General features: G+C 58.1%; 32 protein-coding genes, 1 long non-coding RNA gene and 3 other non-coding genes across 70 annotated transcripts in view; 19 read left to right on the top strand and 17 right to left on the bottom strand.

Annotated features, from left to right (window-relative positions):
* Positions 1-5,444: 5,444 nt before the first annotated feature.
* On the bottom strand, positions 5,445-10,554 carry Hs3st6 (heparan sulfate-glucosamine 3-sulfotransferase 6). Of its 4 annotated transcripts, none has more exons than XM_042698388.1 (2): positions 10,522-10,554; positions 5,445-6,070 (listed from the first exon to the last, which is right to left on the bottom strand). In XM_042698388.1, the coding sequence occupies exon 2, from the start codon at positions 6,061-6,063 to the stop codon at positions 5,455-5,457; it is 609 nt and encodes a 202-aa protein (XP_042554322.1). In that variant the 5' UTR covers positions 6,064-6,070; positions 10,522-10,554; the 3' UTR covers positions 5,445-5,454. The 4 variants fall into 4 exon arrangements, with proteins under 4 accessions (XP_042554322.1, XP_042554320.1, XP_042554324.1 ...); XM_042698386.1 differs by having other exon boundaries at positions 10,173-10,528; XM_042698390.1 differs by lacking the exon at positions 10,522-10,554 and adding an exon at positions 10,203-10,287.
* A 4,700-nt stretch (positions 10,555-15,254) lies between these two features.
* Msrb1 (methionine sulfoxide reductase B1) lies at positions 15,255-19,245 on the bottom strand. Of its 2 annotated transcripts, XM_042698424.1 has the most exons (4): positions 19,132-19,239; positions 16,875-17,023; positions 16,567-16,681; positions 15,255-15,992 (listed from the first exon to the last, which is right to left on the bottom strand). In XM_042698424.1, the coding sequence occupies exons 1-4, from the start codon at positions 19,184-19,186 to the stop codon at positions 15,961-15,963; spliced, it is 351 nt and encodes a 116-aa protein (XP_042554358.1). In that variant the 5' UTR covers positions 19,187-19,239; the 3' UTR covers positions 15,255-15,960. The 2 variants fall into 2 exon arrangements, with proteins under 2 accessions (XP_042554358.1, XP_042554359.1); XM_042698425.1 differs by lacking the exon at positions 15,255-15,992 and having other exon boundaries at positions 16,569-16,681; positions 16,907-17,023; positions 19,132-19,245.
* Positions 19,246-19,607: 362 nt separating this feature from the next.
* On the bottom strand, positions 19,608-27,062 carry Rpl3l (ribosomal protein L3 like). The gene is made up of 9 exons (XM_042698120.1): positions 26,353-27,062; positions 24,490-24,658; positions 23,087-23,222; positions 21,971-22,157; positions 21,715-21,875; positions 21,470-21,571; positions 20,993-21,088; positions 20,717-20,836; positions 19,608-19,725 (listed from the first exon to the last, which is right to left on the bottom strand). Exons 1-9 carry the CDS (start codon positions 27,032-27,034, stop codon positions 19,669-19,671), a joined length of 1,710 nt encoding a protein of 569 aa, XP_042554054.1. The 5' UTR covers positions 27,035-27,062; the 3' UTR covers positions 19,608-19,668.
* A 958-nt stretch (positions 27,063-28,020) lies between these two features.
* On the top strand, positions 28,021-30,260 carry Ndufb10 (NADH:ubiquinone oxidoreductase subunit B10). Its single transcript, XM_042698123.1, has 4 exons — positions 28,021-28,236; positions 29,204-29,342; positions 29,814-29,953; positions 30,087-30,260. The coding sequence occupies exons 1-4, from the start codon at positions 28,089-28,091 to the stop codon at positions 30,188-30,190; spliced, it is 531 nt and encodes a 176-aa protein (XP_042554057.1). The 5' UTR covers positions 28,021-28,088; the 3' UTR covers positions 30,191-30,260.
* Positions 30,261-30,314: 54 nt separating this feature from the next.
* Rps2 (ribosomal protein S2) lies at positions 30,315-32,669 on the bottom strand. Its single transcript, XM_042698122.1, has 8 exons — positions 32,624-32,669; positions 32,318-32,497; positions 31,692-31,781; positions 31,350-31,457; positions 30,952-31,125; positions 30,717-30,876; positions 30,545-30,636; positions 30,315-30,434 (listed from the first exon to the last, which is right to left on the bottom strand). Exons 2-8 carry the CDS (start codon positions 32,492-32,494, stop codon positions 30,354-30,356), a joined length of 882 nt encoding a protein of 293 aa, XP_042554056.1. The 5' UTR covers positions 32,495-32,497; positions 32,624-32,669; the 3' UTR covers positions 30,315-30,353.
* LOC122123917 lies at positions 31,184-31,317 on the bottom strand. Its single transcript, XR_006150462.1, has one exon. It is a non-coding gene; the product is annotated as a small nucleolar RNA SNORA64/SNORA10 family (small nucleolar RNA).
* A 260-nt stretch (positions 32,670-32,929) lies between the features above and the next one.
* Positions 32,930-33,055, top strand: LOC122123919. The gene has a single exon (XR_006150464.1). It is a non-coding gene; the product is annotated as a small nucleolar RNA ACA64 (small nucleolar RNA).
* A 1,614-nt stretch (positions 33,056-34,669) lies between these two features.
* Rnf151 (ring finger protein 151) lies at positions 34,670-36,551 on the top strand. The gene is made up of 4 exons (XM_042698149.1): positions 34,670-34,747; positions 35,062-35,207; positions 35,532-35,628; positions 36,056-36,551. The coding sequence occupies exons 1-4, from the start codon at positions 34,670-34,672 to the stop codon at positions 36,536-36,538; spliced, it is 804 nt and encodes a 267-aa protein (XP_042554083.1). The 3' UTR covers positions 36,539-36,551.
* A 698-nt stretch (positions 36,552-37,249) lies between these two features.
* On the top strand, positions 37,250-43,044 carry Tbl3 (transducin beta like 3). The gene is made up of 22 exons (XM_042698119.1): positions 37,250-37,336; positions 38,684-38,735; positions 38,816-38,911; positions 38,996-39,043; positions 39,122-39,263; positions 39,333-39,417; positions 39,506-39,676; positions 39,747-39,822; positions 39,909-40,002; positions 40,087-40,268; positions 40,342-40,483; positions 40,573-40,631; positions 40,735-40,838; positions 41,193-41,340; positions 41,426-41,656; positions 41,727-41,797; positions 41,876-42,032; positions 42,109-42,167; positions 42,316-42,419; positions 42,501-42,572; positions 42,669-42,827; positions 42,916-43,044. The coding sequence occupies exons 1-22, from the start codon at positions 37,296-37,298 to the stop codon at positions 43,029-43,031; spliced, it is 2,409 nt and encodes an 802-aa protein (XP_042554053.1). The 5' UTR covers positions 37,250-37,295; the 3' UTR covers positions 43,032-43,044.
* Positions 43,045-43,161: 117 nt separating this feature from the next.
* On the bottom strand, positions 43,162-47,046 carry Noxo1 (NADPH oxidase organizer 1). Its single transcript, XM_042698121.1, has 8 exons — positions 46,900-47,046; positions 44,864-44,944; positions 44,693-44,768; positions 44,406-44,583; positions 44,050-44,231; positions 43,860-43,970; positions 43,630-43,747; positions 43,162-43,555 (listed from the first exon to the last, which is right to left on the bottom strand). The coding sequence occupies exons 1-8, from the start codon at positions 46,963-46,965 to the stop codon at positions 43,264-43,266; spliced, it is 1,104 nt and encodes a 367-aa protein (XP_042554055.1). The 5' UTR covers positions 46,966-47,046; the 3' UTR covers positions 43,162-43,263.
* A 5,433-nt stretch (positions 47,047-52,479) lies between these two features.
* On the top strand, positions 52,480-55,375 carry Gfer (growth factor, augmenter of liver regeneration). Of its 3 annotated transcripts, none has more exons than XM_042698274.1 (3): positions 52,480-52,827; positions 53,292-53,488; positions 54,639-54,705. In XM_042698274.1, the coding sequence occupies exons 1-3, from the start codon at positions 52,579-52,581 to the stop codon at positions 54,703-54,705; spliced, it is 513 nt and encodes a 170-aa protein (XP_042554208.1). In that variant the 5' UTR covers positions 52,480-52,578. The 3 variants fall into 3 exon arrangements, with proteins under 3 accessions (XP_042554208.1, XP_042554207.1, XP_042554206.1); XM_042698273.1 differs by having other exon boundaries at positions 52,487-52,827; positions 53,325-53,488; positions 54,634-55,375; XM_042698272.1 differs by having other exon boundaries at positions 52,489-52,827; positions 54,634-55,375.
* A 1,800-nt stretch (positions 55,376-57,175) lies between these two features.
* On the top strand, positions 57,176-61,097 carry Syngr3 (synaptogyrin 3). The gene is made up of 4 exons (XM_042698336.1): positions 57,176-57,274; positions 59,009-59,246; positions 59,497-59,639; positions 59,717-61,097. The coding sequence occupies exons 1-4, from the start codon at positions 57,176-57,178 to the stop codon at positions 59,924-59,926; spliced, it is 690 nt and encodes a 229-aa protein (XP_042554270.1). The 3' UTR covers positions 59,927-61,097.
* A 997-nt stretch (positions 61,098-62,094) lies between these two features.
* Znf598 (zinc finger protein 598, E3 ubiquitin ligase) lies at positions 62,095-74,546 on the bottom strand. Of its 2 annotated transcripts, none has more exons than XM_042698186.1 (12): positions 74,331-74,546; positions 67,849-67,961; positions 67,282-67,411; positions 66,955-67,166; positions 65,817-66,034; positions 65,359-65,476; positions 64,862-65,049; positions 64,642-64,726; positions 63,794-64,545; positions 63,342-63,486; positions 63,085-63,238; positions 62,095-62,999 (listed from the first exon to the last, which is right to left on the bottom strand). In XM_042698186.1, the coding sequence occupies exons 1-12, from the start codon at positions 74,544-74,546 to the stop codon at positions 62,646-62,648; spliced, it is 2,685 nt and encodes an 894-aa protein (XP_042554120.1). In that variant the 3' UTR covers positions 62,095-62,645. The 2 variants fall into 2 exon arrangements, with proteins under 2 accessions (XP_042554120.1, XP_042554121.1); XM_042698187.1 differs by having other exon boundaries at positions 65,368-65,476.
* Positions 74,547-82,958: 8,412 nt separating this feature from the next.
* Slc9a3r2 (SLC9A3 regulator 2) lies at positions 82,959-92,547 on the top strand. Of its 2 annotated transcripts, XM_042698188.1 has the most exons (7): positions 82,959-83,171; positions 85,585-85,785; positions 90,160-90,339; positions 90,538-90,691; positions 90,769-90,812; positions 91,147-91,209; positions 91,406-92,547. In XM_042698188.1, the coding sequence occupies exons 1-7, from the start codon at positions 82,959-82,961 to the stop codon at positions 91,562-91,564; spliced, it is 1,014 nt and encodes a 337-aa protein (XP_042554122.1). In that variant the 3' UTR covers positions 91,565-92,547. The 2 variants fall into 2 exon arrangements, with proteins under 2 accessions (XP_042554122.1, XP_042554123.1); XM_042698189.1 differs by lacking the exon at positions 91,147-91,209.
* Positions 92,548-93,196: 649 nt separating this feature from the next.
* Positions 93,197-100,264, bottom strand: Nthl1 (nth like DNA glycosylase 1). 3 transcript variants are annotated; one of them, XM_042698267.1, is made up of 6 exons: positions 100,107-100,264; positions 98,637-98,869; positions 97,379-97,549; positions 96,408-96,567; positions 93,496-93,601; positions 93,197-93,415 (listed from the first exon to the last, which is right to left on the bottom strand). In XM_042698267.1, exons 1-6 carry the CDS (start codon positions 100,225-100,227, stop codon positions 93,292-93,294), a joined length of 915 nt encoding a protein of 304 aa, XP_042554201.1. In that variant the 5' UTR covers positions 100,228-100,264; the 3' UTR covers positions 93,197-93,291. The 3 variants fall into 3 exon arrangements, with proteins under 3 accessions (XP_042554201.1, XP_042554202.1, XP_042554203.1); XM_042698268.1 differs by having other exon boundaries at positions 93,496-93,598; XM_042698269.1 differs by having other exon boundaries at positions 98,637-98,873; positions 100,129-100,264.
* Positions 100,265-100,398: 134 nt separating this feature from the next.
* Tsc2 (TSC complex subunit 2) lies at positions 100,399-135,573 on the top strand. Of its 7 annotated transcripts, none has more exons than XM_042698353.1 (42): positions 100,399-100,472; positions 100,840-101,006; positions 104,503-104,589; positions 106,093-106,203; positions 106,898-107,042; positions 109,096-109,213; positions 109,925-109,973; positions 110,202-110,327; positions 110,547-110,620; positions 111,780-111,906; positions 112,825-112,968; positions 113,080-113,217; positions 113,680-113,783; positions 115,121-115,202; positions 115,397-115,552; positions 115,943-116,059; positions 118,458-118,580; positions 119,187-119,293; positions 119,457-119,607; positions 120,589-120,711; positions 121,188-121,322; positions 122,455-122,644; positions 123,126-123,219; positions 123,656-123,758; positions 124,179-124,273; positions 125,364-125,492; positions 126,658-126,819; positions 126,946-127,098; positions 127,877-127,989; positions 128,293-128,508; positions 129,768-129,971; positions 130,450-130,518; positions 131,403-131,533; positions 131,716-132,209; positions 132,380-132,455; positions 132,530-132,616; positions 133,307-133,493; positions 134,164-134,303; positions 134,761-134,839; positions 134,981-135,072; positions 135,144-135,242; positions 135,337-135,573. In XM_042698353.1, the coding sequence occupies exons 2-42, from the start codon at positions 100,869-100,871 to the stop codon at positions 135,493-135,495; spliced, it is 5,427 nt and encodes a 1,808-aa protein (XP_042554287.1). In that variant the 5' UTR covers positions 100,399-100,472; positions 100,840-100,868; the 3' UTR covers positions 135,496-135,573. The 7 variants fall into 7 exon arrangements, with proteins under 7 accessions (XP_042554287.1, XP_042554286.1, XP_042554290.1 ...); XM_042698352.1 differs by having other exon boundaries at positions 126,655-126,819; XM_042698356.1 differs by lacking the exon at positions 125,364-125,492.
* A 2-nt stretch (positions 135,574-135,575) lies between these two features.
* Pkd1 (polycystin 1, transient receptor potential channel interacting) lies at positions 135,576-176,819 on the bottom strand. 3 transcript variants are annotated; one of them, XM_042698349.1, is made up of 46 exons: positions 176,605-176,819; positions 161,847-161,918; positions 161,647-161,718; positions 161,354-161,520; positions 160,507-161,178; positions 160,198-160,381; positions 158,975-159,195; positions 158,633-158,748; positions 157,616-157,736; positions 157,151-157,383; positions 156,010-156,765; positions 155,306-155,437; positions 154,914-155,089; positions 154,383-154,516; positions 150,407-154,029; positions 150,089-150,238; positions 149,267-149,410; positions 148,906-149,185; positions 148,624-148,837; positions 148,391-148,550; positions 147,971-148,123; positions 147,263-147,407; positions 146,551-147,171; positions 146,162-146,318; positions 145,726-145,978; positions 145,436-145,631; positions 144,622-144,792; positions 144,407-144,550; positions 144,083-144,293; positions 143,866-143,992; positions 142,056-142,172; positions 141,919-141,968; positions 141,550-141,719; positions 141,402-141,474; positions 139,825-139,940; positions 139,552-139,754; positions 139,292-139,486; positions 138,929-139,068; positions 138,588-138,700; positions 138,332-138,488; positions 138,124-138,249; positions 137,847-138,021; positions 137,456-137,755; positions 137,247-137,381; positions 136,868-137,173; positions 135,576-136,776 (listed from the first exon to the last, which is right to left on the bottom strand). In XM_042698349.1, exons 1-46 carry the CDS (start codon positions 176,817-176,819, stop codon positions 136,324-136,326), a joined length of 12,849 nt encoding a protein of 4,282 aa, XP_042554283.1. In that variant the 3' UTR covers positions 135,576-136,323. The 3 variants fall into 3 exon arrangements, with proteins under 3 accessions (XP_042554283.1, XP_042554285.1, XP_042554282.1); XM_042698351.1 differs by having other exon boundaries at positions 157,151-157,380; XM_042698348.1 differs by having other exon boundaries at positions 138,332-138,700.
* A 5,646-nt stretch (positions 176,820-182,465) lies between these two features.
* On the top strand, positions 182,466-190,262 carry Rab26 (RAB26, member RAS oncogene family). The gene is made up of 9 exons (XM_042698359.1): positions 182,466-182,642; positions 183,654-183,764; positions 188,384-188,425; positions 188,529-188,595; positions 188,755-188,807; positions 189,062-189,127; positions 189,246-189,302; positions 189,402-189,478; positions 189,587-190,262. Exons 1-9 carry the CDS (start codon positions 182,466-182,468, stop codon positions 189,687-189,689), a joined length of 753 nt encoding a protein of 250 aa, XP_042554293.1. The 3' UTR covers positions 189,690-190,262.
* A 2,420-nt stretch (positions 190,263-192,682) lies between these two features.
* On the bottom strand, positions 192,683-194,626 carry LOC122123831. Its single transcript, XR_006150449.1, has 2 exons — positions 194,461-194,626; positions 192,683-193,572 (listed from the first exon to the last, which is right to left on the bottom strand). It is a non-coding gene; the product is annotated as an uncharacterized LOC122123831 (long non-coding RNA).
* LOC122123918 lies at positions 194,339-194,421 on the bottom strand. The gene has a single exon (XR_006150463.1). It is a non-coding gene; the product is annotated as a small nucleolar RNA SNORD60 (small nucleolar RNA).
* Positions 194,627-195,064: 438 nt separating the features above from the next.
* Positions 195,065-213,184, top strand: Traf7 (TNF receptor associated factor 7). Of its 5 annotated transcripts, none has more exons than XM_042698263.1 (22): positions 195,065-195,131; positions 203,938-204,055; positions 204,262-204,319; positions 204,596-204,667; positions 205,799-205,890; positions 207,735-207,851; positions 208,182-208,274; positions 208,490-208,523; positions 208,928-209,111; positions 209,232-209,360; positions 209,780-209,997; positions 210,076-210,149; positions 210,241-210,289; positions 210,365-210,492; positions 210,629-210,711; positions 211,377-211,416; positions 211,510-211,626; positions 211,841-211,963; positions 212,142-212,261; positions 212,337-212,468; positions 212,556-212,675; positions 212,784-213,184. In XM_042698263.1, exons 2-22 carry the CDS (start codon positions 203,975-203,977, stop codon positions 212,796-212,798), a joined length of 2,079 nt encoding a protein of 692 aa, XP_042554197.1. In that variant the 5' UTR covers positions 195,065-195,131; positions 203,938-203,974; the 3' UTR covers positions 212,799-213,184. The 5 variants fall into 5 exon arrangements, with proteins under 5 accessions (XP_042554197.1, XP_042554196.1, XP_042554200.1 ...); XM_042698262.1 differs by having other exon boundaries at positions 209,232-209,366; XM_042698266.1 differs by lacking the exon at positions 204,596-204,667.
* Positions 213,185-214,814: 1,630 nt separating this feature from the next.
* Caskin1 (CASK interacting protein 1) lies at positions 214,815-229,692 on the bottom strand. 3 transcript variants are annotated; one of them, XM_042698258.1, is made up of 20 exons: positions 229,599-229,692; positions 225,005-225,056; positions 224,803-224,900; positions 224,253-224,398; positions 224,074-224,169; positions 223,807-223,937; positions 223,331-223,439; positions 223,143-223,251; positions 222,961-223,055; positions 222,686-222,803; positions 221,556-221,657; positions 221,359-221,447; positions 221,190-221,274; positions 221,004-221,095; positions 220,089-220,199; positions 219,899-220,000; positions 218,441-218,579; positions 216,355-218,370; positions 215,414-215,828; positions 214,815-214,920 (listed from the first exon to the last, which is right to left on the bottom strand). In XM_042698258.1, exons 1-20 carry the CDS (start codon positions 229,690-229,692, stop codon positions 214,824-214,826), a joined length of 4,296 nt encoding a protein of 1,431 aa, XP_042554192.1. In that variant the 3' UTR covers positions 214,815-214,823. The 3 variants fall into 3 exon arrangements, with proteins under 3 accessions (XP_042554192.1, XP_042554193.1, XP_042554194.1); XM_042698259.1 differs by having other exon boundaries at positions 214,815-214,932; positions 215,420-215,828; XM_042698260.1 differs by lacking the exons at positions 219,899-220,000; positions 220,089-220,199 and having other exon boundaries at positions 214,815-214,932; positions 215,420-215,828.
* An 8,770-nt stretch (positions 229,693-238,462) lies between these two features.
* Positions 238,463-242,293, top strand: Mlst8 (MTOR associated protein, LST8 homolog). The gene is made up of 9 exons (XM_042698414.1): positions 238,463-238,544; positions 238,963-239,133; positions 239,233-239,284; positions 239,372-239,534; positions 239,796-239,871; positions 239,959-240,111; positions 240,942-241,066; positions 241,181-241,344; positions 241,564-242,293. Exons 2-9 carry the CDS (start codon positions 239,005-239,007, stop codon positions 241,680-241,682), a joined length of 981 nt encoding a protein of 326 aa, XP_042554348.1. The 5' UTR covers positions 238,463-238,544; positions 238,963-239,004; the 3' UTR covers positions 241,683-242,293.
* On the bottom strand, positions 242,088-243,331 carry Bricd5 (BRICHOS domain containing 5; the record flags this gene model as incomplete). The annotated part of the gene is made up of 5 exons (XM_042698148.1): positions 242,088-242,182; positions 242,282-242,435; positions 242,669-242,770; positions 242,842-242,997; positions 243,203-243,331. Coding segments are annotated over 5 exons (636 nt in total), but the record flags the coding sequence as incomplete, so codon positions are not given.
* A 1,366-nt stretch (positions 243,332-244,697) lies between these two features.
* LOC122123814 (phosphoglycolate phosphatase) lies at positions 244,698-247,483 on the bottom strand. Its single transcript, XM_042698315.1, has 2 exons — positions 246,759-247,483; positions 244,698-246,655 (listed from the first exon to the last, which is right to left on the bottom strand). The coding sequence occupies exons 1-2, from the start codon at positions 247,396-247,398 to the stop codon at positions 246,330-246,332; spliced, it is 966 nt and encodes a 321-aa protein (XP_042554249.1). The 5' UTR covers positions 247,399-247,483; the 3' UTR covers positions 244,698-246,329.
* Positions 247,484-252,089: 4,606 nt separating this feature from the next.
* On the top strand, positions 252,090-260,234 carry E4f1 (E4F transcription factor 1). 3 transcript variants are annotated; one of them, XM_042698314.1, is made up of 14 exons: positions 252,090-252,240; positions 254,110-254,261; positions 254,787-254,889; positions 256,790-256,974; positions 257,074-257,194; positions 257,345-257,497; positions 257,608-257,744; positions 258,089-258,298; positions 258,542-258,650; positions 258,739-258,956; positions 259,063-259,261; positions 259,343-259,482; positions 259,557-259,619; positions 259,702-260,234. In XM_042698314.1, the coding sequence occupies exons 1-14, from the start codon at positions 252,090-252,092 to the stop codon at positions 260,056-260,058; spliced, it is 2,298 nt and encodes a 765-aa protein (XP_042554248.1). In that variant the 3' UTR covers positions 260,059-260,234. The 3 variants fall into 3 exon arrangements, with proteins under 3 accessions (XP_042554248.1, XP_042554247.1, XP_042554245.1); XM_042698313.1 differs by having other exon boundaries at positions 257,584-257,744; positions 258,545-258,650; XM_042698311.1 differs by having other exon boundaries at positions 257,584-257,744.
* Positions 253,486-274,884, bottom strand: Eci1 (enoyl-CoA delta isomerase 1). 2 transcript variants are annotated; one of them, XM_042698322.1, is made up of 8 exons: positions 274,808-274,884; positions 274,612-274,704; positions 270,112-270,239; positions 267,155-267,301; positions 266,382-266,503; positions 266,116-266,294; positions 264,715-264,891; positions 253,486-253,496 (listed from the first exon to the last, which is right to left on the bottom strand). In XM_042698322.1, exons 1-7 carry the CDS (start codon positions 274,857-274,859, stop codon positions 264,725-264,727), a joined length of 888 nt encoding a protein of 295 aa, XP_042554256.1. In that variant the 5' UTR covers positions 274,860-274,884; the 3' UTR covers positions 253,486-253,496; positions 264,715-264,724. The 2 variants fall into 2 exon arrangements, with proteins under 2 accessions (XP_042554256.1, XP_042554255.1); XM_042698321.1 differs by lacking the exon at positions 253,486-253,496 and having other exon boundaries at positions 264,458-264,891.
* Positions 260,331-263,833, top strand: Dnase1l2 (deoxyribonuclease 1 like 2). Its single transcript, XM_042698323.1, has 8 exons — positions 260,331-261,124; positions 261,375-261,532; positions 262,240-262,328; positions 262,411-262,494; positions 262,571-262,671; positions 262,874-262,986; positions 263,061-263,312; positions 263,390-263,833. The coding sequence occupies exons 2-8, from the start codon at positions 261,389-261,391 to the stop codon at positions 263,441-263,443; spliced, it is 837 nt and encodes a 278-aa protein (XP_042554257.1). The 5' UTR covers positions 260,331-261,124; positions 261,375-261,388; the 3' UTR covers positions 263,444-263,833.
* Positions 274,885-275,793: 909 nt separating the features above from the next.
* On the bottom strand, positions 275,794-285,432 carry Rnps1 (RNA binding protein with serine rich domain 1). 5 transcript variants are annotated; one of them, XM_042698317.1, is made up of 8 exons: positions 285,352-285,424; positions 281,889-282,076; positions 281,508-281,663; positions 280,719-280,910; positions 280,310-280,412; positions 279,678-279,831; positions 276,993-277,134; positions 275,794-276,623 (listed from the first exon to the last, which is right to left on the bottom strand). In XM_042698317.1, exons 2-8 carry the CDS (start codon positions 281,957-281,959, stop codon positions 276,524-276,526), a joined length of 918 nt encoding a protein of 305 aa, XP_042554251.1. In that variant the 5' UTR covers positions 281,960-282,076; positions 285,352-285,424; the 3' UTR covers positions 275,794-276,523. The 5 variants fall into 5 exon arrangements, with proteins under 5 accessions (XP_042554251.1, XP_042554253.1, XP_042554252.1 ...); XM_042698319.1 differs by lacking the exon at positions 285,352-285,424 and adding an exon at positions 285,091-285,108; XM_042698318.1 differs by lacking the exon at positions 285,352-285,424 and adding an exon at positions 284,988-285,005.
* A 6,590-nt stretch (positions 285,433-292,022) lies between these two features.
* LOC122123781 (phospholipid-transporting ATPase ABCA3) lies at positions 292,023-335,814 on the bottom strand. Of its 2 annotated transcripts, none has more exons than XM_042698249.1 (33): positions 335,650-335,814; positions 330,095-330,303; positions 328,718-328,924; positions 325,930-326,047; positions 325,575-325,839; positions 322,859-322,986; positions 321,327-321,492; positions 320,263-320,522; positions 317,207-317,323; positions 316,831-316,951; positions 313,488-313,661; positions 310,774-310,955; positions 309,108-309,251; positions 308,483-308,612; positions 307,655-307,809; positions 307,249-307,404; positions 306,867-307,077; positions 306,086-306,236; positions 304,232-304,330; positions 303,649-303,835; positions 302,607-302,910; positions 301,502-301,775; positions 299,978-300,182; positions 299,395-299,614; positions 298,976-299,134; positions 297,382-297,554; positions 297,030-297,152; positions 296,689-296,883; positions 294,685-294,872; positions 294,083-294,253; positions 293,642-293,832; positions 293,386-293,459; positions 292,023-292,918 (listed from the first exon to the last, which is right to left on the bottom strand). In XM_042698249.1, exons 4-33 carry the CDS (start codon positions 325,981-325,983, stop codon positions 292,787-292,789), a joined length of 5,109 nt encoding a protein of 1,702 aa, XP_042554183.1. In that variant the 5' UTR covers positions 325,984-326,047; positions 328,718-328,924; positions 330,095-330,303; positions 335,650-335,814; the 3' UTR covers positions 292,023-292,786. The 2 variants fall into 2 exon arrangements, with proteins under 2 accessions (XP_042554183.1, XP_042554184.1); XM_042698250.1 differs by having other exon boundaries at positions 328,718-328,790.
* A 3,460-nt stretch (positions 335,815-339,274) lies between these two features.
* LOC122123729 (ATP-binding cassette sub-family A member 17-like) lies at positions 339,275-402,770 on the top strand. The gene is made up of 32 exons (XM_042698147.1): positions 339,275-339,337; positions 340,515-340,776; positions 343,756-343,883; positions 345,603-345,765; positions 348,993-349,252; positions 351,686-351,802; positions 354,404-354,521; positions 356,655-356,828; positions 359,324-359,496; positions 360,392-360,535; positions 361,243-361,372; positions 366,243-366,397; positions 371,685-371,840; positions 372,012-372,222; positions 373,908-374,058; positions 377,004-377,102; positions 380,104-380,266; positions 382,601-382,907; positions 386,056-386,329; positions 386,483-386,687; positions 387,751-387,970; positions 389,377-389,535; positions 391,120-391,298; positions 391,927-392,046; positions 393,230-393,424; positions 395,642-395,829; positions 398,118-398,288; positions 398,541-398,731; positions 398,914-398,987; positions 399,442-399,596; positions 402,080-402,373; positions 402,473-402,770. Exons 1-32 carry the CDS (start codon positions 339,284-339,286, stop codon positions 402,768-402,770), a joined length of 5,688 nt encoding a protein of 1,895 aa, XP_042554081.1. The 5' UTR covers positions 339,275-339,283.
* A 187-nt stretch (positions 402,771-402,957) lies between these two features.
* Ccnf (cyclin F) lies at positions 402,958-423,827 on the top strand. Its single transcript, XM_042698397.1, has 17 exons — positions 402,958-403,028; positions 404,651-404,805; positions 405,545-405,651; positions 406,799-406,866; positions 409,160-409,353; positions 409,807-409,860; positions 410,611-410,715; positions 410,942-411,019; positions 412,214-412,365; positions 414,103-414,267; positions 416,175-416,298; positions 416,614-416,794; positions 417,126-417,213; positions 419,194-419,293; positions 419,462-419,589; positions 420,878-421,047; positions 421,747-423,827. The coding sequence occupies exons 1-17, from the start codon at positions 403,013-403,015 to the stop codon at positions 422,199-422,201; spliced, it is 2,340 nt and encodes a 779-aa protein (XP_042554331.1). The 5' UTR covers positions 402,958-403,012; the 3' UTR covers positions 422,202-423,827.
* Positions 423,828-424,952: 1,125 nt separating this feature from the next.
* On the top strand, positions 424,953-429,027 carry Tedc2 (tubulin epsilon and delta complex 2). 2 transcript variants are annotated; one of them, XM_042698399.1, is made up of 10 exons: positions 424,953-425,023; positions 425,116-425,214; positions 425,386-425,456; positions 425,577-425,952; positions 426,230-426,283; positions 426,691-426,778; positions 426,943-427,054; positions 427,158-427,259; positions 427,890-428,077; positions 428,627-429,027. In XM_042698399.1, the coding sequence occupies exons 1-10, from the start codon at positions 424,998-425,000 to the stop codon at positions 428,771-428,773; spliced, it is 1,263 nt and encodes a 420-aa protein (XP_042554333.1). In that variant the 5' UTR covers positions 424,953-424,997; the 3' UTR covers positions 428,774-429,027. The 2 variants fall into 2 exon arrangements, with proteins under 2 accessions (XP_042554333.1, XP_042554332.1); XM_042698398.1 differs by having other exon boundaries at positions 426,883-427,054.
* A 1,903-nt stretch (positions 429,028-430,930) lies between these two features.
* Positions 430,931-431,323, top strand: LOC122123728 (transmembrane protein 100-like). The gene has a single exon (XM_042698146.1). The coding sequence runs from the start codon at positions 430,931-430,933 to the stop codon at positions 431,321-431,323; it is 393 nt and encodes a 130-aa protein (XP_042554080.1).
* A 2,158-nt stretch (positions 431,324-433,481) lies between these two features.
* On the top strand, positions 433,482-436,186 carry Ntn3 (netrin 3). The gene is made up of 6 exons (XM_042698433.1): positions 433,482-434,409; positions 434,512-434,700; positions 435,091-435,240; positions 435,369-435,419; positions 435,520-435,594; positions 435,837-436,186. The coding sequence occupies exons 1-6, from the start codon at positions 433,482-433,484 to the stop codon at positions 436,184-436,186; spliced, it is 1,743 nt and encodes a 580-aa protein (XP_042554367.1).
* Positions 436,187-445,384: 9,198 nt separating this feature from the next.
* Tbc1d24 (TBC1 domain family member 24) overlaps positions 445,385-451,913 on the top strand; it is a 16,052-nt gene continuing 9,523 nt past the window's right edge. Inside the window, exon 1 of one of the 2 annotated variants that reach the window (XM_042698419.1) lies at positions 445,385-445,448. The gene's annotated coding sequence lies outside the window, so the exon portion shown is untranslated. Of the gene's footprint in view, positions 445,449-451,807; positions 451,827-451,913 lie in introns of those variants that run through there. The other variant, XM_042698418.1, reaches the window with a different exon arrangement.

The following is a 451,913-nucleotide window of genomic DNA, read 5'->3' as shown; positions in this document are numbered from 1 at the left end:
CCCCTGCCCTCACCCCTGCCCTCACCCCTGCCCGCAGCTGTGCCCTCACCCCTGCCCTCACCCCTGCCCTCACCCCTGCCCTCACCCCTGCCTTCACCCCTGCTCTCACCCCTGCCCTCACGCCTGCCCTCACCCCTGCCCTCACCCCTGCTCTCACCCCTGCCCTCACCCCTGCCCTCACCCCTGCTCTCACCCCTGCCCTCACGCCTGCCCTCACCCCTGCCCTCACCCCTGCCCTCACCCCTGCCCTCACCCCTGCCCTCACCCCTGCCCGCAGCAGTGCCCTCACGCCTGCCCTCACCCCTGCCCGCAGCAGTGCCCTCACCCCTGCCCTCACCCCTGCCCTCACCCCTGCCCTCACCCCTGCCCTCACCCCTGCCCGCAGCTGTGCCCTCACCCCTGCCCTCACCCCTGCCCTCACCCCTGCTCTCACCCCTGCCCTCACGCCTGCCCTCACCCCTGCTCTCACCCCTGCCCTCACCCCTGCCCTCACCCCTGCCCTCACCCCTGCCCTCACGCCTGCCCTCACCCCTGCCCTCACCCCTGCCCTCACGCCTGCCCTCACCCCTGCCCTCACCCCTGCCCTCACGCCTGCCCTCACCCCTGCCCTCACCCCTGCCCTCACCCCTGCCCTCACCCCTGCCCTCACGCCTGCCCTCACCCCTGCTCTCACCCCTGCCCTCACCCCTGCCCTCACCCCTGCCCTCACCCCTGCCCTCACGCCTGCCCTCACCCCTGCTCTCACCCCTGCCCGCAGCTGTGCCCTCACGCCTGCCCTCACCCCTGCCCTCACCCCTGCTCTCACCCCTGCCCTCACCCCTGCCCTCACCCCTGCCCTCACCCCTGCCCTCACGCCTGCCCTCACCCCTGCCCTCACCCCTGCCCTCACGCCTGCCCTCACCCCTGCCCTCACCCCTGCCCTCACGCCTGCCCTCACCCCTGCCCTCACCCCTGCCCTCACCCCTGCCCTCACCCCTGCCCTCACGCCTGCCCTCACCCCTGCTCTCACCCCTGCCCTCACCCCTGCCCTCACCCCTGCCCTCACCCCTGCCCTCACGCCTGCCCTCACCCCTGCTCTCACCCCTGCCCGCAGCTGTGCCCTCACGCCTGCCCTCACCCCTGCCCTCACCCCTGCCCTCACCCCTGCCCTCACCCCTGCCCTCACCCCTGCTCTCACCCCTGCCCGCAGCTGTGCCCTCACGCCTGCCCTCACCCCTGCCCTCACCCCTGCCCTCACCCCTGCCCTCACCCCTGCCCTCACGCCTGCCCTCACCCCTGCTCTCACCCCTGCCCGCAGCTGTGCCCTCACGCCTGCCCTCACCCCTGCCCTCACGCCTGCCCTCACCCCTGCCCTCACCCCTGCCCTCACGCCTGCCCTCACCCCTGCCCTCACCCCTGCTCTCACCCCTGCCCTCATGCCTGCCCTCACCCCTGCCCTCACGCCTGCCCTCACCCCTGCCCGCAGCTGTGCCCTCACCCCTGCCCTCACCCCTGCCCTCACCCCTGCCCTCACCCCTGCTCTCACCCCTGCCCTCATGCCTGCCCTCACCCCTGCCCTCACGCCTGCCCTCACCCCTGCTCTCACCCCTGCCCGCAGCTGTGCCCTCACCCCTGCCCTCACCCCTGCCCTCACGCCTGCCCTCATGCCTGCCCTCACCCCTGCCCTCACGCCTGCCCTCACCCCTGCCCTCACCCCTGCCCTCACCCCTGCCCTCACCCCTGCCCTTACGCCTGCCCTCATGCCTGCCCTCACCCCTGCCCTCACGCCTGCCCTCACCCCTGCCCTCACCCCTGCCCTCACCCCTGCCCTCACCCCTGCCCTCACCCCTGCTCTCACCCCTGCCCGCAGCTGCACCCCCCTCGATACCACCCCCACCCCGAGGCTCTTGTCAGACCCCAGTGGGCTTGCCTCACCCCAGCCTCACCCCCCCACACCCGTCCTCTAGAAGGGGGGTGTCTCACAGGCCTCTGAGTCTTGGCCCCTCATCTAGCACATTCTTCCTTGGTTGGCTTAGTTCAATATTATTTTTCGGTGCTGCATTTAAAAAGACAACAATAACTTGGTCTGCGGGAGTGGCTGGTGTGGCAGAGTCCCCTAAGAAAGCCCAGCACTGCAAAAATAAAACAAAAACAGCAAAAATGAAGAAGGAAACGCCGTGTAAAGCAGCATTCATCCATCAGCTCAGGTCCCCGCGGACTTGGAACCTGAGAGGCTGTGCGGGGCCTCCGCTCAGCACACCCAGAGAGCTGGGAGTGGAGGCCCACTCCTGCTGCCCCAGCTACTCGGGAGGCAGGAAGCTGGAGGATCCAAGTTTAAAGCCAGCCTGGGCAAGAAGCAAGCAAGACCCTCCCATCCCTCCGTGGCTCAGCCAGGTGTGGCGGTGTTGCACCGGGAATGCCAGCCCCACCCGAGCTGCTGCGGCTGGGAGGACAGAGGCCCGAAGCTCAGAAGTGCCAGGCAAAAGTAGGAAATCCTACCTCTATGCTGATTAAAAGCAGAAACAGAAAGGGGGAGACATGGTCCGGTGGTGGAGCACCTGCCTAGCAAGCACAAATCCCCGGTACCACCAAATCATAAAAGAGTTAAAGTGTTGGCCAGGGCTCTTATTCCATGCCGGCCGTGGGCACTGGTCACTTCCTTGTGGGCCGCTCACCAGGTGCTGCTGGCGGCTGGCTGGTGTCAGGAGCATTCAGCTCCTGTAAGCTGCGTGAAGCTCCTTCCCAGGCCCCCATGGACGGGGCTCTTCCAGCCAGGATGCCAGGACACCGCCCCCCCCCCCCCACACCGCCCTGCTTCTGTGTCTTGCCCTCAAGATCCCTTTTGTACCTCATCTTTGTGTGTTGTGCATACTCTTGTGTTTTTTACCCTGGGACCGGCCTCAGATTGCAATCCTCCTACGAACAGCCTCCCACGAAGCTGGGATCACAGGCATACACCACCCCCATACTACAGGAGACCCCTTTTTTTGTTTGCTTTGTTTTGTTTTGTCGGTCGTGGGGCTTGAACTCTGGGCTTGGGCGCTGTCCCTCAGCTCTTCAGCTCAAGGCGAGCACTCTACCGCTTGAGCCACTGCACCACTTCCAGTTTTCTAATGGTTTCTTGGAGATAAGAGTCTCATGGACTTTCCTGCCTGGGCTGGTTTTAAACCAAGATCCTCAGATCTCAGCCTCCTGAGTAGCTAGGATGACAGGTGTGAGCCACTGGAGCTTGGCCAGGAGACCCCCTTTAAAGAGCACCCCCTCCCCCCAGAAACTCTCCTCCCTTGCTGAGCTCGACTATGAGCCATCAGCAGGAGGACACGGGAGCCACCTCTGTCAGGCAGCATGCACGGGCTCCCCACACCCCACACCGGGGATCTCCCAGGACGCACACCCCTGGGTGGAAGCACCCCTACACCCTGCCCATCACGGACTTTCCCCAGGGTGTTCCCCACTCCCTCCCACATGGGCCCATTCTTGGTAAAACATGGCCCCTCCCTGCCTCAGTTTATCATCTGTAAAGGAGGATAAAAGCCCAGTTGATTGTTACACAGGGGTTGATGGCCAGAGAGGGCGCACAGACGAGGAGCCTCCACCAAGATCAGCACCTCTGCGGTCACCCTGGTCAGATCTGCCTCCTCACCGGCTCCTTTCTGATGTCCAGGGCCTTCGAACAAGCCATGGGGGGCAGGGGGAGGACAGTGAACTCTCGAGAGACCAGGGAGTCTGCCTTTGTTTCCCCAGCCCAAGCCTGCCACAGCTTCTGAGCCACAAATCTCTCACTCCGTCTCCTCCCCACAGGACTGGCCAGCGCGGAAACAAGAGAACCGTACCCCTTCACCCTTGCGCCAACCCCCCTTCCCAGCCCCGCAGTCCAGACAGTGCAACCAAGGGCCAGACCGTCTCCGGATGCTTCTCCCCCAGAACTGGTGTGGTTGGCACGTTCCCCCTGGCCGCCCAGCCTCCCAGCTCTTCAGTGCGTGTGTGGGGACGGTGGGGGGGGGGACGGCAGGCCTTCCTCCGGGCGGTGATGGCATGTGTCTCCGGATCAGTTTCCCATCAGATATCCTGTCCTCCATCCCCTCCTGCAAGAAGGAAGCGAACTGATAAGATCTGACCGTGGGCGGCCGTCTAGCCACCCCCCTACACCCACACACCCCGCAAGGAGCACGGGAGAAGACACCGGGAACAAGATCTCTGATTGTTCTCGATTGCCCCCACGGCAGGCCTCGGTTCCCGCTCAATCGGAAAGCTCATGTATGAAATGCTTCTGGCAATAGCCTCACGCAGCCCCTGCTTGAGTTGACTGACAACTGTGCAGATGGCTCTTCCGGCCAAACACACAGCCCCGATGCGGTTCAGATGAAGCAGCAGGAAAGGCATCCTCGGCCTCAGAGCAGGGAGCTGCACGGGAGATCTCAGCTCAACGTCACTGTGCGGGGACTCACGGGCATGGAGGTTGTCTGAGGTTTGGTGGTTTATGGGTGACACCTGCACCCAAGGTTCTGTGTAGGGTTCATCAACCCCCACCCCCAACAGCCAGTCCCTGAGACTCGGCCCTCCGGCTATGTTCGCGGCCGAGGCTCTTCACACAGCCCATCTGGAGTCACAGCGCTGGCCGCTCACCAAGGGGAGAGGCCCCGCCCCAGGACCCTGCAGCCTGGCCAGCCCGAGACCAGCCCCATCGGCCTTTCCACGCTCACCCCACCCAGATTTTGCCCAGGCCAGCTTGCCCAGCGCACTGCACCCCTTGGCCCTGACTGACACTGCTCCACCTCTAAGGCTGAGAAGAGAGGATCCGGCAGCCGTCAAACTCACCAAAACCGAGCTGTGTGTCATGAGGCAGGCCACGAGCCTCAGTGAGCCTCACAGGCGACACGGGATGGAGGTCCTGCCCCCACCCCGAGTGTGTAAGAAACAGCGTGGGAGAGGACGCCTGGCCGTCAGTGCTGCACCGGATCTGGTGACAGAATATCCCATCCATCGGAGAGCCAGAGGCGTGGCTCAAGCAGGAGAGTGCCCCGAGTTCAACCCCCAGAGCCACCCCTAGAAAAAGAGATTCACGAAACAAGAGGACAAAGGCGTTTGAGATAACAGGCCCACTCAAATTGAGAGGTCAACTGGGAAAATGGAAATCCAACGTGTATTTCTTTTTTGTTGGTGGTTGTGGGGCCTGAATTCTGGGCCTGGGCACTGTCCCTGCGCTCTTCAGCTCAAGGTGAGCACTCTACCACTAGAGCCACCACTTCCCGTTTTCTGGTGGTTTATTGGAGATGAGTTTCACGGACTTTCCTGCCCGGGCTGGCTTTGAACCTCCATGCTCAGATCTCAGCCTCCTGAGTAGCTAGGATGACAGGCGTGAGCCACCGGCGCCCGGCAAAGTGTAGTTCTTAAACATTCTGTCTCCCCAGGGCGCGCAGCCAGCCCGCTCTGACTGTGTGCGGCTACCGGCCGCGGCAGGAAGGCTGCCCCGGCTCAGTCCCAGCCGAAGTCCTGGCCAGTCATCTGGTAGAACTTGCGGTTGAAGGGCCGGTAGAAATCACGCAGCCGCTGAAGCAGGGCCGGGGCCACACGGGGGTGAGAGCGGCCCTTGGATTTGCCCAGGCAGCGAGGCCGGCCGCTCCCGGGGGCCCTCCTGAGGCACGGGAAGCCCTTGGTGGCGTTAAAGTAGAAGTGCTTGCCGGTGACCACACGTGTAAGGCCCAGGAAGTCCTGCACGCGTCCCACCTCCCCGGCGGGGTCGCTGACCAGGCGCTCGCCGCTGACGAACAGGAAGCGGGACAGCGGGAAGTAGCGCAGCCAGCGGTCCAGGTGCAGGGCGTAGAGGCCGATGCGCACCGCGCTCCAGGCGGTGTCCACGGGGCCCAGGCCGTGGCGGAAGGCCAGCGCTCGGAAGCTGGGCAGGCCTGGGGTCTTGGACAGGGTCTGGGCGTAGTCGGAGATGGCTCGGGTCACGGGGTTTCGCACCACCACAATCAGTTTGGTGTGGGGGGACATGCTGTGGATCCGGCGCGGGGCCTCCCGGGTGACGAAGTAGCTGGGAGTCTTCTCCATGGTGATCTGTCCGTCCACGGTGCGGGGCATCAGGCTCCTGAGAGACCGCAGGAGGGGGAGCTGGCCATCGGCCACGCCTCCTCCCCTAGCCCGCTCCCCAGGGACCCAGGACCAGCCCTTCTTCCTCTGGTGACTTCTCCCCCTCCCCCTCCCAGGCCCAACCCCTAAGGTGCAGCAATGGGGGGTCTGGTAGGTGCGGTGCAGGGTCCCGGCCAGCCCCGTGCAGACCTGCAGTAGGGGCCACCCACCAGGGTGTCCAGGGTGTCCATCACCCATCACCGGGGCTCAGAGCTGGTGGAGTGTGTTTACTGGCAGTTTACTATCTCTCAACAAACTCTCTGGGCCCTCATGTCAGGGCAACACCCTCCCAGCGACCACCCCACCCAGAGCTGCTGTACCCCAACCATGGTGCTGCTTTCCCACCCAGACCTGAGGAGCCCGAGGCCAGCCAGTGTGGACCTGTGACACCCAGCCTCCACACTGTAGTCACTGGCCCCGAGTGAGGTCATCAATAATGAGTGCAGGCGGACTGCTCTCCCGCCCCCCCCCCCCCAAATTTAATTACACCTCTCCCTGCTCTTAACCACAGCCCTGCCGACTCCTCCCCATTCTGGCCCAGCTCTGAGTGCCAAAGCGCCAACCAAAAAAGCGGGGTGCACTTGTGTCCATTAGCAATGTGGCTGTGATCGCATCTTTCTGGGGCCTCGTCCTCAGGTCCTGGGCCACTGGGGGCTATCTCAACCTTGCAAGGGCCCCAGGGTGCCAGGCCTGAAGCTCAGCATTTCTTTTCTTTTCTTTTTTTTTTTTTGTTGGTCATGTGGTCTGGGCCTGGGCGCTGTCCCTCAGCTCTTCAGCTCAAGATGAGCACTCTACCACTTGAGTCACAGCACTACTTCCAGTTTTTTAGTCGTTTATCGGAGATAAGAGTCTCATGGACTTTCCTGCCCGGGCTGGCTTTGAACCTCGATCCTCAGATCTCAGCCTCCTGAGTAGCTAGGATTACAGGCATGAGCCATGGGCTCACATCATTCAGATGTGAGTGGGGAAGGCGCTGGCCCATTCCCAGGTCCAGAGGAGGAGAGCTGACTGCAGACCCCTGCCTTGGGAAAATGCAAACAGGCCAGGCGCCTGCAGCCAGGTCCCAAGACAACACCTGCTGTCCAGGTAGCTCAGGGTGGGGGCCGAGTAGGTGGGGCTGGCCCTGGCAGGGCAGGGCAGGGCAGGGCAGGGCAGGGCAGGGTGCGGGGCTGGTGGGGCAGATCAGCTGAGCAAACAGCTGCAAGGAAAGTCTGGGAACTAGGTCAACAGAGGCAGAGGCTTCAGGGCTGTGCTAGGGAGCAGACACCCCTGCCCAACCCCACCCAGTCTCACCCAGCCTGGCCTCCCCCCACCCCGAATCCCCAGAGTCTGTCCTGGTCACGTGGACACCCCAAGATGAGTGAACAAGTGCATGGGCTAGTGACAAGACAGGACTCCCCCCCCACACACATACACGCATGCATGCGTACACACACACAGGCCGAGACCCAGGGCTGGTTGTGGTGCTTCACACCCACAATCCCAGAATGTAAAGCGTCTGACCAGAGGCTCTCCAGTGTGAGGCCAGCCTGGGCTACTTGGTGAGACCCAGAAGTACCAGGTTCCAGACGCTACTATGGCCACAGCAGGGCTGGGGAGACGGGAGAGAGAACAGAGAGCCTCTCCTCTTTGCCGAACCGTCTACAGAAGGCACAAGACATCAGCTTCTTCCATCATGTGGCAGAGAGAGCCAGACCTCCCCCACCCCATCACAGCCACACTGGATAGGGGTGTACACACACACACACACACACACACACAGCTCACAGGAGGCACAGGAAGGGTGGAGGTGGGGGGGTGGGGGGGCTCCCTCACGCGGCTCTGAGATCTGAGGTCTTTGGGATCAGTTCTGCAGCAGCCTGTCCCAGTGGGGCGCCAGTGGGGGGTACAATGCAGAGACTGGCATGTTGGGGGCTGGGGGACAGCAATGGCGGGGTGGGAGCAGAGCAGAACTCTGGCTATGCATGGCAAACATCTGACAAGTTGTTCTGCGGAGCCCACCCCATTTGGTCTGCATTTCCCGACAGCTTCCAGCCAGCGGCGGCCGGGACGTGGGATCCCTTTCCATCACAACCAGAAAGAACTGGGGCGCAGGAGCCCAGGCCCTGCTCCTGCCACCCACTGCTCACTCCCTAGGAACTGAAGGACGGTTCCAGAGGATGAGGGCCAAACCACTGCTCCTACCTGTCCCCGGGAGGAGGGGGGAGGAAGGGGAGCCCCCCTGACCAGACAGGAGACCCCAGCGCCTGGCATGCAGTGCCCACCCCATGCACAGACGAGAGCCTGCGGCTGCTCCTCCAGCCCCTCCCCAGCCACACCGGGAGGGGGGGGGGTTGGGGGGAGGGTTCAGCTGGGCCTGCCGCTGGGACACTGAGGCAGGGGTGGGCATTTCCAGAGGCCCAGGGCACAGTCTCCTCTCACAGTCGCACGCTGTGTGGAACAGGCCACGGCTCCCCTGGGCAGGTCAGCGTCCCCACCAGCCCCTCCCGGCTCAGGATGTGACCCCCCAGCTTGGGCCTGGGTCTTCTCTCTCTCCACAGCCTCCTCCCCAAACCCGATGCGTGCCCAGGGTGGTCCTGAACCTGCCTCTCCTCCAAGGAGCACAGTCCCTGGCCATGGGGGTCCCTGGGGTCCCACTCTGCAGTCTTGGACCACAGCCTCCTTCCTCTCCTGCTTCCTCCCCTGCTGAGATCAAGTGGAGTGGGGAGCCCTCCCGTCCCCTCACCCCTCTGCTCAGAGCCAGCCCCACCCTGCCCCCCATCCTAACAAGAGAGTCAGCGTTCACAAATGGGGGTGAGGGGATCTGCAAGCACCGGGGTCCAGCCACCCCCAGAGTCCCCGGGCCACCCAGGCTGAGGCAGAGGACAGGGGGCCGCGGGAGGCCGCACCCCAGGTCTGTCCCAGGAGGGGGGCGGGCAGTGCAGGAGACTAAATCCAACCCCCACCCCTGGGCCCAAGGGCAGTGCCCGGCCCCCAAGTCCAGGAAGGGCTCCTCAGCAACCCGGGGAAGCAGAGGGGAGGTGAGGGAGGGAGGGGGGCAGGGGAGGGAGGGGGGAAGGGGGCGGGGAGAGGAGGAAAGGGGACAGGGCAGGGGAGGGGGGACAGGGCAGGGGAGGGAGAAGGGAAGGGGGTGGGGGGAGGGGAGCGGGTGACTGAGCACCCAGCACTTTTCACCGACGAGGTGACTAGGAGCCCCCTTCGGGCGGGGCCCCGCCTCGCCCCGACCTCGCGGAGCCTCCACAAGGCGAGCCCTGACCGGGTCGGGCCTTTCCTTAGGGGACCCCCGGGGCCCCGACCCGTCCCCCGACCCCCGGCCCCGGCCCCCGGCCCCCCCGACCCCCGGCCCCCCGACCCCCGGCCCCCGGCCCCGGTCCCCCGGCCCCCGGCCCCGACCCCCGGCCCCGGCCCCGGCCCCCGGCCCCGGTCCCCGGCCCCCCGACCCCCGGCCCCGGCCCCCGGCCCCCCGACCCCCCCGGCCCCCGGCCCCGGCCCCCGGCCCCCCGACCCCCCGGCCCCCGGCCCCGGCCCCCGGCCCCCCGACCCCCGGCCCCGGCCCCGGCCCCCGGCCCCGGTCCCCCGGCCCCCCGACCCCCGGCCCCCCGACCCCCCGGCCCCCGGCCCCGGCCCCCGGCCCCCCGACCCCCGGCCCCGGCCCCCGGCCCCGGCCCCCCGACCCCCGGCCCCCGGCCCCGGTCCCCCGGCCCCGGCCCCCGGCCCCCCGGCCCCGGCCCCCGGCCCCCCGGCCCCGGCCCCCGGCCCCCGGCCCCCCGGCCCCGGCCCCCGGCCCCCGGCCCCCCGGCCCCCGGCCCCCGGCCCCCCGACCCCCGGCCCCGGCCCCCGGCCCCGGCCCCCGGCCCCCCGGCCCCGGCCCCCCGACCCCCCGGCCCCCAGCCCCGGCCCCCCGACCCCCGGCCCCCGGCCCCGGCCCCCCGGCCCCGGCCCCCGGCCCCCGGTCCCCCGGAGCCCCGGCCCCGACCCCCGGCCCCGACCCCCGGCCCCGGCCCCCGACCCCCGGCCCCGGCCCCCGGCCCCGGCCCCCCGGAGCCCCGGCCGGCGCTCACCGGTACCAGGCCAGGCCGCGCCCGTAGCACCTGTCGAAGAAGTGCGGCTCGGCGCCGAGCGCGCGCACGTCGGGGTGCAGCCGCAGCGCCTCGAGCAGCGCGCGCGTGCCGCCCTTCTTCACGCCCACGATCAGCGCCTGCGGGAGGCGCCGCCGGCCGGGGCCGGGGCCGGGGCCGGGGCCGGGGCCGGGGCCGGGCGGCGCGGGGCGGCCCGGGAGGGCGCTCAGCGCGTAGACGCCGAGCAGCAGCGCCGCCGCCAGCGCCAGCGCCGCCCGGGGCGCCCGCGGCGCGGCCCCCGGCCCCGGCCCCGCGCCCGCGCCCGGGCCGACCCCGGTCCCGGCCCCGCTACCCGCCATGGGGCCGCGTCGCGGCCGCGCCCGGGAGCGGGGGCCGCAGACGGGCGCACATGCCGCCCGCGCCTGGACGGCCGGCCGGGGGAGCCGGGCGAGGGGCGGGCCGGGGGCGGGGCCTGAGCTGGGGGCGGGGTGGAATGGGCGTGGCTGGTCGGAGGGGCGGGCCTGGGGCGGGGCCGGAGCTGGGGCCGGGGTGGAATGGGCGCGGCTGGTCGGAGGGGCGGGAGGGGGCGGAGCCGGGGGAGTGGTGGAATGGGCGGGGCCGGGGGCGGGGCCGGAGCTGGGGGCGGGGTGGGATGGGCGTGGCTGGTCGGAGGGGCGGGCCTGGGGCGGGGCCGGAGCTGGGGCCGGGGTGGAATGGGCGCGGCTGGTCGGAGGGGCGGGAGGGGGCGGAGCCGGGGGGAGTGGTGGAATGGGCGGGGCCGGGGGCGGGGCCGGAGTTGGGGGCGGGGTGGGATGGGCGTGGCTGGTCGGAGGGGCGGGCCTGGGGCGGGGCCGGAGCTGGGGCCGGGGTGGAATGGGCGTGGCTGGTCGGAGGGGCGGGAGGGGACGGAGCTGGGTGGGGTGGGTCCGGGACCTACGGGCGTGGTTTTGTGGGCGGGGCCGGAGCTGGGGGCGGGGTGGCATGGGCGGGGCTGGTCGGAGGGGCGGGGCCGGGGCAGGTGGGCGTGGCTTCTGGGCCGGAGGCGCGGTCGGGGCGCCGTCCCCTCTGCCCAGCCGGCTCGGGGACTCTAGGACCCCGCCGGGCCCCTGGCGCACCCGGACGGGCCAGCCCGCCCGAGAAGGCGCCTTCCCGCCCCTCCTGGACGGGGAGGCCTCCACAAGTGGGAGCCTAGCGGGGCACCCAGGCGGCTGAGAAGGAAGGTGGCCGTTCGAGGCCCGCCCGGGCAGCCACGTCCAGGAGGCTCTGCTCACTGGTCACCAGGACGCCAGCCTGGAGCCAAGGAGCTCAGAGACAGCGCCAGGCCCTGAGTTCAAGCCCGGGACTGGGGGCTGCGCATGCGCATGCGCGCGCACACACGGTGGGAGCCTCACCTCCGGACCAAAGAAGCGCACGGACGTCAAGGGGGAAACGAGGCCACGGCCACAGCCTAAAGTGGGGTCCCCACCCGTCCCCACATTCTGTGGTCAGAATCCGCTTTGGGCCCCAGCTCGCAGGCGCCACCCAGGTCGGTGGGAGCCCTGCCCCCCAAGAGACAGCCCGGCCTGGTTCGGGAGATCCGCCCGTCGGGGCCCAGTGAGCTGAGTGCAGACCCAGTCTCCGGACCCCCCCCTCCCCGTCCGGCCACCCGCGGTCCCCAGGAAAGGCTCAGGGCGGTGCTCATGGGGGAAGAGAGGGAACTCCCTCCCAGCGCCAGGAGATTCGGGACCTGGTTTACCACACCCCAGCACTGCCCACAAAGGAGAGGGAGGGCCGGTGAAGCCCCAAGAGGACCCGCCACCTGCCCACTCCCAGCCCCACCCCAGGCCCAGCCTCTCCACCAGACCAGGCCTCTGTCCGTTCTGCTTGTTAGGGGTTGGCTCTGGGCCTAATGACACCTGGACATGTCTCAGCTGCCTCTGAGGGACACCAGGCCTCCAGGACCCACTGAGCTGCCACCCAGTGCCGCCCCGGCCGCAGAGGGCCATGCAGGGCCACGCGGGGCTAGTAGGGTAAAGACCACTCATGGCCCCTCTAACACAGCCCCCAAGGCCAAACCTGCTTGTCAGGGCAAGCCTGAGCCCGAGGCCCTGCGGGCAGGTTGTTGGCGTGGCACCGTCTGGGAAGCATGCTGGCACATGCAGGGGCCAGGAAGTTCTTCGTCTAGTCTAGCTTAAAACAAGATTTGTTCCAGACTGGCTGGTTCTCCTCAGAGCCTTCCCACAGAAAGCCACCCGGGTCTGCAGCACCCACCCAACCTGAGCAGGTGCCAATCAGGACTCCAAATCCCCTGGCGCGTGGTCCCCTGCTTATTCTGAGGATAACTCTCTATCTGGGGGACCCAGGCCTGGCCCGCCCTTTCTTATCCCTGAGGGATAACGTTTCCTCAGCCCCCCTCCTGCTGAGGGAAGATGGTCTGAGAGGCTTCCCTCCTCCTCCTCATATCTGGGCAGCTCCTCCCCCCTGCCAGGACCCAGCCTGGCATCCTGCCGACTCCCTGCTTGGTGACCTAGGGAGACAGGGTCCCTCTGTCTGGAAAGGTCTGCTGTCTGATTATTTTTTTCCTCTACCCAGAACACCTTTCTCTGTCTCTTTCCCAGCCTGCTCAGGCCGTGGAGGGGGTGTCCCCCCAGCCAGTGGCGCCCCCTCTCCCCCTAGGCAGAGAGCTGTTAGTCGGGGTGCAGCTCCTCCCTCAGCGGGGGACAGCTGGGGGGTTCACACACGAACAACTCCAGGACCTCCCTCGCACAGCCCGCCCTGCACCCCCACACCACACCACAGGAAGGAGTCTGGCGAGGGGGGCAGGGGAGGGCTGCGGCCCCAGGGCAGGCCCAGCTGTCCTGGATTTGCGTGGGGTTTTTCCACTCGGGATGCCGGATGTGCCCAAGAGAGAGGGTGCGGCTGTCCTGGGCAGGGGCCGCTGTGAGCGGACGCTGCTGGCCACACTCCCTGCCCTGCTTCCCTTCCCCCGGTGGGAGACGGTGGCACGGGGGCCGGCAGCAGTGACTTCATGAAAGGATTTCCAGGTCTTCCCTGCCAGGGACCCAGCTCCCTCGCCTCCCTGTCCATGTTGGGGGGGGTGAGGGTGGGGAGGGGAAGTACAGGCCCTGAGGCTTGAACTCAGGGGCCTGGGTGCCGTCCCTGAGCTTTTGTGCTCAAGGCTTAGGGCTTTACCACCTGAGCCACAGCTCCACTTGTGACCTTTCAGTGAGTCATTGGAGATGAGTCTCACAGACTTTCTTGCCCAGGCTAGCTTTGAACCTCAGCCTCCTGAGTAGCTAGGATTACAAGTATGAGCCACCAGTGGCTTCCTCTCCTGTTTTTATTAAAGATGACAAACCCCTCCTCTCCAAGGGCCTGGCTCCTGGTAAAGAGACCAAGGACATGTAACAGGGACCATGGCTTGGGAAAAGCTGCTCCCCCACCCAGCACCTGAGCACCTCCTACTGTCTGCCTTGGGGACAAGACCAGAGGGGAAAGGCGTCTGTGGCTCCACTTTCCAAAACCTGGGGGTTTGCTGGTGGAGATTGGTGGATACAATGGCCAGGACTGGCCAGGGCAGACAAGATTGACAGTGTCAGAACTAAATCATGAAAAAAGTCCCTTTGGAGGGGAGAGGAGGCAGCCCCTCCCCGCTTTGCAGCCACACCAGGCCACACAGCCACGCGCACCACAGCAACCCGAGGCCAACCTCTGATGGAGAGACTGCACTCAGCCTCAGCGAGCTGTGGCCATGGGTGTGGGGAGCTCTTGGACAAACCTCAGGGGGGACAGTGGTGTACCTGCAGTGGAGGGAGGGAGACAGCCCCGGGGGGGTAGGGTGGGGCTTCTGGAAGGATTCTGGCAGTAGGGAGGGACTGGAGAATAATGAACAGCAAATGCTGGGACCACCCTGCCAAGATGGCTGGCTGGTGGAGGGGCAAGGGGGTGGGCTCCAAGAAGCATCCTGCTCTGCAGTAGGGAGAGATGGGGGCAGAGGAACAGAGATCTGCAGGGCTGCAACTTTAGCATCCAGGCCTAGGGCGGGCCAAGGCCCAACTCTCAGGGGAGAGGACCAGGGAAGGGGCATCTGTGCAGATGGACCCCACCAGGGACCTGGAGAGAGGGCTGGCACTGGGCTGCATTTGGGAGATCCTGCCGGTATCTGCGCCCCCAAACATGCCCAGCTTCCCCGTCCTGTCCCTTCCCTTATCCTCCACCTGTCCCCCATCTGTCCTCCTTTCTTGGCTCCAGAAAGGGGAGTGGGTCCAAAGGCGCTCCCTGCACAGGTCACCCGGGACACGGGGCCCGCTAGGGCCCTGGGGCACCGGGCTAATGGGTCCCAGATGGGGCTGGGCCATGCGATGCCCCCCAGTGGCAGCTCCTGGAAACTGCAGCCCACCATGCCCCAGGCCTGTGGGCCATGAGCGCCCCCTGCGGGCAGGCTCTGGGCCGGCACCTGGGCCTGGCCTCCCAGAGGCCACCTTGGGCCTCCCTGTAGGAAGGCTGGGGGCCATTCTTGTTTGGCAATTGCCTCACAATTAGGAGGTTGCTGCACACCCCCGACTGAGAGGGACACTGGTGCCCCCCGGTGCACAATCACCCCAGTACAAGGCCAGATTAACCTAGAGCTGAAGGCTGCCTGGCCTCCCTGGCCGCCAGGCTCTGGGGCCCCAAGGCAGCAGAACACTGCTGTTCTGGGGTTCATGCGAGTCTTCTGTTTCTCGGACCGATACTTGTTCAGTCCAGTCAGGGGTCCGCCCATTTCACTTCTAGAGAAGCCGTGGGCCACGCTAGGTCTGAGGGCAGCTGGGACTGCAGCTGTCCCTGGGAACCGTGGGCACTGTCACTTGGTCCCTGCCGCTGTGGGTTCCAAGGACTTGCATGACTCCGCTCCCTCAAGCCAGGGGTGATGGCTGCACCTTCTTACTACTGCCTCCCAGGGTTCACAGCAGGCTTTCTGAGGGCGGCCTCTGTCTACCTCAGACTCCATCTTGCACACACAGCTGCATCCTCAATACAGAACTACAAATATTTTCAGAGCATGCAAGAGTAAAGTCCTGATGCTCACCCTCCCTCTGGAGGGGAACCAAGACAGCAGGCCGGGGCTGGAGCAGCCAGGGCTCACCTTTATTCATTTCCACCTGATTACTCCAAGACTCGAGCTGGGGGACAGGCTTCTGCCTCCCCCCGTCCTCCCCTGGCAAGGGCACAGGGCTTGGGACGTCTCTGCAGGTGTGGACCGAGGCTGGTGACCGCGGGGCAGCTGCACCGGCCAGGTCGTGAAGCAACAGTTGTGGAGGTGAGCAGCACCCGCAGATGGTGAAACAGGGCTGGATGGCTCTACTCTTCCTGCAGGCCACAGGTTGTCACTACCCTGGCTGGCCTAGAAGGGTTTAGCCAGGGCAGATCATGCGGTGACCAGGGCTGGAGGGGCCAGCGGGGCCGGCGGGGCCGCCGTGTTTGTGTTCCTCCTCCCCCCACAACAGGCAAGGGAAGGCACAGGGCTTCGGTGGGGTCCAAGTTTGGGAACTGGTGTCCATCGCAAGAGATACAGAGAGCCAGGGAGGAAATGGGAAGAATACGTGGGCACATGGGCATATGTATAAATCTCCTGGCGGTATGTAAATCTCCTGGAGACTGCGTACGCCAGGAAAGGCCGAGGCTCAGCCCTGGCCTCTGGGGTGCTTTGTGCAAGGAGTCTGTCCTTTCCGATGTCTCAGCCACCCCCGCCCTGCCTTCCTGTAGGAATGCCGAGACACCACAGCCAGGGCCCGGCCAGCCACCGCGAGTCCATGGGGGGGGGGCTGCCTACCTACTGCCCCTGGGCAGCAGAAGTTTCTTTGCCTGAAAAAAGGAGGGAGAAGAGAGAAAACAATCGGGCATTAACTCATTCTTCGGCCAGTAGGCAAGTTAGAGGGCGCACACATGAGTCCCCGAAAGTGGCGGTCTCTTCCTCCTCCAGGACAATGAAGATTGAGCCAAACGTCACCTCAGGCTCCTGGTGGAGCCCCACACCGGCCTGTGCTACTGACAGTCCCACACTGCTGAGCACAAAGCAGGGGTAAAGGACGGGGGTGGCCCTGGGGACCGCGAGAGGGGAGGTGGAGTCATGGAGCACGGGAGGGGTGGCCCTGTGTGCAGACAGGCTGGGGGGGCGAGGACCCAGTGAGCCGAGGCCGCAGGCCAGGCCGTGGAGACGGAACCCAGCCATGACACCAGAGGCCACTGCCGAGAACATGGCCGGGGTGCGGGTCCACCTTCCCTGACAGGACTGGGCGGGACTGGGGTTGGATCGGCGGACATTCACCCTGTTGTCCCTGTGTGCGGGATGCGCCCCACTCCCCCCCCCCCGCATCCCGCCCATCGCCTCCCCAGGGGACCGGGGCTCCCCCCCCCCCCCGTGCCCCTCCCCACTCACCTTTAGGGATGAACTTCAGCGAGCTGCTGAAGATTCAGAATCGGGACTGCCCACGCGTGGGACCGTCGTTCAGGAACTCGTGGCCCAGTCCATTGCCACACTTGCCACAAGACACCTGGGAGGACCACACGCCGCGTGAGCTGCGGGCTCACGAGAGGCTGGGCCTGGGGGGACGTGTCCCGCAGCCCGCGCCCTGCGCCAGGCTCCGCGGCCCAGGCTGAAAGCCTGAACCGGCCTTGAAGGCCTAAGCGTGTGAGGGGAGCGGGGGAAGGGGGGCGACCCGCTCTCGGGGCTCCCCGGCTACCCACCTTCAGGGCTTCGGGGCGATGGGGCTCCGGGCGTTTGGCCACGCTGTCTGCGTGGATGGTCTCGGTGAAGGCCGGCCACGGGGACGAGTGTGCGTACTTGGAGCGGCTGGAGAAGAGCTCGTAGCCGCACTTGGCGCACACGTACACACCTGGGCCGGGGGAGTCAACGCAGAGACCTCAGCCCAGCGGGACGCCTGGCCCCTGGGCGCTCTGCCCACACGCATGGGTCACCGCGCAGAGACCCCGGTGGCTCAGGGGACACGTGGCACTGAGCTCACACTTCACGCTTGTCTCATGCACACTCTCCACAGCTCATTTCCAGTTTACAGGTGAGCAAGGAGAGGCGTGACGTCGCAGACGCCCAGAGAAAAGTGTGTAGCCCGATGGACGCGCACCTCCACCCCTGCAGGGCCCACAGGGAAGCCCTGATGTGACCCCTGAACCCTGCCAACCCCCAAATGGCTACCCAGGAAGGCCCTGGACTGAGCCTCCAGTCAATCAGGAGGAGCAAGAGAATGGTCCCAGAAACAGGCCTCCAAGCCGGGCGCCGTGGCTCATGCCTGTCATCCCAGCTACTCGCAGGCTGGGATCTGAGGATCACAGCGTAAAGAAAGCCAGGCAGGAAAGTCTGAGACTCTCATCTCCAATTGGCCACCAAAAAGCCAGAAGCGGAGCAGTAGCTCAAATGATAGGGTTTCCAGCCTTGAGCAAAACAAGCTTAAGTGCCTAGGCCCTAAGTTCAAGACGCCATGTTGGCACACACACAAAAAGCATCCAGGTTGTCAGAGAGTCAGAGAGACAAGGGGCTGGGGCTGGGTTTTCTCTTTCCCCAAAACATCAGTGTGGGGTACAGGGGCAAGGAAAGTTACAAAAGAGTTGCACCACTACTTGAAAGAATAAAAACAGGAACCTCCAGGGGCACGAAGTCACCCCCCCAAAAAAAAGCCTGGGGACAGCCTTCCTGAAGTCTGTGGCTGCCCAGCCTTTACCCGGAACTTGAGAAGGAAGTAGAGGACCAGGAGTGCCGTCCGCAGCTGGGCAGCACACCAGGACTCTAGAGACAGAGGGGGCAGCTTCGCCCGGTGATCCCCAGTCACAGATAGCCCAGAGAAGCCCAGTGTCGTAGCCTAGGTCCCTAAAGGAGAGACACCCCACAAGACTCTGCCCCAAAGACACCCAAGTCCCAGTCTTGCCTATGAATGTGGTTTGTTTTTAGTGCCTGTACGGGGGGGAGGGGGGGGGGCTGGGGGGGGGGGGCTTGCGTCCAAGACCTTCGTACACTTGCTCAACGGTTTCCCCTCATGGCTGGTACTGCAACACTAGAGCTCTGTCTCCAGTTCCTAAGGATATGTTTTTACCAAATAAGTCCGTTGTCAGCAGAGCTCCGCTAAGAAGGGGCTGGCGGGCACCTTTCACAGCCTGGAGCCGGAGCTGAGAGCTAGCCTAAAGCATGCCAACCAGACCGTGCCACTCGGGCAGAACAAAGTTCACTGGATCTTGGCAGGGGCTGGCTGGATGGCACCCGTGGCTCCCAGGCAGACTGGAGAGGCCCTGGGCCAGCACATCCAGATCTGAAGGGGACGAGAACCTGTCCAGTCACTCGAGAGACCTCTGAACCGGGAACGGCAGGCTAACACCTGGCACTGTCCTGGACCAGATGTTCCGTGGCTTCCCCCCTCAGTCGGAACCCTGACCCAGGTGACCCCTCCACCCCCACTATCCCCACCCCGACCCCGGTGACCCCCCCACCCCCACTATCCCCACCCCGACCCCGGTGACCCCTCCACCCCCACTATCCCCACCCCGATCCAGGTGACCCCCCACCCTGACCCTGATGAGCCCCCACCCCCACCCAGGTGACCCCTCCACCCCCACTATCCCCACCCCGACCCCAATGACCCCCCACCCCCACTATCCCCACCCCGACCCCGGTGACCCCTCCACCCCCACTATCCCCACCCCGACCCAGGTGACCCCCCACCCCCACTATCCCCACCCCGACCCCAATGACCTCCCACCCCCACTATCCCCACCCCGACCCCAATGACCTCCCACCCCCACTATCCCCACCCCGACCCCGGTGACCCCCCCACACCACCCACAGTAGCCGGCCCCCCAGGTTCTCGGAAAGGTTCAGGGAGGCCCCTCTCCTCTCGGGCCGCCCCCCAGGCCCCCGACCTTCCAGGCCCGGACAGTGGCGGCGCCCCTCCAGTGCACACCCGCCCCAGCCCTCCCGGCCCGCGGCCGCCGGCTGGACCTGGCTCAAAGTGGTTCTGGAAAACTTCGCCCCCGAAGAAGCTGCAGAAAGACATGGCGCCACCGGGACCGGGCCGCGAGTGCGGGAGCGGACCCGACCGCGGGCGGCGGACCGAGCCCCGCCCCGCCCGCCCCGCCCCTGCCGCGGGCCAATCGCCGCGCGACCGCCCTCGCCACGCCTCCCAGAGGCCACGCCTCCCAGAGGCCACGCCCTCCGCGAGGACCAGGTTCCGGTTTCCGCCACCAGGAGGCCTCGCCCCCTCCCGAGGACCTGTCAGATTCCGCGTCCCCGCAGGCCCCGCCCATCGACGCGGAGCCCCGCCCCCTCCGCCGGGAGCCGCGGGGCGCTCCGGGGTGCGAGGCCCCCGCGCCTGGCCCGGGCCGCGGCGCCGCGTTCCCCGGGCCGCCCCGCAGCGGAGCCCCTGCTGCCCCCTCCGCCGGCCTTTCCGCGCCTCGCGACCCCGACACACGGGGCAGTGCAGCCTCGGGACTTTATTTCGGGGCCGGGGCAGGGCCGGGAGGGCCGGGAGGGCCGGGCCTAGAGGTCTCCCGCCTTCTCCGGCTTCTCCTTCTCCAGGTGCTTCTTCTGGGGGCCCTGCGTCGGAGGGCAGAGGAGCCTTAGTCACAGTCCGGCCCGGAATGCACCGCTGACCGCAGCCACCCAGGGCCAGCCCGGCTGGACGCCCGACCCCCCCGAGGGCCAGCCGGGGTGACCCCTGCCCGACCCCCCCGAGGGCCAGCCGGGGTGACCCCTGCCCGACCCCCCCGAGGGCCAGCCGGGGTGACCCCTGCCCACCCCCCCCCTGGCCAGCCGGGGTGACCCCTGCCCGCCCCCCCCGAGGGCCAGCCGGGGTGACCCCTGCCCGCCCCCCCCGGCCAGCCGGGGTGACCCCTGCCCGCCCCCCCCCGAGGGCCAGCCAGGGTGACCCCTGCCCGCCCCTCCAGTCCAGCCGGGGTGACCCCTGCCCGCCCCCCCGCAGTCCAGCCGGGGTGACCCCTGCCCGCCCCCCCCCCGCAGTCCAGCCGGGGTGACCCCTGCCCGCCCCCCGGCCAGCCGGGGTGACCCCTGCCCGTCCCCCCCGAGGGCCAGCCAAGGTGACCCCTGCCCGCCCCTCCAGTCCAGCCGGGGTGACCCCTGCCCGCCCCCCCCGCAGTCCAGCCGGGGTGACCCCTGCCCGCCCCCCCCCCGAGGGCCAGCCGGGGTGACCCCTGCCCGCCCCCCCCCGCAGTCCAGCCGGGGTGACCCCTGCCCGCCCCCCCCGAGGGCCAGCCGGGGTGACCCCTGCCCGCCCCCCCCAGCCAGCCGGGGTGACCCCTGCCCGCCCCCCCCGCAGTCCAGCCGGGGTGACCCCTGCCCGCCCCCCCCACAGTCCAGCCGGGGTGACCCCTGCCCGCCCCCCCCGAGGGCCAGCCGGGGTGACCCCTGCCCGCCCCCCCCCAGCCAGCCGGGGTGACCCCTGCCCGCCCCCCCCGCAGTCCAGCCGGGGTGACCCCTGCCCGCCCCCCCCCACAGTCCAGCCGGGGTGACCCCTGCCCACCCTCCGCCACCCATTCAAGAGTGACCCGGGGGGTGGGGGGCAGCGTACCATGAAGGCTCTCTTCTCCTCGGCTGTCTGGAAGCGGCCATGGCCGAACTTGGAGGTGGTGTCAATGAACTTGAGCTCAATGTTTTCCAGCGCCCGGCGGCTGTGGTGCACCAGGAGAGACTGGGGGTCCGCAGGAGAGGAGGCGTGAAGGCCAGAGACTCCCCCTCCCCTCCCCTCCGGTCACCTCCCGCCAGACCCCACCCAGAGCAGGCTGGGAGACAAGACGTGCTGTCCAGGCCAGCCCACCGTGGGGTCCTGCCCCCAGCCTGCGCTGACCTTCCTCAGCGTGATGACCCGCTTCTTGGTGCCCGCGATGCAACCCTTCAGCATGACGAAGTCGTTGTGGACTTCCCCGTAGTGTGGGAAGCCGCCCTGAGGAAGGGGAGGAGGACGGGCTCAGAGCAGACAGACATAGGCCAGGCCAGGTCAAGGGCTGACGCCGGGAGCCCTGGGAGAATCCCGCAAGCGGGGATGTGTTAGGAGGAGCCCTGAGTAACCTCCAGGAGCAGGGGTGCCACCCTCACGCTCCAACGCCGACGGGGGCCGTGTCTGAGCCCCAGGCTAACTCCTTTTCCTGCATCGTCTCACTTAACAGTATAGAATCCCGGCTACAGCCTGGCAGCCCCTCGAGTCCCGTCTGGCTGTGGCGTGCACACACACCTCCAGCTCCCGGAGCCGAGCCGCGCCCCACTGCGTCTGGGCCCCCCCACTGCGTGCCACCTCCCCCAGAGCAGCCTGGCTGCCCACGCTCACCAGCGGCGTGATGGACTTGTCAGTCACGTCGTAGCTGGTGGACGCGTTGTTCCGGACCACCTTCCCGTCCTCCACGTGCAGCCCCCGGCCGATGCGGTAGATCTGCCAGAACAGTGAAGGCGGTGTGTGTCCAGGATGTCCACGCCCGTCAGCGCTTGCGCTGTGGCTCAGGCCCTGGTAGGGGTATTTCGTCTGCCTGCCTGGTACCCGCCCACTGGCGCGGGCTCCGCAGGCTGTGCACACACCTTCTTGTTGAGCTCTGTGCGGTGATGGTAACCTTTCTGCCCAGCCCGGGCGATGGAGCAGCCCACGCGGGCCGGGTGCCAGGCGCCAATGCAGGCCACCTTGCGCAGTCCCTTGTGCGTCTTCCGTGGCAGCTTCTTGGTGTGCCAGCGGCTGGTGACCCCTGCGGACGGCAGGGGCCGGTGGCTGAGAGGCCTGTCCGACCCCCCAACCCCCGCCGGGCAGCTGTCTCGGGCCGGAACCCCCACCAGACCCTACCTTTGACACCGCGGCCCTTGGTGACAGCGATGACGTCGATCACCTCGCTCTGGCTGAACACGCTGTGCACCGGCACCTGCTTCTCCAGCCGGGCCTGCGCCCAGGCCACCTTCTCGGCCACCGTGCCACCGTTGAGCTGGATCTCCATGATGTGGGCCTTCTTCTGCCGGAAGGGCAGCAGCTTCATCTGCGGGACGAGGAGACGGAGTCGGCCCCACCTTCGCGCACCCCGGCGGGTCTACGCCAGGCAACGCGGGTACAGCTCGGAGGCAGGCAGGCAGGGGGACGGGCAGTTGGGGGGACGGGCAGACGTCCCTGTTGGAGAGGGTCAGCGGGCTGGCGGGCTGGGGGAGGGGGTGCTTCAGCTACAGTGATGAGGTGCCAGCTCTGAGAAGTGACAGGAATAGCAGGAGGGAGCTACTCGCTAGGCCCTTTCAGAGAGCCCTTTAGACAAAGGGAGCAGCCTGGGAAAAGGCCCTGCGGCAGAGAAGATCTTGAGAAATTGGTGGGACCGAAAGGAGGTCAATATGAACAGATGGTGGAGGGAAAGGAGGGGGGCAGGGACAGAGGAGAGCGGAGGCCCAAGCCTTGTCTTCAGAGGCGGCAGGCAGCGGCGGGACCCCGGCTGGCATGGACGGCCCGTGTGCAGGGAAGCAGTGGGGGACACAAGACTTAGATCACGGTGTAATGCTCAGGAAGCATCTGTGGAGCCTGGAGCCCTACAGCGTGGTCCCTGCCCCAGGCCTCTGCCCCGAGTCTGCCCTGGGGATGGGCAGGAAGCCACGATTCACATTAGTTACCAGTGAAACAGTCCCTGTCTTCCCCCAGACCACACACCCAGGACGCTTCCAGAATTGCCTCCCACCCACCACACAAGGCCAGGTCCTGGTGCGGCCGGCCCTCAGGCTGGAGGTCGGGACCCTTCGGGTAATTCAGGACCACGTTCAGTAGAGGGGCACGGCTGGTGGACCCTGACACTCAACACCCCATCCCGGGACTGGGCAGCCAGCCCCTGGGCCTGTGCCCACGGCTCCTGGTATTTTTAGGCAGACATTTGTCAGGCTCCTGGAGGCAGCTGGGGATGGGGGATGGGGGGAAGAGGGGAGGGGCACTGACCTGGGTGTGGACAATGACCCGAATGACCTTGCAGTACTTCTTCATGGCAGCGAAGTCTTTGTGGAGCTGCTTTTTGCCGACAGCGTCCCGCCATCTCTTGCAGGCCTTGGTGAAGGCTTTCTTCTTGCTCTTGTGCCTGCGCAGCATACAGGAAGCGCTCAGAGCCCCCCAGCCCCAACCCCTCACCACAGCTACCATTCGTCTGAAGGGAACCTCAGTCTCCTATTTTCTTTCTTTTGTTTTTTTCTTCTTTTTTCACACAGGGTCTCAATATTCAGCCCAGGCTGGCCTTGACCTTGGGCGACCATGCCCAGCGTTGTTAACATTTCTAAGGCCAGCAGTGGGTGCTGCCCACAGGTGTCATGCTTCGGGGGTGGCACACAGCATGTCTAACCCTCACCCGAATCCAGAAGGTGGAAAATACCATCCCCACTCCAGAGGTGAAGAAATGGAAATTCGCGGGGTATTAAAGCCCCTGGACAGGAGGCCAGGGCATGGCCGGCACAGCAGAAACAGGACGGCTTGACATCTGGCAGGGCCTGTGCCCTGTGCCAAACACTCTGCACCTTCCCCTACCCCGTCCTCAGGACAGCCACACGATGGGCTCCCAGCCCCGCTGGCAGCAGAGGGCCAGGGACGGAGAGAGCCTGGCTGGCTGGCCTCCGGCACACAGGCCGCACCGACTGGACCCGTGCTCGGCTCCTCTCATAGAGGGTCAGGAGAGTTTGGTGCTGGGGTCTCCATCAAGTGAGAACTGGGGTGCGGGACAGGCTCCTGGGGCAGGTAGGCCTTTCCCATCAGGGAACAGAGAGGCCTGAGAAAGCCTTTCTTTCTATGTATAAAAGCTTCTTGATGGCTTGGTGGGGCTGGGAAGGTGGCTCAGTGGTAGAGTGCTTGCCTCGTATGCATGAGGCCCTGGGTTCCATTCCTCAGCACCACATAAGCAGAAAAAGCCAGACGTGGCGCTGCAGCTCAAGTGGTAGAGCGCTCGCCTTGAGCTGAAGAGCTGAGGGACAGCGCCCAGGCCCAGTGCCCAGAGTTGAGGCCCCATGACACACACACACACACACACAAAGCTTCTTGGCTGACTGTTCTTTTCACATGCGGCGCTAGGAAGCTCAGTCAACTCTGCAGTGTCATCAGATGAGACTGGAATATCCTCTTCCTTTCTCCTTGACCACAATTTCCTCCCCAGTACTTTACTATGTGCTCAGTTCTCACTGAAGTGAAGACAGACACACATACACACGCACACACGAGCTCACGCATCCTACCGGCCACACAAAACAACCACCTCCCCCCCCCAACTCGGGCCTGGTGTGACCCTTCCCCCCCCCCCAGCTCCGGCCTGGTGTGACCCTGCCCCCCCCCCAGCTCCGGCCTGGTGTGGCCCCGCGGCTCACCAGTCCTTGTAGAAGCGGCGGCGGCACTGGTCGCTGAGGTGCTCTGCAAAGATGGTCTTGAAGCTCCTCAGGCCGCGTGGGGTGGCCACGTAGCCCACCACGCCCACCACCACCAGCGGCGGCGTCTCCACAATCGTCACCGCCTCCACCTCCTCACGCTTGGAAATTTCTGGATGAGACCCAGGGACAGGGCAGTGAAGGGACGGTCCTGAGGCCCACAGGAAGCGAGCAGAAGAGCTGGCCACGGGGCCAGCAGGAGAGCATGGGCCCTGGCCCTGGGGCAGGGAGGCCGCCCTGCAGAGAGCATCCTGACGTGTGTGTGTGCGTGTGTGTGTGTGTGTGTGTGTGTGTGTGTGTGTGTCCATCCTGGGGCTTGAACTCAGGGCCTCAGTACTATCCCTGAGTTCTTTTTGCTCAAGACGAGCACTCTACCACTTTGAGCCACAGCGCCACTTCCAGCTTTTTGGTGGTTCATTGCAAATAAGAGTCTTGTGGACTATCCTTCCCCAGGTTGGCTTTGAACCGTGATTCTGAAATCTCAGCCTCCTGAGTAGCTAGGATTACAGGTGTGAGCCAGACTCCCAGTTCATTCTTTTTTTTTCTTTTTGGCCAATCCTGGGGCTTGAACTCAGGGCCTTGGCACTGTCCCTGAGCTAGCACTCTACTAATCCAGCCAAAATGCCACTTCCAGCCTTTTCTGTTTATGTGATACTGAGGAATTGAAGCCAGGGCTGCATGCATGCTAGGCAAGCACTCTACCACTGAGCCACCTTCCCAGCCTGAAATACATTTTTTTTTTTTTTTGGTTGGTCATGGGGCTTGAGCTCTGGGTTTGGGTGCTGTCCCTCAGCTCTTCAGCTCAAGGCTAGCGCTCTACCACTTAAACCACAGCACCACTTCCAGCTTTTTTTTCTTTTTGCTTATGTGGTGCTGGGGAATCGAACCCAGGGCCTCAGGCATGCAAGGCAAGCGCTCTACCACTGAGCCACCTTCCCAGCCCCCCACTTCCAATTTTCTGAATGGTTTATTGGAGATGAGAGTTTCATGGACTTTCCTGCCTGGGCTGGCTTTGAACTGTGATCCTCAGATCTCAGCCTCCTGAGTAGCTAGGATGACAGGCGTGAGCCACCAGCACCTGGCTTGAAATATATATTTTTAAAGTGAAAGAAAGCCCTGAGTTCTAATCCTACTAGCAGCAAATAAGTGAAAGAAAGGAATTAGGGAGGAAGGGAGGGAAAGAAGGAAGGGAGGAAGGGAGGGCAGAAGGAAGGGAGAGAGGGAGGGGTAAAAAGGAGGGAGGGATGGGAGAAGACCTGAGCAAGCCAGGAAACCTGTACTAATGCCACTGAAAAGTAACCATGGTGGGGTCACATTGCCTGGCAAGTGTATCAGTACAAAAGGGAGAGGAGGAGGGCCATGAGAAGGTGGGGCCTGAGCGTCGGGGGGCTGAGGAGGGGCTGCAGGGAGTGGCAGCACCACCCACAGCCCACAGGGACCCAGGACGATGTTGCTATGTCAGATCTGCGCACACACTCCGCTGCGCACACCTCTGGGAAGCGACACTTCCTGACACCTACCTGTGACGCTACCATGATCACAAAAGGAAAAGCAAGCTGCCAACACCCACCGCCCAAAGGGGTTCTAAGCCCAGGGGCCCCACTTCCCGGGCTCTGAGCCGGGCCTTGTTTGTAGGGGTGACTGAACCCCAGAGCGCTCAGCCAGGACCAGCGCTCTCCCTGTTCTGACTCCTCTGAGCTCACACCTGGAAGACTGTACACCTGCATACGCGAACACGGATGCGTGCATGCACACACATGCACACACACACATGCACACACACACACACGTGCAACAGCCACTCACTGAGGCCGGGCCGGTGCACCTCCCGCAGCGTGTGAGTCATCCCCGCCTTGTAACCCAGGAAGGCGGTGAGGTGCACGGGCTTGCTGGGGTCGTCCCGGGGCCACGTCTTCACCTTGCCCCGGTGCCGGCGGCTCCTCTTGTGTGGCAGGAAGCCCAGGTGCCCGTGCCGAGGCGCGGAGAACTTCCGGTGGGACTGGGGGAACAAGAAAGAGGCTCTCAGAGCCAGCAGCTCCTGCGGGGCAGCGGCAGGATGAGCCCACTGCCCACATCTGGAAAGTGAGCCAGAGGCCTGGGGCGTGGGCAGGTGGGCCCCCTGGGGCTGCCCACCCACCTGTGGCCGGGACTGGGAGAGGGGTTGAGATGTTGAGGGTGGGGCCTCCACACTCCCAAGCCACCCGCCCTGGCCAGGTGGCCTTCTTGCCCCTTCTCTGCCTGCAGCCCAGCCCTGGCCCTTCATGTCCTCTAAACTTCCAGCCCCAAGACGGTCCCTGCAGGAAGTGCTGCCCCTGCCCCCTCCCCAGAAATGCCAGTTTGCTCGGGCTCCAGCCCACTGACCATGGTGGCTGTCCCCGCAGGCAGGAAGGGTCCTCCCTGTCACGAGCCGGAGGTCGAGTGTGGGCCAGGACACACGGCAGCCAGATCCCAGATTTAGCCTCTGGCGGTCAGCCCCCGTGGCCAGCATGGTCTCTGGTGCCAGGAGCAAGTGGAGGCAGGGCACTGGAGGGCAGCCTGGAGTCGGGACACCTGTACCAGGCCGCCACTTCCTTCCTCTGTGGGCTCAGGCCATCCTCGCCTGAGCCTCTGGCATAGCCTCTGCCATGTGCTCCATGGCACCCAGCTAGCTTATTTCCAAGAACATGGCTCTATGGACCTTGTGTCTTGTAGCTGTGTAGTCTGGGAGTTCTTCAGGGCCTACAACAGCACGAGGGAAGGTGGATTTTGCATTGCTGCATAGTCAGATCCGTTGACCTGTCAGTTTGTAATCTGAAGATCTGACGTTTGTATCTGCGATTCTAGATTCTAAGGCAGCTTCACGGACTGCAGCCTCGGTGCCTTTGGCCTCCTGACACTGGATAGGAGGTGGCGTGTGCCCTCCGGGACACCAGCCAGGGTGCACGGCAGGTGGCAGCCAGCCCTGCTCCGTGGGCTGCTCTGGAGCACAGAGGGCCTCGGTCCGCCATGGAAACAACAGGAGTGGCCCAGAGCACCCTGTGTGGGAGTGGGGTGGAGAAGCCCCCTTCCCACGCCCGCTTCCTCCTCCACCCACAGCAGCCCCTAAGTTTACTAGCATCAGCCAGCTCAAGAGGGGCCTTGACAGGGACGGGGAGCCAGAGCAGGCTGGAGGCGCTGGGCAGTGCGCCAGTCTTCCTGGACGAGCAGGGTGTTTGGTGTTCCTCATTGCTGATGACTTCTTGTGTGCTGTCTACCTGCCTGTGTAGCTGAACCCGGGGCCAGGCCAATACCGCTTCCAAAAAGGCTGGCGGCGGGTGCAATAACACAGGTGCCACGAGGGGGCGCTCGCGACACGAGCCTCAATCCCGTGGTGCCTCGCGGCGCCCGGCCGCTCTTTCCCTCCACCAACCTCACCTCCTCCGCCGCCGCCCCCGGCGCAGGCGCAGTAGCCGCCCGCGCCCGCGCCCGCGCCCGCGCCTGCGCGCTCCTGCGTCCGGGCCGCCGCGTCCAGCGGTCACCGGCCCCGCGACCCGCCGCCGCCGCCGTCCGCGCCCGCCGCGGCCATGCCGGACCCCTGGGACAAGGATGTGTACCCCGAGCCCCCGCGCCGCACGCCGGCGCCCCCGCCGCACCCCTCGCCGCTCAACCCCGTCCCCTACATGACGAAGGCCTTTGACCTCCTCGTGGACTGGCCCGTGACCCTGCTGAGAGGTACGCGCCCCCGCGCCCGCGCGCCCGCGCCCCGGCCGGCGAGGGGCTCGTGGGGTGCGGAGCCCGGCGGCCCCTTCCCGCCCGCCACCCCCCGCAGCGGGCCCGGCGGGGGCGAGGCCGGCGGCGCGGCCCCCCTCCTGTGCCCCCGTGCCCGCGGCCCCCCCTCCTGTGCCCCCGTGCCCGCTGCCCCCCCGTGCCCGCGGCCCCCCCCTCCTGTGCCCCCGTGCCCGCTGCCCCCCCCGTGCCCGCGGCCCCCCCGTGCCCGCGGCCCCCCCCGTGCCCGCGGCCCCCCCCGTGCCCGCTCCCCCCCCCCGTGCCCGCGGCCCCCCCCACCCCCCGTGCCCGCTGCCCCCCCGTGCCCGCTCCCCCCCCGTGCCCGCGGCCCCCCCCACCCCCCGTGCCCGCTGCCCCCCCGTGCCCGCTCCCCCCCCGTGCCCGCGGCCCCCCCCGTGCCCGCTCCCCCCCGTGCCCGCTGCCTCCCCCCCGTGCCCGCTGCCTCCCCCCCGTGCCCGCTGCCTCCCCCCCGTGCCCGCTCCCCCCCCGTGCCCGCGGCCCCCCGTGCCCGCTGCCCCCCGTGCCCGCTGCCCCCCCGTGCCCGCGGCCCCCCCCCCGCCCCCCCGGGCCCGGTGCCCCCCCTCCCCCCCGTGCCCGCTGCCTCCCCCCCGTGCCCGCTGCCCCCCCGTGCCCGCTGCCCCCCCGTGCCCGCGGCCCCCCCCCCGTGCCCGCGGCCTCCCCCCCCCCGTGCCCGCGGCCTCCCCCCCCGTGCCCGCGGCCTCCCCCCCCCCGTGCCCGCGGCCCTCCCCCCCGTGCCCGCTGCCCCCCCATGCCCGCTGCCTCCCCCCCGTGCCCGCTCCCCCCCCCGTGCCCGCGGCCCCCCCCCCCCCACGTGCCCGCGGCCCGCGGCGGGTTCGGCTGCTGGCTACGAGGCTCCGCAGTCAGCTCAGCCGGGTTCGCTCCTTGCGTGCAGAATTTATAGAGCAGCAGCAAGACAAGAACAAGCAGTACTACTACCACCGGCAGTACCGGCGTGTGCCCGACCTCACCGAGTGCCAGGAGAAGGACGCCCTGTGCATGTACGAAGCCGAGATGCAGTGGAGAAGGGACTAGTAAGTCACCTGCCCGGCCTATTTCCCAAGTGTGAGGCAGGCCCAACCCGCCTCAGCCCTGTGCTTCGGGGCGTTTGCTGGCTGCCAGTCCTGGGGCTTGAACTCAGGACCTGGGCCTTGTGTGAGCTGCTTTTGCTCAAGGCTGACACTCTACCACTTAAGCCACAGCAGATTCTGGCCTTTTCTGTTTATGGGGTGCTGAGGCATCAAATCCAGGACTGCATGCATGCCTAAGCCTTTGTTTTTTTGGGGAGTCCGGTCATGGGGCCTGAACTCTGGGCCTGGGCGCTGTCCCTCAGCTCTTCAGCTCAAGGCTAGTGCTCTACCATTTGAGCCACAGCACCACTTCCGGCTTTTTTCTTTTTGCTTATGTGGTGCTGAGAAATCGAACCCAGGGCCTCAGGCATGCAAGGCAAGCACTCTACCACAGAGCCACCTTCCCAGCCCCCCCCTTTGTTTTCTTTTTAACAGCAAAGTTGACCAAGAAATTGTCAACATTATCCAGGAGCGACTTAAAGCCTGCCAGCAGAGGGAAGGAGAGAGCCACAAGCAGAACTGTGCCAAGGAACTGGAGCAGTTCACCCAGGTGGCCAAGGCCTACCAGGACCGATGTAAGCCTTGTTGCCCATTGAGTGACCCATTGAGTAAAAGCCGCTGTCAGTTCCTTTAGTTTCTAAACCAAAAAAAAGCTTAGTGGGTCCCTTCTAATTGCTCTGATTCAAGTCTTTTTCTACACTTTTCCAGATTTTGACCTGGGGGCCAATTACTCTGCCAGGAAGTGCTTGGCAAAGCAGAAGCAGAGGATGCTGGAAGAGAGAAAGGCAGCCAAAAAGGCTGCAGCCGCCTGAGGATGCTCCGAGAAGCAGTACCCTCCACTCCCCATTCTTGTATTGCTAAATAAATGAGGTGACACAACCAGCCTGCGTTTCTGGCTTCCTCTTATCAACCCCCAATTCAAACCACAAAGACAGGTTAACAGGCTTGATTCACTTTATTGTTTTGTATAAAATTCTATGTTGTAGCCACAGCTGGAGCTTGGGTCCTCTGCACGGACACTCTGGTGTGGGTTTTCACAAGATGGTCAGTGAATTCCTAAAAAGACAAATAGAACTTTGTTGCCACATACACCCTTAGGATGGGAGAGCCATGGTGACAACTGGACTGTAGCTAAGCCAAAGGCTCAAAAACCGCACGGGCAGTACCTGATAAGGAGATTTGGTGAATACGGTCTCTTTCCAGAGATCAGGGGTCAGGTAACTGTAGGTCTTAGAGATGGCATCAAAGGTGGCTTTGGCTAGGGAAAACGGGAAATGATGAGACCAACCTTACCACCAGACTAAAGAGCAGCTTGGGCTGTTGGCATGAACCACCTACCGAAGTTCCCTAAGGTAGCAGTGCAGCCCCTGGCTGAGGTGTAGCAGTCATCAATTCCAGCCATCATGAGCAGCTTCTTGGGGACAGGAGCTGACACAATCCCAGTGCCTCTGGGGGCAGGAATGAGGCGCACCAGCACAGAACCGCAGCGGCCTGTCACCTGGGGGAAGCAGGGGTCGTAAGACAGGCGTGGACGGAGACTAAAGGAGGCCCCATCACGCACCACTCAGCCTACCTTGCACGGGACAGTGTGAGGTTTGCCGATCTTGTTCCCCCAGTAACCTCGCCGCACAGGGACGATGGAGAGCTTGGCCAAGATGATGGCCCCCCGGATGGCCGTGGCCACCTCCTTGGAGCACTTAACCCCCAGACCAACATGGCCATTGTAGTCGCCAATGGCTACAAATGCCTGAAAAGAGACAGATGAGGTGACCCACGGTCCTCCGAGGTGAAGGACACCCAGTGGAACCTGTTGTGCTCCAACAGGAAAGAGAGGCCACAGGCAGGCCACCCCAGAGTCCTGAGGAGCTCTTTTCTCTCTCTCTCCCTGTACGAAAGTCACACGGATGAGGCTTAGTGTGACTATGCAGAATGAGAGAGCCTCACCCAGCCCTTCATGCTGATGGCAGATACCTTGAACCTGGTGCGCTGGCCAGCTCGAGTTTGCTTCTGCACGGGCATAATCTTCAACACCTCATCTTTGAGTGATGCCCCCAGGAAGAAGTCAATAATCTCAGACTCCTGCAATGAAGGACATTTTGAGTATAAAGTGGCGGCGTGCCCGTTCACACCACGGTTCCTAGTAGAGCAGGATCAACCTCCTTAAGGGAATTCCTCTTGCCGGTGCTGTGGATACACGAATGCCCACACCCAAGAGACGACCCGGGCCCGGCCCTAGCTGGCCCCTAGGACTGCGTCAGTCCTACCGCTTGTACCCAAGCGTTGCTGCCGGGGACTGGCTGGCCGCTGCGGTACCTTGATGGGCAGGGAGAAAAGGTAGATCTCCTCCAGAGACTTGATCTTCATGTCCTTAACCAGGCGGCCCAGTTTGGTGACGGGGATCCACTGCGGGGAGGAGAACGGCGGGTCAGCGCGGGCCCGGGGGGGGGGGGGTGAGAGCGGCGGGTCAGCGCGGGCCCGGGGGGGGGAGAGGCGGGTCAGCGCGGGCCCGGGGGGGGGAGAGGCGGGTCAGCGCGGGCCCGGGGGGGGGGGGTGTGAGAGCGGCGGGTCAGCGCGGGCCCGGGGGGGGAGAGCGGCGGGTCAGCGCGGGCCCGGGGGGGGGGAGAGGCGGGTCAGCGCGGGCCCGGGGGGGGGTGAGAGGCGGGTCAGCGCGGGCCCGGGGGGGGGTGAGAGGCGGGTCAGCGCGGGCCCGGGGGGGGGGGAGAGGCGGGTCAGCGCGGGCCCGGGGGGGGGGAGAGGCGGGTCAGCGCGGGCCCGGGGGGGGGGAGAGGCGGGTCAGCGCGGGCCCGGGGGGGGGGGTGAGAGGCGGGTCAGCGCGGGCCCGGGGGGGGGAGAGGCGGGTCAGCGCGGGCCCGGGGGGGGGGGCACCGCGCGACCCGCGGGGAGGAGCGCACCCCCGAGCCCCCGCGGCCACGACTTACTTCCTTGTCTTCGGCCTTGCCTCCACGAGCCCCGCGGCCGCGACCCCGGCCTCTCCCACGGCCGCGACCTCGGCCCCGGAGGCCGCTACCGAAGCCTCCGCGGAAGCCGCCACGGCCCCCCAAGCCCGGGCCCCCGGGCCCTCCGGGCCCTCCCGCTGCACCGGCGTCATCCGCCATTTGCTGTAGGAGAACAAAAGCCCGTCCGTCAGCGGCGTCCAGGCCGTGCGGACCCGACCCCTCCCCGGCCGGATGTCCGCGGATTCGCGCAGGCCAGGCCGCCGCCGGCCGCGGGCGGGAGACACTCACGTGTTTTCCCGGAGAAGGAGAAGAGCGAGGCCCCCGAGGAGGGGGTATTTATACCCCGCCAAATACCGCGAGATCCCGCCCGTCGCGCTCCCACACTCCCCCACGCCCGAAGCCCGCCGGCTTCTGTGGTTGGCTCTGCGTGGCAGGGCCCCGCCCTCCGCGCTCTGCGTGCGCCTGCGCGCCTGCGCTCGCCGCGGCGTCCCCTATAAAGGCGAGCGCGGCGGCCGCGCCGGGGCAGTAGGCTCCCGGTGTCCAGGTAAGTCTTTCCGGTGTGGCGGCTCAGCCTCCTCCCCGCGGACACGCGGCGCTCGTTGAAAATCACCCCCGGCTCCGGCCGTGGCCGCGGGTGAGATTCGGCGCCCACAGCGTCCCGGGCCCTCAGCTCACGGCCCGCTGCCGGTGTGGGAGCGTGAAACCCAGGCCCCGACAGGCGCCGCCCGCCGGCCCGGCCCCGGAGCCCCGCGGCCCCGCCCTCGCCCCGTCTACTCTCCGTAGGCCGCCCGCCGGCCCGGCCCGCGGCCCCGCCGCTCGCCCCGTCTACCCTCCGTAGGCCGCCCGCCGGCCTGGCCCCGCAGCCCCGCCGCTCGCCCCGTCTACCCTCCGTAGGCCGCTCGGGGCCGCCGCAGGAGCACGCCGCCGGCCCGGCCCGCACTCCCGCCCTCACCCCGTCTTCTCTCCGTAGGCCGCCCGCCGGCCCGGCCCGCACCCCCGCCGCTCGCCCCGTCTACCCTCCGTAGGCCGCTCGGGGCCGCCGCAGGAGCACGCCGCCGGCCCGGCCCGCACTCCCGCCCTCACCCCGTCTTCTCTCCGTAGGCCGCCCGCCGGCCTGGCCCCGCAGCCCCGCCCTCACCCCGTCTTCTCTCCGTAGGCCGCTCGGAGCCGCCGCAGGAGCACGCCGCCGGCCCGGCCCGCTGAAGCCGGGGGGCCGGAGCTGCCGGGCACCGCCGGGGGAGGAATAAACGAGTAAAACCTTCTGGCTGTGTGTGCTGTCCTGTGCCTGGTCACCCGCCGCCTGCCCGGAGGGCGCGTCCGTCGCCGCCCTCGCAGGCTGCGCTTGGGCGGGGGGGGGTCGTCTCTGCGGGTTGGCCCGACTCCGCTTTAGACACTGTACAGGTAGTTGCCTGGTGCCTGCTGAGATCCTGAGGATCGCGGTCCAAAGCCAGCCCCCCTCCCCGCAGGAAAGTCTTAAAGATTGCTCTCCGGGGCTGCAAGGTGGCTTTGGTACAGTGTTTGCCACGCATGCATGAAGCCCTGGGTTCGATTCCTCGGCACCACATGAGCAGAAAAAAAAGCTGTAAACCAGGCGCTGGGGCTCAAGTAACAGCGCTAGACTGGAGCTCAAGATCTGAGGGACAGCGCCCAGGCCCAGAGTTCAGGCCCAACTACCAAGGAAAAAAATATTGCATGCTCAAGTGCTGGGGAAATAGTTTAAGATATATTATTTGTGGGCTGGGAAGGCGGGTCGTGGTAGAGCACTATACTTGAGGGAAAAAGCTCAGAGACAGCACCCAGGATGTGTTCAAACCCCATGACCAACACACAAGGTATTTGGGAGTATGGTGGTTTTCTGAACCTGGCTGGAAACTTAGTCGGTGTCTCCAACTCGAGAAGCCTGCCAGGAAGGATAGGAAGCAATGTTTCTCCCACTATCAGGACAGGGGTGTGTTCCTAAAGCTTCCCCAGGCTTGGGTCCGCCTGCATTCTAGCCATGTTGAACCTGCAGGAGCATGCGTTTCCAGTCCCGAGCCAATTTCCTCAGCCCCTTCCCCGTAACTGAGCAGATAGAAGAGCCATGCCAGGCCTTCTGAGCAACACCAGGGGCTGTAGATATCAGTGAAGATAAGTAGTGTCTGTTGATTGCCTGTGTGTTTGGAGGTTGGGCCATCCAGTTAACACTGGGGGTGGGGACACAGCTATCCACTTCATTCTATTGGCCTTGGGTAGAAATTCATGCCCCGTCCAAGTTGGCACTGCCTTGCTGCTGTAAGGTTCCAGGGGTCCCAGGACTGGAGCTGTGATTGGCTTGAGCTGGACAATGCCTCTGTGATGTCGGCCCACTGCTGCAGTGAAATGCAGGCTTCTGAGCCCTGGGCTGCAGTGGAGCCGCTGTCTAGCCAGACCATGGTAAGCCCCAGCCCTGAGACTTACATCCAGCAGTGGGCACCAGTCATCAGGGATGGGCCTCACTCAGAAGGAAAACGGGGTTACACTCCCTATAGAGGATGAGTGACGAGACTTTCCAGAAGGCTCTAGCTGGAGGTTGGCAATTTTGGAGGACTCTGGTCCTCCACCCTTCTACCTCAAATGGGTGCTAATCCGCATCTGCTTGGGGTTTTCACGTGGCCTACCTCCCTGCCCAAAGATTGCTGGGGATTCTCTGGGTATGAGAACACCGGGAGGCCAGAACCAGGCCTTGATGTTGGCCTGGAACGTTGCAGAGTGGCGGATATGATCTCAACCTCTTCACCACCCCTCCTGACTGCAACTTCCTGTGCTCTGTCTGCCATGGGGTACTCAAGAGGCCAGTGAGGTTGCCCTGCGGTCACATCTTCTGCCAGAAGTGCATCCTTCGGTGGTTAGCCAGGTGCCATCGGGTTCTGGGGGGGGGGGGGGGGCTGGGAGAGCCGCTGTGAGTCTGGAGACCTTATCTGTGGCCCAGAGAATACCAAACAATGTCGGTGAGGCCCAGCTGCATCGTATGGGTCCTTGTTTACCCAGTGGTGTTTGCAACCCCTGACCTCCACCTTGGAGCCCATAGCTACCTGCAGTAACCCCTCCCTCATTCCTCCAGCTGGAGAGGGGATCATCTGGGTCCTCTATGAAACCTTGGCCTGGCACATTTGTTCTCCTCTCCCATGGGAAAATACTCATGTGCACCTCCCTCTCCATGGTCCATGCCTCCTTCCAGACAAAACACCTGTCCATGCTGCAGGAAAGAGGTGAAAAGGAAAAAGATGGTCCATGTGAATCAACTCCGGAAAACCATTGGCCGCCTCGAAGTCAAGGTAGTTTTTGAGCATCTTTTCCTCCCACCCTCGTAGGGCCGTGGCAGAGCCTCACACAGCAGCCAGGGATGGGCAGACCTGGCTGCGATGGGTTGATGGCTCCCTTGAACTCCCAGAGTGATGTTACCAAGTTTCCTAACCCCTGCCTGGGCTGTAAAATAGGTTTGTAGTGCTGGCAGCACTGTACACACACACCAACTTCACCGCTAGGAAATCAGGCTTCAAAATGGGAGCTGGGTGGTGGAGCGCCTGCCTAGCCAGGCCAAGGACCTCGGCTGGGTCTTGAACACCGCCAGTAAAAAGAAGCCCGGCCAGCAGAGCAGACCCGCCCCGTCCTCCGCCGCCCGGGCAGCCCCGTCCTCCGCCGCCCGGGCAGCCCCTGGGCCGCCACCCGCGGGGCTCACGCGCGCCTCTCTCGCACCCGCAGTGCAAGAACGCGGAGGCCGGCTGCGCGGTGACGTGCGCCCTGGCCCATCGCAAGGGACATCAGGACACGTGTCCGTTCGAGCTGCTCGCCTGCCCCAACGAGGGCTGCGCGGCGCGCGTGCCGCGCGGGGGCCTGGCCGAGCACCGGCAGCTCTGCCCGCGGGGCGGCCGGCAGCGCTGCCCCCTGGGCTGCGGGGCCACGCTGGGCCCCGCCGAGCGCGCGCGCCACAACTGCTACCGCGAGCTGCGCGACGCCTGGAGCGCGCGGCAGACGCGCAGCCGGGCGCTGCTGCAGAGCCTGCTGCGGCGCGTGCGCAGAGTGCACCGCACCACCGACCTCATCCGCCGGCAGCTGGCGCAGCTGGGCAACTTCCTGGACGAGGACGACGCCGTGCTCCTGCGGGCCGCGCCCGAGGCCGAGGCCGCCTCGGACGGCAGCGTGGTGGCCGAGCTGTGGGGGCCGCACGGCCAGGGTGTCTTGTGAATTAAGAGGGAAAATAAACGCCGAGCCCGGGCCTGGCCCGTCTCTGCGCCTCGGCCCGCGGGCCGCGCCGCCCTCCCCGCGCACGCGCAGCTCCGCAGCCGCGTCCCCCGTCTGGTTATCTGCCCCGCGCGGCCACCCGGCGCCGGCAGCCAGTTCCGCGTTGTCCCCGGGGCCTCCCAACGCCGGGAAGAAGGGCGGGGCTGTCGGCCCGGGGTGCCTGTCACGGAGATGCCGGCCCCGGCCCGGGCTCGTGCTCCCGTCCGACGCTGGCACGCTCAGGATGCTGAGGAGCAGGAGCCAGGCCGGGCAGGCCCCGCGGAGGGCATCTGTCTTGGAGAAGTTGGGGCGGGGGCGGTAAACAAAATGAAACCCTCGGGATCGGCCTAGCCCCCGGCCCCGCCGTCGGCCGGGCCGCAGCCCATCCGCCGGGGCCCCGCCTCCTGCGCGGCCGGCCCGCAGCCCATCCGCCGGGGCCCCGCCTCCTGCGCGGCCGGCCCGCAGCCCATCCGCCGGGCCCCGCCTCCTGCGCGGCCGGCCCGCAGCCCATCCGCCGGGCCCCGCCTCCTGCGCGGCCGGCCCGCAGCCCATCCGCCGGGGCCCGCCTCCTGCGCGGCCGCCGCAGCCCACATCAAAGATGGCGGCCCCGGCGTCGTGACACGCGCGGTGTCACAGTCGTCGCGGATCGTGACGTCATCCGGGCTCGCCGGCAGTGCGGAGTGTGTCTCTCCGAACCCCCTCACGCGGCGTCGGCGGCGACATGGCCGAGGCTGCCGTCCGCGTGAGCGGCTTCAAAGCCAAGTGAGCGCGGGAGCTGGGGCGGGGGCCTCCTCCGGAGAGCGGCGGGCTCGCGGCCGGCCTGGGGTCGTGGGCGAGGCTGCGGCGACCGAAGGCGGGAGAGCCGGAGCCGGGCGGGGGTGCGGGGTGCGGGGAGCGGGGAGCAGGACCGGGGTGCGGGGAGCGGGGAGCGGGGAGCGGGGCGGGGGAGCGGGGAGCAGGACCGGGGTGCGGGGAGCGGGGCGGGGGAGCCGGCCTGGACCGGTCGGGCTGGGCGGCCAGCGCCCGGCTAGACGGAGCAGGAGGATGAGGAGGTGGCACTCGGCTGAGGAGGGTCGAGAAACGAGAAGGCGACGGGGCGGGGGGAGCTGAGCACAAATGGGGGAGGCCTGGGTGGCGGCGGGCTGGGGCTCTCTCGCCTCTGTCGCCTTGCTTCTGGAGAGGTAGGGGGTGGGGCCGAAGTGGTCTAGGGGTCTCCGAGGCCTTGGTTCCTAGCCACCCAAACGGCGAAACCTAACCGACTCGGACCGTGGATGAAGCATGTCCTCAGCAGCCCATTGGCTTAGGTTGTGACAAGTTCGGTGCTGAACAGCCCTTCCATTGGAGGATTGGGAGGGGTACAGAAGATGGGGGAGGGGGGCAGGCGGGCTTTCTGGAACTTTGGATCTGAGAGGAGAGCCCATAGTACATACATACCAGGCCACAGAAGATCTGTCCCGAAGGTGAGCAGACATGATCAGTAGGGTTGAAAGAGTTGGAAGGGAACTAGTAACCAGCCATCCGGAAACGACAGTAGCCTGGACAAAGGCAGAGTGGAGATGGCAGCAGGAGGCAGGCCATAAAAACAATGGGCTGCCAGCTGGGCATGGTGGTGCATGTCTGTAATCCCTGCGGCAGGAGGATCAGGAGTTACAGGCCAGGGGACAGATACGTGGTGATGCCCAAAAATGGGAGGGAGCGGAGGAAGAGGAAAAGAAATAGGGGCTGCTTTGGGGTGTTGGGTCAGGTGAGGAAGTCAGGGAGAGAACCATGGTGGGGATCGGGTGTGCTGGGCCTCACTGGTGAAGACCCAGGAGAGGACGGTACCCTACTTAGACTGGGTTACCTGGATTGGCCTCCCACATTCAACAAGGAGCCCCCAGGACTCTAAAGACTGGAGAGTCGAGCTGCCTCCCTGGGATTGATGCCTGCCTCTGCTAGGCTTCAGGGCCCCTGTGGATAACCAGCCAGCCCTGGGTCTCAGCCCCTCCACCTACCCCCAGGACTGCCTCATTGTCCCTCAGGATCTCTGATGCTGTTACGGTCCTAGCACTCTGACAGATCAGGGGCGTGGAAATGCAGGTGACTGATACTTCCCTCTCCTCTTCCCAGCTATGCTGTTGAACGGAAGATCGAGCCTTTCTACAAGGGTGGAAAAGCACAGGTATCAGCCTCAAGGCCAGTGGGGGCTGTGCATTGAGTCCTGAGCGAGCGCTACCTTGGCTGACACCTCTCTGTTTCCAGCTGGATACGACTGCCCAGCACCTCTTCTGCATTTGTGGCACCAGACTCAATGTCCTGGATGTCGCCTCGGGGTCTGTACTTCGGAGCCTGGAGCAGGTGAGAGGAGAGTGGACAGGTTTGAGAGTGGGGGAGGGAGGAGGGACGCAGGCTAATATGCTACTCTCTTCATTCTTCCCTTAGGAGGACCAAGAAGACATCACTGCCTTTGATCTCAGCCCGGATGATGAGGTACAGGTGGCAGGGGTGGGGAGTGGCCCTCAAGGGACAAGGGCGCCTCACACCCAGTTGAACTGTGCTCTCTCCCAGACGCTTGTGACAGCCAGCCGGGCACTGCTGCTGGCTCAGTGGACCTGGAGGGAGGGCACCGTGACCCGCCTGTGGAAGGCAGTACACACAGCCCCTGTGGCCACCATGGCCTTTGACCCCACCTCCACACTGCTGGCCACAGGTAGGGCCCAGCCCAGTGGGCGGGCTGGAGGGGGGCCTTGCACACCCTCCCTCACACGTGTGCCTGTAGGAGGCTGTGACGGGGCGGTGCGCGTCTGGGATGTTGTGCGGCACTACGGGACACACCACTTTCGAGGCTCACCGGGCGTTGTGCAGTGAGTGGGGGAGGCGGAGGGCGGGGGGGGGGCTGCCGAACCATCCGTGGGCCGCGTACCTCACCACCCACCCCCAACCCGCCTGCAGTTTGGTAGCCTTCCATCCGGACCCCACTCGCCTGCTGCTCTTCTCCTCAGCTGCGGACTCCGCCATCCGTGTGTGGTCCCTCGAGACCCGCCTGTGCCTGGCCCTGCTGACCTCCCACTACAGCGCTGTCACCTCGCTGGCCTTCAGTGCTGACGGCCACACCATGCTCAGGTTAGCAGCCGTCCGCGGAGGGAGCGGGTGGGAGGGCAGCACTGGACCTGAGGGAGCCGCTCCTCTTCAGCTCCGGCCGAGATAAGATCTGCACCGTCTGGGACCTCCGGAGTTGCCAGGCCACAAGGACCGTGCCCGTGTTTGAGGTAGGCGGGCACAGGGGCCGTGCCAGGGAGTCGGCTGGGAAGGAGGGGTGGCTTGGCTGCAGTCTTTTAACCCAGGTCACCCGCAGAGTGTGGAGGCTGTGGTGCTGTTGCCTGAGGAGCCAGTGTCTGCGCTGGGAGTGAAGAACTCGGGCCTGCACTTCCTGACAGCTGGTGACCAAGGTGTGTATGGCTGACCACGAGCAGGCTGCAGGGGCGGGGGGCGGGCCGGGGGCCTGAGTCCCAGCGGCCCCTGTCCTCACACAGGAATTCTGCGCGTGTGGGAGGCGGCTTCCGGGCAGTGCGTGTACACCCAGCCACAGCCGCCAGGCCCAGGGCGGGAGCTGACCCACTGCAGCCTGGCGCGCGGCGCTGGCCTGCTCCTCAGCGTCACCGCTGACCACAACCTGCTGCTGTATGAAGCCCGCTCCCTGCAGCTGCAGAAACAGGTGAGCGCCTGCCCCTGACGGGCCCGGGGTTGGGGTCCCAGCTCTCTGCTCACCAGGCCCTTCACCTCCATAGTTTGCTGGCTACAACGAGGAGGTCCTGGATGTCCGGTTCCTCGGGCCCAAGGACTCCCACGTAGTCGTGGCCTCCAACAGCCCCTGTCTGAAAGTGTTTGAGCTGCAGACGTTGGCCTGCCAGATCCTGCACGGCCACACAGGCAAGTGTGGCTCCTGGAACCTTACCCCTCACCCTGTGCCCCCTAACCTTGCCGGCACCATTGCTGACTGCTCCCCACTCCCCTCCCAGACACAGTCCTGGCCTTAGATGTGTTCCGGAAGGGGTGGCTCTTTGCCAGCTGTGCCAAGGTGAGTTCCCATGAGAGGTGCAGAGGCGTGGGCCTCTCCGGTGGGGGGCGCCAGCGTGGCAGCACCGTACCCCACCTCTCTCCTCAACCCCTCCCGCCCCCAGGATCAGAGCATCCGCATCTGGAGGATGAACAAAGCTGGCCAGGTGGACTGCGTGGCTCAGGGCTCTGGGCACACGCACAGCGTGGGCACCATCTCCTGTTCTAGGTAGCCTGGTATAGGGGGCTGAATCTGGGGGGGGGGGGGGTGCGGAAGCCCAGAGCTGTCAGAGGTTCTAGTTGGGGAGGGGAGAGGCGGCGGTGGCTGAGCTGCCCTTGTAGGTCCTCATTGCTGTGAGGGGTTTCTAGACGTGACGCTGAGCAAGGTCCGGGAAAGAAAGTGACTCCTGCAGCTATGGCCTGGGTCCGATTAGGACACGGTTGAAGGGGCGGATGGGTACAGGCAGGGGGACCAGAAACATTTTGGAGTGACACAGGCTAGGGTCTGGACCATGGCTTAGAGGCCAGAGCGGAGGTGTGCGTGCGGATAGTCCTCGGCAGAGCCTCCTTCCCGTCGCTGCAGGCTGAAGGACTCCTTCTTGGTGACGGGCAGCCAGGACTGCACGGTGAAGCTGTGGCCCCTCCCCGAAGCCTTGCTATCTCAGAGCACAGACCCAGGTGGCAGCCCCGTGCTCCTGCAGGCGCAGACCACCCAGCGCTGCCATGACAAGGTGACCAAGTGGGCCCCTGGGAAGTGGGCGTGGCTGAGGCCTGGCTTGGACCGTGATCTGAGCTGCCACCTGTACCCGTCACCAGGACATCAACAGCGTGGCCATCTCCCCCAACGACAAGCTGCTGGCCACCGGCTCACAGGACCGCACCGCCAAGCTCTGGTCCCTGCCACAGTGCCAGCTGCTGGGTGTGTTCTCGGGCCACCGACGCGGTCTCTGGTGTGTCCAGTTCTCCCCCATGGACCAGGTGCTAGCCACAGCCTCAGCAGATGGCACCGTCAAACTCTGGGCGCTGCAGGACTTCAGCTGTCTCAAGGTAAGCAGCTCGCTCTTGTGCCAGCCCTCCCACCCCACAGCTGGGTGCCTCACGCCCTTCTCCTCTGCAGACCTTTGAGGGGCACGACGCTTCTGTCCTGAAAGTGGCCTTTGTGAATCGCAGCACGCAGCTGCTGTCCAGGTGAGTGGGCTGGTGGCAGGAGGGGTGGCCCGCGGGGAGAGGACTCCAGTACTGAGCCTCTCCCGATTCCAACCCCAGTGGCTCCGACGGCCTGGTGAAGCTCTGGACCATCAAGAGCAACGAGTGTGTGCGGACGCTGGATGCCCACGAGGACAAGGTCTGGGGGCTGCACTGCAGCCGACTGGACGGCCACGCCCTCACCGGCGGCAGCGATTCCCAAGTCATTCTCTGGAAGGTTGGGGTGCTTCGGGGCGGGTGGGGTGGGGCGAGGGATGGGTCTGGAGCCCTGTCTGATTCCAGTCCACTCTCAGGATGTGACTGAAGCTGAGCAGGCAGAAGAACAGGCCAAGCGGGAGGAGCAGTTGGTCAAGTAAGCCTGGGCTTCGCAGCGCGCCCTCTCCCTGCCTCCTCTGTGTGGCGTAAGGGCGCTGAGGCTGGGCGGGTTTCAGGCCTGCCGTTCTGACTTCAGCCCCAGCCAGGGTCCCTGAGTAGCCCTGTCCTTCCTCTCTCCCCGGCAGGCAGCAAGAACTGGACAACCTGCTCCATGAGAGGCGTTACCTGCGGGCCCTGGGCCTGGCCATCTCCCTGGACCGGCCCCACACTGTGCTCACCGTTATCCAGGGTCAGTGGCTGGGGCTTGGCTCTGGGGGTAGTTTGGGGGACCATCAAACTCCTTCCTTGAGCTCAGCCTTCCCTCCCACAGCCATCCGGAGGGATCCTGAGGCCTGCGAGAAGCTGGAAGCGACAGTGCTCAGACTGCGGCGAGACCAGAAAGGTTGGGGGAAGGCGGGGGGGGGGAGCAGTGTGGTGGATAGGGCTGGAAGGGGCGAGATGGCCTGGCAAGGCTTCTGACCCGCCCTGTTGCCCACAGAGGCCCTGTTGCGCTTCTGTGTCACGTGGAACACCAACTCTCGGCATTGCCACGAGGCCCAGGCCGTGCTGGGCGTGCTGCTGCGGCACGAGGCGCCGGAGGAGCTGCTGGCCTACGAGGGGGTGCGGGCTGTGTTGGAGGCCCTGCTGCCTTACACTGGTGTGTAGGCACAACCCCTGCTGGGGGGGAGGGCAGACCCGACCCGCAGGGCCCTGAGCACCCTTGACCACTCTCCGTCCTTCCCCAGAGCGGCACTTCCAGCGGCTCAGCCGGACGCTGCAGGCGGCCACCTTCCTGGACTTCCTGTGGCACCACATGAAGCTGCCCTCTCTCCCTGCTGCCCCCCGGCCCTCTGAGACATAGAAAACATCTTTCTTTTTTAATCCCGGCTCCGTGTGTAGTTCAAACCCCAGCCTCAGCCAGGGGCCCGGCTCTGCACTACCCCGTGCCCTGACCACACACAACACTGGCACGTGGTTAGGTCATTCAGAAGTTTTATTCAGTTCAGGAAATGGGGGTTGCCACCTCCTGGCCCCTGCAGGTTGAGTCCCACCCTCATCCAGCTCCTCCGCCCCTGAGGATGGTACGTCCACCCTTAGAGCCTGGAGCCCAGGACCGGGTCCTCTGCCTGAGGCTGGGGTACACTGCAGGCTCCTGGCAGGCTTGCAGATCCCCTCAAAGGGCAGTCCTGCCAGAGTGCCCTGCGGGTGAGGGTGCAGCAGCGGCTCTGGATGGCGCCCGGCGGGGGCCGGGCTGGCACTGCAGGGGGCGCCGGTCGGGCCTCGTCCACCCCGGTGTCCCCGAGGACCGCAGGCCCGCTCAGGAGTGCCCCCAGTCCCTCGGGGCGCAGCAGCACTGCGGGCAGCAGACCCGTCCTGGGGCCGTGCCTGTGGGGAGGGGCGGAGCTCAGGGGTCTGGTGGGCCGGGCGCCTCCCCCCATCCCGCCGGCCCGGCCCAGCACCTGCACCGCCACCAGCCGCGGTCCGAGGTCTCCAGCACGCGCACGCGCGCGCCCGCGGGCACCGACAGCTCGTCCGCACGGCTGCCCTCGTAGGCCCGGGAGGCACAGAACTGCGTCCCTAGAGCGAATGTTGGGGGTCACTGTGGGGCCGCTCCCCGTCATGCGGGGCAGCCCCGAGGGCACCGACCGGGCCCTGCCACGGCCTCCTCCCGGGCGGGCCCCGCTCCTACCGCTGCCGGCCCGCGCCGCGCCCGCCCGGCCCCCGCCGGCCGCCGCCTCCTCCAGGTAGGGAGCCGGGAACCAGGCCGTCTGCTGGTCCTCGTTCTCCACCAGCCACCAGCCTGCGGAGGGACAGACGGGACTCAGCTCGGCCTGCGGGACCGGGACCCAGCCGAGGGGTGGCCCCGCCCTACCCCCTACCGGAGGGGTGCCGCAGCAGCACGGCCAGGCTCTCGCCGGCCCGCGCCTGGAAGGGCCTGCCCCGCGTGTCCTGGGCGCCGAAGGGCTGCAGACAGCGCAGGCGCGGGGCCTCCAGGCTGTGGGCTGCGCCGCTGGGGTCCTCGGGGCGCGGGGCCGCCTCCGGGGCGGGCAGGATCACCAGGCTGGAGGGGGCGGGGCAGGGGGCAGGGTCACCAGGCTGGAGGGGGCGGGGCAGGGGGCAGGGTCACCAGGCTGGAGGGGGCGGGGCAGGGGCAGGGTCACCAGGCTGGAGGGGGCGGTGGGGTCAGAGGTCAGGGCTTGCCAGCTCTCCCTCGGGGCGGGGGTGCGTGCGGCACCTGCCGGGGGGCAGCGCAGGCTCCAGGTCCAGGGGTTGCGGTGCGAAGAAGCCGGCGAGCGCGGGGCTGCGGGACACGCGGTCGGCCGACGCCAGCAGCGCCCGCGCGTAGGCGCCCAGCAGCCGCAGCCGCGCCAGGCCGCGGCCCGTGCGCCCCGCGCGCGCCAGCAGCGGGGCATCTGCGGGCACAGGGCGCACTCAGGGCGGGGGTGGGGGGGCCGCCGCGGGGACCGGCCCGCCCGCCACCGGGACCCGCCCGCCAGGGGCCCGCCCCCCGGCCCCGCTGACCCGAGAGCTTGGGGAGAACGCGGTCGGATCTCCGCAGCAGCCCCGCCTCGGTCGGGAAGGCCTCCTCAAGGTCTTTCTGAGGGGACACGCGGGTGTCGGTGACCCAGAGCCCAGCGGGCTTCCGGGCGAGGCGGGGGCCAGGGCTCGCGTCCGGCCGGCCGGGACCCCCACCTGGAGCCGCCGGAACTCCTCCCAGCTCCTGCGCACCACGGTGTTGCTGCCGTCGGACCAGCGCACGGAGAAGGCGAAGGTCTGCGGGGGGAGGCGCGCTGGAGCATGGCGCGGGCCGAGTTCCCCCTCCCGCCCCGGGCCCTGCTCCCCCCCAGCCCCGGGCCGCGCGCCCCCAGCCCCGGGCCCTGCTCCCCCCCAGCCCCGGGCCGCGCCCCCCCAGCCCCGGGCCGCGCTCCCCCAGCCTCGGGCCGCGCTCCCCCCCAGCCCCGGGCCGCGCTCCCCCCCAGCCCCGGGCCGCGCTCCCCCCGCAGTCCCGGGCCCTGCTCCCCCCAGCCCCGGGCCGCGCTCCCCCCCAGTCCCGGGCCCTGCTCCCCCCCAGCCCCGGGCCCTGCTCCCCCCCCCCAGTCCCGGGCCCTGCTCCCCCCCAGCCCCGGGCCGCGCTCCCCCAGCCCCGGGCCCTGCTCCCCCCCAGCCCCGGGCCGCGCCCCCCCAGCCCCGGGCCCTGCTCCCCCCCAGCCCCGGGCCCTGCTCCCCCCCAGCCCCGGGCCCTGCTCCCCCCCAGCCCCGGGCCCTGCTCCCCCCCAGCCCCGGGCCCTGCTCCCCCCCAGCCCCGGGCCCTGCTCCCCCCCAGCCCCGGGCCCTGCTCCCCCCAGCCCCGGGCCACTCCCCCCCCAGCCCCGGGCCCTGCTCCCCCCCAGCCCCGGGCCCTGCTCCCCCCCAGCCCCGGGCCCTGCTCCCCCCCAGCCCCGGGCCCTGCTCCCCCCCAGCCCCGGGCCGAGCCCCTCCAGCCCCGGGCCGCGCTCCCCCCCAGCCCCGGGCCCTGCTCCCCCCCAGCCCCGGGCCGCGCTCCCCCCCAGCCCCGGGCCCTGCTCCCCCCCAGCCCCGGGCCGCGCTCCCCCCCCAGCCCCGGGCCGCGCTCCCCCCGCAGTCCCGGGCCCTGCTCCCCCCGCAGTCCCGGGCCGCGCCCCCCCAGCCCCGGGCCCTGCTCCCCCCGCAGTCCCGGGCCGCGCCCCCCCAGCCCCGGGCCCTGCTCCCCCCCAGCCCCGGGCCGAGCCCCTCCAGCCCCGGGCCGCGCTCCCCCCCAGCCCCGGGCCGCGCTCCCCCCCAGCCCCGGGCCCTGCTCCCCCCCAGCCCCGGGCCGCGCTCCCCCCGCAGTCCCGGGCCGCGCCCCCCCAGCCCCGGGCCCTGCTCCCCCCGCAGTCCCGGGCCGCGCCCCCCCAGCCCCGGGCCCTGCTCCCCCCCAGCCCCGGGCCGCGCTCCCCCCCAGCCCCGGGCCGCGCTCCCCCCGCAGTCCCGGGCCGCGCCCCCCCCCAGCCCCGGGCCGCGCTCCCCCCCAGCCCCGGGCCGCGCTCCCCCCGCAGTCCCGGGCCGCGCCCCCCCCCAGCCCCGGGCCCTGCTCCCCCCCCAGCCCCGGGCCCTGCTCCCCCCAGCCCCGGGCCCTGCTCCCCCAGTCCCGGGCACTGCTCCCCCCCAGCCCCGGGCCGCGCCCCCCCAGCCCCGGGCCCTGCTCCCCCCCAGCCCCGGGCCCTGCTCCCCCCCAGCCCCGGGCCACTCCCCCCAGCCCCGGGCCCTGCTCCCCCCCCAGCCCCGGGCCGAGCCCCCTCCAGCCCCGGGCCGCGCCCCTCAGCCCCGGGCCCTGTTCCCCCCCAGCCCCGGGCCCTGTTCCCCCCCAGCCCCGGGCCCTGTTCCCCCCCAGCCCCGGGCCCTGCTCCCCCCCAGCCCCGGGCCCTGTTCCCCCCCAGCCCCGGGCCCTGTTCCCCCCCAGCCCCGGGCCGCGTACCCCCTCCAGCCCCGGGCCCTGCTCCCCCCCAGCCCCGGGCCGAGCCCCCTCCAGCCCCGGGCCGCGTACCCCCGCAGTCCCGGGCCGCGCCCCTCAGCCCCGGGCCCTGTTCCCCCCCAGCCCCGGGCCCTGTTCCCCCCCAGCCCCGGGCCGAGCCCCTCCAGCCCCGGGCCGCGTACCCCCGCAGTCCCGGGCCGCGCCCCTCAGCCCCAGGCCGCGCTCCCCGTCCCTGTGGGGCCGGAGCCCCTGGCCACACCTGAAGCCGCTCGCTCTGCACCAGGGCCAGGGCGCTCACGGACTCCGGGTGCCGGGGGCCTGCCATGGCCCAGCCTGCCTCGTCCTGCGGTCCTGGTGTGTGGCCGGTGCCCCCTCCGGTCCCCGGAGGAGGCTGCGGGCAGCCGGAAGCCTGGTCCGAAGGAATTCCCCACCGAGGCCCCTGCGGGGCGCGGGGAGCCACGCCCCTGGTCCTCACCACACCCCCGCCCTTCCCTGCTTCCTGGTCGTCCCGAGTGGAGTGGTCGAGGGGAGGCCGAGCAGAGCTGGGGGCAGGGCTGTCTGAAGCAGGGCGCTGCCGGGGTCCGGCTCCTGAGCCTGAGGGTGGAAAGATGGACTGGGGGCGGGAAGGTCCCTCTCCCCGCGCCCTGCCCTGCCAGGCTGTGCTTTCTGCTCTGGCACTCTGCTTCAAGGCTGCCACCTGAACAGACCACTAGGCGCCCTCCTCTCATCCTACCAGGAGAGGAAGGGTCTCTCCAAGGCCCCATTTTCCACAGGTTACACGGGTAGTTGCTGTGGTGAGATTATTCTGGAAAGGCTAGGGGAGGGCTGAGCTTCAATAGGCACCATCCCCGCCCCCCAGCCCCCAAGGATTCCTTTGCAGCAGAAAGACAAGGTGCCGGAGAAGTAGGGTCTAATTTGGGGTCTGGGGAGGTGGACTGTTCTCAGAACCTCTCCCAAATCCTGCAAACAAACCACCACAGCCTCTGTGGGCATCATGGACAGTGACCTATTCCATCCAGGGGGAGGAAAGTGGGCTCGCCCTGGGCCCCGCCCCTCAGGGGGGCTGCTCCCTTTTAGGGTGGCCTCCCAGAACCCCATCCTACCCAGTGCCCAGCAGTCCCTGCTACTAAGGCCAGCAGCTGGGCATCACAAGGATTCCCCTCCTCCAGGCCCTCTAGAGGACAGGGCTTCTGGGACATGTCTAGGAAGCTGTCCCAACCTCAACAAAGAGCCTTTGTGGTGTGTGTGTGTGTGTGTGTGTGTGTGTGTCCGTCCGTCCGTCCGTCCGTCCGTCCGTCCCGTCCCACCAGCAGCTCTCTCTGAAGCCCTCTAATCTGTCCTGGCATTGACCCAGGTAGTGACCACCTGTTGACACAGGTGACTCACAGGATGCCTTCAGCCCAGCTATTCACCTCCTCTCCTGGCAAAGCCAAGGGCAGAACAGACGCCCAGCCCCCCTGTAAGGATCCAGCTTGACATAATTACAGACACAGCCATCTTGGTTTTGGGGTTTTTTTCAGTCCTGGGGCTAGAACTCAGGGCCTGAGAGCTGTCCCCAAGTTGTTTTTTTTTTTTTTGTTCTGTTTTGTTTTGCTCAAGGTTGGTGCCACTACCACTTGAGCCTAAGCTCCACATCTGGTCTTTTGGGTGGTTTACTGGAGACAAGAATCTCAAATTTTCCTACCTGGGCTGGTTTTGAAATATGATCGGCAGATCTGTCTCCTAAGTAGCTAGGATTACAAGTGTGAGCCACGGGTGCCCTGCTTGAGTTTTTGAGGTAGTTTTAGGTTCTGATTGGCCAGCTTTCATTCTATAAGTCCCTAAATTGTGCTGTAATGGGAACAGATACCTAGACATGCTATAGTTGTAGCCTAATGCCTATTTTATTGGCCAGGCGTGGGAGACTCATGCCTATAATCGTAGCTACTCTGGAGGCTGAGAGCTGAGGATTTTGGTTAGAAGCCAGTATGGGCAGGAAAAGTCCATGATCCTCTGCTTTCCAATTAACTACCAAAAAAAAAAAAAAGCCAGAAGTGGCCTGTGGCTCATGTGGTAGGGTGCTAGCCTCAAGCCAAAAAGCTTAGGGACAGCACCTAGACACTGAGTTCAAGCTCTGAGACAGGCACAAAACAAAGCAAATCCAAGTTTGTTAACCATTCCTTTCACACATTTATAAAAGTTTTAAACAGACTTTGGTTTTCTTGCTCTACCCTGGTGTGAGGGCGCTGGAGCATGTCTTCACGGCTCCAGACAAGCTCAAGCTCCTTTCCTTATCTCACAAGGAGTGAGCAGGGCCAGGCCAGCCAGGGGTCCAAACTGGGGAGCAGAGTGGGAATAAGCAGACCCCAGAAGGCACTGTCTGCCTCAAGTCCTGCCTCAGCAGCTACCTCCAGGAAGCCCACAGCCCTGGACTGTCCTTTGAAAACCCATCTTCCCACCACAGTTCTAAAGATAGGATTGTAGCTTCTTTTTTTTTTTTTTTTTTTTTTGGGGGGGGGTTCAGTCATAGGGCTTGAACCCAGGGCCTGAGCACTTTCCTGAGCTCTTTTGCTCAAGGCTAGCATTTTACCACTTGAGCCAAAGCTCCACTTTTGGTTTTCTGGTGGTTAATTGGAGATTAAGAGTCTGACAGATTTTCTTGCCAGGGGTTGGCTTCAAACCATGATCCTGAGATCTCAGCCTCCTGATTAGCTAGGATTACAGGTGTGAGCCACCAGCACCTGGTTTAGTATTGGAGCTTTTGAGATAGCTCACACCATCTTTATTTTGCCTATTTTACTTGAAAAAAATATATATATATATACATAAGCCGGGCACTGGTGGCTCATGACTGTCATCCCAGCTACTCAAGAGGCTGGGATCTGAGGACCACAGTTCAAAGCCAGCCCGGGCAGGAAACTGTGAGACTTTTAGCTTTAATAAACCACTCTAAAAACCATAAGTGACTCAAGGTAAATGCTTTACCTTGAGCTGAAGAGCTGAGGGAAAGCACCAAGGTCAAGAGTTCAAGCCCCACAATTGACCACACACACACACACACACACACACACACACATCTACCTTTATTTCATCTTCTCCAAAAACTCAGATCTCATTATTTGTGACTTGGTATTGAGTTCAAGGGACGGCCTTTGTGATATCAAATGTGGCACACAAAGTAAAGGACAAGGTCCTTGCCCTGAACCCCTGGACACTGGTAGAGCAGGAGGCGGCCCCGGGTCAAGCTCTGGGACAGCTCCGGCAGAGACCTCCATTCCTCCCCTTCCCCCCTCACTCCTGCTTCTGGAATGACTTAGGGAAAAGGACACAGGATCCCAGAAGATGTAAGGCCTGGGTCAAGCTTGGGTGAGACCTCGGTGGGCACCCCCAGACCCCTTGCTTCCACCCTTTGGGGTGGTCCCTGGGGGATGCTCTGGCTCTGTAAGGGCTTTTTGTGTGGTGGAAGTCAGGGATTGACTGTGAGTGGGGAATTAGGGGGACTTATTCTTGCCTGTTATCTTCCTCATTGGGTTACACAGTGACTGTTCGTTGGCCTGGGTTCGAGGGACAGCCCCCTTGTTTGTGTGATTTGTGTTTATGTGTCACATTTCTTATGGGTGTTGCTATGTCTCTTCTATCTGAAAAGCCCTGTAGGAGGGATATTGAGCAAGGGAGCCATCTATAGTTATAAGTCTATGACAAAGAAAGTAATAAAATTTTATTACAATACTGCTTTGCTTATGTATACTTTGAAGAATGAGGAAAGATGATCTTTAAGTAGAACTTGGAGTTATTACATCATTTTGCAGTTAGCGTCATTTTATCAGAAAGCAAGTAAATAAAATTCCCTTACTGGCATCTATACAGTTCAATAACAGAATCTAAGCAGGAAGAAACGAAGTTGACAGTACAAAGAAAATCTAAGTCTCCAGAGCACCAGAACCACCACCTTCCCCCCCCAAAAAAAGGTTAAGAAAATCTTATTACTTTTATTTATTTTTTTGGGTCCGGTCGTGGGGCCTGAACTCTGGGCCTGGGTGCTGTCCCTCAGCTCTTCAGCTCAAGGCTAGCCCTCTACCACTTGAGCCACAGCGCCACTTCCGGCTTTTTTCATTTTGCTTTATGTGGTACTGAGGAATCGAACCCAGGGCCTCAGGCATGCAAGGCAAGCGCTTTACCACTGAGCCATCTTCCCAGCCCAATCTTATTACTTTTGAGTATAGTTTAGCTTTTGGGCTGTGCCAGTGACACACACCAGTAATCCCAGCTACTTAGGAAAATGAGATTGAGGATTAAGTTTCTAAGTCAGCCCAGGGTAGGAAAGTCCACGACTCTTATTTCTACCAAAAAGCAAGAAATAGAGTTCAGGTGATAGAGTGCCAGTCTAGAGCAAAAAGGCTCAGGGACAGTCCCCAGGACTTGAGTTCAGGTACCAGTACTTGGCTCATACATACACACACAGGTGCACAAAAGATAGTCACATAGTCCTTTTGCATGGCAAAATTAATAACCTTTTGTCTTTTTTAATGTTTTTTTAGTTGTGGGGCTTGAACTCAGGGCCTGAGCACAGTCCCTCAAGCTCTTTCACTGAAGGCTAGCAAGTGCTCTTCCACTTTGAGCCACAGCTCCACTTCTGGTGTTCTGGGGGTTAACTGGAGTTCAGAGTCTCACCTTCCTTGTCCAGGTTGGCTTTGGACCACAATCCTCCAATCTCAGCCTCCTGAATAGCTAAGATTACAGGCAGGAGGCGCCTGAGCCAGCTTCCTACTGCTTTTACAATACTTCCCACCTCCCACCAGCTGACAGGTTGCGGGTGGGTCCTTCCACCCTTGACCTCTTCTTCACCGCCCCTGCAGTGCTACCCTGTCACCTTTGGCTTCGCTTTGGAGGTAGGTGCTCCCCGGCTGAACCCGCAGCCCACAGCCTCTGCCTGGCCTCACCGCCTCCCTCCGGCAGGCGCTCCAGGTCCCCTGCTTACAAGTGAACTTTCACCAGTGACTGTCTTGTCTTGGCTACTGCTTGGGTTGGTGAGCAGAGGAGGGCTGCCTTATTCCTTGTCGTGCGTGGAGCAGAGAGGCCACCGCAAACAGTTACGAATGAATGAGCCCATGCAAGTAGCTGAGGAAGGCCTGAGGCTGCAATCCGGCGGGGATGGGGACGGCGGGGACGGGGCCGGGCCTCCACCCAGGCCGGCGGGGACGGGGGACGGGGGACGGGGCCGGGGCCGGGCCTCCACGGAGGCCGGCGGGGACGCGGACGGGCCTCCCCCGAGGCCGGGCTCCGGGCGCTGCCAGGCCGCGCGTTGCCAGGGGTCGCCCCGGGCCGCACCGCGCCCGCCTGTGTGCGGTCACACCCAGCCCCGCACCGCCGCGGCGGGCGCCGGCCGGCCGTCCGCAGACGGGTGGGGACGGCGCCCAGCTGAGGACGCAGAGCCCGACGCGCGCACGCGGGACGGGACCGGACGGTCCGAGCGGAGATGGGGGCGACGCGGGATCCGTCTCGGGCCTCGCCGCAGCCTCAGTCCCAGGACGCGACGCGACCCCGGCGCGTCTTCCATAACACGCTGCTGTTCTACTGGAGGAAGCGCGAGCGCCCGCACGGCGTGCGCACTCCGGGCCCGGCGCGGGTCAGCAGGCTCCGGGAGGTGCGGGGGACGCGGAGGGCGCGGGGGGCCCGGGCCTCCGCCTCCGAGGCCGCCGCCGCGCGCTCCTCCCCGCCGCGCACGCGCGCCGCCAGCCCGCCCCGCGGCCCCGCCCACAGCCCGCCCCGCGGCCCCGCCCACAGCCCTCCTCGCGGCCCGAGCCCCGCCCCCGGCCCCGCCCCGCGCGCGAGCCCGGCTCCCCAGGGCGCCGCGGGCTCCGGCGGCCGCGCGCAGGCGGCGGCGCGCGCGCTGTCCTGGAGGCCGCTCTGGAGGCCGCTCTGGAGGCCGTCCTGGCCCGGCAGGCTGTGCGCGGGCAAGATGGCGGCGCCCGGCGAGCCTGCGCGCTCCTCCCGGGCCAGCCTCTTCTCCTTCCTGCCGGGAGGCTCGCGCTCCGAGGGGACGGACGACCTGGCGACCGACGCCCGGGGCCGCGGCGCCGGGCGCCGAGACGCCGTCGCCTCGGTCTCGGCGCTGGCCGCGGCGGCGCTGGGCGCGGAGGACGCGGCGCTGAGGCGGCCCTGCCGGGCCTGCGTGGACTTCAAGACGTGGATGCGATCGCAGCAGAAGGTGCAGACGCCCCGCACCCCCCGGCCCCCCGGGCCCCGGCCGCGCGTCGGCCTCCTCCGGGCCCGGGACCCCGCCGCCCGGACCGGGCCCGGGACCCCCCCGCCCGGACCGGGCCCGGGACCCCCCCGCCCGGACCGGGCCCGGGACCCCCCCGGCCCCGCCCCCCCCAACCCCCGGCCGGGCCCGAACTCTCGGCTTTGAGCCGCACTCGGCCCGGATTGGCAGCAAGACTTCCGTCCCCGGCCGGTCAGTGGGCTGTTGGCTGAGGCTGGAACGAAGGGGGAGCGTTTTCTTTCTTTCTGTGCCTTCCCCCCACCCCCGCCCCCGGCTATGTGGTGCTGGGAGTTGAACCTACGGCCTCGAGTAGAGCGGGCGCTCTGCCACTGGCCTTCCTCGAAGGGGGAGCTGTGTGTGGGCTTGTGTGTGGGGGAATGAACTGACCCTTGGTCGGCCTACTTCTGCAGCGGGACATCAAGTTTAGGGAGGATTGTCCACAGGATCGTGAGGAACTGGGTCGCCACAGCTGGGCTTTCCTTCACACGGTGGCCGCCTACTACCCTGACCTGCCTACCCCGGAACAGCAGCAAGACATGGCCCAGTTCATGCGTTTATTTTCCAAGTTTTACCCGTGTGAAGAGTGCGCTGAAGACATAAGGAGGAGGTAAGCGGTGCTGTGCCTCTGGGGGAACAGAGCCACACCCCAGACCTCAGAGGCCAGCCAGCCTGGAGGCTCCCAGGAAGGGCCTCCCCACCACTTCCTATGTTTAGTTAGCACTTAGGGGCTTCTGGAGGCCCCTTAGCTCTAGGACTCTACTTCTGCCTAGCTTCTGGAGTTGGAATGCTGGCTTTAAGAACTTGGGAATTTGGGGGCTGGGAAGGTGGCTCAGTGGTAGAGTGCTTGCCTTGCATGCCAGAGGCCCTGGGTTCAATTCCTCAGCACCACATAAGCAAAAAGAAAAAAGCCGGAAGTGGCACCGTGGCTCAAGTGGTAGAGCGCTCGCCTTGAGCTGAAGATCTGAGGGACAGTGCCCAGGCCCAGAGTTCAGGCCCCACGACTGGACCCCCCCCCCCCTCAAAAAAAAAAAAAAAAAAAAAAGAACTTGGGAATTTGAATTTAGAGGTGCCCTGGTTGGTTGAAGCCTGAGGCTGCTAGAATCAGGTCTTCTCCTAGGTCAAGCACTAGGGCCTCCGGTGCTAGCAAACAGTTAGCTGGTTGTGCCAGGCCCCACCCCTTTGTGGCCTGCCAGAGACTGGGGTGAGGCTGCCTGATTGTTACAAGGTTGTAAAGTTGCCTAGTGTCTGCTTTAATGTCTTGCCCTAGGCTGGCTCTTAGCTGGGTTTGCCAAGCTCCCCAACTGGGTATGTGAACTCTTGATGGAGTCCACCCACGCTGGAAACTACAGGGTCAGGCCTGTGCTTGGCATCCCTGTCCCTTGGAACATGAGGGCCCTACCAGGTGTAGCTCACTACAATGCCCCAGCTCGTCAACAAGCCTGAAGAGTCACCAACTTGCATTTGGGGGTGAGGAAGGGAGGTATATACTTATGTTAGAGCTTGAACTCAGCGTCTGGACACTCTGCCTGGTGAGCTTTTTTGCTGGCTTAGGGTTAGGGTTACCACTTGAGCCACAGTTCTACTTCTGGTTGTTTGATAGTTAATGGAAGAGTCTCACAGACTTTTCCTGCCCTGGCTGGCTTGGAACCATGATCCTCAGATTGCAGCTTCCTGAGCAGCTAAGATTACAGATGTGAGCTCTGGGCACCCGCTAACCACCACCTTCTTCCTTCCTGTGCTTCCCTCCTGCAGGATAGACAGGAACCAGCCCGATACCCGCACTCGGGCGTCCTTCTCCCAGTGGTTGTGCCGACTGCACAATGAGGTGAACCACAAGCTGGGCAAACCCACCTTCGACTGCTCGAAGGTGGATGAGCGATGGCGTGACGGCTGGAAGGACGGTTCCTGTGACTAAAAGATGGACAGCCAGAGCCTGGGGGGTGTGGGCGGATGCCAGACAGAGCCTTGTGGGTGGCCTGGCTGGAGAAGGGTGTGCGGGGAGCTGATTAAAGTGCATCTGAGCCAGAACCTGTCATCTCCGTGGGATGGACCCCTCCCCTCAGGTCGGAGAGTAGAAGTGGAGGTAGTCACTGTCGGTGCCTCTCCGTTGAGGCCTGGCGGGGCTGCAGATGAGGGACGCAGGAGCAGCCGCACCGCCCCTGCCATTCCGTCTGCAGTCTTTTGTCCACCCTGTGTTCTAAGCCAGAAGGCCGTGGGCCTGGCTGCAGCACCCGGCACCTGCCTTGTGTGGTCCACCTGTGCCTTCCCACCCACCGTCTGGGTGAGGAACCTGCAGAGCTGTGGCTCTGCTATCGCCACTTGAGGATTGAAGCCTAAGTGTGGGCTTTCCCTCGGGCAAAGGTCCGTCCACCTTGCTGCCTCCTCACTGCTTGGGACATGGCCTTCCGTAACTGTGCCAGTCCTGTTAGCAGGGGGTTCTGGGACGGCTTCCTCAGAGTCTTAAGACCAAAATTAAATGCTGGAGGTGATGGAGGGTCTGGTCTTTGTGTGCTTTGTGCTCAGGGGTGGGCCCGCTTTCGGCTCTGGACTCCTCTGGCTCCTCCTGTCTAAGGTTTGGCTCCACGGGAGCAGGAGAAGGTACCAAGGTGGGAGCAAGCCAGAGTGGCTCCAGAACGGCAAGGAGGCCCAGGGGCTGGGGGCAGAGGCCAGATAGCAGAGGACACTGAGCAGGGGGGGAGGGGAGGCCCAGGCAAAAAAAATAAATAAAAGCCCAGGGCTTCAACCAAGGAGTAGCAGGGTGAGGAGCTGGAGATGAATGATGCAGGAGGGAAAGTGGCTTTGAAGCTGGGGAAGCTCTCTAGGGTGGAGGAAGTAAAACCAGAGAATTCCCAGGGTGGAAAAGGAGTGGAAGACGGGCTGTGGCCAGGGAGCTGGCCGCAAGGACTTGCCGAAGGCAGTGTATCAAGTTCAGGGTGACCTGGACTCAGCTTTTATGTTCTCCCCGTCCCCAGGCTGTGTCCCAACCAGAGTAGCCAGGCTGCAGTGTGTGATCTGGAAGCCCCTGGCACTTTTGACTGCCTGGCATCTCAGGTAGAGAAGCCGCAGCACTACACCTGGTGGCCAGGTGACCAATGGAGACTAAAGCAGTTAGAGAGAAGTGGCTCCTCCCCGTTCAGGGTTCATCTGCCTCTCCCTTTCCCCCAATTAGTGTGTGAACTTGGCCTGTCTCGGTTGGTGGTTGGTAGGAGCTGTCACTTGACCCACACTCCCAGCCCTCCTTTGCTCTAGTCCTTTTGCCTAAAGCTAGCCTCCAATCAGGGCTCTTTCTTCCAACACTCCCCACCCTGTCTGGATTGGAGAAGCTCACCGTGAGCTTGGTTTACATTGTAATCTCTGACGCTTCCACTGAGGCTGGCCTGGTACCACCACGTTCCCCTGAGTGTGTAGGGTTATAGTTGTGGACCACCTACTCTGTCCAGCCCCCTCTGGCATTTCTTGGGACTTTTCTTCCTGTCTGCCGTGGAACTGGGAGGGATCCCACTAGACCCACGATCCCCTCAGCACACACAGCCCGACGGCGTTCCGGGCGTCCAGGCCAAGACCAGCGGACCCAGGGGGAGTTCTGCCTCCAGCTGGCATCCGAGAGGTGTTGGCACAGAGAAGGGAGTGAGCGTGGAGGGGGAGGAGTCCCAGGACCACATTCTGGGCTTCAGTTCACAAGGAGGGATCCAAAACCCGGGAGGGAAGAGTGCGGCATGCCTGCGACCCCAGCTGTCGGGCCGCCCTTGAGTTCAGGTGGGCCCCAGGGGCGGGGCGCGCAGGGCGCAGGCGCACAGGTGAGCGCCCGGGCCGGCTGCGTCAAGTGCGGGTGGAAGGCCAGGGGCGGGCGGACTGCGGCCGCCCGGCCCGGGGGCCGGGGGCGGGGGCGGGGGGCTTCCTGTCAAGGAGACTAGAACTCTCTGGAGAAGCTGGGGCCCAGCGGGGTCACGGGGAGACCCCGGAGCCTGACTCCAGCCCAGGCCTGCCTCAGTTCCCCCTGCTCGGGGGCGCGGCGCGGCGCGGCCCCGTTCGGCCTCCGGTGGGGCCCGGAGGACGCGGGCAGGTGAGGGCGGGCGGGGCCGGCGAGCGCCGGGGCGCAGGGACCCAGCGGGGGGCGCCTGCCGCCCCGCCCCGCCCCGCGCGCCCCCGCCCCGCCCCGCGCGCCCCCGCCGCGGCCCGCGCGCGCTACCGGGAGACGGCGGCGGCGGCGGCGGCGGCGGCGGCGGCACGGCAGCATCCCGCGGCCTCGGGCGGGGCCGGCCGGACCCACGGACCCGGAGCCTCGAGGGCCGCCATGGAGGGCGCCTCGTTCGGCGCGGGCCGCGCGGGGGTCGCCCTGGACCCCGTGAGCTTCGCGCGGCGCCCCCAGACCCTGCTGCGGGTCGCGTCCTGGGTGAGTGAGCGGCCCGGCCGCCCGGCCCCCCTCCGCGGCCCCCCTCCCCACCCGCCCGGCCCCGCCGCCCCCTCCTCACCCCCCTCCCCACCCGCCCGGCCCCGCCGCCCCCCTCCTCACCCCCCTCCCCGGCCCCGCCGCCTCGCCCCCCTCCTCACCCCCCTCCCCGGCCCCGCCGCCTCGCCCCCCTCCTCACCCCCCTCCCCACCCGCCCGGCCCCGCCGCCCCCCTCCTCACCCCCCTCCCCACCCGCCCGGCCCCGCCGCCCCCCTCCTCACCCCCCTCCCCACCCGCCCGGCCCCCTCCTCAGGTCCCCTCCGTCCCCTACCCGCCGGCCCCCTCCTCGCCCCCCTCGTCCCCTACCCGCCCCGGCCCCCTCCTCGCCCGCCCGGCCCCGCCGCCCCCATCCTCACCTTCCCCCGCCCGCCCGGCCCCCTCCTCACCCCCCTCCTCGTCCCCTACTCGCCCCGGCCCCCTCCTCACCCCCTCCTCACCCCCCTCCTCGCCCCCGGCCCCCTCCTCGTCCCCCCCCTGGCCCCTCCTCGCCCCCGTCCCCCGCCCCGTCCCCCTCCTGGTCCCCTCCTCGCCCCCTCCCCCAGCCCTCCCCCTCCGCCCAGGTCCAGTGACGTCACCCGGCGCGCCCCCGGCCTGCCCGCGCGGGAGGGCGGGGGCTCGGGGACCTTGAGAGGTCACCGCGGCGGCTCGCTCGGAGCCCACCCCCCGCCCTGCCCGCGGCGCCTCTGCTCTTCCGGTGGGGGCGGGGAGGGGGTCTCGAGGGGCCCGCTGTGAACGGAGGAGCAGGGCTCCCTACGGACGGGGTTGCCAGAAGGTTCTGCACCCCGTGAGGGCTTCCCGGAGGTGGCGTGGCGAGGAGGGGGCGGGCGCGCGGCGGCGGCCCCTCCGCCCCGCAGGCAGCGGGGTGCCCGCACCTCCACGCCGTCCTGGCAGAGGGCGGGGCCGGGCTGCGGGTGGGGCGGCCGCACCCAGGCCCCGCCCCGCCCCGCCCCGCCGCGTGGGGTGACCGGACCAGAACCTGGACCCGGGCCCCTCCGGGCCCCGCTTGTGCCCCGGGGCGCATGGCACGCCCCGACCTCTTCACCCCGAGCTGGGCGGGTCGGAGGAGAAATGATGCCGGGGAGCCGGGCCCGTGTCCCGGGGCGGGGGGAGCCCCGGGGAGCCGGGCCCGTGTCCCGGGCGGGGGGAGCCCCGGGGAGCCGGGCCCGTGTTCCGGGGCGGGGGGAGCTCCGGGGAGCCGGGCCCGTGTCCCGGGTGGGGGAGCTCCGGGGAGCCGGGCCCGTGTTCCGGGGCGGGGGGAGCTCCGGGGAGCGGGCCCGCGGCCCCGATCACCCTGGACGTGGAAGAGGGCCTGGCCGGCCGCTCGGGGCCGCCGCCCCTGGCCCGCGCCCGTCCCCAGCCCCGTCCTGACTGCGGAAGGCGGGTCACGCCGGTGCCGGCGGGGCTCGGGTCTGCACACCCCGCCGGGGCGCGCGGACACGCCCGGCCGGAGCCCTAATCGCCTCCATCACCGTCCGTGATTTTTATTTTTGGGCGCGGGATCCATGAGCAAAACCCCTGTGAACGCGGGGTTTTAGCACGGGCTTGGGGGGTGAGCCGCTCCCCATCTCCGGCTGTCAGTGAGGACGGAGCACGGGGCGGGGGTCTGGGGCGGTCCCGGCGACGCGGGCGAGGCGGGGTCTCCCTGGCCGCTGAGCACCGCCCGTCCCCGCCCCGCAGGTGTTCTCCATCGCCGTGTTTGGGCCCATAGTCAACGAGGGCTACGTGAACGCCGACAGCGGCCCGGAGCTCCGCTGTGTCTTCAACGGGAACGCGGGCGCCTGTCGGTTCGGCGTGGCGCTGGGCCTCGGGGCCTTCCTGGCCTGCGCCGCCTTCCTGCTGCTCGACGCCCGCTTCCAGCAGATCAGCAGCGTCCGCGACCGCCGCCGCGCGGTGCTGCTGGACCTGGGCTTCTCAGGTGGGCGGGGCCGCGCGGGCGGGGCCTGGGCCGACCCCACGTCCAATCAGAGTGCGCGCATGCCCGCGTCCCGCCGCCGCGCTCCCGCGGTCGGGGCGGAGGGGTGGGGCGCGGGCGCGGCGGGGCGCGGCGGGGACTCGGGGGGGGGGGGGGGGGCCGCCGCCCCTCCCCTCCGCCCGCCCCTCCCCTCCCCGCCCGGCCGCCGCCCGACCTCCGGCCGCCGCCTGACCTCCGGCCGCCATCCCCGCAGGGCTCTGGTCCTTCCTGTGGTTTGTGGGCTTCTGCTTCCTCACCAACCAGTGGCAGCGCACGGCTCCCGGGCCCGGCACCGCGCAGGCGGGGGACGCCGCGCGCGCCGCCATCGCCTTCAGCTTCTTCTCCATCCTCAGCTGGGTGAGTGTGGGCCCCGAGGGCGGCCTGCGGGCGGGAGATGCCCGACCGGCCGCCGCTGACCCCGGCTCCCTGCCCAGGTGGCGCTGACCGTGAAGGCCCTGCAGCGGTTCCGCCTGGGCACCGACATGTCGCTCTTCGCCACCGATCAGCTGGGCGCCGGGGCGGCCCAGGCCTACCCTGGCTACCCGGTGGGCAGCGGTGTGGAGGGCACCGAGACCTACCAGAGCCCACCCTTCACCGAGACCCTGGATACCAGCCCCAAAGGGTACCAGGTGCCTGCCTACTAGTGGTTGGCAGGCTGGGGCCAGGGCTGAACGGCCACCCCACCATCGCAGGCCTCAAGGCCTCTGTCCGGTCCTCCCTGCCAGCGTCAGGGACAGAGAAAGTGGCCATTGTGGGCTTCTGGGGCCTAAGACAGGGCAGCCTCCCCAAGGTGCCCGGGCCCTTCAAGTTCAGTCAGCCCCAGGCCTGAGGCCCTGACAGGACAGCTTGGCCTCCAGCGGACTGGCCCGGGAGAGGTCAGCTATCCTGGGACTCGCTTGTCCACTCACGAGCAGAAGTCCGGCCGCACCCCTGTGGCTGGGCGCAGGGGCTGCCTGGGACTAGAATGGGGACTAACCCCACCCAGCAATCGCTCCCTATCACGTGTCTGTGGGCCGTGGCTGTCCTTGATCCTGTCATGTGGTCCTTCCATTTCTTCTTAAAGGTTTGCCAGTCCATTTCTTCTTAAAGGTTTGCCAGAGCAGCTGGGCCTGTCAGTGTTGTGATTGTGGTCAAATCTCCAGGTCTCATCTCCTAGTGCTCTGCAAGCTGCCTCTCTCTCTCTCTCTCTCTCTCCCTCTCCCTCCTCTCTCTCTCTCTCTCTCTCTCCTCTCTCTCTTGCCCAGGTGTGGGTAGTTCTGACCAGGAAGGCACAGACAGGCCTGAGCACCAGCCCTTCAGTAAGACCTTGCCCAGGGGAGGAGGGGGGGGACACGTGAGTACTGGAAGCCAAGCCTCAGAGGCCTCTCACAGGAGAGGCCTAGGCCCATTCCAGCTATCCATGGTGCCCCTGGAGACCACCATTCCTACAAACTGCTTTATCTTTGCTTTGTGGACTAGTCCTTCCCTCCCTCCCTCCCCAGTACTGTTTTAAGGCCCAGCCCCTGGTGGGGGTCCTTGTAAGTAGTTGAATACTCATGCATTGCTTGAAGCTGGCTTTTCACATTAAGTCGAAAGCAAACACATTGCCATATTTCATTCTTGCAGACAAGATGCCTCCCTCTGGAGTTGCAGTGGAGTGACAGCCCTGTACATTGTAGCATAGGTCAATATGTGGATATTTAAGTGGACATGTTTACAATTTTTGTATGTGTAGATCACCCCTCCCTCTTCTGAAAAAAACAAATCTGTGATTGTTTCTCTGGTGTCCTGTTATGACTGCAGCTTCTTTACAATAAAGACTGTGTGTTGACCATATGTGGCCACTCTTAGAATCATTTCTGCCCTTCCCGTGCCTGGTGCCAAGGGCTCCTCCTCTTCCTCCTATTGCTTAGAATTCCCTAGTATAGATCTACACAGCAGTTTAGCGATTCACCCAGTGAAGGGAATCTGGGTTGCTTCCAGTTGGGGGAGATTACATATACAACTATTATGTCACTCAGAGAGGTTTTTGCTTGAATGAACATAAGTTTTATTTCTCTGGGATAAGTGCCCAAAAGCACAATTGCCGGGTTGTACAGTAAGTGCACATCTAGTTTAAAAGAAACGGCAAACTGTTTTCCAGAATGCTTAACTCCTTGAATAACTGATGTGCACTGTACAGAATGGCCTTTATTTAATGCAGTAGATCTCTCTTCCCGGACCCCAGGCACTGCCCACAGTGCTAGGGCTTTGTGTATCTTGCCAGAGACACCTGTGTGTATATCAAGCAGAACTTTTGAGCAAACTCCCTTTCCTTAATGTTAACATTCAGTGTTTTTTTGTTTTTGCTGCTTTTTGGTCCTGAGGCCTGAACTTTAGGCTTGGGCACTGTTTCTCAGCTCTTCAGCTCAAGGCTAGCACTCTACCACTTGAGCCATAGCGCCACTCCCGGCTTTTTTCTTTTTCCTTATGTGGTGCTGAGGAATCGAACCCAGGGCCTCAGGCATGCAAGGCAAGCACTCTACCACTGAGCCACATTCCCAGCCCTGAAATGGGTATTTCTTGAAGTTAGATTTGAGTGCTCAGTCAAGCATGGCCATGTCTGTTCCTGGAACACTGGGCAATGCCAGGCCACCAACAGGGGTCCTGGGACCTGGGACCTGAGACCTGAGGCTGATGGCCCCTTCCTGAGAGCAGACCCCACCCACCTAGCTTCCCGGCAAGCTGCCTGCTGGCAAACCCATGCTGCCGCATCTGAGGAGCTCAGGTGGCCCAGTGGCCGGGGGATGGGGTGGGTGGTCACTCAGAGAGCAGACAAGCACAGGACAATGGCTATGTGCAGTACTGCAAAATAAATTTATTTGAAGATAAACTGTCTTATAAAATGTCAGAGGCAATGTGAGATCCCAGATACAGCTTGTCTCATAAAAAGATTCAACTTCAAGTAGCACAATTTTGTGTCTGGTTTAATCTGGACCATTCTGAATTATCAAAGAGCCAACTGCTTACACAACACGCTCAACCTGTGACTCCAGCACCAATGGGCCTGCGGCTCTGAGCTCTGGGGCTGCGGGCTCGAGGCCAGGCACCCACTGTGGGCCCTGGGCCTGACCCCAGGCTCCCATCTCCGCACCCTGCTCTTTCGCTCCCCTGGCACCTTACAAAACACGAAAAAGCACACGACAGTGCCCACTACCGAGCAGAGGACGGGACTTCTGAGTGTGCACGTGGCACATGGCAGCCCTTCCTGGTGACTGCTGGCGGCCTGGCCAGCCAACGGGCCTGAGCAACAGCCTCATGGGAGCCCTGCCTAGCTGCACGGCAGCTGGGAGGGGGAGGAGGGAGACGCAGGGTGCGAGCCCCGGCCCTCGCTGGCAGCAGCAGCTACGTGATGATCCTAGCAATGGCTTGGAGAGAGGGAAAGTCATCCTCGCGGGCTGCATGCAGCGCCTGGTGGTTCTTGACGTCACCATGTGCGAGCACCTGCTGACAGGTGGTGCACACACAGCAGTCCAGGCCGGCCTGCGGGGCGCTGGCCTGCCACGTACTCCTCTTGTTCTTCTTGGATTTGGCGCCCACGGGCTTCTCGTGGCTGCAGAAGTCGGCGTGTGCGGACAGCAGCTCCTGCTGTTTGGCTGTGTCCGGCAGCAGCACCAGCAGCTCGCTGAAGATCTTCTGGAAGTTCTCCCCGAGCAGGTCCCGGCAGCTCTTATAGTACTGTGCTGCAGAGACCATCCCCTGGTGCCAGAAAGCCATGCCAGTCACTCCCGGCCTGGGCCCAACAGGCCGTCCTCCCGGCCCCGGTCAGCCCGGCCCCGCTCACCTGTCGGAACTCTCCCGAGTGGCTCTTGAACTTGCTGAAGCGGGCCTCATCGCTCTGCAGGAAGTCTTTGATGGACTGGATGAGCTGTAGGTTCCTTTCCCGGAAGTTCTCGGGCACCAGGTAGGCCTGGGGTGTTGTGGGTGGCAGCCTGGGTCTGGGGTCAGATGGCGACGATGAGGCTGCCGCATTTCAGGTGGCTGGAGAGGGTGGCGCCCTCTGCCAAGCCCCCTGGTGGGCCTGGCGCCCGCCTCACTTACGCTTTGGCGGTGGTGGCGGGGCTGGGGGCACAGGGTGTCTGGGAGCTGGGCAGGAGGCTGGAGAAGCCAGGCGGCGGCTTGCTGGCAGGAGGCACCAGGCCTGGCGGTGGCGGTGTGCCCTTCAAGAGCACAGCGGTGTTGAAGCCTGGGGCGAGTGGAAGGATCTGAGCGAGCTGGCCAAGGCCCCCAGGCTGCCTGCACCCTGCCAGCCTATCTACAGGCTGGGGCAGGCTCATGCTGGGGCAGCCTGGCTTGCCTGACAAGGTGCTCTGGACGGGTCAGGGGAGGGCGCAGGGTTATGCGAGGTGAAGATGCTCCCTGCCTTCCAGCTGTTCCCAGGCCGCCCCAAGCCCACCGCGGTGGCCCTGCCCCGCGCCCCGGCGCTGCCATCTCTGGGCTCCAACCTGATGCCACCACCCTAGCCCTTCTCGCTCGGAGCGCCGCCAGCGTACCTGGCGGGGGAGGCATCCTCGGGGGTGGGCAGGGGCCTCCAAGTGCCGGGAAGTCTTGGCGGGGGGAGCAGGGGAGGGGCCCCACGGGCCTTGGGAGCCCCGGGGGTTCCTTGGGGACGCTCTTTGCCAGGACCATCCCCTCCGTGTGTCCATTAACGAGGACGCCTAATGGCGGGCCCTCTGTTCCGCCTGGAGGGGCTTCAGGGGCCTGCTCCGCCCCAAGGGGCTTTGGGGTACGGTTGGGAGGTAGCGGTGGGGGCGATGGAGCCTTGAGCTTCTCGGAGCCCACCTTCTTCTTCCTGCCGACCTTCGCGGCGCTGGGAGTGGCCGCGGGCGGCGGCAGGGCGGGGGGCGCAGCGCGCTCGGGCGCAGCGCGGCTGCCCCGCTCCTCCGCCTCCACGGGGGGCGGGCCGCCCTTGCGCCCACCCCTGCCCCCCTTTCCTGCCTTCCTCGAGAGGTGGGCGCCCCCACCCACAGCTTGGACCGCTGGGGGGGGCGGGGCCCCCTTTTTGCTACAGCTGTTGTTCCAGGCAGAGGCAAGGCTGGGGGGCCCGGAGCTGGGCTTGGACGAGGAGGACACGAGGGCAGGGAAGTCTTCCTCCTGGAAGGTGCTCCTGCCCCGCACAGGGCCGGGGTACGCCAGCGCCAGCCCCACCGTGCTTGGGGCGCCTGCTGCGGGGCAGGAGGAAGTGGAGGCACAGAGACTAGGGAAGTCTTCATCCTTGAGTTTTGGGGTGGGCAGCGGGAGGGCGCTAGGTCAGGAGAGAGCAGAGCTGGTCAGGGACACGCCAGGCCCTGGCCAGCGCCCCACACAGGTACTCCCCCCCCCCCCCCCCGCGGGCACACACCTGGGAGCGCCGGCCACCGCGCCAGGGCCTGCGGCCGGGAAGGCTTCCTGGTTCACAGGCCCGTTTGCTGAGGTTTCTTTGGGGCCTAGGAGACCAGAGGCACCATCAGGCCTTGGGGATGGGCTTGGGGAGAACGCAGGGGGCTGGGGGGGGGGGGTCCCTGGCATGCTGCCGGGCCCGGGCTGCCCGCTCTCCGCCCTCCCCACAAGGCCTGGCTCACCTGGGCCTTCTCCCTGAGGCCGGGGCAGGCGTCGGGAGCCTCGGGGCTCCTCAGGTGCCCGGGCTGCCGCTTCCTCCTTCTTGGGCCTGCCACCCTCCTCTCGGCCCTCACTCCTCCGAGGGTCCTCCTGCTGCTGGGCGGCCACCGAGGCCCGGATGGCGGCAGCCACCTCTCGGTCCTCTTCTTCTCTGGGGGGAGGGAGGAGAGGCTTCAGATTGTGAGACAGGCCAACCTGGCACAGCTGTGCGTCTAGGGCCTTCTGTCCCAGCCTCCTGGCTGCGTCACCACCCCTTCCCCTGGGCATGGCGTCCCTGGCTTCCACCAGGGAAGGGCCAGAACGTTTTGCTCACTAAGGACACACAGCAGATCCTGTTGGCACCCCAAGATCCTGAGCCAGAGCCCCTGCCCGTGTCCTTTCCCAGCGCAGCTGGTGGCCGTGCCACCGCCGGTGGGTAGCACCAAAAGAACGTCAGCGGCGCGCGCGCGGGTCGGCCCACCTCTTGTACCTCCAGCTTCCTCGGCGGCTCTGCTGGGCGCCGCGCCCGCTGGCCCGGCCCGCGCGGCCCTGGCGGCTGTACCTGTCCACCTCCTCGTAGTCCTCGCCACTGACGACCCCTGCATCGGCACACAGCCCGTCACCCGCCCGGCCTCGGAGGGCCGCAGGCTGCACGAAGGGCGGCGCGCCCGCAGCCCCTGGCCGTGGGCACACGCCAGCGGCGACTCGACCTGCGGCCCCGAGTCAGAGGCGCAGCCAAGCGGCGCTCAGCGTCCGCATGCGGAGAGCCCCAGAACTCCAGGCGCAAGACGCCGAGAGGCAGGCGGGAGGGCGCTCCCGGCGCCCACGGGCGCGCAGTGCCGGGGCGCAGGCGGGGCAGCTCCTCCCCGCAGTCACCAGGGACCCCGCACACCACCCGGAGCCGGGCCGCGCCGGGCCGAGCCCCGATCGCGCGCTCACCCTCACTGCGGCGGGAGTGCCGCGGCGCGAAGCTGAACTGCAGGTCAATCTGGCGGTTCTGGCGCGCCTCCGCGCGGCTGCGGCTGTGGCAGGCCGTCTTGTGCGCCTTGAGGTCGATCTCCGTGCGGAAGGCGTGGGTGAACTGCTCCGTGCTGCAGCGGCCCTCCTCACACAGGAAGTGCTTCTCCCGGAAGTGCTCGCGCAGGTACGTGTAGTCACTGAGAGAGTGGGGTGTCACGGGGTGCCCTTACGGCTGCCCGTGTCTGGAGGGTCACCTGGCCGGCCCGGGCCCCGCCCCCTGTGTAGTCCTGAGCCCCGCCCCCTGTGTAGTCCTGCGCCCCGCCCCCCTGTAGTAGTCCTGAGCCCCGCCCCCTGTGTAGTCCTGCGCCCCGCCCCCCTGTAGTAGTCCTGCGCCCCGCCCCCTGTAGTAGTCCTGCGCCCCGCCCCCCTGTAGTAGTCCTGCGCCCCGCCCCCTGTAGTAGTCCTGCACCCCGCCCGCCCCGCCCCCCTGTAGTAGTCCTGCGCCCCGCCCCCGTGTAGTCCTGCGCCCCGCCCGCCCCGCCCCCTGTAGTAGTCCTGCGCCCCGCCCCCCTGTAGTAGTCCTGCGCCCCGCCCCCCTGTAGTAGTCCTGCGCCCCGCCCCCTGTAGTAGTCCTGCGCCCCGCCCCCCTGTAGTAGTCCTGCGCCCCGCCCGCCTGTAGTAGTCCTGCGCCCCGCCCCCCTGTAGTAGTCCTGCGCCCCGCCCCCTGTAGTAGTCCTGCGCCCCGCCCGCCCCGCCCCCTGTAGTAGTCCTGCGCCCCGCCCCCTGTAGTAGTCCTGCGCCCCGCCCCCTGTAGTAGTCCTGCGCCCCGCCCGCCCCGCCCCCTGTAGTAGTCCTGCGCCCCGCCCCCTGTAGTAGTCCTGCGCCCCGCCCCCTGTAGTAGTCCTGCGCCCCGCCCCCCTGTAGTAGTCCTGCGCCCCGCCCGCCCCGCCCACCTGTAGTAGTCCTGTGCCCCGTCCGCCCCGCCCACCTGTAGTAGTCCTGCGCCCCGCCCGCCCCGCCCACCTGTAGTAGTCCTGCGCCCCGCCCCCTGTGTAGTCCTGCGCCCCGCCCGCCCCGCCCACCTGTAGTAGTCCTGCGCCCCGCCCGCCCCGCCCACCTGTAGTAGTCCTGCGCCCCGTCCGCGTCGCAGAAGTGGCAGAAGTAGTGGTCGCGGCGCAGGTGCTTGAGCAGCTCGTCGTTGTCCAGGTAGCGCTCGTCACAGAACTTGCACAGCGGGTGGCCCCGGTGGGACGTGTCGTCGGGGTCCCCCTGCATGCGGTGCCGGGCCAGGTCCTTGCGAGAGTACCACTTGCGCTCGTAGGTGAAAATCTGCGGAGAATGTGGGGGTGGGCACGGGCTGGGGGCTCCCGGGGAGCCCCCCCCCCCCCCCCCCCCCCGCCCCGTGCCGGGGTGCCAGGCCCACCCCGAGCGAGCAAAGGCACACCTTGAGGTGCTTGAGGCACAGCTTGCAGCAGAAGAGCTCGTGCTGCTTCCGCATGTGCTGCTCCAGGTCTCCGAAGAGGCCGAAGGGCAGCAGCTGGGGACACCGCGGGCACTCGTGCTGCAGCAGCTGCCTGGGGAGACAGCACAGCCCCAAGGCACACATTCAGCGTGGTGCGCGGCGGCGGCTCCCACATTCGGGGGACAACAGCTGAGCACACGGGCTGCAGGGCCAGCCCCGGGCCCACGAGGGTCCCTCCTCACAGCTCTCCCGGGTGCTGGGAGCTCAGTCAAGCACCGCCTCGCCCGTCCCCTCTCGCCCTCAGACAGCCCGGACAGCAGAGGCGACCCACCTCCACGGTGGCTTCGGGGAGGGCAGCACTCAGGGCTCAGGACAGTCCAGCCTGGGGCACACAGCCCGTCGGGGCAGGACCCAGGGAGGACCTGTCCCTGTCCCCGCTTCCCCTGTGGCCCCGGGCTTGGGCCGGGAGGCGAGGGGCAGGCACGCGGTCCCCACGGAGGGCACACACACTCATGGCCGCTGCAGACCCCCCAGGCTGGGTTCACGCACCTGTACAATGCAAACACCTTTCCATCTGCAAAGTAGATGTCATATTTCTTCTCGTGCTGCAGCTGGTGGATGGGGATTGTGGCAAAGGCAGGAAGCTTCTTCCCGAAGACCACCTGGAGACACACGGCAGCAGGCTTGGCAGGGTGGCAGGGGCACAGAAGAGGGCTCTGGGCCCCAAGCGGCAGCAGCCAGCCTAGGCTTCCTCTCCTCTCTACAAAAGAACTGTTGGCACAGACTCCATCCCAAGTCTCCACAGGGGGCAGCCATGCTCCTGCAGGTCTTGCCTTCACCCACGGCTCCAGAACCAAAGGGGGAAAAGGGGCTGAGCACCAAGCAGCTTTTTTTTTTTTGGGGGGGGGGCATGCTCCAAGGGCAGCTACAGAGCATGTGCTGCCAACTTAGCATCAGGTGACCTGCACGAGGCCTGGCGAGCCCCGCCAGCACCCCTCTGGTGCTTCCAAGACCTGGCGCCTCCAGCCAGCCACGCCAGCCCTGGTCATGCAGCTCGTGCCAGTGACTGGGCTGTGGAGGGCCCCAGGGGTCTCCAGCTCCTGCTGCAGCCTGGCTGCCACAGCACCCCTCCCCTGTCCCTTAGGGTCGGGCTGCTGTCCTGCCCCACACCAGACGGATGGCCTGGAGCTCCAACAGGTTGCCCTTTTCTCCAAGAAGCCCTGCAACTGAGGACCTCACCACCGCGCTCCTCCCTGGCCCTCACCTGGCACGGCCGGGGCCAGCTGGCTCTGGGGCAGCTCTGAGGCCGTACCCTGAGACAGGTCACCAGCTTAGGCTGAGCTGAGCCGTGTTTGGGACCAGAATGGACGTGCCCTTGGGGCAGCTTGGGGCGGGCACGCTCGCGCGTGGCCACACGCACTGCACACCCCTGGCCGTGCGGCAACCGCAGCGGCCTCCCTCTGGGGGGTCTGGAGAGGGAGCCAGCCGCAGGTGGTGGGATGGCGGGCCAGGGACCTGGCCGCCCTTCCTCATCTCCCCTGGTCTCCTCTGGCCGGGCAGGAACATCACTGCCTAACTGTCCTGTGTCCCCTCTGCCTCTGGGCAGCTTGTCCCCAGGCCCCCATAGGAGCAGAATGTCTGGGTTCTGTGCTGGCCCCTTCTGTCACCTGCCCTCCTGGATGGCTGCGGCCGCGAACCAGGGAGGATGCTGGCGGGAAGCGGCGCTCCCCCCCCCCCTGTCCTCCCCACCCCCCAACAGGAGGACCCACAGGCCTCACACATCCACTCCTCCTCTGGGGCAGCAGCTCTAGAAGCCCAGCTCCCCTTCACAGTGGCTAAAAGAGCAAGCCCAGCAAACTGCGCAAGGCTGCCAAACAGACGCTGCAGCGCAGGAACAATCTCCTTCCCCAGAGGAAGCCGTGCCAGGGACGCCCCCATCCCCACCACCGCACCGGGGCCCGGCTTCCAGCAGCGTCCTCAGACCCAGCCTGGTGCATCTTGAGCTGCAGTGGAGGACTTGGGGGACGTGAGCACCCCAGCAGCCTCCTCCACGGCGCTCTCCCGAGGACACCTGTGTTCAGGAGGCGCCAGGCTGCGCTGAGTGGAGCGTCAGTCCGCTCTCCTCACCACCGCTCACCCCATGGCAGCCATGATGACCTGCAGCCCGAGGCCAGCCGAGGCCGCGAGCAGAGACCAAGAACCCGCACACGGCCTGGGGTGCACGCCCCGCATGCAGGGCCTGGGGAAGGGAGACGAGCACTGGGGTGCGAGAACCAGGGAGCCAGGCCTGCTCCTTCCTGAGGCCGCGGGCCTGCTGCGCCACGGCACCTGCGGCAGAGCCCGGGGTGTTAGCCCTCCTGAGCAGCCCGGCGCAGGTGGTCCACACGGGTACACAGTGGGACTGGAAGCAAGAAAAGGCTTAGGACAGTAACAGAGACCTCAGGCTGGCTCTGCTGCTGCTGCAAGGTGGGCAGCAGGAAGAGCGGCCCCCGCACAGGGTGGGCAGATGATGGCACTGCAGCGGGCCTGGGGTAGAGAAAGCAGTTGGACGAGGGTGAGCACAAGGACACGGCAGCCAAGCCCAGGACCGCAAGAGTCTACCAGGGATCTGCTAGCAATGCTCTTCCCCCTGGGGACAGTGAGGCGGGGCTGGGATGCAGCAACACGAAGCCGGCCCTGGGCTACACAGGGAAGAAAATCAGGAGTCAAGAGACAGCAGGCCTAAACCACTGGGCAGAGAGCTCCCAGGATCCAGCGTGGGTTAGGCCTGGACCACCGCTGGGTAACTGAGGCAGCAGATCATCCAGGGGAGAGGCGTCCTCGGTGAGACATCCTAATGGTTCCCTTCCCGTGGAGGCCGAGAGGCAGAGGGGCGAGAGGCCTGGACAGGACCAGGAACTCCCTAGAGAGCCTCCAGGGACAAGTCAAGGATCTGCCAGGGAGCCTTGCTGCCCCCTGCTGCCAGCACGCAGCGGTCACTCAATACATGAGGAGAAAGGCCAAGCGTGTGACACATATAATCCCAGCATTCTGGAGGCTGAGGCCAAGATCCTGACCCTGTTCCCAGCCCCCAAAAATGAGAGGACCAAAGAACAAGTACAGCAATAGAATATCAGAAGGGAAATGCCAGCGGGCGCCAGTGGCTCACGCCTGTAATCCTAGCTCCATCCCAGGATCAAGGTTTAAAGCCAGCCCAGGCAGTATCGTCCATGAGACTCTCCACTCAACCACCAGAAAGTGGCAGTGTGGCTTGAATGGTAGAGCACTCACCTTGAGCTGAAGAACTGAGAGACATGGGGCTGGGAAGGTGGCTCAGTGGTAGAGCGCTTGCCTTGCATGCATAAGGCCCTGGGTTCGATTCCTCAGCACCATATAAGCAGAAAAAAAAAGCCGGAAGTGGTGCTATGGCTCAAGTGGTAGCGTGCTAGACTTGAGCTAAAGAGCTGAGGGACAGCGCCCAGGCCCAGAGTTCAGGCCCCACGACTGGACTAAAAAAAAAAAAAAAGAGAACTGAGAGACAGCTGGGCGCCAGTGGCTCACACTGTCATCCTAGCTACTCAGGAGGCTGAGATCTGAGGATCGCGGTTCAAAGCCAGCCCAGGCAGGAAAGTCTGTGAGACTCTTATCTCCAATAAACCACCAGAAACCAGGAAGTGGTGCTGTGGCTCAAGTGGTAGAGCTCTAGCCTTGAACTGAAGAGCGCAGGGACAGCGCCCAGGCCCAGAGTTCAAGCCCCATGATCAACAAAAAAAAAGAAAAAGGAAATACCAAATGTCACCAACCTAGCATGGGTCAGGTGACCCATCATCAAGCCTGGCTATCTGGAGGCCTGGTGTTCCATTCCTGTAAGCCTACCTTGCTGTAAGCCTACCTAGCGGGGAAGCTGAGACCTAGAGGATCAAGGTTCAAAGTCAGCCTGGGCAGAAGACTCCCTCACCAAAGTAACTGGCAAAAAGCTGTGCTGGAGGCATACCTCAAGTGACAAGACTGCTAGCAAAGCACAGGTGCCAGACAAACAATTTTGTGGCCCTGAGTCCAAACCATGGTACTCGCTAAGAAAATAAGTAAGCATGGGTCCCAGAGAAGAAGGCTCGGGTGTGGGGAGGAAGCGCAGCGGGGAAGCCGAAGGCCACTCCAGGAGCCACTTGGAGAACCCAGAACCCAAGGATCATGGGTGGGGGCTGGAGAAGTGTTAACTTTACAGAGATGCCAGGATCCGGGGTGACAGGGAGGGGCACTGCCAACAGAGAAGATACTGCCTGAGTCAGCAGGGCTTGCCCTCAGACGCAGGGCTTGGGGTAACCCTGGGCTGGCCTTCAGTATTCTCCTCCCACTTCCCGGCCTGGGAGCCTGGGTGTGGCTTCACTGGGTGGCTGAAGCACCATCAGGACTCCTAGGAAAATACCAGGGACTAGATGCGAGACACATGTAAAAGGGTCAGTGAGAAAGATGTGTCCAGAGGGAGGCAGTGGGGCCCCAGGTGGGGGTACCACACCCAGGACCTCGCCACAGAGCCGTGTCGCAGACCACTCCCGGGTCCCACGCAGGAGCAGCGCCTGCACATGCCCCCACCGGAAGGCAGCCTGCCTCAGCTTCCACGCGGAGCGCCCGCCGCTCCATCCAGGTCGCCCTGGCTCTCTGCCTGAGCGGCAGGCTGCAAGGCTGTGCTGCGTCTGCTCCAGCCATTCCCAGCCCCCACCCTGCAGCCCGCACCGGGAAGGTCAAGGTGTACACAGTCACTCAGAAAAGGAAGCTTATTCACCCCACACTGCATCGGAGCACAAGGAATCCTCTCCATTTCCACAGACCTTGCTTTCAGGAAGGGAGAGCAAAGCATGAGCACAGCTGAGGGACTGGGGGAGGGGGTCATCCTGCGATTCCTGAGCGGGCATAGGGCACCTCCAGACATAACGTGGGACTACGCAAGGGAATAGGAAAGAGTAGGGTGAAGCTGTAAGCTCGGGAACGGGAGAGCAGGGTGGAGAAGGGCCGAGGGAGCAAACTTCCCAGGAAACCTCTGCTGCCCAGCAGTGCAGGACAGGCCCAAGAGGCAGCCCAGATTTGATGAGGCGCGCCCATGGCCAAACAACACCCAGGGGCTGCCCACAGCTCGCGTCAACAACCCCTGCCACACAACGCTCTGAGGGTACTGCGCCTAACAGGAATGAGAGAGGGCAGACCCTGGCTACAGTAGCCACACCAGACTGTTCACTTCCTAAGTGAGACCCAAAGTTGAGGCTAGGACTCACATGTAAAGACCGCCACAGTACCTTCTTTCTGGCAGAAAGCTGCAGGTGTGTGGGAAATCTGTCACTACAAGCAAAAGGGCAGGGGTGGGGCCTTCAAAGTATGCCACTGGCCAAAGGCTTCCCGAACTTCCTGTGCTCCAGGTCCACCACATTAGAGACTGCTGGCATCTCCACATGCTTTGCTTTCCAACAGGTGCCCAGAACCGGTGCCCGTGGAATGTTCATGGGTCCCAGTACCTCTCTGGCTGCTTTCACATACAGGACAAGAAAGTCAGATTCCCTGGCAGATGCCACCAACAAAACCTTCTGTGAACAAACCAAGGGGATTTCACAATACTGGAAGCAAACAAGCTCTCTAAGGGCAGCATGTCCGCAGAGACCCGGCCAGATGCGCCCTGCGGCGGGGGTGCCAGGGGGCTGCCCTCTGACCCCTCCAGGACCTCCGAGTCTGGATCAAGTCGGAAACATGGCTCTCTTGTCTGGAAGGAAGCTCCTAGCAAGAAGAGCAAAAACTTCCTCCTGTTTTGGTCCCCAGCAGTCAGACCCCGGGTGGAGTCAGATCCCGGAGTCACCGGGAGGATCTCGGGGTCACCAGGGGAGCCCAGAAGGCTCGCTGGGAAGGGAAACGTGCAGTTGAGCTCTCCGCTCCCAGGAACCGCCCCGGGCGGATCCGGGCGCCGGTCCCCGCGAGCCCGGCGGAGACCCCGGAGTGTGAACACCCACGGACAGGCGAGGCGCGACTCCCGACCCGCAGCAGCCTCTTCCGGAGGCCGGGGCACCAGGGAGCACCCCCCCCCCCGCCCCGCCCGGGCCTCGGGGGCGTCGCTCGGCCGCCTCCGGCCTCCAGGCGCCAGGCGGCCGGACCCCGCCCCGGGGGCCCCGGAGCCTCGGGCGGGCGCGGCCGGGCCCGAGCGGCCCCCCCGACCCCCCGCACAGCCCCCCACGCAGCCCGCCGGCCCCCCGAGGCCCCCGCGCAGTCCGCCGCCCCCCCCCCCGGCCCCCGCGCAGCCCCGCCGGCCCTGCCCGGCCCCCGAGGCCCCCGCGCAGCCCCGCCGGCCCTGCCCGGCCCCCGAGGCCCCGCGCAGCCCGCCGGCCCTGCCCGGCCCCCGAGGCCCCGCGCAGCCCCGCCGGCCCTGCCCGGCCCCCGAGGCCCCGCGCAGCCCGCCGGCCCTGCCGATACCCCCCCCCCCGACCCCCGCGCAGCCCCGCCGCCCCCCCCCGACCCCCGCGCAGCCCGCCGGCCCCGCCGACCCCCCCCCGGCCCCCCCCCCCGGCCCCCGCGCAGCCCCGCCGATCCCCCCGGCCCCCGAGGCCCCCGCGCAGCCCGCCGGCCCCGCCGATCCCCCCGGCCCCCCCCGGCCCCCGCGCAGCCCGCCGGCCCCGCCGATCCCCCCGGCCCCCCCCGACCCCCGCGCAGCCCCGCCGGCCCCCCGAGGCCCCCGCGCAGTCCCGCCGGCCCCGCCGATCCCCCCCCCGGCCCCCGAGGCCCCCGCGCAGCCCGCCGGCCCCGCCGATCCCCCCCCCCCGGCCCCCGAGGCCCCCGCGCAGCCCGCCGGCCCCGCCGATCCCCCCCCCCCGGCCCCCGAGGCCCCCGCGCAGCCCGCCGGCCCCGCCGATCCCCCCGGCCCCCCCCGGCCCCCGCGCAGCCCGCCGGCCCCGCCGATCCCCCCGGCCCCCGCGCAGCCCGCCGGCCCCGCCGATCCCCCCCCCGGCCCCCGAGGCCCCCGCGCAGCCCGCCGGCCCCGCCGATCCCCCCGGCCCCCGCGCAGCCCGCCGGCGCACCTGGCGCAGCTCCTCGCGGCACACGGCGCAGTAGCGCTGCTCGCACAGCACCCGCATCTTGGTGGAGCAGCGGTAGCACACCGGGTGGTCGCAGCGGCCCAGCGCCGTCGCCTCCAGGTCCCCGCAGCACAGCACGCAGCTCCCGCCGCCCCGCTCCGGCGCAGCCGCCGCCTCCAGGGCCGCGCGCCGCCCCTCGGCGCCCGCCGTCGCCGCCATAGCCCGACTCCGGCCCCCCTCCCGGCCGGCGCGGCGCGGCGCGGCGCGGCCTGGCTCCGCGGGCCCGCCCCTTCCGGTGACGTCATCGCGAGGCAACCGCCCCGCCCGGCGGAAGTGCGGCCTGCGACTTCCGCTCCCGCTCGGACTCCGGCTAGAGCGGCGTCCGGGCGCGCGGCGCTCTGTCCGCCGCGGGCGGCCGGGCGGGTTCCGGCCCCGGGCCCGGGCGCGCGAGGAAGCCCGGCGTCCGGAGTCTCCGCTCAGCCATGGCTAGGCTTTGAGTGCCGCACTGCTCCGCGCCGGAAGGCCGCGCTCGGCCCGAAGCGCTGCCCGTGGTTCCTGGGCCGCGGGGCTGCTGGCAGCCGGCGGGCGGCCTTCCCCAGCGCCACCGCATGCGGCCCTCAGGAGCCCGGCGCCTGGTCGGGAGCGCACACCGCCCCTGAGCCAGGCGCGGGCGGCTCACGTCTGGAGTGGCAGTCAGGTCATCTGTCGTCGCCGTCGTCAGATCTCAGGGCTCTGAGAGCTGAGCATCTTGGTTGGAAGCCAGCCCGGGCAGGAAAGCCCACCAGACTCTTCAGTTAAACCACCCAAAAGCCAGAAGTGGAGCTGAGCTAGCTGAGAGGGTCAGTTAGACTTTGCCAGAGAACCACCCAGACACCCAGGTACAGAGAACAAAGGAAGGTTTATTGTTGGGAAAGGAGTGGAAAGACTCCTGCCCACAAGAGAGGAGTGAGAAGAAGCGCCAGCTATTGTCTGAGGTGACCTATATGTCCTAGGAGGTTTAGGAGGGGCTAGAAGGGGTCAGGAGGCGAGATCCTGGTGTGGACGTGTAGGGCAGGAGCTTCATCATGGCGGCTAGGACTGAAGGCTGCTGTCCAAATAGTAGATAAGGAGCCCTGCAGCTGCCCAGCCCTGAAGGTCACTCGAAGGGGCTCTTGTTGCCTTATATGGTGGTGGCTGCCCCAGACAAGTGCCATCTCTGGGTAAAGGGGAGGTTGGAGGCTGATTATTTACTGCTTTTACTACATGGTCCTAGTGTTGCCTAGGAAGGGAGCGTGCCAAGCCGTGGAGATGGAAAGGAGTGTATTAAGCTATGGGACTGGAGCTCATTTCGCTAGCTCCCAGGCCCTGAGTTCAAGCCCCAGGACCAGAACACACATACACAGAAGATGGCAAAATCAGCCAGGCACCAGTGGCTCTAGCCTGTAGTCCTAGGTACTCAGGAGGCTGAGATCTGAGGATTGTGGTTTGAAGCCAGCCTGGGCAGGAAAGGCTATGAGACTCATCTCCAATTAACCAACAGAAAGAGCTGGAAGTGGTGCTGTGGCTCAAGTAGTAGAGTGCTAGCCTTGAGCAAAAAGGAGCTCAGTGACAGTGTCCAGCTCCAGAGTTTAAGCCCCAGGACTGGGGGGGGAAAGGTGGCAAATGGAAAGATTTGCTTATCCATGTTTTCCTTACTGCAGAGCACCTGTTAACATCCAGGTTCTGCAGACTCCAGACACATTTAATGAGGAGCTGCTGCAAGGAGGAAGAGCCCCAGAAAAGAAGTCAGGGCTTGTTTCAGTGTGACACACAGAAGCGATACTCTGCTTTCCTTGTGCAATCCTGCCTTTTTTTTTTTTTTTTAAGATTTATCCACTCTACATTTCTAAGTGCTGGGAGGTCCGCGATACCTAGAGAATCCTCCAGGGGGTGCTCCACACCCTTCCAGTTGGATCCAAGTCCCCCCCCCCCCCCCCCCCCAGGATCTCCCAGCCTGAGCGGGCGGCCATGCCAGGGGACCCCGGTGGCTGGATTGTGGCCTATGTCGTGACGTGCCACCCGCCCACCTGCCACTCCAAGTGGCTCTCCAAGGTGGGCAGAGTGGGCCCTGGGGAGCGTGGCAGGGGTGGCTCGTGGCGCAGCCGCCTGGTCCCCGAGGTCCTTCAGATACTTAGCCTGTTCACAGCCCCTGTGTGGAAGTGTTCTCCCCAAGTAGGGTAATAGCAACAACAACGGAGCCAACATTCACTGCGGGCCAGGAATGGTGCCAAGACCTCCTGGTTGTTAATGCAACAAGATAAGAGGAGCACTGTCACCACCTTCAGTTTCAAAGGAGGAAACTGAGGCAAGTGAGGCGGTAACATTACTGCTTCTTCCCCTACGCACGCACACACACAGAGCCAAAGCTCCAGGGCTAAATGCTCCTGGGTTCTGGGTAGTCTTTGTGGGGAAGGCTGCAGGTTCTAGTATGCTCCATTGCGGTTGACACCCCCAGGGTGTTCCAGCGTGGGGAGCAGGTGGCTTCCTCTGCTTCCCGCCTCCTCCTCCTTAACCTTCAGTATTCTTTGAAGTCCAAAAGTGAAGCATTTTACAATGATCCCAAACAAGACCCCCCTCCCCATTTTCTGGGACCTTCTGGAGGAAGAGGTCGATCAGGTCTGATTATCTGCAGGCCAGATTCACCTGGGGCTGGGGTCACGAGAGACTGCACCCTCGGGTCTTGCTGGGTGGGCGTGGGCTGTTCTGGCAGGAGAGCCTTGGAGGAATGCTCTGTGGCTGCACCAGCCATTTTCTCAGAATCCTTGAGGATGGGTGAAGGTTCGCCAGGTAGAAGGGGAAGGGAAGAGCTCTGGGCACAAGCAATCATAGGCTGTTGGTTAAGACTCCACACGGTGGAGGTTGGCTGAGGAAAGTGGCCTCGGGAGAGGGTTGGTGGTCAAATAGACCGCAGTGGAGTTTGGCAGGGCTCCGTCGGGTATCTGTTGGCCATCATCAATGGCTCTGTGGGACCAAAGTTGGGGTTCCCATCCTCCTTGGGGAGTGATCCACCTGCAGGCCCTCTGTGCCCACCTGGGTGCCAGGAGCTCCTCCTGGTCAGTTCCTGGGGTAGGGAGGAGATGGAAGAGCAGGAGTGGTAGCACAGGCAGGCACACGCACACGCACCCCAGGGAGTCTCAAGGGCGGTTCTAGCCAGAGGCCCATTCAGTGAGCCTCTTCTAGCAGCCTGGGGTGGGGGGACCCCTCTTCTCTCTCCATCCACCCTTCTCCCTCCGCCTCCCAGAGCCCCGCAGTTGCTGAGGGGGCGGACGGGGCGGGGCGACACAGCTGTTAATAGTCGGGGCTCCGGGGTCGCCGGGAGCCCCGCGCTCTTCGCCACCGCCACCGGCGCGCACGGCCCCAGCCGGCCGGTTCCAGGTCCTCTTCCCCGGGCCGTCGGCGCGAGAGCCCTGGCGCGCAGGCCGGCAGCGCGGGGCCCCCGGCCGGGGGCTCCTGCGAGCCGGGCGCTGCTGGCCGGGCTGCTGCTGCTGCTGCTGCCGCCCGGGCCCGCCGCAGCCTGGTACAAGCACGTGGCGAGCCCCCGCTACCACACGGTGGGCCGCGCCGCCGGCCTGCTGGCCGGGCTGCGCCGGGCCCCCGCGCCGTGGCGCCGCGAGCTGCGCCCGGCCTGGGCCGGCCCGGCCCCGGGGCCCGCCGCCCGCGCCGCCCTGGCGCTGCTCCCCCCGGGGGCGCCGGGGCCCGGGCCGCTGCGGGAGGCGTGGCGCGCCGCCGTCCGTGCGCCCCGGAGCCCGCGCGCCCCGCAGCGCACGCGGGAGCGGCGCGGGCCCTGCGCCCGGACCTCCGCGGGGACGGCCAGGTAAGGTGGGGAAGGAGCCCGGGGTGGCGGGACGGAGGCAGGGCGCACGTCGGTGCCCCGAGGCGCCGGGGCAGGGCCTCCCACCCCGCCCGGCCTCTTCCCAGGGTCCCGATCTGTTCTTTCCAGAGCCCTCGGAGAGGCCTTTGGCGCCCGGCCGCGGTTCCTGCGCTCGCTGCCGCCTTCGCCCATCCCTGTCCCTGAAAGCATCCCGGACCCGCGGCACCCGGGAGCCGCCGCCGCCGCCGCCAGGACGCCCGGCCCCCAGCGCCCGCCCAGCCCCTTGGCCCGGTCAATAAACCCAGCCTGATTCCCCTCGCCCGCGTGACCCTCTCCTCTGTGTACTTTGGGGCTGGCTTCGGGGCGCACCCACGCACTGGCAAATGTCAAGCCCCCTCCCTGGCTAGTCCAGGGGGCCCTCACCAGCCACACTAGCTGCGTCACTGCACCGCCGCCCCGGACCTGGGTCCTGCTGTCCACCGGTGCCCCCCCTTCAGGGGTGGACTCATCCCCCCCCCATGGTAGACTCCCTGGGGGCCCACGCCATCTACTGAGGCAGAGAAGGGAGAGCCTGCGGAGCGCGGGTGCCCACCCACCAGGAAGCCCTCCAAGGCCTGTCCTGCATTGCTGTTGTTTTTTTCTTTTTTGCCAGTCCTGGGGCTTGAACTCAGGGCCTGGGCACTGTCCCCGAGCTTCCTTTTCCTCAAGGTTAGTGCTCTACCACTCGAGCCACAGCACCACTTCCAGCTTTCTGGTGGTTTATTGTAGATAAGAGTCTCATGGACTTTCTTGCCCCAGCTGGCTTTGAACCGTGGTCCTGAGATCTCAGCCTCCTGAGTAGCTAGGATGACAGGTGTGAGCCACCAGTTCCCGGCACTTCTGGCTTTTTCTGTGTATGGTACTGAGGAATCAAACCCAGAGCTTCATGCATGCTAGTCAGGCACTCTACCACTGAGCCACCTTCCCAGCCCAGTATTTGTTTTTGAAACAGGATCTCATGATGCACCTCAGGCTAGACTTCCAATTTAAGGTCCTCCCACCTCAGCCTCCCAAATGGCAGGATTATAGATGAGTACCACCGTGCTGAGCTCCAGGCATTCATCTACAGCCTGGACCTCCTGCAGGGTGCCCTCAATCTTGGAGCTTGAACACAGCCTTTTTGCTCAAAGCTAGTGCTCTACCACTTTGAGCCACAGTGCCACTTCCAGTTTTGGGTGGGCTAATTGGAGATAAGAGTCTTAGAGGGCTGGGAAGGTGGCTCAGTGGTAGAGTGCTTGCCTTGCATGCCTGAGGCCCTGGGTTCGATTCCTCAGCACCACATAAGAAAAAAGCCAGAAGTGGAGCTGTGGCTCAAGTGGTAGAGCACTAGCCTTGAGCTGAAGAGCTGAGGGACAGAGCCCAGGCCCAGAGTTCAGGCCCCATGACCAGACCAAAAAAAAAAAAGTCTTAGAGACTTTTCAGCCTGGGCTGGTTTTGAACCAGGATCCTCAGATCTCAGCCTCCTGAGTAGTTAGGATTACAGATTACAGGCTTGAGCCACCAGTGCCCAGCTAAACCTGACCTTTTAATACATGGATGTCCTGACCTTGCCACCCCCAAAAACACAACACCTCAAGGGCACCCCACTGTGGTGTGGCAAATTCCAGGTTCTTGGGGCAGGCCATCGGGCTGGTCCAGCCCCCGGTCTCATTGTCTTCTGATTCCTGCCCTCCCTCCTGCTGCAGCCCACTGGAACAGCATGGAGACCCCGCCTGCAGGATTCTGAGGCCCCAGGCTGAGTCAAATGTGCCTCTGCAGGCTGCCCTCCCTATTCCTGGGCCTCTCTTGTTTAGGCCAAGGTACACAACCTCACCACACACACACACACACACACACACACTCCGACTTCCCTGGGTCTCAGCGGTGTTTACCCAGAGCTTGCCAGCGCCCGTGGTGGTGTGCAAATGTTAGATCACAAGAGCTGCCTGGAAGTACTTCAGCCTGGAGAGAGGTGGGTGGCAGCTCCAAGGTGAAGGGCTGGGTCGGGGCGGAGCTTCTCCTTGTCTTTCTCCCTGGCCAGCTGTGGGCCTGGGTGTCATTTCCAGCCCCAGGGAAAAGAGCGTCGGCGCAGCTCCACCCTGCAGTAAGCCCCCAAGGCCAGCCCAGGGAGGCGGGTCCGGGGGCAGCTCCGACCATCCCCGCCAGGTGGCGCTGCACTGCAGCTGTCGCCGGCGACGGCGCCCGACCGACCAGCAGCTCCGGACAGGGGCGTGGCCTGGGGCGGGGGCGGGGCGGGGCGGGGCGGGGCCACCCCAGCCCTGGGCCGCGGGCTTCCTGCCTTTCTTTTCGGGTCCCTCCTCCCTCTCCGGTTCTGGTCTTCCTTTCTCTCCCCCACCTCTCCTGTGGCACTGGTCCCGTCCTGTCCGCTCCGATTTCGGGGTCCAAGGAGAGCTATGGTGTGATTGAGGGAGGAGGCCCTGAGCAAGACTCGGTGATGCTCTCTGGACCATTAGCGCCCATTAGGGAATAATCAGAGCCTGCCCAGGATGCTGGGGCTGGGCATTACCCAGGATCCACCCCCAGATCTCCTCCCAAGCTGGCTGGGGCCGGTCTCCACCTCCACGCCAGGCCCTCTGCACTTCCTCTGAGTTTCTAATCTGTCTTCATTGGCTGCCTTTTTAAATTAATTAAATTTATGTGCCTGGGCACTGCTTTTTGCTGGTGAATTTGAACTGTGATCCTCCGATCTCAGCCTCCCGAGTAGCTAGATTTCAGAGGTGGGCCTCCGACACCCATCTTCTCTCCTCTGGTTGCCTGTATTCCCATGCTGTTACCCACAGCACTTCCTTTGTTATTCCGTTACCTTCCTTGGCACCCCCTTTTCTCTTTGGGATCTCCTCTGCTCTGACTGTGTGCAGTGTCCTGTGACACTGTGGTGTCCTGGTCACTTGGTGTCACCACCTGCCCTATCCTGCACTGCCTTGACCTCCAGCCTGGCTTCACCCAAGCCAATCTTTACTCACAGGCCAGACGGTGCCATTGGGTCCTGGGCTTCAGAAGACCGGTGAGGGCACATGGCAGGTTGGGAACGTGAGGGGGAAACTGAGGTCTCCGAGCCTCCTGCCGTTGAGGCCCTGGGCTCCATTTGTTTCCTACTCTCTCGCCTGGAGATTTCCCATTCTATCTCTCCAGAGTGGCCACAACGCAGCAACCAGCAGGTTTGAGGTGGTCCTAGTTGCTGGAGAATGACCCCCTCGCCAAAGCTGGACAGGTTCACCCACCACTTGTGCTTCTGCATAATCTCCATAGGCTGGGCTCAGGGAAACCAGAAATGGGCCAGATAGGCAACCTCTAGCCAGGCAGACAGATAGATGGAGGAGGCATCAGTCAGGAGTTGGGAAGATATGGAGCAGCCATTCAGCCACAGCCTACCTAAGTGGCTTTTAGGGGTAGTGGATGGGGTGTGGGCACCCAAGGGACCACGGCCCAGGATGCTGCCCAGAGGCGGGCTCTGGGCATGGGTGGGGAGACCATGCCAAGGACACTGGAGAGAAGCGGAGGAGAGGAGAGGAGAGGCGAGGAGAGGAGAGGAGAGGCGAGGCGAGGAGAGGCGAGGAGAGGAGAGGAGCGAGGGAAGCCTGATTCTCCTGTCCACATGGGAAGCTGTCTAGGCTGGCTATGCCTGGCCTCAGGGAGTCCGGTATGGAAGCCTCTGAATGCTGGGGGGCTGGGAGGGGAATCGGGTATGGCCGGGAGAGCTTGGGCCCACCCGCAAGAAATGTGGTCTCACAACCCTGGCGGTGGAGAGCCTTACGTGGGTCTCTTCCCTCTCCACACCTCCGTGCCCTCAGCTGTCTGTCTGTCGGAGGGGTTATTCAGGTGTCTACACCCAGAGAGACAGGAAGTGTGTGATTCTTGTCACTGGCTGTTCAGGGTGAAACCTGGCAGTCACGCTGGAGGAGGGAGCAGTGGAGGGCTGGTGACCGACTGGGGACGGGCAACCTGCGGAGGCCTGTTTAACGTAGGGCAGCTGACCACTGCCCAGAGTCCAGGGACCAAAGTCCTCAGCTCATTTGAAGGCCGCTCAGACCCCTGGCCAGCCTGGCACACTCGCGTGCCCACGGTCAGGGGGTGCTGGGGGCAGGATGGTTAATGCTGTGTAGGGCAGTGACCACACAAACCTCCCGAGAGGGGCGGGGCGCCGCGGTGATGGTGCGTGTGTATGTGTGTGTGTGTGTATATGTGTGTGTGCGTGTGTATGTGTGTGTATATGTGTGTGTGTGTGCGCGCACGAGTGCTGCGTCCCCTCCCCCAGGTCCTGAGCTCAGCTCTGGCTGCAGGAAGGAGTCCGAGTGGGCCGGGGAGGGGGGGCCGGGGAGGGGGGGACGCGGGCCGGGCGGGGGTGGGGTGGGGTGGGGAGGAAAGGCCCGGAGCCCCGTGTCCAGGCCGGCCCCGCAGGTGTCCAATACGTGTTCCTGGACAGAAGGGGGCGGGACCTGGAGGGGGATCGAGGGGGGATCCGGGAGGGGAGGGCGGGGACCCGGCCTGCGAGCCCCGCCGCGCACCGCCCCCCCCCCCCCCCCCCCCCCGCGGGTTGGCGGGCGGCCGGCCGGGGCGGGGGCCGGGCCGCGGGGCTCGGCGGGGGCGGGAAGGGGCGGGCGCGGGGGCGGCGCCGCAGCCCGAGCGAGGCCCGAGCCCGAGCCGGAGGCGCCGGGAGCGGAGCGCCAGCCCCGGAGGCCGCTGCCGGGTCCGCCCGCGCCGTCCCCGCCGCCCGCCGCCCCGAGAGCGCCGCGTGCCGGGGGCCGCCGGCCGCCGCGGGCGCCATGGCCGCGCCGGAGCCGCTGCGGCCGCGCCTGTGCCGCCTGGTGCGCGGCGAGCAGGGCTACGGCTTCCACCTGCACGGCGAGAAGGGCCGCCGCGGGCAGTTCATCCGGCGCGTGGAGCCCGGCTCCCCCGCCGAGGCGGCCGCGCTGCGCGCCGGGGACCGCCTGGTCGAGGTCAACGGCGTCAACGTGGAGGGCGAGACGCACCACCAGGTGGGAGCCCGCGCGCGAGCCCGGCCCGCGCGACCCAGAGCCCCGCGCGGTCCCCGGGCCCCCGCGCGATCCAGGACCCCCCCTCGAGATCCCCGGACCCCCTTCAAGATCCCCAGACCCCCTCGAGATCCCCGGACCCCCTTCAAGATCCCCAGACCCCCTCGAGATCCCCGGACCCCCTTCAAGATCCCCGGACCCCCGCGCGATCCAGGACTCCCCTCGAGATCCCCAGGCCCCCTCGAGATCCCCGGCCCCCGCGCGATCCAGGACCCCCCCTCGAGATCCCCGGACCCCCTTCGAGATCCCCGGACCCCCTCGAGATCCCCGGACCCCTGCGCGAGTCCCGGACTCCCCCCTCGCGCGAGTCCCGGACCCCCCCCTCGCGCGAGTCCCGGACTCCCCCCTCGCGCGAGTCCCGGACCCCCCCCCTCGCGCGAGTCCAGGACACCCCCCTCCCCCGCTCGAGTCCAGGACTCCCCTCGAGAATCCCGACTCCCCTCGAGAATCCCGGCCCCCCTCGAGATCCCCGGCCCCCCTCGAGATCCCCGGGCCCCCGCGCGATCCAGGACCCCCGCGCGACCCCTGGCGGCCGGGTCCCCCCACCCCCCATCCCGCCGCGGTCCGGTCCTGCGGGGCCCTGCGCAGGCTCCAGCACCGAGGCTCCCCGGGAAGCTCCGTCCTGACCGGAGCTGGAGGGGAAGGGGAAGGGGAAAGGGATGGGGACGCGGGGTTCCCGGCCCGGAGGGGCCGCACTGCGGCTGCTCGGCCCGCCCGGCCAGGCTCTGGCGGGTTTGGCCTTCGCAAACCGCCACCACCGCCGCCCGGGGTCAATCACTGGCGGCCCTGCGAGTGTGTGTGTGGGGCGGGGGAGCACACGGACCTGGAGGAGGAGCCGTGGCTCCGCCAGACCTGGGCAGACCTGTGTGCGTCTGCAGACACGCATTGGTCCTGGTGTCCTGACGTGTGCGGGCTGGACATGTGTGTGCCCTGTGCACACGAGGCATGTGTACTTGCAAGTGTCACGGGTGGTGTACCAGGGTGCCTCCCTCTGGGTCTGCTGGGTGCCATGGAACTGGCCCTAGTGGCAGCACGTCCCCGGACTCCCGTGGTCCCTTAAGTGCCACCACCCGATGTCCTCAGCTGGCAAAAGGCCTTCCCGCCTCCCCTCTGCAGCTTCTGCGAGGTTGGATGTCTGGCTGACCCCTCTCAGACCCTCCCTGGAGTCCAGCCTCCCTCCATCCCTTCCCTCTGGGTCTCCTGGGTCCCTCACAGCAACAGCAAGTCGGTGACCTGTCTGTGCTCACACCCCTGGAGTCTGGAGATAACAGATTGGTACTTGACTGGGCTGGCCACCAACTCCTATCTCCCCCCGCAGGGCCCTGTCTGTTCAACCGCCTGCTGTCCCGTCTCCCACTTGGAGTCTCCCCTGTTTCTGGCTATTTGTTCAAGAAGGGTGGGAGCTGGGCCGGAGGTTTGGCCCAACCGACAGGGAGGGCCTGATAGGGGTGGCATGTCCTGCCTCTAAGACCCGGCCCAGGCCCAAGGGCACCTGTTTGTCTCAGGCCTGTGGGGTACTGGTCTCTAAGGACTCCATACACAGAATCATAGGGGACCTTTTCCATTGTCCAGGAGGGCAGGATGTGTGACCTCTGGTCCCTCCCCCCCAAGTTACAGATGAGGAAACTGATTCTCAGAGATTGTGGGGGGCTGGCTCAGTGGGGTGCTGGGTTCCCCTGTTCTGCGGGGCTGCGGGTTGAGAGGAGGGACAGGTCAGGCTTTCCCATGTGTTGACGCTGGCTGAATGGAGTGATGGTATGTGCCCACACACACAGCTGTAAAGCTGTGCTGTCCCGGGGTGCTCCCCCCCCATCCTGGCCTGCTACTTCCGGATGTGTGGGAGCTGTAGCCACACATCCAGGGTTCCTCTCTTTGCAGGCTCAGCAGGCTGGGGTCGAGCTCCAGGTCTGTCTCTGCAGCCATCTAGGAAAGACAGGCTTTTAAACAGATTCGTGTCCAGGAACACCTGTGTACATACGTGTGCGCATGCACGCACTCATGCAGACGCGGGCTGGCACCCGCTCAGGTTTTTCTCATATCGGGACAGATGGCATCTCCCAGCTGGCTGTGTCCTGCAGCAGCTCCTGGCCTGCCTGGACAAGGCCCTAAGTCAAGGGCCAGGCCCTTAAGAGGACCCCCCCCCCCCCATCCTGGCAGCTTGGGCCTTCATGTCAAGAGCCCAAGGAGAAGAGGGTGGGAAGGAGGGAGCTGCTGGCCCCTGCAGGCCTCTGGTACAGCCACCCACCGCTGGCAGACCGGCCGCCTGTCTGCTGGGGCCAGCCCAGAGTGGTGGCACTGCCCATGTGCTGCCCAGGGTGTTGGCTGCAGACCCACCCCTGCTCCCGCCCCCGCCCAGGTGGTGCAGAGGATCAAGGCTGTGGAGGGGCAGACGCGGCTGCTGGTGGTGGACAAGGAGACGGATGAGGAGCTCCGCCGGCGGCAGCTGACCTGCACCGAGGAGATGGCTCACGGAGGGCTTCCGCCGGCCAGCGAACCCTGGGAACTGAAGTCCGACTGGGCACGCGTGGGCAGCCTCAGTTCTGACACTGGCCAGAAGGTACGGCAGGCTCTGACTCCTGGCCACCTTGGCTTTCTCCAGGACCGCCATCTCGGCCTTTAAATAACAGCCTTTGCCGCTGGCCACCTCCCCAAGCCTGCATTCCTCCTTCCTTTCGGGGTCCTTTCCCTCCTGCAGTGACCGCCCTATAGGTCTCTTGGGACCACTTTCTCCGCCTGCAGTCAGCCTGTTCTCTGCGCCCGGTGGCTGAGGAATCCTGGGACATTTGAGGATGGTGTCCAGCTCTGTCCATCTGTGGGTTTTGTCCTCGTCTCTGTATGCTGTGAGGGCCTGGGCGCAGGGCAGCTGGCCGCCTCTGTGGGTGTTATGGCTGGACCAGGGCAGGGGGGCGAGTTGGTGTCCAGGGGAGCTGCCGTCAGCCCCCAGCAGCCCAGGTGCCCAGCTGGGTCGTTGTAGAGCGGGCTCACCTTCACCCCCAAACGTGGACACCCAGTGGCAACCCCTCCCCCTCCCAGACCGGACCCAGAAAGAACAGGGAAAGGCCTGCTCTCCGTCCTTCCCGTGGCCAGCCCGGCCTTACCTGGAAGTCAGGAGGAAGGACCCACACTGTGTGTGTGGCCTCTTGGGGGCTCTGGTATTATTGTCTCTTGTACCTTCCACGCTGAGTGTGTGTGTGTGTGGGGGGGGGTGGAGTTTGAACTCAAAGCCTTGTGGCTTGTGCTTGCTAGCTAGATGAGTGCTCTGAGTCTTTGTTTTTTTCTCCCTTCTTTTCTTTAACAAATCCTTTGAAGGGATTTAAGCACCAGAGGTTTCCAGGTGCCCCTTGGCAAGCTGTGGCTGAGGGCTGGTAGACTGTCAGGTGTGAATGCAGTCGTGGGTCTGAGGGCCCCCGGCCTCTGCCCTCTCCCCATGGGTGCCGTGAGGTGCTTTCTCTTCTGGGGGAGTCCAGGGCAGGTGTGGAGGCTGGGCGGCTGGGCTTTGCTCCGTAGCTGCTGACGACCAGGCCAGAGGACCCCGCGTGTGGGGCCAGCTGACAGGGCAGGAACCTGGCCGCTCCAGGCCCCGCGTGCCCTGGCCGAGGATGGGAGCCCGCTTCTTTCCCAGCACCCCGCCCTCCCCGACGGGAGGAAGCCCCCCTCCCCCCCAGACGTTTGTCCATTCATTTAGACACAAACAGCTGAGTTCACCTTCCTGTGGAAAACTCTGCCCTGGACCCTTATCTGGAGGTGGGGGTGGGGGGGACCCTGGCCTCGGGTGGGGCCTTCCCCCTGGGCTATTTCAGGCTGCAGGAAGGCCTAGGAGGGGGCTTCCTCCGAGCGTATTTTTAGAGAAACAAAAGGGGTACGGTGGGCAGCCCAGGGGTCAGGCGTGCCCCTGGAAGGCAGAGGAACAGCCTCTTCTGATCTCTGAAAATGGGGCTCAGAGGCTTCCCCGCGGGGGCCGGGCGGGCTGTGCTCTAACTGGGGTGTCGCCGGCTGGAGGATGTGTTGCTGTGCTTTGTTGTGGGGTTGGGGGTCTCACCTGGTGCCCCTTAGCGCTGTGCTTGCCCTGCCTGGGCCTCAGTGTCCCTTGTCCTGGCTGGGACAGGGAGGTGGAGCCCCTGAGGATGCCCATGTGAGGTGGGGGGCCGTGGCTCAGCCGGGGCTGCCCTGGGGCCGGGGGTGGCTGCAGCTATGGGGGGGTGGCAGGGACACCCCCGTGACGGAGACGGGCTGCTGGCCGTGCCAGGGCCGGCGGGCAGCGGTGGCTCAGCTGGCCTGCTGCCTCCTCTCTCCCTCGGGGTGCCCACTCCGGGCCTGGGGGGGGGCTGCAGCTGAGTGAGGAGAGAAGCTTGGGGGAGGGGGGCTCCCACCCTCCTCTTCCCCTCCCTCCTCTTCTGAGCTGGGTCCCCTCCCTGGCTGGTCTCCCCGTCCGTCTGTCCAGTCGTGGGTCCCGAGCAGGGCAGGGCCTCCCAGAAACTTCCTTCCTTCCTTTCTTGGGACGGAAATGTAGCTGGGGGGGTGGTGTGTGCCTCAGCCCGGGGAGGGGGGTCAGTCACCACCCTGCTCCCCAAAGTGACTCAGCCCCCCTCTGTCCCCACCCACCCATCCCCAGGGAACTGGGGTCACCGCGGGAGATAGATAAGTGGGGTGGCTGTGTGTGCCGGCCGGAGAGCTTGAGCCACCAGCACAGGACCGCCGCCGCCCGCCCCGCCGGGCCTCGGTCCTGCCCCGCATGGCCCGCTCTGGGAGTGTCCTGCCGCCCGCCCCAGCCCTAGGAGCCACAACCCAGCGGCAGCAGCCCCCGGGGCTGGCACAGGTCAGGCGAGGGCCGAGCTGGAGCTGGCTGTGAGCACAGCAGCCTTCGGCTTCGGCTCCAGGGAGGGAGCGCAGATTCAGGGACCTCCAGCAACAATGAGGGCCTTTCTCTGCCAGGCCTAGTGAGTCACCCGGGTGGGGGGCATAGCCTGGCTCCCGGGGCACCTCCATGCCAGCCTCTTTGTCTGGTGACGGGCTTGGCCAGGGAGCTAGGGCTTGCCCGGCGTGTTGACTGTGGGGCTGGGCGCCCGTGGGAGCCGCCCGCCTGCCTGCGGGAGGCGGCAGGAAGCGCGCTGAGCCAGCCCTGGGAGGAGGAATGCTAGCAATGCGCCCCTCCTGCTGCTGTGGGGGGGGCACCTCTCCTCCCCTGCCTTCAACACCCCACAGCTTGGCCAATGGGGCTCCCGTGTTGGGGTCCCAGGGCATCTATCCGCAGCCGCAGGACCCTACCCTGTGTGTAAACAGGGGTTGAGAGTAGCTGGGTGTGGTGTTCCGTGAGCTGAGTGTGCTGGGGCAGGGGACAGCCAGCGTGACCCCCCAGAACACGGACGTGGCCTCCGCCTGGCCTCGTGACTCTGTGACCCCGGATACCCTGCCAAATCCTGCTTCCCGTTTGGAGCCTTGAGAAACCCCGTCCTACAGACAGTTACAGGGGCCGTGGGAAGAGGCCACAGGCGGGGGGGGGGGCGGGGCACCGTGGAACTGGGTGTGTGTCTGTCTCCAGGACCATGCCCTGTGGCCCTGCTCCTGTGCTGTGTCCACAAGCCTCGCGGGCCCATGCCACACCGCCAGGCCTCTGGGAGCTGGCTCTGGTTTCTGTCTCTGCTTCTGCTCTTCCTTCTTTTCCCTTCCCTCCCTCTCTCTTTCCCTCTCTTCCCTTCCCTTTCCTCCCTCCTCATGGGTTGGGGAGGGCTGCCTTGACCTGTACCCTGACTGTGTCCCTCCCTGACACTTCTGTGAGGGGACGGCCAGGCCTGTCCCAAAGCCCTAGGGCTGGCTGGGAAGCGTCACCAGAGCTGGGCTCTGGAGAGTCCTGGATTTGGCTCCCTTGGCAGCCCCCCCGATGAGCCCCCAGGGGCTCAGGGGCAGCGCCAGTCCCCAAACCTCCTGGCACGGCACGGTGGGGCAGACGGTGGCCATACTGCGAGGGGAGGTGAGAGGGCCAGCAGGAGGAGGGTCTCACCAGACTTTGGGGTGCGGGAAGGGCTTCTTGACGCAAGGCTGAGAGGGCCGGAGTCCCGCATATGCTCCCCGGCCGGCATGGAGGTCCACAGGGCGCTTCAGGAGGCTGAGGGCCCGGCGCCCCTGTGAGCCCGGCCAGTGCGCTGTCACCTGCGCACCCCCCCAGAAACCTGAGCCCCGCCGCCCTGTGTAACTGAGCACCAGCAGCCTCTGGCCATTCAACAGCATAGCCACTGCCCTGGCCCCCTGGCCGGGTGGGGGTCAGCACCAAGCCCAGCCTCTGCCTGCACAGCCCCCTCTCCCCTGGCTTGCAAGTCCCCCTGCAGGATGCCAGAGGTAAAGTGAGGCAGGGCTGGGGGGGGGGGGCGGTGCGAGTTCCGTGGGGCTCCGGGAGTCCTTCCGCGTGGGGATCTTGCCTTCCAGTCCTTTCTGGGCCCCCAGCAAGGTGGGGGTGTCTCCCGTGTGTGTGTGTGTGCTGGAATGTGAAAGCAAACAGCTGGCACCTCGCAGCCCTGCCGCCCAACTGCCTCTCTGAGGCCTGGGGAGAAAGCAAAGCTGCCCGGGCCCACAGGCGGGGAGGGGTGCAGGGGTGGGAATGGGAGGCATGGGCACCCCTTCCCTCCTTGGGTGTGGCCCCAGCCTCCCTGGATCCTGTGATGGGTGTGTGTGTGGTGTGTGTGTGTAACTCATCCTGCCTGGCCCTCTCTACCTCCTGAACCTGCACCCCCAGGCACAGGGTCCATCCGAGGTTCTGTGTTTGGAAACAAGCTCTGCCCCAAACTCCACAGCCAGAGCCAGGCCACAGGCGGCTTCACGGAGCCCGTGGGCTGTGGGGTGGAGTCTGTAGCTGTTTGGGGCTGGGTCGTGAGCGGGGTGGGGAGGAGTGGCTGCCAAGGCTGGAGGCCAGCCAGATGCCCCTCTCCTGTGCCCACAGGGTGTCAATGGGCCCCCAAGAGAGCTGCGCCCGCGGCTCTGCCATATGCGCAAGGGACCCCAGGGCTACGGCTTCAACCTGCACAGTGACAAGTCCCGGCCTGGCCAGTACATCCGCTCTGTGGACCCGGACTCCCCTGCCTCCCACTCTGGCCTCCGGGCCCAGGACCGGCTCATCGAGGTACTGCCCCCCAGCTGCGTGTCTGTGTCCCAGGCCCTGGCCCCCCACAGGGGAAGGGGAGCCACGGGGAACCTGAGCTGGTGCTCGGCTGGCTTCCTCAGCTGGTGTGGCTCTGATGAATATTTGATGGCACAGCGGGCCGGGTGGCGCGGGGCCGCCTGCCCCTGGCCGGGCTGACCCCGGTGTGGCGGGCGGCAGGTGAATGGAGGGAACGTGGAGGACCTGCGGCACGCCCAAGTTGTGGCCAGCATCAAGGCGCGGGAGGACGAGGCCCGGCTGCTGGTGGTGGACCCTGAGACGGACGAGTACTTCAAGCGGCTGCGGGTCACCCCTACCGAGCAGCACGTGGAAGGTGGGCTGCCACCCCAAGGGGGCGGGGTGGGGGGGCCGTGGGAAAGCGGGGTGGCCACCGACACACTGTCCCCGCAGGTCCACTGCCATCGCCAGTCACCAATGGGACCGGCTCCGCCCAGGTGAGAAGACACCCGCAGGTGGACGCCGTGGGGGTCCCAGTCACCGTCCTCCCGTGCCCCGTCCCCAGCACTGCACGGGGGCCGTGTCTCCTTCAGGCCCAGGTCCAGGTCCCTGGGAGCTGGCACTGGCCTCACCCTGGGTGACGCCCCCTGCCGCTGCCCCGCGCCCGCAGGCGCAGCCGCTTGCCTGGCCAGGGCTGGTGCCACGTCCTGCCCGGCCGGCTGTGGGGAGTGGTGCTCGCTGCCGCGGGGGTGTGTGTGTCTCTGTGGAGGTGTGTTGGTGAAGACCGGGGGTGGTGGGGGCCGAGGCCACAACTTGCCCTTGGTTTCCTAGCTCAATGGTGGTTCAGTGTGCTCGTCCCGCAGCGACCTGCCCGGCTCTGACAAGGACACTGAGGTAACTCCTCTGCTGTGCTCACAGCGGGCGCCAGGGGAGCAGGGGCGGGTCCTGCGGAGCAGTCTCAGGGACCCCAATGCCCCCCCGCCCCGCCCAGCCCTGCAGGTGGCCTTGGGTATGAGCTCCTTGGGAGACTCTGGTCTGGGGCATGAGTCTAGAGCTCACATCTGCCCTCTGTTCCCCCCATCCCTCCCAGGATGGCAGTGCCTGGAAGAGAGACCCCTTCCAGGAGAGCGGCCTCCACCTCAGCCCCACGGCAGCCGAAGCCAAGGAGAAGGCTCGAGCCACGCGGGTCAACAAGCGGGCACCGCAGATGGACTGGAACCGGAAGCGGGAGATCTTCAGCAACTTCTGAGCCCCTCCCCGCTGTCCGGGCCCCTGGACCTCCTCCTGTGCCGACCTCGGGACCGAACCAAGCCCCTCTGGCCTCAGTGGACGAGAGGGCGGTCTCCACGCCACCCAGAAAACTACCCATGCCCCAGGGAGCCCCCAGTCCTGCCTCTCATCCACTGGGTGCTGGGGCTGCTGCAGCAGGTGGAAGGGGAGAGAGAGGCAGAGACATGAGAGACACAGAGATCGAGAGAGACAGGAAGAGAGATACCAGGAGAATGAGAAAGACAGAGAGAGAGAGGAGAGAGAGGACGGTGTGGGACTGCTGGCCAGCGTCTTTGCTGCTCTACCCTGGGTCTGCTGACTAAAAGGAACGAGTTTCTGCTTTTTTTTTCCAAAAAGATCTCCAGCTCCCCACGTTTCCACTTAATACGAGAGCCCCCCTCCCCCCCACCAAATAACCGCAATAAAACAACCTTTCATGGCAAACTATTTCCTCCACGACCCCTCGGCCGCGCCATCCTGAGTGGAGCCCCGGGGGCCCAGGCCAGGCCCACATGGGACTCTGGGTAAGGCTGGAGAGGCCAGGCATTGCTGTAAGAGCCGTCCCTCCACCCTCCCCGTGACCCCCCTGGTGTGTGGGTGGGGGTTCCTAGGCCAGCCCCCCCGACCCCCGCTTCTCTGTGCTGCTCCCACCTTGCGGGTGGGCTGGAGTGAAGGGCCTGGGCTTGATGACAAAGGCCCCACCCCCCAAGGGGACGGCCTCCGGACAGGCCCCGGTCCTGCACCTCTGCTCCAGGCCTGGGGATCGCGGAGCTGCTCCCCGGAAGACCCCTGGGCTTCAGAAACCAGCCCCTGCCTTGCGCCTGCCTGGCGCCCACCCCTGGACACCCGTCAACTCTGCCCTTTCCTCGGCACCCTGAACCGCTGGACCTGACCGACCAGCACTGCTGTCTGCCTTGTAAGCCATAGCGCATGCGCGCCCTCAGAATAAACGGGCCTTGCCTCTGACCCCGTGTCTGTCTGTCCCGAGTATCTGGTAGAGGGAGGGCTGGAGGTGGGGACCGTGGGGGGGTGAGGCCCTTTCTAGGGGAGCCATGGTGGGCTGCAGACCGGGCGGCTTCTTGACTGGGCCTCAGGACCTGTCCTGTGCCACAGTTGATCACATTCTGGGGGCCCTGCCCCTTTCCACACGGCGGGCACCCGCCTCCTGCCCTCCGGCCGGTGGGTCTCAGGCCAAGCCCCCCGCGCTGTCCGTCAGAGCCCGGGCCTCTCTCCCTTTCTGAGGACGTGTGTGTGTGTGGGGTATGTAGGGGGTGTGGGGGGAGGCTGGGGGTGGGGGGAATGGGCTCTTGCACAAGCTTAGGAGCTGGTGGGGGTTCTGGTTGGAGAACCTGCCGGGCCTGTAGACCGCGAGGCCACGGGGTGCAGCTGCCTGCAGCTGGCTGCCCATTTCCGCCTCCTGGTTCTTGGTGGCCCACGCTGTCCTCCCTCCGGCCCTCCCTAAGTACACAATGTGGGTTGTGTCACGTTGCCCCACCCCCAACCCCCAGGTGGCCCTGCTCCAAACTCCTGAGCACGGGGCACAGGCACGCATGCATACGCGTTTCCTGGCCTGCTCCTACACCTCAGGAAAAGAAGGCAGCCAGACTCCAACTGTAACCCCCCAACGTTTATTAGACTGTGGCTCCCCAAGCAAAGGCACTTTACAGATAGCGGCCGCTTCAGCACCCAGGCCAAAGCCCCTCGAGCTCAGAAGCCCTGGGCAGCTGGACACAGGGCCCGGTTGAGGCAGGGCTGGCAGCGAGGGTGGACAGGCAGGCAGGTCTGCTGGCCAAAGCCCACCAGCAGCCCGTTGATCTCGCCCCACAGCTCCCTGTGAGGACGAGGGCTGGGTGAGAGGGAGAAGAGGGAGCAGGGAGCCCTTCCCGCCGGTCTCCCACCCACCCGGCATACCTGGGCAGCCATTCCTCCAGGGCTTCCCGCGTCTTCTCTGGGGACTTGGTTGCCTTCTTGGTCCATCCCAGCCGGTTAGCAATCCTGTGCACGTGAGTGTCCACTGCTGCACGGCAAAGGGCAGAGGAAGCAGGGAGATGCGCTGAGGGCTGGGGGCTCCCTCCACGCCGCCCTGGGCCCACAGTGCTGGCTGAGGGTCTGAGTGACTGCTATACCTCTGGTACTGGGCTACCTCAGGTGTCAGCACCCCAATCACAGGGCAGCCTGGGGGGCGTGTAGCTTCTGCTCTGGGCTGACCCATTCTCAGATGCTTTTATTATTTTTTGGGTCCGATCGTGGGGCCTGAGCTCTGGGCCTGGGCGCTGTCCCTCAGCTCTTCAGCTCAAGGCTAGCGCTCTACCACTTGAGCCACAGCACCTCTTCTGGCTTTTTTCTTTTTGCTTATGTGGTGCTGAGGAATCGAACCCAGGGCTTCATGCATGCAAGGCAAGCGCTCTACCACTGAGCCACCTTCCCAGCCCTCTCAGATGCTCTTGTCTGGTGCCATCTTAACACGTGTGTGTATAAGCACTGCTGCCCTGGGCTCGTCTTCTCTTGACAGCAGTAACACAGCTAACCACGTACAACACTTGTGAGTCAAGCCCTGTGCTGAGATTTACCTGCCTCAGATTAGGAAGTTGTTCTGGCACCCGGGGCTGGGGGCTGGGGACTGGTCCTAGGGCTTGCACTCAGGGCCTGGGCACTGTCCTTGAGCTTTGTTGGTCAAAGCTAGCATTCTACTACTTGAGCCACAGCTCCATTTCCAGTTTTTCTGGTGCTTAATTGGAGCTAAGTGTCTCACAGACTTTCCTGTTCAGGCTGGCTTTGAATCACAATCCTTAGATTTCAGTCTCCTGAGTTGCTAGGATGACAGGTGTGAGCCACCGGCGCTCAGCCTCAGGAAGTCTTTATGAGGCACCTAGCCATAGAAACTGAAGCCTAGCAGGGTTCTCACTCCAAAGTGGAATGCAGCCCAGCGGCAGAGGCATGCTTACGGTGAATGAAGAAACACAACACGAAGCGTGGACTCCCCCACCTACAGTCCCTGGGGAGAAGGCCTGGGCCAGGAAGGGCCTTGCCCTGCTTCCTCTGACCAGACTCCTGGGTTCCAAGCGGAGCGGCACAGCTTGGCCCAGTGAAGTGGCCCGCGGTCACTGCTGCAGAGTGGGCACTGCCACTAGACACCAGAGCCCGAGTCACACCGGCTCCTACCAACTGGCCACCGTGACTCTCACTGCGGCGGCCTCCTGCCCAGCCGCCCTGCCCCACTGCAGCCCTGGCCCTGCTAAGTGAAAGTCACCCCCTGCCAGCTTCCTGTTTCACTGCAAGCGGCATCCTGGAGCTGTAGGCAGAGGACAAAGGTCAAAGGACCACACCATGGGATCCCCGAGCCTCAGTTTCCTCCTCTGTAACACGGGGATGGCTGTGTTCCTCACGACACCCGGGCCCAAGACTGGGCCCTGTCCCGCGTGAGGCTCCTGTGCCAGCCAGAAGAACTTTCTATGCAGCTGGGCAGTTAAAAAAGGCAAACGTGTCACTATTTTGGAGCCAAAGCTCAGAGAGGCCAAGAGCCTGACCTGAGGTTGCCCAGTGGCATGTAGAGGGCAGAGCTAGAACACACTCCTGTTCCCCACGGCTCCAGCTTATGAAGAGGGAGGACTTCTTTCCTTTAGGAGGAAACCCTCAGGTCTCCCTGTTGGCAGCCACCAGAGAGGCTGGCATTCCGACACCATCTCAACTTATACCACAGGCCCCTCCCCGAGAGAATGGCCCAACCTCAACACAGCACTCCTGGGACACGGGCAGCTGAGGACAGCACCCTGATAAGCTCAAGTATCTGCTGAGAGGCTGGTGGCGGGGTACCGAGTCAGGTGCAGGGAGGCCAGCCTGGCTCTTCCGGGGGCTGCTGCTCTGCATCTTACTGAGTGGCCACCGGCTCCCAACAGAGCCCTGGACCCCTAGCTGCCCTCTCCCCACCTCCTGGCCGGCCCGGGGGACTTCCCTGAGAGCCTCTCACCTCCACGGCTGGCCCAATCCCAGAGGAGCCTGGAGTGTGGGGGCACACCGGGAGGCTGGGGCCAAACCTCAGTTTCTGGGTTGGCCAGGTCTGGTGTTTTTCCTCTGAGGAGGAAGCAGTGTGGTGCCTGCCTCGTGAGTCGTCTGTGCCAGGAGGAAAAGGGTTCCAGGAACTGCTTCCTCTTCCTCCTCTTCTTCCTCCTCCTCTGCCCCAGCCTGCCTCAGATTGTCCCACTTATTCATCTCATTCCGGAACTTTCTGCTCCTGCCCTGTAGCTTTTTTTTGGCCAGTCCTGGGGCTTGCACTCAGGGCTTGGGCGTTGTTTCTGAGCTTCTTTGGCTCAAGCCTAGCACTCTGCCACTTGAGCCATAGCACCACTTCTGGTTTTTTCAGTGTATGTGGTGCTGAGGAATTGAACCCAGGGCTTCATGCACACTAGGCAAGCACCCTACCACTGAGCCACCTGCCCGGCCCCTGCCCTGTAGCTTTGCAGACAATGCTCCTGGTGTCTGGGTACCTGCCTCCTCCTCGTGGTTTGGCTCACTCCACCTGCCCCGCACTCTCCGCTGAAATACCATCTTGGGGACGTCCCGGCCACCTGCAGCCAGGCCTGGCTCCACAGGGCTGGCCTGCCCACCCGCGGGGAGCAGCGTTACTGACTCCTCCCAGCGGCCACACAGACCTGCCACTGGCTCTCAGCAAATGTGAGCGCTTGCTGTCACTCTCAGCGATGAGCAGCCTGCAAACACCTTTCCGACTGTTTGGGCTGAGTCCTGAGTAATACTAGAGCTGGGGTCACAGGTCACAGGGGCAGCGGAGAGCCAGCTCCTCCCTCTCTGGGGTACGTGCCACTCACCTATGCCCGACACAGAGCCCCAGGCCACAGCCATAGCCAAGTGTGCCATTTTGGGCCCAACTCCGGGCAGGGCCACCAGCTCCGCCACGGAGGCTGGGATGTCACCGTCGTAGTGCTGCTGCAGGATGGCACTGGTCTGCTTGATGAACTTGACCTTGCTCTGAAAGACAGTGGCGAAGTTCATAGCCGGACCTGGAAAGACGGGGCCCTGGAGAGCCCCACAGGTACCCAGCTGCCAGCCGCCTGCCCAGAACTCCTGCAGGGCGCCGGGTGGCCCTTCTGCCCAGGAGGGAGAGAGGGGGACTGGGGAGGTCTCCAGGCAGGTCTGGATCCCTGGTTTTACTGCTCACACAGGTCAATGACATGACTACTGCGGGACCTGGCCTGGGGCTCCCTGACCTCTGGTCCCCCAGAAGCTGGGGTCAGGCCATGAAGGCAAGCCGTGCCTAGGAGCTGGGCTTGGCGGCACCTGGGCCTTTGGGAAGGAAGGCTGGAGCCCGGGCTTTTGGGCGCGCCAGGCGGTTCTCATCCTGTGCCTATTTAAAACCCATCTGACACACCGCAGCCCACGCAGTGCCAAGGGAAGCGGCCCCACCCACCCGGCTGCCACTTTCAACAGATCCACCCACCTACTACCCAGGGCTCTGCGGGGTCGGGGAACAGCCTCTTTTGGGTGTGCCATTCAGACTCCAGGGAGGCGAGGAGTAAACAAAAGGGAAAGCAAGGAAGGGAAGGGCGGGCGACTGGGTGGGGAGCTGGAGGAAGGAAGGGGGACCAACAGGAAAGGCTAAGGAGCACCAAGGACAGGCACCAGCCCCACAGCCTGGCCCCTCCCTCGGGGGGTGAGGGTGGGCAGGAGGTGAAGCAGAGGCATCAGGGGCTCTGGTGGTCGGAGACGCCCGCCTTGCTCGCTGACTGTGTCTCTCCTAGGCTAGTGCCGTCCTTGGTCCCGTTGTCAGAAGCAGGCTCACCCTCCAGAAGCCCACGGGGTAGATGAGCTGGCCCAGTGTGCTGTCATCCGTCTGCAGGACACTGTCCACTGTCAGGCCCCGGGCCCGCAGCCGCTTCATGGCACCCGCCGTCACCTGGTCTTTGGTCTGGCTGGAGAGCATCAGTGACAAGAGCACCTGGTATCTCTGCACCTGCTCGAGAGGTGACAGGGACCAGAGAGGAAGTGGGCCCTGGCTCTCCACACCTCCACGTGGTACCCTCACCTCCTACCCACGGGGGTCCATGGGGCCATCACCCAGGACATGGCATGTGCCTCCCAGGACAGGGCAGTGTGAAGCCTAAACGAATTAGCAAAATACCAGGGATCTCACTGGGTGCCAGTGGCTCATGCCTGTCATCCTAGCTACGCAGGAGGATGAGATCTGAGGATTGTGGTTTGAAGCCAGTCCCAACAGGAAAGTCCGTGAGACTCTTATTTCCAATTATCCACCAGAAAACTGGAAGTGGCGCTGTGGCTCCAAGTGGTAGGGGACTGACCACGAGTGAAAAAGCCTGGGCTCTGAGTTCAAGTCTCACAACCAAAACCAAAAACCAAAAAAATCAGAAAAAACACAATAAAAAAAAAAACAACTTGCTGGGCACTTGTGGCTCACGCCTGTAATCCTAGCTACTCAGGAGGCTGAGATCTGAGGATCATGGTTCAAAGCCAGCCTGGGCCGGAAAAATCCATGAGACTCTTATCTCCAATAAACCACTCAGAAAACTTGAAGTGGCGCTGTGGCTCAAGTGGTAGAGTGCTCTTCTTGAGCTGAAGAGCTGAGGGACAGCGCCCAGGCCCAGAGTTCAAGCCCCAGGACTGACCAAAAACAGAAACAAAAAATGACTACCCATTTTATGGGCAAGAAAGCATGTCAGACACAAAAATATGGATATCAACTGGTAGCAGAGGGAGGATGAGAATTCATGTTGTCTAAGGAGTTAGGCTTCACGTTGGCAAAGTACTACTGAATGCCCACATTGGCTAGCACTGTGCCAAGGAAAAATGTACAGCCCGAGGCCCCACAGGTACCCTCAGGCCTGCGGAGTGCTTACAACGAAGCAGCAATGCTGCCAGGTACTCTGGGCTATGGGCTCTCAGGATGCCACCTGCAGGGGAGGGTCAGGCGGACAGAGCGCCGCCAGGTCTCAAGCTTTCATGTCAGAGGTCAGAGGCCTGAGAGGAAGCACGCATGTTTCTTGCCTGGTATGGGTCCGCTGCGTGATGGAGTCCCTACTCACTTTTGGAGGGACACTGGTGTCATAGCAGTGCTCAGCGCCCAGCTGGTCCACAGGTGCATCCTTCTGGCTTCTCATGGTACGAATGTTAGCCAGCTGCCGCTGCCAGTCTGGAGGCTCCCAGGCAGGCACCCGGAGGGGCTCAGCCCCGGGCCCTTCCTCACCATTTGAAGCCTCGTAAGCCACACGAAGTCTCTTCCAGGGACGTTTCACAGGCTTGTGGCTGTGTCTTCCTTCTGCAAAAAGTGTCATTCAGTCTGAGGAGCAGGGTGAGAGTAGGCCACACGTGCTACCTGCCTGCTGGGCTACCCGTTTAGTTACTTATTCGTTCACTGGACGCCTGCTCACATCAGAGTGGAGACTGTCCTTGGCAGGGTAGGGACAAAGCACACGTCAGCACCCAACAGATCATCGAAGCTGATCCGAGAGCACTTTCTAACAGCCTAGCTTGGGCGAGTACCACTCTCCTTGGCAATCAGGATGAACTCCAACCTCACAAGCTCCTGTGGCTCTGGCATTCTGGCCCGCCTTCCTCCCGGGCCCCGCTCCCCCAGGGCCAGGCCGAGGTCCCGCTGGGCCTTCTTGTCCGTCCCCACACGCACACGCACACGGCGCGGGTCCTCAGTGGCCACGCCAGCGTTCGGTGGATGCCGTGCCCTTTCCTGTTTTCTCTCGGCCCGGTTAGACTCCCCTCAGGGAACATTCTAGGCGCCCAGCCGGGCTGGGACGGGGGCGGCTCCGGGGACTGGCGCACCGCAAGGGCTCAGGGCCGAGCTGGGAACCAGGATGGGTGTGCGGGAGCGCCCGCACCCGGCTCCGCGGGCCCGCGCCTGGCGGCCCGGGGTGCCGGGTCTGACGCCAGGCCGCACGGCCGCCCCCCCCCACCCCCCCCCCCCGCACGGCCCGCTCCCCGCACGGCCGGCCCCCCCCCGCCCCCCCGCACGGCGCGCTCCCCGCACGGCCGGCCCCCCCCCGCACGGCCCGCTCCCCGCACGGCCGGCCCCCCCCCGCACGGCCCGCTCCCCGCACGGCCGGCCCCCCCCCCCGGCCCCCCGCACCCCGCACGGCCGCTCCCCGCACGGCCCGCTCCCCTCCCCACGGCTCCCCGCACGGCCCGCTCCCCGCACGGCCCGCTCCCCTCCCCACGGCTCCCCGCACGGCCCGCTCCCCTCCCCACGGCTCCCCGCACGGCCGCTCCCCGCACCGCCGGCCCCCCCCGCCCCCCCGCACGGCGCGCTCCCCGCACCGCCGGACCCCCCCCCCCCCGCACGGTCCGCTCCCCGCACCGCCAGCTCCCCGCACGGCCGGCCCCCCCCCCCCGCACGGCCGCTCCCCGCACGGCCGGCCCCCGCACCGCCGGCTCCCCGCACGGCCCCTCCCGCACGGCCCGCTCCCCGCACGGCCCCTCCCGCACGGCCCGCTCCCCCCCCCCCCCGCCCCGCTCCTCCCGCCGCCCCGAGGGCGCCACGCTACCTGCCCCCGCCGCCGCCGCCGCCGCCGCCGCTGCCCCGCTCGGGAGCGCGGCGAGAGCCTCCCCACGCCCGCCAGACGCGGCCGCCAGAGCGCGGCTCCGGCTGCGAGTCAGCACCCGCATCGCCGCGGGCACGCGGGGCCCCGCGAGCCACACCGCCCGGCGGGCCCCGCCACGAGACACGCGAGCGCCCAGAACTACAACTCCCGACGAGCCTCGCGCGGGCCACCGGCGTTCTTCCCGCCCCTCCCGGAAGTGGCGGCCGTGCTTCCGGCGGCGGCTCGTGAGGGGCCGAGGGGTGTGGGGCGGGGGCTTGTGCGCCCTTCTGCGCAGCCCGGGGCCGAGCGCGCGGCGCGGGGGGCGCGCGGGTGAGTGCCCTGCGACCCGCGGGCCGCTGGCGCGGGCCGGGCCGGGGCCCCCGCCGCGGGGCCCCGCGGCGCCCGGGCACGCCCCCCGCCGCGGCCGGGCCCCGCTGTGAGGCCCGGCGGGGACCGGGGAGCCGCTCTGCGCTGCGGGCGCGCCCGCCTCAGCTCCTCCTCCGCGTGGGGAAGCGGGGTGGCGGGCGTCGGGGCTCCGGGGGCGTCTCGCGAGGCCGGGGCTGCATGTCCGGGCCTGTCCGTGGGGATGGGCGTGGGGGTCACGCCTGCCCGCAGCAGCGGGCCTGCGCCCCCGCGGCGGGACGGGTGCGTGCACCGTCGACGCCCGGGTGTTTGCACTGCTGCTTTTCCTCTGCAGAGGATTCCCCGCGTGGGGCCTCGTCCACCATGGCCAAGCCCACCAGCAAAGACTCAGGCTTGAAGGAGAAGTTCAAGATTCTGCTGGGACTGGGGACCCCACGACCAAATCCCAGGGCTGCAGAAGGCAGACAGACAGAGTTCATCATCACGGCCGAAGTCTTGAGAGTGAGTGAGCCGCCTGGCTTGGGCAGGCCCGAGGCGAGGGCCAGGAAGGCTGTGGGAGATGCATTGTTGGTCCTCAGGCCTAGGGGGACAGACCTTCAGAGGATCACTGGGATCACTTGGGACGCTGACAGTCAGATCTGGTGATATGCTTGCGCGAGCATACTTGTGTTAGAATGCAGGTGACACATAGATGTGGCCTGGACACTTTCTTCATCTTCACAGGTGGCTAGGGATCGGGCCGGGTTTTAACTGGTAATTTGTGAATTCTTGAGAGAACACTTAAAAAACTTTTTTTTTTAAAAATTTTGGGTGGAGCTGAAGTCTTTTTCCTTCCTTTCTTTCTTGTCGGTCGTGGGGCTTGAACTCTGGGCGTGGTGCTGGTTCCTTTGCTCTTCAGCTCAAGGCAAATGCTCTACCACTTGAGCCACAGCACCACTTCCAGTTTTCTAGTGGTTTATTGGAGATAAGTCTCATGGAATTTCCTGCTCGGGCTGGCTTTGAACCGTGATCCTCAGATCTCAGCCTCCTGAGTAGCTAGGATGACAGGCGTGAGCCACTGGCACCGGGCTCTGAGGTCTTCTTTAATCACACACATTACCAGGACTATCCTATTCCTATCCATTTTGTTTTATCTTATTTTATTGTCAGTTGTGGGGCTAGAACTCAGGGCATGAGTACTGTCCCTGAGCTTTTTTTGAACTAACAGCCTTAACAATTTTCACTTGCTTTATTGCTCACAGCTGGCCCTCTACACGCCACACCTGCAGTATAGGACCTTTCTATATAGCCCAGGCTATTCTAAACTTGAGTTCCTTCTGTGTCAGTCTCCCAAATGCTGAGATTACAGGCATGTACCACCATGCTTGCTCATTTATGTGTATATGTGTTTGTCTTAGTCTCTGGGCTTGAATTCAGTTTTTTTGTTCAAGGCTGGTATCCTACCACTTGAGCTACACCTTTCCTTCTGACTTTTTGCTAGTTAGTTGGAGATAAGAAATTTGTCTACTTCAGGCTGGCTTTGAACTGGGGGCCTTCATGGGCTGGGGTGTAGCTCAGTGGCAAAGAGCTTGTCAAGCAAGGGCAATGTCCTGGGTTCTATCCCAAGTACCACAAAAGAATGAACTGGGAGCCTCAGATCTCAGCCTCCTGAATAGGTAGGATTGATTAAAGGCCATGAGCCACTCAAACCTAGCCCGCCTTTACTTTTTTTTCTTTTTGGGTTCGGTCGTGAGGCCTGAACTCCGGGCCTGGGTGCTGTCCCTCAGCTCTTCAGCTCAAGGCTAACGCTCTACCACTTGAGCCACAGTGCCACTTTTGGATTTTTTTCTTTTTGCTTATGTGGTGCTGAGGAATCGAACCCAGGGCCTCAGAGGCATGCAAGGCAAGCGCTCTACCACTGAGCCACCTTCCCAGCCCCCGCCTTTACTTTTCTATGAATGTTTGAATTGAATCCTCTAACCTGGCTCATAAAGAAGTAAATGTTAGCCAGGTGTGGTAGGTCACTCACACCGTAATTCTAGCTGCTCAGGAGGTTATGATCTGAGTAATGTGGTTCAAAATCAGCCAGGGCAGCCGGGCGCTGGTGGCTCACGCTTGTAATCTTAGCTACTCAGGAGGCTGAGATCTGAGGATCACGGTTCAAAGCCAGCCTGGGCAGGAGAGACCATGAGACTCCTATCTCCAATAAACCACCAGAAAACCGGAAGTGGCGCTGTAGCTCAAGTGGTAGAGCGCTCGCCTTGAGCTGTAGAGCTGAGGGACAGCGCCCAGGCCCAGAGTTCAAGCCCCACGGCCAACAAAAACAAAAAACAAAATCAGCCAGGGCAAAAGAGACTTACTTCCAATTAACCAGCCAAAGCCAGAAGTGGAGATGTGGCTCAAGTAGTAGAGTGCCAGCCTTGAGGGGAAAAAAGCCAAGCAATACTGAGAAGCCCTGAATTGAAGCTGGCACAGGAGGAAAAACAACAACCAAATAAATGTTGAATGTTTGCTCTTGTAATACTTTCCACAGAGAAACATCGCAAATACTCCTTGACTGATAAGGGTATTAGTAAAACGTGGTACGGGCTATAACGGGGTGTTGATTCTGCAGTAGAAAGCATGGCATGCATCAGTGAGCACTGAAATCATGCTAAGGGAACAAAGCTGCTCACAGAGATCTTCATAACACATGAGCTCATTTGTTTTTGTGCTTGTTTGAGGCCTTGAACTCCAGACCTCCTGCTCTCATCCAGCTTTTCCACTCACAGCCAGTTCTTTACTACTTGAGCCATACATACCTCCAGGTTCTGGCTTTTTGAGTCCTAAGGATTTATCTGCCTAGGCTGGCTTCAAACCTCGGTTCTCAGACTTTAGCCTCCTGGCATCTGGGATTACAGGCCCGAGTCACAGATGCCAGGCCACGTGAGCCCAATTTTATGAAATGTCCAGACAGGCAAATACAAAGATACAGAAAGCAGACCAGTGATTGTTGGGGCTGTGTGGAGGAAGGAAAATTAGTGTAGTTTCATTTTGGAGTGATGAAGGCGTTTTTAAGGTAGTGAAGATGGATGTAAGCATCGAGAATATACCAAAGCCCGAGTTTTACAATTTGAAATTATTATTATTGCCAGTCCTTGGGTTTGAACTTGAGTCCCTAGTGCTGTCCCTGAACTTTTTTGCTCAAGGCTCTGCTCTGCCATTTGACCTATCACTCCACTTCTGTTTTTTTTGTTTTTGTTTTTTGTTTTTTTTTTGGCTATTGTTATTTTGGTGGCTAACTGGAGGTGAGAGTCTCATGGACTTTGCTGACCAGGCTGGCTTCAAACAATGATCCTCATATCTCAGCTTCCTGAGTATCTAGGATTATGATTATGAGCTAAAATTACTGTATTTTAGGGGTGTGTGTGTGTGTGTGGTGGTATCAGGGTTTGAATTCAGTGCTCTACCATTTGAGCCATGCCCCCAGCCTTGTGGGTTTTTTTTTTTTTTGCAGTCCTGGGGCTTGAACTCAGGGCCTGGCCACTGTTCCTGAGCTCTTTTGCTCAAGGCTAACACTTTACCACTTGAGCCACAGCTCCCCTTCTGGCCGTTTCTGTTTATATGGCACAGAGGAATCGAATCCAGGGCTTCATGAATGCTAGGCAGACACTCTACCACTAAGCCACATTCCTAGCCCCAGCCTTATGTTTTGGGAGTTACTCTGGAGATGAAGTCTGGTGGGGTTTTCTGCTCATTCTGGTATCCAACTGCTATCCTCCAGATTTCAGACTTCTGAGTAGCTAAGGGTAACAGAAGTGAGCACCCAGCTTACATTACAAGCTTTATCTCCATAAAACCTGCAGGTATGAAATACAAAGCTGCCCATTGTCAGTCCACAGAGGAGGAGCAATGTGCGCTCAGGGAATCCTGACTATGTAAGGATCTGCTATAGATTTCCAGTCTGGAAAGGACAGAACGACTCCTGGCCATTCAGGAGACTGAGCACTGGCCCCTTTCTCTTCTTTCTCCCCTCTAGGAACTGAGTGTGGAATGTGGCCTCAACAATCGCATCCGGGTGATAGGGCAAATCTGTGAAGTAGCAAAAACTAAGAAATTTGAAGAGGTAGGTTTTTCTCAGTTGTGCATGTCAGCTGCCCCTCAGAAGCCTCATTTGATTTTTTTTTTTTTTTTTTTTTGTCGGTTGTGGAGCTTGAACTCTGGGCTTGGGCACTGTCCCTCAGCTCTTCAGCTCAAGGTGAGCGCTCTACTGCTTGAGCCACAGCACTACTTTTGGTTTTCTAGTGGTTTTATAGGATATCACAGTCTCACGGACTTTCTTGCCGGGACTGGCTTTGAACCATGATCCTCAGATCTCAGCCTCCTGAGTAGCTAGGATGACAGGCGTGAGCCACTGGTGCCTGGCGGGTTTGCTTTTTCTAAGATCATAGCTATAGCTAGTTATGGGATGATTGGCGAATGTTCCTCTTTTTAGGGAAGTTTTTGATTATGATGGAGAGGCTTCTGGGAATGCCTTGAGAATAACCCATTCTGGGTGGGGCAAGAACAGGCATTTCCTGCAGATTCTAAAAAGGACCGTGAATGATAGCATGCTTCTTGCCCGATGACCCTCTTACAGTATACTTGGAGAGGAAGGGTAAAGGGACTCCAGGCAAGGATGAGTCTTTACAGGGAACATGTCAAGACCACCCAGACTCTGCCTTCTGGGGACCTCTCACCTAACAGAGGCGGCTAGGTTTGTTTGCACAGGTATTTCCAGGCTCTTGCTGTCCTGCAGGTGGTGGGTGGCTGTTATTCCAGGAGCCAGAGTTGTGGGGCACTAGAGTTCCATCTGGCCTTGACGAGCGTTTGTGTGAAAGGCTTGAGAGTGGACTCTGGTGTGCCATAGAAACAACTCCTAGCCGGGCGCCGGTGGCTCCCGCCTGTCATCCTAGCTACTCAAGAGGCTGAGATCTGGGGATCATGGTTGAAAGCCAGCCTGGGCAGGAAAAGTCCGTGAGACTCATATCTCCAATAAACCACTCAGAAAACCAGAAGTGGTGCTGTGGCTCAAGTGTTAGGGTGCTAGCCTTGAGCTGAAGGGTTGAGGGACAGGGCCCAGGCCCAGAGTTCAAGCCCCACTACAAAAAAAGAAAAAAAGAAACGACTCCTGTGTCATCCAAGAGCCACCTGGTGCCCCATGTCCCCTGGTGGCTCTGTGGTGGGTCTGTCGGGGTTGGAGTCCTATCTTTGGTGGATACCAGTTCACACCGGAAACCCATGGAGCAGGGCTTCTGGTCAGGCCTAAGGCCCTCCCCGAGACTCTTCTTACCACCCTCTCAGTCTGAGCTGCTGTTCAGAGGACTCCCTGCTGGTCTACAGGAAGCCAGGACCACTGTGTGGCTTGCCTGTTGTCCTTCATTTCCCAGCCTGTGTCCTGGGGCCCATTAAAGAGATTTGATTGGGTTTAAGATAGCTCTAAGGCTATAGGAAGTACAGGTGCAGGCTGTCTAGGAGCTGATTTTAGGTCAGAAGATCTGCTGTGCCACCCTGTTCTTGTCCTGTCCTGTCCTGACCGGGATTCTTAGCGACTACATTCTTACTGCCACCCCCTCTGTTCTGGTGGCAGCATGCCGTGGAAGCACTCTGGAAGGCGGTCTCAGACCTGCTTCAGCCAGATCGGCCTCCAGAGGCCCGGCACGCGGTGCTAGCTCTGCTGAAGGCCATCATACAGGGACAGGTGAGGACCACAGCTGGATGGCTTGGAGGTGATGCCAGGTCTCCTGCTGTTTGGACTCCTGCCAGCTGGGGGTTGGGATGCCAGCTGGGGTGGTTAACCCGTGTCTGTGGGACCTGGGCCCTTGTTGGAGCTTCCCGAGTTTCCGTCTTATTGGGATGTTTTGGGGTGGTAGGAGGGGATTCGTGGCATATCATCTTGCTGTAGCTGCCAAGTCCCCCGGCCCATTCTACTCACTCGAGTCACTACATTAGAGCTGTGCAGGCCTTGCCTGAGCCTTAGACACCCCGGCTCCCCTTCTGATCCTGCCTGGAAGGCTTCTCCTCCAGCACCCATTCTCTTCTTTCCTAGCCTGGCTGCTTGGAGAGGCTTGTCTGTTCTGTTCAAGCCCTTTGTGGTGCTATAGTGCTTTCGGTGTTTGTGATACGAGTATAGACATGTTTACCCTGGGCCAGGATAGGTGCCGTTATCCCCCGCTATGGGCTCCCATTGTGCCCAGAACCTATGGCAGTAGATGCCTCCCCACCGCCAGCTGTGTGCCGAGCCCCTCTGACATCCTGAGCTGCCCCTTGAGAGGTGTTCAGGGAGAAACGCAGGCCCGTTCCGGGGACTCTGTGCTCATGCTCATTCCACTTGTGCCTTGGTAGTTTTGTGGAAGACCCTAGCAGGGCTCTGCTGACTCTGGTTCTGTCTTCAGGGTGACCGCCTGGGGGTCCTCAGAGCCCTCTTCTTTAAAGTCATCAAGGATTACCCCTGCAACGAAGACCTCCATGAAAGGCTGGAAGTTTTCAAAGCCCTCACTGACAATGGGAGACACATCACCTATTTGGAAGAAGAACTAGGTGGGTGGTGCTCTGTGGGGTGTGAGGTTTCTCTGGCCTTGGGTCCAGTTTACCCCGGGCCCAGGAGGGTGCTGTGTTTTGCAAGGAGTATCCTGCAGAGGATGCAGCGTCATGTACCCGCTGTCCTGGATCCCTGTCCACTGGGGAATTGAGTACAGACTCAGGACTCGGAGTTCCCCAGGAGCAGGGTCCATGAGGGGCTGGTGGGTGCATCTGTCATTGGAGAGGGTGCTGTGGACTTGAAGGCTTTGTTGGCTTCTTACCCACCTTGCTGACCTCCCTCTCCTCCCCTGACATTGGAAGGTTTTGGCCAGTTTGTTATGGGGAGGAGAAGTAAGAGGAGTCAGTAAATCTTCTTTTTCTGCTTCTGCCCCTCTGCGGCGCACCCCTCCCTCCCCCGGGCCTGGGGCACTGTCACTGAGCTATTTTTTTGTTTTGCTCAAGGCTAGCATTTTACTACTTAAGCCACAGTGCCACTTCTGTCTTTTTTGTGTACATGGTACTGAGGAAACGAACCCAGGGCTTCATGCATGCTAGGCAAGCCCTCTGCCACTGAGCCACATTCCTGGCCCTGTTTTTTTCTTTTTTCTTTTCTTTCTTTTTTTTTTTTGTTGGTTGTGGGGGGCTTGAACTCTGGGCTTGGGCCCTGTCCCTCAGCTCTTCGGCTCAAGGTGAGCGCTCTACCGCTTGAGCCATAGCGCCACTTCCAGTTTTCTAGTGGTTAATTGGAGATAAGAGTTTCACGGACTTCCCTGCCTGGGCTGCCTTTGAACCGTGATCCTCAGATCTCAGCCTCCTGAGTAGTTAGGATGACAGGCGTGAGCCACTGCATCCGGCTGTTTTTTTCTTTATACGTGTGTGTTGGTTATGCAAGGGTGGGTTTGATTTCATTGACATTTCCACACACGTGCATAATATATTCCCACCTCACCCCTCTGTCACTCTCCCCTCCCATTTCCTAAAATTTCAACAGGTTTTATTTTCATACGTGCAGGCCATCTACTTGGAGTGTCTCCTCCATCGTTTCTTCCCCCTCACCAGTTCCTACCCCCGACAAAGCCTGCTTCTTTTACCCGCCCTCATAGGCCCCTATTGGCCAGAAGCATTCATTGAGGTTCTTTATGCTATTTTCATAAATAGTTGCAATGTATGCATCTAGAAATACCCTTTTTTGGAGCTTGTACTTAGGGCCTGGGCATTGTCCCACATGTATATATATGGATATATATCCACATACACACACACACATATATATATATATATATATATATTTTTTTTTTTTTTTTGGTCAGTTGTGGGGCTTGAACTCTGGGCCCAGGCGCTATCCCTGAGCTCTTCAGCTCAAGACTAGTACTCTACCACTTGAGCCACAGTGTCACTTGAGGCTTTTTTTGCTTATGTGGTGCTGAAGAATCAAACCCAGGGCCTCATGCATGCAAGGCAAGTGCTCTACCACTGAGCCACTTCCCAGCCCCTCAGATCTGAATTTCTTGAGAAGCTAGGATTGCAGTTGTGAGCAGCAGCTCTCCCTCACCCCACCTCCCCACCCCTGCCCCCAGTACTGTGGTTTGAACTCAGAGGCCTGTGTTTGCCATGCTCGCCACACTTGAGCCTAAGGAGGGAGTAAACTTGACCGAGGCTCTGCTGCTCTGTGAATGGTCTGGTCTGCCTGCTTTCAGAGCGGGTAGACAGGGATCATGCCCTCAGTTTTCTCAGGTCCTGTGGCCTGCAGCTATGCCTGTCTCTGAGGGGACAGGGGACATTCGGGGACTGCCTCTGGGGCCTGTGCCACCTCAGGATTATGTCCTTAGCGGAATGTGAGATGCATACTTTATTGTTGGTCCGGCTTCAGGCTCAGACCATCCTGGAGCTGGCTGATGCCAGTGCTGGTGCCCTGCCTGCTTGAGCCCTTTGTGGCCAACCTGTCACAGGGGGAGTGCTGGCATGCCTCCCAGTGGGAATGGGATACAGACATGTTTTCCTGAGTGAGCAGGCGGAGAGGAGATGTAGCCTCAGCTTCTCTGAAAACTGCTCTCCTCCTCTCCTTCCCCAGCGGAGTTTGTCCTGCAGTGGATGGATGTTGGCTTGTCTTCAGAATTCCTGCTGGTGCTGGTGAACTTGGTCAAATTCAACAGCTGTTACCTGGACGAGTACATTGCGTCAATGGTTCAGTAAGAAAAGAGTTGAAGTGGGGGCGTTGGGGGTACAGCTGCATGGTAGAGCACATGCCTGGTACAAGAGGCCCTGGGTTCAATTCCTGGAGCAGAGTAAAAAGAGCTTAAGTGGTGTTATTTAATAGCCTCCTGCCTTGAGTCTTAAATTCATCTCTGCAAGGTGGAGAAAATAGATGAAACTACCAACTAAATGGGTGGGAATTGGTGGAACCACCTTCCAGTTTACATCTGGTGTTTCCGATACTGTGTTTTTGTCATTTTTATTACAAATGCCCGTGAACTAGGTGCTAGTGGCGTATGCATATAATCCTAGCTACTCAGGAGGCTGAGATCTGAGGGTCTTGTTTCAAATCCAGCCTGGACAGGCAAGTCTATGAGACTGTTAGCTCCCGTAAACTACTAAAAAAAGCCAGAAGTGGAGCTGTGTCCTGAGTGGTTGAGCACTATCCTTGAGCAAAGGAAGCTCAAGGACAGCACCCAGCTCCTGAGTTCAAGCCCCAGGATCAACAGCAACAACAATAATGTGTCCTGGTGTCCCTGAGAGGTGTTTTTACTGCCTCATCTATGTGGGACACTCAGCCCAGAGCGGGCACCCTAAGGGAGGAGAGCCACTCACCTGACCGACGTCACAGAGGGAGCGAAGGAAGTGTGGTTAGCTCGGCCTTCTGGAAACGTTTTCCGAGTTAACTTAGGTGTTTTATTCCCTAGTATGATCTGTCTGCTGTGCATCCGAACTGTGTCCTCTGTGGATATAGAGGTCAGTGACCCTCCTCCTAGGAGATAGTTAATTGTACCCTTGTTTCTTGGGGGGGTTGGGGCTCTGGGTTCAAGTCCTATGTGCCACATTGGCTGTTTCTCATGGCAGCCACTTGGCCTCTGTCAGCTGTCAGGACAGTTGGCACAAGCAGAGCTGGTGCCTTGCAGTGCGGGGGGCTCTCTGGGTGGGTGGCAGCGGCACGGGTGCGATGCTCTGCTCCTCCTGTAGGTCTCCCTACAGGTGCTGGATGCTGTGGTCTGCTACAACTGCCTGCCGGCCGAGAGCCTCCCTCTGTTTATTGTCACCCTCTGCCGCACCATCAACGTCAAGGAACTCTGCGAGCCCTGTTGGAAGGTGGGGCCCTGGAGGGTCTAGTGCAGGGCTGGACAAGGGCCTATGCACCTTTCCCAGGTGTGGAGGTGGGGCCGGGTCCCGAGGCCCAGGCGGTGCGGCCGCACAGGCTTGGGAGGGGTGGGGAGAGCTCTGTGCCTCTGTGTGGGAAGGGGCTGCACAGAGCTCCCTCCTGAGCGGGGCCTCCAAGCCACCAGTCCCTTGATGCGTTCTGTTCCTCAGCTGATGCGTAATCTTCTGGGCACCCACCTGGGCCACAGCGCCATCTACAACATGTGCCGCATCATGGAGGACAGGTGTGTGGGCAGGCAGGGCCCCGGGCGGGGCAGGTTGGGCCTCCTGGGTCCTCCCGGGAACAGGTGTGCGCGTGGTGGCACCTGTCCAGCATGGATGGTGTTGGGACCTTGCCTTCCTTCCGGGGGGCTGCTTCACCGGAGCCAGGCCCATGATACCTGTGATCTCCCACCCTTCCCTCTGCCAGTCAGAGCTTCTTCCCCTGCCTGATGTCTTGGGATGGTGCCCTCACTCATCACCCTGATACAAGGCTAGGTTGGGGTGTCAGCCCAACCTCTCCCTTGTTTCGCCCCTGCCCTGTAGCCAGCCATCCAGAGCAGGTCCTGGGAGGTGTGCTGCGTGGTGGACACACCAGGGGGCGCACCTTCTCGCTGCCCCTTGTCTGTAGCCTTGCGAAGTGCATTATCCACCCAGCAGCCCGGTGACCCCTTTCCCCTCCCACCCTTTGCCTGCAAACATAGTGGGGGCCAGTGCTCCCCCCCCCCCCCCCGCCCCCAGCTCCTTAGGCCTCTCATCTCTTCCTCTTGCTGTTCCTCCCCTCCCCTCTAGGGCCTTTGCATACACCAGTTCTTCCTGCTAGCATGTTCTTGCTGTCTTCCTGTTCTTCCCTGTTGAGTGCTCTGGAGGTCGGGATGTGGTCCTCAGTGCCCTGGCCTCCTGCAGCCCTTTCACTCTTGGGCCCACAGCTTCTTAGCTTCCCCACAGCTTCAGGTGGGGACTTTGCCCTTGAGTGATTCTTTGGCCTCTGTATCTTCCAGGAGGCTTGGGCCTTCTCTCTACTAGAGTTCCTGCATCTAGTGTCACCCAGGGCACATAGCCTGGGTGGCAGTGGTTGTTTTTTTTTGTGTGTGTGTGTTGGTCTTGGGGCTTGAACTCTGGGCCTGGGCGCTGTCCCTCAGCTCTTCAGCTCAAGGCGAGCGCTCTACCACTTGAGCTACAGCGCCACTTCCGGTTTTCTGGTGGTTTATTGGAGATAGGAGTCTCACGGTCTCTCCTGCCCGGGCTGGCTTTGAAGCGCGATCCTCAGATCTCAGCCTTCTGAGTAGCTAGGTGACACTTCTGCATAAGTGGTAGGACTGCTGGGGCCGCCGCCAGGGCCCAGGCTTCCCTCTGGTCTTCTGGGATGGGGCTCATGTCTGTCTCTCTGGTGCCCCCTTGCAGATCCTACATGGAAGACGCCCCGCTCCTGAGGGGTGCCGTGTTCTTTGTGGGCATGGCTCTGTGGGGAGCGCACCGACTCTGTTCTCTCAAGAACTCCCCGACGTCTGTGTTGCCATCTTTTTTTGAGGTATGGGACTTGTGTGCTGCAGTGAGCTGTCAAACTCAGAAGCCCTCACTTGAGGGCTCCCCACCCTCCAGGCAGGCCAGGGCTCCTGAGGCGGGCTTCCAGGCATTTCCAACAGAGAGAGACAGAGAGAGAGAGAGAGAGAGAGAGAGAGAGAGAGAGAGAGAGAGAGAGAGAGAGAGAGAGAGAGTGTGTGTGTGTGTGTGTGTGTGTGTGTGTGTGTGTGTGGTTTTTACTGGGGGTGAGGTCTGGCTCTGCTTGAAGGTTTGTTTTTCAAGCACATGTTGTATTTTCTGAGTTGCACCTGCTGCAGTTGGCAGTGAGGCTGCTCGCTGTTGCCGATGGTGTACAGGGATCCTCTTTCGGGTGCTGACTCTGCCTTGTCAGGAGGCAGTCTTGCTCTGCTGTCCTTGGATGATGCTGAGACAGAGCTTCTGTTCTTGGTGCCTTCAGGGATCCAGAGTCTCCCTTGGTATGCCTGTATAAGTGGTTGCGGTTCCCAGGGGAGCCATGGCCCTCCCACCGTGGTCCTCACTTCGCAGAGCACAGACCTAGACAAGTTACACCCCCTCTGTTACTTAGGGGCTCCTGCTGAGCCCCTCCTCTGCAGGGGGCAGCCGTGGTGGGTGTGTCTTTGCACATTGCTTTCACAGTCTCTGCTGTGCTGCATGCCTGGCACAAATGTGAACTTACTGGTCTGTCCAGGTTAGGCCTTCTAGAGGTGGGGTTCTGGGCCCTGTCTAGTAGAGCAGTGTAGAAGCCCCCGCTGTGGATTCTTCATGTACTTATGGGCCATAATCATGTCTGGCAAGCGCTGTGATCCAGGTGTTTCATACCCAGCTCTCCGATGACATGGAGGGGGCTTGCTCTGCACAAGGGGGAAGTGGCTCACTCTACTTGTTCCCTGTGTCCGTGTTCCAGGCCATGACTTGCCCTAATGAGGTGGTATCCTATGAGATTGTGCTGTCCATCACCAGACTCATCAAGAAGTATAGGAAAGAGCTCCAAGCTGTGACGTGGGACGTTCTGCTGAACATCATCGAACGGCTGCTTCAGCAGCTCCAGGTGAGGTGACAGGAACAAGGCTCCCGCCAGGTGGGCCGGTCCCCTGTGCGATCCCCTCTGCCATGGTGGCCTGGGTGTTGATGGTTCTTGGTGGTGCCTCTTACTTCCCAGAGCCTGGACAGCCCAGAGCTCAGGACCATCGTCCATGACCTGCTGACCACCGTAGAAGAGTTATGTGACCAGAATGAATTCCACGGATCTCAGGAGAGATACTTTGAGCTTGTGGAAAGCTATGCAGACCAGAGGCCTGTAAGGACCCCTGTCCTGGTGGGGACTGGTCTCAGGTGCCGAGGGCTGTGGGCAAGGTCTTGTGGGTCCCTGGCTGCAGGTGGGAAGCTGTGCTTTCTGGATTGGGCAGGCATTGGCTTTCCTGAATCTGTGCTCCAGCAGTAAACCAGGCGTCAGCTGGGGGGAAGGTGGGGGGCGGGGGGGTCTGTTGAAGAGCTCGGTGCTAGCCTGACCAGCATTCTCCTCCCACCTGGGTGGAGGAAGGTTCCAGGCTGGGTCCAGCTGGCTCCATGTAGGCGGTTCTAGGCGCAGCAGTTATTTTGCCAGGAATGGTCCACTCACTGCGAGGAGCTTCCCACGGCGAGGAGGCCTTTGCTCTGTGGGTCCCCACCTAGGCTTGCTGAGAGCGCAGTCCCGGGGTGCGCACCCTGGGATGCTGGGCAGGCGCGCGGCTCACTCACTCTGGCTTTGTCTTTTTGACAGGAGTCCTCCCTCTTAAACCTAATATCCTACAGAGCTCAGTCCATCCACCCGGCCAAGGATGGCTGGATCCAGAACTTGCAGCTGCTGATGGAGCGCTTCTTCAGGTAGTGGAGCCTCACGGGCCAGCGGCAGTGCTCTCTGGGGTGTCCCAGGCGTGGGCCTCACACTCCAGTGAGGCAGAGCTAGTGTGTGTGTGTGCGCGTGTGTGTGTGTGTGTGTGTGTGTGTGTGTGTGTGTCATACTCCAGTGAGGCAGAGCTGGTGTGTGTGTGTGTGTGTGTCATACTCCAGTGAGGCAGAGCTGGTGTGTGTGTGCACGCGCCTCACACTCCAGTGAGGCAGAGCTGGTGTGTGCGTGTGTGTGTGTCACACTCCAGTGAGGCAGAGCTGGTGTGTGTGTGTCACACTCCAGTGAGGCAGAGCTGGTGTGTGTGTGTGTGTGTGTGGGTCTCACACTCCAGTGAGGCAGAGCTGGTGTGTGTGCGTGTGTGTGTGCGCGCCTCACACTCCAGTGAGGCAGAGCTGGTGCGTGTGTGTGTGTGTGTGTATGTGTCACACTCCAGTGAGGCAGAGCTGGTGTGTGTGTGTCACACTCCAGTGAGGCAGAGCTGGTGTGTGTGTGTGTGTGTGTCACACTCCAGTGAGGCAGAGCTGGTGTGTGTGTGTGTGTGTCTCACATTCCAGTGAGGCAGAGCTGGTGTGTGTGTGTGTGTGTGTCTCACACTCCAGTGAGGCAGAGCTGGTGCGTGTGTGTGTGTGTCACACTCCAGTGAGGCAGAGCTGGTGTGTGTGTGTGTGTGTGTCTCACACTCCAGTGAGGCAGAGCTGGTGTGTGTGTGTGTGTGTGCCTCACACTCCAGTGAGGCAGAGTTGGTGTGTGTGTGTGTGTGTGTGTGTGTTCCTAAGGCTTGACTCAGAGGTGTGTATGTGTGTGTGTGTGTGTGTTCCCTGGGCACTGTCTGAGCTTTTTTGCTCAAGGCTAGTGCTCTACCAGTACCAATAGAGCTACATTTCAACTTCTGGCTTTGTTTTTGTTCTTTTTTCTTTTTTTTGGGTGGTTAATTGGAGTAAGGGTTTTGTAGACTTTCCTGCCCAGTCTGGCTTTGAACTGTGATCCTCAGTCTCAGCCTTCTTACATAGCCACAATTACAGATGTGAGCCACCAGCACCCAGTCTGTCCTTCCTGATTCTGGAGGAGAAAAAGGAAAAAGAATTGTAGTTGAAGGAAGGCTGTTCTGGAGTAATGGTCTAGAAAGCTGGCCTCTCGGAAGGCAGAGTTTTCTGTCTCTTTGCCGAGCTTCTGTTTGGGTGTCAGCGAGTATGGGCCTAGGGGAGAAAGCGCAGGGTTAGGCCCACTTGCCTCCACCCAGACATGGGCCTTGTGTGTGGGCACGGGGGTACAGGTGCTCCTGGCCCACCCCAGCAGGCTTGCTTCTCCGCAGGAACGAGTCCCGCAGTGCTGTGCGCATCAAGGTGCTGGATGTGCTGTCCTTCGTGCTGCTCATCAACAGACAGTTCTATGAGGTTTGTGTCTAGGCTTGGCCTCAGGGCTACAGGGGTTCCGGGCTGTGCTGCCGCCGGGCCTCTGCACGTGCTCCGGCAGAATCTAGGGTCTGCCGGGACTTCCGGTCCTGCTAGCACTCCTCCTGTGACAGGCTTTCAGCTGGCTTTGCGCCTCTGTTCACCCCTTGCCACCCCCTCTTCTGTGCCCGGTGCAGGAGGAGCTCATCAGCTCGGTAGTCATCCCACAGCTCTCCCACGTCCCTGACGACAAAGACCACCAAGTCCGAAAACTTGCCACGCAGCTGCTGGTGGACCTGGCGGAAGGCTGTCATTCCCACCACTTCAACAGTCTGTTGGACATCATTGAGAAAGTAAGAGCCACAGGGTTGGAGGCCACAGTGTCCTGTGGGCAGAGATGCCCTCTCTAGTCATGCTCAGCAAGCAAGCTGACGGATGGCGGTCTTGCCCCCAGCGGGGATGGGTGGTGACCGGAGACAGGGTCAGGCTGCCTGCTGCTTGGACAGCGTCCGTCACAGGCCTTTGGAAGTGGGTCTCATATGGCTCCCTGAAAGCTGAGCTATGCACCTGAAGACCACACAAAGCTAAGAAGCGGGGCCAGGGCTACAGCTCATGTGATTTCTAAATGGTCTCTCTGTGAAGTGTATTTCTTCTCCTGAGAAGTGAGAGGGAAGGTACTAGTAAGGAAGTGTTAGAGCTGCAGGGAGCCATGAGCCAGGACTTACAGGCTGATCTCTTTCAAGGTGATGGCCCGCTCGCTCTCGCTTCCCCCTGAGGTAGAGGAGCGGGATGTGGCCGCCTATTCGGCCTCCCTGGAGGACGTGAAGACCGCAGTGCTGGGGCTCCTGGTTATTCTTCAGGTAAGGGCTCTGCCGGTGGCCCCTGCCCGCAGGCGCTAGCCTCGGCTCCTGTCTGCTCAGACTGGCCGCTGTCCTCCAGGGAAACGGGGGCTCTGCCAGCGGCCCTGACCCGCAGCAGGGTGAGGTCAGGGCACTGTGGGAAGCCGCTGTTGTCTGCGCCCCAGGTGGCCTGCTGTGTGCTGACAAATCACGTGCCGTCCTCGTCACCCTCGCCTCGCCTGCCCCTGGCTCTGTCTCTACAGCTGAGGGAGGAGGGAAAAGCCAAGGCTTCCCTATAGCTTTGCTTTTGTTTTTTGTTTATTGTTTTTTGTTTTTTTTTGCTTATGTGGTGCTGAGGAATCGAACCCAGGGCCTCAGGCATGCAAGGCAAGCGCTCTACCACTGAGCCACCTTCCCAGCCCCCTATAGCTTTTTTGGGGCAAGTCCTGGGCTTTGAACTTGGCTTGGGCACTATACCTGCCCTTTTGCTCAAGGCTAACACTCTACCACTTGAGCCACGGCGCCACTTCCGGCTTTTTCTGTGTATGTGGTACTGAGGAATTGAACCCAGGTCTTCATGCTTGCTAGGCAAGCACTCTACCAGTAGACCACATTGCCAGCCCATAGTTCATTTTTTGTAATGACCATTGCGTGCTGGGTACTGAGGCAAGGCCTGTGTGCTGTCAGTTCTTTTCGTCAAGGCTGATGCTGTACCACTCGAGCCACAGCTCCACTTTTGGCTTTCTGCTGGTTAATTGGAGATAAGAGTCTCATCAGCTTTCCTCCTGGGCTGACTTTGAATGGTGATCTTCAGATACTAGCCTCCTAAATAGCTAAGATTATAGGTGTGAGCCACAGGCCTGGCTTTTTAAAATTACTTTTTGTGCCAGTACTGAGGCTTGAACTCAGGCCCTGGGTGCTGTCCCTTAGCTTCTTTTTGCTCAAGCCTGGTGCTCTACCATTTCAGCCACAGCTGTACTTCCAGCCTTTTGTTGATTAGAGACAAGAGTCTCACAACTGCTTGGGCTGACTTTGAATTGGAATCCTTAGTTGTTTTTTTTTTTTTTTTTGGGTCTGGTCATGGGGCCTGAACTCTGGGCCTGGGCGCTGTCCCTCAGCTCTTCAGCTCAAGGCTAGCGCTCTACCACTTGAGCCACAGCGCCACTTCCGGCTTTTTTCTTTTTGCTTATGTGGTGCTGAGGAATCGAACCCAGGGTCTCAGGCATGCAAGGCAAGCGCTCTACCACTGAACCACCTTCCCAGCCCCAGTTGTTTTTTTTTTGTCAGTAATGGGGCTTGCACTCTGGGCCTGGGCGCTGTCCCTCAACTCTTCAGCTCAAGGCTAGTGCTCTATCACTTGAGCCACAGTGCCACTTCTGGTTTTCTAGTGGTTAATTAGAGATAAGAGTCTCACAGCCTTTCCTGCCCAGGCTGGCTTTGAACTGCAATTCTCAGATCTCAGCTTCCTGAGTAGCTAGGATTACAGGCGTGAGCTACGAGCTCCTGGCTTTGAATCCTCAGATCTTTAGCCTCTGGAGTAGGCAGGATTAAGGCATGAGCTACGTTTTTTTTTTTTTTTTTGGGTCCGGTCATGGGGCTTGAACTCTGGGCCTGGGCGCTGTCCCTCAGCTCTTCAGCTCAAGGCTAGCGCTCTACCACTTGAGCCACAATGCCACTTCCGGCTTTTTTCTTTTTGCTTATGTGGTGCTGAGAAATCAAACCCAGGGCCTCAGGCATGCAAGGCAAGCGCTCTACCACTGAGCCACCTTCCCAGCCCCTTTTTTTTCTTTTAAATAAGGCTGGACACTGATGAAAGTGAACTATACAACTCATGGCTGGAACAGGAGGGAGGGCGGGGAGAGAGCGAGGGGACAGAAGACACTATGTAAAAGGAAATATATTCATTACCTGACTCATGTAATTGTAATCCTTCTGTACAGCATCTCTATAATAACAATAAGGTACATATTTTTTAAAAAGCATGAGAATAGGGCTGGGAAGGTGGCTCAGTGGTAGAGCACTTGCCTTGCATGCCTGAGGCCCTGGGTTCGATTCCTCAGCACCACATAAGCAAAAAGAAAAAAGCCGGAAGTGGCGCTGTGGCTCAAGTGGTAGAGCGCTAGCCTTGAGCTGAAGAGCTGAGGGACAGCGCCCAGGCCCAGAGTTCAGGCCCCATGCCTGGACTCCCCCCCCCAAAAAAAGCATGAGAATATTGGAGAATATGAAAAAAAAGACAAGGTCTTGAAAAAGTGGCCCTTCAGGGTGCCCTTGGTGGCTAGGGGACATGAACGAATGACGGTACGACAGATTGCTTCTGCATAACTTCATAGAGAGGTGCTCCGGCTTCCTCTCCTCCACACAGCATTGCCTCCTCCTTGGCGACATTGCCCTCAGAAGGATTGCTACCCTCTCTCCACAGACGAAGCTGTACACCCTGCCTGCCAGCCATGCCACGCGTGTGTACGAGACTCTGGTCAACCATATTCATCTGCACTACAAGCACAGCTACTCGCTGCCCATCGCCGGCAGCATCCGCCTGCAGGTACAGTGTGCTCCGCCACACGGTCATGTCCCTGGGGGCCCGGCCAGGCTCTAGCCTGCTGTCCACAGGCAGACAGGCTGTTGGTCCAGGGAGGGGTCCTCCCTGGCTCTTCTTTCTTGGCACCCACTGTGGCTTGTCACCCTGAATCACACTGACCTACAGAGGGGTGTGTGGCCCTGATGTTCTTGGTGCCGAACTATCAGCCAGTGAGCTGCAGCAGAGGGCTGGGCCGGCCTGGGAAGGCTGGTAGGGCAGGGCTTGGTGAACGGAGCAGGGCTGGGTTGAGGATGGCTGGGAAGTCTGGACTGGTCCAGGCAGGATGGGAAGTAATGCCGGGCTGTCTGGAGCTCCCTGGGAAGAAACCCTGACCCAGTTGGAGCGCCTGCCTTGGTTGGACCTGTTGGTTGGGGTGCCCAGCACAGTTCACTCCCAGAGGAGGTGACGAGGCTGAGCTGTGGGGAGGTCAGCGGCTGTGGAGAGGTCTGGGCCCTGTGCGGGACACCGGCCTCCGTGTCCCTGGGATGCGCCCATCTGAGCCACGAGGAGTTTGCCATCGGCCGTGGCTGGCCCCTGCCTGATTAGATAGCACCGTTCGCTCCTCTGCAGGCCTTCGACTTCCTGCTGCTGCTGCGGGCCGACTCCCTGCACCGCCTGGGCCTGCCTACCAAGGACGGGGTCGTGAGGTTCAGCCCCTACTGCCTCTGTGACTGCGTGTACGTAGGAGCCGCGGGGCGGGGGGTCAGCCTCACCACGTCGAGCCTGCGTGTTGCCACCCACATCAGGGTGGCGCGTTTACAGGACTGTCCCTGAAGGGCTCCCGGTGACAGGCCAGCACTGGAGGGAATGTCTAACGCCTGTCCCATTTGGGTTCCACAGGGAGCCTGAGCGCGGCACAGAGAAGAAGGCCAGCAGCCCCCTTTCCCCTCCCACTGGGCCTCCCAGCCCCGTGCCTGTGGGCCCTGCTGTGAGACTCGGCCACCTGCCCTACTCCCTGCTTTTCCGTGTCCTGCTTCAATGTCTGAAGCAGGTGAGTCGGGTCTTCTCCGTGAGGTCAGGTGGTGCTGCCCTAAGGACAGAGTCTTAAGACCAACCTAGTTCTTCCCCTCAGAGTAGTCACTGGGGGACTTAGCGTGCTTCCACAGTTTGCAGCAGGACTCGCATGTGTAATAACGGTTGCTGTCCATCAGCACATGCCTCCCAGGGAGGGCGCACACGGACTCAGGCAGCAAAGGGATGCAGTTCTTTTCTGAGGGCCGCCTTCCAGGCCAGCTGGAAGGTGGAGTGAGCAGAGCTTGTATGTTCCATGCTGATGTGGACATACTGGCCGAGTCAGGGGCCACGGCTGGTGAGGGCAGGTGAGCAGCTGCAGGGAGGGTAGCGGGAAGGGGGAACCGGATCCTGAACTGTGCCAGGCATCTGCGCTGCAAGGCTGGCAGATTTCCCAGAGTGCAGGGCTGAAATGCTCCCTGCACCATGTCCTGGGCTGTAGTGAAGAGCTCCCTGTGGCTGTGTCCTGGGCTGTAGTGAAGAGCTCCCTGTGGCTGTGTCCTGGGCTGTAGTGAAGAGCTCCCTGCACCGTGTCCTGGGCTGTAGTGAAGAGCTCCCTGCACTGTGTCCTGGGCTGTAATGGCTCTGTGGCTGTGATGGTTGTCTTGCTGCTCCTCCTCATCAGCTGTGGTTATAGCTTTCCTTCTTCTTCTGTGTTTTGCCTTCTTCATTGTTGCAGATGTTCTGCGGGTGCTCAGGCTGTGTCAGGCTCACCCCCCTTGCCGTCGGCTCCCCTTCCCTTCCTCCCTCCGTAGGCTGTGGCTGGGCCACAACCCAGCATTTGAGGAGAGGACAGGACCGGGCATGTGGCATCCTGAGCTGCTCTCAGCTAGCTGCTGGGGTGCTGGCCGCTGGCCAGGCTTCGTTCACACAGTGGCTTGTGGTGACAGGCCACGGTTCGTCACGTCCGGAGCTGTGCCGCTGTCGCCCTGCCTCGTGTCTGACCGCCCTCTCCCTCCAGGAGACCGACTGGAAGGTCTTGAAGCTGGTCCTGAGCAAGCTGCCTGAGTCTCTGCGCTACAAAGTCCTTATTTTCACCTCCCGCTGCAGTGTCGACCAGCTGTCTTCTGCCCTCTGCGCCATGGTAGTCCCGTCCCCTACCCTCTCCCCCTGTCTGCCAGCCCCCCCTCCCGCCCGGCCCTGGCCAGGCTGCCTATCAAGGAGGCCGGTGGGGGGTGGGGGTCAGGGCCGCAGTCCAGGCTCTGCTTCAGAAGCCAGAGAACCCCAGGCAAGAGTGTGGAGACCGTCTCTGTCAGAGCAGATTGGGGCTCCTGTCGGGAGCACGGACAGCCGTGGAGTGGAGGCGTGGATGCTTGGGCCCACGCCAGCGTGCCCCCAGCTTACCCGGCACCGGGTTCCCCTTTTCCTGGCTAGGCCCCTGTGATCGGCACCCACACCCCTGCCCTTTGCTGTGGGTATCGAGGGAGGCGGTGCTCTCACCTTCTGGAAGGCAGACCCCTGCAGAGCTGGAACCGGCTCTTCCTGGCTTTTGCCTCTACCCTGTCCCTCCCCAGCACACCTGCCGCCAGCTGGGGCCTCACGGGGTTTCTTGGTCCTTAGCTTTCAGGTCCAAAGACACTTGAGCGGCTCCGAGGCACTCCAGAAGGCTTCTCCAGAACCGACCTGCACTTGGCCGTGGTACCAGTGCTTACGGCATTAATCTCTTACCACAACTACCTGGACAAAACCAAACAGGTGGGATGTGGGAGAGGGTGAGGACTTCTCTTGTGCTGGCTCTTAAACCAGAGGGTGTGCCACCTTCACCAGCGGCCGGCTAGAGCAACAGGCTGAGCTGGCTGTCGCCCTGGGGCTCCTGATGACCGCTGGGGCTGCAGGTGCGAATCCTCACGTCCGGTTCTTTCGGGAGCCATCCTTCCCTCCTCTCTAGGAGTACTCCTCACTCCCAGCCTGTGCCTGTTATGGCTGTAGGGCAGGTAGCCACGCCGGGTTTTTTTGCTTTTGTTTTTTTTTTTCTTTAAATTCTTTTGGTGTCAGTACTGGGACTTGAATTCAGGACCTGGTGTTCTTATTTGTGTGGTGCTACTATTTGAGCCACAGCTTCACCTCCAGCTTTTTGCTGGCTAGTTGGAGATAACAGTTTCATGAGTTTATCTAGGCTGGCTCTGAACGGCAGTTCCCAGATCTTAGCCTCACTGCTAGGATTGCAGGTGTGCGCACTGACACGCGGAGCAAGGACGGTTAGGAGGAGTGGGGTGGGGCGGGGGCCCCATCTCCATCCCCCCACCAGGTCACTCGCATTCTCAGCTTGCAGCAGTGAGGAGGTGGGGGTCTCAGCGAGGTTTGGTGCTCCTGATGTCCTGCCTCAAGGAGCTTGGCTCCCTCTCCTGGGCCCGGGCTCTACACAGTAGCAGCACCACATGCTGATGCCTGGCTTCAGTAGAAGCCCACCCCACTGGCTGTGTGCGCTGGCCAAGCCCAGAGCGTTTCTGAGTCAGGACAAGAGAACTATTCCCAGAACTATTGAGGCCCTGGTCTGTGGCCTGAGCTGCCATTTCATTCCTGTTTTCATTACTGAGGACACTGCCCGGGGTGGGGTTGGGACAGTGGTCTCGACCTGTCAGTGGTTCCTCTCCTTACGAGGCTAGCCCAGAACCAGGGCTGTTAGTGAAACGGAAGCACCTGACACCTGATCTAGAGCTACCCACCACTCAGGGTCATGTAAGCATTTAGGAACCATCCTAAGTCCTCCCCCCCACCCTCCCCCTCAGAGCACTTCAGAGTGGGTCTGCGAGGTATGAGGCCTGCGGGAAGGGCAGGCCCCCCCACACACACACACAGGTGGTCTGATGTGTTTTGCTCCCTGCAGCGGGAGATGGTCTACTGCCTGGAGCAAGGTCTCATCTACCGCTGTGCCAGCCAGTGCGTGGTGGCCCTGGCCATCTGCAGTGTGGAGATGCCCGACATCATCATCAAGGCGCTGCCAGTCCTGGTGGTGAAGCTGACGCACATCTCCGCCACGGCCAGCATGGCCATCCCGCTCTTGGAGTTCCTGTCCAGTGAGTGTGTGGCTCCCCTGGGGGTGCACCTGATTCTCAGCTTGGTGTTCCGGGCAGCTGTGCTGATTGTTTGTCTGCCCTCCTGGGTGTGCACAGGCTGGACTCCCTAGGGCACCTGGTCCTGGAGCCTGTACTGCCTCAGGGCCTTGGCACCTCGTGTTAGCTGCCTAAACACTTATACACATACGCAGGGCAAAAGAGGCTGTAGGCATGGTTCGCGTGGCAGAGCACCTGCTTTGCAAGCATGAGACCCTGCCTTCAATCTTCATTATCAACAAAATTCAAAAAGTAAAAGCTGCTTACGGCTCATAGATTATACACGGTTCATAGACTATACACGTATGAGCCGGGGAACCGTTGGGGTGGAGGCTGAGACCTTCCAAGTCTTTGACAACAGCAGCTTTGGCTTTTAGAGCTGAGGTGCAGGACCCTGGGGACAGGCCTGCCCCACCGGCCGCCTCACAGCTGTCCTTGCTCACAGCTCTGGCCAGACTTCCTCACCTGTATAGAAACTTCGCTGCAGAGCAGTATGCCAGCGTGTTTGCCATCTCGCTGCCTTACACCAACCCCTCCAAGTGAGTATGGCTGTCCAGGCCCCTCCCTCCCAGCTGCGGCCCCGCCCAGGCCCCTCCCTCCCAGCTGCGGCCCCGCCCAGGCCCCTCCCTCCCAGCTGCGGCCCCGCCCAGGCCCCTCCCTCCCAGCTGCGGCCCCGCCCAGGCCCCTCCCTCCCAGCTGCGGCCCCGCCCAGGCCCTTCCCTCCCAGCTGCGGCCCCGCCCAGGCCCCTCCCTCCCAGCTGCGGCCCCGCCCAGGCCCCTCCCTCCCAGCTGCGGTCCCGCCCAGGCCCTTCCCTCCCAGCTGCGGCCCCGCCCAGGCCACTACACTGAAAGCCATGCCTGCCACTGCCACTGAGACTCACCCAAGGCCCTGGCAGCTCTGCTTTGTGCAGCCTGCCGGGAGCGCTGACGTGTGCTAGGAGGGAACCCAGTCCTTGCGGTTTCTCCTTGTCTCAGGTTCAACCAGTACATTGTGTGCCTGGCGCATCACGTCATAGCCATGTGGTTCATCAGGTGCCGCCTGCCCTTCCGGAAGGATTTTGTTCCCTACATCACTAAGGTTAGGGGCTGGGAAGGTGGCTCAGTGGTAGAGCGCTTGCCTTGCATGCCAGAGGCCCTGGATTCGATTTCCCCAGCACCACATAAGCAAAAAGAAAAAAGCTGGAAGTGGCGCTGTGGCTCAAGTGGTAGAGCGCTAGCCTTGAGCTGAAGAGCTGAGGGACAGCGCCCAGGCCCAGAGTTCAGGCCCCACAACCGGACCGAAAAAACAAACATCACTAAGGTTAGCCGGGGCCGCCTGTGCTTCTCCATGGCTAGTGTAGGGACAAGCAGGCGAGAGGAGAGGGCTGCCACTTGGAGCCGCGTTAAAAGTACCCAAGTTCCCACTGGGCTCAGCTTAAGGTGGGCGCACGTGGGAGCTGCCGCCTTGAACTGGGCTGCAGCTTATCCCAGCCCCCACGGCCCGCCCTTCCTGCTCCAGGGCCTGCGCTCCAACGTCCTCCTGTCTTTTGATGACACGCCTGAAAAGGACAGCTTCAGAGCCCGGAGCACCAGCCTCAATGAGAGGCCCAAAAGGTTCGCCTTTCGGGGTCATGCCTGGTCCGTGGGGAGGGGGCCCAGGCTGTGCGCTTGGTGCTGGTCGGCTGCCTGCAGGTCAGTCTGGGCCAAAGACGTGTCGCCCTGTTGTGGGCTGCCTGCGATGCCCAGGGCCCTGGGAGGCGAGTCAGGGCCTCCCAAGGCCACGCTGACCACCGTGGCCTGTGCACTGTGCAGCCTGTGGGCCAGCTCCCCATCTGCCTGAGCCACAGGTATGGGTCTGCCGAGTGGGGGTTGGGTGCTAGCTGCGGGCATAAGGGTTTAGGCCTTACGCACCAAAGGAGCCCAGAGGCACGTCGGGGTATCTGTAACTCGGCCTGGGCAGGGGACCCCATGGCTACCCCATCTGCAGTCTCGTGATACACGCACGGTTAGCCCAGCTCTCAGCCAGAGCCACGCCTCTCCTTCAGAGCTGCTCGTGGGCACATGCTCTCCTTCACCACCACAGCTGCTTGTGCCAGTCTGAAGCCGGCTGTGCTAGGCCTGTGCTGTTTTGTGCACTCGTTGACCGGCTCCGCACCTGCCCCTTGCTGCCAGGCTGTCGGCTCTCCCCAGGTGGACACGGCACTTTCCAGGGCAGCCTGCCATGCCGCCCGGGTGGGGCGGGGCTGGCCATCGCTGGCCATCGCTCTGCCCTCACACGGAGGGCTGGCTTCCTTTCACACACTGGGCCCGGGGCCGGCCCAGAATCCGTGGCGCCTTCTGCGTCCAGGCCTGGTGAGGCCAGAGGCCTCTTCATGGGTGGGTGGGAACTGCTGGGCGGCCCAGCCTGGAATCTGCCGTGCCGGTGATCCACACACGTTTTAATTTGCACTAATGTCCTTTGTTTTGGTATCACACGTAAAGCCTTACTTTTTTTTCTCAGTTGCATTTATAAGATGTATTTTTATGCGTTTTTGTTTTCTGTCTCTCTTCCCTGCTAACTGTCCTTTGGCATGGTTCTTTTGTTCATCTCACCCGCGGGACCTCTCCATCTTGACCCTGTGGCCTGGGACCTTTCCTCCTCACCCCTCCCCTTCCCGGGAGCTGGGCTCTCTGGGGCTTTGGGGCTTCCTTCCTCGCCCGGTAGTTTGAGGATAGCCAGAGCCCCCAAACAAGGCCTGAATAACTCTCCACCCGTGAAAGAATTCAAGGAGAGCTGTGCAGCCGAGGCCTTCCGGTGCCGCAGCATCAGTGTGTCTGAACATGTGGTCCGCAGGTAGCGGGGCTGTGGGGGTGGGGGGCACAGACCCGGAGCCTGGCCCACAAGCACCGGGCGGTGGTGCATGGGGCTGCTTGCATGACCTCATGTTGGTGCCCTTCCTGGTCGGGGCTGGAGAAGACCCCAACCCAGGGGAGCCTGGTGGCGAGGGGGGAAAGGTTGCATTCTGTCCTAAGCCCCTAGGAGCACTGCTGGCCACACAACCTAGTCAGAGGCCGGCCTGGGGCCCTGTGCAGACCTGCCGCTCTGGGAAAGCTGGGGGGGGGGGCTCTGTACCCTGCAGCCTCGGGTGGCTGGATGGGCATGCTCCCCAGGCTTGATCCTCACTTCCTGTGATGAGGACTTTGTCCCTTGGGCTTCCTTTCAGAAGGGATGTGTGCTTCCTCGTGGCCGCAGTGAATCTCTGGCTTTGGGGTGGGGCTGGCGTGGGAGGGGCACAGTTCCCCCCTCCCTTCGTGATTCTCCCGGTTGAGTCTGGGCGTGTGCTTGGCCTGTCCTGTGAGTTGCACCTGCAGTCTCTAGCGACCAGACGCTGCCTTCTCCCCGCTCCTCCCCATCCCTGCCCCGGCTCTCTGGCTCTGTGGCTCTCTGGTGTGGGGTCTGGCGAGGGGCTGGGAGCGGCCGGCTGCTCAGTGAGGCTTCTCGGCTCTCTTTCTGTCACATTCTTTATCATAAGCAGAGTAGGGCTAAAGAGTGCAACACTGGTACCAGACTAAGCCTGGACAAAGCCTTCCGGGTCGCTACAGTGCCGTGGGCTGCGTGCACAGCCCGGCCCCGTGTCCTGGACGGCAGGCGGCCGTGTGGGCAGAATGCAATCTTGCTCTGTCCCAGTGGCCTCGAGGCTCTGCATGGACTAAGCTGTCTGCCGCAGCCGTGGCCTAACTCGCTCCTGTGTGCTTGGGCAGAGGGATGTCCTGTCTCGTCTCTTCCATCTCTGCTCCCGACAGAGGGGCCACCCCCTCTTCTCCGGGATGACACAGTCCACTCGATTTGCCAGACGTGGCTCAGCTGGCCGCCGGGCCCACGCCTGCTGGGGTTTTTTCCGAGCGAGGTCCTCTCGGTCATGCATGCGTTGAGCTTTGGCCCCTGGTGGTAGGTTGCTTGGCATGGTCCTGCCCGGAGCCCTGACCCCTGACCCCGGCGTGGGCTCTCCCTCCAGCAGAATACAGACGTCCCTGACCAGCGCCAGCCTGGGGTCTGCAGATGAGAACTCCGTGGCCCAGGCTGATGACAGCCTGAAGAGCCTGCACCTGGAGCTCACGGAGACCTGTCTGGACATGATGGCCCGCTACGTCTTCTCTAACTTCACCGCGGTCCCCAAAAGGTGGGCGCTGCATCTCCATGTTCCCCGTGGAGCTGCTCCTGGGGGTGGCGCACAGCCACACGGCCCTCGTCTCCGCGCCTGCCCTGGGCCCCATGGCAGGCGGAGACGGGGACTTTGTGCTTTCAGGTCTCCTGTGGGTGAGTTCCTCCTGGCGGGCGGCAGGACCAAAACCTGGCTGGTTGGGAACAAGCTGGTCACCGTGACGACGAGTGTGGGGACGGGAACCCGGTCCCTGCTGGGCCTGGACTCGGGGGAGCTGCAGAGCGGCCCGGAGCCGAGGTGCCCGCCCCGCGCGCCCCGCCCCGCGCGCCCGCCCCCCGTGCCCGCCCCGCGCGCCCCGCGCCCTGCCCCGCCCCGCGCGCCCCGCGCCCTGCCCCGTGCGGCCCCGCCCCCCGTGCCCGCCCCGCGCGCCCCGCCCCGCGCGCCCCGCGCCCCGCCCCGCGCGCCCCGCCCCCCGCGCCCCGCCCCGCGCCCCCCGCCCCCCGTGCCCCGCCCCGCGCGCCCCCGCCCCCCGTGCCCCGCCCCGCGCGCCCCCGCTCCCCGTGCCCCGCCCCGCGCGCCCCCGCCCCCCGCGCCCCGCCCCCCGTGCCCGCCCCGGGCGCCCCGCCCCGCGCGCCCCGCGCCCCGCCCCCCCGCGCCCCGCCCCCCGTGCCCGCCCCGGGCGCCCCGCCCCGCGCGCCCCGCGCCCCGCCCCGCGCGCCCCGCGCCCCGCCCCCCGCCCCGCGCGCCCCGCCCCCCGCGCCCCGCCCCGCGCCCCCCCGCCCCCGTGCCCCGCCCCGCGCGCCCCGCCCCCCGTGCCCCGCCCCGCGCGCCCCGCCCCCCGCGCCCCGCCCCCCGCGCCCCGCCCCCCGTGCCCGCCCCGGGCGCCCCGCCCCGCGCGCCCCGCGCCCCGCCCCGCGCGCCCCGCCCCCCGCCCCGCGCCCCGCGCCCCCCGCCCCGCGCGCCCCGCCCCCCGTGCCCGCCCCCCGTGCCCGCCCCGCGTGCCCGCCCCACGCGCCCCGCTGGTCTCACGACTCCCACCCTGGTGGACCACATGCATGGCCGCTTCCCTCCTCAGCTCCCAGCCTGGTGCACATGTGAGGCAGACGAAGGAGGCGCCTGCCAAGCTGGAGTCGCAGACCGGACAGCAGGTGGCTCATGGGGCCCGGGCCCGGGTCCGGTCCATGTCAGGTGAGCCTCAGCCTTCTCGGAGCCCGGGAACGCGCTGTACGCTGAGGACCAGGTGGCTCTGGCTTTAGGCCTGGCCGCTACCTGCTGAGCCTCACCGCGCCGTTGGCTCCGGTGGGGCAGGAAGTGATGGGCGGGCCCAGGGCTGCTGGTGTGCTGGGTGTTTGCGTGGCCCCCGAGAAAGCCCGGGGCCCTCTACGGGGGGTGACGAGGCTCCCACCCGTCAAAGCCAGGCCCGAGGGCTTGGGCCCGACGCCTCTTGGCCGGCCAGTCCTCCTCACCAGCCGCCGCGCCCCTCTCCCTCAGGGGGCCACGGCCTTCGCGTGGGCGCCCTGGACACAGCGGCTTCACAGGTCGCAGGCGGCCCCCCTTCTCCGGGGGCACAGCAGAGCGCCCCGGCAGCCAAGGCCGAGAAGAGCGCTGCGGGCGCCCAGGCCCCGGCTCCGGAGAAGACGAACCTGGCCGCCTACGTGCCCCTGCTGACCCAGGGCTGGGCTGAGATCTTAGTGCGGAGGCCCACAGGTACCAGGCCCACTGCGGTGTCCCCACAGGCCAGCACGGGCCTTTGGGGGACGGGGTGGGGAGAAGTGGGGTGGGGAGAAGCGAGGCGGTGTCGGGTGGCGCAGGACGCCCCGCGGGGCACGGCACGTGGGGTAGCTGCCCGCACGGTCCTGGGTCTTGGGGCCGGGGCGTGGGCCCAGGACAAACGTTTCCCTGCCCGCTCACACGGTGCCTCGGGCCTGAGTCCGAGTCTCCTTAGCCTGCTGAGAGCATCACCAGACTGACCGGGGCTCGCGTCTCAGGGCCTCCTGCAGTGATTCTCAAGACCGAGGGGATGGTCTTTGTCCACTCAGCAAGCAGACGCCCCAGTTCAACCTCTAGGCCTGTCCCAACCAACCATCCAAAAAACAAGTTTTGCTGGGCATTGGAGGCTCACACCTGTAATCCTGATTGGTTCAGGAGACTGAGACCTGAGGGTCACAGTGCAAAGCCAACTGGGTAGCAAAGTTTCTGGGACTTCTAATTAATCACCAAAAAAGTGGGAGGTGGAGTTGTGGTTCACATGGTCTAGGCTTGAACAAAGATGTTCAGGAACAGTGCTCAGGTTCTGAGTTCAGGCCCCAGGATTGACATAGACACAAAACGCTTCCACCCAGAGCCTTTCCACATACGGTCATTCTGAGGTTCTGTGAATTAGGGCAGGATTTGGAGTGGGTAGGGACATCAAGGGTATTTCAGCCAATAGGAAGGGCTTACCAGAAAGACCTGAGTACTCGGGGGCTGGATTGTGCAGGCAGGGCTCAGGGCTTGGGACTGGGTATAGAGTTGTGTGAGCCTAGGATTGGGTACTGGGGACTGGGTTGTGCGGGCAGGGCCCAGGATTGGGTACTGGGGGCCGTGAGGGCAGGGCCCAGGATTGGGTACTGGGGGCTGGGTTGTGCGGGCAGGGCCCGGGATTGGGTACTGGGGACTGGGTTGTGCAGGCAGGGCCCAGGATTGGGTACTGGGGGCTGGGTTGTGAGGGCAGGGCCCAGGATTGGGTACTGGGGGCTGGGTTGTGCGGGCAGGGCCCGTGGCTGGGTTGCGAGGCTCTTGGGAGACTTGGCTGAGGCGTGGCCTGCCCTTGGTACACGTGCTGACCTGGTGGGGGAAGGGGAGGCAATAGTTCTGGGGACCAGATCCCGAGGCCGGCCCAGGGAGCCCGGATGCTCGCCCGCCTCGGGCAGCACCTGGGGGCTCCCGGGCAGCAGAGGCCTGAGGGTCCCGACCACTGTCCTCAGGGAACACGAGCTGGCTGATGAGCCTGGAGAACCCGCTCAGCCCCTTCTCCTCGGACATCAACAACATGCCTCTGCAGGAGCTGTCCAACGCGCTCATGGCCGCCGAGCGCTTCAAGGAGCACCGGGACACGGCCCTGTACAAGTCCCTCTCGGTGCCGGCCGCCGGCACAGCCAGGCCCCCTCCGCTCCCACGTTCCAACACAGGTGAGCCGGACAGGGCAGGGCAGCGGGGTACGCTCCGCCGGGGCCCCCACGTCATCGGCAGAGGTCTTGGTGGGGTGCCTGCGTCCTGGGCCCACTTGCGAGTCGAGTCTCCACCCCTTCCGCGAGACTGGCCCCTGCTTGCTGCCGCTGGCCCTCGAGGGCTGCGGGCGCAGTGCTGCCGCATAGGTGCCCGGGTGGGGTGCATGGCCCTGCCTGCCGTGTGCTCCTGCCGCCCACCGCCCCTGCCGGCCGAGTGCTGTCCTGCAGGCCGGACTCCTGGCCGCCCGTGTGGCTGCGGATGGCCCCGGAGGCCGCGGACGCTGCGCGTGGGGATTGGGCCAGCGCTGCCGCCAGGAGAGCCCGGGCGCCGGCCTGGCCGCTGGCCCTCCCTCTCTCCTCTGCAGGCTCGGGCCGGGCTGCCCTCTGCGCGGCCTGCGCGTCTGCTGTTGACGTGGCCGCTGGCGTGGTTGCCTTGCAGTGGCCTCTCTCTCCTCCTTGTACCAGTCCAGCTGCCAGGGACAGCTGCACAGGAGCGTGTCCTGGGCAGGTACTCGCGTGTGCCGCAGAGCGCTCTGCCCCAGACGCCGCCCTCATCGCCCTCATCCGGTCATCCCTCCATGGCCCCGTCCTGAGCCTCATCGTCCTCGGGGAGCAGGGTTCTGACTGAGTTGAGGACACCCGTGCAGACTGCAGCCTTTGCTTTACCAGGGGGAGCCCCCGGACTTGCAGCCTTTGCTTTACCAGGGGGAGCCCCCGGACTTGCAGCCTGTGGGGCTGGGCTCTGCCCCTGAGCTGCGTGCGGCCTCAGGCCGCCGGGGTGGGCTCTGCCTGGCTGACCTGCCCTGGCCTCTGCTGGTCGCTGGCCTCAGGCACCCGCGGGCATTGTTGTAGCTGCTTTGCATTGTACGCCCGGCCCTGCCAGCTGCCCTGACTGGCGGGTCTCGCGTGGGTTCAGGGGCCAGGGTGGCGGGGGCGAGTCCAAGGCCACGTGCAGGGCCACTGCTGCTTGGCCGCCCGCCCGCCCCTGGCTTGGGACCTTGGCCCCCTCTCCCCAGCCTGCCGCGCTGCAGGCATGAGTTTGCAGACACGGCGCTCATCCCTAGCTTCCTCCATTCAAAATCCTGGAAACACTGGCCGCGGTCAGCGCCTCCCGAGCCGGGGCCCTTTTCCGGGTTCTCCCGGGCTCTTCCTCGTGCTCTCTGCTGCCTGCCCTGCCCGAGGTGCCGAGGGGCACTGGTGGACGCTACCCAGTCCCCCTGGGGCACCCACCGGTCCCTGGGGCCTGGAAGCCCCACCCAGGGCTGGTCAGGCCCTGCCCGGCCCCCTGCCGGGCCTCCACAGTGGAGCTGCTGCGGCTGGGCAGGGAGGAGCTGAGCCCCGAGGCCGGCAGGGCACTGGCCACTCACACCCGCGGCCTCCTGTGTCCCGCAGACTCCGCCGTGGTTCTGGAGGAGGGAGGGCCGGGCCAGACCCATGCACCCGGAGAGCCCCCCGAGCTGGAGGACTTTGAGGCCGCCCTAGGTGTGCACAGGCTCAGCCGGCGCCCTGCCCCCTACAGCAGGGTGAGTGTGTAGGGTCCTGGGCGGGAGTGCTGGGTGCCTGGCCTCCACACTGCCCGCGGGTGCGGCGAACCTCCCTTCACCACCGACCTGGCCTGGGGTCGGCGGCTCGGGCCCTGGCGGCGGGACCAGGGCAGCAGGCCACGGGCTGAGCGCCTGCTCACTGGGCACTGTCCATCCCACAGTCATCCTCAGCCTCCAGCCAGGAGGAGAAGGCCTGCCCCGCCGAGGTGCTGGTGGCCGGCGGCATCCCCATCGAGAGGGCCGTGTCTTCCGAGGGCGGCCGCCCCTTGGTGGACCTGTCCTTCCAGCCCACACAGCCCCTGAGCAAGTCCAGCTCCTCCCCCGAGCTGCAGACCCTGCAGGACAGCCTTGCCCACCCTGGGGACAAGGCCGACGCCGGCCGCCTGAGCCCCGAGGCCAAGGCCCGCTCCCAGTCCGGGACTTTGGACGGAGAAGGAGCGGCCTGGTCAGCCCCGGGTGAGGAGGTCCAGGGCCCCGCCCCGCCCGAGGGCCCGCTGCCCTCCAGCTCCCCCCGGTCGCCCAGCGGCCTGCGGCCCCGTGGCTACACCATCTCCGACTCAGCCCCTTCACGCCGGGGCCAGCGGGTGGAGCGGGACGCCTTCAAGAGCAGAGCCACGGCATCTGGAACCGAGAAAGTGCCAGGCATCAACCCCAGGTGGGCCGTCTCCTGGGCAGGCACCCAGGCCCGCTGGGGGCAGGTCTCGAGCCCCGCGGGCACAGCAGGCTGGGGAACAGGGCCCAGCTTCTCAGCTGTGGCTGCGGCTCCTGCCCTCCGTGTGGGGGCCCGGGACCCCGTTCCTGTCCTCACCCCGCTTCTCTCCGCAGCTTCGTGTTCCTGCAGCTGTACCACTCGCCCTTTTTTGGTGACGAGTCCAACAAGCCCATTCTGCTGCCCAATGAGGTAGCTGCCTCCCCCTGCGGCGTGCCCCTCCCCCCGCGTGGCCCCGCCCCTGCTCACGCCCCATGTCTCCGCAGTCCTTCGAGCGATCAGTGCAGCTCCTGGACCAGATCCCCTCATACGACACTCACAAGATCGCCGTCCTGTACGTGGGGGAGGGCCAGGTGAGGCTGTGGCTTCCAGGGCCGGGCCGGGCCGGGACCCCCTCCCACAGCTCAGCCCCTGGTCCCCCGCACCAGCGGGTGCACAACCGTGGTAGGCTGGGGTGTGGGCCTGCGGGTCAGGCATGGCCAGGCAGCGGTGTAGGTCTGGAGCTGGTAGCTCACGTCTGCGATCCTAGCTACTCGAGGGACCGGGCTGGGATCTCAACCTGAGGATCGCAGTTTGAGGCCAGCTTGTTAGAAAAGCCAAGACATATCCGGGTAGCCAGCCAGAAAGTTGGACTGGGGGCTGGAGATGTGGCCGTCAATGGAAAAAGCTAATAGCACGCGGCTCTGAGCTCAAGTCCTGGTGCGTGGAGGGACTGAGCTGCATGTTCATGCTGCATGCGGGCACGGGGGGAGTGGGGTCGTGGGCAGCCAGGGCCAGCAAGGCACGCTGCCGTCTGAGTGAAGCCGAGCGGCGTGCTGAAGGCGTCTCGCTGCCGTGCAGCCTCAGTGGAGGTCGGGGGTTGTGGCCCACGCAAGGCTGTCGAGCAGTGTTGGGGTGCCGGGTGTGCTTAAAGCGGGAGCTGGCCGGCTGGGGCAGAAGGCGAGGGCGACACGGGCCCCGGGGAGCCGCGCAGCCACGCCTCTGCGGAGACGAGGCTGAGCCTCCAGCAGCTGTGTCAGCACCACTGCCGCCTGCCTCCACAGAGCAGCAGCGAGCTGGCCATCCTGTCCAACGAGCACGGCTCATACCGCTACACCGAGTTCCTGACGGGCCTGGGCAGGCTCATCGAGCTCAAGGACTGCCAGCCAGACAAGGTGTACCTGGGCGGCCTGGACGTGTGCGGTGAGGACGGCCAGTTCACCTACTGCTGGCATGATGACATCATGCAAGGTGCGGACGCCCCTCCCAGGGCACACCCTTCCCATTCGTGCTGTGCTTTCTGTGCCAGTCCTGGGGCTTGAACTCGGGGCCTGTGCACATGTCCTTGAGCTGTTTTGCTCAAGGGTAGCACTACCATTGGAGCCACACACCGCTTCTTTTTGCTGCTTAATTGGAATCTCACTAATCGGCTAGGATTGTGGCTAGGAATGTGGTAGAGTGCTTGCCTAGCATGTGTGAAACTCTGGGTTTGGTTCCTCGGTACCACGTACACAGAAAAAGCTGGAAGTAGTGCAAAAGAAGCTGAGGGACAGCGCCCAGGCCCTGAGCCCCAGGACTGGCCAAAAAAAAATCTTGCTGATTGTCTTCTGGTAATGGTGTCAGTCTGTGATCCTCAGCTCTCAGCCTCCCGAGCAGCTAGCATTACAGGGATGAGCCCCGTGCTCAGCCGTGATGCCTGCCTTTGCCAGCTGTGCTCGTGGAGGTTCTGGGGTCTGGATGGAGGTCTGGGGTGGAAGTGCTTGGGCACGAGGCCCGCTCCCAGAGCTCTGGTCTGGGCGGAGCCATCAGCAGGGCTCAGGTGGTGGGCAGCAGAGGGCCCGGCGCGGCCCCGTCACGGGCCCCTCACACTGCTCTGCCCAGGGTCCTGCCTGGCACCCAGCCTGGCCTTTGCACTCCACAGCTGTCTTCCACATCGCCACACTGATGCCCACCAAGGACGTGGACAAGCACCGCTGCGATAAGAAGCGGCACCTGGGCAACGACTTCGTCTCCATTGTCTACAATGACTCCGGGGAGGACTTCCGGCTGGGCACCATCAAGGTGAGCGGCACCCTGGCGCCTGCGCCCAGGCCGGCACCGAGCCACCGCGTCCCCCACCGCGTCCATCCTGCCGCTCACTCACCAGCAGCCGAGGCGGGCCGCAGTGCCCACTGGTGTCCTCCAGTGTCACTTGGAGGCTGGTACACTCAGTACGTGCCGTGTGTCTGGTGAGAGCAGCTGTGGGCATCCCCTGGGTCGGGGTGCCGGGCATGCTGACGGTGAGGCAGCCATCCGTGGGCCCGGGAGTGCCAGGGCAGCCAGGGACAGCGGGCATGCAGGGCGGCCGAGCGCAGGCTCCGGGAAGAATTGAGCCTCTTGCTGCTTTGGGAAGAAGCGCAGCCTGGCGCTGTGGGCGGCCCTGAGAAGGCGGTGCAGCTGTGTCAGCCGCAGCAGGCCCAGCCACAGAGGACACCCACAAAGGCAGGGACACTCGGGTCATGTGACCTCTGTTTGGCAGGGCCAGTTCAACTTTGTCCATGTGATCATCACGCCGCTGGACTATGAGTGCAACTTGCTGACGCTGCAGTGCAGGAAAGGTGAGGCCTGGGCCGGCGGGGCGGAGGGGCCGCGTGCACGAGCGCTCGCGTGAGCCCAGAGCGAGCCTGTGTCTCCCCGGGGTGGAGGGGCCGCGTGCACGAGCGCTCGCGTGAGCCCAGAGCGAGCCTGTGTCTCCCCAGACATGGAGGGACTTGTGGACACTAGCGTGGCTAAGATCGTGTCTGACCGGAACCTGCCCTTCGTGGCCCGCCAGATGGCCCTGCACGCCAACGTGAGTCGTGAGTGTGCAGGGGGGGCAGGTGTGGTGCAAAGCGCCTCATCGTCTCCCCTCGTGGTCCCCAGATGGCCTCACAGGTGCACCACAGCCGCTCCAACCCCACTGAAATCTACCCCTCCAAGTGGATCGCACGGCTCCGCCACATCAAGCGGCTGCGCCAGCGGGTAGGATGGGAAGGTTGTAGGGGATTTGGGGGGAGGAAGCCCCTCAGAGCTGGTCGGCATGGGCGGGGCTTGCTGCCCAAGTGTCTCCCCACAGATCCGGGAGGAGATGCACTACTCCAGCCCCAGCCTGCCTCTGATGCACCCCCCAACCCACACCAAAGCCCCGGTCCCCGCGGAGCCCACAGCCAGCTACGAGACGGGCCAGCGGAAACGCCTCATCTCCTCTGTGGACGACTTCACGGAGTTTGTGTGAGGCGCTGCCCGCAGCACCCTGTCCCCATAAGCAAGCGAAATAAACCGGCCGTGCCGCCCGCGCACGAGCAGCAGCACAGGTAGCCGTCAAGGCAGCGCCTTTATTTGACTTTGTCTGGAGGAACTGGGGCAGGGTCAAGGCTGTGCTGCTCCTCAGGGCCCTCACGCACTCACGCCGGCCCGGCCTGGGAGCCAGCCCCAGGACCGGTCTCGTCCCTTCGCTTCACATTCACCACGTCCTAGTCCAGGCCCGACACCAGCAAGCCTGGGTGCTGGCGGCCAGCTCGCTGCCAGCAGGGGGGAGGGGGGCAAGGCCACGGTGGCCCACCTCAGGGCCAGACTCGGATCCAAGAAGCAGCGGCAGCTCCCCCAGCCGGAGAAGAAGAAAATAAAGTCAGGTCCCTCCGCACTCGAGAGAATAGCGACATACAAAAATAGACACCTCTGAACCCCGTATAAATTACTGGCGGTGCGCGCAGGGGACGGGACGTGTGCAGGGCGGCAGGAGAGGTAATTAATAACTTAGGGGGTGGCAGCGGGGTGCGGCTGAGCCCTCCCCGGATGGGATCCTTCGCCAGGTGAGGCGGCTGGGCACAGCCCACTGTACCTGAGGACTCGGGAAATAAATTAGCGTCTCGGAGGCTGCTGCTCGCTCAGCCCAACACTGCCGCGTCCTGGCTGGCTGGCCGGCCGGGCCGGCGGCCGCTAAAGTGCTGAAGCCCGCGGGCGGCGGGGCCGCCGGTAGGTAGGTAATACTGAGCGGTAGGGTATCTGCCCTGGCTTCCGAGGGGCCGGGGACAGCCACGGGCCCTGCCCGAGGCCCCCGGGCCTAGGTGCTGCTGGGGTGGACCTTGTTCTTGCCCCACAGGGACACCCTGCCGGGATTGGCAGCCGGGCCCACAGCCCGCGAGGCCCGGCAGGCGAGGCAGGGGGCCAGGGCCCGCGGGGGGCCTGGGGCACGGCCAGCGGGAGGCAAGGCCCGGGGCTGACCGTTCCTCTGGCCTTGAAGGCTCTGCAGCTGCTGCTCCAGTTGGTAGACGTCCTCTGTGGCCTGGTTGAGTCTGTCAAACTGCATGAGCAGAGCCTCGAACATGGAGTGCAGGCGGGAGGGCTCAGGCTCGGGCTCTCTCCGCAGCCCGTCGGGCTGGCTGGAGGAGGAGGTGGAGGGGCGCGAGGCCTCTGAGCCGGCGCTGGGGGGTGGGGCGGCCGGGGGGGACTTGGAGGCCCGGGACGAGCGCGAGGGCAGGGGCTCCATTCCTTCAAAGCGGACCTTGTGGCGGAACTGGGGGCGGCACAGGGGCTCGGTCAGTCCGGCTGCACCTGGGCACAGTGGCCCAGGTGTGTCCCTCTCCCCCCCTCTGGGCCGTACCCACCTCCTTGACCTTGCTGAAGCCCATCCAGAGGCGCAGCCTGCGCAGGAAGAGCTCCACCATCTCGTAGTCCTGGGGCTCCCAGGCCGGGCGGTACAGCTCCCCGCGCAGCGCGTGGTACCGCCAGAGCAGGAGGACGGCCCCCAGCCTCAGGGCCCCCCATGCCCGCAGGGCCCAGAGCGCCCCACACAGCAGGGGGGACAAGTACCAAGACTCCACCGGGCACAGGGCGGGGACTCTGGCTCCCCGGCACAGGGCCCAGATGGCCCGGGCTGCGTTCTGGAAGGAGTCCATGCCGGAGGAGACGAGCTGTGGGAAGCGGGGAGTGAGGTGGTGCTCCGGCCAAGGCCCCCCCATCCCGCAGGTCCTCTCAGCCACCTACCGAAACAGCCAGCTGGGCATAGGCCACGCCGAGCACAGCCAGGCCCAGGGTGGCGCCCAAAAGCTCCGGCAGGGCCCGGCACAGTGTCTTGCCAAAAATGGACCAGTGGCGTACGAAGCGCAGCTGCTGGGCGGCCTGCGGAGGGTGCGGGGTGTGGTCAGCTGCCAGCAGGAGCCTCGCGCCCGGCGCACCCTGGCCAGCAAACTCACCTTGAGCAGGAGCAGGAAGAGCAGTGAGGCAGCCAGGCCGCGGGCAGCGGCACTCAGCTGGGCCACCTGGTCAAAGCTGGTGAAGCGGACAGACCGGCCCCTCCGGCCCCTCAGGAACCTGCCCCATTGGCGGTCAGCTGCGCCCAGCTGGGCCAGGCGGACGAGGGCTGCGGCCGCCGTCAGGATCACCAGTAGCCACCGCACCCAGGCTCCGGGCCGGGTCACGCGCGCCAGCCCCTCCCTGCGCCATGCACGCGCCTCGGCCGCCAGGAAGTAGAGGGCAAACAGCAGCAGGCTCACCTGGGGGGCAGGGGCCCCACGAGATGGGGATCAAGGGTTTGTACGTGTGGCCTGGGGCATGCCGAGGGGACCCTGCAGGGGCGGCTGTTACCGAGGTGAGGAGTGGCAGGGACAGCCCGCTGCTGACGCGTGGCAGAGCGAACGGCCGGATGCTGAGCGTGGCCAGGGCCCGGCCGGCGGCAGGAAACTCGAGGCCCAGCGTGACGGCAGCGTGCAGCCCCACAGCCGGGCTGTACCCGGTCAGCTCCACGAACACGGCACGGCTCCTGCACACGGACATCTCAGCAAGGCCCCTGGCCTGGGTGGGGGACCCACACGGGGCGCACAGGGCTGGGGCGGGAGGGGGGACCTGCTCTGGCTGGGCCCACCTGCTGTCCAGCCAGTTGTGCAGCTGGAGGAAGCCCAGCCGTCTCTGGCTCTCCTCCAGGCTCAGGCCCAGCTCCTGAACGTAGCCACCACTGTCATACACGGCGCAGGAGCCCCAGTGCCAGGCGCTGTCGGGGAGGGGGAACGCTGCGTGTGGGGCACTCAGGAGGGCCTGCCCGCCCCCCGTGGGCCTCGGCCCTCTGCGCTTACCCCAGCAGGTCTGGCGCAGAGTAGGCCCACATCTCCGATCCGTTGTGAGCCGGGCTTTGCCAGCCAACGCCGTAGTCACTGGTGCTGAAGCCTCCAGCAGCTGAGCACGCGTGCGCATGGGCCCCGGAGCCGGGCGCGTCTGTGCAGAGCAGAGGGTCTGGCGGGCAGAGCCCAGGGCGGGATGAGGGGCGTTTGCTGTCAGCAGCGGCCAGAGCCCTCCCGGCAGCTCCAGGAGGAGGGGAGGGCCGCGTCTCACCTTCTTGCAGCCGCACTTGCCGTAACCGCGGGGGCCCCAGCTCAGGGCCGGGCCCGTCTCCGTGGACAGACGGCAGCAGCACGCCGGTCATCCACGGCCAGAACTCCTCAGACCTGCGGGCAGCCTGAAGTTACTCACCAGCCCCCCGCTCCTCTGCCCAGCTCGAGTGCAGGCTGCCAGGCCCCAGAACAAAGCCCAGCCCACTGTGCGGGGCGCATCTTTCTGTCCCGAGCCTGTGGAGCGGAGCGGTACGGCGGCTCGCATCCCGGTCAGGCTGGGCTGGTGTCGGGACCACCCTGCCCCGGGGGACACCCGTGTGTGTGGGTCCCTGAGCGTCCTACCGGGTGATGGCCAGGAAGGCCTGGCTGTCCAGCTCCTGCTTGATGGCGCTCTGCAGCCGGTAGGCGTGGGCGTGGCCCGCGGCATCCCCGTAGTTGGCCAGCAGCGTCACCAGCAGGAAGAGCATGTACACCAAGAGGCTCTGGGGACAGGGCAAGCCTGTGGTGGGCGCTCCCGGCCACGGTGCCAGGGCGGGGCTCGGGGCGGACACCAGGGCGGGGCCTTGCTGGGAGCAGGCAAGGTCACTGAGGGCAAGCAGCTGAGCCCGGGGCCCTGAAGGCCAGGCAGGAGCAGGGGTGTGAGGGAGCATCCGGCCCCACGGGCAGTGGGCGGAGGGGTCGGGGAGGGTTTATGGCAGGGCTCACCCTGAGCATGCCGTGCAGCTTCTTGACCTTGCGGGCCTCCTCCTTGGCCAGGAAGAGGGCGAAGCCGTGGGGGGGGCGCACACGGGGCACGCGCTCGCTCACGGGGGTCACAGCCGGGCTCTCCACTAAGGTGTCATCCTCCTCCGGGTGCAGCCGCTTGGCCACCAGGGAGAAGTAGAGGGCTTCCAGGAGGATCTGGGGGAGGGAGGCGTCAGCAGGCAGGCTGGGCCCCGCACGGCCCTCCCCATGCGCCCACTCACCTTAAGTGGCTCCCAGCCGAGGAACGAGGCCAGGAAGCTGCAGCTGCTCGAGAGCAGCCACGTGAGGCCCACGCTGGGAGGGAAGCTGGCACCGACCCACCCCGAGACCCCCACAGCCACGGCCACCAGGAGCAGGCTGAGCCCGTGGGCAAGGGGTGCACACCAGGAGGGCAGCAGCCGCTTGCGGAAGCCCTCCACCGGTCCTGGGGACAAAAGGACAGCTGCAGAGGCCGCCGGCCGGGGGGGGGGCTGGGCCCGGGCCCCCGAGCGCACCTGTCACTGAGCGCCGGGTCAGAGGGGGCTGCCCGCCACTGGGGCCGGGCTGGAGCTGCTTCTCTCCCGGCCTCTGCAGCAGCAGCGTCTCAGGCTTCTCCCCGGGCGTGCTGGACCTGGGCACAGGGCAGAGCTGTGAGCGCCACACGGTGCCAGCGCCTTCCGGGCTGGAGCTCAGGGCCTGCGGCTTTCTGCTCAGGCCCAGGCTTTCTCCCTTGAGCCAGTGCTTGGCTTCGAACTGCAATCTTAAGGTCTCAGCCTCCTGCGTAGTTAGAATCACAGGCGTGAGCCGCTGGTGCTTCTTGAGCATCTCATGCTTTCCTATTTACACGCTCACCACGAGACTCATCTCCAATTAACCACCCAAAAGCCAGAAGTGGAGCTGGGGCTCAAGTGGTATATGGCTAGTCTAGAGCAGGAAATCTCAGAGACAGCACTTAGAACCTGAGTTCAAGTCCCAGGACTGGCACATTGACAAGAAAAAACCCTTAAAAACAAAATAACAGGCTGACACTGGTGGCTCATGTCTATAATCCTAGCTCCTCAGGAGGCTGAGATCTATACAGATCACAGTGCAAAGCCAGTAGGAAAGCCCATGAGGCTCTTTCTCCAATAAATCAAAAAAGCTGGAGCTGTGGTTCAGGTGCAAAGCAAGGCAGCACAAGAAGGTAACCTTGAGCAACAGACACCCAGACAGCGCCCAGGCCCTGAGTTTAATTCTCAGGACTGGCGCACACGCACAGACACAACCAAGTTAGACCCCTGTGGCGCACACCTGTAATCCTGCCGACTCAGAAGGCTGATACCTAAGGATTACGATTCAAAGTCAGCCTGGGCAGAAAACTGAAAAACTGTCTCCAATTATTAGCAAAATGCCAGAATGTAGGTGTGGCTCGAGTGGTACAGCACGAGCTGTGAGAACAAAGCCAAACAGAGCCCTGAGTTCAAGCTCTGGTTCTTTCACCAAAAACAAACCTGTAAGGGCCGGAACCATGATTGAAGTACACTGGTAATTCTAATGTATGCGCATATGAGTGACCGTGACCAAGAAACCCCTCCTGTACAATGATGTAATTAAGAATTACATTACAATGCGAACAGCAAGCGCACGAAGCACGGGACAGTAGAGCGCACTCCTGGGCTGGGGCAGCGGCTGCATGCATGGGGTGGAAGGGAGGGGCGGGGGGGGAGGGGGAGGGAGAGCCGAGGAAGCGCCAGACGGGTACAGCATTGGAGGTATCATGGCGAGCCCTCCAGGCAACTGATCTATGCTGCTAAAGGTCAAGTATTAAACACTCTCAAAATGAAAACCAAGGGGCATCTCGCACCCAGCCTCGAGTTCAAACTCAGGAATTTGTAAAAACACAAAAAGCGCTTCCCAGCTCAGCCCCTGCAGACTGGCCGCTGGTCTGCTCTCTCAACCCGCACGCCCTGCCACCTCCTACCCTGGAGTTGCGGTCACTGGCCGGCCGGGAGCCCAGGGCAGAGGCGGGAATGCTCCGCACCAGGCGCCTGCCCTCCGCCCGTCGGCCTGGGCCGCACAGCTCCCACCAGCGCCCACCCCGAGCCTCACTCACAGGCCGGTGAGCAGGTCCGTGTCTGAGTGGGCGTCCTGGGTGGGAGCCAGGGCCTGCCGGATCAGGTCTTCATCTGCAGGGAGTGGGACGTGTCAGGCAGGCCCAGCGGGGGGGGGGGGGGGGGGAGCTAGAACCCTGCTGGGCTCACCTGATGCTGACAGGTGCTTGGCAGGCGAAGGGGGGCTGTCCTCCTCCTGGCCCAGCCCTTGGCCGGTCTGACTCCATGCCAGCTGCTGCAGGGCACTGCCCACGATGGACGGGTCGCTGAGGAGATCTGGCCAGCTAAGCGTGCCTTCACTGGATGGCCAGCACACCAGGCTGCGGGCCACACAGGTCAGCAAGCCGCCACCCCGCCCACGGCGCCAATGCACCACACACAAGACACACAGGTCAGCAAGCCGCCACCCCGGGCTGCAGAACGCCACATGCCACACACAAGGACACATGCCACACGTCCCCAGCACCGCCCAGGCACAGCTGACTGTTCTGTGACCTCCGTTCCTCTGGGCAGACACACCTTTTAGAATCATCCAGAAGAAAGTCACTTCTTACTTGTCCAGCAAGGGCCTGTTGAGAAGCGCAGAGAGCTGTCTGGGCGGAGGCCTGCTGTGCCCGCGGGCTGACCCACCTGGCCCCATGCCCCCCAGGCCGCACCTCAGCCCGGAGCGCCGACAGCGTGAAGAAGGAGCCGTTCAGCACGGGTGAGCCCAGGAAACTGTCGGTGTCCAGTGCGGGCTGCCCTGGGCGGGTGGGGCCTGGGCCTCCGACCACCTGCAGGGGGAGGCCAGGTGCTCAGCAAGAGGCAGCAAGAGAGGCGCTGGTGGCTCAGGCTTGTAATCCTAGCTACTGAGGCCGAAGTACAGAGGACTGCAGGTCAAGGCCAGCGTGGGTAGAAAAGGCCATTAGACTTCATCTCCAAAATAAGCAAAAAAGCTGGCACCTGTCATCCTAGCTACTCAGGAGGCTAAGATCTGAGGATCGATGTTTGAAGCCAACTGGGCACAAAAGTCCATGAGACTCTTATCTCCAATGAACCACCAAAAAACCAGAAGTGGGGGCTGGGAAGGTAGCTCAATGGTAGAGCGCTTGCCTTGCATGCCTGAGGCCCACAACATACGCAAAAAGAAAAAAGCCGGAAGTGGCGCTATGGCTCAAGTGGTAAAGCACTAGCCTTGAGCTGAGGGACAGCGCCCAGGCCCAGAGTTCAGGCTCCATGACCGGACCCAAAAAAAAAAAAAAAAAAGAAGTGGAGCTGTGGCTCAAGTGGCAAAACACTAGCACTGAGCAATAAAGCTCAGAGACAGCGCCCAGGCCCTGAGTTCAAGCCTGAGGACTCGCATGCGCGCGCGCACACAAATACCAATCACGAAGTAGTACTGAGGATACGGAGGCATGGCTTAAGTGGTAGAGCACACACGCCACAAGCAACCAAAGCAGGCAGTCACAAGGTCGAGTTCAAACCTGCTGCCAGTCTTAAAAAAGTTCTTCAATGAATGACTTAGCTCTAATTCCTTTCTTTCTGGCAGTACCCGGGCTGAATTCAGAGCCATGCACTAGATAGAGGCTACTCCCAGCACAATCACCCTTCACGTGTGTAAACCGCCACCCACGGCACGTGACCGCCATGCACCCCTGGAACATCCCTCTTGGCCTTGGTGCATAGCCTTCCTGGGGCGCCAGGGGCCCGGGCGTGTGCGCGGCTCTGCGGTGGCCACCTGGTGGCCGAGGGCAGTGTTGGCCTCGCACGAGCTCGGAAGGCTCGCCTCCTGTGTTTTGGGGGAGCTGAACGGTTTGCTGGAATTCACCAGCCAGGCCTGGCTTTTCCCTGTGCACGGCTTCTGCATCACGACGCGCCCTCTTTACGCATATTTACGTCCTTGGGACATCTGCTCTCCGCAGATTGCCTTCCCAGCAGGGTCTTCCGCCCTTGCCCGAGCATGCTCAGCATGCAGCTTGTGCATGGTCTTCAGAACCTAGTCAGTGTCTGCAGGGGAACCCACGAGGTGGCCTCTCTTTCACTATTTTGGCGTGTGTGTGTGCGCGCGTGTGTGCTCACACACACGTGCTTTCTAGGGCTTGAACTCAGGACCTGGGCGCTGTCCCTTAGCTTTTTTTGCCCAAGGCTAGCGCTCTACCACTTGAGCCAAAGCTTCACTTCCAGCTTTTGTATGGTGAATCGGAGGCAAATCTCACAAACTTTCCTGCCCAGGCTGGCCTTGAACCACAATCCTCAGATCTCAGCCTCCTGAGCAGTTAGGATGACAGGTGTGAGCCACTGGCGCATGGCTCTGAGAACTGTTTCTCATCCATGTCCTTTTAGGCTTGCTGGTTTTGTGGACGCTTCCAAGGGGCCTGCTCTGGCCTGTGGTCTCCCGGGGGCTGCCGCACTGCACTCCCAGTGGCTGGGTGACAGGGCCACCCGGGACCACCCTGGACCCAGCAGCCCTGACCTGGCCCAGCCCACCTTGCTCCGAGACATGCGGAAGAAGAACAGGACAGCCAGGTAGACAGGGTAGACGACCACGCTGGACACCAGGCCAACAGCGACGGCATCAGCGCTGGGGGGGACCAGGCTGGACACGGGCCCCACACTAGGGCAGGAGGGGAGATCCAGGCGTGAGGAGGCTAGAGGGGCAGAAGAGTTGGCAAGAAGGCCGCATCACCTACCCCACAGCACCTACCTGTGGGTGACATCTCCCACGACCCCGTACCACACGGCATTGGCGCCCAGGAAGAGGCAGAGGAGGAGGGCGCAGCATGTGGCCCTCTGGACACGTGTGAAGCGGCTGCGTGGCGGCCGGTCCCACACGGAGAGCCAGATGTGCTTGTCAAAGAAGCCACACTGCAGCTCTGCCACCAGGAGGCGCCGGAAACGCCACAGGGCTTCGTCACCTGGGGAGAGGGAGGGAGGGGTAGCGGCGGGGAGGGGGAGGGGCAGCGGCGGGGAGGGGGAGGGGCAGCGGCGGGGAGGGTGGGCCCCGCCCCTGGTGGGTAGAGGGCCTTACTTGCTGCCAGCACCTCCTTCTCCACCAGGCCCCCATTGGCCTCAGTCTCCACAGACAGCCAGTCGTTGACCAGAAAGAAGGTGCTGCGGGCGCTCTGCAGGTCGCGGACGATGACATGCTGCAGGAACCAGGCGGGGCTCAGGCCTGCACGGGGGACACACGGTGAGGCCGGGGTGGCCGGCGGGCGCAAGGGCGGCACTGGCCCCCACCCGGACCTTTGTTGTCATGCCACACTCGAATCTTCCACAGGCTGCCCAGGCTGCGTGGGGTGGCGATCTGGAAGACGTCCAGGCTGTTCCGGTGGAAGGCTCTGTCCCCATCCAGGTGCCGGTGGCCACTCTGGCTGTCCGCACCGTACAGCATGATGCCCACGTGGGCCGTGGTACCTGCAGGAGGGAGGAGCAAGAGCCTGGTCTTCTGCCCGCTGCTCGAGACCAGGCAAGCTTTTCTGTCTGCCAACCTCCATTCGCCAAGCACCAGCAGCCCCTGCTCTGCAGCGGTGACGGACGCACACTCAGGCTTTCTCAGTTCACGGAACCATCACCAGCCCAATGCCACAGCCCAACATCTGTCAGCTTTCAGCTGCCACGGGGTGCATGCCGACTCCCGGCGATGCTGGCATATAAGCCTGGCGCCGCTCCCGAGCCCCGAGCCCCGCACAGCACGGTCTGAGACGCAGCCCTGGCCTGCCGTGGAGGGACTGCGTGCGTCTCCTCTCCCAGTGAGAGCCAACATGGCTTTTGTGCTGGTCATTGGGCTTGAACTCAGGGCCGGGGCACAGTTCAAAACCAGCTCAGGGTTGGTGCTAGTAGCACACCTCCACCTCTAGGTTTTGCTCAGTTAAAAGGAGCTTCAGGACTTCCCTGCCCATACTGGTTTTGAACTGCAAACCTCAGACCTCAGCCCCAGGAAACTAGGATGTCATGCGTGAGCCACCAGCACCAGCTCCTGTGGTGCTTCTGGAAAATGGATAGTCAAAAAGCTGGGGCAGGGTGGACGCCCAGGACCGCCACGGCCACGTCCCCTCACCTGAGCCTCGGCCCCAGCCAGTCTTGACCAGGATCTCATACTTGAAGCGGCCCCCCTTCCCACAGAATGGGATGGCGCGGACCCGGCGGACATCCAGCTGGTCTAACTTATGCAGGACCACAGCCATGGCTGCGTAGGTCACCAGGCACATGGCACACGTCAACAAGACGACATAGTTCACACCCATCGATGGCTCCTGGGAAGAGAGAACCACGAAGCCCCGTCCCGCGGCCTGCACCACCCGCTGTGGACAAAGGAGTGGAGAGCGCGGGGACGGGAGGGCCACTCACGGGAAAGATGAAGCGGACGCGGCTGGGGGGCACGAAGAGGCTGGCGCCGAACGCCGTGAGGTGGCGCGTGAGGCACACGGCCTGGCGGGGCGAGGTCTCCTCCAGCGGCGCGAGCCCCTCCGTCCTCCACATCATGTCCTCCTCACTGAAGTACTGGCACAGGGCCGTGTACAGCCCTATGGACACCTCCAGCGGCGACCAGTGGAAGTGGCTGGTCAGGTTCAGGTGGTAGCTCCCCCCGGGGGCCCGGGCCCTGCCAGGAAGGGGCAGGGTCAGGGCCAGGCTTCGGGCGTCCCGGCGGAGGGCACTCTGCCCTCAGCTGCCTCGCCCGGCCAGCTCTCCAGGCGTCCGACAGAGCCACACACACGCCTGTGCCCAAAACAGCCCACCGTGGCCAGCTGTCCGGGCCCACTCCTGGGCCTCTGCAGGCGCTCACCCCGGGGCGATGAAGAAGGTGTAGAGCCGGTGGTCGGCGCCTCTGAGTGCCTCCAGGCTGATCCTCCTGTCCGCAGAGCAGTTGTACTCGTTGGGCCGGGGCGCCGAGTGCAGGTACACAGCCAGGTAGGGCTCGGGCTCCTCAGACAGGTAGCGCTCTGGGGGCGACATGCGGTGTCAGCTGCCCACCCCCAACGCCGGCCACCATCGGGAAACCCTGCAGCTCTGTCAGGGGCCTGGGGCAGCACGAGCTTCTCTGTGGCTCCTCACTGGCCTTCTGGCGGGACACCCCGGGCCCCCACAGCAGATGTGACCAGGGACCTCCCCCCCCACCCAGGGAAGGGGCTGGGAAGAGGGCGGGCAGTGTGTGTGCCCAGCCACGGCACCCACCATTGAGCACGGTGTAGGTGAGCTGCAGGTGCAGCCCAGCCTGGGGGTTGCTGTCGTCTGGGGTAACCACGGCACTGACCGAGGCCCGGGGCTGCACGACGGTGGAGCCTGCTGGGGTGCGCATGCTCTGGGCGACCTGGTCTGAGTTGCTGGGCACTTTGACCGTGATGGCGCGCTCCGTGGCGAGCCGTTCTATGGGGATCTGGGTGCCGGCCTGTGTCTGGAGGGCCATGGACGCCACCTTGGTGGAGACCGTGTAGTTGTTGATGTAGCCGAAGGGGAAGGGGTTGGAGTCCATGAGGATGATGAGCTGCACCACATCGCTGACGTTCGAGAGGGCGCCGCTGAAGGCCTCGGGGATGGAGAAGTGGCAGCCGGACGTGGACGTGTTGCCGTAGCACAGCAGGCTCCTGGGGTCCGAGCGCTTGCCCTGGGCCACGATCTCCTCCCCAGACAGGGTCAGAGGCTCCTCGTTGAGCACGCGGGAGCGCATGAGGATGCACATGAGCGCCGAAGACAGGTTGTAAGCCTTGGATGCCACCATGGGTGAGGGCGGCTCGGCCCCCAGTTCCAAGGGCTGCAGGGCCTGCACGTCAGAGCTGGCCAGGTGGATGAGGTCCCCTGCAGATGGGCACGGGGGGGGGGGGGGGAGGGCGTGCGTGAGCGGTGGCCGGCGTCTGGGAGCAGGGGGAGGCCGGCGGGGCTCGCCCACCTGTGATGTTGAGGATGCTGTCGGCGATGGTGGTGGGCGTCGCGGTGCCCTGGGTGGTCTCGGCCCGCAGAATGCGCATCATGTCCTCCAGCTTGTGCAGCACCTTCTTCAGGCACGAGCGGCACATGAGCTCCCTGCTGGCCACCTGCGCAGGTCCCAGCACAACTTCCGGACCCGGCCGGTCGGCAACTTCCCTGTGCTCCTCCCGACCCCGGGAAGAACCCTGTCCCGGGGACTCAGTGCCATCTTTTCACACAACTGACAGCTGTTGAGCCACAGGACCCCATGGGAACAGCACGCCCACCCCAAGGCTCTGCTTCTTCCTGCCCTCCCAGCGAGCCCCCCCACTGCACTCAGCAGCTGCCCCCACCCATCAGCCTGTACTGCTGAGAATTTGAGCAGTGGACAGCTCGTGTTGGACAAGGCCACATCAGGTGTCAGGGTGTGACTGCAGGCCTGAGAGGAGGCCCAGACAGGATCTTTGTGTCCGATGCCGCCACCCCCCCCCCCCGCCATCCCCCTCCCCCCCATATGCTGAGCTGCTCTTCCCACCTGCAGGCTCCCGGAGGGGGCGCTGTAGGCTGCCGCTGGGTAGCATCAGGGGGTCCGGAGCGCTAGCACAGGCCAGGAAAAACACTCCAGGGCCGGAGGCCTGGCTGAGGCTACAGGGCCGGAGGCCTGGCGGGCACGGTGAGCCTGCTGTCTTACCATGCACTGGGCCAGCGCGGCCGTGATCTGCTGGATGTCGTCCACGGTGTGGACCCGCAGTGAAACCAGCGTCTCCGTGATGTTCTTGCGCACCTGGGCTCGCATCTGCCGCTGGTGGCTGGGCTCCACTCCTGCGTCCGGGGCCTGCTCATACTGGGGTGGGCAGTGAGCAAAGGGGAGCTGTGAGCGGGGCAGGGCAGGGCAGGGCAGGGCAGGGTGGGCCGCTCCATGGAGAGCAGAGTATGCCTGGTCCCCTGCTGGCCGCCAGGGGCAGGGGCACACAGCGCTGCATTGTTTCCTCAAAGGCCAAAAGGGGCATGCTCAGGACACCCGGCATCCCCACGCGGTGGTGGGGCTGTGGGCAGCTGGCATCAGAGTGCCCAGCGTGAGGGATCGCTGTCCCCGCCCACCCTTACTGACCTCATTGAGCACAGTGACAAGGGCCAGGGAGTACTCGATGACGTGCTGCGGGTCAGCCTGCCGCAGCAGCCCAGGCAGCACGCTGGCCGCCAGGCTGTGCAGCCAGGGAGCCAGGCCCGCCGAGCTACCGTTGGGCTCAGGAAGGATAATGGCCAAAGACCTGCACGACAGAGGCAGGCGGCGAGGTGAGCAGGCGGCGGGCACGCCATCTCCCCTCCCCGGGCGCAACTCACCTGTTGAGTGCCACCACGGCAGCGCCCAGCTGGTCCTGCACCACCACAGCCAGGCCCACCTCAAAGTGTGGCCCGAAGCCAGGCGGCAGGACGGCCCCGTAGGCCGGGAGGCTACCCTTGTAGACGCAGAAGTTCTCACAGTAGCCGCGGCGGCAGCGCCGCAGGAGCAGGGCGTACACCAGGGGGGCACTGGCGTCCTCGGCGTCCCGCCAGCCTGCAGACACGCGGCGGCGTCAGGAGCAGCGCCGCCCCACGCCCGCCTCCCCCCGGAGCCCCACTCACCCGTGCATTCGAAGTGCACCTTGGTGGTGAGGGCCCGCACGGCCTCCAGCGGGGAGAGGCGGCAGGAGCCCCCGAGCGGAGGGCGGTTGGGGGAGAGGCGGATGGAGGCGCAGCCCTCCTCCTCCCCGGTGCGGTCCAGCACAGTGAGCGTGAAGGTGTAGCCCTCGCCGTCCCGCAGCGCGCCCTGCCGCACCACCAGCCGCATGCCCGCGCCGCCCGTGGACGTGGTCGTCTCATCCAACACCAGTGTCTTGTTGCTGAAGGTGCGCGCGGCCCAGCGCTGAGGGCGGGAGCGTGGGACGGTGCATGCGGGCCCGCCCCCTCCACCCCGCCCCCCCAGGCCCCTCTCCCTGCCACTCACCCCGCGCTTGGAGCCGTTGCTACAGTTCTGACAGCGACCCTCCAAGTACACGTAGGAGCTGCGGCTCACTTCGTACACAGCCTGCGCCTTGCAGGACACGCACTCCAGGGACACGATGGGCACCCGGCCACTGCGGATCAGCACCTGGGGCGGGCGGGGCACAGGGAGGCCTCGTCCATCCCCGCCAGCCCAAGGGAGAGCCTCTGCACCCCGGGCTCGGGCTCTGGGGAAGGCCTCCTGCATCCAGTGGAAATGCCAGTGCGGGGAGGGGCCGGTCCTCCCATGGCAGAGCCGCCTGCCGTGTGCAGTGTGCAGCCCCAGGGCCCACAACGGCAGGCACAGGGCACACTTAGGAAGGTTCCAGAAACAGATGCTGGAAGGAAGCAAGGCACCCATGCAAGGGGTGGAAAGCCCTCTGCACCCAGGAGTTTCTATGGCCGAGCAGGGCCCTGGCGCCCAGAGGAGCCCGGGTACCTCCCCTGAGCAGGCGGGCCAGGCAGGGGAAGGCCTGGCTCAGAGGGACGGCCCTGTGGCGGGGCACCACACCCAGGCAGGGCCCCTTCCACAGCAGCAGGCGTGGCGTGGCTCCCCGCTAGGAAAAGGAAGGGGAGATGTAGCCTAACCACGCACAGGGCGGCCGCCCCGCACAGCAGCGGCCTCGCAGCGTGCCTAAGGAACCACGTCCTGCTTCTGACAGACTGAGTGTGAGCGCCAAGTATTTCATGTGGAGATCAGAACCACGTGAGAATCGAGTTCTCAGTCCGAAGAGCACCCCGGCCCAGAAAGCCTGATGGGAGTGGGGCAGGCAGGCACGGCACGCACCGTCTGGTTGGCAGACTCCTCCTTCCGGCCCGCCTTCCACACGGTGAGGCTGAAGGTGTACTCCACACCCGCCCCCAGGCGCTCCCGGGCAATGGTGACCGTGCTGCTCCCACGGGGACCAAAGTTCAACACACACGCGCCAGCCTCGCTCTGCAGCAGACAAAGGAGAAGCATGGTGGTCCAGGACCCTGGCAGAACCTGGCCCCAGGGGACAGCTCCAGAGACAAGACCACCTCCCCACATGAGCACTAACACCCGGCCCAGGGCAGCGCCTGAGACTGGGTACGTGAGGCCCAACCCTCCCTGCACGCGGCTGACCTGGGTGGAGGCCACACAGGCCCAGTGGAAGCTGAGCGGCGTCTGGTCGCCGTCCTCCAGGTTCGGGTCGTAGGATTTGCTCCCGTCTAGCACAAGGTCCTGGGTGTCAGACCACACGCGGTACCAGCCGCCCTCGATGATGGGAACCAGACGCTCGGCGGCCACGGTCACGTTGGCCTGAATGCTCTGCACCAGTGGCGTGTCCCCGAGCGACACCACGAACACAAAGCAGTAGTGGCCCACAGGCAGCGCCAACCGTGGCACCACCAGCTGGGGCCGGCTCACGTCCACGCCAGGCAGGGCCACGCGTGCCGGATGCCCTAGCCGCTGGCAGCTGGCGGCGCGGTACACCTCCCAGCGGTACTGGGCCTGGTAAGTGACGCAGTCGCGCAGGTCCACGTGCGCCTCCAGGTAGTTGCGCTGCGAGCGGCGCATCAGCACCTGCGAGGGCAGGGCCACGCCCACCTCAGGCTCCCTGCAGGCCAGCACCTGGACAGTCACGGCGGCCTGGGCCACAAAGAAGCTCACCAGGTTGGTGGCATTCACCTCCACGCGGTAGTCCCCGGGCTGCAGGTAGGTGTGGGCGGCCCAGGGCTCCTCTGTGTACTGCACTGGGGCCCCATCCCCGAAGTCCCAGCGGTAGGCTACTCGCCGGGGGCTAGGGCTTGTGGCTGCCTCAAATCGGGCGGAGCGGTTGGTGAAGCAGCGGCCACTCTCGAGAGCCACGTACTGGATGACATCCTGGACCTCCATGGTCAGCGTGAGGTTCACACTGCCCAGCTCGTTGAAGGCCCGCAGGTGGATCTCCAGCAGCCCAGCGGCCACCGGGGTGTAGGTGACGTCGCGGCCAGAAAGAATGACGAGCGAATCGCCCTGGACCTTCTGCAGGGAGAAGTACCAGGCATAGGCGACCCGGGAGCCGCGCCGCACCCGGGCCGTGAAGTTCTTCTCGGTGCCTGTAGCGATGCCAGGCTCGCAGCAGTTGAGCACGTGTAGCCCACTGATGGCCTCCAGCACTAAGATTCGAACCTGGGCCTGGGCCCGGCTCACATGGTTCTCAGCCTGCACGCTCACCACATGCTCACCCACCCAGGAGAAGCTGCGGGAGAAGTGGGGGGTGGGGAGCGGCTCGGGGCCGGCCCCGCCAGCCTGCAGGTAGAAGCTGACGGCTGAGCCGGCGGCCAGCAGGATCTGGAAGTGCACAGGCTGCCCGGGCGCCACCACCTTGCTGCTGGCCCACAGCGCCAGGCCCACGACGGGCTCCTCCACCGTGAGCGTGTGCGCAGCTGCCACCCAGCTGACGGCGTTGGAGGCGTTGAGCTGCACAGAGAAGGTGCCCGCGTCCGGGAAGCTCAGGGCTATGCGCTGGCCATGCTTGCTGCCACCCAGCACAGACCAGCGCCAGCTCACATCTGTGCCCGCTGCCAGCTGCCCCCAGAAGGACACAGAGGACCCCGCTGCCACAAAGCCGCTGTCCAGCTCGCCAGCCCTGATGCTGAGGCCGCTCACAGGCACCTGCACGGCCACCTCGACGGTGGCGTTGGCTGAGCCCAGCTGGTTCCCAGCCACGACGCTGACCAGGTGCAGGCCAGCTGAGGAAAAGGCGTGAGTGGTAGACGGCTTCCATGTCTCCCAGCTCAGCCCGTCCTCCACGGACCACGTGTAGACGACCCCGCTGCCACTGGCCAGCTCAGCGTGGAGAGCGACGCTCGTGTTGACGGCAGCCGGGTTGGGGGAGGCAGTCACGCCCAGCCACCCCACAGGCTCCACAAACTCCACGGTGCGGTTGGCGGAGGCACTGCCCAGCATGTTGGTGGCCCGCAGCTGGATGCGGTAGGTGCTAGCTTCAAGCACCGTGAGGGAGAAGCCCTTGCCGCTGCCTGTCAGGGGTGGGCCCCCATCCCGCTGTGCAGTCCAGCTGTAGGAGATGTTGGTGCCATCCCTGACAGCGGCCTGCAGCTGCAGCGTGTGGTTGGTGGGGAAGCAGCAGCCCCCGCCGCCCCCCACCACCTGCAGCCCCTCGATGAGCTGGAGAACGTAGATGAAGATGCTGTCCTGCGCGGCACCCACCTCGTTCTCGGCGGTGACAGTGATGTTGAAGGTCCCCACGGAGCGGAAGGTGTAGGAGATGGTGGGCCCCCCGGGGATGGGCGTGCAGCGGTCGCAGAGCACCCAGGAGTAGCGCACGTCGCTGCCCGCCCCCAGCGAGGTGCCGAAGCTCACGCTGCCGTTCAGGGGCACCACCGTGCGGCTGGCGTTCACGCCGAGCCCCTCGATGCGCTGCTGCACGGTGACGTTGCGCCGGGCCTCACTGCGGCTCACCTCATTCCAGCCGGCCACTGCGATGGTGAAGCCGCCTGTGCTGCTGTAGGTGTGGGTGACCTCGGGGCCCTCGAGCTGAGCCCCATCCCCCAGCTCCCAGGAGTAGGTAGCGGGGTGCCCACGGCCCTCAGCGGAGAACAGGTAGGGCCGCCCCATCTCCAGCACGTGGGAGCCATTGACGCCGATGGCGGAGATGTCCACCGGCTCCTGCACTTCCACCCGCGCGGACGCGTTGGCAGCTGAGACATTGTTGGTGGCAGTGACTGTCACCATGTAGGAGCCGGGCTCTCGGTAGGTGAACGCAACGTCGGGGCACCCAGCTTGGGTGGGGGTGGCGCCTTCCGTGCCAAAGTCCCAGATGTAGTGGTATGGGAATGGGGGCCAGGCGCAGGCCGCCAAGCGGGCCGCGTCCCCGAGCCGTACAAACTGCCGCTCGGGCTGCAGAGTGACGTTGCCCAGCTCGGGCTCCACACAGATGCTGGTGAAGTAATGCGCCTTGTTCACACGGCTCGACAGGACCAGCGCTAGGGGGAACGTGCCACTCCGCGTGAAGTTGTGCGTCACCGTCGGGCGCCCCTGGACAGTGATGTTAGAGGAGCCATCCCCAAAGGTCCAGTCAAAGAGGTAGTGGGCAGGGTCCCCGGTGACATGAGCTGTGAGGCGGGCTTCGGGCTGGACGGGGATGCAGGCGGCAGGCTCAATGCGCAGCACCTCCAGGACAAAGACCTGCACGGGCAGGCTCTGTGTCAGCTGGCCTGCAGGACTGGCTGCAACCACTGTCACTGTATAGTTTTGTGCCCGCAAGTACACATGCTGCACCGTGGGCTCGGGGCCCGTGAACATGGTGCCATCCCCCATGTCGAATGTCCACGTCACGTTGTCACCCGTCTCTACGGCCGCATGCACCGCCACAGGGGCTCCCTGCTCCACCGCTGGGCTCAGGTGCACGCTCAGGCCATGCAGCTCCCGGAAGACGTGGACATCGGTGTGCGCCCCCACGCTGCTCACGGTGTTGTTCACCTCCAGGCTGACGCGGTAGGTGCCGGGGTGGAGGTAGGTGTGGTTCACAGCTGGCTGGCTCTGCACCAGGCGAGGGGAGCCATCCCCAAAGTCCCACGTGTACAGGATGCCGCCAGACGAGGGCCGAGGGTGCGGGGAGAAGGTGACGAGCTGGCCCACCACCAGCACGCTGCGGCTCGCTCCCACGGCCAGGCTGGGCAGCGCGGGGCGCACGCTCACAGGCACCTGCTGGGTCAGGTTCTCGTAGGTGTTGGACGCGAGGACGGTCAGGTTGTACTCACCTGTGGAGAGGCCCACGTGCAGCGTCCTGCGCACAGGATCCCCGCCCGGCACCCAGCCCAGGCTGTGCTGAGAGGATGGGGCATTCCTGGGCCTGGCCGTGCAGAGCACGCGCGGGGCGGCGGGCTATTCCCCGTGGGACACGGGCCAGCACCATGTGAGGCGGCTAGAACTTTACACGTTAAATGACGACCCTCTTCTAACTTCTGGAAAATTCAACTGGGACGGCCCATCCCTCCACACACCCCTTCGACTGCGTAAAGGCCTCGGTGGCACCCCAGGCGGGGTCAGTCAGAGTGGGGAGATGAGGGCCCCTCTCGGGTATGCCACCCCCAGGAGAGGGCCAGCTGCTCACCTGGGCTGGCATAGGTGTGTGTGGCGTTGTGCTCCACCAGCACCTGGGCCACCGTGGGGTCTGGGACCTGGAAGGCCTCACCGTACGGAGGCTTGAACTGGCCAACCACCTGCTCGCCATCTCCAAAGGTCCACCTGCCGGGCAGTGGGCAGGTGGTCAGTGTACCAGGGAGGGGCAGGCGGCCAGGCTGGCTGCTCACACACAGTGGGGAGCCGTGAGTCCCAGCCGCAGCTCCCTGCAGGCGTTCCTGTGGCTGAGCACAGCTGCCTCTCTACCCCGCCGCGCGCCTGCGAGATCCCCGTGCAGCAGCCTCTTAGTGTGGAGGAAACAAGGACCCAGAAAGCCACTCTCCCTGTCTCTTCTATTTCTCCCTTTTAAACTTGTTACACTAAAATAAATCCTTGCTAAGACTTCAAAAAAAGAGCAGCTCTCAACTTCTCCACCGGGACCCCAAGGCCAACGCTGGAATCCCAGCCCCTACCAGGCCCTGCCTGGCTGGCGATGCCTCCCAGCAAGCCCAGCGGCACTCACAGGAAGGCCACCTCCACCGCCGCGTCCACCAGCACACTGGCCATCAGCTCCAGCGTGGCATTGAGGGGCAGCACGGCTGGCACCGCAGATACTCGAAGACCCCGCATCCTGTTCATCCGCTCCACGGAGACGTTGTAGTTCACGGTGACATTGCTCACGTGATTGGAGGCTGTCAGCTGAGAAGAGAAGACAGGGCTCGGTAGACATGGGGCCAGAGGCAACCACAAGGACAGACCAACAAGCAAAGAGCCCAGAGCCCCGATTCACACCGCCGGTCCACACTCACCCACAGCCACAGCAGGGTCCTCGAGGGCAAAGCAAAGAAGAAGAGAAGGCAAAGGTGAGCACCCTCACATCCCAGCACCCCCAGTCCCCACCCGACCCCAGCCTACTGAGAGCTTGAAGACGGCGGCACTCTGGTAGATGACGTTGAAGACGACGTTGTGGAAGGTCAGGGACTGCTTGTCATCGATGGTCCACCGGAAGACCACGTCTGAGCCAGACTCTACCATGGGGCTGTACCGCTGTGGGTGGACATGGCATGGGCCCAGGCTGTGACTCTGCCCTACTCTGAGGCTGGCTTTACCCTCAGCCGCAATCTGCCTACCTGGACTTGCCACCCTCAGAGTTCCTGAAGAGCGGAGGGGACATGAGGGCCACTAGCTAAGCGGTGACAAGTTACCCTGTATAGGGACGGGCAGAGGGGCCAGGCCATCTTGGCGTCTGTCCTGTAACACCAGCTCATGCTTAGGTACCAAGGCCCTGATCAAAGTCAGCTTTCCACCTTGTCACGTGGCCTTGGCCTCCCTGTGCCTCCCTTTCTGCATCTGCAAAGTGGGCCCAGGCCCAGCAAGAGTCCGCCTGCCTCTGGAGTCCTCCCCAGCTCCCATCCCAGGCTCCACGGAGTCCCTCAGGTGGAAGCGCAGTGCTACGTGGGAAAGTGAGTACGTCACCTGCAGGGCCCTGAAAGGACCTGCCAGACCCTACTGAACCTCTCCAGAAACATCCGTGTGGCTCCCTTCCTGTGGAGGCTCCCTGCCTGTCCCCACCCGTGCACACCATGGAGGATGGAGGGGCGGGGAAAGGACACACTCACCACCAGAACACCCTGCAGCACCCGGGCCTCAGGGCTGGGCACGGCTCGGAGGCCGCAGATGGGCTCCTCAGCAGTCACCCTCAGGCTGAGGTTGGCCCGGCTGTCATGGTTCTGGGCTACAATCTCCACTGCGTGCTCCCCCTCGCTGAGCCGGGGCAGGGCCAGCACCGAGAACCAGGTGCGATTGGCCTCTCCTGTGCAGTCAGGCTGGAAGGTAGCCCCCTCAGAGGGGCAGGCAGCCTCGAAGGGGGCAGTAATGTTGCCCCCGGGCCAGCTGGCTGTGGCTGTGGCACTGGCACCAGAATCCACCTGAAGCACCAAGACCGAGCCATTGGTGGGTATGTAGAGGTGGCCATCAAGGAGGGCGGGGTGGATGACGTGCAGCCCCGTCAGCGGGGAGACCACACTGAAGCCACAGGACAGGTTGTGACTGGACACGCTGTTGCCCACTGTGGCCTGAACCTTGTAGCGCCCAGGACGCTGCAGCCCAGGATTGGGCCTCAGGCCCAGTAGCACGGTAAGCTGCTCTGTGGCTAAGCGCAGTTGCAGGGCACAGGCAGGGCCAGTCCGAGCCCCCTCCACCTGGGCGGGCAGGCTGGCCAGCCAAACGGAAGTGTTGGTGGAGAAGTACACAACCTCAAGGCCGGGATGGTTGGATCCCAAGGGACACTGCAGTAGGGCACCAGGGCCAGCGTCATGTTGCAAGCTGATGAGGTCACCAGGAAGCACCAGGATGTCCTGGTCATGGACGGTGACCTATGAGAGAGGAGACAGGCCTCCATCACACCCCCAGAGTAAGAGCCTGCGCAAGAACCACGGGGCAAAACCCATGGGGCGAGTGGGGAGTCAGGGCTCCTGGTGGCTGCGTGCAGCGCCTACCCCCGGGCGCTCAGGCATGACCAACAGGCCGGTGCAGACGAAGAAGATATGCATGAGGCTGCCCTCCATGGGAAGGCTTGAGGGACAGGAAGAAAGAAGCCAGCTGTCCCTTACAGAGAGAAGGGGGAAGACCACGCAGGCTGGAGGAGGGAAGAGGTGCAGGGGGTGGGGGCTTGAACTGTCTGGTGGAACCGTGGGGTGACAAGGGGGAGTGGCCTAGGAGCTGATCAGAGGGAGACAAGCCTAGTCTGGTGGCACATACCGAGTAGCGCGTGGGGGGACCTGCGGGCACCGAGAACAAGAACTCCCTCCACAGTGTGTACGTGACCCCGGGGAGCCAGGGCCCCAATGCAGACCCATTGGCAGGGGCTTGAGGGTGGCAGGAGGCATCCACTGGCACACAGACATTGGCCCCAGGACACCAGTGCTCCTCCAGTAGACAGCTGGGGCCTGGCTCAGTCACGTTTTCAGGCTCACTGCTACTTTCTGGGGCTACTACAAAGACAGGAAGGTATTTGGGGCCTGACCCAGCAGTAGGCCCTACCTTAATTAAGACCAGTCCTGATCAGGTAGAGCCCCGGCCCACACCAACACTCTTGCCACTGGGCCACCCTACCCACTCCATCCCTGACATGCAGAGTAAGAGCTGGCACCTCTGAGACGCTGCTGTCTTCTTGAGGCTTAGCCTAATTGAACCCCAATTCCCACCTCCTTCACAGAGACGTACCTACTCCTCCTGAGGGCCGGAGCACCTGCAGCCGCAGCTGTGCAGGCCCCCCGAGTTCCTGGATTCCAAATTCTGCTGCAGTGAGAAAAGCTTCACGGCTCGGGCCAGGCAACACTATGAGCTGGTGGGGAGAGGCTGCCTCAGCACCAAGACCCCACCCCAGGGCCCAACCCCACCTGGGGAAGCTACCACCAGGAAGCCCCCAAGCTTCATTTCACGTCACTTGGGAAGTGAAAAAACCTGATCCAAACCCTCTGGGAGCAGTAGGGTCCCTAGGAGGTGTAATGCACAGAGCAGAGGCCCGGGAGCGGTGCGGGGGCCCTGGGCGGGCATTCGATGCTTAGATGCCTCTCATCTTTGTGCACCAAGGACTTTCTGAACTGTCTTCACTGGGCACAAACAACTTTAAGAAGCCTCTGCTAACCAAACCAACATCATTTTTTTCTTTTTGCTTTTGTCGGTCATGGGGCTTGAACTCTGGGCCTGGGCGCTGTCCCTCCAGCTCTTCAGCTCAAGGCGAGCGAGCGCTCTACCACGTGGGCCACAGCGCTACTTCCAGTTTTCTGGTGGTTTATTGGATTTTCTTGTGTTGGCTGGCTTTGAACCGTGATCCTCAGATCTCAGTCTCCTGATTAGCTAGGATGACAGGCGCGTGAGCCACCAGCACCTGGCTTTTTTTTTTGTGCTAGTACTAAAGATTGAACTCTGGGCCTAGGTACTGCCCCTTAGCCTTTTTGCTCATTTATGGCTTTTTGGTGGTTAATTGCAGGTAAGAGTCTCATGGACTTTTCCTGCTCAGGCTGGCTTTGAACCTCAATCCTCAGCCTCCTGAGAAGCTAGCATTTACAGCCACTGACAGCCTTTGTTCCCCCAGTGCCAGGACCTGGCACATGCTAGGCAGGTGCTCTTACCATTGAGCCACACCCCAGTCCCCAACTTGACTTTCAAACAGACAGCAGCTGGGTAAGGCAAGGCCCGAGAGGCACGGGAGTTCTAGCTGAGAGAGGGCTGGCCTACCTCCAAGGGCTGCTGAGGGGCCAGGAGGGCCTCCTGCCGTGCCAGCGGCCTCAGGGGCCCCTGCAGGCCCCCATCAGGCACTCCCTCGAGGAAGTTCTCAGCATCCCACACGGGGCCTGGAGGTGGTGAGTATGCAATAAGGCACCAGGGCCAGGCCAGAGAGACAGCGGGCACACCCAGGGCGGCCCGACCCCGCTGAGCCCGCAGCAGCTCCCCCTCCAGCTCCCTCCATCTGCTGTTTTGTTTCCTGGTACAGCCTCATCCAAGGAGTAAGAGCCAGCACAGAACATCGAAGGATAAATGCAGGGAGAAGCAGCACCGGTGACCCTGTCTCCCGCGCACCTCCAGGCCGCAGCTCACAGACATAGCTGTGGGGCGCGGAGCACAGGTCTGTGTTGCACTGCCCAGCGGGGCCCAGGCGCACACAGTGCTGGGCAGTGGCTGGGTGCGGCTCTCCTGGCAGCCAGTTCTGGCAGCTCTCTAGGCTGAAGGCCTCGCCCTGGGGCGCCAAGCCCGCCTCTGCCCCCTCCACAGAGGAGAATCCAATCCACACGTCCAGGCCCCTGCAGGAAGACAGCAGGGAGGGTAGGCCACTCAGCAAGCAGCAGTCCTCATGGGCAGCCCCCTCCAAGCACCCTGGCAGGTGGAACCTACCACCATCCTCATTCTCCACATGGGGAAACAGACACGGCAGGCAAGGCTCACTATCCAAGCCCACAGCCGCATCTACTGGGCAGCTTATGCCTACAGGGCCGCTGGGCACAGGCAGGAGCTCTGACGCTCTGCCTCAGCTCTGAGGGCCCAGGCCACCCCCACTGTGGCCTGCAAGGAGGCTGCTGCTGCAGTCTCCAGAGGCCAAGACATCCAGTGGAGGCAACCGACACCTCTGCAGAGGTGCGAGCCCTGCCTGGAAGTACAGGCCCAAGAAGACGTGAAGACACAGGGAAGGGGCACGCTGTGGCCCCAGATCTCCATGCCAATGTCATCCACTAATTACATGGCCCTGGGGAAGAACTCAGCACTGGAGATCTAGATTCCCTCTGGCCCCTGCTAATGCACAGGGTATGATCAGCCTCTGAGATAATAGGCATCCTTCCCTGCTCTGACCCAGCACAGAGACCCGAGGAGGTTGGTCAAGTCTCACCTCCACCTCTACCCCAAACAAGAAAACTGGAGTCACAGAATGAGGGCCTGGCCTACTGCACGTCTCCACAAGGCTGGAGAAAGCAGGAGCCCAACGTGCTCTCCAGTGCACACAGCAGCCCTGGCCCACTCCAGGCGGGACGGGAGCAAGAAGCCACAAACAGCAGCAGCACAGCCTCACAGCTGCCGGGAGGCCCAGGGAACGGCCCTGTCAACAGGGCTCGGCTCCTCCCATGATGGGTGGGGACGGGCCAGGGGCCTGATTCATCACACAGGGCTTCGGGAAGCTGCAGAGAAGGTCTGCAGGGCAGGACACGGCCCCCATCTCTCCTCCTCCACAAGCTTTAGGCTCTGCTACCATCTCAGCATGCTGAGCAAACCCCCCATCTGCCTGTGGCCTTTCCGGGAGCCGGGGCAGGCACCTGGTAACCTGGGAGACCAGGAAGCGCTGGATGGCAGGGCTGTCCACCATGGCCAGGGCAGCCCCAGCCCAGGTCCGGCAATGTTCCTGAGCCTGCAGCCAGGGTGCCTTCTCTGCCACCAGGCGGTAGCAGTGCCCACTGCCAGGGAAGATCTCTGTGTCCGAAGGGCAGAGCGGGTGTACCACTGGGGAAGAGTAGCAGAGAACAGGGCATCACTATGAGCCTGTGGCCAAAGCACCAGGCTCTGCCTCGCCCTGACCTTGGGGGAAAGGGGAGACAAGGGGCCCAGGCAGCTAGGCAGGCACCTACCTCTCGCTGGCTCCTCATCCAGAGCCAGGATGGTGTAGGTGGCCTCAAGGGCCGAGCCTCCGCGGTTCCGGATGCTGAGTTCGAGGCTCTCATCACTGTGCAGGGAGGCTGGGCACAGGAGCTCCAGGGCAGCAGGGGCTGCCTCCACGCGCACCTCTGTCCCCAGCAAGGCCGAGGAAGACCCCATGACCAGCACGGCTGTCACGTGATAGCGTCCAGGCAGTGCGTATTGATGGGTGGCAGCTGAGCCAGCCACACCCACCCCTGGAGAGCCATCTCCAAAGTCCCAGCGTGTGGAGCCGATGGGCAGAGGGGCAGCGATATGGAAGGCTGCTGGCCGACCAGAGGCCAGGGGTCCATGGGGCCCCACCAGGGTGGCCCCAGGGGAGGCTGGGAAGACGTTCTGGAGAAGCGTGGGGCCGCTGCAGGTGGGGCTGGGGGGCTGGAGGAGGCTGGAGCACAGGGACTGGCAGGCCGCAGAGGTGTTGGGCAGCTGGAGTGCCCCGCAGACACACCGGCCCTGCTCTGCCAGGGCTGCGAGGCCCTTGCCGGCTGAGAAGCAGAGCGCACCACAGGCCTCGGGTTCCAGGGGGCCCTCGTGGGCAGAGGAAAAGGCCACCGCTGCCGGGGCGCCCGAGCTGTTGTCAGGGAGGCAGGCGACGTACTCCTCACCTAGGACAGACACGCACGCGGTCTACTTTGTGGTCCCGGCACTCTCCCTCGACTCCAGGTCAGACCCCACCCCACAGCCCTGCCCCTCTCCAGAGAGGCCTTTCTGATCCCCAGAAAGGAGGGCTCTCCCCAGGCCTACACTGCCCTGCGCAGGCCACACACACCCTGCACTCACCACAGCCTCCACTCAGCAAGGCGACCCCGAGGGGCTGGCCAGCCAGGGGGCCGGGCCCAGCACACGTGGCCACCCTGGCCGGCGCCACGCGGACCCGCCGCTCCTCCACCCAGCGCGGCAGCCATAGCAGGCTGCAGTCGCACTCGAATGGGTTCCCACTCAGGTTTCTGCAAGGGAGGGCGGGGCTGGGGCACAGGCCGGCAGGAGAGCAGGGTCTGATCGCCAACTCCAGCGAGAGTCAGGCCAAGACGGGAGGGCAGGGACACCATACCCACCAAAGCAAAGCAACTCACATTTCACTTAAATTAAATAAATTAGCAAATACTCCTTCTTCTAATGTAGAAATCTTGTTGTCGCTTATATCCCTGGGAAAAGAGGAAGAGGCGGTGGTGTGACGGGAGCCCTGTAACGTGACAGGCAGGGGCAGGTAGCCCTGTGTACCCTGAGACACCCCCGCAGGCCAGCAGGACTGGGCAGGAGGGAAGACACTCACAGCTCCGCCAGCGCAGAGAGGTTTGCCAGGAGCCCGGCGTCCAGCGTGTGGAGCAGGTTGTGGGAGAGGTCCCTGAGGAGCAACACATCCATGGGTCAGGCAGGAGCTCCAGGCTGGCACAAGGCCATCCTAAGTCCCACACCTAGGCACTGCCTCGAACCAAGACGCAGCCTCCTACCCTCCATGCACCCCTGTTGTCAGGGGCGAGGAGAGTGCTTTTCTGATGAAGGATCTGAATGAATTCATCTGGGGAAATGAAGGCAGCAGGGCCAGAGCCCTCAACACGCTGCGCCCCTCTCCTCCCTGTGCTAAGTCTTGCAAAGCAGAGCTACACAGAACCACTGACCCAGGCACCTGGACAAGCACAGTCCCTTCTGCTAGCCCTACCTCTGCCCTCTCCACAGAGCCCGGGAGCCCGGGCTGCTCCTGGCCCAGCAGAGTGGTCCCATAGCAGAGGCTGACTTCAGCCCTGACCTTAGACAGGAGCTGGGGGTGCAGCAGGCCAGGAGGGCCCAGCTGCCAGTGCAGGGGTGTCCTCACAACATCCCCAAGATGCAGCGTGGGCACAAAGAGGAAATAAATGGAGAGAGGGCCCTGGTGGATGACCCCCCAAGCTACAACAGAGTCAAGGTAGATTAGGGAAAGTGAAGCATGGGAAACAGCAGTCATGAATTCACACACTGTATTGAGTAGCACTATTAGAAATACTTAAGCATGAGCTAGGTGCTGGTGGCTCACACCTGCAATCCCAGCTACTCAGGAGGCTGAGATCTGAGGATCACGGTTCAAAGCCAGCCCAGGCAGAAAAGTCCATGAGACTCTTATCTCCAATAAACCACTCAGAAAAAGCCAGAAGCGGACTTGTGGCTCAAGTGGTAAAGCATTAGCCTTGAACACAAAGAGGCTTAGGGACAGCACCCAGTCCTGAGTTCAAGCCCCACAACCAGCAAAAGATATATATATACACACACACACACACACACACACACACACACACACACACACACACACACACACGATACACATATACGTGAGCACTTATCACCCCTCGTATGCTTCGGTATCCGTTACAAGCACAGCAGCTCTCTCCCCCAGGCCTCTCCTGCTTGCCCAAAACAATCTGTTTGCTTTGCAAACTAAGCAATGATCTTATCAGCCAGGCACCGGTCATCCTGGCTACTGAGGAAGCTGGGATCTGAGGATCTCGGTTCAAAGCCAGCCTGGGCATGAAAGTCTGTGAGACTCTTCAATGAACCACCAGAAACCCAGAAGTGGCACTGTGGCTCAAAAGTGGTAGAGTGAAAGAGCTCAGGGACAGGCACCCAGGCCCAGAGTTCAAGCTCCAGGACCAACAACAAATAAAAATAATAAAGCCTATCTTAAGGAAGGCACCTGTCTTGAGGGGCGTACAGCATAATTCCTCCTCTGTTTGAAAGGATGCCCATTCAGCAAGGACCAGGTGTATTACAGGCCAACTTCAAAATCTCTGGCCCAGCTGATTAGACAGTGTAACATCAAGAAATGTACCAGAGCACTTATCTGAAGCCCAGCCTTCTGTTTCACTATACATACCTGTGACATCAAACAGTTTTGCACCTTTTACTGAATATACACATACCCATGTCTGGACTGTGAACTATCTTTCTTGTTTCACTAATAAACTTCCTTGGTCTCTACCTCATTGTGCCTTTAAATTCTTTTTTGTGCATCAAGATCTTGATACACCAAGGGCCAGGGGTAGAGGCCTCCTCCTTTTTGGAGACCTCCCTGGAGCATGGCTGGTCACTTATTGCCTCCACACAACTAATCAAAATCCCCCAGTGCCGGGCGCTGGTGGCTCTCGCCTGTCATCCCAGCTACTCAGGAGGCTGAGATCTGAGGATTGCGGTTCAAGGCCAGCCCAGGCAGGAAAATCCGTGAAACTTTTTTTTTTTTTTTGGGTCCGGTTGTGGGGCCTGAACTCTGGGCCTGGGCGCTGTCCCTCAGCTCTGAATTCAGCTCAAGGCTAGCGCTCTACCACTTGAGCCACAGCGCCACTTCCGGCTTTTTTCTTTTTGTTTATGTGGTGCTGAGGAATTGAACCCAGGGCCTCAGGCATGCAAGGCAAGCGCTCTACCACTGAGCCACCTTCCCAGCCCCCGTGAAACTCTTATCTCCAATAAACACTCAGAAAATCGGAAGTGGCGCTGTAGCTAAAGTGGTAGAGCGCTCGCCTTGAGCTGAAGAGCTGAGGGACAGCGCTCAGGACCAGAGTTCAAGCCCCATGACCGACATTAAAAAAAAAAAAAGAAGATATAACAAAGGCTCATCTGATGGCATTGGTAAGAAGTCAGGAAGTCTGAAAATATGAGTCTGTGGCTTCTTTCTGCTGTGCCTTTATGGGGAAGCGGACTGAGCACTCCAGACGGAGGAGTCACAGAACCCCTGGTCTTCAAGAACATCAGAGGGGAAGCAGAATGTGAGTGAGCCCCCCACTCCACCAGGCCTCAGAACTCAAGTCACAGGAACATGGAGCAGAGCTTGAACACCCTTGCTATGAGTACTGCGATGGTCACATCTTGTAAAGCATGAAGCTACAGGCAGAAACAAAGCAGGAACCGGACACCAGTGGCTCCTACCTAGAATTCTAGCTCCTCAGGAGGCTGAGATCTGAGGACTGAGGTTTGAAGCCAGCCTGGACAATCTGAGACCCCTATCTCCAATTAACCAGCAAAAAGCTAGAAGTGGAACTGTGATTCAAGTAGTAGAGTGCCAGCCTTGAGAAAAAAAAGAAAAGAAAACAAGCAAGAAGACGAGAGCTCCGAGTTCAAGCCCTAGGACCACCACCATGGGAGGGATGAACAAGATTGACACACCCAACTGTAACTACACAGGCAACCTCCACAAAAAGAATATGAATAAAGTCAGGAAAGAAACTACAAATGTGAACCAAGTACAGGGATGTATGCCGTGGGGAGGTGGAAGCAAGAGAAAGCCAAGTCAGTGAATGCAATATAGACTATCTCAATGATGGGGCTGGGAAGGTGGCTCAGTGGTAGAGCACTTGCCTTGCATGCTCAAGGCCCTGGGCTCGATTCCTCAGCACCACATAAGCAAAAAGAAAAAAGCTGGAAGTGGCCCTGTGGCTCAAGTGGTAGAGCGCTAGCCTTGAGCTGAAGAGCTGAGGGACAGCGCCCAGGCCCAGAGTTCAAGGCCCCACGACCGGACCAAAAAAAAAAAAGAGGCGGCGGTGGCGGCGTGGAGAGCCTGCGGCGCGAACCGATCGGGCTGCAGGGGAAGCAGCAGTGGCCTTGGAAATGAGGACAAGGCAGAGACTCAGATGAACACTCAGGTTCCCTGCCCTCTCCTCTCACTCGGACAGGGAAGAAGGCACCAGGGCGCTTTCCAGCCTGGCTTCCAAATGGAGGAGAGAAGAGAGAACTCCAGATGTTCCTCCACATTCCACTTGCTCAGAAATCTACAGTGCTTGCCTCCCAGGCATGAGGCCCTGGATTCGATTCCTCAGAAACACATAAGCAGAAAAAGCTGGAAGTGGGCTGGGAAGGTGGCTCAGTGGTAGAGCGCTTGCCTTGCATGCATGAGGCCCTGGGTTCAATTCCTCAGCACCACATAAGCAAAAAAAGCCAGAAGTGGCACTGTGGCTCAAGTGGTAGAGTGCTTTTCTTGAGCTGAAGAGTTCAGGGGCAGTGCCCAGGACCAGAGTTCAAGCCCAGGACTGGCAAAAAAGAAAAAGAAAAAGAAAAAGCCGGAAGTGGCGCTGTGGCTCAAGTGACAGAGCGCTAGCCTTGAGCTGAAGAGCTGAGGGACAGCACCCAGGCCCAGAGTTCAGGCCCCACAACTGAAGGGGGGGGGGGGCAGGGAAGGGAAGGGAAGGGAAGGGAGGAAATCTACCCTGCAGGGCAGCTGTGTGGGGTCTCTGGGGTAGGCAGAGACAGGTCAGCCTTGGGGTCTTTGCACCCCCCCCTTCATCCTAGAAACAGCGCAGAGGCAGCGCTTCTCACCACAAGACTCAGAGAGCAATCTGTGAGGCTCTCCAGCCTGGGAGGCAGAAAGGCGATCTGAACAGAAGCCAGGTCCTGCGCTGCCAGCCGGTGCCCTCAGGGAACGCGCAGGCACGGGCAGGCAGGGCACCACTGCTTGGCTACAGAGCACAGGAGGCATGCATGTCCTCACCAGACCCCAAACCATGGCCTCAAAGCCCTGAATACCAGCTTTTCCACCTGTCTGTTGCTGTGGCTGTTAGGATCCTGGGAGAATGCCAAGACCTGGCCCGTCCCTCCCCTCCAGCTCCCCTAGCTTCCTCCACACACACCCCCATGTGATGTCACCAGTCTGATGACCTGGCCCTCCACTGGGATTCCCTGCAAAGATCATGGAGGGGACACAAGCAGGTTCTGTGTCCCTGGCAGGAAGGACACAGAAGTGAGGGCACTGACAGCAACCACAGGCCCTTCACCCACCACTAGGAGGAGAGCCAACAGCCTCGCTGGGAGCACCTGAGAGCAGCAGGGGCAAGGAGGGGGCCACCCCTCGTGGGGGCCATGCTCTAGGGCAGCTGGACCCTCTGAACCCTGCAGCCCAACAGTTTACAGGGACTCCATGGCCAATACTGGAAGGGGTCAGGCCGGGTTAGTATAGGAGCTGATCTGGGAACCCCATGTACCAAGGGGGCAGGCAGGTGCCCATGACAGCCTGAGACATGGCTCAGGAGACACACGTCGGGCCCAGCAGGCTGCTCCCCACCGCCTGTACAACTGGTATGTAATCGCAGTTTGTGACACAGGTAGGAAACATGCACGCCTGGCCTCTGCTGACAGGTCTCCTGCTGCATCAAAGCGGCTAGGAAGGTGGCTCTGTGGTACAGGGCTCACCTTGCATGAGGCCCTGGGTTCGACTCCACTGTACCATATAAGCAGAAAAAGCCGGAAGTGGCTCTGGGGTTCAAGTGGTAGAGCGCTGGCCTTGAGCATAAGGGCTGAAGGGCAGCGCCCAGGCCCTGAGTTCAAGTCCCATGACCGACAAAAAAAAAAAAAAAGCATCAATGTGTTGGGAAGGGGTGAATGAGACCCCGCAGGGCCCTTCTCTTTCATATCAGAGAGTCGGGAAGGAGCACCTGTGTGCCCAGGGCTGAGACACCTCTCTCACTGTGGAGTCCCCCAGCCCAACAAGCAGGCCCTGGGTCTCCCCCAGGAGTGGCCGACAGCCCCGTATCAAGGTTCAAAGGAGAAAATAGGAGCTCCTCACCCTCCCCTCCTAGTGGATCCCCAGGCTACTGGCAGTGGGGTGACACCATGAGGCAGGCTTCCTGGGTAGGCTTTCTGGAGAGATGGGCGGGACGGCATGCGTGTTAGGTGAGCACCGGTGAGTGGCCAGGAGGGACACACGGGCACTTGCGGAGCGCAGGATGGCGCTCAGGGCCAGTCTTGCTCTGGAGCCACGGCAACAGAGGCTCAAATTTTCTAGCCAACAGCTAAGTAGCCTCAGTTTCCTCCTCTGCCAAGGCAGGGAGTGGTCTGGTTGCCTGCTCCCCAATCCCGATGCTGAGAGTGAGGGTGGCCAGTGGGAGCCCCCAAGGAAACATCTGCGCATTCCAGACGTATGTGGTCAGCAGGCGGGCGCATGCCAGGCCCGGCACCGCCGCCCCACACTGGCTGGCCGCTGTGCTGGAAACAGGGCTCAGGGGGAACGGCTCTGAGGGGCCGCCTGCCGACGTTATGTAACCCACTCTGCCCCACAGCCGCCTCCTCCCTCTGGCAGGCAGGAAAGTTCAAGGGAGGAGGTCCCCCCTCCCCAGAGGAGCAGGCCCCTCTCCGCAGCAAGGCGGACCCCCCACCCCATGCACATCTCCTAGAGCAGGGAGGAGAGGCCGAGAGGGCTGGGCCCCGGCTCAGGTGGAGGGAACAGAGCCCCCAAGCGGCCTGGATAACGGTGTCTTTCAGCGCTAATGGACTTTCCTTTTGGGAGCCCAGCAGCGGGAGCCAGTATGAGTTCAACATCCTCACACTGTTTTCATTCCCTTTGCTTTCTGTTCCCTTCTATTTATGGCAAGCGAGGCTGGCTTCCAGGGCCGGAAATGATGTTTAACTTAATGAATTCAAGTTTAGGAAAGAGAGCTGAAGAAAAACACAAGGAGTGTGCTGGCGGCGAGAAGGCCGGGGCCACTCGGCTGCACCTACCCAGCGTTTCCCGGGAGAGAGGCAGGAGCTGGGGCAGCCCCACCCGCCCTGGACCCACACAACAGCTCCTGCCTGGGCCACACAGGGCCCGGCAAGCGGGGGGAAAGGAACCGGGCCCCCGACAACAGACACACGAGCGTCCTGCGGGGGTACGCCCACGAGACCCGGGGGCCTCCCCATCCCAGGGCCCGGGCTGTAGGAAAAGCCCCGTGTTACAAGGTTCTCTGCGCTCCTCGACACAGACACTGAGTGCTCCAACAACCGACTGTCACGAGGAGGCGTGACAACCCACGAGGTCCTCCAAGCCCTCAGGCAGGACAAGTCTAGGAGACCCCGGCCTCAGAGCCAGAAAGAACAGGATGAGAGAGTGGAGGTGGCATCCTCCCATCCCGGCAGGAGGACCAGGGTGTGGAGGCCGGGTCCGCCCGCCCCTGCCAAGCTGCTGGGGTTCTCCATCTGGGGACTCACCAGACTAGGTGGAGGAGACGCGGCAGGGAGGGTGTGCCCCACCTGCAGCTAGAGACCCAGGCCACTGGTTCAGGAGGAGGGATACAAAGACCCCAGCCCCGCTGCACCACCCCCTGGTGGCCCCTCACGGTGACCGCATCAGGACCACCTAACTGCCTGGGCCACGCACGGCGAGCCGGGGCAGGAGTGTGGAGGCCAGGGCGCCTGTCTCCCCACAGCACCCTGAGGTGCAGCCAGCAGACTGAAGACTGTTCAGAGAGAGAGAGGCTGGGCAGGGGAGAGCAAGAGACGGGGCAGGGGCCTCAGTCCACCACCACTCAGGTGCTGAGCATGGCTGAGGTCTGGTGGTGCCCAGCGCCTGGGCTGTCAAGTCCTATGGAGGCTCAAGACCCCAGAGGCCCCCCACTCCCGGCCACGCTGCGCCGCCATCTATACCCTGTAACTACAAACACTGCCCTGGCATCCCTGGGGAACAGACAGGGATGTGTTGCACCCCTGCCCTGGGACGATGGCTTGCCACGGCAGCTCCCCGAGAGGGCTGAAGATGCCACTGTTTGCCAGGGCTGGGCCTGTGAGACCGTCAGGGGAAGAACGCCCTGCTCACCTGGGCCGCAAAGCACAGGCTCTCTCTTTGGCGTGAAGCGCCAGGGCACCATCGGGCCCCTTGCTGAAGACAGCTGCCAAGCCAGAAGGAACGAGGTGTTCCCAGAAAGGACATGAGCTGCATTTTCCAGCTGCATCGTGTCCTGCAGGGAGACGGGCTCACACCCCATGGCGCCCAGAGTGCTGGCCCGCCCACAGCTGCACCCACTCCAGGCCAGCTGGAGCCCAGGCCGTGGACGGCCAGGCCAGGCCTGAGTACACCCAGCCCAGTCGGCCGCCACCCCAGACGGCAGCAGAAGGATGTTTTCATTCCAGAGAGCGAGGCGGGCTGGTCGTCTGGGCTCCTGCTGCTGGCGCTGGCCACCACTGTTCCAGAAAGGAAAATGTGTCTCCATCCAAAATGACTTCCTCGGTTGAAACCCAACCCCAGGCAGGGGGGTCTCCCTCCGGAGCCGGGTTTCCACACTGCATGCCCTCTGGCAGAGCACCCCAGGGTGCGGGAGGGGCGGAGATGGAGCAGAGCTACCCCTCGGCCCCAGGGAAGCTCGGAGCAGCGCTGGCCAGGCAGGAGCCACATCTGGTAATGGCCACCCAGTTAGCTGTCACAGGATGGCAGCCCAGGATGCAAGGTTCACGGGCTGGCAGGACAGACAGGGGAAGGCAGCAGACTTAACAAGAAGTCCCCAAGAAGTGCCCAGAGAGAACAGAGACGCCTGCAGCCTGGCACAGCCTTCCACAAGGCCCCACAATGCCAACTCAAGACAGCACTCCGGTTCAAATGAGTGACAGCCAGGCAGGCTGGGCACGCCGGGCACAACAGCTGCCCGGGGTGGGTGGAAGAACAGGACGCACCAAGAGGATGGGCACCAGTCACTGCCTCCTAACAACCTCACCGCCACACACACGCCCTTGGTCAGACAGAGATGAGTGACTCGGCCAAGGTGACACAGGGAGAGGAGGAGCTGAGGGCTGAGCTCAGTCTGACGCCAGGCCCGCAGGCCTCCCTCCCGAAGCCAGCTGACGCGACCAGCGTAGACATGGACAGAGAACTCGGGGAGGCGCAGGCAGAAAGACCCCAAGTACTGCCACCGCCACCCCTCCCTTCAAACACCCCAGGCCTATTCAGGAGGCTCCACAGCCACCTTTCCCTGCGTCCTGAACCGAGACTTCCAGGTTGAATGTGCCATTTCAAGGGCTTGCTCTGGAGGGGCCAATTGTATCACCACTGTTGTAACACTCTGCATGATTTAAGAAATGACTCGGGGGGCTGGGAAGGTGGCTCAGTGGTAGAGCGCTTGCCTTGCATGCATGAGGCCCTGAGTTCGATTCCTCAGCACCACATAAGCAGGAAAAAAAGAAAAAAAAGCTGGAAGTGGTGCTGTGTCTCAAGTGGTAGAGCGCTAGCCTTGAGCTGAAGAGCTGAGGGACAGCGCCCAGGCCCAGAGTTCAGGCCCCATGACCGGACCCAAAAAAAAAAAAGAAAAAGAAATGACCGGCTTCTAGGAGTCTGACTGTTGGCCCGTGGATCTGAGAGCCGCTCTAACCCCACAGCGCCAGTGAGGCATCTGTGAGAGAAAGGACAGTAAGTGGCGACACAGGGCCCAGACAGGGAGAGGACGCAAGGACATAAGGACGGGGTCTCCATAGGTACTCTCCCAGGGTGGTTTTTGTTTTTAAACAAGGAGAAGCATATAGTATATAAAGTTTACCCAGAGCAGACAATTCAGGGATTTTTAGTACCTAGGCAGGCTGAGCCTTCATCACTAATCTGTACCACACAATTTCATCATCCCCAAAGAAGCCCGACCCCCTGGCTACCACCCCCTCCACCCCCACCCCCACCACATTCTGTCTCTGTGGATTGATTAGCCTATTCTGGGTGCTTTCTGTCAAGTTTGTTATTTTATGTAGCCCAGGTTGGCCTTGAACTCTAAATCCTCTTGCTGGTATTACAGGTGTAGGCCACCAAACTCAGCTCACTGTGATTTTGACTAGCATTTCCCTAATGACTAATTACACAGAGCATCCTTTTTGTAGTTGCTTATCTTCTTTGGTGAAATACCTCTTGGGATCCTCTGCCACTTTTTTTTTTTGGGGGGGGTCCAGTTGTGGGGCCTGAACTCTGGGCCTGGGTGCTGTCCCTCAGCTCTTCAGCTCAAGGCTAGCGCTCTACCACTTGAGCCACAGCACCACTTCCAGCTTTTTTTCTTTTTGCTTATGTGGTGCTGAGGAATCGAACTCAGGGCCTCAGGCATGCAAGGCAAGCACTCTACCACTGAGCCACCTTCACAGCCCCCTCTGCCACCTTTTAATCAGAATATACTCCAGATACAAGTCCTACCGCAACAGGGAGATGACCCACGGATACCTCTTGGCCCTGAAACTGCTCCTGCAGCACTACTCCAGCTGCACACTACTGGCTCCTGGGGCTCACCTACTTTTTTATTGTATTTTTTTGCCATGGGGCTTTAACTCAGGACCTGAGCACTGTCCTTGAGCTTCTTTTGCTCAAGGCTAGCAATCTACCATTTGGGCCATAGTGCCACTACTGGCCTTTTCTGTGTATGGGGTACTGAGGAATCGAACCCAGGGCTTCATGCATTCTAGGCAAGCACTCTACCACATTTCCAGCCTGGAGCTCACCTACTTACTTATGACCCTGAGTACTGCAGAGGGGGATAGGACTGGCTGCAGTTGAGATGTTTCTTTGCATATAAGATGGAGACTCCAGAGACCAGGCCTCACGCCCATAATCCTAGCTACACTCAGAGGCTGAGATCTAAGGATCACAGTTTGAAGCCAACCCAGGCAGAAAAGTCTATGAGATGTTTATCTCCAATTAATTACAAAAAAAGCCGAAGTGAGCACCCAGGCTGAGTTCAAGCACCAGAATCAGCACAAAAAATAAAAATAAAATTGGATCATAATCTTCCCTCCCCTCAGCTGGGCAATCACATTCAGAAGTTGCTCCTTGTCCACATTTTTGGAAAATTTCCATTTCTTGTCTAAATAGGAAACAAATGTTAGCTTCACACTCATATTCTGAATTCCCAAGTGTGGCATCCTATGCCAGCCAAAGTTCAGAGATTGAAGGCGAGGCCAGCAGCACTTGCAAAATGGCATCCTCCCCTACACCTCTCCACACAGCAGCCAGGGTTTTCTGTTTTCTATTTCCTTCCTTCCTTCATTGGTCTTAGGGGCCTGAACTCAAGACCTGGACACTACCAGTTTGAGTCAAAGTACCACTTCCATTTTCCTCGTGATTAATTAGCAACAAGAGTCTCAGACTTTCCTGCCCAGGCTGGAGTTTTGTTTTGCCAGTCCTGGGGCCTGAACTCAGGGCCTGAGCACTGTCCCTCAGCTTCTTTTGCTCAAGGATAGCACTCTACCACTTAAGCCACAGCTCCACTTCCAACTTTTTCTGTGTATGTGGTACTGAAGAATTGAACCCAGGGCTTCATGCATGCTAGGCAAGCACTCTACCACTAAGCCACCTTCCCAGTGCCCCCTAGGCTGGCTTTGAACCATGATCCTCAGATCTCAGCCTCCTGAGTAGCTAGGATTAGAGGTGTGAGTGCCTGGCCAACCAGGGTTCTTTCTAGAAGGACCAGCAGTTAGGGATGTTGCTCAGTAGCATAGAATTGTCTAGAAAATGCCAGCCACCCTGCTTCCTCCCTGGAACCCTTAAGTCATCCCTACTTGCCTCCCTATAAAGGCCCGACATCGGCCAGGTGCCGGTGGCTCACGCCTGTAATCCTAGCTACTCAGAAAGCTGAGATCTGAGGATTGCGGTTCAAAGCCAGCCCGGGCAGGAAAGATTGTGAGACTCCTATCTCCAATAAACCACTAGAAAACCAGAAGTGGCCCTGTAGCTAAAGTGGTAGAGCACTCACCTTGAGCTGAAGAGCTCAAGGCCCAGAGTTCAAGCCCCATGACCAAAAAAAAAAAAAAAAAGGCCCTTCATCTCATGTCTCTGGGGCTCTATGAAACCACCTTTCTTGGAAGGAGTGACACTGATCAAGATGCATTGTACAGGAGCTGGGAAGGTGGCTCAGTGGTAGAGTGCTTGCCTTGCATGCATGAGGCCCTGTCGATTCCTCAGCACCACATAAGCAAAAAGAAAAAAGCTGGAAGTGGCGCTGTGGCTCAAGTGGTAGAGCGCTAGTCTTGAGCTGAAGAGCTGAGGGACAGCGCCCAGGCCCAGAGTTCAGGCCCCACGACCGGGCCCAAAGAAAAAAAAAAAAAAAGATGCATTGTACAGACTCATGCCTGTACCCCTAGCTACTCAGGTGGCTGAGTTAAATTGTGGTCAATTAGAAGTCAGCCCAGGTAGGAAGTTTATAAGAGCCTACCTCCAATTACCACCTGAAAGCTAGAAGTAGAGAGCTATGACTAAAGTGGTAGAGCACCGGCCTTAAGTGAAAATGCTAAAGAACAGTACTCAGGCCCTGGGTTCAAGTCCCTATACACAGACACAGACACATAGACACACAGACACACAGATACACATACATACACATACACACACACACACACACAAAACTAAGACAAGTGAAAATTTGAACACACCATTTAACAGGACTAAAGAATCATTCCAAGCCAGGTGCTAGTGGCTCACACTCTAATACTAGCTACTCAGGACACAGAGTTCTGAGGATCATGGTTCAAAGCCAATCTGGGCAGCAAAGTTCATGAGACTCATCTCCAATTAACCACCAGAAAACCTGAAGGGGAGCAGTAGCTCAAAGTAGTAGAGTGCTAACTTTAAGCAAAAAGAGCTCAGAGACAGCGCCCAGGCCCTGAGTTCAAGCCCCACAACCACCATCACCAACAACAAAAAAGAATCGTCCCATGCTTTGGGTGTGTTCTGAGTGTATATATCACTCCAAAACACAGAAAAACTTGCAGGATGCTAGTATTTTGCTCAAAACTTGTAGCAGGGGCAAGAAGGAGAGAACATGAGAGTCATCATTCTGTCTGCCTACTGTTCTTCATAACAAAGCTTTAAATTCTCCATAGCAAAGCTTTAAAAATAGCAGAGCAGCAACCTTTGCCAGTAACGTCATCTTGTTCCAGCTGCCACATCATTTTAACCCAAGAAAGGCTGGAAGTCTGTGATCTCACCTCCCACTGGCTCAGCCAGTGGAGGGCCTGTGCCTCAACAGAGACTACTGGTGACAGTGAGAAAGTAGAGCTCGCAGTGCTCTTTTGGTGCTCCTAAGCTCTGGCCTGGGAGGCTGCAGTCTCTGGCCCTGGCCTCTCCCATCTCTGAGACCCACCTATCTTGCTGGGAGTCTACAGGGCTGACAACCTACCTAGTGCAGACAAGGGTTTCTGGGGCCAGCAGGAAGAAGCCTCTACACCTGCCCCTAAGGCCCTAGTTTCCTGTGTTCTCTCTGGAAATCTCTCAGGGGCAGGTTAGGGGGGTATATGCCAAACCTCCTCCATTACTCACACACCTGCCCACCTGAGTCCATGCTGAGGCCCCACTGCACACAGAGTGGCCAGGATCCCCGAGGATCCTGCCAGATCAGGCCAGGCCAGGCTGCCAGGGGTATGTCCCCTCCTCCAAGGACAACGCCTGGGTGCTCCCACAAATAGAAGGCCGAAAGCCCCCAAATCCTAAATCAGTGACTAAGCACTTATTGAATCCCTGATATGTGCCGCTTCCTAGTCCCTAAAATACATGCGATAACACCAGGGCCAGTAAGGCTCCTTTACCAAAGGCCAGGACCAGAATGTAACAGGACCCACCAAGGTAAGGGTTCAAGCTCCAGGCCCTCCTCCTCTACTTCCTCCACAGCTCCTGAAGACCAGCAGAGATGCAACAGGGGCAAGAGGGGCGGAGGAAGCAGGAACCAGTGGGAGCCAGGCCGTTCTGCCAGAGCAGCCAGTCAACAGAGAGAGAGGTGTGTGCACCCTCAGCATCCAGAAACAATGGGTGGCACGAATCTGACGCAATTCTGTGAGCCCTGCTGGCAGGCGGGAGGGGGCATCTCCACAGACACGCCTGAGGCACGAAGGCTTCCAGTCAAAGAGCACAAGGACAAGCCCAGCAGGCCCCAGTCACAGCTCCTGGCCAGCCCCACAGAACTTGCTCTTTTCCCACTCCCAAGGCCACTGGGCAAAACCCCAGGGACACAGGACTCCCTGTGTGGCCCTCCATGGGGCCACCCAAGCCGAATGCCCAGGACCCATTTATGGTTTAACCAGAGCAGAAATGGAAGAAGCTCCCCAGGGGAACCCAGCAGGAGTTTCTGGAAGCGAGGTGCTGGAAGTGCCCAGAAAATTCTGAGTCTCTTCAGCCTTGAAGGATCAGTGCCTGCAATCCAGTTCTCTGCATCCTTTCCAGTCCAACCCTAAGGGGTCCTGGGCACTGCACGAGGCCAAGCCCTACTCAGCCGCGATACCTGAAACCCACTGCGTCACAAAAAAACGACTTCTTCACCAGGAAGGCTGGGGTTCCCCTGCACCTACCCACCCCCAAAGAAAGGCTGCTCCCAACACAGACCCCGAGGCTGGGTTCTCAGGATAACGCTGCCACGGAGCACCTGGGGCCAGCCCAGGCCCCGGCCCACCTGTGGGTCCGCTCCCCCCACCCCCTCCACTGCGGGGCCCGGCCCGGCCCCTTCCCGCCCTCTTCCCCGCCCCGACCTACGCGGGGCCGATTCTCACACACCCATCGAACCTTACCGAGGGCCTAGCGTCCACCACAGACCCGCCCAACCCCGGGCCGGAACCCGACCAGCCTCCCGCCGACGAGGCTCCAACTAGCGCGTCTGTCCTCCCCGCGCCCCCCGCGCGTCCCCTCGGCGGGCGGCCGCAGGGCCCCGCGGGGAGGGGCGACGTTTTCTCCTCAGAAACCGGGAGCCCCGGCTGGCCCCGGGGCCAGGTTTTCCTCATTTAGCCGGGCGGGCGTCCCAGCTGGAGCTTCGCCCTGGGAGCGGCCAGGCCCGCGGCGTCCGGCGGCCCGGGGCCGGGGCCGCGCCCGCCGCCCGGCCCGTCCCGCCGCCCGCCCCGCCGCCCCGCCGCCCGGCCCGCCGCCCCGCCGCCCGCCGCCCGTCCCGCCGCCCGCCGCCCGCCGCCCGTCCCGCCGCCCGGCCCGCCGCCCCGCCGCCCGGCCCGCCGCCCCGCCGCCCGGCCCGCCGCCCCGCCGCCCGGCCCGCCGCCCGCCGCCCGGCCCGCCGCCCGCCCCGCCGCCCGGCCCGTCCCGCCGCCCGGCCCGCCGCCCCGCCGCCCGGCCCGCCGCCCCGCCGCCCGGCCCGCCGCCCCGCCGCCCGGCCCGCCGCCCGGCCCGCCGCCCCGCCGCCCGGCCCGCCCCGCCGCCCGCCGCCCCGCCGCCCCGCCGCCCGGCCCGCCGCCCCGCCGCCCGCCCCGCCGCCCCGCCGCCCGGCCCGCCGCCCGGCCCGCCCCGCCGCCCGCCCCGCCGCCCCGCCGCCCGTCCCGCCGCCCGCCGCCCGGCCCGCCGCCCGGCCCGCCGCCCCGCCGCCCGCCGCCGCGCGGCTACTCACAGCGCCGTGGCCGCCGCGGGGATGCGCAGCGCGGGGCCGAGCGTCCGCAGCCCGCGGCCCGAGCAGTTGACGCGGCAGGCGGCGCCGGGCCCCGGGTCGCAGAGACAGGGCCCCTCGCAGGGCCCGCAGCCGTGCCCGGAGCCCCCCGCCAGAGCCCCGAGCCACAGGCCCAGGCCCAGGGCCAGCGCCAGGCGGGCGGGCGCGCCGGGCGGCATCGTCAGCGCCACGCGCGCATGGCCTCGGCGGCCCGAGGCCCGCCCGCGCGCCCGCGCCTCAGGAGGGGCCTGCGGAAGGCATGGCGCCGCACCGGGCTGGATCCGCCGGCGGCCCGGGGCCTGTCCGTGGCGCGACACCCGCTCAGCGCTCCGCGGTCAGGCCGCCCCCGAGGTCCTCGGCCGCCCGCTAGCGCGCTCGCGCTGCACTGCGGCGCCGCCGCGGGCTCCGCCTCCTCGCGGTCGGGGGGCGGGGTCCACCGGGGCGCCCCGCCCCGCGACGCCGTGCCGGCGGTGGGCGTGGCCAGAAGGAGGCGCAACCTCCTCTGCCGCAGCATCTGCCGACCTCGCAGACTCCGCCCTCAGCTCTGCAGTGCCGGGGGCGGGGCCGGAGGGAGGAGCAGGCCCCGCCCTCTTGCCGCAGCCTCGGTGCGTGCGCCTCGGGAGGAGGCGGGACCGCTCCCCGCGCAGCGTTGGCAGGGGCGGGGCGTCCTGAGGCTCCGCCCTCCTCGCTGCAGGCAGGCCCCACCCCCTGGAGATGCAGGAAGGCGGGGCAACGCTCTGGCGCTGCGCAAGGGCGGTGCGAGGCCGGCGGAAGTCGGCGGCCGCGCCCCGCCTTCCGGGGTCTGGTCCTCAGCCCCGGGGAGGACTCGGGCGTCCCCGCCCGTGTCTGGGCCGTCCGCCTCCGCCACCCCGCCCTCCCGACGTTACCGACGCCGGCCCCGCAGCCCCGGCCTTCCTCAAGCTCAGAACTGCCCACACGCAGTGGGGTGCAAGGAAAACAGCCCAAGGGGCCGGGAAGGGGCCTCCGTGGTGGGGCGCTGGCCTGGCAGGCATGAGGCCCTGGGCTCGAGTCCTCAGCGCCACAGACACGGAAAAGGCCGGAAGCGGCGCTGTGGCCCAGTGGGAGCGCCTGCCTTGAGCGCCGAGAGGCCCAGGGGCGGCGCCCGGGCTCTGAGTTCCAGCCCCGTGTGAAGAGCCGGCCGCAGGGACGGATCCCGCGAGCGGGGCGCCCGCGCGCCCGCGGAGCGCGCCTCTGGGCCTGTGCACGGCGCGGGCGGCGGCGCGGGCGGCACCGCCCCCCGGAGGCCCCGCGGGCGCCTCTCACCCGGCTCCCGCAGCCTGGCCCCCAAGGCCGCCCCCCATCCCTGAGACCCCCCCAGCCGCCCTGAAGTTAGTAAACTCGCCTGAACGAAGGAACTTGGGACTGTCTGCAGATGGTCTGGGGCCGGGGCTGGGCATCTTGACACACGCAGCCCGCAGAAAACGACTGGAGCCGTAGATACACCCCTTCCCCTAACTGGTGTACAAAGGGTCACAATGTCAAAATGGATCCAATTGTATACTCTACTTTTTTTTTTCTCAGCACTGAGGTTTGAACTCAGAGCTTTGCACTCTTCTCCTCCCCGCCCCCCCCAAGTCATGGGGCTTGAACTCTGGGCCTGGGCGCTTTCCCTCAGCTCTTCAGCTCAAGGTGAGCACTCTACCGCTTGAGCCACAGCGCCACTTCTGGTTTTCTGGTGGTTTATTGGAGATAAGAGTCTCATGGACTTTCCTGCCCGGGCTGGCTTTGAACCTCAATCCTCAGATCTCAGCCTCCTGAGTAGCTAGGATTACAGGTGTGAGCCACCGGTGCCCGGCATATTTTATTTTATTTTTTGTCTGGTATGGGGCTTGATCTCAGGACCTGGGCACTATCCCTGAGCTTTTTTACTCAAGACTAGCACTCTACCACTTTAAGCCACAGCTCTACTTCTGGTTTTCTGGTAGTTAATTGGAGATAAGAGTTTCACACTTTCCTGCCCAGGCTGGCTTCAAACCACCATCCTCAGATCTCAGCCTCTTGAGTAGCTAGGATTCCAGGTGTAAGCTGCCAACACTTGGCCCAATTTATTTGGTACTGAGGAATTGAACCCAGGGCTTCATGCATGCTAGGCAAACACTCTACCACCAAGCATCTTCCCAGCCCAAGGCCACAGCTACTTTTGAAGGTAGAGACAGGAACAATACAGATTGAGGCCAACTTGAGATATGTAGTAAGATGCTGTCTCAAACACACACACACACACACACATACACACATCTGGGCTCCTGTCTTTACCTTGAGTTCTTGACATGCCACCAAAATCCTAGATTCTCAGGCTGGTGTAGCTCAGTAGAACATTGGAACATTTGCCTGATATGCTCAACACCCTCAGTTTGATCCCTAAGAAGAAGAAACAATGCAAGGGTAGCACTTGGCTCAGTCTGGGTAGTCAGTGATTGATGACTTCAGGAGCTGTGTGGTTGTTTCTGGGGTGTGAATAATCACTTCATGGACCGAGCCTGGCATGTCTGTTAAAGGCTCCCGGGGAGCCTGGAGCCATTTGCCCTACTCAGCGCTCTGTGCCGGCCACAGGGGCTTTGGCTAGAGGCCGGCTGCTGGCCCTGGGGAGGGCTGGCCTCTGATGGTGTGAGTGGACAGACTGGCAGCCACAACCTGCAGGCTGACCCTCCTTTAGGATGGGTGTGTGCACGGCCGCCCACGCAGGCCAGTACCCAGCTGCTGTGGCCACCCCTTCAGCCTTCTAGGGAGGGACTTCTGCTCCACATGGAAGCTCCCCTCCCTTTCTGGGCAGGGATGGATGGCAACCGGGTACCACTAGTTATCAAGGTCACTGACCTGAGTGGGCTTCTGGGGGTATCCTGCCAGAGTCAGAACACTTAAGAGCCCCCCTACCCCCCACATACCTGGATACCAGAGTGGCCCCTGCCTACCTGGACACTAGGGCCAGCCAGCACACCTGTGTGATGTCCATGGCTTCTGGTCTCTGAGGTGACTCACTTCCTCCTCCCCCCTTCCTTCCTCTCACGGAAGTTGAATTCAGCGCTGCTGCAGTTCCTCTGACAGCTCCATGGCAACGTTCGCACGGATTTCACAGCACAGAAGGTGTTGGCACTGGAAGGGCCCTTGGAGATGAGTTCCTCCTACCCCGCACGCTGCCGCGTTTCACGGGAGGGGAATGTCAGACACCTAAGGTTACCAAACAACCCAGGGAAGGCGGGCTTCTGGCATGCTTCCTACTCCAAGAACTGAAAGCCGAGCTTTTATTTGGGGGGGGGGGAAGGAGCATCTCTTGGGGGCTCTGCTGCCATTTGCCACAGGACCCCCCTGAAACTCAGCTTAACCTTCCATCCCAGAGCTCTGCCTCAGCAGAGTCGGGGAGCTGTAATCTGGCAGGCAGATTACAGGGAGCTGTAATCTGGCAGGCAGATTACAAGAATGACTGCTCCAGAGGCAAGAAATTCATTTCTGCCCCATCTATTGGTCTAAGCAACAAGATTCAAAGGCAGAAGACATAGACCCTCTTCCTTCAGGGCTGTGGCTCTGTCCCTACCACCTCTTCCAGGGTGCTGAAACCCCTTTCTCCCGCTGTCCTGTAGCCTCTCCTACATTGTAACAGAGTGGATTACCTCCCCTGATGTTCCCTCATCGCCCACCCTGATCTGTTTTGCCCTCTACCTGGTGTCTCCTGTTGGACCTCTATTCTACCTTCAAAGCTCAGTGCAAATTTCCCTTCTCCCATAAAACCTTACTCTCACACGGAGCCCACAGCAGCTTTCCCATCCTTGCACTAACAAAGATTCGGTCTTAAATCGTTTTTTTTTTTTTTTTTTTGGTCATGGGGCTTGAACTCTGGGCCCGGGCACTGTCCCTCAGCTCTTCAGCTCAAGGCAAGTGCTCTACCTCTTGAGCCACAGCACCACTTCCAGCCTTTTCTGCTTATGTGGTGCTGAGGCATCAAACCCAGGGCCTCATGCATGCAAGGCGAGCACTCTACCACTGAGCCACCTTCCCAGACCCTGTCTTAAATCTTTGTCAGCAACTACGTGTCCTCCTGAGGTGAGGCCCATGTTTCTCATCGTTCATTCTCCAACTTCAGAGCTGCTTGTTGAGTCCTGGCACTGGCTTCCAGGGAGATGGCAGTGACCAAGACAAGCTGCTTCCTGTGCCCAGAGAGCTCACATTCCAGAGGGGAAAACAGATGGCAAACGCAGGAACCAAGAGACATAATGATCAGAGATGAGGAAGGAGGAGAGACCAGAGCGCAGGGGTCTGAGTCAAGCACCCAGAGCTCCTACTTTTCTCAGAGAGATCAGAGGAACCAAGGTGGTCATACACCTACTCACATGGCAGCAACAGGAGGATCAAGAGTTCAAGCACAGCCCGAGCAAAGGTAGACCCTGTGTCACAAAAACAACAACAACAAAAATAAATAAAACAGAATAAAACAAAAAAGAAAGAAAGGCTACAGTCCTAGCTCAAGTGGCAGAAGGATTAGCAAATACAATTTTCTGGGTTCAATCCCCAGCAATGGAAAGAAGAAGAAAAGAAGTGAGAAGTCAGAGACCTGGATTTTTATGCAAATTCCTAACTTTGCAGGCAGACCTCCTCTGCCGCCGGCCTCCTCCTTTCTGCAGCTCGCCTGCTGCTTTCCTCTTTCTCCTTGCTGCCCCACCAGCACCTCCCCACCCCCCAGATGCCCTACTTACAGCACCCAACCCCAGCTCCTAGCTGAGACCCTGGGCCAGCCTTCCTGGACACACAGAGCTGGAGATCAGCCTGAAAGAGGGTGAGAGACAGAAGGGGACAAGGAAAGAAAGGAATGGGGAAGGGGGAGCTCTAAGAGGACTTCCCTGGGTTCTAGTTACAGTTCCAACAGGTCCCTGAGAGGTCGATCTGAGCCAACCATTCAGTGAGACCGTTTCTAGTCTCTGGAAATAGTTCTCACAAATAAATCCTGGTTCTATCACCTCTTAATCCAGTGGCCATGGATGGCTCCCCCCTAACCTTCCTGGGCCTCAGTTTCCCTATCTGTGCATTGGGGCCCTAGAAGTACACATCTGACCAATGGTTTTGAATACACCGTGTATCTGGTATAGGGCAGCACCCAGAGTCCTCCTGTGTGTGGGAGGGGATCGCTGCTGGGTGGCAAGGCTCCATCTCTGACCCCCACAACCAGCTGCCCCCTCCCACGGGGCTCTGCCAGTCGGGCTGTCCCTCCAGCTCCCAGATGACCACTAAGAAGTCTTTCTCCGTCCCGGGGCACTGCCCTGGGCACCTCGGCTTGCGCCCCCTCCCCAGGTGTAGCTCTGGAGACCCGGGGACAGAGCCCCAGCCAGCTTGGATGGAGGGCGCGCTGGGCCGCGGAACGCTGGGCCAGGGTCCGCTTTGGGTTAGAAGAATCAGCCCGGGCGGTCGCCCTAGGGTCGGAACCCGGACAGGGAAGGGACAGGGACGGGCACCGCGGGGGGCGGAGGCGGCGGGGGCCGCGCTGTCCTCCCGATCACCAGCTGTCAGCGGAGCTTCCCGGACCCGCGCGCGCTGGAGAGGACGGAGCGCAGGGGCCGGGGGCCGGGCCGGGACCGCATCCCAGGACCCAGGCCCGCCCCCGGGGGCGGTGGCGGCGGCGGGCGGCCGGGCCTGAGTGGCTGCGCGCGGGCCGGGGGCGGGGCCTGGGCGGGGCCTGGGCGGGGCCCCGTCCCGAGGCCGGAGCCCGGGATGCCGCCGCCGCCGCCGCCGCCGCCGCCGCCGCCGCCGCCGCCGCCGCGGCACGGGTGCGGGTGCGAGTCCCGGTCCGGGTCGGGACCCGGGCGCGCCCGCCGGCCATGTCCAGGAAGAAGACCCTCCGGAGCAAGGGCGCCCGCGCGCCCGCCGCCTCGGCGCTGCCCTCCGCCGACCCGCCCCGCTCCGCCCGCCCGGGCCCCGAGGCGGCGCCCCCCGGGCCCCCGCAGCCCGGCCCGCCCTCGCTCGGCGGCGGCGACTTCTACGACGTCGCCTTCAAGGTGAGCCGGGCGGCGGCCCCGCGGGCGCGGCCGGTGGCGTCGGGGCCGGGCCCGGGGGAGGGGCCGGGGCGCGCGGCGGCCCCGCGTCCCGAGGTCCCGAGCGGCGCCCCGCCGCCGGCCGCGTTCAACAGCTGGCACGGGCGTCGGGGGGCCCGGGGCCCCCCACGCGCGCATCCGGGCCCCTCGGGGCCCCTCCGGCTTCCCCGCCCCCAGCTCCCGCGTTATCGCTTCCCATATGGCGCCTTCCCTCGCCGGGGCCTGCGGGTCTGGACCGGCCTCCCCTCCCCAAGGGGGGCGGCCAGGAGGAGGTTCGCTAACGGGGGTGGGGGGGATGAGGCCTCCCCGGGACCAAGGCGGAAGCGATGAGTGTGACCTGGGGTGGACAGGCGATGAGTGTGACCTGGGGTGGACAGGCGTAGCCCTGGGTTCTGGGACGTGGGGTTGGGGCTGGGCTGGGCTGGACGGGGACAGGACGGGGCCTGGCCAGCCCCACCTGGCCGCAGATGGGGCCCAGATGCTCTTCGGGTCAAGACCTGACCTGGTCAGCCTTGTAGGATGGACGCTTGGCGTCCTTGCTGGGGTTTGTTTGAAGAAGCCCCCCTGGCACACACCTCGCCTCCCTGGACTCTGGAGGCCACAGCTGACCCCCCTCCCTCCCCGGGGTCTGCTCCCCATTAAGCTCCAAGTAGGGACTGACCTCCCAAATCAGGTGTCGGAGGACTGGTGGGGTTGTGAACGGGAGCCAAGGCCCTGAGGCCCCCTCCATTGAGATGCGCGCTGTTGGAGATGGGACAGAGACCGTTAGGGGCAGAGACTGGGGGGGGGTTCAGATTATTGGAGACTGTAACTGCTCCCCGGCCTCTCCCCCAGAGGCCTAGAATGCCTCTCTTTTCTCTCCTGCCCAAGGCCCACGGCCCACCTCTGGCCAGAACTGCTCAGGGCAGACTCTGGTTGGAACAGCACCCCAGTCCCCTTTTCTCAGCCTGTCCCCCCCCCCCCATTTCGGCCTAGGTCATGCTAGTGGGCGATTCCGGTGTGGGGAAGACCTGCCTGCTGGTGCGCTTCAAGGACGGAGCTTTTCTGGCAGGCACCTTCATCTCTACCGTGGGCATCGACTTCCGGGTGAGCATAGAGGCTGAGGTCCCCGGCTCCTCCCCGGCCCAGCCATGCCCTGGTCCCCTCACATGCAGTCCACCCAGGACCCCCTCTCCCCAACCCATAGCTACAGCTCAGGGTGGAGCTGTCCTGAGCCACCAGGCTGGTGGCGGACACCTCCCCACACCTGCTCTAGACTGATGCAGAAATAGGTTGTCCAGTGCCGGGGGTTGGCACCACCCTAGGGCTGCGTCTCCACCTCCTCCAGGCAGAGGGGAGGCCAGGCTGGGCCCTGCCCAGGCCCTTCAAGCCACGTGTCAGTCTTGCAGCCTGTGTTTGCTAGGTGGGGAGGGGTGAGGGAGTGTTACCTTGGGATGAGGACACTTCCCCCAGCACCTCAAGAGGACTTGGGGGCTGTCAGATGGAATCCCACATGTTGAGATGCTGGTGTGATTCTCAGCACATTCTGAATTCCCATTTATTTTTCTCACCCTTTAATTAGACCCACTTAGCAGGAGGCTGAGAAGGCCCGGATGAGGTGCTGTGGAGCAGTAGACTTGTTTCAGAACTGTTCCATTCTTGGTGTCTTTAGCAAAGAATTGAACGACACTCATGAGTGAGGAGAAAAGCCACTCCACAGAGCGGGAGTGGACCGAACAGGAATGCAAGACCCCGTGGGTCCTGTGTTAGGGCGGTTTTAGGCTGAATTGGGTCAAAGGTCTCTCCTCCGTTGTGGTGGGACAGTTTTGAGGTGGCAGCTTCTGATTACATAGTAGTTCCTTACATTCTTACCCACAATGCACCAGGAAAATCCCAAGGGGGGCAAATTTCAATGCAAATTATATGGTAATGACCAAAAAGCAATCTAAGGGAAAAAGTGAGATTCCAGACATCGTTTTTGGGGCGAGTTACCCTTCTGGGAGAAACTTCCTCCAGGATGCTCTGAGAGCAAAATCAGCTGTTTTGGAAGGAGTCAGCGGTGGGTCCTGGGTAGGGATGGGGTTGAAGTCTCCACCTCCCTCTGTCATGGCTACTTCTCCTCCCTTATTTTCCTCAAGATGTGATCCCAGCAAGTCTTTAGGAGGTGGGAAGAGTGATGGGTTCTTCAGTTTGGGGCTGGCAAGGGGGTGTAGCTGTACCTGCTGGGGACTGCAGAAGTCTTGCTGTGTTCTAAGCAGAAGTCAGCTCTCGGGGCAGTACTCTCTTCCACCAGAAGCTCTGACTGGTGCCATTAATTTTGCCCACGGTCACTTCTTCAGGTACAGGATGGAACCTCTGTGGGGACTGTCATTTTTAGGCAAATGGCTCCTCGGTAAGAAGAGACAAAATAAATAAATACATGCAGGATCCATGACCCAAAACATGATCCCAGGAAAATCACTACTGAGGGGGCTTATGAATGGGAGAAACCATATCAAAATCCTACTGCCCATGGGTGCCAATAGGTTAGCTAGCCATCTTTCTTTTTCTTTTCCCTCCCTTCTTTCCTTCTTTCTTCCTTCCTTTCCTTCCTTCCTTCTTTCCTTCCTTTCTCTCTCCCTCCCCTCCTCCCCCCTCTCTCTTTCTTTAGTGCCAATCCTGGGCTTGAACTCAGAACCTGGGTGCTGTCCCTAAGCTCTTTTGCTCAAGGATAGCACTCTTATCACTTGAGCTACAGGTCCACTTCTGGCTTTTTTCTTTTTTTTTCTGTTGGTTGTGGGGCTTGAACTCAGGGCTTGGGCACTGCCCCTGTGCTCTTCAGCTCAAGGAGAGTGCTCTACCACTTAAGCCATAGCATCACTTCCGGTTTTCTAGTGGTTTTTTGGAGATAAGAGTCTCACGTGGGGCTGGGAAGGTGGCTCAGTGGTAGAGCGCTTGCCTTGCATGCATGAGGCCCTGGGTTCGATTCCCCAGCACCACATAAGCAAAAAGAAAAAAAGCCGGAAGTGGTGCTATGGCTCAAGTGGTAGAGTGGTAGCCTTGAGCTGAAAAGCTGAGGGACAGCGCCCAGGCCCAGAGTTCAGGCCCCACAACCTGACCCAAAAAAAAAAAAAAAAAAAAAAACAGTCTCAGGTACTTTCCTGCCCGGGCTGGCTTTGAACCATGATTCTCAGATCTCAGCCTCCTGTGTAGTTAGGATTACAGGTGTGAGCCACTAGTGCTCAGCTTACATTTTAATTTTTTGCTAAACTTTTTTCTACTTTTCCTGAGGATTGATCACTTTGTGTACTCTGCAGTAATCCAGAGCTAGGAATTATTTGTGTATTTATTTATTTCTTCCTTCCTTCCTTTTTTTTTGGCCTATCCTAGGGCTTGAACTCAGGGCTTGGGCACTGTCCTTGAGCTTCTTTTGCTCAAGGCTAGCACTCTACCACTTGAGCCACAGGGCTTGGGCACTGTCCTTGAGCTTCTTTTGCTCAAGGCTAGCACTCTACCACTTGAGCCACAGCGCCACTTCTGGCTTTTTCTGTGTATGCAGGACTGAGGAATCGAACCCAGGGCTTCATGCATGTTAAGCAAGCACTCTACCAACAGAGCCACATGCCCAGCCCTAGGAATGATTTCTATTTTTTTTTGGGGGGGGGGGGTCCAGTCATGGGGCCTGAACTCTGGGCCTGGGTGCTGTCCCTCAGCTCTTCAGCTCATGGCTAGCGCTTGAGCCATAGTGCCACTTCCGGCTTTTTTTTTTCCCTTCTGCTTATGTGGTACTGAGGAATTGAACCCAGGGCCTCATGCATGCAAGGCAAGCGCTCTACCACTGAGCCACCTTCCCAGCCCTAGGAATGATTTCTTTTAGGTAGATCTTACCACTTCCAGGACCCTTTCTGTCCCCATGGCAAAGACTTCTGTCCACCCAAGGCGTGGGTCAGTCAGCACAGTCCTCCTTGACGCCCTCTGTGGGGAGGCATAGGGGGACCTATTTGCCAGTCATCATCTGACCTTCTCTGGCTAGATCTGACCCGAGGGGACAATCGTGGTCTAGGGTTGTGGCAGAAGGACAGGTGAGAAAAACCTGATTGGCCATGGAAGCTATTCCTAATCTGGAAAAGCTCTGCTCCACACGCCTTGGTGACATCGGCCCGCCTATGGCATCCATAGATGTCCCCCTGAATTGCCCGGGGCAGAAGCTGCTCATTAACGAACCAGGTTCTCTCCTTCTGACACCCCCTGCCTGTGGGCTTTTCCTGATGCGTTGTGGATAATATGCAACAGAAAGGAAATGTTATATAATCCCCAGCTGTCCATCACCAAAGGGGAGGGGCTCTCAAAGCCCTCCCCTCCACCCGACTCGGCTCCGCAGGGCTCAGCACCCTTGCTCCTCCCCCTCCTCCTCGCGGAGAGTTCTGCTTTAATAAACCTGTGGCCCTCTCATTATTCATGTTTTGCTTAGTTCTTTGTTCCAGATGCCAAGAACAGGGAGTGGTTTTGAAATGAGCCTATTACGGATAACACAGAGACAGGGAATGGGGGGGGGGGGGTCCCGGGTCCCCTGCAGCTCTGTGGGGTGAAGGAAGGGCTGGGCAGGACGGGCCGAGCGGAGCCGTGCTCCTTTGCCTGTCCTGGTCTCCCTTTTGGGTCTGGGGCAAGGGATGAAGAAGGGCGAGCTGTTTGATTTGTAGCTTGTTTCAGGGTGCCAGGGGAAGTGAGGTATGGTCCTCAGCCTGGCAGATGGCTGAGCCTGGTTCCCCGGAGACCCAGAAGTACCCCAACAGGAACTCCGGAGGGCCCAGGACTCGGCCTTGGGGAGTGACTGTTTACCAGACAGTTCTGGCTCTGTGGCTGAGCAGTTGGATCTGCTGAGCACAAACCCAGGGCAATGCAGGTCCCATTGGGGAGAGATTTTTTTTAAACAAACAAACATCCTAAGCTGGGTGCTGGTGGTTCCGGCCTATGATCCTAGTTCCTCGGGAGGATGAGCAGTCTGACATCAAGGTTCAAAGCCAGCCTGAACAGAAAAACCCATGAGACTTATCTTCAATTAATACCAAAAAAGCTGGAAGTGGAGCTGTGGCTCAAGTGGTAGCAGAGTCAGCTGTGAGTAAAAACACTAAAGGACAGCACCCAGGCCCTGAGTTCAAGCCCCGGCACTGGCACAAAAACAACCCTATCAAGGCCTTTTCTCTGGGTGAGATGTGTTTTTCCGTACATACAGCAGCTCATTCATTAAGCTATCTGAGCAGCCATGGAAGGACACCCCAAGATGCCCATTTGCAGCACACCGAGGGAGCTAATAGTGGATCCGAGTCATGACCCAAAAGGCTTCAAAATAAGTACGGATGGCTGTAAGCAGCAACCACTTCTCCTGCAGCCTGTGAGTCTGCACTCTAGGCAGGTGGTCAAGGAAGACCGCAAGCCCCACGGAGCAGGAACGGGGCGCTCTCCAGGGTGGTGGAGGAAAAGTCTAGACTGGAGAGAACCAGGCAGCCCTAAGGTTTCGTTGGAAGCCTAGACAGTAGGCAGAGGGAAGGGAGGCGGCATGAAGGCTGGTAGTGCGTTCAAGAATGACTTAAAAGACTTAGCCAGGGGCGGGGCAGAGGTTCCTCATTTTCCCTGTCAGCGGGACGGGGCTGGGTTCAGTTCTGACTTACAAGCCCCTCTGCTCTCCCCTTGGAAGTCCCAAGGCAGAGAGTGGCACTGGGCCCCTGCTGGGGCTGATTCTGTTTCAGAACAAGGTTCTGGATGTGGATGGCATGAAGGTGAAGCTGCAGGTGAGGCGAGTCGGGGGAGGGGGAGGGGGAAGGGAGGCAGGGAGGGAGGGAAGGGGGCACCAGAAAGGGGCCGGGCATCATAACCAGAGCCATGTTGCCACAGATCTGGGACACGGCTGGCCAGGAACGCTTCCGCAGCGTGACCCACGCCTACTACAGAGACGCCCATGGTGAGCACCCACGGGACGATCTGGGGGGCGACACGGGAGGGCGGGATGCTGCCACGCCCCAGACCTGGGTACAGGCGTGTGAGCAGCGGGGGGGGGGGGGGGGGGGGGCGGACAGGAAGCCACGGGCTCCAGGCTGTCCTCACCACCCTCCGTCCCCAGCGTTGCTGCTGCTCTATGACGTCACCAACAAGGCCTCCTTCGACAACATCCAGGTCAGTGGAGGGAACGAATGGGCCATCAGGGCCCACGTGGCGCGAGGCTCCCCAAGTTCCCAGAGCCCCGCAGACTGCGGTGATGGGCACCGACGGGCCCGTGACCCCTCCGGTGGCATCCGGCCCTGTCAGCAGGCCCCGGGATCAGGCGTCTGTGAGGCGGGCACCTCTGCCCAGCGCACAGGTGCCAAGGTTCCAACAGGACGAGGTGCGAAGGGGTAGGAGCCCCCACCTGGTCCCAGCTCTCCCCACAGGCCTGGCTGACGGAGATCCAGGAGTATGCCCAACACGATGTGGTGCTCATGTTGCTGGGAAACAAGGTGGGCAGCCTGGCCCTGGGTGGTGGTGGGTCTGTGTGTGTGTGTGTGTGTTTGTGCATGCGCGTGTGCAAGTCACAGGTCAGGCGTCACCCAAATCCCTGTGCTGTGCCTGGGCCAGGTGGACTCTGCTCAGGAGCGTGTGGTGCGGAGGGAGGACGGGGAGAAGCTGGCCAAGGTGAGTGGGGGCGCCATGGGTGGGACGGGGCGCCTGGGAGACAGGGCAGCCGCGGCTGCCCCTGCCAGGCCTGGGGCAGCTGGCACAAGCCGTCTGCAGGAGTACGGGCTGCCGTTCATGGAGACTAGCGCGAAGACCGGCATCAACGTGGACTTGGCCTTCACTGCCATCGCAAAGTAAGTCCTGGCACTGGACAGGAAGTTCCCCCCCAGACTCGGGGTGCAGACCCTCTTGCTGGGGTATGGGAGTCTGTCTTGCTCCCAGTCATCGCCCCTGCTCTGCAGGGAGTTGAAACAGCGCTGCACCAAGGGTCCCAGCGAGCCCTGCTTCCGGCTGCATGACTACGTGAAGAGAGAGGGTCGAGGGGCCGCCTGCTGCCACCCCTGAAGCCTGGCTGAGCTCAGCCCTGCCTGGAGGAGCAGCCGTGTCCGGGAGGGCCGGACAGGGGGGCTATAGGCCCTTTTGACGTCACCCAATGGACACCCCCCGTGTCAACCATTTCCAGGAGTCTTGGGCCCAAGTTTCGTCTTTGTCCCAATGGCTATCTATCTCAATCCTCAGCCCAAACAGACCTCAAAGCCACGGTAACACCACGCCAAGGCGCTCTGCTGCCCCCACCTGGCCGTTCCCAGCTAAACCGGTCCCAGGCCAGTTCAGTGCCTGACTTTTTTTTGTTGTTTTTCAAAGCCATGTGTCTGTCCATCCACCACCGGACTCCTGCCTAGAACAGAGGCCTCCCGCCACAAAAGCACGCACTTATGCGTCTCAAGGCCCACAGCCTCCTCTCTCCTCCTAGCTTACTCCCCAGGTCCTGGCCCAAACAAGACCCTCAAGTGATTTCCAGGCTGTGGCTTTCTACAACAGCAAATAGCTTGTGGGAGAGGGCTGGGCGTGGAGCTAGGCGGGGCCTTTCTACTGCTGACACCAAGCTCTCCCCAACCAATCACTACTGCAAGTCTGTTTTCCAGTCCTACTGAATAAAGGTGTTTCCTTGAGTGTGTTGAAAATGGACCACTACCACAGCAGGTTCGAAGCCCACCTGTGTGGGACCAGGGGCTTCATGTTAATGCCCCCCTCAACTCTGATTAGATGAGCTTTAAAAGTTGCCACTGCTCAAAGGTGAATAACGTGAAGGGGAGGAGTTGCCATGTGCAGCTTCCCTTTCTCATTAGAATATTTCCCCGCTCTTACCCGCTTAGATTCACACTTCCATCTTTAATATGTAGTTAGGTATCAGGATTTTTTGTCGGTGGTGGGGCTTGAACGTGGGGATCAGTGCTGAGCATCTTTGTGCTCAAGGGTAGTACTCTACCCCTTGAACCAGCCAGTACCACTTTTGGTTTTTGAAGAGTCTCACGGAAGTCTAGAAATGTGGCTTAGTGGTAGTGCTTACCTAGCATACGTGAAGCCCTGGGTTGGATTCCTCAGGACCATACACACAGAAAAAGCCAGAAGTGGTGCCGTGGCTCAAGTAGAAATTACCACGTTCCAGTGCACTTTAGACCTAGCATCTCCAAGCTTGGCTTACATCACTTAGCAGGATTTGTTCTAGGTCCATCTATTGCCCTGAAAGTGACATGTTAATTCTATTGAGTTATTTTTATATGTAACAGTGATTGTCCGATGAGGGCTTATTTTCTAGACAACTATTCCAGGTGTGAGCCACCAGTGCCTGGCTTTGAACAAAGTTTAAACATTTTTGTAGCTAGCTGCTGTCAGTGAACGTTAGCTCCAGTCACTTTGAACACACTGGCCTCCAGCAGCTCAGGCCCCTATGGAGATCTCCCCCTTAAGCTGCTTTAAGTCAAGTCCATTTGGATACCATTTGCCATAGACCAGCCCTGTCAAGCTGTCTGAGGTAAAGATGTAGATTAGATGGACAACACATGCACTTTATAGAGAAAGCTGGAACCAGAACATGGGCTGTCTTCAGTCCCTAAAACTTCCCACCTGGCCACAGCTCTCTCCTAAGTATAAATGGGAGTTCTCAATGTCCTACCATCTTTCTCAGTGACAGCTGGACCAGGCTGGTCCGAGGCCACATAAGTGAACTCGGGTCCTGTGCCAGACTAGAGGTTACGAGGCCACGATGGGGGAGGAACTCGGGTCTGGGCACTGTCCAATGCTAGCGCTCTACTACTTGAGCCACAACACCACTTCTGGTTTTCTGGTGGCTTATTGGGGATAAAAGTGTCATGCATGAGTTTCCTGCCCGGGCTGGCTTTGAACCGAGATCCTCAAGATCTCAGCCTCAAGTAGCTAGGATGACGGACATGAGCCATTGGCTCCCGGCTTCTGCTGTTTTTAGGAAGTTAAGGGTTGCAGAGAGGAAGCGCCACACAGGTCAGGAAGAAGCGAGTGTACTTGGAGAGCCCGGGTGAGGCTGGCTGTTGGCGAAGCACGTGCTGGAGAAGACAGTCTAAGAGAGCTAAACATGGTTTAAAATCAGTGGGGAAGTTTCCTAGCAGGAAGGGCCGTCGCACCTTAGTTCAAAAGGGACTGAGCGAGGCTGGGGGATAGCAGGTAGAAGTGCAGGCCGAGATGGTTGGAGCTCCAGAGAAAGCTTAGGAAGTTGTGCCTCAAGTGCATTAGCTCTTTCAACTTTGCGTCAAGACTAGGGTCTGTAAAAAATGTGGAGGTTCCGCTGGATTCTTAAGGAAACCACCACTTGTTGGTATGGCGGGTGAAGCAATAGAGCAGAGGTTTGAGGTGGGCAGCTGCACCCAAGATGTACGGCCTGCTGAATCAAGCGGCCCTTCCAGGAGCAGCCATCCCTGTGTCCCCTGGGAGGGGCCTGTCACGGAGTGAGTCCCATGAACTCCTGTAGGCCAGTGGCAGCAGCGCCGAGGAGCAAGAGGCATCTCTGTGCAGCTAGCTTTTGCCTGAGCGTCCAGTCCTGGCTGGATCCCGGCATCCTCCGCAGTGAGTCACAGCTGCCGGTTGTGGGAGTATTAATGAAAGGTATGTCCCCTCCCCCACCTTGTTTTTGCCACTTCTAGGGCTTGAAGTCAGGGTCTAGTCACTGTTCCTGAGCTTATTTTGTTTAAGGATAACAGTCTACACTTGAGCCACAGCACCAATTCTGGCTTTCTGTTCATGTGGTACCGAGGAATCCAGCCCAGGGCTTTGTGCACTCTGGCAAGCACTCTCCCAGTAATCCATACTCCTTCCAGATTGCTGCACGTGAACATAGAATGATAGACTTTTCTACTTTCCCTGGAGAACATCAGGGGGTTTGATATTCCCAGTTGAGATTCCAAATCTGCACTAATTCCTCTGTAACAGCCATTATTTGTCTCCCTAAGCCAAGATGTCCAGACAGGTGGTGACTGCGATATGAAGGCAGCCTGGAGGCAGGAAACTGAAGACCAGACACAGGGTCACACACAAAGGAAAAGGAATTTATTGCCAGTAACCTGATTGGCTACCTCACCCGATGGGTAGCAGCCAAGCAGGCGGTTTTTATGGGGGTTAGGTGTAGGATGTGAGAGCGGAATTCCACTGTGACCAGGCTACCATTTATGGTTGTAGTTGTACAAACAGGAACTGCTTTAATGGAGAGGGAGGGGGTGTCTGTTAGCAATTGCAGCTGCTTCTTTTGAAGTAAGCTGTGTTTGGGGAAAGGCCGTGCTTTACCACACAACTAAAATGGAGTAGCTCCTAAGATGCAGATCAGACTAGCACTCCCCTTTTAATTTTTGGTGAGGATGGCTCGTTATGGTATCTGGGCGAAGGCCTGTTGCTAACTTCCTGATGGATATTGGGTGGGGTTACATGGAAGTATCCTCTGGATGAGGGGCAATGTGGCATTGTCTCAGGAGCCAGAAGCCTCTGACTATCTGGAGCCAGGAGCCTCTGATTCAGAGTCTGGTTGACGAAGGCTCTTGCTCTTTCTGTGAAGATGTTCTGCAGCCTTCTATAAATGCGGGGTAAAATTAAAAGTAAACCCAAAATGACCATAAAGAATCCCAACACAGGCAAAATCCATGAGGTTGTGTCCCCAATTGTTATGTGAGTGGCAAGCTGGTCTATGGCCTGTATTTTTTCTTCCACCTCTTCTGACAGGTTTTGAAATAGCTGGAAGTGGAATGTGGGGGGAAGGGTGTTACTCATCTTTAAGACTGTGTCCTGGTGATGTGTTGATGTTGTCAGTCTTCCAGAACGTCGGGCAGGCTCCGCTCCAATTGGTTATCTGCACATGCAGAGGTCCCGGGGAAACTACGTTGTAGTCCTCAATCCAGTCCGGGTTGGCTCTGGCCCTTGGGAGCTGCTGTGGTAAGAATAAAGGGGTTAAGGACTGTAATGGGAAGGCCGGAGGCATGAGGTTGATGGAAATTGGGAAACACTGTCAAACTCCAAAGGTGCCTGGGAAAGCTGTCAGGGGGTGAGGGAGCTGGTTAGAAGTTATGGAAGCAGACAGGCTGAGGAAGTGGTAGCCCAGAAGAGGGGTGCCCATGTGGAAGTTCTAATGGGCTGGTCAAGAAGGTTCCTCTGGTTCCTAAACAAAGGGGAGCCAGAGGAAAAGGTTTATGGGTAGTTAAGAAATGAGTCCAAGGTATGCGACTGGAGTCTTGACATAGACGGGCTCTGTCAGAGGCCCTGTAGCCCAGGCAGCAAGTTAGGAGTGAAAAGGAGATAAAAGCCCCAACATTCCTCAGGAAGGGCAGAGTATGGTCAACGGGAGAGCCCGGATTCGAGTCAGGGCACCAGTGAAAGGCTCCCCCAAGATCACTCGGATACGTGGCCACGTGCAAAGAAAAGGGAGTTTAAGGTCAGTAAGCCGACTGGGCCCCTCACCGGCTGAGTAGCAGCCGGGCGGAGCTACAAGCACGGTCTGCATGGGGCTTGGGTCCTCGCAGGAGAGCAGGAATCCCACCGTGACGGTGCAAACGGGAATTACTTTACCGGGGCGCTGTGATGGCCGCTGCCCCTTTCCGGGGGCAGGCCACGCTTCCCCGCCAGGCCTCGCGAGCGGCTCCTCAGGGGGAGGTCAGATCGGGCCAGCCACCCCCACCCCAGCCCCGTCCAGGGCGCGCCGGCCTCAGTACCGCTACGTCATCAGGCTGCGCGTGCAGCGTTCAGACGAGGTGTCAGAAGTCACAGCAGTTCATCACAGGCCGCGCGCTCCGCGGGGCTAACGGGCCCGGCCGCTTCTTACCTGGGGAAGCGCCAGGCCGCCGAGCCCGGAACGGACGCCTCAGCGCTGAGGACCAAGGCGGACTCGGCCCTAGGCCCGGCCGCGGACGGAGCGCGTCCCCCGAAGCCGCCGTTTCCGCAAAACCTGGGCCGAGGTGCGCAGAGAACGCGGGGCGCAGAGCAGCGCTCGCGGCCGCAACGCAGAAAGACCGAGGCCGCGCCGGATTCAAGCATTTATACAACCTCCCCCGCCTCCGTTGATTGGGCAGTCTTGGAGGAAGTGCCCGCCTTCCCTCCTCGCTGATACGCTCAGAGAGATGTTCTTTCCCCCAATTGAATCAAGGGGGGGGAAGGGGACGGGACGTTCTTCCGGGCCGAGTCTGGAGGTCCTTCCTTTTGCAGAGGCCATTGACTTTAACTTGTGAGCGACCGTGCATTTAACCAATCAGAGCCATCGATCCCGCCCCACGACGTCGGGGCCGCCGGAATTTGTAGTCTCTATGGCGCCGTGCGCGGCTCGACTGCTGGGGCAGCCCTAGAGCCGGAGGACTACAATTCCCGGCTCTCCTAGCGCCCGAGCGCTTCCGTCTCGAGCATCTGGTCCCTTTCCCGGCAGGCAACAGAAGGGGGGGGGCGGTGGGGGTACGATGAAATCGGGGGGTGGCGCGGCCGCTCCCCGGCAGCCGCGGGCGGGTAAGTGTCCGCGCGGTGCGCCCGGTCCGTACATTCGCGCCTCGGGACCCCGCGGCGGTGCGAACGCTTGGCGATCGGCGATCGGGCCCGGGGGGCGGGCCCGGGTCCCCCGCCTCTCCCCGCGCCCGCTCGCTCGCTCCCCCACTCCCGCGTTCTTCCTCCACTCCCGGCTGCATGCGCTGAGCGCCGCCTGCGCGCCAGGCGCCGTGGTGGGCGCCGGGGAGACTGCGGAGAGCGGGGTCGTCGGCTCGTGCGCTCCTCGGTGTCCGCGCCGGTGACAGCGGGGCCCGCGGCCGGCCGTCCCGAGCCTCGCGGGGTGCTGGGCCGCATCTGCGGCTCCCACCCTGTCCCCCTTCCCCGCCTCCGGCCCGGGGTACGCGTCCGCGGGAGGGCAACCCCCCCCCCCCCCCGAGCCCTTGGCCTAGGGAGAGGAGGGGGCGACCGGTGGATAATACGATTAAAATCACGGGCGGGGCCGGACAGGTAGGAAAAGTGCCGAGAAAGTGAGTGCTGCCGGCTCCCGGATGGTTGGGTGGTGTTCCTGCGGCCAGCCGAAGGCCCCGGGGAGCGAAACTTAACAAAGGCCCGCAGTGAGAACGGCCTGGGGACCCTCGGGAGCCTGGGGCGGGGAGGCCGGGCCGGGCCGGGCCGAGCCGGGAGCTCACAGCCAAGCCGGCTGTGGAGGAGCTAAGGAGCCCAGGTGGATCAGGTCTAAGTCCACCCCTGGTTGTGTGAGGTGATGGGCTTTGGGGCTCAACCCAGATGCGGAAGAGAATGAGGAATCTGGGCCTCTGCCTACAAGTTCTCATTTGGGGCCCAGCTCTTCTGAGGCTGGTTGTCCTTTGAGTCAAGCCAAGGTTTGTTTAGTGTCCATCTGCCCCTCCTGTCTCCACCTTGATCCCGCAGCTCCCCAAGGAAGGTTGTTCACCTTTGGCCTTGCTTCAACAGCAGTGTGCCTCCTTCCTCATTCCTTCTCTTTGGACCTTTCCCTTTCTAGACTTATTTCCTGAAGTTTGTGTGTCAGACAAGGCCTCACTGTCATCAACCCCTACTTTTACCTTTAGGCATGTATTCACTACAGTCTTTCCAAGAAGCTGGAGTCTCTTCTGGCAGCACATACGCTGCCTGGCTAAGGGAGTGACAGGCCAGGATGGAGCAGCCAAGGGTGGTGCCCAAACCCCAGAGTGTCCTGGAAGATTTCTCTGAGGCTATGTACCAGGGTTTTTCTGGATAGGATCAGGAATCAGTGGCTCACGCCTGTAACCCTAGCTGCTCGGGAGGTTACAATCTGAGGATTGAGGTTTAAAGTCAGACAGGGCAGGAAAGTCAGGGAGACTCTTGACCTCCAGTAAACCACCAGAAAACCAGAAGTGGCGCTGTGGCTCACATGATAAGTGCCAGCCTTGAGTGAAAAAGCACCCCGGCCCTGAGTTCAAGCAAGGGCACCAAAAAGAAAGAAAAGAAAGGATCGGATTTTCAGTTCCCGCAGAGAAGTGAGAACTTCACTTGGCAGATTGAGTAAAAGTTAGTGGGGTTTCCATCTGTTCGTGTCATTCCCCTGCAACCCCCCCAGCTTCAAGCTCCTTCTTCAGGGTCAGGGTCAGGCTTACGGCTAGCCATAGGCATGTCCCCATGCTCCAGTACAGAGTGACCCTTGACCAGCTGGTTGGACAAAGCAATGGGAAGAAGATGAAGCTGAAAGACCTGAGCTGTGATTTAAGGTCTTCCTTGGTTTTGCTGCCAGGAGATGGCTGAAGGGCACCGGGACTCCTGGGTTTGTTGTCAGCAGTGGAGGAAGCAGAAGGAATGGAGCTTGGATAAGCATTGTCATGACCTGTTACTGGCAGTGTTTGTAGGTCAACGTCTTGAGCTTTCTTAGCCCTCAGAGAGCGACTGTTCTTGACAGACCTCTCACTTTTTTTCTTTCTGGTACTGGGACTTGAACTCAAAGCCTCATGCTTATTTGACTGGCTTGCTTACTTGGTCCGGTTGGCACTCTTATCATTTGACCCATGCCTCCAGCTTGGCTTTTTGCTGATTGATTGGTGATGGAATCTACCTTGCTGCCTGGGTTGGTTTCAAACCTCAGTTCTCCAGGCCTCCGTTTCCTGAGTTGTTAAGGTTACAGCCACTGGTACCCAAATTAGATCCTTCATTCTTATTGTTGTCACCTCTCATGACTCCTGGATGTAAGTCTATTTCTGCTGTGTGTGTGTGTGAGTGTGTGTGTGTGTGAGTGTGTATGGCAGGACTAGAATTTGAGCTGTGTGTGTATGAGTCAGTACTAGTCTGAGCTCTGAGGCTGATGCTTGCTAGGCAGGCATTCTACCACCGGAGCTGCTCTACCAGCTCCGCTTTGTGTGTGTTGGTTGGTTGTGGGGCTTGAACTTGGGGTCTGGGCGCCATCCCTGAGGTTTTTACTCAAGGCTAGTGCTCTACCACTTTGAGCCACAGCGCCACTTCTGGTTTTCTGAGTGGGGTCTGGGCGCCATCCCTGAGGTTTTTACTCAAGGCTAGTGCTCTACCACTTTGAGCCACAGCGCCACTTCTGGTTTTCTGAGTGTGAGTTGTGGTAAAGTCTCTTGACTTTCCTCCCAGGCTGGCTTTGAGCCACAATCCTCAGCTCTCAGTCTCCTGAGTAGCTAGGATGACAGGCGTGAGCCACCAGTGCCCTGTGTATGTGTGTTATTATTTTATTTTATTTTTTTGGTCAGTCATGGGGCTTGAACTCTGGGCCTGGGCGCTGTCCCTAGGTTCTTCAGCTCAAGCCCAGCACTCTACTGCTTGAGCCACAGCACCACTTCCGGTTTTCTAATGGTTTATTGGAGATAAGAATCTCACAGGGGCTGGGAAGATGGTTCAGTGGTAGAGTGCTTGCCTTGCATGCCTAAGGCCCTGGGTTCGATTCCTCAGCACCACATAAGCAAAAAGAAAAAAGCCGAAGTGGCGCTGTGGCTCAAGTGGTAGAGCGCTAGCCTTGAGCTAAAGACAAGTGGTAGAGCGCTAGCCTTGAGCTAAAGACAAGTGGTAGAGCGCTAGCCTTGAGCTAAAGAGCTGAGGGACAGCACCCAGGCTCAGAGTTCAGGCCCCACGACCGGACTCAAAAAAAAAAAAAGAGTCTCACAGACTTTCCTGCCTGGGCTGGCTTTGAACTTGGATCCTCAGCTCTCCACCTCCTGAGTAGCTGGGATGACAGGCGTGAGCCCCCGGCGCCCGGCCTGTGTGTGTTACTTTTAAGCTAAGGCCTCCCTTTATGCTTCCACCAGCTTGGAGCGCAGTCCCGCTGTGTGCCTCCACACGTGGCTGGGCTAGCAGGTGCGCACCACCGCGCCCAGCGATTGGTCAAGATCGAATCTTAGAGCTTTGCTTTTTGCCCGGTCTGGCTAATCTCCCATCTCTCCTTCTGAGTAGCTAGGATTACAGGCTTGAGACTGTGTCCAGCTTCCATTCCATTTCATAGTGAGGAATGTAGGATTCCCTCCCCCACTGCCAAGAGCAAGCCACTCACCCAGTCACAACCACATCTCTATTTTTTTTTTTTTTTGGTCGGTCGTGGGGCTTGAACTCTGGGCCTGGGCGCTGTCCCTCAGCTCTTCAGCTCAAGGCTAGCGCTCTACCACTTGAGCTACAGCGCCACTTCTGGTTTTCTGGTGGTTTATTGGAGATAGGAGTCTCACGGTCTCTCCTGCCCCGGCTGGCTTTGAACCATGATCCTCAGATCTCAGCCTCCTGAGTAGCTAGGATTACAGGCGTGAGCCACCAGCACCCGGCTCCACATCTCTATTAAGTGGGGTTTGAACCCAGATCTGATTGGATATGGGCCTCTGGTCTTTAACAGGTCTTACACTGAACCCTTTAAGCCTTCCCAAGCCCTTTGATGAGCTGGCTCAGGAGGGTCCCTTCGAGAGCAGGCAGAGGGAAGCCCGTGTGGGTAAGAACCCCAGGAGCACCTGGGGGAGGGGTGCTCCAGTACCAGGAACAGGCGTGCTCTAGCATGGGCTAGAGCGGAACCGGGGGCACGTCTCTGCCCTCTGCATCCCCCATCTGGCTTGAGGCATCTCCCCTTCTCTCCCCCAGTGTCTGGGAGTGGCAAGAAGGAAAGGGTCCTGGGGGGTCTGGTGGTGTTAGTGGTCAGGATAGCGCTGGGCGCTTAGCTCTGGCCCAGGACCAGTTCCCGTGAGTTTCACTCAGCCGAGCCTCTGTTTCCTGGTGCCCTTGCAGTTGGACACTGCGGCCAGAGCAAACTTGCCCTCACTTCCCCTGCTGTGTCCGCGCTGGAGCTCGCCAGCCTCTTGCTCCGGGAAGGCCGCTGGCCTTATAGCATGGGCCCTGTCCCCACACCACAGCTAGCCAAGAGATCTAGGGAAGAAAGTGTGCAGCAGGGGCAGGCTGGACAGGGAAGCCCATTCCTGCAGTCCAGCCGGCCACGTGGGAGGGACTTCCTCCAGCAGACTGAGCCGTGGGTGCCAGCGAGGCTTGGCCAGGGCCGGAAGACCAGGAGGCTGGGTGTGGGGCACGAGGGCAGGCCCCCCAGAGGGCCTTTGTAGTGTTGGGGCCATGGATGATGTGAAGGGCAGAGGGGAGTGAGGCGGCACAGGCTGGGCTGGGGAGACCCAATGGGCTTTTGCCAGGGCATGTGGAGGCTGAGGAAGTCGAGGTCGGGAACAAACACTGGGGACCCCAGCGTCCCCTGCTCACCTGGATGGAAGGGTGTGGGAAGGGAGCACCAGGGGACCAGCGCGTGCTCTGCTGTGGCGTCCAGGCCTGTTTCTGTAGGGCCGGGCACCAGGCTTGGCTGGGGTTGAGCAGCCGGCCGCGGGGGCTCGGCGGGCAGCCGCTCCCCGGAGCTGGCCCTGTGATGCCAGGAGGCTTGGTGGGCGCTCTGGTTGACACCCAGCAACTTGGCTATCCACCGCTCGGGGCTACCACCTCCTGAGCCTTAGCCCACCAGGGCTGTCACAGGTCACAGGGAGGAGTCCCAAGTGGCACCTGCTGCTGGGGGGCGGGGGGGGGGGGAGGGGGAGGGCTGCGGGGGGGGCGGGGTCTGGGCTGGTACACGGAGCTGAATCTGCAGACCATTCCACCTGTGCCACCCCATCCACCAGCCGCCAGGCTCGGACCCAGGGAAACTGGGACCCTGGACTGGCAAAGCCACGGAGACCTGTGGGCCCCCCCCCCCCCCGCCCCGCCGCGCCCCCCGCCGCGCCGCCCCTCCACGGCACCTCAGCCAGTCTGGTGCTGAGGGGCTCCAAGCCTTGGATTTTCTGCTGGGCTTGCTCCGGAATGGGCCTCGTCCTGAGCAGGTGGCTCAGCGGAGCTTTCTAGAAGGGGGCTGTAGCTTTCCACGCAGGCGGAGGGAACCTCTCCCCCACTCCCCACATCCGTGTGGATGGGAGCAAAGAGGCTTGAGCCTTGATCCTAGACAGAGCTGAGGTTGGTGAGGATGACTCCCCTGCCCCGCCAGATGGAGGGTGAGCCGAGCCCACTAGCGCACCCGACAGGGAGAAAGAAAATGCCCCACCTCGATGCACACTCCCTCCCCACCCACCTCCTGACACCTCCCCCACCCCCACCTCCTGACACCTCCCCCCACCCCCACCTCCTGACACCTCCCCCCACCCCCACCTCCTGACACCTCCCCCCACCCCCACCTCCTGACACCTCCCCCCACCCACCTCCTGACACCTCCCCCCACCCCCACCTCCTGACACCTCCCCCCACCCCCACCTCCTGACACCTCCCCCACCCCCACCTCCTGACACCTCCCCCACCCCCACCTCCTGACACCTCCCCCACCCCCACCTCCTGACACCTCCCCCACCCCCACCTCCTGACACCTCCCCCCACCTCCTGACACCTCCCCCCACCTCCTGACACCTCCCCCACCCCCACCTCCTGACACCTCCCCCACCCCCACCTCCTGACACCTCCCCCACCCCCACCTCCTGACACCTCCCCCCACCCCCACCTCCTGACACCTCCCCCCACCCCCACCTCCTGACACCTCCCCCCACCTCCTGACACCTCCCCCACCCCCACCTCCTGACACCTCCCCCCACCTCCTGACACCTCCCCTACCCCCACCTCCTGACACCTCCCCCCACCCCCACCTCCTGACACCTCCCCCCACCTCCTGACACCTCCCCCACCCCCACCTCCTGACACCTCCCCCACCCCCACCTCCTGACACCTCCCCCACCCCCACCTCCTGACACTCCCTGCAAGTGTGTCACTCCCTTCAGAACCTTCTCTCTGGCAGCTAGAATCCTGGGCTGGGCAGGAGGAGGCGTGTATGAGCCTGGGCTACACCCAGCCAGAGACACCTTGTCTTTTAAAAACATGAAAAAAAAAAAAAAATCCAAGGACTGGGGATGCGGCTGGGTGCTAGAGCGCTGGTCCAGCCCACCTGCCTGAGGTCCTAGCACGGGAGGGGGGGCCGGGGGGGACTGTGTGCTTCCAGAGGGTGGAGGGAAGGAAAGGCAGCCTGGCAGCTGATCCTTGAACTTAGAAAGAGGGGTGTGATGGCTGCCGGGGTCAGCCCTTTCTGAACCCACTTCTCACAGCCATCCCCAGCTTGGAAACAGTCCATCCCTATGGAGGGCTGTCCCTCTCCCTCTCCAGCAGCCTTCCCCCCCCCCCCCCACTGGAGGCAAAGTGTGGGGGAAGGAGGCTCTGCTCCTCCTGGGGGGGGGGCAGGGCTTGTCCCCTGAGCCCTGATGGCCTGTGCCATCTGGGGTGCTGAGTCCCTGCATGTTGCTCCCAGGGCTGTGGCCTGCAGGGTGGTCTCCCTGCTGCCTACAGCCAGGCCCAGAGCACCGCGTGTAAGACTGTGATTGCAAAATTCAGCTCCTTGGGGGTTGGACTGAAGCGCTCCTGCGGCTTCCTGCTAGCTCCAGCCCCGATCCCAGCCTTACAGAGGGGCATCCAGACCCGGCCCCACCCAGCCCAGAGCCCCTGGTTGGGGCTGAACCCTTGTGAACTGGGGGGACAGCAGCAGTCCCGTGGTCCACCTCCCTCCTCTGTTCAGCTTGGCTCTCAGGCCACTCCTGCGCATCCCCCCTTCCCCCCCCAGGCCTTCCTTGGGACTTTCCAGCTGATGTGCGTGTTGCTGCGTGCCTTTCTGTTTACCTCAGTGTGGGAGACGCCAGGCTCTGCGCCCCGCAGCCCCCGCGGCAGGCGGACAGGCTGTCTGCCCTTCTAGGGGCCCTGGGGTGCAGGAGCTCACAGCTGGCCTTGCCGCCCTTGAAGCCAGCAGGGAGGAAGCAGATGGGTGTGACGTCCAGGCCAGTGGCCCCACTGCCGCCTTCCTCCAGCTCTTCTCAGAAGGGCTAAATGGTCGCGCTGATGCTGACGGCTACCCGGCCTTCCCCACAGAGGGGATCCGGGGATCCAGAGGGCGGGAGGCGGGGCGCGAGGCTCCAGCTAGCCTCTTGAGCTGCCCCACCTCCCCAGACCTGAGGAGCAAAGGGGGGTGCTGTGACAGGGCCACGAGCGAACCCTGGATGCCGGGTGCAGGACTGGGGGCCGTGGGGGTGGCACTGGGTGGAAAGGAACGGAGTTGCAGGGGTGGCAGACAGGCTAGGGGGGTCAGCCTCCCTCCCCTGAGGGTGGACAGCACCAGGAGGGCTGGCCGCCCATTGGTATTGCCGCGTGGCCCGGCACAGGCCTCAGTGGAACCCCTGGCCCTGGAAAGGATCTTCATCTGTCACGCGCCCCTCCAAGCCGCCACGCGCACTTCAGACCCTCTCGGGAAGGGGCGTGGGGGCCTTCGGAATGCCTTCTTCCTCCCCACGGAGATGTCAGGCTTCTGCTCCGACCAGGACCACCACTGGGGGCATGGTGGGCCCTCAGCTCCTAGACCATGGGGTCATGAGTGTGGGAGACCTTGGGGGGCAGCTGCTGGCAGTGCCGCGCGCCTTCAGAGTGGGTGCAGGTGCTGAGCGACTGAGGGGCAAGGGCCGGGCCCCTGCTCCTGGGGAGGAAACGGGTGGTTGGCTCTTTTGTTCGGTTTGTTTTGTTTTTGTCAGTCGTGGGGTTTGAACTCTGGACCTGGGCACTGTCCCTCGGCTTTTCAGCTCAAGGCGAGTGCTCTACCACTTGAGCCACACCGCCACTTCTAGTTTCCTGGTGGATCATTGGAGATAAGAGTCCCATGGACTTTCCTTCCCCAGGCTGGCTTTGAACCACGATCCTGAGATCTGAGCCCCCTGAGTAGCTGGGATGAGAGGCGTGCACCGCCACGCCCGGCTGGGTTGTTGGCTCTTGTGTGCTTTCCTCGTGCCCTCTCCCCGCTACCCAGCCCTTGAGTGCACCCTTGGGGGGCCGGGACCCTGCACAGGGTGGACAGCTGGGACTTGATTTTGCCATGACTTTCTCGTGTGATCTTCCTATGATTAGAACTCAGGAGAGGTCAACACCCAGTTGCTTCACCCTGAGTTCTCGCTGGGGTGTGGTAGGGTCCCCTCTGACTTACAGATTGAGGCTGGTTGGTTCAGACTGCTCCCACCGGTGCCAGGTGACGGGTCCCGGTGATAGGCTGAGGCTCACGATGCGCAGGGCAGCCAGCGCTGGTGGGGACAAAGCTCAGCAGAACATTGAGGGGGCCCCCTCCCTGTCCTGGCAGGGGGAGGCCGCTTGCTGCACCTGGGGCCTGTGTGCGCCCTGGGGGGGAGAGGGGGGTACACGCTTGCCCCCCCATTGGTGTTAGAAGGGGGTGGGGGTGTCATGGCCCTGTGGTAGGTAGCCTGGCTGGCAGCCAGGAACCCGGATGCTGCGTCCTGAGCCCTCATTGGTGTTCCTCCCCCAGGAGATGCTGCCAGGGAAGCCGGAGGCGTCTCTAGAGCATGAGCTTGGGCGAGAGTGCCCGCTCCAACTGCTTGTCTGGGGGCCCCGCCAGCCTTCCCTCCCCAGACCTCAGCGGCGGGGTAAGGGGGTGGCTGGGGTGCTGGTGGGGGTCTTCCCACTTGGGGTGCCCGTACTGTAGGTGCCCAGCGTGCCGGCGGGCTGCCCCTCCCTCCCTGCAGCGCCCTCTGGGCTGGATGCGTGGGCCGGCGGGCCCGTGGGTGGGTGGCCACCGCGTCTGTCCAGACTCTGTCCAGAGACAGGCCGGGTCTCTTCCGTTCTCTCCTAGACCAAAATGGAAACGACCTTCGGTCCCACTTTCTCAGCCGTCACCACCATCACTAAAGGTGAGCCTCCACGTGGGAAGAGCCCAGACCCCTGCCCCGCTCCAGGGGAGAAGGAGCGCGGCCCCGCCTCTGCCCCTGCCATGTCTCCGCCTGGCCCAGTCTTCCCGCTCCGTCTTGAAACCTTGCCTCTCTCTCCAGGGAGGGCGTGCTGGCGTCCCTGGCGCCACCGGGAAGCCCCCCTAGTGACCCACGGTTTGTCCCCAGCCCCAGACTCTAGCCTCTGAGAGGTCGTGAGTATCATGGGATTCTTTCTCAAGTGTGGACCAATGCCCTCAGCCCCAGCACAGGTCCAGGAGGTCGTAGAGAATGGCAAAAGGAGCAGCGTCCTGTCTGAAGGCTGGGGAGGGGGTGAGTAGCCCTCCTGGCAGGGCCTGGGCTGCGGGGCAGGTGCACGCTGCCTTCCTGGCTCTCTGCCCTGCAGGAAGATGCCAGCCACTAATTGGTTTTTTAATTGCCTTCCTCTGGCTAAAGGGAATCATGGCTGCCGGGGACGCCTGCTCACCTAGCTACTTTTGCTGCTTGGTGACCCCTGGGGCTCCGAGAGAGCCTCTTTCCCGGCCCCCCCCCCACCCCCATTTCCCTTCTCACAGGGGGCTTGTTTCTAAGGAGAAGAATAAAATTAATATCATCCGGAGCCCCGCCCGCCCTCCCCTCTGTCAGCCCAGCCCTCCCGGAGCCCACCCCAGAGGGAGTGGGCGGAGCCTGGCAGGGAGGCAGGAATGGCCGCCTCTCCTGTTACCAATAGGGAAACTGAGGCCTGGCCACAGGGTCAGGCAGTCCAAAACCTTACCTTAAACCAAGGCCTTCAGGGCGGGTTGAGGGCACCTGGGCCCAGCCCAGAGGAGCAGCCTCCCGGCCCCAGGGTGGCAACCTGCAGCGCCCCCTCGTGGACGCCTGCTCGGCCTTCTCAAGCCCAGGCCAGGCCAGGCTGGGTGGCTCGTGGCAGAAGGAGGTGGAGGCCGCCATGGCTCGGCCTGGTTCCTGGCGTGGCTGCCACAGAGGTGTGAGGGAAGGCCCAGGCCACCAGAACCCGGTCCTCACCCAACCAGGGGCCAGCCGCGGGCCTCAGCCTCTCCATCAGAGAGCTCTTCTAGCAGAGTTACCTTGCAGGTCCACAAGAGACCCCCAGCTCCCGCCAGGCCTGAGATGTGATCATCTGCGGTTGGGCTGTGCGTCAGCCGGCATGGGGTGCCCCAGCCGGGCTCGGGGGTGGGGGAGCTTTGTAAAGACTTCACGTGGAGCCGGGAGCCCTGCCCAGGTGCAGGCCGAGCCTGAAGCCACACTTGTGGCACCGTTGACATTGGGAAGCCAACCGGCCTCCTTCAACCCATCTGTGTGCGCTCTCGGCCTCAGGAAGGGCTGAGCGCCAAGAAACAGGACCCCGTGTTCCACATAAGCCCCAGCAGCCAGGCCAGCCTTTGCCCCGTCTGGTGTCTGCAAGGGCCTGTGCTCACAGCTCCTGGGCTTCTCTCCCTGCAGCCGATGGGGCCGGCACCTACAAACAGCACCGCCGGACGCCCTCGTCCTCCAGCACCCTCGCCTTCTCCCCGCGGGATGAGGAGGACAGCATGGTAGGTCTGCACCCCGGGAACCAGGCCCTTCTGGCCTCCCCTCACAGCTTCTGTCCTGAGGACCAGGTGTCAGGAGGTGGCCTGTGTGTGTGGACATCCTGGGGTCTGGGTACACGTGGCAAGTCCACTGGGCTGCGAAGGCCTCTGGGCCAGGTAGTGGCAGCAGAGAGCAGCTGGTGTGGGGAGGAGGCTGGGACAAGGCGCTTTGGGCCCTTTTTTGTTTGTTTTTTTTTGTCAGTCGTGGGGCTTGAACTCTGGGCCTAGGCACTGTCCCTCAGCTCTTCAGCTCAAGGCGAGTGCTCTACCATTTGAGCCACAGCACCACTTCTAGCTTTTTCTGCTTATGTGGTACTGAGGAATCGAACCCAGGGCCTCATGCATGTGAGACAAGCACTCTACCACTGAGCCACCTTCCCAGCCCAACTTTTGGCTCTATCTTAAGTGAGGTAGGGCCCAGAGAAGATTTTACTTTTCAGTTTTTTGCACCTGATAAAATCCATGTTTGTTCAGTGCCAGTACTAGGGCTTGAACTCAGCCTGGGCCTTGACTCTCAGCTTTTGTGTTCCAGGCTAGTGTTCTATCACTCAAGCTACAGCTCTACTTTGGCCTTTTTATTTTGGTGATTAACTGGAAATAAAAGTCTCGGGCTTTCCTGGCTGAGCTGCCTTCAAATCAGGATCCTCAGATCTCAGCCTCCTGAGTAGCTACTGTCACAGGCATGAGCCACTGGGGCAGGACTAGAATCCTGCTTTTGGAACGTTTTGGAAGCTTCCCCTGTGGCAGGGACAAGGCGAGGGGTGGGTGAGGAGTCCTGACTCGGAGGAGGCCACAGTGTGTGGGGGAGGGCAGGAGGTGCTGCTGGGGGTCCCCAAAGGCCGGCAGACCTGTGGGGTCCGGAGGGGAGCGGGCGAGGAAGTGGTGTTGTGGGCAGCCGGGCTGGCTGCCGGTGCCACTCCCTGCCAGTCAGGTTTTGGCCTACCCTGGCTGCTGGCAGACCTCAGCCCTGCCTGGGAGGGGCAGCACCGGGCGCCGCCTGCTGCCTCACAGTGCCTGCTGCTGGCTGCAGGGATGTTTGACTCACTTCCTCTGATCTTCCCCTGTTCCTCGCATGCGCCTGTGGTGTCTCCATGCACCAGGGCCACTTGGGGCAGGGGGCAGGGGGGGGGGTGCCTCCGCTGACTTCTCAGGGTCCAGCCCTGGGGCGTTCCGGGAACAGGATGGCTCCTCAGCCGGGCAGAGGCCGCTGGACCAAGGGCCGTGGGCCCAAAAAGGGTTAGGGCTCATGAGAGATGGCCACGCGGGTTCTGTCAGCCTGGAGGGGGGCGTGCGCCGAGCCAGGACTCAGCTACCGTGCAGGTTTCTAGGCCAGGACAGGAGGAAGGGACTGTAGCCATCCCTCCTCCCCTAGGGTCCCCTAGCCTTTTTGTGGGGCTCAGGGAGAAGGGGCCCTGTGGTTTTCCCCTCTGGCTCAGGATGCTCAGCCCCAGGGTCGATTCCTTTCCGTCCAGCCGTCGGGGGGCCTGGGCCGTCCCAGGATTGGCCGGAGGTGGCGCCCCCTTGCCGGCCGCATTCCCTCACGGGAAGCAGGAAGCAGCCCCGGCCTGGCCTCGGAGAATTGAATAGCAGGAAGTCTCTCCATTTACACAAAGAAAAGAAAGTTGGCAGAGAGCGCGGCGGCCCAGCACCAGGTCCAGGCCGGCCTGGGTGGGCAGGGGGGACGGGACTGCGCTCCCCTCCCCCCAACCCACAGGCACCCCCCCGCGTGGGCCGCAGAGGTGCCCCCAGCCGCAGGGGCTCCGCCGCCCCTCCCCTGCGCAGGCTCTCAGCCTCCTCTCTCTCCGCAGCCCCCCATCAGCACTCCGCGCCGCTCCGACTCCGCCATCTCTGTCCGCTCCCTCCACTCGGAGTCCAGCATGTCCCTGCGCTCCACGTTCTCGCTGCCCGAGGAGGAGGAGGAGCTGGTAGGTGTGGGGGCGCCGTGGCCCTCCGTGGAGGGGCTTCAGGCCGGTCCCGGGGTCGCGGTGGCCAGCCCTGCCCACCCGAAAGGCCGAATGCGGCCTGTGGGGGCTCAAGTGGCCAGGCTGGGCTCTGTCCCATCAAGGACAGCAGGAAAGGGGGTTCTCTCTAGTCCGTCCCAGGAAGGGGACAGGTGAAAGCTGGGCCTGCCTCCAGGGCCACACCCCTTACGCCCCTGGGGCGCCCCGGGCCTGGACAGGGCAGAGCGGGCGGCCTCTGCAGGCTGCCTGGGTCACCCTGGACCCCACACACCCCCTTTCCCCCACGTGGTGCAGGAGCCGCTGGTGTTTGCAGAGCAGCCCTCGGTGAAGCTGTGCTGCCAGCTGTGCTGCAGTGTGTTCAAGGACCCCGTGATCACCACCTGCGGCGTGAGGCTCCCCCACGCGCGCCCTCCGCCACCTTCCCCGGGCTGGCCGGCTTCCCGGGCCCCGTGAGCCCGGGTTCCGCTCGCATCCCTGGTGTGGCTGCCCTTCCGGCGCCCTCTGCACGTGGTCGGGTGCGGGATGGGCCCTGGACCTCCACTGACCTTGAACTCGGGTGAAGGACGCCGACTGCCCCTCACTGTAGCCTCTTGTCTCCACAGCACACGTTCTGCAGAAGATGTGCCTTGAAGTCAGGTACAGTGACCTCTCGTTCGGACCCAGCCCCTTAGCCCCCAATAGGGAAGACACACGGCAGGCCTGCCTGCCCCCCGCTGCTCCGTGGACACCACTGACTTCTCCCTTGTGCCACACACCACGTCCCAGGATGCCCGCCGTCTCTTGGCACTGGGGTGGTGCTGTGGGCATCGGGCCCGGGGAAGCCACGAGACTGGAACTCCTGGCATCTGTAGACTCAGCCCTCCCCGGGCAGACCCGGGCCCCGCCACCCCCTCCACACCGAGCTGGCTGCGTGTCCCCCCCCAGCCTGGCCAAGACTTGCTGGGCCAGCCGTCACCAGCCACTGCTTGTCCTGTGCGCTGGCAGAGCTGCCCGGGGCAGGGGAGGGGGGCAGGCGGGCATCGGCATGTTCCCCTCCCCAGAGAAGTGCCCCGTGGACAACGCCAAGCTGACGGTCGTGGTGAACAACATCGCCGTGGCCGAGCAGATCGGGGAGCTCTTCATCCACTGCAGGCACGGCTGCAGGGCCACCGGGGCGGGGAAGCCGAGCGTCTTCGAGGTGGACCCCCGCGGGTGCCCCTTCACCATCAAGCTCAGCGCCCGGAAGTAAGTGCCCCACGACCCCCCAGTTCCCTGGGGCTCCATTGCGGCCCCCCCCCCCCCCGCCCTGGCTCAGCCCTTTATCCTCCCCCCCCCCCCCCCCCCCGCCCGCCCCGCCCGGCCTAGGGACCACGAGAGCAGCTGTGACTACAGGCCTGTGCACTGCCCCAACAACCCGAGCTGCCCGCCGCTGCTGAAGATGAACCTGGAGGCCCACCTCAGGGAGTGCGAGCACATCAAGTGTCCCCACTCCAAGTACGGGTGAGTGGGTGGGGCTCCGGCTTGCCCCCCTGCCCCGCCCACCCCGCACGGTGCCCGGACCGGCGGTGGACCTGAGCCAGCGGCTGGGCCCCCAGTCATCATAGCCAAGGCCCCAGGAGCCCCAGCCCAGGGCGTGTGCAGAGAAGTCACCGCGCTGGCGGGGCTCAGAGCACGCGAGGCTCTGCCAGGGCAGCGGGTGTCAGGCTGGCGTTGTGGGCTGCGGGGAGGGGCGGGGCGCAGGTCTATTCTCAGGTGGGTGGAGGCCCTTGATAAGCCCAGTGTGGGCCGAAAGGACTTGCGAGGGTCGGGGAGGCGGCCCGCGCTGGAGCGGAGCGCACCGCCGGGGAAGGTTCCTCTGGGTCGGGGGCCGGATGCGGGTCCCATCGGGCAGCCGGCCTGTCCCCCCGCCCCAGGTGTACGTTCATCGGGAACCAGGACACGTATGAGACGCACCTGGAGAGCTGCCGCTTCGAGGGCCTGAAGGAGTTCCTGCAGCAGACAGATGACCGCTTCCACGAGATGCACGTGGCGCTGGCCCAGAAGGACCAGGAGATCGCCTTCCTGCGCTCCATGCTGGGCAAGCTCTCCGAGAAGATCGACCAGCTGGAGAAGAGCCTGGAGCTCAAATTCGGTGAGATGCGGCCTGGAGGGAAAGGGATACAGAGGCTGCCCGGACTCTTGTGACACCGCCCCTCCTCCCCCTGCGTAGATGTCCTGGACGAGAACCAGAGCAAGCTCAGCGAGGACCTCATGGAGTTCCGCAGGGACGCGTCCATGCTGAATGTGAGTGGGCAGGGCTGCGGCCGGCCCATGGCTCTGCCCGAGGCCCCGGCAGCCCCCCCATCCCTCTCGCTCTCTTCCCTTGGTCTTGCAGGACGAGCTGTCGCACATCAACGCTCGGCTGAACATGGGCATCCTGGGATGTGAGTATGGCCCGTGGCAGCCCGTCTATGTCCCCAGAGCCCCGCTGGTCCCTCACTGACCTCTCCTGCCTGCAGCCTATGACCCCCAGCAGATCTTCAAGTGCAAAGGGACCTTCGTGGGCCACCAGGGTCCCGTCTGGTGTCTCTGTGTCTATTCCATGGGAGACCTCCTGTTCAGCGGCTCCTCGGACAAGACCATCAAGGTAGGCAGGGCCCTGCCTCGGGCTCCACAGCCCACCCCTGCCACCTCTTGCCAGGCCAGGCCCTCTTCCCTGGGTGGATTGCTGCCTAGCACTGGGCCAACCCTGACAGGCTCGGCCGGGCCCTTCATCTCTGCAGGTGTGGGACACATGTACCACCTACAAGTGCCAGAAGACCCTGGAGGGCCACGATGGCATTGTGCTGGCTCTGTGCATCCAGGGGTGAGTCCCGGCATAGATGCACCTGTCGACATCCCCTGTAGGCCAGGAGCTGTAAGCAGCAGTCTGTTTAGCTTGTCTGCCATACCTACGGTGCACCGTGGACCAAACCATGCCAGGCTTGGCGTGGCACCGCCAGGTGGTGTGTGGGGGCCCTTGTGTGGCTCTGGAGTTGTGTGTGGATAACACTTGCATGGCTGGCCTCCCGCAGAGCTTGGCCCTGCTGGGTCCTGCGGCCAGAGGCTGACAGGCGCTTAGAGACCACATGGAGGCAGGCGCTCACCCCTCACCAGCATGGCCGGCGCCCTGGGCACTGCTCTGGGCTCAGGCACAGGGCGCGGATGCGCCGGCCATTCCCTCACCCCACAGTGGCCTCTGCCCTAGACCTGCCCCATCTCACATGCTAGGAGGCTATGTGTTCGGAGAAAGAGCAGAGCTCACCCACTGGCTCCCTGAGGTCAGTGCGAGGGAGCTGACCTCCCGGCCTGGCCACCAGATGCGTCCCAGGCAGGCCTGAGGGGTGGAGCCACCGTGCCAAGGTTCCTGTGTCAGCTGAGGCTGTGGTTCCAGGAAATGGCAGCAGGCCGAGCCGTTGGTCCCAGAGGCCGCCTGGCGGGGTGGGCGAAGCTGGTGGTCTCAGGGCTCACGTGACGGCTTTGCCCCTCCAGGTGCAAACTCTACAGTGGCTCTGCAGACTGCACCATCATCGTGAGTGGGGAGAGGGGGAGGGGAGGGGGTGGAGGAGGCTCGGCGCTCGCTCCCTCCCCGCCAGGACCCTGAGGCTCACCTCACCTTCCCCAGGTGTGGGACATCCAGAACCTGCAGAAGGTGAACACCATCCGGGCCCACGACAACCCAGTGTGCACCCTGGTGTCCTCTCACAACATGCTCTTCAGCGGCTCCCTGAAGGCCATCAAGGTACAGCCCAGGTGTGCACGCACACGCGCGCGCGTGAGTGTGCACATGCATGTCGGTGTGTGTGCACGTGTGTGCGCGCGTGCATGTGCACGTGTGTCCGTGTGTGCACATGTGTGTCCGTGTGTGTGCGCGTGCATGTGCACATGTGTGTCCGTGTGTGCACGCGTGGGGCATGGGGGGCCCGCCCAGCCTCTCCTCACAGCCATCCCCACAGGTCTGGGACATCGTGGGCACCGAGCTGAAGTTAAAGAAGGAGCTCACAGGCCTCAACCACTGGGTGCGGGCCCTGGTGGCAGCCCAGAGCTACCTGTACAGCGGCTCCTACCAGACAATCAAGGTGCACCGGGCTGCCCTCCTGGAGGCAGGATCTTACCAGGCTGGCCCAAGACTCCCTCCTCCCCTGCCCCTACCATCATGCGTGGGGGGGGGGTCAGGGTGCTTCCTGTTGAGCCCCAGAGGCCCTGGGAGTGAGGCAGGCACCAGGCCTGGGATCAGGAAGCCACCCTTGCCTATAGATCTGGGACATCCGGACCCTCGACTGCATCCACGTCCTGCAGACATCTGGAGGCAGTGTCTACTCGATCGCTGTGACAAATCACCACATTGTCTGTGGCACCTACGAGAACCTCATCCACGTAAGGACTGGGTGCCCAAGGCAGGCCCCCCTCGCCGGTCCCTGCCCCTGACCCGCCTGTGCCACCTCCTCCCAGGTGTGGGACATCGAGTCCAAGGAGCAGGTGCGGACCCTCACCGGCCACGTGGGCACCGTGTATGCCCTGGCAGTCATCTCCACCCCCGACCAGACCAAAGTCTTCAGTGCGTCCTATGACCGGTCCCTCAGGGTAAGGGCTGTGGGGCTGTGGGGAGGGCGGGAGGGCGGGTGGGAAGGAAGCTGTCCCAGATGCGCCCTCACCATCCTGCATCCCCAGGTCTGGAGCATGGACAACATGATCTGCACGCAGACCCTGCTGCGCCACCAGGGCAGCGTGACCGCGCTGGCGGTGTCCCGGGGCCGGCTCTTCTCAGGGGCTGTGGACAGCACCGTGAAGGTCAGTGGAAAGGGCCACGCAGGGCGGAGCAGGGGGTGCAGGGTGAGGAGCCCTGGGCAGCGAGCCCTGGGCCGCAGGAGCGCCTGACTCGGAGCCTTTTCTTCACAGGTGTGGACATGCTAACAGAGTGCAGGCCAAGCCGTGGCTCCCGCTGGGCCCGTCTGAGCCAGGCTGGCCACACGGGGTGGCCTCGGGGTTTCTCCCTGCCCTGTGGGGATGGACTCCGGCAGCAGGGTGGTACCCCCTGCCTTACGCCCAGCAGGTCCCCCTCCAGCAGGCCCTAGCTCACTGCTGCCAGGGAGATGGCCAACCCACCCACCCCCCGTGGGTGCCAGGTACGATGCCCCCCGAGCCCACTCTCACTCCCACTCCAGATGCCCCCCGAGCCCACTCTCACTCCCACTCCAGATGGATGGACTGCGGGCCTTTTTACTCACCTTTTCTACTGGTTTTAGACTGTATATAGATTTTATTACTTCCGGATTGAAATAAAAGCTGTACAGACTGTGGTGGAGACTGTGCTGGAGACAGGTTGTAGGGCCGAGGCCTCTCTGGCCCTGATGACACTGGGATGCAGAGGGAATTCGGGGGGGGGGGGGGGCGCGACCTCCCTCCCTTGGCTCCTGACCTCCCAATGCCTCCACCTTCCTTTCCCCAACAGATGTCCCCAAAAGAGTGAGCCAGCCAGCTCGGTTTTCTGCTGTTTATTGACAGCTGACAGCTGCTCCCTGCCCAGACCCCCCCTCCCCACTGCCAGGACCCCAGCCTGGGCTGGCCACCCAGGAGAGACCGGCAGCCTGTCCGCGGGGAAGCGCCCGGTGTGGCGGCTGAAGGCCCGTTCACGCGCAGCCTGGTCAGCTTCCCTCGCCAGCCCACACCCACATCATTGCTGGTTTGGGTTTTTTTTTTTTTTTTAATTTTTCTTTTCTTTTTTTTTTTTTTTTTTTAAAGAAATGTCAAAGTTGTGCCCAACACTTGTGGATCAGCAAACACAATAGAGACCAGTCAGTATTTTTTGGAGGGAGGAAAAGAGGGCAAGAACTACACAACACAGCCTTGGACCATGAGCAGAAGCATCCGTGGGAACTTGGGGGGGCTGGCTGCCAGCGCGGGGCCGCCCTGGGCACCTCTGCCCATCAGCCTGGCATGCACACCCTGCTGTCACTCGCCACGTGCCTGTGTTCACCACGATGAACACACGGCACCCCCTCACCCCAGCACCCCCAGGACATAGCCACACACCAGGAGGAAGGAGCCTTCCCCGAGGCCTCGGACACGGAGAGCACAGCCCGGCAGCGAGCAAGGCACATCCTTCAAGTTCTTAGGACGCAGAGAAGTTAGGAGAGCAGGGAGAGGCCCCCATCCAGGACCAAGTCTCCTGTGTGTGCTTGTGGCCAGAGGCAAGACCACTCCTGGACAGAGGGAGGGGAAGACAGACAGACAGATGGCCTGGGCCTCTGACAGCTTTTGACTCCAGTGGGACTCCAGTGTCCTTTCAGTTGGTAAATGGTTTTCTATAGACTCAATAATATTTCTTTCTTTAAATATATATTTGTTAAAGTTATACCTTTTTGTTCTCTAGGGAAATCTGCCTTAGCTCATTCCCAATAAATTAATACTCTTGATAGCTTATATTCTGGGGGGTGCAATGAGGAGGGCCGGTCTGGGCCTCCGTCCCCTGTGCTGCTCTGAGGAGCGGCTAGCAGAGGCTCCCCAATGGGCAGTTCTGTGCTGGGCATAGGCCTGTGCTCTGCCACAGATTGGGGAGGGGGCCGTAGGGCCTTCAGGGACCGCCACCCTTCCCCACACCCCTGCCCCAGCCTGCCTTGGCAGGGGAGGGGCCGCCCTCCACGTGCAGGGCGGGCGGTGAGGCAGAGGGGCCTAGCAGTTATTGCACGGGGAACAGCAGGCAGGGACGGGCACCCGCGGGGCAGCGGGGCTGCCCAGAGCCCTTGGAGCCCCCAGCCAGGCGGTCCTCCAGACTGGCGTCCAGTCTGGGCCAGGGGCGGGAGTTGTGCTTGTGCAGGAGCTGGGCAGCCCGCACGTCCAGCCCGGCCCCAGCCCCTTGGCTCGGAGGCGCCCGTCCTGAGGTAAGGGTCAGTGTGTGGCCGAGCGGGGGGTGCAGTGGGCCCGACGTGGGCAGCCGCCTCACTCCAGCATGGCGTCCAGCTGGTCGGCCAGATCGTCGAACATGCTGCCGATGTCATCCAGGATGCTGCCAGCGCTCTTGGCAGCCGTGGAAGGGCTGGGGCGGGGGAGGGCGTGTCAGGGTGGGAGGAGGGGGCGCAGATCCCACCCCAGGCCCTGCACGGGGAAGACCTCCCCCAACCTGCGCTCACCCCCAGGCCATGCCCTGTCAGCCCGGTCCCGCCCTCACCTATCCCAGGCCACGCCTGCACCCACCAACCCCGCCCCGCCTGCCCAGGCCACGCCCCTGCCCAGGCCACGCCTGCATCCACCAGCCCCGCCCTGCTTGCCCAGGCCACGCCTGTATCCGCCAAGCCCCGCCCCATCCTCCAAGGCCACGCCTGCATCCACCAACCCCTCCCCGCCTGCCCAGGCCACGCCCCTACACAGGCCACGCCTGTATCTGCCAAGCCCCGCCCCATGCTCCAGGCCTCGCCTGCATCCACCAACCCCGCCCTGCCTGCCCAGGCCACGCCCCTACCCAGGCCACGCCTGTATCTGCCAAGCCCCGCCCCATGCTCCAGGCCCCGCCCCGCCTGACCCGCACCTACCCCAGGCCCTGCCCGTCCTCCAGCCGGATCTTTTCCTCCACCGCCTGCAGCGCGGCGGCCAGGCTGGCGCTGGTCTCCTCCAGCCTCTGCCTGGCGCTGTCCCCGGGCGAGGCTCCGTCGGACGCGGGGTGCGGCGCGGAGGGGACGGCGGCGGCCGCGCGCGGGGGCTTGGCGGGCACGTGCGGCGGGGGCGCGCCGGGGGACGGGGGCGCGCCGGGGCTGGCGCCGGGGGCGGGCGGCGCGGCGGGCGGCTTGGCCAGGGCCGCGGGCGGCTGGCGCGCGGGCGAGGGCGCGGGCGACGGGCCGGCGCTGCCCGACTGCAGTCCCGCCGCGGCCTTGGGCGGCTTGGGCGCCGTGGGCGGCGGCGGCGGCTTGGGCGACACGGGCGGCGGCGTGCCGTGCGCACGCTTCACCTCTGCGGGGAGACCGTGACGGCACGGGGGTGGCCCGGCCCCGCCGCCCCGCTCCCTGCCCCTCCCCGGGCGCGGCCGGCGGCAACATGCCAGCCCGCACCCGCCCGTGCCTCTGCGCGGCCACACGGCCCCGCACCTGCCCCGATGCCCCGTGCCCTCGCCTGCACCCGCACACGACCCGTGCCCGCGTCCTGTCCCCTCACCCGCACACGACCCGTGCCCCGCGCCCTCGCCTGCACCCGCACACGACCCGCGCCCCACGCCCCGTCCCCTCACCCGCACACGACCCGTGCCCGCGTCCTGTCCCCTAGCCTGCACCCAGGCCATTCCCAGAGACGCCCGGGACCTTGCCACACTAGCGCCAACATACACTGGCTTTCTGTGCGTCGCTGGCGGAATGAGGGAAGGGCCTTGTGCTCTGCTTCCTCTCCACCCCCGTGCGTTGACAGCCCCCCCCCCACCGGCTCCATCACATCCCACAAAGGCTGGGCAGTGAGTAGGGGTGGCCGCCCCCCCCATACAACATACCTGGGCTGCCGGGGCCTGGCAGCGGCACCTTCTTGGAGGCTGGGGTGGGTGAGCCCTGGGTCTTGGGCACAGGCTGAGCCAGGACAGGCTTGGGAGACACGGGTGGCTTGGCCGGCTTCCGGGCATTGCCGTCGGGCAGGGGCAGAGGGGGCAGGTGCGCCAGGTCGGCGGGTGGCGGCTCAGCGGGCGGGGGTGGCGGGGGCAGCTCCGGGGTCCCGGCCTGCTCTGAGGCCGGTCTGCGGCGCACGGTGGCCGTACCGTTTTGGTACACGGACAGCGGCGGGGGTGGCTCGGGCCCGGCCTCCCGCTCCTTGGCCTTGGGCCTGCGCTTCACCGTGTCGGACTCGGTTAGGATGAACTTGACATTCTCCTGCTGGCTCTGTTTGGCTCGGATGCGCCTCTTGAGCGTGGCACTGGCCTCCACCCTGGCCAGGGGGGGGCCTTCCGCGCCGGCCTCTGCCTTGGCTGGACCTCGAGGCCGCTGCCTGCTGGCCCCATCCTCCACAAAGTGGCCCTGCTCCGTGGGTTCTCCCGGGCCCCTGCGGGCTGCGGCCAGAAGCCCCGTGACAGGCCCGCTGAGAGTGCGGCGCCGGTTCACCACCTCGCCATCCGGCCCGATGGCCTCTTTGTGCTTCACCGAGGCCAGCACTGTGGCCACCCGGCCAGGCTCCGGACTGGCAGGACGAGGGGTGGGGTGGCCCTCGGGGGGTCGGCGAGCGCCCCGCCCCCCGCCCCCAATGGAAGACAGTTCGAGCATGGCCGCGATGCTCTTCACGCTGCCAGCGCTGCCCGTGTCCACGCTGCCCGCGAGGTCGCTAGCCCGTCGGCGCTGGGCCCGGACGCCCAGCCGGTTGTCGGGGGCAGCCTCGGCCTCGGCCTCGGCCTCGGGAGCTGGCTCGTCAGCCATGTTGGCGCTGGCCACGGCGGAGCTGGAGCGCTTGGGCGGGGGTGGGGGCGGTCCCTTCTTGCGAGGCCGCACGGCGAAAGACTGGCTGCGGTTGACGTTCTTGTCGTGGGCAGCGGGGACCCTCACGGAGTGGCTCCGGCCCACGCGCCGCTGGACCGTGGCGTAGGGCCCCGAGGCGGCGGGCGCCAGCAGCTCATCTCGCTCCGGCTCGCTGTCGGACGCCGCGTAGCGATTCAGGCTGTGAGCTCGCTTCTTGGGGCGCCCAGGCTCCACGTCGGCCTCGGGGGGCAGGCAGAGAGTGGGCACGGTGGTGGGCACGGGCGGCGGGGTGGGCCCCGGTGCCACTGGCCCCACCTCGCTCTCCACAGGCTGGGGCAGCACGTAGGCAAAGCCACGGTGCGTCGGCGACTGCGGCAGGGAGCGAGGCGATGCGGGCCGCTCGGCCGGCGGCAGCAGCTGTGGGGTAGGCTTCACCTTGGCGGTGGCCGGGCCATGAGGTCCCCCGAGGGCTTGAGGGGAGCCCGGCCGGGCTTTGGTGGGCGTCTGCGGGGGGGTGAAGGGGCCGGCCCCCGGTGGGAGGGCCTGCCGCGGTTTGCCGGGCACCGGGGGCACACTGGCCCTCTTGATGCTGTGGCCGTGGCGGCCTGGCCGGACCTCCTTGGGCGGCGTGCCGGGGGCCGGCCCCTCGTCCAGCAGGTACTCCTGGCTTCGTGACATGGGGCTGCTGGGCCCAGGGGGGCCGTCGCCCAGCAGCTCCTGCGAGCTGCTCATGTGCCGAGCCCGCCCCCCCAGGCTGGGCTCCGGCCGCCCGGCCGCCCTGGGGGTGGGGGGCAGGCGGCCAGAGGGCTGTTCTGCGGGTGCCGCGGCCTCGGCCGGGCCGGTCATGGCGGCCTGCAGCTCCCCGCTGAGCTCGCTGTCCTGGAAGGTGGTCATCTTAGGAGACTGGCAGTCGGCGGGGGCAGGTTCAGGCAGAGGGGGCGACTCTATGGCCATGGTTTCGAGCGACTGGGGTGCCCTCCGCCGCAGGGGTCCCCCCTCGTACTTGGCATACTCGGCCTTCTGCAGCTCGGCCAGTTTCCTCACCGCCAGCATCAGCTTCTTCTGGTGTCCTGAGTGGGGCAGGGGGTGGGTCAGGCGCGGCAGGAGGTGGAGGGGGCCTGGGGCGGGGGAGGGCCTCACCCAGCTTGGTGATGCCGATCTCCTGCAGGTCCTCCCAGGTGATGTCGGTGATGAAGTCGATGTTCTCATAGCCATTGTCCACCAGCACTTTGTAGTACTGGGCCAGGCCGATCACGGACAGCCACACGGCCAGGTTAGCCTACGGAGCACGGACATCGAGGGGCAGCCGGAGCTAGCCGCTCACACCCTGCCCCCCGCCGGAGCTGTTGGAGGGAGGGGCACTAGGCCAGCAGTGTACGACAGAGAGAAGGACAGACAGACAGGCCCAAGGTGTCAGTATTGAAAAGCAGCAGGTGCCTAGCCGCCTCAGGCCCAGGCCGGCAGGCGCCCCCGCATTCCCACTGGACACCGGTGAGCACACGAGCCAACACACAAACACACAGGGGCCTAGCTGCAGGACACAGTTCCCGTAGAAGCAACGTCCTTAACTGGCCGGGTGGCCACAGACACAGTGCCCTGAGACACACCCACACGGGGACAGGACACGCAGCGTCACGCCGGATACGAGCATCTGCACATACCCTGCACACCGTCCTTCCAGCCACCTGCACCACACTCGGCTTCCCTGTCTACATCAGACACATGCCACACACCTAACACACACCCCACACAGCCACAGCACGCAGGTGCACGCACACGTGTGCGCATGTCCACATGGTCGTCATTCAGAGAAGCTCAGCAACCTTCTGCGCACCCAGTCAGTACCACCCGTGCGCCACACTCAGCAGCCTCAGTCACACCAGAGACAGAGTGAGGCGAGGCACACAGGGCCCGGGTACGCTCCCCCGAGGCCCTGATCTCCTGACCAGATGGGCAAGGCTGGGTAGAGACTAGTGCAGGCATGGAAAGATCCAGAGCCCAGGGGAACGGGGGCATGGGGCAGCCAGCAGCCCCTCTTCCACAGAGCCCTGACTCCATGTGCTACTGTCACATCCGGTGGCCTGGAAGCCGCCCCTCCCGCTCTGCCCCCGCCCCTCCAGGCGCCTACCCATTCCTACAGCAGGGGCCGAGCCGTCCGTGCACACACCGCCGGAGACCAAACCGCGAGCAGCCAGCACGGGCGGCCCACACCGAGGGCCCTCCTCCCCGGGCACCCCGACGGAACCAGCCTGAGGTTCTCACACGGGCTGTGTGGCCAGCAGTACTGTGACCCTCTGCAGGCTGTGTGGGCCCGGTGGACAGTGCCATGGGGAAGCTGCCTGAGTGTAGAAAGGGCACTCCTGGCTCCAGCCCCCAGCGTGAGCCCTGGCCCTGCCTGGCGGGCGGGCTCCCCAGCCCGTGGCCGGCATGCAGGCTCTCCACGCGGCTCCCAGACAGCAGACCATCCTCCACTCTCCAATCCCTGAGGCCCCGGGGTGGGGGTGGGGGAGGGAGGGTTTAGTCAGGGAGACAGCCTGTCTGTTGTCTGTCTGTCTGCCTGCTGGTCCTGGCTCGGCCTCCAGAGTGCGGGAGCCTTACGGGTTTGTGCTCGGGCAGCCAATCAGGGATGCTCAGGCCACTGATCTCAGCCGTGATCTTCTTCCGGTGGCCTGGTTTGGTGACACCGATGGCCGTGAGGTCCTAGGCAGGTAGGAGGCGCATTAGCAGGAGGCAGGGGCCCATCCCCGGAAAAGGAGGCAGCTGGTGGGAAAGGAGGCAGCAAGCTCACCTCAGGGGTCATGCGGCTGATGGTGGGCAGGTCATAGCCAGCACTGGTGAAGTTGGGGGCGTAGAGCTGCAGCTGGAACGTGGCAAGCCACTGGCTGACTGCCTCCGCGCTCTGGAAGACACAAGGCATCAGGGCTGCGGCCGCCCGCCGGGCCTCACCCAGCCTCCTCAGCACCTCCTTCTCTGTTTAGCCGGCAGGCGGGAACGTTTGGTCCTCCGTGATGATCCGTGAGCAGCCAGGCTCTGGCAAGCCGGGGCCTGGCAGTCTGTGATCTGCCGCCTGCACAGCAAGCGTCCGCAGCCCTGCAAGCTTCTTCTGCGGGCTCCACCCGGCCGGTCCAGCTGCTGTCCGGGGCACAGCCGCCCAGCCCGGCCTTCCCCATCCTGCACCGGGTGCTCCCACAACCATCTCGAGAGGCAGGCGGCTGGGGGGCTCTGGGGGAAAGGGCTTCAGGATGGGCTGCTCAGCACTGTCCCTACCAACATCCCTGAAAGTGGCCCCGTGCCACCGGCGGGGCCTCGCCTCCTCTGCTGTACAGGACTCAGCCAGCAGCTCACACCTCCCAGCACACAGGAGCACGCACACGCGCCCCACTGTACGCGTGCTCACACGTCATCTGCCTAGCCACGCGCACGGGTGCCTAGCTCACAATTACACCATTCACACACACACACACAGTCACCCTCCACACCAAATGTGCACACAACTAGCACACAGCCTACATGACAGACAACACCTCTACACTGTACTTGTGTGTGCACACACAACTGCACACACAGACAGACGGACAAAAGGACAGGGTCTGACCCGTCCGGGCTCCTGGCAGCTGCTGTGGCCGGGCAGGCTGCCTGCGTGCCCGTCAGCCCGTCAGCCCGCCAGCCCCACCCCTCCCCGGGAGCCAGCCGGGCCCCATACCTTGCCCTCTGAGGCTGCTTCCAGCTTCTTCGCCGGCTGCTCCCCGTAGAGCTGCCCGCCGTGGGCTGCGGGAAGCTGGGGCCTGCCGGAGCCTGCTGATGAGAGGGGATGGCAGGGCACGGGCCGCAGGGGCGGCCTCTGCCGGGCCAGTGGAGTGGGGGGGGGGGGGCGGGGGCTTGCTTTTACCTGTGGGGCCCTCAGAAGGCTTGACGGGGCTGTCCCCCGGACTGGATTCCGAGGTGGACTTCTGGGAGAGCACCGTGGCCAGGAGCTGCAACCCAGACAAGCTGCTGGCCGGCGCTGCCCCGGGCCTGGCCCGCCCCGGCTGCCCGGTGCCCGGCCCCACCTCGCTGACCTTAACGCCTTCGGAGCCTGCGTGCAGGGCGTGGCCCCCGCCGCTCCGGCCACCAGTCCCACTGCTCAGACTGCCGCTGCGCTCGCCACCTGCCAGCCGAGGGAGGAGCGTAAGGCCGGGCCGGGCCTGGCCGGAGCCCCACGGTGGTGCCTGGCACAAGTGCTACCACCCCAGTAGTCCGGAGGCCCCTGGCCTACCTGCAAAAGGCTTCCTCAGCACCCAGATCTCCTCTGGGGGCGCAGAGGGCCCCGCCGCACTGCCTCCCTGGGGCGGGCTTGGCTCACTGCCTGCTCGGGCACCTGCAGGCCGAGCACAGCCTCCCTGAGCCCCGAGCTGCCCACACCCAGCCAGGGGCACAAAGGGCCCAGCAGAGACACACGCACGCCTCTGGAGGTGTCACAGCCTCCTCCTGCACTGGCTGTCTCCAGGGGAGCTGACAGACCCTTAGGAGACCAGGAGAGCCCCTGCTCCCGGGGCCCTGGGGAAAACGGGGCAGAGGACGGCCACAGGGGTGTGACCTCTGTGCTGGGTGCCTGACGCTGATCCCTGGTCTAGATGGTGACCTCGGGGAACGCTTTTCGGTCTCGGTGGCCTCTGTACAAGGTGCACAGGGCCCAGCACCCTGAAGCCAAGCCCTGGGGCTTCTCTACCTGGCTGGCCCACCCGCCCACTCTGCCCCCACCGCATTGGCCTCCTGTCCCTCCGGGTGACTAGCTCCTTCGTGTCCCAGTGCCTTTTTTTGTTTTTTTTTTGGGGGGGGTCTGGTCGTGGGACCTGAACTCTGGGCCTGGGCGCTGTCCCTCAGCTCTTCAGCTCAAGGGTAGCACTCTACCACTTGAGCCACAGCGCCACTTCTGGTTTTTTCTATGTATATGGTGCTGAGGAATGCAACCCAGGGCCTCAGGCATGCGAGGCAAGCGCTCTACCCCGAGCCACCTTCCCAGCCCCGCAGTGCCCTTGCAGTGTGGCTGTCTGCCCGGCTCCGTGCCTGGCTGGGCTGCCTACCTACTGCAAGCCTCCCTGTGCTGCTCCTCCTCCAGTCTCAGGTCCTCCCATGCGTCCACCACTGGCTGCCCCCTCCCAGCCCAGGGCAAGCTCCCCAAAAGTGCAGGCTGCGTCTGTCTGGGTCCCCGTGCGTCCCTGGAGGCGGCCTGAGCGCTGGACCATGGTGGGCAGGTTGTGCCCGCGCAGTATGTGAAAAGGGGCCAGTAGGGCTCCCCACCCAGCCACGGCCAGCAGGCCAGGCTCTCAGCTCGCTGGCTCCCCACTTCCGCTGAGCAAGCCCGGCTCCCCTCCTCCGGGGACTCCGCCTCCGAGCGGAACTTGCCTGCTCGCTTGACGATGGCCTCGCCCAGTGAGGACGGAAAGTAGCCCACCCGGTCGTTGCCCGTCCGGTTGTCGTGGATGCAGCCTTTCCACCGGCCGTCGGGATGCTGCTCAAGGACCTGGCCGAACGTGTGGGGACACACTGAGGAAGATACTCCAGGCGGGGCCTGCGACGCAGCACCCCAGCCCGGCTGCTAGGAGAGGGTGCTGTGCTGTGGGAGCATGCCCGGGGATGCCCCCCCCCCCCCGCCGCCAGCACCCAGGGGCCGTCCTCACCGTGATGATGTCCCCTGCCTTCACGTTGAGGCTGGTCAGGTCGTAGTTGTTGCAGTAATCCTTGGTTGCCCGGACCTGCAGGGCTGCAGAGGCCTCTGGGGACACAGGAGGTGACTCCTAGTCCCCCCCATGGTTCCCCCAGACCCGGGCTCCACCCCAGACCCGGGCCCCCCCGGGCCCACCTCGTAGCAGCTGCTTGATCTCCTTGCTGGCCTGGGAGGTGGTGAATTGATGCACGATGTCCAGGGCCGTCTGGCTATAGGTGTTCCTCACCTGAGCGTTGATCCCGCTCTACATCAGCCAGAGAAGAAGCCGCCGTCACTGGCCTCTCCCCTCTGACCCAGTCCCCCCCCTCAGCCCCCAGACTCACGTCCAGCAGCAGCCGAACCACCTCCGTCTTCCCACAGAGCGCGGCCTCGTGCAGGGCCGTGCCAGCCTTGGTCTGCCGGTTGATGTCGATGCCAGCCTGGAGGAGGAGTCTGGGAGGAAGGTGGAGGTCATAAGCAGGACTTCCCCAAACATCCTCCAAGCCAGGCCTCGATGCCCAGGTGTCCCGCTGGCACACGCGGTATCTGAGGTTTTACCAAGCACTTGCCCAAGGCCTGTCCCTGGCTAACCCTTTGTCCAGTCCTGGTGGAGGACCTTCTGTGTTGGAGCCCTATCTTACGGCTGGGGAAACTGAGGCATGGAGGAGTACCCAGCTGACACGCTGCAGCCCCGTCCCCCAGCCCACCAGGGTCACCCTCGCCTGGGAAGTGGGAAGCCACACGGCAGGAGGGGGTGTCTGACCGCATCCCTGGGGCCCCCCAGGAGCTCCCCAGAGCGCCACCCCACCCACCCCCATACCTGATGATGTCGATGTGGCCGTTCTTGGCTGCCAGGTGCAGGGGGCTGGTGCTGTTGGGGTCGGTGGCATCCCCCGGCCGGGGCTCCAGCAAGGCTGCACACATGTTGCTGCTGAGCAGCAGCTGAACGACCTTGAAGAACAAGTGGACAAGTGGGGGGGGCAGGGGCCCTAGCGTGGAGCTGCCCGCCACCCCCACACACACACGTCCCCACCGGGAGTGAGGAGGCCGGGAAGGTGGAGCCCGGCCTATTCCCAGAAAGACTTACCCCGACACGGCCAAACTCACAGGCCAGGTCCAGGGGCGTCTTCCCAGAGTTGTCTACCATGCAGGGGTTGGACTGGTGCTGTAGAAGCATCTCGGACTGCGGGTGCAGGGTGTGGTCAGCCCTGAGCATCTTCCTCCCTTCCCCTCGCCCTCCCCCTCCTCCCCCCCACGACGCCTCACCACGTCGTAGTGACCGTGCTGAGCTGCCAGGTGCAGGGGGATGTGGCCCTCATCGGACGGGATGTTCACCGCCGAGCCGGCCTTCAGCACCAGCTTCATGGGCTCCTTCCGGCCCTGCCAGGCTGCGTAGTGGAGCGGCCGCATGCCTGGACATGGGTGGGGACGGGCGGGGACAGGTGGGGACCCTGGCCTGAGGACACATTCTTTTTTTTTGTTGTTGTTGGTCGTGGGGCCTGAACTCTGGGTCTGGGTGCTGTCCCTCAGCTCTTCAGCTCAAAGCTAGCGCTCTACCACCTGAGCCACAGCGCCACTTCCGGTTTTTTCTGCTTATGTGGTGCTGAGGAATTGAACCCAGGGCCTCATGCATGCAAGGCAAGCACTCTACCACTGAGCCACCTTCCCAGCCCCAAGGACACTGCTTCCATAATGGTTCTCCCTGAGTCAGACCCAAACCTGGGCACAGAGCTCAGCCAGGTCTGTCCAGGCCGAGGGGATTGACTCCTGAGCTTGGGCGTCTGCCCCCGGCTTCACGGCCCCACACCAGGCTTGCCTTTGTTGTCCTTGATGTCCACAGCAGCCTGGGCCTCCAGCAGCAAGGTGATCAGCTCCGTGTTGCCGTTCAGGGCCGCGTGGTGCAGGGCTGAGAAGCTGGGCGACCAAGGATGGGGTCTAGGAACAGGTACGCCACCCCTGGCCCTCCCCAGCGGCTACCTACCCCACAAAGGCTGCCACTGCCCCAGCTGGGGACTCACCCGTCTGGATCCTGGAAGTTGACGTTGATCTTCTTGGTAGAGCCCAGGAGCTCTGGGGGAGGAGGGAGACACAGTGAGGGGAGGCTCTGCCCAGAACCTCCAGGCAGAGTAAGAGCAGGGGAAGGTAGTGCAAAGCTCCGGGCAGGCTGGGAGCCAGATTCCTGGTCTACAGCACAGATGTGCAGCCTGCGCTCGGCTCCAGGTACCGGCTTGCCCGTGCACCGGGGTGGACGGCGCGGTCCCCGCAGGACCTGGCCTCTGCACCTGGAGACAGCCCGCACGCACCCATGTGCACACACGCTCCCTCCTTGGGGACACCTACCATTGGTGGGAGGGAGAGAGCCGGCCCCATCTGTCTCTCCGAAGGACCCAGATGGGGCCGGGGGTGGCCAAGGAGGCTGGAACGCCCGGAAATGGGGTATCTCTGGGGGAAAGAGCCACATCTCCAGGGTGCAGCCCCCTCCACCCCCCACCGCCAGTTCTGGCCAGGGGAAAGGGAGGCATGCAGGGACGGGAGGGCCTTCATGTCAGCGGGGCCTTGCTCAGAGCCCAGGTTCAGCACCCAAGGCCTGGGGGCTACCCTTTCCCTTTGGGGCGGGAATTCCCTGCCAGGCCGTCCCCCATCCCCGCCCGGCTGCCAGCCAGAGCGAAGGAGCCCACCAATAGCTCCCCCGTGGCCTCCGGCCAGTGCCCCTGCCCATCTGGGCTGTGGTTACATAACCCATTTGTGGGTCAGTCGCTCCGTGAGAGGGGGCTGAAGACAGAAGCCCCTTTGTCCAGGCCCAGGGCAGGGGTGGGGGCAGGGGCTCAAGGGCAGGGGAGCCCAGCAAGTAGAGTCGCGGAGGGGAGGGCTGGTGCAGGGCTCCACTCCCGCTAGGACCTGGGCCCTGGGCACCCCTGAAACCCATCAAGTCAGAGGGCCCTGAATTCACCTCTCTGCCTGACCAAGTCTGAGCTCTGGGGCCTCCGCCCTGAGCTGGAAAGAGTGGCAGTGCCTCCACCTCCCGCCCCGGCCCTCGCAGTGGATGCTGCTGCTGCTGCCGAGTGCCCTGGCGCCGAGGGGCAAAGCCTGGGCGTCAGCCCGGGCGCCTGGCTCCACACCCGAACCCTGTGCTCAGGTACAGCCTGCTGACCGCCTGGAGAGCCGCTCGCTTGCTCTGAGCTCCTTCACCCAACCCACATCACTGCTCCCCCGTGCTCCCCCCGTGCTCCCACCCGGCACACTGCTAGACACAAGTGAGGGCCCCTAGTGCCGTGATCCCCTAGATTGAATCAGGGCCCCCGCGGCCTCCGGCAGGGTCCCCACTCGCACCTCCCCATCTCCCTAAGACCTTTGTAGTGACCCTGCTCCTCTCTTGCTCCGCGCGCAGGGCCAGGCAAGGCCTCCTCACCCTGCCCTGCCCCTCCCGTTCAGAGGCTCAGCCTCCCACCCTGTCCTCGGTCCTCCCTACCACCCCCGGAATCTCATCGGCTTTTTTGTTGTTGGTGGTCATGGGGCTTGAACTCTGGGCCTGGGCACTGTCCCTCAGCTCTTCAGCTCAAGGCAAGTGCTCTACCACCTGAGCCACAGTGCCACTTCCGGTTTTCTGGTGGTTAGAGATAAGTCTCTTGGACTTTCCTGCCGGGGCTGGCTTTGAACCATGATTGTCAGATCTCAGCCACTTGAGCCACCGGCGCCCAGCCCATCTGCTTATTAACTTGTCTCCTGTCCATTTCCCCACTGAACTAAACACGCTAGTAGGATGAGGCCTTTTGCTGACTTTGCTCCCGGCTGTCCCTGTGGGGCTAACCCAGGGCCTGCCACCTGTGCGGTGGTGCTTAGTGGTGTCCATTTGTAGTCCATGCACTGTCGCCATCAGGGCCGGCTTTATGGGCAAGTAACCTGCTCGGCCAAAAACTCCTGATGTTTGGATAAGGACGTCGCATACTTCATTCTGCACGAGGGCTGCCCACAGTATGGCCAGGCCTGCCACAGTCCCATCCATCGGGCCCGGGGCTCTGCTTGAAAGCCTGTCACCCTGGAGTGCTCTCCCTGCTCTCCTCAACCCCAGTACAGCTGTCCCCATCTCCAAGACATCCCAGGCCCTCTCCCAGCTTCCACGCGGGGCCTCCAGGCAGCTGGAGGGGAGTTCAGGCCAAGCACACCTGCTCTTGGGGACAGTGTCTTCAGCGAGCCTTGAGCAAGACAGAGCAAGACAACACTGGGGTGGAGCCTCTGCCAGGCAGGCCGCTAAGACCCCTGCCCGTGATGCTGAGCCGCTAAGACCCCTGCCCATGATGATGCTGAGCCGCCCGGGCCTCAGGGGCCTGCAGGGCACGGCGTCCCACCAAGGGACAGGAGTCCAAAAACTCAGGTTCTCCCACGGAGAGACTGGTTTTCTGAATGAAACAGGAGCAAGGCAATACCGCAAAGGGCTCGGAGGTAAGGAGGTGCCAGTGGGGACCAGCCGATGGCCCTGGGGGTGGGGGGACTTCTCTTTCTAGGAGATCGGAGGCCTACGATTCAATATCAGTCTGTGCACAAACCTGAGAACCCCACATGACCCATTTCTTGGGATCCTCGCTCACGGTATCCCTGATAGCACCCACCTCCGAGGTCACACTCAGACTCATCTCCCTCACGGTATCCCTGATAGCACCCACCTCCGAGGTCACACTCAGACTCACCTCGCTCACGGTATCCCTGATAGCACCCACCTCCGAGGTCACACTCAGACTCAGGCTGGAAGGGAATCCTTAGCGGCCTGGGGTGTCCATGGAATCCCTCCCCAGCCAGCCTGCAGCAGGGCTGGGGCTGAGAAAATGGCAGAGCTCGCTCCCCAGCAGAAGGGCAGCCCCTGCCGACATTTTCCCTCTAGAGCCCTCCCTCCTCCTCTTCAAGGAGAGCGGCTAAGTGTGTGCACGCACGTGTGAGGGGAGGCCCAGGCACAGGGAGGGGGCGGGGCTGACGTGAGGGAAGGGGCGGGGCACAGGGTGGAGCTCAAGGTACAGGACCTGCCCTGGGATCACCTCTGAGCCAGCAGGGGTGGGGGTGGGTGGGGGTCTCTGGAGGACACTGCTGGACACCTCCAACCTTGTGGCCCAAACTCCAGCTGTACTTTGCTGAATCAAAATACATCTTACTCCAAAGCAGGCCAGCGTTGCCATGACAACTGAGCTAATTCATGGAGGGATTTCTCGACTGATTTATTACTCCCGCCCCTGTGAGTCAGACCATAGACGCAGGGGGCCAACACAGTGTCTCTCCTGCCCCAGAGGCCACACCAGGCCAAGGTGGAGGTAGAGTTCCAGGGAGAGGAGAAAGACACCCCCCCCAATTTCCCCAGGGTAGCAGAACCAAAGGGAAGGGGGACCCTGCTCCCAAACTGCAGGTCCCGGATGGGGAAGGCAGGTCGTGTAGACGTGCACTTTCTCACCGACCGTCCAGACACAGCAGAGCGGCAGGGACGGCCCGAGGCCATCCTGCGGACAGACTGGGCCCCTGCAGTCAGATGTGGGTGTCTACAGACTTGGCAGCCGCTAGGTGGAAGCCTGGACCTCGCTTGCCGGGGCTGTGTCTGCCTCTCCCTGGAAGCCCTCCCTTCCTCAGCGCGGAGACCCTGCACAGGGCCCTGGTGAGAGGAGCCTTCCAGCCAGCTGTGGGGCTGTGGGCCGGGGCTGGCCCGTGTGTGCGTGTGCGTGTGACACCTGTGCCCCCCCTCTGCACAGTGGACAGAGGGAGCCAGGCGGGGCTGCTGGAGGGCGGGAGGGGGAGGGGGTGTCTGCGTCTGTCCTTCCTGCAGTGCCAGGACTTGGCAGGGCTCTGGAAATGAGTCCCCCCCCCACCCCGGCGCTCCTGGGTGGTCTGTGGGGGGCAGGTGCCCAGGGCATGCGGCTCCCCAGTGCCCAGCGGCGCGGCCCTGGCCGTGTCCGCACAGGTGCCCCGACACACTGACACGCTCCTACGTGCGCAGCCGCACACGAGGCCGGTCCACACGCCCATCCATCCACCCATCCATCCACCCATCCATCCATCCACCCATCCATCCATCCACCCATCCATCCACCCATCCCTCCCCAGCAGCCCCCGGGGAGGCTCGGGGCTCAGCCGGGATGGTGCGGGATCAGGGCTGCCAGCTCGCAGGCCTTCCCTGGGGTCCCACAGTCCGGGCCGGGGCCCCCAGCCCCCGCGGGGACGCCCGGGGTCTCGCCCGCAGCGCGCGCCCCACGCGCCCCGGCCCAGCCCCGCCTGCCCCAGGCCGGGCGACCTTGGGCGTCTGCGCCCCGTCGGGAAGCGGCCCCGCCGGCCGGGCCCCGCCGGCCACACCCCCGGCGCGGTCCTGCCCCCCGCCGGGCGCCGCCAGGCCCGGGGCGCGGCTGGGGGGGGTGTCCGCCGCGCCCTTCACCGGGCGGGCCGGGGACCGAGGGGGGCGGCCGGGGGAGGATGCGAGGGCCCCGGGGCGGGGCGGGGAGGGGGCGCGGGGAGCGGGCGCCGGGGCCGGGACGCGGGCCGGGGGTCGGGCGCCGCCAGCCCCGCCCCGCCCCCGGGGACCCGCGGCGTCCCCCCCGCGCCGCCCCGCGCCGCCCCGCGCCGCCCCGCGCCCCCCGCACTCACTGGCCTTGCCGGGCCGCGGCCTCTGCAGCAGCCTCTGCGCGGTCCCCACGTCCTCCGCCTTCACCGCCTGCACCAGCTCCTGCTCCTTCCCCATGGCGCGGCCGGGCCGCGGCGGCTCCCGGGGCGCTCGCGGCTCAGACGCGGCGGCGGCGGCCCCGCATCCTCTCCCGCCCGCGCCGCCTGCGCCGCCCTGCGCCCTCCGCGGGCTCGGGCTCCGGCTCGGGCTCCGGCGCGGCGGGGCGGGCGGCGCGTCACGGGCGGGGGGCGGCCCGGGGGCGGGGGCCGGCGGCGGCGGCGCGGGGCGGGCGCGCGGCGGGCGCGGGCGCGGGGCGGGGGCGCGGCGTCGGAGCCGCCTCCCGGACGCCTGGGTCCGCTCCCGCGGCCGCCGGACCTCCGTCAGCCCGCGCCGGCCGCGCGCGCCAGGCTCCGCCCCCCGCGCCCGCCCCCCGCGCCCGCCCCGCCCTCCTCCCTCCCCCGCCGCCCGCGCCCCCTCCCCCGCCGCCCCCTCCCCGCCCCGCGCCCCCTCCCCGCCCCGCGCCCCCTCCCCGCCCGCCCCGCGCCCCCACCCCCGCCCGCCCCGCGCCCCCTCCCCGCCCGCCCCGCGCCCCCTCCCCCGCCCGCCCGCGCCCCCTCCCCGCCCCGCGCCCCCTCCCCGCCCCGCGCCCCCTCCCCGCCCGCCCCGCGCCCCCACCCCCGCCCGCCCCGCGCCCCCTCCCCGCCCGCCCCGCGCCCCCTCCCCCGCCCGCCCGCGCCCCCTCCCCGCCCCGCGCCCCCTCCCCGCCCCGCGCCCCCTCCCCGCCCCGCGCCCCTTCCCCGCCCGCGCCCCCTCCCCGCCCGCGCCCCCTCCCCGCCCGCCCCGCGCCCCCTCCCCCGCCCGCCCGCGCCCCCTCCCCGCCCCGCGCCCCCTCCCCGCCCCGCGCCCCCTCCCCGCCCCGCGCCCCCTCCCCGCCCCGCGCCCCCTCCCCGCCCCGCGCCCCCTCCCCGCCCGCCCCGCGCCCCCTCCCCGCCCCGCGCCCCCTCCCCGCCCGCCCCGCGCCCCCTCCCCGCCCGCCCGCGCCCCCTCCCCCGCCGCCCCCTCCCCGCCCGCCCCGCGCCCCCTCCCCGCCCGCGCCCCCTCCCCCGCCGCCCCCTCCCCGCCCGCGCCCCCTCCCCGCCCCGCGCCCCCTCCCCCGCCGCCCCCTCCCCGCCCGCCCCGCGCCCCCTCCCCGCCCGCGCCCTCCCCGCCCGCCCCGCGCCCCCTCCCCCGCCGCCCCCTCCCCGCCCGCCCCGCGCCCCCTCCCCGCCCGCCCCGCGCCCCCTCCCCCGCCGCCCCCTCCCCGCCCGCCCCGCGCCCCCTCCCCCGCCCGCCCCGCGCCCCCTCCACGCCCGCCCCGCGCCCCCTCCCCGCCCCGCGCCCCTTCCCCGCCCGCGCCCCCTCCCCGCCCTCCTCCCTCCCCCGCCCCGCGCCCCCTCCCCGCCCGCGCCCCCTCCCCGCCCTCCTCCCTCCCCCGCCCCGCGCCCCCTCCCCGCCCGCCCCGCGCCCCCTCCCCTGCCCGCCCTCGCCCCCTCCCCGCCCGCGCCCCCTCCCCGCCCCGCGCCCCTCCCCGCCCGCGCCCCTCCCCGCCCCGCGCCCCTCCCCGCCCCGCGCCCCCTTCCTCCCCAGCTGAGGGCCGGGCCGGGTGGAACCAGGAGAGGCAGCGGTGCTCCGGGCGGGGCTGGGGCCGCAGGCCGGGCTGGGGGAGCCCGGGGAAGGGGGCACTGCGCTCAGGGCACGGGGGCAGGGACGGGACGGGTCAGGGCACGGGGTCAGGGCACGGGGTCAGGGCACGGGGTCAGGGACAGGGTCAGGGACAGGGACGGGGGGTGGGGGCACGGGGACAGGGCACGGGGTCAGGGACAGGGACAGGGTCAGGGACGGGGGGGGGGGGGGGGCACGGGGACAGGGCACTGGCGCCAGCACGGGCTCGGCCCACTAGACGCTGTCAGATGTGTGTGTGGCCCGCAGGGGAGGCGTCGGGGCTGTGAAGCGGAATCTCCTGGTAATGAATTCGGTGTCGGGGATCCCGCATGGTGCACCCCGCACCCAGCAACACCTCCCAGCAGCCTCAGCTCCTCCCTGGCGGCTACAGCGCAGCCCCAGCCCCAACCCCGCTCCCTGCGCTCCCCGCCATCCACCGTCACCGGGAGAGGCCTCAGCTCCCAGCGTCCAAAGGGACCACAGCCTTCTCCCTTCCTATCTGAAGGCTGTCCTCTGGCCCTTCCTTAGCTCAGTCTCTATTTCCTCAGTTTCCCCATTTGCAGGGAGGGGCAGATCAACACGCCTCAATTCAAGAAGGCTGTTGGGAGAAGTTGGTGAGGGCTGCGCTAGCATGATCTGACCCTCTGCCCCTGTGGTCCTAGGCCAGCAAGCAACCACCAGGATGACCAGAGGACAGGAAAGAAGAGACAGCAGAGGGAACCCCAGGATCATGTGATTCCCTCATCACCCAAGGGGTCAGCTCTTGTCAGGCTCGGGGAACAAGCCCAGGACTCCTGGTATGTGCCCGGCTCCCAGAAATGGGCCCTAAATGCACGGACCCTCACTCTGTTAGCAACCAGTTCCTGGGTACCTCACTTGATAGGGTTGAATTTATTGTCCCCATTTTACAGATTAAGAAACTGAAATTCAGGTGTGAAGTGGCTCACACCTGCCACCCCAGCTACTCAGGCGGCTGAGATCTGAGGATCGTGGTTCAAAGCCAGGCCAGGCAGGAAAGGCCATGAGACTCTTATCTCCAATAAACCACCAGAAAACAGGAAGTGGCGCTGTGGCTCAAGTGGTAGGGTGCTCGCCTTGAGCACTGGCCTTGAGCTGAGGGACAGTGCTCAGGCCAAGAGTTCAAGCCGAAAGAAAGAAAGAATGAACCCGAGAATCAGTGAAGTTTTGTGCAGCCAGGCCCCAGAGCCTCACAGCCTAGAGTCTCCACTTTTTGTTCCCTTCTGTTTGTTTTTGACACGGAGTCTCCTCCTGCAGAGCCTGCTGGCCTTGAACCGGCTGTGGCACCCAGGCTGCGCTCAGATGCTTCATTCTCTTCTCAGAGCGAAGTGCTAGGATGTCAGGGGGGTACAACAGCCCCAGGCTGCGGTCTGGGTGTGGATCCCTGTTTATTCAGAGACTTTTCCCAGTTCTTCTTCTTACAGGGACCCTGAGGTGGTTACTTTGTCAGAGCCTCTGTTTCCCCTCAGGAAAACAGGGGTGAGTATAAGACCATTAAGCTACCTCAGGGATGAGATGCTACCAGCGGCCACTCCGGGATCACTCAGCCAATGATGGCCGGATGTTGTTTTGGGTCTCCCTGCCTGCGTTGCAACAGTATTTGATTCATTGTTGCACATTCCTTACCAAGCACAGGCTGCTTTATAAAACAAAAATAAAAATTAGAAGACACTATCATCATCACTACTATTGGGCTTGGAGCTGTTGAAGGGGGGAAAAAATCACCTTAACATTTACAGAAAAATACAGAGACTTCTGAAAGCTCAAATAGTGTAACGTGCATTAATAACCTGTTAAATAAAGTATGTTCTATGCTCTTACCTTGGCAAACACACTTTCATCGTGACCTGAAAGGCCGAGTTTAAATTTAGAATTCTTGCCTGTCTGGGCACAGGTGGCTCACGCCTGTAATCCCAGCGACTCAGGAAGCTGAAGTTTAAAGCCAGTCCTGGCAGAAAAGTCCATGAGATTTTTATCAGCAATTAACCAGCAAAAAAAAAAAGCTGGGAGTGGAGCTGTGGTTTAGGTGGTACAGCACCAGCCTTGAGCGGAAAAAGCTAAGGAATAATACCTAGGCCCTGACTTCAAGACTTGGGCCAACACAATAAACAATAAAACGAATTAATTTAGAATTCTTAGATTACTTTTGGGTAAGGAACCAGTCCCCTATCTGCAGCTGCTCTGTTCTTGCTCATTCTTGGTCTCCTGTAGGACCCTGGTGGGCAAAACAGCAGCTGGGCAGCAGGTAGACTTCCGCTCTGGGGCCCAGAGGTTCCTCCCGCCCAGAGTGGCAGAAGGCGGCCCACGACTCCCCCTGCTGGGTGAAACCCCAGCCCGGAGCTCACTCTGCCATCCATCCAGTGACCTTGCACAGGTTTCTGCTGCTTATTAGCCACCTTGCTTGGCCCAGCTTGATCCACCGGCGGCTGATGGAAACAGAGACCCCTGCCGGGGACCTCCAGCCCAGGGATGGGGGGAGGGGCACCACAGCCCCGGCTGCGGGACGAGGAGGCAGAGGCGCGGGACTTGGGCAGCCCTCCAGGAAGCCAGGCCTCAGAGGACCATCCTGGGAGGAGGAGGGCCGCTGAGCCAGCAGAAATGCTGAGGCTCTGCCTTGGGGTAGAGCCGCGGCCGCTCACTGCAGCTCCGCCGGGCTGCCCTCCTTCCTGGAAGCCTGGTTGCACTGGGCCGGCCTGGAGCCTCAGCCAGTGCTCAGTGGCACCCCCCAAAGACTGAGCACTTGCTCCTCCTGTGGAAAAAAGGGAGCGTGGATGCGCCTTCTGCAGGTGTCAGCTGCCATACTTCCTATCCTTCCTGCAGGCAACCACTTCTGTGAAGCAAGGTGCCCAGAAAGGCACAGAGGCTCAAGAGACGCATGGCCCAGCCCCCTCCCGCCCCTTCTCCAGCTGAGGAGCCCGGGCTGCTCAGACTGGCAGGGGCCCCGCCCAGCTGCACAGCCATGCTGAGGGCAAGCTTGAATATCAGCAGCCTCCCTGGCCTCTCGGCTACCCCTACCCCCCAGATCCACCTGCAGCCCCACAGGGAGGGCAACAGCTCAGAGCCTGGAGGCAGGTGAGGACTCACCCCTGCCCGCCACACTTCACCCCTACTCCTCCATCTGTCTTGATTTATACCGATCCAGACGGTCTCCTGTCAGGAGAACACTCATCACGATTTGGCAGTTCCTCAAACAGCTGAACATAGTTAACATTCCACTCAGAAGATATTTCCAAGAAATATGAAATACAAACAGGTGTATGTAGATATCCATATCTACTTATACATATCTATTGTATGTCTCGATATAGACGTATGTACACACAGGTATATCTGTATATATTTATCGTAACAGCAGCACAAACAACAGCCACAAAGGAAGAAGTAGCCTGGCACCGGTGGCTCATGCTTGTCATCATCCTAGCTGCTGAAGGATTGAGGATTGTGTTGTGAGGCCAGGCTGGGCAGAAAAGTTCACTGTTTACCACTACAACCCGCACAAAGCAGGAGGTATGGTTCAATAGGTAGATGACCAGCCTAACAAAGAAAGAAATGGGCAAACTTATAAAGTGGGAAGAAGAGTTAGCTGCCAAGGGGCGGGGAAGCTGGGGGGTTACTTCTCAGAAGGTGAAGGAGTTCTTTGGTGATAGTGACAAGTTCTGGAGATCCACAGAGAAACTGGCTGCATGGCATTATCGCTGCACTGAGTACCAGCGAATTACTCACTTTATTTCACATTATGCTGTGTGTGTGCTGGCACTAAAGCTAGAACTCAGAGCTTGGGCACTGTCCCTTTTTTTTTTTTTTTTTGGCTCAAAGCTGGCACATTACCACTTCAGCTACAACTCTACTTCTGGCTTTTCACTAGTTAATTGGAGATAAGATTTCCATAGGGGCTGGGAAGGTGGCTCAGTGGTAGAGCGCTTGCCTAGCATGCATGAAGCCCTGGATCCAATTCCTCAGAACCACATACACAGAAAAAAAAAAAACAGGAGTGGTGCTGTGGCTCAAGTGGTAGAGTGCTAGCCTTGAGCAAAAAGCTCAGGGACAGTGCCCAGGCCCTGAGTTCAAGCCCTAGAACTGGCACACAAAAAAAAAAAAAAAATCAAAGAATTTTCCTGGGCTTTCCTGCCCAGGCTGGCTATGAACAATGATCTCAGCCTCCTGAGCAGCTAGGATTACAGGTATGGACCAGCACAGCCCAGCTTACAAGCTGTATCTTGATTGAAATCTGAACGATTAGTTTTACTCAAAATAAAAACACCAGAGCACAAAGTTCCACTTAAACAAGCACTTGAAAGGTACTGAGAGCCAGGATCTGTGAAGGTGAGCCAAAATGGAGAAACCAAGAGGCCCCAGGTGGGCAGGGGCCAGGACCAGGACCTGGAAGGTGCCAGCAGATTCCAGAAAGTTCAGGAGAGGCAGGTAGATAATGCCTCACACAGGTTTGTAAAAGACCACTGTTTCATACAATGGTGCACAGAGCAAGCCGGGAGGCGCTGGGGGTGGGGTGGCCAGACTGCAGCACTGGAAGAAGACAGGAGGTCACAGGAGGTGGAATCTGCTGAAAAGAAAAGGCAAGGGAGGGGCTGCATCTGGAGTAGGCACTGGCCGGGCAGAGGGAGGACAGGGAGGAGTAGCCTGGACTATGGAAGGGAGTGTCTCCTGTGGAACCACGGGTGTGCGTGTACAAGTGTGTGTGCCTATGCGTGTGTGTGTGCACCAGCAGTGGATGGAACACAGAGCCTGAGCACTGTCCTTGTCTTTGCCCACTCAAGGCTGGCCTTCTATCACTTGAGCCACAGCTCTATTTCTGGCTTTTTGGCGAATTGGAGATAAGAGTCTCATGGAGCCGAGTGCCAGTGGCTCACACCTGTAATCCCAGCTACTCAGGAGGCTGAAATCTGAGGATCACGGTTCAAAGCCAGCCCAGGCAGGAAAGTCTATGAGGCTCCAATTAACCACCAGAAAACGGGAAGTGGTGCTGTGGCTCAAAATGTAGAGCGCTAGCCTTCAGCAAAAGAGCTCAGGGACAGTGCCCAGGTCCTGAGTTCAAGCCCCAAAACTGACAAAAAAGAAAGAAAGAAAAAAGAAAAGAAAAGAAAGAAAGAAAGAAGTCTTTCTTGCCCCAGCCAGTTTCAAACCTAAATCCTCAGATCTCAGCCTCCTGAATAGCTAGGATTACATACATGAGCCACTGGCGCTCAGCAGAGCTGTGTTTCTTAGGGAACTGAGTATGTGTGGAGGAACAAGGTTTAGCAACCTCTTCTGGTGTTGGAGATTGAGTGGAAAGGCTTCAGAGGAAAGAAGGCATTGGAAGTCCCAGAGCTGGGGCTGGAGCCTCCAGGGACCCTGTGAACAGAGCGATGTCCGCAGGGCACCAGCCTCTGGAGAACATAAAAGGGAATGCATGCCAAGGTAGGGACGGAGGGATGGGAAATTTTTCAGGTGTTGTGTTGTCAACCCTGGGACAGAGTGTCAAGAGGTGGGGGGAGGGGCTGGGAAGGTGGCTCACTGGTAGAGCGCTTGCCTCGTATGTATGAGCCCTGGGTTCGAATCCTCAGCACCACACAAGCAGAAAAAGCCGGAAGTGGCACTGTGGCTCAAGTGGTAGAACACTCACCTTGAGTGGAAGAGCTGAGGGACAGCACCAGGCAGAGTTCAGGCCCCACAATTGACCAAAAAAAAAAAAAGGGGGGTGGGAGGAAAAGTATCCACTGAAATTGGCGAAGAGAGCCAGCCAGTGACCTTGAAGAATTTTCACTGGAGAGTCTGGGGTAACACAAGAATGAGTGGGAGGCTGGGAACTGAGCCAGTGATGTGGAAAGGACAGGTCTGAGCCAGTGGCCGTGTAGGGAGAGCTTAGGGACTGTTCTGTTGTTAAAGGCAGTCAATATAGGAGGAGGTCTCTGGGTGGATGGGCTGAGAATGGGGTACATAGAAGGAGCCAGACCCATCGTCTACCAAGGACCAACTCAGTCCTATCCCTAAGTGCATAGCAAGGAACTAAGGGAGAGCCGGACACCTGTGGCTCATGACCTGTAATACTAGCTACACAGGAGGCTGAAATCTAAGGATTGGGGTTCAAAGCCAGCCCGAGCAAGGAAGTCCGAGACTTGGATCTCCAACTAACCACCAAAGAGCCAGAAGTAGAGCTGAGGCTCAAGTGGTAGAGAGCTAGTCTTGAGCAAAAAAAGCTCAGGGACAGTGCCCAGACTACGAGTTATTTATTTAGTGCCCCAAGACTAACACTAAATAAAATTTAAAGAATAAAATGAAAAAGGAAGAAAGAAATTGAGGAGAATCTGTGTGGAAGGCCAGGCCTTCTGCACCTGTGTGGTTTATAGGGCTGAGACAGAAAAGGGGGTGTGAGGTGAGGGTCCCCTAGGGCTGGACAGGCCTAAAAGGGCCCAGATTCATTTTGCTACATCTAGCCAAAAGAACTACAGGACTTTAGCTTCATGTGAACTCTGGTCCTGGGTGCTGTCCCTCAGCCTTTCAGCTCAAGGATAGCGCTCTACCACTTGAGCCACAGCGCCATTTCCAGTTTTCTGAGTGGTTTATTGGAGATGAGTCTCACAGTCGTTCCTGCCCTGGCCTGGCTTTGAACCACGATCCTCAGATCTCAGTCTCCTGAGTAGCTAGGATGACAGGCGTGAGCCACCGGCGCCGGGCTAAGTTTTTGGGTTTTTTTTATTTTTTATTTACACGAGATATAACATTTTTTTTTTGGGGACAGGGTTTTGCCACGTAGCCCAGGCTGGCCTTGAACTCATGATTCTCCCGCCCCAGCCTCCCTAGAGCTGACAGTACTGGCTTGTGGGTGACACCCTCTGGTCTAAGTCCGTGCCATGCAACGTTTATGACATGCTTACCCTAAACATAAAGTAACTTCGTTGCTTATCCAAAATTCACAGCTTGGAATCTGCCTGGCAATCCCGGGCCTGGTGACGGATGCAGGTGCAGGGGCCTGGAAGCCGGGCAGCAGCGCCCGAGGGCCGCGGGGTGCGGTGAGTGGCGGGGGACGAGGCCGCGGCCCCGGAGCCCCCCCCCCCCGCCGCAGGACGTTGGTTTCGTCCCAGCTCCCCCCTCCCGCGCCGCGTGGACTCGTCCTAAGGGCCCATCGATAACTCTAGCTTCGGCCCCGGCCTCAATCGACTCGCTCCGGCTCTCCAAGCCGCCCTGGGCCGCGGCCGAGCGCTGCGCGTGTTAAGGTACGGAAGCCGCGGGACGGAGGCTGGGAAGCGGCTGCTGGGTGGCTGGGAGGACCCGGCCGGGGGAGCATTCCAGAAGGACGGGGCCAGGGAGCTGGACGGAGCAACGACAGAGTTCGGGGCGGCGGGGGGGCGGGGAGGTCCGGGCCAACAGCGCCCCGGCCCTTTGGGGCCTGCCGCCGTGCAGCCACACATGCGCAGTCGCGGCGCCCGGCTCCTGCGGCCCGCTCGCCGTGCCCGGCCGCGCATGCGCAGCTCGCTCCTGCGGCAGACAGCCACCGGCGTGCCTCGCCGGTGCGGGCGGCTGCGGGCTGAGGCCGGCGGCGAAGGCGCACGCGGCGTGGGGCCCTGGGGAGGCCGTCCGAGCCGCACTGGCCCGCGCTCCCCGCTTGTCCCCCCGCGCCCGTCTCCTCCCCAGATGCTCTGAGTTTTGACCGTCGCCGGGCAGGCCTCGGCCGCCATGAACACCTCCCCAGGCACGGTGGGCAGCGACCCGGTCATCCTGGCCACGGCCGGCTACGACCACACCGTGCGCTTCTGGCAGGCCCACAGCGGGATCTGCACGCGCACCGTGCAGCACCAGGACTCCGTATCCTCCACCCCGCCCGGGGGCGGGAAGGTGGCCCCCGCGGGACAGCAGCAGGGGCGTCCGGGCTCTCTTCCCTGCCACCTTCCTTAACCCACCCAGCAGGTGAACGCATTGGAGATCACGCCCGACCGCAGCATGATTGCTGCTGCAGGTACAGGTGATCCTTGACTTCTGCCCACCGCCTCCCGGCCTCTGACAGGTCCACCCAGCCCTGCCTCAGTTCCGCCCCTGTCCCCAGGTTACCAGCACATCCGCATGTATGACCTCAACTCCAATAACCCCAACCCCATCATCAGCTACGACGGGGTGAATAAGAACATCGCGTCGGTGGGCTTCCACGAGGACGGCCGCTGGATGTACACAGGCGGGGAGGACTGCACCGCCCGCATCTGGGATCTCAGGTGTGCGTCCCGGAGCTGGGCAGGAGGGCCCCGCCTAGGGTTGGCTGTGGGCTGAGCCAGGGTGCTTTGTGTTGGCGCTCTAGCGAAGGAAGGAGAAAAGCCTGATGGAGCTCTCCCTACCTTGAGGCTAGGCGCTGGCCTTCCATTTCCCAGGGAGGAAAGGCCAGAATTCCCCACGAGTCAGCTCCCAGCAGCTGGAGAAGTTGGCCAGGGCAGGGCATCCAGCCCGAGACAGTGTGTGACTCTTGACCGCCACCACAGGTCCCGGAACCTGCAGTGTCAGCGCATCTTTCAGGTGAACGCGCCCATTAACTGTGTGTGCCTGCACCCCAACCAGGTGAGGGGCATTCCTGGGGCCGGGCACCCCAGGGGGCGTAGGGGGACCAGCAGCGTGCTCATGCCTCGCCCGCCCCACACACCCCAGGCGGAGCTCATTGTGGGTGACCAGAGTGGCGCTATCCACATCTGGGACCTGAAGACCGACCACAACGAGCAGCTCATCCCCGAGCCCGAGTTCTCCATCACATCCGCCCACATCGACCCCGACGCCAGCTACATGGCAGCCGTGAACAGCATGGTGAGCCCAGTGGACGGGCCGGAGGAGAGGCAGCTCCTGGGTCGGGTGCATCCCTGGGTGTCCCGTGGGCCCCGTGCTGCCCCCCCAGCCCCAACATCCATCCTGCGCCTCACGCCAGGAGCCTCCGTGTGCCGCTCCCGCTGGCCCCCTTGCTGCTTGCCCTGTCCCCTGCCACCACCCGCCCCGCAGGCCGGCCACTCCCCTCCCCTGCTCACCTCCTGGTGCTGGTGGGCTCCCTTCCTCCTCTCTGGGCCTCCGGACCTAAGTCACCTATTTCTTCCTCGGCCATTGAAGCGTCCTGCAGCCTTGCTGGCCGGACTTCGACATTCCCTTAAGGAGACCACGAGATGCTGGGCTCCTTCCAACGGCCCAGAGAATACTCTGGTTTGGGCCTCATTTTCTCCCTTTACGTCACTTAAATCCCAGCATGTTGCTTTTTCCACATCCCAGACTTCTCCCTGGGTACCGCCTGCTGGCCAAGGCGCTTCCCTGCTGGGCAAGTAGCACCCTTAGCCTGTGGGAGAGAGTGAGTGAGTGAGTGTGTGTGAGTGTGTGTGTGTGTGTGTGTGTGTGTGTGTGTGTGAGAGAGAGAGAGAGAGAGAGACAGGCCGGTGTTGACTTGTGCTCTTGGCTGGCTGGGCATGCCGTTGAGTGGGGCCAGGCCTCCCCGGGGCCTCCTGTAGGCAGGAGGTGCAGGACCCACCTGCCTGTCATACCTCTGGTCCCTTTGCACATTTAGCCACCACTGCGGGGTGTCCCCAGATCCAGGCCTAGGTTTCAATGCATTCTGGTGCTCTGGGTGTAGAATGACTGCCCCCCACTGTCTGTAGGGCAACTGTTATGTGTGGAATCTCACGGGGGGCATTGGTGACGAGGTGACCCAGCTCATCCCCAAAACCAAGATTCCAGCCCATACGCGTTACGCCCTTCAGTGCCGCTTCAGCCCTGACTCCACGTGCGTGTTGGCCTGGTGGCTGGTGGGATCTGGCCTGCCTGGGGCTGGCAGTTTGGTGGGGGGGGGGTCGGGTAATGCAGGAGCAGCTGCATCCCCACGCACCCCTCCCCCCAGGCTCCTCGCCACCTGCTCAGCTGACCAGACATGCAAGATCTGGAGGACGTCCAACTTCTCTCTGATGACGGAGCTCAGCATCAAGAGCAGCAACCCTGCAGAGTCGTCTCGAGGCTGGATGTGGGGCTGCGCTTTTTCCGGGGACTCGCAGTACATCGTCACGGGTGAGCCTCGCCCCCCCCCCCCCGCCCCGCCCCACCAGGGGGGCCCTTCCTCCCCGTTCTCCGCCAGAGAGCCTCCCCTGCCCCTCCAGGGGGTCCTGTCCTCCCCTTCCCTCTCTCCCTCCCCCCTCCAGGAGGGCCCTCTGGAGGGGCCAGTTGTGCTGCCTTCCTCCCTCTGCCCTAGGCCTTGGCCCTGAGTTGCCGCTCCATTCCCCTCTGTAGCCTCGTCTGACAACCTGGCCCGGCTCTGGTGTGTGGAGACTGGAGAGATCAAGAGAGAGTATGGTGGGCACCAGAAAGCTGTTGTCTGCCTGGCCTTCAATGACAGTGTGCTGGGCTAGCCTGAGTTCTCTGGACTGCGGACCACCACCAGGCAGTGGCTCCGGTGGGATTCGCCTCCACAGCACCCTGGCCGAGGAGAGCCTGTGCGCGTCAGGTCAGCTCTCCCTCTTGGCCAGCCCAGATCTGCCAGGCCAGCCTGCTCTCTGTGCCCAGTTGCTCTTCAGGATGCCCACTGCGCCAGGCTGCATTGCCTGGGTGGGCAAGGGCCGCACCGCCGAAGAGACTGGAGCCCAACCCGAGGCTGAGCCCCGTTTCCCTCCCGAGCCCCGCCCCCGCCCCACCCCGTTCAGTCCTGAGGCTGCAGGGAGCACCACCATGGCGAGATCAGGGTTTATTAGTCTCTGACAGCAGCCGGCGTCCGCGGCGCTGGCCGGGGACAGGGCCGGCCTGGGCCAGGCAGGGTTTTAGTCCGGGAGGTAATAAAAGCAGACGGACACGCAGATGTTGCTCGGGAAGCAGATGTCGATGCAGAGATAGATCAGTCGCTGCCTCTGGGGCCCTGGGGAGGGAAAAGGGGCTCATCAGTTCCTAAAGGGCTCTCCTTGCTTAGCCCGTCCTGTGAGAGCCCAGTCCCCTCCACACGCCTGCCCCGACTCACCCTCTGCTCGACGGGCCCAGTAGATGGGGGTCTCTGCACAGAGGTGCCGCACGGGGGCCCCCACCTGGGCAGGCTCCACGGCACGGTCCCCAAGCACTGCCAGCAGCTCCTGTGTGTGCTGGGGGTCCCGGCCGGGCGTGCGGGGTCCTTGGGCCTGTAGAAAGACTCAGTGGGCCCCGTGTGCAGGCAGTGCCCTGCCCTTGGCTGGGTGGGACGTCACCTCCCGCCCCCACCGCCGCAGCATCTGCTCCTGCCAGCAGCCTCAGCAGAGGGAAGATAGAGCTTTCTGTTCCTCTGAAACTGGAGCCCTGGCTGGCCAGCGGGGCTGCACACAGGACCTTTTGTCTGGCCCCTGGCCTGCAGGCCCGGCCAGCTGGGCTTGCTCACCCTAGAAGTGTCCACCAGCAGGCGCAGGGTCTCCCGGTCTCGGGCCTCCATCGGGCGGAGGAAGCAGGCCTTGTGCTCCGCAGGGCGGTAACAGACGCAGCCCTGGGGAGGCAGGTGGGTGAGGCGGGGGCATCCCAACCCCAGGCAGGCTGGCAGCCTCCCGGCCCACTCACGCTCTGCCCGTCGAACAGCACAGCCCAGCTGCGGTTGCTCTGAGGCGGAGTCACTAGGATGGTTGCCATGTTCCTGGCCATGTCCACTAGGGTGGTTTGGTTGGACTGGGGCCCCGGGAGCCCCGGGAGCGGGAGCCGGAGCATCTGCGGCAGCGGCTGGGGGAGGAAGGTTAGACTTCAGCCGTGCAGGGGTCCCAAGCACGCCATGCCCTGGCCCGGGCCATTTCTGTTTTCCGCGTAGCCTCTCCCTGTACTCTTTCCCCGTTCCGGGCCAGTGTTCTGGCCCTGGCTCCACTGAAGGGCTGAGGCGGGCGAGCTGCCTGGCGCACCCCTCTGCTCACGCCCTGCTGGAGGGGCTCACCTTGGGTGGGCTGTGAGCAGAGCCGAGCAGCGCTCCGGTCACGGCCCCCGCCGCAGCCAGCGCCAGCAGCAGCAGCAGCCCCGCGCCTCTCCAGACCCCGAGGCAGGATTTGGTCTTCAGCTGGGGGCATCAGAGCAGGCTTGTTCAGGGAAGGAGGGGCTGCGGGGGGGGGGAGGGGGGAAGGGGGATAGCCTTCCTGTCCCCTGCTCAGGACAGCTCAGGTCCTTGTCCCAGGGGAGAAGGCGCTTACCTGGGCAGGCCTAGGCCCTGGGCTCCCGCTGTGGCTGCCCTCCTCCATACTGCAGCCCCTACTGACAAAGCACCAATTGTCCCCTGCCCCCTTCCAGCCCTCGGCCAGGGAAGTCTCAGGAAGCCTTTGATGAGCCCAACGACTGTGCCCTCCCAGACCCCACCGCCTCCTCCCCGCCCGCCAGTATCTGATATCCCCGATAGTGCCAGGATGGCCCTCTCCCCCACCGGCTGGCCCAGCCCTGGACGCCTGGCTTGTGCGGACAGAAGAGCATGGGGTCTTGGGAGGACATGAAAGTGAGGCCTTCGCAGGAAGCCAGCCCAACTGGCCGGCTAGGGAGTGCCCAGGCCCAGCCGGTGATTTTATCTGGTTTGGGCAGGTTTAATGCTTCCTAGTGTGTTTCTGGTGCCTGTTACCTCAATAAATGAGTGTTCAATACACTAAGGGTGCAGGGCTATGCCCATCCTTCCCAGCCAGCACCACCAGAGGGCTGTGAGCATCCCATAGACCCGTGCCCAGGAGGGGCCCAGGCCGGCCCACAGTGAAGCCGGCCTCCAGCACGCCAGGACAGTGAAGTCAGCTTCCCTGCCCCCCCTCGCCCCCAGCACCATTTCTGCTCTCCTCACATTGCCTTGTGTGGGTGTGCCCACCACCCGCCACCACCCGAGGCCCTGTCTGGGGGCTCTGCTTTTCCTGATGCTTCTCTGAAGTGGACTGGGCTGCAGCAGCCAAGTGTTCCAGCTCTGGAATTGGAATCCCACCTTGGCCTTCCTTTCTGTGCTGGGCCTTGGGTTTTAACCCAGGGCCTGTGCACTGTCCCTGAGCATTTTTTTTTGTCAGTTGTGGATCTTGAATTCTGGGCCTGGACACTGTCCCTGAGCTCTTAAGCTCAAGGCTAGCACTCTACCACTTGAGCCATTTCTGGTCTTTTCTGTTTATGTCATGCTCAGGAATCAAACCCATGGCCTTATGCATTCAAGGCAAGCACTCTACCATTAAGCCACCTTCCCAGCTCCTCCCTGAGCTTTTTTGCTCAGGGCTGGTGCTCTATCACTTAAGCACAGCCCAAGTAGAGACAAGACTCATGGAGCTGTTGCTGACTTAAGACTCTGATGCTCAGATCTCAGCCTTCTGAATAGCTAGGATTACAGGTGTGAGCCTCCAGTGCTCTGCTACTTATTCTTACCCTGTCGCCACCCACCCCTAGGCAGAAGTCCCTGCTATGAAGACGAGAAGACAGCTCAGTTGGAGTTTTAGAGTTTAATGTGCATTTGGGTACACACAGTGAAGTGGGTGGGAGGTGGGGCACATAAGAGACTTCCGGGCCCCTCCCCAGCAGATCAAGGCTGTGGCAGCTGCTGTGGGGGATGAGGCCCTCATGGGCCTGCTCAGTATCCAGACACACCGTTAGCCATCATCTGCATTGCCACCCTCCACTGCCCGGCCACACGGCCCCTGGCCGTGGGGTGCGTGGTTGCAGGTACGGGACACTTTATTGCTGTGAGAACTTGGTGAATGGGAAGTGTTGTGGCCACTGGGATTCAGGGTGAAGCACTGGGAAGGAGTCGGCCGGGAGCCATGTTCCAGGCTCTGCCCAGTGAGTGCTGCAGACGCCCCACTCTGCCAGGTCAGCAGACACAGGGAACAGGTGCAGGAGAGGAGGCCAGGCCCTGCTGAGAGCCTGTTGGCCGCTGGGCCCTGCCCATCTTACCATTCGGCTATCAACAAGGGAGTCTGAAGCCAAAGCAGGTGGCTTCACCGGCCACTGATCAAACCCCACCCTGACCCAGGCTCACCCCAGGACAAGGGAAGACAGGAAGAGTGAGTATTTTGTAAAGGACTTCCTGCACTGAGGTTGGGGCACCTCTCCCCTTCTTACCCCTGGGGCGGGGGTGGGGGCGGGAGCCACAGGAAATCCTTGGCCAGCACACTGCTAGCCTTCAGGTGAGCTGTGGGACATGGAAATTCTTCAGTGGGATTTACCCCTATGAGACAGAGTACAACCATTAATCTACACACTTACAATTCAATGCCACCACTCACAAATGTGTTCACAAGTTAAAAAATAATGTTTTTTGGTACCAATGCTGCTCTGAGCTACCTTCACAGCAGCCCAGAGTTCAGTGACGGCACCCACACCCATTCGGCCACTGGGCCTACCATATACTCAGTCTGAGTCACCTGGGTTTAAATGCACACTTCAGACAGCTGAGGTTTGGCTGGGCAGTTAACAGAACTGGGCAGCTGAGTGTGAAGAGCTGCAGCCCTGGACATCTGAAACGGAACAGATACTCAATTGTGACATCAAAGTGGTTTTCAAGGAAGCAAGCAGGCAGTGGCAAGGCAGCACCTCTCACCCCGAGAACAGGGCGGCACCATCAGGGAGCAGCCCCTCCTCCACTCCAGAGGTGAGGCTGGATGTTGCATCGGGCTGCTGGGCTGCGTGGGCACACTGGAAGCCACAAGCCAGCCCTTCTTCCTCTCTGCCCTTCAGTGATGATCCCTGAATTAAGTTTTCCAGTAAAACATGTGACGTACACCCCTAGACCCAACTCGATCTCACAAGCAAGGCTTGAGGGCTACCTGAATCCTGGGCAGATACTATGTCTGCCCTCACTGACAGATACAAAGCCCAAGACCCACCTGACAATGCCCTCCAAGCTTAAAAGTGCATCTTAAAATATAAGCATCTGTAAACAACACCTCCCCCCAAGCGTTTACTTACAACATTAACAACTACCACCCTCTGCTTAACTTCAATTGCAGTCTGTGGCCACTCCAACCATGCCTAAGTCCCACCTATTAATCTGGGTAACTGATTTTTCAATTTTCTTTTTCTTTTTTTTTTTTATTCCCGAGGTTAAAGACACTAGATCTTTAACCTTGAAGGGCGGGCAAGAGGTCAGCTATGCTGTCAACATAGAAGTCGGGGACCATTTTCTTCTTGGACATACAGTCACTTTCCTGATTGCTCTTCACATCCCCAAGAGTGGAGACTCCCGTGAGGGTCAGGATGGTCTTCAGGCCACAGGTGGCGCCCAGCAGGATGTCTGTGTCCAGGCGGTCCCCCACCATGATGGTGCGCTCCGGGACGATGCCGTATTCCTGGGACACGCAGTCGAAGATAAACCGGCTGGGCTTCCCGATGATGTCGGCCTGGCGCTGGGCAGCCATCTCCACAGCTCGAACCAGGCAGCCGGTACCTGCGGGACGGAAGGAAGGGGACGTCTGGGTCAGGGGGCAGGCAGGCAGGCAGGCAGGGGCCGAGGCCCGCCCGGCCGCCTCCCCGCCCCGGGGCGCACGGACCCGCGATGAAGTGGCCGTTCTCCAGCGGGAGCCGATTGTCCATGTTGGTGCCCACGAGCAGGCAGCCGGGCTGCTGCAGGTAGCGCACGGCCTTGGTGAGCTTCATGTAGCTGAAGTGCGGGTCGAAGCCCACCACCACCGCGCGCACGTCCGGCTCCAGCGGGGCGGCCAGCCAGTCGCCGGGACCCTCGCCCCGCAGCGGCTCGGGACCCACGCCCACGCTGGCGATGCCCACGGCCTCCAGCTCGGCGGCCAGGGCCGGGCTGCCCAGCACGTAGGCCTTGGGGGCCGGCGCGCCGGACAGGCGCTGGCGCAGGTAGAGCGCGGTGCAGTAGGCCGTGCCGAAGACCTCGAGGCCGGCGCCGGGCCCCGCCGGGCCGCCGAAGCCCAGGCGCCGCAGCTTGTCGGCGTAGGCGGCGCGCGTCTTGCTGCTGTTGTTGGTGATGAAGCCCAGGCGCTTGCCGCGGGCCCGCAGCGCCCGCAGGGCCTCGGGCGCGCCCGGCACGGCCGTCTCCCCGCGCCACAGCACCCCGTCGCAGTCAAACAGGACCGTGTCCACGTCGGCCAGCAGCGCCTGGGCCCGCTCGGCGCTCAGCCGCACGCAGCGGGCGTCGTCGCCGCCGGCCTCCGACTCCGCCATGGCCGCCCGCCGCCCGCCGCCCGCCGCCACCGGCCACCGCCGCCGCCGCCGCCACCGGCCGCTCCTCGCAGCCGCCCGCCGCGGCGCTCGCCCCGCCCCCGGAGCGCTCATTGGCCCCGCGCCTCGCGCGCGCCGCCCATTGGTCGCCGTCCGCGCCAATCCATGCGCGCGTACCGCGAGCTGCGAAGGCTCGGCGCCAACGGCCGCGTCCCAGTTCGGGAAGGCAGGCGGGCATTGGCTGCCGGGCCCCAGGAGCCCCGACGATTGGCTGGCCGGGCGCCAACCGGCGTTCAGGGTAGAGCGCTCGCTGCGGAAACGTTGCGGACCGAGCGCGGCACGGAACGTAAGAGCGCTGCTCATTGGCGGCCGCGGGGCAGCTCGCCCATTGGAAGCCGGCGGTCAGCATAGGTGACGGAGACCCTCGGTTAAGTGACCCAGGGCCAGGACGGCTGCCGATTGGCCGGCTTTCCCGTGGTGGGCGGAGCCCCCGCTGGAGCCGGTGGGGCGGGGCGCGGTCCTTCCCCGGCCGGAATCACGTCCGCATCCTTGCGGAGACTCGCGGGGGCCTGCGCTCACGCTCGGGCCGCGGCGTCGGCGCGTGAGGCGCAAACCGTCCGGGTCCTGGGACCCAGCGGAGCCTTCTTCCCCAACGGGCCCGGCGCCCCCGCCTGCAGCCTCTGCCGGCGGCGGGGCGGGGCTGCGGCCGAGCCGGACCGTCCCGGAGCCGCCGGCCGCCGGGGTCCTCGCAGCTTCGTCTTCACTCGAGGGGCATTGGGAGCTGCGCTGCCCGGTGGAATGTCCACCCGCAACCCCGGCCAAGTGCGGGCGTGCTGCACCGTTCGCGTCGGGACCAGCCGGGACCCACACGCCGTTTACTTTAGCACACGGAGCCAGAGTCCGATTTTCCTTCGCATACCTTGCGTGTGTGCGTGCGTGTGTGTGCGCATTCTGGGCCTTGATTCTGGGCATTGTCCCTGAGCTTTTTTGTTCAAGGCTTGGTGCTCTTAGCATTTGAGCCACAGCTCCATTTCCGGTTTTTGAGTAGGTTAATTGGAGATAAGAGTCTCTTGGGAACTTTTCTGCCTGGGCTGGCTTGGAACGGTGAGATCCTCAGATCTTGGCCTCCTGAGTAGCTAGGATGACAGGTGTGAGCCCTTGCGCCTGGCCATGGGGCTGGTTTAACTTCGGCGGAGGGATAATTATGTCTGCAGATGGCAGAAAGTGGGCTGACCTAGCTGTAAGAGGTACAATTCACCAAGAGGGGAAGATTGGGGACAGTGTCCTGGAGAAATCTGGAAGTACCAGTCGCCCTCAAGGAAGAGTACTGAACTTTGGTGGGAACAGGGAAGGATGACCTTGTGCCACACCTGCAGCCCTGTCCCCCCCCTCCTTTTTTTTTCTCTGATTAGTTAAGAGTTGGAATCTGAAAGGATTTTCTGCCCAGGCTGGTTTTGATCCTTGATCTTTTGGATCTCAGCTTCTTGAATAGCTAGGCTTGCAGGCAGGAGAGACCAGCATTCAGCCTAAAAGGGCTCCTTGATGTGTATCTGAAACACAGTACACCTCCAGTGGATGGCACCATTAGGCCTCCCCCCAAGTGAAAAACTGCTCTCAATGCTTTTTTCTGGTTCCCCGAACTGCCCTGGCTTGCCCTTGAGTCCTCTAAGCAGAGATTATCTCTTTAGCCAGCTTTTCTGGCTTACCTACACATTCAGGCCACCCAGTGCTTTAATGCGCTTCCTTCCTCAATTCCCTGGATGCTGGCTTTTCTTTTCTCAGCACACCCTTAAGGGAGGTGTTCCAGGGATCTGGACTCAACTTCTCTTGAGAAGCCCTGCAGACCCATGCTCCAACCCCCAACCTGCTGTTTCTTCTCTTTGTCTCTGAGACATCCATACTAAACCCTGACAGCTTCTCCAGCTCTCTTCCTGCCTCTCTGTAGAGCCCTGAGATCCTTCTAGTGGCAGAGGGATCCTTGTTAATTGGCGGATAACACAGTTTGAACCTGCTTGTTCTGCTGGTACTCCACTTGAACCACCAGCCAGAAAGATCCTTAGGAAACACCAACAGTCATTCTTCTTAAAACCTATCGGTGGTGTAGCAGGGTATGGAGGCCCATACCTATAATCCTAGCTATTCAGGAGGCTAAGATCCAAGAATCAAGGTTCAAAATCCAGGCAGGAAAGTCTTGAGACTTTGATTTCCAATTTACCACCAAAACTCTGGTAATGGAGCTGTGGCTTATGTGGTAAAGCAACAGCCTTAAGTGAAAAAGCTAAGGTCAAGTGCCCAGGTCTTGAGTTCAAACCCCAGTACCAGTACAAAAAACAAAAAACCTGTCAAGCCAGGTGCCTGTGGCTCACGCCTGTCATCCTAGCTACTCAGGAGGCTGAGATCTGAGGACTGCAGTTCAAACCCAGTCTGGACAGAAAAGTACCCATGAAACTTTTTTTTTGGTCAGTCGTGGGGCCTGAACTCGGCCTGGGCACTGTCCCTCAGCTACTCAGCTGTAAACTAGCACTCTACCACTTGAGCCTCAGCTCCACTTGAGCCTCAGCTCCACTTGAGCCTCAGCTCCACTTGAGCCTCAGCTCCACTTCTGGCTTTTTCTGCTTATGTGGTGCTGAGGAATCGAACCAGGGCCTCATGCATGCAAGGCAAGCAATCTACCACTGAGCCACCTTCCCAGCCCCCGCCCCCCCCCCCCCCCATGAAACTCTCTCCAATTAACTGCTCAAAACCCAGAAGTGGATCTGTGGCTCCAAGTGGTAGAGTGCTAGCCTTGAGCAAAAGAGCTCAAGGACAGCACCCAGGCCTTGAGTTCAAGCCCCAGAACTAGCAACAAAACAAAAAAAAAAAAAGTCAGTGGTAAGTAACTCATGACTTGTTTTCAGAATGCAGCTCCAGGGCTAGAGGCATGGCTCAAGTGGTAAAGCACCAGTTCTGAGGAAAGTTGAGCCAAGATGCCCTGAGTTCAAGCCCCTGGTACCTACCTGCACGCAGGAAAAACTTCATCAATCATTCCACGCTGCATGCTGATGACCCCTGTCTGCTGCTGCATGCTGATGACCCCTGTCTGCTTCTCGTACATCTCAGCTCCCGCCAAGCCAGGTTTCCAGGGGCCCAGCTGGGTGGTGCAGCATGGAGCAACTTTTCTGTGTCCTGAGGGTAGAGCTGCCCCCTCTGGGCTTATGTCTGAGAGCTGTGTATGGTGCTCCATCCTCCTTGGAGATGATCTGAAATGGCTCTCAAGGACCCCTCACACCAGCATCCAGGTGGTACACTGAGAATAACAGTCGGCAAAGCCAGCCTGGTGGGTCCCAGCCTGGGTCTGTCGTGGGATCGGCCTCCAGGCAAGTATCCCGGAAGGTCTGCGCTGCTGCCTTTTCATCTTCAAAAATGGGGATGATCTCTTAGATGAATCAATCCAACAAATCAGTTTCAAAGAGGTCACTAAATGTAACCCGTATAAAACATTAAAAGGAACTTAAGTAGGAAGGATCAGAGCAGCACTATTCACCACAGCCAAAAAGGTGAGAGCCATGAGAATGTGATGGAGGAGAATATAAATGTGGTCTGTTTGTACAATGTAAATATGGTTTGGAATGAATCAGTTGGGCGTGGTGGTGCATACCTGTAATCAGCACAGAAGAAGCCAAGGCAGGAGGATCAGGAGTTCCAAGACAGGCCGGGCACCAGGGGCTTAGGCCTGTCATCCTAGCTACTTCAGGAAGCTGAGCTCTGAGGATCGCGGTTCAAAGCCAGCCCGGGCAGGAAAGTTGTGAGACTCTGATCTCCAATAAACCACCAGAAAACCGGAAGTGGCGCTGTGGCTCAAGCGGTAGAGCACTCCCCTTAAGCTGAAGACCTGAGGGACAGCGCCCAGGCCCAGAGTTCAAGCCTCATGACTGACCAAAAAAAAAAAAAAGCTCCAGGACGGACTGGCCTGGGCTACACAGTGAGAGACCCTGTCTTTAAAAAACAACCCCCAAAATACTATAGCCTGGATACCTTGTAAGTATGCTGAGTGAAAGAAGTTGGACACAAGCGTCTGCATGTGCTATATGACACGCTTCAGAGCAGACAAGTCCCAGGAAGTAGATGGGTCGTGGCCACGGCTCAGCGAGGGTACGGACCGAGGAGACGCATGCGGGTCGGTACGCGCGCAGCCCCGGCCAGTGTCCTAAAGGTCACCGAGGAGGACTGTCGTGTCGATCTGACACGAGGTAAAGCTTGGCGGAGCTGCACGCGCGCCGGCGCGCACGGGGGACACGCGGGGCGGAAGCTAACCCCCGCGGGGCAGGGGCGGGCCGGTGGCGGCCGCCTCGAGCTCCGCTTCGGGCCGACCCGGGCCCGCGGAAGCCGGCTCAGCAAACAGACCGAGCCCGAGGGCCCCGCCCCTTCCCGGCCCCGGCGGCCCCGGCGCCCCCGGCCGGGACACGCGGAGATCACGCCCAGGCCCGCTTCTCCACCGTGAGCCCCACCCTCCTGGACGCCCCGCCCCCGGCGGGCCCCGCCCACCACATCCCGGGCGCCCCGCCCACCAACCTCAGACCTCGCCCCACCTCCTGTACGCCCCGCCCCAGCTCCCGCAGGCCCCGCCCTCCGCCTGTCAATCAAAGCCGTCCCGGCGGCCCGTTGTTATGACGACACGGTCGTAAATCCGCCATCTTCCTGCGGCGCGTTGCGACATGGAGGGCGCGATGGCAGTGCGGGTAACGGCCGCGCATACGGCAGGAGCCCGGGCCGAGGCCGGGCGGGAGGCGGGCGAGGGCGGGGTCGCGGCGGCGGCCCTGGCCCCCGGGGGCTTCCTCGGCCTTCCGGCGCCCTTCAGCGAGGAAGGTAACCGGGTCCCGAGGGCCCAGCGCGGCCGGGAGCGGGCGGCCCGGCCCGGGGACGGCGGGGCCCGCCGACGCCCTGGCCCCGGGCTCCTCCTCGGCCCCGCGGGCTCCACCGCCGGGCCCGGGCCGCATGCGGGCCCGCAGGGCGCCTGGTCTCGGGGCCCCTCGGAGCGGGGCCGGCGCACGCTGTGGGCCTGGCGTCGGGGCCCGCTCGGGGCTCGGGCCGGGCCGGGGACTGGGCACCGCGGGCCGCCCGAGCTCTGCGTCCTTAAATGAACCCCGAGAGGTGGACCCCCCCCCGCGCGGGGAGGTCGAGGTTCCGGGCGTGGACGTGCGGGCCGCCCCGTCCCCCGGCCTCACCCCGCGGGCGTGCAGGGCGCGCTCCCCGCCGCTCTGGGCTCGCCCGGGCCGGGCCTCCGCGAGGCCGGGCCTCCCACGGCCGTCAGTGCGCGGTGCTGAGTCAGACGCCCAGCGAGGCGGGGCGGCAGGGTTACGAGGGGCGCCGGCACCGCAGCGCTGGCCGTGATCCCCACTAGCTTGCCTCAGGACGAGTCATTGCTTTGGTGTGGCGTTTTGTTGGTGGTGGTGGTTGTAGTCTTGGGGCTTGATCTCGGGGCCTGGCACGGCCCCTGGGCTTTGTCCAAGTCTCCCGAGTGCCCTTTGACTTCAGCCACAGTTCCACTTCCTGGCTTTTTGTAGATGAGACCCTCAGATTTCAGCCTCCTGAGTAGATAGGATTATAGGCCTGCCGCCAGGTGCCTGAGATGATGTTAGTGTGGGGCGGAGTGTGAGGTGCTGGGAACTAGCAGACCTCCCAGAAGGAGGAACAAGGCAGCATCTCAGTTCAGATGGTAACCTTGAACCTTTCTCAGGGCCAAGTAGTTGTTCACCCAGGGTACTGGCAGGACTCGGTGATGCTGCCACACAGTTAGGACCCAGTGAGTGGGAAGTATTTCCTGTAGTCCCTGGATGGGTGCAGTGACCCTGGGGTAGGAGTACAGAAGGACTCGCCTTGGCATCTACATTTGAGTAGGAGTGCTCTGGGAACCAGTGGAGATTGATTGGGTCTGTAGCTCAGTGGTAAGAGTTTGTGTTTAGTAGGCACAAGGGTGGGCTTGGTCTCCAGTACCACCTACTTACAGTGAAGTAACCAGGGTGGTCGGGGAGCTGGGCTCCTGTGATTCAGGCCTATAATCCCAAGGCCTGGAGGATCTTGGTTTGAATACAGTCTGAGCAGAAAAGTCGGAAAGACTGTATCTTTGATTAATAAGCAAAATGCTGGGCTGGAAGCATGGCTCAAGTAGAATACAGATGTGGGCAAAAATGCCAAGCAAGAGCAAATGAAAAGAATGGTCATCGTTCCTGTTTTCCAAAGGTTGCTCCCTTTGCCAAAGCCTTGTGGGCATCAGCTTAGTGACCCTTGCTGTGCCCTACACACACACACTGGTCAGCGCACTTTATGGATGAGGAGACAACCGGCAGAGGAGCCATGAGATGCCACGAGCACATTCAGTCCCCATGCGTTTCTGTTTTTGAATCTTGGGCAAGTGCTCTACCATAGGGCTAGATCCCTTCTCCCCACAGCCTTAAATCCTGGTCATCTGTGGTACTCAGGCTCTCAAGTGCATCCCTCTCTTCCCTCACCGCCGGAGTGGGGTTTTAGTGTGGCAGCCTTGGTAGATCCCTGCAGGCTGCTGGTCTCCTGCGGTACTGCCGAGCATGGGGACTGCACCATGAGGTTCCTTAGTGCTGCATCTTGCCAACGCATTCTCAGCTGCCTTGGGGAGGGCCCGGCCCCATCCTCAGGGAGTGCAGCCCACTGGATGGGCTCTGGTGGCCCCTCGCTCCCCTGACGGCAGGCTCATTGCAGATGAGGATGATGTGCACAGGTGTGGCCGCTGCCAGGTGGAGTTCACTGCCTTGGAGGACTTTGTTCAGCACAAGATTCAGAAGTCCTGCCAGCGGGCCCCACATGAGGCCCTGCCTGCCACCCCTACTGCTACTGCCCTGCTGGGCCAGGAGGTGAGCTCCTACCCACCCCTGTTAGACACTGGCTGAGGAGGGGTTCCTCGCGACCTGGGGGCAGGCAGAGGGCAGAGGGCAGGCGTCTGCTTGTGGGTGAATGGGTGGTCCAGGCTGTCCTAGTTGGAGGCTAGTGGTGCAGGGGGGCTGCCCGCGTGCCCAGGGCTGGCTTGGCCCTGAGGAGGCACCGTTGTGAGATGGGGTCCTTCCTTCCTTTGGCCTCTCTTAGCTTGGGTTTCACGTAGCTTTGCCTTCTTGTCCTGGACTGTGCTCTGCTCACAGTTCCTGGGGCAGGGCATGGTGGCCGGAATACAGGGACGAGTCTGGCCCCAGCTCTAGGGCCCGGCTGGGCGTTTGGCAGAGCCAGCCACGGTCCAGTTGGGGAAGAGCCTCTTCCAGCCATCCCACCAGGGGGCAGGTGTGCCCTCTGCCCTCCCCGCCCCAGCTTTCCACCAGGGAAGCTGGCCACGCTCCGGAGGTGGAGTCCATATGTGCCTCCTGTTTGTCCCCTGACCCCGTTGGTAGGTGGTGCCAGCGGCAGGCCCGGAGGAGCCCATCACTGTGGCCCACATCGTGGTGGAGGCCGCCTCCCTGGCAGCGGACATCAGCCATGCGCCGGACCTTGTTGGTAAGACAGCTCAGTGGTGAACATGGCGCTGTCCACGCGTGGCGCTCGGTTCTGAGCATCGGAGGCTGTAGTCCAGCTAGAGGATGGGGTGTCTCTGCTGCACATAACCCCTACTCTTGAGAGCAGGGCCTGGCCACTAGGACACAGGCCTTGGCTAAGCCCTCCGCTGCCCCCGGGACTTGGGCTTGCTCCTGGTGCCAGGCCCTCACAGCCCTGGGGCACTTACAGCCAGGCAAGTCTTCAGCTCAAGTCCCATCATGGCTGCCTCTGCCTTAGTCTTCCTAGAACCTTCTACTGCTTTTCTTGGTCCTACATGGCCCACTTGACTCAGTGAATGGTGTTGCAAGGTCGGTGGGCGTGGACAGCGCCCCAACCTGTTTGTGTCCTTGCTCTTCACTCCCAGGGTTGCCTTCATTGGTGTGGAGTTCCTGCCCTGATTCTCATCGGGCTTTTATGAGCGTGCGATGCCAAGCCTCTTTGATGCTGTGTTTTATGATCATGGGCTTTGCTGGTGTGTGTGTGTGTGTATTGGGGTGAATGTGAATGTCAAGCTGTGGTTAATTGGAGGCTGCTGGGTGCAGAGGAGCTGAATGCTGAACGAAGGCAGTTGAACGTGAAGGATGAGAGGCTGGTGCGCAAATGTCAGGGGAGGGCAGAGGGGCTGGGCTTGGGCGGCGGCAGGTGGAGAAGGGAGCAGTGGTTACCTGGCTGGCTGCTGTTGAGGGGTAGAGGCGGGTGGGTGAGTGGGCAGCTGGACAGGAACTGGGTTTGGACAGCAGGTAGAACTTGGCTTTGTGAAGCTGCAGGAACCAGCTTAGGCAGGAAGAAGAGGGAGGATCTGTGGGGGAGGCCAGCCCCAGGCTTGGGAGGGGAGTCTGGGCAGGCGGCCCTCCCTCGGGAGGTACTGCACATCACTGCCTTCCTGGAGGTTCTGCAGCAGACATGGAGCAGTATGGTGTCTGGGGTGGGTGTTGTCCCTTGAGAAACGAGTTCCTTGGCTTCCGACACCTGTGTAGACTCCAGACCTTTAGCCTGCTGAGCCCCTCTCCACCCACCTCTGACCTCTAGTGGCTCTAAGTCTTTGCTGGGCACCATCATCCTTGAGCTCTCTGGGCACCTTCTGCCTCTGCATCCCGCAGCTTTGGCTGCCGGGTTCCTCACCTGTCAGGTCTCTGGTCCTCTGGGAAGATACTTGTGGATTGTTGAGAGTGTCAGCCGGGACCTGGGTTGAGAGATCCCCTTAATTGTTTATGAGTCATGATGCTTTCATTCTGTTTTGAGAGAATGGCCTGTCAAAACAAGGTGCCATCCTGATGGAGATGGTTTCTAAGAAGTGGCTTCACAGCTTGTTCCCACTTGTCACTTTGTGAGCAGAAACGTGGAGCTTGTTTACACGATAGCTTTCCACATCGTCACATTTCCTCTGCACCACGGGGGAAGTGCAAAACCCTGCCTGCCTTTCCTCAGGCCATCTCGGGTGCCTGGAAAATGCATCCCCAGGGCTGGCGTCCCGTCCCAGCCTGCACCGGGCAGGGCTCTTCTTTCCACTTCTAGCAGCTCACACCATTGCCCCTCTCTCTGTTCCACCCCTCCGTGCACGCAGCCTGTTGCAGGACGTGTGCCCCTGGGCATGGGATGGTGGGTCTGCTCACGCTTCCTACACTGGACACATTTTGGGGGCCCTGGAGCCCTTCAGGCAGTGTTGTGGCGCGGGAGGGGTTGCCGCTTGGGGCCTGTGGAGCCCTCCCTCAGTGCTGGTTGCGTTTGGGGCCAGGTGCAGAGCAGGGGTCCCGCCCTGGGGGTTGAGGACAGGTCAGGCCCCGGGGTCTCCCTCAAGGGGGTCTCTGTGGGCCAGACCTGTGCCAGGCCCCAAGGCTTATGTCCACCCACCTCTTCTCAGACAGTGGGCACATCAAAGAGGTCATTGTGGCTGCTGAGGCAGAGCCCGGAGACGGAGAGGTGCCCGAGGCCCCGCCACGGCGGGGACTGGGGCTGGCTGAGGAGGCCGAGCAGGCGCAGGTGAAGCTGCTGGTGAACAAGGATGGCCGCTACGTGTGCTCGCTGTGCCACAAGACCTTCAAGACGGTGAGCCTGCGGTGGGGCTGGCGCCGGGGGCTGCGGCTGGCGTGGCCCCACTGCCCCGCCGGGCCCGGGCCCCTGAGCCGCGCCGCCGCTCCTCCGCAGGGCAGCATCCTCAAGGCCCACATGGTCACCCACAGCAGTCGCAAGGACCACCAGTGCGCGCTCTGTGGGGCTTCCTTTCGGACCAAGGGCTCGCTCATCCGGCACCACCGGCGGCACACGGGTGAGCGGCGCGGGGCCGAGGGCTGGAGGCACCCTGTCAGCCCGTCCTGACCCTGCCCTGCTCTAGACCTCGTGCCCCAGCTCCCCCGGAAAGCGGCAGGGCTCCACGCCTGCCTCCCCTCCTCCCCAGCTCACCCTGTTCTCCCCACAGATGAGCGCCCGTATAAGTGCGCCAAGTGTGGGAAGAGCTTCCGGGAGTCGGGCGCACTGACCCGGCACCTCAAGTCCCTCACGCCGTGCACAGAAAAACTCCGCTTCGGCACGAGCAAGGACGTGGTTGTGGGCAAAGAGGACGCACCTGCGGGTACGCGTGGCAGGGAGGTTGCCGGGCCGCGGGGGCCACGGGTCTGGCGACACCATTCAAGGACACGTTTTTGCTTTACCCTGAAGGGCCGGGTGCCTCTGTGGGGACAGTCACGTCTGTGGCCGGAGAGCCTGTGGAGACATCACCCGTGATTCACCTGGTGACAGATGCCAAGGGCACTGTCATCCATGAAGTCCATGTGCAGATGCAGGAGCTGCCCCTGGGCGTGAGAGCGCTGGCCCCGGAGGTAGGGGTCGCGCTAGCTTCTGCCTGCTCAGTGCCAGGCCCGGCTTAGGCCTTGGTTCCAGCTGCAGGCCCAAGGCAGACTTGTGCAAACTGAGCTCCATGGGGACCTCAGTTTGGTCTCGGGATGGGAGGGGCTGTGTGATTGGGGGGGAAGGGGAGGGGGAGAGGGGAGGGAGGGCTGGGGTTCGTCCAGTGAGCACGAAGGCCTCTGGCTGCGCACTGTGGGGCGGTGAGGATCTGCATTGAGGAACCTGGGAGGAGAGCCTGGCATGGGTCGGCTCAGTGGGGTGACTGAGAGGGCACCCCATGCTGGGCCTCTTGGCAGCCTCCCTTCACCTCCTGCAGCCACCTGTCCCTGCGGAGCGCCCCTGTTCTGTGGAGGGCAGCCGAGAGAACTTGCTGCACCAGGCCATGCAGAATTCTGGCATTGTCCTTGAGCGGGTTGCTGGGGAGGAGGGCGCCTTGGAGGCCGCCCCTCCCTCTGGGTCTGGTCCGCAGCCCCTGGGAGAGGGCCCTCCGGAGCTGCCGCTGCTGGAGGCCGAGCAGATGGAGACGGTAGGTGTCTGCTGCTGGCGTGCCGTGTGCTTCCCGGCCCGGCTGCCGGCTCCCTGCAGCCGGAAGTAGCATCGCTTTCTGCGGTGACTTTGCTTCCTGGCCTGTTTCCTGTCTATTCCTTGGGCTACTAGGGAGCCCGGGGGGAGGGGGGGGACAGGGAGTGGGGAGCAGGAGTGGAATCTTCTGCTTGTGCCTGGGGCGCAACCCAAAGTGGGTGTTTAGCTCTGCCATATGGTCTCCCAGCAGATGGCCAGAGAGGCTTCGGCTGTGCCCAGGACCCACCTGTGTCCTCAGTGCAGCGAGAGCTTTCCCACGGCTGCCACCCTGGAGGCCCACAAGAGAGGCCACCAAGGTGGGTGGCAGGGTTTGGGCGGCCACAGGCAGCAGAGGTGCGGTTTATGGACTGTGGTTGTGTCTGACCCGAGCGTGTTCGGCCACAGGGCCGAGGCCGTTCACCTGTGCGCAGTGCGGCAAGGCCTTCCCCAAGGCTTACCTGCTCAAGAAGCACCAGGAGGTGCATATGCGCGAGCGCCGCTTCCGCTGCGGGGACTGCGGGAAGCTCTACAAGACCATCGCGCATGTGCGCGGCCACCGGCGCGTCCACTCGGACGAGCGGCCCTTCCCCTGCTCCCAGTGCGGCAAGCGCTACAAGACCAAGGTACGCACTGGCCCCTCGCCCCCCCCTGACCCCCCACTCCACTCAGACCCGGAGGCTGGGTCGGGGAGCTGGGGTCCTGTGCTGAGGCCCGGCCGCATCCCCTCAGAATGCCCAGCAGGTGCACTTCCGGACACACCTGGAAGAGAAGCCACACATTTGCCAGTTCTGCAACCGGGGCTTCCGGGAGAAGGGCTCGCTGGTGCGCCACGTCCGGCACCACACGGGGGAGAAGCCCTTCAAGTGCTACAGGTGTGGCCGTGGCTTTGCAGAGCACGGCACGCTCAACCGGCACCTGCGCACCAAAGGTGTGGCCCTGGCTGGGGGGCGGGGGTGGGGGGCTGGGTCTGACAGGGTGTGACCCCCTCCTGCCCGCCCACCCGCCCCAGGGGGCTGTCTGTTGGAGGTGGAAGAGCTGCTGGTGTCTGAGGAGCGCTCTGCGGCCGTGCTCACAGAGGACCCCCACGCCCACGCGGTGCTGGTGGAGTTCTCGTCCGTGGTGGCCGACACCCAGGAGTACATCATTGAGGTGAGGTGGGTGTGTGGCGGGCGGGACGCAGCTCTGCTCGGGCCAGCACGGGCTGACCAGGACTGTCTGTTCAGGCCACTGCAGATGATGCGGAGACCAGTGAAGCTGCTGAGATCATTGAGGGCGCCCAGACAGAGGTGAGGGCAGGGGCGGGGCGGGGGCGGGACGGGCGGGCGGACTTGCCACCAGGTGGTCCCTTGAGCCAAACAGTGCCCCCAGGTGGACAGCCACATCATGAAGGTGGTGCAGCAGATCGTGCATCAGGCCAGTGCTGGGCACCAGATCATTGTGCAGAATGTGACCGTGGACCAGGAGGCGGCGCTGGCCCCCGAGGCGGCGGCGGCCGACACCATCACCATCGCCACGCCGGAGAGCCTCACGGAGCAGGTGGCCATGACGCTGGCCTCGGCCATCGGGGAGGGCACCGTGCTGGCGGCCCGGGCAGGCGCAAATGGCACCGAACAGGCCACAGTGACCATGGTGTCATCCGAGGACATTGAGATTCTTGAGCATGGCGGCGAGCTGGTGATCGCATCGCCCGAGGGCCAGCTGGAGGTGCAGACTGTCATCGTGTAGGAGGGGCCGCGTCCCTGCGGGCCAAGGGCAAGGGCAGGACCCCTGGGTGTCTGCCCATACCTGCCTGGCCTACACAGGAGACGGCATAGAACTTCAGGCATCCGGAGGAGATGGGGCGTGTGAATACGTAAAGGTTTTTTTTGTTGTTGCTTTTCAATAAAATATGAAAACCTGCAGCTTGTGATGTTGGGGCGGTGGCAACCCAGGGCCGTGCCACTGCTGCTGCAGGTGCCCTCTGGAGGCGGCTGCCTGGCTGGACCACCCTCTGCTCTCCAGTGCCTGCTCCAGCCCGGGGGCTCTGCCAGCCCTGGCGGCGCCTCCGTGGCGTGTGGGTGTCTCTGGCATGTGGATAGGCTGCCTTGCCCAGCTGGAGCTGTGATCCCAGTTCCCCTAGCCGTGCCAGAGGGCGAGGATGGGGATGGGTGCTGCTGCCTTGCCGGCCGCCTCCTGCTGTGGGGCTGTCCTGGGCGTGTGCGCTGAGGCTGAGACGCGGGGCTGGGACAGGCCCAGCTGCTTTTTTCTCTCTGAGGTGAGGACAGGTGTCAGAAACAGCAGGGGGTGGCTGGCCAGGATGGGACTGGTCTTTCTCCATTTCTCCACCTATTTCTCTTAGGGAACACAGCTCAAGGAAGCAAATTCTGGGTGACCTAATTTCTGGGGAGGTGGAGGCAAGAACAAGATCTAGGCTGTGGGTGTGCCTTTCCTCTTCAATCCTGGGCCATTCTAGGGGGCTGTCAAGGGCTTTTCCCATTGTTCAGGGCAGGCCTGGAGCAGGGCAAGGGCCTCTGCCATCATGCTGGGGCAGCCTCCTCTCCTTTGCCCTCTTGGATCTCTGGGAACAAGAGCTAGGAGTTCTGGCCTCCACTGGGGTGGGGGTGGGGGTGGGGGCGGGGCCCACACCAGCCCCTCCCCTGGACCAAAGGCCTCAAATACCTGCTGGTGCATTGGCATGAGAGCTGCTGTGGAACCAAGACGCAGCAGGTCCTGGCCACAGCATCCTCCAACCTGGCCTTCACCCCAGTGGCTCAGGACTCCAGAGCCTCGCCACACCAAGTCCACATCCCAGGTAAGTCAGGCTTGAGTGAGCTGGGGATGGGTGTGGGGGGCAGTCCTCCATCTGAGCCTCAGTTTTCATCATGGGAGACAGTCTTGAGTTGACAGCCACCCCCTGTGCTACCCCACCCCGGGGGCACAGTGGGGACAGTGGAGAGGTAGAATGTGCTGTTGGGAAGGCCACTGGAGTGGAAGGCAAGCCTGGTTTCCCAGGCTGGGTGTGGGTTGGCGTGCGTAACTTGTTGGCTGTGCCTGTCCCTCAGGCTGCCGGTTTGTCATGGGTGGGCCCTGGGCCGTGCTGGCTGCGCTCTGGGCACTCGGGGCTGCCGGGGCTGCTGCGTTGCGTATCGGAGCCTTCAACATCCAGAGCTTTGGTGACAGCAAAGTGTCAGACCCAGCCTGTGGCAGCGTCATAGCACAGGTGAGGCACGGCTGGGGGTGGGCGGCCGGCCCTGTGGGCGGTCTATGGGTGTGCGGCCCTGTGGGTGAGCGGCCGGGCACTGTGGGTGAGTGGCCGGCCCTGTGGGTGAATGAGTGGCCAGGCCCTGTGGGTGAGTGGCCGGGCCCTGTGGGTGAGTGGCCAGGCACTGTGGGTGAGTGGCCGGCCCTGTGGGTGAATGAGTGGCCGGGCCCTGTGGGTGAGTGGCCGGACCTGTGGGTGAGTGAGTGGCCGGGCACTGTGGGTGAGTGAGTGGCCAGGCACTGTGGGTGAGCGGCCGGGCCCTGTGGGTAGGTGAGCGGCTGGGCCCTGTGGGTGGGTGAGTGGCCGGGCACTGTGGGTGAGTGAGTGGCCGGGCACTGTGGGTGAGTGGCTGGCCTGTGGGTGAGTGAGTAGCCGGCACTGTGGGTGAGTGGCCGGGCACTGTGGGTGAGTGAGTGGCCGGGCACTGTGGGTGAGCGGCCGGGTACTGTGGGTGAGTGGCCGGGCACTGTGGGTGAGTGGCCGGGCACTGTGGGTGAGTGGCCGGGCACTGTGGGTGAGTGAGTGGCCGGGCACTGTGGGTGAGTGAGTGGCCGGGCACTGTGGGTGAGTGAGTGGCCGGCACTGTGGGTGAGTGGCCGGCACTGTGGGTATGCGGCCGGGCTTGTGGGCGGGTAGCCGGCTGCACACCCGCGGCTCCTCCCCAGATCCTGGCGGGCTATGACGTGGTGCTGGTACAGGAGGTGCGAGACCCAGACTTGAGCGCCGTGTCGGCGCTGATGGAGCAGATTAACAGGTGCGATGTGTGCCCAGCGTCCCGCGCTCCCCCGCCCCCCCCCCCCTCCCCGCGCCCGGACTCAGGCCCGGTCTCCCCTCAGCAAGTCCCGGCACGAGTACGACTTCGTGAGCAGCGCGCCGCTGGGCCGGGACCACTACAAGGAAATGTACCTGTTCGTCTACCGGTGAGCAGAGTGGCGGCGGGAGGGCGCGGGGCGCGGGGCGCGGGGCGGCTCAGCGGGCCCGTGTCCTCTGCCCCAGGAAAGCCGCGGTGTCGGTGGTGGACACCTACCAGTACCCGGACCCGGAGGACGCCTTCAGCCGGGAGCCTTTCGTGGTCAAGTTCTCCGCGCCGGGCTCCGGTGAGGCTGGCCCCGCCCCCACATTGGCCACGCCCCTCTGCCCCCCCCCCCCGCCCTTACTCCGGGCTACCATGGCCACGCCCCTCCACCAGCCGCCCGTGCCTCGCCCCCTCCGGGCAGCCCAGGCCCCGCCCCCACCCTCCGGGCAGCCCCGCCCCTCCGGCTCCGCCCTCGCCCCGCCCCTCAGGCCTCCTTTCCGCAGCCGCCGGGGAGCTGGTGCTGGTCCCGCTGCACGCCGCGCCACACCAGGCCGTGGCGGAGATCGATGCCCTGTACGACGTGTATCTGGACGTGATCGACAAGTGGGGCACCGACGTAAGCCGCCCCGGGTCCCGGCAGGCCCGCGTGGGGGTCCGGGCCCGCGTGACCGCGCCCCCACCTCTCCGCAGGACATGCTGTTCCTGGGCGACTTCAACGCCGACTGCAGCTACCTGCGCCCGCAGGACTGGGCGTCCATCCGCCTGCGCAGCAGCGAGGTCTTCAAGTGGCTCATCCCCGACAGCGCCGACACCACGGTGGGCAACTCGGACTGCGCCTACGACCGCCTGGTGGTGTGCGGCGCCCGCCTGCGCAGGAGCCTCAAGCCGCACTCGGCCGTCGTGCACGACTTCCAGGAGGAGTTCCACCTGGACCAGGCCCAGGCGAGTGTGGCGCGGGACCCGGGCCCTCCGCACCCCGGCCCTCCCAGGCGCTGAGGCTCCACTTCCTTTCCCTCCAGGCTCTTGCTATCAGTGACCATTTTCCCGTGGAGGTGACCCTCAAGTCCCACTGACAGCGAAGGCCCGGCCGCGGCCACCACTTACCCTCAGATTCCGAGAAACGGACACTGTGCGAGGTGGCCAGCCACCCCCGCCCCATCAGTGAGGACATGGGGCAGGGTCATCTGAATGTGGAAGAGTACCTCAGTTTCCCCACCTGTAGGATGGTTACCAGCACCTTCCCCATAGGGTTGGGTGAACACTGTCCTGGCTCACACCTGTACATTAATAAATAAGCCGCTCTCAGCCAGAACCACGATGGGGACTAAAAGTTCTCTGTTCATGCTGAGGGCCAGCTGTGCTGGAGTGCAGTCTGATCCTGGGGGGCCTTCTACCCACCTCCCTTCGGGAACAGGGACAGCCTACACCAAGTTGTCCTGTGGGGACGGCTATGAGACAGCTCAGGGAAGTTGTCCCCCTTCCTCCCCATGCTTCTGAGAATGGAGTGGAGCTGGGGGGGGGGGGGGTGGCTTCTTGGTTTCAGAGCAGGCTGATGCCATGCTGCCACCAGGGAGCCTTAGGCACTCACCGGATCCAGAGGCCTAGACTCCACGGGGAGCCCCGAGAACAGGTAGGCCACTTGGGCCTAAGACTCTGCCCGGTGACTGTACACTAGGCTGGGTACAGCCTTCAGACGCGCATCCCTGCTTGGAGCCTGGGCTGAGCGCAGGCTCAGGACAGTGCTTCGCACCCAGGAGAGCCAGCCCACCCCTTAGCAGGAATGCATGGGACCCTGTGATGTTTTGGCTTTCCGAGCATCTCTTTGACAGGATTTCAGCTTGCCAGAAGGGAAAAGCTGTTCAGAAAGTGGTGCTGGGGTTGAACCCATGTAAGGCAGGCATCCACCTGGAGCTATATCCCCCGCCCCCAAGTTTGGTTCTTATGTAAGATTTTCCCAAGGTGCTTCAGGTCCTTGCCTCTGGTTGAATGATGAGGGTGCTCAGGGGCTTTTAGGGGGAGGGGCAGGTCTCTGGGCCACTGGATTCCGAAACTGCCTGGACTCCCTGCCAGCAGGCAGGGAGGATAGGACAGGTCCAAAGGACTTTATTTACAATGCTGCTTTGGGACGGGGGACACTCAAGTACAAACGTATACAGTGTCCCCTTGCCACTCATTTCCAAAGTCCATACCCTGTCCTGCCAGGCGAGAAGGTGGAGGGCCTTCCATCTAAGACAATCAGGAAATGTAAAGTGAGAGGGCTTTGTAAGTTGAAAAATACCTTGCTTGACCCCCAGAGAACCTTGAGCGGCCCTGAGGACTCTCCTGGTGGGCTTGAAACCCATACGCAGCTGAGCTTAACCTTTCTTTTGTTTGAGCTTTTCTAAGTATATGTGCAGGGACTTCTGGATGGAGTCTTTGGAGATGAAGCTGACGAAGTTCTGGATGTCGGCCTCGCGCTGTTTGATCAGGAGATCTGCTGTGGCTTTGCGCATCATGTTCTTGGTCAGCTGTCGAGCATGCTCTAAAGAAAATGGGATTCACCCGTGAAAACGCACCTTATTTCTCTCTATGAGAATACTCTCTCTGAGTATTCAAACAGAAACTTGGTCATGAGGCTGTGGTGGCCACATGTCCAGTCCTAACAGTTATGCAAGTGGAGACCAGAGGACCCCAGTCCATCACAGTGGGCACAAGATTCTATCTGAAAACCATGACTTAAGTGATAGTGTGTTCAACTAGCACTGCAAAATCAAAAAACCCAAGCTGGCAGAGAACTTAGAGTGTCAGGTAGAAGACAGCAGCCACTGTCCCTGCTGCCTACCAACTTCTCTAAAAACATTGGCATTTGTGGAGATTGCTTTCTTGATGTGGTACCTTCACTGAATTGTATTTTGAAAATGCATTGTGGACACATATTAGAAGTTGACACACACTAAGAATATTTCTAGTGCTCTACCACTAGAGCCACAGAACCACTTCTGGTTTTCTGGTGGTTAACTGGAGATAAGAGTCTCATGCCTGGGCGCCGGTGGCTCACGCCTGTCATTCTAGCTACTCAGGAGGCTGAGATCTGAGGATTGCAGTTCAGAGCCAGACTGGGCAGGAACGTCTGTGAGACTCTAATCTTCAGTAAACCACTCAGAAAACCAGAAGTGGAATTGTAGATCAAGTGGTAGAGCACTAGCCTTGAGCTGAAGAGCTCAGGAAAGCACCCAGGTCCAGAGTTCAAGCCCCATAACTGACCAAAAACAAAAAACAAGAGAACAAAACAAGTCTCACAGATTTTCCTGCCTGGGCTGGCTTTGAACCTCAGTTCTCTAATCTGTCTCCTGAGTAGGATTACAGGAGTGAGCCACTGGCACCCGGTCCAACTGTCCATTAATGGATATGCTCAAGTTGTAAACACCCCTACAGCCTGAAATGTGACCTTATCTAGAAAATGTCTAGATTTTTGAGATGAGATGGCTTAGGGTACAAGCAGGGCCCTAATTCAAAGCAGAAACCCTTGGAAGATCTGGGACAGACACAGGAGGGGAAGTCCCTACGTAGAAGTGATTCTGTTGTCTGTAAGAACAAGCGGAGTCCACCAGGAGCTGAAGAGGCCAGGGAGGCCCACAGCGCAGGCGGGTGGCTGCTGGCTGCTGGCCGCCGGCCGCCGGGCTGTGTGTGGTCCTTCGATAGAGTGAGTGGCCCTGCCTCACTGAGGTGGATCTGAGGGGGGCTTCCCTTTGCCCCGGCTCCTCACCTGGGATGGCCAGCCACTGGGCCATCACGGAAAGGGCTTTGCTCTGCACCTGGTCCTCGGGTACCACCTGGTCCACCATGCCCACCTGCAGGGCGTCTGCAGGGGGGAAGAGCAGCCCGAGCTGCAGGGCCCGCTCCGCCGTCCGGTGCCCGATGGTGTTCACTAACGTGTCTTTGAACCTGGAATGCAGATGCCCACTCACTTCTGCCTCTGGGATCTGTTCAACCCAAGTCCACAGGCAGTGTGGATGCAGTTCTGGGTCTTACCAGAAGGGGGCGACGATGCCAAGCAGGGTCTCATTCAGTCCTATGTTGTACTTGGGGTTGTCAGCCAGGACTCTGTAGTCTGAGCAGAGAGCCATCAGACAGCCCCCGGCAGGAGAGGCACCCTGCAGGGAGAAGCCGGAGATACCCAAAGAAGGGCTGGGTGTGTGCCCATGGGTGTAAGCATGGCCATGCAGTCATCAGCCAGCGGCCGACCACAGCAACTTCAGCTTCTGGGTCCAGAAAAATCCCTCTCCTGGGCGGGGAAGGTGGCTCAGTGGTAGAGCGCTTGCCTTGCATGCCAGAGGCCCTGAGTTTGATTCCTCAGTACCACATAAGCAGAAAAAGCCAGAAGTGGCACTGTGGCTCAAGTAGAGTGCCCAGGCCCAGAGTTCAGGCCCCACAACCAACAAAAAAAAAATCCCTCTCCTAGTCTTTGGGTCAGGGGTCACATGGCTTCTCTTTAGTTGCTGTACACTAGTTTTCGGAACCAGCACTGAGCCACAGTGCTCATCTCACCTCAGGCCCCATGGACTAACCTGGGGTGTGGGAGGAGCCCCAGGCAGCAGGCGGGGCATCTCATCCCTTCCGCTCCTCCCCTCCTGGGGCTGCAGCTCCACCCTCCCACCAGCTGGTGCTGCTCTTCGGCCCCCCCCTCACCTTCCAGGTCTGACCAGAGTAACATAAAATGCATATCTGGACGCAGGCTGGTCATCTTGGCCCCGCTCCCCAACTGGCCTGGAGCCGGTGAGAGGCCCTAAGGTAGGAACACTCACGTTGATAGCGGAGATCACCACCATGTTGGACAGATAGAGCCTCAGCCACAGCTCCTGCACCGCTCTCCAGTACTCGGCATAGTGGGCCGGGTTCCGCCCGCACATCTCCCTCAGGTCCAGGCCGGCAGAGAAGATGCCAGGGCGGTCCTGTGGGGAAGCAACCAGGGCCGAGCTGTCAGTCCACCTCCGGGTCAGCAGCATTCCTGCTGGCAGGGCTGGGATCTGTCGGGAGTCAGGACGTGGCTCCTCCCTCCCCAGCTTCAGGCAGACACTGCCCAACTCATTCAAGACTGAGACTGAACTGGTCCGGGAGGGCCTAAGGGTAGTGACAAGCCTCTTTACAAGGGCAAGGAAGCGCACACGAGGAGAAGTCCCAGCACAGGACTCTGGGTACCACTGGGAGCCTCACAGCCTTTAGAGGAAACAACCTCCTGGTGTGCAAGTCAGAATGGGGAACCACTGGTGGAGCCGATCACAGCAGCCACAGGACATCCACACAGATGCCATGATTATGTGCTGAGTGCTCCCTGTGGGCCAGGACCTGTGTTCAGTACACAGCAGGTGCACAACACAGAACACAAACTCATCAAGGCATTGCCTCTGGAGGAGCTGCGATCACACACGGCACGGCGTGGGCCCTCTCATTCAGAAGCTCCTGGATCTGGGAGACAGCTTTCTCACTGCAGCAAGAAAGTGTCCTGCTAGGGCTGGGAAGGTGGCTCAGTGGTAGAGTGCTCGCATAGCATGCATGAAGCCCTGAGTGCCATTCCTCAGTACCATAGACACAGAAAAAGCCAGAAGTGGAGCTGTGCCTCAAGTGGTAGAGCGCTAGCCTTGAGCAAAAGCTCAGGGACAGCACCCAGGCCCTGAGCTCAAGCCCCACGACTGAAAAATACATAAAGAAAAAAAAAGCAAGTGTCCTGCTAGCCAAAGCCATCTTGGAGTGTTTCAGAGTCATCTGAGACTGTGGGAAAGCAGCTTGGGGCTCTGGTGCATCCGAGCTCCCAGTCTACCCACCAGGAGAGTCTGCAGCAAGCCCCCTGCACCAGCCAGGTGAGGTGGGCGTGGGGGCGCGCTGCTCTGCGTCTCCAGCTCCAGGGCAAAAGGACTGCCAGCAGCCAAGAGCCGCCCCTGACAGAACTGGGTGCCCACCGGGATCCTTGGGAAGTTACAGTGGCTGCTCCCGGGTCCACCCCCTTGACCAAGAAGGCAAGGTGTATGTCTGACCCGGCACCTTTGCTGACCATGATTCGGCTGTCCCGTGGTGCCTGCCCTGGATTTTTTTTTTTTTTTTCGGTTGTGGGGCTTGAACTCTGGGCCTGGGCGCTGTCCCTCAGCTCTTCAGCCCAAGGCTAGCACTTTACCACTTGAGCCACAGCGCCACTTCTGGTTTTCTGGTGGTTTATTGGAGATAAGAGTCTCACAGACTTTCCTGCCCAGGCTGGCTTTGAACCATGATCCTCAGATCTCAGCCTCCTGAATAGCTAGGATTACAGGTGTGAACCACTGGCGCCCAGCCTACCCTGGATTTTGTATCATGGTGGCCACTCAGCTCTGGAGAATAAGCACTGTTGGCCTCATAGTGATCTTCCCAACCAGTGAGGGTTGGAGTTAGTACCACACTCGTGGTCCTGGCACCGAGGGGTGCTGTATGAGCAGCAAGGCTCAAGCTGTCTGGTCTTGGCACCGAGGGGGGCGGTGTGAGCAGCGAGGCCTGGGCTGTCTGGCACCCCGCCCTCTCTGGTGCTTACAGATCCTCCCTGACTCGAGTTGACGCTGTTTCATTCAGGATCCTGTGTTTGGCACATGTCAGCATTTGGGGACCATGCTGATTAGGCTCCTCTTAAGAATTCAGCTGGGGCCAGGCACCGGTGGCTCACTCCTATAATCTTAGCTACTCAGGAGGCCAAGATCTAAGGATCAAGCCGGGCGCTGGTGGCTCACGCCTGTAATCCTAGCTACTCAGGAGGCTGAGATCTGAGGATCGTGGTTCAAAGCCAGCCCAGGCAGGAGAGACCGTGAGACTCCTATCTCCAATAAACCACCAGAAAACCGGAAGTGGCGCTGTAGCTCAAGTGGTAGAGCGCTCGCCTTGAGCTGAAGAGCTGAGGGATACCGCCCAGGCCCAGAGTTCAAGCCCCACGACCGACCAAAAAAAAAAAAAAAAAAAGATCTAAGGATCATGGTTTGAAGCCAGCCTGGGCAGAAAGGTGAGGCTCTTATCCCCAATTAAATTACAGAAAAGGGGCTGGGAAGGTGGCTCAGTGGTAGAGGTCTTGCCTTGTGTGCATGCATGAGGCCCTGAGTTCAATTCCTCAGCACCACATAACCAGAAAAAGCGGGAAGTGGCGCTGTGGCTCAAGTGGTAGAGCGCTAGCCTTGAGCTGAAGAGCTGAAGGACAGTGCCCAGGCCCAGAGTTCAGGCCCCACAACCGACAAAAAAAAAAAAAAAATTACAGAAAAAGCTGGAAGCGGTGCTATGGCTCAGGTGATTGAGCGCTAGTCTTGGGCAAAAGGAGCTTGACAGTGCCCAGGCCCAGAGTTCAAGCCATGGGATCAGCCAAAAAAAAATTCAAATGGGAGTGGAGTTCCCATGTGAGCCGAGAGCTCCTCAGCCAGAGGCGGAGTCCAGCTGGGGCCGGCTCCCGCTCAGGGAGCCACGGTCTATGGGCACTCAGGACGCACCTCAGTCTCAGTCATCCTGACCAGATGACTGACCCACCCACCAGTCCACCCCTGCTTCCCTCCACTCCAGCCCAGACCCCGGGCTGCTCTGCCTTGGAGAGGACAGGCTGCCAGGACACACGCCATTGTCCAGCGGTACCTTGGATGCCTCTGGTGGTGTGTGTGGCATCCAGGTCACCAGAGGCTGCAGGCTCCTCCCAGCCACACGGTGACAACAGGCCCCCGCCTTCTCCGGGCCTCCCCCCTGCACCAGGGCCTGGCCCAGCACCTACTGAAGTCAGGATGAGACCACGGAAGGACTTGTCATTCTCCAGCTTCTCCAGGCTGATGACCAGCTCCGTGAGGAGCTCCAGGCTCAGGCTGTTCACCGGGGGGTTCTTGAACTTCATCACGGCGACCCCTAGGTTACAGGAAGGGGAAGCTTGCACCTAGTCCTGGAAGAGTACCCGACTAGACTGTACCCCCACACAAGCCGCATGATTCTGGCATCTTGAAATTGGCACCAGCAGCTCACACCTGTCATCCCAGCTAGTCAGGAGGCTGAGATCTGAGGATTGTGGTCCAAATCCAGCTCAGGCAGGAAAGTGCAAGAGAATCTTATCTTCTGTTTTTTTTTTTTTTTTGGGTCCAGCCGTGGGGCCTGAACTCTGGGCCTGGGCGCTGTCCCTCAGCTCTTCAGCTCAAGGCTAGCGCTCTACCACTTGAGCCACAGCGCCACTTCCAGCTTTTTTCTTTTTGCTTATGTGGTGCTGAGGAATCGAACCCAGAGCTTCAGGCTGCAAGGCGAGCGCTCTAGCCACCTCCCCAGCCCCGAAATTCTTCTTAGCCACCAAAGAGCTGGAAGTAGGACTGTGGCTCGAGTGGTGGAGCGCTAGTCCTGAGCGTAAAAGCTCAGGAACAGCGCCCAGGCCGAGTTCAAGCCCCAGAAGCAGTACACCCACTCACCACACTATACCCCCAGAAAAAGTTGGCAAGTAAATTGACTTTTTTGGGAGGGTTACTGGGGATGGAAGCCAAGCCTCTACGCCTGCTCTTCCCCTTCCTGAAGGCGGTGGCGGTCTGGAGGCAGTCCCTGATCCCCACCCAGGGCGACGGGCCGCCTGGTGTGTGGACGAACCAACTCTGGGCAGGCAGCTGGACAAGGAAATGATTGAGCGCCCACTGTAAAGCCAGCTGTCTCCCTGCGCCGACAGCCCAAGACTTCCACTTCCAGAATGAGCACTGAGGACCTGGGCTGGGAACACAGCTCAGCGGAAGAGTGCTTGCCTGGAATGCGTTAAGCCCTGGGTTCCATTCTTCAGCACTACATACACAAAACAAGCATGAAGTGGCACTGTGGCTCAAGTGGTAGAGCACTAGCCTAGAGCAAAAGAAACTCAGGACAGCGCCCAGGCCCTGAGTTCAAGCCCCAGGACTGGCAAAAACAAAACAAAAATGAGCACCTGTTCTCCTTACCTTCAAAGGAGCAAAATGAAAAATATTCATTTCATATCACATCTTATAGGTTGCAACGACCCTTAATGTGGGGAAAATTCTCCTTTAGTAGCAAATTTAACAAAACAGAACAAGCAAAACAGGGCTGGTTCTTGGGTGTTTTTTTTGGGGGGGTGGGCAATACTGGGATTTGGACTCAGCAAAACAACACAATGAACTCAAGTTGTCTTTTTTTTTTGGGGGGTCCGGTCGTGGGGCCTGAACTCTGGGCCTGGGCGCTGTCCCTCAGCTCTTCAGCTCAAGGTTAGCGCTCTACCACTTGAGCCACAGCGCCACTTCCAGCTTTTTTCTTTTTTCTTATGTGGTGCTGAGGAATGGAACCCAGGGCATCATGCATGCAAGGCAAGTGCTCTACCACTGAGCCACCTTCCCAGCTCCTCAAGTTGTCTTCTTGTCTTATTTTGTTTTTTCTTTTCTTGTACTGGGGATTGAACCCAGGGTGTCGCCCTTGGTAGGCAAGCGTCTTGCCATTGGGCCTCCTCCCTGCCCAACTTCAGGTTGTCCAGGGCTTGCACAGCAAGGGCAAGCACAGACCAGAACAAAAAAAAAAAGTACTCTTTTGCAACCCTGAGGCTGTTTACAGCAGAGCCCATTAAACAGGCAGGGCAACCGACAAGCCTCGTCATCAATGATCCTCTCCCTCTCCACCTTCCAGCCCCAACGTCCTTAAACATTCGCTATGCCTGTACAGAGCCAATGAATGAAGATTTGCAGCACTGAATGCCCCTCCCTTTTTTTTTTTGTCGGTGGTGGGGCTTGAACACTGGGCCTGGGCGCTGTCCCTGGGCTCTTCAGCTCAAAGTGTGCACTCCACTGCTGGAGCCACAGTGCCATTTCCGGTTTTCTAGTGGTTTATTGGAGATAAGAGTCTCACAGAAGCTGGGCACCAGTGGCTCATGCCTGTAATCCTAGCTGAGATCTGAGGATCGTAGTTCAAAGCCAGCTGGGTCAGGAAAGTCATGAGACTCTTATCTCCAATAAACCACTTGAAAACTGGAAGTGGCCCTGAGGCTCAAGTGGTAGAGCGCTCACCTTGAGCTGAAGAGCACAGGGACAGCGCCCAAGCCCAGAGTTCAAGCCCCATGACCGACCAAAAAAAAAAAGTTTCACAGACTTTCCTGCCGGGGCTGGCTTTGAACCATGATCCTCAGATCTCAGCATCCTGAGTAGCTAGGATTATAGGCATGGGCCACTGGCGCCCAGCCTACCCAAGTCAATTTTTTTGGCCGTTGTTGGGGACTGAACTCAGGGCCTGGGCACTGTCCCTGACCTTCTTTTGCTCAAGGCTAGCACTCTATCACTTGAGCCACAGTACTACTTCTGGCTTGTTCTGTGTATGTGGTACTGAAGAACCAAACCCAGGGCTTCATGCATGCTAGCCATGCACTCTACCACTCTACTCAACCCTTTAATGTATTTTAAAACATGCTTTGGTGTATGTGCCTCAAGTTGTCCAGAAGTAAAAAAGGATTAGAGTATTTTCATTGTACAATGTCTGGCTTTTTCCTTCAGGGAGGATGGAACCATGCTTGGCTGCTACTAATGTAGTCAAGCTGGCCTTGAACTCTGGACTTTCTGCCTCAGCCTCTATTACTCGAGTTTTGGGTGTGCACTTCCATAGCACAAATCTTACTGCTTTTTTCTTTTTTCAGTGGTCCCAAGGTTTGAACTCTGGGCCTGGCACTACCCTATGACTAGTGGGCTCTCTGAGGCTCACTTCCGGTCTCCAAACCTCCAGTGCCATGCAAACACCCTGAGGTCAACATTTCTTACATGGTGGGGTGAGAAAGCACTTCATCTTGCTATCCAGAAAGTTCTGGGGAGGGTGGCACACCCCAGAAGTGTAGCCCCTCGCCCTTCCCAGATGCCTGACCCGCACCTCAGCTATTTCCAGCAAATTGCGCACGATGCCCGGGCTGCCCGTCCAGCCCTCTGAGGATTCAGCTCTCTTTCCCCTTGCCTCCAGCTCTCTCTCCTCTCATCTCCTCTCCTCCCCTCCCATCTCCATTTTTGTAGTGCTGGATCAAGCCCAGGACCTTGCACACACTAGGCAAGTACTCGGGGATTAGTTCTGCCCTGCAGCTATCTGTGACAGAAAGTACAGCAAGTTAAAGCCCGTTTGAGTCAACAGCTCAAATGCCAATTTGTAATCTATTTGTTCAGTTGGGTTGAGGGATTTTGAAAAGATGAACTGTCTACGGCAGTCATGCTCCAGCAAAAGACTCCTGCCAAGTTGGAAAGAAATTAAGAGTGTCTGCAAATCTTACACACCTCCCTCTGTTTGCAATGTAGAATATTTATTTTATGGAGTCGAACGTTATCAATCAGGTAACGTTTTGAGCAATGGAATCATCTCTTTAGTCTGCACTGAAAGTAAATATGTGCCAGAACACAAAAACCAACATTTTAAAGCCAGGCACCAGTGGCTCAGGCCTTGAATCCCAGCCACTCAGAAGCCCAGGCCCAGGCAGAGAAGCCCCCAAGACTTTTATGACCAAATAACCAGCAAAAAGCCAGAGGTGGAGCTTTGGCTCCAATGTTTGAGAAAATAAACAGCAGCTCAGGATGCACCGAGGCACCGAGTTCAGGCCCAGGGCGAGCACCCAGCATTGAAAATGCTTTTCGCGGCTGGGGCGGCGGCTGGGCGTCCGGTGCGGCCCGGCCGGGCCCCCACCCCGGGCCGCGGTGGCCTCCGGCGGACGGGCCTGCTGGGCGGGACCCCGCGCCTGGGCTCTGCCACCTGCGGTTCGGCGGACCGACCCGGCACCGCACGCGCCGGCCACGCGGGCTCCGGCCGGGCTCGGGCGGTCGAGCGCCCGGCGGACGGCGCCGGGCCCGGACCCAGGTGAAGCTCGAACGGAGACCCCCGTGCTGAACGGGCGCCGCCCGCCGCCGCTGCCGCCCCGACGCCTGCCGCCAGTTCACCTGAGGCCGAGGCCGCCGAGCCCGCCCGCCGCCCGCTCACCTGAGGCCGCCGCCGGCCGCCGCTGCCCACGCGAGCCCGAGGCCGCCCGCTGGCCTGAGGCCGCCGCTGCCCACACGAGGCCGCCGCCGGCCGCCCGCTCACCTGAGGCCGCCGCCGGCCGCCGCTGCCCACGCGAGGCCGAGGCCGCCGCCGGCCGCCCGCTCACCTGAGGCCGCCGCTGCCCACGCGAGGCCGAGGCCGCCGCTGGCTCACCCGAGGCCGCGGCCGCCGAGACCGTCACAGTCGCCCGCCGCCGCTGCCCTCCCGAGGCCGCCGCCCGCCGCCCGCCCACCCGAGGCCGCCGCCCGCTCACCCGAGGCCGCGGCCGACTCCACCAGCACCCGGTGGTTCGCGAAGCTCCGCGCGCCGACCCCGCCGCCCGCCGCCGTGCGCCCGAGCCCGGGCCCTGCGGACCGGACGGCGCGAGGCCCGTTAGAAGGTCCGCGCCCGCCCGGCCCGCCGGGCCCCGCCGCCGCCCGCCCGCCCGGCCGCCCGCCCGGCCGCCGCACCGGCGCGGAGCAGGACGCTCGCGGGGACGCGTCTCGCAGCCGCCAGCGCCATCTTGACCGGCCGCGGGGTCGAGGCGGCGGCGGCTCCGGCCGGGGCGGGGCGGCTCCGCCTCCCCTCCGACCCTGCCCCGCCCGCCCGCGGCTCCGGGCCCCGCCCGCCGGCTCCGGGCCCCGGGCCGTTCGTGGGCGCGGACGCGGACCCGGGCACCGCCCTGGCGGAGCGGGCTCCCGGGGACCCGGGCACCCCCGGGCCCGCAGCCCGGGCCTCGCCCGCCCGGCCGGCCGGCACCGCGGTGGAGCCGCGGGGAAGGCAGGCCCAGGAGGACCCGTTGTAAGGCAAGATTTTGACCCAGGGCTACCTGGCGGGGCACCAACGCCCGCAAGGGCTGGCCAGGCCCGAGCGCCGCCCCCACCCAGCCACCAGCCCGGACCGCCACCACCTGAGCCACGCGTCCAGCCCAGCTTTGTTGTTGTCGTGGGGCCTGAACTCTGTCCCTCAGCTCTTCAGCTCAAGGCGAGCGCTCTACCACTTGAGCCAGCACCACTTCGGGCTTTTTCTGCTTATGTGGTGCTGAGGAATCGAACCCAGGGCCTCAGGCATGCAAGGCGAGCGCTCTACCACGGAGCCACCTTCCCAGCCCCCAGCCCAGCTTTTTGCTAATCAAAAACTGGAGTCTTTTGTTCTGCCCAGGCAAGTTTTGAACCACAACCCTCCAGTTCTTGTCCTGAGTAGCTAGGATTACAGGTATGAGCACCAGTGCCCAGCTTCCCATAGCTACTTGTAGCCACGGAGGAGTATCAGAAGATGCTGGGAAGACAGATTCAGGTGCAACAGCATTCCCCTCTCCACGTGCACAAACCCTGCATCTCCCGAGGGCCTCTGGAGATGTCAATTTGGAAATGAAACAAGAATTCAGGTGTTGGTTGTACAGGCACAGAATCATGCCCAATTAAAATGCTCTAGAGAAAGGCAGTGACCAGTACTGTTCGCATTCCAATCCTAGATTTATTCAATACAATTCTTTATTCTACACAACGAAGTACAAACACAACCTTACCTAAAATGCTAGTTACAAAACTCAAATTTTATAGTACTGACTGTACAATAAAAGCCAAAAAACAAAAAACAAAAGAGAGCAATGTACATGTTGCCAAGGCAAACCTGCAAGACCATCAGGAAAGGCAAAGTGGGGCGGGACAGGGTTCTGCGGGCTGCAGAGCAGGCTCAGCTGCTCACCAGCTCAGGAGGGAAGACAGGGGCACCGTGAGGACATGAGAAACAGACCCATTCGTGGCAACTAACACGGGTAGAAGAGGACTCGGGCAGGGCCAGGCCTCACATGAACAGTAGCTTGGTCCCTTTCTCCTGCCAATCACTGCAGGAAGAACAAGGGCATGACCAGGCCGCCAGGCTGGCCCAGTACCCTGGGGCAAGGCTGGAGCACTGCCACCGGGAGGCTTGTCTGTTGGCCCTGCACCGAACACTCTCAGAACAGAGAAGGGGTGAACTCTAGCCAGAACACTACAGGGCACCTTACGAACAGAACAATCCCACAGCACTTTGGCAGCCAGAACTCGCCCACAGAAGAAATGTTTTATCTGCTGCTTCCAAGCCTGCTCCCAGCAAGGGATCCTTTCCCACAGGCCCTCCTTTGGCTAGTGAAGTGACAACTGGGCTAAGTGGGCACAAGGTGCAGGGTGAGCGCCAGGCCCTGCTTATCGGGAGGAGTTGGAGCTGGAGCGGCTCCTGTGGCGCCGGCGGCCAGGAGAGCGTGATCTCCGGCGCACAGGGGACCTGCGTCTCGGAGAGCGGGACCTGTGGGAAGAGAAGCTGTCAGTCAGAATGTCACAAGCAAAAGTCCCAGCAGCAAGCGGTTTGTTTTTTCTTCCTGGAATAAGGTCACATTTTACTTTTCAGCCCCAGGGACAGGACTGCTGGTTGGACGGAACCGTGTCCTTAGCTATTATGAAGGCTCTCATGGTAGCCCTAAGCCCTGGGGAAGAGCTGCTCCCAGTCGTCTGGCATTGACACCTTTGCCCTCGTCCTGTCCCCGACAAACTCCCAGAGCTCCACCTGCCTTTTGCCTACTGCCTCCCCACAGCAGTGGAAGGCAGAAAACGTTGAATTAAAGGTCTCAGAACCATCATAGTCAAACCAACCAGTCTGGTGGGCACATGGACTTACCTCCTCCTCATCCGCGGGGGTGACCTGCGCCACATGGGAGGCGGCGGCAGCATTCTCCTGGGAGGACTGAAGCGCCGAGGGGGTGGCCTAGGCCAAGGGGCCAGAACTGCGGTAGCTGTGATCTCCTGGCCATCAATTTGACCTAGTGAAAAAGGACCCACATCAGGAAGCATGCAATAATCACCCCTTGACCAGCCATGAAGGCAAATCCTGGGCATGCTGTGGTGAACAAGACAGGCTGGGGACAATGATATCCCAAAGCAATCCTACCAACAAGCCACAGCAGGACTGTTTTTGCCAGGGAAAACTAGGGGCACGGATCTCATTCGCTTATGTTCAGACAGCTTCCTAGAAGAACCACCACCCAAACAAAGACCTAAAGGAAGTGCTGGAACCTTCAAGATAGCAGTGGAACAAGCTTGGGGGCAGGATGAAGAATTTCCTTAGGTTTCCAGTACTGAGACAAACCAATATGAATCAAAAGGGAGGGAAAGCCAGGTGCCAGTGGCTCACTCCTGTAATCTTAGCTACTCAGGAAGCTGAGATGTGAAGATAGAGGTTCAAAGCCAGCGCCTACATGAAAGTCTGAGACTTATCCCCAATTAACCACCAGAAAACCAGAAATGGTGAGAGTGAGAGTGCTAGCCTTGAGCAAAAGAACTCAAAGAGGTGGTTCTGGTGTCTTATGTCTATAGTTCTAGCTACTGAGGAGGCTCAGATCTAAGGATCCCAGTTTGAAGCCAGCCCGGACAAGGAAGTCCATGAGACTTTTTTTTTTGGGATCCAGTAGTGGGCCTGAACTCTGGGCCTGGGCGCTGTCCCTCAGCTCTTCAGCTCAAGGCTAGCGCTCTACCACTTGAGCCACAGCGCCACTTCCGGCTTTTTTCTTTTTGCTTATGTGGTGCTGAGGAATCGAACCCAGGGCCTCATGCATGCAAGGCAAGTGCTCTACCACTGAGCCACCTTCCCCGCCCCTCCATGAGACTCTTATCTCCAATAAACTACTCAAAAAAAGTCAAAAGTAGCTCTGTGGATCAAGTGGTAAAGCACTAGCCTTGAGACTCAGGGACCCTGAGTTCAAGTCCTGGGACCAGGAAAAAAAAAGAAAAAAGGAGGGAAAAGGATTTAGAGAATGCTCAAGGTGAGCTAGCTTGGTGGGGTAATGAGGTGGAGTCTGGAAAAAGGCTGGTCTTGACTAGCAGCTGGCCAAATATGTACTCACCTTAACATCTAGCTGGTGCCACGAAATTGCTCATTTGGGCTGGCTTTGGCAGTGGGCTGGTGGCCAACTTGGGCTTAAGTTAAGCTCCCCAGCCGCTCTGTTCTTCACAATTTCCCCCTCTTATTTTCTATTCTTTTCTTTTTAATATTAGTCCCCATATGAATTATTCCTACCATACCCAATTACCTTGTCCCAATCACAATGAGACATCAGAGCTGAAGTCAGCACTCAGTCACCTACATCTGCATGGGTTTTTTTTTTTTGGTCAGTCGTGGGACTTGAACTCTGAGCCTGGGTGCTGTCCCTCAGCTCTTCAGCTCAAGGCGAGTGCTCTACCACTTGAGCCACAGCACCACTTTTGGTTTTCTGTTTCATAAGAATCTCACAGACATGGGGCTGGGAAGGTGGCTCAGTGGTAGAGTGCTTGCTTCCTATGCATCAGGCCCTGCATTTGATTCCTTAGCACCACATAAGCAGAAAAGGTTGGAAGTGGCGCTGTGGCTCGAGTGGTAGAGCACTAGCCTTGAGCTGAAGAGCTGAGGGACAGCGCCCAAGCCAAGTTCAGGCCCCATGACCGGCAAAAAAACAACAACAACAAAAAACTCAAGACGTTCCTGCCCTGGCTGGCTTTGAAGCGCTATCCATAAATCTCAGCCTTCTGAGTAGCTAGGATTACAGGCCTGAGCCACTAGTGCCCAGTTACCTTTGCATTTTTACTTGATAGTCTCACCCAGGCACCTCACTGCTGAGGATCAAAGTACAACCTTCACCCTTTCCTAATTCCTTTCTTCCTGAAGTTAACCCTCTTCAGTGTGCATGTAAATCCATATGCTTGGGTATTTTGCAAGGAAGTTGATAAAAAGATGAAAGAGCTCTTGTGCTTTTTTGGGGTAGAGAAGGGACTGTGTTGGAGGAGCTGATGCTCACAGCTGTGGAGGCTGTCTCTGAAGTCAGGGTTCCTGAGTCTGTGCCTCATTTTTATTTGCTTGTTACATCCTGAAGACTGTGGATCCCCGGAGCATCTGTCCCAAATAGCCTTCCCACAAACATTCATTCATGCTGACACTGACACCCCCCACCTCTTTGTCCAGAGTGCTGGGGACTGAGCTCCGGCCTTGTATTCTTTTGCCCCAGCCATGGTCTCAGTCCTTTTTCAGACTCTAAGTCTGCAGCACCTCTCCCTCTTCCCTCCCACACAAAAATTTCTACATTAAGTCAAATATATTCTCTGTAAGAAAAGCTTCATTTGATTCATTACTGTCAACAGACTGAAATTTCCTAAAATGTTAACACATTCACGTTTTCTGCATTTCAAGAATAAAAACTGGAATCCTGAATAAAATCGGGAATCCTTAAAGAGCTCCAGTGATATTCATGGAGCTTAGCTGGAAATCAGTCCCCCCATAGGCACAGACCCCTGGAGCAGAGGCAGGAGGTGCGGGGTTACTGGAAGGACCACCCACCTCCATCCATGTGCTTCAGCGCCTTCTCGGCCTCGTCTGGATTCTCAAACTCCACATACGCGTAGCCTTTGGACAGGTGAGGGTGCATTCTCTCTACAGGCATGTCAATCATTTTAATTTTCCCATAGGTAGAAAATATCTCCATAATATGATCCTACAGAAAAGAATGGTTATACTAATAAACATTTTTTTTTTCTTTTTGGCCTGTATTGAGGTTTGAACTCATAGCTTCATTCTTGCTTAGCCAGCACGCTACCACTTGAGCCATGACTCCAACCTGGCATTTTGCCGGTTATTTTGGAGATGAAGTCCTGTGGATTTTTCTGTCTGAGCTGGGTTCAAACCTTGATCCTCTGGATTTTAGCCTCCTGAATAACTAGGGTTACAAGCCACTGGCACACAATGTACCCACATATTTCTTAAGAGGCAAAGAGAATTTACCATGCAAACCCCAGTGTAAAAATGTCCTGCTACCTGACAAGAGCTATTGTGTTCTGGCTTAAGCCTCATAGACACATGTGCTGTGTGTTAAAAGGGTCACCCAGTGTGCCTCTTAAATCACGCACCACACCAGTCCTGAGACACACTTGCTAGCACAGTGCACTCACTGCTATGGGTGCTGCATCCCTCACCTTGGTCACGTTCCTGGTGAGCCGCCCGATGTGCACCTTGGTGGGCTTTGGGGAAGGGCTCCGTCTTTTCCGCTCCTTTTCATCCCTTTTAGGTGGTTTGGATCTGACAGAAAACAAAATATCAAAAAGCAACTTCTGTCAAGTAAGAATGTAATGACAGTTTCACTGGGAGTGAAGCGCAGTGCGAGACCCTAGTTTTCATGCTCAGTATTCAAGGCGGTGGGTCACAGTTCGCGGGGTCAGGACTGACTCCTGTTTAGTGGGATATAGCTGCTTGTCTTGCGTAACATCTTTCACAGGGAAGAGTTTACCGTCACTTTACGCACACTATTGTCTCAGATGCCCCTTCGGATCTCCTCTCCTAATAGTCACGGCACATTTGCAGCCCGGCCTGCTGACATACACTCACTTAGAACGGGAGCGCCGTCTGTTGTCGTGCCTGCGCCGAGAAGGGCTGGGGGAGCCAGAGGAGCTGCTGGAACTGGAGCTTCGGGATGTGCTAGAGCTTCCTGAACGGCTGGAGGCAGAGGAAGAGCTGGAGCCGCTGCTGGAGCCTGTGCTGGTGCTAGAACCGGAGCTGGAGGTTGAGCTGGACCGAGACCTGAGGGCAAGGCAGGTGGGTTGGGAAATGCCAGGCAGAAGTTGCTTTTCTCCACACAAGATGAAACTTGCTGTTTAGATACTGCTAGACCACAATGCTTTCTCCCCACTGGGGAGACTGCCTTCCTATGAGAAGATATCACTGTGTGGTGGTGGGAAGGAGGGCTGGCTGTTGGGGCCACACAGAAGCTCTCCCGCAAGGAGGTAAAGGAGAAGCCTGTCAGAGATCTGGACTACCACTTCATTTTCAACTACTGAAGAATGAGCCTGAAACCAGACCAAACACAATTTTGAAGGAAGGTACATTTAAAAGAACAAGAACAGAGTCAGGTACTGGTGTCTTACGCCTGTAATCCTTGCTACTGAGGAATCATATCTGAGGGTCACAGTTCGAAGGCAGCCCAGACAGGAACATCTTTGAGATTCTTACCTCCAATTTACCATTAGAAAACCCAAAGCAGCACTGTAGCTCAAGTGATAGAGCACTAGCCTTGGAAACAAAGCTCAGGACAGTGTCCAGGTCCCAAGTTCAAACTCCATGAAAAACAAAACACCAAGAAGAGACCCCAGAGCTGGGCACCCTAACAGATTGCCTCACCTGGTGCTGCTGCTTCCACTAGAAGCACTGCGTCGCTTCCGAGCCTTATCCCTGCCGCGGTCCTTCTCGCTAGACTCCTTGGTGGCCCCTTTATCTTTAGAGCGATCCTTTGACTTCTCGTCAGAGCGGTCTTTGCGTTTGGTAGGAGAAGGAGCCCTGGATAGCGAGGAAGAACGTGAGGCTGCATGCTCCTGACAGACCCGTGAAACAACACAACTCAAGAGAGGGGTCCAAAAGGGCAAGAGATCCCAAGCAACCACAGAGCAAAATGATCTGCGGCTTGGGACAGAATGCAAAACCATTTTTGGTCTCCCCTTTCTAAGGGTTCCTAGCAGCAAGCACCCCCAAAGTAGCACTAGAAAAATCTTACAGAAGGATTACCTAGTGCTGGACTTTTTATTATTTTCTTTGACTCCTAGCAAGCTCTTCTTTTTCACTCCTGATAAATCCATTCTCCCCTTCTGAGGTGTTCAAAGCAGCAAGGACGGCCTCACTTATCTGAACTCTCACTTCTAACTTGAGTCTGAGAAACGATCCCTAATCGATGGCAATTTACGCCAAAGAGCAGCCTAATAACAAGATAAAAGGGTTTAAATAAAGGATGAACGAATTGGCAAGGCAACAAATCCATCTTGTAAAATTGTGAAGACACAAAAGGTACAGGGGAACACAGTAACCAAGTGTGCACATAGCGAGGGCACGCAGGGACAGAGCCCAGGTGCGGGTTCCTCAGGGAGGACAGGAGCCCAGCCCCCTCCCCTGCAGGTAGGTGTCACCTGTTTGTCTTTCAGAGAAAAGAACACACAAGAATATATGCCTAAGGCATGGGAATGTCAAGATTCTTCAGGTGGTGAGGTTGTGCAACTCTAGATCTCACCCAGAAGTCTGATGACAAGACTTCCACAGTCCTTCCAAAATGTAAAGCACCACAGAGTAGAGAAACACACCTAACAAGTATGGTCTTCTGACAGGGTCAGACCTCTTTGTCTTTTTGCTGTAAATTCCTTTTAGGATACATTAAATGAGGACATGACTAGAGGTAAAAACCACTTTTAGATCGACAGGCAACAGTATCAGAGCATTTAATACCAAAGGTAAATAGAGAAAATATATCAGGATCATGAAAAAGGACAATTTGTTAATCATCTGAACACTGGGCATGTGGAAACCTATAAGCCTGAAATTTAATGATACAAGAAAAATGAACTGCTAAGCTTTATGTTTCTGAAGGATAATTCAGAAACATGACTTGTGAAGTCACGTGAGCACAATTATACAATGTCCATTCCTTCAACCTTTTGTGATTTCAAAAAATCTTGGGGGCAGGGGACACTGGGAATGTGGTTTAGTGGTAGAGTGCTTGTCTAGCATGCATGAAGCCCTGGGTTCGACTCCTCAGTACCACATACACAGAAAAAGCTGGAAGTAGCCCTGTGGCTCAAGTGGCAGAGTGCCAGCCTTGAGCAAAAGCAGCTCCAGGACAGTGCCCAGGCCCCAAGTTCAAGCCCCAGTATTGGTACCCGCCCACCCCCCAAACACACAAATCTTTGGGAAGGTAGACATTGCATCAGGTAAGACACTGCTCATCATCTAAGTGTTTAGCAAAGTGCTAGTACTGAACCAATTGCTTGTTAATGATGACCAACTTTATTAAAACAACTCCTCTGTCCTATTTTCAGGGATGGCTTCCTTCACTATTCCAGTTAGTGAGGTATATCAATTTTCTACAACTTGTCTTCTTTAAGGCAGACAGAGCAAACCACTTTGGGTTTTGCTCACACCCAGGCAGGGGTGCCTCAAAATCTTCTGAGCCAAGAAAGAAGAGCTGCTGACTGGACAAGTTAGTGGAAGAGGTCAGGATATCACCTTCTGTTCCTTTCTAGGGCTGTAAAATCTTTTCAAATTGTTTTGTTTTAAAATAGTAATGTAGCCGGGTGTGGTGGCTCACGCCTGTAATCCTAGCTACTCAGGAGGCTGAGATTTGAGGATCATGGTTCAAAGCCAGCCCTGGCAGGAAAGGCCATGAGACTCTTACCTCCAATAAACCACTCAGAAAACCAGAAGTGGTGCTGTGGCTCAAGTGGTGGGGCACTTGTCTTGAGCTGAAGAGCTGAGGGACAGCGCCCAGGCCCAGAACTCAAGCCCCACAACTTACCAAAAAAAAAAAAAAAAAAGGTCATGTACTATAAACACCCACAAGGGCAGCACTGGCTGTGCTTTGACAATCAGAGCACCTAATTTAGTGGCTGAAAGTGTAGTGTCAGCATGCTTGCATGCAAGGCTTAGCTAGGGACCCAGAGTGTATATCTCAGGAATGAGGCTTCTCATTAAAAGTGTGATGACAATTACAGTTCCCACCTTATAGTTTTCCAATTGAGCACTTAGTAAATGCTAGCTAGACAAGGATGCTTTCCCATGTCTGAAAGCTTTTGATCACATCTACTCATCTTCACAGTCACATGACTTCTAAATGTCCCACAAGGTTCCCCAAACAACCCCTCTAAAAACCCCTTAGAAACATCAATCTAATCAGTGTGGGGCTGGGAAGGTGGCTCAGTGGTAGAGTGCTTGCCTTGCAAGCATTAGGCCCTGGGTTCGATTCCTCAGCACCGCATAAGCCAAAAAAGCCAGAAGTGGCACAAGTGGTAGAGTGCTATCCTTGAGCTGAGGGACAGCACCCAGGCCCAGAGTTCAGGCCCCATTACCCACCAAAAATAAATAAATAAATAAATAAATAAAAATGTGGAGCTGGGGATCGAACCCAGGGCCTCACACAAGCCAGGCAAGTGCTCTGCCACTAAAAACATTTGTTGATAAACCTTTTAAAACGACTACCTTACCAGACAAACACAGCTCTAGAGTAGAGATTACTTAAGACTCTCCCCAATCTGTCCCAATGTATTTTATGAAACAAGCACTACCAGTCGCTCTTAAGCAGTTAAAAAAGTAATAATAAAACCACAGAATAAGTGAATGCTTTGCTGGTTGGGTCGAGGGCTAGAAAGCAAAGGTTGAGATGCTCTGTTCACACAAGTTCAGGTAACAGCTCGGGACCTTGGTTACCTCCCCCATCCTCCGGAAAGGTGCGCGTCCAACAGCCAGAGAGAGGAGAGAACAATTAGTTAAATCTCGAGCAGATGGCGTTTCAGTGCAAATCTTCCGAGCACCCTCCCCATGTTAAAAGTACTTTTCAGACGCGGTGCACGCGAAATGGCAAGGGCCGAGAAAAGCCTACTCCATGTCTCTCTGCGATCACCCCCTTCCCCACTTTTTCCCTTTTGAGCTCACTGTGTTTGGGCCACACTGCCTGGGCCCGATCCCCGGAGCTTAGCGCCAAGCACGGCTCGGTAAACGTCCTCGAGTTCGCGTTTGGATTACCCACTCTGGGGGGGGGGGGGGGCGAGTCCGGGCCTTCCAGGCGGCCCCACAAAGCGACTCCGTACCCACCCGCTCGCCCCCGGCCCTCGCTCGTGCGCGCACTACTCTCCAAGAGGGTCCCCGCCGAGGAGAAACCAGGTCTCCCGCCCAGCCGGGAACCCCGAGGACAGAGGCCGCGCTCCGAGCCGCCCCAAGGGCCACAGACCTCGCTGGGCCGCCCCGAGGCGGACGCAGCCGGGTCGTCCTTCCGTCCGCGGCGGCACCGACCACTTCCGGGCCGCGGCCTCGACACCTCCCACTCCACCCTCCCCGGGCCCCATTCTTTCTCTTCGGGGCCCGCGGTGCGCCGCCAGCCTGCCAGCACACCACGGGGCCGCACACCGAGCCGGCCCCACGATCCGCCCCACCGGGCCTGGCACGGGTCCCCCGACGCTCGGATGCGGTCGGATTCCTCCCCTCCACTTACATCTTCCCGCCGCTACCACCTCCTCCCGCTCTCCTCCGTCGCTGAGGCCGGCGCGGCTCTGACGTCAGAGTTCAGGAGCGGGAAGGCGCCGCCGTCCGGCGCGCCGTGATGACGCCAACGGCGGCAGCCAATGGGCGGGAGCGACGGAGCGCCAGCGCACCGAGGTCGTCTGCGGTTCGTGGTGCGCGCGCCGACTCCGTTCGTGGGCGGGGTGGGGGCGGGGCCCCCCGAAGAAGCGGCCTCGCGTCCCCCGGAGCGCGGCGCCCGTCCCGGAGCTGGCCGAGTGGCGCGCCCGGCCTGCCGCCCTGCCCCGGCCCCCGGCCCCGGCCCCGGCCCCGCAGGTCGTGGCCCCGCACCTTCTCGGCACGGGTGCGGGCGTGGAGCCTGGCTGGGGCGGCGAAGGGAGCCGCCGCCGGGGTTGGGGCCGGGGCTGTGGGTGCGGTCTCCGTTTGTCGGCAGGGCGCGGCCGGCCGGGGGAAGCGCACGGTGCCACCGGACCGGCATCGGCTCGCCGGAGGCGGGGAAGGCAGCGCCGTGCCCGGCTCTCGGGAGCGGGTCTGCGGGGTGCAGCTCGGCGGTGGCGACACCCAGAGGACGTGGCCGCCGCCGCGCGCGGGGCCTCCGCCCCTGCGGAGTCTGGAAGGGCCCGGGAGCGGCTCGCTCACGGGGTCTCCAGCAAAGACCAGGTGAAGGCGTGGAGACCGGGCAGGAAGCGCCGGGGAACCGGCACCAGCGCCGGGAGGTGCCCTGCACTGCCTCCCCTCGCCAACCTCTGTGCCTGGCAGGCGTGCCTTTGGATGTGATTTCTTGGGGAAGGGACGTGTGAGGAAAATGGAGGAGAACGGAAAAAGGAATAGGTCAGACTCCATGGTCAACGGGCCAGGGACTGCTTACTGTAGCCAGCAAGGGGCACAGACCTTCCCGGGGTTTGGAGGTTGTGGGAGGGACTGGATTTGGACCTGGGTTTGTGTGGAGCATCACAAGGAAGCAGAAAATTAAAAGTGGGCTCTGGTCTCTTGCGAGGCCAGGGCAGTGTCTTTGCCAGGCCCAGAGTGGAATGCTCAGGCTGGGGTGAGGGGGACTTTGGGCTGAGCCCAGGCGGGAACAAGCCTGTCTGCGGGCCAGCAGGTGAGGGCGCCACCGGTGCTTTGCTTGAGCTGGGAGAATAAGGCAGGAGTCATTCCTACATGTTATATATATATATAGTCGGTCATGGGACTTGAACTGTGGGCTTGGGCTCTTCAGCTCAAGTCGAGCACTCTACTGCTTGAGCTACAGCACCACTTTCGGTTTTCTAGTGGTTTATTGAAGATAGTCTCATGGACTTTCCTGCCTGCACTGGCTTTGAACTGTGATCCTCAGATCTCAGCCTCCTGAGTAGCTAGGATTACAGGCATGAGCCACTGGCGCCCGGCTATATTCCATATAAAACCATTGGGCCGGGAGGGGAGAGACCAGTCCTTCACATCGGAGGTGCACTCCTTGACTGCCATGGCCCCCACGGGTTCAAGACATCAAGGTTTTTGAAAAAAGATCCAAGCCAGTGTTTTGTAGAAACAAATCAATAATTTAGAGGAGTACATGTTGCAAGGCAGGGACAGGAAAGAGACCAGGATGCCGATAGATGATCCCAAACGGATGGAGGGAGTGAAAGGTTCAAGTAACTGAGGACAAACAGTTGAAAGCACTAGCCTACTTCCAGAGGCCTGTCCTGCTGAGACCCCCGTTGGTTCCTGGGCCGGTCATGATAATGTGGCCAGGCATGAGTTAGCTGAGTGGATAAAGAGGCCCGCCCTGTTGTAGGGGAGGGGCCCTGGAGGCTCTGGTGGTATTGAGGTGGCTTTGGTGGTCAAGCAGACTGTACATGGAGTTCTCTGAGGAGGTAGTGGCTGGTGACTAGAGACACTCCAGAAGGCCCCAAATCAAGAGCCTGTGTCCAGGGCAGCACTTGTGCCCTGAGTGGAAGAGTGTGCTCTGGTCCCCCCTCCTCCCCCACCCCCTCCCAAGAGGAGGGTGAGAACAAAACCCGCTGGGCTGTCGCCCCTCCCTGGTTTTTAGTTTAACATGCATATAAGCTTTTTAACACATTATATATTAAAGCCAAAGCATGGTTTATTTAGACACTGATCACGTTTGTTTCTAAATATTAGTGAATTTTGTAATCAAACGAGCTATTAGCTGTTGAGCTTTCAAACAGCGCATCCTGGCTCCTAACCATTTTGAAGATCAGCAGAAATGTTGGGGGGGGGTGGGGGGGGTTGGGTAAGATGATACACGCAGTCTCAGACGCAAAACCCTGAGGCCAGCCTGGGCTATCTAGCGAGACCTAGCCTCAAACTCACAAAACATGTTGGCTCTTTTGCCGAATGGGGCGTCAGTGGCTAACCAGTGCCTTGGAATGATACAGGGCATTCTCTGGGGCCTGCCCCAATTTTTTTTCCTTTCCTGGGGCTTAGGGTCACTTGGTGCTGCTGTAGTGTTGAGAGCCTGCCATGTAAGGCAGACCATCCTTCTGGGCCTGATGGTCTCTGAGCTACACCTTTAAAGCTTGTTGGCCTAGGACACTGCCAAGGTGGGCTATAAAGGAGATGGAGATCAGGTTAGCTTTGGATCGTTATCACTCTTGTAAGCCATGCCAAATAAACATCTACCCATCATGAAAACCGAGCTCTGGGCTAAGGCCAGGTGGAAGATGGAATTAACTTGGGAGCAGGGGAGAACCAAGCGAAGATGTGTGCTGAGAGTCTAGTCACCAAGGCCAAGTACCTGCCTGAGGAAAGGTGTGGCTGAGGGGTTTCTGGCTAGGCTCCTTTTGAGGGCCAGAATAGGTTTGAAAGGGTTACTGGGTAGCTGGTGACCGAGGCTTGCTGGGGGAGTTACTCGTGGGAGGTGCCTGCAGCTGTGGGCTTGCATCAGGAGGGGCAGCTGACCTGCAGAGGCTCCTCCGCCAGGGGCCTCTGGGCTCTTGCACAGTACTGGCCTCCCTCTGCAGATGCGTGAACTCAGGGCTCAGCACTCATCTGTATCTCAAAGCCACGTGTCCTTTCCCATCATGAAGATGACATCATCTCCCATCTCACAGGACGGTGGTGAAGGCCAGATGCAGTCATGAGCTGATACACTGGGTGGCCCGGGGTGAAGCTGCCGTATGGAGCAGTAAAGCTGGCCTGGTGTACACTGCAGCTTGCTAGCATTGGATGCTAAAAACTGGGGTGTGGGCAGGGCCCCAGGAACAGGTCCTGAGAACCCCGAGCATTAAGGAAGGTAGTGTTAGGATCCATCACGACCATCCCAGGGGACCACATGGAGGCAGGCAGGCACAGGAGGATTATTATAAGGTTTATTGGGGGGCATATCTCCCCTGGGAGAGGAAGCGCGTAACATCTGGTCCTGTCCAGGTGGTTAGCTCTGGGACAGCCTGCCTGCCTCTGCGTGGTCCCCTGGGATGGCCGTGATAGAGCCTCACAGGTAGGGCTCCCATTCTCTGGGTCTGACCCCAAGATTTACTCCCTCACTCGACTGCCCAGAGTCTAGGTCATGTTAGGTGAGGAGAACACGTGATCCATCGTGTCACCTGCTGAGGTCATGCCGGCATACAGGGGAGGGGAAGCTGTTGGGCACAGCACACACTACCCGTGTAGCTGAGTATGTTCTGAGTGATGCCGGACCCAGAAGTGAACGTCATTATCTGGGTGTGCCCTCCTCTCCCAGTCCCTGCTTCCAGTCAGCTCCTGACCTTGAGGAAGGGCCATCACTGGGACAGCAGGAGAGGGAGTGGACGTTGGAGTGACAAAGCCCTGCACTGTGCTCTCTGGGTTCTATGCATTGTTGAGAAATAAACGACCTTGAAGCTGTGTGTGTGTGATGTGGGGTTTTTGTACATGAAGCAAGGTGGTGGTGGATGTGGGCTGTGCTTGGTCTGCTCCTTCTGGGTGGAGTGAGGGCAGCCCTCTCCTGTAGACCTGTGCCGCAGTGCAGGTTCCGCCTCAGGCTGCCCACCGCAGGCTTCCCCCTCCTCTGTGGAGCCCTCCTCTTCAATTTTTGTGGAACTACATGGCTGGACTATGTGGGACTAGACAAAGCACACAGGCTGTTCCACAGACCTTGTCTGTCCACAGGCGCTGGACCTGGGGCTGATTAGAATTTGGAGTGGAGTGTGAGCCGGGGTCCCTGGGGAAGGATGGGCAGCTGTGTAGGCACGGCGTCCCCAGTGCCACCTGGACGCTGCTAGTCTGGAGAGGAATGGACAGAAAGGATGCAGTCTCTACCCCCTTCTCTGGTCACTGCCATTGCTTTAAAAAAGCCATTGAGAGCTGGGCGTCGGTGGCTCACGCCTGTAATCTAGGTACTCAGGAGGCTGAGATCTGAGGATCTCGGTTCAAAGCTAGCCCGGGCAGGAAAGTTTGTGAGACTCTTCTCTCTGGAAGTGGTGCTGTGGCTCAAGTGGTAGAGCGCTAGCCTTGAGCTGAGAGCTGAGGGACAGCGCCCAGGCCCAGAGTTCAAGCCCTATGACCCACCAAAAAAACAACAAAAAGTCCATTGGCTCCGCCTTCAAAGTCACTCTAGCACCTAGGGCCAGACCTCAAGGTGACCCAGGGGAGTATAAAGACTTCCTGCTGCTCCGGCCTAGGCTCCTACAGATGCTGAGACTCTTCTAGATTTTCCCCTTAGCTTCTGGCTGGCAGCTCTGGCCTGCCCGTGGGAGCATGGCCAGTTCGCACACACTGGGGAAGGCTGCTCTCAGAGTCTGTTCTGTGCTGTGACCTTTCCTCACACTTTTTTTAAATATCAAAATAGAAGAGTGGCAGATCCCAAAATCACACGGACTGAAATCAACTTCAGGTACCCCTGTGGCAGGGCTTTAGGGCAATTTCAATGTGCAGCTAGACAACATCACAGTCTCCTGCCTCTGCTCTGACCATAGACCCAGAGTGGCAGGCCTGTGGACCAGTCATGGGACCAGGTGAGGCTGCCTCCCCAGATTGGTTTTCTTGAGTAGTGTTTGGGCCACAACTCCTGTTATTTTTTTTTTTTTTTAATAAAATGGAGTTAAATGCTAATAGTTTGAAGAATTTTAAGAGTAAGAGTGCTGCAGGAAACTGCAGCCTTCCTATTGGAAAGATTAAAAAAATTGGGGCTGGGCATGTGGCTTAGTGGTAGAGTGCTTGCCTTGCATGCATGAAGCCCTGGGTTCCATTCCTCAGCACCACATACACAGAAAAAGCCAAAAGTGGTAGGATGCTAGCCTTGAGCAAAAGAAGCTCAGGGACAGTCCAGGCCCTGAGTTCAAGCCCCAGGACTGGCAAAAAAAAGGTTTTGTGTGTGTATGTGTGTCGGAAGTTCTCCCAACTGAGCCAAAGTGATTAAAAACAAGATTTTCTATTAACTTTTTTTTTTTTTTTGCTAGTCCTGGGGCTTGAATTCTGGGCCTGGGCGCTGTCCCTCTGCTCTTCAGCTCAAGGCTAGTGCTCTACCACTTGAGCCACAGCGCCACTTCCAGTTTTCTAGTGGTTTATTAAAGATAAGAGTCTCATGGTCGCCGGGCGCTGGTGGCTCACGCCTGTAATCCTAGCTACTCAGGAGGCTGAGATCTGAGGATCGCGGTTCAAAGCCAGCCCGGGCAGGAAAGACCGTGAGACTCCTATCTCCAATAAACCACCAGAAAACCGGAAGTGGCGCTGTAGCTCAAGTGGTAGAGCGCTCGCCTTGAGCTGAAGAGCTGAGGGACAGCGCCCAGGCCCAGAGTTCAAGCCCCACGACCGACAAAAAAAAAAAAAAAAAAAAGAGTCTCATGGTCTTTCCTGCCCAGGCTGGCTTTGAACCGCGATCCTCAGATCTCAGCCTCCTAAGAAGCTAGGATTACAGGCGTGAGCCACCAGTGCCTGGCTCCCTGAGCTGCTTTTGCTCAAGGCTAGTGCTCTACCACTTGAGCCACCGTACCACTTCTGGCTTTTTCTGTTTATGTGATACTGAGGAATTGAACCCAGGACCTCATGCATGCTAGCCACATTCCCAGCCCCTCTATAATTCTTTTTTTTTTTTTGGGGGGTCCAGTCACGGGGCCTGAACTCTGGGCCTGGGTGCTGTCCTTCAGCTCTTCAGCTCAAGGATAGAGCTCTACCACTTGAGTCACAGCACCACTTCTGGCTTTTTTTCTTTTTGCTTATGGGGTGCTGAGGAATTGAACCCAGGACCCAGGGCCTCATGAATGCAAAGCAAGCACTCTATCACTGAGCCACCTTCCCAGCCCCTCCCTCTATAATTCTTAAGGAATGTAAAATGCAGATATTTCAAATCACAGTTTCAGAAAACCATAAATAGTATGTAAGTAAGAAGAGGGGCTGAAGAACGTTCTGGAAATGCCGCAGCTAGAGACCTCCTGCCCACTCAGGTCTACAGGTCCTACTCCAACCAAGCCATGCTGTTTTCTGGTTGCTGACAGGGCTGTCTTTGGGCACTAGACCTTTTTCATTTGTCCTACGGGCCTTGACTGTAACTTCACGGCAGTAAATCCTGTGGCTTTTCTCCCTATTGAGAAAAGCAAATTCTTGCTTTTGTTTGAAATTTGATATAAGAGACTTGTGTTGGATTGTGGGAGTGGTTGGGTCCCAAGACACGCTCCCCTTCCCCCCCACCCCCCCTCCATTGCATGTGTGACTCGAACTGTCTGGTCGTGTTCCCTCAACCTTTATTTTCTGGTTAGAGTCACCATATGTCTATAAGTCTGCAGGAGACAGCTGCTGAGCCCTCTGGGCCCTGGCTGTCCAGTGACAAGTGACCTCCTGAAGGTGCAAAGTTGGGAAGAAAGGCCTGTGCTCTGCGTCTAGCCACTGCCTCTTCCTGTGCTGGCTGCTTCTGGACGATGTCTCGGGATGACCTCTGGCCTGGGGTCAGCTCCGCCTGGTGTAGCTGAACATCAGTCCAAGGAAGTGCTTCTGGGGCTGCACTGAAAACTAAGCACTGAGTCACGCTGACTTCTTCCCATCATGGATAGTAATCGTAACTTTTCTGTCCATTCACAGAGCCTGAAAGGCCTGACTTCCTTTTTCTCTCCCCAGGAGAGTAGTGTCAGGTGGACACATGGACAGGGTGCCGAGTCCTCCAGGTCGATGCAGACCTACCAGGGGCAGCTCTTCACCCAGAACCACAGCCAGCAGTACACACTGCCGCTCAGGCTCCGGGTCTGGGAGTGTGAGTTCCTGAGTTCCTGAGCGTTTGCCTTCAGGGGTGGAAATCCACATGCTGTTCCTATATCAGGACACTGACACACTCGGTCCATTCTGTGCATGATTCTTTTCCACCTCAAATTTTTTTTTTCATGTCCATCATAGAAAAGAGTGATTAAAAAGAAAAGAGAAACTCGGAGGGAGAGGATGCACAGAGTGCACTGGCTCATCCTGCCCTGCCAGGTGCCCTGTAGGCAGCAGGAGGCTCCTCATCGCCCCTCCTCCACAGTCGGGGGCTGCAGGTGGGCAAAGCTCAGGAAGACCTGCTCCAGAGAGATCTGGCTTACTGAGTAGTCATCCACTCCGTACTTTTCCTTGGCTTTCTCCAGGATACCAAAAACCTTGGGAAAAAGAAAAGCTACTGGTAAACCAGAACGCAGAGCTTGGCTTCTTGGCGAGGTGAGCAAGCCCTTTGCAGTGAGAGGCATATAGCCCCGAGGTGTCGCCAGTGCCCAGCCCTGCCTCAGGATGAAAAAAGTTGGCCTCACAAGCTCAGCTGTGCTCTTGGCGAGAGGCTGCCTCTGGCACCAGGACAGCAGGCATGGGCCAGGCTGCCTCTGGGCCCTGCTCCCAGCTTAAAGTACGTGCCCCCTCCCTAGGCCAGTTTCCCTTTTTGTAATGAGTTCTTCCCATCTCAAATGTTTACATGTAAACCCACAAAACTCACAGATGTTAGGATATTAGAGGAGCAACAGGAATCAATTCACCCTGAAAAGCGCCTGTAAAAGCCCATAAAAGGGGGAAAGCCCAGGAGATCTTCCCCTAGTCCCTATTAGCAAACACACAGGAGTCCAGGGCTTGCACTCACCTTTGCCCAGCTGAGGTCTTGGCCCGGTAGGTGGTAATGGACCATACCCTGGTGCTCATCTTCCAGGACGCTGCCTGCACCAAAGAGACCAGGTGTGAGTGATGGCTGGGCTGGAGGAACAGGGAGGACAGCCTGGGGGACAGGACCGTGGTCCTCATGTCAGGGCCAGGCGTGTGGGATGGACTCTGGACAGCAGTTGGCAGGTCCAGACAGGGCCCAGGGCCACCCAAGAGCACTGCCAGGCACCCACACACACCTGGGAAGGTCAGGTCCACGAACGCCTTGAACTCCTCCAGAGCCTCCTGCTGCCCTTCGCTGTGGACCTTGGCCTGCAGGGAGTAGCCGCTGCCAAACTTGCTCTTGAGGTGCTGCGGGCTGCCCAGACACTTGAACTGGCCCTGCACCATGATGGCCAGCCGGGTGCACAGCGCCTCACACTCCTCCATGCTGGGGGGAGGGACACAAGTGTGACTCGGGGCTGGGGGAGGCTGACCTCCACCCGGGTGTGAGGGCCTGTGCTGACGGGATGGTGACTCAGACCAGCCCATTCCTGATTCCCATGCTCAGCGCAGCCCCTGTGCAGGGCCTGGGGGATATCCTGGCTGAGTCTGTGCCCATGGCCAACAGGTCTTCTGCTCCCGACCTCTTCCCAGCCACCTGTCCTGGCTCTCCATGGACGCAGAGACCCAGGATCTACCTGTGGGAGGTGATGACAATGGCCTTGCCAGACTCCCGGGCCCGGGCCACTGTGTCCCACAGCAAGCGTCTGGCCACGGGGTCCATGCCAGTGGACGGCTCATCCAGGAAGATGACTGCAGGCTCTCCAATGAGGGCGATGCCTGTGCTCAGCTTTCGCTTGTTGCCACCGCTGACGGAAGGAGGGTGGGAAGCAAGGCTGATAGTTAGCATAGGCTCGCTGGTCCCAGCAGACCCCCATCATGGTTACTTCAGAGGCCCCATGTACAAGAAAGGAGTTTGGTGGGCCTAGAAAGCATACTGCCCGTAGCTGTGCTTATGGGAGAGCTGTGCTGAGTGGTGGGCCCATGCCGCGTGACACAGGAACACCATCTGTCCGCACAGGGGCCTGACAGAGCCCCTGCTGTCACTCCGCGCTGGCCTCGGCTCTAGGTAGCAGGGACCCTCAGCGAGTCCTCTGACCTGAGGAAGCCCATGTCATGTTTCCAAATCCTCGCTGATTTGGAGTTAAGGAGAGAGCCCAGCCACTGACTGACACTGCTTTATGCCAAGGGAGGCCCTCAGTCCTCTCCTCAAGGGGGAAGGGCTGGACAGGGGTCGCACCTGTATGTCCTGACCAGTTTGTTAGCATGTGGCTCCAGGAGCAAGCCCCGCAGTGTGTTCTCCACACAGGGGCCGATGAGGCGCTCAGGAATGCCCCGGAGCCGTGCATACATGACCAGCATCTCCCGGCCAGTCATGTGGTCCAGCAGGGCATCAAACTGGGGGCAGTAGCCCATCCGCTGCCGCACCTAGGTTACAACACAGCCCGGGTGAGGCGGGGTGGAGAGGACGAGAGAAAAGTCTCCTCCTTCCAGGGGACCGGAGACCACCTGCTGCTATGTGCCGCTGCTAAGCTCAGCCCTCGTCTCTTCCAGCAAGTCAGCCAAGGAGACAGTGCCCGCCATGGCTGAAGCTTTCTGAACTGTGCCCCAGTGGAGAACCAGGACAAATCTGGCTGGTTCAGGAAACCTTCTCGAGGGGTCAGACAGGGCCCAGAATGTTCCAACCTGGAACTTTTTCCACGACAGCTGGCCACAGGGCTGGGGGCCTAAGAATGACTTCATTATTAAACAAGTTTCCACCACCAAAGCCACTGCAGCTGATGACCGGCCACCGCGCATCTGCTCTGAGCTAGGACGCTGGCAGGACTTGCACTGGCTGCCACCGTGGCTGGTACTGGAGCAAGTGCCCCCGTCCACAAAGCCAGGATGCAGTGTGGCTGAAGCAGGTGCCCGCCGCCCCGTGGACCTCAGCAGCCCATGAGGCATCTGTGCTCGGGTTCAGTGGCTTTGGAGACCATAGTCCTTTTCTTTATCCTCCTTGGAGTTCTAGAACCAGCTTTTAATGGGTTTGGGGCAATTCTTGGCCAGTACCTTTTTGGCTATAAATGTAAATCTGGCACTTTTCGCCTGTGCCTGTCTCCAGATCTTGTATTTTTCTCTCTCTACACATATTTCCAATTGCATTCTTTCCTTACCATAGTGAACATTGATGTGCCTGGCTATTGCAAATCTACTCTGTGGCTTCATCCCTCTTGGGGCCTCCGTATGTGGATTCTGGTTACGTTGGCCCCCTTGGTTTGGCTGGTTGCAGGCTGTGCTCTGTTCATAGGCTGGGGGACCTGAGAGCTCTAGGTGAGCCCTTCCCCAGAAAGCCTGCACTCGAGTCCCTGGGGTGCCGCAGTCCACCAGCTCAGGAGACTCTGTGGCCACTTCTTAGACTCAAGCTCTCTCCCTTTCCTTTTGCTTGCTCTGACTGCTATGGGGCTGGAGCAAGAGGGCTGCCCTTGGCCTATTAGTCCACGGGGTTCAGTCCAATCCAGGGAAATCTGTGGGCAAGTCCTGGGCTTCCTACAATGCTGCCTTCACACGTCAGGGCTTCTGTCCCACATTCATGAATCCTGGACACAGGGGTCTCTGAGCACAGGAGGCTAGGCTAGAGCTAGCCATGCCTCTTTGCCCCCATCTCTTTCCTTACCTGCTCAGTTCCTGTCCTGCTATGCACAAATGTGCCTGTGCAGCCGCGAGCCACGGACCAGCCAGCCTGCCTCTGGGACTCGGTGCGCCCTGTGAGCCAGGGACCTGCCAGCCTGCCTCTGGGACTCCGTGTGCCCTGGGAGCCAGGGACCAGCCCAGCCTGCCTCTGGGACTCCGTGTGCCCTGGGAGCCAGGGACCAGCCAGCCTGCCTCTGGGACTCCGTGTGCCCTGGGAGCCAGGGACCAGCCAGCCTGCCTCTGGGACTCTGTGTGCCCTGGGAGCCAGGGACCAGCCAGCCTGCCTCTGGGACTCCGTGTGCCCTGGGAGCCAGGGACCAGCCAGCCTGCCTCTGGGACTCTGTGTGCCCTGGGAGCCAGGGACCAGCCAGCCTGCCTCTGGGACTCCGTGTGCCCTGGGAGCCAGAGACCAGCCCAGCCTGCCTCTGGGGCTCCATGTGCCCTGGGAGCCAGGGACCAGCCAGCCTGCCTCTGGGACTCTGTGCAGCCTGGGAGCCAGGGGCCAGCCATCCTGCCTCTGGGATAGGCCCCCTTTGGTCCGAGCCCATCAGGGCCGGCCTGCAGCGCTCACCTGCTGGATGTCAGAGCTGATGCTGTAGCCTCCAACAAAGGCGTCCCCTGAGGTGATGGTCTCCTCCCCTGTGAGCATTTTGAATGTGGTAGTCTTCCCAGCTCCATTGAAACCCAGAAGGCCAAAGCACTCCCCCTTCTGAACGGCAAGGGAGATCCTGTCCACAGCGAGGAGCGGCGCCCGCTGGTCATATACCTGTGGGGTGCCAGAGTCGGGGGGGGGGGCACAAAATGAAGAGGCCTGCAGTCAGGCCCAGCACCTTGCCTCAGCCCCTGCCAAGCTCCTAGGCCCCCGCCAGGACTAGCTGCGTGTCCAGGTGGAGGCTGATACCCATGTCTTACCTTAGAAATCTCCTTGATGATCAGGGGCGTGTGGGATTCCAGGCTGGGGGCCAGGACTCGGCTCCTCTCATCTGCCACATCTTGGTCTTCAGGAAGCACTGAAGTCCGGCTATGCAATTCTGCCTAATTGTTCCACACAGAGACCTTGTGTGTGAACCCCATCCCCTGGGAGGAAGCGCAGGGACCAAGACTGACATGGGATTGCCGATGGGACTAAGGTGTTCAAGGTCCTAGGAGTAGGGGCATGAGCTGCCAGTCTAAGCTGAGATAGAAGTCTTTTATTGTCCTGGGCCCAAGCAGGAGCGTGGGGAGCCTGGGGTCAGTGTCCCTGAGCTGTCCAGGAGCCACTCACCAGTGTCCACCTCCTCTGAAAGGCACAGATAAAGGTCCTCAGTCTCCATAGCAGGTTGGTCTCGATGAGGAAGAGCAGGCTGAGGTAGGCACACCCCGAGGCAGCCATGGAGGTCACAAACCTGCCCACCCCCGGCGTGTTCCACGCGTAGAAGTTTTCCTGGTACTGGATGTCTGCGTAGAGCAAGGAGCAGTCTGGGCCCTTGGCCAAGCACTCCCTCCCCTCCTACACGCCAATCCTGCCCTCACTCCCTGGGCCCTCCATGGGGACGGTGCCCTCTTCTTTTCAAGGGTGTGCCCTGGGTTTGTCAATGCCACACAGGAGGCTCAGGTACTTCCCAGCTGTGCGGGCCGTTTTGCTGCGTGCAGTGCCCTTCGTGTGCCTTTGACAAGGACTGCCACTCAGGCTTGCCACCTTGAGTTACACGCCGTGCTGGGTGCCAAGATGCCAACCCCACCTGTTGTCCCCAACTCCAGGCACCAGAGCCTTAGGGGGGCAATGGGCACATGACAAGCAACCACAAGCCCTTGCCTGCAGTAATGCTCAGCAGGAGCGGAGAAGGGCGTGCAGGCTCTGCAGAGGTGGCTACTGAGCTGCCAGCTGATGTATAAAAGAGAGGCTCCAAGCAGAAAGGCCTCACAAAGACAGGTCCGAGGGCTAATAAGCCCCAACTTGTGGACACGGATCTTCAGAAATGGGGTCTCTGAAGGTCTATTTAGTTATAGGCCTTATAGAAGGCCTATCCAACGACAAGAAAGGCAGGAGACCCAGACACAGGAGAAGAAGCTGTGTAGACAGAGGCAGCGATAGATAGACTGGTAAAGCTACAACACAAGGAAAACCACTGGAGCCAAGAGAAGCAGAGAGAGGCAGCATGGGGAGGCGCGTGCCTGCCCTCTCCTGGGCTGTGAACGTCCAGCAGGAAGCTTCAGGGGCGGGGTTGTGTTTATTGGATAAGTTGCAGGCTGCGGTCACCAGTTTTACAGGCAGAAGGACGTCAGATAGGTGGAAAGAACTGAAGCCCAGAGGCGGGCCCAGATGTGCATACAGGCAGCCATGAGGGATTGGTGTGGGGCAGGGGAGCAATGCAGGAAAGTCTCCAAGCACTCAGAACATGGAGCACTGCGACGGTTTGAGAGGCTTCCAAGGTGGAGGTGTTGGAATGTGATCCCTAGTGTGAGGAATTAAGAGGGCAGAAGCTGAATGCCATGGTGTGCAAAGGTTGGTGATTAGGACTAGGTACAGGGAGATTAGGACTAGGTACAGTTCTGGGAGAGACCCCCCAGAACTGAATCTGAACGGTTTTGGAGAGGGAGAGAAGTAAGAGGACAGACACACAGCTTATGATCCCATCTCAGGCCTGTGAGGCCTCTGACGGCCTTGGGTCTCTGGCAGGAAGATGCCGTCAGCAGACAGGACGGGCCCTTACACTCGGAGGGCTTCAGCCACGTGATGCTTGTTTCATAACTTCTCTAGCACTGTGCTATTGGTAACAGAAAACGGACAACATTCACCCCTTGGCACCCCAGGCAAGTCTGGGGGTGCTCTGGCTGCCTGGGGTGAGGGCCGAGAGGAAGGGGGGCTGGACACTCACTGTACTTCTTGCAGTAGTGGGAGGCAACTTCTGAGGAGGTGCAGTACTGGCGGGTTTCATAGTTCTCATAGAAGCTGCTGACTGCCATCCCCAAACAGTGGTTGGGTAGCACCAGGAACACATGATCCAGGGTTCTGGAAAGTTCTTCCAACTTTACCGCTGTAGTGAGGAGGAGGTATAGACCAGTTAGTGCTGGAGGATATACCTTCCACTTGCCTGAGGACAGAGGGGGCGCAGCCGTGGGCATGGGCAGGTCCCGGGTATTCCCACAGATCAGGCCCCTCCCTGGTCACCGCCGCAGACCCTCCCACGGCTGCAGCTGTCAGGGAGGCCCCTCCCTGGTCACCACCGCAGACCCTCCCCGGCTGCAGCTGGCTCTGTGGGCAGCAGTGGGGTGGAGGCAGTCTCCCAGCTCCCACCTGGGATGCGCATGATAGTGACCACGATGAAGGTGACGATGCCCGACAGGATGTTGAATATGGTCAGCCTGGTGTAGGCTGTGGATGCGCTCGAGAAGAAGAAACTCATGAGGTACATGAAGGGGATGATGGCCCAGCCATACAGGAGCAGCAGCAGCAGGAGATCGGCCATGTGGCCGTCCCGTGTGAAGGCACGCACGTCAAAAGCTCGAAACACCACCTGCAGTATCACACACAGGGACAGCTCAGCCCACAGGCAGTGGGCAGCTTCCCAGGGGGAGGGGAGGCTGGGGGGAGCATTCAATGGGCTTTAGGCCCTGGCCAGTGAGCCGTCTCAGGCTCCTTAGCTCCATAGCCCACTGCATCTCTCAGCCCTTGGACTGGCAGTTTCCATGTTTCCCCGGGGTTTCGGAGGAGCTGGAGCCATGATGGCTGGCCCAGGGCCGGCTTCCCCAACAGGAAGAGGTGGGAGCCATGTAGAGCTGCCAGATGGACTCTCCTGCTGGTTCTGGGTCTGCGCAAGGGCCCCCAAATGAGGCCCCTGTGGTCTGCAGGGCAGGGCTTGGCACCGCCCAGCACTTACCAGCAGCAGCAAGGCGGGGAGGAGGAAGGAGAGGAGGTCCCACAGCAGAGCAGAGAGCCAGAAAGTCGCCACATGGGCGCCGCTCACAAACTGGACGTGCTTGGCCTGGACGGCCCTCTCGCTGACTGCTAGGACAGAAAACGTGCTGGCCAGAAATGCCATGGCGAAGAGCAAGTTGAGGGCGATGTCAAATCCTTTCCGGCCCCTGGGGAGGGCAGAGCACAGTGTGTCTAGGCAGCAGGGAAGTTGGGGCCTTGGTCTTCACCGTCCAATGAGCAGTGCAGTGTCCAAATCCTTGAGAGGATGGGGGAGCCACAGAGCCACAGGGTGGCGGGGGGGGGGGGAGAGGGAGGGGGCAGCGCATATCCTTGAGGACAGCACCTCCTTTGGACTTCCTGTCTCAAACCAACAAGGGTGGTAGTCTCTCTTCAGGCTCTTTGTATGAGCCCCCGAGCCACACCCATTCCTGCACACTAGGGCCTGTAACACCAGTCTCTCTGCCTGTCACCCATGCGGGTACCTGGGGAGTCCCTGCCCAGCTTCCTGTATCAGCCCTAGACACCACTGTCTCATCCCTGGATCACTTAAGTAGCTAAATCTTACTTAATATTCCCTATCCGGTTGCCAGCAACACATTCTAGAAATAGACCTTGATGGCGTTGCTCTGGTGCTTAAAAACTTCCTGGTCAACTCAACACACCATGCCGGGACATGGGATACTGTTTGGCAAAATGAGAGGGAAGGGGAAGACAAGAAGTAGAGAAGGAAGGAGGAGGAGGAGGAGGAATAGAAGAAGGAAGAGAAGGAAGATCAGTGAAGGAGAAAGAAGAGGAGAAAGAAAAGGGGAAAACGAAAAGAAAAGGAAGGAAGGAACAATGCCAGAACTTGGGTGAATTTAAAAATACCATGCTAGATGAAAGGCGCCAGGCACAAAAGGTCACACATAGTGCATGATTCCATTTCTATGTAATGTCTAGGATGCTACAGAGACAAAGCAAATCCACAGCTGCCCAAGGCTGGCTGTTGAGAGATGGGGACTTATAGCTAACTAGTGGATACAGGTAGTGCCCATTAATCACAAGTTTAGGTGCCACCCCTGGCTATGCCAGCAAGTATTCAAGTGTATGTTGCGAGCAGGTAAACTGTTTGTGGGTGAATGAACTATTAGATCGGCCTCCTCCTGCCTGGTCCACCGTCACCCTAATAAGCTTGAGTTCCTTAAACGGACCCTTGGGACTCCTAGTCAGAGGACCCCACAGGGGGTGCACTTGCTGTTTCTTAGCTCCCAGCACAGCCTGGCCCCAGACCCTGGGCTGCTGGGGCCTCTGCTGGGAAGAGAAAGCAGAGCTGCCAGCAGGTCCTTGGATGCTCCCTGGTGAGGACTGCAGTGCTCAGCGCTGGGGGTCCTGGGCTGATGTTTTTTGTACTTTGGAGGATGTGGGGCTCAGGGCACACCGAGAGCTGGCAGCACCCATGGGACAGACATTCTGCTTGCTCTGGGTGGGTGGGGAGGTGTATACATACTCGCTGAATTGGTCCTTGGCAACCTGCAGGGCATTCCGGGGCTGGGGATAGTTGGAGACCTCAATGGAGGCGCGAGGGCCGCACAGCAGCTTGAACAGAAGGTTGTCCACGATGGCCAGGGCGGTGGCTGGAGAGTGGTACGCCTGGTTGTTGAATAAGGCGGTGACCACCATCTGTCCTCCCTCGTCTCTGAAGGACGTCGCCACCAGGCACCGCTCATTAAAACCACCTCCCTCCACCGAGGCTCGGAAAACCAGGAACTCTTCCAGGTCACCTGCGGAGCGAGAGCAGGAGTTGCTAGGGAACAAGCAGGGATCCTCACTACTATCGCAATGATGCTCACAGGGGCTGACCTTGGGCATGGCCAAGGTCCCTGGGCTGTGAGGTCTCCTGCCCGGCCAGCAGTGCCGCTACAATGCTGGAAGGCTCCCACTGCCAGGGCACTCAGGCTTTTCTCAGCTCTGCCAAGATCTTATCATCCCTCAGTACACTGAACCTCAGCCTGCGGATGAGGACATGGGATGGAGCGATGAAATGAGAAAACCGCCTAGCACATTCTTCTTAACCAGAACATGGCTGTTCTAAGTGCCGCCTAGCACATTCTTCTTAACCAGAACATGGCTGTTCTAAGTGCCGCCTAGCACATTCTTTTTAACCAGAACATGGCTGTTCTAAGTGCACTACGACATCGGTAGCCATTAGACAATTTTAAATTTCAAGCTTGGAAAACATGTCACAAGGCAAAGACACACTGTGACCAGCCTACTCTATAAAAAAGGCAAGGTAAAGACTGTGGAACTTTCGTGTTTTTCTTACAGAAAGCTGAAGAACGGGTGTAGTAGAGGAACACCTGGCCACGTCTAGCCCTAGTGAGGCGGCTGGTCTCTGCTGTGCCTCAGGACTGCCCCAGCACCGGGAGTTCTGCCCCGGGGGACATCTGGCAAAGGCCAAAGATGATTTTTGATGGTCATGATAAACAGGGGCAAAGTCAGGACTCTGAACTGTCCCAGGAGGCACAGGACAGCCAAGGCCTACCCGCCCAGAGGCTGGCACTACTGCAGGGAGAAGCTGGTCTCACCGGGCCCCCGACTCAGCTGCCCCTTACCCAGCACCTCGCGGGGCTCCTGGCCCTCAGCCTGTAGCATGTCTCTCAGGAGCTCCGACAGTTGCTGATCCAAGTGAGAGGTGCTAGAGACTGAGAAGGGCACCACGGTTCTGCCGTACTCGCCCAGACTCAGCCTCAGGAGCGGGTCGTCGAAGAGCTCGGTGGAGTAGCTGATGGCCAGGAGGGCCAGGGTGATGCAGGTCAGGGGGACAACGACCTGGGCTGCCAGCATCTTCCACTCTCGCCAGCTGTACGCAGCCTTCTTCAGGAACATGGCCCCCAGCTGCTGGCAGTGGAGGGGAAGCTGCGGCAGAGGAGAGGCAGGTAGCACGGGAGCTGGCACCTGGGCCCATGGCGGTACTGCCTCCATGCCACACCAGCCTGGGGGGCTTCGCTGACTATCCCTTGGATGGCTACACCAGGAGCAACCTAAAGGCCGTGGGTGGGCTCGTGAAAGCCACAGGAGGACGCGGTGGACTCGTGGGGGGAGGAGGGAGTGTGTCTCACAGCCGTGAGGCATGGCATATATAACCCAGCTGAGGGCCCCCTGCCTCCTGCTGGAGACAGCGTTGGGAGGAGACTGTCCCAGAGCTCATGCATAAGTCGACAGACAAACCTCCACACCCACTGCTCTGGACACCGGCCTGCCCTCCTTCCCCAACTTCCTCCCTTCCTGGCCCTGTAAAGGTAGAGCCTCAGGGCCTCAGGTCTTAGTTCTCCACACACGGCCATCTGATTGGCCCAGGCCTCTTTCTTGTTTATAAAGTTGGAGCAATGTTACTCCTGTTGTCTTTTGCAAGTTGCGGTAAAGCCAGGTTGGCACAGAGGTGGGCACAGGACAGGCTGTTCAAAGGGTACTGTTAGTGTTACAAGCAAATATTCCATCTTAGCTGTGAGCACATGAAGCCATTCCAATTGCTCCATTAAAATGTGTGCAGTGAGCCGAGTGCCCTGCTGGGCGTCAGCCGCCCCGCCACAAGGGGCCAGGGCTTGTCTGCTCTCCCTGCGCTGGCCTAGAGTGACCCCAGCCCACAGCACGCACCCCGGTGTTGAGCTTGACCATGGTGTGGTCCTCCTCCATGAGGCCACCGATGCCATTCGTGGGGTCCATCATCCCACACAGGTTGCTGTCTACCGCCCAGTCGCTTGCCCGCCTCTCGTGTTGGTACTGCAGGGCAGGGAGCTGGATGGCTTGGATGTCCATGCTGGTGTCCACTAGCTTGCCAACCCTGCCCCGAAGCACAGAAGTACTGTCATAATCCAGCTCCCAGGTTGGGAGGAGGGACACAGGAAGAGGGCTTGGGTGGGTGGCTGGGAAGCAGTGCTACATTAGCTTGTTCACTCATTCCATTACGCTCTCAGGATGAGCAGCCTGTGCGTGGCCCATGTGCTCTCAGGCCGGACCCTGGCAAGTTCACACATGTCTCACATATGGGCTGTGGTTTTCTAAGTGTACAGGCATGCAAACTTCGGGCCAATGGTGCCCCTGCCCTGTCCCCACTCTAGAGCCCCCTCTACCCTCTGCTCTGGAGAGCAGAATGAGGCTAACTGCCATACTTTTTACCCTTACCAAAATTACCCCCAGTGCTACATCTGGGACCAACAGGAAACTCATGTCTACTGACCGGAGGAAAACCTCTTCCATAGTGGTAACTGAAGCCCCAAAGCTGGCAATGCCCAATTCCTTCTGCTTCTTCTCCAGTTTGGCAAAAAGACCTTCAAATCTGGGGGAAATAAAAAAGACCCAGAGTGATGAGGTGCTTCTCAGACACTTTCTAGGTAATTCATTCCTAAATAATCACTGGGTAGAACAAGTAGGGACAGAGTATAGAAAACTTCTTGCAAGGTCGTTATTTTATTTTCCTTAATTTGTTTTCTGTGCTTGGGGATCAAATTCAGGACTTGACCCATATTAGGCAAGCATCTTACCACTGAACTACTCCCAGTGCACAATGCCTCTAACAAAACAAAACACTCCAAAACTTGGGTTCATATGATCTGGTGTTATTTTTGTTGTTGTTGTTGCTTTGTTTTGCCAGTCCTGGGGCTTGAACTCTGGGCCTGGGAGCTGTCCCTGAGCCTCTTTGTTATCAAGGCCAGCACTCTACCACTGAGCCACAGCACCACTTCTGTTTTTTGAGTAGTTTATTGGAGATAAGAGTCTCAATGACTTTACTGCCTGAGCTAGCTTTGAAGCATGATGCTTTGATCTCAACCTCCTGAGTAGCTAGGATCCCAGGCATGAGCACCCAGCTTTGCTTTTTGTCTTGTTTGTAGAACTGGGTTTGAACTCAGGATTTCATGCTTGCTAGGCAGTCACTCTTGTTTTTAGGATACACACACACACACACACACACACACACACACACACACACACACACACACACACACACACACACACACACAATTAGGTTTGTAGCAACACCAAGGGGAAGAAAGATTTCCTTTATTTTTAACTATGTGCACTTAGGCTTGGACACATAAAATCACAGAACGGAAAGGAACTGGTAAAAATTCATTTTGTCACAGGGCAGGGAAATACTTTCTGGGAAGAAAAGTAATAGAAGAAATTACAGTAGGAAAGATATCTCACTTTTAAATGTGAGATCCATATGGAAGAAAAATCTTACAAAAATCAAACACAACAAAATAGGAGAGAACTGCAACAAAAATGGTTAATATGAATATATAAAAGTGGTGCATAGGGGCTGGGAAGGTGGCTCAGTGGTAGAGTACTTGCCTTGCATGCCTGAGGCCCTGGGTTCGATTCCTCAGCACCACATAAGCAAAAAGAAAAAAGCCGGAAGTGGCCCTGTGGCTCAAGTGGTAGAGTGCTAGCCTTGAGCTGAAGAGCTGAGGGACAGCGCCCAGGCCCAGAGTTCAGGCCCCACGACCGGACCCCCCCCCCAAAAAAAAGTGGTGCATAAATGAGCAAAAAACATAAAGATAATGGGATTGAGTGACCCTAAAGGTGTGTGGACTCCTCCTGCCCCCTGCTGCAAGAAGCAGAGAAAGGCCACCATTCAATAGAATTCAGTAGAATGTATACATTACACAGAGCAGCTACACTGCTGTATCCTGCAGACAAGGAGGGGAAGCTAAACATCCATTCAGAAGAAAACTGAGTACTAACTGCCTCACCGTTGGGAATTATCCTGAGATGGTGTCTGTTGTGCACATCCACAATTTGTCTGTGAAAGCTAGTTATCAGTTCCACAAGTAATTCTGAACGCAGCAGCTGCCGCTGCTTTAGGAGGGAACTGCACACTAGGTATGGATGGCAGGCAGGCATAGATCCCCCTCCCAGCCCCATCTGGACGACATGGTACCCTGCACCAGCCAAGCATTGTTCCTAGGGGCTGCGTGGTGCTCGGTGGCTGAGCCGGTGGAGGTACGGGGTAACTGAGCAAGGAGGCCTCCTAACCAACTCATACCTAGCCTTCCCACACCTGCACCTGTGTGTCCTGCGGGGCACATACCTGTGTGTGCTCTCCTTAGGAAGAATAAAGGACAGCTCAGCCCCAGCATGGCTCTCCAGTGTGGCGTTGGGGACATGGCGGTGCACCAGCTGGGAGATGGCTTCAGGATTACAGTGTGGTTCTTTCACTAGGGTCATATGGTAGCCAGCACCTGGAACACAAGGGCCAAGAGTGAGATCCTCTGGAGTTCCCTCAATGGAAAAGGGGCTGGAGAGCCAGCACAGGGACATCTCAGCGCTCCTTCATGCTGTTCTAGAGTCCCCCATGTTTTACTGGGTAAACTGTGGGGGAAGCCTATCAGGAAAGCCTGCTTGAAGCCAGGGGGGCAGCCACCAGCGAGGGACCAACAAGACCGCCTTGACCTTTGATCCCCATCTCCATCTCCCAAGTAGCTGGAATTATAGGCTTGAGCTACTGTGTTGGGTTTATACCATGCTTTTGCTTGTACAACTGGTGCTCCACCACTTGAGACATGCCTCTAACCATATGCAGCACTTCCGTTGGGAGTAAAAATGCTGGTGAGCACAAATGGTTTTGACAAGAGCCAGCAGCTCTTGAAGGCAGAACAGGAGCCCGGCCACCCACAATGCTCTGTCCCACCACCCTCCCTCATTCCCACATGGGGTGAGTAGACGGGAAGTCGAGAGGAGGCCACTTCCCACCTCTGTCAGGGCCCTTCACAAAGGCTAACGGTGGGCAGTGCCCCTCAGCACAGCAGGCAGCGGTGCTGGCCCTGTCACAAGACGGAGGTCCATCTGCCCACCTGCTGCCCGCCACTCACCATATTTCTGCTTGAGGAACAGAGACGACCCACAGCACTGCAGCTCCCCATCTGCCATGATGGCGATGCGGTCCCCCAGCAGGTCAGCCTCGTCCATGAAGTGCGTGGTCAGCAGGATGGTGCGGTCACTCTTCTGCTGCTGAAGAAGGTCCCAGATGGCCCTCCTGGAGATGGCGTCCATGCCCGAGGTGGGCTCGTCCAGAATCAACAACTGGATGGCAGAGGCAAAGTTGTGACAATGGCAGAGCCGCTTTCCAGACCGGGGCTGGCTGTGCTGGGGACCTGCTAAGCTACCTTGAGTTCTAGTGCCCAGATACGTGTTCAGTGTGTGTGGGGAACCTGGCCTGGCCTCATCAGGAGGTGGGGTGCAGCCGCCCCGTACCTTGGAACCCGCTATGAGGGCAATGCCGATGGAGAGCTTGCGCTTCATTCCTCCACTCAGGTACTTGCACCTCAAGCTCCGCTTGTCCTCCATACTGAGGGCGTATAGCATGTGCTTCACTTCTTCAGGACACTTTTGGGGTGACAGGCCTTTCAGCTGCAATGGTGGAGGATGGAGTGGGAAGATGAGGCTGCTGCTCATGGGATCCCAGCTGCCCAGAGTTCCCTAGAACTCTGAGACGTCTTCCCCCGGTGATGCTGGCGCTGCACACCACCTCCTTTACCGAAATCCTAGCTTTTATGCCGCGGCTCTTCAGGCCAATCGTGTCTTTTGGTGAACTCAGAAACCCAAATGCATCAGCAGTGGATTACCGCTCCCCCTCCCCGTCCCTCCACCCCCCGCCTACCTGCGCATAGAAGTAGAGATGTTCTGCTACTGTCAGGTTGTCAAACAGGACATCATGCTGGGGGCACAGGCCCAAGCTCTTCCGGATCAGAGCCATGTCTTGGGAGATTTCATATCCACTGATGTACACACGCCCACTGGTAGGAGGATAGAGACCTGGGGCCGAGCAAAAGACTCCCAAATTCAGTGTGAGAATCCAGCTTGTCTGCATGAGGTGTCATGACCTCCTCCTTAGTCACTGCTTCCCTCTGCTTGACCAAGCATCTTGCCCAGAGAGTGCCGGGAACCCCCACTCCCCACTGCAGTAAGCTCTGTCTAGCTAGGCAGGGGAGACAGAGGAGGGAGAGGGACAGAAGAGGGGTGGCCATCCAAGCTAGGCAGGAACAGGAAATGTGCCCTCACACATCTGTCTGCACACGGGTGTGCAGAGCAGGAAATGTGCCCTCACACATCTGTCTGCACACGGGTGTGCAGAACAGGAAATGTGCCCTCACACATCTGTGTGCACAAGCATGCAGAGGTGCTTTCCACAAACCGGCATGTCAGATCTGGGCCTCTGCTACCACGGGTGACTCAGCACTGGGGGAAGGTAAGGAACAGCCTTGGAGTTGAGTGTGGGGCAGGACGGGTGAGCCCACTCCTCGGTGTTCAAGGATTAGCCTTGCTCGCCTTTGCTGATCCCACTGGGCTCAGGCATTCATGAGCAGGGCTGAGAGGGGGGCCGGCATGTGTTCCCCTGGGTCCTGGGCGTCACTCCTCACAGCTGGGACTTAGAGGCCTGGGGTTTAGTGGAGCAGTGCTAGGGTGGGCTTGCCGGCCAGAGGCTCACCTGTGAGAACAGAAAGGGTGGTAGTCTTCCCTGCACCATTGTGGCCCAGCAGGACAGTGATCTGGCCCTCGTACAGGTTCAAGTTCAGGTCTCTGACAGCTGCCTTGTCCTTATTTCCCACTCGGAACACCTGCGGGCCAGGCAGAGGGCCACTGTGAACTTTCCACAGCCACAAGGGACCTTCCTGTCCCTCTGCAGTACAGCCCCAAGTGCCTCAGGTTACCAAGCCAGGTGCCAATCGGCATACAGAGGACTGAAGTCTGGGGCAGATGGTGGACCCTCCTGCCCTGCTCCTAACATGGCCCACGGCCCTCTGGATGTCTGCATCATGAAGAGGCCAAGGTATCTGGTAGAATGGAGTAAGCATATGCTGAAAAGCTGGCAAGAGGCCCAGCCCAGGAGCCACTGTGGCTGATGCCATTGAATCTGGAGCCATCACCTGCGCTTGATCAGACACAGAATGGTGGTCTATGCCCTGGAGGACAGGTCAGGAGCAGATGAGGGGCCCTGGACCTTCTTCATCAGGTGCCCAGGACAGAGGAAGGGAGTAAGGCCCAGAGACAGCACCTGCCATGGAGTAGCTTCCCCTAAAGACCTCGGCCCTGTCTCTACAGGGAAGTGGCACCTTGGACAGATGCTTGATCTTGAGCCCGGCTACCAGGTCTTCTGGCTCTGCTTCAAAGTACTCCGTTCTGAGAGCTTTCTCAGGGTCACTGTCCTCTTCCTCTTTTCCAACCACTGTTCTTGGGCTCCCGCACCAGTAGGAGGGCTGGCATAGGGTAGAGACAGGTGCTTGTGTCAGTTTACTTTGCGATCAATAATGTAGACAACAACAACACACTAAATACACACTACAACATGGCTTCCTCTGACCCTTTCAAGGCACATGACTAAAGAAAGGACAATGCTTACAAAGCTCCTCTGCTTACACATCATCCCTGGGATAGCTCTAAGCCTTGCTTTCCTATCTGGCAAATGGGTACAACAGAAACTCACAGCTTAGGGCTGGGAAGGTGGCTCAGTGGTAGAGCGCTTGCCTTGCATGCCAGAGGCCCTGGGTTCGATTCCTCAGCACCACATAAGCAAAAAGAAAAAAGCCGCAAGTGGTGCTGTGGCTCAAGTGGTAGAGCACTAGCCTTGAGCTGAAGAACTGAGGGACAGCGCCCAGGCCCAGAGTTCAGGCCCCACAACCGGACCCCCCCCCCCCAAAAAAAAGAAACTCACAGCTTGTTGTGAATGTCAACATGGATGCTATAGAGAGGAGAGGGAGTCTGTCAACCATAAAGCTTAATAAAGAGAGGTTACTAAACACTCCAGTCCAGAGTAAAGGAGCTGTGTTTCCATGCTACTCAGCTCTGTTCCTTGGCTTTTATCACTCAAAGCTGGCACTCTACCATTTGAACCACACCTTCACGTGTGGCATTTTGCTGTTTAAGTGGAGATAAGAATCTTACAGACTTTCCTGCTCAGGCTGGCTTCTTACTGTGAACCTGAGATCTCAGCCTCCCAAGTACCTAGGATAACAGGTGTGAGCCACCAGCACGCGGCTTCATCATTATTACTTTACTGTGTTTGGTGAAAACCATGTGTTGCTTTATTAAGCAAATGTAGCAGTGTCACATCGGGGCCTGTGTGGACAGCCGCCACCTGGCAGCACAGGCACAGGACAGGTCTATGGAGGCACAGGACAAGTCTGCAGAGGCACAGAAAGAGCAGGACAGGTCTGCAGAGGCACAGGTGGAGGACAGGTCTGCAGAGGCACAGGTGGAGGGAGGACAGGTCTGCAGAGGCACAGGTGGAGGACAGGTCTGCAGAGGCACAGGTGGAGGACAGGTCTGCAGAGGCACAGGTGGAGGACAGGTCTGCAGAGGCACAGGTGGAGGGAGGACAGGTCTGCAGAGGCACAGGTGGAGGACAGGTCTGCAGAGGCAGAGGCAGAGCAGGACAGGTCCACAGAGGCAGAGGCAGTAGGAAGTGCTGCATACTCTAGCAATATGACCATTTTTACAAATCCTGAACTGTCCTGTAGGCCCAAACCCAGTAAGATTTCCCAGGAGCAAGAAGCAGCAGGGGGGCTGGGGGAGTGGCAGCAGAGTCTGCACGTGCTGTCTGGTAGAAGAGGGACTAGGAGCTTCCTCTCTGTACCCTTCTCATTTCAGATCCTGGGAGTGGGTCTTCATCTTTCTCAGAACTAATGCAAAGGCTCTCAGAACCCTGGAGCAGAGAACAGGTCAGTTCTGTGGCACGTTTGTGCAGGTGCTGTGTGCTAGGGTCCCTGGGTGAGCGCTTACCATGAGGAAGAAGTACCAGGGCTGCGGCACACCGAACTGGCCAGGGAAGACAGCCTCCACATACCAGGTCACCAGGCCGTAGAGCACGGAGTCCAGCAGTAGCATCCCCAGCACTTGCCCGAAGCAGAAGTCATCATCCACGTTGACAGGACTCAGGAGGTCTCGCCACTGGATGCCTGTGCCTGAGGAACATTCCAGGAAAATAGCCCAAGCTGGGCAGGCTGGGAGGGCCCAAGTGGTACACGCGCATGCAGTCACTCTGTGCTGTCATTGGGAAGCAGTGTGAGTGTTCCCCTCCCAACTTTATAAGCCATCTGATAACTTCCTTCAAGTTGTTTTGACAATGGCAAGCTGGCAAGTTACAAAATCAGTAAGTCCCAGAATTATTTCAATGGGCTTGCATTTCATTACCAATGAACACACATATAGACATGTATGTCTAGAGATGCACATAAAGACAATATACATGTGTGAACAGCTACCAATATGCATATGCACACACACATGTCCAATGTGAACTAATGTGAATGTAACAAGCCCTTCTTAAAACTGAGACACCTGCTGGGCGCCAGTGGCTCATGCCTGTAATCCTAGCTACTCAGGAGGCTGAGGTCTGAGGATCACGGTTCAAAGCCAGCCTGGGCAGAAAAGTCTGTGAGACTCTCATCTCCACTAAACCACTAGAAAACCAGAAGTGGCACTGTGGCTCCAGCGGTAGAACGCTCGCCTTGAGCTGAAGAGTGTAGGGATAGCACCCAGGCCCAGAGTTCAAGCCCCACAACTGACAAAACAAAAACAAAAAACGAGACACCTGAGACAGACGGGAAGCCTGTTTAATGGCACTTGGTTTGCTGGCAGCACACTGCAGAGCAGACATGCCTGGACCTGGAGGTCTGCCCATCCCTTGCTGGCTGAGGGACCCTGGATGGAAAGGCCTGCTCTCCAACTGTGGCTTTGTTTTGTTGGGAGATTTTTTTTTTTCCAATGTGAATACCATGTAAACATTTATGTTTAGAAATTTTGAGATTTTCTTTAGAGTATTAATAAAATTGTCAATAAACCTATTTATTGTTAAACTAAAAAAGCTGTATTCCATTAACAGGATACTAAATATGAAAATAAATACTAAAAAGCTACAGTCTGGAAAAACTGCCAACTGAAGAAAAAAAGTTGTAATTAAAGGCAAGGCTACTTTGTGGCCTGTGGCTGCTCATCCACCTTCTTCCACGAACCCATGCATGTGGAAGCTATGCCCAAAGGAGTTACAGGGCCATAGTTTGAACGCCTCCCAGAGTCCACGGTGGGAAACCAAGGCCCAGGGCAGCAGCACTGGGAGCCTGCAGACATGTGTCTGCACCGTCTGCACGTCTACTACGGGAGGGGCAGTGCTCAGGGTACCACTCTGAATGCACTGGGCCCTACCAGACACCAGACCTGCTGGTGTCTTAATTTGCACTTCCCAGCTTGCAGAACCCTGAGAAATAAGTGTTGGTTCCTCATGGATGACCTAGTCTTTGTATTATGGGATAGCAGTACAAATGGAGCAAGATACACAGCTGGGAGAAATGGGCAGATCTGGTTTCAGAAAGGGAACAATTGGGCAGGGAGGGGCTGAGATGCAGGCCAGCTCCTCAGAAGAGGGACTGCATGCCATGTCATTCCTTCCAGGAGAACCAGAACAACATGCAAAAGCCCCAGGACAGTGGCTGCTGAGTGTACACCACAGGAACTGGACACATGGCTGCTCATAGCCTCATCTCTCCTGCAAGGGGAGAGAGAGGTGGGCTGGGTCCCAATCCACAGCCATTTTTCCCTCCAAAGATGTACTGAGAGGGGCTAGAGCCATTCAGACATGAACCAGGGCCTTGTCCCACAAGGAGAGAGGTCTGTCCTAGAGATTTCCCAGCAGAAAAGGGGTTAATTTGGCTCCATTGAAAATGGGATAAACCTTGCAAAATGGGAGATCACAGGCCAATCAGTGTAAACAAGTGTTTATTTGACCCCCATGACCTTTTAAAAGTCAGGAAAAAATTTCTTGGGCTATCACTGGCGTCCTGGGCTATCACTGGTGTCCTGGGCCTCCCTGCCCTCATCTTCAATCACTGCAGGAGGAGTTGACTCAATTCTTTTCTTTTTTTTTTTGGGTCAGTCATAGGTCTTGAACTTAGGGCCTGGGAGCTGTCCCTAAGCTTCTTATGCTCAAGGGGAGCCCTCTACCACTTGAGCCACAACTCCAGTTTTTGGTAGATAAGGAGTTTCATGGAGTTTCCTGCCTGGGCTAGTTTCAAACCATGATCCTCAGATCCCAGCCTCCTGAGTAGCTAGGATGACAGGTGTGAGCCAGTTCTTCATCAGGAGTTGGTGGCAACAGAGGTCAACACCTGGTCACTTTGCGGTCTCTGGTACAATCATTCTTGGTGTCTCAGGAAGCAGGAAGAGCTCAGAGGCCAGTGAGTTAAGGCCCTCAGACAGAAGCAGGTGTTACGGCAATGACTCTAGGCATCTTCACCTTTGGTGGTATTTGGCCCACGTCCCTCAGGGCTCCAGTCACCTCATGGCCTGTCCCCATATTGCTTAGAGCCAAGTTGGAACTTTATACAATGCCTGTGCATGTCTGCCTATGAAGCCTACACTTGGAGGCTCCCCAATTAGTTACCTGGCACTGCCAGAGGCGCTTCTCACAAGACGCTCCTCAGTTGAAGGACAACACTTACCTTTGGCTTCAAATTTTCCTATGAGCTGGGCTCCCATCGCCATGGCAACATTGGACAGAAGACACGACAGGAGCTTCTGGCTCAACGTCATCCAGTTGTAGTGTGGAGCCACGAAGAAGTAAGGGATATAGGTGAAGAAGTAGAGGAAGCCTCCCACGGCCGCCGCGATGTTGGCTGTGGGGAGAGGGGGCGCCTGGGATGTGCTGCGCATTTGCCAGCAGATACGTGCCTCATGGCAGTGGTCAGGGAAGAGGGTGGGCCCCACCTGGGCCCAGTGCTGGGGGGACTCTGGGCTCAGCCCACAGCCTCTTTACTTCTCATTGTACGTGTTCCCTGGGGATAGCACCCAGCCTGGGATTCCTGGCTCCCTCCTGCAGACTCTCCCTTACAGCCTTTTCCTTGACATCTCACCCCAAGTCTCCTCATCTGCTTTGCCTGATGGCTCTCATTTTTTCATTCATCCACCCATTAAATACTCACTGAACACTTACTCTGTCCAGGAACTAGAGATGGTACCACAGAGCAACCCTGAACCCTTCTCAGAGCCTGGAGGCCAGCATTCCCCTAGGGTCGTCCTTTTTCAAGTAGGAAGTGCTGCACACAGGGTGCCCCATGGGACAAGAGCTGGGCGCAGCAGCAAGGCTTAGAATGGGAACCAGAAGGCTTCATGGAAAAGTGACATGTGGGAACCACCCAGCAGAGGCAAGCACGCAGCTTGGCGCATGGTGGGGCAGGGGAGGAAGAACAGTGTGCTGTCAGCTCATGATGGCAGTACACAGATCTCTTGGCATTAAGATCCCTTCACGGGCCAGGTACCTGGTGGATCACACCTATACTCCCAGCTACGGAGGAGGTGGAGGCAGGATTGCTGTTGGAGGCTAGCTCGGACAAAAACTGAGCAAGGTCCCATCTCAACCAATAAACAGGCGTGGTGATACATGTCTGTGGTCCCAACTACGCAGGACACAGAGGCAGGAGAATTATGCTCAGAGACCATCCCCAGGTAAAAAACTCAAGACCCCATCTGAAAAGTAACTAAAGCAAAAAAAGGGAGGCTGGCTCAGGAGGTAAAGCACTTGTCTACAAGCAAAGGAGTGCAGTCTACAGCACTTGTCTACAGCAAAGGAGTGTAGTCCCGAGTTATGGCCCAAACAACTCCCCACTTAACCAAAAAAATCCAGTAATAACCACTGACAAGCTTACACACATTTTGTTATGAAAAATAGCTGCATTTCCACAATGCAGTGAGAAGAACAGCCTGGCTTCATGTGTTTGTAGTCTCTGGAATGTGTAACCTCACAGATAGCCCTTGCATTCTCGCTCTGCACCGTGTTGCCTGGCTGAAGAGGAAGAAGCAAACATGGCTTCAAGTTGTACAGCTGGGTGCTGTGTTAGTCCTTGCAGACACTGGTAGCTATTCCTGATACCATACCATATGTGCGGGCAAACCAGACAATGGACATTTCACTCTGTCCTCTGAGAAGCTGTTGGTTTATCTTGTACTTTGAATGGATTTGTCCTCTTATTTGATTTTGTAACATAAAGCATTCATTGTTTGGAAAATATTGCTTATTTTATCTTCCACTGACACATTTTATTACACAGTATCAAAAAGATCACATTAGTTAATATTATACCAGTCTCATGAGAAACTCTTTTTTTTTTTTTTCGGTCCGGTCGTGGGCCTGGGCGCTGTCCCTCAGCTCTTCAGCTCAAGGCTAGCACTCTACCACTTGAGCCACAGCACCACTTCTGGCTTTTTTCTTTTTTCTTATGTGGTGCTGAGGAATCGAACCCAGGGCCTCAGGCATGCAAGGCAAGCGCTCTACCACTGAGCCACCTTCCCAGCCCCTCATGAGAAACTCTTAAAGGTTGGAAGCTGTCACATTCATGGTGACAGACTTGAGGTAGTAAAATCCTCAGTTGTTGTTGTTTTTTTTGCTTGAAAGCTTTAATTTATTAGGGGGTATCAGATATTATCAGTGATTTAACATTAGAAACAAAAACCAGGCCCAGATTTTCTTTTGAGAATGCCTATCAAATCTACAAGTGCAAACAACTATAGCCTAACAGTCCTTCATAAATAAAGCAGCTAGTTTAGCTGACAATTCAAACAGCTGTTCATGTGCTGTTCCTGAAGAGAACTGCATCCAGTATACAGCGAGGTACCTTACATGTGTATCCCATTTCATCTGCTGAATATTGGAAGCAGTGTACTCCGGAGCTGAATGTGTGGCTCAGTAGTGGAATGGTGACCTATGATGTATGATGCACTTGGTTCACACCCCAGCACAACAGGTTTTTTTAAAAAGTATATTCAGAAGTGAAGATTTAATCAAAGTAGTATTTTTACTGTTTCATTAAGGAAGTTCTTTCTCCTTCCTTTTCTCTCTCCCTTTCTCCCTCCATCCCAGCCTCGTCTCTATGTCTGTCTTTCTCTCTTTTAGAAGCCTAGAAAGTTAATAAACACTCTGTGGGGTACACACTGATCCTAGATATGTTGATTAACTTAACTTTTTGAAAGACTTCAAAGGTAATCATTTACGCTCAACACTAAGATGAATCACTAAGAAGAATGGAGACATAGTTGATATTTTCCAAACCATCAGAGGTAAAAGAACCCAAGGAACTGTCAGTCTGACATAAGATAGAATATGAGAAAACATCAGTCCAGGGAAATGACAGTAAGTAGAACACACAGAATCCAGAAACAATCCCAAAGGTAACAGTAATCGCCGGTGAGTGTATATGAGCTTTTCCTCTGGCTACTCTTGGCGTTCCACACAGCAGCCACACTTGCCCGCTGCAGCCCCCATGCGCTAGCCATCCTGACTCCTCCCTAGCCCTCCGCATGTGCCTTCTCTTCTCCTTCCAGCTCCTTTCTGGGAGAATTTGTGACGCTTTGTCACAGGCCTGTGCCAGTCCCCTTCTAAGCCTGTCCCTCACTGCTATAACCTACTATGTGCAGTCCCAGCCTCCCAGGTCCTCTCTTTTGGCAACTCAACCTCTGGGGCATCTACACAGATGCCCTTTGACCCCTTCATCTTTTTTTTTCTTTTTTTGGGTGGTCCAGTCGTGGGGCCTGAACTCTGGGCCTGGGCGCTGTCCCTCAGCTCTTCAGCTCAAGGCTAGCGCTCTACCACTTGAGCCACAGCGCCACTTCCGGATTTTTCTTTTTGCTTATGTGGTGCTGAGGAATCAAACCCAGACCCTCAGGCATGCAAGGCAAGCGCTCTACCACTGAGCCACCTTCCCAGCCCCTGACCCCTTCATCTTAAATGAACTGTCCCACTTTCCTAAGTTATGATCACCCCACAGTCCTTCAGCCTGAGAGGAGCCTTACCTTTATTGAAGAAGGTGCTGACCATGAAGCTGAAGGAGATGGAGGAGATGGCAAAGCACAGTAGGAAGACCAGCACCAGAGAAGGGTCACTGCTTGAGAGCACTGCTATGTCCTTTTTCACCTGCAGGAGGGACAGCCCCGAGCCAGACGGGGGGTCAGGCCAGAGAAGCCAGGGCTGGACCAGGAGTAGCCTAAGTGTTTAGGTCACATGGCACTACTCAAGTGGGGAGCTGGCCCTTGTCTCAGCCAGCAGAAAGCCCTGTAGTCCCCTGGGGAGCCTGGCCTGAGGTCCGGCGTCTGAGGTGAGACATGCTCTGCTGGGTACGGTGGGCTCTGTGCCCTCCTCCCCTCAGAGCCCCACAGAGGTCACACTCACCTTGATGCACAGGAGAAGGGTCATGAAGGAGACTGCGATGAGGAGGAAGAAGAAGAACATGAGGAGCCATGCGGTCCAGTGCAGCCAGCTGCTGAGCCCCATCATGTGCATGTACTCCTGCCGGGGTGGGGGAGGCGTCACACCTGTCTGCAAACCGCGGGCCTTTCCCCAGAGCCACCTGTGTGCTAGTGTGTGTGGCTGCGCACGCCCGCGTGTGTGCATGTGCGTGCGTGTGAGTGTGTGTGTGTGTGTGTGTGTGTATAGGTTTTGTGCCTACCTAGAGACCAAGAGGAGAGCCAGGTCCCTGTGCTGTGAACCGGACACAGGACTCACATAGCATATGTTGGGGAAGAAAAAAGGCCCTAGTTTAACCATCCGGGGCTTAGAATTTGTTGTTGTTGTTGTTGGTCCTTGGGCCTGAACTCTGGGCCTGGGCGCTGTCCCTCAGCTCTTCAGCTCAAGGCGAGCCCTCAACCACTTGAGCCAGAGTGCCACTTCTAGTTTTCTGAGTGGTTTACTGGAGATAAGAGTCTCAAGGACTTTCCTGCCAGGGAGGGCTTTGAACCTTGATCCTCAGATCTCAGCTTCCTAAGTAGCTAGGATTGCAGGTGTGAGCCACCAGCTCCGGTTGGTCTAAGTATTTTTCTCCTGCCTCATATGCTCTCCCACCTGGGCCTGTCCCTGGACCAACATCCGGATGAATTGCTCCAAATCCCTATGTTGTGCCCCGCCCTCACTGCCCACACCTCTACACGGAGTAGCCTAGCTCTTCCTCAGAGTAAAGCAAAGGCTTTGTCCTCCCACTGGCTTCACTAGGCCCCCTCATGCCAGTGCACCCCTTCTTCATATGTGCTGTAATAGTCAGAGGCTAATACGGGTGCTGACTGATGTCAATTAAGCTGGTTGATTCTCTCCAAAGTCCTTTAGAGTGCTCCCATGTGCTATGGGGCAGTTCCAAATTGTGGGGAACAGTTTCCAGTCTCTTATGGTACCCGAGGCACCCCCAAAACTATAGGTGTGGCAGCTACGACTAGAGCCCAGAATCAGCCTGCCTGGCCGCTCCCCAGGCTAGCAGAAAGACCCTGCAGGCGACTTCATCAGGCTCCTGAGCTGAGACATGACCCTGCTCAGTTTGTGCCTGTGAGCTTGCATTAGAAGCGCTTGCATTAGGCAGCCACTGCCTCACCCCACACTGTTCTGAAAGGAGGGGTCCAGAACGTTGGTGGGAAAGGTGCCTCATGTTGGGGAGCAGGAATGGTTAGGTGGGCAGCAGTTCTGATTACACCTTCCTTCCCCATGTGCATGTCAAGCTGTCAGAGACGCTCTGAGGAAGCTGAGTTCCTCCACTGACCAACACACTAAGATGTATTATAGCCAGTGGCTCCACATGGCTATTTCAACCTAAGAAAAATCAAGTGAAGTTAATAATTCACTCTCTACTGGGGATGAAGTTGCATGACAGAGAACTTGCCTAACAGTCATGAAGCCTGGTTGACACACACACACACACACACACACACACACACACACACTTAACACCTTCTTTCAAGAGTTCCACAGTGACTGCAATAGGCAGCAGTTACAATACTTGTTCAATGTCACAGATACACATACAGCTCCACTGAGGAGACCAGGACTGACTGAGTCTTGCAGGCACAGAGTCAGGATTTTCCAAGTTATTGTTATTACACACAATTCCAAATCCTTAGAAAAATTGGCTGGGTATGGCAGTGAATACCTGTGACCCCAACTATTTGGGAGACAGAGTTAGGAGGATTGACATGAGAGGCTAGCCCCATGCAAAAAGTATGAGATTCGAGTTGTAGAGTGCCTGTCTGGCAAGTGCAAGGTCCTGAGTTTAAAACCCAAGTCCTCAAGAAATAAAAAGGAAAAAAAAAGAAAGGAAGAGAAGAAGAAAAAAAGTATGAGATCTTATCTGAAAAGTAGGCTAAAGATGTAAAAAGAGCTCTGGGCACCTGCCTAGCAAGCACAAGGTTCTGTCAAATTGCAACCACCAAACCTTTGGAATAATAAAAAGACAAAGTACAAGGACCTACCACTTAGATTTGATGATCACATGATGCTGGGTCTATCTGCTTCACTGTTTGTCTGTAGTTGGGTGTCACACATGTATTTTTTCCCTAGCCAACTGCTAACTATCTCAACACTGTACCATTTTATTGTTTCTTTAAGGAACCCAAGCCAGTCTTTGTGTGGTTATTAGTTCTTGTCTGAAGCCGTTTAAAACATCCAACAATCACCGAGTTAGCTCCAGTGAGAATATCCTGTGTCATTTCACACTAATATGGACGTTTTTAGAAGAGGAACTGCAAACAAATTCTGTGGGCAGTGTGAGTGGGGTAGTGGCATTCTTCATTGGGCTGCTCCTCATCCAGTCAGGTTAAAGTTCACAGCGACACTCTGTGCACATCCAACTTTCTCTTATTAGGCCTAACTGTCTACAACTATGGTTGTCTTTCATCTGTGTTCAATACTGATTCCTGTTCAACATTTTTTTTTTTTTTTTGCCAGTCCTGAGGCTTGAATCAGGGCCTAGGTGCTGTCCTTGAGTTCCTTTTGCTCAAGACTAGAGCTCTACCACTTGAGCCACAGCCTCACTTCCAGCTTTTTCTATGATTAACTGGAGATAAGAGTCTCATAGACTTTCCTGCCGAGGCTGGCTTTGAACCACGATCCTCCATCTCAGCCTCCTGAGTAACTAGGATTACAGATGTAAGGCACCAGAGCCTGGCCTGATCAACTCTTAAACATTTTTAAGATTACCTCCTGTTCAACAGGAGACATTTTCTCTTACTGCGGATGTACTTCCAAGAGCTGCAGTATCTAGTGTCTCTTGGCAAAGGGGAGGTACAGTGGTGGACACCCTGCACCTCAACTCTTCTGGCTCCCACATGAAGGGATCCTGGCCAAATGGTAGGTCATCTCTTGAGACAAAGCCAGTTCTTTCATGCAAGCCCCAGGGCACACAGGCATGGTGGCACCACTCCCACAACCAGCAGGCCGGAATGTCACAACGCCCTCCCCCACAGGGTTACCTTTAGTTTTCTCTCTTTCTCCTGCACCACGGACCGGATGATGGTGAGGGAAGTGTAGGTGAAGCTCAGCATGAGTAGCAGGGGAAGCTGGTACTGGATGGCGATAAGGAAGGGGTCTGAGATGAATGGTGGGAAAGGGAACCTCTTTGCCTTCACCGTGAGTTTCTGGAAGAGCTGCTGTGTGGAGGCATTGGCATGGTAGTGCATGATGGCTTTGTCCACAGCATGCTGCACCACCAGGAAGCCTTCACGAATGTACCCTAAGTACAGAAATGACAGCGGTGTCACAGGTACTGCTTGCCAGAGAGCCACACATCCTGATCAGCCTTGCAGGGGCTGCAGAGGCAGGGGCACAGCAGGCAACTCGGTCAGTTCACCTGCCAATCCCAGCACAGATCTGTGAGCCCATGCAAGAGAGAAAACACACTGCTGACTGACAGCAAACAAGAACAGCGATGTTTCTGTCCCTTTCACTTCCTAATGAACCCCATTTTACAGGAGCACATCAAGAATATCAAGAGATGAGTAAATTAACTCCAATGACACATTGCTCTACACGATATATCCTAAACATATGTCTTTTTAACAGATAAGCATGTGTCGCCGGGGATACAGGCTGAAGAGAGCACTGCTCTTTCCAAAGCTTATGGTAGACTTTCAGAAACCAGTTTCCCTGGATGCTTTCCTCCTTCTTCTAAAAACAAGATAAAGGACTGTGAAGGAGGCTTAGTGGGAGAGTGCTTGGCTAGCATGCATGAGGCCCTGGGTTCGATTCCTCAGTACCACATACACAGAAAAAGCTGGAAGTGGTGCTGTGGCTCAAGTGGTAAAGTGCTAGTCTTGAGCAAAAGAAGCTCAGGGACAGTGCCCAGGTCCTGAGTTCAATCAAGCCCCAGGACTGGCAAAATAAATAAATAAATATAAAGAAATGAATGAATACATACATAAAAACAAGAAGAATATTCCTAAGAAGCATTGGTGCCTGGACACGCCAGGCAGCTTTGCTCTCATAGCTGGCGCCACATGGCAGTCAGAGCTAGTAACGTGCCCAAAGGGCTGCTCACCAGGTTCCCCACCATCAGGGGATGTGGGTTCCCTTGGTCCTGGGTTTGGGAAAAGTGGAAAAAGGGAATTGGTGTGCCAGCCATCTGTTTCTTTCAGGAAAAAGTTGCCTGTTTGGGTCCATATGTAATTTCTTCGTGCACAACTGAAGCGTAGGTGGTATTTCACCTGTGGAAACAAAGAGAAGAGCAACTGCTCTGAGGGCTTTGGACAGAGGAGTGGATGCTACAGTCCCACAGGGCACAGTCCCAGGTTCTTCATCACCAAGACTGGTGCCTCCAGGAACTCACCACACCCTCACCACACCTGCATGCAGGGATACCTTTTGGGTATTAATAACAACTTATCTCTTGAGAGCTGGCAATAGGAACACTGTACCACATCTGAGAAGGAGGCAGGATTTCTAGACGGTCACCAATACCAGGCAAGACAAGGCAAGACCGTTTCCCAATCTTAATTCCATCAGGAAAGCAAACAATTTTCTTCTTTCTCTCTCTCTCTCTCTTCTTTTTGACAGTCCTGGGGTTTGAACTCAGGGCCTGGGTACTGTCCCTGAGCTTCTTTTGCTCAAGGCTAGCACTCTACCACTTGAGCCACAGTGCCACTTCTGGCTTTTTCTTTATGTGTGGTGCTGAGGAATGGAACCCAGGGCTTTCTGCATGCTAGGCGAGCACTCTACCACTGAGCCACCTTCCCAGCTCTACCACCTCCTCCTCCTCCTCTTTCTTTTTTTTTTTTTTTTGGCCAGACAATATTTAAGTCCTAAATTTCTGCTACTTGCCTATCTACCCTATCTGACTCTTAACTAAAAAGAAGCCTAGACATTAGTAACATTTTTTTTTTCTAAAATGGGAGAACAAAAGAAGTCTGAAGCAGCACTCTGTGGGTGCTTCAGAATCAGTCGGTTAAAACATCATCAGGCTGGTCTGGAAGGTGGCTCAGTGGTAGAGCACTTGCCTTGCATGCTTGAGGCCCTGGGTTCGATTCCTCAGCACCACATAAGCAGAAAGAAAAAAGCTGGAAGTGGCGCTGTGGCTCAAGTGGTAGAGTGCTAGCCTTGAGCTGAAGAACTGAGGGACAGCGCCCAGGCCTAGAGTTCAGGCCCCACGACTAGACTCCCCCCCCCAAAAAACCAAAAAACATCACCAGGCACTCCCAGTGAGGACCAAGTGGTGACACAGACTCAGAAGACAGGTCATGCCCACTCTTAGGCAGGCAGGGGTTAAAGAAAGCAGCCATGTTTTTTTGTTTTTTTTTTTTTGGGTCCAGTCATTGTGCCTGAACTCTGGGCCTGGGCGCTGTCCCTCAGTTCTTCTGCTCAAGGCTAGTGCTCTACTAGTAGAACCACAGCACCACTTCCAGCTTTTTTCTCTTTGCTTGTGTGGTGCTGAGGAATCAAACCCAGGGCCTCATGCATGCAAGGCAAGCGCTCTACCACTGAGCCACCTTCCCAGCCCCAAGCAACCATGTTTGAAGGTCTAATTAGTATGAAAAGGACGCTGCAGGTAGGCAGGATGCTGGGGGGCAGCCTCACCGCCAGTGGCAGCGGGTCCTTGCTGTGGTTGAAGACATGCTCAAACACCACTGCGGCCAGCACGTTGGAGGAGTGGTTGTCATACCGAATGTAGTCCTCGAAGTCCTTCTCAGAGGGAAAGCCTCGTACTGTGGACAGACAACAGAGCTGTGAGTTGCCCAGTGGTCCTTGTCCCTTGAAAAGCCTAGAAGTGTCGGGGCCCTTCAGCTAAAGACTGAGCCCACCAGGTGCTGGCCTTTCCCATTGGTAATCCTAGCTACTTAGATGGCTGAGATCTGGAAAGAGTGCAGTCAAAAGCCAGCCTGGCCAGAAAAGTCTGAGAGACTCCATCTCCAAAATAAGCAGCAAAACCCAGGCTGAAAGCTGGGCACTAGATCACGCCTTTAATTCTAGCCACGAGAAGGTGGAGATATGAGACCAGTTTGAAAAAAGCCTGGGCAAAAAAGTCCACAAGACTCTATTACCAATTAATCACCAAAAAAGCTGGACTGGAGGTGTGGCTCAAATAGCAGAATGTCAGTTGAATGAGCAAGCTGAGCAAGTGCAAGATCCTGAGTTCAAAACCCAGAACCCAGAAAAAAAAAAAAAAAAAAAACAGATGACAAACTGAAAATAATCTCCAGGGCTCTGTGAAGCTTCTCCTGAGACTGGAGTGGCTTTTGTCTTAGCAGACAGACCGGCTGTGTAGGCAGCCCCAGGCAGTGGGCTCTCCCGCTGCAGGTTTAGAGCAGGGCTGCAGCAAAGCTCAGCAAAAATGAGCCTCAAAAAAAATGGGTAACAACCTCAGGCTGGGATCTGCAGCCAGGGACATCTTCTTTTTTCTCATAAACGTCATGGCCTGTTTTAAAAACTGGAGTGTAGCCCAGGCATACTGGCTCATACCTATAGTCTCATCTACTTGGAAAGCAGAGTTGGGAGGATTGCGATTTGAGAAAAGCCCCAAGCAAAAAAGTTAGCAAGATCTCATCTCAACTACCAAGCTGGATGTGATGGTTCACATCTGTGGTCTCTGCGATGCAGGAAGAACAGAGCAAAAATGGGCCCGAGGGGTAGAGTGCCAGCAAGCATAAGGCTTTGAGTTCATACCCCAGTGCCACCAAAAATAAAAATTGGGAAGGATGTTAACTTATAGTTTCTAAATTATTCTCTGCCTCCCATTTTACAGAGAGAACTTTAGTATAATAATTTGCTGAGACAAAGGAATATCTTATAATTGCTGCTACCCAGAGCTTCACCTGCTCTAAGAGGCATGTCCCAACAGGAAGAGGTAAAAGGTAAAAGACAAAAGGTGAATGGGGTAAAAGATAAAACAGGAAGATAAATTTACTGAAGGCAACGAAAAGATACACATTTCCTGGGCGTCTCTCTTGATAGGCTCTTTAGAGCTGCCCCTTGAAACAACAGAAAAGGTCCTTGGTCCAGGCACTTGAGCCTGGCTGTGCTTTTATAATCAAAGGCTTTCCTTGGCGGGGTCCTCCTAACTTCCTCTGTTGGCACAGGTGTGGCTGCAGAACCTGGTATGGCCAATGCGGCCACACACGAGCCCTTCCATGAGACATGGGGTCGCTGGACGAAACAACCTACAAGAACTACTGAGAGTGGATGCAAAGCTGCAGCCTTTTCCTTTTTCTTTCTTTCTTTTTTTCTGTCAGTTGTAGGACCTGAACCCTGGGCTTGGGTGTTGTCCCTCAGCTCTTCAGCTCAAGGCGAGTGCTCTACTGCTTGAGCCACAGTGCAATTCCAGTTTTCTAGTGGTTTATTGGAGGTAAGAGTCTCATGGACTTTTCTGCCAGGGCTGGCTTTGAACCGTGATCTTCAGATCTCAGCTTCCTAAGTAGCTAGGATTACAGGCATGAGCCACCAGCACCTGGCTCAGCTTTTTCTTTTTGCTCTCTCTCTCTCTTTTTTTTTTTCAGTACAGATGATTGACTTAGGGCCATGGAGTAGCAAGAAGTCTACTACTTAAGCCATACCCACCCCCATCCTTTTGGCGCTGGGATTGAATTCAGGGCCTCACAGTAGCTAGGCATGCTTCCAGCCTTGCTATTTGATGGCTATTGTTCTACTTCCTGCCAGGGCACAGAGATGCTTGTCCTGCGATCCACCTGGTTTTGTTTTCCCCTTGCTGCTGGGTGACAGCTGAGTGCCACCACATCCAGCTCCCTTGCCATGGAGATGGACTCTTGTGGACTTTCCTGCCTGGACAGGAAGCAGGCATGCACGTTGTGCTGGGTTATGGGTTCAGAAGGGCTCTCTCCAACATCCCTGCCTTTTAACTGTGATCTTCTGGCCTTTTACTGGGACCTTCCTTCCTTCCTTCGTCAGTCATGGGGCCTGAACTCTGGGTCTTGGCGCTGTCCCTCAGCTCTTCAGATCAAGGTTAGCACTCTACCATTTGGACCACAGCGCTACTTCTGGCTTTTTCTGGTTATGTGGTGCTGAGGAATCGAACCCAGGGCCTCACGCATGCAAGGCAAGCACTCTACCCCTGAGCCACCTTCCTAGCCTTACTGTGATCTTATCATTCTTATCCTGACCTTTAACTGTGATCCTCTCATTCTTATCCCCCCTAGTAGCTAGGACTACAGCTTGGGCTGTAACTTTTAACTGGGTCTTTTCTGTAAGGTAGAGCCCGAATCACAAATCCTCAGCCCAAGGTGATAGAACCACAAGGAACGAACGATCAGAACCCTGGCCCAGGCTCATGGGATCTCACCTCTTATGTTGACCTGCAGTGCCCTCTTCACTGTCTCAGTGACTGTTCTGGCAGCTTCGCTGTGGGAAGGGACATAGGCAAGTTCCCAGGTGCCCACTGATGGGGCTAAAGTGAAGAAAAAAGGCAGCTGCTGGATGGACTGGCTGGGGTAGACAGTAGCGTTGGGCACATTTTCTGACTGAATCTTCAAGCGAAGCCAAATCAGGATCCCAGAAAACAACAGGGGCAGGAGGAGCTCCAGGATTGTCACCAGAACCTTCCGCTTCTAGAAGACAAATAACCACCCCATTGATGGAGTGCTCTTCCCTTGAGGGTGTCCCAGCACCACAAGCACCCCTCCTTGGGCTGGACCCACCTTCAGAGTATAGTTCTTCCAGAGCAGGAGGGCCAGCTGCCGCAGCACCGACATCCTCCCTCCGGTGGGGTGCCAGCACGAGCCGTGGACCAGAGGTGAGTGATGGAAACCTAGACCACTGGTATCCGGGGAAGAGCCATGAGCTGTCTTCCTCAACAGCCCTTCTTTAACCCCAAACACCTCCACAGAGAATGGCACAAGGCTCTGTCCCACCCTGATTCCCAAAACACGCAGTTCTGTAAGATGTCCAAAGATCATATCCTCTTTGGAGGGATTTATGTCTTTGTCTTGGTAGCAACTTGAGCCATGCACCCAGTCCTTTTTTTCTAATTTGGTCATTTTTCGGGTAGAATCTTGTGCTTTTGACCAGGCTCTCCTGTTCCTCTAGCATAGCTAGGATCACAGCTATATACTACACTGAGCTTCTTCTTTTCTTTTTCTTTTAGGTCCCAGAACAGGACTCGAATTCAGCACCTGATACTTTTGCTCACTGGCTAGTTCTCTACCAACTAAGCCAAGCCTCCAACCCCAGTTTGTTCTTTTTTTGCTCAAGCTGGACTCAAATTGATTCTCCCAAGTCTACCTTCTGAGTAGATGGGATTATAAGCATAGCCAACAGGCCTGGGAACCAGCAACATGCTTTTTTTTTAATTAAATGAGCACTGTGACTGCTGTGGTGGTGTTTATCATTTGATCAGTGTTATTCAGATAATCTCTGTAGTTCATGCACATTTGCCACTTATTAACAAAATATTCAGGTTAATGGACTCCTTCTTTCTGACTGGCTTTATTTTCAACAAACACAGAACTGTCAAAAGATAACTGAGAAGAAGAGGTGACATTGTCTAAAAAGGAATGTACTCTTGGCAAGGTGCTGTGCCAAGGGTTCATATGTGTAATCCTAGCTACTCAGGAGCCTGAGATCTGAGGATCACGGTTTGAAGCCAGCCAGGGCAGGAAAGGCCGTGAAACTTTTTGTTGTTGTTGTTGTTGGTTGTGGGGCTGAACCCAAGACTGAGTGCTGTCCCTGAGCTTTGCTTTTCCTTTTCTTTCTTTCTTTCTTTTTCTTTCCTTTCTTCTTTCTTTCTCTCTCTCATTTTTTTTGCCAGTGCTGGGGCTTGAACTCAGGGCCTAGGAACTGTCTCTGAGCCTCTCTGTGCTCAAGGCTAACACTCTACAACTTGAGCCACAGAGCCACTTTCGGCCTTTTCTGTTTATGTGGTACTGAGGAATCCAACTCAGGGATTCATGCATGCTTGGCAAGCTCTACCACTAAGTCACATTCCCAGTCTTCCCTGAGCTCTTTCACTCAAGGGTAGAGCACTTTACCACTTTGAGCCACAAAGCCACTTCTTGTTTTCTGATGGTTACTTGGAGATAAGAATCTCTTGGGTTTTCCTGCCAGAGCTGGCTTTGAACTGTGATCCTCAGATATCAGCCTCCAGAGTAGCTAGGATTATAGGCCTAGAGTGGAGAGGCTCTTATCTCCAATTGATCTCTAGAGAATGGGAAGTGGGGCTGTGACTCAAAGTGGTTGAGTGATAGCTTTGAGCAAAAAGAGCTCAGGGACAGATACCAGTTAAAGCCCCACAGCTAACAACAACAACAACAACAAAAAGAAATGTACTTTTTACTGGACTTATATAACTGTATCCCCTCTTATATTATCTTTACAACAATAAAAAAATTTTAAAGAAAAAAGATAACTGGAGAGAGAGAAAGAGAGAGAGAGGGGGAGGGAGAGAAGGGGAGGGAAACGGGGGGGGGGGGGGGGAGAAACAAGTGGCCCAGCATGGTGATATACTGAACACTTGTAATTCCAGCACTTGGAAGGCTGAGAAAGGAAGATCACAAGTTCAAGGACAGCCAGGCTTATATAGCAGAGTCTATCTAAAAAAAAAAAAAAAAAAGCAGGAGTGGGGAAAAGAAAAAGAAGAAATATCTACTTAGTGTCTTAGCTGAGGATGATTTCTAAGATTTGAAGAGGACATTGGTAAAGGGAGGTAAGGAGTCCTGGAACTGGGTGTGCATTGGCTTTGCTGACCTGGGAGCAGGATGGGGTAGATAGATTAGTGTATGTGGAATGATCAACTATTTTCTCCTGCCTTGAATCTAAGGATTGATTTGTATAAGTATGGGAATCAGAATTGCCATTACACAAGACTAGCCATCCCAGGCTTAGTGGTACATGCCTGTAATCTTAGCACTCCAGGTTTGAGGCCAGTCTACACTAGAAACTCAGAATGTGATACAAAATATAAATAAATACTGGGCTGGGCTCATGGTTGTAAGCCTAGCTACTCAGGAGGCTGAGATCTGAGGATTGTGGTTCAAAGCCAGTCTGGGTAGCAAAGTATGTGAGACTCTTATCTCCAATAAACTACTAGAAAACTGGAAGTGGAGCTGTGGCTCAAAGTAGTAGAGTGCTAGCCTTGAGCAAAAGAGCTCAGGGACAGTGCCCAGGCCCTGAGTTCAAGCCCCACGACTGACAAAAAAAAAAAAAAAAGTAAAAAATAAACAAATAAGCTAAAACCAAACAAGAAGACCAGTCATTTTCATCTTTATCAATAGTCCAAAGAAAATATCTCCAAGTAATTCTCTATTATATATTTACATCTGACAAACATAACTGGAGAAAAAAACATGTCGAGAGATTATCAAACGCAAATGATAGCAAAAACAAGAGCTTGTATTTATAAAGATATTTGACAATTTCAAAAAATTCATTTTGCTAAATTTCAAATATAAGAAATAGAGACACCGAGCCCAAAGTTCATTCACTGCTAACCTGTTGGGGAAGTAGGTAGATGAATAAGCCCAGGGAAAGCTGGAGACTCAGGACTGTTCCGAAAGCCGTAGGCCTGGAGGTGCAGGTGAAGGAGAGAAGGTGAAGGAGCTGGAGGAGTCCCTGTCCTCATCCAGTGCTGAACTCCAAGCACGCAGAAAGGAGCACTCTCCAGCTCAGCGTCCTCCAAGTAAGGCAGGCAGTGAGTCACTGGGGGAGAGTTTAAGTAGTTAATCAAGGCTCATACTAACCAAACACCTTCCCTCCCTCAGTGGGGCTGGGGAAGAAAGTGAGTGACTCATTCATTAGTGAGCACAGCTACTGCTGTCAATGTGAGCCTGGAGACTGCGGAGCATTGGGTGGAGAGGCTTTTTTTGTCGGTTTTTTTTGTCGGTCGTGGGGCTTGAACTCTGGGCGTGGGCGCTGTCCCTCGGCTCTTCAGCTCAAGGCGAGTGCTCTACCACTTGAGCCACAGCACCACTTTTCAGTTTTCTTATTGGAGATAAGAGTCTCACAGACTTCTTCCAGGGCTGGCTTTGAACCGTGATCCTCAGATCTCAGCCTCCTGAGTAGCTAGGATATCAGGCGTTAGCCACTGGCACTCGGCTAAAAGCCTCTTTTTATTTAGGAATCTAAACTGAAGACTCTATGAGGAGTTCTATTTTGTATATTAAATACCACATGATAAAATATGAGTAGCATGTGAAGAAAGCTAAGGTATGTGAGATGTTCTTAAACAATTTAATAAATTATCTCAATTCTTTAAAAATTAATAAAGGTTGGAAATGTAGCTCGGGGACAGAGTATATGTGAGGTCCTGGTCCCAACATTAAATAAATAAAATCAATGTGGAAGAATGCTTTTTAAATCAGCTGCAGACAATGAATAAAACAGCATGACTTAAGGCCTGTGGTTTACCTGTCCAGTAGAGCTGGACAGATAGACAGACTGGCTAGGATAAACTTCCCTCCAAAGACAGAAATATACAAAGTTCACAGTTAAAGAAGCTTTCTGCGGGGGCTGGGAAGGTGGCTCAGTGGTAGAGCACTTGCCTTGCATGCATGAGGCCCTGGGTTCGATTCCTCAGCACCACATAAGCAGAAAAAAAAAGCAGGAAGTGGCACTGTGGCTCAGGTGGTAGAGCGCTAGCCTTGAGCTGAAGAGCTGAGGGACAGCGCCCAGGCCCAGAGTTCAAGATCCACAACCGACAAAAAAAAAAAAAAAAAGCTTTCTGGTCAGAGAAGTAGATGGCTTCTTTTTGGCAGTTTGTCCAGAAAAGAAAACACCTCTTCCTGTCTACTCCCCCCCAGGGCCCAGGGCAGTGAGGGAGACGCATTCCATCCTCTTGCTGGGGCTGCAGAGGCCGAGGCAGAAACTGACCTGAGTCAGGCAGAGGCAGGGTGGCGGCAGCTCCTCAGGGCTGCAGGTGAACTGGAGTCCTGGTGGTGGTGGTGGTGCTACGCAGAGGAGTCTGAGGGTGGGGCCAGCGAGCCCCTGGAGTTCAGCAGGGTGGGCCTGGGATGCAGGAGCGCTGAGTCTCATGGGATACCAGGAGGGACCCAGAGCTCATGGACATGACTCTCTGGCACCTTTTGGACAGATGGAGGGTGCTTAAGCATAATTTGGAAAATTATTTCAACACACACCTTATCAAGTTAGAAAAGAAAAGCCTGTTGCTTCAAGAGAGAGACTGGACTTAAGAGTAAGCATGCCTGGGTGGAGCCTGGTTCTCTCCAGTGCAGAAAGGAGATGCTTGTGTATTACACCCTTTCCTACTACTCAGCGCCCTGCTCCAATGGCCTCCAAATGTGGCTTGGGCTCCTGCTCTAGTCAACCTTGATAGACAAGAGCAACAGGAAGTACCAGCCCAGGAAAGGAAGCCAACAGGTCAGGCTTAACATTTTAACCTCTGTACTTCATCCTGTGTATCCTCCTGTGCACCTTTCTAAAAGTGTCTGAGATGTAACATAATTTCTTTTTAGCCCTACCACTTCCTTAGAGACTTTCTTTGCTCCTATACCGCCCCCCCCCCCCCCAGCCTGCAGGCTTTGTCCAAGCCCTGCCTTATCAGAAGACTCAGAGGACACTACCTACACTTGTGTTGGTTCCATTTGAGCTAAGGAATTTAAGGGAGGAGATCTGAAATTACAAAATCTGGAAATTTTCTGGTTACAAAAGCCAATGTACACGTCGGAAGGAAGTTAAGTTCCTTAAAACACTCTACACTGGGGTGGCACAAAGAGTCCTAAGAAGTGATTTAGGATTGGCCCAGGGGGCCTGCCAGCTACCCAAAGGCAAACAGAGAGACTCAACCACTTGTGAGGCAGACACCCCCTCCCAGCAAGAGTGCTCTGAGAACTTGCCACTGAGGAGGGCTCACTCTGCGCCTCCTGGGGACAAGCCAGGGAAGGAAGCCAGGTCCCTCTCCATCCCACTAAAAAGCCTGTTTGCTTACCGTTAAAATATTAAACATTACACAAGCCATCGAGTGTTTCAGTGTTTGTTAAGTGAGTGTGTACTGTGGGCTGCTAATTTCTGAGAACTCTTGGTGGAAGGTCTGATTCCCCTCAAAATGGTCTTTCCTGTAACTGCTGTTAGCTCAGGAGCTCTGGGTTGTGCTGCTTTATAAGCACCATGGCAGCAAATTGTAGGAATCCCAAATTCTTCCACTTCTTTCCTTGTATGTGTGTGTACATGTGTGTGTGAGGGGTGGGGGGAGGTTGTTGTTTGTCCCTTAGCTTTTTTGCTCAAGGCTGGCACAAGATTCTCCTGTCTTTTTTTTTTTTTTTCTGGTTAACTGGAGATAAACATTGACTTTCTTGCCTGGGCTGGCTTCAAACTCGACCCCCAGAACTCATCCCCTGCGTAGTGAAGATTACAGGTGCAAACCACAGGTGCCCAGACTCTTTTATTTTAAATATATGTACTAAAATCTGTCCCTTCAAGGAAAAAAAAACCTGATGATACATGAGAGTTGTGTCATTCTCAAATCTGTGCCAAGAACAATGCATGTATGAAACATGTATGTATGGAGACCAAAGGCCCATGTGTTAAAGGCAAGGTCCCTAGCTTGGCACTATTGGAAAGTAGCAGAGACTTTAATAGGGTTCAGTGAGAAATTTTAGGTGACTGGAGGCATGTTCTTATAGGAGGTGGGGAACCCCAAATCTTTCTCACTCTCTCTTTTTTCTTTTTTATTGGTCATAGGATCTGAAATCGGGGCCTGGGCATTATTCCTGAGCTTTTTGCTCAAGGTGAGCACTCTACCACTTTGAGCCACAGCGCCACTTCCGGTTTTCTGATGGTTAACTGGAGATAAGTCTTACAGACTTTCCTGCCCAGGGTGGCTTTGAACTGCAATCCTCAGATCTCAGCCTCGAGTGGCTAAGATTACAGGTGTGAGCCACCGGCACCCAGATCACTTTTTCTCTCTTTTGGGACCTAGTCATAAGAAAAACAATTCCGCTCTGCTGCACACTCATTCCCTGACATGCTGTGCTGCTTTGCTACAGGGCCCCAAAGCAAGTGCCGATGGATTGTACACAGAAACCTCGAAAACTGGGCCAAAATAAACCTTTTCTGTTTCAAAGTTGACACAGCTCAGGTGTTTGCTAACAGCAATACGAAGCTTAGGAACACAAGATGCTTTCATACTTACGTTATTATGCTTCTAAAGATGCTTCAATAGTACTATCTACACAAACACATATCAAAAAGCCTTGAAGACCTGACTTCCTATCCACCCTGACAGCCCCCAAACACATTCCAATCCAAACACATTCTGAGCACTGGCATAGCTGGAGAATGGGATGGAAAGTGAGCACTCTGACCCTGAAGTGCGGTCGAGGTGCCTTCACAGGAGTATCGAATGCACCTGTAAACGCCACCATTGGGTCCTGAAATAAAGAGGATTTAGAACCAACTGGTCACATGCTGGGACTTGGTTTCACCAAGAGTTTATAAATGGGATGTGAACTTGATCACATAACTTTCATTTAAAAAAAGCAATTTATGCACTAGGTTGTATACAATTCACATGGTAGAAAATTTTAATCATGCTTACCTCATATCTCATTCCCTTACTTTACATTTGTATGTCTACACCTAATATGTCAGGACAATTGTATGTAGCTATAGTCTAAAATCAGATAAATTATATAAAAGTATGTACTTAATTTTTTTTTCCTGCCAGTTCTGGGGCTTGAACTCAGGGCCTGGGTGCTGTCCCTGAGTTTCTTTTGCTTAAGGCTAGTACTCTACTACTTGAGCCACAGCACCACTTCTGGCTTTTTTCCGGTTGATTATGAGGCTTGAACTCTGGGCCTGGGCACTGTCCCTTAGCTCTTCAGCTCAAGGCTAGCACTCCACCACTTGAGCTACAACGCCACTTCCGGTTTTCTGGTAGTTTGCTGAAGATAGTCTTCACAGACTTTCCTGCCCAGGCTGGCTTTGAACCACAATCCTTAGATCTCAGCCTCCTGAGTAGCTAGGATTACAGGCATGAGCCACTGGCACCCAGCACATTTCTAGCTTTTTCTGTGAATGTAGTATGGAGGAATTGAACCCAGGCAATCACTCTACCACTAAGCCACCTTCCCAGCCTTAAATTGTTGTTATATACAGTGTATAGGAAAACTCTGAGGATGGCTTTACACAGTGGACCTTGTGCCTTAGGCAGGCACAAACTTCCAAGCTGCCAGGTCTGCGGCTGGGTCATTTGCTTTACAGGTGGAGGTGGAGACCCAGTTTTATGGGGTACACAGTACCACTACCTGGTTTGCCCAGATCAGGAGGCACTAGTTTCCCTAGAATATGAAGTTCCTGGTGGGGCTTGGACGGGTGTGTTTTAGACCAAATATATAGAGCAAAGGGGGCTCTAAGGGACAAGTTCCACAAAATCTGTGTGGCTGTCTGCTTTTCTCTCCCTTGATGCAGCCTGGGTCCCATTCCCCACCCATGCCACCAGACTGCCTTCCTAGGTATAGTCAATGAGGCAACAAGAATCCCCCGAGAGGTAACCATGGATCTTCTGCCATAAGCAAGGCACCAAGGAGCTCATTACACAGCTCCTGCAAAGGTGCCCAGTAGTCTGTTGACTCCAGACTTGGCACCATCTATGGGGACAAGGGCTGCTGCAGGAAATAGGTCTTTATCTCCCTACATACTATGCTGGCCTTCAGGATTCATCTGCTTGGACTATCTCTCACCACATCTGGCTCTATAGGCTCAAACCCTATCATTCAAACCCTATCAATGGCAGGATCTCTGTGAGGCAGGCTCTGATAAGCTTGGTGTGGGAGTTTTGCCATGTTTGCTATACAACAGAATTATGTGGGGCTGCTTTCAGAAAGAGAATGATGTCTGATCCCTACCCTATCCTCTAAGTTCCTGGGCTCTGGCCTAGACATGTGAACATATACCCGGGAAATGCTAAAGTGCAACCTTGGTTCAGAGTTCCTTCTGTTGAAAGTCATCGGCTTCCACCTCTGGACACTTGTGGCAATCTTTTCTGGATGTGTCATGTGCACTTATTTTGCTCTGTTACTTGGGAATAATTTCTTTGGCTCCATTCTAAAGACACCAAGAGTAGCAACCATGTCCATTGGTTCTAGGAATCATGCCTTGGGTCTTGCCTGCTAGAAGAGTGATGGGTAGACCTCTGTTCTAGAATGTTCCTCTGGACAGACTCAGGAGCAAAGGAGCCTCCTGCCATTGTAGAAGGCTGGGTTGAAGCCAAAACTGTAGACTCAGAAATCTGAGTGGGGTCTTTCCAATTAAGATTAACTCAATATAGGTTCCCACAACACTGCCTGGCCAGTGTAGTACTGGGGGAAGGCTAGTATCTTGATCAAAACAATTTCCTTCTCATGCTCCAAAACAGGCTGTTCCATCAGGATGGAAGGAGATCGCTTTAGAGATGCAGAGAGATGGAAAGAGGTCACCGTATTTGTCAGATATAGTAAGCAAAGGCTAATTTTTTTTTTCTTTTTCTAAGTGTGTGTGTGTGGGAGAGTCCCACAGCATCCATTTTAACCAATTTCCTCCCTTTCTCTTACATTTCCCATGAGGCAAGTGTTCTAAAATGGTGGTCTTTTCAAGTTTATACACGTTAACATCAAAACTTTCTGAATGAGAGGATCTGGTTGCTTAGGAGAAAAGAATGGTACTTGCTCCCTTCATCCCTGACTGAGCTTCAGCCACTCATCTGAGGGACATTACCGGAGTTCCCCGACCTGCGGGGTGTGCAAACACCCAAACTGTGAGGCAAACAGGCAGGCATAACCTTTGAGGCAAGCTCGCCGCGGGCCGCACAGGGGAGGCAGCCGGGCACTCAGGCGCCCGGCACACAGAACAGCACTTGCCCGGGGCTGATGAGGACGGGAGCTCTGCCCTGGGGCGCCGGCACCATCCATCACTTACTTAGACGCATGGCCCTGGGAAGCGGCCCTCGGGCCACTGCAGGCCCGGCACACCTGTGCGGTCCCGCACACGGGAGGTGCCCCCAAATCCTACCGCTGACCTCCCCCTATTCCGAGGTTCGCTAAAACGAGCAGGGTGGGGCAGCCCGAGCAGTGCGGCACCCCACCCCGCACAGCCGCTGGGTGCGGCCGGGCGTGCTCGCCGCAACCGGGGAGGGGGGGCGGCCGCTCCGAGACAACCGGCGGCGAGGGGCGTGCGGCGGTGGCCGCCCGTCCACCTGCGGGGCCCGCACAAAGGACCCCGCCGCGCCCCGGCGGCCCGAGCTCGTTCTCCCGCGCCCGGCGCAGCTCGCGGCGGGGCGGCCCACGCCGGGCAACACCCAGACCCGCGAGCGCCGCGCGGCCGGGCGCACCTGCGGGGCGGGCGCCGGCGGGCCCAGCGCGGGGCCCCGGCCGGGGGCGCGGCCCGCCGAGGGGAGGGGGAACAGCCGCGAACCGCGTCCCGGGGGCACTCACCGACCCTCAGCGCCCGGGCGGCGGCGGTAGGCACGGCCCTCGCGAGGGCTCCCCTCCCTCGGCCTCCCGGCTCCGCCCCAGCCTCGCAGGGAGAAGACCGCGGCCGGCGGTGATGGCGGTGGCGGCGGGGAGGCCGCCTAGCGTGGAAGGGCGCCCGCGACCCACCACCCGCGACCGCTGACTGACACGTCGGGCGGCTCCGGCTCCGGCTCCGGCTCCGGCAGGGGGCGCGCCTGCCCGCGCGTGCGCAGTGAGCCGCCCCTGCAGGTGCCGGATCAACCCCGGAGGTCTCAGTTGATCAAGCGTTTAAGATCTCGGGCCTGCGCAGTAGGCACATGTCCAGCAAAGGTGTGTGTGAGAGAGACAGAGGAGGGGGCAGGTTGACGCACGGCATTGCGCATGCGCCCCCATTGCCCTCAGGCCTCCGCTTGCGGCACCTGCACAGGGTCCCACCCACGTGGCCCACGTTCGCCGCCACACCCTCCCTCCCCCTCCCCCCGCGCAGCATCTCGCGCGTGCGTAGTGGGCAGAACCTGCGGTCCGCGGCGCCCCTCGTTCACGCCTGCGCAGTGTGCAGCGCCGACGTCGGAGCCCCACGTGCGAGGCGGAGCGCTCGACGCCGAAGTCGGCCGAGCGCGGGAGCGGCGGCGCTGACTGGAATGTCTGTGGACGCGGGCCTCGCGGTGGTCGCGCGGGGGGCGGGAGCGGGAGTGTTCTCTGCCCACGGCCATCCTTCCCAGTTCCCTGTCTTCTGTCCCTCCTCGGCCCCGGTTGCAGTCAGGTTCCAGTCAGGCCGGGTGCGGGGTCTCCCGAGGCGGGGGCGGGCTGGGGTCGGCGCGCGGACGGCCCAGGCCGGGTGGGGTCGGGCACGGGGCCTACAGTTGCCCGGGGCGGGGCTCGGAGCACCGGCGACCCGGGGCCGCGCCGGGGGTGAGTGCGGCTCGGCGAGGCCGCGGAGGCCCCGCCGCGCCCGGACGCGCTGGGCGGGGCGGGAACGGGACGCCGGGCTTCAGCCTCCCGCCCCGGCCCTGTGGGCCGAAGGGGCGGCGCCCGGCCCCGCGACACCGACGCCGCGCCTCTTTCTTTCTGAGCAGGGGTTGTGGTTTGGTTAGCCCGGCCGAAAGGGCCTCGACCTGGCGCGTGCACCCTGAGCCCCGGAACGCCCTGCTTTAGTGTCTGAATTAAGGTTAGGGGTGCTCACTGTTGGAGAATATATATATACACACACATATATATACACACACATATAATGTGTACATATATATAAGTATGTGTATATATATATTTCTGAACTAGAAAGATGGTTTGTGGAAATAAAACCATTTGTGTCCTTATAGTGTAGTATCTAACACGACTGAATATTATACTTGAGAAGCAAGATTAAAGAGAGAGGGAATGTTCTCATCAAAATTTTGTTTTGTTTTGGTGGTACTGGAGTTTGAACTCAGGGCTCCGCAAATTTTTTACCACCTGAGCCACACAGTCTCAGCATTTTTGAATCGTCAGGCATCTTTATTTACTTATTCTTACTCCAACTATATGCCTACTACATATATGCGTACCTCTTAATTAATCAGTTAATAATGTCATTGTTTACCGAGTGCCTGCCGTGTGCTACCTCTGTTCTTGTGTCTAGGAATTTAACAGTTAGGTGGACAAAATTTCCCTGGCTTCACTGATCACACATCTAGTAGGAAAATCAAATGAAACAACATGTTCCGTTGTTTAAAACTACTAAGGCTGAAGTGTTGTGGCTAATACCTATAATCCCAGCTACTAAGGAGGTGGAGATCAGGATGATCATAGTTCAGGGCCAGCCCAAGCAAAAAGAAAGATTCCATCTCAGTAAATTGGATTTGGTAGCATGCATCTGTAGTGACAGCTCCATGGGAGGCTACAGGTAGACAACAGATGTTTATATATGTCAGTACTGGGGATTGAATCCAGGACCTTGCAATTACTAGGCAAGCTTTTAGCCATTGAGCTACATCCCAATATAACTTTTCTTTCTTTCTTTCTTAAGAACTTTTTCTGTCTTTTTTGGTTCTAGGGAATTGAACCTAGGACATTGTACTTGCTAGACAAGTGCTTTGCCACTGAGCTACATCCCAGCCCAGAAGGGCTTAGGTACAAGGTTCATAGTTCAAGGCTAGTTCCAGGCAATAATGAGTCTCTATCTGAAAAATAAAGCAAAAAAAAAAAAAAAGACTAGGTTACTGGCACAAAGCTGAAAGAAATAGGGGACTCATCCATCTTAACACAGGAGGGCATTGTATACTCACATCTGGTAAAGGAAACACAGATGTTGCAGCAGAAGTATGTTTAGGAACAGCATCTGGGCCTATAACCCAGGAGCAGGAAAAGGAGAGGAAATGAAGTAGAATGAGAGCATTAACAATAAAAACTATATCTCACAAGACTTTGTAGGTCATTGAAAAAGCAAGATGTTTCCTTGGAGGAAAATGGAAGCCATTAGAGAATTTAGGGCAGAGGATAGAAGTGACCTGAGTTGAAGCAGGTCATACCTGTCAATGTGTGGAAATTGGATTGCAAGGAGGCAAGGGTCAGTGAAAGGGCAGCACTGTGAAGGCTGCTTGAGAAATTCATACAAAGATGCTAAGAGTGAAAGTGACATTTCAGTAGTACGGCCATTACAATTTGCTGATGAATCGGAAAAGAAAATGAGAAAAAGAGAATGAATAATATGTGAATAATCCTTTATAATTCAAAGAAAGGAAAAGACAAGAATTGAGGTGGGAGAGACAGTAGAACAACTTGCTTTAGGAGGAACAAAAATAACCCAGTTAGGCCAAGTCAGGTTTGAGGTAAAGTCTGTGGAATTAGGTATTAGGAATTAAAATTCAGAGCAAATTCTAGGCTGGAGACATAAATATAAACATCATCATTATGTAGATGCATCCTCCCCAAGACTGGGTGAGATCACTTAAGGAGAGTGATGATGTGGAAAAAAGAGTCAATAGAACAGAACATTTTATTGTTTGGAGGCTGGGGAGGGGGAGAAAATCACCCCAAAAGATTGACAAGGGATACTGGAAAGTTAGGACAAAGTAGTCTGGCATGATATTCTAAAAACTTACAAGAAGAAAGTCATTCAAGGTTGAAAAAGCTCAGAACTTTTTTTTTTTTTGGGTCCATTCGTGGGCCTGAACTCTGGGCCTGGGCACTGTCCCTCAGCTCTTCAGCTCAAGGCTAGCGCTCTACCGCTTGAGCCACAATGCCACTTCTGGCTCTTTTCTGCTTATGTGATGCTGAGGAATAGAACCCAGGGCCTCATGCATGCAAGGCAAGCGCTCTACCACTGAGCCGCCTTCCCAGGCCCAAAGCTCAGAACTTTTTTTTTTCCTGGGTCCGGTAGTGGGGCCTGAACGCTGGCCTGGGTGCTGTCCCTCAGCTCTTCAGCTCAAGGCTAGCACCCTGCCACTTGAGCCACAGCGCCACTTCCGTGTTTTTCTTTTTTGCTTATGTGGTGCTGAGGAATCGAACCCAGGGTCTCATGCATGCAAGGCAAGCGCTCTACCACTGAGCCACCTTCCCAGCCCAAAGCTCAGAACTTTTATGTGTAATATTTCCTCCTTTGCTTCCTGACTAGGGGTGAGCTTCTTCAGCTGGAAAAATGACAGTGTCCAGGAAGTTAAAGCTTCTTCTCTGGAAAAATTTTATATTAAAGGTGCGTATAGCATAATACATATGAAAATAGCATAATGAAACCTGTTTAAAAAAAAAAACAAAAAACAACAGTTTAGCCAGGTGCCGGTGGCTCACGCCTTGTAATCCCAGCTACTCAGGAGGCTGAGATGGAGGATCCTGTACAAAGCCAGCCTGGGCAAGAAAGTTACCTCTAGTTAACCAACAGAAAACTGAAAGTGGCACTGTGGCTCAAGAGGTAGAGCCCTCTCCTTGAGCTGAAGAGCTTAGGGACAGCACCCAGGCTCAGAATTCAAGCCCCATGACCCCCCCCCCCAAAAAAAAAATCCCTTTACAAATAATGTTCTTAATTTTCTGTTCATTTGTTGTGAAGCTTGAACTCTGGGCCTGTGTGCTGCCCCTGGGCTCTTCAGCTCAAGGCAGATGCTTTACCACTTGAGCCACAGCACTGGTTCCTGCTTTGTGGTGGTTTATTGAAGATAAGAGTCTCATGGTGGGGCTGGGAAGGTGGCTCAGTGGTAGAGCACTTGCCTTGCATGCATGAGATCCTGGGTTCGATTCCTCAGCACCACATAAACAAAAAGAAAAAAGCCGGAAGTGGCGCTGTGGCTCAAGTGGTAGAGTGCTAGTCTTGAGCTGAAGAGCTGAGGGACAGCGCCCAGGTCCAGAGTTCAGGCCCCACGACCAGACCCCTCCCCCCCCAAAAAAAGTCTCATGGACTTTCCTGGCATGGCTGGCTTTGAACCATGATCCTCAGATTCTCAGCCTCCTCAGTAGCTAGGATTATAGTCATGAGCTACCACTGGCTGTAAAGGGATGTTTTTCTGAAAATCATATTTCCATAGTACTTCTGTTGAGGCTTATTATTAAAGATGACATTATTGTCCCTGATTTTTAGTCATACTGTCATAGAAAAGGTGAGGTGGAAATGTTGCTAGCTAGTTCTTATTTGTTGTTCAAAACCAGGACCCAAATTTAGTTTCTGATGTTTTCACTCATTGGCTGGCGCTCTACCACTTGAGCCATGCCTCCAACCCCTTCTAGCTAGTTCTATCCTTTTTTACGTGTTGTCTAGGGAAGCTGGAAGAAATCAAAGGAATAAAGTAACAAAAGGATTCTTAATGAAAGAACATTTGCCACATAACGGTTAACTGGTGTTCTGTTTTAGGCTAACGTGTAGCTTTTGTTTTTTATTTTAGAAGCGGAAGACTTTCATAACAGTCCTTGAAATCTTGATGCCATTACTCTTTTCTGCACTTGTGTTGTATCTACGTTTCAGCAGTATACCAAAAACAAAACCTCCTACTAGCTACCACCCAATTGATGTCAGTTCACTGCCAGAATTCTTCTATAACTATCCATTGAAAACTAAATTTCAACTAGTTTATATTCCTTCCAGAAGTGAAACTTTGAAAGCTCTCACTGAAATAGTGGAACAAACCTTTGATGTTGAGTTCGAAGGTTAGACATAAGATGGGGTAAGAGTGTGTGTGTGTGTGTGTGTGTGTGTGTGTGTGTGTGTGTATGTGTGTGTGTGTGTGTGTGTGTGTGTGTGTGTGTGTGTGTGTGTGTGTGGAGGGGGTTATGATGCATAGTTAGAAGCTATTTCCTGAGAGTTCTTTTTTTAATTTTAATTTTAATTTTTTTGTGAACATACTGTACAGAGGGGTTACAATTAATTACATGGGCAAGATAATGAGTACATTTCTTATCAAGCATTGCAGCCTCCTCCTTTGTTTAACCTTCACATCTCTTCCCAGCCTCCCCCCTCCTGAGAGTTCTTTAAAAAATGATTCCAAACCTGGGGTCTTTAAACCCTATGTGCCAATGTAGTTAAGGGGAAGCTGATCAAAACATCCTTACTTGTTCAAAGACCACAGGTTTCAAGGTTAAGTTGTTAAAAGTTAAGTGTTTGTTTTTAACTTTAACTCACTATCTTGACTGTTATCTCACATTAACCAGAAGGTCTGATTGCCAATTCTTACAAGTCTGACTAAGCAACTGAGGAAAGCATTCAGATTCTGACAGTCCTCTCTGCTTCTACTCTGGTCCCATTGTAATCCAGTCTCAAGGTGGAGGCATAGAGGTCCTCAAAGGTCAGTAGATTTGACCCATCTCCTGCTTAAGCCCATCAGTAACTTTCCAGACTCAGCCAAGCTTTTTTCCCCCAGCTTCCTCAGGCATTCCTCTTCCCTATACTCTCTTAACACACACAAACACACACACACACACACACACACACTCTCTCTCTCTCTCTGTCTCTCTCTCTCTCCTCACTAGGAACCCACCATTCCTGTGTGCCATTCCCACTGATTCTTTAGATTTCAGCAGAAACAACCCCTAGGAAGGCAGCTAAATAGGTTTTAAGTTTCTTGCCTTTTCTTTTTGTCCTTCATTGAACCTGCTTGATATTTTCTTAGCATTTCCATGAATGTTTAATCCCATTCTCCCTTGTTCTCTGCATATTATCTGCCTTTCCCATCAGACCACCTCTACAAGGCAGAGGACCCTGTCTGTTTTGGTTAGCACCATGCCTCTTACAGTGTCTGGCACATAGTAAGTGGCCCAGTAAGTGTGTTTCTTGAATAAATTAATATGGTTAGGTAGATAAAATATTTCCCAAGTGTTGAATCTACAAAAGAAATTTATTCAGTTACTTTGTTACTGTTAGGTTTTTTAAAAAAGAGGTAGCTGAGTAAGAACTGCGCTGCGCACGTGGTATTCAGGTAAGGGGTAGGTTTATTCAGTAGACCTGCTGGGACCAGGCAAGGTTGGCACTCCACGTGACTGGGAAAGGCCTGGGAAAGAGAGAGAGCTGGGAAAGAGAGAGAAAAGAGCTAGAAAAGAGCTGAGAGAGAGCTAGAAAAGAGAAGGGAGCTGGGAAAGAGCTAGAAAAGAGCAAAAAGAGCAGAGAGAGAGCGCGTCTGGGCCTGAGCTAGGCCTTATCTAGGGTATGGATGGAGAAAGGTGTGGCCACATCAAATTCAGATATGACCTCAGTGGATGCAGATGTGACCTCTTCTAGGTGTCCCAGTTGCCTAGGTAATGCAGGTACTGGGTGGAGACTTTGCTGCTATGAGGGTGAAGTCTGCTAGCCATCCAGAAACGGACCTTACAGTTACATATGCTAGTATAAACATATTCCTATAACACAGGTCTCAAATGAAAAGAAAGATTGCTTTTCTTCCAGCTCTTGTGCTGCTCAGTATGAACAAGTAACCCTTAAAGGTCCTCCCTTGTAAAATGTGTGAGAACCACCGTTGTGAACATATTGTTAAGAAAACTTTCCAAGCTGGGCACTGGTGGTTCACACCTATAATCCTAGCTTCTCAGGAGGCTAAGATCTGAGGATTGTGGTTCAAAGCCAACCCTGGCAGGAAAAACCATGAAACTCTTATCTCCAATAAACAACTAGAAAACCAGAAGTGGTGCTGTGGCTCAAGCAGTAGAGTGCTCGCCTTGAGCAGAAGAGCCCAGGCCCAGAGTTCAAGCCCCACGACTGACAAACAACAACTTTCCTAGCACAAATGCTTTCTGAACAATGTTAATCACAGATAGCCAAATTAGAACTAGATTTTAGACAGTGGAATAGTTCGGTTTGTCTTTTAGACCCTGAAAGTATTCACAGATAGCATGTCATTTAGCAGATTGAGGTGTGTGTGTGTGTGTGTGTGTGTGTGTGTGTGTGTGTGTGTGTGTGTATGAAACTTCTAGAAATGAAAAAGGAAACATATAAAACTCAGATTATAAACAAGCCTGGAAGGGATAAAGTGGGATTTAAACTTCCTACAATAGCAAAGATCCCTCTGCAACAAGAAGTCATAAGATTTGACGTAGGTCTCAAGTTATAATGATCAGGACTTAAATTCCTTCCTTCTTCAGCATTAATTCCTTGATGTCTTACATGCCAGCAGTTCCTAGGATCATGTTGCTAAAGTTCTGAAGTGAATAACAATAGTTATGTCTTTTTCTTATTTTCTTTTTCTCCTTTTTTGTATGTTTGCAGAATGAATGAGCAAGTGAATGGAAAAGTAAGCTGCCATATCAAATTGTAGGTAGAGCCAGGCACCAAGTGGCTCATGCCTATGATCCTAGCTACTCAGAAGGTTGAGATCTGAGGATTGTGGTTTAAAGTCAACCCTGGCAGGAAAGTCTATAAGACTCTTATTTCCAGTAAACAAAAAGCCAGAAGTGGAGCTGTGGCTCAAGTGGTAGAGCACCACCCTTAAGCATAAAAGCTCAGGAATAGCACCCAGGCCCAGAATTCAAGCCCCAGGACTGGCAACACACACACACACACACACACACACACACACACACACACACACACACACACACACACACACACACACACACTTGTAGGTAAAGAGGAAGGGAGTGGGCTGGCAGCATTTGCCTTCAAACCCATCTACTCACTGATTGGATTTTTCCTCTTTGTAGTTCTAGGATTTTCTTCAGAGTCCTTGTTTGAAAGTTATATACTTAAGGATCCCAAAGCTTTCTACACATTGGTGGGAATTGTTTTTGGCCATAATTTCAGTGACAGCAATGAACCTTTGCCACTTTCGGTAAGAAAATCATTCTGTAACAATCTTACTTGCGCCCTGACCTTGAGTATGGGTTGATCAGGCTGATCTGCCTCTTTCCTTTCCTCTGTAGTAACTTTGCCATCTTATTGTACAACCTAATCTTTAGAGTACCAGTTTTCAGATTTTTTTGTTTTTTAGATGGATACTATTATTAACTTGCATTAGTTATACAGGAGAGGTTTTTATTGTTATATTTCCACACATGTTTATAATATATTCCAACCAATCTTACCCTCTCTGTTGCTCTCCATTCCCATTTCCCCTTCCCATAATGATTTCAACAGGTTCATTGTTCTGTTTTCATAAAGTTGCAAACAATCTATTTCTTTTTGTTTTGTTTTGTTGGTCATGGGGCCAGAGTGCTGTGCTTTGGGCTTTTTTGCTCAAGGCTAGTGCTCTACCACTTTGAGCCACAGCTCCACTTCCAGTTTTCTGGTGGTTGCTTAGAGAGGAGTTTTTTTTTTTTTTTTAAGATTTTTTTTGTTGTTGTTGTTGGTCATGGGGCTTGAACTCTGGGCCTGGGTCCTATCCCTCAGCTCTTCAGCTCAAGGCAAGCGCTCTACCACTTGAGCCACAGTGCCACTTTCGGCTTTTTCTGCTTATGTGGTACTGAGGATTCGAACCCAGGGCCTCATGCATGCAAAGCAAGTGCTCTACCACTGAGCCACCTTCCCAGCCCCGGGATAAGAGTTTTGCAGACTTTCCTGCCCAGGCTAGCTTCAAACCATGATCCTCAGATCTAAGTCTCCTGAGTAGCTAAGATTACAGTCATAAGCCATCAGCACCCTGCCAAAAAATCTCTTTCAACTATATTCATCCTCTTTCATTTCAGCTTTGAGATTATTAAAAGATATTTGTTCTCAGTAGACCTCTAACCCGGGTATAGGATAATATGTATTTACCTGCTGGATTATAGAAGCCAACTCCAACACCAGGCCATGTAATCTGTCTCTGTAACTCCTCAGCTGTCTAACCTTGGGAAAGTTACTAGAGTTTCTGGGCCTCAGAGTCATTACTAGTGTAATGGGGTTAAAATTGGTGCCTAATTTACAGAGTGGTTATGAGAATTAAATAACTTTATGCCTGTAAAGTGCTAAGAACAAATGGAACCTGAAATAGGAATATTCCATAAGGATTAGTTATTTGTTATTATTAATCGCACAGACATCAGATATGGTGGGTTTGTTGTGTGTTTAAGAAAAAGGCAGTGTGTTAAACATGGGAATATTGGGTTTGTCTTTTGTGCTGTAGAGTGAAGCAATTGTTAAAACTAGCATGGAGTTAATAACTATATTTTATAATCAATTATTAGTTCTAAGCGTATGACAGACATCATCTCACATATTCCTATAGGCAACCTATGAGACAGGGACTATTAATATTGTCATTTCACTGATGAAGAAACTGAAGCAAAACGATTAAGTAACTTGCTGAGGGTAACATAGCTTTTCAGTAGGAAATTAGGGTTTAGATCTAAGTAGCCTGGCTCCAGAGCGAGCACTCCATACTATATTACATCTACTCTGATTGATCTTAGGGATAAGTTGCAGAGTGACAGTGTGGTCCCCAGAGGGACACCTGACAGCGTGGGCTTTTCCTCCAGTCTTAGTTACTGTCAAACACGCTTTTACTCTGTCCTGAGTCATTGCTGGATCTCTGGATCTCATGGCTGAATTTATTTTCTCTTTATTCTTCAAGGTTGAATACAGCTTGCGCTTTAGTTACATTCAGAGGAACCTTTTATCTTTGAAGCATGTGTATTTTCAAGCTGACTTAGAAGGCTGGTGCACATCCTTTCTTTATCCTCCTAACCCAAGCCAAGAACCCCGGGAAATTGTATATGCTGATGGAGGAACTCCTGGTAAGGAATTCCCAAAGCCTGTGCCATTACCATGACCACATTATTTTTGTCCTGTTGCACATATATGATGACATTTTTATTTTTATTGTTACCTCAACACTTGCTAAACTGGGCATTTCCAAAGTAGCTGAAGGAGTTCATTTAGAAATTGTGGCATTTAATATAAGGCTTACATTGTTAAATGTAGAATTGTTCAAAAGAAGGATGGAAGCATTTCACAGAAACAAGGTGTGGGAGTCTTCCTTGTGTTTCTGTATAAACTCTTCTGTTTCGAAACAAACAAGGGGCTGGGAAGGTGGCTCAGTGGTAGAGCGCTTGCCTTGCATGCCTGAGGCCCTGGGTTCGATTCCTCAGCACCACATAAGCAAAAAGAAAAAAGCCGGAAGTGGCGCTGTGGCTCAAGTGGTAGAGCGCTAGCCTTGAGCTGAAGAGCTGAGGGACAGCGCCCAGGCCCAAAGTTCAGGCCCCACGACCGGACCAAAAAAAAAAACAAACATATTGCTGGACACTGGTGGCTCATACCTTGTAATCCTACCTACTCAGGAGACTAAGATTTGAGGATCATGGTTCAAAATAAGCCCAGGCAGAAAAGTCCCCGTGAGACATTTATTTCCAACTCAAAAACCAAAAGTAGTGCTGTGGCTCAAGTAGTAGAGAGCTAGCCTTGAACACAAAGAGGCTCAAGGACAGTGCCTAGGCCCTGAGTTTAAGCCCTATGACCGACCAAAAAAAAAAAAAAAAAAACGAAACAAAACATATTATTGTTCTCTACAGATGGCCATTTAAGTGGCTTTTTTTTGGGGGGGGGGGGGGGAGGGGTTGGTTGTGGGGCTTGAACTCTGGGCCTGGGTGCTGTCTCTCAGCTCTTCAGCTCAAAACAAGCACTCTACCTGAGCCACAGTGCCACTTTCGGTTTTTTCCTGGTGGTTAAATGGAGGTTAAGAGTCTCGTGGACTTTCCTGCCTGTGCTGGCTTTCAACCACGATCCTCAGATCTGAGCCTCCTGAGTAGCTATGATTACAGGCATTAGCCACTGGTGCCTGGCTTTAAATGGCTTTCTTTAAGTGGTTAAAGCTCCTATAAAACAGTTAGTTGTTCCTTTATCTTTTCTCTTTTCATGTTAATAACGTGAGTATTACTGGGATGGTATAACTCAATGGGAGAGTATTTACCTAGCAATGCACAAAACCATGGGTTTGACTCTTACTGATGCCATGATAGCTTCCAAGGGTTGTACCAGTCAAGCATCCCTGATGGTGCCAGCATGTCTTGCTCTGTGCTGTACCAGCCTTCCCTCCAGTGATAGGCTTAGAGGCCCAAGAGCCAATCTGTCACAAAAGACTCACACTCTCTAATTCACTGAATTTTTTTCCTCCTTTTAATGTTTTATATTTTATTATCTTTTTATAGTTTTACAAAGGGGTTTCAATTTAACATGTTAATTTATGAGTTTAATACTCCAATTCACTTTTTTTCTTTTTTTCCGGTCGTGGGCTTGAACTCTGGGCCTGGGTGCTGTCTCTCGGCTCTTTAGCTCAAGGCGAGCGCTCTACCGCTTGAGCCACAGTGCCACTTCTGGTTTTCTAGTGGTTTATTGGATATAAGAGTCTTTGGGACTTTCCTGCCCAGGCTGGCTTTGAACTGTGATCCTCAGATCTCAGCCTCCCAAGTAGCTAGGATTACAGGCATGAGCCACTGGCACCCAGCTCCAATTCACTTTTGATTTTTTTTTGTCTCCCTCTGTGAGAGTATTAGAGTTGGCTATCCTCTAAGAAACTAATTGCTCATAGAAAAATAAGTTGAGGGCTGGGAAGGTAGCTCAGTGGTAGAGCGCTTGCCTTGCATGCCTGAGGCCCTGGGTTCGATTCCCAAGCACCACATACGCAAAAAGAAAAAAGCCAGAAGTGGCGCTGTGACTCAAGTGGTAGAGCACTAGCCTTGAGCTGAAGAGCTGAGGGACAGCGCCCAGGCCCAGAGTTCAGGCCCCACAACCAGACCCAAAAAAAAAAAAAAAAGAAAAATAAGTTGATAATCTGTTTCTCACTGAAGAATGATCACACAGTTAGTGTGAAGCTTTGGGCCTGCATGCCTACCAAGTAGGAAACCAAATTCAAGTATTTACAGTTTCATGTAATTGGTAGCACAATTCAGAGACTATAATCCTGGACTGTGTATCAGTAACAACTTAAAAAAACACACACAGGGAGGCCATGTCTGTTAGCAAAATGGACAAGAATGGAAAAGAAATAGGCTGGACTGGATTGCCAACAGGGAATCCAGCAAGGGGCACAGACCTTCCCCCGAGTTTAGAGGTTGTACAAGGGGCTGGATTTGGGGTCTAGGTTAATATGGGTCTTAACAAGGAAACAAAAGAGTACAAATCAGGCTGTAATTGCTGGAGGGCTAAGGCTGGGTACTTTCAGTTAGGTCCAGAATGGAACGTCCCTCCTGGGATGACAGAGACTTTCAGCCAGGCCTAGGTGGGAATAACCTGCCGGTGGACAGGCATGTGGTCAAGCCTGTTCCTGCTCACCTGGTATCTTGCTTGACCTAGGGGAATAAGGTGGAGTCAATCCTGAATATTCCATCTGTAGATGCATAAAAAGATTGGGTCAAAAGGGGAGAGGCAAGTCCTTCAATGTCTTTTATGTATTTTGAGTTTAATCATCCTGTAATCCTGTACATGTCAGATGATCAAAACTTTAATTCCTCAAGTTGGAAGATTTTTTTTTTTTTTGGTCGGTCATGGGGTTTGAACTCTGGGCCTGGGTGCTGTCACTCAGCTCTTCAGCTCAAGGCTAGTGGCTCTACACTTGAGCCACAGCACCATTCTGGTTTTCTGAGTGGTTTATTGGAGGTAAGAGTCTCACAGACATTCCTGCCTAGGCTGGCTTTGAACCATGATCCTCAGATCTTAGCCTCCTGAGTAGCTAGGGTGACAGGCGTGAGACACTGGCACCTAGCTGGAAGGTTCTTGTATAGGACATCTCTCATTTTTCTGCCCAGGTCTCCAGAACTCCATTTTGGAAATGCCATTGCCTCAATTCCAGGGACCCCCGGTGACCCCTTCACTTCTCTCTGAGCTGCTGTAGCATGAGGGTTCTAGGGATGTTTCCCTGCTGCTGTTTTACTGAATGGCTAGCCATGATCCATCTGAATCCTCTCAGTCGTTTCCTTGTCTTCAGTTTTTCTTAATTTCTTAGGTTTGACATTCTGTTTCCTTGTAGGCTACCATAAAGAAGGCTTCTTGGCCATTCAGCATGCTGTGGATAAAGCCATCATGTGGCACCATGCTCACAATGCAACGGTCAACTTGTTTGAGAGTCTCAGTGTACTATTGCAGAGGTTCCCATATGGACCTCATGTCCAGGACAAGTTCTTCATGGTGCTTCAGAATGAGTTCCCTCTGCTCCTCATTCTTAGCTTCATTTGCATCGAGCTCATTATCATTAATTCCATTACACTGGAAAAGGAGAGAAAACTTAAGGTAATAGTATCTAGACACCTCTTCTGAGACAGGGATATGAGGTGGTTACTAATGAAAAACAGCATAAAAATGTGGCCCAAACAAGTAAGATATTGCTTAGGTGCAGAGCAACCTTTCAAGTGAGTTGGAACTCTGAAGTCGTTTCTTACTGTTTGCAGAATGCCACCCATTATTATTACCTAAATCTTTGCACGTAGACTGGAGATGTCTGGCTTAGTAGGTCCTGCTTGGCTAGCCTACTGCCTGTCACCAGAAAGGTGTTCAGCCAGTGCTTGTGCAGGGTCTAGGGAAAGATTTTCCTCAAGTGAGTCTCCTTTCATGGTAAGGTCAGGTAGGAAGACAACATAGAGTTTGATGATGCTCAGTTGCTCCTGAAATAATCAGTGTTGGCACTCTTCTACTAACCTACTCTCTCCTATTACTTCTTACTTTCTACCCTTTAAAATAAAATCTTCAGTCTTTTTTTTTGTTGTTGTTGTTTTTTGTTTGCTTCTCAGACAGGGTCTTTTTGTGTTTCCCAGGTTGGCCTAGAACTTGAAATGTTGCTCAGACTGGCCTTAAACTTGGCATCCTCCTACCTTATCTTCCAAGTGCTGGGATTATAGCCACTCACCACCATGCCTAGCTGAAATATTCTCTTGTACTTTCTTTTCTTTAATTATTGGTTCTCATAACTATGTTTCTTTTGGTAGTATAGAAGTTTGAACTCAGGCTCTTGTTCTACCTCTTAAGCCATAGCATCTAGCCCTGCTTTTGGCTGGTTATTTTGGAGGTAGAGTCTTGCAAACTTTTTTTTTTTTTGGTCAGGTGTGGGGCCTGACCTCTGGGCCTGGGCTCTGTCCCTCAGCTCTTCAGCTCAAGGCTAGCGCTCTACCACTTGAGCACAGCGCTACTTCCGGCTTTTTTCTTTTTGCTTATGTGGTGCTGAGGAATTGAACCCAGGGCCTCTGGCATGCAAGGCAAGCGCTCTACCACTGAGCCACCTTCCCAGCCCCACCTTGCAAACTTTTATGCCAGGGCTTTGAACCATAATCCTCTGGTGACCAGTATTCCTTTTAGTTCTGATTTAGACAAAGTTTGACCTTCCCTGTATGTTCACTACTTCAGCAACAAACTGGTAAAGAGAGCCAGGGCACCAACTTTTTGTATTTTGGTCATTGGATTGGTCATGTTTCTTCTCCTCTCTTTATTTTATTTTTTTATTTTTTTGCCGGTTGTGGACCTCAACTCTCAGCCTAGGCGCTCTCAGCTCTTCAGCTCAAGGCAAGCGCTCTACCGCTTGAGCTACAGCGCCACTTCTGGCTTTTTCTGTTTATGTGGTGCTGAGGAATTGAACCCAGGGCCTCATGCATGCAAGGCAAGCACTCTACCACTGAGCCACCTTCTCCTCTCTTTAAATAAGCAAAGGTTGGGGGCGGGAGAGATGGGAAGGGGTGAGAAGGGGAAACAAAGGAGGAAGCAACAATGCTTGATAAGAAATGTACTCATTACCTTGGTCTGTAATTGTAACCCCTCTGTACGGCATTTCCACAATAAAAAATGAGCAAAGGTTAAAGAACACTTTTTAAAAACTTCAACTGCCAACTGGGTGCTAGTGGCTCACACCCTTAATCCTACTACTCAGGAGACTATCTGAAGATTGCCATTCACAGACAGTCTAGGCAAAAAAGTCTATGAGACCCTTTATCTTCAATTTAACCTGCAAAAAGCTGGAAGTAGAGCTATGACTCAGTCTTGAACAGGAAAACCTAAAACTAAAGGGCACATCTGAACCTTGAGTTAAAGCCCCCAGGACTATACTGGCACCAAAAAATAAAAAAATAAATACTTCCCTGCTAATAGAATTTGTTTTATTTGTTTATTTATTTATGCCGGTCCTGAGGCTTGAACTCAGAGCCTGGGCTCTGTCCCTGAGCCTCTCTGTGCTCAAGGCTTAGCACTCTACCACTTGAGCCACAGTGTCCTTCTGGCCTTTTCTGTTTATTTGGTACTGAGGAATTGAACCCAGGGCTTCATGCATGCTAGGCAAGCACTCTACCACAAAGCCACATTCCCAGCTTGCCAGTAGAATTTAAAAGTAGGATATATAAGGAATTTATACTTTATCCTCAACACAGTAGGACCCATTGATTTATAGGAGGCATCAGTAAATGAAATTAGCAGTATACTTGCCATTTCAAAAAGAGAATAATTTTAATACAATGCCTACTGTACCATAACCGTACCAGATAGCTACAACTCACTGGTTTTTACTCCTTTTTTCCCAGCCCATTCAGTCTCTTGTCAGTTCCCACTAACTGCCTCTCCCCAATATAAGCCTGCCCAACGCTTCATCCCATGCTGATGGGTTTTTAGTAACAGACTGACAAGCTGGACCAGATAGGATAAACTCTAGACTGTAATAGATGGTTCTTTTGCTTTTTTTTTTTTTAGGACTATATGTGTATGATGGGATTGGACAGCTGGCTACACTGGGTTGCTTGGTTCATCATGTTCTTTATTTCTGTCCTCATTGCTGTTTCTGTTATGACCGTTCTCTTCTGCACAGAGGTACATATCTCTTGTTCTTTGGGATGTGCTTACCTATGAAAGGTGAGAAAGAAATCTGGTATGTTGTGGGTGATACAATTTTTATTGTTTTTTATTTTATTTTTTTTGCTGGTCATGGGGCTTCAACTCAGGGCCTGGGTGCTGTCCCTGAGTTGCTTTGGCTCAAGGCTAGCACTCTACCACTAGAGCCATAGCCCCACTTCCGGCTTTTTCTGTTTATGTGGTACTGAGGAATAGAACCCAGGGCTTCATGCATGCTAAGCAAGCGTTCTACCACTGAGCCACATTCCTAGCCCGTTGATACAATTTTTTTTTTTTTTTTTACAATTTTTTGTTTTTGTCGGTTATGGGGGCTGAACTCTGGGCCTGGGCACTGTCTCTTAGCTCTTCAATTCAAGGCTAGAGCTCTACCACTTGAGCCACAGCGTCACTTCCAGCTTTTTTCTGCTTATGTGGTGCTGAGGAATGAAACCCAGGGCCTCATGCATGCTAGGCAAGCACTCTACCACTGAGCCACCTTCCCAGCCCTTACAATTTTTTAATGTCTACTCAATCTTGTTTGTTGGTTTTCTGTTAGATAAGACATAATTCCTGCTTTTTTGAAAGTAGTTATACAAAGGAGTTTCACTTCAAGTCAAATTATGATTACAATGCTTCTTGATCGGTGTCACTCACCCCTTTCTATTTGTTTTCCCCATCCTTTCTAGTCCTATCCATACCCTCAAGTTAGGCAGTTCCATTTTTACCTCTGTATTGAATATAATGACTGTTCGTACATCCTTCCTCTATTTATCAACCTCATTTCTCTCTCTCTTTTTTTTTGGTTGGTCATGAGGCTTGAACTCTGGGCCTGGGCGTTGTCCCTGGGCTCTTCAGCTCAAGGCAAGCGTTCTACCTCTTGAGCCACAGCACCACTTCCAGTTTTCTAGTGGTTTATTGGAGATGAGAGTCTCATGGACTTTCCTGTCCGGGCTGGCTTTGAACCACGATCCTCAGATCTCAGCCTCCTGGGTGACTAGGATTACAGGCGTGAGCCACCTGCACTGGCAACCTCCTTTCTCTTATCCTCCTATTCCTTGCCCCCCCCCCAAAAAAAAACATGTTTCAATTTTCTTGTATTTTTTTTTAACTAGTCCTAGGACTTGACCTCAGGATGTGGGTGCTGTCTCTGAGCTCTTCATCTCAAGGCTAGCACTCTACCACTTAAGCCATAGCTCTACTTCTAGCTTTTTGGTGGTTAATTGAAGACAAGAGTCTCACAGACCTTTCTGCCTGGTCTACTTTTGAACCATTATTTTCAGATCTCAGCCTTCTGAGATTTACAGGCATATAAATCTAGAATTACAGGCATGAGCCACCAACAAATGACTTTTCATTTGTTAAAATACAGTTATTAGCTAGGTAATGTTGGCTCACATCTGTAATCCTATCTGGGAGAGTGAGATCTGAGGATTGCATTTTGAAGCCAGCTGAGGCAGAAAAGTTCCTATGAGATGCTTACTTCCTATTAACCACTTAGAAACAGGAAGTGGAGCTGTGGCTCAAGGTGGTAGAGTGCTAGCCTTGAGCAAAAAGAGCTTAGGGTCAGCGCCCAGGCTCTGAGTTCAAACCCTACAATGACAAAAAAAAAAAAGATACAGTTACCGATGACAGTTTGGAAAGCCTCATGTTGATACTTGCTTGTGTTTGCTGAAAGATATAAGAGGTGACTCAAGTTGTAGAGTGCTTACTTAGTTTGCTGAGACCTTAAGTTCAAACCCCAATATTACAGGGGAATAAAGGAAGATACAAGACACTATAGCTGGGCGCCGGTGGCTCACGCCTGTAATCCTAGCTACTCAGGAGGCTGAGATCTAAGAATTGCAGTTCAAAACCAGCCTGGGCAGGAAAGTCTGTGAGACTCTTATCTCCAATAAAAACCACTAGAAAACTGGAAGTGGCGCTGTGGCTCAAGTGGTAGAGCTCTTGCCTTGAGTTGAAGAGCTGAAGGACAGCGCCCAGGCCCAGAGTTCAAGCCCAACGACTGACCAAAAAAAAAAAAAAAGAAATACCAAATTTATATATCAGTGATAATGACAGTTGTTAAAAGAAGGAAAACATTCACATTGTATAAAACATTAGATTCAGCTGGGTGCTGGTAGCTCCTGCTTGTAATCCTAGCTACTCAGGAGGCTGAGATGAGGATCACGGTTCAAAGTCAGCCTGGGCAGGAAAATCCACGAGACTCTTATCTCCATTAGACCTCTAGAAAACCAGAAGTGGCACTGTAGCTCACATGGTAGTGTGCTCGCCTTGAGCTGAAAAGCCGAGGGACAGCACCCAAGCCCAAAGTTCGAGCCCCAGGACAAACAAAACAAACAAACAAAAAAAATTAGATTCACACTCATGCTTTTTACAAAAAAAGACTCATGCACTAACAGTAATTTGTAAATGACAGTAGATTCTGAATTACATGTCTGCATTAAAATATGCCTACACATACTTTTTAGCTTAAGATAATCTTGAATATTAAAAAATATTTTTCTACAATGTTGATTGATGCTTTATGCTTTTTCCACATTCTCTCCATGTAAAGACTGTATATCTGTGATTGTTTTGTAGATGAACAACATGGCTGTGTTCAAGAACAGCGACCCTAGTTTGATATTTGTTTTTCTAACATGTTTTGCCATTGCCACAATTTTCTTCGCATTCATGATAAGCACGTTCTTTGAAAAAGGTAAGTACTAATATAAGTTTCTCTCAGTGGGTGCTTGTGACTTCTTTTTCTGGAAGCATTGCCATTCCCATTGCCTATACCATTAAGTAGTATTCTTCCAGAACAAAGTTTTCAGTTTTATGGTTACATCCCCATTATAGGCTTGTTTGAACACTTCATTTAACTGTACTATAATTTCAAGTGGAAGTAAATGATAAGTTTCAATTCAGTGAAAATGGAAAGATAAGATATCCAAAGCAGAGTGGTGCCTGTGGCTCAAGTGGTAGAACATGCAGATAACTTTCTAGATTATATGTGTGTGTGTGTGTGTGTGTGTGTGTGTGTGTGTGTGTTTGTGTGTGTGTGTGTGTGTGTGTGTGTGTGTGTGTGTGTGTGTGTGTGTGTGTAGTAAAGATACTGTACAGAGGGGTTGTAGTTACATGAGTAAGGTAATGAGTACATATCCAGTCCAGCATTTTTACCCCCTCCTTTGTTTTTCCCCTTCCATCTCTTCCCTTTCCACCTCCCCAACTCCTCCCTCTGCCCCCCAAGTTGTAAAGTTCATTTTCAACATAGTGTCTTGTACATCTCATTGTTAATGGGAACTTCCTAGATCTTGATTATGAAGTTGGGGCACAAGAAAAGGATGGCTTCTAAGACACCGTAATAAGAAAGGATTTCTAGTGGAGTTGGGAATGTGGCTTAGTAGTATAATGCTTGCCTAGCATGTATAACCCCTGGGTTTGATTCCTCAGTACCACATACACAGAAAAAGCCATAAGTGGTACTATGGTAGAATGCTAGCCTTGAGCAAAAGAAGCTCAGGGACAGTGCCCAGGCCCTGAGTTCAAGCCCCAGGACTGGCAAAAAGAAAAAGGAGTTCTGGTGCCTCAGATTCCTGTTCAAACACTTCTTCTCATAACACTCTGGGTGTCCACTCTGCTCAACCAGCGACAAAAGCCTGTGGTACACACACAAACCATCACACAATGAGTATAGACCCAGGGAAGGGGACATGAGAGGACTCCACTGTAGGTCAGTGACGGCCCTCTGAGAGGACTCCATGGCACTCCTCTTTGTGTCCCCTTCCAGACTTGCAAACTTCTCTTCTTCACATTCAGCCCTTAGATTTTCTTTTCTTTCTCTTCTCTCTTTCTTTTTTTTTTTTTTGGTCGGTCATGTGGCCTGAACTCAGCTCTTCAGCTCAAAGCTAGCGCTCTACCACTGAGCCACAGCACCATTTCCAACCTTTTCTGCTTATGTGGTGCTAAGGAATCGAACCCAGGGCCTCGTGCATGTAAGGCAAGCACTCTGCCACTGAGCCACCTTCCCAGCCCCAGTCCTTAGATTTTCAACTTTTTTTTTTTTGTCGGTTGTGGGGCCTGAACTCTGGGTCTGGGCGCTGTCCCTCAGCTCTTCAGCTCAAGGCTAGCGTTCTACCACTGGAGCCACAGCGCCACTTCCGGCTGTTTATGTGGTACTGAGGAATCGAACCCAGGACCTCATGCTTGCAAGGCATGCACTCTACTGCTGAGCTACCTTCCCAGCCCCAGATTTTCAACTCTTATTCTCTTAACTTTCTGAAGTCAAACATATGCATTTCACTTGTGTTCAGCTGCAAAACTTTGGCTGGATAGATCTCCTGTCCTAATCTGGAGCCATTGTGCATACAGTGTGGTAAACCTTTAATCCATTACTATGATTTACTAGCTCCATGACACTGAGGAGACTTAGTTAATATGACTATGTTTCTATTTCCTTCTCTGAAAAACAGGGAGGTTGTGCAGACTGAATAAAATGATACATTGAAAGCTCTTGCTGTAGTGCCAAGCTGGGCTTAAAGATGCAATGCAAGTCACCACTCATTTTTGAAAAGAGTTTTTGTTGTAGGAGACACTAGTACAGTTTTAGAGAGCAAGTTTTACACAAATATGAATATATGTAAGGGTCCTTTCATTTATTAAGTGCTGCAAATATTCCGCGTCTTTTAATAGTGATGAGTTCCAGTATAAGAGGTTTCTTAAAGAATTGCTTCCCTTTTGAAATGCTGAGACAAGTGCAGAGACACCTTCTTCACCAGAGCTGAGAGAAGGAGCACGTGCCACAGCGCTTCGCACATTGCTAATGAAACTGTTTTTCCTTCTGAACTTACAGCCCACGTTGGAACTGCTATAGGAGGAATCATCTTCTTCTTTACCTACCTCCCCTACCTGTACCTCACTTTTAGCTACCATCAGAGGAGCTATGGCCAGAAGATCAGCTTTTGTCTCTTCTCAAATGTTGCCATGGCAATGGGAATCCGATTCATCTCTATGTTTGAGGCAGAAGGTGAGATTTGTCTTTCTCAAACTGTCTTCAGGTGACCTGGATGCTTTGCTCCAGGTAAGGGTGACCTACTTTTCAATAAACTTAACACACTGATACATTTCATTTACAGTATACTTACAGCTATAGTAGGTTCTGTGTGGGATGCTAAAGTAATACACAATATGGTTCATAGAATAAAATTTATAATTGGGGAGAAAAATGAGAGCATATTAAAGAATTAGTAAATTAGAGCCAAGCATGGTGGTATGTGCTTGTAGAAGGCCAGAGCAGGAAGAACTCTAATGCTAGAGTTGAAGTCTAGCTTGGGCAACACAGTGAGACTCTCACAAAAAATTACTAGGAAAATAAATGCGTATGTTATTAGATAGGCATAAATTATGTAGATGGTATGTTTGCAATATTAAATGACTCATGTTAAATTCCAGGTTTCTAGTTGGTGGCACTGTGTGTAGAAGTTCTAGAAACTAGCAGATTAGACCTAGAAGTAGGTAACGGGGTTCTCCCCCCGCCTCCCGTTCCTGTCTGTCTTTGCTTCCTGTCCACCAGGAGGTGAAGAAGTTCCTACTATATATAATACGTCTGTCATAATCTGCCCAAGGCATGGGGCCAACCACCCTCACAGTGAACTCTCTAAAATCATGAGCAAAAATAAACTTTTATGCCAGGCGCTGGTGACTCAAACCTGTAATCCAAGCTGCTCAGGAGGCTGAGATCTGAGGATCACAGTTTGAAGTCATCCCCAGGCAGGAAAGCCCATTAGACTCTATCTCCAATTAAGCACCAAAAACAAAAGCCAGAAATTGAGCTGTGGCTCAAGTAACAGAGCACTGGCTTTGAGCAAAAAACTCAGGGACAGTGCTGTGACTCTTGAGTTCAAGCCCCAGGATCAGCACAAAATATAAATAAATAAATCTTTCCTCTAAATTGTTATGTCAGATAGGTCTCTCCTCGCAAATGAGAACAACAGATTTATGACTAGAAGCTGAGATAGTATTTTAGAACTTCCAAATAATGTAGTACTTTGTATATATTCTTTATTCTCATTGCCTTGAGTATATCCTTTTTACAGATTTGTATGGGACTGTATTAGTTATCTTTGTGTTATTATAATGAAATATTTGAGATAGTTAATTTATAAATTTTTTTTTGGGTCCAGTCATGGGGCCTGAACTCTGGGCCTGGGCGCTGTCCCTCAGCTCTTCAGCTCAAGGCTAGCGCTCTACCCCTTGAGCCACAGCGCCACTTCTGGTTTTTTTTCTTTTTGCTTATGTGGTGCTGAGGAATCGAACCCAGGGCCTCATGCATGCAAGGCAAGCACTCTACCACTGAGCTACCTTCCCAGCCCCGAGGTAGTTAATTTATAAAGAGAAAATGTTTATTTTGGCACACAGATTTGCAAGTCCCCTTGCCTTGTTTTTGGGAGGAGGTAGGCACATTACGGGAGGTACACGGGTGGAGTAACTGCTTATAGTGTGAACCAGTGAGTAAGAAGGAAGGGATTGAGTCCCATAGTTTCCCCCATTTCCCCTCCATTTTTTTTGTGGGTCCTGGGTCTTGAACTCAGGGCCTGGATGGTGTTCCTGAGCCTCTTTTTGCTCAAGGCTAGTGCTCTACCACTTGAGCGACAGTACCACTTCGGGCTTTTTCTGAATAGTTTATTGATGGTAACAGTCTCACAGACTTTCCTGCCCGGGCTGACTTCTAACCGTGATCTTCAGATCTCAGCCTCCTGAGGAGCTAGGATTACAGGCGTGAGCCACCCAGCACCCAGCTTCCCCTCCATTTTTTTGTGCAAGTGCTATCATTTGAATTTAGGGCCTCACACTGTCCATGGCTGGCTTGCTCATTGCTATCACGTTAGGCATACCTCCAGTTGGGTATTTTGCTGGTTAATTCAAGATGGAGTCTTAACTTTCTGCCTAGGCTAGCTTTGAACTGCAGTCCTCAGGTCTCAGGTGGCCAGATGTTGGGGATACTAAAAACCAAGAGTTCTTGGCCCCAGAGACTGCGGAACTGGAGACAGTGATGAGTGGGCAGATTGACAGTGGAGGACAGGATCTCCTCTGAGCTATCCTGGGGATCCATATACAAAGGGCTGGGCATGTCACCCCAACAAGGAATAGGGGTACACGATCCTTGGGAAGGAGTCACTGCCATAAAGCTGATCGTTAAGGTAAGAATTAGCCAGAACAGATTGGGAGGAGTGGGAAGGTATACCAGTAGCATATGTACAAGTGTAGAGATGTGTATTTAAGGTTATGTCTCATTTCTTACTTTTTGGTGTTGGTAAAAGTACTACCACTTTACAGCAAGCTTTATCTCATAGGAGCAACTTTTTTAAAAATCTCTTCCCTCTTCCTGTACCTTGGGTTGATCTTACAGTGTTACAGATGCAAATAGTATAGTTTTGTTCCTGGCCTAACCCTTTACTATTTGACTGGAAGGTTCTGTGACTTCTTTGCCTTTGATACAGTCCTGTCCTTCCTCTGTGACAGGCACAGGTATACAGTGGTGGAACATAGGCAGTATCACGGGAGAGTTCAGCTTCACTCAAGTGCTGCTGATGCTACTCTTGGACTCACTCTTGTACTGTCTGATAGCCTGGTACATGGAGAACATTTTCCCAGGGAACTTTCAGACCCCCAAGTCCTGGTACTTCTTTGCTTTGGTGAGTTCTAATGCTGCTGTTTTATTAATGGATGTTGCTTTTCATGTTCCTGTGTCTCTCAGTGATTAAAAATCTTAAACCCCAGGAAATTTATCCTGTGTTTATCACAAACCTATCAGCTAATAGAATATGACTGTCAGCTAATGGAGCTAATGGAGCATGATTACCAGCCCTAGTTTCTCTGGTACTTGCTCTATAGCTGATGCAATGAGCTTGAGTGGGGTCCAGTCTCATACAGAATTCCACTTGTAGTGATACAGCCCTCTCCCATTCTTCTCCATTCAGTCGCACTACAGGAGACACCCTGAAGTATTCTAAGACCTCTGTTCCCTACAGGACACCTATAGGGATATAACTTTTCTTGATAACTCCCACAGTTTTCAGAATCAGTTCTCTTCTTGAATGACTTTTTCTTTCGAAGTTGAGTTTCTCATGATTGATTTAGTCCTTCATCAGTGCCTTTGGTAGCCTACCCTGGGCTGATAATCCCAGTGAAATCACAGGCACCTGATGGGGCCCTCTACAGACTCTGCTTCATATCCCTTCTTAGATTGTGGAGAAATGGATAGACTATTAGCTCCAGTATTTCTCCAGGCCCCAGCCACTAGCTCCAGGGATGCTGACTGCTGGGACAGTGGCTTTGGCAGTATATCAGGAACCTGGAGAAGAGGCAGCTCTCCCAGTTCCTTCCTAAGGAGCATGGGTCAGACTGAAATTCAGTTGACTGGCGTTGAGTTTGTAGCCAAGTAGATTCACTTCTCTAGGCCCCATTCAGTATTTGCTGGAACATGTAAACTGCCTTTGGGGTGGGGATACGGATGCCAATTTACCAAAACACTTATTTTCCAGAAGAGTCCACATAAATGATTGATGCTTAGGTTGACTTCCTCTGCAGCCCTCCTACTGGCTTGGGAACCATATTCCAGTGACAAGGCCACTGCTGCACATGGAAGATTCTGAGAAAACTAGGGGAAGTCAGTTCATGCAGGAAGAGCCAACTGATCTGATAAGAGGGATTGAAATCCATCATCTGTACAAGGTATCAGCTCACACACCTCCTTCCAAGAACTTAAGAACAGCCAATGTAAGCATATATTTTTATTCTTGTAAAATATATTCTTATCACAAGGTATCCTTTGTGACTGAGAACTTCAGTCACTTCTGTAATGCTACCCTCAGAGTTAGAGATGTAGCCCTAAATGCCCTATTTCTGGCCATGGAGTTAAATGTCTGCATGGAAAGTTTCATGTGTCTCTTGGAAGGAGTGTCTTCTCATCTCCAGTACCAAACACCTTTGGACTTTCACTGGAATTCAGTCATTTGGTACATTACATTATGATGATGATTATGATTATTGTGATTATTATGATTATTATTATGTGGGTGTACCAAGAGGTTACAATTCCATCAGCCAGGTTATAAGAACAAGGCTTCTTGGTCAATACCACCCCTTCCATCATTTTCCCCCAATCTCCCCCTTCCCATCCCTACCCTCAGGTTACCTAGTTCAGTTTCTTCATAATGTGGTATGTAACTTTTACCTACAATATCAAATTGAAAACCAGATTGTGCTGTTGTCTTGCTGGTGTAAAAACAGAGGCAACTGTTGTTGCACAGGTCATGGCAGAGCCTTGCTCCACATAGAGCACTATGGTGATGAAGGACTCTGGCAACAAGGTGTGAGCTAAGTGCTCTGCTTCCTGGGTGTGGGTGTTACACTGCCATTCATGCCTTGACCTTCCACAGGTGTTTCACAGAGGAAGGAATAAATACATAGCAGTCAGAGATCTGAACATGAATCTGTACAGGGGGCAGATCACCGTGTTGCTGGGACACAACGGAGCTGGAAAATCCACTACCTGCTCCATGCTCACAGGTACCTATCTGTGGTCAGCCCTCCCGAGGAAGCACTGAAGAAAGCGTTAGCAGAGCTAAATTTGGGGGTTCATTTCTCCTGATAGACCTCATTGATACTTTAACGAAACACCATTTGTTGTTTATTTTTACTGTCTATTTAACATCTGATTACTCAGTATACCCCATGCCAGGAAAAGGAAATCTTTGCCTCTCTCAGTCAATCTGCAGAACTCAGTGTCATTCACTATGAGAAGATATTAACAGTAACTAGAAGTTTCTTTCCAGATAAAACTTTCTTATGATTGCTAGGCATTGCTAATCTTTCAAAAAAATTGTCCATAAATGTCTGTAACTTTTGATTGCCCCAGGAATTAGAATAATGCCTGTGAATTATTTGAAAATGATTCTAGTTTCAGAATAATTTTATGTCTAAAGTAATTTTATGTCTAATTTTTGGCATCTAATCAACTAAAATATTATTCTGTAAATTTGAAAATTCTTTAATAAAAGAGGAATATATATATATATATATTTTTTTTTTTTTTTTGGTTGGTTGTGGGCTTGAACTCTGAGCTTGGGTGCTGTCCCTGGGCTCTTCAGCTCAAGGCGAGCGCTCTACCGCTTGAGCCACAGCACCACTTCTGGTTTTCTATTGGTTTATTGGAGATAAGAGTCTCACAGACTTTGCTGCCTGGGCTGGCTTTGAACTGCGATCCTCAGATCTCAGCCTTCTGAGTAGCTAGGATTACAGGTGTGAGCCACTGATGCCTAGCTAAGGCGCCATACATTTATTAAAGGCTTCACAAACATAAAGTTCTGAACAAATCAGTGAGATGCATTTTCAACCTTCAAGGAGCTCTAGAAGCCAGTCAGAGCACCACACTGTAGGAAAGCAATCAGACTGCTGTGACTTTGCTCACAACTGCCATGTAAATGTCTTCAACCTTCTATTAAAAACGTTTAAAGAGTTTGTGCTAGTGGTTTCCACCTGCAATCACAGGCTTAAATCTGAAGGATGATAGTTTGAAGTTTTCTAGACTCCACCTTCAAAATAATCAGCAAAAACTGGGTCTTGAAGCTAAAGTGGTAGAGTGCCAGCCAAAGAAGCAAACTAAGTGAACATGAGGCCCTGAGGTCAAACCCCAGTACCACAAAAACAAAAAAGAAAACTTGAAGGGCAACAAATAGTGACATTTTGTGGGAGGTGCTTTTGGTCAGCCTTCTGGTTGCAGAACTTTGGAAATCAACCCTCAGCCAGCAAATATTCAACGGAGGGGCTCCATGTATGTCAGGATCAATTCTGAGTCTCATAGTATGCTAGACGGGCATACTGGTGTTTCTAGCAAAGTGGTCCTCTTTTGGGAATAGGCATTGCTATTTTTTTTTTTGTCAGTCATAGGGCTTGAACTCTGAGCCTGGGCGCTTTCCCTCAGCTTTTCAGCTTAAGGCAAGCCCTCTACTACTTGAGCCACAGCACCACTTCCGGTTTCCTGGTGGTTTATTGGAGATAAGAGTCCCATGGACTTTCCTGCCTGGGCTGGCTTTGAACCATGATCCTCAGATCTCAGCTTTCTGAGTGGCTAGGATTACAGGCATGAGCCACCAGCGCCCAGCTGGCTTTGCTATTCTTGATGGTGTGGCCAGTTAGGAGTCTTTCTCCTAATGTGTTTGTAAGGTGCTTACTGCTGAAAAGAAGGTCCAACCACAACCCCCAAGAGAAGTGTCAAAGAGGCAAGTCAGATATTAGATCATTACAGTGAGGCCTTAAGTATTTTTCACCCTACAAACTCCCATATTTCCTTCCCTCTTGTTTTGTTCCCAGCATTTCTCATTCATTTGTATGTATGTGTGTGACTTCTGTGTCTCCTCAATCCTATCCTCCTCACTAAGGAATTGGTTTTGTTTACTTCTGGGTCAACAGTGTTTACACTGTAGATACCATTGAATAAATGACTTAATATAATTACAAGTACTGCCAAAATAAGGCAATAAATGCTATATCAGAGAAGCTTCACCACAGATTTCTACTAGCGTGACTTGGTATAGAAAACAGTGTTAACTCTGTCCCAGCAAAAGTGATACCAATCAGAGGCACACATGGGATTCATATGTGCTTGGCTGGGAAGGAAAACATGGCTACTTGTCCTGGATGTTAGACAGCAAAGGGCCTCCATACCATGGTTGTTTCAGAAAGGTCCTGAAGCTGGTAATGTCTTAGACTCCCTTTTCTCTGTCCAGCAAAATATGTGGCTATTTGAGTTTTCTTTGTTTTTTTCTTTTTTCTTTTATTGTGAAAATACTGTACAGAGGGGTTACAATTACATGGGCAAGATAGTGAGTACATTTCTTATCAAGGATTGTAGCCTCCTCCTTTGTTTACCCTTCCCATCCCTTCCCATCCTCCCTCCCCTCCCATCCTCCCCCCACTCCCAAGTTGTAAAGTTCGTTTTTGACTTGACAACTTGTACTTCTCTTTGTTGCAACAGGTCCACCTGTATCCTTATTTAAACGATTTGTTTTTCCCCTTCCCCTCCACAAATTATACCGACATCAAATACAGTGAAAGCAGGGGTTATACTGTGGGGGGCTATTTGGGTTTTCTATTAATTCTTCCGTTATTATAACTTTACATGAAGATTTGTTAAAGTTAGGATAGAATAACACCACCTTTTAATCTTTTGTCCCCAAAATGATCATAAATGTTTGTTTTTTTTTTGTTTTTTTTTTTTGGGTCCGGTCGTGGGGCCTGAACTCTGGGCCTGGGCGCTGTCCCTCAGCTCTTCAGCTCAAGGCTAGCGCTCTACCACTTGAGCCACAGCGTCACTTCCGGCTTTTTTCTTTTTGCTTATGTGGTGCTGAGGAATCGAACCCAGGGCCTCAAGCATGCAAGGCAAGCGCTCTTTCCACTGAGCCATCTTCCCAGCCCTCATAAATGTTTTATTAAACACAGAGTAGAAGATTTAAAAACCCAAACAGTGGGTTTTTTTTTGAGGGGCAGGGTCAGTCATGGGGCCTGAACTATGGGCCTGGGCACTGTCCCTCAGCTCTTCAGCTTAAGGCTAGTACTCTACCACTTGAGGCACAGCACCACTTCCAGCTTTTTCTGCTTATGTGGTGCTGAGGAATCAAACCCAGGGCCTCATGCATGTAAGGCAAGCACTCTACCACTAAGCCACCTTCCCAGCTCAGTAATTTGACAGTATTCATAAAAGATTTTTTTTCTATCTTTTTTTTTCCTGTCTTTTGACATACCAAATCCACTTAAAAATATATTGAGTATAAGCCGGACGCTGGTGGCTCACAGCTGTAATCCTAGCTACTCAGGAGGCTGAGATCTGAGGATCGCGGTTCAAAGACAGCCCAGGCAGGAAAGTCCGTGGGAGTCTTATCTACAATAAACCACTAGAAAACCAGAAGTGGCGCTGTGGCTCAAGTGGTAGAGCGCTGGCCTTGAGCTGAATTGCGCAGGGACAGCACCCAAGCCCAGAGTTCAAGCCCTATGACCGACCCCCCCCCAAAAAATATATATATATGCACGCGCACACACACACACACACACACACACACATATTGAGTGTAGAGAAATAGCCTCAATACGTTATTATATGGAAAAAGCAATTAAAAACTCAAATTTAGGGCTGGGAAGGTGGCTCAGTGGTAGAGTGCTTGCCTTGCATGCATGAGGCCCTGGGTTCAATTCCTCAGCACCACAAGAAAAAAGAAAAAAAAGCTGGAAGTGGCGCTGTGGCTCAAGCGGGAGAGCGCTAGCCTTGAGCTAAAGAGCTGAGGGACAGCACCCAAGCCCAGAGTTCAAGCTCCATGACCGGACCCAAAAAAAAAAAAAAAAAACCCTCAAATTTATATATGTTCACTTTTTTTTTGGTCTGGTCCTGAGACTTGACTCAGAGCCTGGGTACTGTCCCTAAGCTTTTTTGCTCAAAGCTAGCACTCTTACCACTTGAACAACAACACCACTTCTGTCTTTTTGGTGCTTAAACAGTTTCACTGATTTTCCTGTCCTGACTGGCTTTGAACTGTGATCTTCAGATCTCAGCCTCCTGAATAACTAGGATTACAGGCCTGAGCCACTGACACCTAGTTTGTTTTCTTTATTATTCTCTTTTCTCTTTTTCCAACTTTATTTTTTTGCATAAAAGACATTGCCTTTTTCTTTTTTGTTGGGTCTGGTCGTGGGGCCTGAACTGGACCTGGGCGCTGTCCCTCAGCTCTTCAGCTCAAGGCTAGCGCTCTACCAATTGAGCCACAGCACCACTTCCGGCTTTTTCTTTTTGCTTATGTGGTGCTGAGGAATCGAACCTAGGGCCTCAGGTATGCAAGGCAAGCACTCTACCACTGAGCCACCTTCACAGCCTGACACGCCTTTTTCATCCTAATGAGAATAAAGACAAAGATACTCTGCTATTAGGCAGCCTTTAGGGTTTTACAGGCATATATGTGGCAGTGAATGCATTTATTTATTCATTCATTGAACATATATTTCTTGGGAATCAAAGGAAAAATTGCAAACTTTGCCTTCGAGGATCTCAATTCAAGACTTGTATTCCCAAAATACTTTTTTCCCTCACCACATTACTAAAATGATGTAATTTGTTTTAGAGTTGCATATGTTTTAGTTACTTAACCAGATTGAAACTGCTTAAAAGCAGAAATGGTACCTCCTGTCTCTAACCATCCCCACACATCCTCATACACTAGTACACAGAACATATATTCCTTGAATGCTACTAATTGGCTGACAGTGGCAAAGAAATAGAATAAGGACTTGTTGGAGAATGAGTAAACAAAGGGGTGTAGAGTCATTAGGCCTTGGTAATGTTGAATCCTCTGACTGAAGGTGACTTTAGGATGTTTCTTCTACTTGGTTCTAGGCCTTACTGTCCCTTCAAGTGGACAAGCATATATCAATGGATATGACATTTCAACCGACATGGTTCAAATTCGGAAGAGCATGGGCTGGTGTCCCCAGAAAGATATCTTATTTGAAAACTTTACAGTAGCAGAACAGCTTTCTTTCTATGCTCAGGTAAATTGGTAGGTAACGGAGATCTGTTTCCTCTGTGTCCTTCTTTGGGATAGTAAAGCTGCAGCTCTCTGACTCATTTTGGGGAGGATCTTTTAAAGGAACACTCATATGTTCTCCACTGTCAACACTTGTGACACATTTGATGTGAGACTATTGAGAGTAGAAGAGAAGGCAGATTCTCCAACACCAACCCAGTTATCCTATAATTCAGTTCTGATACTACCTGTACTCCCTGCCCAAGTCAAAGGTTCAATCCCCCAAGACTCTCTCCCACTTCAGATGCCAATTATAAGTTTCTTTTTTTGGGGGGGGGGGTCTGGTCGTGGGGCCTGAACTCTGGGCCTGGGCGCTGTCCCTCAGCTCTTCAGCTCAAGGCTAGTGCTCTACCACTTGAGCCACAGCACCTCTTCCAGCTTTTTTCTTTTTGCTTATATGGTGCTGAGGAATCGAACCCAGGGTCTCATGCATGCAAGGCAAGTGCTCTACCACTGAGCCTCTTTCCCAGCCCCTCCAATTATAAGTTTCAAGTTGTCACTTGTACTTCTGATCAACTGACTACCAATTGAGGGTTCTTATAGCCTTCCTCTCAGGTTCAGTAATCTCTGCAATTGCTCATAAACTCAGAGCAACAAACATACTTGCATTGAGTAGTTTATTGTAAAGGAGGCAGATGAACACTCAGATGAAGAAGGTCATACAGCAGGGTATGTGGGTACTAACCAGCCATGCTCTCTCCTACTACAACACTGTCGTCCAAACCCAGACGCCCCACACCCATAGTTCAGTGATTTTATGCAAACTATATTATTTAGGCATGATGAATTATTGGTACAGTCTCCTACCTCTCCCTCTTCCCTAGAGGAGGAGGAGTGAGGCTAAAAGTTGCAAGGTTCTAGTCATGGTTTAGTGTTTCTGATGACCAGCTCCATCTTGACACTGTCCAGGAGCCTTCCACAGATCACTTCATTAGAACAAAAGGCATTTCTATCAGGAAATTCCAAGGTATTTAGGAACTTAAAAATCAGTACACAAAAGGGGTAGAGATGTAGATAGATGGAAGAGCATCTGCCTGGCCAGTATGAGACTTCAAACCCTAGTATCACACACATCCCCCTTAAAAAACAAAAAACAAATTTGTGCTGGGTGTGGTGGTATACTTAAATGTGTTTTCCATACAAGCCAAAATAATTAAATTTGATGGCCCTGACATCAGCAGTTTACTCAATAAATCTAGGTTGATGAATATTTAGTAGAAATAGTGATGGATAACTATCCTTATGAAGGGATATATTAGCCCAAACTGTTCCAGGTCTCTTTTTTTTTTTTTTTTTTTGTGAACATACTGTACAGAGGGGTTACAATTACATGGGCAAGATAATGAGTACATTTCTTATCAAGCATTACAGCCTCCTCCTTTTTTTACCCTTCACATCCCTTCCCAGCCTCCCCCTCCCCCCCCCCACCCCTCCCTCACCCCTCCCACTTCCAGGTCTCTTAAGTTTCCACTAGTCTAACAAGCTCCTATTTTATGTCACTAAGTTCAGAGCAGAAACCTAGACTTAGATCGCCACCCACTGTCAAATCACAAGTAACTACAGGTTCAAATAAGATTGCCAGGGGCTGGGGAGGTGGCTCAGTGGTAGAGTGCTTGCCTTGCATGCATGAGACCCTGGGTTCAATTCCTCAGCACCACATAAGCAGAAAAAATCGGAAGTGGTGCTGTGGTCCAAGTGGTAGAGAGCTAGCCTTGAGCTGAAGAGCTGAGGAACAGCGCCCAGGCCCAGAGTTCAGTCCCCACAACCGACCAAAATAATAATAATAATAATAATAATAATAATAATATTGCCAAACTGGTCTGGGAAAGATAGTATGTTTAAGTTACAGTTCATTTTTGTCAAGTTCTCTATATGTGAGATCATACAGTCTCTGTGGGAAATAGTTGTATTCTTTTTATCAACCTGGATGATTTCTTTTCCCTTCCTACTTCCCTACTTTCCCTTCTTATAAGGAAAAATTTTAGATTTACTGTTAATTATGATGGTGCCTGTGTGTTTTTCATATTTGCTCTTTTTTGTTGGTCCTAGGGCTTGAACTCAGGGTTTGGGCACTGAACCTGAGCTTTTTTAGCTACCGCTTGAGCCACAGCTCTAGTTCTGTTTTTTTGGTTCATTGCAGATATAGTCTCATGGACTTTCTTGTCCTGACTGGCATCAAACCACATTCCTCAGATCTCAGCCTCCTGAGTAGCTAGGATTATAGGCATCAGTCACCAATGCCCAATTCATCTGTGCTCTTTACATGCTGAAGAGGTTTCTTTCCATTCAAAAAAAAAACCAAACCGGGGCTGGGAAGGTGGCTCAGTGGTAGAGCGCTTGTCTTGCATGCCTGAGGCCCTGGGTTCGATTCCTCAGCACCACATAAGAAAAAAGCCGGAAGTGGCACTGTGGCTCAAGTGGTAGAGCGCTAGCCTTGAGCTGAAGAGCTGAGGGACAGCACCCAGGCCCAGAGTTCAGGCCTGATAACCGGACCTAAAAAAAAAAAACAAAAAAAATCAAACCACTATTTTTTAAATCACCGAAGGTTGTTGGATTTTGTTTTTTGGTTTTTTGTGTGTGTGTTTTTTGGTTTTGATTTGTTTTTGTCAGTTGTGGGGCTTGAACTCTGGGCTTGGGCGCTGTCCCTCAGCTCTTCAGCTCAGGGTGAGCTCTCTACCGCTTGAGCCACAGCACCACTTCCAGTTTTCTAGTGATTTATTGGAGATAAGAGTCTCATGGACTTTCCTGTCTGGGCTGGCTTTGAACCATGATCCTCACATCTCAGCCTCCTGAGTAGCTAGGATTACAGGCATGAACCACTGGCGCCCTGCAGATTGTTGGATTTTTTGGGGGAGGAGGGGTTCCGGTCGTGGGGCCTGAACTCTGGGCCTGGGTTCTGTCCCTCAGATCTTCAGCTCAAGGCTAGCGCTCTACCACTTCAGCCACAGCGCCACTTCTGGCTTTTTTCTTTTTGCTTATGTGGTGCTGAGGAATTGAACCCAGGGCCTCATGCATGCAAGGCAAGCGCTCTACCACTGAGCCACCTTCCCAGCCCAGGTTGTTGGATTTTGACAAATGCATTTCTGTCTTCTGAGATTATCTTGGGTTTTTTTGTTTTGTTTTATTTTGTTTTGTCGGTTGTGGGGCCTGAACTCTGGGCCTGGGTGCTGTCTCTCAGCTCTTCAGATCAAAGCTAGCGCCCTACCACTTGGACCATAGCACCACTTCTGGCTTTTTCTGCTTATGTGGTGCTGAGGAATTGAACCCAGGGCCTCATGCATTCAAGGCAGGCACTCTACCACCGCGCCATCTTCCCAGCCCCTATCATGTGGTTTTTGTCTGTTACTATGTTGTGTACTGCAGTGTAATTTGATGCAGATAATGAAGTTAGCACAGAATTCGTATTTTTGTCGGTCAGGGAGCTTGTACCCTGGGCCTGGGCGCTGTCCCTCAGCTCTTCAGATCAAGGCGAGCACTCTCACTAGTTGAGCCACAGTGCCAGTTCCAGCTTTTTCTGCTTATGTGGTACTAAGGAATCAAACCTAGGGCCTCATGTATGCAAGGCAAGCACTCTACCACTGAGCCACCTTCCCAGCCCCAAGAATTCATATCTTAAGAAAGTAATTGTGGCTGGATGCCGGTGGCTTATGGCTGTAATCCTAGCTACTCAGGAGGCTGAGATCTGAGGATCATTGTTTGAAGCCATCCCAGGAAAAGAAACTCTGTGAGACTCTTATTTCCAATAAACTCCTCAAAAAAGCCAAAGTGGTGCCTGTAGCTCAAGTGGTATAGAGCTCCCCTCGAGCAAAAAGAATCTCAGGGACAACGCCTAGGTCCAGAGTTCAAGCCCCAGGACCAAAAACAAAAAAAACAAAGAAAAATGAAAAAAAAAGGAAAGAAAGAAAGAAAGGAATTTGTCTATTCAAGAAACCTTCCAACAGTCTTCTGATAAGATGGTTGTAAACTTGGAAGCCCCACTACATAATTGGGATGACTGTCAGAATTCACAAATTCACTGGGATGAGTGACAGAACCTAGGAAAGTGTTGCACTTATGATTACTTGATTATTGAGGTACTACTGGAGTCTAGCCAAAAGAAGAAACATATGGTATAAGTGTAGGCTGGGAGAGTTTTTTTTTTTTTTTTTTATGTCAGTCATGAGGCTTGAACTCTGGGCCTGGACACTGTCCCTCAGCTCTTCAGCTCAAGGCAAGCACTCTACCCACTTGAACTACAGCACCACTTACAGTTTTCTGGTGGTTTATTGGAGATAAGAATTTCATAGACTTTGATCCTCAGATCTCAGCCTCCTGAGTAGCTAGGATTACAGGCATGAGCTATGAGCACCCGGCTTGGGCTGGGAGAGTCTTGAGCGTGGAGCTGGTCCTGAGACTGTTTCACCTGATTCATGGCAAATGGATGCTGACCAGCTTGCACATCTGAGCTCAAAGTAGTTAGTTTTTATTAGCATTTTATTACATAGATGGGAATGATTAAATCATTGGTCATGTAAATGAACTAAAAATCCAACCTTCCTCCCATCCCAAAGTACTGAGAGTCTGAGGGTGTATGACTCAAAGCTCAGGCCCTTTAATTACACAGTTGACCTTCCTGGTCTGATCAGCTCCCATCCTGAGTTACTGCCTTAGCATAATCCAAGCATGACCTGGGTAGCCACCACATGTAACAGACAGTCCTAGCATTGGACATTCCAAGGCTTTAGGAAGGTCTTTCCAGAAACCAAGGACAAGATGGGCTGGGAAGGTGGCTCAGTGGTAGAGTGCTTGCCTTGCATGCATGAGGCCCTGAGTTCAATTCCTCAGCACCACATAAGCAAAAAAAAGAGAGAAAAGCCGGAAGTGGCACTGTGGCTCAAGTGGTAGAGCGCTAGCCTTGAGCTGAAGAGCTGAGGGACAGCGCCCAGGCCCAGAGTTCAGGTCCCACGACTGGACTCCCCCTCCCAAAAAAAGAAAACCAAGGACAAGAGCCAGACAAATTATTTCTTTAAAACTCACATTTGATTTTTTGTATGTTGAACCACTGGCATTCCTAGAATAAATGCCACTTCATGATGTATTACTGTCTTAACATGCCGCCATATTTAATTTTACTGTCATACACTTACTTATGTAGTTCAACATGAAAAAGTCTATCACTTTCCTTGAAAATAGTTTCTTGTATAGTTTCCCTGGCTGCCTGGCCCTCCTAGATAAACAGCCTCATCTTCCCACTCCATCCTCCACCATTGCAGCTGAAAGGCCTGTCACCTAAGAGGTGTTCTGAAGAAGTGAAGCACATGCTATACACTCTCAGTATGGAGGACAAGCGGAGTTCTCCATGCAAGTACCTGAGTGGAGGAATGAAGCGCAAGCTCTCCATCGGCATTGCCCTCATAGCGGGTTCCAAGGTACGGGGCGGCTGCACCCCACCTCCTGATGAGGCCAGGCCAGGTTCCCCACACACACTGAACACGTATCTGGGCACTAGAACTCAAGGTAGCTTAGCAGGTCCCCAGCACAGCCAGCCCCGGTCTGGAAAGCGGCTCTGCCATTGTCACAACTTTGCCTCTGCCATCCAGTTGTTGATTCTGGACGAGCCCACCTCGGGCATGGACGCCATCTCCAGGAGGGCCATCTGGGACCTTCTTCAGCAGCAGAAGAGTGACCGCACCATCCTGCTGACCACACACTTCATGGACGAGGCTGACCTGCTGGGGGACCGCATCGCCATCATGGCAGATGGGGAGCTGCAGTGCTGTGGGTCGTCTCTGTTCCTCAAGCAGAAATATGGTGAGTGGCGGGCAGCAGGTGGCAGATGGACCTCCGTCTTGTGACAGGGCCAGCACCGCTGCCTGCTGTGCTGAGGGGCACTGCCCACCGTTAGCCTTTGTGAAGGGTCCTGACAGGGGTGGGAAGTGATCTCCTCTCGACTTCCCATCTACTCACCCCAGAGGAGGAACCTATAACAGGAATAAGGAGGAAATTAAGTAGCCTCCATCCAGGTCTCTTGCTAATCTTGCTCTCCCAGCCATGAATGGCTGTCCTCTGCTCCTCAGGTCACTACCTGGTTGCCCTTACATAGATGTCATATTCTCAGTGACAGCCTTCCTTCTTCATTGTGTTTAAAATTATACATTTCCAATATTAACTGTCCTCATTTATTTTTGCTTTATTGTCTTTTTTTTTTTTGTCCTGCGGCTTGAACTCAGAGCCTGGGTGCTGTCCTGGGTGCTCTACCATTTTCAGCCACTGTACCACTCCGGATTTTCTGGTAGTCAGTTGGAGATAGGAGTCTCATGGCCTTTTCTGCCTGGGCTGGCTTTGGACTGCAATCCTCAGATCTCAGCCTTCTGAGATTAGGATTATAGGCATGAGCCACCAGTGTCCAATTTGTCTCCTACTTGTTCAGTGAAAGCCCCATGTGAATGATTAATTAGAACAGTGCCTGCCATGTCTTATGGCTTCAAAAAATGTTAGTTGATGGGGCTGGGAAGGTAGCTCAGTGGTAGAGTGGTTGTCTTGCATGCATGAGGCCCTGGGTTCGATTCCTTAGCACCACATAAACAGAAAAAAACAGAAGTGGCACTGTGGCTCAAGTGGTAGAGCGCTAGCCTTGATCTGAAGAGCTGAGGGACAGCGCCCAGGCCTAGAGTTCAGGCCCCACCACTAATAGAAAAAAATAAAAGTTAGGGACTGGGAAGGTGGCTCAGTGGTAGAGCGCTTGCCTTGCATGCATGAGGCCCTGGGTTCGATTCCCTAGCACCACATAAGCAAAAAGCAAAAGCCAGAAGTATTGCTGAGGCTCAAGTGGTAGAGTGCTAGCCTTGAGCTGAAGAGCTGAGGGACAGTGCCCAGGCCCAGAGTTCAGGCCCCACGACCAGACCCCCCCAAAAAAAAAATAGAAAAAAAAAAGTTAGTCAAATGACTCCCTCTTCCTATATGTTAGAAAAAAGTATTACTGATTTCTGAAAAAAAAAGGTTCAAATGTTACAAGGTGTATTTCCTCAAAACTATGGGGTTTTTGTTTCGCTTTTTTTTCTTCTTGAGTTTCTGAGGATGAACTCAGAGTTTCATGTATGGTAGACAAGCACTATGCTAATGAACTACATCTCTAACCCTGTGGTATAATTTTTATATAATATCTTTGGTCCTAATATTCAAGGCATCTGCTTACTAAGTCTTCACTTCCTCAAGTTAGTTATCATTTAATGGGAGTGTTGACTTAACATCACCTCCATGTGCCAGCATTGCAAAACTTGCCACAGTCACCTTCCAATTCCAGAGCAGAGGAAGACTCCTAAATAGAATTTCAGAGCTCCCAAGGCCAGTTCATTATGGTTAAAACTTGAGCACATAGGGCTGTTCAGCTTCTTTCCCCAAGCACAGTCCCACTGTAAGCTTCAGAAAACTAAATATGGTCCAAGAAGAAAAGTATAGAGTAAAATGGTTTTATGGTCTTTTACATGGTATTTCAGGTGCAGGCTACTATATGACTTTACTGAAAACACCTTTCTGTGACACACAGAAGCTCTGTCGTCTTATCTATCATCACATACCAAATGCAGTTTTGGAGTCTGATGTTGCAGAAGAATTAATATTTATACTTCCTAAAGAGAGCACACACAGGTATGGATTGAGAGGTTAGCACAGTATATGCTGGCCACAGAAATAATGTCCTTCACATATGCCCACCGGCAAAAGACACATGACCCTAAACCTCAGCCCATTAGAGAATCAGCACAGACTTAGGATCTCATTGTCTGGAACACGTCTAAGTGCCAGTGAGACTTCTCAAGTGTGGGACTTGGATTCGACTCTTTGGGTATTGTTCTTTTTATTTGAAGATCTGAAACTAAAGAGAGAATTATCTGATCCACATATGTTCATTGGACATGATGACATGGGTAGGATCATCACAATATTTCTGAATATTTCTATTCAGAATTGAACAAATAAGAGGTACATAAAAGGTACATAACCTTGTTGTTAATATTTAGCCATTCTGAATTCTAGGAGTTATCAATTTCGGCTTTTTTTAGGGTCAGGAAATGTATATTAATTGAGACAAGACACTGTTCTGCTTCTTCTTTTCTTTTTTTTTGGTCGTGGGGTCTGAACTCTGAGCCTGGGTGCTGTCCCTCAGCTCTTCAGCTTAAGGCTAGCATTCTACCATGAGCCACAGCGCCACTTCTGGCTTTTTCTGTTTATGTGGTGCTAAGGAATCGAACCCAGGGCCTCATCCATACAAGGCAGGCATTCTACCACGGAGCCACCTTCCCAGCCCCAACTGTTCTGTTTCTTAAGAGTGATTTTGATCAGGTCTTGACTTCACTCACTGGCTATTGACTTTGCCTCATATATATTATATATACACATACATTCCTTTTTTTCATAAAAACTGATTACTTATATCTTTCCTGCCTATAGGAGATAGACCAGAGACCATTTTTAAAATTTTGTCCAATACCATGTAGATTTCCTAAAACCAGGTCATGAAATGAACTTTGCTAGACTAAAATTATATTCACAGTCTTCAAATCCACTTCCTCTCAGCTGGGAGCAAGGCTCAAGTGGAAGAGCACCTGCATGATGAGTGCTAGTGTCTGATTTCAAACCCCAGTACTACCACAAGAAACACACACACACACACACACACATGCACACACGCACGCACACACATGCACAGGCCCCCTTGGGCTAAGAGCCATGATAATGTAACACAGTGCCTGCCTGAATTTTAGAATCCTTTGTCCAGATGATTGAGGCTAAGCAGTGTGTACCTCTGAAAATGTATCAACTGGCTCTCAGCAAAGGGCTTCAGAGCTGGAGAGTGAAACCATTCTTTATTCTGAAGCAATATTTCATTGTCATTACTTTAGCTTTCATTTTGTCCCTGAGAATTCCAAGACCTTTTACTGGAAAGACTGTCACAGTGCCTCTGTATTTTCTTTAATTTTTGTTAAGCATTTGATTGTTTCATTTTTTCATTTTTGTTTTGTCATGTGCAACTATAATAAACCAGTTAACACTTGAAACATTATAACTGGACATACCCATAGGAATTTACCCACAAGTTCATTAAATACTCTTTCAATCTTTTGTTACAGCAACTGAAACTGTGGCCACATATATTTCTGATGACATGAAAAATTAAAGAATTTTCTCACTGTTCTTCCAGCCTCTGTCTAGAATTCTCCTGCCTTCACACTCCTACTATCTGATCCCAGAGCCATATTGCACATTCTAGTTCTTTTTATTTTGTTACAGTGCTTCTGGGATCAAATTTTGTTTCAGTTGTATATTACCAAATAACAAATTACCTCAGAGGCTGGGAAGGTGGCCCAGTGGTAGAGTGCTTGCCTTGCGTGTATGAGGCCCTGGGTTTGATTCCTCAGCACCACATAAGCAAAAAGCCGGAAGTGGCGCTGTGGCTCAAGTGGTAGAGTGCTAGCCTTGAGCTGAAGAGCTGAAGGACAGCGCCCAGGCCCAGAGTTCAGGCCCCACAACCGGACCCAAAAAAAACAAGAACAAACAAAAAAAAACAAATTACCTCAACCTTTGCTGGCTTAAAATGACAACCATTTTATTGCCTCTCATAGTTGTCTAGCCTGACTGGACTCAGCCAGACAGTTTTTATAATGACTGAGACTAAAGTTGTCCAGGGCCTAGAATGAACTAGATGGAAGGATCCTTCTCCCAGGGGATGACGGTACTGCCTGTCTGTCACTTGGGTGCTCCCGGGCTGCTGACAGTGGCGCTCAGAACTCCTGCACATGGCGCCTCTCAAGGCTGAATGTACTTCTTACAGCAAGGTAGGAAAAGTCCAAGGAGGGGGATCTTAAGAGTGCCTCTTCAAAAGGGGAGAAAACTAAAAACAGCCCCTCTGCTTAAGGCCTGGGCTCAGAAATACCAAAACATCACTCCCATCACATTCTCTTGCTCAGAGGAGTTAAAGGGAGAGGAAAATAAGCACTACGTCTTGATGAAGAGTGAGGACTGGCATGCACAGTGTGGGGAGGAGACTTGGAATTTTTAGGTCACAAGAAGAGACGGTGAGTCCATATGCCATAAAGAGTTACGCTCTTTATGTGTATATGCCTCATCACAGAGCTTGAAAATACCTAGACAAATGTCGACAAAAATAAATGAAGTCAATTTTCGACTTTTGATCTCTAGAACATGTAAAAGGGCTAAGAACACTCTCCTGGCATTTAGAAAGCACTTCAAAATACAACTACTTAAAGATAATTTTAAAAAGAAAAATAAAAGAGAGATAAAGCACTTCAAAAATAGTATCATTGTTTTTCTCTATTCAAAAGGAAAAAATTGATTATTAATGATTTTGCATCTACATAATGTGCTAGATGTTTTAGGCATATACCTACAGGAACCATCCAAAAGAATTTCTGTTACCCTCTTTCAAGTTCTTGTGCTCTAGTTCTAAAGGTAAAGTTGAGATTTAAACAGAAATCTTGACCACATGGCCCATGCCTTTTCCTCTGTAGAGAAGTATGGGTGGTAAAGGATTCACCTGCAGACTTTCAGAAATAGAACTGTCCTTTCCTTTTTAGGTTTGAATCTCTATTTGCTGACCTGGAACTGAACCAGTCAGAGCTGGCAATCTCCAGCTTTGCAGCCTCTGTCACCACCATGGAGGAAGTGTTCATTAGGTAGGCTTCAGCCTATCAGTGTTGGAAGGGAGGCTAAAGGTCATCTATCAAAACATGTCCCATGGGGCTGGGAAGGTGGTTCAGTGGTAGAGTGCTTGTCTTGCAAGCATGAGGCCCTGGGTTCAATTCCTTAGCACCACATAAACAGAAAAAGCCAGAAGTGGTTCTGTGGCTCAAGTGGTAGAGCGCTAGCCTTGAGCTAAAAAGCTAAGGGACAGCGCCCAGGCCCAGAGTTCGAGCCCCACAACTGGCAAAAAAATAAATAAACATAGCCCAATGATTAATCTTTTCACTAACACCCTCACCGAATGGCTGTCCAGCATGGATTGGTACTTCCAGTATTGGGGATATTAGATAAGGGAGTTTATGTTAAACATAATACTCAGCAAGCCTAATTTTAGAGAATACATTTTTAAAAAGCATTATATCATTTGAGATGTTTTTGCTTTCAAGTATCAAATAAACAATAGAAGAATTTGTTACTTCATTTAAAAAGAATTCCTAAGCCAGGTACTAGTGGCTCATGCCTTTAATTCTAGCTACTCCAAGTCTCAGCCTCCTGAGACTTGGAAGAAATCAATTTGAATCCAACCCTGGCAAATATTGTCTATGAGACTATATTTTCAGTTAACCTGCAAAGTATTAGACTGGAGGCATGGCCCAAAAGGCAGAGTGCTGCCGGGCACTGGTGGCTCATGCCTTTAATCCTAGCTACTCAGGAGGCTGAGATCTGAGGATCGCAGTTCAAAGCCAGCTTAGGCAGGAAACTCCATGAGACGCTTATCTCCAATAAATGAGTAGAAAACCCAAAGTGGCATTGTGGCTCAAGCGGTAGAGCGTGTAGAGCGCGCGCCTTGAGCTGAAGAGCTGTGGGATAGCACCCAAGCCCAGAGTTCAAGCCCCACGGCTGACCCAAAAAATAAATAAATAAAAAAGGCAGAGTGCCAGCAATGAACAAGAAAACTAAAAGAAGTCATTTGGCCCAGAGTTCAATCCTAGTGCTCTGGTGCTGGCACAAAGGTAAAACAAAGCAGGCAATTTAATATGAAATTCCTGAAGCAGAATGCAAGCTTGTTTCTATCAGACGTAGGCCTTGCTAGACTGCTGCATGTAAACTCTAGACAGGGCTCCACCAGGCAAAAGCTTGGCAAAAGCAGCAGGGGTGACTGTATGTAGTAAAGCAATACCTTTTTTTTTTTGTCATTCGTGGGGCTTGAACTCTGGGCCTGGGCACTGTCCCTGAGCTCTTCAGCTCAAGGCTAGCACCCTACCACTTGAGCTACAGCGCCACTTCCTGTTTTCTGGTGGTTTATTCAAGATAAGAGTCTCACAGCCTTTGTTGCCCAGGCTGGCTTTGAACTGTGATCCTTAGATCTCAGCCTCCTGAGTAGCTAGGATGACAGGCACAAAGCCACCAGCATCTGGCAATACTTGTCTTTTAACATGAGGATCACTGGTAATATATTCACATTTATACCTATCATTTGGTATTTTTTACCAGTCCTGCATATACACATGGCTTTTTCTCTACTGTTTTTGGATTTTTTTCTCATCCTATTTTCAGTTATGTCCACATACGTGTTGTAAATTATGCTTTTTTATTGATTATTTCAATTATCAGTGTAGATATTGAGACACATACACAAATATATATAACTATATATAAAACTATATAAATATGACATGTATATACCAAAGACTCACACAATTAAAATCTTTAGTCTATTTTTGAAAAATACAAGGACCTTTAATTTCATTGACATGCATCCCACCATCAACAGCTTGTATATATTTTTGTATACTTAAAACATGATTATTTTTGTCTGCTAAAGAAAGTTATTTAAATTCTTATGCTCATCTGCTTCTGTTTGTTTGTTTGTTGCTCTGCTTTGTGTGTGAAGAACTAGGTGCATCCTACCCTGGGAAGTGAATCCAGCTGTAGCCTTGTCAATAGTTTGGCCGCAAACTCTTGAAAAAATCTGGAGATTCAATCACCTATCCATGCCACATCCAAATCCCTCTCCCACAGAAACTATGTGAGATAATACTTGCTGTTTTAAGCTATCAACTTTTGGAATAATCTGTGTCACAGCAATAAATAGCAAATATATAATCTTTTACATGACTGAAAATGAGCCACAATTTACTGGGCATTTTGCTGTGACAAGTTGTTAGGAGTAGGTTTTTGGCCCACCAACCATGAATGGACATATATTTCCCGGCACCTGAACACTTAACTGTCAACAATAAATACATCTTTTTGCTTAGAACAGAGGTCAGCAAACTTCTATTTAAAGGACCAGATAGTAGGTATTTTTTAAGGATATTACACAGGTACTTATATAACCACATAGCATGTATCTATTTATATGATTCTATTCTGAGCTTAAGGCCAAACAAAATAGGCCTTAATGTCAGGCGCTGGTGGCTCACACCTGTAATCTTAGCTATTCAGGAGGCTGATATCTGAGGATATCTGGGCAAGAAAGCCTATGAGACTCTTACCTCCAATTAACCATCAGAAAACTAGAAGTAGAGCTGTGGCTTAAAATGGTAGAGCGCTAGCCTTGGACAAAAAAGCCCAAACCCTGACTTCAAGCCCTATGACCTATCCAAAAAAACATTGGCCTTAGCAGGGCCAAAGATCACCCATTGGCCAAAGATCACCAGCCCCTGGCCTATAATCTCAGCATTACTATGTTCCTTAACGTTCAGTTTGCTTATAAAATAGACATTAAATATGTTACTTCCTTTTCATTTTCATGTGATAGCTTTTAAAGGAAAATAACAAATATGGCAATTTTTACTGGTTCTTTGAAAAAGAATTGTGAAGATCTTGTAACCCAGGATACAAACTAGATATAGCTCCTTTTACCCTCATAGTCTTATCCTAACTTCTCAAAACTTTTCAAATGTTCATTTTATTATTTAAATCTAAACAAAATGAAATGTGTTCTAATTTTGAGACTTTGTATTTGCTTATGTTTTTGTTTTTGTTTAGGGTTTCTATGTTGGCAAGCTGTAGTTCACGTAGCCTAACTAAGAAGCAACATACTGTCCAACCTTACCCTCTCGTTAACAGAGTTCCTATTGACAGAATTAAACATCTTCATTCAAGGATCTTCTCAATAGAGTCTGGCCTGCCAATCAAACTAAACACTGGTGTAAGCAGCATATTTTAAACATATACAAGAAAGAAAGATGTGGTTTAATTCTCAGAATTATGCTATCATTCTGTCAAGAAGTGTATGTCAACTTTCGCAGAGACTCAAGAAAAAAATATTTATATTTTAGGCATAAAAGACTGGATCTGACCCAGTTGTGAGGGCACACCTGTAATCCAGTCTTCAGGCCATTGTGGCAAGAGAATAATGAGTTGCAGACTAGCCTGGGCTGCATAGCAAGACCTTTTGTCCAAAAACAATTTACACACACACACACACACACACACACACACACACACACACACACACACACACACGTCCTTATGAAATGTATCAACAATGTATAATATTCTTCTAATAGTAACAAAAGAATATGGATAAACGTTTTATAAAGTACTCTTGACTTTAGCTATCATCAAAGTATCATGTGAAATAAGACTACTATGAGTTAGAGGTTGATTTCCATGATTCTTAACCTTGAGTCACATAGTAAAAGGAAGGGTATTATGTAGGGCATCTTCAAGATAGGAAGAATCTAAGCACTGTCTGATCCAGCCACCTGTCCGTAACAACCATTAACAAGAGATTAGATGGCTCCACATGGCCAAGAATTACTTTTGGAGATGGTACCGGAATTTTCTTTTTTTTTTTTTTTTTTGGGGGGGGGGGGTCCGGTCATGGGGTCTGAACTCTGGGCCTGGGCGCTGTCCCTCAGCTCTTCAGCTCAAGGCTAGTGCTCTACCCCTTGAGCCACAGCGCCACTTCTGGCTTTTTTATTTTTGCTTATGTGGTGCTGAGGAATCGAACCCAGGGCCTCAGGCAAGGGCTCTACCACTGAGCTACCTTCCCAGCCCTCAAAAAAAAGTTTTAAGTCAGATTTTTCAAGCACTGGTGGCTCATGATTATAATTCTAGCTACTCAGGAGCCTGAGATCTAAGCCAGTTCTAGGCCAGCTGGGTAGAAAACACCTTACAAGACTCTTATCTCCAAATAATGACTCAAAAGCAGGAAATTGAGCTATGACCCAAAGTGGTAGATAGCTAGCCTTGAGCAAAAGAGCTCAGGGACAGCACCAGGCCCTCAGTTCAAGTACCACAACTGGAAAAAAAATAAGTCAGATAGTATTTGGTAGAGACTTTCAGGTATTTGTTCATATTTTAGTTAGGAACTTAGAATGTCTTTCTCATATCCCTTCAGGGGTTCTCAGACCAGGGACTGTACATATGAAAGTATTGCTTCCTCCCCACCCCACTCATGCAGACCCCAGAAAAGCCATGTGAGCACCTTCAGCACTCTGAGGATCCTACCCCAGGCTGACTCCAGTTATTAGGACCTCAGGACATAACTGCACATGGTGACATTGACTGCCATCACCACCAGGGGCGTGTTTGCATGCAGGCTTTATGTATTCATACAAGCCATCTGTAAGATACATGACTAGGATCGAGATACCTTGGTTAAAGAGTATCTGGGTATGAGATTATTTTCATCTAGACAATTCCTTTTCAAAATCTGTTGTGCCAAATGAATACTTCACTAATGGTGGCATTTTCCCCAAATTTCTCATCAACCTTAAGTTTTTAACATGGAAAAAAAAAATATCATTTACATTTGGTACCTGTATTATCTTAGGTTCTACTTTCAGATTTCTTTTTAAACCAGACACTGGTGGCTCATGTCTGTAATCCTAGCTGCTCAGGAGGCTGAGCTCTGAGGATCACAGTTCAAAGCCATCCTGGTTAGGAAAGTCTGTGAAACACTTCATCTCCAATAAACCACCAGAAAACCGGAAATGGCACTGTGGCTCAAGTGGTGGAGCGCTCACCTTGAGCTGAAGAGCTCAGGGTCGGCACCTAAACCCAGAGTTCAAGCCCTACAACTGACAGAAAAACAAAACAAAAAAAATTCTTTGTCATCTGTACTTTCTCTTTGTGCCATTTAATATCAAATCGTGAGGCATTATCAAATCGTGAGGCATTTTAACTTGAAGCAAATTTTGAACATGATTAAAAAGTTAGGGCTGAGAAGGTGGCTTTAGTGGTAGAGTGCTTGCATAGCATGCATGAAGCCCTGGGTTTGATTTCTCAGTATCACATAATTAGAAAAAGCTGGAGGTGGTGCTGTGGCTCAAGTGGTAGAGTTCTAGCCTTGAGCAAAAAGAAGCTTAGAGACAGTGCCCAGGCCCTGAGTTCAAGCCCCAGGACTGGCAAAATAAAAAAATGATAGATGAATTGTGAGAGATGCAAGTGGCTAGGAGCCAGGAGCGTCAGGACCTCCAGCTTCTGTTGCCATGTTGATGCAGTGCCTCCTCTCTTTTTTTCCCTTTTATTGTAGTTCAGTCTTCTCTGCCAACAATTTTATGCCATGCTCCTGAAGAGGGTTACATATTCTTGGCGGAATTGGATGGTGATGTTATCTATACAGATCCTGGTGCCTCTGGTGATCATTGTATTAACCCTCATGTTCTTCAGCTTCCAAACAAAGAGCCTGGAGAGTGTTCCCTTGAAGTTGACTCTAAAAACATATGGTCGGACTATTGTTCCATTCTTTGTCTCTCAGAACTTCACCCTGGATACTCAGCTTTCAAATCACTTTGCAGATATGCTTGAGGCTGAGGGGCAGATTCCTCTGCAGATCCCAGGTAAGACTCAGAACACAGGGGAATGGGCACAAAGTAGGCTCATTTCATTTTTTTTTTTTTTTTTTTTGGGTCCGGTCATGGGATCTGAACTCTGGGCCTGGGCACTGTCCTTCAGCTCTTCAGCTCAAGGCTAGCGCTCTACCACTTGAGCCACAGCTCCACTTCCATTTTTTTTTCTTTTTGCTTATGTGGTGCTGAGGAATCGAACCCAGGGCCTCAGGCATGCAAGGCATGCGCTCTACCACTGAGCCACCTTCCCAGCCCTCATTTCATATTTTACAGGGAAATTATATCCTTGTGGCCACTTGCTGTTCTCAGCAAAATGACAAGAAAGAGGGTTGCTAGGAATGAGACCAGGCGAGTTTCTCTAGGAATTAAGGTATTCCCCCAAGGCAAGTGTATTCAGAAGAATATAGATACAGATATATATCTCAAGAGAGTTTGTAGGTAAATTTGTGATAAATACGAAGAAAAAATGGAGTGGAAGCTGTATAAGAAATAAATACAGCCAGGCGCCGGTGGCTCATGCCTGTAATCCTAGCTACTCAGGAGGCTGAGATCTGAGGATCACAGTTCAAAGCCAGCCCGGGCAGGGAAAGTCTGTGAGACTCTTATCTCCAATAAACCACTAGAAAACCAGAAGTGGCGCTATGGCTCAATCGGTAGAGCACTCATCTTGAGCTGAAGAGCTGAGGGATAGCGCCCAAGCCCAGAGTTCAAGCCCCATGACCGACCAAAAAAAGAAAGAAAGAAAGAAAGAAATACATTGGTGGGGTGCTGGTGGCTCATGCCTGTAGCCCTAGCTACTCAGGAAACGGATCTGAGAAACATGATTTAAAACCAGCATGGGCGGGGCTGGGAAGGTGGCTCAGTGGTAGAGCACATGCCTTGCATGCCAGAGGCCCTGAGTTTGATTCCTCAGCACCACAAAAGAAAAAGAAAAAAGCTGGAAGTGGCGCTGTGGCTCAAGTGGTAGGGCGCTAGCCTTGAGCTGAAGAGCTGAGGGACAGCGCCCAGGCCCAGAGTTCAGGCCCCATGACCGGACCCAAAAAAAAAAAAAAAGCCAGCATGGGCAAGGAAATCTGTGAGACTCTTATCTCCAATTAAGCAGCAAAAATCTGGAAGTGAAAACAAAACCAAGCAAAAAAGCTAGACTTGGAGTTGAGGCTCAAGTGGTAGAGTGCCAGCCTTGAGCAAAAAAGCTAAAAGACAGCACTCATGTCCTGAGTTTAAGCCCTGGTACAGGCACATGCGCACGTGTGCATACACATACACACACACTTTAATCAAAATTTGGTTTTAACTTTAGTGCAGGAAGAGAGGGGGGAAATCTGTAGGGCATGTGCCTCTGAAAACAGGCCCTGGAGATGGTATGGGTAGCATGGCATGCATCTGTTTGCATGTTTCTCATCATGTTTTATATGAATATTAAATATTTAAGATTATAATTTCTACTAAGTAAAAATTCAAAGTAATGACTTACAATAAAGAGATCAAATGCAGAATATGATATAACAAAACAGTTGAATCATAAGGCCCTGTACTAGAACTTGGATTTTTGTTGTTGTTGTTGGTGGTGGTGGTGGTGGTCATGGGGCCTGAACTCAGGGCCTGGGTGTTGTCCCTGAGCTTTTTCACTCAAGGCTAACACTCTGCCACTTTGAATCATAGCAACACTTCCAGATTTCTGGAGGTCAGTTGGAGATAAGAGTCTCATGGAGGGGCTGGGAAGGTGGCTCAGTGGTAGAGTGCTTGCCTTGCATGCATGAGGCCCTGGGTTCGATTCCTCAGCACCACATAAGCAAAAAGAAAAAAAACCAGAAGTGGCGCTGTGGCTCAAGGGGTAGAGCGCTAGCCTTGAGCTGAAGAGCTGAGGGACAGCGCCCAGGCCCAGAGTTCAGGCCCCATGACTGGACCCAAAAAATAAAAAAAAAAGAGTCTCATGGACTTTCTTGCCTGGGCTGGCTTCAAACTGCAATCCTCATATTTCAGCCTCCTGAGTTACAAGAAGGTTGTAGTAGTGAGCCACCAGCACCTAGCCAATCCTTCATTCTTAATGTGTCACCTCTCATGGCTCCTATGGATATAGGTCCATCTCTGTTAGATGTATTATGTTGAAATTTCCTTTGACCAGAAGTTGGTGTAAAATGACTGCAAGGAAGTTGGTGGATGTAAAATGTTCAGATGTATCCTTTGAAGCAGAGATCGGAGGTCCTGCATAGAAAGAGAGGAGTTTTATCTGGGGTCACATAGTCTAAGTATAGATGATGGGGCTAGAATCACTTGAAGTAAAAAGAAAGAGAAAAGTAGACAGAATTGGAAGAGACTTAAAAGAGACATGCTAGATACTCATACCTGTAATCCTAGATACTCAGGAACCTGAGATCTAAGGATCCTGGTTCAAAGCTAACCCAGGCAGGAAAGTCAGGGAGACTCCCATCTCCAATTACTATAAAAAGCCACAGGTGGCACTGTGGCTCAAGTGATAGAGCACTAGCCTTGAGCAAAAGGAACCCAGGGACATTGCCCAGGTCCAGAGGTCCAGCTCCAGGACCAGCATAAAAAAGATAAAGATGGAGGGGTGTAGTCATGGAGATGGGAGGGCAGGGATGGTAAGGGAAAAACAAAGGAGGAGGCAACAATGCTTGATAAGAAATGTACTCATTACCTTGCTCATGTAATTATAGCCCCTCTGTATAGTATTTTCACAATGCAAAACTTATTTTAAAAAAAGATAAAGAGGAGCTAGGAATGTGGCTTAGTGGTAGGATTCTTGCTTAGCACACATGAAGCCCTGGGTTCTATTTCTTAGTACCACATACAAAGAAAAAGCTGGAAATGGTGCTGTAGCTTAAGAGGTAGAGTGCTAGCCTTTAGCAAAGAAAAACTTAGAGACAGTGCCCAGGGCCTGAGTTCAAGCCCCAGGACTAGCAAAAAAAAAAAAAGAAGAAGAAAGAAAAAGATAAAGACACAAGACTTGGAGATAGCCTGGAATTCAAGGTGGTATAGGGCAAGAGGAGGCCAGCTTTGGTGGTGAGTAGGGCTGGTTATGAAAAGTAGGAGGAACAGAAGGTTGGGGAGCCTATGTAGGGGCCCATGTGACTCCCTCCCACCGGCAACTGCCTGAAGTGTTCTGCTTCCCTTGCAGAACCTATAGAGGAGTTCCTGTTAAGAAAGGCAAAAGAGGAGCCCGAAAACTTCGACAGGCTTTATGTGGTGGCAGCTTCCTTTGAAGTCAAAGACAATGCCACCATAGTTACTGCACTGTTCAATAACCAAGCATACCACTCCCCTGCCGTGGCTCTGGCTCTGGTGGACAATCTGCTCTTCAGGTTGCTTTCTGGCGCTAGTGCTTCCATTACCACATCCAACTACCCTCAACCTCAGACGGAGGAGGAGCTCTCCGAAAGCCTCCTGTACCAGTAAGCACCGCATCCTTCCTCCCAGCACCATGCTCACTTATCTGAAAGGACTGTTTCTTTGTCTCATTTTAATTACGAGTGTTATTTTGGAAGAAGCTTGATGTTACATTTTCACCTAAACTCTTGTGTCTCTCCCCATGTGCTCTTTTTCAGGGGCGCTAAAGGATATTATCTTATTATCAACTTGCTTTTTGGGATAGCTTTTCTGTCTAGCTCTTTTTCCATCTTGACAGTCAGAGAGAGACGCATGAAGTCCAAACAGCTGCAGTTTGTGAGCGGTGTCTGCATAACTGCTTTCTGGTTCTCTGCTCTGCTGTGGGACCTCATCTCCTCCCTTATCCCCACTCTACTGTTACTGGTAAGCAGTAAGTGGTGCCAAGGGCATTTCCTGCAGACCAGGGATTCCTGAATGGTCCCTACACAGAACTGGAACAAGTCAGCCCTGGATGAGGAATCGCCTGTATCAATGAGCCTTTTACTAAAGGTTGCTTGGCTCTAGCACTGCTGGGAACAGAGGGGCCTGCTCTGCGATTCTCATGTGGTACCCACAGAACGGTCCCCTCAAGCCAGTGAGAGACAGTGCCTGGGACACATGCTATTGCCCACAAACAGCTCACCATAGACGTGAGGGTTGAAGTGTTTGATTGTGGTTGATATGAGTAATTCAGGGGTTTGATGATTTGGGTTTTTTGTTTTGTTTAGTTTTGTTTGTCAGTCTGGGTCTAGGTGCTGACCCTGAGCTCTTCAGCTCAAGGCTAGTGCTCTACTATATGAGCCACAATGCCACTTCTGGTTTTCTAGTGGTTAATTGGAGATAAGAGTCTCATGGACTTTCCTGTCTGGGCTGGCTTTGAACCATGATCCTCACATCTCAGCCTCCTGAATAGCTAGGATTACTGGTGTGAGCCACCAGCGCTCGGCTTTTGGTGTTTTTTTTGTTTTTGTTTTTGATACAGAATAGCTCACTTCCTGCTTTGTTCTACCGTTGTGTTTTATAAGTATCTCTGCACCCCTTATTGTAATGCATTAGGCTACTGGTCCCTAGGGCAGCTCCTGAGAACAGAGGCCATGACTTGCTCATTGCTTCCTGGGAAGATGAGGGGAAGAAGGAAAGTGCCTGTGAATATTACTTCTAAAGCTGAGACTAGGGCTGGGAATGTGGCTCAATGGTTGAGTGCTTGCCTACCATTCATGAAGCCCTGGGTTCGACTCCTCAGTACCACACACACACAAAAAGCCGGAAGTGGTACTGTGGCTCAAGTTAGAGTGCTAGCCTTGAGCAAAAGCAGCTCAGGGACAGTACCCAGGCTCTGAATTCAAGCCCAGGACTGGCAAAACTAACAAACAAAAATACCTAAAGCTGAGATGACCATACTCTTCAGTATTTAGGATAGATTTTGAATGCCCTTCCCTTTCCTAAGGTGGTGTTTTTATACTACAACGAAGAGGCTCTCACCCAGCATGGGAACGCCCCAGCTGTGGTCTTGATGCTGATGCTCTACGCCTGGGCCATCATCCCCTTCGTCTACATGATCAGCTTCTCCTTTGACAATGCTGGTAATGCTTGCGTTAAACTTGTCATAATACTGACCTTTCTGAGCATTGGCCCCACAGTGCTAGTCTTAGCCACCAGTGAACAAGGTGAGGATAAGTCCATGTCTGCGTCACATAAAAAAAAAAAAAACCAAAAACCTTTGTTTTTTTTCCCTCTAACTGCTACAGAAGTTGTGCCCACAAAGGTGTGTGTTCCCCAAAAAACGTTCATAGCAGCTATGAGCCAAACAGTCCCAAGAACACAGATCCAGGTGGATGGACAAACACTGGAACACATGCATTCAGTGGATTGTTGCTTAGAGATGGGAAGGGAATAGTCAGCAGTGTGGCTAAACACCAGAGATCCAATGTTGAGCCGAAGCAGCTGCCATGCCTGGTGTCTGTGAACAGATAAAAGGAATCTTGGAGACAGGATCAGAAAAGTGATTGTTTTGGGGGTGAGGGGAAAAGAACTAAGGTGGTACACCAGGGGACTTTCTGGAGTAAAGACATTTATTTATCTTGGCTGGAGTTCTTGTGAATTAATTGAACTATCTACATTTCACTGAAAAGCATAATCTCTCAATATAAAAGGTAATGGGAGAGCGCTAGCCTTGAGCTGAAGAGCTGAGGGACAGCGCCCAGGCCCAGAGTTCAAGCCCCACGACCGGACCCCCCCCCCCAAAAAAAAAAAAATAATGAGCTGGGAAGGTGGCTTAGTGGTAGAGTGCCCAGCATGCATGAAGCCCTGGGTTTGATTCCTCAGCACCACATAAGCAGAAAAAGCCGGAAGTGGTGCTGTGGCTCAAGTGGTAGAGTGCTAGCCTTGAGCTGAAGAGCTGAGGGACAGTGCCCAGGCCTACAGTTCAGGCCCCACAACTGACGAAAGAAAGAAAGAAGAGAGAGAGAGAATGAACGAACTCAGACTAAGCCATTATTCACACTACACATACCTAAAACTGGCATCTTCATGTTTATGCTGCTATCTCTATCTGGGTCAGGATTACATAAATGTGCTGATATGTCACCTCTACAGTATTTTTTCATCTGCACTTTGTGCTAACACTTCCTTCAGATTGACTTTAGGTTCTTTTTTTTTTTCACTTAAAAAGGAAGTAGCAATTTCAATCTGTATTTAGGGAGTTACTCTGTCTCCTAAAAAACCATTCATGATAGTTTGATCTCCAAATTTTAATTATAAACTTAGGGATGGACCATATTCTTCTTCCTATCTGCAGATGGCACTCCAACAACTCCCTAGAGGAGGTTCCAGCTCCCCTCAGACAAGCCTGCCCCACCTGTACTGCCTCTACTGCCCATGCGTCCCCACGCAGCCATTTCCCGCCTGATATCCCCAGACATGCTGTACTCTCTCCCATACTGCACAAGCAATCATAATGGGAATAAGGGAGAAGAAAAACCAGGAGTCGGGAAAACTAGGCTTCAGTCCAGGAGAGAAGCTGCTGCCTTTTTCTTCTTGAACGTAGAATTAATGTTTTCCATTCTCATTACAGGTCTGGGCTACACAGAAATCTCTCAGTCCTTGGATCATGTATTCCTAATATTTCCAGGGCACTGCCTAGGGATGGCCTTTTCCAATTTGTATTACAACTTCGAACTAAAAAAATTTTGCAGTGCCAAGAACCTAAGTGATATTGAGTGCAATGAAGTTTGTGAGTATAATGAATGGAATTTTTCTTTTTGTGGTCACGGGGCTTGAACTCAGGGCCTGAGCACTGTCCTTGAGCTTTTTCACTCAAGGCTAGCACTCCACCACTTTAAGCTGCAGTACCACTTCTAGTTTTCTAGTCGTTAATTGGAGATAAGAGTCTCATGGACTTTCCTGCCTCAGGTGGCTTTAAACTATGGTCCTCAGATTTCAGCCTCCTGAATAGGTGTGATTATAGGTGTGAGCTACTAATGCCTGTCCTTCAGCCTACTCTTAAAGTTTTACTACAGAAATGGTCAGTGATCAGTTGCAAAATGATTGAAAAAGCCAAACATGTTTTGAATTTCAAATAGCTGTCATATATCAGGAAAAAGTATTATTATTATTCAGTGCTGGTAATTGAACCCTTAGCCTCATACATATCAGCATCCCTTTAATTTTAAAAAAAATTAGGACAGCCGGGTGCTGGTGGCTCACGCCTGTAATCCTAGCTACTCAGGAGGCTGAGATCTGAGGATTGCAGTTCAAAGCCAGCTCGGGCAGGAGAGACCATGAGACTCCTATCTCCAATAAACCACCAGAAAACCAGAAGTGGCGCTGTAGCTCAAGTGGTAGAGCGCTCGCCTTGAGCTGAAGAGCTGAGAGACAGTGCCCAGGCCCAGAGTTCAAGCCCCACGACTGACCAAAAAAAAAAAAATTAGGACAAAAATTGGGCCAGGTACAGTGGATCACACCTGTAATTCCAGTTACTAGATGGGCAAGGGTCAGGAAGTCCATGGTTCCAGACCAGCCCAAGTAAAAGTTCATGAACCTCCATATCAACCAATAATGCTAGGCATAGTGGAGCATGCCAGTCATTTCAGCTTTATGTGAAGCAAATATAGGAAGATTGTGGTCCAGGCTAACACAGAGAAAGAAAAAATAAGGGATTCTATCTCAAGAATAACCAAAGCAAAAAAATGTATATATTTGTGACGTACAACCTGAGAAAAGAGTATTGTTGTTGTTGTTGTTGTTTTGTCAGTCATGGGGCCTGAACTCTGGGCCTGGGCGCTGTCCCTCAGCAATTCAGCTCAAGGCTAGCACCCTACCACTTGAGCCACAGCGCCACTTCTGGCTTTTTCTGCTTACGTGGTGCTAAAGAATTGAACCCAGGGCCTCATGCATGCAAGGCAAGCACTCTACTACTGAGCCACCTTCCCAGCCCTATTGCATTATTTTTACATAATACTTTTTTTTGGTCGGTTGTGGGGCTTGAACTCTGGGCCTGGGCACTGTCCCTGCACTCTTCAGCTCAAGGTGAGCGCTCTACCACTTGAGCCACAGTGCTACTTCCTTTTACCAAACACTTTATAAAGAAAAAAGATTTTCTCCTCTGTACAGTATGTTCACAAATTAAATTAAATTAAAAAAAAAAAAGAAAAAGAAAAAAGATTTTGTGTTTACCATTTGCTAGAAAGTAGTGTCAACATTAATGATAATGAAACTTCTTTTAATAGTTGTTATGGGAATTAACCTGCTATATACAAAGTGAGAACAGGCATTGGAAATCATCCAAGGGTAGTAACATCTATTTGTCCCCTGTTAGCAGAAGGATATGTGGCACAAAAAAACATCTATGCCTGGGAGTCCCTCGGGACGGGAAAGTACTTGACAGCCCTGGCCATCTTAGGACCTTTGCACATTATCCTGCTTTTCCTTGTTGAAACCAATGTCTTCACGAAACTGAAAGCCAAGCTTTATGACTTTTGCAGGAAGAAAGATTTGGTGAGTAGGTCAGAGTGTCAGTCTCCAGGGAGAGGTCAGGGGTCTATCTCTATGGCTTCCTTCCTGTGCTCTGTAGTTGCCTTTGATTCTCAGCATCAGAGGGGGCCTGGAGACTTGTCTGGTCCAATCTCAGGCCAGAGAGGTGATAGCCCATACTCAAGGACCCTAGAAGGGAAAAACGCATCTGGCTCAGCCCCTGTAACCCTGCTCAGCATGCTGGTCACCTGGAATGCTTTAAGAACCACCCTGTAAGCTGGTTAGACTTAAGACTTGGCTTCCTAGAACCAATTGTCTTGTGACTCTTCCCCAGTTATCTGTGAGCCAGACCGGACACAGGTCTCTTCTGTCAGCTCTTGGTGTGAATATTCTCCAGAGGCTTAAGCCCTCTGGGTAAAATACAGGAAATGATATGGTTGTATCTTGACATCCTTGGTCTCTAGAGTTGACACCATGTGACATTTGTATATTCACCCCATCATAGTTGTGTCAACATGAATTTAGTCTTGGATACTGGAGATCAGTAGGGACACCTTTGGGATTTGCAGGGAGTTTTTAGCCTTTGTGGCTCCAGTCTGTCCTTCCTGCCCTCACAGACAGCTGTATTTCTATCCTTATCTTGTGAATGTAGGCAATGGACCTCAAAGCAGAGTCTGAATACCAAGATGTAGAAGAAGAGGTGGAAGTCATCAAGAATTATTTGGAAACATTATGCAAGACAAATCCACTAGTTGTTAAAGAAGTGTCAAAGGTAAAGTCAAACATCGTTTTATTATGTATTTATTCATTTATTCAGACAGTATCTTACTGTGTAGCATAGGTTAACCTCAGACTCAGGTTTAGATTAACCTACCTCAGCTTCCTAAATGCTAGAGTTACAGAAAAAATACTAGCATAACTGGCTCGAGATGTGGCTTTAGAAGCTCATAGACCCTGTACATATGGAGTCAGCCAGCTGGTAGGCTTAGGATGCCAGCAGTAACATATGAGCTTCCAATGGAGGTGAGGAGAATAAGGTATGTCTGGGCTCAGTTACCCCCAGAGATAAGCAACTCCATCCTCCACAGTCTCTTCTGTGGTCCACGAGTGCCCTAGGAAGGAAGGAGGGCTAGAAAGTGAGGCCTGACTGGTTGGACCTCTCCTGCTCTAGATCGTGATTGTAGAGAAAGCAAGGGGTAAAGCACAACCCCAGCTTCCTGAGTCTCCCTGATAATCCCAGGAAGAACTTTGAGAGGCCCTTTAACCAGGCACTTTTTTAGCATTTCCCCAAGATTTTAGTCCTATTGTTTATAGTTACTGGTGTTTAAAGGGAATATTTTCCCTTTATCCTAGGGGAAAACCTGCGGTTTTATTAAACCCTAGGCAACATAAAAAAAATTATTGGGGGGCTGGGAAGGTGGCTCAGTGGTAGAGCACTTGCCTTGCATGCCTGAGGCCCTGGGTTCGATTTCTCATCACCACGTAAGCAAAAAGAAAAAAGCCAGAAGTGGCGCTGTGGCTCAAGTGGTAGAGCGCTAGCCTTGAGCTGAAGAGCTGAGGGACAGCGCCCAGGCCCAGAGTTCAGGCCCCATGACCGGACCAAAAAAAAAAAAATTATTGGTTGAGTTTGGATGTGTGGTTCAGTTGGTAGAGCACCAGCAAAATACTGAGTTTGAGTCCTGGTCTCACAACAAAAAGAAATAATTTGTTGCTTCTGAGACAGAAGGGGGAAGGCCTTACCTTAGGAAACTAAGTTTTTTAGATGCATGAGCAGCAGGAAGGGAGAAAGCCAGAGTGAGCCCTGCTGGGAGCAGTGTCTGAAAGGAGAAGGCAAGTCTGAGCCTGGCTACAGAGAGGTTACCTGGACCCCAAAGGCAGCTGGGACTTGCCAGAATGCGTGTGCAGCGACCATGGCTGGCAACCTCCTCACTGGGTCTCCTGTCTGTGTATCCCAGGTCTATGATGTAAAGGTTCCCCTGCTAGCTGTGAACAAAGTATCCTTTACCGTTCAAGCTAAAGAATGCTTTGGCCTTGTTGGCCTCAACGGAGCTGGAAAGACTTCCATTTTCAAAATTCTGACAGGACAGATGCCCGCCACTTCTGGGGATGCCTTTGTCAGGAGCCTCAACATCAGCTCTGAACTAGGGAAGGTGAGTGTGGCCCGAAAACAGACATGGGGATATGGTTGACAGGATTCAGGAGCAGGGAACTAGAACGGGCCTTGATCTCTCGAGCTATTTACCCAGCACTTTTTTTTTTTTTGGCCGTGGGGCTTGAACTCTGGGCCTGGGTGCTGTCCCTCAGCTTTTCAGCTCAAGGTGAAGAGCCACAGCGCCACTTCTGGTTTTCTGGTGGTTAATTGTAGATAAGAGTGTGATGGGGGGGCTGGGAAGGTGGCTCAGTGGTAGAGTGTTTGCCTTGCATGCCTGAGGCCCTGGGTTCAATTCCTCAGCACCACATAAGCAAAAAGAAAAAAGCCGGAAGTGGCGCTGTGGCTCAAGTGGTAGAGCGCTAGCCTTGAGCTGAAGAGCTGAGGGACAGCACCCAGGCCCAGAGTTCAGGCCCCACAACTGGACAAAAAAAAAAAAAAAAAGAGTGTGATGGGTGCTGGGAAGGTGGCTGAGTGGTAGAGTGCTTGCCTAGCATGCATGAAGCCCTGGGTTCAATTCCTTAGTACCACAAAAACAGAAAAAAAGCCTGAAGTGGTACTGTGGCTCAAGTGGTAGAACACTAGCTTTGAGCAAAAGAAACTCAGGGACAGTGGCCAGGTCCTGAGTTCAAGCCCAAGACTGGCCAAAAAAAAAAAAAAGGTCTCACGGACTTTCCTGCCTGGGCTGGCTTTGAACTGCAATCCCCAGATCTCAGCCTCCTGAATAGCTAGGATTACAGGCATGAGCCACTGGCACCAGCCCCAGCACTCGGTGCTGGAATCTCAATAGGCTTCCAAAATGTCTCCACCCCTTGCCACTCCCCTGCCATGTTTTCTGGGTAGTAAGAAGCACATGTGCACCTGCTGTTGAAGACACCATCCAAGGTGCCCATGGCAAGCGCAGTTCAAGGATGCTCTGCCTCCAAATGACCATCCAGTCTGTTCTGTTGGTACTGAAGACACCCTAGTAGAGATGACTCAATTCTGGTCTGTATCTTCCTTAATGTTTCTGCAGCATTCGGTAATGGCCAACCTTTTCAAAACTTCAAACTCAAGCTTTGTTCTGCTTATTCTGTAGCTTTGGTCTCTCCTTGATCTTCTTTATCAATAACACTTCTTTCTCAGACTCCTCTGGTAGACATAGTTTTGTTTTGTGTTGTCATGTCGGGTTTTGTTTTGAGACAATGTCTTGTTATGTAGCCTCAAATTCACAATCCTCCTGCCTTTGCTTCCCAAGTACTACTATCACAGCTCCTTTAGCAGATATTCATCTGGCCTGGTAGGTCTTGGTGTCACTGAGAGTTGTTCCCACTTTCCTTCCACAATCCTTATGTGGGCTGGCCATTTATGTCGCACTGGTTCTCATTACCACCAATTTGCTAATGTCTTCTAAATAGTCACAAGTCCAGTCCAGTTCCAGACCAGTGTTTCAGACTGTAGAACTCATCTTCCATAACTGTGTGAGCCAGTCCACATGACCTCTTTCCATATGCTATGTATGTCCTGTATATAAAAGATGCAGTGATGATAAAGTTTACTCTGTGTGTGACGGATGTGCTGAAAGGAGACAAAGTAGTATTTGAAACCCTAGTAATCTACCTACTAAAAGAATGCATTAAAATAAATCAGTAAGCCAGCTGCCAGTAGCTCATGCCTGTAATCCTAGCTACCCAGGAGGCTGAGATCTGGAGATCAAAGCCAGCCCTGGCAGGAAAGTCCATGAGACTCTTATCTCCGATTAACCACCAGAAGTGGAGCTATGGCTTAAAATGGTAGAGCACTAGCCTTAAGCAAAAGAGCAGCACCCAGGCTGTGGGGCTGAGTTCAAGCCCCACAACTCTCTCTTTCTATCTGACTCTCTCTCTGTCTCTCTCTGTCTCTGTCTCCTTTCTCTCTCTGAGTTCCCTAGGAGCATTGTAATGAAACTTCAGAAAACCAAACACAAAAAGAAAATCTAAGGAGCCAGAAATAAAATGTGGGTCAAGTTCATGAGAGTAGCAAGTACACTGAGATCTGGCCTCTGAACAGAAACAAGGTAGCAAGGGCCACATCCTGTATTCCCCAGCATTATTATTATGCTGGAGCTACACACGGCAGGTTTAGGTATTGGCAGTGTAGAGGCAAGAGCTGGACTGAAGTAAGACCACGGGAGACATGGGGAATCTGGCCAGAAGAGGCTGCATTCTGACATGTCTCCCTCTCTGGGCTGTGTTCTCAGGTGCGGCAGTTGATTGGTTACTGTCCTCAGTTTGATGCCCTGCCAAACTTCATGACAGGCCGAGAGACACTGGTTATGTATGCCCGGATCCGAGGCATCCCGGAAAGCCACATCAATATCTGTGTGAACCAAATTATTGATGACTTCATCATGCTGATGTATGCAGACAAGCTGATAAAGACTTACAGGTGAGAAGCAGGATTTCCCCCAGCTTCCCTGCCTGCAGTTACAAGATGAGCTCTTGTTGTTCTCATCACTGGAGTGTGGGTCCAGGCCTATCCACTCAGACATGAGTGACTACAGTTTCTGTAGAAGGCACGCATGGCCTGCAGTGGCCCAAGACATCACTCCATCTTGGTCCTGAGGAAACTGTGGAGCTGATCACGCCAGAGACAGTACCTATAGTTGAGAACAGGCAAAGGGCACCACACGTATTGTACCAACAGTGAAAGCAGTCCATCCTTTCCTCCACTTCCTGACAAGCTTTCCATTTTTTAGTAGGTTTGTATCTCCTGAAGACCTTCCAGACTTCCATTGCCAGAGATAGAATATCCAACTCCAGTTAGCCTGAACAAAGCAAGTCACTCATTGTGCAACTGCAAATCCAAATACTCTCCTTCCTTGTGTGTGTGTGTGTGTGTGTGTGTGTGTGTGTGTGTGTGTGTGTGTGTGTGTGTGTGTGTGTGTGTGTGCGTGTGTGTGGACCCTGGAGGCACCTGGTAGTACTGCACACCAAGGACTGCAAAGTAAAGAAGTGCCACTGACCTTTGGCTAAATGAACCAAAGTTTCAGATACAGATATTCTTTTCTTTTCTTTTTTTGTCGGTCATGGGGCTTGAACTCTGGGCTTGGGCGCTGTCCCTCAGCTCTTCAGCTCAAGGCGAGCACTCTACCACTTGAGCTACAGCACCACTTCCGGTTTTCTAGTGGTTTATTGGAGATAGGAGTCTCACGGTCTTTCCTGCCCGGGCCGGCTTTGAACCATGATCCTCAGATCTCAGCCTCCTGAGTAGCTAGGATTACAGGCGTGAGCCACCAGCACCCGGCTCTTCTTTCCTTTTCTATCTGTTAGCTTGAGTTTCACCAGACGCTTCCTTGTATATTTGAATATCAAATGAATTTAAATTTGCAGAGTTTACAATGGTAAAATACATAATAAATGCTTTGTGAATATAAAAATGAATAGAGTGAGGTGGTGGTGCATGCTTGTAATCCCAGCATTTGGGAACCTGAGGCAGGAGGATCAAAAGTTCAAAGCAAGAGTAGGCTACATAGTAAAACTCTGTCTCAACTTTTTTTTTTGTCAGTCATGGGGCTTGAACTCTGGGCCTGAGTGCTGTCCCTTAGCTCTTCAGCTCAAGGTGAATGCTCTACCACTTGAGCTACAATGCCACTTCTGGTTTTCTGGTGGTTTATTGGAGATAAAAGTTTCATGCTTTTCCTGCCTGGGCTGGCTTTGAACCACGATCCTCAGATCTCAGCCTCCTGAGTAGCTAGGATTACAGGCATGAGCCACCAGCATTCAGATGTCTCAACTTTTTTTTTTTTTGGGTCCGGTCGTGGGCCTGAACTCTGGGACTGGGCGCTGTCCCTCAGCTCTTCAGCTCAAGGCTAGCGCTCTACCACTTGAGCCACAGTGCCACTTCCGGCTTTTTTCTTTTTGCTTATGTGGTGCTGAGGAAGCGAACCCAGGGCCTCAGGCATGCAAGGCAAGCGCTCTACCACTGAGCCACCTTCCCAGCCCCAGATGTCTCAACTTTTTAAAACGTTACATAAGCCGGGCGCTGGTGGCTCACCCTGTAATCCTAGCTACTCAGGAGGCTGAGATCTGAGGATCGCGGTTCAAAGCCAGCCCGGGCAAGAGAGACTGAGACTCCTATCTCCAATAAACCACCAGAAAACCGGAAGTGGCGCTGTAGCTCAAGTGGTAGAGCGCTCGCCTTGAGCTGAAGAGCTGAGGGACAGCTCCCAGGCCCAGAGTTCAAGCCCCACGGCCGAAAAAATAAATAAATAAATAAAATAAAAAAATAAAACCTTACATAAAGGGTCAGGAAGGTGGCTCAGTGGTAGAGTGCTTGCCTGACATGCATGAAGCCCTGGGTTTGATTCCTCAGTACCATATAAGCAGAAAAAGCCAGAAGTGACGCTGTGATTTAAGGGGTAGAGTGCTTTGAGCAAAAGTTCAGTGCCCAGACCCTGAGTTCAAGCCCCAGGACTTGCGGGGGCAGGGGCAGGGGGAGGGGGAGAAGGAGAGGAGGATCGGAAGTTGCATAAAATGGTCCTATATCCTTGTTAGCAGATTGGGAAGTGCCCCTCCCCCCCAATATCCCTCGAAGAGATTCACTGACTCATGTTGGCATGGTTTAGCTCAGTGGCCCTGCAGGGTATAGTAGAAGGAATAGTAGGTATTTGACCAGCAGGACTCACCACTGCAGATGACCATTCTCCATGACTCATCCTCCCCCTCTCCCATCAGCGGTGGCAACAAGCGAAAGCTGAGCATTGGCATCGCCCTCATTGGAGAGCCTGCAGTCATCTTCCTGGATGAGCCGTCCACTGGCATGGACCCACTGGCCAGACGCTTGCTGTGGGACACAGTGGCCCGGGCCCGGGAATCTGGCAAGGCCATTGTCATCACCTCCCACAGGTAGATCCTTGGTCTCTGCGTCCATGGAGAGCCAGGACAGGTGGCTGGGAAGAGGTCGGGAGCAGAAGACCTGTTGGCCATGGGCACAGACTCAGCCAGGATATCCCCCAGGCCCTGCACAGGGGCTGCGCTGAGCATGGGAATCAGGAATGGGCTGGTCTAAGAATGAACATCCCTTCAGCACAGGCCCTCACACCCGGGTGGGGGTCAGCCTCCCCCAGCCCCGAGTCACACTTGTGTCCCTCCCCCCAGCATGGAGGAGTGTGAGGCGCTGTGCACCCGGCTGGCCATCATGGTGCAGGGCCAGTTCAAGTGTCTGGGCAGCCCACAGTACCTCAAGAACAAGTTTGGCAGCGGCTACTCCCTGCAGGCCAAGGTCCACAGCGAAGGGCAGCAGGAGGCTCTGGAGGAGTTCAAGGCGTTCGTGGACCTGACCTTCCCAGGTGTGTGTGGGTGCCTGGCAGTGCTCTTGGGTGGCCCTGGGCCCTGTCTGGACCTGCCAACTGCTGTCCAGAGTCCATCCCACACGCCTGGCCCTGACATGAGGACCACGGTCCTGTCCCCCAGGCTGTCTTCCCTGTTCCTCCAGCCCAGCCATCACTCACACCTGGTCTCTTTGGTGCAGGCAGCGTCCTGGAAGATGAGCACAAGGGCTTGGTCTGTTACCACTTACCTGGACACAACCTTTGCTGGTCAAAGGTGAGTGTCCCTCTTATTTCACCCACTTTCTGGGTACCTCAGTCTGTCTCTCAGGTAGAAGTTGGCTGACGTGCCTTGATGTCAGATGTGTGCTGATGTCTCCATGGCCATGTTCATGCAGATTCCTAGACCATAATCCTCAGATGTTAGCTTCCCCCTCCCTTAGGCTTTACAAAGCAGAGAGCAGCCCACAGAAGGTACCACATGACCAGGCTCACATAGCAAGCCAGGCACCCCAGGTCAGCCTCTGCCTTTCTGGCAGAGTCCAACCCTAGGATCAGACAGCTGAGTTCTATGGACTGACTTCTTGAGAAGTGCTATAGAATACTAAAGAGAAGGAACAGCCTTTGGATGTCTTGTTACAAGCACAAAGGTTGGCCCTGTCCCCACCCTATAGACATCCTAGCACCTATAGACCAGCCTGTTTACAGTAGCCTCCTTCTCCCTTCCACAGGTGTTTGGGAGTCTGGAGAAAGCCAAGAGAAAGTACAAGTTGGAAGACTACTCCATCAATCAGGTCTCCCTGGAGGATGTCTTCCTGAGTTTTACCAACCCTATACAACCCACTCAAAGAAAAGACCAAGCGCAAGCAGACTCCTCCCTCTCACTGCCTCCCCCGCCACCTGCTCAGACCTCCTCACCTTCCTCCTCACATCTTTCCATTTTCCCCACGCATCTGTTTCAGCCCCCCTTACATCCTCCCCCACTCCCTTCCTCAAACACTATCCTACTATAATAAAGATCCTAGTGCAGGTGTGCACGGCCTGCCGTGGTTGTAACAGAAAAGGGTGACCATAAACCAGGCTGGACTGCATTTGAGTGGAATCTCACAGAGTCCATGAATTCTAAATCCACATGTGTTTTCAGGTTGTGGTGTTTCTGAAGGTAGGAGGAGAGAACATATTTTTGAATTTTAGTAGCTGACGTTAGTCTTGGTGGGGGGAAGGGTGATTGTCCTCTCTACCTCTCCCTTTTGCCCTGCCTACTTCAACCATATTGTCCAAATTCACCCTATGAGAAGACAGCATATTGACACATTTACTAACCTAAATCATAGCTTTTCAGTATTTCAATATTTAGAATAAAAAGCAATGTAGTTCCTTGAGCCCCACTCTAGATCTTCTGAGTTAGAAGCTGGGTGGGGGTGGGGGGACCAGCAAGCCATGTTGTCATTAACCCCACAACAAGTGCTCAGACAGCCCCAGTGCGGCAGCCGTGTCTCAGCTAAGCTTCCCACTCCCTGAGCCCAGAACAGCACCAGCGCACTTCTTGTGGCCACACCAAATGTCTTCCTGGGCCTTTTTTTTCCCAAGTTGGCTGCTCTGTGGCGTTTTCTGTGGGAAAAACCTCCCTGGGCCTCCACCCACCCCAGGCTCCTCTACTCTGAGTGATGGAGGTCCTCAAGTTCCAGACTCTTATTTAGTTTGTTTTGGAGACAATGTTTCTCTATGTAGCCCAGGCTGGCCTGGAACTCCTTCAGCCTCCCCAGTGCAGAAATCACTATACCAGCAGGCCTGGTCCTATTTTTCCTTCTATAATATTTGGACTGGCTGCTCTTCTGGTCTTTGCTTTGTTATTCTGCCAGAAATTTCCCTGAACTCCAAAGAACTGAGGTTTTCCCGAGTTCTCTCATATCTTGAGGCCCAATGGGAAATGGACACATGTCACAACCTCTAAGAGTGACCCATGCCCCAGTTTGGCCCTGAGGACTCCACTGCTGGGGGCCCTGGAAGCATAGCTGTAGCATCATTATAGTTGTAGCCAAGAGAATACCCAATTCCTACAAAACACAGCACAGAGATAGGCATCCTCCAGTTCCAGGCCAGCCTGAGCTACGTAGTGATACCCTCTCACAAAAAGCAAAAAGGACTTTTTGCCTCAGAATAAAGAAAATGAATACGGTATAAAGAAAAAGATGGGAGCCAGGTGCTGGCGGCTCATGCCAGCCTGTGGTCTAGCTAAATCCTAGCTACTCAGGAAGCTGGGATCTGAGGATTGGTTTAAAGCTAGCCCAGGCAGATAAGTCTGTCAGACTCTTATCTCCAATAAACTACTCAGAAAAGGCCGGAAGTGGTGCTGTGTGGCTCAAGTGGTAGGACACGAGCCTTGCGCACAAAGAGGCTCAGGGACAGTGCCCAGGCCCAGAGTTCAAGCCTCAAGACTGTCCAAAAAAAAAAAAAAAAAAAAAAGGTAGAGGTTGATTTTGCTAAGTTGAAGAACACTTGCCTGGAAAGTGCAAGTCCCAGCCGGGCGCTGGTGGCTCACGCCTGTAATCCTAGCTACTCAGGAGGCTGAGATCTGAGGATCGTGGTTCAAAGCCAGCCCAGGTAGGAAAGACTGTGAGACTCCTATCTCCAATAAACCACCAGAAAACCGGAAGTGGCGCTGTAGCTCAAGTGGCGCTGTAGCTCAAGTGGTAGAGTGCTCCCCTTGAGCTGAAGAGCTGAAGGACAGTGCCCAGGCCCAGAGTTCAAACCCCACGACCGACAAAAAATAAATAATCTGAGATCCTCAGATCTCAGCCTCCTGAGTAGCTAGGATTACAGGCGTGAGCCACCAGCACCCGGCTGGGACTTGCACTTTCCAGGCAAGTGTTCTTCAACTTAGCAAAATCAACCTCTACCTTTTTTTTTTTTTTTTGGACAGTCTTGAGGCTTGAACTCTGGGCCTGGGCACTGTCCCTGAGCCTCTTTGTGCGCAAGGCTCGTGTCCTACCACTTGAGCCACACAGCACCACTTCCGGCCTTTTCTGAGTAGTTTATTGGAGATAAGAGTCTGACAGACTTATCTGCCTGGGCTAGCTTTAAACCAATCCTCAGATCCCAGCTTCCTGAGCCTTCAGCCCTGCAGAAAAGAAGGTAGAGCTGAAGGCACATGGAGGGGTTCTGGGAAACCAAGGGTGCTGTTTATCACTTGTTGAATTTATTAATCTCTTCTAGACACTACCAAAAGCAAACACTGGAAGAGTATTTCTGTTCTGGGGACAAAGTAACATGCAAGGAAGGAGGGCAGCAACAGTGAGGACAAAGTGAGGAAGGGAGAAGTCTAGGATCCCACCTCCTCGTCCTCCCTTTCTCTGTCCTGGGAACCAGGAGCCTGGAGGAGGGGGCCGGCCTGAGCTGTGCAGGGAAGAGTCGCACCTCCCATGGACCAAGTTCTTCTAGTGGGGACCCCTGGGGCTCTCCTGCTCCCTGGGTTCCTCCTGCTGCAGCCTGCCGGGACCTGGACACCCAGCACCCACCTGTGTTCCCAGCACAGGCCAGGTACCCCGGGGGTTCAGAGAACACAGAGGATGGGGGTGAGGGGACTAAGGCTGGCCACATCGCGAAGAAGGGGGAGCCCGGGCTCAGCTCCCCTGCCGTCCCCAAAGACTGTCTCTTCCTTGGGTACAGAGTCTCATGAAGAGCTGGGGCGTGGGGCGCCGGGGAAGCTGAACCCACAGCCCAGCCGACTGCGCCCTTCCCGGGGCCGGGCCGGGCCTGCAGGCGGCGAGGACAGCGAGTGTGCCGGGCGGGAGGCGTTCCGCGGGAGCCCACGGAGACAGGCCCGGGCCTTCGTGCCAACGCCCGGCGTCTCGACACAGGGCCCGGTTCCCGGAAGCCGGCGGCAGGGCGGCAGGGCCCGGCCGGAGGCGGCCCGTCAGCCGTCCTCAGACGGGAGCTCGCCCGCGCTGGCTCGGAGGACCCGAAGCCCGGCACCGGTTTCACAGACAGCCCGCCGGCGCCAGCAGCGACCGAGCGGTACCGGGACCGACCCGGGCGGCCCGAGGCCGCGCTGGCCTAGCCAATCCAAGGCCAGCATTCGAATTCGCGTCCCGGTCCAGCCAGTCGCGGCCGGAGGGTGGGGCGGGAGGCCCGGGCGCGGCGGACAGGTCGGGGGCGTGGCCTGCGGCTCAGCCAATAGAAGAGCCGGGCGCGTTTGAAAATAGGGCGGGGGCGGGGCTGCGCCTGCGCGCGGCGGAGGCAGCGGAGCCGGCGCCGGGGCGCTCGCGGGCGGGCTCCGGGGGCTGCAGAGTGAGCGCGGCGATGGGGAGTGGCGGCGGTGAGTATTTGCGGGCGCGGAGCGGGCCCCGCGGGTGGCGGGCCTGGGCCCTGTGAGCAGGAGCGTGGATTCCACAGTCCGAGCCCGGCGCGGCGCTCCCAGCCCGGAGCCCGCCCGGGTCCCCGGTTGCGAGATTTAAATGCCCTCCGGGCGCCCGCGCCCGCCCGCCGCGGTGTTCCCCGCCTGAGTCCTCGCGGCCGGCTTTTAAGTTTTCTGATGTGCCAAACTACGGAACTCCTCCGAAGTCTGGAGTCCCGTGCCCGTGGACCGAGAGGCTGGGGTCTGGCGATCCCTGCCACCGAGCCCGCCTCGCGTCCCGGCCGCTCCCCCGCGCGCGCGGAGCCGAGGACTGCCGGGGACGCGTCCCACCTACGGGGCTTTGGGGTGGGACTTCGGGTGTTAACAGTGGTTACTGAATCTTTTCAGGCATTTGTTCTGAAATGGGTGGATGCAGAAGCTTTTTTTGATAATACGGTATGATCTTTGGGATCTTGGTCCTGGGAATACATCTTTTTTTAACTTGGCAGCGCATTGAGTTTCTGACAGGAAAACCCAGGTCAAGAGGAGGGTGTGAGCCACGGCTATTACTCCCGCAGAGGGAATCACCTATATACAGAAAGGAGCAGCTATCTGGGAAGAATGGATTGGAAAGACTGGCGAGCCGGTAGACTGGGAGGCAGGATCTTGAATCGTGACCAGGGCATTTTCCTGTAAAAGAAGGGGTAAAGCTGAGTTGAAAGGATCCAGTGTGGGGAGATGGAAGAGTCATCTGAGGAGCTTGACTGGGCAGCAGCTGACATGTCCGGCCTTTAGTGATTGCAATCACTCCGTGTGAAGCTACTGTGTTGGGTTGGTTGGAATTTTGACAACCTTGTTGAGTAGCTGTCAACTCCCCATTTTACAGAGGACAACAGGGAGGTTCATGGCCTGCTCAGCTCTGACATTTGCAGAGGGAATGGTCTGGCCTCTCAAGTCCTTATGACTTCCTGCAGAATTGACTCTCAATTTGTGCTCCAAACCTATACTCTTTAAATCCATGGATCCTCATTGTATGTTCTATTTGCACGTGTGCAAATAGAAGTGAAAAAAATGCCAGGGTTGGGAATGTGGCTTAGTAGAGTGCTTGGCTAGCATGCACAAAGTCCTGGATTCAATTCCTCAGTACCACATACACGGAAAATGCCAGAACTGGTGCTGTGGCTCAAGTGGTAACATGCTAGCTTTGAGAAAAAGAAGCTCAGAGACAGTACCCAGGCCCTGAGTTCAAGCCCCAGAACTGGCAAAAAAAGAAAAGAAAAAACACCCTAGTGGTTCAAAGGGACCTGAGCATGAGATTCAAGGCAAATATTCCTCAGTGTTCGCTGCCTGTTTCCCATTCCTAGTTGCAATGTAGACTCTTGGCCAGAAAGTTTCCAGTGGTCAGGGTGCATGATACCTTAAGTTTGCTGTGAATATTTGCTAGCTATTTAACAAATGATGAGTTCTTCTGTAGTTCATATAATGCAATTCCTTTATAATCTTTGGGAGTAGTTCATTTTGTGATGCAAAGAGACAGTGATTTAAATTGCCTTCATTCATATATAACTTTTCCTTTCATCAAGACTTCTTTTTTCTCCCTTAAGTGATCCACTGTAGATGTGCCAAATGTTTCTCTTACCCTACTAAGCGAAGAATCAGAAGGAGACCCCGAAACCTAACTATCTTGAATCTCCCGGAAGATGTGCTCTTTCACATCCTGAAATGGCTTTCTGTTGAGGACATCCTTGCTGTCCGAGCTGTAAGTCATTAAATGAAAACAATTTCAGTCCTAGCTTTGTTGATTATACAGTCAAGACTTGGTGCTCTTATGTCAGAACAAAACTTTGGAGCCATGCACCAGTGGCTCACGCCTGTTATCCTAACTACTCAGGGAATCTGAGATCTGAGGATCACAGTTCAAAGCTCGCCTGGGCAAGAAAGCCTGTGAGACTCTTATCTCCAATTAACCATCAAAAAGTCAAAGTGGCTCAACTGGTAGAGTGCTAGCCTTGAACAAAAGAAGCTCAAGAACAGTCCAGCCTCTGAGTTCAAGCCCTAGGACTGGTGCGTGCGCGCGCGCACACACACACACACACACACACACACACACACACACACACACACACACACACACACACAGACATTGATGGCTCACACCTGTAATCCTAGCTACTCAGGAGGCTGAGATCTGAGGATCATTCTTCAAAGCCATCCTAGGCAGGAAAGTCCATGAGACTTATCTTTAATTAAACACCAGAAAACCAGAAGTTGCATTGCAGCTCAGAGTGTTAGATTGCTAGCCTTGAGTGAAAAGCTCAGGGACAGAGCCCTGTCCCTGAGTTGAAGCCCCATGACAAAACAGACAAACAAAAAAACCTTTGTATAAAGAAGGGACAGAAGGCTTTATATCTGTTTCTGCCCTGTCTTCAGGAGTTTCTAAGAACAGGGATTTAAGGCAATCCCTATGTAACCCACACCTGGTTTTCATTGCTCTGCAGGTACATTCCCACTTGAAGTATCTGGTAGACAACCATGCAAGCGTGTGGGCCTGTGCCAATTTCCAGGAACTGTGGCCTTCTCCAAAGAACCTGAAGCTCTTTGAAAGGTATCTTCACCCTGAGAATAGATGGCTTGATTTGCTCTTGCCTTTGAGCTTCTTGGTATTTCAGTCTGGGTCTCATGGCCTGATCCAGGGATCTATTTTCCTGTTGCTGTCTCCCAGAACCTTGCCTCATTCTTTGAGAGTAACGCAGGGCTGTGGACCTCAGCTAGTGAGGTACACCACTTCCTCACTCATCACCTCCCACGCCCGCCATGCTTCTGTGGATCCCCTTTGGCTTGTGACTTATTCCCATGTGACCCAAACATGATTCACCTGCTTTAGCCTTCTTTTCCTTCATTCAAAATCATGTAATTTCAGGGCTGGGATGTAGCTCAGTGGCAAAGCGCTTGCCTAGCAAGTACAACGTCCTGGGTTCGATCCCCAGTACCAAAAAAGAAAAGACAAAAAAAAAAAAAAAAAATCATGTAATTTCAATTTTATTGCCTTTCATTCATTGGTTGGTTCCACCCTCTTGCTAGGATTGTAACCCCAAGGGAAGTCTATTACGAGCCCTGGTGCAAGCCACTAGGCCCACCTCCAAAACTGCTAATGGTTCCAGAAGCTACCCTTAAAATCCAGTGGCTCAGCCTTGAACCTCCTTGTTTAACAAACTGAAAAAAAGCATGACTCTGAAGGGGATTTTCCTGCCAAGTTTATCTAGGTCTTTATGCACTTGAGCTGCCAGAAACCCCAGGTAGACTTATGGCCACAATTACACAATGTGGTGCTGCTGTGGCCATGCTTGGTCTCCTCCTGGATAAAACGCATATAGTTCTTGACACACTCCACTCGCCATACAGCTTGTGCATTCAAAGTATACTGCTCACTCCTCTTCATATATGCAGAGTTGTGCAAACATCACACTAACTTAAATGGTGTTCCCAGTCACTCCTCTTGTTTCCCTGTAACCCTAGAAGACAGTCTACCCCTAGTGTATTTTCTTGCCGACTCTAGACATTTTATGTAAATGGAACCATAACATTGCGATCTCTTATGACTGACAGGCTTCTTCCTTTGAACACTTTTTTAAGGTTTATACATATTGTAGGGTAAAATGGATAAAAGAAACAAGTAGTTTGTGCTAAGTTCAGTGGCAGCAGTACATGGCCTCTGTGACGTAATGTGACGTGTTATGTTCTTAATGTTCCAGGGCTGCTGAAAAGGGAAATTTTGAAGCTGCGGTGAAGCTGGGTATAGCCTACCTCTACAATGAAGGCCGTGAGTCCTCGCCCCACCCCCTTACAATTAGCTCTTTCCAGAGACATCCCCAGTACTAGCAGTTTAGTCATTCTTGCTGTATCTGCCTCTCTCAGTGCCCTGTATCCAGAGACCTTCTGTGAGGGCCGGTGATACTCCAATTTAGGTTTTGAGAGTTATCGCTTACTTTTCCAAACCCTTGAGTTTGGGGCAGCCAGGATAACTTTGAGCAGAGCCTCTGAACAAGGACTGAGAAGACGAATCAGACCCCCTGCCTTCACTTTTAAGACATCCTCTGTGGAGCTCTTGGACAGAGTCAGCATGCCTGACTCTTAGAGTGACAATGACTTAGTCAGAGCCATTGATCCCCGTGGCAAGGCTGGGTCAGAGCCAGCATTTATATACCTTTTCCCCCAGACTTCTTGAAAAATCCTCATGTATGCCAGGTGCCAGTGGCTCACGCCTGTAAGCCTAGCTACTCAGGAGGCTGAGATATGAGGATCATGGTTCAAAGCCAGCCTGGGCAGGAAAGTCCAGAAAAGTCTGTGAGACTCTTATCTCCAGTTAACCACCAGAAAACCAGAAGTGGTGCTGTGGCTCAAGTGGTAGAGAGCTAGCCTTGAGCTGAAGAGCGCAGGGACAGCACCCAAGCACAGAGTTCAAGCCCCACAACTGACCAAATTAAAAAAAAAAAAAAATCCTCATGTAGGCTTCTCTTCTGCCTGCTTCTACTTAATCTGCTCCTCATCCCAAAGATGAGCAATCCCAATCTGTGCTGTCGCAGCTTCCAAACTACTAAAGCTTAGGTATAGAAATGTTTTCCTGTTCCTAAAAGTTCTGGTATCTTGCTAAGTAACAGGCCCTGCCCTTGGCCAGCTGAGGGAGCAGTCCCCCCACTTTCCTGTCAACAGTATGCAATACTGTGGTTTCATAACATTCAGTTTTGTAACCGTTGCCGCTGTTTCAAAACTTTGGGGGAGGGGCTGGGGGGCTAGGAATGGGGCTTAGTGGTAGCATACTTGCCTAGCACGCATGAAGCTGTGGGTTTGAGTCCTCAGCACCACATACACAGAAGAGGCAAGGAAGTGGTGCTGTGGCTCAGGTGGTAGCGCTGGCTTGAACTCAGGGCCTGGGCGCTTACCTGAGCTTCTTTTGTCAAGGCTCATGCTCTACTATTTGAGCTATAGCTCCACTTCCAGTTTTCTTTTCTTTTTTTTTTTTGCCAGTCATGGGGCCTGAGCTCTGGGCCTGGGCGCTGTCCCTCAGCTCTTCAGCTCAAGGCTAGCATTCTACCACTTGAGCCATAGTGCCGCTTCTGGCTTTTTCTGCTTATGTGGTGCTGAGAAATCGAACCCAGGGCCTCATGCATGCAAGGCAAGCACTCTACCACCGAGCCACCTTCCCAGCCCATCCACTTCCAGTTTTCTAACAGTCTTTCTTGCCAGAGCTGGCTTCAAACCGTGATCCTCAGCTCTCAGCCTCCTGAGTAGCTAGGATTTACAGGCATGAGCCACCGATGCCTGGCATTTTAGAACATTCTTATCCCCAAAAGAACCTTTCCGGGGCTGGGAAGGTGGCTCAGTGGTAGAGCGCTTGCCTTGCATGCCTGAGGCCCTGGGTTCGATTCCTCAGCACCACATACGCAAAAAGAAAAAAGCCGGAAGTGGCGCTGTGGCTCAAGTGGTAGAGCTCTAGCCTTGAGCTGAAGAGCTGAGGGACAGCGCCCAGGCCCAGAGTTCAGACCCACGACCGGACCCAAAAAAAAAAAAAAAAAAAAAGAACCTTTCTCCCAACTCATTATTGGGGACCAGGCAGGAGTTTCTGAATGAGGAAGGTTGGGGACCATGCCTTTGAGGTTCATCTTCTCCTGGTAGCAAGAATTCAGGCTTCCCAAAAGACTCTTAGCAGGAGCCAACCCAACCAGTCCTGAAGCTGGACAAAGAAGAGGAAGGCACGCTAGTCTAGAAGGGCTCTTCTGTCCTAAAACACCAGCAACTTTCCACTATAGCTGGCTTATGGTTTTTCTTTTTGTTTTGGGGTTGTTTTGGGGTTTTTTTGGCCGGGACTAGAATTGGAACTCAGCTTCCTTGCTCAACTGGTGTTCTATCTCCTGAGCCACACCTTAAGTACAGGTTGGCTTCAAACAGCAAACCTCTGGATCTTAGCCTCCTAAGTAGCTACCATTACAGGCAGGAGCCACTGGTGTCCAGCCCAGGAAGCTTAAGTGTTTAGACTTGCAAAATGATTATGGAGAAGTTTGTTTATCCCATTTACCAGAGACATCCTGGGTTCTATTCTGTTGTCTGCCCTGCAGTTTCCGTGTCTGATGAAGCCCGTGCAGAAGTGAATGGCCTGAAGGCCTCTCACTTCTTCAGTCTGGCAGAGCGACTGAATGTGGGTGCCGAGCCCTTCATCTGGCTCTTCATCCGCCCGCCATGGTCGGTGTCTGGAAGCTGCTGCAAGGCCGTGGTTCATGAGAGCCTTAAGGCAGAGTGCCAGTTACAGAATGTGAGTCTTGGCAAAGGGGCACAGGGGCAGCACCTGAAACCAGCTAGAGGGTCACAGAAAGCCAAGGCAGACCCCCATGGGCTATTTAAAGTCAGGGACGTAAAGGAAATGGACGTACAAAATAGGAAATGCAGGGCTGGGAGTGTAGCTCAGTGGTAGAGTATTTGGCTAGCACGCTCAGAGTACTGCATTTTATCCCTAGCACTTTCCCTACCTAAACAGGTGTGGGTAGGAAGAGAAGAAAAGAAGGGAGGGAGGAAATAAATCGCCTTAGAGCCAGAGGGTGATCGCCGAGCTCTTAGTGGGAGTGTTTGCGGCTGGAAACTTTAAGGATTCAGGCTGCATAAAATAGAGGTGTGGTCCATGGTGTGAAGTTAGGGGCTGCACAGCAGGGCGGGCAGGACCTGGCAGTTCTTCCTACTGAAAATCACACTTCTTTCTCCTTTTTTCAAGACTCATAAAGCATCCATACTTCACTGTTTGGGAAGAGTGCTAAATCTTTTTGAGGTGAGTTGAATTGCTGCAAATCCCTGGCTAGACTCCAGGAAGTACTTGAAAAACAGCAGAAATGGCTGTGCAAAGTGAATATAAAAGACAAGCCTTCTTGCCCTTAGAGGCACCCGAAGCCGGGTCAGGGCAGGTTGCTGGCTTCACTCTCTCTGCCTCCAGGGCGGGCCCTGAGCCTGTTACCTGACCTGGATTCTGCGTATCTTTGAGAATTAAATGGGATGGCATGGGTAAGAGGCAGGGCAGCACAGATGCATCCGGAACTGAGCCAGTGGTGCTAGCCTGTTTGTCTGTTATTGGCTTGGCCATTGGTGAGTCTTACAGATATCTGTGCTTTTCTGGTCTTGAAGCTTTAATGCGCTTTGTGATCAGTGAGCGCCTTTGTAATAGCTTCAGGAAAGGGAAGCTACAGAGAGGGATGCTGAAGGCCACTACAGCAATGAAGAGAGCCCCCACACCACGCCCAGGCTGTTGGAGGCATTAGCTTTGGCACCTCGTGTGAAGCACAGGCCTTGGGTTGTGAGAGCTGAGCTCCAGGAGGAAAGCAGAGCCCCGAGGCTGAGGCCAGAGCTCTGAGGCCAGGCTTCTCGTTGGCTGTTCAGCACGTTGAAATGTCTCTAGAGAAGTCATTTCTGCTCTGACTCAGTTAATTCACAAATAGGATTATTTAAGAGGATGGAGGGTTGTTGGGATGACATAGTAACTAGCAGAGGGTAAGGAAAGAACCAATTGTGCTTGGCCTCTATCTAGGATGAAGAGAAGAAGAAGCAGGCCCGCCAGTTGTTTGAAGAGTCTGCTCACGAGGGTTGTCTGGCCAGTTCATACCTCCTCTGGGAAAGTGACAGAAGGACGGATGTGAGTGGAATCTGGTCTGGGAAAGGGGCTCTTGGCTGAGTTCTATTGGCAAAAGCGTGGGTCCTCACAACTCCTGATCTGTCAGCTGTCAGGCATAGCTGAATGGTGGGCTACTTTCCAAAACAACCACCATTGTTTGAGAAGAGCCTTTCTGGTGGTAGGAGCAGGGACACTGTAGAGCTTGATGGGTCACATAAAAATTGAGGTATCTTTCTCCCGCTGACAGGTGTCAGATCCTGGACGATGCCTCCACAGCTTCCGGAAACTCAGGGACTTCGCTACAAAAGGCTACTGGGAAGCCCAGGTAACATGGGGAGCTGGCTTTCTCCTTCTGTCTTAGAGATTGCTGTTTGAGGTCAGCCCAGGCAAAAAGTTAACAAGACTCCCATCTTAACAGCCTGTTGAGGTGGCACGCCCCTGTCATCTCAGCTGTGGGGGAGACATAGGTGGGAGTATTGAAATCCATGGCAAACCACAGATGCAGCAAGCCAGGTGCACACACCTGTAATCCTAGCTATTCAGGAGGCTGAGATCTGACAGTCACCATTCAAATCCAGCCCTGGCAGAAAAAGCCAAGAGACTCTTATTTCCAATTAACTGGAGATTAAAAAAAAAAAAGTTGGACTGAAGGGATGGCTCAAGAAGTAGATGTGGCATTGAATGTTATACAGAAAATAGTTGTCTATATGTGTTTAATCACATGGAAAACCTTATATTACTATTAGGTAGACAAAAGAAAGCTAAAATGTATGTAAACCTCAGTCACAAATGTATGTGTAATGCTATGTCAAAAGTGCTTGGGAGGGCTGGGAAGGTGGCTCAGTGGTAGAGTGCTTGCCTAGCATGCATGAAGCCCTGGGTTTGATTCCTCAGTACGACATAAACAGAAAAAACTGGAAGTGGGGCTGTGGTTCAAGTGGTAGAGTGCTAGCCTTGAGCAAAAGAAGCTCAGGGACAGTCCTCAGGCCATGCTTGAGAAAATTCAGAAGGAAATGGTTTCTGGGAACCATCTGAAATCCACGGTGGATCCCCGTGCCAAATCCAGATACTTATCAGTCTGTCCTCGCCTGCTAATCCATGGACTGTTAATGCACAGATTCATGAAAGAGGAAACCAAAGGATAGAGGGGTCCCCACTTTGCTTGTGATCTCAAACCTAGATCTTGCAAGACATCCAGGCAGCTCTTCTCACTTTGCAGTGTAGCTCCAACCCCTGAACCCCACCCAAAGAAGCACCTAACTTTCACATCTCGGGGTGAACAGAAACAGGCAGGTTTTGAAACATAGATAGGAGACTGGCTGAGGATTTGTACCAAAGCAACTGATGCTTCATCTTCTAAAAATAGTGTCTTGTGCTGTATTATTTCAAAAAACAGCAACTCAAAAGAATTTGACTGGTCTGAAAAGTTGAGAAGGCTTAGGGAGCAGGAAATGCTCATACTTTTGTTTTCTACCTTCACTCGAGCTTTGCTCGATTTCATGTTGACCTTGTCTTTCAGCTGGCCCTAGCCAAAGCCTGTGCAAATGGAAACCAGCTCGGACTGGAAGGGAAAGCCTGCAGAGAGGTCGTCTGGCAGCTGTTCCAGTCCTCCCAGGCTGTCAGTAAGCAGCAGATCTTCTCTGTGCAGGAGGGGCTCAATGACACAATGAGGTGAGACATCTCAGAGCATGGGTGTTTGATTCCAGGGCAGAAGGCTACCAAAGAGCAGTGGGCCAGCCCTCTAGGGTCCTTGCATTGTGTGTGTGTGGGGGGGGGGGGGGGGAGTTTTCCTTAAAAATAAACTAGCGGGCATTGTGGCTCACACCTGCGATCCTAGCTACTAAGGAGGCTGAGATCTGAGGATTGCAGTTCAAAGCCAGACCAGGCAGAAAAATTCCTATGAAACTCTTATTTCCAATTAACCACTCAAAAACAGGAAATAGAGCTGTGGCACAAAGTGGTAGAGCACTAGCCTTGAGCAAAAGAACCCAGGGACAGTGCCCCATGACAAGATAAACAACAAAAGTTTTGTCTAAGCAAAACTATGAAGAAGAAAATACCCTGCTCCATTCTTCCCAGTTCCTTTTTTTAAAAACAAAACAAAACCATAGAACATGCAACCTGTGTGAACATCTTTCTAAAGTGATAGATAGGACTTGAGTCCTCCATTTTTACAGTTGCAATAGAGCCTTTTTTTCTGACAGGCTAAGGATGGAATGCTAGAGAGGAAACCATAGGCCAGTGAATGATAAGCAACACCAATTTTCTTTATGGCTTATCTGTACAAGCTCAGTGACAGCAACCAGGTCCTGAGTTCAAGCCTTCTACCAACGAAAACACTAAAAATATATATATTTATTTATTTGTTTCAAAAATGGCAGTTTCTTCCCAAGAAAAGCTCAATCTTACACACACACACTCACAAGATCACATACACACGGCCCAGGAATCCAGCACCCTTTTGCCCTCATGTTGGCAGCCTCAAGCTGGAGTGCTTTCATAATCCTGGGCCTGTGGTTGGTATCCAGCATCTCACCCCACCCTACCCCACCTCCCTCAACCCCAGCTCTTCTTTCCTTCTCTGTGGAGGAATGTCTGACTCTTACACTGTTTTGCTTTTTTGAGTAGTCTTGCTATTTTATATTATATATTACTATATTATACTATATAGTATATATCATATATGTGTGTAATATATATATGTACTTATTTATTTATTTATTTATTTATTTTTGTCGTCATAGGGCTTGAACTCTGTCCTGGGCACTGTCCCTGTGCTCTTCAGCTCAAGGCGAGCACTCTATGGCTTGAGCCACAGCGCCACTTCTGGTTTTCGAATGCTTTATTAGAGATAAGAGTTTCACAGACTTTCCTGCCCAGGCTGGTTTGAATCGCGATCCTCAGATCTCAGCCTCCTGAGTAGCTAGGATCATAGGCTTGAGCCACCAGCGCCTGGCTGTAATATATATTATATGCTATAATATATATTATACATCTGGCCTTTGTTCTTTGTTGTGTTGGTTTTTTGAGAAAGTCTTGCTGTGTCATCCAAGTGGGCCTTAAATTGATGATCTTCCTGCCTCAGCCTCCTGATTGCTGAGGCTACCACCATGCCTGGCATATTTAATGTATACATTTCAGGGGTGTATTTTAGAAGTCAAATTACTAAGCTTATTAAGTCTACCTGTTCAGGAGAACTTTCTAGTCTATTTAGTCCTGGCCAATTTAAACCTCAAAGATCTGTGCCCTATGTTTTTCCTTCTGCTCATCCTCCCAGGAACAACCTCCGGGGGCTCCTGGGGCAGGGTGTCTCTAGCCATTTGTGAGTCCACAAATGCGCGCTGAGAGTGTGGTCCTTGGAGAAGCAGAAGCCTGTCCTTGTTCTCAGGGGTGACGTCTTCTCCACAGGTACATTCTGATAGATTGGCTGGTGGAAGTGGCCACAATGAAAGACTTCTCCAGCCTGTGCCTGCACTTGACGGTGGAGTGTGTGGACCGGTACCTGCGGAGGAGGCTGGTGCCCCGGTTCAAGCTGCAGCTGCTGGGCATTGCCTGCATGGTCATCTGTACCCGGTGAGAAACCCCTTGGCCCATGTGCTTGCGTGTGTTGGCTCTTCTTGGGCTCAAGTATGGTCAGCTGTCCCTGGGCTGCTGGCAGAATCTTAAGGGAAGTGAGGTTTTATTTTTGTTCTGTGTGTGTGTGTGCGCACGCGCACGCATGCAATACTAGGTTTTGAACTCAACCGTACGTTTGTTTGGCTTGCTTGCTCACCTGTTGCCATCTAAGCCACACTGCCAGTCCTGCTTTTTGCTGATTTTTTTTTTTTGGCCAGTCCTGGGCCCTGAACTCTGGGCCTGGGTGCTGTCCCTAAGTTCCTTTTGCTTAAGGCTAGCACTCTACAACTTGAGCTACAGTACCACTTCTGTAAGTAATTGGAGATAAGCCTGGGCTGGCTTTGACCACAATCCTCAGATCTCAGCCTCCTGAGTAACTAAGAGTACAGGTGTGAGCCACTGGCACCTGGTTTTGCTGAATAGGTTTGAAGATGGAGAGTTTTGTGGACTTTTCTGCTTGGGCAGGCTTTGAACTGCAATCCTCCAAATCTCAGCCTCCTGAATAGATAGGATTACAGGCATGATGCTCTGGTACCAGCTTGGGAAGTTAATTTTGACGGTCTTAACTGGCTCCAGCCAGCATAGAGCACTCGGGAGTGGGCTGCTCCTCGGCAGAGCAGCAGCTGTTGGGCTGCTGTGCTGCTGGGCTGGCATAGCTGGACCATCTTCCCAGCTTCGAGGGTGACTTTAGAGAGGTGACGGAAGGCCACTCCCTCCTAGGTCCTCGGTGTTCACAGACACACAGCTCTGAGACTGAGCTCCCAAGTGTGCCCTCAGAGGTTCCCACACTCCTCCCGGGTTAGACATCTCACCTCTCACGCCTCTGAGCCTGCCACATGACGGAACTCAGCCTGCTTCCCGACTTCCCTGCATTTTACCCAAACCTGCCTCCCTTGAGCCAGGGCCCGATCACCCTTGTTTTATCTTGGACAGCAATGTGGAAGGCGATTCTCACAATGCTTTTCTCACTCAAACTCCAGTATCACTAAAAAGGGGGAAAATATCCTTGTCCATAAGGGTGTATGAGGTCATAAGAGAACAGGATGATGGTTGGACTCTGCATTCTGTTTTATATTCTTCAGCCCTGAATCTTTTTTTTCTAGTACTGTGTGTGTGTGTGTGTGTGTGTGTGTGTGTGTGTGTGAGACAGAGACAGAGAGAGGGAGAGCACGAGAACACATTGTGTTTGCTAGGCAGGTTCTGTACCATTTGAGCCACACACACCCAGTCCATTTTTCTGTAGTTAATTTTCAAGTAGAATCTGTGTTTATGCGTCAGAAGGCTCGGCCTGACTCCTCCTGCACAGCCGGGATGACACCTTCAGCTTCCATGGGCGTGATGGTATTGCACACTTCTTTGTTTAGCCTCACTGTGAATCCTGATCCTCTTTTTTTTTTTTTTTTTTTTGTTGGTCGTGGGGCTTGAACTCTGGGCCTGGGTGCTGTCCCTCAGCTCTTCAGCTCAAGGCGAGTGCTCTACCACTTGAGCTACAGCGCCACTTCCAGTTTTCTGGTGGTTTATTGGGCATAAGAGTCTCACGGTCTTTCCTGCCCGGGCTGGCTTTGAACTGCGATCCTCAGATCTCAGCCTCCTGAGTAGCTAGGATTACAGGTGTGAGCCACCAGCGCCCGCCTGATCCTCTTGAGCCCCACTTCCTGTGGAACTAGATTATACGTAGGGGTCACCACACCCTGCCTCTTCTCAGCATCTGCCACGCTCCTTGCCAGCTACACTGTATAGCATGCTTGCGTCATGAAGCCCAGCACCATGTGCCCTCCTTACATCGAGGCCTCCCAGAGCCCTGCACCTCCTTAGCCTGCCTCAGGAAGTGGGCTCAGGGCTGAGACCCCATTTCCACACTTCAGGTTCATCAGTAAAGAGATCCTGACCATCCGAGAGGCCGTGTGGCTCACAGACAACACATACAAGTACGAAGACCTGGTGAGGATGATGGGAGAAATCATGTCCACCCTGGAAGGGAAGATTCGAGTAAGTGAAGGTTTTCTTCCTCTTAAATCCACGTTGTAGTTGTTTCTGTGCTTGAAGTTTCAGGAGGGCGGGGGGCGTGGAAGTGGATGAAGTGTGTCCAGCTTGCCTGTCCTGGGAGGGCCTTAGTGGGCCCAGAGGACAGCAATCTGTGCCACACCCAGAGCCCCAGAGCCAGCGGCTGCTGTGCCCCCTCCAGGGCCTGAAGCCTGAGCTTGGGCAACACGCTGAGCATCAGCGGGCTGTGCCACTGTTGGGCCATGCTTCCACGTGGAGTGGATGGAGGAGGCTCTCCATTCACCTCCCCCTTCTCTCTAGATCCCCACCGTGGTGGATTACAAAGACGTCCTGCTGACACTGATCCCTGTGGCGCCCAGAACGCAGCACCTGTGCAGCTTCCTCTGCGAACTGTCCCTGCTGCACACCAGCCTCTCCGTGTATGCCCCAGCCCACCTGGCCTGCGCAGCGCTGGTCCTCGCCAGAGCCATACACAGGCAGAGTAAGGAGCCCCTCTCCCAGGTCCTGGTGCTGGGGGGTGCTCAGACGGCAGCCGGTGGAGGGCCAGAGAGTGAGTTCCCATCTGTGCTGGAGAGGAAGACGGTGGTGTGAACCATGGTAGTTCATTCCACAGATACCAAGGTGGTTCTAGCTTAGTATTTCTCGGATTTGTGGCAGTCGGGTTGTGTGTTCTTTAGGGTTTTTTTTTTCCAAAGCCATTTTAAAGGGATCACAAGACAGAACTCGAGAAGCCTGTCACACACAGCTGGCAAGGTTGTATTGTGAGTGTGGACCAGGCGGCCCTCACAACCCTGGCCTGCTTTCCTCCCCAGCACAGCCCTGGACCCCACGCTTGTGGGACCTCACTGGCTTCTCCTTGGAAGACCTCACTCCCTGCGTCTTCAGTCTTCACAAAAAATGGTACGTCTCTGAGGAAATGCCCAAGCTGGGGGAAGGCCAGGCAGGGGTCTCAGGTGCCCTGGGCGCTTTGCTGCTTCATGGCGGCCAAGGGAGTCTTCCAGGCTATTATTTTATTTGATTATTTTATTTTTTTGCCAGCCCTAGGGTTTGAATTCAGCGCCTGGGCACTGTCCCTGAGCTGCTTTTGCTTTTGCTCTACCACTTGAGCCACAGCTCCACTTTAGGCTTTTTCTGTGTATGTGGCACTGAGGAATCAAACCCAGGGCTTCATGCAGTGCATGCTAGGCAAGCGCGCTACCACTGAGCCACCTTCCCTGCCCTGAGGCTTTTTCCCACCTGGAGCCTCTGTGCCCGTCTGAGCTGACTCTGTGCCTGGTCTCCACACCCCACCGCTGTGGCCTCCACACTTGTGCTCCCTCTCTCTCCGGGCACCTCCCTCACCTCATGCTGCTGCTCCCCGTGAAGTTTGTAGAGCACGGCAGGCCACAGCATCACAGAAAGTCAGGTGGAGACGGAGCAGATGGGGGGAGGGACTGGCATGTGGACAGGGCCAGGGTTCAGAGGAAGCACACCACTAGCAGGTGGGCCAGCGCGGGCCAGGGAGTCTGCTGGCTGTGAGCAGAGGATGGGGTGACGTGCGGGCAAAGGGGTCCCCCGCTGCAGCTGCCTCCCCGTCACTGCCTCCTCCACTTTGTTCATGGACTCCCACTTCTTGGTTCCCTCCCTCAGAGTCTGGTCTTCCTAACCAGCTCTAGGCTGCTTCAGTCCTCACCCTAAGGAGCCAGGAAATGCTAGCTTCCCGCTACTCCACAGAACCTCTCCCTGGGGTACTTGGCCCCTTCCAGGACATCGCACCTTGGCTCTGACCACCTTGCTAGTGTCTGTGCAGTTGCCCTGGTTTCTAGTTGAGCATTCATCCAGGTCGTGTCTTACTAGATTATATTTGGAAATATAAATCTTATGGAAGCCAGGTGCCAGTGGCTCTTACCTGTAATCCTAGCTATTCAGGAGGCTAACATCTGTGAATTGAAGTTCAAAGCCAGCCCAAGCAGAAAAGTCCCCCTGAGATTCTTATCTCTAATTAATCACTCAAAAACGAAGTGGAGCTGTGGGTCAAAGTGGTAGAGCACTAGCCTTGAGCAAAACAGCTCAAGGACAGCACCCCAGACTATGAGTTCAAGCTTCACAACAACCCCCCTCAAAAACCCAAAAAGACTCTCATGGACTTCTTTCCTGGGCTGGCTTCCAACTGATCCTCCAGTTCTCAGTCTCCTGAGAAGCTAGGATTACATGTGTGAGTCACCTGAACCTAGCACTGGGCTGGTTTGGAAAGCTTGTAGTTCTATCAAACTGAGGGAATTGGACTAAAATTGGGGTGGGGAACAAGTATGGTGGCTCACACCAGCCTTCTGGGAAGAGAGATTGGGAATGTTTTGGTTTGAGGCTACCCTCATTAGTGAAGACCCCAGGCTCAACCAACAAGCTAGGGGTAGTTGTGCAAGACTGTAATACCAGGGGCTGAGAAGGTGGCTCAGTGGTAGAGCACTTGCCTTGCATGCCTGAGGCCCTGGGTTTGATTCCTCAGCACCACATAAGCAAAAAGAAAAAAGCCGGAAGTGGCGCTGTGGCTCAAGTGGTAGAGCGCTAGCCTTGAGCTGAAGAGCTGAGGGACAGACCCAGGCCCAGAGTTCAGGCCCCACAACTGGACCAAAAAAAAAAGACTAATACCAGCTATGCTGGGAGGCAGGGAGGTAAGAATGCAGTCTCAGGCTGGACCAGCAAGAAACACGAGACCCTGTGACCACCTGCCTAGTCGGCCAGGACCCTGTGGCCACCTGCCTAGTCGGCCAGGACCCTGTGGCCACCCGCCTAGCCAGCCAGGCCCTGAGTGCTGGAACTCATCATTTCCAAGAAAAGTAAAAACAAAATTGGGGAGGAGACCCTCAGTGTCCTCAGTGTCTGCCTTGTGGCTCTTTCTAGCTTCCACGACGATGTCCCTAAGGACTACCGGCAGGTGTCTCTGACGGCTGTGAAGCAGCGATTTGAGGACAGACGCTACGAAGAAATCAGCCAGGATGAGGTGCCCCCCCTCCCCCCTCCCCCTCTCCCCCCTCCCCCTCCCCCCTCCCCCTCCCCCCCTCCCCCACCCTGCGTGTAGGGATGGTACGGCGTGGGGCGGGCTCTGTGGCCCTGGGCCTCGCTCCTGCCTGGGGCACCCTCACTCTTATCGCCCCTGGCCTCTCCTCAGGCGCTGAGCTATGGCCAGTTGTGTGCTGTGTTGGGCGTGAAGAGAGAGACCCCGGAGCCCCTGACTTTCCTCGGTGCTGAGGAGATCCACACCTTCCTCAGCTCTCCTTCGGGAAGGAGAACCAAACGGTCAGTCCTCCCTCTCCTGCCCCCCTCCCCTGGCCAGGACTGTCCATGGGATGCTGGCTACACACGCCCCAGCCCAGGTTCCCTGTTTGATCCTTCGGCCATATTGGGTCCACACTTCCCTCGCTGATCCAACAGCCATCTGAGGCTTTTGTTGGAGAAACAGCAGGTCCTACGCAAAAACCTGGGGCTGTTCCTGAGTTTGGCAACCTCCACACCTCAATCCTTCCTCAGGGGCCGCTGCCTCCCCTGCTTCCTTGGAGGAAGATTATTCTGAGTGTGGTAGATCTGGCCCTGCCCACGCCACCATGAGCCATCCTGAGCCATCCTGCGTCACTCGGTTCCATGATGGCACTTGGCTTGTAACCAGATTACTGCCCTCCTCACTTCCTTTCCTCTCATTCCCTGTGTGTAATCCCATTTACCCTGGCTTGCTCTCCGGGGACAGCCTCTCCCTGCCTCACCCATCTGAAGAGCTCCCATCAATCCCACAAAAGCCCATGTGTGTGGGCCCCACTTTGCTGCTCTCATTGCCTCCGCAGACCCCTGAACTCTGGGGGAGCCTGGAGGAAGCAGCTCCAGCTCCTAGCACTGGCTTGTTCGTTCACTGGGCTGAACATGGAGGGTCTGGGCTTCCAGAGGGCCTCTGACACCTCGCTGCATGCAGCACCCCACTCCTCAGGGGCAGGGTCAACACGAGGAAAGCCACGACAGACACATGTGTCTGTGCTCTAGGAAATGTGCTCTTCTCACGCACCCAGCCTTCCAGTAAAATCTGCTCCCCAGTCTCCCATAGCCCTATCAGGTGTCCAGGAGAGACACCCCCACACACATACACACTCACACAGAGATACTGGGGCAGCCCCGACTCCCTAAAATCAGGAAGCAGAAAGGGTCCTGAGTATGGCTGTTTTCTCCCAGGGCCAGGCCAGCGCTTCAGCCTCTTGCCCTGATCCCGGGAGGGCAGCCCTTTACCAGAACGGCAGGTCTAGTGCCTGGCTCAGAACTCTAGAGAGTAGAATGCGCTTCCTGCCAGTTTCCAGAGGGACCGAGGGGTTAGTACCCTGATCACGGCCGGCCACACCACGATTCACACAGGCCAAGGGCACTGCTGTTCTTCCTCTAGACACGCCCCTGCTCTCCAGAACGCTCCATGGCGTTTTCTACCCAGCAGACCTTTCGAGACCCTTGTCAGGGCCAGGGCCAATAGCTTAAGGCAGGTGCAGAGGACCAAGTTTGGCTTCCGACGCTGCTGTCTAGACGAGGGCTGTCTGGCTCTTCCACCTCACAGGAAGCGGGAGAACAGCGTGCAGGAGGACAGGGGCAGCTTCGTGACCACCCCCACCGCAGAGCTGTCCAGCCAGGAGGAGACCCTGCTGGGCAGCTTCCTGGACTGGAGCTTGGACTGCTGCTCCGGCTACGAGGGTGACCAGGAAAGTGAGGGCGAGAAGGAAGGCGACGGTGAGTTTGGGCCTGGGTGCGGCGGAGGGAGACTCTTCAGAAGATGCCCGACCCAGTGCCTCCTGGCCTCCAGCGCTGTGCGCAGCAGAGGACCCTGCATGGAGACCTGGGCCTGGCCAACCAGCCCCACACCCTCCCCATAGAAGGGCATCCAGACACAGGGGAATCATGGGAGGAGAGCCCCAAAATAGCTGAGCGAGAGGTTCTTCCACACCATGAGGAGATTTAGGCCAAACCCATGTCTAGCTCCAGCCGGTTCTGTTTTGGCTGAAGGACATCACTTGGGCAGAGGGAAGACAGAGACTCTGGTTTCTGATGAGATTTCTAGAACACTGAGATGTGCCGTGTAGGATATATGAACCACTTACTCCCGGCGGTGGGCTTCAGGAAGGGAATTTTCTTCCATGTTCTGGCCAGGACTGGTCTGGCTGTGGCAAGTTTCTCTTGCTTGTCCAGTGACTCACCTTGGTGTCCATGAGGGATTCAGGAAACTCCATGGCCATTGTGTTGTCTCCTGCTGGCCTCGGCAGAGGGTGACTCTCTGTCCTTGAGAGACATGTGTCACCGGGAGCTGTACGAGGGCCTTCAGCCAGATAGATGGGATATTTAGCCTGAACTACTGGGCTGCTTGGGCTGTGACCCAGCAGAGGGTTCCCCTGATGCTCAAGCTGTGGTACAGCCGCCCTCTGTTCCCCACAGTGACAGCTCCCAGCGGCATCCTCGATGTCACCGTGGTCTACCTGAACCCAGATGAGCATTGCTGCCAGGAATCCAGCGACGATGAGGCCTACCCAGAGGATGGGGGGCGCCAGGGGCCAGCCACCCACAGACCAATCCCAGGGCCCAGGCCCCTTGTCTGCAACAGGAGGGAGCTGGGCAAAGACATCACAACCTCAGGGTACTCCTCCATCAGCAGCACGAGCCCCACAAACTCTGTGGACGGCAGTGCGGGGGTCGCTCCTGGATCTACCTCACCGCCCTCCCCAGGCAGCGAGCCCAGCACACAGCCTTGCCATCATCAGGCCAAGAAGTCATGTTTACAGTGTCGGCCCCCCAGCCCCCCGGAGAGCAGGGCTCCCCAGCCACAGGTCAAGCGGCAAAACCTCTCTGTCCACAGTGATGAGGACAGGATGTTGGGCTTCCAGAAGCTGTGAGCGTGTGTCAGCGGGTGCCGTGTGAATGTTTACAGGGAAGGGCTGATGTCCTGGAGGAGGAGGAATGGGCATTGAAGGTGGGTGCTCCGTGGCCTTCGCCCGAAACTCCCAAGTGCTAACTCCTGGACACCAAGTTTCTTTGTCCAAGGAGCCTCATCTGAGCCATGGGAACATCAGATTCCGTGAAAAACTTAGCTGCTTCTCCTTGGAGAGTCTAGCCACAAAGCCAACATGCTACAACACGTGAAGCCCATGTCTCTGTACCCTCTTGTGTCCTGCTGTCTCTGGAAACTTCAGCTTGTGTGTGTTGTAGTCTTTCCAGCCCTTCCTCAACCCCATGCCAGGAACCAACAGCTTGCACACTCTGAGTCTGTAGCCAGAGTGTGCTGGCACAGCTCGAGCCTCTGCTAGAAAACTGCCTGCTTGCGGGCACCAGCAAGCTGCTCTCCGCACACCTCTGTCCCCTCGCTGCCCTCCCACTGCATGCAGCATTCCCTTCCCTACAGGCTGCAGGTGTGGTGACCCAGAACTGGGGCCACAGGCTCCCTCCCTCTGGTATGTTTGTCTCATCTTAGAAATCTGTTTCATTCCAGAACGGGTTGTCTGTCCCCATGATATCCATGTGAACATCTCTGCACTGAATTTCTGGGCCACTCTTTCTCATCTGGATTTCTTCCTCCTTTCAAGATGAAAACAAAAGTAACATTTGAAACAGAGGGTATTGAATAAAGAGAATAGACTTCCGGCATTATTTATGCACAGCTGAAAAAGAAATCATGTCAGACAGTTGGTTCTATCCTGGCACAGTGTGCAAACAATTTTCCCAGAGGGATGACCAGGAAAAAGTCGGTCAAAACTGAGGTGACCAAGATGAAGAGCAGAGAAGTCTGATCACTGGAGTCGCCTCTTTTCCATCAGAAGAGGGCAGATCCTACTCCTCGGTCTAACTCATTTCAGAAGTGATCGGCCTTAGCTCAGTGGTAAAGCACCAGGTATGCTCAGTATGCGGGAAGCCTGGCTAAGGAGGCTGCCACAGGCTGACCACTGCCATACCAGCCCTGTGGTATACTGGTTGCTTTCCTATTTGGGTGTGTGTATGCAGGTACTAGAATTCGAACTCTGAGATTGTCTTACTCTGCTTTTTTGCTCATGGCTAATGATCTTCACTTGAGCTGTGTCCCCACTTCCCACCTATTTTGCTGGTTACTTGGCTGTCTCCCAACCTGGACCCTCAGATCTCATCCTCCTGAATAGCTAAGTGAGCTGTCAGTGCCTAGATTTTTTTTTCTCTCTTCAATATTAAGAATCACTTAGCCAGGAGTGTCCACAAATGCTCTTGAACCAGAAGTACAGAAATGGAGGGATAGACTCAGTGTTCATTTTGCTCTGTGTGTGTGTGTGTATCTATCTTGATGTCCCTATGCTGTCTTTCTGCTACTGTAAGAGTTCTTAGCATCCTGGCTGAGGCATGGATGGGCTAAGAACCCAGGTGTTGGAATTGTAGACCTGTGCTGTTAATTATGTGCCCCTGGGCATGTGTGAACCTCAGTTTCTTCGTCTGAAAGATGGGGCAATAATACCTACCTCACAGGGGTGTTGTGAGGATTAAATGTGATGAGGATAGTAGCGCATGAGTGAGACCATCCCTTAACAGCCTCCCCCTTTGCTCATGGTCTCTGTTGACCAAAATCTCACCTCTGGATAGATGCCTTCTCCTAGTCTACACCTGTAGGAAGAACCTGCGCCTGGGAGCAAGTAGGGATCACCTGCTTCTCCCCAAGTCTTCATTGTCACTTCAGTGCCTCTGTCTGTGCTGTGGGGTTTTCCTGCCTTTCTCCTAGGTGTTGGTTCCAAGCCTTCCTCCTCTGCTGCTTCACAGGAGGCCGGAATGTCCACAGTCCATCCCAAGTGTGGTCATGGGAATTCCTGAATCCCGTTCCTTTCTCTTGAGTACCCTGGGTTACCCTTGAAAGGATCCATCCTGACCATCCCAGGGGGCCACGCGGAGGCAGGCAGGCACCGGAGAAAGGGTCTACACGGTTTATTAGAGGAGGAGCACCAGGGGCCCTTCACTGTCCCGGCAGCAGTGGGGGGTGGGGGTAGGAGGTGAGGCAGGTGGGAGCCCAGGTGAGTCTGGGCGGAGGGAGGGAGGGGCCAGCCGTAGGGCCGGGACTCCGGGGCTGGAGGAGCCGAGGACCAGAGGCGGGCCTCATGCCTACGACCCTCCTGGAGTTAATCTGTTACTTCAGCTTGGCCAGTCCTGGGCTTGAACTCAGAGCCTGGGGCGGTCCTGAGCCACAGCGCCACTTCTGGCCTTTTCTGTGGAACCCGGGCTTCACGCACGCTGGGCAGGCGCTCCAGCCCCGGGGGAGCGAGGCCTCGTCTTCCTGCGCCTCCCCCTCGCCCCCGGGCCGGCAGGCCTCCGCAGCGCAGCGCCCGCCCGCGACCCCTCCGGGACGTCGCCCGGCTGAAGGCCGCTGCGCCCCGGGCGCCATTCTCCCGTCCGTGCGCTCGGCCCTGTGTCTGGCACCACGTCTCTCCCTGCCTGAGGCGGTCGGACAAGACACCGTCCAAAGCGCTCCGCCAGGGGAAGGCGGGCTGGCGCCGACGCCCTCGCCGCGGCCAACCGCGGCCGCAGGGCAGGGCCGGCCGGCTTCCGGCGGGCAGCGGAGCCGGGGAGGGGCGTGGCCAGCTCGGGGCTCACGATTGGGCGGCCCGACAGGATGGGTGTGGCCTTCTTCCGGAAGGGGCGGGGCTTCGCGGTGGCGGCCAGCCCGGGAAGCCTGAACCGCGGCGATGCTGCCTGCTGCCAGCGCGCGCCGGTGAGTCCCGCGCGGCCGGGGCAGGGGAGGGGAGGGGCGGGCGGGCGCGGGGCCGCCGGGACGGCGCGGTGCAGCGCGGTGCGTCTCCCCAGGCTGTTGGCCGAGCTTCAGAGCGCCCTGGACGCCTGCTCAGAGCGACAGCGGCAGTTGGAGGAGAGCCTGCGCGTCTCCCGGCGGCTGCTGCGGGCCTGGTACGCGAACCCACAACCTCCCACCGCCCCCCCACACCCCGCCCGCCCGAGCCCCAGGCGCCGGGCACCGGACCCGGCCGCCCGCCTCCGCTGCCACCCGCCCTGCCCGGCGGGCCGGGAGCGAGGCCGCTGCGGGGCGGAGGCCCGGCCATGGCTGCACTGTCTTGACAGGGACCCAGCCGGGACCTCAGCCCCGGATCCACCCCCAGTACCCGAGAGTAAAGAAGCTGACCCGTGTCCAGGTAAACCTGCGGCAGCCGTTCCCCCGGGTGCCGCCTCCGGACGGTGTGGCAGGCAGTGATGAGGGCCTCATCCTGGGCGCAGGGAAGAAGCCCCCCTCCCATGATGGTTGCCTTTCACAGCACCCACACCAAGCCCCCAAGAGCTCAAGGAGTTAGAGCTTCTGACACAGGCCCTGGAGAAGGCTGCCCGGGTGCGCAAAGGCATCCCTAAGGCAGGAGGAAGAGACAGACACCCCAGTGAGAAATCCGGATCCAAGGCTGCTGCCTCAGGCCCGGCCGGCAACCGTGTACCGGTGACAAAGCCCACCAAGGGCCTCCGCCAGACCACCACGCAGGCCAAGGAGCCCACTGGGCCCAAGCTTCTGTCGGTGGGCGATAGGAAGTATGGGGGGATAGAACCCCAAGCTACCACATGTGGACCAAGACTCCAAGACCAACCGTTGGCCCCATGTGCCGCTCCTGTGGCTACAGAAGCCTTCACCCTGGAGCGGAAGGGGTAGGTTCCCTGCTGTCTCCATCTCTCTGTGCAGACCTTGCAGCATCAGGATCTAGGATCTGGGGTGCCACGAGGGCAGGGCATCGAGCTGGAAATGGGATCCCTGGAGGGTCACAAGGCCAGTGTTCTGTGGCAGGCAGAGGGGAGCAGCTGGCTGGACGGTGCTAGGTGTGACCTCGTTGGCCGCGTCCTTCTCCCAGCTCCCGTTTTTTCAGTGGGCCCTGGGGTGAGGGGTGATGGGGGGGGTGTGGGGATTGAACACGGGCTTCTCTGACAGGACCCAGCTGCGGCTGCCTGGGGCCTTCAGGAAGGCGGCTGCTCAGAACTCTCGGTAAGGCTGGGTACGGGCAGAGACTGGGAGACCATCACCAGCTTGGGGACTCAGATGAGGCCTTCCAGCAGGTCCTTGTATTTTCTGGCAAGGAGTGGGGGGAGGTCACTGTCTAAATTCAGGGTCTGCCTAGTTAGCACTGCAGCAGGCACAGGTGCAGCAGGCCCTGATGCCTCCGGCTCACGCACTTGTAAGATAAAGTATGAGACCTGAGCGTGATCCTTGGCACCTCCAAACCCTGGTGTGTCTAGAGGTGACGGGAATAGACCAGCTTCACAGAGGTGTTGTAGAGTGCCCTGATGTCACTGGGCAGAGTCAGGTACCCAGCCTGCCACAGGCCCTAGCCTAGTTGGCTAGAATAACCGTGTCCCTCTCTGGTTCCTGGGATTTCCTTGTACACACCCCAGCCTGTGGGCCCAGCTCAACTCCACACAGACCGGCGACTCCACAGATGCCACCCGCGCAGCCAAAATCCACTTCCTCCGGAACATGCAGGTGGCCAAGTCCTTGCTGGGCCTGTGGGCATTGGGGGGCTTCCGGCTCTTGGTCTGACAGTCTTACGGAAGGGCCAGGTTGGGGCGGCCACGGCTTCTTCCCAGCCCCTCCTCAGTGGGAAGCTGCAGTCTGGCCACAGAGCACTTTCTCTGATGTGTGCACAGTCAGGCTCGCTCAGCCCCAGACCCAGTGCTGTGGAGGTGGAGGCCGAGGCCCAGCGCCTGCAGGAGGCCTGCGCAATGCTGAGGCTGCGCATGCAGGAGGAGCTCTCAGTAGGTCAGTGGGGCCAAGTGGGGCTGGAGGAGAGCAGAGGGTGAGGTGGACAGGGGAGGGGTCGAGGATGACCACTGACCCAGCCTGTTCTCCCTGATCTGCACAGCCCCCGCTGACTGGATGCAGGAGTACCGCTGCCTCCTCACCCTGGAAGGGCTGCAGGCCATGGCCGGGCAGTGTCTCCACAGGCTGAAGGATCTGTGCGCAGGTGAGGTCCGGCCCTCACCCTGCACGGCTCCTCCCGCCACTACTCCTCCTCCTACCACTCCTCCCAAGTGCACTCACCTCACTAAGCAGCATGAAAATCAGAGACTCCAGGGGCTGGGAAGGTGGCTCAGTGGTAGAGCGTTTGCCTTGCATGCATGAGGCCCTGGGTTCGATTCCTCAGCACCACCTAAAGCAGAAAAAGCCGGAAGTGGCTTAAGTGGTAGACCTCTATCCTTGAGCTGAAGAACTGAGGGACAGCACCGGGGCCCAGAGTTCAGGTCCCATGACTGCACCCCCCCCCCCAAAAAAAATCAGAGACACTAGGAGATGTGTCATGGACAACAAAGCTTTTTATTACCCTTTAATTGTTTGAAATTTTAAAAGTTTAGGTCAGTCTGTCGCAAGAGAGACACACATAAGCACCCAAAAGACACTCAGGAGGCAAAGAGAAGTCCCATAAGAGTCAAACTGCCAAACCAAGCCCGCACACCCCCACGCTGCCTACCTGACCGCTCCAACAGCCCAGCCTTTCGCCCCTCAGCAAGGCAAATAGGCCCAGCACTGACCCAGAAAGAAGCTGGGCCTTGGGTGTGGCTGCCTCCCATGACACCATGTCCTCCCGTCCTCACAGCGGCCACGGAGCAGACCCCAGGACCGCAGCTGGGGAAGCCTCCACAGACTCCGCTGCCCTGGAGAGGGGAAGCAGACCCTTCCCAGAGCCCTCCGCTCCTTCTCTACACCAGCACCGAGGAGCTGCAGACGCTGGCAGCCCTGAAACTGCAGGTGGCCATGTTGGAGCAGCAGATCCACCTGGAAAAGGTGCCTTCCCAGAAGGGGGAGCAAGTGTGCATCTGGCCTCTGTGGGGCTCATGCACTCTGAGGACCAGCTCCGGCCCCTCAGAGGGGGGGACTCGGTTGGGGCATGACTGTGCTGCTGGTGGGAATGGGAAAGATCTGCCGGGCGCCGGCGGCTCACGCCTGTCATCCTAGCTATCAGGAGGCTGAGATCTGAGGGTGGCGGTTCAAAGCCAGCAAGGGGAGGAAAGTCCGTGAGACTCTTATCTCCAGTGAACCACCAGAAAACTGGAAGTGGTGCTGTGGCTCAGGTGGTAGAGCACTCACCTTGAGCTGAAGCACTCAGGGACAGCACCTAAGCCCCTAGTTCAAGCCCTACCGACAAAAAGAAAAAAAAATGAGAAGACGTGAACCTTTAGGCCTGTGTGTGAGCCGGGAAGGGCCCCAGGGACTTGAACACATGGGTTATGGAGAACCTTGGAGGGGAGGGCTGGCGCACAGAGGCTGTGGGAGCCCCCGACTGGCCCTCTGGAGTGGGACCCCCTGTGACCCTGACCCTGCACTGCCTTCCAGGTCCTGATGGCTGAGCTCCTGCCCCTCATAGGCGCCCAGGAGCCCAGGGGGCCCGCCTGGCTGGCCCTGTGCCGGGCCGCGCACAGCCTGCTCTGTGAGGGCGGAGCGCGCTTCCTCACTGTCCTCCGAGACGACCCTGCTGACTGAGCCCTGCGCCAGCTCCACCCGGCCAGAAGGCCGGAGCGCACAGGGACTGAGGAGAAAGCCCCTGGTTGGTGAATCAGGTGGCATCCTGGGAAGCCTGGGTGGACAGGCACCAGATCTGCGGTTGGGGCCTGGCTTGGCCTCCCGGGGTCCCTGACAAACAGCCCGAGCCCCACACGCCCAGGGAAGCCTTTCTTGGTTCCTTCTGTTTTCTTTCACTGTACTCTTAAAAAAAGCCACCTGTATGCTATTAAAACTTTTAGAAAGTATTTAAGTCACCCTAAGGTAGGACCTGGAATGGATCTTTTTGTAGTTTCTTCTTTTTTTTTGGTTGGTTGTGGGGCTTGAACTCTGGGCTTGGGCGCTGTCCCTCAGCTCTTCAGCTCAAGGCGAGTGCTCTACCACTGGAGCCACAGCGCCACTTCCGGTTTCCTAGTGGTTTATGGGAGATAGGCGTCTCACAGTCTTTCCTGCCTGGGCTGGCTTTGAACATCGATCCTCAGATCTCAGCCTCCTGAGTAGCTAGGATGACAGGCGTGAGCCACCAGCGCCCGGCTCTTTGTGTTTTCTATTCAACAGTGCATCGAGTAAGGGGGTGCAAATCCCGGTCATCTCACTACTTGACAGGCGGAGGGGCGAGGCTGACGCTTCAGGCCAGCCCGGGCAAACCCTTAGTGGGATTTCATTTCAGTAACAAAACAAAACTTGGCTGGATAGAAGGCCCTGGACAGCAAGAAGGCCCTGGACATGCCCTGTAACCAGGGCATGGTTTGGGTCATAGAGTGTCTGTCTAACAAATGTGAGGCTCTGAGCTCAAACCCCAGGACTACCTTAAAAAATATATATATCGAATGAATTTATCAACCAGGCCTAGTGGTGCACCTCTGTGGTCCCAGCCCCAGAGATCTACCTTAAACAAGCAAAATCTGGGACATAGCTCAAGGGGTAGAGAATTTGCCTGGCATGTGCAAGGCCCAGGGTTCAGTCTCCAGCAGCACACACAACACATGTCTCAGGATAAGGAAATAGGCAAAGCCACTCAAATTGGTGTTTGGCCCCGGACACCTGTGGCTTCCCTGCTTGTGGCCAGAGCTGCCCCGGCCTTGTCAGAGGGCAAAAGACCAAGTTTCCTCACTAGAGAACTCGCCCTGTCCACAGGCACCATTGGCTCCATCTCTACTCTTCTGGGGCAGATATGGGATTCCCACCCCCATAACTTCTTGCAGAACTTCACCAGGGAGGAAGTCCACACCATGGTCATTTCTCACTCCTGGAAGGAGTGAGGGTCAGCTGTGGCCTCTGGAGCTGGGTTTGCATGGTGACTGCTTCCTGCTGTGGGACTTTCAGCCTTGGTTCCCCAGACTTGTCCCCACTGCCATGCTGGGGGAGTGGCTTCTACTCCATGGAGCCTGTACAAATGCCTCAAGCAGCTATGCTGGCAGGGCTGAGGGGCGGGGCTAGCTCCAGGCAAGGATACCTCATCTCTTCTTACTTTTTGTTTTTTTGGGTTTTTTTTTTTTTTTTGCTAGTCCTGGGCCTTGAACTCTGGGCCTGGGCACTGTTCCTCAGCTTTTCAGCTCAAGGCTAATACTCTACCACTTGAGCCACAGCACCATTTCTGGCTTTTTCTGCTTATGTGGTACTGAGGAATTGAACCCAGGGCCTCATGCATGCAAGGCAAGCACTCTACCACTGAGCCACCTTCCCAGCCCTCATCTCTTGTTTTTGAGATGGTTCTCTGCTGTGTAGCCATGCTGGCCTCAGGCCTTCTGAGTGCTGGGATTACCGCCATGCCCTCCCATGCCTGGTACAGCAGGACAAGCCATGAGTGCGGCTTGTGGAGAGTCAGGGAAGAGGCTGGTGTGGAGGAGACTGGGCTGGGAGGCGTGGACTGGCTCGGGGTGGTCAGGGCCCGGGGTTGTGGCGTGGATGGCCAGCCCTGGCCAGGAGGTGCCCTGGGGAGGCCTGGGAGGCGAGTCGGTGAGGAGGCCTCGCGGGGGAGGGCGCCCCGAGCTCCAGCGCCCATCCGAGGCCGGAGGCGGCGGGGCTCCCTGACGTGCCCCGCGGCGTCACCGCGTCCTGGGCCAATCGGTTCGGACGAGGTGGCCCTGCCCGCGGGCTGGGCCGCGGTGGGTGCACACGCACGCGCGCACCCCCGGCATGCTCCCGCCCGAGCCCCGGCCCGCCGGGCCCGCCGAGCCCCCCGCGCCCCGGGAGCCCGCCGCCGCCCTGCGCGCGCTGCTCGTGGCCACGGGCGGCGCGGGGCGCTCGTGGCCCCGCTGCGTGCTGCCCTTCGGCGCCCTGGCCACGCTGGCCGGCGCGGCGGCCACGGCCATCACCTTCTCGCTGCGCGGGCCCCGCCTGGACCTGGCCCAGGGCGCGGCGCTGGCCGCGCTGGCCGCGGGCCTCGGGCTCCTGGCCGCCGCCTTCCTGTGCTGGCGCGCGCGGCGGCGGCGGCGGCGGCGGCGGCGGGCCGGGGACGCGCGGGGGGCGGCGGGCGCCGGGGACGCGCGGGGGGCGGCGGGCGCCGCGGACGCGCCGCCCCCTCCCTGAACCGTTAGCGGCGGCGGCCGTCCCTCCCCCTAAGGTTGCTCGGCGCGCGGAGCAGGCCTGAGGGAGCGAGCGGGGCCCGGCCTGGCCGCGGGTGCGGGGTGCGGGCCGGGCCTGGCCGCTCTCTAGGAGGGCGAAGCGGCGGCGGCAGCAGCGGCAGCTTGCGGAGCCCTCCCCGGACGCCGGCTTTCCAGGCTGGCTGGGGCCCCCGGCGGGCAGACGCTCAATAAACGTTGGTGGAGCGCCCGGCGGCGGCTGCAGGCTTCTGTAGGCCCGGGCCCCGCGCGGGCCTGCGTGACTTCATCCGTGGGCAGCTTCCTGCCGCCGGGGCCTCCGCGCCCCTCCCGTCTTGGTTGCCTGTGCCGGGCTGCGGTGTGTGCCGCAGGGGCTGCGGGTTGGGGGGCGGGGAGAGGCCTAATGTCTCTGTCAATGAAGGCGCCAAAGGGGGCAGGGACCAGAGAGGTGAGAGGCCGGCAGAGGCGGCGGCAGGTGGCCGAGCCGCTGGGGAGGGATGAGCCTCGCCTGGAGGCTGCGGGAACGCGCTCCGGCCCATTGCACCATCTGCGAGGGGCCCAGAGGAGAACAGGGCAGAGGGTCATTCCAGAGAAGACATCTGCAGCCCACAGCCGAGGCCGCAGAGCCGTGACGCAAGGGTCCTGCAGGCCCCAGGTGCGCGGGGCGCTCTCTCCCTCCCTCCCTCTCCCTCCCTCCCTCCCTCTCTCTCTCTCTCTCACACACACGACCCCATTAGGGCTGAGCCCCAGACACCAACTTCCACCCACACCATATGCTCTGCCTACGGGAAGCCCCATGGAGACAAAGCCCGCTCTACTGTGAGGACGCCCTCTCTCCCACACCATGGTGACCGGCCCAAGTCCTGGAGCCCGGGGCTGGGCTTCCTGGGTGCTTGTCTTAGGCAGGGGCCTTTCCCTCCGCTGTCTCAGAATGGTTGGTCTCCTTCCCCAAGCTCTCATCAGGACTCCTCTCAGCCGGTGCGTCTGAGGGCGAGAGGAGCTGGAAGCCGGAGCTTAGGGCGCGTTAGCGGTGAACTTGACCCATCCCGAGGCAGAGTGCAAGCCCATCACCGCTCCTAAAGGATCCTTTCACCTTCCCTTTGTTGGAAACCCGCGGGGCAGATCCCTGTGAGCGCTGGAGGTGAGGGGGAATCCAGCCAGCGCGCACACACCCACAGGCCTGGCGAAGTGCCTGCGCCGAGAGTTGGCTCCCCACGGGTGGCAGTGGCTTCATCCCGTCGCCGAGCTCAGGTGGCCCTGGGTGGCTCGGGACTTACACTCATCCCTGTGCACTCATTTTCTCCCCCGCACGCCCCAAAGGTGAATGAACTCAGGCTTTTGCTGATGGGGAAACGCATCCAGGACACACGGCTAGAAATCGGTGGAGCAGGCCTGATGCCAGCCCGAGGCCACCCCACAGTCCTCCCGTTCCCCCCGCCCCCATCTAAGGAGCATCCAGAGGGGCCTGGGCTGTCAAATCCAGGCCCATCAGCCAGGGGAGGAGGTGGCCGGACCCCGGCCAGCACGTGGCACCGCCCCGGGAGCGGCCGGGCCCTGGCTCGGGGTCCAGGACCCTGCTGGGTGGTCCCCCCGCGGGCCGCCGGGCGGGCCGCCCCCCCTCCCCGCAGCCCCCTCCCGCCGGCGCATTCCAGGCTCCGGGCCCCTCCCCCGGCCCCCTCCCCCGCCCGCCCGCCGGGGTCTGGATCTGCTTCTGATTCCGGCTGTGCAGCCGCCGCCCCGCCGCCCCCTCCTCCCCGGCCCGCGCCGCCCCGCCCCCGGCTGGGCCCCGGCTCGCGCCGGCTGCGCCCCCCGCCCCCTCGCGGCACAGCTCGCCCGCCCTCGCCGCGGCCGGGCGGAGGTGTCGGCCCCGGGCGCCCCAGGCCCCGCCCGCCCACTGCCCTTCCCGGGAGGCCCGGAGACCTGCTCCGCCCGGTGGGTGAGTGCGGGCGGCGGGCGGCGGGCGGGGCCTCCGCGGGCCGAGGCACCGGAGCGGGGCGCCGCCTGTCACCGCTCGGGGCCCCGCCGCTGCGCCCGGCCCCGGCCGCTCCCACCGCTGGGCCTCGACTGAGGCCGCCCGGGGAGGGGGGGCACCGCGGGCTGACGGGCGGGGCGCGGGCCCCGAGGGCAGAGCCGCGGAGGCTCCGGCCATGCCCGGCGGGCCCTGGGGGCTGCTGCTGGCGGCGGGCACGCTGGCGGCCGCGCTGGGCCCCGGGCCCCCGGCCGGCGCCGACCCCTGCCGGGACGAGCGCGGCGCGCCCCGCGGCTGCGTGCCGGGCCTGGTGAACGCGGCGCTGGGCCGGGCGGTGCTGGCGTCCAGCACGTGCGGGAGGCCGGCCACCCGGGCCTGCGACGCCGCCGACCCGCGGCGGGCGCACCCGGCGGCCCTGCTGACGGCGGCGGCGGGCGCCGGGGCCCCCGCGTGCTGGCGGTCCGCCCCGCTGCGCCGCGCGCCCCTCAACGTGAGCCTGACGGTGCCGCTGGGCGCGGCCTTCGAGCTGGTCTTCGTGAGCCTGCGCTTCTGCGCCGCGCCGCCCGCCTCGGTGGCCCTGCTCAAGTCGCAGGACCACGGCCGCAGCTGGGCCCCGCTGGGCTTCTTCTCCTCCCACTGCGGCCCGGACTACGGCCGCCCGCCCGCCCCCGCCGACGGCCCCGGCGGCCCGGGCCCCGAGGCCCTGTGCTTCCCGGCCCCCCGCGCCCAGCCCGACGGCGGCGGCCTCCTGGCCTTCAGCGTCCAGGACGGCGGCCCGCCGGGCCTGGATCTGGACCGCAGCCCCGTGCTCCAGGACTGGGTGACCGCCACCGACATCCGCATACTGCTCACGAGGCCCGCGACGCCCGGGGCCGCGGGGGCCGCCGAGGCCGCCGTCCCCTACTTCTACTCGGCCGCCGAGCTCCAGGTGGGCGGGCGCTGCAAGTGCAACGGGCACGCGGCGCGGTGCCTGCCCGACGGCGGGGGCCGCCTGCTCTGCGACTGCCAGCACGGCACCGAGGGCCCCGACTGCGGCCGCTGCAAGCCCTTCTACTGCGACCGGCCGTGGCAGCGCGCCACGGCCCGGGAGGCCCACGCCTGCCTGGGTGAGGCCCGGGCGCGGCGGGGACCCCGCGGCCTCCCCCCCCCCCCCCCCGGCGGGGCCTGAGCCCCGCGGCCTCCCCTGACCCGGCCGTCCTTCCCCGCAGCTTGCTCCTGCAATGGCCACGCTCGTCGCTGCCGCTTCAACATGGAGCTGTACAGACTCTCGGGCCGCCGCAGCGGGGGCGTCTGCCTCAACTGCCGGCACAACACGGCCGGCCGGCACTGCCACTACTGCCGGGAGGGCTTCTACCGGGACCCGGGCCGGGCGGCCAGCGACCGGCGCGCCTGCAGAGGTGAGCAGCCGCCCGCCGCCCCGGAGGGCCTCTCACCGGCCCACCCCTGCCCGCAGTGGGGCTCTGACCAGACCCCCATCTCTGCCCACAGTGGGGACCTCTGACCAGGCCCTCACCTCTGCCCAAAGTGGGGCCTCTGACCAGGCCCCCACCTCTGCCCACAGTGGGGCTCTGACCAGACCCCCACCTCTGACCAGGCCCCCATCTCTGCCCACAGTGGGGACCTCTGACCGCCCCCCCTCTGCCCAAAGTGGGGCCTCTGACCAGGCCCTCACCTCTGCCCAAAGTGGGGCTCTGACCAGGCCCTCACCTCTGCCCAAAGTGGGGCCTCTGATCAGGCCCACCCCTGCCCGCAGTGGGGACCTCTGACCGCCCCCCCTCTGCCCGCAGCCTGTGACTGTCACCCCGTGGGTGCTGCTGGCAAAACCTGCAACCAGACCACAGGCCAGTGTCCTTGCAAGGACGGTGTCACTGGCCTCACCTGCAACCGCTGCGCCCCGGGCTTCCAGCAGAGCCGCTCCCCCGTGGCCCCCTGTGTCAGTGAGTGACCCCTGGCCTCGGTCCCCTCCGCAAAGCCACTTGGGCTCCTGTCCGCCCATCTGCCCCTGGAGCCCCGGAGATCCTGCTGCCCCCACCCCCCAGCCAAGACCACTCTCCCACCTCCGCAGAGACCCCTGTCCCTGGACCCACGGAGGACAGCAGCCCCGTGGACGCACAGGGTGAGCGGCGGTGGATCCGGGGCCCACTCCAGACGATGCGGCCTTGGGGGAGGGGACTGTGGGTTCAAACGAGAGCCTGACGGCTCCTCTCCCCCCTTAGATTGTGAGTCACACTGCAGACCAGCGAGTGGCAACTACCGGATCAGCCTGAAGAAGTTCTGCCGGAAAGACTACGGTAGGCTGCCCCGGGCACCGGGGCGACCCCGTCCTCTTCCCCCCCAACTCCCCCGTGAAATCTTAGACCCCCACCCCGGGTCCAGCCGTCCTGCGGGCCCCGCCCTTCCAACCCCCAGTGTCGTCGAAGCGCGGTCCTCTGCTGGGTGACCTCTGCGTCCGCCCCACGCGGGGTGGGCGCCCTGTGTCTGGCCGGGAGCCCCGCCCACTTCCGGGCCTGACCACGCCCCTCCCTCCCCGCAGCGGTGCAGGTGGCCGTGGGCGCGCGCGGCGAGGCGCGCGGCGCGTGGACGCGCTTCCCCGTGGCGGTGCTCGCCGTGTTCCGGAGCGGCGAGGAGCGCGCCCGGCGCGGGAGCAGCGCGCTGTGGGTGCCGGCCCGCGACGCCGCCTGCGGCTGCCCGCGCCTGCAGCCCGGCCGCCGCTACCTGCTGCTGGGCGGTGGGCCGGGGGCCGCGGCCGGGGGCGCGGCGGGCCCGGGGCCGGGACTCAGCGCCGCCCGCGGGAGCCTGGTGCTGCCCTGGAGGGACGCGTGGACGCGACGCCTGCGGAGGCTGCAGCGGCGCGAGCGGCGGGGGCGCTGCGGGGCGGCCTGAGCCCCGGCGCGGGCGGGCGCGGCCCCACAGCCCCGTGCGCGCGCGCTCGTGCGTTCTTCTGCTCGCGTGCGGCGCGGCGCCACCCCGGCCCCCGCCCGGGCCGCCGGAGGCTCCCCGCGTGCCTCCCACCCGGGCCGCCGCAGCCACACCGGGCCCCGACATGCTGCCTGGCGGCTTCCGGAGGGGGCCGGCACCCCCGGAGTGCCCGTGCCCTGCGCCCCGCGCCCCGCCCGATCCGATCGCCCTGGGCGGCCGTGGACTTGCGTGTGATGCAGGACCCCCGGCCTGACCCTTCTGAGGCCGGGCCGGGTCCCCGAGGGCGCTGCGGCTCCTCTCCCGCACGCGGAGGCCGGTCGGGTCCGACTCTGCGGGTCTGGCCCCCGCTGCGCCCACGCCCGCCCCCGCCTCCGTGGTCCCCGTGCCCAGCAGTGCGTCTGCTGCGTCCCGTGCAGCTCTACCGGGTCTCCGAGCCTCGACCTCGGGGCTCTCGGGGACGGGTCCCGCCCCCTGGGCCCCTGGCGCCCGGGACGCGCGGTTCGAGTCCACAAAGACCGCCAGGAGGAGCTCAGGTGGACAGCCGTCCCGGCGGCGGACACCCGCGGCGTGGCCCTCGGCCGAAGCTCCGTAGCCCGGAACCGCCGGCGAGGCCGCCGCGCCGGGTGCGGAGAACCGCAGCCAGCGCATGCTCCCGCCCGGGGCGCCGCCGCCAGCGCGCATGCCCAGACGCGACTCGGCCTAGACGCGGGGACTGGGGTGGGCGGCCGGCGGCGCGTGTCGGGGGGCGGGGCCGCGCGCGCGCGTGCGCAGCAGCGGGCTGCGCTACCGCGCGGCGAAGTGAGGCGGGCGAGCGGCGCGGCGCGCGGAGGTGGGTGCGCGGCGGGGGCGTGGCGGCCGGGCGCGGGCTCCGGGGCGGGCGGCCGGGCGGGGGTGGGGGAGGGAGGGTGCGGGCGCCGCTGTCACCGCGCGGCCGGGGGGGGGGGGGGGACGGCCGTGCGGACGTGCCGCGGGAGGCGACCGGGACCGCGCCGGGGACCTGACTGCGGTGGCACTCGGGCTCGGGAGCCGCGGGCGCGGGCCCCGCCCGCCGGCCGGCCCCGGGCGCAGTGTCGCCGCGCGGAGCCACCTCCCCGAGTCACTCTTCCCCGGGGCGCTTCCCGTCCCCGCCGGGTCGGAAATCCTCCTCGCGCGGTGGGAGATTGCAACAGCTGCCCGCGCCCCTCCCGCCGCCGAGACCCGCAGCGCCCGCCGCGACGCCCGCCGGCCCGCCCGACGCCTAGGTACCGCTCGCGGCCCCCGCGCTCTGTCCAGCGCGTCCTCCTGGCGCCGGGCGGCCGCTCGCCGGGCCCTGCCCTTGGAGGTGGCCGCGAGCAGCCCGGCTCTGCCCCGGGAGCCCCGGGAGGCTCGGCTGGAGGCAGAGCCGGCGCCCAGGCGCGTGGGCCGCCCCTGCCGGGCCCCGGGGGCAGGGCTGCTGGCAGCCTGGGCACGGATTCTCCTGGGTGACCCGGTGCCGTGTGGAAATAGTGCTGTGGGGCCTCCTGGGTTGGGAAATGCGGGGCTGACTTTAAAGGCCGAAGGTTGCCTCCTTCACCTGGGCGCCGTGCAGGTAGAGGCCAGCTGTCGTGGTGACGGTGCGGTGACCGTGTCTCTCTCCAGACCAAAGGCGTCTGCCCGCCTTTCCAGGGTGGGTCGAGGGGCTGGAAGATGCCCTTCTTCATTACACTGCCCCGGAGTCAGCAGGTACTTTCCGGGCAATTTGCAGAGTTCTTCCATAATTTGGCTTGTGTTGTCATTTCCTCTATTTGAGAGCAAGGCCTGTGTTTCACGTTTTATACTCAGTTCATAGTACGACCTTATAAACGTTTGTTTGATTGTTTTGAAGACAAGTGAGTCCCTCTCCCTCCCTACCCCCCCCCCTTCCTCTTCCTCTTTAAGGAGAAAATGAACTGAAATGAGAATGAGATCCAGAAATCTCAAAGATTTTACAGGTACCATTCAGAGCAAGTGGTATGACCACAGCAAGCAGTTATTTTCTAATTCTGAGGGTTGATCCTCAGCTAATCTCCTTGGTATTCAGATGAAGCCTTTATGGGAAGTTCTTACTGGGTGGCTAGTCTGTGAATGGGCTGGGGCCACATCGCGTCCATCTTTGCGCCTCCCTGTGTCCCCCATTGCCTGCATAGGGTGGGCCAGGTTCTCTCTAAGTGGTTGTTGAAAGGAATCAAGGTTCTGTTGTCGTGGTGATAGGTGTTAGCTAGAGGACTGGTGCAGTGGCTTTCAGCTGGATTAAGGGTGACCTTCTGGGATGCAGAAGTAATCTAGTAATCTGGGTAGGGTTTTCATAACAACCATAAAACTCACCCCCCTGTGTCTGCAAGTTCACCTGCAGGAGGGCCTTGCTAGCTCTAGCTAACCACACCTGTCAGGACTGTCCAGCAGGTCTGTGACCTTGGGCACACCGTATTGGTCTTAATTCTCATTAGAGACTGAGCCAACCTCAAAAAGCATAGTGAAGTGTTTGCTTCTGGATGGTTGCTGGTTTCAAGTACATAGGACAATGAAACAGGTTGTAAAAAAGCACTTAAGGTTTACCCTGTTCAATGTTTTACCTGTTTGAGCATACCTTTTCTGTTATGACAACTCTGTGAATGGAAGAAAGAAGCCCTTTTCAACTTGAAGCAGTAATTTCAGTGGCTGTTTGTAGCCGTCACCTTCCAAATGGAGATAATATCAATGAAACAAAACCTCAGGCCTTTTACTAAGAACCAGACTGAATTCATCGTCCAAAGAGTTTCCTTATTCTCTCTCAACATTTGTTGACTTCATATGAGGAGGCACTGTGCTGAGGACACAGAGAGCACTGAGATTGGATCTCTACTTTTAAGTTGCTTTACAGAGGGGTGAGGAAACAGGCAAAGAAATGTGTGGTAATAGATGTTTTAAGAATGGTGGACAGGGGGCTGGGAAGGTGGCTCAGTGATAGAGCGCTTGCCTTGCATGCATGAGGCCCTGGGTTCGATTCCTCAGCACCACGTAAGCAAAAAGAAAAAAGCCGGAAGTGGCACTGTGGCTCAAGTGGTAGAGCGCTAGCCTTGAGCTGAAGAGCTGAGGGCAGCGCCCAGGCCCAGAGTTTAGGCCTCACAACCAACAACAACAAGAACAAAAGAATAGTGGACAGAGCATGCTGTGGTGTAAAGGGACTAACATCCAGCTAGAGGGTGGTGGGCAGAGGGACTCAGAGAAGGGCTTGAAGCTTCGTTTTAATGATAAACGTATGAGAGAGAACGCTCCAGACAGAGGAATGGTATGTATGGAGTCACAGAGCCATGGTCCCGCCTTCAGCTGTTGGAGAAGGGCAGTGTCGGGAGCCCTAAGGAGAAGAGAGGGAGGGGAAGGTAGGGAGTTAGGCTGGTGGCACACTGGGAAAGGCCTTGAGTGCCAGACCCTCCTTTTTTTTTTGCCAGTCATGAGGCTTGAACTCAGGGCCTGGGCACTGTCCCTAAGCTTTTTTTGCTTAAGGCTAGCACTCTACCACTTCAGCCATAGCATCACTTCCTGCTTTTTCTGCTTATGTGTTACTGAGGATTTGAACCCAGGACTTCGTGCATGCTAGATAAGCACCATTAAGCCACTTTCCCAGCCCTAGGCCCAAGAATTTGGTACTCGTAAATATTACATCCTTAAACAATTAGGAAATAAAAGCTGGGTACCAATGGCTCATGCCTATAATGCTAACTGCTCAGGAGGTTGAGATCTGAGAATCAGTTTGAAGCTACTTCAGATAAACAAACCCCTGAGACTCTTGTCTCTAACCAGTAAAAAGCCATTAGTGGAGGTGTGGCTCAAATGGTAGGGCACCTGCCATATTGGAAAAGCTGAGTGAGCATGAGGATCCTAGAGTTCAAGCCATAGCACAGGCACAAAGAAAAGCAGTAAGAGAACAGAAGGCTAATTGATTAGCTGTTGGCTTGGTGGATGGGGGTAGAGTGGAGAGCTGTTTCAGGGATATCAGACACTAAAGGTACAAACTCCAGTGGCTCCTCTGTCCTTCCGGAGACTTTATTGTCTTACCTGTGCTTACCTTTAGGGAAGCCTTTAGATTAGGTGTCACTTATCTCAAAAGATAGCATTTTTTATACTACAGATTAGTCCTGGAAGAGTGTTCGGAGTTTGGGGGAAGGGGGTCAAAACCCTTCAGGCCCAAGGATCCACAGTCGCAGAATTCTTAGCAATGCCTTGCTTCTCCAGAACCCCTTGCTGCTAAAGCAAGCAGGACTTTGGAAAGAATGGCCTAAGGGTAGATGTCTGATGTTCACTCTCCAATCTTTTCCCACTCTGGGGGCCTCCTTGGACAAAGATGAGGAAAAGCTGACACTGCGGAGTACGCCTCTGTCTGCGCAAGGTTTACAGCTCCCGCTTCTAGGGTGTGTGTAAGCAATGGTGGTTTCCCTCCTGACACCAGGGCGTGCTCAAATGGCTGAGACTGCTCCGGACACAGCTTGGACTGTTTCTCTAACTATGTCTGAAACTGTGTGTCTCCCTGATCCTTACATAGTTCGTTCAGTTTTGTTGCTCTTGGTTTTGTTTTTTGAGACAGAGCCTTGCTCTGTAGCCTGGGTTGCCCTCAAACTTGTGGTTCCTCCCGACTCAGCCTCCCAAGTGCCAGTGTGTATCATCACAAATGCTTGTTACAGTTATAATTGGATGCTACACACTCTTCTATTGTTACCAATAAAAGCCTGTTGACTGTTCTGAGTGCAGCTCATTCCTGGGCCCCACCAAAAGCTTCCTCAGCTCTGTCCTGCCAGCCTTTCCTTGAGTCATTTTGCTTCTGATCCCTGATTACCCCACACCGTTCCTATGCTAGCAAAAATCCTTCTAGCCTTCCTGACTTGGATACCTGCAGGCCTTAGGAGGATCAAGTTGTGGTGTAGGGAAGGTATCTCACTCCCAGACTTCAGGACGCTGTCCCTTGGGGACAGCACAGAGACTCCTGGGCCCTAAGGCTCCTTCAGCCTGTGAGCTGGACTGTAGCACGCCTTACTTAATCTGAGCGCAGGGATGCTCACTGGCCTGTGCCCCGGCTCCAGGTGCGTTCTGTCTTTTGTGGCCCTGTCCTTTGCGCATGCTGTCTCAGATACTTCCTTATTCTTTGTTATTCTTCAGGTCCCAGCTGGGGCAAGCTTTGGCTCTAAAAATCCTTCCCTGAACCCTTTGTCCTTGTGTGTGGGGCAGTGTCCTTGCCTTCCAGTCATAGCACCTGCCTTCTCATCATTGTAGTCAGTACACTGTCCCGAGCCAGCGCTCACTGAGAACTGGGGTGAGGCCTCGCCTGTCTGAGCTCCAGTCCTTGGCACCCTGGCATGCAGGAAGCATTCTGAATGCCTATTAAAATGATTCAGCCTTCAGGACTGCATCCCAGGAGGCAGGCTAGCTAGCTCTGGAGGTGCGTGCTGAGAACCTGCCCTGTGCCTGGCTTTCCACAGGGCCACCTGTCTCATATTACTTACTTGGAACTCAGGTCCATCAAAATTCTAGTGCTGCTGGGTTTTGGCTGCGTTCTCTCTTTTCTACAGATTCTTATTCTGTGTCCTGCGATGTGTTTTTCCTGACCTGCTGTTGGGAAAACCCTTTTGAGTTCAGACAATAAAAGATACTGAACGAGCAGAGCCTCATTCCAGCCACTGTGAGCAAGCCAGACTAGTCTGAGAGAAGGTATTCTGCCCAGGAAAAGGACACAGGGAACTTGGAAGCCATTCTGAGTGGCTAGCCAAGCCTGAGCCTCAAAGGCCCTCCTCACAGTCCAGTGGGGGGGGGGGGGGGTGCTCAGGTACCACTGCACTGCCGAGCCCTGCGCTTGAACGTCCAGTCGCTCGCTGGCAGGCCAGCTGGCCCGCGGTGCTGTGACTAACACCTCATTACTGGTTACATCCCTGCTGCACCTGCACGTGCCTGCTCTTGTGTGCCACCAGCAAAGGGCCCACTATTGAGTTCCCTGTCTCCAGCGGTTTGGTAGTCACTGTGGGGTGCCAGTCACCACTCACGTTTGGCAGATTTCTATGCTGTGCTTCAGCGCGGAGGGCGGAGTCCACCTGGCCTTCCTTGTCAGGTGAAGCTGCCTACTGGGGAAGGCCACTGCCTGGGACCAGCTGGCAACGCGGTCTGTTGTGATTCAGCCTTCAAAATTAAATTTCATCTTGGGCCCAAGTTATTTGCGATTTTCTCGAGTCGCTGCCTGTTTCCTCCTCCATTTCCCGCTTGCCAGGGCACACTGGGGAGGGGAGTCACCGTCCAGTAGAAGAGTGGGACGTGGAAGCAGGCCACTGCAACATCTCACTGCCAAGAATGGAGACAGATTTGGACAGGGAGGCCCTGGCCCCGGAGCGCTGGGAAGGAGGGGTGATCGGAAGAGGATGGCGTGTTCTGCTTCTCCTCCCCACAGGGACGTTCCTTCTGAGCCTGGCATGTCATGAGTGTAACCCTGTTGGCACCGTGCCCCTGAGCCACTGCAGGAGGGGCAGGAAGGGGGCAGGACGTGTCTCAGGGGGGCTGCCACGGGCCAAGCCTTGAGCACAGTGGGTGGGCCGGGAGTTGGAGCTGAGTTACATGGGAATCGTGTGGAACATGGAGGTTGTGGGAAGCCACGGAAGCCACGGGAGGCGTGGGACTGAAGCCCACGTGGGAGCTTCTGGGCCAGAGGAAGCCAGATTACTACAAAATGACACTGAGGGGCCAGACGCTGGTGGCTCACACGCCTGTAATCCTGGCTACTTAGGAGGCTGAGGATGGCAGTTCAAAGCCAGCCTGGGCAAGGACAGTCCATGAAACTCTTATCTCCAATTAACCACTGGAAAACCAGAAGTGGTGCTGTGGCTTAGAGTAGTAGAATCGTAACCTTGAGCGAAAGAGCTTAGGGACAGTGCCCAGGCCCTCTTCAAGACATTGAAGAGTCGGGAATGAGCACAGAGCTGGCGCAGCGGGCAGACACCCCACGCGAGGTTTCTGTTCTACGTGGCAGCCATGCTAGCAGGCAGAGAAGCTCTGCAGGAAGGAGTTGGGTGGAGCCTGCTACGGTCAAAATGGAGAGGCAGAGCTAAGAGTGGAGCCGGCACTGTCTCAGCCAGCATGCATGGGACAGGGAGTCCACAAGGTGAACCTGGACTTGGGCCATGGCAGCTGTGGGGATGCAGATAAAGTGGCAGCTCCTGCCTGGCAGCCCTCTCCCTTCCCCCGCCTCAGTCCCCAGCAGTGAGCCAGAATCCAGAAACGGGAGGGTGCTGAAGGTGAGCAGACAAGGCCTCGGGGCAGCACCAGGTGCCAGCCCTGTGCAGGTCCTGTGAGCATGTGGCTTGATTTCACTTTCCCCCTCTGAGGCTTAAGTACAGGCATCACGAAGCTTGCTTCGGCCTGGCTGGCCTGTGCCGGGCACTGAGACAAGCAGACAGGAGGGTGGAAGCTGAGGCTTGGGTGAGCCTCACTGGTCTAGGCTGAGCTTCCAGGAATACAGAGGGTGGCATCAGTGGCTCGTGCTTGTCACCCAGGCCACCTGCGAGGCTGAGATCTGAGCGTTCAGACCATCACGGGAGGAAAGCCAGTCAGACTCTTCCCTCCAAGTAACCCCTAAGAAGCTGGAAGTGGGTGCGACTCACACATTGCAGTGCTAGCTTTGATCACAGAGGCACAGGGGCAACACCCAGGCCCTGAGTTCAAGCTGCAGGACTGGCACAAAAAAAAGAGATAAAGACTGGCATATGGGTGAAGGGGAAGTGGTACTGAGGAAGGGTATTAGGAGAGAGGGGGTGTTTGTGAACCCCTGAGCAGTCTGCTGGCCTGGGTGTGGTAAGGGGGTGGGGATGGACAGGCTTTCCAGTGGGAGGGTCCTGAGAGCTGGGGCTGAGCTGCTTCCTGGCTTTGCTAGCAGAGGGCAGCACAGGGCGCAAGACTTAGGCCCACAGAGCTCAGCCAGGAGCCCTGGGAGGGAAGGAGGGAGAGGGGTACTCGGGGAGAATGAAGGGGTGAGGTTACTGTAGAGGAGTTCACCTCTTGAGAGAGAAATTATTGGTTGGGGGATGGTCCTGGGAGTAGAGGTTAAAAAAAACACGCAGAGGAGTAAGGCAAGGGGTAGGGAAGGCCTCTGTTTAGCCATGGCTCTGCCACCTACAGGGGGAGGTTCTCTCCAGAAGTGGGGGTTCAGTGGGGGTCCAGGGGAGTGTGCTCAAAATATGCCGGTGCTGAAGCAGCGCCTCTTCCACCCTGACAGCCACAGTCTGCATGGGAAGCCCAGGCCGGAGCCCGCCCCGTGCAGCCAGCTGCCCCCGATGCCCCCCAGCGAGCGGAACAATCGTAATGGCTGCTGCCTCTGGTTCCACTTTGCAGACTTCCAGAACAAAACAAAACCAGATCCCAAGTAGAAAGCTTGGCTGCTTCCTTGCCTCAGTGCCCCATGCCCTGGCACCCATCCGTCCCCGGTAGGACAAAGGTAGAGCCTCCTGGCGGGACAAGGGCCTTTTCGATTTGTCCTCCCCACCACACAGACGCGCGCTCGGGGAGGAGCCGCTGTGGTCAGCGAGTCTCTCTTCCCTGCGCCACCTGTGCGGGTCCTTCACCCAGAATGCCCACCCCACTCCCACCGCCATCCAGGCTGAGTGCTGTCTAATCCCCTCCGAGAACAGCTTCCAGAACCTCCACCAGCTCCTCTAGCTATGGCCCACTTCTGCCTTCTCTGCGCCTCTATCTTCATGTGCGTACAAATCTGTTTTTCCACCTGTTCTGCCAGGTGTCTTATTTCTGTATCTGCTATACCTAGCTTGGCTGCAGACACTTAGTGTAGGTATTGAAAAGGTTCTGGAAAGAGTGGATGTGGCTCACTACTGTAATCTTAGCTACTCAGGAAGCTGGGATCTGAGGCTCAAGGTTTGAAGCCAGCCTAGATAGAAAAGTCCACAAGACTCATTTCTAAGTAACCAATAAAAAGCCATAACTGGAGGCATGGCTCTAATGGTAGAGTTCCAGCTATGAGTGGAAAAACAAACAAACAAACAATAGAGCAACAAGCCCTGAATTCAAGACCTAGTACTAGCAGAGAGAAAGAGAGACAGAGAAAGAGAAGGAAGGGATGTGCAGCGGGCGCATCAGACCAGTGGCTCCTTTCTCTCAATTCTCAGAGTCCTGACATGTGCCAAGACTTAAGAGGATAAGCAGCTGCTGCCAACCTCTTCACACCACCGCCTCGCGCCTGCCCAGGATTCCTGACCAGGTCCTAAAGGTGATTGTGTCTCTGGAATGTCCAGTAGGTCTTGGGGATGGACACAGTGGGCCTCTGCCCTCTTTGTGGCGGGTGGGGAGGAAGACTGGACCGCTGAGAGGAAGGGTCCAGGAGGGTGTGACCACCACCTGCCGCCGGGTGCTAGCGGCTCCCTCTGCCCTCGCTCCCACCAGCTGGGACTCTTCCATGCCCAGCCATGGCCCCTCCAGCTGTCCAGTGTGTTTCTCCAGCCTTCTCCCTCCCTGCGTCTGGGCAAATGTACCTGTAGATCACCCCCCACAACACCAGCACCTCTTCTCCACGCACCTGCCCCCTGTTCTGCCTGGACACGCTTCTAGACTCCCTGGCCACGGCACCTGCACTCTCAGCCACCAAACACGCCTCCCCCGCACTCTGCTCTCAACCCACGCCCTGGGGCGTCCCTGGCACTCTAAGTATCTTCTTATCAGGCATCAGAGTCATCTTGTGGTAATGACTGTGTCCTCTTCATCCCTAGACAGCACACCCTGGGGCTGGAATGGGGCTTGTCGGCTTTCAGGCCGTCTCTCTGGCCTAGTGGGCATGGTTGATGCCAAGCAGATGTGGAGGCCTCTGTCTCCTTAACTGTCTGCTTATCTTGCCTTATGGAGACCGGCGGGCATCGATGGTGCTCAGCAAGGCTGAAGGGCAGGCGTGGGCATGCTTTGAGTCCCAGTAGGAGCCTTCCCAAGAAGAACAGGTACTTCTCTGTCCTGTGCCTCTCCCTGCCCCTCTGGCTGCTGTCCGTTGAGGCTGTGCATCAAGGTTTCCTGCGTGCTTGGGCTGGAGCACGTATTTCACTTCCTCTGCTCTTCATTTCTCCATGTCCGCTCCTGCACTCTGGGAACACGTGTAGGGATTGCTGCGGTGCCGGGCAAGAGCCGAGCTGGGCAGCAGCGGTCACCACCACTGCTGGCAGGGACCAAAGCTCAGCGAGGCCTGGGCCCAGGTCCCGGTCAGCCTGGTCCTGTGGGGCGGTCGGGGTGGGTATTCATTGGAATCTGGGAAGGTTTCTAGGCCTGGGGTCCTTCAAACGAGTCTGGCATCACTGCCTTGACCTTTCCCTGGTGTCTGAATGTGCCGGGGCCTCCCTCCCCTCGGGCACCACAGGGACAAGCCATTGTTGAGAGGCCAGCTGGGCCTCGCCTGTGCTCTGAACTGGCCAGGCACTTGCTTGAGAAGATCTCATTGAAATCACCATGAGTACCCTCCTTGGCTGGCCAGGCGTGTGTGTGTGTGTGTGTGTGTGTGTGTGTGTGTGTGCGCTGTCCCTCAGCTCTTTAGCTCAAGGCAAGTGCTCTACCATGTGAGCCACAGCACCACCTCAGAGCTTCATGGCTTTTCCTGCCCGGGCTGGCTTTGAACCTCAATCCTCAGATCTCAGCCTCCTGAGTAGCTAGGATGACAGGTGTGAGCTACCGGTACCCTGCTCCAGCCACTTACTTCCTTTTTTTTTTTTTTTTTTTTGGGTCCAGTCATGGGGCCTGAACTCTGGGCTAGGCGCTGTCCCTCAGCTCTTCAGCTCAAGGCTAGCGCTCTACCACTTGAGCCACAGCGCCACTTCTGGCTTTTTTCTTTTTGCTTATGTGGTGCTGAGGAATCGAACCCAGGGCCTCAGGCATGCAAGGCAAGCGCTCTACCACTGAGCCACCTTCCCAGCCCCTTTTTTTTTTTTTTTTTTGGGTCCGGTCGTGGGGCCTGAACTCTGGGTCTGGGCGCTGTCCCTCAGCTCTTCAGCTCAAGGCTAGCGCTCTACCACTTGAGCCACAGCGCCACTTCCGGCTTTTTTTCTTTTTGCTTATGTGGTGCTGAGGAATCGAACACAGGGCCTCGAGCATGCAAGGCAAGCGCTCTACCACTGAGCCACCTTCCCAACCCCAGCCACTCCCTTCTTAGCTAGACTTTTCCTCCTTTCTCTGCCCCTCATTCTAGGCCACCAAGGAGATCTTTCCTTCCTCTCCTCCTCTTCTCTTTTCATTTCCTTTTCCTCTAATCTCTGCCTTTCAAGTAGCTAGGATGACAATCTTGAACCACCATACTTGCCACTAGGAGGATTTTTCTTCTTTTTCTTTTTGTCAATCATGAGGCTTGAACTCAGGGCCTGGGCACTGTCTCTGAGCTCTTTTGTTCAAGTCTAGTGCTCTACCTCTTGGAACCACTTCCAGTTTTCTGGTGGTTCTTGGAGATGTGTCTCATGGACTTTTCCTTGCCCAGGCTAGCTTTGAACCACGATCCTCAGATCTCAGACTAGGGAGTTTTTTCTAAATGCTAGTCTGAAGTGTCAGGAACTTAACCTTTCGTACTGCCCCTTACATGGGCCCAGAGCCTGCTGTCTCTCATGCCACCCCACCCCCTTGGCACTGCCCACGAAGGCCCTGCCACACTGCCATGCCCTTTCCGTAGATCTGTCTCAGCCCCGCAGCAGGCCAACCGCATGTCTTATAGACCTGGGGTGCCACCACCCTTCTGCGCTCCAGTGCCGAGCCAGCCCCTTCCTCCACGTCCCCGGCTCGGGCCTCCCCCCGCTCCCCATGTGCATTTGTGGTTGTGAGTCTCCTTCACCGCCACTGTCACCCTGTCTTATCTCCAGGCCCCAGCCTGGGGCCAGCAGGGAAGAGGCCAGACCTCACTAGAAGTTTAGAGAATGAATAATGGTCTGGGGCAAAGGGAGCCATGGTTGTGGGCCCCTCTGCTCCCCGTGGCCAGGAGAGGCAGTCGGGAAGGCAGGCTCAGCAGCCAGTGCGGTAGGTGTCAGATGTAATCACCAAGGCTGAATGGGAGGCTGTGTGTTTGTCACATGGGAGTGAGTTTGTTTTCAAATCCAACTGTTGGGGAAAATTATGTCCTCCGCTTAGAGATGAGAAAGCAGAGGTCCCGTGACTGCCGGGCTGAAGCAGTGTTTGTTGAGAAGTGAGTCCTGAGCTTGTGGAGGAAGGAACTGGGGCAGGGCTACTCCAGCCCGGCTAGCCCACTCGCAGAGGGAGCCGTGACCGTGGGGAAGGTTCCAGGCCCTGCAGAGTCCATCAGGCCAGGTCTTCCTTCCTGGGCTGGGCACCCTCTAGTACTCCTTTGTATCTGTGTATGTGTGTGCATGCATGTGCAGGCGTGTGCACATGTGCATACCCATACTAGAGCTTCAACTCAGGACCTGGGGACTGTCCCTGAGCATTTTCGCTTCAGGCTAGTGCTTTGTCGTTTAAGCCAAAGCTTCACTTCCAAATTGCTGGTGTTCAGAAGGGAGATGAGTCTCGCAGACTCTCCTGCCCAGGCTGATTTGGAACTTCAGTCCTCAGATCTCAGCCTCTTGAGTAGCTGGGATAACAGCCGTGAGCCATGGGTGCTTGGCGCTGTCTTTGTTTTTGTTTTGGGTTTTTTTTGTCGGTTGTGGGGCCTGAACTCTGGGCCTGGGCGCTGCCCCTCAGCTCTTCAGCTCAAGGCGAGCGCTCTACCACTTGAGCCACAGCTCCACTTCTGGCTTTTTCTGCTCATGTGGTGCCGAGGAATCGAACCCAGGGCCTCATATGTGCGAGGTGAGCGCTCTACCATACATCTTTGCCCCTGGGTCTGGGATCGTAGGCATGAGCCACCAGTGCCCCGCCTGTTTTGTTTTGTTCTTAAAAAGAAACACACTTAGCCAGTGCAGTGGTGCACGCCTTTAATCCTAGCTACTGAGGCTGAGATCTGAGGGTCTTGGTTCAAAGCCAGCCCGGGCGAGAAAGTCCATGAGACTCTTATCTCCAATAAACCACTAGAAAACTGGAAGTGGTGCTGTGGCTCAAGTGGTAGAGCACTAGCCTTGAGCTGAAGAGCTGAGGGACAGCGCCCAGGCCCAGAGTTCAGGCCCCATGACTGAAAAAAAAAAAGAAAGAAAGAAACTTGTTTTATCTACTTTTTGTTGTTGTTGTTCATACTAGGGTTTAACTTCAGGGCCTTGCATTTTACTTGGCTTGCTTTCTCAGCTAGCACTCTACTTCTTTAGCCTTTAGTCCAGATTCTTCATTGGTTATTTTAGAGAGTGTCTCATGGAGTTTTATTTTTTTCTTTTTTTTTTTGTGGTCCGGTCGTGGGGCCTGAACTCTGGGCCTGGGTGCTGTCCCTCAGCTCTTCAGCTCAAGGCTAGCGCTCTACCACTTGAGCCACAGCGCCACTTCCGGCTTTTTTCTTTTTGCTTATGTGGTGCTGAGGAAGCGAACCCAGGGCCTCAGGCATGCAAGGCAAGCGCTCTACCACTGAGCCACCTTCCCAGCCCTCTCATGGAGTTTTCTGTTTGGGCTGGCTTCAAATAGATCCTCCAGATCTCAGCCTCCTGAGTAGCTAGGATGACAGGCGTGAGCCACTGCTACCTGATATCTTTTCTCCTGTTAAAGAAATGCTTGCTTGCCTTCTTGAGTGCACTGAGCTCTCACGTGGTATGCCAGTAGAGGCGAAGCTCGCTGGAGGAGCTCACAGTGAGGGAGAGGAAGTGGCCGGGCAGGGAAGCCGGGCTTGAGAGCATGCTTGGTAATCCTCACCAGCACTCGGCTGCACGGCTGAGTCTCTCACACTGCTCCTCTCCACAGGACTCCCAGTCACTGCCCTGCAGGGTGTCACTCCTAGGTGCTCCTGAGTGTCCACCAAGTGCCGGGCAGGGGACTTGAGGGGCAGTCCCAGCTGGGAAACGCTGCATGGCTGAGCAGCCATGCTGATGGAGTGCTTCCTATAGACTTTTTATCTTCACAACAGAAACGCCAGTTGGATCGCACACTTCCCTGCTTCCCACTGCATTTAGCAAAACCTGCAGACTCTGCTTGTGCACCTGCAGCCCGGGGTGCCCGCTGCCCCTCCCATGCACAATCTGCTGCTCCATTCTCTCCACAGAACCTGTCCCTGCCCCAGGGCCTGCCCTGTGCACTGCGCCGGGCTCTGCTCAGCTCTCCTCCAGCCGCTTTCCTCTCATCACTCCAGCCTCCCTGCCCCCCCCCCCAGCTTCTCTGGGGACATTCATTCATGCCTGATGACCCTCAGTAAAGTAGTTGTCCCCTGGCAGACAGTTTGTGGAAGCCCTGCCACCTGAACCTCATGAGTCAGCAGGTATAGAGCAGAATTTTTCCTATATCACTTAGGCAATAAAATGTTTTGTAGGAAACAACTGCTCTGGACCCGTTTTACAGATGTCCTTTCCATTAGGCCCCAGAAACAGCCCGCTTTTCTTTTCTTTTCTTTTCTTTTTTTTGGGTCCGGTCGTGGGGCCTGAACTCTGGGCCTGGGCGCTGTCCCTCAGCTCTTCAGCTCAAGGCTAGCGCTCTACCACTTGAGCCACAGCGCCACTTCCGGCTTTTTTCTTTTTGCTTATGTGGTGCTGAGGAATCGAACCCAGGGCCTCGAGCATGCAAGGCAAGTGCTCTATTACTGAGTCACCTTCCCAGCCCCAGCCCTCTTTTCTTATTGTGGCCTGGAGAGGGAAACAGATCATGAAATGTGGGGTCTCTTTACATCCAGCGTGTCCTGATTATTTTCCCCCCACACCAAACACCAAACACCTTTTTACTACTTCTCTGGGAGGTAACCTGCAAAGTACAGGCATTGCCTTTGGAGATTCAAGTTTAATATTCAACCTGAATGTAGGGCGCGCAGAGTGAAGGCTGGTGCTGCGCTGCACAGCTCCCATTATGGTGATAAACATGTTTATTGCACAGAGAAGGAGCAAGTTCTTTTCGCCCACACAGGATGGGTCTAGGCTGGCTTTAGAGGTCTGTGAACCCAGAATGGAGAGTTCAGACTCCATAGATAACTCAGATGTGAGACGCTGAGCTGTGTGCCCACAGACAGGCTGTCCTGATGACCTCTTCAGAGCCAGGGAGGAGAGGAGACCCCCACTGCTGTCCCTCCCAAAACAAAGTGACCTTCATGACTACCAACTAGATGCTTTCTGCTGATGGGACCAGCCAGGCAGCAGGCCTGGTCCTGTGTGGGCCGGGCTTTTCCAATGGGATGTATTAAAATCACATTAATGGCTGGGAAGGCGGCTTGGTAGTAAGAGCGCTTGCATTGTATGCATGAGGTCCTGGGTTTGATTCCTCAGCACCACATAAGCAGAAAAGGCTAGAAGTGACACTGTGGCTCAAATGGTAGGGTGCTAGCCCTGAGCTGAAGAGCTGAGGGACAGCGCTCAGGCCCAGAGTTCAGATCCCACGACTGGCAAAAAGAAGAAAAAAAGAAAGAAAAAACCCATCACATTAATATGATGGTGATGCTTATTAGAAGACCTTCATTTTTCTTTCATTTGCAGTACTGGGAAATAAATCCATAGTCTGGAGTATGCTCACTAAGTATGCTACCACTGAGGAACAAACACCCCTGGCCCCAGAAAACTTTGTTTTAGTGAGTGTTTTCTTTTCTTTTTCTTTCTTTCTTTCTTTCTTTTTTTTTTTTTTTTTTGGGTCCAGTCATGGGGCCTGAACTCTGGGC

The sequence above is a fragment of the Dipodomys spectabilis genome, unplaced genomic scaffold (assembly GCF_019054845.1).
Source record: "Dipodomys spectabilis isolate Male_0828 unplaced genomic scaffold, ASM1905484v1 ptg000231l, whole genome shotgun sequence".
In the NCBI taxonomy this organism is placed as follows: Eukaryota; Metazoa; Chordata; class Mammalia; order Rodentia; family Heteromyidae; genus Dipodomys; species Dipodomys spectabilis.
The sequence above is the reverse complement of the archived record's forward strand: the minus strand, read 5'-3'. Positions and strand labels throughout refer to the sequence as shown.

Bases quoted from the DNA above. Each gene is read 5' to 3' on its own strand.
- Hs3st6 (XM_042698386.1), bottom strand. From the start codon at position 10,528: ATGGCGGGTAGCGGGGCCGGGACCGGGGTCGGCCCGGGCGCGGGCGCG. The intron at 6,071-10,172 runs GTGAGCGCCGGC...GCGGTCTCTCAG, and splicing joins CGCGGCCTGGCCTGGTACCG to GAGCCTGATGCCCCGCACCG.
- Msrb1 (XM_042698425.1), bottom strand. From the start codon at position 19,186: ATGTCTTTCTGCAGCTTCTTCGGGGGCGAAGTTTTCCAGAACCACTTT. The intron at 17,024-19,131 runs GTCCAGCCGGCG...CCCCCGGCCCAG, and splicing joins CCAGAACCACTTTGAGCCAG to GTGTGTACGTGTGCGCCAAG. The intron at 16,682-16,906 runs GCCCGGAGCCCC...TGGTCCTCCCAG, and splicing joins CGCAGACAGCGTGGCCAAAC to GTGTCTTGTGGCAAGTGTGG.
- Rpl3l (XM_042698120.1), bottom strand. From the start codon at position 27,034: ATGCTGGCCACGGGGGCTGACCGCCAGAGGCTAAATCTGGGATCTGGC. The intron at 24,659-26,352 runs GTGAGTGGCTGT...GGTCTCATCCAG, and splicing joins GGTGCACCGGCCCGGCCTCA to AAATTTCCAAGCGTGAGGAG. The intron at 23,223-24,489 runs GTGAGCCGCGGG...TATGCTGCGCAG, and splicing joins CGCCGCTTCTACAAGGACTG to GCACAAGAGCAAGAAGAAAG.
- Ndufb10 (XM_042698123.1), top strand. From the start codon at position 28,089: ATGCCGGACCCCTGGGACAAGGATGTGTACCCCGAGCCCCCGCGCCGC. The intron at 29,343-29,813 runs GTAAGTCACCTG...TCTTTTTAACAG, and splicing joins ATGCAGTGGAGAAGGGACTA to CAAAGTTGACCAAGAAATTG. The intron at 29,954-30,086 runs GTAAGCCTTGTT...ACACTTTTCCAG, and splicing joins CAAGGCCTACCAGGACCGAT to ATTTTGACCTGGGGGCCAAT.
- Rps2 (XM_042698122.1), bottom strand. From the start codon at position 32,494: ATGGCGGATGACGCCGGTGCAGCGGGAGGGCCCGGAGGGCCCGGGGGC. The intron at 31,458-31,691 runs GTACCGCAGCGG...CCTTCATTGCAG, and splicing joins TTTTCTCCCTGCCCATCAAG to GAGTCTGAGATTATTGACTT. The intron at 31,126-31,349 runs GTATCTGCCATC...GTCTCTTTTCAG, and splicing joins GCCAGCGCACCAGGTTCAAG to GCATTTGTAGCCATTGGCGA.
- Rnf151 (XM_042698149.1), top strand. From the start codon at position 34,670: ATGTCGGCCCACTGCTGCAGTGAAATGCAGGCTTCTGAGCCCTGGGCT. The intron at 34,748-35,061 runs GTAAGCCCCAGC...GGAACGTTGCAG, and splicing joins CGCTGTCTAGCCAGACCATG to AGTGGCGGATATGATCTCAA. The intron at 35,629-36,055 runs GTAGTTTTTGAG...TCGCACCCGCAG, and splicing joins TTGGCCGCCTCGAAGTCAAG to TGCAAGAACGCGGAGGCCGG.
- Tbl3 (XM_042698119.1), top strand. From the start codon at position 37,296: ATGGCCGAGGCTGCCGTCCGCGTGAGCGGCTTCAAAGCCAA. The intron at 37,337-38,683 runs GTGAGCGCGGGA...TCCTCTTCCCAG, and splicing joins GTGAGCGGCTTCAAAGCCAA to CTATGCTGTTGAACGGAAGA. The intron at 40,632-40,734 runs GTGAGTTCCCAT...TCCCGCCCCCAG, and splicing joins TCTTTGCCAGCTGTGCCAAG to GATCAGAGCATCCGCATCTG.
- Noxo1 (XM_042698121.1), bottom strand. From the start codon at position 46,965: ATGGCAGGCCCCCGGCACCCGGAGTCCGTGAGCGCCCTGGCCCTGGTG. The intron at 44,584-44,692 runs GTCAGCGGGGCC...CTGTGCCCGCAG, and splicing joins CGTTCTCCCCAAGCTCTCGG to ATGCCCCGCTGCTGGCGCGC. The intron at 43,971-44,049 runs GTAGGGGGTAGG...GTCCCTCCGCAG, and splicing joins GCTGCTGCGGCACCCCTCCG to GCTGGTGGCTGGTGGAGAAC.
- Gfer (XM_042698272.1), top strand. From the start codon at position 52,579: ATGGCGGCGCCCGGCGAGCCTGCGCGCTCCTCCCGGGCCAGCCTCTTC. The intron at 52,828-53,291 runs GTGCAGACGCCC...CTACTTCTGCAG, and splicing joins GGATGCGATCGCAGCAGAAG to CGGGACATCAAGTTTAGGGA. The intron at 53,489-54,633 runs GTAAGCGGTGCT...TCCCTCCTGCAG, and splicing joins GCTGAAGACATAAGGAGGAG to GATAGACAGGAACCAGCCCG.
- Syngr3 (XM_042698336.1), top strand. From the start codon at position 57,176: ATGGAGGGCGCCTCGTTCGGCGCGGGCCGCGCGGGGGTCGCCCTGGAC. The intron at 57,275-59,008 runs GTGAGTGAGCGG...CCCGCCCCGCAG, and splicing joins TGCTGCGGGTCGCGTCCTGG to GTGTTCTCCATCGCCGTGTT. The intron at 59,640-59,716 runs GTGAGTGTGGGC...CTCCCTGCCCAG, and splicing joins TCTTCTCCATCCTCAGCTGG to GTGGCGCTGACCGTGAAGGC.
- Znf598 (XM_042698186.1), bottom strand. From the start codon at position 74,546: ATGGCGGCGACGGCGGGCGCCGAGGGGCGGCGCGCGGCCCTGGAGGCG. The intron at 63,239-63,341 runs GTAAGTGAGGCG...ATCTGACCCCAG, and splicing joins CCCGCCACCACCGCCAAAGC to ACCCAGGCTGCCACCCACAA. The intron at 63,000-63,084 runs GTGAGCGGGGCC...TTCTGGCACCAG, and splicing joins ACTCGGGAGAGTTCCGACAG to GGGATGGTCTCTGCAGCACA.
- Slc9a3r2 (XM_042698188.1), top strand. From the start codon at position 82,959: ATGGCCGCGCCGGAGCCGCTGCGGCCGCGCCTGTGCCGCCTGGTGCGC. The intron at 83,172-85,584 runs GTGGGAGCCCGC...GCCCCCGCCCAG, and splicing joins AGGGCGAGACGCACCACCAG to GTGGTGCAGAGGATCAAGGC. The intron at 91,210-91,405 runs GTAACTCCTCTG...CATCCCTCCCAG, and splicing joins GCTCTGACAAGGACACTGAG to GATGGCAGTGCCTGGAAGAG.
- Nthl1 (XM_042698267.1), bottom strand. From the start codon at position 100,227: ATGCGGGTGCTGACTCGCAGCCGGAGCCGCGCTCTGGCGGCCGCGTCT. The intron at 97,550-98,636 runs GTGAGTAGGGAC...CCTCTCGAGCAG, and splicing joins ACACCAGTGTCCCTCCAAAA to GTGCAGAGATACCAGGTGCT. The intron at 93,416-93,495 runs GTATGCCGGGTG...TCGTCCTCACAG, and splicing joins CTGGAGGAATGGCTGCCCAG to GGAGCTGTGGGGCGAGATCA.
- Tsc2 (XM_042698352.1), top strand. From the start codon at position 100,869: ATGGCCAAGCCCACCAGCAAAGACTCAGGCTTGAAGGAGAAGTTCAAG. The intron at 126,820-126,945 runs GTGGGCGCTGCA...TTGTGCTTTCAG, and splicing joins TTCACCGCGGTCCCCAAAAG to GTCTCCTGTGGGTGAGTTCC. The intron at 127,099-127,876 runs GTGCCCGCCCCG...TTCCCTCCTCAG, and splicing joins CAGAGCGGCCCGGAGCCGAG to CTCCCAGCCTGGTGCACATG.
- Pkd1 (XM_042698348.1), bottom strand. From the start codon at position 176,819: ATGCCGCCCGGCGCGCCCGCCCGCCTGGCGCTGGCCCTGGGCCTGGGC. The intron at 160,382-160,506 runs GTAGGTGCCTGC...ACTCTTCCCCAG, and splicing joins GGATGAGGAGCCAGCGAGAG to TGGTACACCCGCTCTGCCCT. The intron at 139,941-141,401 runs GTGAGTGAGGCT...CCCTGTGCCCAG, and splicing joins ACGGACCTGCTCACCGGCCT to GTCCAGCACGCCCGGGGAGA.
- Rab26 (XM_042698359.1), top strand. From the start codon at position 182,466: ATGTCCAGGAAGAAGACCCTCCGGAGCAAGGGCGCCCGCGCGCCCGCC. The intron at 188,426-188,528 runs GTGAGGCGAGTC...ATGTTGCCACAG, and splicing joins GCATGAAGGTGAAGCTGCAG to ATCTGGGACACGGCTGGCCA. The intron at 189,128-189,245 runs GTGGGCAGCCTG...TGCCTGGGCCAG, and splicing joins TCATGTTGCTGGGAAACAAG to GTGGACTCTGCTCAGGAGCG.
- Traf7 (XM_042698262.1), top strand. From the start codon at position 203,975: ATGAGCTTGGGCGAGAGTGCCCGCTCCAACTGCTTGTCTGGGGGCCCC. The intron at 210,290-210,364 runs GTGAGTATGGCC...TCCTGCCTGCAG, and splicing joins GAACATGGGCATCCTGGGAT to CCTATGACCCCCAGCAGATC. The intron at 211,417-211,509 runs GTGAGTGGGGAG...CACCTTCCCCAG, and splicing joins CTGCAGACTGCACCATCATC to GTGTGGGACATCCAGAACCT.
- Caskin1 (XM_042698259.1), bottom strand. From the start codon at position 229,692: ATGGGGAAGGAGCAGGAGCTGGTGCAGGCGGTGAAGGCGGAGGACGTG. The intron at 224,901-225,004 runs GTGAGTCCCCAG...TTGGTCGCCCAG, and splicing joins AACTTCCAGGATCCAGACGG to CTTCTCAGCCCTGCACCACG. The intron at 223,252-223,330 runs GTGAGTCTGGGG...TGGCTGATGTAG, and splicing joins TGGTTCGGCTGCTGCTGGAC to AGCGGGATCAACGCTCAGGT.
- Mlst8 (XM_042698414.1), top strand. From the start codon at position 239,005: ATGAACACCTCCCCAGGCACGGTGGGCAGCGACCCGGTCATCCTGGCC. The intron at 239,535-239,795 runs GTGTGCGTCCCG...CCGCCACCACAG, and splicing joins GCCCGCATCTGGGATCTCAG to GTCCCGGAACCTGCAGTGTC. The intron at 241,067-241,180 runs GTGCGTGTTGGC...CCCTCCCCCCAG, and splicing joins CGCTTCAGCCCTGACTCCAC to GCTCCTCGCCACCTGCTCAG.
- LOC122123814 (XM_042698315.1), bottom strand. From the start codon at position 247,398: ATGGCGGAGTCGGAGGCCGGCGGCGACGACGCCCGCTGCGTGCGGCTG. The intron at 246,656-246,758 runs GTCCGTGCGCCC...TCCGTCCCGCAG, and splicing joins GAACGGCCACTTCATCGCGG to GTACCGGCTGCCTGGTTCGA.
- E4f1 (XM_042698311.1), top strand. From the start codon at position 252,090: ATGGAGGGCGCGATGGCAGTGCGGGTAACGGCCGCGCATACGGCAGGA. The intron at 252,241-254,109 runs GTAACCGGGTCC...GGCTCATTGCAG, and splicing joins GGCGCCCTTCAGCGAGGAAG to ATGAGGATGATGTGCACAGG. The intron at 256,975-257,073 runs GTGAGCCTGCGG...GCTCCTCCGCAG, and splicing joins GCCACAAGACCTTCAAGACG to GGCAGCATCCTCAAGGCCCA.
- Dnase1l2 (XM_042698323.1), top strand. From the start codon at position 261,389: ATGGGTGGGCCCTGGGCCGTGCTGGCTGCGCTCTGGGCACTCGGGGCT. The intron at 262,329-262,410 runs GTGCGATGTGTG...GTCTCCCCTCAG, and splicing joins CTGATGGAGCAGATTAACAG to CAAGTCCCGGCACGAGTACG. The intron at 263,313-263,389 runs GCGAGTGTGGCG...CTTTCCCTCCAG, and splicing joins TCCACCTGGACCAGGCCCAG to GCTCTTGCTATCAGTGACCA.
- Eci1 (XM_042698322.1), bottom strand. From the start codon at position 274,859: ATGGCGCTGGCGGCTGCGAGACGCGTCCCCGCGAGCGTCCTGCTCCGC. The intron at 270,240-274,611 runs GTGAGCGGGCGG...CCTGTAACCTAG, and splicing joins GGAGTCGGCCGCGGCCTCGG to GGGTCGCCGTGATGAAGTTC. The intron at 266,295-266,381 runs GTAAGACCCAGA...TCTGCATTCCAG, and splicing joins GGCATCGTCGCCCCCTTCTG to GTTCAAAGACACGTTAGTGA.
- Rnps1 (XM_042698317.1), bottom strand. From the start codon at position 281,959: ATGGATTTATCAGGAGTGAAAAAGAAGAGCTTGCTAGGAGTCAAAGAA. The intron at 281,664-281,888 runs GTAATCCTTCTG...CTCGCTATCCAG, and splicing joins AATAAAAAGTCCAGCACTAG to GGCTCCTTCTCCTACCAAAC. The intron at 280,911-281,507 runs GTGAGGCAATCT...CCTTGCCCTCAG, and splicing joins AGTGGAAGCAGCAGCACCAG to GTCTCGGTCCAGCTCAACCT.
- LOC122123781 (XM_042698249.1), bottom strand. From the start codon at position 325,983: ATGTCGGTGCTGCGGCAGCTGGCCCTCCTGCTCTGGAAGAACTATACT. The intron at 308,613-309,107 runs GTGCCACTTCCC...CCTGGCCCGCAG, and splicing joins AGATCAAGCATCTGTCCAAG to GTGTTCCGAGTGGGAAATAA. The intron at 307,810-308,482 runs GTGAGCCTCTGG...GCTCGGCCCCAG, and splicing joins CACCCTTTCTGTTCTCACAG to GTCTCTATCCTCCTACCAGT.
- LOC122123729 (XM_042698147.1), top strand. From the start codon at position 339,284: ATGACAGTGTCCAGGAAGTTAAAGCTTCTTCTCTGGAAAAATTTTATA. The intron at 391,299-391,926 runs GTGAGTAGGTCA...TTGTGAATGTAG, and splicing joins TTTGCAGGAAGAAAGATTTG to GCAATGGACCTCAAAGCAGA. The intron at 402,374-402,472 runs GTACAGAGTCTC...CCGGGCCTGCAG, and splicing joins AAAGACTGTCTCTTCCTTGG to GCGGCGAGGACAGCGAGTGT.
- Ccnf (XM_042698397.1), top strand. The intron at 409,861-410,610 runs GTGAGTTGAATT...GCCTCTATCTAG, and splicing joins GAGTGCTAAATCTTTTTGAG to GATGAAGAGAAGAAGAAGCA. The intron at 421,048-421,746 runs GTGAGTTTGGGC...TGTTCCCCACAG, and splicing joins GGGCGAGAAGGAAGGCGACG to TGACAGCTCCCAGCGGCATC.
- Tedc2 (XM_042698398.1), top strand. From the start codon at position 424,998: ATGCTGCCTGCTGCCAGCGCGCGCCG. The intron at 425,215-425,385 runs GTACGCGAACCC...CTGTCTTGACAG, and splicing joins CGGCGGCTGCTGCGGGCCTG to GGACCCAGCCGGGACCTCAG. The intron at 428,078-428,626 runs GTGCCTTCCCAG...ACTGCCTTCCAG, and splicing joins AGCAGATCCACCTGGAAAAG to GTCCTGATGGCTGAGCTCCT.
- LOC122123728 (XM_042698146.1), top strand. From the start codon at position 430,931: ATGCTCCCGCCCGAGCCCCGGCCCGCCGGGCCCGCCGAGCCCCCCGCG.
- Ntn3 (XM_042698433.1), top strand. From the start codon at position 433,482: ATGCCCGGCGGGCCCTGGGGGCTGCTGCTGGCGGCGGGCACGCTGGCG. The intron at 435,420-435,519 runs GTGAGCGGCGGT...CTCCCCCCTTAG, and splicing joins CAGCCCCGTGGACGCACAGG to ATTGTGAGTCACACTGCAGA. The intron at 435,595-435,836 runs GTAGGCTGCCCC...CCCTCCCCGCAG, and splicing joins GTTCTGCCGGAAAGACTACG to CGGTGCAGGTGGCCGTGGGC.